At 38.7% G+C, this 459,954-nt stretch overlaps 8 protein-coding genes and 1 long non-coding RNA gene across 13 annotated transcripts; 3 read left to right on the top strand and 6 right to left on the bottom strand.

Moving 5' to 3' along the window:
• Positions 1 to 68,390: 68,390 nt before the first annotated feature.
• Positions 68,391 to 75,193, bottom strand: LOC124280895. 3 transcript variants are annotated; one of them, XR_006899795.1, is made up of 2 exons: positions 70,042 to 75,193; positions 68,391 to 70,009 (listed from the first exon to the last, which is right to left on the bottom strand). It is a non-coding gene; the product is annotated as an uncharacterized LOC124280895 (long non-coding RNA). The 3 variants fall into 3 exon arrangements; XR_006899799.1 differs by having other exon boundaries at positions 70,138 to 75,193; XR_006899809.1 differs by having other exon boundaries at positions 70,170 to 75,193.
• A 737-nt stretch (positions 75,194 to 75,930) lies between these two features.
• LOC124280801 (ras-related protein Rab-30-like) lies at positions 75,931 to 84,680 on the bottom strand. The gene is made up of 5 exons (XM_046716813.1): positions 84,524 to 84,680; positions 82,580 to 82,693; positions 81,081 to 81,164; positions 78,465 to 78,648; positions 75,931 to 78,064 (listed from the first exon to the last, which is right to left on the bottom strand). Exons 2-5 carry the CDS (start codon positions 82,664 to 82,666, stop codon positions 77,814 to 77,816), a joined length of 606 nt encoding a protein of 201 aa, XP_046572769.1. The 5' UTR covers positions 82,667 to 82,693; positions 84,524 to 84,680; the 3' UTR covers positions 75,931 to 77,813.
• Positions 84,681 to 84,829: 149 nt separating this feature from the next.
• LOC124280703 lies at positions 84,830 to 108,920 on the top strand. Its single transcript, XM_046716724.1, is given in 16 exon segments — positions 84,830 to 85,146; positions 90,358 to 90,486; positions 93,582 to 93,761; positions 94,786 to 94,959; positions 95,667 to 96,856; positions 97,026 to 97,341; positions 97,344 to 101,640; positions 101,935 to 101,997; positions 102,602 to 102,834; positions 103,754 to 103,824; positions 104,681 to 104,864; positions 105,016 to 105,058; positions 105,178 to 105,314; positions 105,662 to 105,754; positions 105,929 to 105,967; positions 106,756 to 108,920. Coding segments are annotated over 16 exon segments (7,707 nt in total). The 5' UTR covers positions 84,830 to 84,993; the 3' UTR covers positions 107,161 to 108,920.
• A 12,059-nt stretch (positions 108,921 to 120,979) lies between these two features.
• LOC124280610 (putative Ras-related protein Rab-33) lies at positions 120,980 to 125,306 on the bottom strand. The gene is made up of 2 exons (XM_046716624.1): positions 124,913 to 125,306; positions 120,980 to 123,458 (listed from the first exon to the last, which is right to left on the bottom strand). The coding sequence occupies exons 1-2, from the start codon at positions 125,195 to 125,197 to the stop codon at positions 122,949 to 122,951; spliced, it is 795 nt and encodes a 264-aa protein (XP_046572580.1). The 5' UTR covers positions 125,198 to 125,306; the 3' UTR covers positions 120,980 to 122,948.
• Positions 125,307 to 125,490: 184 nt separating this feature from the next.
• On the top strand, positions 125,491 to 154,899 carry LOC124289731 (N-alpha-acetyltransferase 15, NatA auxiliary subunit-like). The gene is given in 22 exon segments (XM_046726405.1): positions 125,491 to 125,640; positions 128,586 to 128,670; positions 129,548 to 129,652; positions 130,578 to 130,666; positions 130,949 to 131,017; positions 131,682 to 131,701; positions 131,703 to 131,814; positions 133,206 to 133,473; positions 134,407 to 134,502; positions 136,884 to 136,898; positions 137,097 to 137,210; positions 137,618 to 137,790; positions 138,512 to 138,664; positions 139,446 to 139,574; positions 140,217 to 140,366; positions 141,294 to 141,357; positions 141,904 to 142,091; positions 143,425 to 143,533; positions 145,641 to 145,739; positions 146,775 to 146,915; positions 147,382 to 147,479; positions 148,196 to 154,899. Coding segments are annotated over 22 exon segments (2,505 nt in total). The 5' UTR covers positions 125,491 to 125,583; the 3' UTR covers positions 148,367 to 154,899.
• An 18,456-nt stretch (positions 154,900 to 173,355) lies between these two features.
• LOC124280471 (NTF2-related export protein 2-like) lies at positions 173,356 to 186,958 on the bottom strand. Of its 2 annotated transcripts, XM_046716511.1 has the most exons (4): positions 186,881 to 186,958; positions 185,280 to 185,366; positions 174,527 to 174,671; positions 173,356 to 173,838 (listed from the first exon to the last, which is right to left on the bottom strand). In XM_046716511.1, exons 1-4 carry the CDS (start codon positions 186,893 to 186,895, stop codon positions 173,675 to 173,677), a joined length of 411 nt encoding a protein of 136 aa, XP_046572467.1. In that variant the 5' UTR covers positions 186,896 to 186,958; the 3' UTR covers positions 173,356 to 173,674. The 2 variants fall into 2 exon arrangements, with proteins under 2 accessions (XP_046572467.1, XP_046572398.1); XM_046716442.1 differs by lacking the exons at positions 173,356 to 173,838; positions 174,527 to 174,671; positions 186,881 to 186,958 and adding an exon at positions 181,174 to 184,032 and having other exon boundaries at positions 185,280 to 185,368.
• Positions 186,959 to 192,007: 5,049 nt separating this feature from the next.
• On the bottom strand, positions 192,008 to 410,338 carry LOC124280388 (FRAS1-related extracellular matrix protein 2-like). The gene is given in 29 exon segments (XM_046716333.1): positions 192,008 to 198,738; positions 199,432 to 199,578; positions 199,899 to 200,086; positions 201,476 to 201,761; positions 202,415 to 202,542; positions 202,817 to 202,921; positions 203,179 to 203,374; positions 204,192 to 204,212; positions 204,214 to 204,292; positions 204,767 to 205,061; positions 205,652 to 205,816; positions 207,737 to 207,944; positions 210,443 to 210,595; positions 211,311 to 211,438; positions 211,607 to 211,789; positions 215,501 to 215,665; positions 224,834 to 225,031; positions 227,465 to 227,674; positions 232,567 to 232,716; positions 235,659 to 235,884; positions 235,887 to 235,906; positions 236,491 to 236,616; positions 237,807 to 237,956; positions 244,163 to 244,243; positions 245,358 to 245,504; positions 316,007 to 316,096; positions 405,201 to 408,708; positions 408,710 to 408,851; positions 408,853 to 410,338. Coding segments are annotated over 29 exon segments (9,306 nt in total). The 5' UTR covers positions 410,205 to 410,338; the 3' UTR covers positions 192,008 to 198,279.
• An 11,910-nt stretch (positions 410,339 to 422,248) lies between these two features.
• On the top strand, positions 422,249 to 441,637 carry LOC124280229 (cytoskeleton-associated protein 2-like). 2 transcript variants are annotated; one of them, XM_046716161.1, is made up of 11 exons: positions 422,249 to 422,360; positions 423,016 to 423,130; positions 424,462 to 424,569; positions 427,521 to 427,828; positions 428,928 to 428,984; positions 432,934 to 433,538; positions 434,448 to 434,595; positions 436,411 to 436,575; positions 439,464 to 439,634; positions 440,389 to 440,705; positions 441,216 to 441,637. In XM_046716161.1, the coding sequence occupies exons 6-11, from the start codon at positions 433,534 to 433,536 to the stop codon at positions 441,421 to 441,423; spliced, it is 1,014 nt and encodes a 337-aa protein (XP_046572117.1). In that variant the 5' UTR covers positions 422,249 to 422,360; positions 423,016 to 423,130; positions 424,462 to 424,569; positions 427,521 to 427,828; positions 428,928 to 428,984; positions 432,934 to 433,533; the 3' UTR covers positions 441,424 to 441,637. The 2 variants fall into 2 exon arrangements, with proteins under 2 accessions (XP_046572117.1, XP_046572181.1); XM_046716225.1 differs by lacking the exon at positions 424,462 to 424,569.
• Positions 441,638 to 452,009: 10,372 nt separating this feature from the next.
• Positions 452,010 to 456,255, bottom strand: LOC124289648 (ceroid-lipofuscinosis neuronal protein 5-like). Its single transcript, XM_046726292.1, has 3 exons — positions 456,042 to 456,255; positions 453,766 to 453,855; positions 452,010 to 452,710 (listed from the first exon to the last, which is right to left on the bottom strand). Exons 1-3 carry the CDS (start codon positions 456,253 to 456,255, stop codon positions 452,355 to 452,357), a joined length of 660 nt encoding a protein of 219 aa, XP_046582248.1. The 3' UTR covers positions 452,010 to 452,354.
• Positions 456,256 to 459,954: the final 3,699 nt, after the last annotated feature.

Raw genomic sequence — 459,954 nt, 5'->3', positions numbered from 1 at the left:
TGCCTGCCCGACTGCCCAGCACATCAGGGACTGCCAGATTCTCAAAATCCCCTGCCTGACGGTCGGGTTAAACTATAGACCACTGGCAGAAATAACCCATTGCCCGACGTCCGAGTCCAGTGTTTTTTTTCTGTCGGGCAAGCAAATTCGTATATCACACTGTACCGGCGTCCAGTTGACTTTCCAATGTTAATTATGTTGTTTATTTAAAAAATTCAACAAGAACAATTTCAGGGCAAGTGATTTCACATGTGCCACTGTACCGGAGTACACTAGCAATTTTAAAGTTATTTCCACTCCTGTAGACATGTATATGAAGATATTTTGTGGGCAGGTAAGTTTTGGTCAGGGCTGGCAAGTTTTACATCTAACCAGCCCTGTGGTCTGGCGGAAGTTTTTGTGAGTTTCATGCCCTGTAATTTGGGAACATTCAAACGCATCTCCTGCAGTCTTGGGATAAGAAAAATTCATGTAAAATGTTTCAGGAGCACTTTACAATTAGATAAAATATGAAATATAATAGCTCAAAATTGTAAATTAATTCAGTGTTTCCTTAACAGAGGGCATTTATTAAATAAGCTCCTATAAAATTTACATTCAGAACATTTCTACCTGAAACAAAAACCTTTGTCTCCACAAAGCTGTTGGTATACACAGATCCCAAAATTACCGAAACAAAAATTTTGGCAGACCATTTGATACAACATTTGATAATGGGAAACAGTTACAGAAAGATGACACATAAATTTACCTTGGCAATGTGCTGACTGTGGCCCTGTATAGAAAATGTCTAGCAGTGGATTAGAAGGTCCCTGGTTTGAATCCCAACAATACACAGTCCTAATAGTCATCTGTTTAGCTTGAATGGAATTTAAACCAGGCATCTAGCCTTTGTTACAGAAGACATCACCTTGTTCATAGATTGAAATAGCTCCAATGTCATACAGCTTCTTCAAGTGCAAGGACCTTTGGAGCAGATTGTGAATTGTTTCCTTGTCCAATTAGCAAAAGGTTAAGTTAATCACCACGTTTACAAGATAGGATGTCACCTGCTCTCTGATTCCAAGCCTTACCATCATGACTTGTCCATAACCAGCACTCAGCATGACACCTGTTGCCCATAAGCTACCAAACCCTTCCTGTATAATTACTTCTTACAGCAAGCACTGATATATATAATCATTCTTGTCCAAACTGGACAGATGTGATGTTTTAGCATTGATTCTTATGCTGTTGTCAAGAACATCAGGTATAATATGACCTCACTGGGCAACACCTACAGTATTACTCCAAGAACATCAGGTTTAATATGACCTCACTGGGCAACACCTACAGTATTACTCCAAGAACATCAGGTTTAATATGACCTCACTGGGCAACACCTACAGTATTACTCCAAGAACATCAGGTTTAATATGACCTCACTGGGCAACACCTACAGTATTACTCCAAGAATATCAGGTTTAATATGACCTCACTGGGCAACACCTACAGTATTGCAACAAGAACATCAGACATGATAACACCTTGTTGGATGACACCTACAGTATTACTCCAAGAACATCAGACATGATAACACCTTGTTGGATGACACCTACAGTATTACTCCAAGAATATCAGACTTGATAACACCTCATAGAATGATACCTACAGTATTTCAACAAGACCTGATAACACCTTGCCGGATGACACCTACAGTATTGCAACAAGAACATCAGACTTGACACCTTGTTGGACGACATCTACAGTATTACTCCCAGAACATCAGGTTTAATATGACCTCACTGGACAACACCTACAGTATTGCAACAAGACTTGACACCTTGTTGGATGACATCTACAGTATTACTCCAAGAACATCAGGTTTAATATGACCTCACTGGACAACACCTACAGTATTGCAACAAGAACATCAGACATGATAACACCTTGTTGGATGACACCTACAGTATTACTCCAAGAATATCAGACTTGACACCTTGTTGGATGACATCTACAGTATTACTCCCAGAATATCAGGTTTAATATGACCTCACTGGGCAACACCTACAGTATTGCAACAAGACTTGACACCTTGTTGCATGACACCTACAGTATAACTCCAAGAAAATTAGACATAACACCTTGTCGGATGACACCTACAGTATAACTCCAAGAACATCAGACTTGATAACACCTTGTTGCATGACACCTACAGTATAACTCCAAGAACATCAGACTTGATAACACCTTGTTGCATGACACCTACAGTATAACTCCAAGAACATCAGACTTGATATGACCACAAATGGTGACCCTATACTATTACACAAGCATATTTCCATGACCTGTTTGGGCAAGAGTGTTCCCATAGGGTCTGGTCAGACAGAGAAGAGTTTCCCTGTAACCATCCTCTGAACCCGAGGAGTTACATGTAATGGATCCGTCCTTCAATTGTTGACCTTGAATATTGGGGTCCAATTATCAGTAACTTTCATCATGAGAAGAACCCACAATACAGAGTCTAAGATAAAAACTGCAAATGTCTACTCTATCTGTGATGGCTCCTATTTATTCCTTGGGGAATAAAGGAGACACGTTATCAATATTATTCCATTAGGTCTCACATATCTCTGTCTGTGTTGTTAGACTGTGTTTATTGCTTTCTAAGCTCTGCCTCTGAGCTTCTTTGAATTCGCTTATAACTGAAAAAGCTCCTTGAAAGATATTAAAAATTTCATGCATTATTTTATTTGTTGGCTTACAAAGAAATTGGCCAAAGTTCAATGTAGGCAGCTGGATTAATATTTTTTTTAATTCAGCTTCTTGATTAGTACTGAATGAATACAAATTTAGTACAAAGGAATAAAAGACAAACTCACTGAAGCATAATTAAGAAATATTACTGCAATAAGTAGGTCACGGCACTTCACGAGACCTTAGTACATCCGGTGACAAACAACGTTAACGTTTCATACCTTTTCGAATGGTCTCATGGTTGTCAATTGACTGTTCCTTGCAGGAACAACAAATTTCTGATCTAACCATCCCCACATTAGCCAATCATTACGACTATCAACAGCTGTGACAGCCAAGCATGGTTAAACACTTGGTCCGTTCCAAAGTCATATTTGGCAGTGGCGCAATTTGAAACCAGAACTGGTTCTTGAATATACGCTTGTCACCGAAATTCTGGTACCAGGAGTAAGTTGACGCGTGAAAAGGGAGACGGGAACCAGTTAAGTCAGGGGTGGAAATAACCCATTGCCCGACGTCCGAGTCCAGTGTTTTTTTCTGTCGGGCAAGCAAATTTGTACATCACGCTGTACCGGTGTCCAGTTGACTTTCCAATGTTAATAATGTTGTTTATTTAAAAAATCAACAAGAAAACGGCCGGTATAGTGGAAAAATTATCAGGGCAAGTGATTTTACGTGTGCCACTGTACCGGAGTACACTAGCTATTTTAAAGTTATTTCCACCCCTGTTAGTACCGGAAGTAGTGCCTTTCCTCTGTCTTGGCATTGTCCAATGTTAAACAAAGAGTAACTGTCATAGATGTTTCACAAGTTTCAGAACAATTCTGAAGAATTCCCTTACCTCACTATGCAGAGGGGCGGTGGGGTAGCCTAGTGGTTAAAGCGTTGGCTCATCACGCCGAAGACCTGGGATTGATTCCCTACATGGGTACAATGTGTGAAGCCCATTTCTGGTGTGCCCCGCCGTGATGTTGCTGGAATACTGCTAAAAGCGGCGTAAAACCAAAACTCAGTAAGTCAGTCACTATGCAGAATTAACATCACCAAAACAGCCCTACATGTAACATTGTGTCATTCAAATGCCATATTAAAACATGTGGACATTAGTCTACCAAGTTGATCTGTCTGATTTTCACCCACCTCTGCTTCACAATAAACCTAATTATGAGTGAAAGACAAAAATAAAACCAATCAGCCCACATGAAGCAATTCTTTTCCAAACACGCAAGAAAACCTCCTATCCAAACCATATTATTCAGCACCCACTGCCTGAAAACTAATTTCTGGGGTGTTTTTTGTGACCCTGCATCCAGAACTAGTCTTCCCAAATTAGCATCCCTGCAAGCTCCCTGAATGCAATAGCTCCTGTCAACACAATCGACAACATTTTTGCGTGAGAAAAGTGAAAGAAAAGTGAAGACACAGACATTTCACCACTATTTCCAAAGAGCCCAGAATTTCTTGTATTTCCCCATGCACTTCCAGCCTGTTACCACAAGTTCGAACCACAGAAACACAACTTCAACCTGATAAAAGTATCTTGCCTCAAGCTGCCTTAATAATATTACACTTCTTGTTTACAAATATCAAGTCCCAGCGAATGCATGCAGTGCAACTTTAACAGAAAGTGGAATGCCTCGAGCAACATGGGTAAGGAAGTAAATGCCCTTCCAGCAGAATTACCTTCACTTGAATTAAGCCAATCACATGCCTGATTGTCAGGTTGGGAACATATGGGTGCTTCAGGTTTTACCAACATGTTGTATCAATACTGCTTGTTGGTTCAGTATATGAATGATCAACCCTACATTAATAATGATCAATCAGCATTCCAGTGACCTCCTTGAAACTCACATCTAAGTAAATGCCCCAACATCAGATGATATGTATTGCATGTTGCTGATTACAGCAAACATTTTTAAGCAACAAATGCAATAACATTTTCAGTAAATCTTGAGAGTAAATCTGATTTTTGTTAAATTGGTGACACACATTTTAGAATATTTCCAGTGTATGAAATAAGCCAAAAACCCAGCCAGACATGAGGGCTGGTAACTTGAAAATGTTACCAGCCCCAAATGGACTTAACCAGACCAGACACCAAGATATGGTGAATTTACTCAGATGTATGGGACATCTAAACTTTTCACCAGACCATCAGGCTGGCTAGCTGTAAATCTAGACCATCTGTCAGAAATCTAGCCCATCTCAGGTGGTCGGACATGCCTTTTTTCATACACTGATATTTCCAGTAACTATACAACATGTAAATGCAACCATGTTCCACGGTGGAAATCATTGTAAAAACTAACATAAAGATTAGGGAAGTTTTTCCTGGGGACCCCTAATTGCTAATTTAAGGGTCCATATAGAAGGGTCCTGTAATGTAATGATATAGTGTGCTGTATTGTATTGTAAGATGCAATAATTATGTTAATGAAGGAACTCTATATTTCTTGCTAAAAATTGGTAGTGATTTTTGTGCATGTCTTGTGACTCAATATTAGAGGTGTGACGATACAGAAATGTCACGATACAATACGTATCGCGATATCTTGGAACGATACAATTCGATTCGATGCATATCACGATATGCTATCTTTAGTTATTTTCTTTACAAAAGTATATTTTGATAGCAAGTAACAGTGTAAATCTTTACATAACCGTCAATTTCTAGTAAAAATTAACAATTTTAAGGTCAACGATACATATCACGATACGAACAAAAAGTATTGATATATTTATCGTCAGACAAAGTATCATGATTATCGATACTATGATGTATTGTCACAGCTCTACTCAATATACATAGTTTTCTGTGTGAGTACTGGATGCACATTTCTAAATCAAGTAATCATGCTGTACAGTATTGTAAGATGTAATAATTATGGTTATGAAGGTTACAGTTCTTGCTGAAAATTTGGTGGTGATTCTATCTCTTGCAGCTCAATATACATATTTCTCTGTATCCATTCTATATATGTGTGAGCACTGAAGGCACATGTCTAGATGATGTGAAACCCTTTTAAGGTAATCACAAACATATTTCATGACATTGTGACCTAGACATTTTAAGATCGCTACAAACTTTTCACTTCACAGATCCACCCCAAACCTCACAAACTTTCTTTGGCCAACAGTAATTTGTCCTTACGTTATGTTTTAAGCAAACTCTTCTTTGGGCAATGTTCTTGAAGATGACCTTGACCCTTAATTTAGTTCATAAATTTGTCAGACAACAAAACAAATCCCAGTAAGTCAAAGAACATGTACTTCTTAGAAAGAAAGATTGTTACATAATCATTTGGAGCTCAAAGGGCTTTGTGTCTTTTGACTAGATGAGGATATAATAGGTAAGGAGAAATAGCTAATCCACAAACAAAATCTTCCCATCTCTAATGATGAATCAGTAAGCTGGGTTTAACATTCTGCCAATGTTATGAACAGTCTTCCATTTATACACAGTGTGTCAGTTTCATGTGTAAGGAAAGCCAAAAATCTGACTCATACAGGGCCCTGTTCCACAAACCAGTCGTGGCACTATGACTATAGCAAGTCTGTGTTACAGTATGGGAGTTCTTAGCTCTACAATTGCTTTGTGGAACGGGACCCTGGTCTTTGATGTTTATCGCAGTAGTGAGACTTGAAAACTATTCCAACTAACAGGATTCAAACACATGATAATGTTTTTTGGCATGCCAAAGTCATGCAACTCCACAAAATGTATGAGTAAGAATAAGAAGACCAGCCATCCTTCAGGATGACATCATCAAAGCAAGTTGCTGACTTTTTTCTACAAAAATCAAATTGTTTAAGGGTTTTACAATGAATTGGTGTTTTGGGATCTGAAGATGGAGCTAACGATGTCATTGATTCTTCTCTGTATAAGTGAGATTAAATACGTAGTTAACATCCTTGTTTCCCCTTCTCCTTCTCCAAGAACCCAATTTTTCCATGAGAACTTTTAATTCCATAACTTGTTGATTTTTGCCTGAGTGTCAGCCCTCGAGTATATACTAAAACCTGGAGGCCCCAACCAGGGATATCATGTAGGAACAATGGACAGCCATTGCTTGCAATACAGGGCCCGTTCCACAACACGATGTTAGCTCTACAAATACCGTAAGCCTATGCTGAAGTATTAACATTACGATCATCTCGGCGCTAAGAAGGCTAAAATGATCATTAATCCCGTACCTTGACATAGGGCTAAGACTGCTTTGTATAACAGCACTGTTCAGTGTTCACAAAGCGGCCGTAGCACATAAGGGGCGGTGGGGGTAGCCTAGTGGTTAAAGCATTTGCTCGTCATGCTGAAGACCCAGGTTCGATTCCCCACATGAGTACAATGTGTGAAGCCCATTTTGGTGTGCCTTGCTGTGATATTGCTGGAATATTGCTAAAAGCACTCACTCATAACAGTCAATGATTAGGGGACTTGGTTGATGTTATTTCCTAAGTGCCCAGATTGATAATCATGGTGTTAATCACTGGACTGTCTGGTCCAGATCTGATTATTTACAGACTTGCAATTCATAGTTAAACAGTATTGAATGCAGCATTCAACAAGCAAGGTAATTCTCCATGAGAAATAGACAACAGTTGAAAAGAAAAAAAATCTGAGTATTCTGTATTATCGCAATGATCACAAAAACACAAATATGAGAAATTTACTTCTTCAGTGAAATCCACCAAAAGGGTATATATCAGGATACTATGATTTGTCTTAATGATCCTTCTGTTAATTACACCGCTCCTTTGATCCAAATTATTAAAGATTTTCTGTAATCACTGATGGCATTTTTCAGTTATCAATCAATATGATCACTATGACTCTTGTCTCCATGTTTCTGGTCTTTGTTAAAGGTCCCGATCATCATTATTCAGGCTATATGAAGGTAGCATGTATAAAGTCAAGCCTGGACCAGAATATCCAGTGATAGATATCATGAGCAACAAACCACATCATCAGGATACAATGACCTTACAACACATTTGTCGATTTCTCGAAACAAACTTAAGTTTTTACTCAAATTTCAAACTGAGTTGGACAATTTGAAACAGCTGAATTTTTAACTCAACTGCATTTTTCAAATAAAAAAGACCAAACAACTTAAGTAATCTATCCACCAAACTCAAATTGTCTGAGTTACTATGTTTGAGTTTAATATCGATTTTAGTTCATTCTGGAAAATGCATTTTCTCAAATTTGAGTATTTAACTTCAGTCGAAACTCAGACTTAAGTTTGTTTCGAGAAATCGGGGCCGGGAACATACTTCCAAATATGACTGCAGTGAATGTTGGGGCTGTAACAGTACTCTGTGAGGATACAATACCACGAATCCGTGAAGATTCGGGTTAGAATTGGTTTTCAGTAACCAACGCTTGTCGTTGGTCAGACGACTAATGGGGTCGGGTGATCAGGCTCGCTGACTTGGTTGACACATGTCATCAGATCCCAATTGCTTAGAACAATGCTCATGCTGTTGATCACTGGATTGTCTGGTCCAGACTCGATTATTTACAAACATCTGCCATATAGCTGGAATATTGCTGAGTGCAGCATTAAACAACAAACCAACCAACCAACCAATACAGTGAGGTGTATACTGTACCTCATATGGAAACCCTAGGGTAACAAATCTGAAATAAGTTCATGAATAGAACAAGTCAGCAGTTACTATATCACTACAATCATCAAGTACATCGGTACTGACGGCTTTATGTTTGGGCAAACAGTACCTGACAAGGGGCCTTGACAAAAATTACACAATTTGTGATTTGTATATATTTTACTTTGCATATCTCACTTTGATAAAAAACAGACATTCAACTAAAAAGAAGACCCTTTTGGAAAAATCCTAAATATTTGATTCCAGTGAACACGATTAGTGAATTCATAAAGGGGTACGCTTTGATTTACCGAATATGCAAGTGAATCATAACAGCCTCAGTAAATGCATTTCCTCAATCGCTTCAAACTGTTTCATATTTCTAAAAAGGAAATCATCCATAAACAGGTCAACAAGAATCTTGACAAACCTACAAGCTGGTCATGTATTAAAGATCTGATTGGCGCCTGTGGGACATGCTGAGATATAATTCCATCAAGTTAGCCTGATGTGTGTCTATTCCAGTTAGAGTTGATACAATAAGTGGCGGTCCAGACAATTCGTTCCTTCATCAATCTGGTTATGTTCTCGATACAACTTATATGGAGGCGGAATAATGTTCTTTTCACAGCTTTGGTGGGAAACATTTCAACCTGATCAAATTTCACACCAAGATATCGGTGCAAACAGCACAGTACATTGACCTTAATTTGAAAAGTGTTTCAGTTATATTTACAGGAGTGTCAGTTTATTGTTTAAAAATAACATTTCTAACCCATAAAGATCCAGGTCAGAATTGATCTTCAGTAACTAATGTTTGGCAAAAGAGGCAACTAACGGGATCGGGTGGTCAGACTCGCTGACTTGGTTGACACAAGTCATCATATCCCAGTTAATTAGATCAATGATCATGCTATTGACCACTGTATTGTCTGGTCCAGACTTGATTATATACATGCTACTAAGTCAGTGCAATATTCTTTTATACACCTTTAAAGACCCATGAAGATCTGGGTTAGAATTGGTGTTCAGCAATTGTCTGGTCCAGACTTGATTATTTACAGACTGCCACCATATAGCTGGAATATTGCTGAGTGTGGTGTAAAACTAAACTCACTCACTCACTCTGCACCGGAGAATATCCAGTCTTCATTATCTACCAAAACAGATTCTATTGTAGTTTATAAGGCAAATTTGCAGTTATAATTATATAATGGATCACTTAATAATAGTGATGACACCAGGTGTTTGTAAAATGTTATTGCTTCAATGCACACAACAGAGTCCAACATATGTTAGCAGTGTGTAAACAAACCAGATAATCAGATGATAGACCGGAACATCTATCATCATGACAGTACAATTACTGATTTTGTTGAAATTAAAAAGCAGTAGGAGATGAAGATCTTTAATGTCCACAACCTACATCAACAAACCTGTGCTAACAACCTTCGAATCATGGTAAGGGGCGGTCTGGGATTCATACATTTACAGTCTTTGGATTCTCAAACAACTAAGGGAGATAACTATGCACAGCACACTGGAATGTTGAGGAAAGTCTAAATTTACACATGTACATAAATGTACGACTTCAGTGAATCCAACCAAAGCATGTATGATTCTGACAGCTAATCTTAATAAATTGTTAACCCATGGATAATGATGATGGTTTATTCATTTGGGAGATTCAGTGCTTATTTTATCAACTATTTTTTCAAACAAGAGTATTTACAGGTTCATCCCCAAAGTGTCCCTTTTTTTGTCAGAATTTATGGCATGTGCATCAATTTTGTACATAAAAGTATTAAAAAATTATACATAATACTTATAGGAAGGGGGGGGTTAAGTGATTTAGGACATGACATGCAAGGGGAAGGGGATCACTTTGTACATAGATTTTAGGGGAGGCATTCTCATTGTACATGCTTCTCCATAAAAATCATCATCAAACCCCCCCACCCCCCATCCCAAAGCCTTTAATTATGAAGGGTCCCTTAGCTATATTTCAGCAATATGACAGCAAGGTACACCAGACATGGGCTTTGAACATTGTTGTTTGTGGTAGACTCGAACTCTGATCTTCAGCATGACAAATGAACACTTCGACCAGAAGGCTATTCCTCAGTCCTGTGTGACCCCAGAACTTGTAAGTTAAACCAAAACTGTATAGGATGTAATAGCATGTGTCCTATAAAACACTGAGCATCATATGTGTGGTTTACGAAGCAGGAAATTCAAACAAGAAGAGACAAAGAAACAATCACAAGAACAAAACACCCACAAAAAGTACCATTCTGACAAGGAGATATTTGGAAATATCCCCTGTGTCACATGGTCAATGACAAAAATTCTGACTTAATCTCAGTTGTTCCGAAACTCTGACATGCTCTAACACAACCTGTTAATCTGGCAGACAAGACTGCAAAAACAAAGGGAATGTTTTCTGATAGACACAACAGTTGAAACGTCATCAAACCCTTAATCCCTTGTCAATAGTGCCACAAAACAGGTGAAAACAAGAAGACAAAGTCATCAATATCCCCCTCAATGGCAAAATACTCTTCATGATTATGTCTACGAGTTATGATTATGTCAAATATTTATGTGTGTATATAGAAAAGTGGAAGGAGAGTATTGAAAGGTTTGAAAGTTCTGCTCCAGAAAAGAGCACTGTCACCAATTTCATTCTATGTCAAACTTGTTGGCATGGAAATGCCAAAAATATTTTATTCAGAATTCCAAAACTACCAAAAGGCACCAGTACACCACTAGATCTATCTATGTGCCAAGTTTGGTGAAGAAATAGTGAATGGTTTTAGAGTTCTGCTACGGAAAAGAGCACAACCACCAATTTCAGTCTAAGTCAAACTTGTTGCCATGGAAACGCCAAAAATATTTTATTAAGAATTCCAAAACTACCAAAAGGCACAAGTACACCACCAGATCTATCTATGTGCCAAGTTTGGTGAAGAAATAGTGAACAGTTTTAGAGTTCAGCTCCGGAAAAGAGCACAACCACAATTTCAGGCTAAGTGAAAATTGTTGCCATGGAAACGCCAAAAATATTTTATTCAGAATTCCAAAACTACCAAAAGGCACAAGTACACCACCAGATCAATGTATGTGCCAAGTTTGGTGAAGAAATATTGAACGGTTTTAGAGTTCTGCTCCGGAAAAGACAAATTTGCACGTACCACCAATTCCAGGCTAAGTGAAACTTGTTGCCATGGAAATGCAAAAATATTTTATTCAGAATTCCAAAACAACCAAAAGGCACCACTACACCACCAGATCTATCTATGTGCCAAGTTTGGTGAAGAAATATTGAACAGTTTTAGAGTTCTGCTCCGGAAAAGAGCACTACCACCAATTTCAGGCTAAGTCGAACTTGTTGCCATGGAAACGCCAAAAATATTTTATTCAGAATTCCAAAACTATCAAAAGGCACAAGTACACCACCAGATCTATCTATGTGCCAAGTTTGGTGATGAAATAGTTAACGGTTTTAGAGTTCTGCTCCGGAAAAGAGCACTACCACAAATTTCAGTCAAAGTCGACCTTTTTGGCATGGAAACGCCAAAAATATTTAATTCAGAATTCCAAAACTACCAAAAGGCACCAGTACACCACCAGATCCATGTATGCGCCAAGTTTGGTGAAGAAATATTGAACGGTTTTAGAGTTCTGCTCCGGAAAAGACAAATGTGCAAGGACTGGCCCAGGTGGATGACGGACGGACGGAGTCCATTTTAATACCCCCTAAAAGCGCGTTGCGGGATAAAAATCATTCTGAGACACAAGCAGAATATGGAAGTTTGCTTGCCCACAGACACACTTTTTTCTAATTTCCTGAACCTCCAAATTTAAATACAATCTCAGATGAGTTGCTATAATGATGATGAAAGTTGAGAGTATAATTAACACTGCCTGAATGTGGTATAAAAGTGATATCACCACGGGTACACATGCTCTATTATTCATTTACACGTCGGAAGCAGTTCCTGTCTTGGGGATTGGCTATCTTTTTAGAACACCATGCTGTGTTAGTTCACCATTTTAAGTACTGGTAGACACAACTGGGAATGTACCTCAGAATGCAACTAATGTGTTTTTTAGATGTGTTTCAAAGTTCAGAAATTTTGTCATTGTGCTCTGTCTTGTGTTATAAAAGGTTGTGTTATTACAATCTCCCTCATTCCATTTTCATCCCATTCTCAGATGACTCAAGCCATTTTAGCTCTAGTGGTCCTAAAAGCAAAAATCATGATGTTCCTTTATACTTTCTTTTATACTTTAAACTTTCCTCTAAACTGTATACTGTATGTATTTCCTTAAAATAATTAATTAAATATCTGGCACATAACTTTATTTTGGGGATTATACCTTAAGCTATTTTTTGTACACCAACTTGAAAGTACAGGTTCCCAGGAGGTCCTAAGGTTTGGTCAAGTTGACAATGCTGCCAGAATTCCCCCAGATCCAGTGACTGTGAGTTTGAATCCTAGTTTCAAATTTATTATAAACCCTAATTTGTCACCATCACATAGCATAGCCCATAGCATTTGGCTTTCCTACATTGAACTGAAATTTCTTTGAATCGACGTTATACCCATTGTTCAGTCAGATTCCATTCACTATATTACATGCACTTGCTTCAAAGTTGCCAGGGCTTCATGATCTGATCGATATTAAAAATCTATAATGGAATAAAACATGTCCTACCTCATAAAGTGCATCAACTCACTTGAGTATGTTGATTAAAGACATAAAAAGATTCGGAAAATATTTGTCGACGCCAGTTGAGGGTACATGTTTTACAAATCCCATAATCAACAGAAATCGGGAGGGTGGTTTATGGAGTAGATATTGATTTTAATAGGATTATATTAATTGGACTACCCACAGATTCTTTAGTCCAACCAAAACATAACTCTGAAATTCCAGTCTACTTTGGCAAGGGTGAAAACTGGATATATTTTGTCAATTAACTTGCTTGCCTCAGGATAAATTGCCATGTATTACTGGTAGGGAACAGAGGAATATCAGTACTAAAATATTTTAGTGCATTTCATGAATTGTTTTTCTCATTCCCTCCCCCATGATAAGACAATGTAACATTGTTCATGACCTCCCCCTTCTCACCAATTATTTACCAGGTCCTGCTTAATGTGACATATGGATGGGACTCAACCCAACAAAAGTACTAGAATCTGTACTTTGCTGAGAAAGTATAATCAAAATATAACATGTGTTACATTTGACCACTTTCTAAATGGTGTTGTGTATTCATGCCCTAATTAATGTTCACATTTATAGTTGTTTATCTGAAATAACGGAGTTGTCATTACTCTGTGCTCCCCAGCCTCCCTCCAATATAGTTATGATAAATGTGGTGACCCCACTTTTTCCATCTCCTATTTTCATTAACCCTATTTATCCCCATCGCCCAAATTAATGACCTGGGGCCCGATCCACAAAGCATTCGTAACGTTACGACCTGTCGTAACTCTACAGTTTACCACAGACATACGAATGTTGTAGCGCTACAAATGCTTTGTGAATCGGACCCAGTCCCTAATGTGTAGCAAAGTGCAAAACAACATTTACCCATACCATGATTTAGAATACTCCAACTTTAAATTGCTGCAAGATCCAGACACTTGAGTAATCAATCATTTTCGCGCTCCCCTGCAGAGATCTAAAGCTTTAAGTGTCTGCCTCCATACATTTCAATGATGCTGGCACCATCAATCTGATCATACATACTGATATAAAGAAATGGCCTTTAGATATAATTAGACATAATTAGACAAAACATCTGTGACCCATCATTTCCATATGTGGTCAATGGGGAAGTTAAAGGCACTATATCACACCACACTTCTCTAAAAATAGATAATGCATTTCTCTCAATAATATTAACTATCAGCCCTCTGTGAAGCTACCATATAATTTATTCCCTCTAAAAATTATGTATTTAGATTACAATATTAAATCAAAAAGTTTGAATGAATTAATGCAACATTGCATTAAATTGACTTGTGCCCTCTAACTGGCCGAACATTATTTCAAACGAACCACATAGAGTTATGTCCCTTAGAGCTCTCTTTACGAATAACCTACACACAACTTATGAATGAAACCAGTTCGGCAAACACCAACAACACCGCATGCGACACTTTTCCATGTACGGTGCAATTGTTTACATTCCATATATGGCAAGTTTTCTCTGTTTGGAAGCTGTTCACCTCGAGGTTTCAATTATCGATTTCAGGCAAGTAGTAGGGGATAATATGTCTTTTATTGCATCAATAGGAAGCTGAAGTGAGTGCATATGCCCTAATATACATATAATATAGGCCAAAATATTTTCAAAAATGTGTGACATTGTGCCTTTAAACAGTTGGATCAGCAAATCAATGGCCCATGCTTGATTCACAGCATGGGATACCTGAGAAAAAGTTTGAGGTTCTCTGCCACAATATGGCTGCAATACTGCTAAAAGGATCAGTGGCAATACGAAGACAGCAAAAGATATATATGCTGTCCTTGAACTGGGACAAGAATATAATCACACAGCAGGATGACAAGAATCTTTTATAGGAATGCCCCAATCAATTTAACAAAAGGAATTCAGATCTCTAAATGCTAAAATTCCTTCCACAAGACTGTATGGCTTCAACCTTCCAATGGTAAAGTTGCCTTCTGCACTGAGTTATATTCAGCAACTCCAGCCTTTGCAGTGAAGGTGTCGGTATGGTTTTACGCTGCTTTTAGCAATATTCCAGCAATATCATGCTCGGGGACACCAGAATGGGCTTCACACACTGCACCACGTGTGGAATCAAACCCGGGTCTTCAGCGTGACAAGCAAACGTTTTAACCACTAGGCTACTGCACCACCCCACCAGGCTTTAGTACAATAAGCATGCACTTTCTATTTCTAAAAGGATTTTAAAGAACATCATAAGAGTTTTGCCCAATGGTTGTTTGGTCAAGGTTACTACATTAAAGGCCTCAGAAAAACTGTCAAAATGTTTTCGAGTAGAAAATGTGAAGGACATTTCCAAATTTGATTCATCAGGCCTAAAAAAAAAAGCTTGTGGTTCCGATTTCCCGACCGACCCTAAATATTCCTGCCGAGCCTAACAATTTTACTCACCACATAATGAATTAAATTTATTTTCTGACACATGAGTAATATAAAAATATTTTGCAAAAAAAAAAACAAACCTACCTACCTACCCTAGTTCTGAAATGTAGGAAATCGGAACCATAACATTTATTTTTTTTGGCCTCACTGATAAGAATGATATCCAACAAAGTTCCTTGGTTTGGCTTGTACCAGACCTTCCCTTGTTTTGTTAGGTGAACAATTTACATGGCTTTGCATGTGTTTGTGATTCTTGCATAGTGATTCATGAACACATGCTCATGATATAGTCAGAATTGCACAATTGTCTTTGCTTTAAGAGATGTGGAAATGGTTTCATCAGAATTATCAGACAATATTGGACAACAGCTTCCCAACAGCTTCTGGTCACGTCATCTACATCACAAAAGATGGTGAATAATAAAATCTTCTCTTTCTATACTAAGTGAGTACGGTTTTACGCTGTTTTAAGCAACATTCAGCAATATCACAGCCGGGGGACATCAGAAATGGGCATTGTGTACCTATGTAGGGAATCGAACCCGAGTCTTCAGTGTGATGAGCAAACACTTCAACCTCTAAAGATATCTTGAAAATATAGATCGTGGTATAAATAGTTTTTATCTGGTAGGTGTAAGTTGTGTATTATGTTGTGGGTGTGAAATGTTGTGGCTATAAGAATTATAGCTGCTTGCCATGGGTTGCACAAATATGGCCATACTTAATTCACAGCAACTTCGCATTTACTTTTATATTTCATCATTAAAAAGACCTAAAACTTCCCAAATACATCTCATCTCATATTTGAAAATACATGCCAATTTTATTCCAATTTAAGATCAAACTAGAGTGAAAACACCAGTTAAAAAGAGAAGGGAATGGACACAATGGAACAGAAAGTTAAACTATGAACATTATATAACATTGATAAAGCATAACTTTAAAATGATAACTTGGTCTATTAAAATGTGGGTAGGGCCCATTTGGCTAACAAATACATTCCTTTGTGTGTTATAATGAAAGCGGTCAATATATTAACGAAAGGTTAGAGTGTATCACTTACTATATCTTCTGAAAATATATCTATCATAATCATAACATCCCTAACATTCAAAGTACTATCATCATCATCATCATCATCATCATCATCATCATCATCATCACTACAGTCAGCTCCAACATCATCTGGAACTCCAACTAACTCTACTCTAACATGTACAACAGTCCCTAGGATGACAGTAACACAGCCTAACAAGGTGCCTAATATGGTTAGCTTGTGTATAACTTCCAAGCAAGAATTAAGTTGGCAAGTGTTCCCGAAGACAGATTTCCAACAAAGTTAGACCTGCATCTTCCAACTTCAGAAACAAATCAATACAAGAGGTGTGGAACATCACTGGCATTTGTTGATGTTTTGACCCAGATCCACTATAACTCCAGAAAATGATGACCTTTTATCAGATAGTGAGTTTATGTAAGAGTACTAACGTGATGGTTATTATTTGATAGGAAGAAGGTAGGCAGACTTCTCAACCATAAGATGTTGTCTCAAATTCTGCACTGAAACTGTGGGTATCCTGAAATCATTACACCAGTGACTATATATATATGTCTCAGTGCAATATTAAATTATGGATCAGACCAGGGCCAATGTTTGTCTTTAGTCAAGGATAGAATAGCTCCCCAAAAGTTCACCAAAATCAAGCTTGATAAATATTTTTCTGATAAGCTAGAAACTTTCATCCATGAAACTTCAGTGGTTGTTTCTAAGAAAACTTGTCCCCTTTTCACACAGTTTGCACTAAGTTGAGAAGTACTGAGCAAGGGCCATGACTCTGTAAAAAATTAATTTAAGACACAAATTTCATCATTTTAGATTGTGATCAGATAAGTAAGTATGTAAAGATTCAGTTATAAAACTCTTTGACAAAATTAGGTCACACTGAGAAGGAGAAAGATGAAAGTTGAAAATCACTTTACTTCATCATATGATAAAGTAAATGTCATGGATGGTAGGTATTTCAACATAGAGCCTTCCATTTCTAGGAATTTGGAGATTGTTTTATACAAACACACTGTTGGTATAATGGATATATAACTCTTGAAGTGAAGAACAGGAATATACCACACATAACACTACAGGTAGCTCATATGTTAAGTTGTCAACAACCGATAGCCGACAGAGGATCATGTCTTGTATAGCACATTACAAGTGGACTGGGGAAGCTGGGATGTAAAGATCCATTAAAACATCAGTGCTACAGGCACTTTGTGACATTATACATGTCTTTCATGTCTTAATACCATGTATATCATGTATGACATTACACATAAAAATCAAATTGATAATGTATGAGAACAATACACAAGACAATAAAAACAGATTGTGAACATTTATTTTATGACAGTATATGTGCTAATGTTTTTGCCTATGGTAGAATCATTTGTACAGCCTCAATAGTGACCTTCTCAGGACTTATTAGAACCAACTGAACAGAGATCAGTTGCACCAAGCTACTTTAGCGCTAAAGTGATTCTAACTCCTATGCTTTAATAAGCTAAGACAGTTTTGTGCCATGCATCTATCAATAAGGATATAATCTTAGTCATTATAGTTTTGAACATTGTTGCTTAATGAAACATTTAGCAGCGTCAACCAACCCAAAATTAAACACAATAGGATTATCATCTACCATCATATGCATAATAAAACGCTTTTAAATATGTTTGACAGAGTTTTTGACTGTGGGTTAAAAATATACCATTCTATTTTTTTAGTAACAAATCAAAAACGAACATACTTAAATGTCATGGTAGAATGTCGAAATATACCATTTACAAAAAGAAGTTAAAGAACAGCTGATTGTTTCATATTACTATAGTTAAACCATAGTTAACTTGTCATCAGAATAACTACAGCAATACTGCAGAATTAGGCATTCTGTAACTTATTTTAAGATGTTAGTTAATACTGTATCATGACAAAATCTGTAACTAGTTATAGACGAAAGGGAAAGTGTGCCATGATTGGTTGGTTGGTTGTTTAACACCATGCTCAGCAATATTCCAGCTATATGGTGGTGGTCTGTAAATAATCGAGTCTGGACCAGACAATACAGTGATCAACATCATGAGCATCGACCTAAACAACTGGGAACCGATGACATGTGTCAACCAAGTCAGCGAGCCTGACCACCCGATTCCATTACTTGCCCTTACCACAAGCATGGGTTCCTGAAGACCAATTCTAACCCAGATCTTCACAGGTAAAGTGTGCCATGAAGGAGTGAATACAAGCCTGTAGTATTCATAATCTACAGCATAGTATGACATTACATGTTCTTAAACTACAAGCAAGGTTTAAGCATTAGAGCATCTGCATTGAGAGCAGAAGGTCGGTATTTCAATTAGTGTTGGCAATTGGTTAAAATCTCACAATTGATGATTGGTTCATTACAACCGCTCAATCATCGAAAAAAATTGGTTAGCATGATTTATCAAATTCTTCTGGTTATGTTTGTTATGCACAAAAAATATATAGAAAAAAACAAGTACTTCGGGGTTTTTTTGCAAAATGCACAAAATGCATTTACAAATTTCACATCTTTAAAGGAGGACTAGTATGTAAGGAACATAAAATTCCTGGAATCTTTAAGATAATTTCAATCATGACAAGGAACGAGCTTGTAGTACTTATGAAATGTAACAGACAAAACCAACCTTGTGAAAAATGTTGTTAATGCAAACAAGTGTGCCAAAATTGTTTGTGTTTGATTATGCGAAAACATGATCAATTGCTTGGTCGTTTAGTCATTGCGACCAATCTTCGATTATTTCAATTAATCGACCACCACTAATTTCAATTACAGATAACATCATACCAAAAGACTTAAAACAATGGTACTCATTTTCCCCAGCCTGGTTCTCAGCATTTAAACATAAAACAAGGTCTGGTCGGCCAGGAGTCAGCAAACTGTGTCTGAATGGGGTATTCCAGGTTAAAACTGCAGCATGGAATCTCCGTGGGTACCTGCCCACACACACTCATAAATGCAAGTCTATATCATTCTGTCATACATACCCTGAAACAAACATATCCAAGAAAGCCCATGTAAGTAGATATTATTTGCCAAGTATAGATTACTGCAGTTTCAGGAAAAATGAAAACATTGAGTCTCTTGGCTCATATTTAATAACTTAAAAACTCTTTTCCATAAAATGTCCATTTCAGAGACTAGATGCTAGTCTATCCATCTATATGTGGCTCTATCAGTTCAATAGTCAATAACGTAACCTAAAACCCCATTTCAGCTCACTGTGTGAGGGTCATTGAACCAATAGCAATGATGATCAAATAACAAAGCCAATCAACACACAGACACAAACACAAAAAGAAAGAGATGATTAACTCACGCGTGTATTAGGACTGTGTGGAGATCAGCAAGATGAAGGGTTCAGCCATTTAGGTATCCATAATTCTGTACTGTATCGACCACAGCATCTGTTGTATAAGGACACGTCATTGGAGCATTTCATTGTAGCCAGGCAATTTAGTTTACAAATGTATATAATATATCTCCAGTGTAAGCATATACTCCAGTATAATTTAGAAATATAATCTTTCACTTCTTGTTCATATATTACAATTGTACAATGAAAATAATAAACATAATTGATTGATTGGTTGTTGTTTAATGTTGCACTCGACAATATTCCAGGTATATGTTGGCAGTCTGAAAATAATTGAGTCTGTAAATTATCGAGTTTGAACCAGACAATCCAGTAATCAACAGCATGAGCATCAATTACGCAATTGGGAAGCGATGTCAACGATTTAAACTTAGCATTGTTGAACACTGATGTAAAGTGAAAAATGGTTAAGATTCTAAAACTGGAGTTATCCAATTCAGTCCACCATATTTACAACTACAGTAAACTAATTGTTTGAACAAAGGCACCACTGATTTTAGTTAATTTAGCCATAGTTCCATCAGCTGTAGCTCTTGTGCATGTTTAGTTATGAGCAACGTCATATATGAATTTATACACAAAACAGTGGTATTTGCAGTTCATTCTCTAAGATTCAAACCCAGACTCCTGGCCATATCAGACATCTTTGATCAGCAAATGTCTGACTACAGCTAACAACATAACAACTTCCTCCAGGTGAGCTGCTGGTAATTAGCTTGAATGAATAGAAGAAAGACAAACAGGTAACTTCTCCAAAATAAAATTGTTAGCATCACATGGCGGCAGGTAAGATCGGCTTGGCGATTATTCCCCTCGAATTAGCAGTCTTCCATGTGTATACAATCAACATTATTTAGCACACTGATAAACTTTTATGGTGTGAATACATTGAATGCACTGAATTTGCTTATTAATGTCTATGTGTTGAAGAATAAGCAGTTTAAAATCGCGAGAGGATGTCGGTAACTCAAAGTCTGGATGTCCTGGAAAATGTCATCCAGTTGTCAAGATTTAGAGATGGATCCTCCTCTATGATGTCTTTGAAGAAAGACCAAGCTGCACTTTATCTCAATGGAAGATCAAGCTCCATTGCTCTTGAAAAAAAACAATCACCATCTGTAATGAAGGACATATCTCTATGGGATCCTAAAAAATGACCTTGAACTAGCTTGATTTTCTTTTTTGAGAGACCTATCTCTATTGTGTCTTTAAAGGATAAAGTCACATGATGATAAGTTTAAAAAACCTAGCTCCATCAAATCTTTAAAAAAAGGAACTAGTTCGATTGTAAGATATGAAGGATCTAGCTCGAAGAAATCTTTAAAGAATGAATGGCTCCACGCCATCTTAAACAAGGAGAACTCACATCATGCTGTCTTTAAAGAAAGAACTAGCTCCATGCTGTTTCAAAAGAAGGAAATAGCTCTATGATATTTTTAAAAAGAAACTAGTTCCATACTCTTAGAAGAAGGAACTGGCTCAATGCTATCTTAAAAGAATGACCTAGAACCAGTTTTTGAAAGGCCCTTGGACAATGATATGTCTAAAGAAGGACCTAGCTTCATGCTATCATTAAGGAGGACCCAGCAGTATCCTCCGGGATATAATGACTGAATACAACAGTACATCATAATGTTTTTAATTTGAGAAATCCACCAGGTGTTCCATGACTATCGCAAACTAGCTACAAATGCCAACAGATCTGAGCCTAGATTTCCCAGAAGTGATTGATATATCATGAAATAAAATCAATCCAATATTTTACACAGTACTAAGATGCTTCGTGGATCAGCCATTGCACATAATTTCATGACTCAATAGTCCTGCCTCAGATCAGTATACTGTGCTAGTTTATACAAACAATCAGCACGAATGTGAACCTGAATGACTTGGCTGAAAGTGAACAAAATACCAGATCCCCTTAAGATCCCCCTTTACCAGATCTGCCTAGATCCCCCTTAAGTAATCGCTAAAAGAAAATTAAACCATTGTCCTGCAGGACAAAAAATAACCCCCCACCGAATCAGTTTTACCACTAGAGATGACTCATTCACACAATAACCCTGACTCTTATCAACAATCAATTATCGCCCAGAACATTAAACGTAATCCTATAAAAAACATCCTTCACAGGGATTGTTGCTGAAACATCAGCATCAGTAAAGCTCCTGACCTTTAGTAGTCAGATGTTCCATGCATAAAGCCCTGGTCGTATTATGTAAGCAACAGGCATTACCAGGTACGGGGTCTTTGTAACCACGGAAGCAGAGCCCCTGGCTGTTGACTTCCAGTCAGTCAGCGCCACTACAAAGAACTCTTAGAGGTCGATCTAGGAGAATTACCTAGTGCAACACTCACGAACATTGTCCATAAATAATGGAATGGCTTGGGGACAGGTGGAGATTTTACATGGCAATATTTATTCTGTGCCAGTAGTGTTAATGCGTTTTTGGGGTTATGCGATTGGGTATGATGAAATGGACTGTTACATTTTAAGTATGGTAAAATGATAAAAAAAATGTCTGCTTTGGTAACTTGCCATATTTAAAAGTTGTCAGAAAATCAATAAGAAAATGCTGTAAAATCATGTATTTCATTTAAAAAATCATATTACAGATATTATACTTACTTTTATACTTTTAAACTGATTATTGTTGACAAAATCACCATCCCTTTCATTCACCAATCTGAGTGAAGTCTGTGGGGGTGGGATGTTATAGTGGTCAAGGTTAAATTGCCACAGTTACATCTTGGGAAGACCCCGGGAATTTATGGTGTAAATGCCAGTAGGTCCTAGCATCCTGTGCTTGCCATAAGATTTTAATTTAAATTTTGGTTGTTTATTTAAACCACACTCACAAATATTTAAGGTACATAACGATGGTCTGTACATAATCAAATCAGGACCAGACAATCCAGTGAGTGACATCATGAGAATGGGCCCCACAGACCTATGCAGTTTGGCTGTGACATGCATGACCGAAGTTGGCGTTCCTGATCACCTGAGACTGTTAGTAGCCCCCAGAGCGTTGCATGAGTTCCTGAAGACCAATTCTAACCGGTCTTTGAACGGCATTTAGAAGTGATAATCATGAAAGGTGAGAATGTATGGACGTCAACTTCTTAACATGATGAAGGTTTAAGAATAAAAGAGTAAGATGAAAGTAGAATATAATCCAAAACATCTCCTGTGCCTTCGGAGGTCTTCTTGCCAGTTGTCCAGCCTCCAAAACAGTTCTTGGCCCACTTCTGCCCATGGGATGTTATATTGGCAGTCATCCTGTTCCTCGTAATAAAGTAGTTGACATTCATAAATTCTCACCTTTAATTCTAACCTGGATTTTCAAGAGGTTCTTCCTGTAAGGAGCAGCCTAATAGATCAGGTTGTCAGACTAGATCAATGACGTGGTTGTTTGCTTGTCATTACACTCTTCATTCTATCAATCACTGGTCTATGTATTAAAGATTTTAAGAAATAGGTATAACATAAGTATTTCATGTTTAATACTCTTAGTGTTACAACACGCTCCCATATTTCATTAACAACCATTGTAAACAAACTAAAGACCCATCTATTTCAAATAGATTGACATTTTGTGACATTGTGTTTGTGTTTGGATGCTCTTTGTATGCCTTCAAGGTACTTTAATACTTACAGTACTTTACAGGTACCAGTATTAATATTGCGGTTGGTATTAATATTTGTTTCTAATTACACTGGCTTTGCAGTTACATTTAACTTTTAAGAAATAACACCCCTGACGCACTTGCTGCCAATCCATAACTGGGCTGGGACCGTAGGTGCCATAAAATAAACTTTCATAGCCTGTTAATACTAGTCCAGCATATAACTAGACGACTTAGCACTATACCAAGGTGGGCCTGTCGATGTAGGCATTGGCTGGAATACGAGTTTATTTATATGAAGTAGTTAATACGAGCACTTTTACTTTTCTTCTCTTTCATGTGGAAGGCATGACTCCCCAGTCACTGGAACATGATTGCACCAACACTTGCTTGTAGCTATAACTGACTTGATCTTCAAATGATTGCAGTTATATATTCATTGGTGATGCATCACGCTCTGGAATATTAAATATATTTTGTTTTTTTACCTTTTACTGGGCTCAACTTTAGATTTTCTGTTTCACAATTCCGCTTTGGCAGTATGTGAACAGGCTGAGTTCAGGTTGATGTAAAATGTTACTCAGGAAATACGCCCGCTCCTGTGTTTCCATTCGAAATTCCGGTCCGAAAGTCTGTGGGCGCATCCATTTAGCCAATCAGCATCGATCCTTCAAAAGTCCAAGTAACGGAAACACATAGACCTGAATGTCTGATTCGGAAAACAAGCGTACATACCTTCCTCGTATGTACATAATGAATACTTCGCCATAGCATAGTTGTAGATACTGTTTGCACATTGATGTTTCTAATCTTCGTGTCAGCGGTTGTGAAAATGTAAAGCCAATTTTAGAAAGCTGACATCTGATTGGCTCAAGAAGTCAAGTATCCTTCAATTCGATTGGGCGGCCAAATGTGTCTCAGGGTTCCGGGCCCCGTTCCTCAAAGCGATCGTAGCGCTACGACAGTCGTAAGTCTATGTTAAAGTATGGGAGTTACGATCACCTTAGCGCTTTGAGGAACGGGGCCCAGCTCACATACCTTTCTATGAAGGTGTTCTGAGATCCGAAGTTAGAGTTGTAAGGCATCGGATTATAACATAATTATATTGAGGTTGGGGTAGTCAGAACGTGTCATTGTATCCTGACAGTCTTCTTGCTGCTCACCACTGTTTCGACTGAAGTCCATCATTTTCAAGTAACAATGCCTCAAACATAAAAATGTTGCGGCATTAGAAGCACTAACTCTTTCCTATTGCGTAATTGGAACCAAACGTTTTATCTTTTATAAAAGAAAACTCTGAGACACATTTTTGAGGATAACGTTTCAAATGTTTCTGTTCACTCGGGAAACCAACCACTTTCATAACATATTTTTAAAATATCCTCTTCTCAAACAAATCTAAATTTGACAAATAGTTCACTGAAAACGCAATTCGAGCCCCCATTAAGAGCACGTGATAAAATTACACGACAGAAGAGAAATTCAATTGACAACCGTGGCAGCGGGCCCTAGATCCAGGAAACAAAAACCTGTGCAATTCTTCAACAGTCGTCAGTTGCGTTGCATGTGAGGAAGTTAATTAGATCAGTCATGGAAAGGAACCCGCTAAAGTAATTACTATATGTAATGCCTTCACAGTTCTAAAAATCAGGTGTAAACCCCTATCCCCTTGAGTATATCAGCGCTCTGTTTTGCAGGATTAATGTTTCATTCGTTTTACAGTATATTACGTTTGTTAGAGCAAATGCCGGACGGTTTTACCATTTTGGGTTATTGCACTGGGCCTAGATTTTCGAAGCTCTCTTAGCGCTAAGATAGTCATAAGTTACTGTTAATGTATGGCACTAACGACTATCTTAGAGCTAAGAGAGCTTCGAAAATCTAGGCCCAGGAATGGAAGCATAAACTTGGTCTATTGTTACCATGTAGCATCTCTGTGGAATTCCATCCATTACCTATGTTCTGAAGAAATAATGATTCATGCTTGTAACAGTATAGCATATATTATATTTGTCAGAGAAATTTTAGAAGACTTATAACGTATGTTGAGTTTTGTTCTACAGACAGATATTAGCACTGCGACTGTCGTAAGTTCAAGGTTTGGAGTGTTTGAGTAAGCATGTTTTTTTACGTAGCATTTAGCAATATTCCAACAACATATCACGGCGGGGGGACACCAGAAATGGACTTCTCACACTGTATCCATGTGTGGAATCGAACTCGGGTCTTCGGCTTGACGAGTAAACACTTTAACCACTAGGCTACCCCACCGCCCCTTATGCGCTACGGCCGCTTTGTGAACACTGAACAGTGCTGTTATACAAAGCAGTCTTAGCCCTATGTCAAGGTACGGGATTAATGATCATTTTAGCCTTCTTAGCGCCGAGATGATCGTAATGTTAATACTTCAGCATAGGCTTACGGTATTTGTAGCGCTAACATCGTGTTGTGGAACGGGCCCTGTATTGCAAGCAATGGCTGTCCATTGTTCCTACATGATATCCCTGGTTGGGGCCTCCAGGTTTTAGTATATACTCGAGGGCTGACACTCAGGCAAAAATCTACAAGTTATGGAATTAAAAGTTCTCAAACTATAATTTTTACAAAATCAATAACATTCAAGTTTTTAAACTAAAGGTATTATATTCGTAGGCTTGACTTGATATTCATGGTAATTTCGCTATTGATCATGGGAAGGCTTTTGTCGCTTTTGTTTGGCTTTCACTGATCACAGGAGTAATGGATAGGAAGATGCTTTGCTGTTTAATTTTCTAAATAATGCCAATGCAAATTTGAATAAAATAAATACAAATTCCAAGCTGCCTGACAATGGCATTAAGTTTGGAATTCGAGGTAAAGCCTCGTGCCTCCCGTGAGATCAACTTTTGGTGTATTTGTTGCAATGCTCATTGCTTGAATGACTTCAAATGTGATCCGATCTTTGTGTTAGCAATTCATGCATACGTAGTTTAAGCACACACCAAAAATCGAAATGAATTTGAACATGTTTTATCCGAACGACAATTTCAGCTTGGAATCTGCCAATTCTCAACACTGTAGCTCACCTTTATATCAGGAGGGAGTCTTGGTGGTATTATATTGCCATAGTTTTCGTGACATGGTGGCTCATTCTGACCATCGTTTTATCGCCCTGAAGAAATCGAGGCGATAGCGATAGGCAATAGCGCCTATAGTTTTCTCGGGGCGATAAAGCGATGGCCCGAATGAGTCACCATAGTACACCATACGAGTGAGTGTGTAGAGTTTGACGCGGCTTCGGGAAGTGTGACGTCATGGAGTGTCAGTTTGATGCCGGATTAACTTAAGCACATGGTCATGGTCATGTACTTGCAAACCTTGGAAAATAATCGAGATAACCAGGAATCAAACCCTTGACCATAGCTTTAAGTACTATCGTTATGTACATGTACTTTTAAGTTCTTTAAATATATTTCATCACAAAATTAAATTTTGAGAGAAAATTACAGTTTAGATTCGCATTAGATTCACATATAATTACTCTTATTTTTATTTACTCTAAGTTGTCCTTTCCAACTGGTAAACATTGTGTTGCTACTGAATATACCGATGTGCCAGCCTCTTAAGCCTTCACGACTCAATCTCTAGCATGTTTGTTTTCTGAAGATTTAAAATGTTATAGTGAACTCCATAAACGCCAGTTGTGGCGTTAGAGATCCTCCTAAATTTTAAACTCAAAACTCATCTAACACCGTGAGAAAATACAAGACATGGAAATAACGAATGAACCAACGATGGACACCTTTTTCCACCATTAACTCATTTGAACATTTAGCACCCAGGGAGCTAAAATTGAATCCAAGATACTAATTCAACTAGACGATAAAGAACGTTTGTGTTGTATATACCACAATATTATCACAACATCAACGACAGAGAACAACTAGTCTCGATTATCCACCGATTATATCAATACCCTGAATCCCCTGGTACCTGCACCATGAGGACAGGATGAAAACAACACCTACTCCATATTCTCTATGTTAATTTCTCGACAAGGGTGAGTGAGTGAGTATGGTTTTACGCCGCTTTTAGCAATGTTCCAGCAGGGAACCAGAAATGGGTTTTACAAAGTGTACCCATGTGGGGAATCAAAGCGGGGTCTTCGAGTGAATGCTTTAACCACTGGTATGAAACATCAACGCCAGAGAATAACCAGTCTCGATTAACCGACGAAACAGATGCCATTGCGCGTAAAATGCAAAGGACAATATTGACAAACTTTGTAGATAACTCGTTTTAATTCCTGAATGCGAAATAAGAATATGTATCGAAACGTCGCACTCACGAAATAAAAATCCATAAAAATTCAGTATTGTACTTCCCAACTTGTAAAATGCCTCTGAAAGAAGGTAAAGGCAAAGGAGCCATGAAAACTGAATGAATCGGTGACGACGACAGATGGTGACCAATTCTTGGTCCTCTGGTAGCACCGTCTGATCTAGTGAGTGAGTGAGTTTTTAGTTTTACACCCCTTTTAGCAATATTACAGCAATATCATCCACCTCATCTATATAAGAAAGACTTGACAGATGAACAAACAAAACCATTGTTCCTGGTGAGCTAACAACGCGTTTCATAACGCATCTGACAGTTGTCACATATATCAGTGTGAATGTTTTCAATATGAACTTGTTTGGAATGGGAACATCCACATAGCCATCATATTGATATTGGACAATCTAGTTATTTAACTTTGTCAAAGCAACCCATTTCTTAAGCAATAAAACCATAACACATAACAGAGGAAACCAGCTGAGGCTTAACTACCATTGCTAAATCAATATTTATTGGCTGAATAATTTTTTCCAATGTCTGCAGTCAGATCTGTCATTGATTAAGTATTTCTTGCTTGGCCAAGCTCCTTTCCCGGTTATCATGTTACGTACAGAATGGTCAGCGTCATTTATACTTGTCAGAATTTGGTCAAATGTCATTCCCTTAGCAAATTATGTCTAATTTTGGTGATCATGCTGATAGCAAGTGTTCACAATCCCACGTAAATAAAGGAACTATGTAAATGGTCTTGGTATATGAAAAAAGGTCTTATCAAGATTAAAGCTGCATTGAAACAATGTCTTCATCAAGATTAAAGCTGATTTGAAACAAGATCTTCATCAAGATTAAAGCTGGTGGAACAAGGTCTTCATCAAGATTAAAGCTGCATTGAAACAATGTCTTCATCAAGATTAAAGCTGATTTGAAACAAGATCTTCATCAAGATTAAAGCTGATTTGAACAAGGTCTTCATCAAGATTAAAGCTGCATTGAAACCAGGTCTTCATCAAGATTAATGCTGCATTGAAACAAGGTCTTCATCAAGATTAATGCTGCATTGAAACAAGGTCTTCATCAAGATTAATGCTGCATTGAAACAAGGTCTTCATCAAGATTAAAGCTGCATTGAAACAATGTCTTCATCAAGATTAAAGCTGCATTGAAACCAGGTCTTCATCAAGATTAAAGCTGCATTGAAACCAGGTCTTCATCAAGATTAATGCTGCATTGAAACCAGGTCTTCATCAAGATTAATGCTGCATTGAAACCAGGTCTTCATAAAGATTAATGCTGCATTGAAACAAGGTCTTCATCAAGATTAAAGCTGCATTGAAACAATGTCTTCATCAAGATTAAAGCTGCATTGAAACCAGGTCTTCATCAAGATTAAAGCTGCATTGAAACCAGGTCTTCATCAAGATTAATGCTGCATTGAAACCAGGTCTTCATCAAGATTAATGCTGCATTGAAACAAGGTCTTCATCAAGATTAAAGCTGCATTGAAACAAGGTCTTCATCAAGATTAAAGCTGCATTTGGACAGGGTTTATTGTTATTACTAAAGAACCACATGGGCAGTTCAAGAAGGAACATGTTCCCGGAATATACTATGCTTGTCAGAGTATCCAATATGTGTGGTTATTCGGAACAGTTGTCACTGTCTCGTCACACCCTGAATTATCGGGGCTCATACCATCAAGTTGCATCAACCACTGATTTGTCTGGCCGAAAATGGATTATGGGTAGCCGAGAGCCGCAACGAGGTCCTACAGTCAGGACATGTCTTGGGACCGGGAATTCGTCCTACAATTTTTTTTGTCACTGATGGGCAAGATTTGAAAATGTCGTCTACATGTCTGCCACAGAACTTCCCGAAAGCCTCACATAGGCCTTGAAGTTGCAACCTCGATCACACAGCAAGGGTCTTCTGACGCTCTTTGAAATCTGTGTATGATGAGCACACTAAGTTGTACCTCAACAAATTGTTAGATTAAGACAACAAAGGCAGCCGGAATATTGCCCGACATAAAAAGGAAAGTTGACTACTGACAAATTTAAGAATCCCAAGAGAAACTCTGACTCGCGTGCATAAAGAAACACATCAGTAAGGAAAGGAGCCCAGTTGTCTCCCTTGGGAATGTGTACTTATTACATTCATGTCCTTCGGCAAAACTGCAAATAAATGTTATCGATGAGGAAGCCCATCATTTCACGTATTGTTTTCTTTTTGAATTTCAGTTGACATTTGCTTTCATTTTTGACAAATTTACCTGAACCTTTGAGAATAGAAGAAACTTCCGGGCATAGAAAACTCACAACTATGAAAACACATACAGTCCCTGTTTCAAATATAAATAATAAAAAATATAAATGTTTTCCGTCCTCACTGATATGTTCCAAATACATTAAAAAGCTTTCCAAACATTAAAGCCATTCTATTCATATTAAAGTTTGGTGTATTTTGTTGAATGTATTGTTTATTGTAAGATAAAGGGAGACACCAGTTACGCAATATCAAATAGCTTATTGTGTTCCAGTCTAAACACCGAATGTTATTGACAAATTGTTGAGTTGATGACTCAGAGTAAATGTAATCATACCTTGACACTTTTGTTGGTTATTTTCGTTTTCCAAGTTGTAAAAATGCATCAGTTCTGGCAGTTAAAGAAAGAAATTGGTCTGGAACAGTGTGATAAAATCATTGGAACCAGGTGTAATTAATAAGGTTTGTGGCGTCTTGGCAAACTAAGTCACCCTGTAATAGCCTCACTATTGATGTTTTGACCATTGCAGTTTACTGGCGATTAACTTGTTCACCTGTGGTGATGCATTGATGATCATACGTATTAATATTTGATCACTGAGAAAATACGAGGTGAGATTGGGTGAGGTGAGATTGGGTCAGGTGAGGTGGAGTAAGGAGGTGGTGGAAGGTAAGGTGGAGTAAGGTGAGGTGAAGTGAAGTGAGTTTGAGTAAGGTGAGGTGGAGTAAGGTGAGGTGAAGTGAAGTGAGGTGGAGTAAGGTGAGGTGGAGTAAGGTGAGGTGGAGTGAGGTGGTGTGGAGGTGGAGTAAGGTGGAGAGAGGTGAGGTGGAGTAAGATGAGTGAGGTGAAGTGGAGGTGAGGTGGAGTAAGGTGAGGTGAAGGGGTGAGGTGGAGTGAGGTGAAGTGGTGAGGTGGAGTATGGTGAGGTGGAGTAAGGTGAGGTGAAGTGGTGTGAGGTGGAGGGTGAGGCGATGGGTCGGGGAGGATGAGATGAATTGAGGTCAGGTGAGGTGAAGTGGAATTTGAGGGAATATTAGGAATTGGTGCACCTTCGAGTATACAGAGTGAGTGAGTTGTGTTTTACGCCGCTTTTAGCAATATTCCAGCAATATCACGGCGGAAGACACCAGAAATGGGCTTCATGCGGAGAATCGAACCCAGGTCTTCGGGGTGACGAGCGAACGTTTAACCACTAGGCTACCCCACCGCCCCGAGTGTACACAGACGTGTGTGTGGCTGCTTGTACTTGTACGAACTACGCCGGTTTTTCAGACCTCGCCCACTTAGACATCATACCACATTTTGAACATGAATACACAACTCACACATACTCAAGTCGACCAAGAACGTGTTCTAATCCATTAAAGTATCGTCTGTTGATAAGAAGTAGCAAGGTTCGAACATTCCGCTCTTCGAAGCAGGCGCTCTATCAACTAGCCCCTCTTCCATTTTCAATGACCAACTTCACTTTGATGACTCCTATGGTGATCGCAGTTCCAGAAAGGACCAGTAAACCCGATGCAAGTCATCAGCACCATTTACATGCACCAAGATCAGCCTACTGCTGTCACTGTTAGAATTGGTCATCAGCAGCATGTGTTAGTTGTAAGTCTAACGGGATTGGGTGGTTTAGCTCATGATGTCAATCACTGGATTATTTACGGACAGCAGTCAAAAAGCTGGAAATTTGCACAATACGTTGCTAAGACTACAAATAAACAATCACTATGGAACTGGTCTACCCAGCTTAAACTTATATGTTATCACCTTGTATGTCACAGATGAAAAGAAAATGAAGACATTAGACGTCATGCTATAATTGGTATACATCCTAAGCGGTGATAAAGCAAATTCACTCACTCATTCACTCATTACTGGCTGGGACGTTAAACAATATTCACTTACTTACACCGTTGATTCGGCACAAGTTGGTGTTACATTCTTTGTCCCCCGCCGTGATATTGCTGCAATATTGCTAAAGGCAGCGTAAAACTAAACTCACTCACTCTTACACTCTTTACCTAGAGTGCTAACACTAATGTAGTGAAAACTCTAATCAATGTTTTGGGCAACACCTAGATATCGCAATGAAAGTTGAAAACTGTGTTAAATGGTGCATTCTAGAGAAACATATGGATAATTAGACCGCAGGCAAACACCGTACCAAATATTCAATAACATCCTGAAAATTTATCATAGATGCAATTTTATAGAATAAATGTATTTCCTCACAAAGCTGTCATTTCGGAGACAGAACAAATCCAATTACTTCCTGATTCTGTCTAGTTTCAAACTAACATCAGGGAAATTGTGTCCCACAAGACTGACGCTGTGAGCCACGTCTTCCCCAATCTCCCTCTATCACTACATCGCCATTACTTTTGTGACAGGTTGCCATACAGGCATCAGATGTTAATTTCTTTACAGTGGTTACTGGGGAGAGTATTGTCAGATGTCCTCTGTTCCCCAGACTACTGTCGGAGTTCACGAGTGGGTATGTCAGAAATGGACATACTCTCCAATGTGGATTTTGAAATAATATTAAATTACAGGAATACGTAGCTTTAAACATATTCAGAATTTTGTATTCGATAACGCCGAAGGCACGAGCAATTATAACGACATTACTCCATGCATCCTAAGAGGCGTATCCTGCGTATCCTTTTGAACTTGAGTACGTATCTCCCTTCACAAATCTTATTTACTGATTAAATGCAGGCATCACGCAGACCAGGGCCTAGATTTTCGAAGCTCCTTGATATACATTGATATACATTAACATTAACCTACGACAATCTTAGCGCTAACAGAGCTTCGAAAAATCTAGGCCCTGGCGCCCGTTTCACGAAGCTCTCGTAAGCCTAAGATCTCGCTACTTTTCTCGTAGCATTCGTACTTCCTGTACTGTAACATTGAATTACCATAGTCGTAGTGCTACGAGAGCTTTCTAATAAGTTGCCATTTCTGGTGTCCCATTTCTGGAATATTGCTAAATGCGGCGTAAAACCATACTCACTCATACTCTAGTCTGATGTTGTGAATTACGTCACGCTTATTGTTACGTTGACATATGTACTAACGTCGAGTCTCTAAAAACATTATTCTTACAGAAAAGAAAAAGACTCAATGTAAATTGAACAGGAGCCCTGATTGCAGTCAGATTCATAACCTGAGGACATTTAGGGCTTTTGCATTGCAGAAAGGTCTGGGTGGAACGGAAATCGATTGGGTCAGGGTCTATAAGACAGACTAAATGTTGTTATGAGTTTACGTGACATTTTCAACACTAAAGCAGCTGACGAACTGCTACGACCTAGAAATAAAATATAACCTGAAAAAGTCTTTAAGCAGAATAAAACCAACTGTCTTCTTACTCGTGTTAAAGTGACTACGAGAATGGACCCAAGGTTGTAATAAAATATATTTAACACCCGAAAAAAACAACTATAAATAGCCCTAGTGATAGATAACGTTTGAGTAAATGCTCGGTGGTTCAAAATAAAGCCCTGAATTTACTTTACGTGAAAACGTTTTTTGTCCGTTATGACGTCATAGCATCCCGAGAGACCTGTATTGGCTATTACAAGACAGCAACTGGCCAATGAGATAGATGTATTCTTTTCAGGAAGAGTGACAATATTGCATGCAGTTCCACGAAGTATGAATTTGTGGGTACATGATTTCAAAGTGTATGAAGCAGTTTGTACAGTTACTTTTACATTTGATAAAACCATATTTGCATCTGTTACAGGCATTTGATTAAACCATAAGGTATTGCAACAATGTTCCCAACCCACTTAGAGATGCGTTTCAAAGTTACTGATGATTAAAACAAGTTTGGACTGAGGACAATGTTCATTCCTCTGGCATCTGAAATGAAGCCACGACGTATCATTTCCCAGAAAGCTGTATCACGACATTATTTGAAAGATGTATTGAAAATCGGACTCTGTAGTAGGAGCATGCCAATCCCACTGATTCCTTTGACAATAACTCTATGAGCTAAAGCCGTTAGCCATCAAACCATTTCCCCTCTATCTCTGTACACTGCCAGCAGCAATCAAGTTCTAAGCGCCTCCATCTTATCTTTACTTAGGTACCTATGTAGAGCTGCCACTGTACTTCCAGAACAACGTTCCTCCATTGCCATCTGTTCCGGAACATTTGTGTCATCGAACGCAGGGCCTGCAAATGGCGAGCGACCCATCCATCTCCAGTAACCCAGACTTCAATTGCCGCTTCAGCATTAAGGGCCGATCATTTTACAAACTAATGGTTGGTTGGGTGTGCTGAATGTCACGAAACAGGTGTGTTGTAGAACAAAACGTTAACTATTATATATTTAAAACGACGGGCGTGATTGTCAAATAAGCAGATTCTGCGGAACCGTTATGCTTACACGTGCAAGAACGAGTTTACTCGTGCCAATGAATGGGGTACAGATAATTATAACTCCCGGACAAAATTACTTTACTTTAGTGACAAACAGACAGACAGAGACTTTAAGAAAAGGAGGGTTGAGTTTTCACATCAAAACTTACATTTCGAAATCACAAAATAGGTTTATTGTCTTGTATTATTATATATTCATCAAACACGGAGTGGAGGTTGTGGCATCGTCTAACGTTCTTAAACAGTTGCACTGGCTCCCCATCAAGGCAAGAAGCGACTACAAAATCCTCTGCTTGACCTACATGGCCCGTCACGGACTTGCTCCCCCATATCTCTCTGACCTGCTTACTCCTTACTCAAACAAACGCTGCCTTCGATCATCCAATCAAGAGCTTCTGTTGGTGCCAAACTTCAGGCTTAAAACTTTTGGAAACCGGACTTTTTCATATGCAGCCCCAACCTTGTGGAATTCACTCCCATACAATCTGAAAGTTTCTGATAGTATTGCCACATTCAAGTCAGGACTCAAAACATACCTGTTTTCAATGTATTATTAGGAACTCTATTTGGATGTGTACATATTGCTGTATAAATGTTGGAGACTTTTTTAATCTGTCATTGTTGCGCCTTGAGCATATCTGCTGACGTGGAAAAGGCGCATGAAGAAATCTGCAATATATATATATGTAAGTTTGTTATCTTTCTAACTCGTAACATTAGCCCATGTTCGTGACTATTGCTACATATAATTTCTATGTTGAAAAAGTGTTGACATAGTCCTAGCTTCCCGAAATGCATCACACCAACCACTTATACATGCATTCATTTACATGTACTCTGGCATCCATCCATCCATCCATCCATCCATCCATCCATTCATTCATTCATTCATTCATTCATTCATTCATTCATTCACAGTGTTAATCGTGAAGCCCGCCGACGGTATGAGCTACGAGACCTTATCCTTTCTCTCTGGATCTATATCTCTCTAGTACATAAACCCTTCCTTCCACTAACCTATGATAATTCCGGGCCCAGTCCCCAGTACCTCATGAAGACACTAACACAGTAGGAGGTATTCAAGCTCTGTGACAGGGTTAATCGCGTGGTTCTCCGAACATGTCTTCAGTCACTGGTTTCTCTGGAAATTAGCCAGACTCTTGGACATAGAGGAGTATCATTTACGGCGGTGTTATAATCATATGTACACGAGCCCCATCAGAGGTGTTCTGCTGAGTTACGTAATCCATTTGCAGATGCCGAACCTCAAGATTATTTTAATAATCATAGCAAACCTAGATTACGTTTCAACAGCAATTACAACCCTCGATCTGTTGTAATCAGCTGTTGTTGATCAACTTGCAATATGCAACCGCATCTTCCCGTTTCGTATAACGACATTAGACTGTCTACTGAAATGTATTCCCACCATTCATAATGTACTGCTTGAATGAAGGTGTCCATTAGATAGGGGCGGTGGGGTAGTCTAGTGGTTAAAGCATTCGCTCGTCACGCCAAAGACCCGGGTTCGAATCCCCACATGGGTACAACGTGTGAAGCCCATTTCTGGTGTCCCCGTCGTGATGTTGCTGGAATACTGCTAAAAGCGGCGATAAGCCAAACTCAGTCAGTCAGTCCATTAGATAACCTAATGATCAGGTGTTCGTTCAGCGGACCTTGCAACCCCTGTTTGATTTCCCGCATAGTTTTACATCTCGAAGCTCTTGTCCTTTAACCTTATCAACATCCTGCATATGGACAAAACGTTCTTATGCTTTTAGTTACTATAAGCTGAGACAACTGCAGCCGGACTGCGTGTATATCTAAGATCAAAGGCAATTATTACAAGATCAGCTTATGTTTTTACCAAAAAAATAATCTACCGTTTTGGCTCACACATTAAGTAATCATCCTTCTGACAATTTACAATACCGTGTTTTCAACGTGAGGTAATAAAACAGCGTTTCTCTTCAACTAATGCGTCTTAAATGTCGCCTGAGACACTCGCGCGCCAACAAATTCTGGGAAGTAAGTAGCGGAAATTATGTTACTCGTCATGAAATATTACAGTACAAGTGAAAGTCATTTGTAAGCAATATAAAGAACATAAAGTTTATCCCTTTATGACAATGTCTTCTGAATGATCAACGCGTGGCTGAATTTTATGAGTTTCCCTGGTGAAAGATTCACTTTGTGGATTCTGGCAATGACTTCGAGACACCGACGGGAATAACGCAATGTAGACATTGCGCATGCGTCTGACAAGCCTATGACGTAGGATTTGAGTAAAAGCATGTTTTGTGCGACAGTTTGATCGAGTCTGCAAATACTCAAAATACTCCAGACGGATCTCATTAGATTAAAGACATAACAACCAGGTGATGCCATTGATGTGTAGGTAGGACCCGGAATAATGACGGATGCCAACTCTTTTTTCATCTGCTAAAAAGAATTTCATTTAATACAAGCTGTCTAGGTTAGGTCAACAATTACAGGAATTACATTCCAGGCATTGGCGCTAGTCATTAGAATATGTTCTGTATGTTGTGAGCTTCCATTAATTAAACTGCAATGAAACAGTCGCTTTGTGTTCGTCTATATATAAATTTCCGAGTTGTTCTTTTTGTACTGAATGCCTTTCCTAGAGTTGCACACGTTTTGCTCGAGGTGTTCTAAACATATCAACCTCGCTGTGACATACTCCCAAGCATCATTCACCATAGATAAGTACACTATAAATGTGAATAATACGATGATGACCAGTGTACTACCACTAACACACATTACAGTACAACCAGGAATTATTGAGAATTTAAAGATTGTATTTTTTATTTTTTTTCACTCATTACTCACGTATTGAATGTGAATATTAGCAGAACATAACTCCAGATTCAAAGACAGGTTAACAGTTAGTATTTTGTCAAGTCACCATGGGCAGCAATGCAGGCTTCAATGCGGCGGGGCATACTACTGATCAAAGAAGTTAGAAAGTCGTGGTCCATGCTGTCCCAATATCGGACCACCTCTTCTTTCATTTCAGCACTATTTGTCAGATTTTTCTTATTGACCCTTTCCTTCATAAGTCCCCAAACATTTTCTATTAGATTTAGGTCAGGGTTATAGCTTGGCCAATCTAATAATGTCATATTTTGGGTCCGAAACCAGGCATGTGAATGATTTGAACGATGTTTTGGGTCGTTGTCCTGCTGGAAAATCAAAAAATTTCAATAGAACACGTGAGCAGATGGAAGTAAATGTCCCTCGAGAATATATGTGTACCGCTCACTGTTCACATTCCCTTCAAATACACAGAGGAGCGTTGCCCCTAACACAGATATGCCACCCCACACGTTAAATTTCGGACTGTACTTTGGGCGCTGATACAAAGGTTTTTCAGTTTGTTTGGTCCAGAATTTCAGTGTAATAGGAAACAGCCACACAGAACTTTCATCTGAGAAAATCACATTGTCCCAGTTAAAATTCCTATGCTGTAAGCACCAGTTCAACCTTCGCTCCTTTTGTTCAGGTTTCATGATCGGTGATGGAATTCCTCTTCTTTTCTGCCAACCCATTTCATGCAGCTCAGTTCTAATTGTCTCCTTGCAGACAGCCACAGTTCCTCTATCAATCAGCCTTAAGTTTTCTAAACTCCTTCGTTTGTTTTTAGAAACAAGAATACCAAGCCGCCTCCTGTCACCGACAGTCAATTTTCTGGGCCTACCTGCGCCTCCCTGGTGCTCAGTGCCATATCCATTTGCAATATTTTTCAAAACACGATGAACAGTGGACAAAGGGATGCCTGTTCTACTTGAAATCACTTTAGCTGATCTGATGTCCTTGTTATTATACTCTAAAATCAACTTCCTCTTCTCTCAATCATCCTTACTGAGGATCACTGAAAATGCCGTCTGCTAGCAAGTAAACAAAGGGGGATAACTCTTCACAAACTAATGAAAAAGGATTATCGGAGTTGTCTCTCTTGAATGAAACCAAGTACTTGATAGCTGGTCAAGGTTGTTTATATTAGAAATCCAATTAAACATATTCCTTAATTCTCAATAATTTCTGGTCATACTATAACTATCATCGTCGTAATCGTTGTTGTCGTCATCGTCAAAGTTCTCTGCACATTCATCGTCATAACTCCTCCTGATTATATTCATCGTCAACAAACTCCTTTTCCTTATCTACATTGTAATACCCCCCACCCACCACCTTCTCCCAGAAATGGACTTCAGTAACCCATGCGTGTCGTAAAAGGCGACTAACGGGATCGAGTGGTCCGGCTCGCTGACTTGGTTGGCACATGTCATCGTATCCCAATTACGTAGAACGATATAGATTGTTTGGTCCAGACTCGATTTTTTACAGATCGTCGCCATATAGCTGGAATATTGCTCGGCGTTAAACAACAAACCAACCAACACTTCTCCTAATCTTCATCGTCATACCCCCTCCTGCTCATATTCATGGTTGAAACCTTTCCACATCATAGTCTCACCCCCTCAAACTCGTCATCGTCGTCGTCATACCATCATACCGTCGTCATATCTATCCATCTATCTATCTACCTATCTATCCATCGCCTGTAAATATATAACGTCAGATTTGAGTGGGCGTTAAGGGCAATATAGCGATGAAACTCACATGAATAGATCATTTAAACTAAGTGATGACACCAGGCGTTTGTGAAAAGGGTAAGTATGCCCTGTCCTACCTGTAGCGTCCGCCACTCACACCATGTGCATGTAAAGTACATTTGTTTCATGCCTGACAGCACACTGAAGTGGTCCTGACTTGTTTCATCGGTCTGTAATCAATCGAGTCTTGTAAACAACTAGTAACACCCAGGAACATATTGACCAGTGTTTGTTTTGTTGATATTGTTGTTGGAGGTGCTGTTGTTGCTGTTGTTGTTGTTGATGATGGTGTTGTTGTTGTTGATGACGTTGCTGTTAATGGTGATGTTGTTGTTGATGATGACGAGGAGGAGGAGGAGGAGGAGGTGCTGTTGCTGCTGTTGTTGTTGATGATGAAGGTGTTGTTGTTGTTGTTGATGATGTTGCTGTTAATGATGATGTTGTTGATGTCGGTGATGATGATGATTAGGTTGTTGTTGTTGTTGGTGGTGGTGTTCCATTTACACAGTATTTGTAAATCTTAACGTTCTATAATTGCCGTACAATTCAAATTAAATTTTCAGTTATTAATCAATTATCCCCCATAAATAATTTCAAGAACCTTCCCATTAACTGTACGTTACGACATCGTGCCGCCACAATGAATGGGAACACCGAAACACTGACAAGGACCATCATACTGAAATGTCAAGTACGCCAAGAAACCGGCATCCCTCGCTTCCACACCCACTCGTGTGACACTACGATACGTAGAGGACACGGTAATATTTCCAGTAGACGGTAAACAGTGGGGAATGGTGCTTCCATCTAGTTGGAGTAGCTGCCCGGACATGATCGATCATTTGTGTTGTCAGTTCCTTACGGTAATGAGAAGTTAGACCTTAGTCAGTCTTTAATCTAATGTCTTCCTTCCTGTTTAAAAGCCGATATCTTACAGCATGAAATCGATATATCGATTACTGAATGTTTACAGGTGGGAGATAACTTATGCTATCTTAGAGATACGACATCCGTAAATGGAGATGGTATTAAAGACAATTACATCGTTGAGATACATCCCAAGATAAGGACCGGATACAGTCTGTAACTGTTCATATCTGTGTTAAATGTGGTATTGAGTGTCTGGTCCATCACTTGATTGTCTGGTTTGGTCACAGGCCACCATCGCATGGCAGAAGCAGTGATGTGAGGTGTTAGGCAACGAACACATATTTAGGTATGCAAATATAATTGTGTCAGTGGTGAGGGTTACTGGAAGGACTTGCTGACCCTTTTCGCGAACAGCTGGTGTCATCACTGAGCCATAGAATCTTCAACGCTCTTTTTACCTTTTATAACCAATGGCATCGGTTAATCGAGACTGGTTATATTTCATATTTGCGCACGAGGTGTCTTGCCGAGGAGCTTATATACAAAGTTCATTGGTAGGTCGTGTTTTGACTCATGGGCGTGAAGTGCAGGCACCCCGGGGATTCAGGGTAAGATTGTATGGCACCAACAACCACGTTTGTGAAAAGCGACAAAAAATGTTGATACATATCATCGTATCCCTGACGCATTAATCGATGTTCGTAATCTCCTTCAATGGACTGTCTTGTGTATACCTGTTTACTGAAAGACCGTCGTCATTCAGCATCAGACAAACAAACACTAAAAGTCCACGGTCACAATTCCTTCATTTTAGAAAAGTTACAAGGCTGCACAGTCACACTCTTTTATGACGTTTTAATAAAAGAAATTGTTTCATAACAACGGGGAAATAAGAATAACAATAGATGAAAATATGTACTATGTTTCAGATACAAAAACGACCCATTATCCTATACCATATATTGTTATACATGTTAATATTTTCACATTATCAGTGCATGGCACTAATTTTACAAATTATAACATATCTAGCAAGTGTCTACAAGATAAAAGATTGACACAGTACCTTGAAATCATGACACTTGAACGCCGGTTCCAAAGACACAGAAGAATTCGTAGATACACAGTCATGACCTTGTCAGCATGAGGTCACTACCAGACTAACTCACGCGCACTGTACACATATTACATCCTGGACATAACCAGTCCTGGTAGATTCTCCATAGTGAGGCTCCAGACCTCTTGGAATGCTACAAGGGCGAGGTACCGTCTAGCGTTCATTGCTCGGGCAATGCTATCGGATCGAACAGTCGCTGCCAACAGCACCTAATACCCAGCTCACCGTGGAAACCTATTGTAAAAGCGGTCATTTGGGAGGGTTAGTGATTAGTTTCAGCAGTTATGGGTTTATTGTGTCTCCCGTTTATTGTTTTATTGAGACAGGGCGCATATCAAACAGAGCAATGACGTATTAATGTAAATATATTCTTAGATATTGCATTTTATCTATATAGGCACGAAGAAATGACAACGGTTTCCTGTAATTTGTTAATAAAACCTGTTTGATCACGATGGTCTACATTCTGCTTCATGTTTGATTGGTTTTTCCTGAACGAATGTGATCGATATTTGGAGTTTTTGTATGTTGAGATCAGAGTGGCTAGTCAAGTAAAAAGATCTGTAACCCTCAGTTTTGCCTAAGAGATAAACAGTGAGTGAGTATGGTTTTACGCCGTATTTATTCAAGCAATGTCATGGCTTCGGACATCGCAAATTGGCCTCACATATTGTACCCCTGTCGGGAATCGAACCATGGTATCGGCGTGACGAGCCAACGCTTTAACCACTAAGCTAGTCCACCGCCCCTAAGAGATACACAGACATTCAGATACGCATTACACGCACCCGTTGACTAAAACGTTCAGCGAAAGGTTGGTTGAGACTCGTTCACATGTCTGTCAGGATAATGGTTATGTGATCAGTCTGACAGTGTTACTTCTTTGATGTGGTTGGTTGGTTGGTTGTTTAACGCCGCACTCAGCAATATTCCAGTTATCTGTAAATAATTGAGTCTGGACAAGCCAATCCAGTGGTCAACAGCATGAGCATCGATCTACGCAATATTGGGATACGATGACATGTGTCAACTAAGTCAGCGAGCCTGAGCACCCGATCCTGATAGACGCCTCTTACGACAAGCATGGGTTACTGAAGACCAATCTAACCCGGATCTTCACGGGTGTGGTGTAAATGAAATGGAGTTACTTGTTTGAAGAACCATGGATGCCACCAACTCTTTTCATGATTCAAACCAGTTGGTGACACTGGTGATATCTTCGTTCCCTGTTTCAGACCAGTCAGTGTCACAAGTGATATAATGGAAGCTTCATGCGATACACTTGCTCGTTTCTTTCTTGTAGTGAAATTTGTGCCACCAGATATATACGTGTGCCCTCTCAATATCGTATGTTCATCTGTGTTTTTTTAAAGCAACATAACACTTAAGAATGGACTTTTCAGAAACACTGTAGCAGAACTGTTTAAAAGCTGACACAAATTGTAAAGAAGGCCACTGCTTCATGCTCTCTGTTAAAATGAAACGTTCACAAGTGATGGCTTGAAATGGGCCGGCAGCCATTTGACTGCTTGACTATAGGTGGAAGTAGTAGTACACGCTCACTTTGTACCAAGTATGTCACACAATGCATTACAGCATCGTCCTCTGTGAAGATCCAGGCGAAAATTGGTCTTCAGCAACCCATGCTTATCGTAAGATGTGAGTAACGGAATCTGGGCCCCGTTTCACAAAGATCTCGTAAAGCTAAGGTCTCGTAAATTTCCTCGTAACATTCCTACCTCCTATACTGTAACATTGACTTACGATAGTCGTAGCGCTACGGGGCCCAGGGTCGCTGACATGGCCGAAACCTGTCGTCGTATCCCAGTTGTGCAGAACACGATATCAATCACTGTATGTATTCTATAGTGTCAGTTATGTAGAGAACGTTGTAAAGTAGCTTGTATATTCCTGTGGGCGACGTTAAACAAAACAAGCAAGGATCAAAACTTTGAAAAGGCACCAGCAGTGATACTCACTAAAAAGTTCCCCGATCATGAATTATGAAATATATCACATAGGCTCTGTCCATATTATGGTTGTTTGTTATACGGTAAAATATACTGAAACGTCTGAAGAATAATTTTGACAATACGGGAAAATGTTTTCGGGAGGAGAATTATACTTTGTGTTCTTTGTTTCATTTATGCCCTGTTTGTTCTGTAACAAGCTATGAACGTCACCATGTTTACTCCGCTCTCTAGCCTTAAAAATTACCAAAGGACCTCTCTTCACTTTTTGAAACCAATAACGATACTGCATGCCGTTGACCTGATCAACACAGGCCTGACCTACACTGTGCCCAGCAGTAAACATTACGTCACAGAGGTCTGATTGGAGGCAACTATAACCAATTTGTGTTAATGGGGAAACGAGAAGATTTAAAGTTTAGTTTTCATGAAATAAAATGTTCTTTGAAACGTCAAAGAATAAACTAAACCCATCATTAATTTTAAAATGTAAATATCGATAAGACCCCTAAAATCGATACCTATTCTCTATGTCCCACGAGTAGGCGATCTGCACTTCCGTTTTGTTTCGGTATCTCTTTATACAGGATATTGGTCGGCTTCACAGGGCCCTACAAAATAATGAACATGGTGTAAACTGCACTAAGTTAATTCTATTTCAGTAATAAACACTACGGAAAACGGTCTGTCTTCTTGGTTTTGCGTTTATTCAGGTTTCTAAAACTATTTCTAAGAAGAAGGCTCAAAGAAAACGGGGTGATGCGATCGACGCCCACTTTTCTCTGGAAATAAAACATAAAGTAAATCGATGTCCTGATCCTAACATGCACGGTTGATCTGTATGGTACACAGGCGGTGTTAGACGTGGGATCGGCAGGAAGCCTTATATGCTGGGAGATCTCTCGGGCTAACAGCTCCTTGATGACGCAAAGACAACCAGATTCCGGTAGTGTTCTTGTCAGTAGATTTAAAGGTGCGGAGGCTGAATTTGTGTAATTGGTGCAATTTGCGTCTTTGTTTTGATTTTGTTTAATTGGTAATTTTCCAGCAACTTATAAGTCATGGGCCTATTGAGATCCTGGTTGGCGGCTTTAGCAACCCGTGCTTGTCGTAAGTGGTTTCTGGGATACGTGTCATCTTACAACATTTGCGTAGATTGATGTTCAGCGTTTTACTCACTGGGTTTTGACTCGAGTATGTACATACCGCCGTGATAAAGCTGGACAACAAACAATCAATAAGTGTAAATAATGCAGATGGGTTAGGCAGACCAGGGATGGAGTATCAACAATGCCGAGAAACGATTGTATTCGGCACCTGAGATATATAGAGGACAATAATAATTAGTCATCAGTTTGGTCAGAATATAATCTTTCATAACAAAATGTATCGTATGAACAAATGTACCTGACTTGCTCCTTTGGAGTAGTTACTAAAATGATATTCTATTGAAAATTTGTTTCTTGATAAATGTGTTATACCATTAAAACATGGTCAGTGGAAGTAAGGATCCTTAATACAGTCAAAGGTTTTACCAAGAAAATTGTAAGAACATTTTTCAGAAGACACTAATCAAATATTTTCAAAAACCTCTCTTTGACGCTGAAGTGTGACATCGGCGAGAGGAAACGTGAGTGGTCAAGTGATTGAGGTGTTTAGTAGTAATGCTATATTTTTTGGACGATTCTTTCACACCTGAAGTTACTTAGTTCTACCTACCTGCACCTACTCACTTCAGAACACAGATTGATGGCTTGTTGGGCGCCGCATTAAACACGTTTATCAGCTGCAAGACTATTATATGTAAATAATGGAATCTGGACCAGACAAACCAGTGATGATTATCATTTTAACAACCTTAGATGCATTGACATGCAATATAACCCGAAATGATAAAATATACACTTGCACATGTACATTATCGCAATATTTGTTTTCCAATAAGCTGGAGTCACGTGACGTCATAGTGCTTCATTGTTGAGGAAAACACGACACAATATAATCCTTTGTTCATGTCACAGACAGATTATGTCATCTGAACCATAAGCTGACTTCTGAGTACTTTCTCTTCACGGTTGCTATTTTTGCGCTTTTCTCCCTTAAAATGTCAGTGAGGTACATATAGACTTAACCCGAAACTTGAATTACGGAGATTCCCCGTCCCTCGTAAACAATTGTTGCAATTCCCTCGCCAGAGGCTCGAGATTAAAATAATCCTTTCCCTCAGGACAGATAATCCGTAATTCCTCCCAGCTTGTTCATGTTGTCGGTTATTCCCGAAATTAACCAGGTTTTTACAGCCTGGACATCCGATCCATTTAGTCAGAACTTACGTCCTCAATAGGTTACTGGGGACCAATTCTAATCCGCAGATTACATTTCCCAGATATTTCCGTACGTTACTTCCGGGGGTCAAATGTCCAGTATATTAACTACCTATTAACACGTGTAGTTGGCGTCAGGTTGGAATGTAGACACATGTGTCCCCGTTAATATTAATGCAGACCTTCACGGGTTACAGCTGGACGCATATACCCACAAGGGATACCAGGAAGCTATTAGTATGCATGTGGTGCTGATTCCCCGACCAGGGAAATATGGCGCATCTAGGAGAAGACTAGACTTGCACAAGTCTCTATGGTAAAAATAATAGTTTCAATGATAATTTCTAAATATATATAAATAACAGACTGGCGTCCTTCGCCTATCTAGACTTGCCTTTTTGAATAATAGAATTACAATACATACATGGGCTCAGCATACAGTGTAAAGTAAGCTAGATTAAAAGAATGTTTCTAAATTAGTTCTACTTAATTCGTTAATTCGCCGTCTCTCCCACAAAGTGTTTAAGTCCATATGAAGCAATAGAGACAGCGTGACTCCATTTATAACAAAAGCCTTTGCTCCACGAGAGTGAGCCGATGATGTCATGATCTTATGGGCGTCGGGTCGACTCGATGGATAACCCTAGCAAAGGTTCTTCTATCTTCATCTCAGTATCTTGATTAGAAAAACGAATACATGTTTGAAGCAACAGTCTGTAAGTTTGCCAAGGGTCCTTCATAAAATATCACGTATGAAAGCATCGACTAATTCCAGCCTACTACATCGTTTTCCCGAAACCCACCATGAGGTAATAGATGTGTACTTGCGTTTACGCCATGACATGGATATTTTGACATGCTCATAATCTGAAACCGAGGCGAAAAAACAAACATGATGGATTATTTCTTTACGCTGGCAATGACTAACCTCAAACATTTAATCAGGAAATGAACGGTGAAAATATGGACCTATATTTAACCAGGTAAGTTCGTTGCTCCATCAAATGTACCTAGCGCTCCTGAAATCACCACTACTGATGTTAACCAAAACTTAAGTATCACTGCAGTTACAATTCGGGCATTTGAAACTCTGACTACACTTGATATCGTACTTCGAATAACTGATAGTAGTCAGCTTCCATATCTTTTGAAATTGGGTAGGAGTGTGTTCGGATCAATGTGTTAGGATGATCAAATTTATTTAAAAAATGAAAACGATTTCCATAATCATTAGAAATCTCTGCGAACACAAACACATATTTCCTTTTCGTTTTGTGTTACTTGTTGAAATTAAAGCGCTTTGGCGTCTATGTTTGATCTGAGTTGTTTGTTACATCGCATAAGTTAAAGAGTGAGTGAGTGAGTGAGTGAGTGAGTGAGTGAGTATGGCTTAACGCCGCTTTCACCAGAAATGGGCTTCACACATACAGCTTGTTCAGCTTGACCTGAGCTACTCTACATATGCATGACCCGGGAGGTCAAACGGCACAAACGGCAGGTCGAGTTAACTTCATTAAATAGGGGAAGTGAGAATGTTATTAATGCCCAAGAGCCCGAATCGGAAACATTAAACCATCTGTAGCTTCCTTTTAAAAGAAAGTTAGGACATTGCTGACGATTTCTCGACACTGAGATGTCAAACGGCGACCTTGTCTCGGCTGTTCGGACATGTTGACAATCAACTGACAAAGGTGCACCCCTTCACAATAATAGATCCAACCAGTGCACCCCTTCACAATGATAGACCCAAACAGTTGTGACACAGTCACGCAATACATTAGTATTTACTTGATCAGGTCAAGCTGAACAAGCTGTAGTACCCATGTGGGAAATCGAACCCGGGTCTTCGGCGTGACGAGCCAACGCTTTAACCACTAGGCTACCCCACCACCCCCATAAGGTAAAGAAACTGAAAGAAGCGCCCAGTAAATACACGACACACCTTCATACACTGGCCCGTCATCGACCCAAGAGTGAGTGAGTGAGTTTAGCTTTACGGCGCTTTTAGCAATATTCCCGCAATATCACGGCGGGGGACACCAGAATATATGACCCAAGAGCTACACAGTCGTCTTTCAAAAATGTTCATCAGAATGCGTATATGTTTATAAAACTGGATATGACCAGGGACCTTTCCGCTGTTCCCCTGTCTTTTTGTGTTTTGTTTTTTGAGAGTTGGTGGAGAGAGAGGGGTGTGTGTGTAATAGAACACTTTACAACGTTTTTTCTTTTCTTTGCTGCATGTTCCAAGTAAGGCCGCTTGTTACACTTGATTGTCAGTGGTCATGCAGTGAACATACAGAAGGACGCCAGGGACCTGAAGTGCCCTTGGAGAAATAGCTGACCTGAAGTACCCGACTGGCCTGACATTTCCCTGGCTCGATCCCGGCACCTCAAGCCCGCTGGATCACTAGCCTGGCACTTTAGCCAGCTCGCCCGCCCGCCCGCCCCGACCCGCCCCGCCCCCCACATAACACCTATAAATCTTCCGAATGTATAAATGTTTAAGATATACCTAGAAAGTGTGTGCATATTTGTCTGAATTGGTTAATTTTTGCACCGTAAATATCTTGCTATACAATGAACTTGAGGAATGGTTGATGGGCTAAAGGAAGGATAGACTGTTCATCGAAGGGCCGTCGTACCATATAGTGAATGAGTTGGGTTTTACGCCGCTTCTAGCAATATTCCAGCAGTATCACGACGGGGGACACCAGAAATGGGCTTCACACATTGTACCCATGTGGGGAATCTCATGAAAGTGTTTAATTCTGTACGAACTGAAACGGTGAAAGCTCCTCACGATCATTCAGTGTTCAATTCTAATTGTGATTGACTTTCATTAAAGACCGCTATTCCCTAGAAAAATCCATAATACTTTGGAAGAGACAACACAGTAGTTTTCCTAGGTTCTATGCTTTTAGTTCTTTACCATTTAGTTTGCTAAAGTAGGTACCGATATTGATTTTAGAGCTCTTGGAGATGCTAATTAGTATGCTATATCCGTTGACTCATTAAACAGATAAGGATTCTTGATTGAATTCTATATGACGATGACGGTGAAACTGAATTCTACAAAACTAATTCCAGGGTTTATTTCAAAATTGCAGTACTGTAGCGCAAAGATAATTTCGGTAAGCGAAATTCACGTTTCTATTTCTTATGATCCTCACGTTTCCCCCGCAACGCCAGTCAGCCTTGTTTAGACGTTAGAAACGTGAACATCTGACTTTAATTGAACTAAAAAGACTTGAATGTCAACGAAATGGCAACAGCAAGTTTGTCCATTCAAGTTGTAATTGTATATTGATAAGGACTCGAAAATCAATTCCAATATCCTTCATCTCCATTGTGGTCGACTCGTGGACCGCCAGTTCCTGTTAACCATTTCCCCGCGCCAGGGGAAGCCGGGCTTCTTTTTCACCGGACCATTCCAAACTAACATAATGGATATGCAACAGGTCACTGTTGTAATAGACACGTGTGTGGTGGAGTAAATCGATCTGACTTCCTTACTTAAAATTGATTTATCAAAGAGACGATTTGGGAAAGATGAGACGATGAAAGTCCATTTACTTCTGGAAGTGACACATAACGCTAATTTGATCGACATTAATGGCGGTGACATACTGGGTAGGAAGTCTTCTGTAAGGAATGCTGAGGAGACTGATACTTATTATTAGGGTAGGGGTCGGGTGTGGAATCAGAGGGAATCAGAGTAGGGTTACCCAACCGTTTGACAGTCTCTAGACACAAAAAACTAACTTTAGGACCCCTGTATTTTTGCAAAAATAGGTTTTCAACACGTACATAAAACTTCTCGCGGTGACCACGATGGAAAAACATGAGTTTTTCTTATCCGCATGAATCTTTGATTCATAAAAAAACAACGACAAAATGATTGGAATCCATGTTGATTTTATGATGATAAGTGCCCAGTTTTAGAAAAAAACAACAACAATAAGTTTCATACAAAACCATGTCTGTACAAGTATGTCCCTGGAATGTTTAATGTTGAATTTATTGGTGAATGTGAACATTCAAAATGTCATTTTGCGTGTCTTACACGATTCAAGGTCATTATCGAGTGTAGCCATGTGACTGTATGACAGCCAGCACCCTCCTCCTCATACCCCCTGTCAGCCTCCTTATCCTCTCAAGGGCCAGCCTACGCCATTCCTCGTGTAAAGCAGCTTCCAACTGGGCCAGGTTCTGTACAGGAGGATCCCTTTGTTGCACACGACGACCAATCATGTCCCAGATGTGTTCCAAAGGGTTACGATCGGGCTCATTCAATCGTGAGATATGTCAGGGGGTGCTTAACTAAGTTCTTTGTATATATTTTGGGAGGTGATGAAAAAGGAGAGTCTGTAGTAGAATATACAGTGAGTGCATGGCCATGTGTCCTGTGGAGCATGGTCTTGAAAAAGGTGTACCCGATTACCCTCCCCTAAATAGTGTCATACCTGTGGAAGTCCCTTTCAGGGGAGAGTAAATGAGGGCATCAAAAGCTTCTGACAACCCCATCTCACATCTCAAAACATCTGAAGGTCCGGCCCCTGCAGTGACATTGCATGAATGTTACTAACAGCGGCGTTAGACACAAACTCACTCAGTCACTCTTAAGGTCCGTGGATCGAATCCCATCCCGAGAATGATCGTCTCTAACCAACCATGTCCAACGAAGCTGAGCGTTGAATCATCCAAAGGGTAAAATCCGTACGCTTACTGGCGGGGTTAACTTCTGTGGTTACTTGGTGGTATATACAAGGCGCCGTGCCTCGGATAAGAAGGTCTATGGTTCGAATCCCATCAAGGGAACTGAACATCTAAAGGCACGTACATAACAACAACATACATTTTGGTTGTTTTTTATATTTTGTTCTGGAATGTTTTAATCGCCCAACGTTATTTAGAGATTTATTCGTTCCAACGCGAGTAATTATTTATATGACGGAATAGGCCGATTGGATCCGAATAGGTCACTTCCAAGATGAAGGTTATCGGGCTTGTATGACATTGATGATAAAATCTTTACAAAAGGATTAAGTGAGTTACTTCATGTTATGAAGTCATATGCGGTATAGAACAATAGTTAATCTGAGTCCGAGTTTGCGCCAAGTCCATCCAGAGCTTGAATTATACAGATGAAATGCAATTGAATAAAGCCAGTTCGTTTGCTACTTTTCTGTTAATATATATTTGTCCACTGTTAAATGAATTAGAGGGATTTTTGTAAATGAAAAATATTTAGTAAATGACAATCGTGTTTAGGGTGAGTATAAAGTGAATATTGTTTTACGCCAGCAATATTCTAGCAATATGTCACGGCTGGAACACCAGGGATTCACACACTAAGAGGAATCGAACCTGAACCTTCGACATTACCACTGGACTACCGTCCTACCCTTAAACTTATTACGAGGTTCTCATAATACTGTTCTGAGAGATGTAATGGGATTTTGAACATTAACGTCCATGATTTGGTTGGTTTTGTTTGTTGTAAGATTAATACATATTGATTCAGTTGGTTTTGTAGTTACGTTGCTCCAAGAGATCTGTTATACCGTAATATCGTCATCCACTTGTTCGCACTTCATTGGGTATCGTATATATGGTATGTCTGGTGGAGATCTGATTACTTACAGGCCACCGTCATGTAGCTGGAATATTGTTGACAGCGGGGACATCCATCACCCAATCACTACTTTACAATGTTAATACCGTTTCTCCATCCGTCACGTAAGTGAGTGAGTGGGTTTTACGCCACGTTTAGCAATATTCCAGCAATAACACGGCTGGGGTCACCAGAAATGGGCTTCACACAATGTACCCATGTGTGGAATCGAACACGGATCTTCGGCGTGCGTGACGAGCGAACGTTTTAACCGCTAGGCTATCCTACCGCCCTATCCGCCACGAGTTTATTCAGACACCCAAATAACATCATGCTCTAAAGTTTCCTTAACTTACATTTGCAAAAAACAATTGACGGATGTTACAAGGTCACGTTATGCAGAGTAAAATTTATGAAGTTTTCAAATTCAGCAAATATGGCAAGGGGGCGGTGAGCTAGCCGAGTGGTTAATGCTTTCGCCCGACACACCGAAGGCCTGGGACTGATTCCCATGCTGGTATTTCCAGCTGTGAAATTGATGCTATTTTCCTAAAAGCGGAATAAATCCACTTTTTTTAACTCACTAAAACACTCAGAAACTTGGCACAGGGCCCCCCATGACGTATTTCCACTGTTACACGCCCCGCCCAATTAATATTGATTCAGTTTACCAAAGGTATGCCTTCAAACGAAGCTTAGCGAGAAGCAGGATTTTACAGCAGAGAGTCGTATTCTCTTTGGAATACCACAAACATCTTACATGTTCCTCATTTCATCAGTAAAAAACGAACTACGTTTAAAGTTTTTAGACAGCTATAGACACGAATAAAGAGCAGTAGAAATTCAGATGCTGTACAATGTCACTCTTCAACCATCAGAGCAACCCACGAGAGAAAGATTGCAGGCTTAATTCTCTTTGAAAAATCAATTTTCCCCTACAACTTTGGTAGTGCTTCCGGGTTACACTGGTTACAGGTGCTGGTCGCGTGAGGCGACATCATTCATGGGGTGGTCAGGGTCGGTGACGTAGTCGACAGCGTTGTTACATGTTGATTCCCAAGATGAAGCTAAACGTTCACAGGAAATCAAACCATAGAAAGGTCAGTGTCACCAACAAAGAGATGGAATTCAATTAACAATTGTGTTTTAAAATAAATTAATAGTAAGCACTACAAAGGTATTACAGTAGCAGTTAACATTCAAAGGTAGTATAACACAAAGGCAGTGATTACAGAAATATAGACAGAGATCGTAATGTTCTCACTGCATGAATGGTTTCCAAAATAGTATCACGGATAAGAACGAAACCCACACAATCGGGTGTCTTGTAACTTGAGATATAATATGATATGAGAAGCAAGAGTAACCCCCCTTATATACCTAGTACCTGAGAACCAGAAGATTCTCAAACACCCAGGATATAGTGGAAAGGTCCATAGGATCGTAGTACCCTGTAGTACTTTCCAGAACTTCTGAAAATATAGCACAAGTCTAAATAGAGAGCATACCACTTCCCCCTACGGATTGTCAACAATTGTTAATGAATAATAACGGCATATATACGGCCCAGAGTGTGTTGACCTTACTCATAGAATCGACTATATACTGAACATCGACATACAGGTGGAATACTGTCGTGAGAGCCTTTAAACAGCAAACATGCACACACACGCTCGCGCACACATGTATACACACGCTCGACGATCATTACCACGTGACTCTGACCGCCTCCGTGGTGTAGTGGTAAGAGCGTCCGCCCGGAGTGCGGAAGGTCGCGGGTTCGATCCCCGACCGCGTCATTCCAAAAGACGTTAAAATATGGTACTTGTTGGTCCCTGCCTGGCGCTCGGCATTAATGGGTACAACAAGGACTGGTCGGCTCGGAGTCAGTATAATGTGTCTGAGTGGGGTATTCATGCTTCACTGCGGCATGGTATCTCAGTGGGCTAGCACTATAAAACCAGCCGCACATACACATACACACGAATGCACGTCGTCATATGAGCGAAATATTCTCAAGCACGACGTTAAACCCAATTCCACCACCACCACCACGTGACTCTGCTTCAAGAGACAGCAGATCTAGTAAGTTTGATTCAGAATGCACGAATTTTACAAAAGTGTTTTTTTTAAGTCACAGTACCGCTGAAATGTTGAGGATAATGACGTAAAGACGTAAAAGTATAATTCACTTATATAGTATACATTCATTTTCAAAGAACTTTTGATCGACTCCACTGAATTCTGTTTGGATTTTCTATTCCAGTGTGGTAAGGTACGATGTACGAGAGGACATCAGAACGTAGCATAACTACAGCGTTGTCACGATTACAGGGGCGGTGGGGTAGCCTAGTAGATAACGCGTTTGCTTGTCATGCTCAAGACCCGGGTTCGATTCCCCACATGTCCCCCGTTGCTGTGATATTGCCAAAAGCGGCTTAAAACCATACTCACTCACTCGCTTTTCTGATTACGCGTGGCATATATTTCTATCGATATGAGTTTTTAGTCACCTCACAATCTGGGACAGCCCAGTCCGATCATGTGCTGATAATTGTCCTCCACTCCCCGCTAACCTACTCCTCAGCATTGAAATGGACAAACTGAGAGTAGAGCGGTAATCAACTATTCTACCCTACAGCGCCAATCTTCAAAGAATATTGATGAACAGTTACATGCTCTTTATGGGAAGACCGGCTCATCATATGGCATAATTAAATGTTGCATGAAGGAATATCAGCGTGGGAGAGAGATTGTGGGAAGTGACCTCAGCTCTGGTCGATTCACCACCATCACCACGATATAACATTGACGCTTTCTATAACCGGGAACTGAATAATCACACTACTGAGTGAGTGAGTGAGTGAGTGATGAGTGAGTGAGTGAGTGAGTGAGTGAGTGAGTGAGTTTGGTCTACGTCTCTTTTAGCAATATTACAGCGGGAGAAAACAGATGGTCTACACACATCTTAAAACAATCGTGTTCAGAAAAGGTTGATCTAAGATCCCGTGATCCCGGGTTCAGATCCACAGAGACAGTTATGGCACCACTTTTGTCAACAACAAAGTATAATATTATCCAATATTTATACGAAAAATAACTATAATAACTATTGTACGGTAGGTATTGGAAATATACAGTGTAAATTACTATTATGACTGTACAGGAATCACGACCCACATGCTTTAAGTACTAAAATATGCATAAAATATTCATGATTTTAATATCTGAGTTTCTCAGTGGTGGTAGTGTTACGTTGTTTGAAATTGAACGGAAATTGTGGTTATGACGGGACATGATCAAATAATTTACTGAGCAACATACGACAACACAAAATGCTGAATTCAAATCACACTACAAATTGTAATAGCCAGTGTGATTTGCCTAATGACCTAGTTGTAGGATATAGAGCAGTGGATCTATAACGACTGTTTTGAAAAAATAATATAACGAAACTTCGAGACAACATTTACCAACAAGAATATGTTTCTCAATCAGCGGTCCATGGTTATAAAGGATGGCGTTGATGTCATCCTTGCCGTGTCCACTTGCTTACGGGGTTAACCGCTTTGGTGATTGGATTTCGGATCGGAAGGTTCATAGTTCGAATACCAGCAATACATTTTATGAACATTAGATCTAGCGCACAACGTGTGACTAAGCACGTTCAGATTAAATAGCAAGATACATCTCGGTAATATGCGGCCCAGTAGGTGCCCTCAGTTGACAGAGTGAGTGAGTTCAGTTCTACACCGCTTTTAGCAATATTCCAGCAATATCACGGCGGGGGACACCAGAAATGGGCTTCACACATTGTACCCATTTGGAGAATCGAACCCGGGTCTTCGGCGTGACGAGCGAACGCTTTAACCACTAGGCTACCCCACCGCCCCTCTCTGTTGACAGAGGTGTATATATACTACCCATAAAAAAATAAGACTCACTAGTGTAAATGTAGCGACTTTTTTCAGTCAACTGTTCTAAACTGGATTTTGCAAACTATTCCATACTGTTTAAAGGTACTGTTTACACATGAACTGATGTATTGTATAATGTATAACAAATTCGTAACGTTGAAAAGATTATTGTCATGAGTTCAATAAATGATGAAAATTGGCGAATTCTTAACAAAGCTTTACACCAAAACGCAGCTGTTCACATGCACGATATTTGCACATGTTTTTCAGCAATTTGATGCATGATCTTCGTGCAATTCATCTGCATAAGGTTTGATGTTGGTTCCTCCAAAGTTAGTGGAGAAATTCATCTTCGATGTAACCACACATGTATGCATAACGTATAGTGAATGCTTTAAATGAGTCTAAACCTTTGATGGGTAGTATATAAAGTATTGCGTGGAGTCATCTCACAGATATGTTAGCTTGTTGACGAGGTCAACCCATTTGGTCATGTCGGCAAACATCTGACTTGGATGAATGGTTCCGTGGTTCGATTCCACTCATGGAACTCGGTGGTTTTAGGGCTGCTACGCATTGTTAAGTGACCTCATAGAGTCAATGTACATGTGTGAAAATAAATATTAGCAAAACAAACACAACGGAAATGAAACCATTTAGTCGTGAAAATCATGATTATGTTGACGCACGATACGGTAATGGCGGATACGCGATTTTTTTAAAACGGATGGAACACTACCTTGCCGAAGGCGCATTTTACGTGCAAGGTGTATGAAAAAGGAGACGTGCGTGCAGTCGTAGCTGGCGTCGTCGTAATCGTAGGGTCAGCTGTGCAGGTGTGAGCCGCTCACGACAATCTTGCAAAGGAGACGTGTACTTCACAAGGGACTATCGAATGAACCTTCTCGTACCAGTGAGAGACATGCTGCTGTCGACACTAAGCGCCCATAAATAGCCACCTCTTGCCCCTTGCCGAGACCAACCTGCTAGGAGTGTCTAGATTTTCATCAATTTCTCAGAACAGACCATAGCTCTCAGCAATTTAGAGTCTGTACCAAGCTATAGAATATCGCTTAACTGTAATAATGACTAAATACAGAATACATCACTTCGTCAGCATGGCTCCGTGAAAGAGATCGATATATTAAGGCTTGTCGTTGAGAGAGGAACCATGTCGCGGATGGTATATGCACTATATTTAGAAATAAAATAATCGCATGTTGCTGTCATTTCAAATGAATTCAAAGTATATTTTTCAAACAATTTGTTCCCCATTAAACTGTGTGGTAAAAGGGGATTACGATGTCTCTTGACAGCACATCGTGAAAACCCTATTATTAGTACTATAGCAATTTCTCTTAAAACTACATAAACGTCGTTTGACGCTCATTCTATGAAGGTTTATATTCCTGTAAAATCACAAGGAATATAAGTTCTTACAACCTATAAGAATTATAATTTATACCTATTTTGTAATTCGAAGTGGGTAACAAATTAATTTTTATTTATCACTTGTGAATTCAGAAAGTCAAATTGGACAACATGAAAAAACGTGACTGGGGGTTTAGAATGTTGTTAATGAACCCATGGTGATGACAGGTGTAACTATTGATCAGTTGCCAAGTCATTTCTTCTTGGTGTGCATCGCTTCTTTTCTCCACGAGGATGGGCCGTGTCAACGATATTCGTGAACGGGGATGGAGTCAAACTCTTTGACCTTTCCTAAATTTATGGCGAGTTCAAGATTAAGGGTCTAGATTATCACAACCTTTGCTTTTGATTTTATTCTGGTTAGGAAACCCCAAGGGCTTTCCTGGGAATTTAAGTACCCCGTCAGTGTTTAAGTAATTTCAAGAATACAGATTGTGAAAATGTGTCATACGAACGCTTATAAGTCAGTTTCGCGGTCCTCTCGTCCATTAGAATTCCCGCGCATCGTCCAAACATCACATCTAAACATTATTCGTCAGCGTTAAAACGCTGTGACGTCATGATATACTGTTACGTATTTTCGTAAGACAGGTGCTTGTATGTCAACAATGCTGCATTTTACGCATGCTTCATATGGACTTGCAGTGTATTGTTGTTAAACGCTGCATTCCAGCCATGTGACAGTGATCTGTAAATAATCTGGACCAGAATATCCAGTGATTGACACGGATGACAAATATCTATCTATGACTGTCCAGTAGCACAATTCTCGCCAGCGTGTACAGGAGGACGTCACATCCCTTCGGCAGCTATACGACGAAAAGTTGTCCGAGGTTGCCGACCCAGAGTCTGTACATCGTTCTCGAGTGTAAAGTCTTCCCTCTACCAGCAAAGAAGCAAAGTCCTACCAAACCTACCCAAGTCTCTAGCTGATGTTCAACTCGAAGGACCATGGACTCAGACAAAAGATGGACAGCAATTCCTGTGCATTGATCAGGCCTACCAAAGAAAACTTTCCCACTGTGCAGAAAAACGCAGAAAAGCCCACATCAATCGTGGAAATAGCAACATAAACACATTACCTCGCTACTGAAACAGTAAAAACGGCAACGAAAAACTATGAAACTGCAACATTTTTATATCAGCGAACTTTGACCTCTACTGCGCATGCGCATTACGATCCGGGCTTCTTTCCAATTTCCGAGCAACCGTGAATCGCATCGCGTAGAAAAAGTATTAAATATGTCGAAATAGTTGCTGTCAATCGTTTCATACGAATGGAAAGTAAACCAAACAAGTGTGCACACAAGTATCATGATAATAAATGCCAAATTACACAACAGAAATACTTAAAAAGGAATGTTACTTTTGTCCAAGCTGGAAAATGTCAACATGCGGTCTAGACTTCCTCTTCCATGTGCGCATGCGCAAAATCGAAGTTGCGGGCTCCTTGCTTTAGGATGCAGTGTTAGCGATTGCCGTTTTAACTGTTTCAGTAGCGAGGTATTATGTTTATGTTGCTATTTCCACGATTAATGTGGGCTTTTCTGCGTTTTTCTGCACAGTGGGAAAGTTTTCTTTGGTAGGCCTTTTGATGATGGTGACGGCGACAAGATACTGGCTTTTGCTTCAGAGGACATGCTAAACATGCTCTAGACTAATGCTTAGTCTCTGAATATATATGATTTTGATAGTAACAAACAAGCCCATTTAAATTGAAAAGGAGCCCTAGAAGGACCAGAGATTCAGAGTCCTGAACCCTTGGAAATCTAGACTTGCTTTATTTAGGTCTTTAGCACTGCAGAGAAGGCTTGGCAGTAGGGAAAATAATGTGGTTCAGGGACTGTGAGACAGACTAAACATGCTCCACCGTGCTGACAAGTGGTATATGGATGGAACTTTCTGTGTTGTACCAGCCCTATGGAACCGACTGTATGTCATTCACTGTAAGATGAATGGGGATATGTATCCATGTGTGCATGCGCTGTTGCCATATCGTACAAGGGCTACCTATGTCAGACTATTCACGTTGTTGAATGATGTTGTAAGGGACAAAGTAGGGGGTGAACTTGCGCCTAGTGAAATCCAGATAGACTTTGAGGTGTCAGCCATCAGGGCAGTGGAGGAAATCTATGAGGATTGTGAAGTGCGTGGGTGCTTCTTCAGAATGAATAAAGATGTCTTGCCAACCAACACTTGTCACTTTTTTAAAACTTCTGTAGGCTGAGTGGGAGGACACCATAGAAGAGGTCATCAACTAACTGGTCAAGTTCATTTTAGCAGGGGTAGAACAGGTCAGATCGGTGTATTCCCATTAACCTCACTTCCTGATCACTGGACCGTATCACGTTGTTTTAACTTGTATTTGGAACTGTTGTTTTAACTTGTAGGCAGTTTGGAACTGTAGGCAGTATGGGAAGACACCAAACACAACACACAGACAGCCTTGAATCACGTGACTTCGGGTGACGCGTGCAAGAGGTTGTATGTCTGAGCAGGGATAATGTACGTTATATAGTCTCCATGGTCGGAGGTACCAATGTTGGTGAAAGAATGAAGTCACGTCACATCTGATGGGGTTTTACAAACTCCATAACAACCAGTACCTCCGCTGAAACAACTCTTTACAAACAACCTTGTGACATTTTGTCTGTTTATGTTAAATATCGGAAAACATCTGTATACTCTACAACAAGTTGTCTCCCTGCAATGCTAAAGCCCTAAATGAAGCAAGACTAGATTTCCTCAGGTTCAGGCACTGGGGCTCTTTTTACTTTAAATGGGATTCTGTAATACTATCAAAAGTATATATACTCAGAAACTAATCGTCAGTCTACCACCGAGACCTCATACAATTTTATAAAGTAATGATGTGGAACCATTGGGAAATGTTTCAATGAACATTGAATAGAATTTGTCCTTTGTTTTGATATTTTGATCATAAACTGAAATGCATAAACGATTCTCAATGATTTCTTAAAAAATAAATTATTGAAAGAGCTGTGTGTTAAACGTGCTAAAAATGCAACAATAACAAACTCTAGTCGAAACCACATCTGTAGAGAGGTAAAAAAGAGCGTGTTCATATTTTCTAAAATATTCTGGCATATTTACTTGTTTTCTGTGGGTATCTAAGCTGGAATATAATTCCGCGGTTATGCTTTGCATTGTAAAACCCACAGATGAGCGCCTTGTGAAGGAAGACATCAAGATTCGAGTTTTACAAACCCAGACTTAACCTCGAGTCGTGTTTTGCCCTACTAAATCAAGTGAATGATGCTTGCCGCTTCAGAAGGTACAAGGGTCTCGTGTGGATGTAGTGCAGGCCACGGTCAAACTGACGCTGAGTGACAGGGTTCAGTCTCAAGAAGGAAATCTATGACAATCTTACAAATCTACCACCATTCAAATAAACTAGCCAATACCAGATTAACCCTGACACAGTTCGAAGGATTACGAGAGGTTCGATCGATGCTAACACAATGCGAACAATGTATGGTAGGCTGGCTGATTGACGTTACTTGGAGCCGAATAAAGTTCAAGGGTTTAGATTTGAATGATTAAAATTGAACCGTCAGCTAGAGGGGCATCCTTGATCTTGCTAAACATCTATTCCAGTCTATCCACGTGTCCAGAGTAATCCATGTGTCAGCTGATTCATTGGAGGAGGATGCAGTAGTCGTCAGCGTTATAGAGGCGGTGGAGTAGCCTAGTGGTTAAAGAGTTCGCTTGTCATGCCGAGAGCCCGAAATATTGCTAAAGCGGCGTAAAACCATACTCACTCACTCGATGATTAGATGATTGCGAGTCTTTTCCATCGAGGGCGTGGGAGACTGCTCGTAATATCAGTCACCGGTTTCTCTGGCCCAGACTCGGTTCTCGACAGACTGCCGTCATACAGATAGTTGGTTGGTGGGTTTGTTGTCTAACACCACACTCAGCAATATTCCAGCTATATGGCGGTGGTCTGGACCAGACAATCCAGTGATCAACAGCATGAGCATAAATCTGTGCAATTGGGAACCGATGACATGTGTCAACCAAGTCAGCGAGCCTGACCACCCAATTCCGTTAGTCGCCTCTTACGACAAGCATGGGTTACTGAAGATCAATATTCAAACCCGGATCTTCACGGGTACTCCAGTGATCAACAGCATGAGCATCGATCTACACAATTGGGATATGATGTGTGTCAAGTTACTGTCAACCAAATCAGCGAGCCTGACGACCCGATCCCGTTAGTCGCCTCTTAGTCGCCAAGCATGGATTACTGAAGATCAATTCTAACACCGATCTTCGAGGGCCTCAAACAGATGGAACAATGCTATGGTTTAACCCTGTTTTGTACGCATTTAAGTTATATCAGGGCAGATCTGCTTGACGAGGAGGGAAATCCCCTAGTAATGTAAGTCTTAGACGTGGTATGGATTTAACAGATGAAGAAACGTAATCATGACATTTCACAGGGTTCTGCCTCACACAAGGGACACAACTCTGTACAGCGACTTGTTGCGTCACGGCGTTAAATAAGCAAACAGTTCTTTTAAAGAAACACTAGATATTGGAGACATATTTCTCCTGCGAACCCGTTGTTCCTCACTTACAAAAATAAACACATTGAATAAACACACTGACAAAAGACGATGTGCAATAGACGATACCAGTCAAACATGGATAGCAAATATTTCAACAAACATCAAATAATATTAAACCTAGCTCCCGAAATGAGTAAACAATTAAACATATTGATCCAAAGGACAAACATCCAACATTGTAGCTGAGTGAGTGAGTTTTTAGTTTTACGCTGCTTTTAGCAATATTCCAGCAAAATCACGGCGGAGGACACAAGAAATAGGCTTCATGCATTTAAACTATATGGGGAATCGAATCCAGATCGTGACGAGCGAACGCTTTAACCACTAGGCTACGAATGCTATTTTACAAATAAAACTGACATGAGATAATTCAATTAACCACATAGGTAAAGAGGCTGAATAATTCTAGTTCTAATCATTACGATGGTGATTCAAAATATTTGTTGCATTCACGAAATACTTGATGGTATGAAAGACTGTCGAGCTCTGTTTTGAAGGAAGGTAATCGACAGCAGCGTCCAGAAGGAAGTAGTTCAAAATGGTGAGATCAAAATATGTCAACTGTCAAATCTAATTTTAGCTGCCTTTTTGACTATACTCAAATACACTCCAGAACTTTTGCAAAGCAGTATTAATAATATTGAAAAGTCTGTTTTGTTGCGATGAGACAGATCCCCATACAACATAGAAAATTGTAGGTCAACACACTTTGAATAAAGGTTTGATAAAAAACTGTCATTACGGTTTCATTGGCCAATGCCTTGACGATAATAATGTTCAGAATCAGAAATTAGGCCAGTAACAGTGGCGTCATCTGCAAATTTCACAGTAAATTAACACTGAAACGCCGTGATAAAGAAGAAATATAGGTTGTTATCCATAAAAGGTGTCATGTATTCACAATCGTCCAACTTCTAAATGCCTTTCTAGAACTTTATACGCATAATGTCTTAGAAGAATGTTCGCATTTCCAGAGCGAGTAGAAAGGAAAGTACTCGAAGCTGAATCTCAAAATGGTTTTATAAACCTACCAATTTTTTGTTTTTATCATCCTCAATTGAAAAGGGATGTATTTTCATTTAAAACGTTTAAACAATCGATGGCATTATGTAAGATGTTTACACCATCAGTTAGTGTGACGTCATTGCATCTTATATCAATAATGGTCTCATCAATCATAGCTTCATTACGTCACTAACATCCAACATCTTGCTTCTCGATTGGTTCTCTTGTCTTGCTCCATTGGGATAATAACATTGGGATAATAACAGGTAATATACAAACCGCCTGTGAAAGGTCAGAACGTTTGTCATTATTTGCCAACATTTGTTTTTGTGCATTTTCGGTAATGACAAGGTTGACTGGGTAATTGGAGTGGTATGACGTGCCATCGCTCAATTTCTGAGAACAATGATGAACATTCTTTTTATACACATTGTGACTACATGTAGAGCAGGGCGTGTTTACCCTTTTCGCAAACGCGTTGTGGCGTCACTGAATTTCAGTGATCCGTTCACAGAATGATTACAGCCATATTGCCTCTTAATGTCCTGTGGAATCGGTTTCAGTGAAGATGATATAGACGCATTACTCTCTGGCGCTGACATTTTGAAATTCAGTTCCATGAAACATTCTTCTTCCATCTTTGGATGGTTCAACAATGTGTAGAGTACCGTCGATGACGGAAAACAATCCCTACTCATCTGAATGAGTGAGTGAGTGAGGTTGAGTTGGGTTTTACGTCGCTTTTAACAATATTCCAGCAATATCACAGCGGAAATGGGCTTCACACATTGTACCCATGTAGGGAATCGAACTGGGGTCTTCAGCGTGACGAGCGAACGCTTTAACCACTAGGCTACCCCACCGCGCTCTTATTAGGCTCTTATTCATTTCAAGTAGCACTGAATGTATGTGTATATATGTCTCAACTAACAGCACTATTCTAGCTGCATCGCGCCCGGGCTTCACACCTTATTTGGTTCTATGTTTGTTTGTTTGTTTGATGTCTAATGCCACATTCACCAATATTCTAGTTACGCGGTCTGTAAATAATCAAATGTAGGGGAGCCAATCCAGTGATCAACATCATGAGCGTCGATCAACGCAATTGGGACACGATGTGTCAACCAATCAGCGAGCTTGACCACCCGATCCCATTAGTCACCTCTTACGACAAACTTGGGTTGCTGTAGACCAATTCTAATCCGGATCTTCACGGGCACTCACACCCTTAACTCACGTAGGGTGCCGAGTCAGAGTCTGCTATATGTTTACGCCATGCCGCTCCCATTAATATACCATCAGATTCTGTGTTGCGACAGTCCTCCATATCCAATATTGATTTAAAAAGGTACAATATGATTTTTCCATCACAAGCAAACAATTTTCAACATCAAATTGTTTGCACAATATTTGCTTACATTTCGTGTTATATGTTTTTTTCCTCATTCACCTAGACGAAAATACAACATTCGCCTGGAAACCCGATAATGGTACATTTGAATTGCATCAATTATAAATCTTCAAAGAACGGCCTCGAGATATTAAATTGATCCTTCTAAGGCTAATTTCACCATGAAAGAACCAAGTTATATAGAGATCAATTCACCCAAGTATTTTCCAAATGATTGCACCCAATTAAATATCTAGTTACTTAAACCCTACTTTCATATTAGAACCACCAGTTATGTCATTCTGTGATGATTACTTTACTGTTAAGGTCTTCGAGTCTGTATCAATGCCAACATTGTCAGGCCTTTATGCCGAGGAAAGGGATCGGTTCATGCATTTCTCCTTCACAAGCAAGGTAAACGAGCAGTTGTATTTCATCTGTTTTATATTGCACAACAAACGACTTCCTTGCACACTACGTCAATACTGTACGACAAGCCATGCCACCAAGCAAAGACCAATTCTGATTTGGTGGCACAGAAAGCAATGACAGGTCGTGTTGCTGGGATATGATTAAACATCAAACGAAATCGTAACGGGGAGGCCGACGTAAAATACAAACAAATCGAAAAGATGGGTACTTTTTATTTAGCATTTGAGAATTATATCTATATTCCAAAAAGTTACATGATAGCAAGATTAGACGAGATGCAATGTTTTTGTGGCTTATGCGTGACAAAGGCTCTTTATCGCAAGCAATTAAGTTGCCCTCTTTGTTGCTTTGTACACAGTTGCCTCCCTTAGCAAAGCGAGAATCCGATGGTCGCAGGTTCGAATCCTAAATTTGCTCCATTACGGTCCTAAACTTACCTTCACAATATATGTGCTCGTACCTTTCACTAAAATAGTCTGTGTCTTCAAAATGTACTAAGCGGACCTTCTCTTACACTGTCATAAAATTCACTCATTGATAGGGAGAGATTCAATAAATGGTATCAATGATACTTTACTGAATCTGATACTTACCTTCTTTTCATCGTGTTCCTTGTTATATATGCTACCCATATTTCAAATCTGATATGCATCACTTATATATTACAACTTTAAATTAATCTGAAATGAAGATGTGGAATATCATCTGAATATGAAATAACGCTGGTTATTAGTCGCATTCAATGTCCACTTGGGTTAGGCGTAACCTTACCCAGTGTTGAGCAGTATACCTTCGTACGCTATTCATTTTCTTTAAATGAGCTGACTGGGCTGAAGTTTTCCATTACAACGCATGATTGCAGACCATACTTTTTATCTTTGTAATTTGAAAAATTAAAAAGGCTTCTATTGATTCACTATAAATGCGTAGAAGAATCTATTCCTGCGGTTCGGTATACAAGTTTTTCTCTCGTTCAAGTACTGTTCATTAAATCTCCAAACGGGATATATGTATATCCTTGGCTTTACATTTGCAGTGCCACAGAGTACAATGAATTTCCCTAACTTTATATCCCATAAAGTATCTATCTTTTATTCATCGTGACGGGGTTTCCTAATCCAAACCCCGTACTCGACATTAATGAGGAAATGTTGCGGCGTAAAACTGTACTCACATAATTCCTCTTTTTAATTAAGAGCCTTTTAACACATGTTAATGAATGGAGATCAGGCATCTTTATAGATTCATCTACACAAAAAAATATATAAGTTTAGTCTCACCATTTTGACAAAGGCAATATAATCATATGTATTGTGTTGCGGTTTTATTTCAAAGCCTATTACATGGACATTTTAGTTTTTAAAATTGACTCGGGAAAATTACTTTAGACCACTGTACTTAAAGACAAAATACACTCTTTCAAAACTTAATGCCTTTTAGCGGCAATATATTTCTTCATACAACCTGCTTCGATATAGGAATGAACGTTTTTAGATATTCAAATGTCAGCGAGTTAGTGAGACTGGGATACTTCATTCCTGACGGACGAACGACATGATGGAGGATATCAGCAGTCGTCGTGTGTACAAAACACCTGTCAAAATATACTTGGACAAGGATAGATTAAACACCATCAGTACCTATATTGGCCAGTCAGCACCAGGGATGAGGCCAATAACGCTATATATAATTACTCTCCTGTAAAACCAAACAGAACACCATCAGACTTTTTCACTATAGACTCATCAACTATGCACGAAGGAGGACTGATTATGTCTATATACTGCTTTGTCACGGCTCCTGTAAATGTTAGAGGTTAGAGGACATTACGTACACCAAACAGTCAAAACATGGCCGTAGTCTTATTGGTGTTCATGGAGCAATGGCAGCGTGGAATTACCATTTCTCTAGCAAGCCACGTTCACCAAACAATGGGCGCAGACACTGGCACCCATCAGATGAAGATTGTACAAATTGCCATGGTCCTTTCTTTGTTGGCAGGCAGTAAACTACATTCTATCAGGGGTGGATAGTCCAGTGGTCAAAGCGTTCGCTCGTCACATAGGTTCGATTCCCAATGTGGGTACAATGTGTGATATTGCTGGAATATTGCTAAAGGCGGCGTAAAAATAACTCGGCACGCAAGAGACCCGGGTTCGATTCCCCACATGGGTATAATATGTGAAGCCCATTTCTGGTGTGCCCCGTCGTGATATTGCTGGAATATTGCTAAACCTAACTCACTCACTCTCTAGTACATAGGGGCACCGCCAAGCATGCTGATGTCATTCCAAATGTTAACCTTTCATTTTAAGAAATGTTCTTTTTTTCCAAGTTCTGAAACAAAGACAGGGACCTAACACTGGCGTATCTGATCTGTTTGTCAACCAAGTCCGTGCGTAACCATCTCAATGCTCTTGGCGTAAGGTCCCGGGGGGTCATCACGCATCCAGCTCTGGTTCATGAACATCGAAGGAAGCGTCTGCAGCGGTGGTTTGCTTGACGTCGCTGGAATCTTTGGACCTGGAGACGGATCCATTGGTCAGACGAAAGCATGTTCCTGGTTCATGTTACAGATGGTAACATGGGAGTCTAGAGGGGCATTAGCGCTGCTTATGTTCCGAGGAACATTCATACTACTGTTACCTTGGTGGAGGCTCAGTGATGGTGTCGACTACGGTAATTCACTATTTGCCAACCTCTCTACTAAATCACTCCAGAAACTACAAAGAATCCAATATTACGCTGACAGAACTATCACCCAAGCTCATCGTCATGACCATATCACCCCAGTACTACAGTCTCTACACTGGCTCCCCATCTCTGCAAGAATTACTTTCAAAATCCTCATTCTGACTCATGACTGCCTCTACTAGTCGGGAAAGTTATCGTTGTAGAGGCAGTCACTCACTCACGGACTATGAACAGAAAGGCATCATAACATTCATACTTCTAGAAGTCCAGTGATTCCTGATTTTAAGTCACTTTGGCAATATTTCAGCCATATCGTGACTAAATCAAGTTATAGATTTATAATAATTAAACGAAGGACAGTAAAACAACTAGACTATCACAGATATATATATATATAGTTTAACTATAGAGAACGATATAATGTAAAACCAGGCTATAGATCGCCAACAACTGAAGGTAGATCACCACACTAGGGACCATGGGGACTTACAGTACCTTTGCTACCTCCATGGACCCTAGTTGGATTTACACCATCCCTTCAGCCGCTGGCGATTGTAAGAAAAATTAGCCTAATTTAATATCACAAAAATACTTCGTTCAAAAAGTCCTGATCAGTTTAAAGATACTTTGAAAGTTTTGGGACTTATATACGTACCCCCTCAGGAGGTCATAGCCTGTGAAGGGGCGGTGGGGTAGCCTAGTGGTTAAAGCGTTGGCTCGTCACGCCGAAGACCCGGGTTCGAATCCCCACATGGGTACAATGTGTGAAGCCCATTTCAGGTGTCCCCGCCGTGATGTTGCTGGAATATTGCTAAAAGCGGCGTAAAACTAAACTCAGTCAGTCAGTCATAGCCCGTGAAGATCCGGTTAGAACTGGTCTTCACTAACCCATGCTTGTCGTAAGTGGCGACTAACGGGATCGGGTGGTCAGACTCGCTAACTTGGTTGACACATGTCATTACATCCCAACTGTGTAGATCTATGTTGTTGATCACTGGATTGTCTGGTCCAGGCTCGATTATTTACAGACCGCCGCCATATACATGTAGCTGGAATATTGCCGAGTGCGACGTTGAACAACCAACCAACCAAAAACAGAGATGCGTGATTAAGCCCATGTATATATTAACATATCTGACCGTAAGAAAGTATAGTATAATATAGTATAGTAGTATAGTAAGAAAGACTTCATTCTAACACTAAATATAAACATTAAACTGTATATATATCCTATATTTTATGCACAATTTTGTTTGACAAAAGTGCGTATCCCCAATGGTAACTTCTATCACTCTTACATATTTCCAGCTATGTGTTGTGCTTGATTATCTGTATATTCTATCTTCAAAATATGTTGCATATAGCATGCCTTCGCGAAATAAATAGGTAGTGTTTATTCCTGATAGATAAGCAGTTCCTTATATGGCGATCGGTCGAAGGGAGATAATTCTGCTGGCGTGATTGTACAGCTCTTCAGTGAATTCCAAGTTGTCTGTTAACAAAGACCCGATTCCAATGAAAACATATGCAAGGAATCCTTGAGAGGATGCCAAATAACAGGCAAGATAACATAAAGTACAATCTTTTAACATCGTTTGGTATGATGTGTCCAGGGGATTGAACAACCCTCTGTCCTCCAGGCAATGTTCTACTGATTGAGCAACCTTCATGCTATTGTAATAAACACACAAAGGCAGACATGCAGATGGCCTTGCCTGATGATGATTGGTTCAAGTGGCAAGCTGGGAAGCCATTATGGGTTCAGAATCATGGTTGAGCTAAAAACAGGGCAGACTCGTGACACAACCAACAAGATGTGAATGTATAGGTTTATTTCTGATATATGTTATATCATGCTCAATAAATGAATACACTGGGCAATGGCTTGTGAAGATCACAATTATGGAATTCTGTTTGACAAAATATATTCAGGTTACAAGCAACTTAAACATTAACTTCACACAGACTTTAACTGATGGCAAGAAATATGTGTTTGCATAAATAAATCAAATATCTTTGGTTTGTCACTCATATAACCTATTCAGTGTTTGAAAGCAGCAGTTCTCTGTTCTGCATTTCAAAGAGAAACTACAATCTAAGGCAAAGACATTTTGAATATCTAGTGTTTTTGATTCCCTGCATCAACATGGGTGTATATGGTTTGTGGAGATTCTTCTCACCTCTAGATGTACTAATCTGATAGGACTGCTACATCCTCTGGTAAAAAGAGAAGACCTTTCCACAAGCCATGTATTTCCATGATGGAACAACCTCTCTGCATGAGTGTCGGCAAAACCACTTTAATAAGAAGTCACACCAGGTGGACCATGAGCAAATTTTGACCGCACAATCTAATTATTGAGCCAATACGTTATCAGCTTTATAAATGACTTTCATTTCTGTGCCACCTTGATTATGAAACTAATTTCAGAAAAGAAAACCCATACAGAAGATAAATATTTCTTTCATCGAGCATATTCATGGGTGACTGACTGACTGACTGAGTTTGGTTTTACGCCGCTTTTAGCAATATTCCAGCAACATCATGGCGGGGGTACACCTGAAATGGGCTTCACACATTGTACCCATGTGGGGATTCGAACCGGGTCTTCGGCGTGACGAGCCAACGCTTTAACCATTAGGCTACCCCACCACCCCTATTCATGGGTGAAGATGCCATAGGAAACAATAGGGTTTATAAAACAAAGCAAAGACCTTTGTAATATTTCAGTTTGGAATGCCTGCATGTATATATATATTTGTGAGATACTGAAATCAGATGTGCTGTTCTGAAAGCTCTGATGGCACTTTACAAGCCTCAATGCTCACTGGTTGATTAAAGTTCACCTGAAGCAACCTCAGATTGAAGTCTTCACAAAGGGTGAAGTTGTTTTGATTTAGCATCAACACATACTAATCAGTCAGTTCAGGATCACACAGTTCTTTCCTATTACTACAAGTCTGTCAAGCTGTGTAAGATGAAACAAATCTGTGACAAATAACTTTGTTCAGTTGTATATGATGCTCACTACATGAGAATGTCATTTCAGAACTTCACAGCAGGGAATCACTTCCTTTCAAGATTTGAGTTCCATTCAGACAGATGTGTTCCACTGAACATCAGCTATATGTTATTACACCATGACTATAATTATCTAGAACTACAAAATGCACATATATCTGCCTTGAGCAAGAATGACTAACAGTACAAAATAAACAATATTACAATGAACAAAACAATAGATCTGGAGACAGTATTCCTCTATAAATGCATACAAAGAATCAAACTGATTGTAACACACAGTGCTGGGACTAACCTCTGGTAAACCATATTCAGAAACAAGAAGGTAGCTGTGTCACCTTAGTTTGCTGGTAGAGTTCAAGTTTGGCAGAGGCTGGCCACCTAATTGGTCGCTTTTAGCTGAAAGTTGGCCACCTACTGAGCGCTTTTAACTAAAGGTTGGCCACCTATTGGTCGCTTTTAGCTAAAAGTTGGCCACATACTGAGCGCTTTTAGCTAAAGGTTTGCCACCTATTGGTAGTTTTTAGCTAAAAGTTAGCCACCTATTGGTCGCTTTTAGCTAAAAGTTGACCACCTACTGAGCGCTTTTAGCTAAAAGTTGGCCACCTATTGGTCGTTTTTAGCTAAAAGTTAGCCACCTATTGGTCGCTTTTAGCTAAAAGTTGGCCACCTATAAGTCTGCAATACAGATTATAAAAAAGTCTATTGGCCACCTATTTGTCCCTTTAAGCTAAAAGTTGGCCACCTATTTGTCCCTTTAAGCTAAAAGTTGGCCACCTATAAGTCTGCTACAGATCATAAAAAAGTCTAAGGAGCCCATGCAAGTCTAGAATAGTTGGTAAGTCTAGATTACTGCTGTTTCTGAAAGAAGAATCACTCGACCCCATTTTGCTACATTTTAACTGTATTTTTTGTGAAACATGGGTAATGAGAAATGTAAATCCACTCAGCATGACTATCCAATTTCTTGAAGCAACTGAATGTCTACTCTTGAAACTATGGCAACAAAATTGGAAGTTCATGTATTGGTGTATAAAGGAACTGTCAATGGATTCTCTGGTCCAGACTCCATTATTTACAGACCGCCGCCATATAGCTGTAATATTGCTGAGTGCGGCATTAAACAACCAACCAACCAACAAAGGAACCACATATTCTGAAGATGGTTTACCCCAAATTCTATAGTACAAATATATACTGAAGATATACAATACACATACAGCATCACATTACTATTGCGTCTTGACATTGCAAACAATAGGGCCTAGAAACAGGCTACAAAATAACACAGCACTGTCAGACTTAAAAGTGGACGTTTCAGAAAATGAATACACAAAAAATAGCTCAGGTGGGACTAGAATATCTACACAAATTTATCACAGACTGAGGCACACCTTGCAGATTTTGTTTTAAAAAATATTTAAATTTGGATGTGCACTGAATGTAAGACAGGTGCTTGAGTGAGGTTCAATATACAGATAACAAAGTAACGGACTACATCACTGTACAATGTATCAACATCATTACTTTCATAGCATACAAAACACAAATAATCCACAGTGTCACTCTCCTGAGGTCTCTGTCATCTTTAAAAATATGTCTATTATGACATATATGTCATTATCTAAAGATTTCATTTTAATTACATAACAGTACACATCAACTATCCTATAGAGGGATCTAGCACTAAATACGTTAGAAGCTGGTTGTGAACTAACTTCAGCAAAAACTACAGTTATAATTCTCCATTTACATTATTATATGTATAAGGTCGGAACAAATTTAATTTCAGCATTACCTGTTTCACAGTCTATATGCCAAAAGGTACAGGATAATATATAAATGTACTGTAACTTTATTCAGTTTTGATTGCAGGTTAAATATTGTTTGTTAAACACACAAAAATCATGTAAACACATTTTCAACCACAGCACTTTTGATTATACTGGTATGGGACATTCTACAATATGTTGGTCCGTAATTACAATAACAAATAATTTTATAATTCTCAAAAACAAAACAAAAAAAAAAATATACCACTAGACACTTTGTCCTCAAACTCTCATCTGTATCAGAACCCAGGCAACAGGCATAAGACTGAGAGAATTTGGTTTTCAAAGAACAAACATCAGCATTTTTACAATATCATAATAACATACATTGATTCTTGAAAGAAATGAAGACAGTTTATAAATGCTAATGCTTGCGGTAGTGGTAGGAATTTTGCCTAAGTCAAGATATGACAAAAAGATTGATATTTTATCAGATCTATATTTTCATATATTGCAAAGTAGTGATTCTGGTACGACTTGACTCAATAAGTACACTGCAAACAGGTTTGAAAGATAGTCTAGTTTCTTTGTGGTGGGTCGAAATTCTTCACGACTGCTTGCTCACTATGACGGTAGGTTACCTCAGACTTACATACAACAATAATAACAAATACATTATGTAAGAGTGCATTGTTTTGCCTGTTGGTATGTTCGTAACACATGTGCTCTTCATCATTCTCAACTCCCTGGGGAATACACAGAAAACTGGAAGCCCAGTAAATTAAACAAGATACTGCCGAATTTGCAACTAACCATGAGAGTAATGAATCTATTTTCTAACGACATACTCCTTACTGCTATGATATATCAAATAATATTTTTAGCTCTCAGGCACTTACAGAAATATACAGGTTATATTTCGGCCCCTAGATACCACTAATAAACAAAAACAATGCTAAAACTATAACCCAATTATACCACTGAATAATGTTGTCTTTTCCTTCCTTAGCTTTAGGGAAAGAACTCTGGGTTCACTGGAAAAAGTTATCCAACAGGCAATCTTATTTAGACTAAGAAGCAGTATATCCCTGTATATACTGGCACATGTCAAAATCAGACAATGAAGATATAATCTAGTACTGAACCTAATAAGCTGAAGGATTATCCATTTAGGTAATCCCTGTCATAAATGCCACAGGGCCTCTATCATGTCCTACAGAAAACAGCACCATAAAACAAGTTGACATCTTGCTACTTAATAACACAATATTTTCACACCCTGAGGTCATCAATGTAACAAAAAGAATAGACTAGAAAAACAATTATCTCAGGCTTGGCAATGTTATTCAAATTAAATGGAAAACCAATTAATCCTATTACAAAAGACACACAGTTAAACCTTTATCTTTTTGACACTCACTAAACGTGAGTCTGTGCTCAACTGGTACAACAAATAATAATATTTACTTTGAAGTAACTGATAAACAAACCCTTAAAGGGCCTCCTTTCCCATTCACATGACAAAGCTAAGTTAAGCCAAATTTCTGGCAAAAATCGCAATGAAAATCAGTCTAGTCAAAGCATGACATTACGAACAGTCCACTCCCAGAGAAGCTAAATGACTCGGATTTAATCCCGGGAACTGAAGCTAAGCGTCCATTTAAATTTACATTGTGATAATACAGGCTCAAGGATGCCTTGTATCAAAGCTCTACACCTTCAATGGGCCCCTTTTTCCTGTCATATAACCCAAACAAAAGTTCCGATGGCAAGTTGATTTACAACTACTGCAATCTATCAACCAGTTGAGCACTATCCAATACAAATCATATCTCACTGATACTCCGATCCACAATCAGTAGTAAGTCATGCTTTACTATGTGAAGACCACTTAATTTTAGCTTCACATGTAAAGAGAAATGCAGAAAAACGAGTCCATATCCAAAAAGTAAATAAAACACGAGAATTTTTTTATTCAAAATGAGAACTAAATATAGCACTTCATTATAATATTTCCTAACCAGCACACAGATACAAATCTCAGTAGGTAATAAAGCTGTAAAAATAAGAATACGAACTACTTTGTAAATTCCACCAAGTCGATACTGCACTTCATTAAGCTGATGGCAGGCATGGTCGCTCATCAGTGCAATATAAACAGGGTAAAAAACTAAGGTTATCACCGTGGTAAACAAAATTAAGAATAATCAGGCTAGAGTGAGTGAGTGAGTTTAGTTTTATGCTGCTTTTAGCAATATGCCAGCAATATCACAACGGGAACATCAGAAATGGGCTTCACACATTGTACCAATGTGGGGAATCAAACCCAGGTCTTCGCCTTGATGAGCGAATGCTTTAACCACTAGGCTAGCCACCGCCCCAGGTAGAAAACTAAGGTTAATACCATGATAACCAAAATTAAGAATAATCAGAGTAGTAGAAGTGAAATGTTGTCGTTAAAACATTCAGGCTATAGTGAATATTGAAGAAACAGATTATTCCATATTGGGTGTGAGGAAATATACAGTCTGTATGTCTCTGTTGTTTTATGATTTGGAACGAGATGTTTTTAAGCAGTGTGTTTTGAAGACACAAAGAAATAGTTTGGAAGATTAACATGTAGCCAGGGTTGTCTATCTAACTGATAACTTGCTTGCCGACAATGACAATATTATCAAGGTTACTTACACAAAGAATGCGGATGCTTAGATGAAAGCCTTGTTTCACTATCACTGATTGAAAGAGATTTGATTGCTGTTAGTGTGGGGTACACACTGAAGTTATAATCACCTTAGCACTAAGATTGCTTAATTCTCGTCATTAAAGAAGACTAGCACAGTATCACACCCAGTGTTCCGTTCCACAAAGGGATATTAGAGTGAGTGAGTTTGGTCTTACGCCACTTTTAGCAATATTCCAGCAATATCACGGCGGGGGACACCAGAAATGAGCTTCACACATTGTACTCATGTGGGGAATCGAACCCAGGTCTTCGGGATGACAAGCGAACGCTTTAACCATCAGGCTACCCCTCCGCCCCAGGGATATTAGAACTAAGATGAATGTAATGCCTATAGTTTAACAGACTTACAACAATCACAGTCATAAGATCACAGTCCAAGAACAAGCAAAGCCAAATCCATGTTAAAATTAACATAGCAGCACCCCTACAGGACCCCAGGACCCTCATTAACATCTAACATCAGTACTTGCAATGCTTTATGGTCTAACAAGTTCAGCCTTGTTCCCACACACCTTCCTATTTAGTAAATAACACAAAACTTTTCAGGTGTATCTAGTTTTCAATCTACGATGATTCTTAATTAAATTAAATATTTTTTAAGCATCTAATTTAGAGCAAAGATATCAGATATCAATACTTTGGTTAACTGAAATCATACTACCAAATGCTATCAGTAATTTCGAAACATTGTCACCTTCAAATATTTTCAAATATATCATGTCAAAGAAAACTGGGTTGAGTGGTTAGTGTTTTTCAGACCTCGCCTTCCTGACCCCAGTGAGGTTTCAGGATCTAAATAGATTCACAAATGCAATTCAGAAACTAGTAAAACCAAAAAATCCATCTGTACAAGGGTTTTACAAAATGGTGTCCAGAGGACCCCCAATTATTATTCAGGTTACACAAGGTTCCTGTAAAGTAATCAAACAGTGTAGTAGTCTGTACTATCAGATTTGATGATTACCAGGGGTGGAAATAACCCATTGCCCGACATCCGAGTCCAGTGTTTTTGTCTGCTAGGCAAGCAAATTTGTATATCACTCTGTACCGGTGTCCAGTTGACTTTCGAATGTTAATTGTGTTGTTTATATATAAACTCAACAAGAAAATCAGCCAGTATAGTGGAAAAATTATCAGGGCAAGTGATTTTACTTGTGCCACTGTACCAGAGTACATTAGCAATTGAAAAGTTATTTCCACCCCTGCTTGCATGTATTATAATTACAGGACCTTACGTTCCTTGTCAAGTGAGTGAGTGAGTATGGTTTTACGCCACTTTTAGCAATATTCCAGCAACATCATGGTGGGGGACACCAGAAATGGGCTTGAGACATTCTACCCATGTGGGGAATTGAACTCAGGCCTTCGTGTGATGAGCCAATGCTTTAACCACTAGGCTTTTCCCCACCCCACAAGATCTTGGTAGACTGAATATCGCTGTCCGTCCCTTGGTATACAGCATATTTCTTTGTGTCCATTACATACATATATATGTACTGGGCACAGATGTTGATATGGTGTAAAACCCAGATTTAGATTTACATATAACAGGGATGCCAAGACATAATTCACACTAGGGCTGGGACGATTCACCGATGCATCGCGATACAGTTTGATACAGCTATCATATTGTGGACTGGTGTATCGATACAAAACGATAAACAACTTTTTTCAAAACAGGATTATCTTTAACATGTTACAGTACTTATTTAGAGAAAAATACGCAAGTATGATGGAGTTACTTGTTTGTTTATTACAATAGTGTTATTGTTAAACACAAATACCTTGAAATAAATCATTTTAAATCTTGATACCGTGTCATTCTTTCAAGGAGTATGTATTGTGATACGGATCGTATCACAAGTAAAATATTGTGATATGTATCGTATCGTCACATAGTGTATCGTCCCAGCCCTATCACACTATCAATTTGTATGCATCCACAAGATCCATTATATCATGGATTCTCAAAGGTATGTTTGATTTTTTTGCTTAAAAAAGAGAAGTAATATGTAAAAACCATACCAAAAAAAAGACATGCATATTTGATCACTTTTTCAAAATGAGTATTCTTTGAGGATGAGCAAACACTGTTAAATACTCAAGTGTTAAACAGGTTACAGGTCCAACTTATGAAATTGCAAACAATAACATTGCACAAGCAGGCCAAGAACATGTATAATTAATCAAGATCTGTTTCATATCTGACTAGGTAACATTAATATTTGGAAAACATAATTAAATAGAAACAATATTCTAATTAACAGTAATAACAATAAAAGGTTGTGTGAGACTCGGGTTTCAATAATTTTTCTACATCATAGTGCTCACAAAGACCCTCATAAACTGATGTATCACCATAGTAACATGTTTAAACACACATACCAATGCTACTGCCAGGAATACTGCATACAACAAGTAATATTCCCCAGCTCGGTGGGAGTGAGTGAGTGAGTTACTATTTAACGTCACATCGGCAATAAGCTGGATGGGATATTAACACCACAATCAATACTGTCGGTTTACAAAAAATTCAAATAAACAGTAATACAATGCACTTCATTCATAACATGTTTACAATTAACATACATTTGTAAATCTAAACATGACTTGGAAGCTTGAAACTTTCAAAAGACATTCACCTTCTGACAACATGGTTCAAAATCTTATACAAAAAGATACATACACTTAAAGACAATTTGCGTCTAAACGTGAAACTATGCAAAAATTACAGATGTGTTTCGAACATTACAGGAAAGCTTTTGCTGTGAGGGAAGTCTTTTTAAAGACTGGGTGTTAAAAAATAAACGTTTGACCACAACATCTTCCTGCAGGCAGCACCGACTAGAACACAGTCACGTTATCACCAGGGTTTAGCTCTCACAGGGACAAAGACATGTGACATATTAGAAGGAAAGAGGTAACCTTGGAAACAGATTCATAGCCACATCGGGCCATTATTCTGGGTTTCCCCGATGCAGAAATTTTGTGTATTTCACTCAATTTGTGTTGAAAATACTCGGATTAACTCTTATGTTGGGTCGATTTGAAGCAACAAGTCAACCGATTCTCATGATAAAATACATAAACAGACTTCTATCAGTGAATTCATTTTCTAACATATATTCTTTTTTCATAAATCATCTGTTATTAAATGCATATGAATCCCTGGAAGAAAGAGAGGGACTCTCCTTGCCATGGTAACGGTCTATACCCTACAGTTAGTAACCTCTCTCAAGTAGTTTGATATTACAAAGTAGAAACTGTTCAAAATTAAGTAAAGAATGTTCTGAAGGTAAATATATTTCAGCATTTTTATGTAATAAAGAGACAAAAGTTCAAGACATCTGACAGGCTTAAGTCTGGGAATACCACTGTTGGGTAATTCCCATGCTATTTTTATCATCACCATCAACACGGTAAATCATCAGACATGACTTGGAGTCAACATGTCAACATGCTGTTTCTCAGCCAATGAATATGGCGTAAATATGTGCATTATATAATAATCACAGATACAGGCCAAACATTTCTCTGTACCATAACCACCTAATCTGTCACATGATATAATGAAATTCTTAGCACAAAGCTTCCTGTTCTAACATAAGCTGTGAGTACCTTGCACCTGTAAATCACCCCATATGCTCACAATGGTATGTTCCACCTACAGTAAAGGCAGAGTCCACTATGCTGGAGAGGGTGTTCAGATCTTGCAGCAGCTGAAGGTTGATATTGGTGTAGAACCTCCTGAAGGGAAGGGTTTATGGACCTCTGGCTTCAGGTCGTGTTCACGGGCTTGTTTTGTCAAATCTCTGGCAATGTCCATGAACAACTTCTCCACATTATCAGCTTCTTTGGCAGATGTTTCCATGAATTTCATCTCATATCTCTCGGAAAACTGTTGGCCAACGTGTGTAGGTAGTTCTCTCTTGTTTATCTGATCTGTCTTGTTGCCTGAAAAATAAAGGTCCAAACTAAAACTTTTGTGCAGGGATTTAGGGGGTAGGAAGTGTTATTATCCAGAAATAACAAACAGGTTACAATACAAATAACTGAATCATATTAAAGTTTTGTGAAAGGCATTTAGAAGTTTGACGAACATGAATACATGACACTTTTATGGATAACAACTTCTTTTCATTCTTTACACGACGTTTCAGAGCTAATTCTTGCTTCTTCATCAGGTGAATGATATTAGTTGTATAGTCATTAAGATTTAGCCATTTAGATTGATATTAAAAGATTCCAGGTGACCACTGACATAACAAATTCTGCAAATCATGGAAAATTCTCGTCCCTGTGCCTCATTTGCACAAGAAATTTCTCATCTTCAGAAATACACATGTGAACTCACCGACTAGATAAGCAAGGACTTTAGTACTGGCATACATCTCAATCTCTCGCAGCCACTGAGGCAAACTCTCAAACGATGTCTGACAGCAGACGTCATACACCAGAATAAGAGCATTGGCGGAATGATAGTAACTCTGGGTGATGGAGCGGAATCTCTCCTGGCCTGCAGTGTCCCAGATCTGCAGCTGAAACAGGAACCAACATCAATACATTGGACATAGTTCTCACTACATAAATATACACTTCAATACAGAGAGACTGTGAGAACATGATCCAACAAGGTCCAGAGTACTGATCCAACAGTGTTTTTACGTCACACTCAGGTATATTCCAGTCATATGACAGCAGACCAGATAATCCTGTGATTGATATTGTGAACCATGATCCATGCCTTCAAGGTATGAAGACATCCCATCAACCAAGTCAGCAACTCTGATCACTGATCCACTTTATAGAACATTGATTCATTTTGTAGTTCATTGATCTATTTGGTAGATCACTGAATGATTTTGCATGATATCAATCAGTAAAGGTTTGGTTGGTATGAGTTCTCCCCCGGAATCCCCACACGGCTGTTGATCATTAGCCAAAGAGCCAACAAAATTGGCAAGAAGGTAGGAGCGGTTGATCATTAGCCAAAGAGCCAACAAAACTGGGAAGCAGGTAGGATCTGAACTAACTGATTGCTTCATCTTACTCAGATTGACTGTATATTTTCTCAAGTCATCAACCCTTGGTGTATATTGTTTCAAATATTTACAGGCGGTCACAGGTAAAGCTGTAAACAACACAGACTCGTAAAGCATCACCCTGTTAGAAGGGCAAGTATGAATTTATCAGCTTGAATCAGTGTACATTTTTGTTTTGTTTAGGTGTTATTTACTGCCGCACTCAGCCATACGTCAAAATACAAATGTGACCTGGTCAGACAATCCAGTGACTGATACATTGTTTTAATGCTTTCATGGTAAGGGACCGTTCATAATTTATAGCTAGGGGGTGGGGGTGTGTGTGTTGATGATTTTTATGGAGAACCATGTACAATGTGAATGACCCTCCCTAAAATGTATGTACAAAATAAGTGACCCCCCTGCATGTAATGTACAAAATCAATGACCCCCCTCCCCTACCCATAATTTCTAAGCATAATTTTAAACATATTTATCTGTACAAAATTGATGACCCACCCTACTGTCCAACCAGCATTAGAATGAGGTGCACGAAAGACACGTTTGTGAAAGGAGAGGGGGGAGCGTGCAGTGAACTGATCCACTACCCACTCGAAGGGGGAACAGGTGTGAAAACTTCGCGCACGTGATTTTTGTGATCCTTGCAGTAATCACTTTCTACACAATGATTCTGAAGCGTTGTGTTTCTGCTCAAGCATTTGTATACTAGTATCTTGTAAAGTGGACTGTTAAAAGAGTATTAAACTCTGCAGGTATTTGAAACTTATCATGTCACACTCTAAATTGGGTAAACGGGGTCAAGTCATTCATTCACAAACACGTGAGGTTGCCTACAATGTCATTCAGTACATGTGTACTATTTCCGACTGATGACAGTGATATCAGTGATATTGATGACGAGTAGCAGATTCAAGAGACTTACATGTAACAAATAGCAGATCAACTACCACTGAGCAATCAAATTACTCAGTTTTGTTTGTTTCATTTATTAGTACCCCGTTTTGAATTTACATAACGTTATTTCATTCCCCTCGAGGACAGCACAAACGTATTATCCATAAATATTCACACACAGAACCTAGGCTAGGACAGAAATTAACCTTTTGGTATTTTTGTTTTATCGTTAAACACAAAATATTCGAGTGTTGTATTGGGTTGTGTATGGAAATCGTCAACCGCAAAATAGCAAATAGAACCCGTTCCAGAAAAGCGAGAGTAAACTGACCCCCTTCACAGCAGTTTATCGCTTTACATACCCTCAGCCCCTTAATGGTAAAATGGACTGCACCGCTATTCAGATTCACGGGTTCAAATGACAGGTCGGCATTATTCTTAAGTTCGTCTCACAGTAGCACGTGTGTACAAAATTGATGACCCCCACCTCCCAGTTCCCAAGAACAAAATGGGTGACCCCCTCTTAAAATCATCATCACCCCCCTAGCCATAAATTATGAACGGTCCCTAAGATAACACTGTCAACCAAGACTCTGTCAACTCCAAGACAACTAGATCCATAAAGTCGCCTGCAGCATAAGCTACTGGGGACATATATTCTGAATCCATACATGGGGTTCACTGGTAGTTCCACTCGAGAACATACATACTTTGCAACCATCGTCAAGGTTCCATTTCTTATGTCTATTAGAGTAAAATAACTGAATGTTGTTTTTCATGATATATGCAAAAAGGATCACCATAACCCAACTAAACTTTCCTTTGTGTACAGGAATCCTGGATTAATCCCTGATCTGTTTGTTTATTGTTTAATGCCACCCTCAGCAATAGTCCAGTTATATGGCTGCAGTCTGTAAATAATTGAGTCCTAATCAGACAATCCTGTGATCAGTAAACCTGATGGTATCAATTTGCAAGTTTCCACCACTATCAGTCTAAATCCATTACATACCAACTGATTACTGAGCACTTACCTTGACTTTCTCTCCTTCCACTTCCACTGTTTTTATCATGAAGTCCACCCCAATGGTGGCACCCTGTCCAGGGGGAAACAAACCCTGAAACAGATACAGCCGGGTGACTCCAACTGACTGGACAATCAAAGCAATATACATTCTGGTTGATTTGTTGTTTAATGCAGCACTCAGCAATATTGCAACTATATATCGGCGGTCTGTAAATAATCAATTAAAAAATCCAAGGCAGAAGCGGACAGACTTGATCATTGAAACTGCGCACACATTAACAACAGTGAAATTTTTTAACCCTTGTCATGGAAATCCCCTCAATAGAGATTTTTTTATTAGAGGGAGATTTTTATTATGTGTTTGACACTAATTCCCTTTTTCAAATTCAATTTTGGTCAACCTTTTGTGAATAAGTATGCCCTGAAATTCCAAAGTCTCAAGTTGAGTTTACTTTACCTCAAACAAACAGCAAGTCAATATTACAAGATAAGTTCTTTACAATATCAGCGTAATGTTGTGTTACTAGTATAAATCACTGTCAAATATGAGAGAGTTACCTTTGACATTTCAAAAGTAATCTTAGACACACAAAACGAGAACACAAACTGAAACAATAATTATCAGCATATGACTTTGATACCCACATTTTGGTAAAAGGTATGACTAGAAATTTTATTCACAAAGGTAGTGAGTGAGTTTGGTTTTACGCCGCTTTTAGCAATATTCCAGCAATATCACAGCGGGGGACACCAGAAATGGGCTTAACACATTGTACCCATGTGGGGAATCGAACCCGGGTCTTTGGCGTGACGAGCGAACGCCTTAACCACTAGGCTACCCCACTGCCCCTATTCACAAAGGTAAAGTCATAACCAAATATGTGTACATGACATAACCATGAACATTTGAACACCAATGAGAACCGAATCACTAATGAAACTTGTAAGTTTATAGCAATGTATCACACACAAACAGAGAGTATCTTGAAACCTCATCCCACCCTCAATCCATGTTCTCATGTGCCTACAATAGATCTGTTTATCTTGCCTCACTCATAAATGTCGTTTTCTGATTGGCTGAGCGCTCTTCTATTATTTTCAATGTACCCCGCTTACAAGTGAGTAACATTTTCTATGTACCCCGCTGGGAATGCCGAACTCATTTGGTACTTCGTAGTAGCACTTCTTACTCTCGAATAACATTGAATCACGTATGATGTAAATTACCGATGTTTTGCGAAGGGAAGAGGAGAACACCAGAAATGAGATTCACACATTGTACCCAGGTGGGGAATCTAACCAGGTCTTCGGCATGACAAGCAAATGCTTTAACCACTAGGCTACCACATCGCCCCCATATATTTCAAGTATACCTTCAAGACTAGAAAGGTATTTAATGAAACATGTGAATCTATCTGAATAATGCGACTGCATTTCACATAACTGGACCAATATCTGGGATTTCATACAATAAATATTTGAAAAGAATGAAGATAAGAAACTCACCTGAGTAAATCTCCGTACTAAGCATGTTTTGCCAACGCCAGCATTACCAATGAGAACAACCTTAAACAGATATTTGTAGTCTTCCATGTGGGACAGATGTTTTATAGCAGTTTTCTGAAATAAATATATTAAAAGAATTATTCAGTAAGAAATTGCTGCTTGATGATGTTTTTAGTGATTGTGAAAAGTATATTTCTTAGATAAAATCCATACTGTAATAGAAATCAATGATAGTAATTGAACATTTGAATCAAGATAGTAAGGCAATTGATGTGACAGGCCACTCTTGTTTGCTGACTCAGGTTTTAATAGAGCATTTTTTTCCAGTACAATAAAGCATTAAGTATATCAGCAACCCAAACTACCTCGACATATAATATCTCAGTTCCATGCAGAGTACTAATATACCGCAATTTTGTTGTGCCATAAAGTCAAGGGCAACAGACTATGAAGTCTTGCATTTCTTACAGTACTTATATTTTATCCCTGTCAAAAGCCAGGACTTTTCATTGTATTGCCTGATATTGCAAAAAGTATGTCCAAACTGTTATCATGTAGAGTAGACACTAAACTTCCAATAGCATATTGCTATGTATCCTTTCACTACCCTTCATTGTTCCAAGAGCAAAACAGTGCCATGGGCTTTTTCCCTCCTGTTGGTAATGAACTGGTAGTTGAGAGGATGCCATTTGCAACCACAGTGACACTCATTACAGCAACAGGAAATATTATTTGTCTGGTGTAAGCTGTACCACTACTACCCGGAAGATATTCATCTATTTCTATCACTGATAAAACACTTGAAATACACCTATTTGCGTAATATCATCAATACACCAACACAATTAGATCATATCACCATAGAGAATATACTGAACATTTCAAAACAGATCAATCACCAATAAAGTGACACTTATTTGTCTAATAATTCATGTCCTCGGATTAATTTCCATAAGATCATAGTTTGTTATCGTTATTGAAAGCACATGTATACACTGACTTTTGCCCAATCACCACAGTTAACAGTATATAAGTGAGGCATATAAACCGAGGAGGTTTTGATCCAACTTATGAACCCACTGAAGATATACTTTGGACATAATTTTAATATTTGGTATTTACTGTTGAAATCAAATGGAATGCGACTGGTAGCCAATACCTAGCCAATACCTCATGCGCCTTGCATGGTATTGTGCAATACATGCTCTACCTGGGTCCTGCATGTGCTCTGCATGCAGTACCTGTCTTGTAAGGAACACAAGGTTCATACTTACAAACACTCACATTCTCTACAGTGATCCTTCGTAACCTAGTGGATAAACTGGCAAGCTAGCTAGTAAGCGGAGAGAGTTGCAGGTTCAGCATCAGGGTATCGGCACAATATATTGGAAGTTTTCAATATGTGATATTTTATGACCGAATTCAGTAATAGCAAAACCAAGTACATGTAAAATAATTGAAAGTTGAGGGCTATTCCTCAGAAAATCCCCAAGCAATTCTTAAGAAAATCCCTGGGATTTCTTGGAGAATGCCCGCAAAACTGCCTGCAGACATTTACTCTGAGAAAGGAAAACCTGGTGAGACAATAGAGTGACATCACTGGAGGTTTATAAGTTAACCCAAGAGACTGGACTGATCTTGCTGCTACAGAGACAATTACTTCAGTTTATTCAAATTAATATTCTATCATTCTTAATGAAATAACATAACCTATTAAAGACTAATTTAAAATACCATGAATTGTTATTTAGGTTATTTAAATTCCTAGTTTTAATCAAAGACTCGAACAAATACCTATCACAATCTGAACAAGCAATACTTACAAAAATCACATTCACTTAGCAATAGTTCAGAATAACAACAGCAGTGACAGAAAACACTTTTTTCCCACCAAGCAAATTAGATGTTTTGCAGCAAATCTGAATCGATTTCAGCTATATTTACCCTTCAATCCCTGTAAAGCTCGCAGTATACACTGGAATTATGTTTGTGCCAAGCTATATAGACTAACAGTTATGAGCAATAACCTTACAACAGAATTATACTCATTGCTGACACGATAACATAAGACGTGGAGTTTGTCGACATCACAGTTGAAGGAAGTAAATAGGATGTGGATGACGTCATGAGGTCGTTTTTGTAAAGTCGACGATGATTGGATACGTCTGTGATATCCCGAAGCGATTTCTAAGCACTGTTGTGATTCGTACTTGGTTTGTGTTTTCACCCAACCAACGATGTTGTTAGAAACGAATAGATTTAACATTTCAGGGAAGCACTTGTCGGACATCGGTTGGGAACGCTGTCCGGCAGTATGTTATCTGTTCAGTTGTAGAATGCTAAGTTAGTCATATGTACATTTTGTAACTTGTTTCCTGTTTGTAATCTAAATATTCACGAAGACACCTTTAACTATGGCCGAAGATATAGTAGAAAGTTACAGATCGTCTCTTCAAGATCTGACCTTCAACAGCAAACCGCTTATCAACATGCTGACGATGCTGGCGGAAGATCACGAGCAGTATGCGCCACAGATCGTTCAAGTTATCGAACAACACATTGAACAGGTTCAAACTAATTTCTTATTTTGATAATAACATTTATGTATTTGTTTCATATTGAAAATGACAACCTTATTGTGAAATTGTGGTCGTTGTTTTACAAAATGGCGTCTGTTTTTCTGAAAAACTAGGCCACATGACGAATACCATCACGTGGTTAGATATATCATTCTTATATAGAGCTATTTCAAAATGTAGTAGGGTAAAACCATTTATGAATTTTAAATGAATCATATCACTTTCAATCTGAAACAATGCTTACAGTTACGTTTTCTTGCCAGCTGTTTATCAAAATTACCCAAAACTTTAACAGATGTTAAAAGTTGGTAGCAATATAAAGTTTCCATATGTTTCTGGTTTAGGCTGGTTCTTTTGCATAATATACTCAGACAGTGATTCTCTATTCCATGTTTTTGAAAAGATATCAGTATTGCCTTTCAAACAATATAAGATAAATTAATCCCTCTTGCACATATTTTTGCCAGTTTACAAAATTGTTTGCAACTTTATCTCTAATGTCTATGTACATAATGCCTTATTTGATTTCAGAGATTTTATTTTCAAAATCATAAATAAAGACAGTGATTTACACATTGTTGTTTATTATCTGTTGTCTTTTATATAGAATTTCATGGAGAACTGACCTGCTTTGCAAATAAGTGCAATGTGACGTTATCAATGATTGGTATACACTCCCAAATGTCTTCAGAGATAAATGTCATTGAGGGATTTTCAGATCATATTTAGACAAATTTAGACAATCTTCTGTATGTTTACTAACATGCAAAAAATATGTTTAAGGCTTTTAGGATGGCAGACATTGTCTTGGAAATCAACCAGTCTGAAACCCTGACTGTGACTGTTGGTAATTTGAAATATTTCCCTACTTGGAATATAAAAACAACAACACATTTTTGTTTTGAAGCCTTTATCTCTGTCCAAATCTGACCTTTCTTTTAAAACATATCTTTTCATTGTCAGTTACATGTACCAGTCACTTAACAAAAGATATAATAATAAAGTTATTTCATTCAGTGCAAGTTATAAAGGAGAAATATGAGCTTTCTTATTACATTCTGTGTCATTACAGAAATTACTGATCATGGATCGTTTCAGATCTGCTTTTACCACCAGTCTGGAGTAAAATAATTCATCTGCTTTACATCTGACTCTTATTAAATTTATGAACACTTTGTGGGGATTGCATGACAGGCCTCGTAAGTCTCAATTGATAATGTCACATATGTACTTTGTGATAGTGTTCTGAACTATTCCCATGAACTATATGCATGTATTGCAACATCAGTGATGGAAGTATTGCTCTTATCTTTATGACTTGACAGTAGTGTGTATAACTGTGTATCATGGTATCACTGAAGATCTCTTCTCAGGGCATACCCAGCTAATAGCTGAGGTATTTCATGTCATATGTTCCTGGTAAAACAGGGTTCCCACTGGTCTAAGATGTTTGGTGGTCAAGGTAGAATATACTGAACTCTGTCTTTGTGGCTGATAATTCTTTATTCTTAAGCTGATGATCACCTTCTGTGAAAGTAACAGTCTGTGTGTTTTATTTTAGTCAGCACAATCCAATTACATTGGTCTTTCGAGGAGAAAGCGTATTGTACATTCCCGTTCTGGAGTAATTTTGAAATAGGGTCACCAGCACAATATGTATTTTTAGGTTATGGCAACATGCGGTAGTCCTACCCAGTCCTTTGGTTGTTTACATTGTCTCATGTATTGTAGAAGCATTGTTTGCTTTTGTGTGTGATTAAATTGACACCTTACTTAGACAAGACATCAAATTTTATTTAAACATTGGAAAAGTTGCGTCTCTGTGGGAATCCTGAAAACACAAGCCAATAAGATATGGAACACTGACTGTCTGGCCCTTGACTTGGAGGACTTTTTACCAGTTTAAACATCTCACCTGGTTAAAAGTTAACTTAGGGTAATTATGCCCAAAGTATAGTCAATGTAAAATCTGAATTTGAAAATAGCAAAACAGCAAGTACATTCCCTAACAAAATGTTGCAAAACAGCAAGTCTGACATGCACATTTTTTACCAAGATCAGACTAAAACCTGACATGAGAATGATAGGAAAGGCTGATCATGCCTGATTTTATTTTCAGATGTTAGTACTAAGATTCTGAGGTGATGGCTCAGCATTTATGTTGCTGATGCTGTTCTATTCAAGAACTAGAAGTGTTCTTTATTCCGACCGTCAAATGTAGTTTATTTCATGATATATATATATATCAGCATGGATTTTCAAACATGGACTCATCACAAGTGAAATCTCATGACTGTCAACATTTGTCAGTTCTTATTTTTATTGTGATAATGCCTTTTATTTTGGTTTTGGTTTGATTTTCTTTCATCTGAAGATTTCTCTGACATGGCAACAGTAGCATCTATCATTAGACATCAGTTCCTGTGATCTGCTTCAATAGTTGCCACATTCACATTATATTCTCACATTGTACAAGATAGCAAGAACTTGGTAAAAATGAACAGTCATTTCAACATCCAAAACAATACTTTCTTTGCTTTGAACTGCAACAGTGAAAGATCTACTGCTTAGCAAAATGACTGATGCCTCCCTCCTCCACTCAGCATGATGTACTATCTCTTATGTATACATCTCTATTGACTCCTTTACCAGAATCAACTTTTACAGTTACATCAAGTTCCTTTCATCATGATACACCATCAAATCAGAAGGAGATATTGTCAAGAAAAATTTCAGATGCTGTAGTAGTTGTCAAATAGTACATCATACACTCATGTAGGCAAAAACAATTCCATTTGCAAAATCATGTTTCATCAATGACGTTTTAAAAGAGGTTGTAAATCAACCTTTACTCAACCTGACATATGACAAGTCCCAACTTATTTCATTGAGTAGCTTTACCAGAATCCACATCTGATGATGCTGGTGTGTTTTTTAAAACATGTCTTCAAATTGCTTCTTATGTTAATGACTTGTCATGTAAGAGCATTGATGCAGTAACTGACCTGCTGCTGCTGCACCACATATACATAAGCAAGGACTCTTGGTGGTGGATTCAACCCACACTGATGGTGATGGCAACTTCATTTCCAATATTCTTCTTGTGTAAAGTTTTTGTATAATAAACAGTCCTCATATGTGTGTTTGTTATGAATCATGGACAATGCTTGATTCAGACTTAAAACTAATACAAGTTTTATCTATTTGGAATGATTTGTACAAAAAAACATGTTCTTTCACACACCAGATGTATGAATCCAGCATTGTCAGCCTGTTTCCTGTTCGTCTTAGAATGCTTATACGTCTTGATGTTTGTATCCTGTCTTTAATGCTTTATTTGTTGAGGCTCCATTATTTTATGTATAAATGAATCAGGTTTACAAACATCAAATGTATTTTCATTCATGACATAACATAAGTCATTTGAAGCTACACCTTAAGAGTCATGTTTTTAGAAATATTTATTACCTTTGTAGTTGGAATTTGTTTGTGGAAGAAACAAACTAACAGTTTTGTTGTAATGGCTCGTTCGGTGTTTCCATTTGACTTAAGTTTAGTTCTGACTGACCAAGGCTGTCATTTTGTGGAAACATCTGTACTTTTGAAACATAAGCTAGTAAATAATTTCATCAATGTTGAAATGTATTCTAACTATAAAGCAGTAAGGTCGGATCTCGACTGATTTTGTACATAATATGGTTTACAGCTGTAAACTCTGTGATTAGTAGAGCATACTAACCAGTGTTTTGCATTTAATACAGGGTTGGTGATTATGACAGACCTTGTCGTCACTGATTGCTGCATGAGAACACAACTTTGAATGTAAGACACAAGAATTTGCTGATTGATCTGAATGTAAGATTTCTGTTCATTGGACATGGAATTTTAACAAATGTAATGTGCTATTTCAAGGTTGTGTTTCTTAATGAAGGCAAACAGCATCCCATCAAAGGGAATCGTCATGTGGATGTACTTGGAAGTTTTCAACACATTTCCACTGTCAGAGGGCTGGGTTGTTATCATCTTTCATTATCCACGAATTATCGCCATTCACTGTATACTGTTTCTGAATTTTCAAACTGTCTCTTGTCTCTTACTTGCCACAGAAATGTTCTTGGTTTATGAACTTAAGATCATCCAAATGGAGGTTTTTCGTGGACACAAATTGAGAACTTGCCCTGTATAAGTGACACCTTGATATGTTTAATCCATTCTGAAGACTTTAGAATGGACTTTAGCTAGAATTGAGTGTTAAAACATGCACAGTTCTTGGGCTGAATGAGTTTAGTTTTACACCACATTCAGCAATATTCCAGCTATATGGCGGTTGAGCTGAATGAATTACCAGTTCATGTATTTGAGCAAGTTCAGTTTTACGCCGCACTCGGCAATATTCCAGCTATATGGCGGTCATGTACTTGAAACGCAACATATGGCTCAGTCTGTATTGGTCAATGCTTGATTAGTAGTGTAATTTGATTGGACAGCCTTTTTTAGCCTTGTGTTTTCCATTGGCTCTGAAATCAAACGAGGATTGCCTGTGTACATTTTACAATGGAACTTTGAATAGGCTGGATAAATGAGGATGGAGTTTAGTTTGTGCGTTTGGGGAAATTTGTTGAATTCTTCCACTTGTCATATCCACTGTTTGGAAAACCGTGTAGAAGCAACACCTGTATTTATCAGTTTGGGTCACATTGTGAAGAAGTGCTGAACAGAAGATTGCCATTAGTGCAGAGATGGCGTGGGTACACATCACAAGCTGAAAGAAGATTGGTTGTGTGAATTATCTGTGAAGATGGTTGCTGATGGTGTCCTGTTCCTGTCCACATCTTCTGCACTGCTGTTGCTGTTCATGCTGCTGAAGGTGCTTGATGTCCAGTCCTGTCTGCTCCTGTGTCCAGATCAAGATGCAGTCTCGGTTGCTGACCTGAATGATGATGGTTAACCTCTGTCCAGAATCATCACCAGCCAGCTCTTTGTAAGTATCTGCTTAGTTTTATCAGAATGACAGTGTTACCCTGGCCCCAGTAAAGGTTCACTTGAATGCGGTCAGGTAACAGTGTCACTCTTGTAAAACCGAAAGCAGTGGATGCAGATCCGTAAGTATGGCTAGTCTGTCTTTGCAGATGGCGTAGTAGAGGTGGAGTGTTTGTATGGAAATGTCATTTAAAGTTTTCAATTTCATGTCTTTCACAGGTGAAGTCTTCACACAAGCTGCCAACTATGTATCTGATAGACTCTATAATCAAGAACCTGTCATCTTCACTCTATCCAAAGCAATTATCACAAAATATATCCCAGACATTTTGTGGGGTATTTGAAGAGGTCAGAATATTTCCTGAATATTTTATTACTAATGTTTTTCTATTTTCTTCTAAATTCATATAGTAAGCCTACAATCAAGCAATAAAACACATCCATTGTGTCATATATGTCAAAGGTTTCCATAACCATTTTGAAAGATGAGGATGATATTACAGGAGGGAACAAGTGAGTGAAGAGAATGCTACAGACTGTGTCTTCATTCCTGGTGTGTAACATGCTAATAAAGGATATTGCAATATATTCTGATGTTGAATTTCCACAATGCAAATATCATTTCATACCATTGTGGGATTTTCGTTATAACTAAGAACGATTTTACCAGGTGTTCAAACATGGACACAGGTTGTAGAAAGATTTTCTGCCTGACTCATGTGATTGAAGAACAACTGTGACTTGGAGGGATCTTCAAGTGAGTGATTTGTAATGGACGGAATGATACTCTGTTGGTGGAATATTCCTACAGTAGCCTATGAAAAGAGATCACTGGCAATAAATGAAAATTGTTAAATTATTGTCTTGACTTCAACAGAATGTATGCAAATTGCTGTTTTATACAAAGTAATTTCTTTGACATTACCCTGTTTATAATGGATTTTAAGTCATATTTGACAAATGCATTGATCTCTTTTTATGGAATAAGTGTATTGCACACATTGCTCTGTGACCTACGGAGTACCAGCTGATACCTTCAGGGATCTGCTACAAGAATAAAATAAAATGTTTGTCAGTGGTCGTGTTGGTGTTAATTCTTAGTAATCTGAACACTGAATCCTTTTCAACCAGAATGGATACCGACTGAATCACACACTGATCATACACTTTTAGTTGTATTTTTATCTGACAAGGACATTGGGGTAGCTTAGTAGCCTTCGTCACGCGGAAGTCCTGGGTTCGATTCCCCACTTGGGTACAATGTGTGAAGCCCGTTTCAGGTGTCCCCTGCCGTGATATTGCTGGAATATTGCCAAAAGCGGCGTTAAACTAAACTCGCTCATTCACTCTTCTCTGACCACTGGATCTCATGTGGTTGCATTTTTGAAGGACATGGTGTTCAATTTAGGTTTGTATTGATTTTGTAGGCAACTAGCGATATCATTGAGTAGATTCATTTTCAAGTACCAAGATCAACTGACAGTTTGTAAGAGACAGGTCATGAGTGTAATAGAATAGTGTTAAGATTAAAATCTGGTAAGGACATGGAAAGACAAAATCAGGCTGGATTTCAGTTCTGGGTAATAGGATTTTGCAGCCTTTGATGTCAGAGTGGAAAGGGACGAGTTGATTCCTCTTCCAAAGAACGCACTTATACCGATATGAATTAATCCTGTTTTACCTGTTTATGGCTTCTTGTATTTACAGTTTCAAAAGCAACTTAATGATCTGATTGCTGTATTTGTTATATTACATACCCTGCTTTGGTTAGTGCCCCCAAGTCAACTTGTAGACAAGTCTGAGTAACTTTGATAAGTGTCCAAACTGAACAACACCCATGAAAATTTATTAGTCTGTATTTTCTTGTATAAATTCGGAAGGGTTTCAAATTGAGCAGGGAATAAAAGTTGTGTCCGGTATATAATCGTCTAGTGTTTTGTTTACTACTACTCAGTCACTGAAAAGTTAACTCTTGTGTGTTATGTTTTTGGTTTTATGGCATTTAAATAACTGTGCAGATTGTTTTATGCAGGAAAAGCATCAAAATCGTGGCAAACTGTTGTCATAAATTGAATGGCAGAATATATTTTGGATATTGCACAATTGTAAAATTTGTTATGGTATTAAAACTTACGTTACATTCAAAAGCACCCAATTTTAGATAGCCTTCAATTTATAATTGAAGTATTTTCTATTCTCTAAGTTAGGTATTGTCACAATGATGAATGTCAAAGACAAGGATCATTTTTGGCTTTCCTTCCACAATAAGGTCACAACCTGTATCGCGGAACTGAATGCTGTTCAATAGGACTGTGAACCCCACCTACTCAAAGTTATGCAATTTATTTGCTTACTATTCAATCGTGAAGGTGTTACTTCTGCTGAAGACATGGGTTGGGTTTCCCATATCTGTACAGTATTAAGGCCCAGTTCTGGTATCGACCATTGTCACAGGGTTTGAGTGTGGTGAAAAGGGCATATATATTTTCAAGATCATGCATTTAACAGATGTTTCCCCACAAGCTTTGGTAGGTCTACTTTGCGACTGGATCAACTATAACATGTTGAGGCAGCATATGGTAGGGATGTCATTGTATTACATGATATCAATATAATTGTTAGTTTCTAATTTCAATATGAAATTGTTATTGATTGATACTGAAATAATATCAAACGTTTTCATTGATTAAAATGAATTGATGGAATTGATGTCGACATTCAAATAGCCCACCTGGGTCATATTTTGCATTAAACTGATTAATTTCAGCTCATGGGTAATTTTTAAGTTAACACTCTCAATGATTAATTGTATTTATATTTTCTTCAGATGATATATTGACAAAATTTCCAATCAGTGACACCCCTACAATGTTTCCTTTTTCATTCATGGCAGAGTATATTGGTATATCGTGAAACTGACATCTGAACATGTACTTTTGTACTGTGGATGTAACAGCAGGACTTGTGACTCCACTTGTTGGGTTACACCAAGTACAAATCCTGAGGTGATTGTGGCTACACATAACAGCTGGAAATAAGACAAAATATAAAATATACAACAAAGCAGATGACAACCTGTTGAAACACTCATGCTGTGAACCACTTGACACCAACAGATGCATGTAATTAAAAAGAAGAGCATATTGGAATGTTTTCATTTCCAATGTTAATTCAGAACATATTCACTTGCAACACCTTGCTTTTCATGGGCATATGGTATTGCAAGACTGGTCACAATACAGTTTTTCACACCAGGTATGAAATTGTTTTGAATAAAAGTATGGTGAATCCAAGTGGCCTCTTATTGAAGTTTTTGTATTTGTTATCCAACCTTAACCGAGAGATGGTACTTTTCAGTGGTATGAAATCTGGTATTGAGCATTGTGGATTTTCGAGTCTGGTTTCTTTGATTATGTATGTTTTTTGAATCTGTTGGAATGCAGGTAGATGAAAAGACGCGTCAGTCACTCTTCAAGCTGAGACAAACATGGAAAGATATATTCCCAAACAAGAGACTGTATGCTATCGATGTACGTGTAAATATGATGGATCCTGCTTGGCCTATCACAGCTCAAGCTCCAGAGCAAGGAAATATTCATGTAAACCCAAAGTTTCTTGTGCAGGTAAATTTTACAAGCATGCCCACACATGCCCACACACATGCCACCCGCCACAATGAACACACTGTATTGGCAGTCTGTAATGTTGGCTCAGTGTCCTATTGTCTCCGTTTCCATCAGTCCATTACTCTTATTGTGTGTGATGAAAACATTCTGTAATGTCCACAACATTTAGGTTATTTCGTTTGATATAGACATTTGGCATGTTTTCATTTTAGGACGCTGAACATGCAAGTTCATTATGTAAAACGTTAACTCCTGCCATTACCTCTGTTTCCTATACAGAGATCTATAAAACTGTTTCCAGTACTTGAAAGTACAATTTCATGATATATATCTAACATATCACCGATAATCTGTCGATGTTCACCTGTGGGCGGTGTGGTAGTCCAGCAGCTAAAGTGTTCACTCGTCACGCTGAAGGCCTGACTTCGATTCCCTACATGGGTACAATATGTGAAGCCCATTTCTGGTGTTCCCCCACCATGATATTGCTAAATGCGGTGTAAAACCCAACTCATTCATTCACTCACTCACTCACTCACTCACTTAGGTTCACCTGTAGTTGGTAGCAATTGTCAGGTTATGTGAAAGACTCCAGCTATAGAAAGATATTGTTTGTCCAATATCTTGTCTTGAGGGATGCATTACAACACGACACATGGCAGTACATTAGCTGAGTGATCCGACTTAGTGTTTGAAATTAGAGGGATTTGTAGGGTCCTTGAGTTTTACACAGATTACACAGGATTAGTTACATCTGTAACTTGTACACATTTTGGTTTTCTCAAAGGACCCCTTGATGATGAAAAACCATGTCAAACACTGATATATATATAGATGTGTGGATTGCTAAATTCAGTGTGCATATTTTGTTCAAGTTTACAAAATGTTAGTCCTTTTGCATGCAGCAGGCAAAACATTTTTTCACAATGTAATTTTAGTTCTAAATACATACATGACATTCCACATGCATTACTTAATGAGACCTCTACACATCAAATACAAAGCTCAATTTGGTTCACAGAGTGCAGAGGATAAGGCTCGATTCTCTCCCCCTGCCCCTTCCCCTCCACCCATGGATGATGCAGAAGAGTTGATGAGGCAACAACTGCAAGCTAAGGAACAAGAATTGCAGAAGCTTAAGCTAGAGCTAGAACTGGCTGAGACTAGGGCAAAGCTGGAGGAACAAAAGAAACAGGTGAGACTGATACTCAAGTATAGAACCCACAAGACAATACAGAAGGATTTCTGACCGCCCTGGTCGCAGGTTCGATCCACGACCGCGTCATACCAAAAGACGTTAAAATATGGTACTTGTTGGTCCCTGCCTGGCGCTCAGCCTTAATGGGTACAACAAGGACTGGTCGGCTCGGAGTCAGTATAATGTGTCTAAATGGGGTATTCATGCTTCACTGCGGCATGGTATCTCAGTGGGCTAGCACTATAAAACCAGCTTAAGCCTGGGCTAGTACAAGCAGCTGCACATACACACACACACATGCATGTTCGTCATATGAGCGAAATATTCTCAAGCACGACATTAAACCCAATTTCACCTCACCTCACAGAAGGATTTCTTGAATTGAATGCAAAGTTTCAATGAATTAGTGAATCTGTCTACCCACAAGTTGGTTTGAAAAATCATAAAAGGTCCTTTAAGTGGTCCTTTGTCTGTTTTGGGATGGTAGCAGGTATCTGTATAATGTTGCTGATTCAGCAATATTCATTAATTCACATTCTGAGTCGGGCTTAGTTTCTCCTGGTAGATGGCCATATCTAGCATCACTTTATTGCAACGTTGATGCATTCAACAGTAGCACTCTACTATTACAGGCTTGTATTTAATTGAAATCAGACTTTTTCTGTCTTGTAAATCAAAACTAATTTTGATATTTTGTCTTACAGCTGGAACAGAAGTATGCTGAACAAAAGAAAGGTCATGGATCCATTCCCAGCATGCCCATCCCTGATCCAGTTCCTCCAATTCCTACTAAGTCAGCAAACAGTGTCCCAAGAGATCCTAGACTTGCCTCTAGAGATCCAAGGAAAGCCAGACAGGTTCCGACTACAGCACCACCATCCACTGGGGGTAACCTGGCTGTGTTGCAGAACACTAATGTTGTTGCTGCTTTAAGCAATGTGCTAATGGGAAGTCAGCCAGCTGCAGGTGCCCCAGCTCCTAATATTGATCCCAGTGTAGGCTCTGGAGCCAAAACACCACCACAAAAGCAGGACCCTAGGAAAGAAAAATATTCAAAAGATGTCAAGAAAGATTCATCATCATCTAAAAAGCCATCTCCTGATAAGAAAGAAAAAACAGAACTGAGTGACTCTAAAAGGTCTGAGAAGAAAGATACCACATCAAAATCACCAAAGAAAGATTGTAGGAGCTCTAGAGAGAAATTAAAAGAGCCCTCAAAAGACACCAAGAAAAAATCACCAAAGCCTGACACAAGAGAAAAATCCAAAGACAGAGAAACCAAAGGTTCTAGAAAGAGTAGGAGCATCAGTCCAAGGAAAGACAGAGTTGTGGTTAAGGATAAGGACATTAAGAATAAAGTAAGAGAACAAGAAGACCGAAGGTCCTCTGATGAAGAATATGCTAGATTCAAAAGACAGAACTTTCACAGAAATGCAAATGAAGATCAAGAAGAGGATCGATTTGGACGCATGACTCGAACAGGAAGAGGGTTCCGACAAAGAAACGGTGAAAAAGACAGACCACGACATGAACCTGCACGAGGCAGGAGAGGGAGCAAAGATGAATTTGAAAGGTCTCCCAGAAGATCAAGATCACCTCAAAGAAGGGAAAAGGATAGAAACCAGAAACCTCCCAAGAAATTTGAAATAAAGAAAGAATCTGATCACCAAATGAAGACATTGCCAGATCTACCCTTGCCTCCAACTATGCCATTAGACCAGATCTTACCTAAGGACTTTGATGTGCGAACTCCCAAACTGAATACACTTGGTGTGAAGAGAGAAGCTCCTGAAATGGACGTTGATGAAAGGTCAATAGGTGCAAGGCCAACTGGCCCTCCTGATTCTAAACGTCCTCGCACTGATACAAGCCCTGGAGAGGTGGAAGGTTCAGAGTAAGTTTTTTTTACTAACATTAACAAGAAAATGTCTCTTCTTCTTTCTTCCTGTTTTATTCCTTCTAATATTTGACTGTATAAAGTCTAAATAATACCTGTAACATTATTTCTTTAAGTATGTTTTTTATAGTATGACAATGTTTAGCATATTCTTTTTGGATTACAGAAACCTTTTTGGAGGTGAAGATATTGACTACAGATTTGCGGGAGCTCCAATGAAGTCTCCTGTCCATGATGGGTGGATGAAGTACAAGACTAGTCGGCCAGATGAATATGCTGGAGAACTTGAGAGAAGGAAATCAAGGGAGGATGACCACATGCTGGATGTTGATTTACGCAGAATTAAATCTCCAAATATTAAAATGAGACCACCACCACTGCCACCAACAAATCTAACTGCCAATATGTCCATTCCAATGGAACTCAAGTTGGACAAACAACAGGAAATCCTCATCCAAGCAGAGAGGCAAATGCAGGCAGGTACTCTCTCTCTCATGAACAGCATCAAGATCTTCTGAAGCAACTGAGTCAGGTTTTTGACATTCAGAGAACCAGGCAGAAACAAACCAGAGTGGACCCAAGAGTTGCTGCAAGAGAGGCAAGAGAGAAGATAGCTCAAGATGTGTGTGTTAGTTCGGTAAAGACCGAATCTGCAGATCTTCCGCTTTGTACGAGTGAAGATGTCGATCATAGGACTACTGTTGAGAAGTCCTTGATGGATGTTGACAGGAGACAAACTGGAGGTGATACAGACATACGCAAAGATACTTCTCTGGATGTTGACATCAGGAAAAGACCTACTTTTGAGGTTGATCAGCAACCTCAGAGTGACATTGATATCCGCAGACAACTTCTTTCAGACCTGGATAACAGAAGGAAACATGGTGACACAAATGCAAGGAAGCCAGTGCCAAGTGACACTGATACTCGAAAGAAGCTTCTTGCAGATCTTGCAGATATCAAAAGGAAACAGTTCACAGACGTAGATGCAAGGAAACCAATTCCAGGTGACATTGACAATAGGCAGATGAAGCAGGAACCTATGGATATTGACATTCGACAAAAATTGCCAAGGAGGGAACCACAGACAAGAACCACTGATGTAGATGAGAGAAAAGGTCTTGCAGACAAAGATACTTCTCAGGCAGATGTTGATGTTCGTCAGAAACCTGTAGCTGATGTAGATATTCGCCAGCTGTCAGCAACTGATTCAGACATTCGTCAGAAACCAGCAGCTGATGTTGATATTCGGCAGAAGCCAGCAGTTGATATTGATACTCGGCAGAAGCCAGCAGTTGATGTTGATATTCGTCAAAAACAAGCCACGGATGTTGACATTCGTAAGAAACCAGCAGCTGACGTTGACATTCGTCAGAAACAAGCTGCTGATGTCGACATCCGTAAGAAACCAGCAGCTGATACTGATATTCGTCAGAAACAAGTCGCTGATGTTGACATTCGTAAGAAACCAGCAGTTGATGTAGATATTCGTCAGGAACAAGCTGCTGATGTCGATATTCGTCAGAAACCAACAGCTGATATCAACATTTGTCAGAAACCAGCAGTTGATGTTGATGCTCGTCAGAAAAAAACAGCCGATATCGACATTCGTCAGAAATCAGCAGTTGATATTGATAATCGTGCGAAACAACCAACTGATGTTGATACTAGATCGAAATCCAAACCTGATGCACAGGAAAAACTACAGGCTGAGCAATCTGCTGATGTTAATATTCATCAGAAACCTTCAAATGATGTGGACATCAGACAAAAGCCACCTGTCAAGATTGAGAAACCATCTGAGCAGACTGTTGAGCAGCCATGTGACACAGACAGTAGGCAGAAATCACCAGATAAAGTGAATACTACAAAGCCTGCTGGTGATGTTGATGATCGCCAGAAACCAGTCAAAGATGCTTTAATCAAAGTTGCACCATCAAAGGATTCTGAACCAAATGCAGATGTTGATATTCGAAAGAGAAAAGAGGGTGATAATGATGTCCGTAAGACATCTCTGAGGGAGGATAGGAAACCGCAAAATTTGGCTGCCAGTGCTGAACAGCCAGTCGACACCGACATCAGGAAAAGGGCACCAAGGCAGCCTCTACTTCCAACTCCAGGTGACATTGATGCAAGGCCTCCTCCACTTTTAGAATCTCCCATAAAAAGACCTGGTCGAATGGATGTTGATGATCGATCGATGGCACAAAGGCATCTAGATATGCACCCAATGGATGTTGATGCAAGGCACATGAGGCACAGCCCACCACGTATTCCTCGTGAAGACTCTCACTTCAGACATGGTGCTCCCGGTGATTTTGGAGATCGTGATCTCCGACAAAGACCTTTGACAAAAGATTTTGATCACAGAGGCCCACCACATGATTTTGATAACCGTGGCCCTCCTAGGAATATTGATCACAGGGGACATCCTCGGGATATGGATCCTAGAGGGCCACCAAGAGACATGGATTCTCGTGGCCCACTGCTGAATATTGATCCAAGAGGTCCTCCACGAGACATGGATCCGAGGGGTCCACCAAGAGACCTAGATCCAAGAGGTCCTCCACGAGACATGGATCCGAGAGGTCCACCAAGAGATCTAGATCCAAGAGGTCCACCAAGAGACATGGATGCTAGAGGACTGCTACGAAACATGGATGCCAGAGGCCCACCACGCGACATTGACCCAAGAGGCCCACCACGTGACATTGATCCTCGAGGCCCACCACGAGACATTGACCCAAGAGGCCCACCACGAGACATTGACCCGCGAGACATTGACCCAAGAGGCCCACCACGAGACATTGACCCAAGAGGCCCACCACGAGACATTGACCCACGAGGCCCACCACGAGACATTGACCCGCGAGGCCCACCACGAGACATTGATTCAAGAGGCCCACCACGAGACATTGACCCGCGAGGTCCACCGCGAGACATGGATCCCAGGGACGCACCATGTGATATTGATACAAGGGCCCCCACGCGAGACATAGATACAAGGGGTCCACCCATGGACATAGATACAAGGGGTCCACCAATGGACATAGATCCCAGAGGTCCAATGAGAAACTTTGATGGTCGTGGCCCGCCAAGAGATTTTGATGTAAGAGGACCAGTGAGGGAATTTGACCAACAAGGTCCACCAAGAGACTTTGATCACATTGGTCCACCTAAAGATCTGGATCAACGTGGACCACCCCAAGATTTAGATTTTCGTGGGCCACCAAGACCAAATGAAAGACCAGATAGGTTTGATCCGAGGGATGATATGCCACCACCAAGAGACTTTGAAAGATCTCGAAATCTTGATCAAGACCTTAGAGGACCAAGATCTGATTTTGATCAAAGAGGCCCTAGATCTCGACCTGAATTTGATGACAGGGATAGACCTGGATCTAGACGTCACCATGATAACCGTCAAGGTCGATATTCCAGAAGAGAGGATCGAGAAGACAATTTCAGAGATGGTCCAAAAGATGATCGTTTTCCTGAAAGATGGGACAGGCGAGGCAGAGGTCCCAATCAAGGTGGTTCACGTAGGCATGAGTCATACCAAGATCCTCGTTGGCAAGCAATGAAAGGATTTCAACAACTTGAAGCTAGGGAGGAGTTTGTTATTGATGGCAGAGCTTTTGAGATTAAAATTGGAAACAAGCCAAGGAAACTGAAAATGAAGGGATCTTTCATGGAAATTTATGCTGATCCAATTCAAAGAGCAGTACTGATAAATGGAATATTGTACTACAAGTTTGGAGAACCTATAAAGCAAATAGAATTTGATCAGAAAACATACACTGTCTATTTTAATGGTTTGCCAAAGCCTGTTTGGCTAGATGGTACTCAACATGAACTAAGGATTGATGCCCCACCAAGAAATATTGTTATTGATGGTAAACCACGAGGATTCCAAATAGATGGCAGAGACATGATGATTCTTGTTGACCGACTGGAAAAGGGAACATATGGCGGACCTCCAAGACAACTTCTAATTGATAATGTTATTCATGAGATTAGGTTTGATGCTCCACCTCGGCAGATCTTGATTGATGGGCAATCTTGTGACTTGATCCTGGACAGAGCTATTCCAGTTGTTATATACAGTGGAAAGCCTCACGGTATAAGATTTGATGGTCCGCCAAGAGAAATGATCATTGATGACTACCGATTTCTTGTACCGATGGACAATGCAGAAAAAGTTCGTATCAAACATAAACCACATTATTTGGCCTTTGGTGGTCCAGCTCATGAAGTCATCATCAATGGGAAAAGGTATGAGATTAAATTTGATAATGTGCCAAGAGAAATTGTGATTGGACACACACCACATGTTATTCGTCTTGAAGGACCTACTCCAAATGTGAAGATATTGGATGAAGTACCAGTAGAATATGAAAATGCCATGGTGAAATCATTGGGTATTCATGGGCATGCTCACATGACCCCACAACCCCAACAGATGCAAGGACCTGGTCCCATGGGACCTCAGAATTTTGGTCCAGGTGGTCCAAGGCCAATGATGCAAGATGGTCCCCAGCCAATGATGCCAGGTCAACCAATGATGCCAGGTCAACAGATGCCTCAGCCTGGGATGGGACAACCTATGCCAGGCATGCAAGGTGGAATGGTGATGCAAGGTGGACCAATGATGATGCAGAACCAGATGATTGGCGGCATGCAGCCCATGATGGGAGGGATGCAGATGCAACAAGGACAGATGATGATGGGCGGAGTTCAGCAGATGCCAATGCAACAGGGAGGCATGTTTATGCAGCAAGGTTGGTTCTCTTCTCTTTGTGGAATTAAAATTAATTATTTATCTAGAAGCTCACTGCACTCATGGGGTAATGTTTTGCCTAATTCATTCTAAAGACTGGGATTGAATACCATATAAAAATGGAATAAATCTCTCTCCTTCATGACTACTTTTGTGGGCTCATTTACTGAAGAGAGCTGACTGGTAAATAAGAAGTTGGACATCGCTCTATGTCATCCTAAAGTGTTATTTCATACTTGTTCATGCATGAAGTAATAATAAATGTTATTTAAATTATTAGTTTCTGGTATTGCAGGTGCAGCAGTAGGCCAGGGTCTTGGATTGCCCAGTGTCTTGAGCAACTTGTTGCCAGGAGCAGGTATATATTTTTGTGTTTTTCTGTATGGGTATCAGCCTTTGTGGTGGGCTAGCTATGTGGTTGTTGCATTAGTTTATCATGCTGTTTTGGTATCAACAAACTGCTTAAATTTGAAATCCTATAGTCCTTACCAATAGTAAATGTACCGTAAGAAGTTGTAGGAATTGCCACATTTAAAGCTTTTAATAATCTATGATTCTAAAGACAAGTGGACAAGAATTATTAGTTTCTGTCACTTCTCAGTTTATTAAGTTTCCATAAGAGTAATTGAATTAATTGATTTCTATCAAGTTATTAATTATATTCTGATGCATTGTTGTATGGAGGTGTTCGGGTAGCATAGTGGTTAGAGCACACACTCTTAACCCTGAAGACAGGTTTAATTGCCTACATGAGCCACTTATCTAAGATTCCAAACTGATTTCCTATGGCAGGCAAATTTGAAAAAAATTATTAGTTTTAATTAAATGGCATTTGCTAATGATTGGGTCTGTGTATTAGCCTCCTTTTCCTAGCCTAGTTAAATACCTTTCAATACTTACTTTTATGAAGCCCATGGCTGCTTAAAATCCAACCACTTATTCTCAAGGTTTCATGTCTACAGGTGGTATGCAAGTTCCAGGTGCACAACCTGCTTCTGTAGATGTTGGCTCACTCTTCCAAAAGCTGGTGGCTGCTGGTATCATACCCCAAGGAGAGAAGACTGAAGATAAGCCATCTGAATCGGGCAGTGTCAAGAAAGATGTTAAAGAGAAATCTGACAAAAGGCATGAGACGCACAATAGACATGACAAGCATGACAGACATGAGAAAAGTGACAGAAAGGATCATTCAAAGGTGTGTAAAATTGAACACAGTTTTATTGTGATATGGTTGGTTGGTTTGTTGTTTAACACCGCACTCGGCAATATTCCAGCTATATGGCGGCAGTCTGTAAATAATGGAGTCTGGACCAGACAATCCAGTGATCAACAGCAAGTGCATCAATCTATGCAATTGGTATACAATTACATATAGGGGTGATGCTATTGCAATAGTTTTTTTCTCCTTGATATGTCTGATTCGAAGTTATTTCCCAAATGAATGTATAGTTTATAAGGGATAAAAACAAGTTGAAGTAGTTTGTCTCTTTTGATATTTGACAAGAAGCTTGAAACCCAGATCAAGTAAACCGTTAATACATAAACTCAAAGAAGCTGCCAGTCTGTACCCAAACATCTTGTATTTTGTGCTGCGCATTTACCAACTTAAGCCAATTACTAAACTATCCATAGTCACACATACTATCGATGCATCAATAGTTTTCCGTTTGTACAATCGATTAATTGCTATCGGAGACTCAATAATTGCAATCCATCGATAGTTTGATGTATCGTTAATGCCCTACAATACATGTGTCAACCGTGTTAGCGAGCTGAATCACAAAAATACATGAGCAGATTATTCCATTCCAAAATAATTTTTTGAAGTAATTGATAGAGATGTAGAATACTTGTTAGATGCTTTGAATGTTATTCAGCGTCTTAAGATTAGTTGTTTCAAAGGTAAATTTTGGGTGAGGTGGTGTAGCTCGAGGGTTCAGTAGTGTTTTGGAGACGAAATGGGTTTGGGTTTTTCCCTTGGACGACAAAATGGGGGGTACGTACAAACCTGTATATGTTTCTGCTTTATACTAGTGATGTTGGCAGGTGATGAGTGATGTTACTTCATATTCCTTTTGTTTTTGTGTTCATGTTTACCTTTTATGCTCTTTCAGGTTTCACAACAGCGTGAGACTGACGAAAAGGTCCCAGATATTGTCCTGGCCAAGACAGACACAATGAAAAAGTATGTGAAGATGTCGCAAGTTGTTTTCTCAATTTGTTGCAGTATCAAAATAAATAAATTGTGGAAATTCCTGATTGGAGTGCATTATTACACACAAATTTAACTAAGGCCAGAAAGCATGTTACGATAGGACTACACCAGATCATGAAAATATGGAAGGTTTACATGATTTTACCTACAATCTACTTATACGTAAACAGCAAGTCCAGTGAGAGCAGTAGATTATTCTAATTTAACACAACATTTCCTCTTATTGAGATTCCAGATGTGGGTCCCAAACATTGTATGTTTGTCATAAGAGTCAGCCAAGTTGTTTGGGTGGTCAGATACAGGTTGTATTGATCCTGATGTCAATTTCTGGATTCTCTAGAAAGGATCGCTGTCATAAGTGAAATAACAAGATTTTTTGTTGATGTAATTAATACTGTAACCAGTCAATATAAGACCATTTTCATTTTTAGTGAAGACCTATATCCACCATGCAAACTTTGTGGATATGATTCAATCTATTGTGAGTGAGTGAGTGAGTTTAGTTTTACGCCACACTCAGCAATATTCCAGCTATATGGCGGCGCGGTCTGTAAATATTCGAGTCTGGACCAGACAATCCTGTGATCAACAGTATGAGCATTGATCTGCGCAATTGGGAACCGACGACGTGTCAACCAAGTCAGCAAGCCTGACCACCCGATCCCGTTAGTCGCCTCTTATGACAAGCATGGGTTACTGAAGATCAATTCTAACCCGGATCTTCACGGGTCAATCTATTTTGAAGTGGTTTTACCAGCAAACATAAGTGAGTGATGTGCATCTGTTACAGTTTGCATGGTATAACTATAAATAATCATGCTTTCAGGTTCTACAAAGGCGTCATACAAAAAATCTATCATGGCATCCAGTGCTCATCATGTGGCACTCGGTTCAGAATGGAGGACACAGACATGTACAGAGAGCATCTTGACTGGCACTTTAGACAGAACAAGCGTGGGAAAGATGATACCAAAGTGGCCAGGAATAGAAACTGGTACTATAAAACCAATGTAAGTTTATACACTGAATACTTTTGCCAGTCCTATTTATTAATGTCTTGTTTCATGTTTAAGGTTAAGATTTGTGAAAGAACAAGTTTTATGACATGTTTATCAGACTTAAATGATTATCATTTAAAATCAGATTTGTTTTTGTTTTCAGGATTGGATTCAGTATGAAGAGTTTGGAGATCTCGAAGAAAAAGGTAGGTGACTTGTTTTCTTATGCAATATTTCCAGTGGAAAGATTTTTATATTTGCTTTTTGCAAGAGACAAATGTGTTAGTTCCACAGTTCTCTTCATGGTTAAAGTTTCTTGTTTCAGCTCACAGTCAGATATTTGACAAGATGCTTCAAGGTCAAGGCCAGACAGTTCAGGAAACGGTTGGGCCTGGCTTTAACCCCCCACCAGGTGTTGACTTCATTAGCTGCCCCCCTGCGACAGGCAATGAACAGGATGATGTGAGTATCATACATCTAGGATAGTCCTGTGTTTACATGTCATAGAATTGTTACTTATGATACCAATCACTGGTTGGTATGGTCTAAACTGATTTACTTATGGTCATCAAATTGATTTACTTACCGGTCACCATGTGATGGGATATTGATGAGTGAGGCATTAAACACAAGAGACTAAGGAATTTATGAATTTATGTGCAATTGGTTTTCCCATTTCTCAAACCAAAAAAATATTGAGATTTGTTTTGTATTAATTGAATTGGCCTAAATGATATTGTTCTGGCTTGAAGTGACCTAAAATATCTAGATTTTAATCGTGAGCTATATGTTTCGTTTGTGTGTTACAGATGTGCTGTATTTGCCATGATCCGTTTGAGCAGTACTGGAATGAGGAAGCTGAAGACTGGCATTTGCGTGATGCTGTCCGAGTTGACAAAAAGGTGGGTAGTGGCCTCTATAGAAACGAGAAACTTATGCAGCTATGGGTGACTTAGTTCTCACAGTGATGTAAGTCAGTAAGTCATTAAAAAACCAGTTCTAATGTTAAAATGAAATATGATTAGATCGTCTGAATATATATATGAATAATAAAGAAACATCTCTTTCATTTTCAGACATATCATCCTGTTTGCTTCCAAGATGCCAGAGAAGAGGTTAGTTTTGGAAATATTTATGTAATGTCCATTTACTACTGTTGGGAATTGCTCAGCTTTGATGTTTTTAGACTACTCAAAAGAAGGACCAGTCTTTCATATTACTATAGTTAGGCTGTCATGGACCACCTGATTTTGTATATTACTGTAGTTAAGCTGTCATGGACCACCTGATTTTGTATATTACTGTAGTTAATCTTCATGACCTGAGAGATGAACTTCAGCAACCCATGATTGTTGTAAGAGGCGACTAACGGGATCAGGTGGTCAGGCTCACTGACTTGGTTGACACATGTCATATCCCAATTGTGTAGATCAATGTTCATGCTGTTGATCAGTGGATTGTCTGGTCCAGACTTGATTATTTACAGACCGCTGCCATATAGCTGGAATATTGCTGAGAGCGGCATAAAACGAAACTCATTCACCCACTGAGAGATGAATTGCCCTAATATGAGAGAATTTGGTGGTCTTTAGCCCCTGTTCAGTAGTAAATATGAGGGAATGAAAGTGAACTTAAGATTTTCAGATTGAGACAAATGTTCACATCTTTTGAGAAAGAGTAGTGTTAAAAATAATCACTAGTCCAACATAATCACTAGTCCAAGGGTACTACAAGATGTTGAAGGGCATGTTATTGCTCTGATAATGGTGTAAGACTAAGTGAGTTGTAGAATAGTTTCAATTAACATTGTTACAGCTTTTCCAGTATAATATGTAATGGTAAATTGTGTTGTCAAGATATGTCCATGAGGAGAGCATTACCTTTCCATCTTTCAATTTTACAGGGCACAATCCTGGAACCGTCTCCCACTCCCACCACCACCTCTCTGGAAAACCCTCTTGTCCAACAGATACAGGAGGTCACAGCCAACTCGTCCAAATCACCACCATCCCTCACCCCCACCCAGTCAATACCAGTCTCCCTCCCGGTCACAACAGTCACACCCACCTCAGTCACGGTCAAAACTGAGCCAGTGAGCACGGAGGAATCTGTGACAGATGCCACTCAAGTGCCTTCTCAGCCAATCAAAGAGGAGTCTGTTACAGCCTCTGTGAATACACCAGGAGAAACCCCAGTTGTTGCATCTGAAACTAGTACACCTGAAACTAGTACACCTGTAGCTACACCTGTAACTAGTACACCTGTAACTAGTACACCTACTGTTGTTAAGGAAGAGCCAACAGCGTAGGGTCCTTGTGTGCAATAGTCTATTTCTGGTGTCCCCTGTGATATTGATGGAATTTTGATAAAAGTTCCAAAAAACTCTTCACTCACTCTCCCCTGTGCAAATAGATATGATGACATACTTCACACCCAGACAGTATAATGTTTCAAGATCTCACCTGAAACCAGGTTTAGTTATCTCAGTACTCACCTGGAACTAGGTTCAATCACCTCAGTTCTTTCACAACTGTCTACTGTAAAAAGTGAATGTATATATGTAGATATGTAAAACTCACAATTGTACATTGTGTAGATGTGCTGAAGAATGTGCTTATCAGTCAGTCCAGAAGTAGTGCACGAATCTTCTGTGCCCTACTGTATATTTGTACAAAGCTGGATTGTCTAGAATAGGGGTGTTTGTACAAATCAACCTGTGTGTCAGATATCACCCCTTGTGAGTTTGGCTAGCTGTACAGCAGGTCTATGCAAAATAACATTGGTGCAGAAAGTTATGCGTGTTCATGGAATTGACCGAGGTCAGTGTGAAGGGCATTTTTCTTTAGTGTAGTTTTGTCCTTCCAAAATGTCTCATATAGTACTTGGATATATTTTTCATAGATACATGTGTGAGTGACAAACAAAGTTTATGTAATGTTTCTCTGCATATTTTTTGTCAATTCTGTGATGTTCATACAATACATAATGTGGAAGACAGACTAAACTGATATTGAAGACATGGACTAAAAACATACATGTACATAACCAACATTATATTTTACTCTTCATTCATACAAAATTCATTAGGTTATCAAATTGTTTTAAGAATATTTTTCTTTTACTATAGCAAGGCTCGATTTAGTGCTTTGTTACTTGCACTTGTGCAACCCAATATATTACAAAGTGCAATCTAGCTATTAGTCTAACTTGCACCAGGGGTGGGTAAACTTCTGAATAAAACATGATTCAATAGCATATTCTTTCATGACATATTGTAGTAAAAGCAGTGCAACTGGAATTTGGCAGGTGCAATTAGGTTTTTATTTTAGGTTCCACCTGGTGCAAGTAGGTTAACATCTCTTAAATCGAGCCCAGTATAGGTATTTTATTCTTAGACTCAAACCATCATTTGGTTTGAAAAGTTCAGTAATTAATCTGGATAACTTATTTGCTTCTATTTATTTAACTGTGTACTTTTTTCAGAATGATTGTTTTACTTTTGAAACCAAATTATTGAATAGTCAACTTTATTTCATAAATTCAGGTCCACTATATATCATTAGTTCATAGAGAGTGCTCATGTGAATGTTTGAAGGATGAAAGATGTTATTCTGAAATATTCTAGTCACACACATAACATGACAGTGCTACATGACTTAGAATACACATTCCAGTTCTACATTACTATTATCTGCCAATTTACTGGTGCATCATAAAGCAATACCTACTTGCTCACATAAGAGTTATGTTAATATTTAACTTATATGTTTGCTGAGAAATCAGCATGACCATTTCTTGGAACATTACTGTAAGCAGACCTCATTCTTTTTTTTATTAAAGGTATGAATTATTTTTGGGGGTTTTGAGCTCAACTAATTTAATCAAAAGTGAGAATGTTTTGTATTTTCATAATTTATTTCAACTACTGATAAGTGATGGTCAGTAGTGTATGTTCATCATTGTTGCAGTCTGTCTTTATGATGTGGCACATTGAATGAGATGACTTTTATTTTTTGTCTGAATGATATGTCTAGCTCAAGATATGAAATAAATTTTGAGTTTACTAAATCAGTTTATTGTTGTTCATGGTTCTGTGTGTTTAGTCATGGCTAGAGCATGAGCGATTGATTGAATAATCAGTCAATTAATCAATTGTGCTTGCATCAGAGATTATTGATGACCTCAGGAGACTCAATCAATATTCACAAATAAATAGAGGATACTAAACGACCTTCCGTGTAATACCATTTTTATTAAACGAGTTAATGATTTAGTATCAAACAAGCGAAAGCAAGTGTGATACTAAATCTTTCACGAGTTTAATAAAAATGGTATTTCACGGAAGCGAGTGTAGTATTCTGTTTATTCTCCAACATAAATTGATAAAAACTGCCTACAGTGTGACGTCATAACCGTAAACCATTATGACGTCATACGTCTAGCGGTATTACACTAGTGTAATATTGCCGTAAACATATTACACTGCAGTATCTTCCACGGGCGCCTAATAATGAAACATATTAAATATATGTCAAGTCATAATGAACTGATGCAGTTTCATGACTTGTAAAACTTCTGTGTAAACCACATACTAATGTTGGTGTCAGGTGTTTCTTTGCAATAACATACATAACGGACAATGTTACACTGTTTCCTTGTATTTTAGACAGGTTCAACGGAGTGATACGATGTCGTGATATAAATAGAATGCATATAAATTAGGTGTAATACTTCTGCTTTCATTCCTTCTAGACCGCCTCCGTGGTGTAGTGGTTAGAGCGTCCGCCCGAGAGCGGAAGGTCGCGGGTTCGATCCCCAACCGTGTCATACCAAAAGACGTTAAAATATGGTACTTGCTGGTCCCTGCCTGGCGCTCGGCATTAATGGGTACAACAAGGACTGGGCGGCTCGGAGTCAGTATAATGTGTCTGAGTTGGGTATTCATGCTTCACTGCGGCATGGTATCTCAGTGGGCTAGCACTATAAAACCAGCTTCAGTCTGGGCTAGTACAAGCAGCCGCACATACACATACACACGCATGCCCGTCATCATATGGAGCAAAATATTCTCAAGTACGACGTTAAACCCAATTTCACCTCACCTCACCTTCATTCCTTCTAAGGGGCGGTGGGGTAGCCTGGTGGTTAAAGTGTTGGCTTGTCACGCCTAGAACCTGGATTCGATTCTCCATATGGGTACAATGTGTGAAGCCAATTTCTGGTGTCCCCTGCTGGGATATTGCTAAAAGTGGCATTAAACCATACTCACTCACATTCCTTACTTGTTATTTACATAACAAACATGTTCCTGGTACATCTTTCTATTGAGGGGCGGTGGGGTAGCCTAGTGGTTAAAGCGTCTTCTCATGCTGAAGACCGGGTTTGATTCCTGACATTTTTTGGTATTCCCTGCCATGATATTGCTGGAATATTGCTTAAAACAGCATACAACCATACTCACTCACTCTTTCTGTTGTCTGATGGCAAGGTTAGATCTGTCAAACCCGGGATGAATCACACTATTTGTTTTTCCCCAGACATTGAACACAATGGACTTCATCTGTATACTGCTCTCCCATTTATGCTTTCGACAATTGTGAGCAGGGTAGGTGGAGATACCCCATGTTCCTTGTAAGAGCTCACTCTTGGGGTTAGGCTTGGTACAGTGGGAACTGCTAGATTGCATGGCATTGTACTTTGACAGGATCAGTTGTACCTCATGGTATCTACTGGGTACCAATGCTGTGCCCAGCCAGCTATTTACAAGCCACTGTTCAATAGCTGGAATAGAGCAAACAGTAACTGAACAATATATTCGCTCACTGCCTGTTTCCTCTTGTTCAAATTGATTCCTAAATCAATCAAAAAGAACTTCTGTCTATATTTTGTGCATTTCACAGTATCGCCTACATATCCAGTCTTCAGACAACAACACAAACATTTGACATCTTTGGCATTTTTATTTTGGAAGAAGTGTGACAAGAGTGAAAATATTACCGAGACAATTCCAAGAAGTTCACAAAAGCCTGCCATTAACAACCGCCAAGATTATGTACAACACAATGCACAACACAATACTACACATATTTAGCACAACTCAACACAGCTCATGTTGGCAGCATCCTTGTAGAGATCGTCAAGTTACAGTTCTCAGGGAACCAATCAAATGAGAGCATGGATGTCGCTCTTGGAGAAGTGAACATGATACTATTACATTCAAGAACAAACAATTCTGAACAAGAATTTATGGATACAGTGAAATAATGTAAGTATTTGCTACCTGCCTCCCTACCAATCACTTTCTGCACTGTATCAACTGAAGTACAATAAACACATTCATTTTCAAGAAAAAATCATTTTGCTGGAATCCCAATTGCTGTTATTGACAAAATGTCCCTATCATTCATTTTGATATACCCTGCATTGGCAATTACTTCTCAGGGTAGCTTGTTGGGAATAATCAAATCATGCCAGCAAAACCACAATATAAAAATGTTTACTAAAGACACAAACAAGTTATGATATCAGGTATGGTCTATTCCACATAATCCTGCAAATATTCTCTTCCACCCTTGCAAAATAAAATGAACATTTAATTCTTCTCTTGAAACTTCCTATCCATTCTTAATTTGCATCTCTACATCATCATCATTACATATATTGTTCAAAAGAATCCCAAACAAACCTAATCTGGGAAAGAAACCTTTCAAAATTTCCCACTGAATCACAGGACCAGTGAGTGGACAATAATTAATGGTCCTGTCTGTACTTCACTGGTCCAAAATAACATTTGTATATTTGCTTAACTATCAATAAAAATTTCACTGTCCACCAGGACCACTGCGAACTTATCATTTAGTTGTCCTGATGAATTTTTACTAGCCAGCGACTTCAGGACCAGCACAAATTTTGCTTACTGCTAATATCACATACTAGCTACTGGTCACCACTATTCTTATCACTGTGATGCTTCTGATATGTGGACAATACAACATCAATTTACATAATACCACTCTCAGTGACAAACATATTGGGTCATGATCAAAATTGAATATAATGGACACCCAAAAATCAAAACACCAAGTCTTAAGAATTTGTAGCTTAAAATGGTACACTAGATAGTAGAAGATATTTATATTTAACTCATGTAATTTCATTACATTGTATGCAAATTATCTTGTTGCTGATTGAATTGTTCCAGACAAGCACTGGACAGGAGTTGGGTTTTATGCAGCCTGAACCAGTGTACGAAATAATTTTGTACATGACATGCAGGGGTCACTTACTTTGTACATAAATTTTTGGGGGGGTCAATCACATTGTACATGCTTCCCCATAAAAATCATCATCACTCCCCCTAGCCTTAAATTATGAACAGTCTCTTACATATCAATGGTCCACAATATCCCACTTACACACCAAATACAAACTGGAATCATCTCAGTTTGTTTTGTTTTTTTAATTTAACAACCAGGAATTAAAAGCCTCAACATTTCTGCTTATACTAAGATTATGATAGAATCATATTCTCATCTCCATAACAATGTTTTGAACTGAACATGTTCTCGAGTACTATCATTATCCAGGGATTCACAAGTACATTTTTGTACTAAAGATGGCAACAGTAACACCAAGAGTTAGTGAATGTGTGATTGTGCTACATAACTGCTTAATGTGGACTGACTGACTGACTGACTGAGTTTGGTTTTACGCCGCTTTTAGCAATATTCCAGCAACATCACGACGGGGGACACCTGAAATGGGCTTCACACATTGTACCCATGTGGGGATTCGAACCCGGGTCTTCGGCGTGACAAGCCAACACTTTAACCATTAGGCTACCCAACCGCCCCGCTTAATGTGGAAGGAAAGCCATACACACGTAAATATCTATTATCACATAATTATTTCAGTCATATAGTAACAAAAGCCATATGCCAAACAGATCATAGATAATGAACACCAGAGGCCCAGATAAGCTGCGTATCCGGGTAAAATACGCATAGAAAATTTCCAATTACGCACTGAAATATAATTGTTGCGTACCAATTACGCATTTAAACTGTTAGATACGCAAAGAGTTTAAAACAAATGCGTACGGAATATACTTATAAAAATCGCTTGCGTAATGAAAGAGACATCGATTGCTATCAAGTTGTACTGTTAGTATAGGGCAAGTGTTGTACTGTCAGTATAGGATGACTGATTTTTATGAAATCATTTCCCTTATATTTATGTTGGTGTTGATTAGGTATGACATTAGGCAGAACATACCTGCTTAGTAAACTTACTCAATGACACAATACTTAGGTGTGTAAAATGACTGAAATATGCACATATTTGAAAGCAGTGGGTAACGGAAAATGAAATACCCACTCAACATTCATAATACCCACTCCAATAAAATACAGTGGGTACAGTACCCACATTAGCTAAATCTTATCTGGAGCTCTGGAACACAGACATACTGCTGAAACAAATATATACTCATGATATAGTCACAATTGTACAATCGACTCTGCTTGTAGCAGAGATTCCGTACGGATCTGGAAAGATTTTGTCACAACTATTTGAATGGTAATGTTGATCACGAATCAAAATCTGGAATTTGAACTCATTATCGGTAGATCCTGCCATGACCAAGGGATACAACTCTGGACAGAGAATTAAACTCCTCTAAGTACTTGGTCACCCATGCTCCCAGTTATCAAGATCACATTGTTATTACAGATTTGTTCATATATCATCCCACTGTTCTTACAGACAAATATCATATACATATGAAAAACAGGAAGTACTGAACTGACATTTAACAAGTAAATGACAACCAGATAATGTATGAATGTAACCATGGCGACACATCAAGTCTCCAAGACACAAATTAAATGTTACAGTGAAGACTCACACCTGAAACATAACATCAAGTAACACTAATGTCCTTTCCAAGTCAAACTGTTTCACATGAAACTATTACAAAATATGAATCACAATATGAACAACACTGACTTATTTTAAAAATAATACAACACACAGGTCTAATGACATTAATAAATACAACCACTTAAACTGCTTTACAAAACAATCAAATTGTGCAAATAAACTTCTCCATTCCTCCATAACAAATCTTTCTTGTCATAAAGATAAACTTGCTACCAGAGGTTAATGATCAAGAAGATGTTCCATCAGGTTTACAAAATGGTAATTTTGAAAAGGTATTTGTATTCAGTTTGTGTTAATACAAATAAATGTACATGATTCCACCTGAGAGGTTTCCAAGGGCATTACCTGAGTGCTACAAGTTAGTTGTTTGACCATCTCAAACTTAGTCTTGTCAAGTGTTCACTGAGAAGCATATCTGGAAATAGTTTTCAACTGGAATGAAATAAATTGATTTCTATATGTTTTTTGTAAGAACCATGAAAGCATGTACACATGCTTAAAGTATTATGAATTAACACTGACACATAAACTTCCATGAATGTCACATTGTACAATATCGGACCAGTATGTCTACATGTGTTACAAAACATAGTTTTGTTGTCATTCTTGAAAGGATAAAAATCACAAATATATTACACCCAAATTGATGAAAGCAGAATATTGAAAAACATTTGTGGCAAATATTCCAGAATTTTGTGATAAATTAGACATTGAAATGTATACAAAAATCACTGCCCACAACACCAACAAGTGACATCTACGGTGGTCTGCACCGATGGACATCAAGTATATAGGTATATGCCTTACTAGGTTTCCACTAAAATGGTTCATGAAAAATCTCCATGGATACCAGTAAAGTATAATGGCTTTTAACCCCCAAACCTTTCTTAATATTTCAAGATATTACCACTCAGTAACCAACTTCCTAATTCATATAATCATAGAAAACATTTCAAGACCATTTAACCTGTTTGATATTACCTGCCAACATGTGAAAAGGAACTATCAAGTCTATATAAAGAAATCAACAATGAAAGTGAATAGAATCCATCATTTATACCATGGGAATTTTTGTGCAGCAGTTATGTCCTGATAATCATGATATCTCTGTGTTCCAAAACTAAATATCAATTTATGCTTGTATTTATCAAGATGAGAATGCGTAACGTGTGATTAAATGGCAATACCCAATTGGACAAGAGCCTCCACCATTAAACATTACAAAACTGGTGCAGAATGACTGAGAATTGTGCTCTTGGTTAAGAACAGAACATTGCAGTGCATTTGAGATTTACCAGTGTCTGCAGATATGTGACGATTGCTGGTTAATGTATAAACAAAGTGTGTTTTGTGTTCTACTAACATTCATCTCTATTGTCAATAAATACTTAAATATTGAATGAGTAACTTAAAAAAATATATATTCATATTGAACAACAAAAACAGGGCTCAAATATTTTCTGGGCAACTGGTCTAGAACCTTTAAGGGAATACAAGCACTGTCCTAAACTGCTTCAGATTATCCGATTCCTACCTATAACTGTCCTAGTGTTGATAATGAAATTCTAATATCTATGGTATTTAGCAAGAAATAATCTTGTGACAGAGCCTTAGCATCATCTAGTATAAACCCCAAACAAGGTCAGTGGAAGGCTAGGTCCAGATTATGACATCAGTCGATGTCGTTTGATTATTCCACCTCTGCCATAAATACCGTATTGACCAACATGAAAGTAAACATATGTCACCAAAAATAACCTGTACCTTTGAATGTATATCAGTGAATGCTCCCTGACCTATGATTTCAGCTGTAGAAGATCTTGTTTCTCCTTGCTAAACCTGAGCTTTTAGCAATATTCCAGCACTATCATGGCAGGGGACACCAGATACGTTGTACTCATGTGGGGAATCGAACTCGGGTTTTCAGTGTGTCGAGCGAGCACATTAACCACTGGGCTACCCCACCACCCATATTAAACCTGAACATGACTCTACTGATATTTCATACTTTTAGTCTCATTGAGTCATCAGCAAGATGATCATTTTCAGATGCTTCACTTTCACTGGTCAAACTTTATTTTCAACTATCTTGGGATAATATAAAGTAGTTTGTGTCCCTAACATCTGACACTGCTGATACGTTGATAGTTATTAATTAGGAACATTTGTGTTTGTATTCTTGTGTGAAATGACAAACCACATCATGACTAGGAAATCTGTATAATGAAAAACAAAGCATATTGCAATATCCATATATATGTTTATACATGGAACATTCAACTAGCTGCAACTATTCATGCTGAAGTAGTACATACAAAATATAATACACACATAAAATTACCAGCATTCCAAATAATAATTTGTAGAATGTTGTAACGAGACCAATGAATCCATGAAAACTCCGTGACACACAGGATAATATCCTAAATATGTTCCTTTTGGCCAAGACGACAATCAAAGAGAATGAGGAACAAATGCAGCAAGACGTCTGCTTGTAACCCCATCTTCGACTTTTCCCTGGGCTCTGGCAATGTAATCATTACCCTAAACCTACAAAATAATCTTTTAATAATCCTAGCCAGAGATTATATATTTTATACATTTCGAGGCTGGGGTACTGAAAAGTAATTCTACCAAAACTGTTACAAAGACAAAATCTTTCTTTTTTATCATTTAAAAACTGAGATATCTTTCAATAAAGTATTTGTACATATCAGATTATAGGTTCTGGGGCTTGAAACCAAACGAAACTATACATATTGTAGGATTCCTGCAGCAGAACTCAAAGAAGCACACAATGAAGCCTGAAAACCATTCAGACCCACAGCTTTTGTTTTCTGCAGGTCCTTATGGCCGACAACTTTTTCATCCCCAATAACTAAGAGTACTATTTCCATATTAAAAGATAGGGCCTACACATTCTGATCAGGACCCACAACTTATTAGGGTTCTGGGTCCTTAGGGCCTGCAGCTTTTCAGAGTTAAGGGCAAACACTGGATAGGGATAATCTGATGGTAAACTGATTACTTGAAGATGTTGTCATACTAATAGTATTCAACACTGACTTGAAATAGACACATTTGTTTATTTTCCTTCAAGTAAAAAATAACACAAGTAAACAACTCCTTAACTTGTCCTTAATTTCAGAACTTTCCAGAGGAATTTAAAATTCCAATACAGAGTGCAATATCATATCTTCCCTATGTTCGTCATTCCAGAAGACTTTAGATGATCATTATCCAACCAAATATCAATACATCCATGAAAGATAACATAGTAAGGCAATATATACAAATATCAAAAGACTCCATTGATATGCAATACATGTATGTAATTTTAAGTAAAATTTTCCCCAAGTCAATACTGGTTTGTAGCTGATTACAAATTTTCTAAGTAAACACCATCGTTGAACAAAGAAACCTAAGATCGTGCCCACACAATATACTGAAATGATTCACACATGCATGTATGGGTAGATAGGTATGTTACATGCTGAAAGAACTCTTTTCCATCAGGCATGGGGAAGGAAGATATGTTTTCTTTTAAATTTTTTTTTAGTAAAATTCATAATGTTTTATATGCCATGAGAGCAAGCGACTATGGTTTTGTGCCACTTTTAGCAACATGCCAGCAATATCATCATGGAGGACACCATTGGAAACAATTGTACCAATGGGGGAATCAAACCTGTCTTTGCATGACAAGCAAACGCATCAACCACTAGGCCGTAGCAGCACCTTTCATATATCATGAAAGCACTATGTATGATACCTTGTAGTAGAGAGTGAGTGAGTGAGTTTAGTTTTAAGCCTTTTTAACAATATTCCAGCAATATCGCAATGGGGGAAACCGGAAATGGACAATGTACCCATGTGGGTAATCGAACCCGGGCCTTCGGTGTGACGAGCGAACGCCTTCACCACTAGGCTTCCCCACAGCCCCATACCTTGTAGTATATAACAAAATATGTGAGGATAGAAATTTAGAAGATGGTTGGACTACCGTTGGTTTATGTATGATTAATCACTGCCAAAAGCTAATACTCCCTTCACTGGGGATAAACCCTCATGGCTCTGTGGAACCCATACAGAACCCGCAATGTTGGAGATAGAAACAAGACACGAAGATCTCAGCTCCATGTTTCTGTCATTAACATGTAACAGGAAGGATCTGGCTTGGCTGTAGAACATACACCAGGCCTATTTTCAAATCTAGAAGCCATATATTTACACACTTCCTTTATGACGTTTCCCTAACCACTGTTAGGACTAAGAGACTTCTTCCTTCCCTTATTGTCAAACACTGACTCACACTCTTTTTGTTTGTTTGTTTGTTTGTTTGTTTGTTTGATTGTGACTTACTCAATCCAAACATCAACTGTAAAGTTCAGTCAACTCCCAAATACTGAAAGACATTGATGCATATCATATGAACACAAACCTAATCTGTGGTAGTATTAATGGCTAATCTGGGTATAATGAATCATGTACACAAATACACTCAGATCTAGCCAAATTATTACACTAAGTTGATATTTCTAATAAGCCATAAAAGTTGTGCAGAAAATTATATAATTGCAGTGACAATGTAGTGCTCCAAAACATTGGTCGAATATAAGGCATGTTTTGGGTTTATGGATAAAGTGACCCAAATTTTCGGCAAGGTTGAATTAAAAACACACACAAAATGTATGTTTTAAGGAATGAAAACTTCAAGATAGTGGAAGGGAAGTAACAGTAGAACATATAATTAAAAAACAAACCTTAAAAATACCTAGTTTTCCAACCTTATTGTTTGGGGGTAAAATAATACTGAGACCTCAGTTCAAGAAATAAGGTCCAAGAATTTATTATTCAGTCTAACATTTAACTAACCAGAAAATAATTGGAATCAGTCTTCAGTAAATTATCATCTTTAACTAACTACAACAGCACCAACATACACAAACATACATATCACAAATATCAACAGTATTGCAAAACGATGATCAAGAACAAACTGAAAAGAGAAAGGCCTGAGACACAGGCATATACAATATCATATACATAGACATTACATCATATACACACAAAATTCAAAAGAAACTTCAAGCACAACATTTACCAGAAGCATAAGTACTGATGTACAACAATCACAGAGTCGTAGATACTGAAAAGCACGATGATGGGATATAAATCCATGATAAAGATACTTCAACACATCAACAAATATTGTGGTGACAAGGCAACAAAATATCTATGCAGTAGATACGAATGAGTAACAAGGCAAATAATTCTGTTTTTAACAGTGATAAAACATCTCAATATTCCATATATGCAAATCAAAACTGGAATGGCGCAACATTGATTTGTTTCAAAAGGCGACATGTAAGATGACAAGCCTGTTAAATGAGGCTGAAATCTCTATCCTTGGGTCTTGTCACAATACTATCAAGGCTACATCGAAGGCCACTTCCTTGGATCTGACTTTTAATGACATTGTACAGTGTAAACGTTTGAGACAGACATGACATCATTCCAGAATGCTATGACAACATCATACAAAGGATGACATCATAAGTTTCCATGACAATTGAACCCATAAGTTTTGCTGGATTGGGAAAATACAATATAAATTGAACTTGTTCTGCTGAACAAATGATCATAAATAATTACTTCATAATTAATGTGGCATCCATTTTGAAAAGCATTGGGCTGAGAAAATAAATACTTTTCAAGGAAAGTATTCGTATGCAGTGATAAATCCAAAGATTTCCTGGATCCAATCCCATTTAATGATGTGTTTCACCACAGACACTCTCCTGTTCATTTCACAATGTTGTTCAACACGATAAAGTGAACTGATGATATGACGAAGCTTTCAGTAAACCACACAATCTGCTTCATTGTTGCTGACAGATCAAATCTGAACCCCACATGCGCAAATACTTACTATGTGAAAATAAAAATGAATCCCATCATCATGTTATCAATAAAAAAACCAAAAACAATATCAATATTCAGAAAGGATGGTGTCATACATTTTGTATAAATGACAGTCATTATTGTAGTTTTGAAGCATAAACACTTTACAGTTGGTTCACAAGACCAACCAACAGAAAGAAACGGAAATTTGGAAGAAAACAAATGAGGCTTTCCATTGGTTTCTTTTAGCCAACTCTGTGTTACAAGTATGTGAAATGGAAACAATGCACGTATTACGTAAGTTTCTTTTGTGAAGAAAACTTTACCATAACAGCAAAACATCTTTTTGGCACCTTGCAATGTTAAGACTGATTTGTTTGTCAAATTCAGAAGTCATTCAGAAATAGGAAGTTGACAAATTTCAATTACCAGGTAATACCGCCGGTACTTTTTAACCACCCAAGTATTACCACGATGTAGACAAACTAATAAATATGAAACACCTTGTAGTAAATCACAAACATATTTAGCAGTAAATAAGTAAGTAAATAAATTCATGCCAACAGTACTTTACATAGACCAGTCCACACTGCCATTTATTAAGGTAGCTCGGGTCAATTGTCATTACAAGACAACTACATAACTCACAGTTTTGTGAAGCAGCATGATTAAAGAACAACACAACAATTTTCCATTATATCTATTACAGCATGGCCATGTGATACTTGCTGATTAATTTGTCTGCTTCAAATGTGACATAAAATGGGTATATCACACAAAAGCATGATACATATCTACAATGCAATTCTTAAGAATTCTTACAATTATGAGCCTTAACTTCTAACATTCAAACAGGTTTAAATAAAAATATTCATGACTTGTTACCATGGATACTAAATAAACATGTCACTGGATACTATGGAAAATTATTAGTTGGCAATGGTTCAAAACTATTCCATAACAGTTGTCCAAGACACAAATAATGAATTATAACAGTGTGAAATAAAACCAAACATCCCCCCTGCTCATAATCACCACATTAACTATGTCAGTATAAGGCCAGACTAATTTCATTTCTTGTTATACGGATCCGCCTGTCATATTTTTTCAGGAATAAGAAAAATAAATTAATTAATTTTCCCCGCTAAAAAATAAAATCCTAATGTTTTTATTGGCCAAAAATGTAAACTTACAAAAAAAGTTTGTTTAAGATTATTCTTTGCCCCATATACACTTCATAAATTGCCAAAAGTAAAATACTTTGACTATTTAGAAGGAATATTACTTTGACTGGTGATTATATTTTTATTTTTTTGCCTCCTGCCTTTAGGTTTTCTGAGGACAAAAACACATAAAACAAGAAATAAAATTGGTCTGGCCTAAGTGTATCAAAAACATGCACCTGTTTTCATAACCACTGTTTCCAAGGAAACCATTCCATGCTTCAACACCCCAAAACAACAATATCCTAAACCATTCAGTCCAAGTGATGAAGCATAACATGTGATCACATCTGCAGGTGACCAGTCCTTGACAGTATCCAGAAACGGTCAGCAGTTCTAAGGACCATAAAATATTAGTCATGTTGGATCTCTGATAATCCTGGTTCTGTTAGTCCTGATTACTTTATATCAACTCTCAATTCCAGTCAGTGAAGTAATCAACACCAACACACAGGGCACTTGTCTGTTAGTCGGAGACTAACAAAAGTTTTGCAGGATTATTTTCTTCTCCCAAAATGTCAGTTGACACAACCACAAGGTCAGAATGAGTTTTGAAAGTCTGATATGACTGTTTATGTCTGAACCGTGAACTGTGCACCCAAGACAATGCTACCTTAACCCTTTTATGTCACTCCACTGTTCCTTGAGGAAATTAACTAGATTGGGACCAGCATTTGGGTAAAAAATTTGACTATTTTCTTCTCCCAAAATGTAGTCAGTTGACTCAACCACAAGTTCAGAATAAGTTTTGAAATAGTCTGGTATGACAGTTTATGTCTAAACCCTGAACAGTGTACCTAACACAATGTTACCAGTACCCCTTTTATGTCACTCCACTGTTCCTTGAGAACATTTACTAGACTGGGACCAGTATTTGGGTGAAACACTAGCAACAATTGCAGACATATTGACAACCAGGTAGCAAACACCTTCATTGGTGATACTTAATGTTGATACATATCATTTAAGAGAATGTTACCATGAATACAAGATGTTAATGTTTATCTGACATGCTTGACCATATGAAAAGCAATGGGCCATAGTACATCAAAACCGAATATTTAAGATACACAAGATATTAATATCAGAAGCAAATGGATAGATATTTTCCCAGTGTCCATCAGAACATTTGAGGTATCAAATGGGTTTGAAAATATACAGTGAAATTTGATCCAGGTCAGCAGTCTGTTAAAAAAAAGCCCACACCTTGGGATTCTACTAGACTAAACTAGTAAGTGTAATTCCATATATAACACATGATAGAGCGAACTGGGCTCTTAGCATCATTTTCATCACGTTTGCTTTATCATATGGTATTGTTTAAGCTGGCCTTAATATACCAAACATAAACTCAAGACTAGTTACTTCAGTCATAGATTGTGTAAGGTTCTATGTGGAAAAGCAGGCTAAATACAATCAAGATTGTTGTACAACCATATATACCCATTGACCCAAGGCTAAATAAAAAGAAATAATTTCTGTTTAACCAAATAACTGATATCTGATTGAAAGCTCATTGCAACAGTTTCTTTCAGGCTTAATCAATAACACCTTGTTCATCATGTTCATGCCATCGGTTCTGTGTCTCATGTTCACCCTATTCTGAAGAATTACTTAATGGAACAAAAACATGACAAATAAAATTCATATTTTTTCTACTGGAACCTTTTCCCGGTAACACCAGTACTTTAACTGAATTGACTAGGTAACTACAAGTGTATACATACATCATATCATTTGTATCATGATGTAGAGACTTATCTTTACAGCACTACCATTAAAGTCTGAATACTACCCTGCCCAAGATAACAGGCCCACTTCTCAGTTGATAACTGTCTACAGAAGGAATTCTCTCACCCTTTGACTTGTATCCATGTTGTATCCGTACACCACTACCACTTATGTATTTTACTGTCCTGTATTAGTACCTCTTTGTCTATTTTGTATCATCTACAATGAACTAATTAGTACTGTTTCATTCATGTTGCAACCTGACACCCCTACCATTAATATATTAGTCCTGCCCATGTTAACATGCACAGTTCTCTGCCTTATCCTCAAACGAGGCATGTGTTGCAGACTGCAGGCCCCGATGTTGTGGGCTGCCTCTGAGATTGATCACCTCAGACTGGGCAGGCTCTCCAGGGGTGTAGCGGGCAAGATGGGGTGGCATCATGGGCTTTGAGTTCTTTAGTTTGTGAGCAATTGTCATAAAGATTGCATCCACATGATTTGCTTTCTCATCATCTTTAGCTGACGTTTCAAACAGCGGCATATTATGGGAATCTGCAAATTTCTGTGCCAAGTTTGTGTTGACTGCAATCTTATCTTTCATGTCACATTTATTCCCGACAAATATTCGTGGAATATCTTTGTTGAGATTGTGGCGATCACATTCTTCAATCCATCCAGGCATGTTCTCAAAGGAGCTCATTTTTGTGACATCATAGACAAATACAACTGCATGAACATTTCTGTAATAATGCTGAACCATACTCTTCCGGAATCTTTCCTGACCAGCAGTATCCCACAGTTGGAGCTGCAAAATAAAGTCATAAATGATCTACACTGATTACATCAAATACAAATTTCACAAACCTAGACATTAACTTTTTATTTAGATTGTGATGTAGTTTCATAATTTGCAATGTTTTTATTTCAAAATAAAAATGCAATGTTATTAGAACATAAATAATAAAAATATGCATCTAAACAAATCTACAATTTGCCTGTCATGAAAGGTCCGGAAAATCATAAATCCCTCTTCAAATCATTAAGTGAATTTTTATATATATCATGGGACCCTCTATTATCGCGGTAGTTAATGTTATCGCCATCGGGATTATGAATGGCTACTGACATTTAGCATTTTATATATATTTTCAGTTGACTGATGTTTAATCTTCATTTCTGTCATAAATAATGTGACACATAGTTGCAACTCGTTTAATACCATTGTGGCAATTCCGATTACCTCGTTTGACCCGGAAATTGAAGCAACTCTCAATAATCGCGGTATTGCTATTTTCTTACTATGGCACGCGGTACAAGCAGATGACACTGTGAAACGTTTACTGAGACAAGTAACGAATCTAAATAGTTTGATCATTAAAAAAATATTTTGGAATTTCATTCACATTAGTAATATCATCATGTTTTTAACCCAAACATCTGAAACTTCTATTCATTTGGATACAAGGTAACAATAATGTTACAAAATATTGCTTTTCCGCCTTAAAACGTACCATACAAGTTGCTGCCGTGTGTAGAGTGAAGTTGCATAATATGTCACTTCCTATTATATTTTTAACATGGAAAATATGCAAATGACCTCATAGTTGTTGCAGGATTACACTTGACTAAGTAAGTTTTGATTCATGCTAGATGTAATGGCACTAGGGATACTAGTTTCAAAATGTTCTAGAACTTACTGAAAAGATGAATGCTTTACTATTTCTAGGACTAGACATGACATTCCAATGAAATAAATGACTTTTTCAAGAGCGATGAATATATTTTACGTAATTTGCGTATGTATACAGCCGATGCGGGGCGTGGTGTTTCTGCTTTCCTGATGTTTTCATGTGCCGTGATAATAGAGAGTCCCAGTATACTGGTTTCCGGGAGGGCAGATACAAAATAATAGCAGCTGACATTCCCTAGTCTACTAGAATGTATTTGTGTCAATATTGTAAGATGTTTACCACCTCTTCACAAAGTGTGTTAATACACTCATGGTGACTCACTTATACAAATATATTACAACTCGGTATTTTTATCTCAATCCTGAGTAACTCGGTACTGTGTTTTACTGGTTTGTTGATGTGTGAAATGATTGAAACATGATATTAGCAAGCATACGCAAAATCAACTCTTATTTCTACAAACGAAATATGTTATCACATTTTTAGTTTTCCCAAAATAGCAGCCGCGTAATAATGTTGACATTAAAGGCCATAAGCCTATCACGGATATAAATTCGATGGGCTGTACCTTAACTTGCTCTTTGTCTATGTTGACCTGTTTTTCTCTAAAATCAACACCAATAGTTGCTTCAGTCTTGTCTGGGAATTTACCGCTACAGAATCGGTATGTCAGACAGGTCTTTCCAACATTCGAGTCTCCAATTACAATTATCTTGAAGATTCTTCTTTGTGACTGTTTCTCAATAACTTTGACAGAGCCAGTACCCATCACTTCAGCTGTTTGAGGCTCAGTGACAGCTTTGTCAGTTGTTTTCCGCTCTGAAGTCATATTTGAATAGAAGTTATTTACCATAAACAACAATGCCTTAAACTAAAAGAAGGGATGCTCAAGCTGAGAGTCCACTTAATCAACACAACTCCTCATATTACGACAGACTTCCACTGTAGGCGGCCATCTTTGTTGTCGTAGTCGAAATCGTATGGGCTTATGGGAGTGATATTTATTTTTTAAACGTTTCTATAACATAGTAAAATTTGTTTCATTTGCATTTGTAAGTAATACAAAAAGGTATTTTTAATTTAAGTATATAAAATTTTATAATTTACTAAATCACGTACATCCGTCACTTGTCTTGAGCATTAGATTCCGCCATACTGGAATTTGCACCTCGTGGTGCTCGCACTTGTTAAAGTCAAACTCACCTGGAATCTAGCGTACTCCAGGATAAATTTATCAAAATGCCAACAAGTAACCCATTACCCCCAAAAGAGAATGCTCTGTTCAAAAGAATATTGGTATGTATCGTACTCCATAATTTTGCGAGGGCGTGGGTTGGGGATTTGTTGCAGTGAGCATGAACATGTTGAAGACTCTTGTATTTCAGGTTGTTTAGTTACCGATCACGCAACTTTGAGCGATTGTAATGGAAATGTATTGTCGCTGTCAAAAGTACGACATTGAATTGTTACATTCAAGAGTCTGAGACAACTCTTCAGACACAAGTAGCGGTCGCTGACACAAAACACAAGCGCGATCTGACCTAGGCCATAACATTCAACCTGTCTCTAGGGGTCTATCGTTCTAGCATTCTAGGATGCTCTCCTATCTCTCTGGCAACTTCTGAGCGCTGGCTGTGCGATTCTACTAATGTATAGTATGTAGTATTTTTGACAATGACAAGATTAGAAATAATCTGTTCATTGAAACTTGAATGTATTTTGATGAAATTAGGAAAGGAGCCAAAGGAAGTATTATGTGATACTTTGTAAGATCAATGTTTGACATTGTTGAGGCTGATAAAGTACAGTATAAGTTTATATCTTGCAATAGGTTGGAAATGTGTGGCTAAACAGCATTAGCCATTCATGCTTTAGCAGATTTGTTATGAATACACACGTAGGTAAGTCGAATGTATTTATTAGTTTAGTAGGGTAGGAGGATTCACCTTGGTGCAGCATGAAGTTTACATAATTCTGTGTTATTGAAACTGTATAATGCGGTTTACGGTTTATTGATGTCTCATCAATATCCTGAAACAATATGATGCATACTCACCCGTATTAACTCATGTATCAAGCACATATTGTTTCTAACATGGACCTTTTCATTCATATTCTTTTTATTCAGTTGCACATCTGAGGTATTTCACAAACACAGAATTTGCTTTTGTATTTAATGACAGAAAATATTGCACACATTTTCACTGAATGTATTTTTGATGAAATGATAATTGTTTTCAAACTTGAAATGAGATTTTCAGAACTCTTAATAGAGGTAGTGCCATTGAAATGTGAAAAATGTACACAAAATCAACACAAATTAAGTATCACAATATATGTGGTGTCGTGAACTTAGTATGTCATATCAGGAGATAGCCCCAGTGGATGCAAAAAGTGTATGGATTTTGGAATAATCAAAACTGGTTAAATGAAGCATGTTTAAATAATATTTCAGTTCCGATAATAAATATTTGCACATGAATCATATTTTCTACACACATGGAATGGCCAAGTACACCAGATGTTAGGCATCACATGGATTTTGCATTATATTTGCTATAGGTACAATAGTCCCCAAGTGCACCCAATATTAACACTAAGGACCCTAAGACATTTTATCCAAACAAACATGTAGCCCCAGGTAAATCACTGAACATGTCTAGTTGAACTATTTTGTTATATATAGGATATATCAGTGCCATACTAAAATTAATTAGTTTGTGTAATTTTCAGTTTATGTCCAGGGATAGAAGTGCAATTTCTGTATGAAGATGCCATAGAGCACAAGACAGATAATTTAAGTGTGCCCTTGGGAAAATTAGTGTGCCCATAATTTTGATGATTCAGTTATTTAAATTTATTGTTTACCTGTGAAGATCCGATTTGGAATTGGACTTCAGTAACCCATGTTTATCATAAGAGGCAACTAACGGGATCAGGTGGTGAGGCTCACTGACTTGGTTGACACATTTGTGTAGATCGATGCTCATGCTGTTGATCACTGGATTGTCTGGTCCAGACTTGATTATTTACAGATCACTGCCATATAGCTGGAATATTGCTGAGAGCGGCATTAATAACAACCAAACCAAACCAAACCAAACCAATTTTTGTTGAATAAATCTTTAATCATCATGTAAACCTGTAAACTTGAGAGATAGCATTCCTGAACTGTTGAATACTATCATGACTGCAGGAATAGTTCTGCTTTATTGGTTGTGGACCCTTAAACTAACCCAGAAGCTGTTATCATTCAAAACAGGATTTCCTGTCACACACTGGCATTCAAAATGGCCATGAACTGCTCATATATATCACATTTTTCATTGAATGGATCATGTTGTGTATTATTTTTATGATTTGAGCCGCGCCGCCAGGGCGCATTAAGATATTTCACCCATGCCATTTCAATATTTACCTTGCCGTGCCATGCAAATTAAACAGGTTTGATCCCTGATATCTCAATATGAATGATCCTAACTTATATGTTATCTTTTGACATAGACTATTATTCGTGAAGATAGATCTAGTCTGCAAATTTGTTATGTTTGATCCTGTTTGGAACAAAATAACTAGTTAATTTTTTGTTCCCCTACAAGAAAGAAATAATATTTAACAGAAGGATAGATGAATATGGGAATGTAAACATTCAAAACTATCGTCTTTTCCTGAAAGCAAATTTTCTGAAGAAATTCCTGTAAAATGTAGTTTTTTTGTGTAACTTTTGAACCCTGATATGCTTACAGTTGCAAGATGTCTGTTGAGGAGTCTGTGGGTACAATACAGAATGTGTTATAATACTATGGCTTGCCTGACTTGATTGATGCTTATGCAGTAAAGCTCTGGTTTTTCATGGTACCCATCCATCCATCCGTCCAATATGCCGGGCTGGAATATTATGAGTATGGCATCGAGAGAGTCCATATGCCAGACTAAATTTGGCCTAGAGGTCAGAACTGTTGGCTTACATTGGTCCATGTGTGCATGTTGTTGGGTTTATTTACATTTACATTCCAAAATCACGATGCCAAGGTGCAATTGGGTTAGCTATAGGTAGCTTGGCTCGGAGGCTTGGTTCAAATTGCTTATTGCACCGAGGCATAGTGGAATTTTGTTTCTTGCATGAATCACTTGATTGGGGAAAACCCAATCATTGTATGAGTTGCCGTGATATTGCTGAGCATGCTGAGTGCCTGACAAATCCAATGTTTTTAATAATTCACGATCTTTTATCTTTGCAGAAATGCTATGAACAGAAGCAGTACAAGAATGGGTTGAAGTTTGCAAAACAGATTCTAACAAATCCCAAGTTCTCAGAACATGGAGGTAAGTTATGTTGTTGACAGTGTGATTGACAGGTAAAACAGATCCTTAGTGTGTCCCAGGCTTGTAGTAACAGATCCATCATCAACTATCTGTGATTTACCATCTTGGAGGTTTAGTAGGCATAGGATGTCTATAACTGGACTAGAGTGAGTGAGTTTAGTTTTACGTCACTCTAAGCAATAGTCCAGCTGTATGGCTGCAGTCTGTAAATAATCAAGTATGGACCAGACAATCCAGTGATCAACAGCATGAGCATCGATCTGCACAATTGGGATATGATGACATGGGTCAACAAAGTCAGCGAGGCTTGGTGACTTGGTTGATCGTGTCTAGGGGTGACTATTTAGGGGGAAACAACTATTGCGATAGCGATAGTCTATCATGACCAACTATTGCAATAGTTCTTTTTCTCCTTGAATAGTCTCATCTGAAGTCATAACTGACAAACTGTTTTAGAATAACAGGGGCGGATAACTCTAAATCGAAGTGAACGAATCTGGTACTTCCTGTATTTTGCACTGCACATTTATCAACATAAGTCAATTCCTAAACTATCGATAGTCACACATCCTATCAATGCACCCATATTTTTTCTTTTCCACCATCAATAAGTTGCTGTCGTAGACTGAACAATTGTAATCAATTGATGGTTCGATGCATCGTTAAGCCCTTGTGCCATCATGTCATCATACCCTCATGGTGTGGGATGCTGCTCAAGATATCAATCACAGGTTTGACTGGTCTAAAATTTGCATACATACCTGCCACTGTCATCATGGTCAAAGTGCTGAACTATTTCTGTGAGCAACGTTCAACAACAAAGCAGGTGAGGTTCAATATGTGAAACTGATCATGAATCTTATATTGTATGTTGCAGAAACTTTAGCAATGAAAGGTTTGACACTGAACTGTCTAGGTCGCAAGGAAGAGGCCTATGACTATGTTCGACGTGGGCTTCGGAACGACCTGAAGAGCCATGTCTGTATCCTTGAACCATCTGTATACGTCATGTATCAGAAATGTAGCGACAGGTATCACAATCACAGGATCATGTATATATACTCAGTTCCAAAAGAAAGTGAATCACATAAAACTGTGATGCAGTGGTGAATAAAGAGATTGATGTTTGCATGTGAAAAGACACAAAGAAACATGGGTACTTTAAGTGAACATAAAAATTATAATAATTCTTAAACAGACATGTTTTGTGATAATGTCAAAAAGGCGGCATTAGGTTGCAAACTATGGTAACCTCCTCAGGAGACATGTCTATGTCTGCCATGCCCTCCCTCCTTCTCGCTCTCTCTCTCTCTCTCTCTCTCTCTCCCCCTCTTTCTTTGTTCTTTCTTTCTGGTGATGCCTGGTTGAAACAGGTCCTCACATGCCCCATGCTCCAGAGATGCCAACTCATACGATTTTATCATATTCGTTACGGAAAAAAACACAAAATACGTGACAACAGTAAAAATATACGAATTTAAAAAAAGATACATTAAATTATCAATAGCATATGTACTATACATAACATATTGCAACCACATTTTATTCAGCATCAAGCAATTTGTTTTTACTACTGATTTAGGTGAGTGCAGTGTTAATAACAAGTTCTTAGAATATCTAAATATTCTGTATTAAATATGAAAATTCTTTGGAAAGGTAATACTAATTTTGAATTTTTTTTTACTAATTTTTGCATCAGTTTTTGGCCAAAATACTAATTGGCCTAAATTAGGGTTGGCATCTCATCATACTCGCCTCCCTGTGGGATGACAGGAATGTTCCAATGGTCAGGCTCTCTGACTTGGCTGATTGTGCAATAACCAAACAGCATGAGCAATGACTCATGCCTTCAGTCACAGATTAACCTTGACTTGATTATTTGTTGTCATCCTTGACCAACTGTCCAGGCTGGCATGTCTATGGCCTTCTCCAAAGGTCCGACCGCAAGTATGACGAGGCGATCAAGTGCTACCGCAATGCTCTCAAGTGGGACAAGGTTTGTTTTTGTAACATTTATCAATTAAATAATACTGAGTGTGAATCATAAATTGACTGTTATTGTCCAATTTGTCTTCACCATATGTATCAAGTGGTAAAGGCCTAGGGTCAGCATCATCAGACTTTCATGTAACCATGGTAACTGAAAAGGTGTTGGACATGTTAATCCTAATTGTCTTACAGACTTGACAGTCCTATTTGTCAGTGCAAGAGTTGAAACTATTATATTTTATTCTGTTTATTACAAGATAATTAATATTTAGGTACATTTGTGTTTCAGGACAATCTTCAGATCTTGCGAGACTTGTCGTTGTTACAGATACAGATGCGAGATCTTGAGGGGTACAGGGTGAGTAACAGACAAAACAGTGCCCAAACTTGACATCGGCTACAAATTGTTAGAACTATTACATATATCTGCAAATATACACCTGGAAATAGGTTCAGCACCAACCTTCCATATTTTCATGCATGTTTTCATACATAATCAAAGAACTTTAGGACATCTAGTTCTTTCATATTAGCTTCTGACCGCCTTGTGGTGTAATGGTTAGAGCGTCCGCCCGGAGACCCGAAGGTCGCGGGTTCAATCCCCGACCGCGTCATACCAAAAGACGTTAAAATATAGTACTTGTTGGTCGCTGCCTGGCGCTTGGCATTAATGGGTACAACAAGGACTGGTTGCCTCGGAGTCAGTATACGTGTCTGAGTGGGGTATTCATGCTTCACTGCAGCATGGTATCTCAGTGGGCTAGAACTATGAAACCAGCTTAAGTCTGGGCTAGTACAAGCAGCCGCACATACACGCATGCACGTCGTCATATGAGCGAAATATTCTCAAGCACGACGTTAAACACAATTTCACCTCACATCACTTGAGCTTCTGCAGAATTATCCCAAATCTTTTGACCACGAATGTATGTAATCCAGCACTGCACAGTCAAAATTGAAATGATTTACCAGTTAGCAGGTTTGTCTTCCTTATATGCACTGAACCATTACCTGTCTTGCAGGAAACAAGGTACCAGCTGTTGGCTGCGGCCAGGTCAACGAGCATCATGGATTGGCTACGCTATGTCATATCATCTTCTCAAAGATTATGATATGGCTCTCAAGATTCTTGACGAGTTTAGGAAAACGCAAATGGTAATTGCTTATGCAGAGAGTTTAGTGTGGCTTATACCCAAGACAAACTAATGCTGCACGTGATGTTTACAATAGATCCTTCTGATTACTGTGAGGTCAATTTTTACTGATGCAGCTCATACTGTCAGGCGTGGGGGTAGCCTAATGACTAGACCGCCGAAAACCCTCGTTTGATTCCCCACATGGGTACAATGTGTGGAGCCGATTCCCGGTGTCCCCTACCATGATATTGCTGGAATGTTGCTAAAAGCAGCATAAAACCATAATCACTCACTGTCGACAGTGAAGAAGACATACATACACTGTATGGTGATAAGGGGCGGTGGGGTAGCCTAGTGGTTAAAGCGTTGGCTCGTCACGCCGAAGACCCGGGTTCGATTCCCCACATGGGCACAATGTGTTGAAGCCCATTTCTGGTGTCCCCCGCCGTGATATTGCTGGAATATTGCTAAAAGCGGCGTAAAACTAAACTCAGTCAGTCAGTCAGTATGGTGATAAGGAGGATTAGGTCACATGATTGCCCTCATGATCTAGTGGATACAGAAGTTCGGTGGCTCCATTCCCAGTCTCATCAGACCGCCTCCGTGGTGTAGTGGTTAGAGCGTCCGCCCGGAGAGCGGAAGGTCGTGGGTTCGATCCCCGACCGCGTCATACCAAAAGACGTTAAAATATGGTACTTGTTGGTCCCTGCCTGGCGCTCGGCATTAATGGGTACAACAAGGACTGGTCGGCTCGGAGTCAGTATACTGTGTCTGAGTGGGGTATTCATGCTTCACTGCGGCGTGGTATCTCAGTGAGCTAGCACTATAAAACCAGCTTCAGTCTGGGCTAGTACAAGCAGCCACACATACACATACACACGCATGCACGTTGTCATATGAGCGAAATATTCTCAAGAACGACGTTAAACCCAATTTCACCTCACCTCACCCCAGTCTCATCATCCCAGAAGACCTTTAAAGATGGTACTTAATGTTTCCCTGACTTGTACTCAGCATTAAGGGCATAAAACAAGGACTTGGCAAAAAGTCTGGATACTATGCAGTTTGAGGTATTCACTTACGCTATGGCATGGTATCTGAGCAGGCTAGCACTATGCAACCAGCATAGTTTACTGCAAAACGCTACATAATCGTGAATGAGACTCTAAACCATATTTCATATCAGCTTAGAAAGCAATGGTTCAATGTACTGAGGTTGGAGGGGTGATGACTTGGGTTGAGGGCACTATACATGCACTTCTGACTGTTCTCACATTTCAGTCGTGATATAACTTGAGTAATGTTCAGAGCAGAGGTTAACATTTTCCACATGCATAGAACTAACAATCCCATTATTCACTCTTTTCATTCAGTTCATTGTGATAACTGAATTGTCTTTTGTCCTTCAAGCCCAAGCCACTTGACTACGAACATTCAGAACTGCTGATGTACCAAAACCTGGTGATGAGAGAGGCAGGGATGTATCAGAGGGCACTAGACCACCTAAAGACGTTTGACCACCAGATCGTCGATCGCCTCTCCCTCCAAGAGATAAAAGCGGAGATCCTTACCAAGTTGGGCCGTGCTTCAGAAGCTGTGGACATCTATCGAGATTTGATCAACAGAAATCCAGAAAATTGGGCATATTACGGAGGCTTAGAAGAATCTGTCAATCCAGGTGTGTGGTGGTGATTTCCTATCTCCATGCAATGGATTAAACTAACAAAGGCTTTCAGTATTTTGTATTAATGCAAGAACAACATTTATGAGTACAATAATTGTATCTTAACTTGTTCCAATATTGCAGCACATGATGTTTACAATAGATCCTTCTGAATAACATGAAGCCTACTTTAACTGATGCAGTAAAATCTTAGACAAGGTTTAATGTCAACGCGGTGATTCTGAAATAAAGTGTAAGATCTGTTACTGTAATGCTGGCTAATTGTCCATATGTCGCCCTGAGAGGTTACCGACATCAGTGCTGAAAAACCTATAGCCATGATTAACCCATTCAATTTATGCCATAAGTTTTGGTTATGGTTTAAATTAATGCATGGGTGAATGGGAAAGGTCCAGAATTGGATACTTTAGCCACTCTTAGAATATTATCAAAACTAATTATAAATGATACTAAGAGGAATATGTAATAAAAGCTGAAAAACACAATGCAAGTTAATTAATTACTAATAGAAAAAGTAAAAAATCATCTCTGTATGATGGGTGTGATGTCCTTTTCACAAATGTTTGTCCAAAATTTTTTTAAAAGCCACTAAGAGTGTGTGTAGTTTTATCTCTGTACATCCATGAAGGTCCGGGTTAGAATGTACCTTCAGTAACCCATGCTTGTCATAAGAGGCGACTAACGGGATTGGGTGGTCAGGCTCTCTGGCTTGGTTGACACATTTCATCGGTTCCCAATTTCGCAGATCAATGCTCATGCTGTTGATCACTGGATTGTCTGGTCTAGACTCGATTATTTACAGACTGCCATGCCATATAACTGAAATTTACTGCTGAGTGTGATGGCTGGAAAGCAAAACCGAAACTCACCCACCCATTATCTCTGTACATTCATGCTTGTTAATTAATTATTTATGACATGTTCCAGCAACGGAAGCTGAACGCCTACAGCTGTACAGGGATGTGCATGAGAAGTATCCAAGGGCGTCCACACCAAGGAGAATACCATTAACATTCTTAACAGGTGAGTGCTACTTTTACATGTATCCCTAGGGAATTCTACTGCAGATTTACGTACCATCTATACAATCGTTGACAGGAACATGATGATTGCTTGGTGTCTGTGTGACCTGGCTTATTGTCATCACACCTGAATAATCATGCAGTCAGCTTCATTGTCAGGCCCACACTTCATCGTTCAATTCTGCAGTGATATAGCAGCTTTCACTCACTTGGTGTCGCCTGATGGTTGGATGGTGGAGTAGCCTGGTGGTTAAAGCATTCACTTGTCACACTAAGAACCCAGGTTTGATTCTCCACATGGGCACCCATGAAGTCCGGGTTAGAATTGATCTTCAGTAACCCATGCTTGTCTTAAGAGGCAACTAACAGGATCGGGTGGTCAGACTCCCTGACTTGGTTGACACATGTCATTGTATCCCAATTGCTCATAGCTGATCATTGCTTTTCTGCATATAGCTGGAATATTGCTGAGTCTGGCTTAAACTCACTCAACTTGTGAAGCCCATTTCTGGTGTCCCCATACGTTATGTTGCTGGAGGGGTGGTGGGGTAACCTAGTGGTTAAAGCGTTAAGCTCGTCACACTGAAGGCCCAGGTTCAATTCCCCACATGGGTACAATGTGTGAAGCCAATTTCTGGTGTTCCCAACCATACTCACTCAGTATATTGGTGGAATATTGCTAAAAGCAGTGTAAGCCTAAACTCACTCACTTACTGCTGATGGTAGTTAGCCAGCTCAGAATACTGTATGTGAGTGGGGTATCCGTCATTAAACCTTGGCATGATATCTCAGGTGGCTAGCAACAAAACCAGTAGGCTGGACTAGAACAGCAGCTTCACTTCCTTGTTGCTATTAATTACAGTTCTGTATATATGATGTGAAGTACCTTTTACATCTTCCAACCTACTCGGGTTAGATGGCTGACTTTGTGTGCGGGCTGATAAGATGCCTGACTCTTGAGGGTGTGGGTTCAAATACTGGATGGGAGTCAACCCCAACAAAAGTATTAGAATCTGTAGTTTACTGAGAAAGTGTAATCCAGGGATTTACCCCAGTATTTGAGGTTTGAGGGCCCTTGGGACTCATATTCTTAATTTTCAGGGTCCTGAATTACAAAATGGGGTCAAAGACACTTAAATATTATTATTTATATTTTTATTGTATTGTGTATCATGATTATCACATTGTTACAGTAATTAAATTGCAATTGATACCATAACGCAGCTAGTTGGAAACTCAGTGGTTACTTATTGTTACTTGATTGGAATTTTAACAAAAATTATTTGGACTTTTCTGCGTCCCTGTGGATAATAAATTTACGTTGCATCCATTGTCAATTTTATGTGTATAGGGGCCTTGGAATTTAGATCCTGTAAATCCCTGGTATTCCCAAATATAACATTTTACATGTTAAAGTATGTCAACATTTTATAGGTCTGTCTAGAAGTTAACTGCCTCCATGGTGTAGTGGTTAAATCCGCCCGGATAGCGGAAGGTCGCGGAGTTCGATCCCGACAAGCGTCATACCAAAAGAGCGTTAAAATATGGTACTTGTTGGTCCCTGCCTGGCTTCGGCATTAATGGGTACAACAAGGACTGGATTCGACTTGGAGTCAGTATAATGTGTCTGAATGGGGTATTCCTGCTTCACTCTGCGACATATATGATCTCAGTGGGCTAGCACTATAAAACCAGCTTAAGTCTGGGCTAGTACAAACAGCCGCACATACACCGCGCATGCACGCGTGTCGTCATATGAGTGAAATATTCTCAAGCATGGCGTTAAACCAAATTTCACCTCACCTCACCTGTCTAGAAGTCAAGCTACTTATGATATCAGCTATGGACCATTATTATGAAGACTAACATGTACAGTCTGTGTACTCCACATAGCTTGATTATTTTCTTGTTTGAGTGGCATTTTAAAAGTTGGGACATACAATGTTGAACAAACTTTATGGATAACAATTTCTTTTATTTAAAATGAGTGCAGCGTTCGATACAGATTCATGTAGTTCTTAACAACAGTTCAAGAATCTGTATCAAAACGTCTCATGAAATAAAAAAGAAGTTATTTTCCATGGAGTTTATTCAAGCTGTTGATTATTGATGAGGGTGCTCATGCTGTTGATCACTGGATTGTCTGTTCCAGACTTGATTATTTACAGACTGCCACCATATAGCTGGAATATTGCTGAGTGTGCTGTAAAACTAAACTCGCTCACTCACCGTTGCTGAGGGCAGCCTCAAACACGCATCAGTCAGATGTGAAGTAGTCTTGATAGGAAACTCCTTTGTCATATTAAACGCCATCACTGATGTAACTATTCTCTGAAGTTGTGATAGTAATGAATGCTATATTGATGGCAACTTTTCTTGTAGATGGCGTTTTGAGGGGCTGACAAAAATATTAAAAGTAGTAAATATGTTGTCAATATTTCGTTCTTCTTTAGCGGCAGGGGACATTGCCATATTAGTGGCAAACACTTGTTTACTCTTGTCTTGGAATGTTTACCGTGTCAAAATAAGCAGGTGATCTTGCTGAAATGTAATGTGGTTCTGGCATTTTTGTTTGTGTGAGAACAACTCTCTGCTGAATTGATCATTTCTGTATCCATCTATTTCTGTTTCAGGTGAAAATTATAGAAGATCTGATCCTAGACTATGTGAATAATTTGAGTACTACAGGATACTTTGATGCCAATGTGGGTAGGTACACTGAAGTCTTAAAATTATGCTCTAGTGGTAGAGGCATTGCTGTGTAAGTTTCTGTTAACACTGATATTGAGGTATTGAGCATGTGATACTGTATCCTCGCCCACTCTCTCTCTCTCTCCTCCCCTCCTCCTCCCTCCCCCTCCCTCCTCCTCCTCCCCTCCCTTTTCTCCCTTTTATTGCTGAGTGCAGCGTTAAAAAACACACCAACCCTCTGCACCCCCCATTATATCACATTGAAACTATAATAGTATTTAGTCATGGTAAGCAGGGACAATTGTGAATTTTATGTTATGAAGGCAGGTAATTCAATATTTCAGGTATTTTACACAAGCATGTTGACGGATATATGGATCAGTATGTATGTGTGCCAGATAACATTGGCCGTTGTTTCGCTTCAGGTGAGAATGAAGAGAAGGAGCCAGCTACCGCCTTGCTGTGGACATACTATTACCTGGCTCAGCATTTTGACTACCTCGGTGACATCCGGAAGGCCATTCACTACTGTGATCTGGGCCTGGAACACACTCCATTGTTGATAGAGCTTTACGTCCTCAAGGCCAAACTACACAAGGTAAGAGAATCTGGAGGAAAACTCTGTCATACTAAACACATCTTTTGTCACTACCTCTACATGGGACCTAAGGAAATTTCATTACAGACCTGTTCAAGATGGTTTAAGTGACTATCAAAATGTCACGCTTCGGGTACCGTCACGGTTGATGCAAGCTGTTATGAATGAGTTATATGAGTTACATGTGTTGTGGCTTGTTCTGTGAGTGGTTTGGACTTTCCATAGTCCATAGGAAGTGTTGCCTTTAAATCTTCACCATCTATTAGAAGTATTAAAAAAATCATTTCTTCAGTTGTAAAATTTGGAGCAATGTCCCAATATTTTTCAAAGCGTATGTTATGAAAGTCACCAGTTGAACTTTGTGCCATAAATCTGTAACGAGTTAGTGAACAGGCAAAGAATCAGCTTCAGAACATTATGACAATGAAAACAAGGTAAACTCGAGATTAAGCAGGATCCTTAGGAATTGCTGCTGTATTTCAATCAAAGTACCCCTAAAATCTTAATCTGTTGGCATTAGGTGACGACGATGATCAAGTGTGAACACAGATATGAATGGAAAGATAACAATATATGGATGGAGACTTCTTTCTTGCTGTGGGAGTGCAATAAAGAAGTTATTCCATATATTGTTATCTTTCGTTACTGCCCAACTTCTAAATGCCTCTCAAAGAAGTTACTGATATGAATGTTTTGTAATGTCGTCTGCCTCTACTTGTAGCATGCAGGTGACATTGAGGAGGCTGTGCGGCTGATGGACGAAGCCCAAAGTCTTGACACAGCCGACCGCTATATAAACTCCAAGTGTGCCAAGTACATGCTGCGTGGTAACCTCATTCAGGAGGCGTCCGATATGTGTGCCAAGTTCACCAGGGTAGGTACAGCACAGCAATAGTTTAATAGAAGCATGTGGTTCCCAGTCGAGGTTTTCACAGATCTGGCCTGCGAAATAGTAGCTTTGCAGTTATATGTCCGGATTTGTAGTATTTACTATCAGTATGGTGTTATAATGTGGTCATCTTTCTCTGGAATACTGTCCGAACTCTTCATACTCAAGCATACATTTATGCCAGTCATATAGTAAGATTGCCTTCGTGGATCAGGGCCTAGATTTTCTAAGCTCTTAGCGCTAAGATAGTCGAAAGTTAATGTTAATGTTTGGCACTTACGACTATCTTAGCGCTAAGAGAGTTCGAAAATCTAGGCCGAGGGCCCAAGTACATGAATTACCTGTAATAATAAACATTTGAACTATGGTGTAATGGTGTAAGGTTGTAGATTCTGTTTCTGTTTAGTTTGCAGAAATTGTTAAAAAGACGCCGAAGATAAGAACAACTGTCATTTTTGTAATGATGGCATAGTCTTGTTATCAACCAAAAGTTTGGATGTGTTGCCATGGATAATATCAGTATTATCACTTCCAGCTCAGTCCATCATTCCAATGCCTCATCTAGCTAACCACAAAAACACATTTAAGGACGACCCCATGCTTGCATCTTAATATGGACTGACTGACAAACAGTAGTAATTTGAAAATGGGTCTGAACATTTTTACTAGTTTGTTGCAATTTAAGATAATTGCCGTCATATTTTATGTTTAGAAGTAAATGTTGCAGTGAAAATGAAACCTAAATGAAAACCTGTTCTTTCTTCAGGAGGGTGTTTCTGCAACAGAGAACCTGAACGAGATGCAGTGTATGTGGTTCCAGACGGAGAGTTCTGCCGCACACCAGCGTCTGGGCAAGTGGGGCGATGCCCTCAAGAAGTGCCACGAGATAGATAGGGTAAGCAGTACATGTTCCTATGGGCACTCCTGAGGACGTTAAGTCACTCCAGCGAATGATTTTTCGTGATTTTGATTTCTTTTTGTTTTTGTTTTCTTCTTCTTTTTTCTTTTTTGGCTGGGGCGGTGGGGTAGCCTAGCGGTTAAAGCATTCGCTCGTCACCCTGAAGACCCAGGTTCAATTCACCACATGGGTACAATTCGTGGAGCCCATTTCTTGGTGTCCCCTGCTGTGATATTGCGGGAATATTGCTAAAACAAAACTCACTCATCTCTTTTTTCTTTTCTTTTTTGAGCTAAGTGATAAGTGGATCACATCAGTCCAGATAAGCTGAATATGTATACACAGTATCACCATTACTCAATTAATTTTCACTTATTTGCGTACATACGTGCTATTCACAAAGCCTAATGACTGATTTTGAACATTGATGTTGCTGCACATGATGTTTACAATAGATCCTTCTGAAATATATGAAGCCAACTTTGACTGATGCAGTATCATGTTTTACATAGACATATATGGACCAAGTCTACAAATGTAGCTTGTCTTTAGATGAGAACATGGACATAGTGTTTATAGTGTACCTTGAGAATGTATGAGGTCAACTCCACCTGTGATAAATATCGTTGGTCTTTTCAGCATTTTACAGAAATCATTGAGGACCAGTTTGACTTCCACACCTACTGCATGAGGAAGATGACGTTACGGGCGTATGTTGGCCTGTTGAGGTTAGAAGACAAATTGAGGAGTCACCCCTTCTACTACAGGGCTGCTAGGATAGCAATAGAGGTACTGTTCTTGCTTGTTCTTCCAATTTCCTGTTTTTCTTCTATTTACTATTTCGGGGCGGCGGGGTAGCCTAGTGGTTAAAGCGTTGGCTCGTCACGCCGAAGACCCGGGTTCGATTCCCCACATGGGCACAATGTGTGAAGCCCATTTCTGGTGTCCCCGGACGTGATATTGCTGGAATATTGCTAAAAGCGGCGTAAAACTAAACTCAGTCAGTCTATTTACTATTTCCCCCCCATGAGGATTCCAGATGTGAATCCAGGTCAGAATTGGTCTTTAGCAACTCATGCTTGTCATAAGAGGCGTCTAACTTGATTGGGCGGTCAGGCTCGCTGACTTTGTTGACAAATGTCATTGTATACCATCTGCGTAGATCAATGCTCATGTTGTCAAACACTGGGTTGGCTGTTCCAGACTCGATTATTTCCAAACCACCATCTTGTATCTGGAATATTCCTGGGTAAATTGTTAAATACCCACTTTTGCATGAAGTATGGTGTACTGAAACTTCAAAGGCTTTCAGAACCTGATGTTAAAGAATTGTAAAAGTACTTGTGTTATGGAAAAATTAGGATTGGTGTACAATGATTAGACTTACTTATACCGATATTGCTGCACATGATGTTTACAATAGATCCTTCTGAAAACAACATGAAGCTTACATTAACTGATGCAGTAAGATATTCAACATTATAAAAGGGATTGAGGGGCGGTGGGGTAGCCTAATGGTTAAAGCGTGAGCTCGTCACACTGACGACCCGGGTTCGAATCCCCACATGGGCACAATGTGTGAAGCCCATTTATGGTGTCCCCCGCCGTGTGATATTGCTGGAATATTGCTAAAAGCAGCGTAAAACCCAACTCACTTACTGTTAAAGGGATTGATGATGTCACACCAGGATTTCAAGATCGTTGCTTTCTTTGCAGATCTATTTACATTTACATGACCACCCGTTTACGGAACATGAACAAGAAAATAACCTAGATACAGGTAAGAGCCTCATTAAATCAAGGAATTCAGTTGCGTAATGTAAGTATGTGTCTACACATTACATAGATAATGCTCCTACTGTTCATCACTGCATTGTCTGGTCAAGACACAATTACTTACTGACTGCTCCCATACATTTGGAATATTGCTGAGTGCGGTGTTGAAAAAACCCATATCCACTCAGATTTGGTTCAGAGATCTCACAGCTGGAGATACATATGGTCTATAATCAACTGGACAAGTAGCTTCAACCGATAAATGGTGACAAATTGCCGCAGGAATTGAACTGAATTTTTTTGCCTTTTATGCATGTGTCTCTTGAAATATGTTTTATATTTACTGCTTTCTTTTTATTCTTTATTCGTCATATCAAGTTCAATTTCCCACATAGGTACAATGTGTGAAGCCCATTTCTAGTGTGCCCTGCCGTGATATTGCTGGAATATTGCTAAGAGCGTCGTAAAACTGAACTCACTCACTGTCTTAGTATCATGTCGTGTGCGCTGACAATACACCATTAGTTATGTTCCCTCTTGGATTTCACAGAAAATCTTAGTCCTAGTGAACTGAAAAAGATGAAACGGAAACAGCGGAAGGCAGCCAAGATAGCAGAGATGGCTCGGGAACGGCAAAGAGCAGAAATGGAGAAGAGGGAGTTACAGAACAAGAAAAGCCAGGATGGAGATCTGGATGGTCCCAAGGAAGAGGAGCTTGTGCCAGACAAACTGGCTAAGGTATTAAACATAATGTTTTAGAATGACAAGCAATTGTCACTCTAAAGCATACTATTAAACTATGTTGTGTCAATATTCCTCATCAATGCAATCCCAGTTGCGTAGATTGATGCCCATGCTGTTGATCACTGGAATGTCTGGTCCAGGCTTGATTATTTATAGACCGCCACCATATAGCTTGAATATTGCTGAGTGACAACAAACAACTAAACATAGATGCAATTCATGTGTGTCTATGTGCAAATGCTAGGTTAGTATTTTCCCCAAGATAAATCTACTTGTCAATTTGACAAGTGTGAACGACAGCATGAAAAGTGAGGTATGAGGTAGATGGCGAGAGTTACCTGCTCTTGGCTCTAGGGGGCCAAGAGAGGCCCTGTAGGGGTGATCTCACAAGACAAAAACAAGTTTTTGGTTTTGTAATAAAAATTTATAAAGATACTGTTACAGGACATTTTAATCCGTATATGTACCTCAAGGAGGACTTTCTTCAAAGAATCAGTAACCTCTACAGGGTTGTATGAATTTGTCATACAAGGCAACTACATCGTTTGGTAGGTCAGGCTTGGTGAATGTGCAGCACACCCCAACAGCATGGGATATTCTAATACCAATAATTAGTTTGTTTGGTCGAGACTTGATTGCTTGCATATGACTGGAATATGCCAGACTGAAGTATTAAAAACAAACAAATCCATTTTCAGTGTTTTTTCTTCATATCCACTGTCTGTCTCGCCAAACATAACATCCTTCAGTTTACCCTGAAAAAAATATTTGGACAGTTAACTATGCACCTTTGTTGAACCATGATTGCTTAATAATCACCAAGTATGAAGATCTGAATCTGATTGATTGATAGTGTTAGTCACTAGGTTGTCTGGTCTTGCCTTGATTATTTACAGACTACCATTATATAGGTTGAATATTGCTGACTGTGTCATTAATCAACAAACGAACATAATTGCAGCTACTTTGGTTATGCAAATTAATGCTGAAGCCGACAAGTTCTATGTATTGCTTACCGGTGAAGGTCTGGGTGAGAATATTGAACTTCAGTAACCCATGCTTGTCGTAAGAGGCGACTAACGGGATCAGGAAGTCAGGCTCACTGAATTGGTTAACACATGTCATCGGCTCCCAATTGCACATATCGATGCTCATGCTGTTGATCTCTGGATTGTCTGGTCCAGATCCAATTATTTACAGACTGCCGCCATATAGCTGGAATATTGCTGAGTGTGGCGTAAAACTAAACTCACTCACTCACTCACCTATGTATTGCTACTGTGCCTGTCCTGCAAGTAATGTTCATGCACTATTTACCACTTTGTAGGCTGAAGACCCTCTGGAACAGGCCATGCGCTTCATGAGGCCCCTGCAGCTTCTGTCACCTCGGAGGGTAGAAACACATGTTTTAGCTTATGAAATTTACTCTAGGAAAGGTAAGAAATTACAATATACCCATGTTGTAAAACTGTGACAGAGTAGGTCCAAAGTACCATCGATCAGTAGGTAGATATTTGGCCTGAAATCTAAACAGAAAATATTCCTGAAAAAGGAAACATTCCTGACAAAAATCTGTACATATCCATCCTCATGGTTTTAATCATGTAGTGGGGCGGTGGTTTAGCCTAGTGGTTAAGGACCGCCTCCGTGGTGTAGTGGTTAGAGTGTCCGCCCGGAGAGCAGAAGGTTGCGGGTTCGATCCCCGACCTTGTCATACCAAAAGACGTTAAAATATGGTACTTGTTGGTCCCTGCCTGGCGCTCGGCATTAATGGGTACAACAAGGACTGGTCGGCTCGGAGTCAGTATAATGTGTCTGAGTGGGGTATTCATGCTTCACTGCGGCATGGTATCTCAGTGGGCTAGCACTATAAAACCAGCTTAAGTCTGGGCTAGTACAAGCAGCCACACATACACACGCATGCACGTCGTCATATGAGCGAAATATTCTCAAGCACGACGTAAAACCCAATTTCACCTCACCTCACATACTGTAAACGTACTTATTTTCGCGTGGTGCAATTTTCGCGGAATTGACAGTTTAGACTACATCGCGCGGTCAATTATTCACGCAATCAGTAATTGCCGGAACTGCCAGGTGTCTCTTTGGCCGCCACTAATAGCAGTGAAAACAAACAGAGTGGCTGAACCTGTCAGGCGGCGTTTATTTGCTTACTCACAGGAAATCCCTATCTGTGCGATATACTAGTACACAGTAACCCGTTTACTCCCGGAAGAGATGAAAAACACATCAGTATTATGTTCCGAATTCTGACGATCTGACTAATTAACTTATACTGTATATGAAGCTCTTTGTGATTTCAAACAAGCCGGGTTGTTGTGAATGAGATGATTGAGTGTTAGTGACTATTCGCTTCATGATGATACATTTGTATCTAAATGAATAAATAAAATACTGCTGTATTATTTCTTTCCGAAGTCGTTTCGCGGGTAATCCGCTTTGTATCAAACCATCTGTCATGTGACCAATTTCCATGGCGGCCACAACACACATTGCTGTTTTCGCTAATACGTCGATGGGATTTGGCTCATTATTTAATTATGTTTTGGGAAATCCATTACAGCGACAGTTAAGTTTGATTCTTTATGCTACTATCAGTCGTCATTTTAAGATTCCCGTAGATTTCTGTCTTCAAACTTCATGTGTTATGGTAACAACTCAGGGCGAAGCGTGGCTAGACTGAATGAATGACAGGTTTATTAAGTGTGCATAAATTTTGCTTCTAAAATGTTTTGCCGAAAAATAAAACTCGCGCCGAAATATACTACGTTGACAGTAGTGGTTAAGGCGTCGCTCGTCATATCGATGACTCCACTTCCATTCCCTACATGGGCACAATGTTTGAAGCCCACTTCTGGTGTCCCCCACTTTGATACTGCTGGAATATTGATTTAAGTGATGTAAAACTCACACACTCACTCACTTAATCATGTAGCCAACATCTTTTACTTTGTCACTTTACTCCCATATTAAATCCAAATATACTACTCCCACTTTGATAAGGATCACAAAAATCGCAACTTTACTTAAACGTAGATTTATAATTTGAAATTGTATCCATTTAAAACTGGATAAATAATAATATGATAACCCCTCTTGAGGCAAACAGCCACTTTAATCTAACCTTATGCACTTGAAATGATTTTCATGGCACCAATCAACCATTTGGCAAATCATGAAACGAGTCATTGACAAATAAACAACACCTGTCAATAGCAGGTATGGGATCCACAAGATGCAATGACATACTGAAACCTAGGATCCATGCTAACAATAAGCTTAGATATTTAAACCAAATTTGACCCCACATCATAGTTTTCTGTTGAATCCATGATTTGATCCTTAGCAAAGTGTGAATAGTATATCTTGAGGTGACCGAAAATGTCGAACTTCAATTATTCATATATTTCCCGAAAGAAATCAGCTTGTAGCGTGATTACAAATGAACTGTATTATAGTGATATCGAGCTCTAGAATATTTGTATTCAGTGTGTCAGTTTTCCATTCTTTTACTTCGTGCAGGAAAATTATTACTGATGTTGCAGTCCATAAAGCGAGGTTTCCAGACCGACCCATACGATCCCCAGTTCCACATATGTAAAATTAGGTATCTTCAGCTCGGTGAGTAGATAGTTGTTTAGTCTTGTGCAGAGACTAACTTCCATTAATAACTTTCATTTTACTATACCCATCAGCACAAACAAATCTGATGAATACAAGGACCAAACGAAATGTATTCTCTTATGTAGTTATGTTACATGGCTAATGTCATGTTACAGATAACACAAAGAAACATTACATTGTATTGGTACAGATTTTGAAAAGTCTTAAACAGTTTTGGGATCTGCAGTAAACACTTTTTCAAAATCCAGTATTGATTTTTGCAGTTGGGGGTGTGTGGGTTAGCCTAGTGGTTAAAGCATTTGCTCATCGTGCCAAAGACCCGGGTTCGATTCTCCACATAGGTACAATGTGTGAATCCCATTTATGGTGTCCCCCACTGTGATATTGCTTGAATTGCTTAAAGGGGCATAACACTAAACTAATATGACTGGGAGAACCTTGGACAAAATCCTATTTCCAGGAATCTGGGGATTTTCATTTTGGAGAAATATTTATGATATGTTGGGAAAGCCAACTGAAGTATTTCTCAGTATGTTTTTCTAGTTGTCTGGTTTCTTCTTAAATTGCTTTGACTCTTGCAGAAGCAGAAGTTGTTTTGATGAGTAAACTTTTGTATTCGAATTATTATCCCCGCCATGCAGTGGAAGGGGATATAGGTTTGAGTTCTGTCTGTCCGAGATGATGGGGACACATTTTCTATAAAAACTGTTATAGATAGGGAAACCAAATTTGATATGTGTTTTCAGGACGTGAATGCCTTGATGGAGTTCAAAAATGAAAACCGTGTTACGATTCTTTAGAGTTATGGACCTTGTCACTCATTTCTTGACTTAGTGCACCTTATCCCCAATGGGAACCCATTTTCTCAGTATAGATAGGGAAACCAAATGTATGTGTTTTCAGATAGGGAAACCAAATGTGGTATGTATTTTCATGACTTCTTGTTTAATGAATTTTGTTTTTGATTATTTTTTTGGAATCGTATGATTTGAGTTTAGAGAATCTTGGTGATTGTTATTTTGTGGATTTCAGTGAAGAAGAGTGAGCTGAGTGAACCCTTGAAGTCTGTGATAAACCAGGAAGTGGAGCGAGTGTACGAGGGGAAGTCCGCAAACACGCTCAACGACGAGTTCATTGCTAGAAACTCCAAATCCTTAGAACATCTACTTGCAGGTTATTGAAACACTTCACAAGATATTTGATAGGTCCACAGCAACATATGCTATTTCAAAGAATCAACTAATTGGACGTGTCGGTCAGACTCCGCTGTAGATTGCATATCATATGGCATTGAGGGTTATTCATACTATCAATCATTGGTTTGACCCTGAAGTAAAATGTTTTCTTGCCAATTGAACAGACTTCTATTATTATTATTAACTCACCACTTGGATCAAATCTATTGCTAATAATTTCTATCATGTTGAGATCCGTAGTCTGTTTGGATTACTGCATTTAGATGTGCATGACTGTTCATATAAGGGAGATAACTCCAAATATGAAGGTAGATTTTGGGGTGTACAAAACCCTCTCCTGAGGTGGAAATTAAAATCTTTTAATTTCTTATGACTGTTGTGAATAATTGTATCTTGATTCTTTTATGTAACAATTTGTTAAACTTCTTTGTTATTTTTGCCAGGCGCCCGAATGATGTACGAGCTAGACCAGGCTACACAGGTGAAAGCAATCTCCTTGGCAACATCTTTGTCCAATGATATCAAAGGAGTTACAATCAAGGTGTGTACAGTGCTTTGTTTACTGTAGGCACTCAAAAGGGACCCCCAACCCCCTCACGTGAAGATGATTGATGCATGACCTTGTATCCCAGTAGTATAGATCAATGCTCATTGGATTGTCTGGTCCAGATTTTATACTTTAACAGACTGCTGCCATACAGCTGGAATATTATGGAGAGCTCCTTAAAACAGACAAGCAAGAGTTCCCATATGACATTCCTGTAATGATTGATGAATAATACTTGCATTGATCTTCTCAGTGCTGTTGCATTGCATATGCGGTCCCCATTCCACTGAGTAGTCTTTCTTCAGGCTTTGTTTTTCTCTCTTCAAAATGATTACTATCGAAGATCTGGGTTAGAATTAGTCTTCAGCAACCCATGCTTGTTGTAAGAGGCGACTAACGGGATCAGGTGGTCAGGCTCACTGACTTGGTTGACACGTCATTGTATTCCAGTTGTGTAGATCGATGCTCATGCTGTTGATCACTGGATTGTCTTGTCAAGACTCGATTATTTAAAAACCAATGCCATATTTATCTGGGATATTGCTGAGTGCTGCGTTAAACAGCAAGCCAATAAACCACAAAATGATCAGCAGATAAAATAATCATTTTTAAGATAACTTTGTTGTTGGAGATTTTTATTTTTTTTAAATCTGGCTTAGTTAAATATGGCTAAAGTGATTCAGTGTAATACATGAAAGTCTCTATTTCAGAACTGCATAGCAGTATTGGAATGTTTGTGCCGAGGAGACTTCGGCAGTTGCGAGAAAGACGCCCAGGACTACCAGGCCCGATGTCATAATGTGTTTCCATATGCAACCGCGTTCATCATCCCTCCCTCCACACAGCCTGATCAGATTGTTGCCAATGGCTCGACGTCATAGAACCTGACACACTGTGATACTCTTGTAATTCACACTCCCCATGCGGGAGACTTGTTATGGCCGACACAAAGTCCTTATTCTTGGATTTTGGCATTGATGTCCTGGTACTTTCACCCAAGAGGTGTTTCACGTGCTACCAGGAATGTAGAAACATTGAACCATGTTATACACTACAGGGAAGTGTTTGACACATTGAAAACTACAGTGTACACACAAATACAACCCAGGGCGAGGTTTGTTTTGGGCTGTAAATTCAGCTTATCACGAGACGCTTTACTGATCTCTCTGGAAAAGCTGACACTGTTCTTCTATCGTTGATCCACACAGTGCTTCTGGACCTATTCCCAAACAATGTCAAGATCTTTTACACTACTCCAATGTGTAAAAAGGTTCAAAGCAAAGATACAAATTGATGTGATTTTTGTATGGATTGTGTTTCTTCCGTCTTCAGTACATAGAGAATATTTGAGAGGTGATACAAACCATTTTTGCATAGAAATGGGACCTGTGCCACATTAAACTAGAATATTGACTCTTCACAACAGGAGATGTATTCCTGAGAACTTATATTCATTGTATGACATGTCACAGCTGATGTTTTCCTTTCAAACAGCTGAGTTTTCACTTATCAGCTGAATTTGACTTGTCACGAACCAGCATTTCTACCCCCAGTTTTGTATTTCTTGTGCTGCATCTGCTGAAAGCGGAAACGTTCAGTTGTACAGAACATAGCATATCTTTGAGAGCTTTACCCTGTGGACTGTAAGGGATGGAAGAGTCATCTCAAGTTCTTGGAATTTTATTTATTGGAATATGTTTTTGGGGAAGTAGTATGGGAATACTTCCGATGTGCCAAGACATGTAGCTTATCGTTGCTCAAACTACCGGAGCAAGGAACGTCTTCATATGGTTCATTGTGTTTTCCTCAATGTGGCTACAAGCTTTATTTATGTCAGACCCCTGACCATTACAAAATGAATCATGAATGAAATTGAATGCTCCAGTTAATAAATGAGATAAGAAAATGTAGGGTGCTTTAGAGGAATTCATGCTACTGAGACTCCTGATTGAAAAGAATGTAATCTCGGCTTCCAAGTTAATCATAGTTTGGATGTTTCAAATGAACTGGGAAAATTATCATTCATGGCTTGTGATCCATTAATACTTAAAATATTTCTTTAGAGTTGAACACAATGCTGTGCTTTAAATATGACAATATTGTGTGGGAACATCAATCGTTTAAGTTAGTGTATGGCGTTATGTCTATCATAACATGAGCCCCATTATAGCTATACATATCATACGACAGCTACCGGAGTCGATACAGAATATTACTTCTCCGGAGTTTGATCAAGCCAGGGCTTATTTAGCATCCAGGTAGTCATTGTATTGGGGACATGGAGTAGCCTAATGGTTAAAGCGCTTACTCATAACGCCAAAAAACTGGGTTTGATTCCTCACATGGGTACTATGCGTGAAGCCCACTTCTGGTCTCTTCAACCATGTTATTGCTGGAGTATTGATGAAAACGGCATAAAACCGTTCTCTCTCATTGTACTAGACCTTCCACAATCTTAATCTGTCTGTGATTTTTTTTTTTTTTTTTTTTTTGCCGGTGCCAGCTTTGCTAATCTATAATGAAGAGACCACCTATATTCAGAATATTAGTGTCTTATATCTGGCCAAAATAAGTTTCCACACTGAAGAGTTAACTCTCTTCTGCTAGTGTTATTAAATCTGAATAAACAAGATTATTGTTTGCGTGTCACTGCTAATTCAAAATTAGGATCTTTCATTTGTAATTTCAGGTATACAAGGCAATGGAATTATTGACATTTATCTGTATCAAATCTTATTACTTAATTAACTTGTAAGTGAAACATCTTTTGTTGGTTCTATACAGTTGTATTAAAGCACTCAAAATCATCTTGTAAATGCTTCTTATGACACCAGTTGAGATATTTGATTTACGTGTAACATGATTGATTCATGTACTTGCACTCTGGATGAACTATTTCAGGGAATACAAACCCAAAAACATTTGTGCCAGATAAGTTATTGCTTGATGAAATTGATTGAAAAATCCTTGTAAAGCCTGTCCCATTTGTTTAGTAATTGTCCCCGTGAAGATCAGGGTTATAATTTGTCCTCAGCAACCCATACTTGTCATAAAAAGTGACTAACAGGATCGGGTGGTCAGACTCGCTATCTTGGTGGACACGTCTTCATATTCCAGTTGTGTAGATCGATGCTCATGCTGTTGATCACTGGATTGTCTGGTCCAGACACAGTTGTTTACACACTGCTGCCATATAGCTGGAATATTGCCGAGTGTGGCATAAGACAACAAACCAAACCAAAATCTGTAGTAAATAGGCATTATAGGAAAGGTATGATACTTTATGAATAACAAAAACTTGGTAGGAATAGTCAGTGATGGTGAACAGTAAGAACCAATATCTTCATTGCCGAAAAATTCATGCTATGATGTTGAATATTAGAAGCAGTAGTACCTACCAGTTATGAATACTGTGAAAAATGTCTACATAATGGATCTACATTTATAGATTTGTCTGTAATAGTTTATTTGGGAAAGAAATATTGTAAACTTACGATAGCTATAGCGATGAACCTCTTAAAGAAAATCATTTTCAATCTTATTACAGCATTTGCGTTAAAATACAGGTAATTAGCGAGACAATACATTCATTGTCACTGGAGCGTAATTAAGGATTTTCACCAGTCTATATATATTTGTGTAGTGATGGTGGTTTAACAGAATACTCTTGGTCACGTAACTGAAATATTTCATAATAGGTCTGTAAATATAAAAAGCTATGGCGATGCACCATATCTGCCAAAACTTAGATTTTTCTAATTTGCCAAGGACTTTCAATTAGTGGTGTGTCACCTTATATAGATCCATACTATCATTACCCTGGAAAATGCTTGTGTATTTACAGTATGCCGTGATGAAGCTGGGAATTTGCTGACTACGACACTGACATAGTGGTACTTGGTTACACAACCTTTATTCAAGAGATTTTGTTTTGCTTTAATATTTACAACTCGTTTTCATTGATAAGATTAGTGTGTAAAATGATACGTCAACAGTGCAATGTCAGTATCAGATTGGGGCTAGAAGTGTGATTGTCATGGCCAGTGAAGAACTTGCTCATTTAGCATCAGTAACAAACCTTACAACTGGGGTCGGATGACTTCCTGTTTGGACCAATGGGTGGTTAGCCTTTTCATCATATGTAAGTTTAACTTAAACAGGTAAAGGTTTGAGAAATATGTAAATTGATCAGTAACAGACCTACTGCCTTCAACTAGAGGTTAAAGGTGTTTCTTTAGCTTTGCAGAATTACTTCCCTTATCTGCACCAGGATCTGATGGTAGTTATTTTTTACAAGACATATCCTAAAACTGTCAGTCCAAATGAAACACATTGGGTTAACCTAGTGGTTAAGGCTTTCCTTCTCACGCTGAAGACTCGGGTTCGATTCCCCACATGGGTGCAATGTGTGAAGCCAATTTCTTGTGTCCACCTGCCGTGATATTGCTGGAATATTGCTAAAGGCGGCATAAAACCGTACGCACTTGCTCACTCCCAAATGAAACGCAATAGGTTCACTGATACGTTGATTCTGCAATCGAATTTTGGGGGGTATTTTTTTTAAAAAAATTAAATTGCCTTCCCTAGTTTGACACTACTCCTGATAGTTGCTGTGGAGCATGAGAGAAATGAAAATATCATGATTGTCTTCAAATTGCATGACAATCTGGTATGCATAAAGGTTTTCATAATTAACATATTACTCAATTTTTTATATGGATAATCAAATGTCATTCCATTTAAGTATATACCTGACATGATATGGATCAGTTATGTGTATTGTGGAATAATAAATGTCCCTATTTAAAGTGGAGTAGTATACCTTTCCGTTTGAATGCAGGTTAGTGGGAGTCAAGCATTAGAAATTAAACTTGTGAAATGTTATGTACATTAAGTTATTGCATCATACCATTTCGTTTGTCTGTGTTTATTGAAACAGTTTTGCATAATTAACATGGAATGCCGACAGATACATTCATCAATCTGTTCTGGATCAACTTTCAAAGGTGTTAATTTTGAAAAATTCTGCTTTTTGAAAATAATTGATTCATATTTTGTCTTGGTCAATTTTTGTTGTTTTCAGACAAATGTGTATTCTTTCAGAGGAGCCGAACCCTAAGATTCACTGTAAAAAGTATCAAATTAATTTAAAGTATTATTTCGACATTTTATGCTTCATTTGTTTGAGAATGTGCAAAACAACTCTTGATTTAACAAAGAAAATCTGCTGACCTTGAAGATAATGATGATACTATCAATTTCCTTCCTCAGTGTCAAGATATGCAGAGTACATGAGGCATTGTTGTATGTAGTATGAAGATAAGTAAATACAAGATCGACATGGTGTTAAGATTTGGTAGATCAACAGTGGACATCTATATTTCCTTGCTGGTGACGGCACTCCCCTCTTCTGCTCTACGAATGACAAGGAGGGCATTATGCTGTGCATTATCTCAGCGTAATCATGTCAAAGTTAGTCTAGGTGTTAACTCCTGTGTTGTTCATTCATGAATTGAATGCAGAATGTGTGAGTCTGACTAGATGATACTCTAGGGTGATTCTATCTTTTAATAAATAACGTGAAACCAAACCTTCAGGATACTCGAAAGCCTTTTATCAATTTATTTGAACTGTTTAAAACCTATTGCGGTTTGTTTTGTGTGTGCAGAGTTGCTTCCCTTAGCCGTGCCATGATCTGCTGCACATTGATTCTGATTCCAGATTTGCCATGATTATGAACCTTGGTACCATATCTGGGTTGCACCAAAATGATTGACTGAGCTTTATCATTTAATGCTTCCCACCTGTAACGTTAATGTTCTGTGATATAACTGCTAACTGAAATACTGTTTATGGTATCAGTTGTCTTGATCCTTGACAGTTTTAATTGATCAATGTAACCCCCTCAGACCACCGATTGGCTGATAGCAGCATCTGGCTGTGTCATCGATTTGACCTGTGAAGGGACTAGCACCAAGATAGAATTACCTTGGAGTATAAAGGTTTGATTCTGATGTGTGCATGGATATTACAGAAGAATGTTCCTGCAGTTGAAAGAATGAGTTACTGTACAATAACAAACTAAGTCATATTTCTCTGTACAATGCTGCAATTACAACCATCTCTGACATTGCAGCCCTGGTTAACAACTGCATTTGCTAGCCGATAGTTGACTATGTTCACATCATACATTTGTTTTTGTCATAGAGTGTGAAGAAATTGAGTTGCATTTTTATGCTCAAAATCTCCTGTGCTGGTGTTTCGTTGAGGATTTTTTTAATCAAATGACACAGCCAAGAAGAGAGCGATTACCCAGACATAGATGTTGATAGTTGGTAGATGGAATATGAGTATATGAAAGTCTGCAAACATAGATTCCATGTACTCGTGGCAGTATTTGAGGAAAATATACACTTTTGAATGAGCTTGATATGTCTTGTTGGATTGAGTTGTGTGTAATGTTACAAGACATTAATGAAACCTAATACATAGATATTAATTTTCTGAAATAAACATGTTAAATAGGAGACAAAACAATATATGCTGACCAATTTGGGAGACATACTTTTTGATAAACAAAATGATAAAAAAACAGCATAATTTATTTTAAAAAATGAAAGGTTCTGCAAATTCTGATGTCCCAGATTTTTCCAGCAGATATTTTCCAGATTTTCAACAGTATCCTCCCAAGTTTGATGTATCATTTTAAATGAGTATTGTTTGAACAATGGAAATACACAGATAATTAAGTTATTAAATATTAATCTTGAATTTAAACATTCTGCTTATGTTAACTACCTGTAGTAGTGGGTGGTGTCGAAGGTATTGTCACAATTTGACATACACACTTAGAAGTGACAGCTCCTAAGTTGTGATGCAATCTTTGAAAGTTAAGTCTGTATACAAGAACATCTCAGTTTCATGGGGTTTTCATAATGATTCATTAAAACATGCATTGTTGCAAAATTGAAATTAAGTATAGATTTGTTAATTTGGTAAATTTTGGAAACAAGTTTTAGCCTGGAATAGTCAAGCTAGATTTGCATCACAACTTATAAGTATTGGTAGCAAATATGACTTGTGAAAAAATTGTATATTTCTTTGCAATATGATAGTTCAAATTTCACTGGTATATTTGCTATGGGCTTGTATGAAAAGGTCATCAATGCTTTGAGAAGAGCGTGGGCAGGCGTTGGTTGGTTTTGGGATACATGCCTGTTACTGTCTATGTGTGTCAATGTCAGATACTGATAGACACCGCTGTATGATATGAAAGATAGCCATGTGCAGCTAGTGGTAAACAGGTTCTCACCACTACTACTGCTGCACATACAGTTGTTGCCCGAAACAGTGCTGTTTGAGAATGTTTCTGTGTGCTATATGTGAATAAATTCATCTTTTTTATGCATTCCTATATATAAGTTGTGTTTTGTTTAGAGATCAAGTCCCACTGGCAATCCGTGTCAATTTCCTGGTGTAATACGGATCGGTCCCCATGGTGATGGAATGTTTCCTTAGCCAATTTGCTGGTTTGAGAAGCCACTTGTTTTACTTAGTGGCAGAGAAATAAAATTGAATTAATATTTCACTAAGCTGGAACTTAAATCTATCTGAGTATTACTTAATTTGGCATCCGTGAAGTCAAATACAACATACGTTATATTTGGGAATACAATCTGGTGAAGTGAAGATTCTTGTACCTTTTAGGGCCGAGTCCCGTGCAAGGAGTCACTTGCAAATTTTCACTTGTCAGAATAGGACAACAACGACGTAATTTAGACTACCAGTTGTCAGACTTCCATTTTTGTTGAATCTGAGTGGATAAAACGTCTTGTCCAGACTCTATTATTAACAGCCTACTGGAAATTTGACTCATGCGTTAAACAGCAAACATTTAGGTATTGTGTTATAACAGACGTTGTGTTCAAAGTTTTGACTGCCAAGTAACTACCATTATTGCTTTTGCAAAACTGTTAATGTTTCAAGGATAATTTTAAGGTTTGAGCAGAGGATGCAGATTAAGTAATTATTGCATACCAGATAGAATTACTCGGTGATGTCAGCCAAGTCACTTATGTGAAACTATCTGTAAGGAAGTTTCCTGTTCACACGATACTGCCCCAACTGAACATAACCAGAGGCCTTTTGTCAAGTTAGAAGCCGAACATTGTAACACAGGAAGGGAACTGGGTCCATCTTTTAAACAGTTAAAACGGAAGAGCAAACAGTTGGACCATTTGGCCTTGCTTCAAACCCCACAGGGGTAGAGTATATACAGCATGCAGGTGGCACAAGAATTCAGCTTCTGTTGAAGGAGGTTACACTTGTGTTTCCTTGACAACCCAATGGGCTACAGGATGGACACATGACATACTGTTCAGTCAGACACACACTTGCGGATTGGCAATCCCAGATGAAGATCTTGCCCATGGAATGAGACATCCAAGTTGATAAACTGCATGTGGGTTATGAAACACCTCAACCAATGCCCCTACAGAACATGCTTTCCGAGATTGTTACCACGCCTAATGGACGAACGTCACAAGATATGGGAGCGTTGCGATCTTTAGCCTCAACAAAATCCTCCATTCACGCCTGGAAATTACCTTGACAAAAATTAAGAATATGGGTACCCGGAGACAAGCACACAATTGGGTTGGTGGCTCATAGAGACATGCGTCAAAAGCCTCCCATAACGACAGATGTCTGTCAAAGGAGGGAATGGTCTCCTTAATCCTAAGTCAGCACTACAGGTACAGCGGCACATCCGAAATGGGCTTGTAACATATGTGGGATTCAAACACCGCCCCGAAAGGTGAAGGAGAAGAGGTTTACAAGACGTGATGTGTGCAGTTGCTAACGTGTTGAAAAAAGAAATTCAGACATGGCACTGTGTAAGACTACAGATCAGCTCTGGCCTCAGTTCTACGGGTACTTTGCACTTAATCGTCTCACGAAGCCTTGTGGGAGACATAAAAATACCACAAACATTCCTCAAATTTGGAATTTATGGAAAATGGAATTTATCAGTTGTACCATCAACATTAATGGAACAATCATACGAACCCATGTCAAATGCTTCACGAGTACCACTGCGATAAGACAGTAATGGCCACTACAACCAGGAAGCACCTTTCAGGTACCAACCAAAAATCAGCCCTCGGCACTTAAGTTCTTGTGGACCAGAGAATGCTGGATCCCTTCCAAAGGTAGAATTATACATTATCCGGACAGGCTACCGTGTCCAATCTGGACATTTTAGATACTGATACAACTTGATACCACAAAAAGCATAAAAACGACTTTTCATCTCAGCATAGGACATTATACCAAGGCCACTGCAGCAGTAATTGTTCAAAACCACCGTAGAAGAAAGCTATGGCCAAGCACAATTATCCACGGCAAATCAACGCTCCGAGCTACAAACCAGGATTCATGGAACCCAACATCTATCGAACGATAGTTTGAGAATTAGAGTGGATATGTACTTTCATGTGATCAGTAGTACATACAGTTTACCTATCGCAACCTTAGAATATGTTAGCCACATAGTAAAAACAGGAAGTCAGGACAAAACAAGAAGACCCAAAGGCTGTACCTCATACGCCACAAGTTCCTATCTACACAAGAAACCAGCATGTTTATAAGTTTCAGAAACAAGTGTCACAGAACGGCCCCGAAATTTGGAAACATGAATCAGTCACCTTACTAACCCCACCCCTTGTTATAAGGTGAAAATTGCATACGTTATACAAGAAACGTATCACAAATCTATTATTGAGACTTACTGAGAGTTGACAGTAATTTCCGATCACGAAGTACGACATGAGACCATGGAATGATGTAACTTTAAACGAATCGGAGGAATTGTATCTGGACATGTGACAAAGGTGGAACAGGCTCGAACATCTTAAAAAGAAACCGTCAGCACTAGAAAGTGGTGCGGGTTACAAAGTCAGCAGAACGTTCGCATCGCGATCGATCAGTTCCATATCTGGTGAAGAGCTTGCCCTATCCTGTCCAGACCACGTCACCTTGTAATGACGAGAGGGGTCGAGTAAACCTATGTGAGTATAGAACCTGGTGCTGAGTTCATTGAATGCCAGAGTGAGTGAGTGAGTATGGTTTTACGCCGCTTTTAGCAATATTCCAGCAATATCACGGCGGGGGACACCAGAAATGGGCTTCACACAATGTGCCCATGTGGGGATTCGGACCCGGGTCTTCGGCGTGACGAGCCAACGCTTTAACCACTAGGCTACCCCACCGCCCCCGAATGCCAGAGTGCCAGTACATGAATGAAATGTGGTTATTGAGGAGTAACAGTCGTCTGACCTCTCACTCCTAGATTTAACATTCCCCAACGACCAAGCGGGTGTGCTTGAGCTTACATCCGGACAATGCGGAACGGCCATCTTAATAGGTAACTGGTTATAGGGGTGTACTAACACCCAACGCCACATACGACAGTGCTGTCCAAAAATAATGGTCTACTTTTGAAGATATATGCTAGCTAGTTTTTAATCATTTTGTGATAATCTAGTAAATTTACTGTCCTTCGTTGACAGGGTTTTATATATTATATGTATGTATTATAAATTTAGAACTAGTTTTAGTCACGATATGGCTGAAATATTGCCGATGTGACTTTAAATTTTAACTCACTCACTCACCCCTCCATGAGAGACATAATTCTGATTTAAGATACAACTGACTGACTGAGTTTAGTTTTACGCCGCTTTTAGCAATATTCCAGCAATATCACGGCGGGGGACACCAGAAATGGGCTTAACACATTGTGCCCATGTGGTGAATCGAACCCGGATCCTCGGCGTGACGAGCCAACGCTTTAACCACTAGGCTACCCCACCGCCCCTTAAGATACAAACTCGGCACAAGCAGCTTTCCCCAAAATGGAACGAGGAAAGCCAGGTATATTCTTAGAAATCAAACGATATTCTTAGAAACAGATGACTAAAAAGGATACTTTACAAGTTGAGGAAACACGGGATAATTTTATGGATGGACTACTTTTTCTTCTGTAAAATTCGACAATAGATTCTAATGTCGATTGTCAATGTCGTTGTCAGTGAGTCACTTGCTTGACAGGGCGGTGGGGTAGCCTAGTGGTTAATGCGTTCGCTCGTCACGCCGAATTCGTGTCCGGAATGTAAGTTATGCTACTTAGATGTACCGATGTATATGATTGTGAACCAGCACAGGTAGTTCGGTCTGAAACTGAGAGTTCATAGCCACCTCCTGTAAACTGTACCCGAATAACTCATTATGGGCCCACAGACGGACTTGTGTTCTGAATAGAAGTCATATCCCCCAGAGCATCAAGAAGATGAGTCGGATATGAGGATCTAGAGTAACAACTAGTCTCTGAAATGAACATATTTTACTGAAAAAAGTTCATAGTAAAAAAATATAAAATATTATGAAAAGGAGCCCTGAGACTTTCTTCATTTTCAGAAGCTGAGGAAATCTAGACTTGCCACATTTTCTAGACTTGTGTGGGCTTTCTTGGAAATATTTGCTTCAGGATCTGTACGACAGACTGATGAGGATCTATCCAAAGGACCTATAGTTAGAAAAACATATGAAATAATACGAATAAAGAACATGCTTAATAGTAGATACTTTCCTAACGATTTTGTTTTATGCGGGGACACCAAATAACTTCACACATTGTGCCCAGGTGGGATTCAGACACCTCTTCTGTGTGACGAGCCAACGCTTTAACCACTAGGCTACCCCAGTATATAACGAGATAACGAGTGTTGCTCAGGCAACAGAACTCGAGACCAGCTCCTGCTGCAACAAAGCAAAACCATATACCTTTGAAGACCCGGGTTCGATTCCCCACATGGGTAGAATGTGTGAAGCCCATTTCTGGTGTCCCCTGCCGTGATATTGCTGGAATATTGCTAAAAGAGGCGTAATACAACCCTCACTCGCTCCCTCTGCCATAGCTTACAGTGTGTAAAACCCATTTCCGGTGCCCCCCGTCTTGATATTGCTGGAATATTTCTAAAAGCGGTTACAAAACCAGTCGATGGCGATAATCTAACTTCACATGTATTTCAACAACCAGTCCGTCCGTGCAGAACATACCAGCCCTCGTTAAGCCCTCTATGTATTTAGGTCATTAATTATTATTCATTTGACTTCTGAAACACACACACGCACGCACGACTGACAGTATGTGGTTTGCATTTATGAAGTTCTCAACTGAAAAAAATCACATTAGATTTTACGTTAAACAACATTTAAGTTAATTCCAAAAATTTGTACCAAAACGTCCATATACTCAACCTATGTTGATCATCAGTTCATAGTTCCTGCTAAAGCCAACTACTGTAATGCTACAGTGTTATGGTGCAACTTTAGGATGTACACCAATTTCACATGATGTATATCACGGATACATTGTTATCAAACAGCTGCATGTGTATACAAACTCTTCCACTGGGTAAATCAGTGGATTTGTGGTCGTCTGCGCCTGCTCCGGGTTGTGACGTCATCAGTCAGTGAGTATTGTGAGAAGGTCATTGAACTCATCCAACCAATAACCATCTTACAAAACCTCACTGCCAGACGACAGGATCTGTACCGGAAGTGAGTGGCGTGTCTTCTTCTGGATACCGTCACTTACCAAACATGTATCAGTGTATTGTGGAATAAAGATAATTACCTCTTAGGCCGGGAAAAACAGGATCTCTGGTCTTTAGAACAACGCTACAGTTTACTCAGTCTACTTTGAACATTAAAATAATATTTGTCAACGCTATCTAGCGGCGAAAAATAAATGAACGAGTATGTGGGGTAGCCTAGTGGTTAAAGCGTTTGCTCGTCACGGCGGAGACCCGGGTTCGACACCCCACATGGGTACAATGTGTGAAGCCCATTTCTGGTGTCCCCCGCCGTGATATTGCTGGAATATTGCTAAAAGCGGCGTAAAACCATACTCACTCACTCACTAATCAGCTGGGCAGATAACCCGCGTCAGTTTGTGAGGTCAGGTGTCCGAATGAGATTAGGTGGATACATATAGAAGACCATGACAGGTAGATATCACCGGGCGTCTTCGCGGAATGTTTGGCTTGAGTTGATTGGTGTAACAGATACCCAGCTGTAAACTATAGAACTGAGACATCAAAATTACACCATACAACTCTTGCTTTAGAAATGTCTTGGGAGACACATCGTCTTTGGCTGAAAATGATCATTACAATAACATATAACATAGTAAACTTGTCCTCTGACGTCTGGCCAGAACGAAGCAATGTGGATCCCTACCTCCAGTTTCGCTGTTCGTGGTGTCACTTCTGTGATGCCGTGTCGTCTGCTGCCCCAGGAGGTGTCGTCTGCTCTATGCCGACATGTCGCTATTCAATGGGTATCGTTAGAATGTCATTGGACATCTTCAACCAATGACCATCTTACAAAACCTCACTGCCTAGAACTCATGTTGAACTTGTCCAGGAAAGCTTGAAAGCTTTAGATCATATGATAAACAGCAAACGAAATTTTATTTTGATACCTATCAAAACCAGGCAAGGAACAGAAGGTGTTTGATGTAGCAAACACTCAGTTCGTCTGTATAAAACTGAGACATCAGCATTACACCAAACAACATTTGCTCGAATCACTGTCCGATCTGCATACAATGTGTGAAGCCCATTGGTGTCCCCCACCGTGATATTGCTGGAATATTGCTAAAAGCGGGGTAAAACTAAATTTACTCACTCTGATCTGCAAAGGAACCTACAGATATGCGAGGGAAGACGTGCTTCTATTGATGTCTGGCAAGAAGATCGAACCATTAATCTATGGCGTTATAAATATTTAAGGATTTCTTATCAGGGGTGCTCATGATCCTGGTCACTGGATAGTACACGATTGTTTGGATGACCCGTTAGTCAACAAAGAAAGACTATTTTATGAAACTTTACCAGTGACGAGAGCTGCCTGTAGAACAGAACACCTTTATCCGTTTCCAACACCTGATTTCATCACCGATATTCATTCAATATTATCATTATTTGCCTTTTACGATCAGTGGATTCAGTCTCGGCAGATTGTCCATGCTGATTATTCTCTGGCGTTGAGGCTTTGGAATAGGTGACTAAGATACATATTCGGTATATCGAAATGCTAATAGTCTCCCATAGCACTTAACTTTATGTGAGTAATGAAGCGATCAACTAATGTACCTACGAATCTGTCGGGAAATCAGGTTCTTCGTCGTACAGACTGTTGTCGTCTGCCTCATCTTGAGGCAACATCTCTGTGTTGGTCGTGACGTCACCAAACGGTAGGTATCGCCAGACGGTCATTGGACTTCTTCAACCAATGATTATCTTACAAAACCATACCGGCAAGTGTCAGATCATGAACAGGAGAGCTAACACTGCAACATAATTCCTCAAAGAACACAGCATTAACAGGTGCAACTTCATGTGTCAACATGTATAACTGACCAAGGTGAAATGCCAAGACAGATGAACCTCAGCAACATGAAAGCATCGTTCGTTCCTTAACTTCTTTTGAGTGGCATATTATGAACATTAGGAAACATTCTCATATAGTTTGGGGCGTATTTCGGTAATACCTTTAGATATGGACGATACCTGATTAGTAAAATAAAACTACATGTATGTTATAAAGGATGGACATACGTTCTGGTCACATCATAATATGTGAAGAAACATCTGAATGGGTTCAATTAATTAGTTTCAAAACAGTTTTTTAATAACCGACTCTGGTCTCCGTATTTCAATATAACAATGTTACATTGTAACCAAAATAACTGTGTTTCTTCAGAAGATAAATATGGGAAATACGAATTTGAAAAAAAATACATTTTCTTACTAAAATACACCATGAGCTTATACACCTTTTCCTGGTGAATAATTTTAATGAGACTTACCCTTTGTCTCATAAAAAAATATACTTTTGACATAAAAAAAACTATATTAAAACTGAAATGGAGACTAGAGAGATGGAAGTTTCAGACCTGAGGAAAATGTAGACTTGCTTCATTTAGGGCGTTAGCATGACAGAAAGAACTGAGCTAAAAGGAAAATAATTCGATTCAAGGACTATGAGACAGACCATATGAATATAGGAACATGGATCTTAAATATCAGATTTAGCTGGGAGTTGATATACTTACCGCGGGAACAATCCTCCTTCGTCGTCTGTACAGCCTTCTGGAGACTCCTGAGATGCTCACTGGTCAGAGCCAGAGAGGTTGTCTGATCGTCCTTCTCCTGAGCCCCTTTTATACCAGTCCTTCATTTACACCTACCGTTATTTTCGGCGAACCGTTTCCTGTTTGGTACACGAAGAAGAAGAGACATTAACGTTGTTCAACACAATCTTACTCGGTGCGACATACATTCGCGGGTACCTTGGAGATGACAATGGCGGCACGCGCTGGGCACGGATTGTCTGTCACACGTGGGCCTGGCGTGTTCCGATTTGGACTCAAAGTGTCGACAAACAAAGAACCTAGGGAGTGTTGTCTAAGTTCTTTGACTCGTAACTACACCAAACAACACCATTGGTGACGATGGTTGTTAAAACGCCGTGAACCTTACAACATAACCATTTAATGTGCATCGTTATATAATTTTGAATAACTTTGGCTATGGTAAATCGTACGAGCAAACGTATAATAGAAAGAATCTAGAGGAAATCGCGCGACCATAATGTTTTATAAAGCAAGACTTATTCATTTCTAATATTTTCCAAGTGGGTACTGAATGATAATCAAGGAATATATAGTAATCATATCCTTATAATCAGCAAGTCAATATACGCTAGCATATAGCAATGACTCCAGTCTTTTATTGTTACAGCTCGAACTCATTATTTAAGTAATTAGTGGATTATCAGTTAAACCAGACATCATTTCCTTACATAGGTGCAGGTCTTTACAATACAAATGGTACATATACCCTGTACTAAAATACCTGTCGATATAGACATGTAACTGGTAAAATATACAATTGGCTATATTATATAAACTTTATTTATATTTACTATACATATTCACAGAAGGTAATTGAGACGATAATTACCATTTGGATTCTCAAAACCGCCAAGGATTTGTTTACTTTTTGTAATCTCAAAACATAAGAACCTAGTTCATTTCTGTCAAAATATCAGTTTATCAGTTTTCTGTGACTTTGGACACCAGAATCCCATTGGAAACACCCGAATCTTCTAAATATGGCGCATTTTGACCATAGATGCAGTTATGTATCTTCAATGGTTAAGTACAAAATGTCAAAAATGGAGGCAAATGTCTTTTTAAGTATACCTGAGAATACAACTAAGCATAGTTTTTTAATCAGACATTTAGGTAAGACGCAGGCTTGGTTGGTTCGTTGTTTAACGCCGAACTCAATACTACAGCTACATGGCGGCGGTCTGTAAATAATCGAGTCTGGTCCAGACAATCCAGTGATCAACAGCATGAGTATCGATCTACGCAACTGAGATACGATGACATGTGTCAGCCAGGTCAGCGAGCCTGACCACCCGATCCCGTTAGTCGCCTCTTGCGACAAGCATGGGTTGCTGAAGATCAATTCTAGCCCGGATCTTCACGGGTCCATGAAGTAGATATCCTCATGGGCACCAAAAGTAACTGCCGATATTCTTGACCTATTTCCTTATGCATAGGAATAGAAAATTAAGTTTTGGAGTCCCTACCCGTCTAAGAAAGAATTAAGAGGTACAAAGCATAATTAATAGAGCATTACACGACTTTTGCTCAAATGTGGTTTGGTCCTTGTATATAGAGTTTCTTTCGGTATAAAGGCCACTGACTGACCCGCGTACAAAAAACATACATTAATTGAATACCAATAACAAGGTGACGAGATATTCTTTTTCACATAGTAATTACTCATTCAAACATTCCTTTCACACAGCGATTCCTTTTCAGAGATTAGAGGATTAATAAATTTCAAGATAGTTGGTCGATCAGTACTGTGGAAGATATCTTATTCTTGAGTTTAGTCCAGGAGGAAAATCTCAAAAGGGGCCTAGAATTAGGCTTTCGTAGCATCCCCAGTACTGATTTCGTTTGACACTATTTTCAGTTAGTATGATGTCTTGGGCTCATGAAAAGGCCTCTCTTACTCTCAGATTGTGGTATCAGGTGTTTTTGTGTGTTTTTTACAGGGCATTAAATGTGGTGGGGGACACCTCAAAGTTAATCATGGATATTTTTACTACTATCAATCTGGGCCCCGTTCCTCAAAGCGATCGTAGCGCTAAGATGATCGTAACTCCCATACTTTAACATAGACTTAAGACTATCGTAGCGCTACGATCGCTTTGAGGAACGGGGCCCTGATCACATTTATTTTTACTTCTCGGTGTTGCTAAAGGATGTAGAAAATATTTGACATATTTTTGTGTTTGTTTTAAAAAATGGCCGCCAGTTTTTTTGTTGTCGTGTTTTGCCTTCTCGGCGGTTAAATTTACACAGAAATTAACACCGAATGTTTCCATTTTCATCCAAAGTTGATTCTTTTTAATGTTTTTGTACACTTGATTCTAGCGGATTTCTACATATCTCAATCACACAAATGTTTTCTTCATATTTGCTGTTTGTTTATTTGTTTTCTTGTGGGGTGGTGGTGGGGGTGGGGTGGGACGCATCAGGATGGAACATAGCAAAACCAATTTACTTGAGGTTGACAGATAATATGTAGAAAAAGCATAAAACATGAATACAGCTGCATTTGTATCATTTTCTAGGCGAGGTCGGCTACATTTTGATATTTGACTTCAAAGATATATTTTTAACAGCTTTGCTTCATAATAACCGGGATGAAAATAGGATGCCTAAATAATTGTATAAGATGTTCCCGTCCCCGTTCCTAAACACAATTATTTCTATCTGATCCATGCTGATTTCTAGTCCCCACTTCGTACAAAGTGTCTTCAAAACATATTTATGTCCGCTATAATCCTTTAACACAATCATCAAAGTTGCAGAGCTCATCGGCGTAGAGTAGAAGTATCGCCAGTAATTCACAGTTTCACAGCACTTCACCATTTCTGGAAAACTTCCTCCAGGTTCAGCTGATTTTCCATGTTTTAAACTTGTGATAGCATTACGGATTTCAGCGTCACTTATATCATGGTTAGGAATATTATTCATGGTTACAAATATTATCGTCATCGCTGGGCGGTAGGTAGCCTAATGGTTAAAGCGTTGGCTAGCCATGCCGAAGGGACGGGTTCGATTCCCCACATGGGTACAATGTGTAAAGCCCATTTCTGGTGTCCCCTGTCGTGATATTGCTGGAACTCAGCTAAAAGCGGCGTAAAACCGTACTCACTCACGCACTCATCATCATCGCAAACATCATGGTTACAACATTCAAGGCCCCAATGACGCCGTCAAAACGTTTAATGGTAGCATTAAGGATTTCTTCTAACTACATGGAGGGTTTGTTGTTTTGCTTGCTGTCAGACTTTCATCATTTGGCATTAAGTGAATGAGTGAGTGAATTTAGTTTTACGCCGCACTCAGCAATATTCCAGCTATATGGCGGCGGTCTGTAAATAATCGAGTCTGTACCAGACAATCCAGTGATCAACAGCATGAGCATCGATCTACGCAATTGGATACGATGACATGTGTCAACCAAGTCATCGAGCCTGACCAACCCGATGTCATTAACAGTTATTAATCTGGATGTGTTTATTATATTTTTCCACCGGCCAATGCAATTGTTTTGGTCCAAATAAGATTCAACATCACAATAAATTTCAGATTAAATGTGCTTTCTTTTTGTAAGCATTCGAAGTCGATGTGTATTTTATTTTTATAAGTTGCTGAAAAGTTGTTTGACCTATACTATATGTTCCAGAGGTCATGGTTGTTGTTTTTCAGGTGAAGAACTGAATTGTCTTTGCATATGTTTTTGTCGGTTGTGGGTCCGATGCTCTTACCTTTTGGCAAACACCTGATTTGATCACTATCTGGTAGTGATTCACAAGCACCTGCTCATGATGTAGACTCTTTTAGCAGAGATTTCTCGTAGGTGTCGAAATGATGCTGTTCCCATTACATTGTGAAGCTACATTCCACATAAACAACCAGCAAGTTTATGAAAACTGCACAGACAACACCAAATACATTTTAAAATTAAAATGGGGTTTTTGTTTGCTGCTGATTTGGTAGTTTCAAGTAAGTTGTTCAGCTTGAAAAACGTGACTGAGTTGGTGAGTTTGGTTTAAGATTGCTTAGAACAGTATTCGAGTTGTATCACAGACTTTGGGGTGAAAGAACGAAGTAATGTAGGTTTCAGGGCCCCGTTTCACAAAGCTCTCGTAAGCCTAAGATCTCGTAACCTTTCTCGTAGCATTCGTACCTCCCATACTGTAACATAGGAGGTACAATGGTACGAGAAAAGTTGCGAGATCTTAGGATTACGAGAGCTTTGTGAAACGGAGCCCAGGCGTTTACCGGTTACCGTGATCGAGTCTGGACCAGACAAACGCAGATGGGATACGATGTCATGTGTCTATACTGACTATTCTCAGGATTTTGAATAGGTTATTACGATTATATTCGGTATATCGAAATGCTGAGTTTACGGCGCAATCAGCAATATTCCAGCTATATGGCGGCAGTCTGTAAACAATCAATTCTGGACCAGACAATCCAGTAATCAACAGCATGAGCATTGATATACGCAATTGGGATACGATGACGTGTGTCAACCAAGTCATCGAGCCTGACCATCCGATCCCGTTAGTCGCCTTTTACGACAGGCATGGGTTACTGAAGATCAATTCTAGCACGGATCTTCACGGGTCTAAAGCATACAAACTAGCGTTGTAGGTATTTTATTCTGTGTCAGTGCTAGTAAGACGAAGGCAATAGTCTTTCATACCTGGTAAGTTTCTTACATTAAGGTCTGAACACCTTAACAAGACACAGTTACAATCGGAAGACATAAGCATATATAGTTTCAAAATTGACGATACTAGGAACGTGCTCGTTGTACCTTTAAAATATATTGATAGGGTCAATATATGCCCCGGCAGTTATGTACAGCGTGGTCAAAGATGGTCTACTTAGATGATAACCTTCTTTCGTGTTTTTTAAATAATATCAATCGTTTCCACAATGAACTGACGACAAAAAGGAACGACCGGAAGGATGACTTTAAACATTCACATGTCTTGGTGATTTAGGAACACGAGAAGGGCCATGATACTGTGGGAATCGCGAAGTCGCGTTTTAACAGAGATTTCTGTGGTAAGTACTCTGCCCCCCTTCTATTTACAGTATACTGTACCCTCAGTCAGTGTACTTCAACTTCATCTCATTTTACCAAAAATATTCATAAACTGTTTCATCAACTTTAACGGAGGTAACAAAACCATTATGTTCATCCTGATCTTAAAAGTTGAACACACGCGGCCTCTCGAAATTACGTCACAGTTTAAAGATCAAAGTATGTTGTATTTCTCGGTTTAAGCATTATTAGAACCACTGACGTACTATCCACACGTATGCGCGTGCAGTGTGCGACACACAATGTCAGGTGTGAACTACACAGCGATATTTGGTCCAGGTGTGAGGATCACCTTGGCAACGTCCTGCTGATTGCAGGTATATAGAAGATGGGTAGAAGGGGATTGTCTGTGTTTAGTGGCCGGCTTCTTGTTGTGCGTTTTCTTGTTTTATGGGTATTGTTATTTTCTGGGATATGTATAAGTACGCCGTCTTCATATTTATACTGTTCTTGTATGTGTGTCCAGTTCCTTTCTTTCAGCTTGTCTGGCGATGGGAGGATTTTATTGGTTCCAGACAGTGAGGTTTTGTAAGATGGTCGTTGGTTGAATACATCCAATGACTCTCTCACAATACCCATGGTCTGCGGACACAACAACACGAGCTACCATGACTACACGAGCCACAACGAAGATCAGACATACATCACTCTGATGTTATACGTCAGTCTGCAGAGCATGGGCCAAACGTCACTTTGTTGGTAATGGGTCAAACGTCAGTTTGTTGGTCATGGGTCAAACGTCACTTTCGAGAACATGGGTCAGCCGTCAATTTGTTGGTCATGGGTTAAATGTCACTTTACAGAATATGGGCCAGACGTCACTTATTCGCTTTTACAATCCAAAGATAGGCTTACTGTAGTATTCGTATGTGAAACGGTCGAATCCTAATATTGACTCTCTGTGACATTTCCTACCTCTTTGTGATGACTGTGATATTCCCTACCTCTTTGTGATGACTTACTGTGATATTCCCTACCTCTTTGTGATGACTTACTGTGATATTCCCTACCTCTTTGTGATGACTCTCTGTGATATTCCCTACCTCTTTGTGATGACTTACTGTGGTATTCCCTACCTCTTTGTGATGACTCTCTGTGATATTCCCTACCTCTTTGTGATGACTTACTGTGATATTCCCTACCTCTTTGTGATGACTTACTGTGATATTCCCTACCTCTCTGTGATGACTTACTGTGATATTCCCTACCTCTCTGTGATGACTGATATTCCCTACTTCTTTGTGATGACTCTCTGTGATATTCCCTACCACTTTGTGATGACTTACTGTGGTATTCCCTACCTCTTTGTGATGCTCTCTGTGATATTCCCTACTTCTTTGTGATGACTTACTGTGATATTCCCTACCTCTTTGTGATGACTGTGATATTCCCTACCTCTTTGTGATTACTCTGTAATATTCCCTACCACTTTCTGATGACTGTGATATTCCCTACCTCTTTGTGATGACTTCTTTGTGATGTGTGATATTCCCTACCTCTTTGTGACTGATGACTGTGATATTCCCTACCTCTTTGTGATGACTGTGATATTCCCTACCTCTTTGTGATGACTGTACTGTTCCCTACCTCTTTGTACCTCTCTGTGATATTCCCTACCTCTTTGTGATGATGACTCTGTGATATTCCTACCTCTTTGTGATGACTTACTGTGATATTCCCTACCTCTTTGTGATGACTGTGTGATATTCCCTACCTCTTTGTGATGACTCTCTGTGATATTCCCTACCTCTTTGTGATGACTTACTGTGATATTCCCTACCTCTTTGTGATGACTTACTGTGATATTCCCTACCTCTTTGTGATGACTCTACTGTGATATTCCCTACCTCTTTGTGATGACTTACTGTGATATTCCCTACCTCTTTGTGATGACTGTGTGATATTCCCTACCTCTTTGTGATGACTTACTGTGATATTCCCTACCTCTTTGTGATGACTTACTGTGATACCTCCCTATGACCTCTTATGTGATGACTCTCTGTGTGATATTCCCTCTACCTCTTTGTGATGACTTACTGTGATATTCCCTACCTCTTTGTGATGACTCTCTGTGATATTCCCTACCTCTTGATGACTGATGATGACTCTCTGTGATATTCCCTACCACTTTGTGTGACTTACTGTGATATTCCCTACTGTGATGATTCTGTGATATTCCCTACCTCTTTGTCATGACTTACTGTGGTATTCCCTACCTCTTTGTGATGGCTCTCTGTGATATTCCCTACCTCTTTGTGATGACTTACTGTGATATTCCCTACCTCTTTGTGATGACTGTGATATTCCCTACCTCTTTGTGATGACTCTCTGTATGATATTCCCTACCTCTTTGTGATGACTTACTGTGATATTCCCTACCTCTTTGTGATGACTCTCTGTGATATTCCCTACCTCTTTGTGATGACTTACTGTGATATTCCCTACCTCTTTGTGATGACTGTGATATTCCCTACCACTTTGTGATGACTTACTGTGATATTCCCTACCTCTTTGTGATGACTGTGATATTCCCTACCTCTTTGTGATGACTTACTGTGATATTCCCTACCTCTTTGTGATGACTCTCTGTGATATTCCCTACCTCTTTGTGATGACTTACTGTGATATTCCCTACCTCTTTGTGATGACTGTGATGATTTCCCTACCTCTTTGTGATGACTGTGATATTCCCTACCTCTTTGTGATGACTTACTGTGATATTCCCTACCTCTTTGTGATGACTTACTGTGATATTCCCTACCTCTTTGTGATGACTCTCTGTGATATTCCCTACCTCTTTGTCATGACTTACTTATTCCCCACCTCTTTGTGATGACTGTGATATTCCCTACCTCTTTGTGATTACTCTGTAATATTCCCTACCACTTTCTGATGACTTACTGTGATATTCCCTACCTCTTTGTGATGGCTCTCTGTATGATATTCCCTACCTCTTTGTGATGACTGTGATATTCCCTACCTCTTTGTGATGGCTCTCTGTGATATTCCCTACCTCTTTGTGATGACTTACTGTGATATTCCCTACCTCTTTGTGATGACTCTCTGTGATATTCCCTACCTCTTTGTGATGACTTACTGTGGTATTCCCTACCTCTTTGTGATGACTGTGATATTCCCTACCTCTTTGTGATCACTTACTGTGATATTCCCTACCTCTTTGTGATGGCTCTCTGTGATATTCCCTACCTCTTTGTGATGACTGTGATATTCCCTACCTCTTTGTGATGGCACTCTGTGATATTCCCTACCTCTTTGTGATGACTTACTGTGATATTCCCTACCTCTTTGTGATGACTCTCTGTGATATTCCCTACCTCTTTGTGATGACTTACTGTGGTATTCCCTACCTCTTTGTGATGACTGTGATATTCCCTACCTCTTTGTGATCACTTACTGTGATATTCCGTACCTCTTTGTGATGGCTCTCTGTGATATTCCCTACCTCTTTGTGATGACTTACTGTGATATTCCCTACCTCTTTGTGATGACTCTCTACGATATTCCCTACCTCTTTGTGATGACTTACTGTGGTATTCCCTACCTCTTTGTGATAATGACATACTATGCATAACATCTCCACCTCCATAAACAACATATTATTATATGATAAAACTAAACTCACTCACTCACACTCACTACCAATAAAGATTCAGAGTGACAAAACATTCTCATCAGGAATTTATCACAAGAGGGGTGTCTTCAACTTTCCCTTTGTGTCTGGCGGTGGGGTAGCCTAGTGATTTAAGTGTCCGCTCATCACACTGAAAACCCAGGTTCCATTCTCCACATGTGTACAATGTGTGAAGCCCATTTCTGGTGTCCCCTGTACTAATATTGCTGGAATATTGCTAAAAGCGTAAAACTAAACTCACTCACTCACCTTTATGTCGAGCAATACCCCAGCACAGCGCCAGCCTTTAATGTCAACATTTTGCTGGTTTGGGGCACAATCAAGCATGCTCTTTCAACGAAGATTTTCAAAGAGCAACACATGAATCATGCTCAAGCCTGCTTGATCAGTCACAATATTCAACACCTTAATAATGTTACGGTAGGTAAGTTGAGGACATTACCAAGTCTGATGCATCAGTGACCCAAAAGATGGTTGATCCATTTCTCCGTTTGAATATGTTCTAGTGAAACAAACTGACTTACATTTAATTCCTACTTTGAAGATGCAATAAGGAAAGATCCCTATTTAAAAACAACACAGAACTATGTATCTTTTTAACTTTACAATACAAAACTATTATTCACTGCTATAATGGCTGATGCTGACAATCCTTTACAATAGATACAATAGACATAATACAAGAAATGCAGTAAGTTTAACACATACATTTTTATTTCATGTATCAACACATTTGTAAACAAAGCCTTGCATTAAACATTTCCATACATGAAATAATGACAGTGTGTAATATTTGAAATAACATAATGAGCATAATGATTTGAGTGAGTTTAGTTTTACGCCGCTTTTAGCAATATTCCAGCAATATCACGGCGGGGGTCACCAGAAATGGGCTCAACACATTGTACCCATGTGGGGAATCGAACCCGGGTCTACGGCATGACGAACGAACGCTTTAACCACTAGGCTACCCCACCGCCCTCATAATGATTTGAAAATATTTAAAACATGACGATTCATAATGATGACTTATTCCAGTCATGTCAAATAATACATTTGCACCAACACATTGTTTCATTGGTGTTTTTCTCAAGTCATGTTAAAATGCAAAAACATTCCACAAATACTCAATCACTTTTTATGTTGCCATGCCAACTAATAGCTGTGAATTACACCTAAAGTTTATGTTGAAATTAATCTAGGAACAAACAGGATATACAAAGACAGTATATTTGTTCTACAAAATTTTGCAGAATGAAAAGATAGAGATATGATATTTCTCTTGAAACCACAGTATGTGTTGAACTTCCTCTGAAAAGAGGTATCTATAGCCTCTTAAATGAGCACTACCCCATGGCTAATTGGCAGGCCCAGTAAGTTTCATTCGTCATTCTAAGCCAACTTTCTCTGTACACACTTACAGTTTAAGTCGGTTTAGCCATAGTCAGACAAGGAGTTATTTTGAGCCAGACGCAGTACTGAGATGGTTGGTTGGTTTATTGTTTAACGCCGCACCAAGCAATATTCCAGCTATATGGCGGCGGTCTGTAAATACACGAGTCTGGACCAGACAATCCAGTGATCAACAGCATGAGCATCAATCTACGCAATTGAGATATGATGATGTGTCTCAACCAAGTCAGTGAGCCTGACCACCCAATCCCATTAGTCGCCTCTTAGGACAAGCATAACTTACTGAAGACCAATTCTAACCCGGATCTTCATGTGTCACTACTGTGATAGCTTAGTAAAGGTGACATGTATTAACTGATCACAGACTCAACAACAGTGAAGATCCTTGGAAGCTCAGGTGTACAATATCGAATATTTCAATACAAACAATGCCTCTGAAATCAACAAAGTAAGATCTTTTAAAAAAAAATCCAAATATTCTACAAACCAATTCCCTGCCAAGGGTACTAAGACTGAACAACTCCCGATCTGTCCCACAGAGACAAAGCCTTATACATAGGGCACTATTTACATCTAGATCGTGACTGAAATGAGCTGCATATCATGGTGCATAGTCTCCATCTGTGATAAGATATTTTAACTCTGTGTTCCAATGACATAATCAGCATATTCAACACTTTCAACATTTTAACATACACAGTTCAAACTTCCCTTCCCAGTTCAGGCATCATGGCCAACAATCTCTGTGGCTGAGTCTGAGAAATGGAAATGTAAGAAACAGCTCATGGCTTCTCAAGAAATCTGAAGACATCACTGACGATCTTCCAAACAGTGCCTTGTGAAGACAGTGTGAAGTTCTGCGTGAAGGCCTTGTTCTTGTTATTCTGGTACTTCACTGTCCCAAACACGGACACGGCTATGGCCATCTCATTAGGATTTAGTGGCTCTGAAACAAATACACATCTGCTTTACAGAAACAACAATAAATCTCACAAATAGTGAATAAATACAAACAATTACATACACAGAAATAGACAAAAAAATGTTTTGGACTAAGGGATAGTTCCCTCTCCCTTTTTTCCATATTTGAATTGTTTTTTAAAAATCATGATTTAGAGTGAGTGAGTGAGTGAGTTTAGCTTTATGCCGCTTTTAGCAATATTCCAGCAATATCACAGCGGGGGACACCAGAAATGGGTTTCACACATTGTACCCATGTGGGGAATTGAACCCAGGCATTCGGCGTGACGAGCGAATGCTTAACCCACAGCCCCCTCATGATTCAGAAATATTAAGCAGTATCATGAATACTGGAATTTTGAAATGCATGAGAGAAAATGGACAAACCATGCAATGATTTTACATCACTTTTACCAATACATTATGTCCTATAGCAAACGTGAATTTTATCAAATCCCTTTTCATAGTATTTCAGACAATATTGAGACAGAATGATGAATGATCATATCAAATTAGCAAATCTGGTTATGTTTTGTTTTTATCTGATGTCAAGCTAATCAGAATAACATATGAATTTATTAATATATTTCTATAGCACAATGTATGGATTGTTCTTTTTGTATCATGTTTTTCAATAGATCAAAATTTCAAGAGACAAGTACTTCAGTACTAACCAACGAGAGGCTGCGTGTCGAGAGAGCTGATGACGTGTTCGGAGGCAGGCAGGGCGTCAAAGTGCGCGTTGATGGCCTCCCCACCGTTACAGACGCTGCCGTTCCATACCACAGTTGATGTATCAAGGTACAGCTTACGTATCAGCTGAAACACAAAAATGGAGTGAATGAGAAGGTGGGTGAGTGGCTGAATGAGTGCGTGAATATTTCAGTTTGTAAATATGAGAAGAGTCCAAAGTGGTGCACCTCTTAGACAGCATCCCACAAGTTGCAGTATGGTGCTTAGGGACCGTTCATAATTTATGGCTATGGGGGAGTGATGATGATTTTTATGGAGAAGTATGTACATTGTACAATGTGAATGATCCCCCTAAAATGTATGTACAAAGCAAACGCCCTCACTGCATGTCATGTTCAAAATCAATTACCCACCCCTAACTTCCCATAATTTCTAAGCATAATTTTTAATATCCCCATGTACAAAATTGCTGACCCCCACTAATACATGTGTACAACCAGAACAAAATGGGTGAAAACACACGCACACACGCACGCACACACACACACACACACACACACACACACACACACAAAATTATGAATGGTCTCTTAAGTTGACAGAATCATCATCGTCAGTCGTGGATTTTCACTGGTGAATGTGCGTTGCAGATCTCTCAGACCACATGGAATAACAATACAACCTTAATATTCTGCAAAATTCTCATATAAGAACAAATCAATTTAACACTTGACAATATTTAAATTCATTTTTGGTATGTTTATTTGAACTAATATAGGTCAAGCAAGGGATGCAACTGTCCGCAGTGAATTAAATCGGCTTTCATGAGTGGGTCACACATCTGACTAACGAATCCTTACTAGGGTCTGATTACCAGTGACATAATGGGGCCTGTTTTAGTCCTCGAAATGGGGCAGCAATGGCAGACCTGCAGGTCGCTACATCCACTCTCAAACCTGTACATCGTCTCTCTACAGGTTATGTTTGAATAAGATTCGTGGGAGGAGTTCAACTATCTGATCCTCTAAACAGCTTCTACTCATCAAATGTATCAATAGCGGATTCAAGAAGGGAGCAGTGATTTAAGACAATGTTGTTATTGTGCACTACTACTCAGTGACTTAACATAGCGGTAATCCGTTATGGTGGGAGAGAGGACCAGGCCATTCATTAATTAGGGGTGACCAGCATGGCCCATTTAATTAATGTGCTATTTTATCCGCATTTTGGGAGTCCGGCATTATGGGAGTAAACCTATGGCCAAGATACCCATATTGGCAAAAAACGGAGGTGCATGTGTTTTATTCATGGTCGGTGTTCCGGTCCAAATCTTACGCCACCCTGAAAGAATTTTTTTACAATCTCTTTACGAGCATATGATGACAGCCTATCCACAAACAGTCTGAAGAAAAGTAACCAGGAAAGAACAAGAAATGTTTATTATAATTCAAATATCATCACAATTTGCAATTATTTATCACAATATTCCCACAAATCAACAAGAAAACATCACAGATCACAGCTCACATCAGGATAACATTCAATAAATAAAAACAAAAACACAACCAAAATTGGAAATATAACACATTAAAGGCAGCAGCCAACACTTCGCCATATTGAGATAATCAGATTTGATTTGATTTTAACTAGAAAACAAATGGACAAAGGCTGACTAAAATCTACATTTTATTTTTGTTTAGAATATGGATCCACTGACCTTAAATATCATATATTAAAAGAAATTTGAAAAAATTTGAAAAACAAAATTTCATCACTTCCATCAACAGTAAAGATCAAATAGTCCAGGGGATGTTTAAACAACTAAAACAGATATTGTTTCCCACGATAAATCAACATTACCACAATTACAATAAGCTCAATATATAATATTTAATACCCAAACAAGGCCAAGATTATTTCCTTTCATAATCTTGTGATCCAAACCAAAGTTAAAGTGATTAAAAAGGTATGATAAATGCACTTTATTAACCAATAAGTGTTTCAATTATAAAATCACTACCCCTCTTGCTCTTGTCTGACTGTTAAGTAGTCATGCTCAGCCTCTGATTCATTATGCGCTTGACAGACAGAAGCAAAATTACTGGTAAGCCATTGCAAGTGTTCCATCTAGAGTCTCATTAATGAAAATTATAAAAATATAAATCAGCTATGTAACAGCATAATTATAACACAATAACTGAATTGTTCTGCAAGCAGGTGTTCACTGGCATAGCGTGGTTGAGATACCCTAAGATTGGTTCTTACTCAAGACAGCAGACTTTCAGCACAATATGCATCACCCCAGAGAGTAGAACGCAGCAGTTTGATCTCCTGGCTTTGTCTGGGGCTTGGTATTAATGCAAATGAGTGAGATTTAGTTTTTACGTCGTTTTTCGCAATATTCCACAACATGGTGGGGACACCAGAAATGGGCTTCACACATTCAATCAAAATAGAGAATCAAACCCTGGTGTTTGGAGCAGATGCTTTTACCACTAGCCTACCCCACCACCCAGTATTAATGGGATTCAAATAGGACTGGTTGGGTCTGAGTCAAATGGGTCTGAATACAGTAAGCATGTTAAACTGCAGCAAGGTATCTCAGAGAGATGCACTATGAAGTCCAGACTAATATGAGCAGCCAAGATTATACTGCAGTTACTGCATGGTTAATCTGCATGACAAAAGTGACTGGTCCTTAAATGCTTTTGAGTAGTATATAACCAGAGATTTGTATGTACATAACTCAAGTACAGGCCAGGCTTTTGCCATGTATTCACCATGTTTGTTTGAAACTGATACAGCCGCACACACAGTATTATGATTTGAAAAATAGAACTTCACACGGCTTAATATTCATCTTGTAAGTGAATAATGATGCGTTTCATAAACAATGAAAATATGACATCAACTTCGAAAAATCAAATGATAATGGAAGTGAGACAGTCACTATTGAGGCCACTGTCCAACAAACAAGTTTCAACAACCTTGGCAGCTAAAAAGGATTTATATGAAGCCATTGTTGCTTCAGAAATGTGACGAAAAAGAGGCTGCAGAGAAACTGAACATTGCCATATTTCAAATGCATGGTCTTCTTCATTGTCTTTGGTAACAGAATTACATCTACTTACAAGAGCATTGCTTCAAGCCTTGAAGGGGAAAGAGGCCATTATCTAGTAAATGACTAAAATGGCATCTAAAAAACTTAGAAACTGTTACTGGGCCATAAACTCTTTCACATCCTTACCATGTGTAACATGTCCTAAAACATTCCTACAAAGCCAAACATTAAACGATATATCTTAAGATACAATATCTGGGTATTGAGCACCGTCACCAAAATACATGTGTACCTGTAATGCACTAAAACAGTGATTAATGATGCAACTATCACTATGACTACATCAGAGACTTGCAGGAAGGGTGAGTGAGTGAGTTGGGTTTTATGCTGTTCTATATTCCAGCAATATCACATTGTGGGACACCAGAAATGGGCTTCATGTATTGTAATTATGTTGGGAATCGAACCAGGGCCTTTGTCGTGACAAGCAAACACTTTAACCACTAGGCTACCCCACTACGCATGCAGGAAGGGATGGTAGGGAGTTAGTATACTGTGTCTGAGTGGAATATGCATGTGAAACTGTGGCATGGTGTCTCAATGGCACTATAAAACCAGCATTAATCCAGAGTATCACAAGCAGCCACACATGGAACGTATCACCACATACTGAAATAATCGTGAACATGACATTTACCCATTTCACCTCTTTATACATATAAGACTCCACAGCTCTCAGCACCAGTGGCAAAGGAAGTTAACATCACATAGCTCCTTTTCAAATACCGTGTATTACCGTAGATAAGCCGATCTCATAGATAAGCTGACCCCATAACTTGACCCTTAAAATCAGTGTCAAAAAGTTTAAAAGTCAGTGTCAGGCAAGTTTAATCATTAGGAACGAAATGGGATATATTGGTCATTCATTTTACATATACATCACCACTAACATAAATTCGTGTTTGGGGAAAATTCTTTTTAATTATCCTTTTATTCTACTGTTTAATGTATAAATATTGATGAAAGATAGTTAATTTATCTCATATACAAGATAACATTAGACCACTTTTGCCAAAATGTAATAATATACTGTAATCGTAGTTATTTTCGCGTTGGATTAATTTTCGCGCTTTTAGCGTAAAAAGATTGTGTGCCAATAATTATACCAAGCGAAATATTCATGGTGAAGTCATGACAAATACCCAAGTAGGAACAACATGTAATTTGTTTATTCTCTCAGATAACAACATCAAAGCAATTATTCCCGGTCCGTGTAAATTACATGATCAAACAATGTCAAGAAGTCCACAGATGTTCGCATTGGAAATAGCGAGATCGCGCGAAACCTCATCAGTGACAGGTTAAATTGTTCCATGCATAAAAACTATCCGGCTATACACCAAAAAGCTGTCGCATAAACTTAGTTACGATTATAAATATTTTACATTTATAGAGCACAACCTGCAATAACAATGACACAAAACTAGAATATATTTCTCTTTATAAAACAATAGTTTCAGATACTAACCTTTTAAGATCACTGCATCAGAATTCATCTCGGAATATTATCGGGTACGTTTAAACTAAATCACAGGTAGGGGAACGTGATGCACTGCACAGCTGATTGCTATTTCCGGCGCTGTATAAGAGACAATTACACACGGTAATCTTAATCCCTGCATATAAGACAATGCCTAGCAAAAACAAATTAGAACTGAACAGGTAAATAATCTTTTCCAGCGATGTTCAATAGCAAATTTGACGTCTTTGGTCTTCTCTTCACAAATCACAATGTTGACACAAGTACAGTATAATCCCGCCTCTCTCTGATTGTTTTAGTAACCACTTGCGATTCAATTATGGCGCTAGTTTTGATCATTGCATGTCTATCGGTGGTTGAAAACGTTGTGATGGATACCATCACTCAGGTGTTTGAAATGCGAGAAAAACAACTGGCGCTAACAGGTCTTTTGTGAACTTTCATAAAAAAAAATTGCACCCGTGAAAATATATACAATTACAGTAATTATAAATTTAAGTGTTGAAAATTTTAATCTGTCCTTGAGTTCTTCTCTTGGCATCTGAATCTAAGACCTTCTAAATATATATGTCATGACAAATACCCAAGTAGGAACAACATGTAATTTGCTTATTCTCTCAGATAACAACATCAAAGCAATTATTCCCAGTCCGTGTAAATTACGTTGATCAAACAATGTCAAAGTCCACAGATGTTAGCATTGGAAATAGCAAGATCGCTCGAAACCTCATCAGTGACAGGTTAAATTGTTCCATGCATAAAAACTATCCGGCTATACACCAAAAAGCTGTCGCATAAACTTAGTTACGATTATAAATATTTTACATTTATAGAGCACAACCTGCAATAACAATGACACAAAACTAGAATATATTTCTCTTTATAAAACAATAGTTTCAGATACTAACTTTTAAGATCACTGCATCAGAATTCATCTCGGAATATTATCGGGTACGTTTAAACTAAATCACAGGTCAGGTAGAACGTGATGCACTGCACAGCTGATTGCTATTTCCGGCGCTGTATAAGAGACAATTACACACGGTAATCTTAATCCCTGCATATAAGACAATGCCTAGCAAAAACAAATTAGAACTGAACAGGTAAATAATCTTTTCCAGCGATGTTCAATAGCAAATTTGACGTCTTTGGTCTTCTCTTCACAAATCACAATGTTGACACAAGTACAGTATAATCCCGCCTCTCTCTGATTGTTTTAGTAACCACAATTCAATTATGGCGGCTAGCTTTGATCATTGCATGTCTATCGGTGGTGAAAACGTTGTGATGGATACCATCACTCAGGTGTTTGAAATGCGCGAAAAAACAACTGCGCTAACAGGTCTTTTGTGAACTTTCCGCAAAATTGCACCCCGTGAAAATATATACAATTACAGTAATTATAAATTTAAGTGTTGAAAATTTTAATCTGTCCTTGAGTTCTTCTCTTCGGGGTATCTGAATCTAAGACCTTCTAAATATATATCTTGGAAACATCGTGGTCATGACAAATACTCCTTCACTTCCAAGTTCAGTTTTGGCCAATGAACATGAAAATGTGAGTTGCATGTTTTGGCAACAGCTGACGTTTTGAGGCACTGCATTTGTAGGAAACAAACTGAAGCCAAAGACATGGACACATGTCAGTGAGCAAATGAACGTGTTGGGCTAATGCTTCTTTGGGCAGTATTTCAGTATGGGTAAAACAGGGCTTGAAATGATGTGTAATTCTGGTGTATTTGACCAATGATTTTGTAAAATACTCCCAAATATTTTCAGACAAGTCACAGCTGATGCGGTATTTTTACAAACAAATGTACCTTGAATCCAAATAACTCCACTATATACAGTAAGCAGTTTCAGGTTTCTGACTGTAAACTGCAATTATCAAAACAATATGCTATGCTTTGTCTAGACTAACAACTAGTCTCTGAAATGAACATATTTTACTGAAAAAAAGTTCATAGTAAAAAAAAAAAATATATAATGAAAAGGAGCCCTGAGACTTTCTTTATTTTCAGAAGCTGAGGAAATCTAGACTTGCCACATTTTCTAGACTTGCGTGGGCTTTCTTGGATATATTTACTTCAGGGTCTGTACGGCAGACTATGCTTTGTCAACCCTTGCAATATTTACAATAAATAATCAAATTATTTTATTGACAAAATATTTTCATGACTCACAAACTTAGAAAACAACTTACATTTACCATTACTCCCATATTTCAAAGTCCATGTAAAATCCTGCATCAAGTATGTCAGCTTAATGTGGGAGGACAGACGTATTGTTGTAGCTTTCTGACATTTACTGCCTTAGTGAAACCCATTAGTCCAGATGTGGTGTTGATGTAGGAACACTGTCAGGGTGCCAGGATTCAAACCCATGATCACAGCTTACTGGCACACCAAAGGGAGGTAACTATGAATACCAAATTCTGGCACCCTAAGCAACTCGCTGCCTATCAACCTATTCAATACATGTGAAAAGGACACGGTCAAAACAATACTTCGTGTACAAATTGTCATGCTGTTGTACAAAGAAAAATCAAAATTGTTATCAAAATCACATTACAATCACATCTTTCACTCTTGATCAATGCCCTTTGGTCAAGATCTGACAAAACTGTCCTAAGTATTCATCCAAAAGTCTATACCAAAAGGAAACAATTATTTTGTGTATGTTTTTTGTTCAGACTGAAATTCTTGTATCATGCAAAGGAATTGTTATGAAAGTGGATATCGAATTAACTCAAGAAGCGAATCCAGACTGGACAGTATGCAGGTTTGTCAGAACTTGCTGGAGTAATCTACCTCTTTTTAAAGAGATTGACAATAACAAATATGACCATAAGTTAAGGGGAGGTAACTGGGTTTAACATTTACATCTCAGAGTAAAGAGAAATAGTAAAAATATTTAAATATATTACAAAGGAGAGACAAAAGAGTGAAGTTAAAATACAGTCATGTGACTGATGGACGTTGGGATTACCAAAAACACTGGGACCACAAGTAAGGAATTATAAAAAGAAGGAATTCATTTTTTTTCATTTTATACATTTTGGCAAGGAAAGTAATTAAGCCTCTGAAAGATGGTATTGTTAATATACATGATACAGGCATTTGTAACTGGTTAAGAAATCACTGAAAAGGTCACAATTAAACAAACTACATACAATAAATTACATTTTGGCCTGTGATTATGAACATCCTTTTATCAATGTTTATTGTTCTTACATAATGTATTTGACAAGGATAGAGGAAAAACAAATTAACATTGAAATAGAAATCTGAATATCTGCAACAGCCTGATAAAAAGAACAGGGTTTTCAGTCACTGGACTCAATAATGTTCCTTAACAGCCTCTATCATTCATCAGAAAGCGTCTTCCAAGATGTCTTCTAGTAAGAGATAGTCTAAAACTCGCCTTGGCAAAAGTTCTTGCTGTGACAACTGCTCAAGTTTGGGCTGAATATCTGGTCCGAGAATCTCTCGTATACAGAGTCTTGACAAGTGCATCAAGGAAGGCACGGAATAGAAGTAGCTTTCTACCCACTGCAACAAACTCTGATTGTTCATCATAACTGGTGGAAGTTTCTGTGATGTGAGCCAGACAGCCTTGACCTTACACCCTGCTCTCATGAGCAGACGGATGATTTCAAGGTTACCGAGTTCAAATGCAATTTGAATCGGTGACTGAGGAATCAGAGTATGTCGTGCATTGCCGACCACATTCAGACGACAGTTACGACGTAACAAAGCCTTAATGATTGGAATGTTGAGTGTTTCTACGCTGTGGGATAAAGGAGACGCTTGCATGATGGTTTCTGTGTCAACCGAAGCCCCAAGGTCAAGGAGAAGCTTCACCATGTTTGTTGACTGGCATGTTATGGCAAGAGACAGAAGTGACAGGTTTTGAGGAGCAAGTCTGTAGTTGATGTTTCCTCCATATCTGGCAACGATTGGGACAAACCTGATGTTGTTTTCCTGAACTGCAATCCACAAGGGAGTCTTGCCATAATTATCCTGAGCATTTGAGTCAGCTCCTGCTTTAAGAATCGCTTCAACGCATTCTTCATCACATTTTGAAATCGCTAAATGAAGAACAGTGCGGCCAGATATGGTAGCAATGTTGACGTCTGCTTTGGCTTCAAGGAGGACTTTAACACACTCTAAATTCACACGTAGAGCATATAGGGCCTTAAGGAGAGGACTAGATCCTTGGCTGCAGATGGCACTGACGTCTGCTCCTCCATCTATCAACATCTTTGACAAGTAGGCATCGCCACGTCCAGCAGCTAGATGTAGAGGGGTGACTTTTGACAATGAACAGATATTTGTGTCACATCCTGCTGTAAGAAGGGCTTTCACTGTCTTCCTGTACTGACCTTTGAATGCATGCTCAAATTTAAAAACAGCTCTAATTAGTGGTGTAAGACCTTGATTATTCACATAATCCTTCAGTCTGATGTCACATTCCAGCAGAATCTCCACACACTGCACATGACCGTATCTGCTAGCGATGTGAAGAGCTGTGTCACCATCTTTGTTACTAAGGAAAACATCGGCCCCTAAAGAGACAAGGAATTTAAGAGATTCTCCCAGTCCTCGCCTCGTCACTATATGCAATGCTCCCCAACCTTGGAATGTGGGCTGAACGTATGTAAAACCATCCATGAAAATCATATCAATGTGCACTTCTTTGTTTTTCACCAAATGTTCTACCATGTTCATGTCATTTTCAATCAGTGCTCTATAGAATTTCAGAGAATTGTCCATTTCTGATTGGTCGACAACTACTGGTGTTTCCAAGACAACAGTTGCCATGGGGACGCCAGATGGAGTCAGTGCCTCAATTCTGTCTTCCATCTCTCCTAAGTAGTTTCAACCCTGTTGGAAGATGGAAAATACCTCAGATAAGGCAATGTCCAACTTGGATTCACAGAATTAAATACCATCAAACAAGACATTCATTTTACAATTTAAGGCCCGACCAATTCAGTTTCTTGCTTTTTGGACACAACGTCAACATCTAGTCAAAAGCAGGAGGCAAAATCTAAGTAATAGAAATTGTTGGACTGGCTGATGTACGCTTAAGTTACTCAAATATATTTTGAAATTAACATTTTTTCATTAAGAGGCATTTTAAAACATAACATGAAATTTGCAATAATGAATGAGTTGGGTTTTACGCTGCTTTTAGTAATATTCCAGCAATATCACAGCTGGGGACACCATAAATGGGCATCACACATTTTACCCATGTGGTGAAATTTGCAATAAAACACAAAACAAAATTTATTCAGATTCTATTTCAGATTTGCATGTACATAATGTAGGCATATCTGGAAACAAGAAAATATTTCATCTGGCCTAATCCTGAATACTGAAGTCTACAGTTTCTACCACAAGTGCTTCCTGCATGTCTCGAACCTTATGTTGATGGACAAATTAAAGGGAAGTAACTCTTGAAATTAGCAATGAAACATTCAAAGCAAACAGGTTTTTTTCATTGCATTTCACTTTAGTGATCATATTTTTAGAAGAATGTTTATAAAAATGTGTCCATATTCAGTTCAATTTCTACTCAGTAGAAGGAAAAGTCTATCTGTACACTAGTTAATAAAAAAGGTCTTAATTCATTTGTTTCCTATGATTAAACTGTAAAAAACATGGGTTGGGGAGCAGTGCATCATATTCATAAGTGACTTTACAACATATCTACTCACTGGAACTTGGAAATATGTGAACATAAACTAGATCACTTAGTCTCTAGGGTGATTTTTGTGCTGAGAGAGTCCCAAGTAATTGCAGTTTCTTTACACACAACTCTATTCGACATTTTGGTTGTCATATTACAGACTGATCATTCTTCTTCACATTGAAACTACTTCTGGTGTAATGATATGGAAGTTAGCAAGCAAACATTTGATAGAAAGCAGCAGTTTACTTGAAAAACATGCTAAGTCATCACTATAGCACTGCCTAGATGGGCTAAAACCACAATATTGATTTGTAAGGCCAATATATTTATTTGTGAGGCAATTTTACATTAGAATACATGTTCAAACCTTTCGGCCTCTCTCGGTACAAAATGTTAGTACTAATATTAATGTATGTAGGTCTATAAAACTCACATGTCTTTTCTTGTCAAAGTGTTCATAGTAGAGTTTGGAGAATTCTTCTGCAGCCTGGCAAGCCTGTTCAACTTTAGCTTTATGATCCTGGAAAAAAAGGAGTACATGGCAACAAATGTGAACCAAAGCCAAAAATGTGTTTTCATTTTGTGACTCCCCAGAACAATGCAGTTTACTGGGCACAGATTACTGTAGCACTAAAGTTCTGTCGGAAACAGAGAAAAAACTGTTTTTAGGCTGTTAGTCTGTATCCCTAAATTTTACACAACTGCAAATAGCATATGTCGAAATAACCCACTTCGGCATAACTGGGCATTGCGTTTCCTGTCTCCCTACCACTGAGACTGTAGTTAGGCTGAACTTAACTTAGTTTAACAGATATTTCACACTACATAAATTGTAGAGATAAATGTGAAAATACAGGTTTTTTCTATTTCCGACAGTACTTTAATTAGTTCAGACTGCCAACTGACTATCTTCACAGTAGGGCTGGGATGGGTCCAAATATTCTACCCAGGTACCCCACCCCCTATTTTTCAATATCTTAACCGTGTATTATATTCAAAAGAGCTGACTGTATCCGGGTTACACGTCCCAGCCCTACTTCACAGATATCACGTGCCTCTCGGACCCTTAGTGTTAGTTGTGCTAGGGTTTGAAGCTTACCCCTAGCTCTGTCCTTTCCCCTTGGATCCTGTTTCTAATCAAATAACCACTTTACAATCATAAGGGCTAGGCGCCCCTCCTGATCAAACACCCATGTACTATCTCATGGATAAGGCTACTAATGATCTCTAGTATAAGTTGTGAGGTACTGCAGTATCGTATGGATTGATATCCGTTTTAACTGATTGTTTCAGAAAGTGACTTCAGAAAACTCTGAATAGTTTTCTAGCATGTTTTGGGTATGCAGAATAAATGAGCGCACACAGCACAAAGTTAAACACACAGCTGAGTTTGTAAAAAGAGCGCTAATTATTTGTGCCAGTGTTAGGATATACTTTAGCTTACCTAATATGGTCGGTATATGGTCTCTGCCTAAATGAATTATCGGCTAGAATGCACTTTACCGGACACAGCCGTCGCCGCTCCCTTTACGATCCTTAGGGTTAGGGTTTAGGGTTAGGCACCCTTTACGATCCTTAGGGTTAGGCGTTCGGGTTAGGGTTAGGGAACCCCAGCAGCACTAATTAATCGGGAAAAAGTGCGCCCGGTAGAGTGCAGTACTCCCGAATTATCTTCGAGCTGGCAACGTGATTTCCATCTTACTATTGAAATCCGAAAAGGTGCACCGATAAAGAGGATCCCATACCCTAAGACTTGGTGGCAGTCCGTTAATACCATGGGACAGATAGAGTTATGCTTGAAGGTTTATCATAACCCGCAAGGTTAGAGCTAATGCGCGAAAACTGGGGGCTTTGTCGTGGTTTCCAATTTACACGAATGTGTACAGAAATCAACTATAAATAACACATTGTTAGAAATGTTTTAAAGAGTGGTGTATTTCTGTAATTCCCAAGGCATAAGTTTAGGTATTACAAGTTTCAATATTCGGAGAGAAAGCCTAATCATAAAAGGCAATCGCGTCACGAGCAACTTACCTCTGTCGGCGCCATGATGTGACGTCATAGGGGGAATTCCAGAAGTGCGACGACTCCGATAATAGACTTGCTGTAGGTTTCCGCGGATTTTCGTACACGTTCAAACTTAAGATTTTTAGACCATCAAAGCTTTAGCGACTGGCGCGCTATTAAAGACAAATGATACTTTGGCACTATTTTATTTATTTCGATCATCAAAAGTATGTTACGACGTTTCATGTTTTGATCATATATACAATCATTAAGAGTCCGTGATTAATTATATTATTTATAGGTATAAGTCATGTCTATAAATATATTATATGGATATGTGACAGGTGTTGTTGTTTTCATGATCACACCTGACGTGATTTTTTTCTATAAATCGATGTGTTAATTGATGCATATCATGTGCAGTGTTTCGTCCATCAATATTTCGATCTTCATATGTTCCATATATAATGGATATATATTGTATCAACGTTGTTCATTAAAATATATGTTGATAAGCTTATGTGTAGAAGTACAGTTTTTTTATCTTCTTTGGATGGAATTTAGAAGTTGGTGTGTTCGTCTGTGACATCTGGGAGTCAGGAAATTCCTATAAATACTAGGGCCAAAGTTATCCGCAAGCACAAAAAGACAACAACTATATAGTACAACATGGATACATTGAGAAAGAGAGGACCCACCTCTTATCACACAGTATATGAATCAGGATTCTTATGTTAATATGTCTGTATTCCGTGGCCATTTGCTAAACCATGGAACCTTAATATATATATTCAGTCATGTGTAAACCCATGTAAGTAAATATTGTATCATGTGAATCCTGTATCCTCTGGCGATTATCAGCTGTAGTTTTGAAAAGCATATCAAAGTGGAAGAGATCAAATTCCGCGCAACCACAAGCAAGAGTGCAAGTTTTCGGAAATAATTGAAGCGGAAGTAAAATCTCGGCATTGAGCTGCGTATGTGGACAAATCAGTTTAAAGTTTAGATTTGGTGTAGGACCGTTGGTTAGTTGGTTTACGGCTGCTTTAAGTAGTTTAATCATTATTTCATGTATTTCAGCATTTATAGCTGCATATTGGTGTAAATAAAAGTGATAAATATAACATGATACCATTTCGGATGCGCATGTTCATGCCTTCGGGTAGAATGATATTCCATGAAGAGGGAGACACATCACGATTTATGGGTTAAACTTTGCATTTCAGTTTTTAATCAGCTTGTAACACAATTCCGACCTGACCCTTTTTGAGACTGAAAATGTCTTGTTCTTACTGAAAACATTATTGCAGGGAGTCCAACCCCAAAAGAGACAAAAGCTTGAGATGCTCGGTTCCAAGGCTGGAAGCCCTGCAGGGTCTTGGGTTGAAACTGGTGGGGTTGAAGGGGGTTGAAGGTCCCCTGATGAAAACTCATACGTGCAAGTTCCCTTCACTGGCGGTCTCAAATGTGAAAATATAAGGCATTGAATACTCACTCAAAGTAGCAAATTTGAAAATACATCATGTTCATTGACATTTTAAAATACAAATGTAATTAGTAATTTTCTGAAGAAATTCTTATGTTAACTGTCACAGTTGTGAGACACCATGTCAAGATTCTATAACATGCTGGAATGCATAATGCCATGATACAATTAATGACAGTACATGCTGCTGTTATTATAGCCTGTTTGGTGGAATAGGGAAACTTAAGTTGGCAGGGTTTTACCTTGACTTTCGGGGTGGAGTGGGGTGGGGAATCAATATATACTTGGCGTCATTAAAGAAGGGTCAACCTATTGGTAAAACTATTAAAAGTTGTAAAATATTTGTTTTTATTTGAAATATATACAACTGAATGTTTTACAAACTTTCTTAACAGTCTGGAACAACACGCCAGGTAGTTGAAATGTCATTATTACGTTCTTTAACGTCCGATACATTCTGTTACAAATGGCACATTTCTTATTCAAATTGTCAATATGGGAATCCACCTGCCACTTACTGTCAGTGATTTGCACGTGCTAGTCGCTCTATCGATGGAAAGTGGAGGACAATGCTCATGCATTGATGCTTTCTCGCTGTCGTGCAATGTTCAGGTACCTGTTTGAAATCGTAGCTTAAATTGAGACGTTTCTTTACACTTGCTGAAAGAGGTCAGGCTATAGGCCTTTTGGAATCTGGTCAAACTCAGCGGCAGGTTGCTGTCCGCTTTAATGTGAGTCAGAAGTCAGAGGTCAGAAGTTCTATTGGTAGACTGGCAGAGATTTCAAGCCAATTGGTCAGTGGAATAGGCACGTCGACCAGGTCGCCCCAGAGTCACAACAGTCCGAGATGATAAGAACATGATTAACACTGCGTTACGTAATAGATTCCTTAACGTAGCAGATCTTCAGACAGAACACTTCAATGTTAACAATGTAAGGATATCCAGGAGCACCGTTAGTCGACGTTTAAGGGCAGCTGTTGGCGACCTGCAGTTCATCCACCACTAACACCATGTCACAGGCAGGCGCGTTTGAGATGAAGTAGACATCATGGCCGCTGGAATCAACGTCAATAGACACGTGTGCTCTTCACAGATGAAATCAGATTCAATTTGTCCTTCCATGATGGTCGGCTAAGGATTTATCATTGCAATGGAGAGCGTAGACTAACAACTAGTCTCTGAAATGAACATATTTTACTGAAAAAAGTTCATAGTAAAAAAAAAAATATAATGGAAAGGAGCCCTGAGACTTTCTTCATTTTCAGCCTGAAGCTGATGAAATCTAGACTTGCCACATTTTCTAGACTTGTGTGGGCTTTTTTGGATATATTTGCTTCAGGGTCTGTACGACAGACTATGGAGAGCGAAACAGTGGCCACTGTGGGTCGGTCATGGTTTGGGCAGGGATAACTCCTACTGGACGTACTCCACTGCACGTGGTCAACCGGACAGCGTTATCGGGACGAGATTCTGGCTCCTATAGCAGTACCATTCCTTCAGGCTATGCATGGCTTCGACCCACTTTATTGCAAGACGACAAAGCTAGGCCTCATAGGGCCAGGATTATCACGGAATTCCTTAGGCAGCAGGGTGTAGAGCAGATGGAGTGGCCAGCATGCTCACCAGACCTCAACCCAATTGAGCATGCCTGGGATGAACTCGGTCGACGTTTGTACACACGTCACCCAGAACCAATGGATCTCCAAGGACTCCGCAGTGCTCTAGTATAGGAATGGAATGCGATTCTGCAAGCTTTCTTTATGAACTTGACAAGAAACACGAGAACAAGGTTCACCCTTGTCTTGGACGCGCGAGGAGGGCACACAAGATATTGAATGACCGAGTGCTTCATGTTTGTCATTTTCATGTTGGGGGGTTGGTCTATACAACTGATGTTTGCTAGTGCTGTTTGAACCATTTGTCTGTATGTCACGATGTGTCACGTTTGTCAACACATTAAACATTATGATGACACTCTTAGTTCTATTATTTCTGAGAAACATTTCTTTACATGTGCTTTATATCATTTTACCCTTTATTAATGACGCCTAGTATATGGGGGACACCAGAAATGGGCTTCACACATTGTACTCATGTGGGGAATCGAACCCGGGTCTTCGGCGTGACGAGCCAACGCTTTAACCACTAGGCTACCCCACCGCCCCTCCTGTGAAGCATTGAAATGGTGCTGTGTAGTGTACATTCAGATTATTACTTCAGAGCCTGGAATGAATTAGAGATCACGTGGACAGTGTTCATCATTGATGGGTGAAATTACAGACAAAGACAACTACTCTTGATGCATGGTGTTTTGTGCGTATTTTTGGGTTTCTGCATCCATTCTCCACATTTGTGCATCGTGTAAAACCCTGGTTGGTCAAATATATGTTTATCAACTTCATATATATAATAAATATTGTATACAGTTCGCCAGGCTGCAGAGCTTCCAATCCCAAGAAAGTAAAAACCTTTAGATGCGGGGGTCCATGGTGGAATCTGATGGATGGTTCAGGTGGGCCAACGCCCATAGAAGCGTACGCATGATTGCAAATCCCCTTCTCAGTAAAACAAAAACACTGACACGATGTATTCAGACCTATTTGTGTGATTGTAATAGGGCAAAATATGCAAGCTGAAGAAAATAACCGCACATACCTTAAAATGGTTTCATTTTATTGAATAAACCTTTCACTTAGGATTCAAGAAGCGGATTCATATATTTATTTTTCATATGAACACAGTTAGGTGTGGGATTTATCAGTTTTGTCCCCAGAGCCAGAGATGAGCAATATAAGTGAGTTTAAAGACTCCAGTTACAACATGTGCAAGCTGAATGTCATGGTTGTCAGAGTTGAGAAAAAACAGCAGCTCAAGACAAGTATTCTTGTCCAGATTTCCATGCTTTGTTCAGGCATGGATGGCCCAGTCATCTAAGACACACCAAGTCAATATGTAGAGTTGTGTTCCAGAAGTTATTGTGGACCTGTGAAGATTGGGTTAGAATTGATCTTCAGTAACCCAAGCTTGTCGTAAGAGGCGACTAACGGATCCGGTGGTCATGCTCGCTGACTTGGTTGACACATGTTATCGGTTCCCAATTGTGTAGATTGATGCTCATGCAGTTGATCACTGGATTGTCTAGTCCAGATTCGATTATTTGCAGACCGCTGCCATATAGGTGGAATATTGCTGAGTGCGGCGTAAAACTAAACAAACTCATTCCTGATTGTGGGTTCGAATCCTTGTTTGACTTGATTATATTTCCTGGTTTGTCAGCACCATATACCCATGCTGATAGGTTTCATGGAGTAGCAAATGTCAGACCTGCATTACTTCGGGCTTTCCTCCCACATTTAGCAGACACGCTGAGACTGCAGGAATACTGCTGAAAGGGGCAATAAATCTAACTCCTCACCCCAGGCTTTGAATCCCAATAAAACATGCTTTTGTAGTGGCCATAGCACTTCTGTGCTGGTATTCAAACCATGGACCTTCTGATCCAAAGTCGGACACTTTGTCCACATAACCAAATAGGTTAACCCCCATCAGCAAGCTGACAAAGTAAGGATGTCATCTGTTGGATGACTCCACCCCCTGCTACATTTCATCCAATCAGATCACAGCTCATACTCTCATTCATGTCACAATGACAGCAGAAACAAAGAATTCATTGTGTATTTTAATAAAACCTCATTTAGGAGCACTGTACATGTGACTAAGTCAATGCGTAATTCTCACAAACAAGATCAGTACTTAAAGCCATGATATACAGTACAGAAAGTAAGAAACAATTTGTACAAACTTTTCGCTAATACTGCAATATTTCAACACTGTACTGAAGGCTGTTAGACAAGTAACGATGCAGGTAAATATTCAGAATCAGAGTTATAATATTTCTAATATTGCTGAACTTTGTAAATGCTTGTGAAACACTGAAAAACAGATCTGACAGAGGGGAGTGGTACTGGCGTACAATTCACATGTTTCTGGCTATGATGTGGTCATTTATGAGAGACAGACCAAAACAGAACACAATATAAATATGACACAGACATATTCAGAGGCTGACAATGGGAATTAAGTGTTTTTGAAAACTTTGCCATTATGAAAAACCAAATAGGAAAGATTAATTTGTTTTCATGAAGAAAACTGACATTAGTCCAACATTTGGTTCTCAAAACCTTCTTTCAGTTCCAAACAACTTATTCTTAATTTATTTACTATAGAAAGTAATAAATAAGAATATAAAGTATATACTCTTCCAAAGCTGTTTGTTTCTTGTTTTTAAACTTTTCTGAATTACATAAAAATTAACTATAAAACGAGCATGGCAACATTTTAAATTTCTTTTGTCATCTTTTGTTTCATCATAAGAACAAACGTATTACCAATACAAGAAATAACATGAGCCTGACATTATTATGCATCACAAAAGCAATTAAATCCCAACTGTCCTCCTCAAAAGTGGCAAACAATGGCTGAGATCGTTAAAACAGAAACAAAATCTAAAATGTACATAAAGTGACAAGTTTCCTACTCACAGATGTCAATTTTAAGGAACTACACGAGTTAATGCCATGTTGTTCTAGATATATATTCCTTCTGTACATTTAAACATACAGCATTATGAATATTCAATTTATAAACAGGTGCATTCATACAGCTGTAAATCCTACATTTAATGCCAGTGTGTATATAGACATACATATTTACATATACATATATATTCATAAGACCATTTTGACCCTTTACGTATCAAGATCAACTCAATGGTCCAGTGAAAATGGAAGGTCAGTAGTTTGATCCCCTTGTCATCAAACCAAAATATGTTAAAAGATGGTACTTGTTGTTACTCTGCCTGGCATCAAGGGAGATAAACAATGACTGCTGTGCTTAACTCTGTATATTGTATATATGGGTGAGGTATGCATGTTAAACATCGGCAAGGTGTCTCTGTGGCGGGCACAATAAACTCATCATAGTTCAGTCTAGTGCAAGCAGCCAGTCACAATCACAAGTGACAGCATGAATGTATATAAATGCAACAATCTTGAACAGGGCCTAGATTTTCGAAGCTCTTTTAACACTAAGATAGTCGTAAGTTAATGTTAATGTATGGCACTTACAACTATCTGAGCTCAAAGAGAGCTTATACAATTCACGCCCAGGACGATAAATCCCATATCACCTTACCTCCTTTTTTCTTCAAGGCAGATCACAATTATTATTTGTAACAAAGTTTGTCTTTTTCACACTGCATGAATGTTTTATTACTTCAATTAAAAAAGTTCATCAATGCAGGCATGTGAATCTGCATAGTACTGAGTAAGTGAGTGAGTATGGTTTTATGCCAATCTTAGCAATATTCCAGATACATCACCCATGTGGGAAATCAAACAAGGTCTTCAGTGTGATGAGCAAACACTTTAACCATTAGGCTACCCCACCACCCTGTAAGAGTGCTGAACTGGACCAATCTCACATAAGACATAACACAACAAGGATCAGACTGGCAATAAATTTAGGATTTACAAATAATTAAATGTCCTGGATTATATCTGAAGCTTCATGACATCAGACTAATAATGAAGTTATAATTTATGAAGAAGTGTAAAAGAAATCATAAATGTATAGAAATTCTCCTTTCTAAATAGTAACTGACATTTTGAGGTTTCCCAATGCCATGTTGAAGGAAGGTCCCTGATCTGTGAAACATTATGACAAATGTTGGAGGCAGTTTTTTCACGTAATTACTTCAAAATGAGATATGGCAATATTGGAGGTAGAAGTAGTTTCATTCTTACACCGCTCATGGAATCACCAATTGAATGATCATAAGATCTCATAGGGATCACTTGCAGTATCAAAACCAGTTGATGGAACTCTGTTGCCGCATAAGTTTCCAAATGTAATATAGGATAAAGCACACAATTTGCAGACAGGGCGGGGTCAACAGCGTTGAACTTGATTTTGGATTACACTGCCACTGGGCCCAGATTCGCAAAATAATCATAGCTGAATGACTGTCATAAGTCCATGTTAAAGTCCAGGCATTACGACAGTTATAGACCTCAGAAAACTTTATCAAGTTTCACCCAGGCAGATGAAGTGCCTTACATAGGAACCCTATCTTGTCTCCAGAGCCTCAGAAATAATAGAAATGCTTTTCAGATCTTATCATACTATATTCTGCTTCTCTTATACCTAAGAATCAGTTTCTAAAAAGTATTATGGTTTGGAATCGTTCAACCTTCACATACATCTTCCTCAATCCAAGTAAAAATCCATTCACATTGAACTGATTATTGTCGTAGTTCTAACATCTACAGAAACCTAACTACTCATTACAGGGAAAAAATAAAACATCTGGACATATAAAACACTACACATGGTTACTAACAAATATAAACAACTTAGACCTGTTGATAATTTTCAAACTTCGTGACAATTCTTACCAAATGTTGTCAAAGGTTTCTGATGATAAGCGTATTTAAAAAAGCTGATTAAAACACAAGCTATAAAAATGTGGTTTGATGAAGGCACATTCATTATAACTAAGTAACTAACCGACATAACAAATGTCTACATCAATACATCAACACAACTGAATAATTGTTTTCATGATATTCATTTTCAGAATCGTATCCATATTATGCAATAAATTGGAAGTACTTCACTCCAAACCTAAACAAAAAAGGCAACATCAAAATATTAGTAACAATAAACTTTGCCATCACTTTTACCAATGTTTCCAAGCAACCTTTCTTTCCTTTTCATATGAAACTCTGAATTTATTAAATTGAATAATGACCAGTTATGAGAAAGAATAAATATTTATCATGTCCTACTAGAAGTTGGATCCATGGCAACAGTGTGGAACTAATACTACTAGCAATAAAACTACCTTTGTCATACATATTGATGTCTCTTTAACAAAACCATGTACAAAGTTTTATTAAAATTTATTTATTACTGACAAACTTAGAATAATATACAGCCCATATTCTGAAGGGGTTGTTCAGATGAAACTTTCACAAATGTGCACCTTTATATTTGACTTGAAATATAATTGAAAACATGTTTATACCATAGAAATATTGAATACTATTTGTTTGACAACATCTCCAAAGGAATAAAACACATTCAGTCCTCACCTGGGCACCCCTGTCAAAACTGACTGACTGACTAACTGACTGAGTTTGGTTTTACGCCGCTTTTAGCAATACCTGTCAAAACTGAGTAGTATATACTATTCAAAAGAAGTTAAGGAATACCCAGATGTTATAAGTTGTTATAGTTAATCTAACTATGGTAGGAACCAGGCGTTCTAATTTCATTTGAGGACCGTATATTTTTCCATTAATGTCATAGTCTGTTCCAACATTGTTCAGCCATGTTAAGAATCCCATCTAGCAGGACACAACTGGAATGAATGATTTATATATAGAATTCTCTTTAAAAGTAGATTTATGGTTGTTGCACCTTCTCCTTGGTTGCTAGGCTACGCTACAATGGTAGTTGTAAACAAACATACTGGCTCAACCCATAACTACTGTATCAATGTTCCAGTGTACTACTACACCATTCAGCCATTTCCTTGCTATACTAAAGCAGTGATTGGTGTTTATTCTTGGGTTTTCGCATACTTTCCAAACAATGACTAAAAACCAGACGAATTATTGGCCAAAAAGTGCAAAATGACTTTACAAATAAAAATTGGCTGTCAAGAATGGCAATATCCTTATTTTCAGTGATTTTTTTTTTAAATTCCATATTTTATTTTAACACAAAATTTTACAAAAATGTTTTAAATAAGAAATTGGTCTGATTTAAAGTTATCAAATCTGTTTGAGAATATAAAAACCTATAAAAGCAGTGAGTATATATTATAACACAACGCATCATCCACAGCTCATATGCAACACAACCAGAACATAATGAATATCACACGGTATAACAAACTTCATTAACGATGGAAGAGGACATATTGTTTTTGAACATGAATGTATTAGTTGCATGCAAAGATGTTTCACATGGTAGTTTATGGTAAGTTTGTGTAAAATGTTGCAGTGTGACCATTGAACTTCATTTTGCATTAATTTTTTAGCAAGTAGGGTATGTGATAATACCCTTAAGCCAATAATTTTCAGCATGAAATTTCATTATTTATCCTTACCAGCAAATTGACATTCAAAAGATGATAACAAGCAGACAAGGGATGTATTGGGCATCACAGTTTCTGCTCAGGTGGGAATTAAACACGGACCATGTTTGTGACAGGCTAACACTCTGCCCATTGGGCTACCCAGCATTATTATGCACTATGGTATATCAGCAGTTCCTGTTGACAAGGCACATCTTCTTGCATATCCATATGACAGAAAATTATCAAATTTGCTTGTGAAATAAAAAATGATTAATGAAGCTTCTGATTGAGGATATATTTTAAAATAACAAATGGAGAACAATGCTAACGCATAGTGTTGTCAACATAATAATAACAAAAGATTTTTTTCAAAGTTTGTTTGAGTGATAATGTTGATCATTTTGTTGTGATCACAGTAAGACACTTACTTAGTTATGTGTCATATCTATTTTGCCTTGATGACAATAGATTTCTACTTGTCACACATTCTACAATGCTGCTTAAATATTGATGTCCGTAATGACTCAAACTGAAGCCAACAGAATTTATGGCAATATCTTATGTGATAAATGTACCAACATTGCATATCATTCATCCGTTAAAATGTCGTTCCTAGGGTGATGCTGGACAAACATCTGAAAGAACTGGGTGAAACCGTTTGCGAAAACATAGTTGCGGACAGAAACAAACGATGGAACGCTGAATGGGTTAAACTAAACGCAGCTAAGCTCACACACATTTCCCCATCTCACAAGATGGCTGGTCACAGGATACAGACACTCCAGGTTATGGACAAACAACAGGTGCTTCTTAAGAATCATCGCATCGACAAACATCTCGTATGACAGCATTTTATGCCTGCTTCAAAGCAAAAAATAAAATATCACACTAGGGTAGCATGCTTTTTAACAATAAAAAAGGCTCCCATCTGCAGTTTCTGTGCTGCCTAAGAAACACTTGCATTCAATGTCTAAGTCAAAATCATCTTAAGCTTATAAGATGCAGTGAACCGAGGCTTTGTTTTCATAATATACAAATAATATCAGAACAAAACCATAAAATATTACACCATAAGCAGGAAATGTACTCAAAATCGGAAAAAAAAATCGGAACATCTAATTATAAGTGGCTTTGAAATTAACATTTGAAATATATTTGAAAATTGAAAAACAGATTTATTTTGGAAGACTACTTGTGAGTACAATTAAATACACTGTCATCAATATTTTAAAACGTGTGATGAATTTCTCCCTTTGAGCACAGCCTGACTTGCTGTATCAGTGAAACTCACAGCAAAGGTCAAAAGCACTGTATTATCAACATGGGAGAATATCTCACAAAGTACAATTATGGTGTTAGTTGTAAACATGGGGATTTAGTATAAACTGTATAGCACCATTCATCGGCCTTTATGGGCTATGTCTGTGCATAGCGAACACACAATACTCTTAATGAAGTATTTAAGTATTGAATGAAGAAACAATACTTACAATGAAAAATTCAAGTATTGGATTCACATAGCACTCATAATTCCTGTTTTTTCCTCCTTGAACAAGTGAGTATTTTCCAAACTTACTTAACCTTCCAATAATTCAAATTCTAAATGGAATGAAAACAGAATTATCTACTTTCGTTTTATATTTTTCTCGTGGAATCAGAGAACATTCTCACAAATAATATTCCATTTGTAGACATATTATTCTCTTTCAGTTCCATTTAGAAATTTTGAGCAAATAAAAAGAATACTCCTCATACGTAATGTAAATATAATCGTACCACGTGACGTAAACTGCTACACTTCAGTCCTATCATTATTATAGTGCTGGGCTGTCACCACGCGGGAAGACCCTGCACTGCCTGCCACCACAATGGTGTTCGTGGGTGACGGAGGGGGTGATGTGTGTTTCCTACGACGACTAACGATACATATAATAATGATTAAAATGCAGATTAATAATAACAAACCGATACATGATATGATAACGATTAACAAAATTGGATATTCATCTTCGGCATTGGTTCCAACTTCTTGAACGCCTTCCTCGTCTAAGGGAACAAGTTCCACACGAGCCATGTTGGTTCCTTTTCCATCCTCGCCGATACCATTAGCATCCCTTGTGTCTCGTCTAACACGGGAGGCATCCATAACAGCATGGTATTCAATACTTCTTTTACCGATTCCGCGAGCAGCATTTTCTTTGGAACGGACTGTGTAGATCGAATGCAAGAACCACTGACGTCCTCCATCAACCTGCCAAATAGAGTGAGTGAGTTTTGAGGTGCTTTCGGCAATTTCCCACATTCACAAATGAACCCCTAAAGAAAACAGCACTGTCCATGTGTGTGACTAATTAATGCTTGAACCAAAGAAAGATTCTTATTTACTCCTATAGGAGGAAGGAGTCTATTTAATCTTTACTATTCACACTTTGCTAAGGATCAAATCATTGATTCAACAGAAAACTATGATGTGGGGTCAATTTTGGTTTAAATATCTAAGCGTATTGTAAGCATGGATCCTAGGTTTCAGTATGTCACTGCATCTTGTGGATCCCCTACCTGGTATTGACAGCTGTTGTGTACTTGTCCATGACCCGTGCCATGATTTGCAAAATGATTGGTTGGTGCCATGAAACCATTTTATGGTTACTCATGTATCACATGTATATGGTTAGCTTAAAGTGTCTGTTTTTCTAAAGACGTGTTACCATATCATTATTTGTCCAGTTTTAAATGGATACAGTTTCAAATCATAAATCTACGTTTAAGTAAATATGCGAATTTTTGTGATCCTTAGCAAAGTGTGAGTAGTATAATAACTCACATCAACAAAGAAACTTAATCATGATCTTACCCCATGATTTGCTTATAACCTGGAACACAAGCTCACAGTCAAAAGTGATATCTATTCATGATCCAATCTTGTGATTGTCCTGAAACTTACTCTGAACAAGGGCTCACAGTCGACAGAGAAGCCATCTGCTCCTGGCTGTTTGACCAATGGGATCGCATCTACATCTTCGCTTGCTAGCCTGGCATTAAATGGAATATCCCGGAATCTCTCCATCTGAGTGTAGGGAGCTCCTTTGTCCTGTTAAACAGACAAGTGAAGACAAATGTCACAAATTATTGTTCAGAAACTTCATTTTACTGCCCAGTTCTTTCTCAAACTCTCGTTTCTCCCAGGGTGAATATTGTATTTGACTTCATAACAGTGCAGGGGCAATTGACTTAAGTGTTGGGGTCGGGGAGTTGTTAGAAAAACCTGGGTAACAATAACAACCGGGAGTGATGGGTCAAAGTGTCCAAAAATGTATTGTTTCAAAAATTGCTTTCCTTTTAAGATTGGAATGTCTATCATACCTCAAAGTGTGTGAAGAAAGTGGTGCACTATTTAAACCTTGAACCTACCAGAATCTTGAAGACGTGCTGCAGGTTCTCGCTCTCGGCCACACAGCCAAACTCCTTGTTGGCTGGGTCGTACTTGGGGATGTAGCCGTCCTTCCCAGAACACAGGAACACCTTCTCAATTGTCAGAGCAAACGAGCTGCCAAGGTTCTGGACGGGGTCAACATTGATACGACCATAGATCTTGTCGGCTGTGGAATACATGTTGTACGTAAGTGGTTCGCATAGTGGTGATACGTCCAGAAGTGTTTCATGTAACTGTCAACATTCACATTAATGATACACACAGATCAATGAGTTTAGCCCAATGCCAGTTGACCAATTACATAACCGGTGAAGCTTGTAACGCTACATTACAGTAACCCAATGGTCACAGAGAAAGGGAGTTATACTGCTGACTGTTGGATCATTAACTCTTGAAATCTTAGCATTTGGATTTTGGATGACTTGAATTGAACTTAGACCACAAAGTACTCTAAGCCTACCATGTGTGAAGGTGTATCTACCTACCAGGTGTGAAGGAGTGTCTACCTACCATGTGTGAAGGTGTATTAACCTACCATGTGTGAAGGTGTGTCTACCTTCTAGGTGTGCCAGGCGATTTCATGTGTGAAGGTGTGTTTCACCTACCATGTGTGAAGGTGTGTCAACCTACCAGGTGTGAAGGTGTGTCAACCTACCAGGTGTGAAGGTGTGTCAACCTACCAGGTGTGAAGGTGTGTCAACCCACTTGAAGGTGTGTGAAATCACCAGGTGTGAAGGTGTGTCTACCTACCAGGTGTGAAGGTGTGTTAACCTACCATGTGTGAAGGTGTGTCAACCTACCATGTGTGAAGGTGTGTCAACCTACCATGTGTGAAGGTGTGTCAACCTACCAGGTGTGAAGGTGTGTTAACCTACCAGATACCAGGTGTGGATTTGTGTCCTACCAGTGAAGGTGTGTCTACCTACCAGGTGTGAAGGTGTGTTAACCTACCAGGTGTGAAGGTGTCAACCTACCAGGTGTGAATGTGTGTTAACCTACCAGTGAAGGTGTGTTAACCTACCAGGTGAAGGTGTGTCAACCTACCAGGTGTGAAGAAGTGTGTCTACCCTACCAGGTGTGTTAACCTACCAGGTGTGAAGGTGTGTCAACCTACCAGGTGTGAAGGTGTGTTAACCTACCAGACGTGTGAGAAGGTGTGTCAACCTACCAGGTGTGAATGTGTTTTAACCTACCAGATGTGAAGGTGTCAACCTAACAGGTGTGAATGTGTGTTAACCTACCAGATGTGAAGGTGTCAACCTACCAGGTGTGAATGTGTTTTAACCTACCAGGTGTGAAGGTGTCAACCTAACAGGTGTGAATGTGTTTTAACCCACCAGATGTGAAGGTGTTAACCTACCAGGTGTGAATGAGTTTTAACCTACCAGGTGTGAATGTGTGTCAACCTACCAGATGTTTTAATGTGTGTTTAACCTACCAGGTGTGAATGTGTTTTGTGATGTGTTTTTTAACCTACCAGAATGTGTGTTAAGGTGTCAACCTACCAGGTGTGAATGAGTTTTAACCTACCAGGTGTGAAGGTGTGTCAACCTACCAGGTGTGAATGTGTTTTAACCTACCAGGTGTGAAGGCGGGTCTGTCTCGTCCCCGAAGCCCATCGATCCATCTCCTAGCCACAGCGCCCTCTTCCGCATCAGATGGAAGTCAGTGTTCAGACTGAACTTGGTGGGCACAGGGTCACTGACCTGCTGGAACCTGATTGGGAGGTCAAAGTTGAGGTGATTGCGTGGGTTGCAGATGGGTGGGATGGAGTACTCCTGGTTGATGGAGGTTGTGCAGGGTATGAGCTGGATCTTGTACAGTCCGGAGTAGTCGCGCACCTGGTCATCAAAATGAATGCATGATTTAAAACAGTGGCGTCTCAAAGATCAGGTTGTAGAACAAGGCCAGAGGTCCATATTATGATCACTTAATCCTCAACAGACACTACTTAGGACAAGTATGGACATATTCTGCCACTATGATAAGGTTCCTGATCAGTTAAAATCTCTGCTTCACACAATCCATCCATATGTTGGAATCTTGGGTTGGTATTTCGATACCCATGCTTTTCGTAAGATTCGACTAACAGGATCGGGTAGTCAGGCTCTCTGACACATGTCATCATATCCCAGTTGTGTAGATCGATGCTCATGTTGTTGATCACTGCATTGTCTGGTCCAGACTCGATTATTTACCACCGCCATATAGATGAATTATTGCTAAGTCTAGCATTAAACAAACAAACAAACAAGAACATATGTTGTATTGGGGTGACAGCTAGGGTCCTGTACTTACAAGCCAAAATGATAAGGACAGATTTCTATACTACTCAAAACAAGTTAAGAACACCCACAATTGGAAAGCTGTATTTGAGTACCCACCAGCACCAGTGCCATCTTTAACTTGTTTGGGTAGTATGTATCAGACTTCACACTAAGACAGGATACATTATTGAGTAATTTTATCTTTATGCCAGCAAAACTTTACTTACAGCATAGTCGGACACAAATTCCCAGAGTTGTTCTGGCTGCTCAAAGGTGGGTTCACTTCGGATAAGCTTCAGGGTGAAGGTCAGAGATGGATGGTCAGGGGAGGTAACCATGGATTCCAACTTGGTCTCTGTAATTAAACATAAATGGTATGTTAATGTTTTGTTTATTGTAGTCAGCACTCAGTAATATTCCATCTACACACTTTAATAAGAAAATATTACCTTAAAATCATATGTGCTGTAAACAGTTTTCTACAAGTATCATTATGGTGGAAAATTGTGAAACATGTGATTGACATACTGAAGAAATAGTATTTTTCTCCAACTGTATGAAGACATATTTTTGGTGGAATTGTGATATTCTTCAGTAAGCTATACATGGTCATGGTTTACAGCTCATACCTTTGTGTCCAAGAACAAACTGCCCCCTGAATCTGGCCTCTGTCCGGAATGTAACTGATAGGCGGTCATCATCACGTATCCTCATGGTAGTCGGGTACAGGTAACCTAACAACATGTCACAGTCAGTAGTGTTGGATGTGCATTAGAGTGACGTTCATAAACATTCTGTTTGCAACTTTCTTTATTTTGAATTTGCAAGACCAATAAAATCAATGAAATATTAGTTACATATTTAGTATTTTTATCCAAAAACATGTCATGTGAAAGTGTAAAAATTCATCAATGCTTCATTTTGATTATTATGATTTTTTTTTTAATTTAAATTTTTTGACAATCTTCTTAACTCAAATTTGCCTACGTACCTTGAAGTCCAGATTCTCCTTCAGGGGAGCTAATTCCATTCTGCCACAAGATGGCTGTGTCATAGACGAAGGTGAGCTGTAGCTGTGACTGCATGTCGTAGTGGGTCCAGCCGCCGGTGGCGACAGGGGAGTGGAAGATGTACGACACATACAGCGGTACCACGATCGATACATAAGACTGCTTGGAATCCAGCACCTGATCAACACACAACAGTTTTACTTTGTAAATCCATATTTGGACATAATGTAAATTGTAATGATTAAAAATGTATCAGGAGTAAGAATATTTGTATCTTAATCATAAATTAATATAAATAAATTCATTATTCATAAATTACAAACATTGTTAGGTGTACCTAATCAAGTATGGTGTATACTAATGTAAGGATATTCCTCTGTAAATGTTTCTGGGTTGGAAAAACATATACTAGATGTATGATTCCGATGTATGTTGCAGGGACAGATCATCTAGATTAAATTTTCCAGCAAGACTGACTGACTGAGTTTGGTTATTCGCTTTTAGCAATATTCCAACCAACATCACTCGCGGGGACACACTGAAATGGGCGTTCTGGGAAGTACCCGTGGGGATTCATAACAGTCACTGGATTGTCGCTTTCCAGCAAGAAGCAACAACCTATGTACATTATTCCATATCTGGTCTCCATTAACCATTGCCAACGTGTTTGTTGTAAGAATGACTATCTGGGAAGTGACTGGTCAGGAATGTCAGTCACTGGATTGTCTGGTCCAGATGTGACTATTTTATAAAATTCCATCACATAGATGTAATATCTGAGTGTGGCATTAACCATTGCCAACGTTGGGCCCTCATCTGAATGCTATCTGGGAAGTGACTCGATGCTCTTAATGTCAGTCACTGGATTGTCTGGTCCAGATCTGACTATTTACAAAATTCCATCACATAGATGTAACATCTGAGTGTGGCATTAAGCATATATAACTGGACAGCAGTAGTTCAGGAAGGAGTTCACCTGTTAACGATTGTTTACCTGTCCATCAGTGTTTATCTTCTCCACCGCAGTCAGTAGTCAGTTCAGACATGTCATAGTAGCTGACGAACTCCCACAAACATGAGTCCATATTCAGGTTTCTGAAAACATCAAGGTCAAGGTCAGATAGAACTGCTGCACCTTACACACAGCCCCTAATAAGGTCATTCATTGTGCATCATACCATATATAATATGATGACCTCTGCATCATAATTCATCACACACTGTTGAAATAATGGAAAACTATTCTGAACAAAAGGGTTTAATCCAAGCAAGTCTAGATCTTTTTCAGGGGCTCTCACTGGGGCTCATTTTCAATTTAAATGTAATTATTTGTTCCTGCTGAAAATATATATCTTCATGACTAAGCATTAGTCTTAAGGAGTGCTTGTTGGAGCTGAGGGCTTAATACAATAGCATATTTACTCTACAATGATCCTAAAACACAATTATGAGTTTTCTTCTTTGAAATAAGTAGATAAAAGATTTTTCATTTGGAGTGTGTTACACTTGGAATTGCACAGTTCAATTTAATATTTGCTGTATAAAACAAACAACCATATGCAAGCTTACCTGTAGAACCTGAGGGTTGGTTTTGATCTGAGGTCGGCGCTGTACTGATACGGCTCTGTCTCTCCAATGATGTTGGGGTTTTTGGTTGCATTGGTGATGAAGCCATACTCAGTTTCGTACTCATCGAAGTCCAGCAGGTTGGAGCAACGGTGTGTTGCAATGCGGGTGCCGTCTCGGCTCAGGGTCAGTTCAAAGTTAGACAGTTGTCGGGTAGATACTACTGGCAGCATGCCATCTCTGTGTGGGATTGTCACGGCAACACGGACCTTGTTGGGGTACTTGGGATCATCTGGACCTGGATTGTTGAACATACACATCTTTCAGTAATGGCTGACTGTGTGTGCTCTATTCAGTCAAGGATCCTTTGTCAAATGTTTATCAATCTGAAGCTGAGATTATTAATGCTTACCGTATTGCCTATTGTCAGCCTATTGTAAGGTATGGGAGTTACAGTTATCATAGCACTAAGATCACTTTGAGGTGAGGTGAAATTGGGTTTAACGTCGTGCTTGAGAATATTTCGCTCATATGACGACATGCATGCGTGTGTATGTGGATGTGCGGCTGCTTGTACTAGCCCAGACTTAAGCTGGTTTTATAGTGCTAGCCCACTGAGATACCATGCCGCAGTGAAGCAGGAATACCCCACATTATACTGACTCCGAGCCGACCAGTCCTTGTTGTACCCATTAATGCCGAGCGCCAGGCAGGGACCAACAAGTACCATATTTTAACGTCTTTTGGTATGACGCGGTCGGGGATCACTTTGAGGAATGGAGCCCAGGAAACTAGAAGACCTACTGCTCATTGATGACAAAAAGATGATTTTAGGTCATACATGTTCAACGGATCTGACTTTCAGACAAGTTCTCTTATATCACATACCTGTATATCGGACTTTGGCTGTGAATGGCTCGGCACCAATGGAGTTCATCTCCTGAGGTTCGCAGATTCCCATGTCTGTCTTGACTGTGACCGGCTCACTGAGCAGCTCCAGGCCGGGGTCACCGTCCATGTTGACAGCACGGGCTCCACACTGTATTCTACTCCCTGGAACACACACAAGCATACATCTGTCACACAGTCCCTCAACCATATCAGGGGCGGTGGGGGTAGCCTAGTGGTTAAAGCGTCCGCTCATCACGCTGAAGACCCGGGTTCGATTCCCCACATGGGCACAATATGTTAAGCCCATTTCTGGTGTCCCCCGCCATGATATTGCTGGAATATTGCTAAAAGCGGCGTAAAACTAAAACTCAGTCAGTCAGTCAACCATATCAGTTTCCCCTTCCTCCTAGCACTGAAATGCTATAACCATAATAAGCAAGTCTAGATTTCCACATATTCAGGGACACCCATCTGGGCTCCTTTTCAATTTAGTTGTAGTTGCTTCTCTCTATCAACATTACAAATTTTCAGAGACCAAGCGTTCGTCTAACACAGACATGTTTGGCTAGAGTATAAGTACTAAACATTCCATCATGTTTTAAAGTTAAATTTAACAATGACACTGTATATTATTACAGTCCTCATTTTTGAATAATATTTGAATAATATATTTTAGCAATATTTTACAGATTAGATGTTAGATTTTAAGAAATGTAATCTTAAGTAGCCATGTTCAAAATCAAAATTCAATCTGCAACATTTAAAAAATATCCATTAAACCTTTACAGGAAATATAAAAAAATTATCAAAATGTACAAAAGATATACTTTGGAAAATGTGATTTGAGTTGAACATATAGTTATGATCAGCCAATTAAAAAGTGAACCAATTTGTCCCAGATATTTAAAAATGCTACTTAACCAGCCAAGGTAACTGTAAAACAAGATGACATGGTCTGTTTGGTATGGCAGTAAAATCGGAAACATCGCAAACTCAACGCTGCTACTGGATCGGAGCATGTAGTTTCATTGGTCACATAGAAGATATTTTCCTCTCAGTTATCCACACCCCTTTCAGTAGGAAACTCCAGAAATCTTTATGACCATTAAAGCTCTAATAAAAGCAATCAAGTGTTTGCAGAATGCCTTGTGATAATCTTGATGCAATATCAACTCCCACTGGAGTGAAACACAAGCCAGTGCTCAGGTTTTAGTGAGTACCAGATAATGCTGATACCCTACTGTGAGCAATTAACTGAATTTTTTCAGACATATTGAGTTCTTCCCAACCACCCTTAACCACAGGGGCCATGTCAAAGGCTGATTTAATCATATTAATTATAATCAATCTGTGACATTTATTTTCAATTCACATAACAATGTTAGAATATGCTCCATATAATAGTAATAGTTTCCTGGCAAATAAATAAATGTGGATTCTCAGAAGAAAATAATTAGGATATTTAAGAGTCATATATAAACGTGTCTGTGCACCAGTTTGTACATTCTCTTCTCACAGAGGTGGCTAGTCATATCTTCCTACGAATCTCCGTTCTAATATGGCCATATTACATGACTGAGTTCTGTCTAGATGAAACGTTTGTGCATCGCACAGGGGAAGAGGTTCTAGTTTTCCTGAAGCATACGGAAATTACCGAGGCCTTGCGAATGATCACATTTGAAACCATGTCGCTGATTGCACAACTAAATCTGACTACAACCAATCACGAATCCTGAACACTCGCACCATGAAAAGGTCGTATTAGAACAGAGGTTTGTAGGAAGATAAGACAAATGACCTCTGTGGGAAGAGAATACAGTTTCTAAGGAATAAAGCAATATTTTGAAAACCATTATCAGTTTTGATGCCTCATAAAATATATTTACAAGAATTTGCAACATTGTGATAATTAATAATTTAAAGGGCTTATTGTACCTCCACAAAAAGTATGAAACATAGTCATCTTGTGTATGTTTTAAATGAGCAAATATTTCGAAATTTAGGATGACTTCCATTACTAATGAGATAGTTTTTAAGATGGTCCCTAATATCAGAGAGTTTGGTAATAAAGATTTGACATACCTCCTGAGAAATAGATACTGTCCAGGGCGATGCCTTTAGTAGATGCTAAGTATGTGTTTGATGACACGTCTTTGAGGTCACTGGACACACCGTCTGCTCCTGTGGGTGCCGAGGTCCGCCAGCGGAACAGTGTGCGGGTGTTGTTTATGCCCTCCTTGGAACAGAGCTCTCCAGTCTTCAGGAAGTCTGGGTGCTTGGGGTTACAGGGCTGAATACAGAGGAGAGTGATGTACAGAAGAGTGAGTGAGTGAATGATGTACAGATGAGTGAGTGTGTGATGTACAGATGAGTGAGTGAGTGAGAGTGAGTGAGCGAGTGAGTTTAGTTCTATGCCGCTTTTAGCAATATTCCAGCAATATCACGGCGGAAGACACCACAAATGGGCTTCACACACTGTACCCATTTGGGGAATCAAACCCGGGTCTTCGGCGTGATGAGCAATCGCTCTAACCACTAGGCTACCAGTGACTGCAGTAGTAACAAAATCACATTTTGAAAAAGTTTTCAACTCAAATATTTTGGTAACTTTTTCATGTTCTTGACCTTAGGGTAGGAAACAACCCATTGCCTGTTTTTTTCTGTCGGGCAAGCAAATTTGTATATCATGCTGTACCGGTGTCCAGTGGGCTTTCTAATGTTAATTATATTGTTTATTTAAAAAATTGAACAAAAAATTGGCCGGTATAGTGGAAAAATTATCAGGGCAAGTGATTTTACATGTGCCACTGTACCGGAGTATACTAGCAATCATATAGTTATTTCCACCCCTGGACCTTTAACTGTTTCATGCAATATACCAAAAGAATTCCTGAAAGTCATTTGAAAAAAGTCTCAAGAAGATAAATATTTTATGGTATTTATTTTTGTATAGTGATCATTAGAAAAAATTGTTGTTTTGTGGGTCAAATTCCCAGGAATGGAAAATAAATCAGTTGAGGGACTGTGAGACAGTCTAAGCCCATGGGTACGACCACAGGCCAGGCAGTTCACTGGTGGAAATATCTCCCAAGTGATCACCATGCAAGTTCAGCAGGTGCTTGACCACCCTGCCTGTATTGAAGTGGCTGGTCACAACAAGCTTGACCTGGTCCATCACAGTTGCAGAGGGAGCAATGTGTGAGAACCAGAGGAATGAATACATGCTTTGTGCTTTCCATCGAGGTATTTGTTTTTCTGCATGTTTATAAACAGATCTGTCTACAGGATACAGGCTTCGGGGGAAGCAGCTTGAGTTTCCAGTTCAGGGGTGTCATTGCCATTTGAGTGATAGTGTTTCCATTGTGAGATGTAATACAATGTTGGAACAATGTGTTACACTTTAGTTCTTGTGTAACTCAAGGCACTGTTTGGAGATGTGATCCAGGACAATGACTGGTCTTGAAAGATTTTAAAAGCTACCCTGATAAAAAATTTTGGATGGAACATGTGAACTGGTGGCAAGAGTGATTGCCCATTGTTGCACTGTCTATTGGATTGGTGCTCATGGTATTGACCACTGTCTCCAAAGTTCACTATTGTGAGTCTGTGTTATAGTATGGGAGCATACAGACGCTATGATAAGACTGCTTTGTGTACGAATATCGTAAGTCGATGTTAGCATACAGAGGCTATGATAAGACTGCTTTGTGTACGAATATCGTAAGTCGATGTTAGCATACAGAGGCCATGATAAGACTGCTTTGTGTACGAATATCGTAAGTCGATGTTAGCATAAGAGGCCATGATAAGACTTTTCGTGTACTCAATATCGAAGCTCGATGTCAGAGGCTATGATAAGACTGCTTTGTGTGTGACTATCATACATCTATGTAAAGTATGGAAGTATGGTTGTTATAGAGCTAAACTGTTTTGTGTGTGACTATCATACATCTATGTAAAGTATGGAAGTATGGTTGTTATAGAGCTAAATTGCTTTGTGTGTGACTATCATACATCTATGTAAAGTATGGAAGTATGGTTGTTATAGAGCTAAGATGCTTTGTGTGTGACTATCATACATCTATGGTTGTTATGTTAAAGTACTGAAGTTATGATCATCATAAGTTATGATCATCATAGAGCTAAGATTGCTTTGTGTACCACCATACATCAAGTCTTTGTTAAAGTACTGAAGTTATGATCATCTTAGAGCTAAGCCTGCTTCATGTACGACTATCGTAAGTCTTTGTTAAAGTACTGAAGTTATGATCATCGTAGACCTAAGCCTGCTTCATGTACGACCAGCGTAAGTCTTTGTTAAAGCACTGAAGTTATGATCATCGTAGACCTAAGCCTGCTTCATGTACGACCAGCGTAAGTCTTTGTTAAAGCACTGAAGTTATGGTCATCGTAGACCTAAGCCTGCTCCATGTACGACTATCGTAAGTCTTTGTTAAAGCACTGAAGTTAAGATCATCATAGAGCTAAGCCTGCTTCATGTATGACTAGCGTAAGTCTTTGTTAAAGTACTGGGCCTAGATTTTCGAAGCTCTCTTACCACTAAGATAGTCGTAAGTTAATGTTAATGTATGGCACTTACGACTATCTTAGCGCTAAAAGAGCTTTGAAAATCAAGGCCCTGAAGCTATGATCATCATAGAGCTCAGATTGCTTTGTGTATGACTATAGTAACTCTGTGATAGAGTATGGAAGTTAAGATCATCGTAGAACTAAAATAGCTTTGTGAACGTGGACCCTGGATAAGTAGTACAGATATCCTTTACTCACTGTAACACACACGACAGGATAGCCCTGTATTGGACTGGGCAGGTTGTCACTGATGGTGTCATAGTCTCGCAGTGACACCACGGCAGGACGTGAGGGGAACGTTACATCAGCCACTTTCACTCTCTCCTCAATGAATACCATCACTTTTGGATTCTGAAACAAATAAAGTCAACAGATAATTTACAAGTTGTTTGGTTGTTTAACGCCACACTCAGCAATATTCCAGCTATATGACAGTGATCTGTAAAAAATCGAGTCTGGACCAGACAGTCTTGTAATCAACAGCATGAGCGTCAATCTACGCAAATGGAGATAATTCACTGAACTTTGTGAAAACAGCAGAAAATCAGAATTCACCAGATATTCTCAAGTTGGCCCAAACGCTTAAAATTTGTTTAGTGAGTGAGTGAGTGAGTGAGTTTAGTTTTATGCCGCACTCAGCAATATTCCAGCTATATGGCGGCGGTCTGTAAATAATCGAGTCTGGACCAGACAATCCAGTGATCAACAACAAGAGCATCGATCTGGGCAATTGTAAAATTTGTTTAAGTGGAAAATGTTTTTGGTTCATATGACAAGACATTTTAGTAAAAATAGAAAAAGCCATAATTGTATCAGTGATCAGCTTAATTTCCTACAAAAGATCACATGCAATAAAAATTTCAAAAACAAAGATGTTAAAATAATACGCTTCTTTAAAGTGAAGAATTTAACCATTATCAAACATTTTACATTTTATAGCCTTTCAAAAGACATTTTAAGTTTGAATCATAAAAATGGGAGATGTTTGTGTCAACAAATTTAACAATTCCAGTTTAATGTCTTCAAGTGAAATAAAGGTTCAGTTTTTCCACACAGGGAGACTCACCTTGATCTCGGCAACACCACTTCGGTGTTTGAGGTGGACAGTGAACACCTCTCTCATTTCCTTCTTCCCATCATGCAATATCTCAATCTCCACTTCCTGTCTCGACACATTCTTGCCAAATGTCAGCACTGAAGAAAAACATTCATTGTATAATAAACCTCTGAAACACAAGACATGCCACGATTATTGTTAACACTTCAAAAACTTGAACCAAACCTATTAATATCATTGAATTGTATAGTAGAAGTAATAAGGTGTATCTTGAGGATAAATAACACATGCTGATGCTTTGATACCTTTGAAGATGCCGTTGTAGTCTTTTCCAGCATCAGCTGATCCGTCTTTGGTGTTGACGGAGACGACAGCCGTCTCGCCTATGTCTCCAACACGAATTACTGGGATCTTCACTATAGACGTCTCTTCCTTATACATGGGCTCCTTCACCACGAACTTGGTCTTCTCAAACATCACCACGGATTCTGAAAGACAAAATGTGTGAGCAATCATTTGTTTCGCTGCTTGTTTAACAATGCAGTAAGCAATATTCTAGCAATATCACAGAATTCTAAATAGTGAGTGAGTGGGTGGGTATAGTGTTATGCCACTTTTAGCAATATTCCAGCATTATCATGGCAAGGGACTTCACACACTGTACCCATGTGGGGAATCGAACCCCGGTTTTCAGCGTGACAAGCAAACGCTTTAACCACTAGGCTACCCCACAGCCCTCAGTGTAAATAACAGTCCAGGTGGCTAACATCATACATATTGACCAACGCTGGGGTAGGATGACACTCAATCTGTATCAGTCTATTTAGTCGCCTTTTATGACAAACTGTTTCGCAGGGGACTCTTGGATACCAAGAGGTCAATAGAAATACATCCTGTTGAATATAATGGTTTGATACAAAATGTGTATCAATGTGGATAAGGACGAACTTTATGGACGAACAACTTCTTTATTCAGGCGGTGTGACGTTTCGATACAGATTCTTCTATCGTTGTCAAGCAGGTACACAACAGGTAGAAAACAGGGTTATATATATATATACAGTATGTAATTAACAAAAACAACAAGAAGATAATGCATTCAGTATACAGTCATGCCCCGTTTATCCGACACTTGTGTTTTCTTGAAATTGTCCGGATAAACAAATTTCCGGATATCTGTACACATACAAATAAGCAATATCACAGAATTCTAAATAGTGAGTGAGTGGGTGGGTATAGTGTTATGCCACTTTTAGCAATATTCCAGCATTATCATGGCAAGGGACTTCACACACTGTACCCATGTGGGGAATCGAACCCCGGTTTTCAGCGTGACAAGCAAACGCTTTAACCACTAGGCTACCCCACAGCCCTCAGTGTAAATAACAGTCCAGGTGGCTAACATCATACATATTGACCAACGCTGGGGTAGGATGACACTCAATCTGTATCAGTCTATTTAGTCGCCTTTTATGACAAACTGTTTCGCAGGGGACTCTTGGATACCAAGAGGTCAATAGAAATACATCCTGTTGAATATAATGGTTTGATACAAAATGTGTATCAATGTGGATAAGGACGAACTTTATGGACGAACAACTTCTTTATTCAGGCGGTGTGACGTTTCGATACAGATTCTTCTATCGTTGTCAAGCAGGTACACAACAGGTAGAAAACAGGGTTATATATATATATACAGTATGTAATTAACAAAAACAACAAGAAGATAATGCATTCAGTATACAGTCATGCCCCGTTTATCCGGACACTTGTGTTTTTCTTGAAATTGTCCGGATAAACAAATTTCCGGATATCTGTACACATACAAATACAACAATCTGTGGTTAGTTGGGACCAGTTCTACTCAAGGATACCAAAGGTTTCAAAAGACATATAAGTTCCAACAATTATTAGTAAAGTGTGTTCTTTTTTAAGTAATTTGTTATGGTTGAATAATCTTGGTTAGTTACAATGTATAGTTATACCAGCTACTGTAAATTGTCCCTCTGTGTAACATAAATCCCCCACCATGTAATTGTTTCTGTAGGTTGCTTGTACATATATCAATCAAAATTAAGGCCTAACATTCTTGTGTTGCAGTTTATCTCCAAGTTCATCATCTGATTTTTTGGGGCACCCATAACTGTTGACACATAAATACCATTAGCAGCCAAAAAAAACAGAAGATAATTAAGTTTGGACAGATTTTTCCTGTGATAAACTTAACGAGCTTTCTGTACCTGGCACATCTCCAACCCAGGTAAGACAGCAATATCACAGAATTCTAAATAGTGAGTGAGTGGGTATAGTTTTATGCCACTTTTAGCAATATTCTTGCATTATCATGGCAAGGGACACCAGAAATGGGCTTCACACACTGTACCCATGTGGGGAATCGAACCCCGGTTTTCAGCGTGACAAGCAAACACTTTAACCACTAGGCTACCCCACAGCCCTCAGTGTAAATAACAAAGTCCAGGTGGCTAACATCATACATATTGACCAACGCTGGGGTAGGATGACACGCAAACTGTACCAATCTATTTAGTCGCCTTTTATGACAAACTGTTTCGCAGGGGACTCTTGGATACCAATGAGGTCAATAGAAATACCTCCTGTTCAATATAATGGTATGATACAAAATGTGTATCAATGCGGATAAGGACAAACTTTATGGACGAACAACTTCTTTAATCAGGTGGTGTGACGTTTCGATACAGATTCTTGTATCGTTGTCAAGCAGGTACGCAACAGGTAGAAAACAGGGTTATATATATATTCAGTATGTAATTAACAAAAACAAGAAGATAATGCATTGAGTATACTCATACAAATACGACAAGCTGTGGTTAGTAGGGACCAGTTCTACTCGGATACCAAAGGATACCAAAGGTGTATTACTAAAGTGTGTTCTTCTTTAAGTCATTTGTTATAGTTGAATAATCTTGGTTAGTTTACAATGTATAGTTATACCAGCTACTGTAAATTGTCCCTCTGTGGAACATAAATCCCCCACCATGTAATTGTTTCTGTAGGTTGCTTGTACATATATCAATCAAAATTAAGGCCTAACATTCTTGTGTTGCAGTTTATCTCCCATACTCCCTAGTCTGTTTGCAGTGAAAATGTACCGATGAATTTCACTTTAAAACAAAAAGTAAATCAAATTAAGTGAAATTAAGATTGTGAATCCTCATAATTTTACCTTGCCAAATGAACATTTAAATCTCAGAATTTTATTCAACTTAGGATAAAAGTTGTTTAACAAACGATCATAGATTCAAATCGCTATTATTGGTTTGTTTTACAAGGGGGTAAGCACAGTAGATGGAACAGTGAAACAAATGCATGTGCTGTATGTGATGAGCGTTAACTTAGACCAGCCCTACTTGTTCTCGGTGTTTCATCTAATGTGCATACCCCCTTGTAATACAAACCAATAATAGCAATTTGAAACTATGATCGTTTGTTAAACAACTTTTATCCTAAGTTGAATAAAATTCTGAGATTTGAATGTTCAATTGGCAAGGTAAAATTATGAGGATTCGCAATCTTAATTTCGCTTTAATCAATTTCTTTTTTGTTTAGAGTGAAATTCATTGGTACGCTTTCACTGCAAACAGACTATAATGCAATCAGATTCAACTCAATTTGAAACAATGACACATAAATCAATATTTCTTTTTTATTTAGGCCATATATGCTATATACAATGTCGACCACCAACACAACATTGGTCCATGTATTTCCTAATACACAGAGCCCTTAATGTCACGTCGTATAACAATCAGAAGCATGGTATCTCTAAATAATTGGTTTCATTTGTTTGTTGTTTCACACTGCAACATGCAATATTCCTGCAAAATGGTGGTGGTTTGTAAATAATCAAATCTGGACCAGACAATCCAATGATCAACAGCATGAGCATTAATATACACAACTGGGACACAATGACATGTATCAACCAAGTCAGCGAGCCTGGCCACCTGATCCCGTTAGTTGCTTCTTAAAACCAAGACGAATTCCAACCCAATCGAGGGAGGTATTCAAATGAATTATGACACAATATATAATTTAAGTCATGTTACACAGTAATGATATACTTTAAATGACTTTTTTGTTTTGTAAGACTGGTATATACTAGCCATCAGAGTATGTGTTTTGGACAACACTATACAATATCTTCAATCAACACTTACTGTCTCCATTGTCCTTGACTCTGACAGTTGTGAAGTTCCTCTCTCCAATCTTGGCAATACCAAATCCAGGACTGAGCGGGTTGCCGAGCACCAGGCGAAACTTCTCGTCATCCTCATAGATGCTGTCATTGGTCAGGTGAACTTCACAGATCTTTTCATACTCACCTGGAGTGTAACAAAATTGATATTAATAATTTCAGTAAATGAATTTTGTTGTTTTCAACAACTGTATAGAACTGGCAGACGTTGAAGCTAGCAAGTTGCAGCAGTGCCCAAACCTTTTTATCAAAGTTTTTGATCTGCCTCGGTATCATATGGATAACTGAGTTTGGTTTTACACCGCTTTTAGCAATATTCCAGCAACATCACAGCGGGGGACACCAGAAATGGTCATATGGATGAGGATACCATTAGTACTTCTCTTAACATCATACATTTAATCTTCACGGAGTCCTAGGATTTAATATTATTTTTGAATCATGTTTAGATACATCAGTTTGATTTATTTGTCCTGCACACAAAACTTATTGTTTCTTTACATAAGTGGCCACCAGTTCATTTCTACATTTGATCATATTATTTTTGTGGGTAAACAACCCACTCCCAAAAAAACAACAGATATCAGTCCAATCGCTCTACGAATAACATTATTCTATAACATTATACATTCCTGAATTCTAGAAGCAGGATTTGATCCATTTTTATCATCAGCATTAAACACAAAAACAAAAGATGAGATCTCTTTCCTTCCTTGTAAAATTCCTGCAACTGAAACCAACCATATGTTAGAAGATGTTTTTAGATTTTTTCTGAAGCAAATACAAAGGAGTAATTCATTCCTCATCACACATGTCCCACATACACATACATCACACCTAGAGGGATGACTTCTCATCTCGGACCTAATATATTCTACAGCCAGACAGGAAATCACATCATATCCAGGTTACCATATGAACCAAACTTGGCGCCAAGAGTAACAGGACCTTCAAAAGAGCAAGGACTGTTCTCAGGAATGTAACTGGAGGACTTTACGATGACCCAAACACTCCCCATTGTCATCTTCACAAGAATACATGCACTTTTTAGCAATAATATTATAAAACAAGAGTCATCAGAAGATGACATATCCCCCCGGCCCCCATATCTTTGAAAGAACAAATCATCTGACAGTTACTTAAAGTCCAGCTTGATTTTAGACTAAGTGCAAATCGTTTCCATGGAAATCATGAAAAAAATAAATGACAAAAATCTGCAAATAGCAAAAGGCACCACTTTGGGATCTGCCTCACATATCTGCCAAGTTTTGCTGAAAGATATTAAGAAGTTTTCGCGTTGTGCTCCGGAAACAAAACCTACCCCTCCCTTTTGAGACTAAGTCCAAATTGTTTTCATGGAAACTGAGAAAATAATAAATCACAAATATCTGCAAATAGCAAAGGCACCACTTTGGCATCTGCCTGACATATCTGCCAAGTTTTGCTGAAAGATATTAAGAAGTTTTTCCAGTTGTGTTCGAAACGCGAAACCCATCCCTTCCTTTTGAGACTAAGTCCGAATCATTTCCATGGAAACCGAGAAAAATAATAAATCACAAATATCTGCAAATAGCAAAAGGCACCACTTCAAGATCTGCCTCACATATCTGCCAAGTTTTGCTGAAAAATATAGAGAGGTTTTTGAGTTGTGCTCTCGGAAACGAGCCCACCCCTCACTTTTGGGATTAAGTCCGAATCGTTTCCATGGAAACCGGAAAAATAAAATGCCAAAATCTGCAAATAGCAAAAGGCACAACTTTAGGATCTGTTTGATATATCTACCAAGTTTTGTTGAAAAATATTATACGGTTTTTGAGTTGTGCTCCGAAACGAAAAGCAATCCTTACTTTTGAGACTAAGTCCAAAATGTTTCCATGGAAACCAAGAAAAATAAAATGCCAAAAATCTGCAAATAGCAAAAGGCACCACTTAAGGTTCTGTTTCATACATCTACCAAGTTTTGTTGAAAAATATTGAACGGTTCTTGAGTTATGCTCCGGAAACGAAGCCCACCCCTCACTTTTGGGATTAAGTCCGAATCGTTTCCATGGAAACCGGAAAAATAAAAATACCAAAAATCTGCAAATAGCAAAAGGCACCACTTTAAGGTTCTGTTTGATATATCTACCAAGTCTTGTTGAAAAATATTGAACGGTTCTTGAGTTATGCTCCGGAAACGAAGCCCACCCCTCACTTTTGGGATTAAGTCCGAATCGTTTCCATGGAAACCGGGAAAAATAAAAATGCCAAAAATCTGCAAATAGCAAAAGGCACAACTTTAGGATCTGTTTGATATATCTACCAAGTTTTGTTGAAAAATATTATACGGTTTTTGAGTTGTGCTCCGGAAACGAAAGCAATCCTTACTTTTTGAGACTAAGTCCAAAATGTTTCCATGGAAACCAAGAAAAATAAAAATGCCAAAAATCTGCAAATAGCAAAAGGCACCACTTAAGGTTCTGTTTCATACATCTACCAAGTTTTGTTGAAAAATATTGAACGGTTCTTGAGTTATGCTCCGGAAACGAAGCCCACCCCTCACTTTTGGGATTAAGTCCTAATCGTTTCCATGGAAACCGGGAAAAATAAAAATGCCAAAAATCTGCAAATAGCAAAAGGCACAACTTTAGGATCTGTTTGATATATCTACCAAGTTTTGTTGAAAAATATTATACGGTTTTTGAGTTGTGCTCCGGAAACGAAAGCAATCCTTACTTTTTGAGACTAAGTCCAAAATGTTTCCATGGAAACCAAGAAAAATAAAAATGCCAAAAATCTGCAAATAGCAAAAGGCACCACTTAAGGTTCTGTTTCATACATCTACCAAGTTTTGTTGAAAAATATTGAACGGTTCTTGAGTTATGCTCCGGAAACGAAGCCCACCCCTCACTTTTGGGATTAAGTCCGAATCGTTTCCATGGAAACCGGGAAAAATAAAAATACCAAAAATCTGCAAATAGCAAAAGGCACCACTTAAGGTTCTGTTTGATATATCTACCAAGTCTTGTTGAAAAATATTGAACGGTTCTTGAGTTATGCTCCGGAAACGAAGCCCACCCCTCACTTTTGGGATTAAGTCCGAATCATTTCCATGGAAACCGGGAAAATTAAAAATGCCAAAAATCTGTAAATAGCAAAAGGCACAACTTTAGGATCTGTTTGATATATCTACCAAGTTTTGTTGAAAAATATTATACGGTTTTTGAGTTGTGCTCCGGAAACGAAAGCAATCCTTACTTTTTGAGACTAAGTCCAAAATGTTTCCATGGAAACCAAGAAAAATAAAAATGCCAAAAATCTGCAAATAGCAAAAGGCACCACTTAAGGTTCTGTTTCATACATCTACCAAGTTTTGTTGAAAAATATTGAACGGTTCTTGAGTTATGCTCCGGAAACGAAGCCCACCCCTCACTTTTGGGATTAAGTCCGAATCGTTTCCATGGAAACCGGGAAAAATAAAAATGCCAAAAATCTGCAAATAGCAAAAGGCACAACTTTAGGATCTGTTTGATATATCTACCAAGTTTTGTTGAAAAATATTGAATGGTTCTTGAGTTATGCTCCGGAAACGAAAGCAATCCTTACTTTTTGAGACTAAGTCCAAAATGTTTCCATGGAAACCGGGAAAAATAAAAATGACAAAAATCTGCAAATACCAAAAGGCACCCCTCATGGTTCTGTTTGATATATCTACCAACTTTTGTTGAAAAATATTGAACGGTTCTTGAGTTATGCTCCGGAAACGAAGCCCACCCCTCACTTTTGGGACTAAGTCCGAATTGTTTCCATGGAAACCGGGAAAAATAAAAATGCCAAAAATCTGTAAATAGCAAAAGGCACAACTTTAGGATCTGTTTGATATATCTACCAAGTTTTGTTGAAAAATATTGAATGGTTCTTGAGTTATGCTCCGGAAACGAAGCCCACCCTTCTTTAAGACTAAGTCCAAAACGTTTCCATGGAAACCGAGAAAAATAAAAATGACAATTATCTGTAAATAGCAAAAGGCACCACCTTAGGTTATTTTTGACATATCTACCAATTTTGGTTAAAAAATATCGAACGGTCTTTGAGTTATGGTCCGGAAACAAAATGATTACGGACGGACGGACGGACGGACGGACGGACGGACGGACGGACGGACGGACGGACAGACGGACGAGGCGACGACTATATCCCACCGCATTATATGCCGGTGGGATAACAATGAATAACATATTGAGAAGTGTGTCGTGTTGTCAGCGTATGATAAGTAAGTGAGTGAGTAAGGGTTTGCACCGCTTTTAGCAACCTTCCAGCAATATCATGGTGGGGGACACAAGAAATGGGCTTCACACATTGTGCCCATGTGGGGAATCAAACCCGTGTCTTCAGCGTGACAAGCGGATGCTTTAACCATTAGGCTACCCCACCGCCCCGAGTTGAGTCTGGGGCATCGGTCTGCGCAACTGAGATACGATGACATGTCTCAACCAAGTCAGCGAGCCTGACCACCCGCTCCCGCTAGTCGCCTCTTGTGGCAAGCATGGGTTGCTGAAGACCTATTCTACCCCAGATCTTCACGGGTCCGTGAGAGTATGACAAGACTCAGTCTATCAAGTTACTGATGTGCTTGCTTTAAAGCAGGAAAACTAGACCAGATTCTATGTTATTTTCTTCAGGAGCTAAATATCTTTATCTTTAATGTTATTAATCTAGTAGCCACAGCAATATCTTCGGGAGCAAACACGTGTTTTGTCAAAGATCTGTTAAAATTGATTTGGCTACAAGGATAAAGTAAATCAATGAAAGACTGACTGAATTTAGTTTTACGCCACTTTTAGCAATTCCAGCAATATCATGGCAAGGGACACCAGAAATGGGCTTCACACATTGTACCCACGTGGGGAATCAAACCTGGGTCTTCAGCGTGACGATCGAACGCTTTAACCACTAGGCTACCCCACTGCCCCACATATCAATGACAGAAGCTTTAGACTAACATTATTGCCCAATCAAAATGAAGCGTGTTATCCTACGGGCTTAATTAGATTCAACACTGCTTTGGAAAGTATTGCAGTTATAACACAGGGTATCATGCAGGCCCTGAAACAAATATATCCAAGAAAGCCCATGCGAGTCTAGAATATGTGGCAAATCTAGATTTCCACAGTTTCAGGAAAATGATGAACGTCTCAGAGCTCCTTTTCATTATATTTTATGATGATTTTTTAAAAACAGTTTTTTTGGTAAATATGTTATTAGCCTATAACACAGTGTGTTAGCTTAATGTGGAAGGAGTAAGCAAGTTTAGTTTTACGCCACACTCAGCAATATTCCAGCTATATGGCAGCAGTCTGTAAATAATCAAGTCTGGACCAGACAATCCAGTGATCAACAGCATGAGCATCGATCTGCGCAATTGGGAACCGATGACATGTGTCAAGCAAGCCAGTGAGCCTGACCACCCGATCCCATTAGTCGCCTCTTACGACAAACATGGGTTACTGAAGGCACATTCACACCCGGACCTTCACGGGTTAATGTGGAAGGAAGCCTGACATGATGCAGTTCTTTGACTTATACCACAGTGGTGAAGCCTACAAGAACAGGTATGGTGCCGACAAACCGAAAAACACAACTGGGGTTAACTGGAATAGGAATCCACGATCATCCCACCGAAAGTAGAATTTGGATGCAATGGCGAGGAACATGGTCAGCAATAGAGCATGAATTATGTCAAATCGGTAATGCCAATAACAGTCCTCGGTGAAATAAAGAGAGCTGTGTTATTCTTTTAACTACATCTGTTTTCCATCTTGTTGAGTTGGAAAACAAAGACTGACAAAGATCTTCCACAGTCTGACACTCAAATGTGTAAGCCATTTATTTCGACATCCTATGAAAGGCTTGGTGTGATGAACATAAAGATACTCCCAGGAATTCTGAGAGACAGTCAGACCATCTCGCCACTTCCTTTATTATCTGGAGGTCTCGGCAAACAGTTATAAACTTCAGAACAAATTGTTGATGGATCCTGACAGATCCGATGTTGTTTGCGCAGGCATTTGTGTGTATACAAGGATGTAGCCGATACTGTCTGATGCTATAAACACTATAACATCCTACATCAAGTTGCCCCAACAGCAGCTTAAACCATTATCAGTCAGTTGATAAAATATTTGAAGATATTAAATCAAAATATGTTTGAAAAAGCTTTAAACAAACTCATCTGTCATATATGTTTATGTGTTTAAGATAGTTCCAATTTGAGTTTGGATAGCTCAGATTCATAAAAAAACCATTACTTTTAATCATGTCTTGATTATTTTGGGTTTGTCCAACATGGCATCACAAATTGACGAAGAGCTGATTGCAGCCTAGACAGTCAAACATATTGTTTGACTATTAAACAGACATTTATAAAAAATATATTAATAAACATAAACAGCTTTGACAAAAAGAAAGAAAAAAGAATGTAGCTTCATATGATTATTTCATACTTTTAAAAGATAATGACACTATATTTCTAAAATCAATAAAAATATTTTAAAAGATCGTCTTATTTTTAAAGGTGGTTCATGTTTACAGTACTTATAACATATGGAAGAAACATCCCTTCAAAACAATAATCAACCAAAATCTTTTACAGCAAAGGGAGAAAACTCCACAATATTTTTTTAGCATATCTCTGGGAAACATTTGCTGGGTAAATGCTATGAACAGCAACAACTCGCATATATCTCACCAAACTGCATTTTTGGTATGAAAAAACACACATTCTGCCACTTTCTGAACTCGGAACATTTGGGTTTGCACGTCTGCATTATTTCACAGCGATCGAGTTGCACTCCTTGCTCAATCCTCTTTTGAAAACATAACAGTTGCTCCAGTAGCAAATCACGTTTGTCATGTTTTTAAAGGCAAGATGATTGATGGTGTGTTGAAAATACAAAGACAGTTGGCAATGTTTATAAAATTAAAGGTAAATTTCCTTCATTTTTTCCATCATCTGTCTTCATTTGGGTATGTAGAATAATCACATATTACATGCCAGAATAACTTATAGTGGCAAAATATGTTACAGTTTCAGTAATGCTCGATTTCATCTGTTATTTTCAAGAAGTGATTGACCTTAATCTCGTAAAACAATCAATAAAATATAATGATACAAACATGGTTTAACTGAAAGAATAGTTCGAACCTTTGTTTGTTTGAAATATCCCCATACAAACCTCGACAATGTCTTTGTTCGCCTCCTTGTATAAAAGTCCTTGTGGTATTGATTAAGAAAAATAATGAAACTACGCCAACCAATAATAAATCTTATCGACCAAAGATATTTACTTTTGTTTCTAATTTCCTTTGACATTTTATTTTACGCATGAACATGCACGTAAAAAGTCTTCCAACAAGCAGTAGGAAGTCTGTGATGATTGCAACAGGTGCTTCCCATTCCTGCAACAAAATGTCACTTCCCTGTTGTCTTAACATACTACTTCCCCTCGGTTTGCACAACTCATTACCTAACCATTGCCAGAACAAACGTAGGTGTCTTACCCGGACACTGATCTTAATGTTTTTGCTCCCAACAAGGCGGATCCTGAGACACGTGACGTGTACTTCACAGGAGCAGACGCCATTTTTTGTCTTCACAGTGGGCGGGAAGCTGCATTGTGTTTTTGAAGCAGAAGATCCAAGCACCATATGTCTTGTCAGCGTACGCTCAACATGATATTGTTTTCACCCGAAACAAAGATCCACGAATTTCTCTTTTGTCTTCCACCATGTTTAAACAAAGATGTTATTACGAGAAAAACGGACTGAATATGCTGAATGTCACCAGTAACATTAGAGTTAGTGGCAAGGCAAATAGCTTTTTCGCAGATTATCAGTATTCCTTTTATTTTGTCTGGACGATTTACCCAAGGAACAGGATATAATAATGCACAATAAATATAGTCTGCCAAAATATCTTTGAGATAAACATTCAGCTGGAAAGAGCGCCAGAAATACTCATCACCTATTATTCAGCTGGTTTCATTTGGAAGAAGGTTTTGATGGCTAATATTTTGGGAGAGGATATTTTCTCAGTGTGGATTACAGCTTTTCTGACTCGTAATAAGCGAGACATAACAAAAACTGATGAATTCTTTTGAACGTGTGTTGTTTAAAGCTGCATTCAGCAATATGTTTGATATGTTAAGGAAGACTGTCAATGTTGAGCCTGGATCAGGCAATCCAGTGATTGATGTTGTGTACCATGAACCATGATGCTTGGATGTGATGACACACTATGAACCAGCTTCCCCATCCACAAAGCATTCCTCACGTTACAACCTGTTGTAACTCTATAGTGTATCATAGGCTTATGAATGACGTACACCTATGAATACTAGGTGGATCGGGCCCAAGTCTGACCATCAAATACCTATTACGACCAGAACATTTTAGTGGAGATCTATTCCAACCGTAAATTGCCAGGAGGTGATTTTTCATTAACTCTTTATGAAACTGAAACCTTCCAAAAGTAGCATGAAAATATTTGATTTAGACTTCCTGCATTATTTAATGCCAGGATTACAAAAATATATCATTGTGGGATTAAGTAAGTAGGTGAGTTGGCTTTTACTCTGCTTTTAGCAATATTCCAGCAATATCACAGTGGGGGACACCAGAAATGGGCTTCACACATTGTGCTCATATGGGGAATTGAACCTGGGTCTATCGGCGTGACGAGCGAACGCTCTAACCACTAGGCTACCCCACTGCCCACATTGTGGGAATAAAACCTGAGACTTTGACATGATGAGTGAACACATGAACTACTGGGCGATTCTACAATTGCTGGAAATATTCCCAGTTGAATGCAATAGTGAAGCAGTGCATTCTCTTTATTTTCATTAACTCTTTCAAAACATATCAACACATTACACTGTTTGGTTGTTGTCCAATGCCTCACTGAGCAATTTTCCCGCTACATGACGGTTGTCTGAAGTAATCAACTCTGGACCAGACAATCCAGTGATCAAAAGCATGAGCATCAATCTACGCAACTGGGATAAAATGACATGTCAACCAAGTTAATGAGCCTGACCACCCGATCCCGTTAGTTGCCTCTTACGACAAGAATTGGTCATGGAAGACAAATTTTAATCCAGATCTCAACATGTTTTAAATATACACAAATCTTGAACATCATTATTTATACAACACTATCACATTTGGGGACAGTTTCAGAAGACTCTTTAGAACCATGTTAATGAATACCAAACCATATTGTTAGCAAAGACAGGTACGGCATAGCAAGTCTTACCTGGCATGAATGTAATCACAGAAGCATTGGTGTCAGGCCTCTCAACATAGTCCTCCATGACCTTTGCAGTGTCTTGCCGCGTGTAGCAGCGAACGGTTGACACGTGACTTGCATCTCCAGATCTCACCACGAATGCTTTGATGCTGCCATCATTCTCAAAACCTTCATACTTGAGGTCCTTGAACTGCATGGAGGGAACTGGAAGAGTGAGCGAGTGAGTTTAGTTTTATGCCGCTTTTAGCAATATTCCAGAAATATCATGGCGGGGGACACCAGAAAGGGGCTTCACACATTGTACCCATGTGGGGAATCAAACCCAGGTCTTTGGCGTGATGAACGAACACTTTAACCATAAGGCTACCCCACCGCCCCGGGAACTGGAAGAAAACAGGTGGTTTGTAATATATATTCAGTAGTACTACTTCTACATTTTACAGTAAAAGACTGGAAAGGATATCAGGAAAGAGATTTAATGTTGTTTTCCTCAAAGACGTATATATGTATTTACATCTTTGCTTTTATTAATATTTCACACATTGCATTCATGTGAAGAAAGTTGGTTGGTGGCTCTACTTAATATCATATGTCGAGGTTTTGTACAAATCTGAATCCCAAATAAGGAACATCTGCTCTAAGACTAGCTTTTCACAACAATCAGGTGTGGGCCCACTTGCACAAAGCAAATTTACCAGAGAAAAGTGTACGGATAGAAACAATCATTTTTCTAAAATTGTTTTTTACATGGGCACCATCAAAAAACAACATTCAGGAAAAAACCCACTGCTGCTGCTAGCCAGGTGAGCAACCAAAAGTGAGCCATCTATAAATTTGCTTGTTCGTTTGTTCTTTTATATATCATGAGCATAATCTAGATTATTTGAGATACAATGACATTCACTGAACCAAGTCACCAAACCTGTCCATCCGATCCAGTAGCTGGGACTAGGAAGACATTGAGGTGGCAAGAGTGAGTGAGTGAGTGAGTATGGGTTTATGCTGCTTTAGCAATATTCCAGCAATATCACGGCGGGGAACACCAGAAATGGGCTTCACACATTGTACCCATGTGGGGAATCGAACCCAGGCCTTTGGCGTGACAAGCCAACGCTTTAACCACTAGGCTACCCCACCGCCCCGAGGTGGCTCGGAAATGAGAGAGTGCAAGGACTACCAGTATAGCCATATGTTAGCTGTGTGACAATTTAGTTACATAGAATCAAATGCTGAGTGTTTTAACAATGGGAGTGGTCTCAATAACAGTTATGTAAGCAGTTACAACCATGTGTCCTTTTTCATGGACGTATCTATTACTTAACTATACCAGGATGTAATTCAACTTCCCTCAAAAAATTAATTTCTGTAATTTGCCAAAATTGCTACTCTAATTGCTCTAAAAACAGATTCACATGAAATCAAATGACTCATGACATGGTTTATGTTTCAGTATCAAACATCCACTTGACTCACTGGATGAAAGATGCCAGCAGCTGTGCTGTTATAGTAACGCAAATTTCAGAAATGGATATTTTGCACTCCCACGATGCACCTGCATGATGACAACTGAGAAAACAAACAGTTTTTAAAAAACAACACGTAAATCGTGAATTAAGCAGATGGTCACACCGAAATTGTTTTCTTCAGTACATGAGCATCAGCTTCATGTAATGACTCACAAGGATTCCCTACAATAATCTTAAATCACAATCCACATGAAAATGTGCACAAGTTTGAATGAGTGAGTGAGTGAGTGAGTGAGTTTAGTTTCACGACAATTTTAGCAATATTCCAAAAATATCATGGACGGGGACACTAGAAATGGCCTTCACATATTGTACCCATGTGGAGAATCAAACCCCAATCTTAGGTGTGAGGAATGAATGTTTTAACCACTAGGCTACCCCCACTGCCCCTTAAGCTTGCATGAACATCATTTGGAAATGTATAACTGTTACACGCTCAACTTGTTAACTTCAAGCTGGTAGAAAGTAAAAAGTGATACAGCTTGTAGGTCTTTTTGAAATGTTACAGCATGGGCAGGTGCAGGCAAACTAAGTTTTGTAATCACTTATCTTAAGATACTGGCACAACTAAGGGAGACAACTCTGCAAAGTGAAATGCAGCTCCATATCAAGACCCATCTGTTAATAATCACTGACAATTGTTCATCCCTTTTTTTTGTATGCGCTTAGAGCATGCCCTGTGTGGTGTGGAGTTCAGCGCCATATAATTATATCAATGGGCTGCCAATATCTCCATCCCAGCTCTTCAACATAATAAGCATTATAGTAATTTCTTGACTACATACATCAATGACATACTGAACATCAATCTACAAGACATGCTCTATTAAGTGAGTGAGTGAGTGAATGGCTTGGGTTTGATGCCGCATTGAACAGTATTCCAGTTGTATCACAAATATCACCTTAATGTGGACGTAAAGCCTGAAGTGACGCATGTATTACATGGTTAACACTTTGCATGGGTTTGGTGGTGACAAAATACAAAATCAGCAAACTGGGACTAGAACCCAGACTGATATATGTGTGGGGGTCAAAGGGACATAACTCTGTTACCAGTGTGGGCCCAAATCTATAGTGTGAAGAAAATGTTCATATTCTATATTAAACTCACCATCAGAGTAGGAGTCATTGATCATTATAATTGAATTGCTTGGTTCTCCCAACATGGCTGCCATTGGCATCCGAAGGACCACCTGGAAGGTCTCTGTGCCCTCTAACCTTGGCTTGCCAAGGTCATCCAGAACAGTGATACGCACTGTCTGCATTGTCACACCAGGGGCGAAGTCGAGGTTCTTGTTGACCGCTATGTAGTCCAGTCCAGCTGTGAAAATAACAAAGAATTATTAATTAGTTTTCTTCGTTCTTGGGACTCCTTTTACTTTGGTCATTGTTATTGTGGCAATGGAGATATCTTCATATTGATTCAACATTATCCAAGCCAGTTATTACAAAAGTGTAAGATTTTGATTTCATTTAATATAGAGTAATTGAGTTAAATGGTTTTATACTGACACATCACAAATTCAATGTGGGATTCAAACTCTGAAAACAAGGGACACAACTTTTCACGGCCTACAGTGCCCTAAAGAGAAAATGATGAAAACATGCCCGTTGTATCTATTGCATCCTGAGGCACTGAATCATCAGGGTTATGGAGTTCCTACATTTTAAAACATACTTCACCTGTCTCTCTTCAAACAATCACTCCCACATACAAACCATTATCTTCAGTAACCTTTGCCAAGGAACCAGATTTAGAAAGCTGGCAAAAATATCTGAGCATGAGACTGTTGGCCGTAATGACATTTTCCTGAAATTCAATTCATCCCTGAACCAGGACACCAGCCATTAGGATAAAATATCAAACCCCCGGTATAAATGATATGGCATGAAAACCAAGCCCTATATTACAATTGATGATATTTTCCTTGTGTATGTTCTGACAGTTTTTGGCATAAGTCAACACCTCCAGGCAAGTGTCAGACGGAACGGCCCCCTTCAAACATGTGACCGATTCCAAGTTGGCATTTACCATGGTGAAGTCATAGGAATACAGATGGCACAAGTGCATGTTAAGTTCACAGCATCTTTGGGTGTGTAATAACAGTCCTCAATGCTGTCTGAAGAGTTATATTCTAAGGTTAAGAATATGATAAGACTGATCTCACGCCAGGTTTCAATGACTGTGTAAAACATCAACAGTATGTTCTGTATCAGTGATGCTCATCACATGAATCGGACGGTTGGGTAGCCTAGTGGTTAAAGCGTTGGCTCGAATCCCAACATGGGTACAATGTGTGAAGCCCATTTCTGGTGTCCCCCGCCGTGATGTTGCTGGAATATTGCTAAAAGCGGTGTAAAAACCAAACTCAGTCAGTCAGTCATCACATGAATCAGTGCTGTAGAATGGTCTTGTTCTTCTCAATGGCATTGCAATGTATATGTTCAATGCAATAAATCATACAAAGTGGGGCAGTAGGGTTTACTAGTGGTTAAAGCATTTGCTCGTCACGCTGAAGATGAAGACGGAACGTGGATCATCGTTTGTTTCCATTAATCTTTTGCCTCCAAGGCTGCTTTGTATAATGAGTGAGTGAGTGAGTATGGTTTTACGCCGATTTTACCAATATTCCAGCAATACCACGGCGGGGACACCAGGAATGGGCTTCACACATTGTACCCATGTGGGTAACTGAACACTTCGGTGTGACATTGTGCCCATGTGGGTAGATTGAGCTTAGTCTCTGAATATATATAATTTTGATAGCAAACAAGCCCATTTATACCAGGGAGACTAGAGCCTGAACCTGAGGAAATCCTTGCTTTATTTAGGCTTTAGCACTGCCACAGTTTGTATGATGAACCTTAGTTTAGATTTAGTATAGGACAAGACGACTTAGATAAAGGTGTCTTACTGCAATGATCCATGTAAACTAGGAGCAAGGTACTGTAGCTCACCTGTTATATTCAGCTGTATAATAAAATATTTACAAAACAGTGGCAAGTTGGATGCTGTATGCATTAATATTTACATTTTTTCAGATTCTAAGCAATACCTACATTGTTGATCTGAGGTTTAAAATTGTTACCCCTTTTTAAGATTCATTTTCATCATTTCAGACATTTCTGAGAAGAAAATATGATTGAAAGGTCAAAGTAAGTGAAAGAGTTTTACATTGCTTTTGGCAATATTTCAGCAATATCACGGCAGGGAACACCAGAAATAGACTTCACACCTTGTACCCCTGTGGGGAATCAAACCCGGGTCTTCGGTTTGATGAGCAAATGCTTTAACCACTATGCTACCACACTGGATGGACAGTTGATTGACAGTTTGTCACGCTTTGAGATTATTTGAAACCTTTGACTGTTTAAGCAAGAAAACAGGTTACAAGTCCTTGATACCATGTTTTTAAAGTGAAAGTGAGTGCAGTAGGATTTTGATTTGCTTGTTTAAAACCTTCACGATGGGTTAAGTTAGACCAGATGAACTGTGTCAAGATAAACCATTCTTCAAATCTGTGCAGTAGAAACATGAAAGAAAGGTGGTGAGGTGAAAATGTTGTTTAACATTGGTTCCATGGAAAAAGGCTTGTTGTTGAAAGAATGAGTGAGTGAGTAAGTAGGGTTTAATGCCATTTTCAGCAATATTCCAGCAATATTTTAAGGTCGAATCCATGTGACTTTCATGCACCATTAAAGCAGTGTTAAAACAATCTTGCTTTCAATGCTGTATCAGGAAACAATTTGTGCTTTATTCTTTGCTGAAGATTCATGTAGATGTGATACTTGCATTTGATCAGCAAATAAATATACGTAAAGCAATATAGCCGCAAAATCTAATCAAATACTTTAGTCTTTACTTTACTTCTTCAAAGCGTTTGTGGTTTCAACATTTTTCAGGGGTATATTTGTATGCAAGCAAGCAACTCAAAACTAGTTAATGGTGTATTTTGCTCATCTGGAGCTTTGAACCAATCAGCCGGTTCTCATTGTGACCATCCAATCCACAAAGTCAGTGAGTGAGAGAGTTTGGTTTTACGCCACACTCAGCAATATTCCACCTATATGGCGGCGGTCTGTAAATAATGCAGTCTGGACCAGACAATCCAGTGATCAACAGCATGAGCATCTATGCAATTGGGATATGATGACATGTGTCAACCAAGTCAGCGAGTCTGACCACCCGATCCCACAATCGACAAGACAGCTCCTATTATAAAGCATAGAGTACTTGGGACCTATCACAACCAGAGGGTGCATGGTGTTAAGCAGAGTGTGAAAGAGCTTCATGTCAAATACTGCATAGTGTAGTTAAAGATGGGGACAGTCAAGAACATCCAAATGCTTGGTGCGATTGTTTCTACACTTACCTGTTGAGTCCTGTTGCAGTAGTAACAGGCAGAAGTCATTAATATTCATATTTGTCTCACTCTGGTAAACATTTAACAATCCCCCTGTTGACCATTACATTATCATGTACAAGGATAACTCTATTAGAGTGAGTGAGTGAGTTTAGTTTTACTCTGCTTTTAGCAATATTCCAGCAATATCATGGCAGGGGGACACCAGAAATGGGCTTCACACATTGTACCCATGTGGGGAATCGAACCTGAGTCTTCGGCGATATGAGCCAACGCTTGAACCACAAGGCTACCCCACCGCCCCTTACTCCATTAGATCTACATAGGTGAGGAATAGACCTACATGAAAGAGGGAATGTTGGCCATATATCACAGCAGACTGTAGATAATCAAGTTGAATGAAAACTGGTGGTTGATGGCATGAGCAAACATCCCTGCTGTTGGGACATGATGACATTCAGGCAGTAGAACAAACTCTCAATCTATACTTCAGTCGACTAATGACAAGCATGGGTAGGTAGTGACCAAATCAACCCCAGGGTCACCACAGGGTTACAAACTGTGTTAGAGCAATAAAGGATGAATTATGTCCATCAGACATGCAGAAAAGTGCCTGGACTTTTCTACATGTTCTAGATATTATACACTTAAACCTAGACTACTCAAAACCTTAACACAACATATAGTAAACCTTGCTATATACAAATATACTGAACAAAACAAGTTATGGATCATGAATATTTCACAGACATTACAAATATCTACAACAAGTTCACACTTCCCAACTCTTTTTGTTTCATATGAATAAAACTTTTAATATTTACTTTTTCTATCTTACATTTCATGTGGAATAATGCTTAATGCCTATCATGGTCATCTAGATTGGCTTTGATAAAATTCAGTAGAGATATTCACAGCCATGGTGCAGGATCACCCTGCCACATCTTGAGTCGGTACTAATTCCCTCAAAACTCATTCCACAGCCATGGTGCAGGATCACCCTGCCACATCTTGAGTCGGTACTAATTCCCTCAAAACTCATTCCATATGCCATGGTGCAGGATCACCCTGCCACATCTTGAGTCGGTACTAATTCCCTCAAAACTCATTCCACAGCCATGGTGCAGGATCACCCTGCCACATCTTGAGTCGGTACTAATTCCCTCAAAACTCATTCCACAGCCATGGTGCAGGATCACCCTGCCACATCTTGAGTCGGTACTAATTCCCTCAAAACTCATTCCACAGCCATGGTGTAGGATCACCCTGCCACATCTTGAGTCGGTACTAATTCCCTCAAAACTCATTCCACAGCCATGCCAGTCTAAGTAAACTTAGGCTCCATGGTGCATCACCCTGTTACACTGCTATCTTGAGTCTAACAAAACCAACTAATGGACTAATTCCTCAAATAACTTTTCAATTGACCACAGCCATGGTGCAGGATCAACTTTTACCTCCAAAAAGGTTTTGTACCGAATGATTCACATCTTGATTGTTCCTAGTGAGGCACGCACAGCAGTGAGTAAAACAGTAATAGCGTTTTGTCAGTATTCCATGTCAGCTTGCTGAAATATTAGCTAATGATAGCATTCCATATGCTGCATATCTGTGTTTTATACAATTTTCATTCATCTTTGAAAAGAACATCCATGATAAGTCTTAAATAGTAGCTTACATTTTAAATTTGTTAGCCGTCTCGCGGATTGGTCATAGGTCGCTCAAAGGTTACCTGTGACCTCACTCCACAACTCGAAGACCCAGTTAGCAGAGTAACAAATAATCTGAGTCTCCTGACTCCTCCATGAATACAATTTTCATCTTTGAAAAGATCATCCACTTTACTTACATTTTGCCGAGGGTGGGTCAGTTCTGCGTGACCTCACTGTGACACTTGAAGGCTTGCTGAGGTCAGTTCCTGTCCTCCAGACCTTGATCTCCACAAAGCCGTCACTCTCATCCACCGAGTATTCTGACTCTCCAAAGTAGAAGGCAGGTTCTGGAACACACATATTGTACCTTACTGCTGTGTTCTGTGTGTTAGTTACTTAACCGTGACATCAGCAACATTGAAGCTGTACAATGGCAGCCTACAATAAGAGAGTCTGGACCAGCCATTTCCAGTGGGTGAGTCATGAGCAACAATTCACACAATTGTGATACCTTGACATGTCATCAACCAACTTACTGAGTCTGACCTGATACAGTAAGTCCCCCTTACACTGCACTGAGTGATGTCACTAATTTTTTATTGCTGGCATATATCCTTTGGAGTTAAGGCCAGACCAATTTTATTCCTTGTTTTATGGATTTTTGTCCTCAAGTCAAGTCAAAGTCAAAGTAATATTCCTTTAAATACTAAAAGTATTTTACTTTTGGCAAATTATGAAGTGTATATGAGGCTAACAAAATTCTAAAAAAACATTTTAGTGTAAGTTTACATTTTTGGCCAATAAAAACATTAGAATTTTATTTTCTGAGCAGGGAAAATTATTATTTATATTTTTTCTTATTCTTGAAAAAATATGACCGATGGACCCATAAAACAAGAAATAAAATTGGTCTGGCCTAATGATTGAAAAAATAAGTCCATGGAGCTATTTTTGTTAATCTAGATATTTAAAAAAAATGACTCAGTATGTATTCACATATTAATGGATGTGTAAATGTAAAACGATTTAACAGTGGTACAGAACTCATTAACACAAAACATATTTTGTCAGTTCTTGAGTAGACTAATCTTTTGTCTCTGAATGGAAAATGCTGTGAGATATTTTGTTCAATAGTATATTAATCTTTTAATATATGGGCTGAAAAACTGAAGAAATTGAGAACAGTCAAAATTATAAATTTGGGATTTTGTATGCTACAATTATGGGTCAGCCTGAGACACTAACAACCTACCGGTAGCTGTGTAATCAGTTCTATCCTTAGGAAATCACCCCCCTCCACTGATGTCCACACAGCACCCACTACAGCTGGTACTGTCATCATCCCTGCCCCCTGCCTGGAGAACCTTCAAGTCTGACATAAAGTCCATTATGCTCAACCTCCAGAAACATGTAATGCCTCCGATGAAGACACAGACAGGAGCTGGTTCCATCATCACCCCTGACCCCCATGGGGAACATTTAAGTCTAACATCAAGGACATTATCATCCCTTCCAGAAACAAGTTACACCCCTGATGTACACATGGACAGCAGTTAGTGAAAATGTGCAGTTTCACTTATCAATGACCTGTCTTTACTGTGAGCAACTTCAACATCTGCTCTGACAGTAACTGGAATAAAGAATGCCATTGGCCAAGGGTTCATTTAGGACAAAGAACTTTCCTTCGTTCACATAGTAAGAATTTACCACAGTTCAAAAAGAGATGGAAATTCCAATGGATAGATTTAAATGCAGATTGGTAATGACCTCAAGGTAACATTTGACCCGTGAGGTCAATGGGAGTTGTTTCAGATGCAAGACTCTGATCTTATGATGTTTTCAGTTCAAGGCAGTGTAGACAAGACTAGATCTTCATGGTATCAGTTGGGTTGGGTTCATTTGTGTTGGGGACAGATGATACCATCACAAGCTGATAGTGAAACAGTGTATAGAAATCAACCTAGACTATTGCTGTCACATCAAGTGCCTCACACTGGTCTTGACTAATGTTTGGTCTCTGTTGTCTATAAATGTTTGATAGAAACAAACATTTAAATATAAATTTAAATGGAGACCCAGTGAGATGGGAGATTCAGAACCTGAAGAAATCCGTAGATTAACGCTCAGTCTCTAAATATATAAATAATTTTGATAGTAACAAACAAACCCATTTTAATTGAAAAGGAACCCGTGAAGGTCCAGGTTAGAATATTGCTCTTCAGCAACCCATGCTTGTCATAAGAGGCGACTAACGGGAATGGGTGGTCAGGCTCGCTGACTTGGTTGACATGTCATCGGTTCCCAATTGTGCAAATCGATGCTCATGCTGTTGATCATTGGAATGTCTGGTCCAGACTCGATTATTTACAGACCGCCATCATATAGCTGGAATATTGCTGAGTGTGGCATAAAACTAAACTCAATGACTCACTTAATTGAAAAGGACCCCAGCCAGATAGGAAATTCAGAACCTGTGACAATCAGCATGTACTATGTTAACACTACAAACTGTTTTATATCTTGTGATTAAACACCTTTTTTTTGTTTAGCAATCAAGGGTCACTGAAATTTTTAATCTAATTTTGGTCCTAATGTTACCTCCCTCTAATACTTACCAATTTGAAGTGCATTTGTATACCTATATATTGATATCTAAATACTAGATCCATATGTCTAAGTACACAGAAGAAGAAAGGCTATTCTAAAAGAGGTGAGGTGAAATTGGGTTTAACGTCTTGCTTGAGAATATTTCGCTCATATGACGATGTGCATGTGTGTGTATGTGTATGTGCGGCTGCTTTGTACTAGCCCAGACTTAAGCTGGTTTTATAGTGCTAGCCCACTGAGATACCATGCCGCAGTGAAGCATGAATACCCCACTCAGACACATTATACTGACTTATAGCGACCAATCCTTGTTGTACCAATTAATGCCGAGCGCCAGGCAGGGACCAACAAGTACCATATTTTAACGTCTTTTGGTATGACGCGGTCGGGGATCGAACCCACGACCTTCCGCTCTCCGGGCGGACGCTCTAACCACTACACCACGGAGGCGGTCCTATTCTAAAAGAAGTTGAATTATATTCCATATTTGTAACATTTTGGAATAGGATAAAGAATATGTGTACCCTATTCTTGCTGACAAATGTCCAAAGAAGAACTGAACTAAATGAATATCTGACATCAGGAAATTGAAATAATGAATATATCCTTCATTCAGAAAAAAACACCCACCAAACTACCCCAAATACAAAATCCTAAAAGACATGCATGCTTAGACACTGACCATCATTTTTATCAGGTTCAATGAGAACAGTGGTCTTGTTGTCTCCGATCTTGCCGCCCATGGGTTCGGTGAGGATGACCGTGAAGTTTTCCTCCGCCTCGTACAGGGAGTCGTCGATGATCATGACGTGGCAGTACTTCTCCTTCTCATCCTTGTCGAACCTGACGATGCTGCGGTGGTCTTGGCTGCGGGTGATGTAGTCAGAGAAGGATGTTACGGTGCTGGGGGGGTGGTCCCTGTTGCCGAACCTGGGAACGATGGATGGAGTTTGGTAAGTTAGAGACTAAAGAGCTGAGCTGTCATGTGAATATAGCAGCGGATTGTGAACTTACTTGCAGGTGTGTAATAACCTGGAATGTTTCCATAGCTTTTGCAAATGATTACAGGTTATCTGCTATGAGTGAGTGAGTAAATATTTATCATCACATCGGCAATATTTCAGCCATATCGTGACGAGAACAATCAATAATTATATCATAGATAAATATAATTAGAAAATAAAAGCCTGTTGACGAAGAACAGTAAAACTACTAGTATATTATCTGCCATGAAGAATGTCTTCAAAATTATATTTCTACGAAAAACAAGGGTTGCTGAAGATCAATCCGAACCCAGATCTTCATTGGTATTTATATTGAATGTGAATACCATACACACAAAAACACAAGATTAAGTTGAAAAGATTACTTTCAAGGTAACAAACCAACTTCAACCAAAACTGAAATAAAATGGTGGTTTGATGAATTTATTGTTGTGTCTATATTGTGTTGATATGCCTCATGATGCCTGTATCATTACATGACAGTTACAAGAGTTCCCTCCCCCTGCTGACCTTGAACAGTTGAGCATATGACCATGAGCTCATCTGACAGATCTCCCTCTCTCCTCACAGGGATCAGGATCTCCCCAATGTCTTCTGACACATGGTATTCCTTCTCTGGGATGGATACAGTAGATTCTGGAAAAAGATTAGTTAGATTTTTATATCAGAATAAATGCTTTAACGTTCGAAATCCTAAAATAAGGGCTTCAGCTGGTAAAAGGTAACAAAATAGCCTCCATAATCTCTGCTAAAAGTAGATAACTGACATTTGAATAATCTCTATGTCACAAATACATGCATTTGACCAAAACCAAGGCTTTCCAATGTTCAGCATACATTTGACCAAAACCAAGTCTTTCCAATGTTCAGCATACATTTGACCAAAACCAAGTCTTTCCAATGTTCAGTGCAACACCAGTTATAGAGAAGATGTTGCCATGCTGACATGGTATACTTCAGTACTGGACTGATGCCAGACTAAGAAGGAGTCCTGAAATCATGCTATGTTTAAGCGTTAAATATAAATAATTCCATGAGTGAGTGAGTGAGTGAGTGAGTGAGTGAGTGAGTGAGTGTCGCTTTACGCGGCACTCAGCAATATTCCAGCTACATGGCAGCGGTTTGTAAATAATTGAGTCTGGACCAGACAATCCAGTAATCAACAGCATGAGCATCGATCTGTACAATTGGGTACCGATGACATGTGTCAACCAAGTCAGCGAGCCTGACCACCCAATCCCGTTAGTTGCCTCTTACGACTAGCATTAGTGTATTGTATGAAATATACTGAAAGAAACAAATAAAGGAACACAGGAAAATTCAAGCGTTCCTTTAACATTTTCCAGTTTTCATCACCAGCTTTAAATAGCCCTATGGGAGGAAATCTGAGAATAAATACACTAAGAACACTGCGATGAAGTGGTATTCCCTCATTTGGTTCCCTCAGTATATTTTGCCAAGTCAGTGACCACCTAAGTCTCATTTAGGCCTCAAGGTGGCTAAACAGAGACCTTTTCTGCCCTGAAATCTTTTTTGGAAGACAAGTGCAGAAGGGTCGGCTAGTGCTGTTCCCTTAATTGTTTAGTTCAGTATATATGTCCTGTGCCCATATGCACAAAATGTTCTTAATGTAAGAGCTATGACCACAGTAGTGCTGAGATCACTTTGTGCAAGTGGGGCCTGGGCCCCATTTCACAAAGCTATAGTAGCACTATGACTCCTATACTGTAACATAGACTTATGACAGTCGTGATGCTACGGTACTTTGTGAAATGGGGCCCTGGGTCTGAGATGAATGTACCAGCATCAGACATGATGATACTCACCATCCTCCTTGTCTGTGATGGTGACCTTGGCAATATTGGGATACTCAAGGACACCCATGACAGGCTTGGACAGCTCCAGGTTAAAGGTCTCGATCTTTTCATATTTCTCATCATCCAAGATCCTCAGTCTCCATACTTTCTCTGTTTGGCCTGAAATACAATAAATAAATATTTGTAAACACACAGTGAGTGAGTTTGGTTTCATGCAATGTTTGACAATATTTCAGTTATTGGTGCAGTTCATTGGCCTTTACCATTGGGTGAAGTTGATGCTCATGCTGTTGATCACTGGATTGTCTGTTCCAGACTCGACTATTTACAGACCGCCGCCATATAGCTGGAATATTGCTGAGTGTGGCGTACAACTAAACTCAGTCACTCATTTTTGTGAAGCCCACAAGATTTGGGATGGTGCTGACAAACTACAAAATAGGAACTAAACTAAACTGGATTCTGTCATGACAAAAGGGGACTACTCTGCAAAGCTGATTTTATAGCCCTGACACCTGCTTCTCACCCCAAAGACTCAGGGTACAACTAAAGATTTACAGGTCAGCTAGTAACTGCAAAAATGCGTGCCAAAACGTTAACAATTTTCACTGCTATTCACTTGGCACTACATAAATAGAGCAGTTCATTCAAAACTTTACTCCTAAAATGTGACATTTGTGATAAAGCAACACAGCTATTGTTACCATGTTTGATAGAGTCACCATGTTTGATAGAGTGAGTGAGTGAGTGAATGAGTTTAGTTTTATGCCACTTTTAGCAATATTCCAGCAATATCAAGGCAGGGGACACCAGAAATGGGCTTCACACATTGTACCCATGTTGGGAATCGAACCCAGGCCTTCGGCATGATGAGCAAACACTTTAACCACAAGGCTACCCGTCCAACCCTGAAAGTGTTAAATCCTTTATCAACACTGTCTTTCTTCACAGAATGCTCATTTTACAGACTTGGATATTACATGGTATCAAATTGTCAATCAAGGGATATACTCAAATCTTCTCTTATAAGCTGCATGATTCTTTGGTTAAGGTTTAGTCTTTAGGAGAATGTAAGTATCTCATTAATTTAAATTTCCCTCATTAAGTCAGAGAACACACTGACTGAAACATCCATTACACTTAAAACACTTATAAAATCCTCGTAAACAAGGCTCTGTGAATATACTGTAGCCATCAATTATCAAGTAGACGAGTTGGTAACAAATCCAAACTGTCATTAAGAATTTAAAGTTGAGGTAAAAGGTTTACCATGTACACTGAAACTAAGATCAGGATTTGAGTCTCTGTAATGGATAGTAGTCCTGGGACTCTATCCATAAAGCGTTCATAGCATTATGTCATTCATTAACCAATGATATTGTGTAGAGTTGCGATAGGTCGTAAAGTTACAAACGCATTGCGGATGCTACAGTAAAGAGACTCTGAGATCTAACAGACACCCCCCAAAAAGACCATGTACAAATTCTGAAATAAGTCAAAAATAGATTATTTCAGTATCTGGAATATCAAGGCGATCTTTTCTTGTATATCAAAAAACAATTTGACAAATATAATCTTAAAATCTTTCCAGTTCTGCGACTATGCACTAGCCAATAAGGAATTAGTTAACAAAACATTTCTAAGCAGACAATTCTATTTAAAGTTTGAACTCACAACAGAGATTTTATCACTTTGGCGTTACATTAGTTAAATTTCAGTCAAAAACAGAGAGACATGTATTGTTCCATTTTTTTTGCTAGTAAAAAGTGTTTAACATAGAGATTTTTTCTGGGTTATGAAAAAATCTCTTTGTTCATCAAATAGCATCTTCTAAAATGCCAATCAAGCATCTAAAAAATGTTTGCAATAAAAAAAAATTGACCCTTCGAAAATAAACTAAAGGTTACACGTATTAGATGTACATTCCCATGGCAATGATGTGTGGTTAGAGTTACCTGCCTTTTTTTCTAAGCAGCTTATCAGCAGGATGGCAAATATCCGATTCATGTCTGCCCATAATGACAATAGGGGTGCCAGAAAATATCTTTTGATAGATACTCATTCTGCAGTGAATTTATCAACAAATATCTAAATTCACAAAATACTTTCTTCCAAAGAAATGGCAGTCTTTATTTACTTCAACTCCATTTGGGGAGAATTGCAACATATGCATCTGATACTATTTACAATGAAAAAGAGAAACTAATTATATATCATAAAAGGCACTAATTCCACTCTCAAATAATGAGTTGCCAACCTATGTATCTTTGCTCGACACGTGTTTACACAACCAAATGAACTGTCACCACTTACACGTGAAACCTCACAAACTTCTACATTAATTTGGGCTGTGTGGCATTTTCGCAAGCTTAATTACAACACACACGGAAAGCCTCCACTTCGCTAGAAGGCACTATCTTTACTTTACAATCATTTTACACGTCCTGACTGTTTTCACAATGCTCAAGCCGGAGGGTATTACATTTTCCTGCAAGCTGTTGTGTAATTGGTTGTAAGTTTATTTTACTCCCCTTAATGCTCTCACAATGTGTGTTTTTTCAAGAGCCAGCTCCGTTTTTCTATTTAGGTGCCCTCCCACTGTGCAAGCTGACTGAGTTCAGACACCACAGGGACGTCCCCATCCTCCATAGTCTTACACAGGATTACAACCCACCCAGCCTCACCCTCATTCTAAAGGAGAGTTAGCCTTATTCATGAAAAATATATATTGTACTGTTACATCTGAAAGGATTTGTTAAATGTCAGTGTTTTTGAGCAACCATATTATGGAATAATCACTTTTCATCATCATCATCATCATCATCATCATCATCATCATCATCATCATGGTGTTTGCTATTATAATGTTTAACAGACTGTAAGTTTATTTTCATTTGAAAAGTGTAAGTACATACACTTCATGAAATATGGAGTGGCAACTTTCTATCTGAACACGTAACTTTTTCAGTTGGCAATCTGGCTATCAGGATAGATTTTTTATGAATATTCAACTCTGACATAACCCCACTTATGCTCAGATATGATTTTCCTTGCCCCATTAAACCTGTATAGATACAACCATCACATCCCTCCCCCACATCTCATCCCCCTCCCTCCCCCAGCCAGTCTGAGACTTCAGGAACTACAGTCAGAAGCACAAGTCTTTTACAAAAATATTGATCAGTCTGACATGCTGAAGTACAAATTGTCCATACATCAGAACAAGAAGTCTTATAAGAATCATACCAAAGAGTTTATTTCTGGTACCAGACTCATACATTTTAGCTACAGCCTGCAGCAAGAGAGTTATCAGAGTGTTAGGAATCACAGGGGCACTAGTCTGTCTCACAGTCCCTGAACCACATTAATTTCCCTACTGCCAAGCTCTCTCTGCAGTGCTAAAGCCCTAAATAAAGCAAGTCTAGATTTCCTCAGGTTCTGAATCTCTGGTCTCCCTAGGGCTCCTTATCAATATAAATGGGCTTGTTTGTTACTATCAAAATTATATATATTCAGAGACTAAGCCTTAGTCTACAGGGGCACCTGCAGAGCCAACTGTAACAATGTAACACAATCACCCAATGTCCCAGCACTGCAGCTCCTACAAGACAAGCTGTGGAGATATGGAGGGCAATGAGGCTAAACTAATGTGTCTGTCTCCGTTGGATTGATTTTAAATTAGGCAGATGAACACTGGGGAGATAACCATTGTAAGAGATCTAAGAGAAGGGGGACTACGGAGGGACATGCTGCTATGTGACCATGATTTACAATGTTTGAGGTGGATGCTATCTGTCTCTGATGCTGGGTTTAAAGAGTTCCATGACATGCTTCATGTGTTGATTTTTCATGGTGTACAAGTGGTGATTAATTACCCCTGGAATAGAAAAATCACCACAAGGAGACTGACATTCCAAACCATTCCCAAAATATACCTTGAATACATGAGGAATCTGATTCAACAGGTGCTTGGTGACTTGACTAGACTTGAAAACACATGAGAAAGTCATGTTTCTATAACAGTGAATCCAGTATGTAGATGTTTTACAACAAGCCTTAGATGTGGAAGGAAATCAATTCATCCCAAAAATAATTAACTGACAAGAGTAAGTCAGTAGGCAATATTATGGCAGGGGACACCAGAAATATGCTTCACACATTGGACACATGTAGGGAATTGAACCCTGATCTTCAGCAACATCATGGCGGACACCAGCAAATGCTTTAACCAATGGACTATGTAGCTGCCCTGAACTTCAGAAGAGTGAGCTGAGCAAATGATTTACATGACTACAGGCTTTCCCTGACATTACTAACCTAAAGAAGACTGAAAGGAATCTGACAATTATGACATGTAAATATAAAATTACTGTAAATATAAAATCAATTCTGAAGGAATCAAGAATATTTAAAAACCAGAAACCCCCATGGGTGGTAATAAAGGTAATATATCTAAAATATGAGCTACTAATTCTTTCTTTGGAGAAGGTGTTATTTTCTCTTCTAAAGTTCTTTCAAAGTATGGGTGGATTGCAGTTTATAACATTTTCATCCCTGTGAACAGAAATCTCATGGGTGGTATAAATGTATTTCTCACAAACCTTCAAACCAGTTCAAATACCAGTCCCCATAAAAAAATACAGTAAAAAGGGCAAATCACCATGAAAGATTGCCAAACTTGCCACATTGAGTCACGGAGTATCTGTGTTTACCATTTCCTGATTCCAAGACATCACCATGGCGACCCAGGCAGGACAAAGTTTACATGAACTGTCTGTTTGACATTGACCATACTCCCTGGTGACTAACGGAATCCTATCACACACTGATTTAATTGCTGTCTTCAGGAGGGAGTAAACTCAATTAAACTATTCTGATAACAGATATTGACAAATATTAGTCATTTGTGACAAACAAATTAAACAAAAAACTATCAAAAGACACACTCCAAACATTGGGTGGACACTGTTTAAAAAGTTGCTCTCAGATAGCATCAGATGCATGCAGTTTATTTACACAGTAGTGTATATAGAATATATCAGGCATCAGATTATCAAGAAAACACATCTAGATTTGAGATAAAATGTGTAGAAACATGTCTTCTCACTCCTATATATCTGTTTAAAACTACCATTGTAATACTTTATCCATTGATAGACCTTAGTTAAACCAGATGCTCTAACCTGGGGCAATCTTGGAGCGAGGTCTTTAGAGCAGTGATGTGGAGAAGAATTACATTCAAATACATATATATCTTTGTTTAAGTAATCATAAACTAAAAACTGAAACCGGTAGATAAAAATATATCCCCACGCCAACTTGAAAGTCTCTGTGAAACATGTAACATCTTGGAAGATGAGCAACATTATATAAAGTGGTAGAGTGGTAGAGTGGTAGAGTGGTAGAGTGAGTGAGTGAGTGAGTGAGTGAGTGAGTGAGTGAGTGAGTGAGTGAGTGAGTGAGTGAGTGAGTGAGTGAGTGAGTGAGTGAGTGAGTGAGTGAGTGAGTGAGTGAGTGAGTTGGGTGTTACGCTGCTTTTCCAGCAATATCACCAGAAATGGGCTTCACACAATGTACCCATGAGGGGAATCAAACCCAGGTCTTTGGTGTGATGAGCAAATGCTTAACTACTAGGCTTCCCCACAGCTGCTCACAAAGTGGGAGAAAAGCATGAAGCAGATATCAGACATGTACAACTTTGGTGACACTCACGAGCAAAGGTATGGCACTTGACTAAAGCTTAGTCTCTAAATGCATATAACTTTGAAAAGGAGACTCAGTGAGATGGGAGATTCAGTAGGAAATCTAGACTTGCTTCGTTACAGATGGGGATGGGTTGAAGGGAGGACGGGAGGACAGGAGGCAGTGAAAATAATGTGGCTCAGGGACTGTGAGACTTCGAACACACTATGAACCTTCGACATCTGGGCCACCCCTGCCCTCTTGTACTCACACTAAACTTCCATTGTGACCAACTAATCCATATTTTTATTCTGACTTAAGACCTGGAGCCAGAAGAATCTAAATGAAGCCAGACCAATTCTAGTTCTTGTTTTACGGATGTTTGTACTCAGAAAACCTAAAGGCAGGACAGAAAATAAATAAAAATAAAAATAAATAAATACTAAAAGTATTCTACTTTTGGCAATTTATGAACTGTATATGGGGCAAAACACAATCTAAAAAAAACCCCAAACTTTTTTTTGTAAATTTACATTTCTGACCAATAAAACATTGGGATTTTATTTTTTTAGCGGGGAATATTGACTTTTATTTGTTTTCTTATTCTTGAAAAAATACCACCAGCGGATCCGTAAAACAAGAAATAAAATTGGTCTGGCCTAAGGTAATAAATCTGTACTCACCAGGATTAAACTGGACCTGATCAGCATACCGAGGATTGATGTCTTCCCCAACCTTAGCAGTGCCATTGATGACAGATATGGCTGAAAAAGACATAGGGCATTGTGTTAAACATAGGACAATACCTGCATTATTCATAGATTTCTGAGGGAATGATCTTTAATGCCACAGTTTATAACATTCCTTCTCTATACAGACTTTGATTAACTGTCTGGGCCAACAAACCTGTGGTCAATGGCATGAAGAACAATATACAACATCTTCTTTGAGTATGACTTTGTTGATAACGGTGTTAGCATCTACATCAAAACATCGCATCCGTTGCAATCAAGAAGATGTTCATCCATAAAAAAATCATTCTTGTTCAATATACAACATCAACACATTATATACTGGGAGACACAAATAAAGGAACACAGGAAAATTCAAGTGTTAATTTAACATTTCCAGTTTTCATCACCAGCTTTGAATAGCTGTGTGAGGAAATCTGAGAATAAATAAAGGAACACTGCGATGAAGTGGTATTCCCTTATTTGGTTCCCTCAGTATATTTTGCCAAGTCAGTGACCACCTAATTCTCATTTAGGTGAGGTGAGGTGAGGTGAAATTGGGTTTTATGTCGTGCTTGAGAATATTTCGCTCATATGACGACGTGCATGCGTGTGTATGTGTATGTGCGGCTGCTTGTACTAGCCCAGACTTAAGCTGGTTTTATAGTGCTAGCTCACTGAGATACCATGCCGCAGTGAAGCATGAATACCCCCTCAGACACATTATACTGACTCCGAGCCGACCAGTCCTTGTTGTACCCATTAATGCCGAGCGTCAGGCAGGGACCAACAAGTACCATAGTTTAACGTCTTTTGGTATGACGTGGTCGGGGATCGAACCCGCGACCTTCCGCTCTCCGGGCGGACGCTCTAACCACTGCACCACGGAGGCGGTTTCTCATTTAGGCCTCAAGGTGGATAAACAGAGACCTTTTCTGCCCTGAAATCTTTTTGGAAGACAAGTGCAGAAGGGTCAGCTAGTAAATTCATCTAAATGCATTTAAGCCGTAGTCAGCAATATTACAGATATGTTACTTCATCCTCCAAGGTCAAGATGTATGGTACTGTAATGCATCAATCCTTCAGCTGCATTACAAGAATATTACATACTACATATTACATCAGTAATGGGGATGCATTTACTTACTGACGAAGGAAGTCTCGCCCAGATAACCTCGACGTCGCAGGGTCACTTCTAATTCCTTGCCTGTCTCATTAACGAAGAGTTTATCACTTTCCAGTGAGATCCAAGCCCAGTTGAGATGGAAAGGCTGGTTGCCAAGTGTATTACTACCTGGAAGACAAAGTGATGGAGTCAGAATGGCATGATGCAGCTTTCACAAAAAATCCAGTTATCTCAAATTCCATTGGGTCATTATAACTGGACTCACACATCATATCTCAGTGAAGAATGAAACTTGGGTCTTAGCTGTGACCAGTGAACACTATACCACAAGGCCACCATGACAGATGAGAAGAAGTAAGGTAAGTTGACAGGAGGATATGATTGAGTGGATGACTTAAATTTAAAGTCACCTCAGCAGTATTTCAGCCATATCGTGACTATAAATGTTATACATAAATAATAAATACATTTTGAAATATAAAAACCTGTCACCAAAGGACAGTGAAATAACTAGACTGACTCACATTTTGTTAAAACTGTTATGCAACCATGATAACTACATGATAAAACCCACTATAGATTGCCTGTACAGTAAGATGAATTGTAACTCTTTCTCAGCAAATGAATTGAACACAAATTCAATTTGAAAAAAATTAGCTTTCTTCTCAGTTCTTTTTTATCATAACTATACATTATTACCCTAGATCATACTCTACAAATGATATGTAATGGAATATTAACATTTCTGATATGGTAGTGCCATCTTCAAATATAAGACCAACAAGAAAGAAGATAAATTTTTGTAAGATAATAATAATTATTCTGCAAATTCTTTTTCATGTCAAGTATTATATGGTGTAATATGTTCCTCTAGTGCTAGCCCTGCTCCAAGGCTGTACTGAATGCTGAGCCCTTCGAAGAAGCAAGTCTACCCCAGTCTGTTATTTATTATTTTGTAGAATTATCATTTAAACTATTAATTTTTACCTTAAAGATTTGTGCAAGTCTACTGTAGGGAAAGCACAGAGTGTTTGGATGCTAGTGTAATACAAGTACACGTCATCATCACTGAACCCCTTCTCAATAACCGCCATATAGCTGGAATATTGCTGAGTGCGGTGTTAGACAACAAACCAACAACAAACCGACTGCAATAAGTTTCATTATTTCTATCATCATAAAACACCTTCTGAATAAGATCGACTTAAATCGTATCTGTTCCATCTTAGCTGATTTTATGTTGCCAAGAGCCATCTCAGCATTGTAGTTTCAGCCTCAAGCAGAACATGATCCTCATACAACCAACTAAATCTTTTTATAACTCCATTTATCACAAATAAATCCCCTGTTCTTCACGATATGCATAGCTGCCCGATAACCCAGTACATCTGAAGCAGGTGCTTCATCACATGTTAGTATTACACAGGGAACATATGACTGGTCATGTGTGCTGCATGCTAAAAGGTAACCTAATCACATCACCTACATCACCTGCACAGGTACACAGGTTTACCTGCCTCGTTAGCTCAGGTAACACTGTTCAGGTGTGAGGGCGCATGTTGAGAGATTTATGATGTGAATGCAAGGTAGTGAAAGAGCTGTTTCAAGCATATTTTAATGTTTGTGGACAGTGTCAAGATGGCTGATTTCAGGTTAATATGTGGAGTGTCATGTATGATCGAGGGGTGTAAAATGGTGTGTTCTGCATGGATCAATGAATAAATGACATTGTTAAATTCTTTGGATTGATACATTGAACCTGTTGCATGATGTAAAGGTGGATTAAGAACATTTGATAAAAAAGATAATTTTATGTAAACTGACGCACGTTTAAGAAAGTATAATCATGTTCATATTCGCTAACCAAGCATGTTAAACTGTTGGATAATAGTTGAACAGCTGTTATAATGATGTATGGAACGTGAATAACACCAACATAGTCACTTCATCAGTGTATGGAATGTTTAGATTTGATTAACTTGACTTGAAATCATTAGATGAAAGCTGATAATAGTTACAGACAATATAGTTATAACATACCTCTATGAAAACTTCAGAAAGTATGTGGAAATCAAATTATCTAATGCCTGTCCATTAGGCAACAGGTCAGTTTTGAGCAGACTGTAGATTTGTCAAGAGAATTGGATAGAGTCTTTTCTGACTGGCTAGACATCTGATTGGTCTATTTATAGTTATAGGATACTGCTTGTGTCAATCAAGGAAGGGGGAGTAACTCTGGAACGTCTGCTGACCACATATTACTGACCTGCAGACAGTTTAATTACCAAACCAGACCATTCTAGGGACAGTGCCAATTTCTGTGCAGTAAATGTATATGTGCTGGTTAACAGAGCTTCACTTCCTGTTATTCCCAGAAGTCTGTCAAGAAAGTATACAAGCATTTTCCAAATCCCAAATAAACTTTCCTGCAATGGATAAAATAATCTTTCAGTGAGGTAAAGCATTGCTTTACAAACATTTCTTGCGGACCAGAGCTTTCTCTGCCAATGCAGAAGTTAGCCACCTGCTTTGGTCTGCTAGAGCAGCATGTGAATGTGGTGCTCCAGCATGGGATAACACTCAAGTGGCTTGGTCGATACAGCCTCGTAACATGCACATACTGTGTCTTACATCACACTGGGAGTTTCAGCAATAGCAGTACGGTGCTGATCTTCCTCTGATGGATTAGCGCTTCTCCGAAAAAGGGTTCACCAGATTTCTGGCAGGGCTATCAACATGGTGTATGAATGTTTCCAAGAGTTAGATGGATGCTGCCGGCAGTGGAATGTCTGGCTGAAGGTGAAGGTCAATTGGGTGGGAGATATGTAATATGTACACCTTGACTACTGACCTGTTTATACATCCATGTTGGTTTTGAGAGAGAACTAGATGACAGGGAGGAAGTGAGTGAGTGAGTTTAGTTTTATGTCAGTTTTAGCAATATTCCAGAAATATCATGGTGGGGACACCAGAAATGGGCTTCACACGTCATACCCATATAGGGATTCATACCAGGCTACCCCATTGCCCAACAAGGAAGAAGATTTCATAACAAATATACAACACAATTACATGGAATCTTTTATAGCCTTTCAAAAAAGGTAAACTTTTTGAAAGAGAGAGTTCAATTTTGGAACAATTTTAAGAGTTTTTCAGGTATATGACGTTGAGTCACTTTATCAAAGTGGAAAGCCACAGGGACACAGGTTGTGGACATTTACAAGCTTTGGAAAGTCAACCAGCACAGACATGATACTCATATACCAATCATAATAATTAAGGGTCAATCCATGCTTTGATCTCCTGAACAGAGGATCTTGGCCAACTATTGTTTGAAAGAGAAACTGTAGTCTTGTTGAATGATGGTTCTAGAAATGCAATATTGTCAACATCCTAGGTCCTTCTGGGTTCTGTGTATTACCAGTGTGAGCCACACACATCATACAATTGATGCTCCTTGTATAATCCTACTTAATCCAACCCACACAGTTCATGCTGTTCAAGCCTTTTCTCATGTTCTGTGTCTCCATACTGTGAGTTAACACATCAAAACTGTTCAGCAGCTTGCAAGATTAGCAAACAGAACAACACTATCAATGGGAGGTCCTGGAATCCACACAGGCTAACAAAATCTGCTGTCACATTTCTTCTCCAACTCTGAGTCGATGGTATACTCCCCTATATGAAGGAAAATGTCTGTATCACCACACAAGTGTGTGTATCATTGACATATAAAGATACATATTGCCAGTGTATATAAGCTATATCATCTCAGCCATAAACATCTGATTTCTGCAATCTGACATGACAGCAGCATACCTCAGGAAACTTGTACTCAATCCATTTATCAACGTCAAAAGTTGCAATATCAGGCCGATTCAAATCCATTTGTAAAAAGTGGAAGGTGGACGGATTTGGTTGTTTAGGAGTTCCTTACATTTGATTGAAGATAAACCCTGACCTTTGACAAGCATGACTTGCGACCTCCTTGTGAGTTATGTATTACTACGCCAGACATGCATTTAAAGCAGACAGGTGGGATTACATAGAGGTCCCTTGTGGTTTTATTCCCAGTACAAAGCAAGAGATGCATAATAAACTTGACAGAGGAAATTTGTTGAAAAGGTTTTATGCAAAAGTTTTGGGGCAGAAATATATCACTTGGTTTCTGACAGTTAACCTACATTTTTTAACATAGGCCTCACAGAGTATTGGTTTTGTTTGACAGATTTTCAACTACCAATTGCCCTGGGTCTGTTCAACCAGAGGAAGTTTCAGGGTGTCCAGTTTTTATTGATGGTCCAAACCACCTTTTGGCCTGAACATTCACTCTAAAGTCCACAGGTTGAATCTATTTCTGTTTAAACAATATATCTAAACCAATATATTCCAGTTGAAGGAGTCTGTCTCAGAATCAGAAATATCCTAGTGATTATTTCTTTAAGAACCTTGAACAGAGATATCAAGAATTTATCAATACCTATATTCATGTCTTCAGAAATTGAACGATGTGCAAAGAGAATCAATTTATCCAGGCACTTCAGAATTTCAGGATCACAGAAAATCAGGGATGACACCAGGTGTTGCACAAGGGCTAACCATGTCCTGCCCTACCCTGGAGCCTAAGGCTACTCACTATTCAAACTTCATGCTGTTTATGAGGCAGTAGGGTAGTGGGTAAAAGCGTTCACTTGTCACGCTAAAGACCTGGGTTCGATTCCCCACATGGTACAATGTTTGAAGATGTTTGAAGCCAATGTCCGATGTCCCCCACCAAAATATTGCTGGAATATTGCTAAAAGTGGCATAAACCTAAAATCGCTCACTCACTCACTGACATGCTATTTAGTCAAAGTGAAGTTGAATAAACTTAGAAAATGTCTCTTTGTAACAGTGTGAAATGTATTACAAAACAGATGTAAACTTCTCTAACAATGGAAAAAGCATTTTTTAAATGTGTCTGAACATGTAATAATTTATAGCTTCATGAAGACCGTCTGGCTCATCTTCACAGCGACAGCATACAAAACTAGTAAAGTGAATGAATTTTAATGTCAGTTTAAAGAGGATGAATTGTCTGATGCACGGGACCTGAGACATGGATGATTTGTCCAATGATTTATAGACATCCTGATCTGTCATTCAACCAAGCTGTAAACAGTCTACACTGGGTCGCATGTTTCTCAGCTGCATATTGTCGGGTGATCATAAAACTCAGAGCATTAAAAGAATGAATGTTGCAGAACTTGAAACTATGAAACTCTTCTGAAACTTTGCTTTAGGCTGTGATTGACTGACTGGCTGACTGAGTATAGTTTTATGCCGCTTTTAGCAATATTCCAGCAACATCACGGCGGGGGACACCAGAAATGGCCTTCACACATTGTACCCTAGTCTGTCTCACAGTCCCTGAACCACATTATTTTCCCTACTGCCAAGCCCTCTCTGCAGTGCTAAAGCCCTAAATAAAGCAAGTCTAGATTTCCTCAGGTTCTGAATCTCTGGTCTCCCTAGGGCTCCTTTTCAATATAAATGGGCTTGTTTGTTACTATCAAAATTATATATATTCAGAGACTAAGCCTTAGTCTAATTGTACCCATGTGGGGATTGATTTCTTATTGATGCTGAGAGACACTTGCTGCTTAAATTTACATCTCAGTTTTAAAATCTGGAAATAAATTAATACGGTAGAAATTGTACTAAAGAATCTGCAGATATGTCTTGTGTCAGCATTGGTGCTACAGGTAGGTCAGGCCTTGCTTACCCTTACACAAGAACACCTGGTGTCATCAACGATTTTCAGATGTCTGTTCATATGACTTTCAACTAGTTTGCTTTTTTACGCAAAGTGAACGTGCAGTGATATTCATATTAAAGAGATTTGAAATGTTCAGGAGAAGTGGCATATAGCCTCTTACTATCTTACAAATGATAAATTTTTACAAAACATTTCAGCCTTTTAACTATTGTTTTTCAAACCATTTCATCTGAGTTAAAATGAAAAAAAAAACCAAAACAAGCAACCTACTTTAAAAAAGCAAAGGACAAGTTATCTATCTCCCCTCTCACAAAGTCACTGTATACAGTCAGATACTACCGCATTGCAGAACCATTTCTGGTGAGAACCGGTACTGCATCCTTTCATTCCACCTTGAAGAACTCTCGTGTGAAATCACTTAAATCACCTTTTTGAAACAAAAACTACAAACAGTGTCAGGTATCAACCACTCTACTATTCTCAGGCTAGACCAAAATAAACACAAGAAATCTGAGAGATGCTTCCCAATTTGACGAAGTTACGAAAAACATACCAGGCTGCATAGATGTGCAAAAATGGCAGGTCAGATGCTGGTTGTACAAATACTATCATACACCAAAACACAGCATCTGTAATGTGATTCCTCAACATATCACCATAGTTACAAAACATGTCTATTTCTGTTTGACTTTAAAGATTTCATTCCACGTAAACTTCTCGGTACCACAAGGTATGATAACATCCCTAAGTTTAGATATGTATGAACAATTAAGGATAAATAAATAAACAGTATATCTTGTCTAATGGAATAAGAATTGTGTAAATGTTTGCTGTTGCTATATATTTTACACAATATAAAGAAAAAATACTTTCCAGTTTTTGGAATATTCATTTTGAAGTGAACATACAAGTACATAAATAACATTCCAATGTGAAACTTCTAAAAACCAAATTCCTAAACTAGAAAATCATCTATTATCTGCTTTGACATATTTTCTTAATAAATTTCCCCAAATATCACCAATATGTAAATACTGCATGCCTTACTGATAAATAATTTTTAAAAAATTGAAAGAAAGTAAAAGCACCACTTCAAATTGACTTGGCATGCTTCAAAGTGTTTTCAGCTATCATACTATCTCCTTACAACTTATCCAACAACTTCATTCTTTATCTATTTCACACACAAAAAACCCACAAAAAATATTTCAGCTTCATGAACTCCCCAATTTAGGACATCCATCACGGCTCTATCAACCCAATTATTATATGATATCAAAAATATTCACTGCCGCACCCTCTTCCTCAGAATTATTGAATTATATTGGCATTTTCTGATAATGCGTTATTCCTCGTGGGTGCACTATGAGACAAAGTGATGTTGAAACGTATAGTGTTGACATCGGATGAAGGAGGTTCTTCATCATCTTCAGACTCCTTGTATCTCTCACAGCACACAGCACAAAGTGCTGCATAGCACAAACATTGCACAGATATGACAGATTTACAAGGCACAACCAACTTGATTTCAAGTTTCATAAATGTAATTTTTAGAGTAAAATTGATATTTTATACTTATCCTGACTCATGCTCTTTTTGCTTGTCTTCTTCTTCTTGCGAACATAGTGGAACACTTGTATCTCCCTAATTGAAGCTCCCTTCAATGTAAAATCACTAATTAGTACTCAGCACGAGTTACCTCCCTTCCACAAGCGCGGGAACGAGGGCGCCACCTCCACCCATGTGCCTCACTCTCTCCTCATATACTGAGCCCAACATTTGAATTTACAGGGAAATCCAAAGTGTTATGTGGGGAGGATGGGAGGGCTTACCTCATGAGTCAGGATAAGTATAAAATATCAATTTTACTCTAAAAATTACATATTTTTCCTTATCCTGACTCATGCTCTTTTTGCTTGTAGACTCCGACGGAAAGGGAGGTGGGAAATATATAATACTTTGGATTTTAATAATTAGTGATTTGAACTGTGCTGATTGTAATAACCCTATGGGAACTTCATAAAGGCACTGAACGGATGAATTCCTGCTGCTAACTTATCAGCTGCCATATAAAGGTTATTACAATGTACTTATTATGATAAAAGTATATATAACATTAATACAATGCTTAAGACTAATAGACTTAAGCTTGTTAATATGCTAGTATAAACTCCTTAGAGTTTGTTAGCTAAAATACTTTAAGATATAAACATAGTACTAAGCTTAAGATATGATTAAACTTAAGCTAATTATATAATAGCAAAACTCTTTAGAGTTTGTTAGTTAATATACTTATATGATATAGATATAATGCTGAGCTTTAGATATGAATAAGCTTTAGCTACATATATAATAGCAAAACTCTGTAGAGTTTGTTAGCTAATATATTTTTACAATATGAGTATAGTACTGTGCTTAAGATATAATTAACTTAAGCTACATATATAATAGCCAAAACTCTGTAGAGTTTATTAGCTTATAGATTAATAATGTAACCATAGTACTAAGCTTAAGATAAGATTAGACTTAAGCTAAATGTATATAGCAAAAAACTCCTTAGAGTTTATTAACTAATATACTTTTATGTTATAACCATAGTACTGAGCTTAAGATATAATTAAACTTAAGCTATATATATAATAGCAAAACTCCGTGGAGTTTTGGTAGCTAATACATTTTATAATGTAACCATACTGCTTAAGATATGATGAAACTTAAGCTAATTGTATAATAGCAAAAACCCTTTAGAGTTTGTTAGCTAAAATACTTATATGATATAAACCTAGTATTGAGTTTATGAAGGAAACCTTAAGCTACATATATAATAGCAAAACTCCATGAGTTTGTTAGCTAATATACTTATATGATATAAACATAGTATTGAGCTTTGAAGGAAACTTTAAGCTACATATATAATAGCAAAAACTCCGTAGAGTTTGTTAGCTAATATACTTATATGATATAAACATAGTATTGAGCTTAAGATTTGAAGGAAACTTAAGCTACATATATAATAGCAAAAACTCCGTTAGAGTTTGTTAGCTAATACAAGTTATAATGTAACCATAAAGCTTAAATTATGATGAAACTTAAGCCAAATATATAATAGCAAAAACTCTTTTAGAGTTTTGATAGCTAAAATACCTATATGATATAAACATAGTACTGCTTAAGATATGAATAAGCTTAAGTTACATATATAGCAAAAACTCCGTAGAGTTTGTTAGCTAATACATGTTATAATGTAACCATATTGCTTAAGATATGATGAGACTTAAGCCAAATAGCAAAAACTCTTTAGAGTTTGTTAGCTAATATACTTATATGATATAAACATAGTACTGAGCTTAAGATATGAATAAGCTTAAGCTACCTATATAAAAGCCCAAACTCTGTAGAGTTTGTTAGCTTATATATTTTTACAATCTGAGTATAGTACTATGCTTAAGATATAATTAAGTTAAGGTAAATATATAATAACCAACTCTGTAGAGTTGTTAACTTATATATTGTATGATGTAATAATCATAGTACTGTGATGATAAAAGAACTTAAGCAAATTATATATAGCATGTAGCTATTTAGTACTGTTATAAGATAAGTAGAAATCTGTAAGATTGACTTATCTTCTCGAGGAACTGTCAACTGTAGTCACGAGGACCATGGGATCGAATTGATGGATACCTGAGGCGTCCTCGGTGATGATATCTCTCAGATAATGGTTGGCAACCACCATATCGGATCTCCAGAAAATAAACCCTCCATTATTTCAAATAACATTGTGTAGATCAATGCAGAAGTTAGCGCTCTAATATCATGAGTATTAAAAGCTCATGGAGGGTCGGATTGGGTCCATCCGTCTTGTATGCACGTAGTATGACAGTTCTGATCCAAACGGAGATATAGTACGTGAGATTTCATTCTGCGTAAGTTGATGATAGAGGAAATAATCTGTTGTATTATTCCCTTCTGTTTGGTTCGATGGAGATAAATTTACAGTGCTCTTGCTGGCCATCGTGATAGAATCATCGTATCATGAAGTCCAAGTATGTCATCCAGGCGTGTTCATAAACCTCACTTGTGAGGTGTTGGAGCACTATATTCAGATCCCCAAGTTGGAGGGTGAAACTTCCGTTTTAATTCTCCAATCAGAAAGTTTAAGTAGGTTTACTAACCATCTAGTTGTGTTAGTAGCTTGATTATGAAATTCAGCTGTAGTCTGAGACGCTGTGGATTTAGATCCACTTGTATCCCGTCGTCTAGGTTATTAAGCTCTGCGAAGTCCTTGACGATGTAGGTGCACAACCAGGTGTGTCTGTCCTCGTTGAAGTTTATGTAAAATTGCCTGACTGCCGTGCCTCGTCCTAACTTGACAGGGGAGGTCTCTAACCCTGAAGAAAGCAGCCCAATCATGAAGGTTCAGATTAACTGGACTGTAAGGAGGCTTGCTCGTTCACTGATATATAGTTGTCACTTGTAACGTAAGTGTTGACCTGTGAACTAAGATCGACCTCTGCGTGGTCGTTGTCCAACGCGGTCCAATCAGAACAAAGGCATTTTGATTCTGTAGAATACCAGCGCTGTGATGTCACCGGTGTAGCAGGAAAAACCTTGTATAAAATCTTGCCGTCGTTGATATTAGCATAATCGTCGGTCTTCACCGTAGCTTCGAAGTTACCCGAGTGACCACGTGTTTCGAGGGTTAAAGGTAAACGCTTGCGAAACCTCCGGCCGCGAAATACCTAAGCTCTGTAATATTAATGCTGGGTAGGTTATTTTCCTGGCTGTCGTGAAAGTAACTTCAGTTTTGAATATAATTCCGACTTTCTTATATAAAGGTACAATAAACTTGCAAGTTGTCAGCTTGTAGACTGTATACATGAATGTATCGTCATAATTGTAGAATTAAAGCTGAACTTGTTGTACATATTTCTTCTCAGAAACTTTGACGATTATGAGTTATACTCGCTGTAACAAGGCTGCTGTTCAATTTCGATATTGAATTGTCTGCAGATCTGCGTAATAATGGTCACGCATGTAGATACTCGTATCGTAGTCCGGGATTGCATATTCTAGCAATCTATACGGAAAGGTTGATTTCTGTGAAGATCTATGCAACGTCGTTGATTAATTAATATAGCGACGTTTGTGTTGTAAATAGCCTGTGCAATTGTCTTCGCGTAGGCTTATAGACGGCATATGGCATACAGTTGATAGACAACTTATGCGATGTCTTGAACGGACTGACGAGTAGCTATATATGACGAGTGGCTAATATATGGAGACCTTGGAGGAGAATTCCTCGGTGGGCGCCGGAGATTTCGTGAAGCTCTCAAGTATCTAATCTAGATTTCCTGTGAGGTAGGTAGACTTGGAGCCACTTAGCCTTCGCGACCTTCGCGAAGGTATTGAGTCAGAGCCCGATCAGTATATATATAATATATGAGCGCGCTTGCCCACGAACGACCTCTGTGTTCAACAGGAGTGAGTGAGTGAGTGTATTGTTTTACCGCACTCAGCAATATGTGGGGTTCGGTGAAGCTACTCCTCCGTGGCGTCCTTGTAACTGGTGAGGCTCTAGCTCCTTCGCGGAGGTGGCCTGGGACTTCCTAGGCGAAGTGTCTAGAAACCGATCAATATATGGCGTTAGCTTCATACAGGTGTGGTTCTTGCTGGTTCTGCATAAGTAGAGCCGAGTAGATCATCCTATCATCTTCAGAAGTCGTGTCACGAAATCTGGTGATAAGAATCTCATTGATCGTTCTAGATCTATTAATGCCAATAACATACGCCTCTGGCGTTTGAACTGTTATGGCTTTATGGTAGGCTGTGTCCACATACTGTGGCACCGCAGCAATCGAGTCGATTGGAGGTAAGGTGATGGCGTCTGCCTCGTCTTCCTTTATCAGGTATGTCTGCGCCGAGTTGCCACTCTTGGAAGGTGAAGAGAGATCTAGGTTGTTTACCATCCAATATCGTATCTCAGCGTCTGAGAAATGATGCCTCCATCATTTTCTATCCCAGCATCACTGATGAGAGGTTGATGCTCTTCTGATGGTGGACTGTGTATTTCTATCTCTATGTCGGGTGACGCCGGGGGAGACCTGACTGTAGACTTGTGTGCAGACTTGTGTGGTGACCTGTGAGACGATCGGCGTGGTGATGTACGAGGAGATCGGCGGTTAGCGGCGGAGATCGTGTTGGTGAACTGCGTCTATGGGTTGACCTTCTCTCGGAGACCTGTGAGGAGAATGCTGATAGCTTCGCGAAGCTCGTGTAGTCAGGTGTCCTTCGCTGGAAGGCCTTCGCTTTCCTCTCTGTCCGGTCCTGGGGAGGCGGCGATTTGACCTTCGCCGAAGGCTTCCGTGGTCTGACGGTCTGAGGCCGCATCTAGGGATGAAGCGAGGAATGTGATGATCTATCCCGCCATCGCGAAGGCTGTACATTTGGGTCCTTCGTGGAGGTGGTCTGCGACTTCCTTCGCGAGGGTGGCTTCGTCGTGGCTGCTACGCTGATGGGGGTGCCTCTAGGGTGTCGTCTGCGTTGGAACCTTCGCGCTCGGCCTTGGGCTGGCTGCTTCCCAGTCTGTGGCGCCCTCCATCATGATCATGATTTGCCGCAACAGTTCATCTGGGATGGTCTGCGGCAATTAGTCGGTGCCCTCTCTGCGATGTTAGCGGTGGGACCCTCAGGGAAGTCGCCTGGCGTCAGTGTAGAGACATCAGGCTGCATGGCGATCTCTGCTGATGTCACTGTAGCTGTCTCCGGTCGCTTCTTGTGGCGTCGTCGGGGATGATGATCAGCTGATCATCGTAGAGGCCCAGTTCAGCGGCTGGAACAATCTCGGTTGAGAAAGTCCTAGTAGACTTAGTTGATTTCCCCTCAGAGGTCGACGCTGCCCTGGGGGTCGCGAAGTCTGCGTTGAGTGTTAGTAGCAGCCGGGACCCTCAGGAAGATCATAGAATATCAGCGTTGGTACATCAGGCTGCATGTTGATCTGCGCTGACATCACTGTTGCCGACATCGGTCATTCTTTTGATGTACATCAGGTATGATGATCGGCTGATCATCATACAGGCCCAAATCACGGCGACGGAACAATCTCGCCGCTGAAAGTTCAAGTAGACTTCGTTGATTTCCCCTCAGAGGTCGCGTTGAGATGCAGTAGAAAAACTCTAGTCTTCGGCTCGCGACGATGGGATGTCTGGGGAAGCAGGGCGCTTCTTGGAAGGCGGCGGACTCGTCCCACGCCTCTCCACCACTCTAGCGGAACACCAGGCGGAGCGGGGTCGACCAACAGCAGTAGACTGGCGAGGGTTCAGGTGTATCAGTCATGGCTAGACTCTGCATCGCGACCTATCTGCTGCTGCGTCTCAAACGCAAAAGTAATTATTTATTAAAGGCAGAAATGGATAAATTAGTACCGCGAACTGCAACGTGAATAAAATGAACATGGCGCCCCAGTACAACTAGGGCATATTAAATGCGGATCAGCAGCAGAATAAAAACGTAATCTGCAACAGAACAGAATTTTTATCAACGTAATCCACTGAAACAAACACGGCGTCCGTGAATAAACAGTAGAAACACGACTAAATATCAATATATAATTGTTGAAGGATACTAGCTAAACCTCTATAGATGTCTATAATGAGGTAACTAACTAAATATAATCAAAGGATATAGTGTGTCGGGAGACACAGGTGCTCTCACGTCCAGCTCACTGGGCGAAGAAGGAGAGAGTGAGGCACATGGGTGGAGGTGGCGCCCTCGTTCCCGCGCTTGTGGAAGGGAGGTAACTCGTGCTGAGTACTAATTAGTGATTTTACATTGAAGGGAGCTTCAATTAGGGAGATACAAGTGTTCCACTATGTTCGCAAGAAGAAGAAGACAAGCAAAAAGAGCATGAGTCAGGATAAGGAAAAATAATATTCTGTTCAATATGCTAAGAGGCTGAAGAAAACTGACAAATAGTATTTGTTAAAGTAATTTGTAGATAATCTCTTGAAATAAATCTTGAAATCTAATCCTTGACAAAAGTACAAACCAATTTCCTTAAATGTCTTAAACCCAGTATCATTAATCATATCATCTCTGGGTGGGCTGTTCCATAAAAAAAAGTATACCTTGAAAAAATTACCAAACTTATGAAGATCAACTTCCATTCCTCCTTTTCTTGTGTCATTTTTCTTCTTTCTGAACTTTTGTTTATTCGGGGACTGAGTAAGTGAAAGCATGCACAGTGTTCTAAAAAACAGTCTCAAAGGAAAAGAGGAGATTTTAGGTATGACTTTTGACAATAGTTGCATGATATGGATACCAGTAAATACTTCTGCATGTTTATTTATACAACAAAAAACCCAACACATTTACCCCTTAAGGAGTGTCAGTCCTGAACACAGTAGAGGACTTGGTACAGCATGCATTCTAAAAGCTGATAAATTCCACTAAAACTTTGAAAATAAATATAGTTAGGTTATTTTTTCAGAAAACATCCACTTTTTGCAATATTGCTTGTTTATACAACTTAACCACTTTTTTGGCAATATTGCTTGTTTATACAACTTAACCTTAAGCCTACCCCTTTACACTGTAAAGAAAATACCTCGATATTTTTTCTCAAATTTTCACGGCAACATGACTGGAAGCACCTATATATAGAATGTGTTGTTAGGTAAACAGTATTCTGTATTACCCAGAGGTGATGCTTCCCACATTTGTTATACAACAAGGGTGTTAGTTTCACCTTGAAGTGTTTAAATCTTTCTTGGCGACCCATCTCTTTAACCCCTCTTTGAGCTGAAAGTGAACTTGGCCATACTATTGAAATACAATTTGCACATGTAAACAGTTATAAAAAAACCATCAAATTTATTTCAAGTGTTAAATAATCAATAATCATAAAGTGTTAATTCTTTTCATACCAGCTATGTGATATTAAAAAAAGAACAAATATATTTACAATTGAAAAAAATATCAAAGAAAGCTAGAACTATGTACAAATCCAGTGCAATCTCATTCATTTTCACACTGAGGTGAAGAGAAGTTTCTTGTCTGATGTCAGTGATGTGGTTCATACAAAAATGTTTAATTAAAACAGCTTCATAAAAGTGAAAGTGTTCAATTGCAACAGGAGAAAAAAAATGTTTATAATTTGTTAAAATGAATTTAAAACAATAAAAGCATTGTTGACAAATGGAAGTTTAAAAGACCTAATAAATGTTTAAAGTTAGATAGACAATGTTAACGAATTAAATTTTCCACTACTGCCGTTGTTCACAAACATGTTCTATATCTTTTATCCTTTTTTGTGATGGTAAATAGATTACTTGCAAAATATTCTGCCATTTTCATACCAAAGGTGATGGAATAAGTCATGACAAGACCAAAAAAACATGCATGTTTCAGCTCCAGAAATAAGTAACAACTAGTTGTCATGAATATATTACAATCTATCAAAAGTCAACCGGTACATGTTTCCTGATGACTAGTATTCTTTAATGCTGAGTCTACAGACTTATCACTATAATCTGCTTCTACCTAATTGTTTTTCAGCCCACCTTTTTATCAGGATGAAAGCGATTGTTGAGATATATTAGTGAAGTATAATGATGACAAATACCTCTTGGTTAATGAACATGGTAACCCAAAATCATTAAGACTTGACAAAAACCTGTTTTACATCAATTCCAGGTGGAAAGATGTTGGCACAGAGTACAAGTACATTCATTAAGAATACAATAAACAGAATAAAGTTAATCCTACTTTTTATAAGGCAATGATACGACTAATTTAAGAGCATAATGTTCACCGGTTGTGATGGTGACGATGATAAGACAGGCCGAGAAATACTGGTCTAAATGTAGCTTTTCTCGTATGGTGATGGTTTTTGCAGCTTGGTACTAAACCATGGCCAGACTGTGTAAGCTGGCAGCAAGCATGGGGTATGTCATTAAACAGTGATGTAAGTGTGGGAGTAGTTGTTTGAAAAGTGGATCAACTCATCTTGCATTCATTACCTAAAATAATTAAACAGCAATATTCATCACAACTTGTGGCAACCTTTGAAGATGTCTTGGTTGTAGGACATGCTGTAGCATCAATTAAGACGCATCACAGCCTGAGATGGGTTTAACGATGCTTTGAACAGTATTTCAGCTTTATCACCGTGCGCCAGCTTAGCGTGGGAGGAATTAAGCTCAAAGTGACGCAGGTTCTGAATGTTTACCTCTTCATTGAAATCAGCTTGCACACATACAGCAAAAGTCACAATCAGAACCAATTTCAGATTTGAACTCAGATGATCTTGTGGCTTATTGAATCATCTCTGCACTTTGAGATGCGTTGCCATTCACAACCGGGCATTCATGTGTTTTATAGGATAAAAGTGAGCGAGCAATATTATGGCAGGAACACGGAAATGGACTTTACACATTGTAAACATGAGGGGCATCGAATGTTCCGAAACTTTGCATTTGGCATGAACCACTTGGACATCCCACTGGCTTTATGTGAGATAAAGCTGAGGTGTGGTGGTTGAGATTTGAAGGGTGAGGTGTAGAGCGTGAGGTGTTGAGGATGAAGTAAGATGCAGTGGTTGAGATACAGTAGGTGAGGTGTAGTGGGTGAGAAGTGGCAGGTGAGGTATGTGATGGGTGAGGTGATGTGGGTAAGAAGTGGCAGGTGAGGTATGTGATGGGTGAGGTGATGTGGGTAAGAAGTGGCAGGTGAGGTAGGTGATCGGTAAGGTGATGTGATGGGTGAGAAGTGGCAGGTGAGGTTAGTGATGGGTGAGGTGATGTGGGATGGGTTAGAAGTGGCAGGTGAGGTATGTGATGGATGAGGTGATGTGATGGGTGAGAAGTGGCAGGTGAGGTATGTGGGTGAGAAGTGGCAGGTGAGGTATGTGATGGATGAGGTGATGTGATGGGTGAGAAGTGGCAGGTGAGGTATGTGGGTGAGAAGTGGCAGGTGAGGTATGTGATGGGTGAGGTGACGTGGGTAAGTAGTGTCAGGTGAGGTATGTGATGGGTGAGGTGATGTGATGGGTGAGAAGTGGCAGGTGAGGTAGGTGATGGGTGAGGTGATGGGTGAGGTGATGTGGGTGAGAAGTGGCAGGTGAGGTATGTGGGTGAGAAGTGGCAGGTGAGGTCAGTGATGGGTGAGGTGATGTGGGATGGGTTAGAAGTGGCAGGTGAGGTTAGTGATGGGTGAGGTGATGTGGGTGAGACATGGCAGGTGAGGTTAGTGATGGGTGAGGTGATGTGGGTAAGAAGTGGCAGGTGAGGTGCGTTAGGTAATGTGTGGTGGATGAGAAGTAATAGAAGTGGTATAGTAGACAGGTAATGAGTCAGGTGAGGTGACTGAGGTGAGGTGACTGAGGTGAGGTGACTGAGGTGTGGTGACTGAGGTGAGGTGACTGAGGTGTGGTGACTGAGGTGAGGTGACTGAGGTGAGATGACTGAGGTGAGGTGACTGAGGTGAGGTGACTGAGGTGTGGTGACTGAGGTGTGGTGACTGAGGTGTGGTGACTGAGGTGAGGTGACGAGGTTAGGTGACTGAGGTGTGGTGACTGAGGTGAGGTGCATGAGGTGAGGTGACTGAGGTGTGGTGACTGAGGTGTGGTGACTGAGGTGAGGTGACGAGGTTAGGTGACTGAGGTGTGGTGACTGAGGTGAGGTGCATGAGGTCTTGTGTCAAGGCCTCTGTTTTTAGAAGCAATTACTTATGATTATGGGGACAAAAAATTATTTACTGTTTACTTATCACGGAAAAATTGGATTGCAGGTAAAAAGTAGACAACATCTCACTCATGTGAAAGATTGTAATACCTGACCAATAGGGAAGCAGCTACAAAAACCTCATTTTGTTCATAAAACATCTTTCAATGGGACACTTACAAAAAAAACAAATGTGTTGAGTCTTATTCTCCTAAAAATCTGCTAAACCTTTAAGTTTATTGTCTATGTAAATAAAAAAATGAAAAAGTAAACAAGCCATGCACCATTACAATTTGTACGATGCAGCAACCCCCCACACTGGGTGTTCACGAAGCCAGGTATGCAGGTAACGACCCCTAGCCAAAATAAACAAGAGGAACTGAAGGTGCATGCTGCCTCTCAGTGGAATACCTGTCTGGTGGGGATGTCACTACCGGTATGGAGGGGGTTAAGGGGTGAGGTGAACAGCTTGAAAGGGATGGGTGCGGTTAAAGGGATCTCTGAAACATGAAAAGAATAGGGTGCCTCAAAAACTTTCAAATGTTAAGTGGGGTCGTCGTATTCTTTTTCTACAAAGTAATTTCTTGTTACAATATTTCTTTAAAAAAATGTAATTTGTTATTAAGTCATCATTTTTCAAGATTGTCAACAGTGTCATTTTGGCTGGGTGTATTATCCAAAGCCTTACTTGGGAATATGACACACTTTTCGATAAATATAAACAAGACCTTTCCTTATTCATAAGAAGTCTTTGCATTAAGCAGAATGGATTTACCATCCTGACTATATCCTAAGCATGGGTTTAGGAATCACGATCACATAGTAAGGTGAAATTGGGTTTAACGTTGTGCTTGAGAATATTTCACTCATATCACAACCTGCATGCGAGTGTATGTGTATGTGCAGCTGATTGTACTAGCCCAGACTTAAGCTGGTTTTATAGTGCTAGCCCACTGAGATACCACGCCACAGTGAAGCATGAATACCCCACTCAGACACAGTATACTGACTCCGAGCCGACCAGTCCTTGTTGTACTCATTAATGCCGAGCCAGGCAGGGACCAACAAGTACCATATTTTAACGTCTTTTGGTATGACGCGTGGTCAGGGATCGAACCCGCCACCTTCCGCTCTCTGGGCAGACACTCTAACCTCTACACCACGGAGACAGTCCGATCACATAGTAACAGTACCAAGTACCAGTGACACAGTTTAAGACACGTTCTTTCTTCTTTTAGGATCAAGGTTTATGTGTTTGAAATATACAGACCCCAAATATCTAACTGCACTTTACATGAAGGTGACTTTGTAATATTCAGGAAGAATTCCCTTCAAATGTATCACAGGTACTCCTTGTTCAGGCCCTGCTGTCATATCACCAACAGTACATGCAGGTGTGAGGATACACACACAATCATGTTGCATCGTAAAACATCTCTTGTATTTAGAAACCCTCTGATCAGAAACATAAAGACATGCCGACAACTGGTGTGATGGAAGAACATCAAAGAATCAACGAATGCATGTGAACCACACTGACTAGATGTCTATACTGTAGGAAGAAGGTGAGGTGAGGTGAAATTGGGTTTAACGTCTGGCTTGAGAATATTTCGCTCATATGACGATGTGCATGCGTGTGCGTGTGTATGTGTGGCTGCTTGTACTAGCCCAGACTGAAGCTGGTTTTATAGTGCTAGCCCACTGAGATACCATGCCACAGATGAATACCCCACTCAGACACATTACTGACTCAGAGCCGACCAGTCCTTGATGTACCCATTAATGCCGAACGCCAGGCAGGGACCAACAAGTACCGTATTTTTACGTTTTTTGGTATGACGCGGTGGGGGATCGAACCCGCGACCTTCCGCTCTCTGGGCGAACGCTCTAACCACTACACGTAGGAAGGAGGAAGGATTATATCCTTGAATAATCCCTCAGGAATTTAGGATTCATGTGTATCTCGCCGATAGTCATCTTAAAAGCCACAACACATGTACTAGTGAGTGAGTGAGTTCAGTTTTATGCTGCTTTTACAATATTCCAGGGGACACTAGAAATGAGCTTCACACATTGTACCCATGTGGGGAATTGTACCTTAACATGGAATCATTTTTAAACTTTTCGCATTTTATTTAAGGTTTCTTTTTTGAAAACTGTTTTTTAGACTGAAAACCTGCATATTTTGAACACATATATTGTTTGTGTTCTTGTAGACTATGCAGCTTTTATCACAAAATTAATGGATTGCATCTTGTTTTCAAGAGTTGATTTCATGTACAACAGTTTTTGAAAGAACTAGTATTTGCTCTAACCTTTACTTCAAATGAAAAACGACCGCCTCCGTTGTGTAGTGGTTAGAGCGTCTGCCCAGAGAGCGGAAGGTCGCGGGTTCGATCCCCAACCGCGTCATACCAAAAGACGTTAAAATATGGTACTTCTTGGTCCATGCCTGGCTCTCGGCATTATTGGGTACAACAAGGACTGGTCGGCTCGGAGTCAGTATACTGTGTCTGAGTGGGGTATTCATGCTTCACTGCGGCATGGTATCTCAGTGAGCTAGCACTTTAAAACCAGCTTAAGTCTGGGCTAGTACAAGCAGCCGCACATACACATACACACGCATGCACGTCGTCATATGAGCGAAATATTCTCAAGCACGACGTTAAACCCAATTTCACCTCACCTCAAATGAAAAACAATGAAAAAATTAATTAAACCCTGATATTCTTTTATATTTTTATTTTTTCAACTGTGTGCTCACATAATGACAAGAGCATCTGTAAATGAAAAAAATGTAATTTAAGCTTCTTTGTAATCAAGATGACTATACGCGAGACATATTTCAAATGTATTCAGACAAAGAACATGGAAAATAAATTAACATCTCAAATTCAAAACTTTCCCAAAGGAATTTCTTGAGACATAATCCAGATGACGCTTTAACTTAATCAACATTGAAGAATGGTTAACCATACCATATTCCATAAATCTTGGAATGGCATCCTAGGCACAGAACATGCAGCTTTCAACTTACATGCCACATATTTTTTTGAAATATGGGACAAACTAGCTGACTTAGCATTTTTTTAAACTAGATTTTTAATGCATAAATCACTGACTGCACATAGCTGTATGTGACAGATAGTTATTATAAATAAAGGGCACTTCACTTTCTGGAACTAATTGTATCACTGCTGTTTGCTTATTTCAATATCACTTCCACAAATGTTTTCCATTGTTGAACACAGAAAAAATTGACAAACTACAATACAGGTTTTACTTTGATGTTCTTGAAACCCCGGAACGTCTACATTTTGTTTCCAATTTTCTCGTTGGAGTTCACTCAAGAGGATGTTTATGTGAAGAGGTGTATGTCCTCTGCAGGCATGGCTAGAACACCACACGCATCTTGCTGCGTTTCACTGCATACTGCACATCTTGTGCCTGGCTGTGCCTGCGATGCTGGCACGTGTCGATGCACATATCACACGTAAACACCAGGGGGCGCCACAGTGCACAGGAAATGAGTGGCATCTGATGTAAATCAAAATCTACATGCGTTCAATTTGTTGGCATATTCTAGATTGAGACATTTATTTTTCAGTCTGAGCAGATGATGGATTGAGACAGTGTGTTTTAGGATGGACAAATCAGAATATAGTTCTTTTGATTAGATAAAGCTACATTGTCATCACACACTAGAAACTAAAGTCAGGCTGTCAAAACAATGCTGCAGAAGACATTTCAAGGTGAAGATCAGAAATGGGAGGACATGTCTTCTATTTCATGTTTCTCATCTCATGGATGGAAATCCTTTTACTGCCTACCAACTTTTTGAAAATAATTTTCAATCAAACCTCAAAATAAAAAAAATGGTGGGTTACATGAAAAAAAATGTCATAAATTAAGTGGTATGCCCCTTGAATTTAAGACGTCTGCTTCTTACTCTGTGCTAATGCAATACACATGAGCAGAATTTGAAACTAACTGACTGAACAGATTTCTTTTTAAAACTTTTTAGCTGTCCATTTTAATTTTTAATCTGAAGGTAATATGAAACATCAAAATGAAACGAACCATGTGTTTAGTTTTTATAATGGATTCCATCAAAGACAAGATGTTTGTTTGTATTTGTCCAAAGACATTTTAATGACTTATCTTAATTCTTTAACAATGTTAAGAAAATATCAAAAGTTTACATGTCATACCCATAAGAATAAGATGTTTATTATTACTGTCTGTCTAATTGTCTTTGTCTTGAACACCTGCATCTTCTCGAAGTGAACATGACCTAGACCAACCAAAATCATTAATCATATCAGAATGTTACAATTTTTGACATATTCTCAGTGGGAAAAATCCATGTTATAAACTTAGCCAAATTTCTATGTCAGACTTCAGGCGTTAACCCAAGTCTTCAATATTCCTCTCAGTATGAGATTCTGACAACAAAGCTGGTGTGACAATTCCATAGAGTGAACCATTTATCACACAGAGGATGGGATACGAGTTTTATATCAGACGTTCATAAAACCATGATCGCTTCTCTCTCCTCCATCACATACAAATATCTCTTTAGACAAGATTCTGTCCACAAATAATCATCCTTTTCCACAACCAATGAGATATTTCAATAGTTTTAATATTCACAGACAAGTCTTTACTTCCCTTTGTTGAGAGCAGCCAAACTGGAACAGTCGAGTGTGTTCACTGTCTGGATCGGCCTGATCACAAAGTTACACGACGTTCGTGAGAACATAAATACTGAACACATTATGAAAATACATATCCAACTGGGAGGTCCTGAAAAAAACTACTATGCCCACAATAGCTACTTGAGAATGTTGGCTCCAGGATTTCATCAGGTACTTCACCCTAATATCTTTACCTTTTTTAGTATTCTGGTTTTAAACTTTACCTCCACTATAACCCCAGGCATGAAGATTGTGATCGGGGTGATCTACATAGACAGTGATGTGTACAATAGATCCCCCTCGTAGTTATTTCAACTCCATTTTAGGAAGAATTTAGGGAATGTAACATGTGATATTATTTTCTTTGAATATTTGAACTTTTTTCTTTGGAGTCTGAACTTTTTTAACATCCCCTACTGCTGCGACGAAGAGTGGGATTATGTCAAGGAGGAGGTGTTAATTCTGCGTTGCAAGCTACATTTAAGGCGATTAGATTTCACAACTCTAATCTTTGTCATCATGTCATCTCTTATGTATCATATGAATTATTGCTGTACAAATTGTTACTTTTGTCCTCCTGATGGGAGATAATTGAAGAATGTTCAGAAAATGTTCTTTGAATGTTTAAATGACACGTCTTCGAAATGTGATATTTTCCTAATGACCAGAGATGTTCTTAATGTGTAGTGAAGAAAAAATTGCCCAAATGGTGGCAATGTTCATGCTATGAAATTTGATGTAAGACAAAACAAAATCATTCAATGTACTTGACCATACAACAATTTATTCTGAGGCAGCCTAGTGATTGACATCATGAGCATTGATCTACACATTTAAGTGGGTGAGTGAGTGAGTTTAGTTTTACGCCGCTTTTAGCAATATTCCAGCAATATCATGGCGGGGGACACCAGAAATGGACTTAACACATTGTGCCATGTGGGGAATCGAACCCGGGTTTTCGGCGTGACGAGCTAACGCCTTAACCACTAGGCTACCCCACCGTCCCTACACATTTAAGAAAAAAAGACATGCATCAACTGAGTCCGTCGTCTCTTACCCTAATAATGTTTGCCAAAAGACTATTTGTCATCCAGATCTTCAAAAGGGTGCAGGTTTGATTGATGTCAGAAAACTCCAAAACTTCAAATATCCAAAATATTTGACTGTCAACTTCTATTTTCATTGTAGTTAAGTTTCAGAGAAACCAAAACTGTTATTTGATGCATATTTTTCTTCATCATTAGTTACCATGGTAACAGGAATTAGATCCATATTTTCACACAGGGTGCAAAGAAGACAGTCTACACCTTAAATGGACAGTGGCACCAGTCTGCAGACCTGCAGCAGTTAGCCTGGTACCAGTATCAACATCAAACCCATGCCATGCTGATATACATTATAATACAGATATCAGATATGCTTGTAGACAGGAATAATAATTCTGAGAATATCCGCACAAAATACAGCAATTGTGCAACATGAGAGAACAGAACTTGGTTATATGAAAATGTATAAAGTCATTGATCAGAGTTGGAACAATATGATGATTAACCTTGCCATATATTCCCCAAATTTCAGCTAATTCAATATAAAGACTTCATTCAAAATCTGTGCCAATCTCAGGAGTCTATGTTTTTCATAAAATAAAAGAAATGAAATTTGATCAGCAGATGAAGGTTTGAATATCAAGATGAAAGTTGGAACCATAGTGTTAGGATCTATGTTTAGGAAAACAGTATCAGCCCTCTTTGCAGGGTTTTCTAACAATCTGTCATTTGTGTCATAACCTTTTATTATTTTTCTCCACCCTCATGGGCCAACAAATATAATAATGTTTTTAGATATTTGGGACATTACAATGTTCCACACCAAGAGAATGTAGAGCAATTACTGCCTGTGGACTTAAAATGATTGGCTATGTACCAATTCTATTTGAAGAACACGATCACTTCTGCTTTATTATACTTCACACTCCCCTAACTGGGGTCACTTTGTGCAAACAGGCCATATCAGAATTCCTTCTTTCAACACATCATTTTGATTGCACCTCTGAGGACAAAAGACTGTTTTCCATACAACTATAGAACATGATTTTATCAACTGGAACAAATGAAAGGTGGATAGCATCTCATCTTACAGACTTCTATAAAACACATTTTTAAAAAAAGAATCACAACTATCTTCCCCAATAGAGTGAAGTTAAAATCGAAAAGAGTAATTTGCAAAGCAAGTGGTGAGTACTTGTATGATATTGCTAAGATTAAATTGAGCTCCTTCCACTGGGAAGATCTCATGAAAACACATTTGCGAGTTGTTAAACTAATGAAAAGCCTTTTCATGCATGAAATTAGTTCTTGAAAGATTGTTCCAACACCTGAGCAAAAATCATCTATATGTACAAATCAACATGCATCATGCATCATGTGATGTTTAATATACATGATCTTTCCACTGTTTGTGATTTTGTGTTTCTGAAATATTCCTCCAAGGCCAAAAACCAAATGTGTCAATCTATGAATATGAGATATGATGACCAGCATTGGAAAGTCATACCATCTCATACCATTCCAGATGAGTGAGTGAGTGAGTGAGTGAGTGAGTGAGTGAGTGAGTGAGTGAGTGAGTGAGTGAGTGAGTGAGTGAGTGAGTGAGTGAGTGAGTGAGTGAGTGAGTGAGTGAGTGAGTGAGTGAGTGAGTGAGTGAGTGAGTGAGTGAGTGAGTGAGTGAGTGAGTGAGTGAGTGAGTGAGTGAGTGAGTGAGTGAGTGAGTGAGTGAGTGAGTGAGTGAGTGAGTGAGTGAGTGAGTGAGTGAGTGAGTGAGTGAGTGAGTGAGTGAGTGAGTGTAACACAAACATGAGTTGTTGAAGACAAATTTTAAGTACTTAAAAACTTATATCAATAACCACACTTTACAACTGGAAATGAACTATAGGTCACTAAGTGTTTTCACCTGAAGAAATCATACAAGGTATATCTGACTCAGGATGACTGTACCTTTAAAAGAAATAGTTTAAGGTATATCCTGACGAGAATCCCATAACACAACATAAGGAGGGCTGTAATACCCAAACTTAACTCACTAGAGATAGCGGTAATGCCCCACTTGAACAGAGCTGGTATGTCAGCATGACTTCATTGTGGAGGAAGTGTCTTGCTGTCAACATCGTACTCGGGGATTTTAAAGAAGCTTTACATTCTGAACAAGGAATGTCTACAGTCTGATTATCATACAGGCGATTTGCAATGTTAATATTTGGATATTCAAATATACCAATAACTGATTTAGTTCTGGTTCAAGGGTCACAAGACAGGATTTCAAGGACTTTCGAACCTTTTTATCTCCACCCAAGCCTAAAGCTGACTGACTAGACATCAGCTGTGATTCTGTATTGGCGCAACTGATGGTTTCCTATAGAAACTGGCAAATGATAATGCTTATCCAAGCCTTAATCGCAGGATTCAAAACTAAACTGTCATAACAGAAAATAATATATAGACCTTTAAGTCAGACCTTTAATCAGCAACAGATACTCTTGTATGTTTCATACAGACAGCAGACAATCATAATTGTGTTAAGCTGGGTACGTGTTGCTCTTTGACAATGGGTTTTGATACCAACATGATGTGTAAATGAAGGTTTACTGTCAAGGAACTTGACCAGTGATTTTTTAAATGTAAAAACTGCATCCATAACCAGCAATGTATCCATGTACAGGTATGTAGTAAATAGGTAACAAGTGCATGTAAGTCATTAAGATATACAGGTAGGAATAAAAGTATACAGGTAAGTTATCAATACATATGTAAGGCACCTATAGCGTACAGATAAGTCAAAGTGCATACATAAAGCAATAAAGTATACAGGTAAGTCATTACTGCATATGCAAGGCATTAAAGTATTCAGGTAAGTCATGAATGCATATGTAAGGCATTAAAGTGTACAGGTAAGTTATCAATACATATATAAGGCATTAAAATATACAGGTAAGTCATTAATGCATATGTAAGGCATTAAAATATACAGGTAACTTATTAAGAGACAAAGAAAAAATGACATCCCAGTAGATTAAGTATTTCTTCAGGTAAGCTTTTGGGGAGAATGATGCTGTTCATTATTCTGATGAAACCAACAAAGATGTTGCTAAGAAACCAACAAACATAACCAGAAACAAATCTGTGATTTGAATCCGGAGTCGCAGGTTTCTGGCACACCTGACGGAAAAAACTTGTTTCAGCAAATTTGATGCACCTTGGATGATGGCGCCACCTGAGCCTCGCCACAGAATATTTATGCATACACATGTGGAAATTCAACATAACTCACATTAACCTTGCATAAAAAGTCGATGTTTTTGCTTTCCAAAAATCTTGATAACATATTCAGCCAGACATAGAAGTAACTCAAATGCAAAGATAAAATTTGAAGCCATTTGTTACTGTCATGATCCACTATCCTTGTGCACTGAATCTGAAGGGGTGCCAACTGCATATTTTTAAACATCAGATGGATAAAACAAAATCATCACTTAATTTCTATCTGTAATGATTACGAAACTAATACTTCATTCTTTCTCAAGATATGTCTATCATTTGAAGTTTTAGGTTCACATGGCAAAAAGACGAAGCACATGGAAGAAAAGCTGCTGCTTGAAGAAGATAAAATATATTTCTGTCACTCTCCTGGCTTAGCTCCACAACTAACATTAACAATTTCTCAGTTGAAAAAAACCATCAACATTGACAGCAGATCCATCATACTCAGAAATGAATTTTTAAATACAAAGATTAGAGATGCAGTTCTCATCTCAAAGATAGAGTTGTCCCAGCTGGTGAAATTACTGCTGTGCGGAGTTGTGTCCCTTTGGTAGGCTCCTGTCGATCTTGGGTTCGAGTCCCTGATTTGCCTTGATTATGATACATGGTTTATTATAGAATAAATGCAATGGAGGTGGTGTGACCTGTGCCACTTCTGGCTTCCTAACACAGTAAACTAACACCATGACATAACTGAAATACTGTTGAAGTAGATTCAAACCAAACTGAGTCACTCATGCTGTCAATGGTCAGCATAGTACAGTTACCTCCAGGCACCAGGATAAGGCTACAATACTGATGATAGCAAAAAGAACCAAAGAAAGTACACCAAAAGTAACATTAAATTCAACCTACTCCATTCCATTGCTCAACATGTGACTGTTCCAAAGAAATCCTCCAAATGATCTTAATAGTGAAATATACATTATCCAACAGGTCTTACATAAAGTCTAATTTGAAAAAAAATATATGCAAGGATGCAACTAATATTTAAAAATTAAATCAAAGCCAAATTACTTGGTATATCTTATCAACTAGTCCCAAAATATGGGATATTTCATTATTCCCCTCCACGTAAAACATGTGTAAAAGTTAAATTTAAAAATACCAAAATGAATGAAAGGGCAGCATTAAGAAAATAGATTAAAGTCAAATTGTTTGGTTTTTCTTATCAACTACCCCACAAACATGGATTATTTGGTAATTCTCCTCCTGTAAAACATCTGTAGGTTATACATCTTCAACCAGCAGCCAGCCTGGAAGCCTCCCTTGCTATCAGGGAACACATCGTCTAAAATTAGTTCATTCTTTCAGACAGCAAGGATATTTTTTACCACTGTGTGAATCATATCGAAGAAATCTGACAGATTTATTTGACGCTTTCTCTGGTGAAGATTATTGTCCACAAACAGAACTACATAATCAGAACTCTTCTTGTAAAAAGTCTGTGACTTCCTGATACATTAAAGGAATTTCATGAAGATTCTCAGACCTTGTGACTCAGTTTGAACAACTTGTGTTGTATCACTGAGAAAGAGCCACCTTGTTATCAGCTGGGGAAACCAAACACAAGAAATATTGAGTATATGTCTTAAATCAAAATGGTCTATCTATGTTCAGGTCTCAAGTGTACTGCCCTACAGGATTGAATGACAGAGTCACACAATCTGTATGTTCTTCAATATTCAAACCGTACCTGTGCCCATTTGTGGGAAATACTTGCCTTACTTCATGCTTTACTTCTTCACTTAGCTAACAAAATGATACAATTACAATACTGCTACAAAAAAAAAAAAAAAACCAAACCCCAACATTTCCATAGTCATAAGAAATCATCTCTACTAAAAACATCTCTTAGTTATCCTTTCTATCATGAGCATCTGTATATGAATCCCCAGGTATTTTTAAGCATATCCTGCCCAACTGGTGGTGTCCATCACAAACACATGCAAAGGCAAGTATTGCATTAAAGTTATTTGCCAACCTTTCCTGAAATTAATGATTTATAAACTGATGGACGTCTTTACAATACTATTACACAATGAATAGTAGTTATAACTTTAAAGTCAAGAGAGCTTTGCATATGGTTCACTGACAATGGGAGTGACGACAGTAGCAGCTTTGTAGATTGGTTGTGTAGTATTAATAACAGGTGAATATAATAGTCACTATATCCATGTTTTTCATTAAGTGTTAAAAATGTTTGAGAATTACAGTATTTGATTGTCAACCCAATATTGAAATAAAATGTGAATCCTAAACACTTCATATTTTTAAGTCCACACTGAAGCACATGTAGGATATGTAGTGTCTTCTTAGGTTAGTGACTGTTAGAAACATGCTTTTCACCCAGCAGTGAATGGGTACCAGGTAGGATGGGACAGTAATGTGATGTGTTAATCTTATACAGTCTCACAGGCAGCTGGTGTAGTATATGCACCAGGAAGCTGAGAATTATTTTTTTTGCATATTGACATTGTAGTGTTAAGAGTGAGTGAGTGAGTTTAGTTTACGCTGCTTTTAGCAATATTCCAGCAATATCACGGCGGGGGACACCAGAAATGGGCTTTTCACACATTATAACCATGTGGGAAATTGAACCTGGGTCTGCGACGTGATGAGCGAACGCTTTAACCACTAGGCTACCCCACCGCCCCTGTAGTGTTAAGAGGAAGCTTTAGGGTATGGAATTGGTGCATCCTTTTAGTTCTTGTATCTCTTCATGAGCAGTGTATTGCCACTGTGCCATTATTAAACAGAATAGACACATGCCTCTAATAGATGCTGGGTCAAGAGCTTGTGAAAATAATAGACAGCTGGGCATCTAATATCGGAATATGATTGTCTACATTCCACTGTCATCTGAAAGTTGACATTTAACAAACCCCTATATTTAAATAATTGAATAGGATTTTTCACAAAAAAGGAAACATACAAAAAACTAGCTTGAGCTCATTTTACATGAAAATGTTTTCCCATCAAGATATTAAAACTCTTGACAAGGGAGATAACACTCCATACAGGGAGATAATTAGCGTTATACCACCCTCAGTTTTGTGCATACAGATATTCTATAGGGACCTCCTCCATATTGTACTGGGTCATAAAGTGACTGGCCTGGTGGCTATTTGTCCATTGTCCGGTCACTGGACAGCATAAACAACCTATTGTGATGGGGGTTGACGATAACAAGGTGCAGCTTACAAATCCATAGGTGGTCAATTGGTAGATAAATTGGATATATCCTATTGCAGTGTGATATACACATAGACTTGCTATAAGGCTGTGAGTGTTTCCATTGTAAAATCATTCTATAGTCAGGGAAGCTTTCAAAGCTCATTGTACCATGATGTGTAACTGATAAATGATAGCTATAAATATTGATGATGTGACAATTTTAATATGTCTCCTGACATTTACTTGTGATTAGTTTGCCAATTAGTGTGTGTGTGTGTGTGTGTGTGTGCATGTGCATGTGTCCTTTCAATAATTTTTGTAAACAATGTCAGAACTTTTTCAGGATGTACCATTTGGACAATTCCAGTGACTTTTACCATAATATTCCACTCATCATTCTACAATTTTGCAAGTGACCCAATTATCTACAACATCTGTGTTCCACTGTGTTCCTTTATCACTATAGATTTAAAATGGATTAAAAATATTAAAAATAAGCTGACACATCGTGAAAACTGAAATAATTTTGAAGTTTTAAACCTATCTCACTCACTCACTCTACTGATATTTTACAAACTTTCTTTAGGCCAGACCAATTTTATTTCTTGTTTACAGATTTTTGTCCTCAGAAAACCTAAAGGCAGGAGGGAAAAAAAGGAAAAATAAAAATCACCAGTCAAAGTAATATTCCTTTATAAATACTAAAAGAATTATTTTTTTGCATATGGACATTGTAGTGTTAAGAGTGAGTGAGTGAGTTTAGTTTTGCTTTTAGCAATATTCCAACAATATCAATGAGGGACACCAGAAATGGGCTTCACACATTGTACCCATGTGGGAATTCAAACCTGGGTCTCTTTGATGACGAGCCAACGCTTTAACCACAAGGCTACCCCACGCCCCTGTAGTGTTAAGAGGAAAATTTAGGGTATGGAATTGGTGCATCCTTTTAGTTCTTGTATCTCTTCATGAGCAGTGTATTGCCACTGTGCCATTATTAAACTGAGTAGACACATGCCTCTAATAGATGCTGGGTCAAGAGCTTGTGAAAATAATAGACAGCTGGGCATCTAATATCGAATATGATTGTCTACATTCCACTGTCATCTGAAAGTTGACATCTAACAAATCCCTATATTTAAATAATTGAATAGGATTTTACACAAAAGGAAACATACAAAAAACTAGCTTGAGCTCATTTTACATGAAAATGTTTTCCCATCGAGATATTAAAACTTTTGACAAGGGAGATAACACTCCATACAGGGAGATAATTAGCGTTATACCACCCTCAGTTTTGTGCATACAGATATTCTATAGGGACCTCCTCCATATTGTACTGGGTCATAAAGTGACTGGCCTGTGGCTATTTGTCCATTGTCCGGTCACTGGACAGCATAAACAACCTATTGTGATGGGGGTTGACGATAACAAGGTGCAGCTTACAAATCCATAGGTGGTCAATTGGTAGATAAATTGGATATATCCTCTTGCAGTGTGATATACACATAGACTTGCTATAAGGCTGTGAGTGTTTCCATTGTAAAATCATTTTATAGTCAGGGAAGCTTTCAAAGCTCATTGTACCATGATGTGTAACTGATAAATGATAGCTATAAATATTGATGATGTGACAATTTTAATATGTCTCCTGACATTTGCTTGTGATTAGTTTGCCAATTAGTGTGTATGTGTGTGCATGTGTCCTTTCAATAATTTTTTTAAACAATGTCAGAACTTTTTCAGGATGTACCATTTGGACAATTTCAGTGACTTTTACCATAATATTCCACTCATCATTCTACAATTTTGCAAGTGACCCAATCATCTACAACATCTGCGTTCCACTGTGTTATCACTTAGATATTAAAAATATAGCTGACACATCGTGAAAACTGAACTAATTTTGAAGTTTTAGACCTATCTCACTCACTCACTCTACTGATATTTTATAAACTTTCTTTAGGCCAGACCAATTTTATTTCTTGTTTACAGATTTTTGTCCTCAGAAAACCTAAAAGGAAGGAGGGAAGGGAAAATAAAAATCACCATTCAAAGTAATATTCCTTTATAAATACTACAAAGTATTTTATTTTTTGGCAATTTATGAAGTGTATATGGGGCACAAACACACACAAAAAAAGGGTTTTTTTTTTTAAGGTTACATTTTGGGCCAATAAAACATGAGGATTTTATTTTTTTTAGAGTGGTGGAAAATTGATTTTTATTTTTTGTCTTATTCTTGAAAAGATACGACTGGCGGATCTGTAAAACAAGAAATAAAATTGGTCTGGCCTTATTTCTAATATATACCTTTCACAGTATCACAGAAGAAGCTTATCATTCATATCTTGTGGCTCTACTCTCCAGTATGCATGAGGGTATAGGAGATACTGTATGTAGACACAGACAGGTGCCCCCTGGAAAAAACAAGCATTCTATACTACCATGTAGAAGCAAGTCTATTGTCAAGTATAGAAGATACAATACACTGTACTCGGAGACTGACAGCGCCCCCTGGAGGCACACTGAGGAGATATTGAAGTGTGTCCATCGGCTTATTTTGACATAAAGTTGTCATGGTCAGGTGATCCTTTCACTGAGAGGCCATGCGTCCTACTGGAAGACATGACACATGATGGCTACCACAATAGGTCAGATCAGCCCCATCTGTTTGTGTACACAAGTCTGACATAATATTGGAAATACTTCTGGACAGGCTATGTAAAAAGACAAGATTATTAAGATGTTTGTTGATAATCTTTGGTATTTTAATAACATGTTTGACAGTTGACAAATGAATGGATGACAAATGGAAGCTTCTTGCACCTGGTGTTTGTATAACTGAGGTCAAGATTTATACTCAATTATAATGTTCAAGTACTGTGACCAGTTAAACAGTCTAGTAGTTCCCCTATTGTGTTAGTATTCTGCAACAACTGTAACAAACAAACAAACAAACAAACAAACAAACAGTAGAAGCAGGATCCAGACTGTGATGAAACGCGCAATCATCAGAGCAGGATATGCTCAACCATACACAGACACTTCTAATTTGATAGTGAGTGAGTATGGATTTACACCACTTTTAGCAATATTCCAGTAATATCACGGCAGGGGACACCAGAAATGGGCTTCACACATTATACCCATGTGGGGAATCTAACCCAAGTCTTCGGTGTGATGAGCGAACGCTTTAACCACTAGGCTACCCCACCGCCCCCCTATTTGATAGTGATCATATAAATATGCTATGATAGAAAGAATCATACACTGTACTCTGTTTTTAGCAGATATTTTGTCTTGAGATATAACTGTGTTGCTTATAATCATTTATTGAAAATTAAATTGTTTTAATAACCATTACCCAAAACCCTGATGATATCAGCTTCTATAGTTATTTTGCTCCCTGTCTTAGCATACTGACAAATACAATCCAGTCGATCACTGGATTGTCTGGTCCAGACTCGATTAATTACAGACCACCGCCATATAGCTGGAATATAGCTGAGTGTGGCGTAAAACTAAACTCACTCACTCACCCATAGTGGGTGTATAAAAACTTGGAATGTGATACAGATAGGATTCTGGCTATGAAACTACTTAAGGATGAAGAAGCAGTTTGTTAAACAGTTTATATCATTTGCCCTGCTTTTTGATGATTGGAGTTAAATATGCCCCTCTTGAAGAAGAAACTATGTTCAGAACATTTCACACTCTTAACCCTTTTTAAATACATATTATATCATAAAACAACATTAACAACTTTTTCAGAGAAATCTTTTTGAGGTTTTCAAAACATATCTCTTTTGAAGTCAGTGTTCATTGAGAATCCATTTTCAAAGTTTCTTGTGCCATTTACTTCTATTTGATGTTGAGGAGATAACTCATATTACGGTTGTCTTTATACAAAGTACTTTAGTTACAAGAGCCTTGATAATTGCAGAAGCATATCCAATGTTCTCATTACAAAAATTGGATAAAATGCTTCTAAACTTTTTTTAGAAAAACAAGATGTAAAAGATACGACTGACAAGCAGAGATAAGTATCTCAATTGTCAAAATCTAACTGTGCCTCCTGCTGTTTGAGGAAGACATTTTGGACTGACTCTTGGGAGGTCTTCAAAACACTGCCAGAAAACATTCCTTGGTGCTAAAAAGTGAACACATTTGCATTTTAACAAATATTTTGATGAAAAAATTAGCCTGATTTAGCATCAGCACTGAAACTAACTGACATAATGCAGACACGGTACAGTTGTGAGCTGTAGAAACCGATACAGATGGAATGAGGACTGAAGAGTTACAAACACTGGCTAACGATGTTCACAAACTAAATGTAGGTTAGGACAAGACAGTTTAATCTCTCTATTGCAGCAACCCACTGGATATGATTTGTGAAAGCAAAAGGTTACTAAATCCTGAAAATATGTGGAGGATTTTCTAAAGCAGTCATCGTAACTAATTAACTCTGAAAAAATTATCCACACCCTTGTCTCATGACCATGAACACCATTCTGATAGTTTTCTAAATAATGGCTTGGCTTCCTAGGGGCCCTGTGGCCCTGGTTCATGAAGTGATTGTTACTTTGAACTATAATTGTCAGATGTCGATGTTAAGGTTCGGGATTTACAATAGCCTTTAGACTACTATATTTGGGGGAATGTGGCCTTGAAATGAAGTCTATCTTATAAGTAAAAATTATAGTAAAACATTGCCACTCTGTTATAGGGACTTGTTCTTTTTAATCATATATTGTGGAAATTATCATTTAAACTAATAATTAATTCCTGAGGTCAGATCAATTTTATTTCTTGTTTTACGGATCCTCTGTTCGTATTTTTTCAAGAATAAGAAAATTAATAAAAATGAATTTTCCCCGCTCCAAAAATAAAATCCTAATGTTTATATTGGCCAAAAATGTAAACTTACAAAAAAATAGTTTTTTGGTTGATTTTTGCCCCATATACACTTCATAAATTGCCAAAAGTAAAACACTTTAAGTATTTACAGGAATATTACTTTGACTGGTGTTTTTTTAATTATTTTTTGTCCTCCTGCCTTTAGGTTTTCTGAGGACAAAAATCTGTAAAACAAGAAATAAAATTGGTCTGGCCTGATACACTTGTGCAAGTCCAGCATGAAGCCTGCAACCTATGCAGGCATTACAACACGATACCCTGTTCTCACTAAACTGCTACCAGTCGATCTACCATTACACAGTATCTGTGTCAGTAAGTCAGCAATACAAAAACCATGCTGCTCAACACATGGACCCCATCCATCTAACACCACCATGACTACCGACTACTCTACCTAAATACTTCCACCCTAACAACTACCTTTTAGCAACTTCAGAAAGCTCAAACTGTTTGAAAAATATTAGTTTACCCAATTTAACTAATTACGCAAGTTGACTCAGGAGGGGCAAGGTGTCTGGGTGAAGTATTTGCATAACCTACATGCTGATCCTTGAGACTGGAGTGTGAACATCTTTGTGGACATCAAGTCTACTAGTTTGGTAAATTAGTGAACTGTAGCTAATAATAAACAGCAGTAATTTCAGTGAGTGATGAAACTATCTACACTCCGGCAAAGTTATAGACTAATGGTAGATTATTATGAGGATAATCCTGTTTATAAAATGAATGATGTTCTTACTGACATAACGGCAAAGGACAAGGAGAAGATTATAGACTAATGGTACATCATTATGAAGAAAATCCCCTGTGAAAACTGAACAATATATGTTTTTATTGATATTCCAGGGATGAAGGACAATAGCAATGGGCTTTCAGCATTCAAACCAGGCTCTATAATCTGTCTCACAGTGCCTGTGCCATGTTATTTATTCTCTTCCATCCAACCTGTAATGCAAAAGCCCTAAATGAAGCAAGTCTATATTTACCACTGGGTTATTTGGTTTTATCAAAAGTACATATTTTCAGAGATTAAGCGTTTGCCTGCAGGCTCCATGTCATGATAAGTCTGAACATAAACTTAAAGCTACCCACTGTCCAATGAGTGAGTGAGTATGGTTTTATGCCGTTTTTAGCAATATTCCAGCAATATCACGGCAGGGGACACCAGAAATGAGCTTCACACATTGTGCCCATGTGGGAAATCGAACCCGGGTCTTCGGCGCGATGAGCTTTACGCTTTAACCACTAGGCTACCCCACTGCCTCCCCACTGTCCAATGAGGGAAGCTTTTCCCTTCATAATAAATCATCTGAGCTGTGGTGCCAACTTTGCCAATTTTCAATGAGTTATGATCTTCAGATCCCATGGTATTGTTGCCAGGGGTGGGCGCATGGTCCCAATGGTTGGGCTTTCTGGGCTCTGGTTGGGGGTCCTGGGCTCTAACAAAATGAACATAAATTACATTCTATACTCTGAAGAAAGCCTTCATTGCCATTCTGTTCCCTTATATAAGTGGCCTTGGATCTCGGTTTCTGTACTTTTTCCCAGTATTGAATCATCTACACTACATCACTGACACGTGATTCCAAAATACAAGTGATAATTTTATCACTTAGTTTCTATTTTGGCCGCAGCAACTTCCAATAATAGTATAACATGTCTCAATTTGACAGATGCAAGACTATAACAGACTTCATTATAATCCATACAAGATGCACTCCCTTTCACTGATAGCAGACAGTGTAAGGCTAGATAGTTCTCCCTCTTTAACAGTGTCTTTGAAATCTAGTCCTTGTAATTGGTTGTTTGTACACTGGCATGTTATTTGTATGAGTTAAGGTAGAAATATTTTCTTTGAATTTTAATTGCAAATATTGTAACAAATACCCAAATTTGGGACATCCTGCAGCTATATCAGATTACGTTATGTCTGTTGTCTGTACTTGTGTACAACATACATTACATGATACTACCCTGAAAACTGCTTGTTACTCCTGTTATATGGTCTGTTAATCTTGACAAGTACTCTCATTATTCCAGTCTTTATGTACTCAGATCAAAGACATTGTGTGAAATAAAAGTTTTCCCATGCAAACTTGATGCTGATTCTGTGTTATACCTTTCAACATGGACGTAAGTTAAGAAGGATGAATTTTGACTATTAACACAAACAAAATGAAATGTCGTACAACATTTTTCTAGTCATGTTAAGGGACCAGCTTACAAATACAGGAGTCCAGATGTCGATCAACAGAAGCTTATCAACATACGTATACCTTACTAGACCAACACAATGACACATATGTATTAGTATATGAATTAATTGTTACTCTGACTTATTTAATATCTTGCTAATGTAGTTTATAGAATATTGTCACCGTTTCTACATGGAATGCAAAATAAATATCTCGTATCTAGTCCATGATACACAGTTTTCTGTAAGGTTACATGAAACTATTTCCATTTGGAGAGCCTTGAATATTAGAGACCTCCAAGTGTCATTGAGCCGAGGATGTGAAGGAAGGGTACAGACTACCAGAGCTGTGAATGGGAGGAGTACAGGCAGGCAGCTAGAGCTGAGACGGTTTGAGTGTGGAGTGCACTCTGGAGATTACGTACCATCACTACTCCTTACCATTCTCAGCAATTACCCCTCCTACTCACATTCCTCTTTTCCCCCCAAACACAGTAACTCTCTTCCTCTTCCTTCCTTCTGTCCTTTCTTACTCTTCCTTCCTTCTGTCCTTTCACACCCCTATTCTCCAGTCGCTGCAACTAGCAGCTTCTCACATCCCATTCCTTCTGTTTTGACCATAATCTTTCCAAGAAAGAAAATAGGAAGTCCACAACAATCTACACTTGTTTCAATAGGTGACTCAGTGTATCAGGAGGTCAGACTTGCTGACTTGGTAGAAACATTTCATCTTACGCAATTGTATAGATTGAAGCTCTTAATGTCAATCACTGTATTGTCAACCAAAATTTGATTACTTACAGACTCCAAAGACAAAGCTGGAATTTACTTGATGAAAGTGTTCAACACAAAAATAAAATCTTTGTAAAATTGCCCTCCATTTTCCCTGTCCCTATTTAGCATCTCCCGCTTCCCTCCTCGAACAACATAACCAAAACCCCCCAACACCACTACAATTACACCCTCCATCCTAGAGACCCCCCATACAAGGCACACACCACAGTCACTCCCCCCACCACAATATTGCACCCCATCCCCCATCACCTTGTTCTCTTCCTGTTGGCACATTCCTACCTCTTCCTGCTGAAGAACCACTGCCAGAAGTAAAGATGTTCTTGTTTCACATCCACTTGGTAGACTGACAAGAGCTGGTGATAATTAGTCATTACAGGCCTGTGTGAACACATACACAACAATGTACAGGTGATGTTTCACCTCTTAAAGAAACATTATCGACAAGAAACTATTCTCCCATTGGTGTCTGTTGAACCAAGCTGATATAGGTTTTATAACCTGGGTCTTACATAACGCATTGATTTACCAGGCAGATATATGTTTTACAAGTTAGGTCTTACATAAGGCATTGATTTACCTAGCAGATATAGGTTTTTAAATTGGGGTTTTATATAAGGCAGTCACTTACTTTGACTGTTCTCAGAGCAGTGTCTTGGGCAAAAACCTTCAACAAGACCTGTAGCTGAGTGAGTGAATGAATGCTGTTTTGTGTTCCTATAGGGTATATCCTGCTATATAAGATCTGCTTTAAGATGATTGATTCTTGGTCAGGCATGCTTTGTTTGTTGTTTAACGACGCACTCAGGAATATTCCTGCTATATGGCAGTGGTGTAAACTTCACCATGATACTCTAAGAACACATCATAAAACCATATTCACTCACTCACACACTCAATAAAGCAGCAGTCCAAAGTGCTAAGTCAATGGTCCTGACATACAACGAGGATCAATACAGGAATAATTTGGGATTCAAACTCATTATCACAGGATCAGCTGATCTGTAATTTCACATTGGAAACTGCAACACCTTTACCATTGGACCACCCTGAATACCCTTCTAGCAATAAAAATAAATTTGATGACTAACACCATCCATCATAATTTTCAGAGATATATTATCAAAACAAATAAATCCTATTTAAATTATCATTCAAATCTTACAGATTTAAATTTCTGGCACATTTATTCAGGACCAATATGAATAAGGTAATAGAAGTGTTGACTCTTTAATGCTCTAAACCATTAAGGCACCATAGAACCATCACATATGGATTACTGCTTGTGATTATGCATATACCACCCAAGTGGAAACCTAATTGTGATAGTCCAAGTTAGACTTAATCAGTCTGCTACAGACATGCTGGGGAAATAATCAGCCACTCCCGAGTCCTCAGCTTCATTATAACCACCTTCAGCTGACCTGATTCAAATTATACACAACATTTATTGCATTTGAGGAAGAAAATCCAAAACAAATGTTTCTAATTTACTTCCAAATGGCTGAAGACATTTTAATTTTGTCAGCCCTGAAGCTTTGAAGCTGATAACAAAGTTTGGGGATTCCAAAATTGGAATGATTTTTTGATGAACTTATGTTTGACTCTGGAAATATGATGCACACCTAAATCTGCAAATAAGGATAAGAAACATTGATCATCATCCAAGAATGGACTAGTAAACACTGTTTATCATCTACCTAGTGTACATAAAAACATTCAATACACTTTATTCCTTATATTCCATCAAAGTATGAATGTACATTTGACCAATGCCTACAATATCAATGAAATTTCAGGCATTCAAACCCTCTTATATTTCAGATCTCGTTATAAAACATATATTACCTTACTTAAAACCTTATAAAATGAACACAAAAGAAATCTATATTTTTGACTTCATGAATAATATTATTTTTCCATATTTCATAGCTGTACAGCATAACTGCATTATAAGTGAACCCTGATAGCAAAATATGCTAATGTCACAAAAAGTCGATTTTTTATGACCATATAATGTAAGATCGCATTCATCACCAGTGACACGTTTAAATGAAACACTTCAAAGTGTACAGTCTTCTAAAAGGTATGATACACAACCTATTAAGCTGTATCCTATTTTCATTTAGTGGTTGAAATGTTTGGGTACAGGGGGTTATCTCCCATGGTTTTATACCACACTATTAAAAAGTTAATGAACCAAAAAAATATGTCTTCTCAACAGGACCGTTCAGGGTTATGGTATTTCATCATTTTTTAAAAGATCCCTGTGGGTAATTCGGTATTTTAGCAATACGTCTTCCTGACTTGTTTAAATATATAATATTACACTCAGTGGGTATTCAATAAATCTGTTTAAAATAAAACTTAGGGGCCTCTCCTTGTGTTTTAACTGCTCCTGCTTGGGTTGTTTTTCCTGCAGCCTTCGTAGCGGTCTTTGCTCTGTCTGTTTGTCCTTTGTTTAATAAAAACATTAACCTAGTCTTTGTTCCGCACTTTGTTCTTCTCTTAAATTTTTGGAAGAATCTTTATGCCCTTTGCTTCTTGTTAGATAAAATATATACATCACAAAAGATATTTTCCCGACAACTTTTTCAAGTCTAAAACTCAAACTGATAAGAATACCATGGCAAATATGCAATATGTGAAAAACTTGTTTGAGAGTAAATATGTATTTTAGAAAATAAAACAATAAAATTTGAGACTGTGACAACAATATGAAAGATATAATCACAGCATCGAGGTACAGATATTTTTCAAAACAATACTACAGCAAAGCACCAGTACCTGTCATAAACCAAATCAACATATATGTAGAATGGGTTCAGACAACTCTCATTCTTGGACATTTGTTAAGGATTCTTTTGCCAGCAACACCCTTTCCTAGCTGTCAGTGTCAACAGCCCTTAATATAAACCATATGCATCTATGTCTCTGTATCTCGAAATGTAGCACTATTTCCCTGAAGACTTTCCTCATCCCAGATGTATTCTATCTAAACAATGTGCATCTGATGGCACCAATGTCCTAGGCAAAGAAAATACTGTCAAAGATATGCTGCGAAATTGAAAAATATTCCACACATGAGAAGCATGTAAATTCCTTTTTGGGTTGTAACTATAGAAACATGGGATCTGCAAGAGTTTTAATGTTTGAAAACAACAAAACACATTTAACTTAGGTTTTTGTTTTGCCTTGAAGGTTTAGTATTTTTAAAACAGAATATCGGCTTTCACTGTTAATTGGAATTGCCAAGGTTTAGGTTCTTTGTTTAACATTTTTCTCAAAGATGAAGTTTCAAAGCGTGATAAGAAAATCAAGCTTTTAAGTTTCCTAAGAATATCAATATTCTTTTTCAAATATGCAATTATAATATTTTTCCTCAAAACACAGAGAAACAAAGAGAACTATTACAATGGACACATAAAAATGCTGAATTCCTAAAAACTGACAAAGCAATTAAGGTTTTAAAAATGTCAGCAATTAAAAAATTAATCAAAACCAATTATTTGTTTAAAGTATTAAAAAGTTACGAGGTAATGATGATTACTGACTCAAATTGGTGCTTTGATTTGCTTTCATGAAAATACATACACTGATATATGCAGTCCAACTTCTCCAACACAAGTTTGATTTATTGGAGGCTGCGCCATGGACTATCACATCATCATAAAAGTCAAAACGTCTCACGCCTATGTCAGGTGACCTTGACATTTTATGACATGACCCTGACCCCGACATCCTCGTAACATCTGCTAAATGTCACACAGGAGGAAACAGAAAAAGTTCCAGAGATCATTTAAGATAACTCATCTTTGAGAAAAAGGTACATCAAATCTCAAAACCAGTTTTGCCACTTAAAATGTATAATTTGTTAAATAATTACATAGGATACTGTAAATCATAAAATAAAATTAAAAAATAAATATGATATTTATCATAATATGCAAACCAAATGTATCATATTTTGAATGACATTTTATCATCAGAAATAAAATACAACTTGCATTCACAAATACATTGAAGTTGTTGGTTTCACTTAACATACGACCGCCTCCGTGGTGTAGTGGTTAGAGCGTCTGCCCAGAGAGCGGAAGGTCGCGGGTTCGATCCCCGACCGTGTCATACCAAAAGACGTTAAAATATGGTACTTGTTGGTCCCTGCCTGGCGCTCGGCATTAATGGGTACAACAAGGACTGGTCGGCTCGGAGTCAGTATAATGTGTCTGAGTGGGGTATTCATGCTTCACTGCGGTATTTCAGTGGGCTAGCACTATACTAGTACAAGCAGCCGCACATACACATACACACGCATGCACGTCGTCATATGAGCGAAATATTCACAAGCACGACGTAAAACCCAATTTCACCTCACCTCACCAAGCCAGTGAGATTGACTTAAAGAACCTTGAACAGTATTTCAGACATATCTTGGCATGTTTGCTGGATACAGGAGAAACTATACAAGACTTGGACATGTACAAACTTCATTACAAAACCGACCCGTGAAGGTCCGGGTTAGAATGTGCCTTCAGTAACCCATGCTTGTCGTAAGAGGCGACTAACGGGATCTGGTGGTCAGGCTCGCTGACTTGGTTGACACATGTCATCGGTTCCCAATTGCGCAGATTGATGCTTATGTTGTTGATCACTGGATTGTCTGGTCCAGACTCGATTATTTACAGACCGCTGCCATATTGGTGGAATATGGCCGAATGTGGTGTAAAACTAAACTCACTCACTCACTCATTACAAAACCACTAGCATGGTTTGGTACTGACAACCCTGCAAACATAATCAGGGAAAATTGTTTTAAACCAATGATCATAGGTTTCAAACACACTCCAGGAAGCAAATATACACAATACCGCCCTTGTAAGCGTTAAATATGTGACGAGTTTAGTTTACCACAGCTTCTGAAAATGAAGAAAGTCCCCCTTCAACTTAAAGATATTTTATGAAAATAATTTAGTAACAGTGTTTTTGTGCAAGAAATGTTCATTACAGATTGGCTGACTGACTGACTGAGTTTGGTTTTACGCCGCTTTTAGCAATATTCCAGCAACATCACGGCGGGGGACACCAGAAATGGGCTTCACACATTGTACCCATGTGGGGATTTGAACCCGGGTCTTCGGTGTGATGAGCTAACGCTTTAACCATTAGGCTACCCCACCGCCCCAACCATTACAGATTGGATGTTAGTCTAGAAACCATGTCTAAGGAATACAAGTCTTAACATGTGCAGGACCTCAGATGACTGGGATACCTAAGTCCACTGATACACAAGAAACAATATACCCAGTGCCAAATCATCCAAGACCCTGCTCCTGTCCTTATATGGAAGAATAGCTAAGACACAGATCAAAGACCACAGACCCCACAATGCCAAAAACCTGGCCCTGGTAAATCTGGTTAATTCTAATCAACATGAGCTCAACCCCTCCAATCTTCACCAGTCTAATATATTGTTTAACAAACATGTCTTCCCAACAGAATAAATACCATAAGGCTTCAAGGTTTTGTGAACAGGTAAATAACCACATATCTATATCACTTCCAATCATACAGCTAATATACCACCTTCTCTTCCTATTAGTTCACTGTACCAGCCAGGCGTACCCAATCATTGCAGCAATTAGTTCTCCTCCAGTATGACACCCTTGGTAGGTACACTGTCAGACGGGCAGAATATGTGATATCATGCTGGAGGGAAGATAACAAGACTAAGAAGGGAGTATCATATTCATCATATCATGAGAATAACATATCACAAAACATGACAAATGGACAATAGGTGTAGAAATATCGGTAGGATGATACCATGGAACTAATAGACAGGTGATACAGGTGATATCATTCTAGACAGGAGATTACAAGACCAAGATGGGAATATCAATCTCATCCTATCATGATAATAAGTGATGACAAATTTTGACAAATGGATAATGTCTATAGTGGAACTGTTATGGAACTGACAAATAGGTGATATAGGTGATATCACACATGACCAAAACACAATAGTCATTCATGATATCAGGATAATTTTCTTTGGACAAACAGGCAATGACCACATTTTCTTTCCAATGAAATGATAACTTTGATAATATCAATGTGAGAATGATCAATTAAACACTTACAATCATGAAAACAGGAAACTTTTCTGGTCAACTTTATTGTTTGTGAATATTGAATGTCAATGCCAGGGAATAACCAGTCTTGATTAACTGCCTGAACAGGTTTTATGGGATAAATTAACATAAAACAAAAGTGGTGATAACTCTAGAAAATGTCAGTGCCAGATGATCATAATTTCTTCTCCATGAAACTGATTCCATTGGACTTAAGAGGCAAAATACTAAGAAGAATTATATGAATAGATTGCTTAAAATCAGCGAGGACACCAGGTGTTTGTGAAAAGGGAAACGATGTCCTGCATGACTGTGGGAATATGCAACTTGTACAATTGACCTGATAAAGAAGACAGAAGTTGTTAAAGTTCAATCCTTGTCCTTGTCAATCAAGGACTTAATTTTAATGATGATAATCATAATGACAAAATTATCCAAGATACCTGACAGATATCAGACCTCATCCAGTGATTGTATCTGATATCACCCAATGATATCACCACCAGAGAAGCAAGACTCTGACAGGTGCTGCTCTGCTACAGGTGGTTCTATCAGCCCACTAGCCTCACTCCCTTCATTACAAGCCTAATTAGGCCCAATAAGCCGGAGCTGCGGACTACAGCACATGCTGCAGCACTTGCACCCCGATAGGGCAACACACACAACACAAGCCCACATCAGTGGAGGCAACACGTGGTTGTAAAATACCCACAGCTCTCATCATTATGCTGACTTAATGGACAATTACGAGCCTCTAAGTTGGACTTGATCAATGGTAGGGAAGATTTATCTTTTGTCAATATGCTGATTAGCTGATTGAGCAGAGATATGCTGTTTGTATTGCATCAGTAATGAATGCTGCATTTAACATAAATAAATGACATCCTAAATTATATGAGTCATAAAGCATGTGTTCATATTTAACAATTTCAGGACATAAATAACTATTGCAACTGGTTAACGAATGTTCTTACAGATATTCTGCTAATGGAAGGGCAAGACATTCTAGACTGAGATGGGGCTCATTACCAGACCATGATATCCATTTACTACCATGAGTGAGTGAGTGAGTGAGCAAGTGAGTGAGAGAGGTTTTACACCACTTTTAACATTATTCCACAATATCACGGTGGGTGACACGGGAAACAGACTTCACACATTGTACCCTTGTGGAGAATCAAACCAGGTCTCAGCATGATGAGTGAATGCTTTAACCACTAGACTACTTCATCAAATATATGCAACAATTTGTCTCTATGTTGTTTGGGCCTCTTTGAAAACAACTGAAATCAGGTGAGGTGAGGTGAGGTGAGGTGAGGTGAGGTGAGGTGAGGTGAGATTTTACATCATCGGCATTATTTCAGCTATAAATATAATGAATTACTAAAAATAATTTAGCCTTTATCCACAACCTATAGGGAATATATCAAACATGTAGGTTTCGGTGCCTATAAATCTTCATGCAGCAGAGACTTGTTGTGTTCAAGGATTGTCTTGAGGTGAAAGGGCAAATAACGCAGACGTAATTACCTCACATCTTGTCAAGATTCTTTATCGTACACCAACCATTTTTCAACTTCAAATTCTAAAGAACACTATATTCTTGGAAACTAGTTTTCCAAGACAAAAGATTCAGAAAACATTATCACGCCTGTGAATAATTACTTAAAGCTTTGCCTTGAGTGGTTAAGCCATGTTTCAAGCACTTTAAACAAGGTTGTCTTTAAAGTTGAAACTCTCTTATACAGTACATGCCTTTTACCCACTTACAATGAAAGGAAAAGATTTGAGATGTCTAAATAACCGGTCTAAATAGAACCAGACAAAAGAGGTGCCAAGTGTCTTAAGCCCTTGCGTCATACTGCCTGAAACATGTAACAATAAATTGCTTCAAACTGCGACCCACCCATAGAAGGTGCTGAGTATATTACAGCTCCTGTAGGCTATAGATAGAACAACAACCCTCTGTTCATTTCTCAACAATATATTACAATGTCTTTATGATGGTTTCACAGGTTGTTCCGCCCATGTCAGATGGCCAAGCATTATACTTATGTTTCAACACTAAGACAAAGGGAGGTACATTTTGGCATGATATACCCATAGGTGTAAATAATTAGAAGACATCAAGATCCACCCTGTGTTTTGTTTCTGAGTTCCATGCTTAAACTGAGAAACCCTCCCTAATGGATCCATATTTCACGACAAAATATCTGCAAATCATCCCCGCTGTCCAACCACCTAGGAAACTTGGCTCCTCCATGTCATATTTTTGGAAGAGTTTTAGAGTAATCTCCCCTGTTCTTCCATGATTACAAGCTCAAAGTCTGACAAAATATTCAGCAATACCTATGGTGATTGGTTAACGTCCTGTCAGGTTGATAAGGGTGGAACTGATTCTGGGAAAAGCTTTCAGTTTTCACCACTTTCAGTGTAATTACACAGAGAGTGATGAAAACAGCGAAGATCTTTAAAAGTCAGTTAGCAGGTTTAACCGCCCACAGTGATTTGTTGTTGGAGATTCTCCAGCGTGAACAGGTTTATGTTAGTTTCTCTGAGTCATTCTACAGCAATGCCAACATGATGCTTTTCTTATATGTGTGTTTTTTCAGTATATTTACTATCACTTTCGCTACCTCATTCTATTTTCTCTGCAACATTTAACTAATAAGTGCTCCCCCTGTTATAAGTGTCCCTCAGTACTAACTGTTTGATGTTTAAAGCCACAGTCAGCAATAATCATAGCCTGCAAATAAGTCTTGACGAAACAGACCAATGGTTAAAATTATGGATATCTAAGATAAATTTTTCCTTTCACATCATTTTATTGATATTGTAAATCTTTGCCAAATTCAACATACTTATAAAATGTCAACTTACAAAATAACCAGACTTGATTTACCCATGAAGCAGATTCCATAAAATGCAATACAGCAGTGAACATTTAATGAATGCAGGTGTGCACCGCACCTTTTATGATGGGTTCATCAATATCCTGACTGTGTGCATTTACTTCATACAGATTTTTATACATTCGCAAATGGTGAAGATCTGGGTTAGAATTGGTTTTCAGCAACCCATGCTTGTCGTGAAAGTTGACTAAGGGGATCAGCATCTAACGGGACTTGGTAGACACATGCCATCATATCCCAATTGAGCAGATGGATGCTCATGATGTTGATCACTTGATTGTCTGATCCAGACATGATTATTTACAGACCACCCCCATATAGCTGGAATATTGCTGAGTGCGGCATTAACAACCGACAAACGATCATACATAAACAATCCCCACTTTTCATGAAACCCATCACACAGGCAATGAAATACCTTGTCCCCATATCTTTAATTCCCCTTCAGCTATGAGTGAGAAAGGGTGCTGCAAAGCAGGCTGAACATCTGTGCCTAATTTTTTATGTCTACACTGAGTGACAGCAGTTAAAAATCGTATGAAAGTGACAGTTACAACGTAACTTTGCCAAACAGAATCATAGATCTTTGACAAGGCATGTCTCTTCCAAAGGACTTCCAATCAAATTTGTTTAGACTTAATCAATAGTCCTAATTGTAAAATTGCTTTAAATCTGACATTTTGAATACCTCTGTTGGTCACTGATTTCCATCTACTGAGGCAGGCTCCTGACAATGAGGAGCTATTTTGGGAGACGTCTGCTTCTTCCCATAAGTGTGTCTGCTCCACCGACAATCCGTCTGCTTCAGCTACAGAGCTGCTCCTAAATCTGGCAATCAATCTAACATCACATAATGTCTTTCACAAGAAAACAGTGATACTTTCTATCACTACATTGATTACTTTGTCTCGTAATCAAAGAAATAAAATGGAAATCACAACCAAATGTTACAGTGGGTATATCCATGCTGCACTGGGCTACCTTAGTGGAAAAAACAATCCTACATGCTATGATAGTTTACGCCCACCCAAAGATGACTTCAAACTCAAACAACACCTTTTTCTGATAGGATCTTAACTTTCAGACCAAAGTCACACCACCAATGTTGCCATAGCAGCCATGTGCCATCAAACGTCACCAGACTGCACCAACAGATAGTGTTTCTTTTGCCTTCTGCTCCATGTCACCATGCCCTGGTGCCAAAGGAGAGAGACATTGTTTGAAAAAAAAGCAGCCAACATGAACAGAAATCCCCATGAATGTCAAAGAAGGTATCTCAATAGTTTTAAGGCGATGACATGTTGACATTTTTTGTGTGAATGGATCTGATAGATGCATGAAATTTGTTATAAAAACATTGTGCAGAACAGCACCCCTCTCACAGCCTTCTGAATAAACTCTGATTCTGTATTTTTCTAAGTCTGAATGAACACTACAAGCATTAACTTGATGTACAGACTCATAGATTAGACTTTTTCAAAGGCAGCACTGACCTTAAAAGGCAGAGGTTGTAATGGAATAGCAAAAATCTTAAAGAAATGTACAATGCTTGAAACAAAAGAAATAGGTTCAAGCTTAATGTTCAAGACCGTGTAATCTTCATCATTGATATTGCTTGTGGTAGCAACTTGCAGCACTGAGAGAAGGGAGATTGTTATCAGCATTAGGGTGGCAAAAGTGGACAAGTTTGGTTTAACAACACGTACAATAGCATATCAGTCATATCACCTTGTGAATGCCGGCGCCATTTAGAAATTGGTCAAATGTGACACATTTTAAATTTGGGATTACACTTTCTCAGTAAATACAGATTCTTGTACTTTTGTGGGTTGACTACCATCTGGGATTCGAACCCACACTCTTAGAGTCAGGCACCAAATCGTAAGCACACAAAGTAAGCCATCTAACCTACTTGGCCACTGTGGCTACCACTTTACACTTGTCAGAGGGGTACACAAAGATCCAGACTATTGACTTCCATTTAGTCTTAGATGTTAACCACTACGATTAAATCCATGAGATTAAGCCATGAGTGTTGGCTTGGTGTGGACAAACCCCGAAACATATTGAGAACAAATCAGGTTTGAACACACCAATACTGGTTCCTGTGATCGAACTTTTCACAGCTTGCTGCACATTAGACAACTGTGGCAAATATGCCTGTAGGAAGTGCTGACTCTACATGGGGAAGAAAAATCTAGAATGTATCCTACATTTAAACACAACGCTGAATACATTAAACCATTTATCACACTCCAGAAATACACACAGTGTTCTGATAAACCTGCCAACAATCCCAGAAGTTGGAATGGTGCCACCAGTCTTAATTGTCAAGCACAACCTTAACTGATACACAACTAGCTAATGATAAATAAGACTTTTGCTGATATAATCAAACCCATCTTGAAACTTGAACAGAAGGTATAGAATCTAGTGTAGTCTTTAAAGATTTATGATAAGTTATCAAATTTACCATGGCATTTTAAACAAATTTGTTTCTCAAAGTGGCTATGTCAGGAAATGAAGGCCTTTTAGCACAACACCCAACAAGACCCCACAGGAGTAAACACATATAAGGATTATATAAGGCTAAACATCACTAAAGGTCTGCAGCTGACCCCTGAAACAAATCCACACAAGATGGCTCATAAAGTACTAAGGGGTTGCTACATTGCCAAGACTGGCATTAATTCTGAACATTCCACCAAGTTTGGGTTGTCCTAGCGTAAACTGATTCCTGCTAGAGATTAGGTGAGCTTTGAAGATCGGACTTTTGGGGCAGGGGGGCAAGTAAATCACAGAATGATGTTCCCTTTCCAAGACCAGACAAATCTGTCTTGACCTTGGCAGGTATCCAGGTAGGCTGGGTGACAGGGTAAAGTGTGAGTAGGTAAGGGGTGGTGCGGTAGCTTAGTGGTTAAAGTGTTCACTCATCTTGTCAAAGATCTGGGTTTGATTCCCCAGATGGGTGCAGTGTGTGAAACCAATTTCTGGTGCCCCCTGCTGTGATATTGATGGAATAACACATTGCGACACCTTGCCACAGACTGATATAAATTCCCCACTCAGAACCGAAATGATGAACACCAGGCATGGGTAACAGCAAGTACCATCCTTGACCATCTTTGGAATGGTGAGCTGAAGGGATCAAACCACACCCTTCTGAATGTATATTTCCCATCAGTATCAGAATTGTCTTATACAGCTGGTACATATGTACTCATTCCTATAAGCACGAGGTCATTGAGGATTTACTTTGAATTCCAAATATAACAAATTGTAAATAATTCTTTGGAATAAATATTTGTATCATGTTGCCATGGAAATTTTCTTTAAAATATCCCCCAAATATCACCACAAGACTACCTATGTGCCATGTTTGGTGATGAAATAGTTTTTGGCTGTGGTGGGGTAGGTTAGTGGTTAAAACATTTGCTCATTTGCTCAAGCATTTGCTGCACCAAAGACCCGGGTTCGATTCCCCACACGGGTACAATGTGTGAAGTACACCGCTTTAAGCAATATTCCAGCAATATCACGGCAGGGGACACCAGAAATGTGCTTCACACATTGTACCCATGGGGGGAATTGAACGGATCTTCGGTGTGACGAGCAAACGCTTTAACCACTAAGCTACCCCAGTGGAAATTAAGAACATCGGCAGACATTTAGTTTGAATGCTGTAGAAGTATGGACGATTATCGTATCTACAAGATCCCTAAGATCTTCAAAGTACCAGCAATACCAGTGTCTAAAAAATAAATGAACAAGGAAGCCCACTTGTACAAATTCAGCCCAAATGCTTCTTATCTGTCAATGAGACAATAAATCATGCCACGACAACCTGTACATGAAACTAAACACAACCAGGTACAGCCGTGGCACATGGTCTCAATATAATGGTCATTATTGTAAATCGCCTCACGTGGCCAAGCGGCTATCTTGTCATAGTATCATCACAGACCTTACATTAATACAACACACTCCATCACTGCTGTCTTAGTAGCAACACAAACTCACCATTACCATTCATCGTCTGGATGGACATTAATTATCTCCCCTTACCGATGATCTGTTAATTGATAGGCTTTCACACAATAAACGTAAGTTACATGTTAAATGATGGAGGTTAACAAGAAAAGAATTTGACAATCCTCTTGACGGTCTTCTTCACCTACAAATTATCATTGTCACACACCATCTTGCTTGGAGTGAGATAATACAATTGGCATCAGGAGACTTGGATGATATAAACAAACATACCAGTAGCATATTTCATTATTTAAACTGTAAATGCTTGTGTTATCAATGAAATAAACTGATCTGATGAACTTGGTTTCATGATCTGATGATAAGAAAATATGTACAGTGATATATACATATGTAAGTCATAGCCAGAACTTCTTTCAAGCTTAATGACCTCAACTAACTACTGACAGTTCCAAAATACTTAAGAAAAATATTTCCTCCACAACAAGGTGACAAACACGGATGCAAATTGTTTGGGACATGATAAATTTGGACGTTCACTTTGAAAAACACATTTGAAAATTATCGAATGTCAGCATCAGATAATAATCAGTCTCAATTATCTGCAAAACAGAATCCACTGAGCTTAAAAGACAAATTATGATGAAAACACTATGAAGGGATTAATGATGATCAGTGGTAATACCAGTTGTATGCGAAAAGATACTGCTCAACCAACAGGAGGTGCCACAAACACTGTTTGCATAAAGCTAGTTTATAGTGTGAAATTGTCTCAAACATCCATTATTTCAATAATGACATTACATGATAAATAGATCATTACCCTAACAAAATGACATATACTACTTTAAAAAGTTAAGCACGAACTGATTTGGGGAAAATATTAAAGTTAATGTGTGATTTCATAATACGAAGGAATTGAGTGGTCCTTAACCTTTGTATAGTATAAATAATAAAACACATATCTGTTAATTTAATCAACCATCTTTTCTACAGGTACCCGGTTATAGATAAAACGACAGTGGACTGAACTATTTCAATCAGCTAAGTGTCAAATGAATAAAACACATCTACACCTGTGATGGTTTTAGGCAGGGGGATGTAGGAAGAGGAGGGGTCAGGAGGGATACTTTGAGTTTCAACACATTGATGACACTAATTAACCATCTCCATCACAGATAAGATTCGGAAGATGCTTGACGGACAGCGAGGAAATCTGGTCCAGATATCAACCATGTGAAAACATATTTATCAATGCCAATGACCACATGGCCGTTGTTTACAAACACACATCTAACCAGATGGTCAGGGGATGCAGCTACAGAGCTTGACCTGAACACTTAAATTGAATTTTAATTATTCAGAAATGGGGGTGTCTGGTGTTTATGGAATTTTCAGGGTTATTGGTTCACATAAACATCCTTATCACAGAGCCCTGAATGTAAGGAATGGCACAAGTTAGGCATTGTCCATGCCTTCCATCTTTAAAAATGACTTATCTCATTTTTTCAAAATACTCCTCTCAGAATTATGTTTTAGTTTGTTGTTTAATGCCACACTCAGCAATTTTCCATCTATTTGATGTAGGTCTGTAAATGACCAAAGATGGTCCAGACAATCCAGTGATTGACATCATGAACATTGACTGATGCAGCTGGGACATGACAACATTAATTGTATCACCCTAAGAGTTGTTTAGTTCAGACTAGATTATATACAGGTGGGTGTGATATATTTGAAAAGTATGTTACATATATCTTTGATGCAATTCCCTGTTTTGACTTGTACCATATGTTCCACTGTACTTTCAGTTAAACAATTGACTTGCCAGTGCATGTGTTTGTGACATATGCCACTTGTGGTCAGTATACATTCACCTGTCTGTGAACACCTGGCATCACCACTATTTGATAGGGACTCCAAGACATGCTCATGATATTGCACAAGTCTCTAAGGTAATAATTAATAGTTTAAATCATAATTGATAAAAAATATAAATATTCCTCTAACAGACTGGCATCCTTATTATCCGCTTATCTAGACTGTTTAAAGGATAGAATTGCTATACATCCATGGGCTAAGCACTCTGTATTGCCTTGGAGCAAGGCTATAGTTGGGGTAGTACAATGGATTTGGCTTTCACAAAGACAAGTAACTTGTTTTTCAGTTTTATTTAAATGAAGTAAATGGGTTATATTATATTTTTTCTTTCTATATACAATGACGGAAAGTTTACTGTATATTCGGTTATCTCCAAATATTCATTTTCACATTATTTTGGATACAACACATGTTTTCACAGACAACTAATCCAAAACACACAATAGAAGAAATTTCATAACATTCCAGACATAAATACAGAAATAGTTGTAGGTGTATGTTCAGCCTCGTACATAGGTAATTAATTCATATTTTGTTACAGCTATGTCGTCCTGTACTTGAATAAAGCATATACTTCTACAACATGGATTGTACTATCCCAAACTTACTGCACCCATGAATATGTTTACATTTTTTCTATCTTCACTAAGACATAATATTTAGACGCTGAGTAAAAATATTAAAACTAACAAAAATCACCCTCTGCCCCTGAACGTATGATGTAAACACATGATGACCTGGGAGAGCAGCGATACTATCGGGACGGCATGCTGGCGAGGGGATAAATCGGCTGTGTTTACGCGTGATCTTGCAGACAGGGAGCAACACACAGGCCTCGATACATAGACTTCGGTAGAAGTGTGGAAGTTTTTAAATACTTTATATCTGTGTTATCAACATTGATGCAATGTAAATGAGATTGTTGAATCTTAACAGATTTGTAAATAATTAATAGATTGAGGCATTTTTCATGAATCATGCTTGGAAGCTTCCAAAAGTATAATGTGTTCTGTCATAACTGAAATACAGAAAGTGATTGAAACAATGAGTGAGTGAGTGAGTGAGTTTGGTTTTGCGACGCTTTTAGCAATATTCCAGCAACATCACAGCGTGGGACACCAGAAATGGGCTTCACACGTTGTACCCATGTGGGGAATCAAGAAGGGTCTTCAGAGAGCCAACACTTTAACCACTAGGCTACCCCATCGCCCCAATGAGTGAGGCTAAACAAGACACTTTGTCAGAAGTGATGGAGGCCTTGGACTTGACAACTTTATTGAAACCCACGAGCAAGGGTATGATGTTCATGAACCAAGAAATAACTGCAGTGAACAAGGATTTGAACAGTTGATCACAGGTTCCTGGCATGCCCAAGGGAGGCAACTTTACAAAGCAGAATAATGAACAAGAACATGACATATTCTAAAACATTTCCGTTAAATTAAGTCATGGCATGACAGATTAACTATAGTAGTATGAAAAAATCGCATGTTCTTTAAATCTTTTTGAGTAGCATACACTCCAGTTGTGTTAACAGATGACGTAATTCACAACCAAATCCCGTTATCAGTCCACAGTCTGTTAATTGCAATTCAGGCACCAGGTGATGCTGATAAATGATTGGATTAGAAGATAACACAAAACTACACTCAATCTAAGATTTTATTGTTAACATTAACATGTCTCAAACCCACATCAACTTTAAGATACTGTTTATTCTTTATCAGCAGATATGAGACTTTGGCAAGTAGGAAATCCCTTACAGAAATCAAGCCAATGAGGTACCAGCCATTGCTCCTTACTGTTGATGTTAATCTACGTTTTGGCGTACGTTTATATACAGGTGTGACAACTGTACCATCCCACTGCACATTCAAATCAATACCTACATATTCATTGCCGTTTCCTGGGTATTCTATTTTTCAATAGAAACTCATGAGAGTAAATTTTTATGTTTATGGGCAAAATGCTGATGAGTTAATCTGCAAAGCTATTACTATCAGATCCATATGTGTGCAATTATGAGGCATGTAGTTATTCTGCTTCTTATGTAACAGTCTGATGGCGTGAGAAAGTTTCCAGTTGGGGTTGCAGACATCGGGGAGTATGGTAGACTTGGTTCATCTCTCACAGAACTGGAGCATTCCATGAATAAATATATATTGTTGTACACACCCTTACACATTTGTTCTTTCAACAATAACTGTTTTCTTACATTACTGCAAATATGATACTATGCCATTCTTCCAAAGCTACAAACTATTAAAGCATAAAGGAAATCTGATTTAAGGTACAACTTTTGATTGTATTTTGGTTTTAAAGTAATTAAATAAAAAATGTCTTCTTTTATATTAGATTAATACAAATACTGAAAAAAAATATCAAAATTTCTCAATTTTCTCCATAAAATTATTTCAGTTCGGCTGAAGAAATACATTTCAATCCAGTTGGCTGTCCAAGGTTGTTTCAAGACTTTTGAAGATTGGGTGGACATAAGGTTGACCTGTCTAATAGTATGTCATCAGATTCCAGTTATCCATTTATTTACATTTCTTTAATCTATTATCCCTGTAAAGACCAAATGAAACTGGCTGGGTAACTGAGACCACTCTTGTGTTGGGAGTGGACTATTAAGCATTGGGTGGTTTCCAAGAGTTACTGTACTGCAACAGAATGAAGCATCATTTGGGCCAACAATCATGGGTTTGCCTGCTCCAGACATGAAAATTCATTAACCATGACAATATAGCTGGATATTTCATGACCGAGTATTACACAACTTACATGTGTTGATACTATGAAGAAACACTTATAGAACTGTACCATATTAAACACTTCTCATGTTTATACTAACACATCTCACAGATGATTACTACATTAGGAAATGCTTCCTGGCAATGTCTTTTGTGAGCACTTGCTAACCCAAATCCTTACCATACGGCGTTTAGTGAACAGGAATTTTAAAATTTGAAATTTTCATCTCACTGCTGTATTAAAAAGGTAAAAGATTTGAATCTGCCTATAAAATTTCTTCATATACACCGGTTCATATCTTATTTCAAACATATTATTTCCATATTTAATGGGAACATTGCCCTAATGAAGTTCCAGAGGAGGAAACTTACACCATTCCTTCCTCTCTAATTGTAGATAGTTTGTAGGGATATTTTGGTTTACAACTGTCCAACCATTTCACTACAAACTGGCGATCTCAATGCAAGATTAACATGCCAAGATTCAGAGTCTTATCTCCGAAGATGTTTGGGTAGAAACATGTCATTACGACTCTATCTTACATTTCTACTCCCTAGGAGCTGGACCTTTGCCAAACGTTTGGCGATTTTCTGCTGTTACCATGCTGATTGGATAACATCCTGTGGGACTGTCGGAATGTTTGGATGTAACCAGGGAGTCTTCCAGTGCGATCAACACGATCTGTACCTCAGTCTGACAGTGTGTGTACTAATTAATTAACAAATGATCCATGGAAAACATTATGCCAAACACTGTACGAAAGTTTTACGTTTCATATATCATACAGTAGGTACACTTTCTGATGGCTTTTTATAGAAGATTAAGGATGTCTAAAGGGTGATTAATTAAGCGTAAAATGATATGCAAAATATGGCTTTCGTGATGTATTAATAAGCACTGAACAATGCTGCTTCTCAAAATGGTAAAATTCCTTGAATACAGATACAAGACCATAGAGTATGAAAATACATCATGAAGAATGAAAAAGACAAATCACAGGTGGAAGAATGTCGAATTCAGTAATTACATAACTTCGAGTGGCATTTTTAGAAGCTAGGAAGAAGCTAGGAAGTACAATATTGACAAATTTTATGGATAACAACTTCTTGTATTTTGTGAGTGCGACTTCTCAGATACAGATTTTTAGTTGTCAAGCAGGGAATCTGTATTGAAGCGTTGATCTCATGAAATAGAAGAAGTTGTTATCAGTCAGTAATTACACTTTCTTTCCCTTAATAATATCACATACACTTCCAATCATTATATCTAAATGTTTATTTAGACCTTGGACATTTGTAATATTTTTGTTAGTATAGAGTGCTATAATGCAGGTTTTAAATATAAGTGACAAGGAAATTTCCATCTTCATGAGAAGTGTGTACTAAAAGTGGTGTCCACTGTATGATTCAGTCTATATCACAGACATGTATTATGAAACACTATCTAATAGTGATGAAACCAGGTACTTTGTGTACAAGTGGCAGTGGCACCATCACAAACACAAACAAGGCAAGTCAATTATCCAGTTGAAAAAGCATGAAAACTTATGGTGCAAGTCTGAATAAAGGGAATTGCATTACACTGAAATTTGCTCACTGAAACACCAAATTTTCAAATGTTGATTTTCCATATAAGATTGTTTTCCATATTTTCCACATAAGTGTATTTTTAACATAGGGAGATGTATAGATACCTGGTAATTTAAACATATTTTGATAAACAATGCTTCAATTGTAGTATTTAACTTCAAGTACTTGATGGCCTTTGTTTCTTCTTGTGCAATGCAATAGCACTTGCACCTCAGTTACAATGAAAATAAACCCTGATACGAAACAATACTTTTCTGATTATGTTGAATTTCTTTTAATCGTTCCATTTTCCTACAATCGTAAAGACAATACTGCTATCAACCAACTTCAACCTCTTACAAACAATCCTGAGAACATGATACCATATGTTATCACTTTGTTGGCGTTTCTTCACAACATGGACAAAAGAGAGAATATTTGTTTGCCTTTTCAAAAAATAGTCTCAAACAATCTGAATTCAAAATATTAAAACTTACTATAATATCTTTTTGTGAATCATAAGGCATTTTTGTAATTTTTAGGTAAATTTATATTTACAACAATATTTAATATTTAATATTTAATCGACAGGAACAGTTTAAATTTAGCTATTATCTCTGTGAGGGTCAGTAGTGAGAGGTGTTTTCTTTGTTGTTTTACATTACAATATTCCAGCTATATGATACCATGCTGTAAACAATCATGCTTGGACCACACAATCCTGTGATGCCGCCAATATATCTGGAATATTGCTCAGTGCGGCGTAAAACTAAACTCACTCACTCACTCAATCCAATCCTGTGATTGACATCATGAGCATTAAACTATGTATTTTGGACATAATTATATGCATTTTCATAGTCACAAAGCCTTGCCACCCAATCCATGTTGTCTCTTACAGCCAACATAGGTTTCTGGGTCTCTATATTCTTATCTTGAATATCCACAGTTTAGAAGTCATTAAGCTATTGAAAATATTAGGAGACAACTAGTCAAAAAAGAAAGAAAGAATAATTTTGCACAATGATCTTAGTATGTCATCCTAAAGACTACCCAACTGTGAAATAATTCTTTCACAGCAGATCACATCCATATATCTGTTTATTAGTTCATAATCGTTATTTTATGTTTCACATTCTGGTTTCACAAAGTGATCTTTTCTGGGAGAATCTGACTGATTCAAGTTACAATGGAAATAAGCAAAACTGGGAAAGGAAAACCCCAGACTGTTCTATTTTTATAACTGAAATGCATTCTGAGTATTTCTAATTGACCTTGTCTTCAGAAAGCCTAAAACAGCATGTTCCTGCTGCCAAGGCCAGCTGATGCATGTAAGTAGGGTGTCTAAGCAATCCCTTTAACAAGTAATCACTTTCAGCTAAACTTACTGAATTTCACTGCATGAAAAAGGGAAACTTCAAATTCAAAATATTTCATTTGATGAAACAATCATGAATACTTCCACTTAAGTTTTATTGACCTAATTTACAATGATTTTATACTTATAATGTAATTAATTAGTTATTTCCATTCACGCTTAGTCTATTGTCATGGATTGAGGAAATCAGTTTCTGCATCATTAACGTTGGAAATAAAAAGCTTAACTGACAGATAAACTTTCAGGAAAAAAGTCCAAAATAGCCCAAATATATATGCTGCTCAATTTAAACTTAAATCCACCAAGCTGATTAATGATAATTTGGAAGACATTAGACCACATTTCCAACAGAAATTCCTTAACCAAATTTGAGCGGTATATGTACCGTTCCAATAAATCGTCCTTAATACGGCATGTTGCAGAAGCAATACGTACAAACAAATAATACACTTTACTACCCCAACAAATAACTCCTGGATCCAAAACACACAAAGAACAGCTATAAAAAGACAGAAGTTTATGATGCCAAAATTCTGCAGTACTGTTCCCGATGCCATGACACAAGACGGCACTAACCTGTCTCTGGCTGTGTGCATTCCCTGCAGTGTGATGCCACTACATTTATGCAATCACATGACATGCAACACTTAGAAATAGATTATCCCCTCAACAAAAACAGTTACACCTCCAAGGTTCCATTGTTGCAGACACCCAAACCACATGGGGACATGGCAAGGCGCCAATGGTTTTCAGCTGGTTCCTTTTCTAGCATTACATGGTTGAGAGTCAGGAATTCCTTATACCGTTGTCTCATGTGAAGTGGGTTCAGAACAATGTACCATTCCTCTTGTAATGGAGGGATCTCTTGTACCATTCCTCTTGTAATGGAGGGATCTCCTGTACCATTCCTCATGTAATGGAGGGATCTCCTGTACCATTCATCTTGTAATGGAGGGATCTCCTGTACCATTCCTCTTGTAATGGAAGGATCTCCTGTACCATTCCTCTTGTAATGGAGGGATCTCCTGTACCATTCCTCATGTAATGGAGGGATCTCTTGTACCATTCCTCTTGTAATGGAAGGATCTCCTGTACCATTCCTCGTGTAATGGAGGGATCTCCTGTACCATTCCTCATGTAATGGAGGGATCTCCTGTACCATTCATCTGTAATGGAAGGATCTCCTGTACCATTCCTCTTGTAATGGAGGGATCTCCTGTACCATTCATCTTGTAATCGAGGGATCTCCTGTACAATTCATCTGTAATGGAAGGATCTCCTGTACCATTCCTCTTGTAATGGAGGGATCTCCTGTACCATTCATCTTGTAATGGAGGGATCTCCTGTACCATTCATCTTGTAATGGAGGGATCTCCTGTACCATTCCTCTTGTAATGGAGGGATCTCCTGTACCATTCATCTTGTAATGGAGGGATCTCCTGTACCATTCCTCTTGTAATGGAGGGATCTCCTGTACCATTCATCTGTAATGGAGGGATCTCCTGTACCATTCCTCTTGTAATGGAGGGATCTCCTGTACCATTCCTCATGTAATGGAGGGATCTCCTGTACCATTCATCTTGCAATGGAAGGATCTCCTGTACCATTCCTCTTGTAATGGGTTTAACATCATGCTTGAGAATATTTCGCTCATATGACGACGTGCATGCGTGTGTATGTGTATGTGCGGCTGCATGTAAAAGCCCAGACTGAAGCTGGTTTTATAGTGCTAGCCCACTGAGATACCATGCCGCAGTGAAGCATGAATACCCCACTCAGACACAGTATACTGACTACAAGCCGACCAGTCCTTGTTGTACCCATTAATGCCGAGCGCCAGGCAGGGACCAACAAGTACCCTATTTTAACATCTTTTGGTATGACGAGGTCGGGGATCGAACCCGCGACCTTCCACTCTCCGGGCGGACACTCTAACCACTACACCACGGAGGCGGTCTTAAGCACTAGGCTACTCAACAAGGCCTTTAAGTTTTATCAAGACATGTTTGTTAAACATTGTGGAAATAAATTATGAAAGACATTACTGATATAACTCCCCTTCAGCTGTATGAGTAAATGGCTTTGTAAGGACACACCGATTTCAAACTGTTTGACATTAAAGTACAAGCCATTGCTGTGTTAATATGATCAAAGGATCCTTCTCAGGCATGAGTAGAGTGGTCTGAAGCCATTTCCTGAATCACAGTCTGACACCCACCTTGAACACACCGCCTATGTTATTTCAACATGGAGTGTATTATAAGACATTTACACCAGTTTAAAGGGTAAATGGCTGCCTATGATTTTTTGGAAATCATCAAACAGGGCACCCAACATTTATTTATACCACTTTGACATAATGAGTTGCTTATTTTGAAAGGTATTGATATTGAACTGAGAAGGCCAACAACCATATCATTTAAATCAATGTTGCTTTTCTTGTGTCATCTGGTAGCTCAGTAGGGAATGTGTTCACTCATCATAGTATTTCCTTGTTTTACTCCCTAATCACTTTCAATGACAATGCATATATATCAGGTAAACAAACTTTTATGAAAATAAAACATTTATCATTCGGAGTGTAAATATTTTATCTGCCGAATTCAGTTATGGAGCAAATGGTATATGTTCAGTTATGGAGCAAATGGTATATGTTCAGTAATGGAGCAAATGGTATATGTTCAAAGGCAATTAAATAATTCAGCAACCAGTGTTTATCGTAAGAGGATATTTTTAACCTTTAACTAACAGGATCAGACTTGCTAACATGGTTCACACATGTCATTGTTTCCCATGATGATCACTGGATTGTCTGGTCCAGACTCGTTTATTTACAGATCGCTGCCATATAGCTGGAATATTGCTCAATGTTACATTAAACAACAAACAAACAAACACAACGTTAGACCCCTACTGTGTAGATTGGTGCTCTTGCTGTTGATCACTGGATTGTCTGGTCCAGACTCGATTATTTACAGACCGCTGCCATATAGCTGGAATATTGCTCAATGTTACATTAAACAACAAACAAACAAACACAACGTCACACCCCTACTGTGTAGATTGGTGCTCTTGCTGTTAATCACTGGATTGTCTGGTCCAGACTCGTTTATTTACAAACTGCTGCCATATAGCTGGAATATTGCTGAGTGTGGCATTTAACAAACAAACGAATACTTTCCACTTAAAACTCTTGCCCTTTGTACAAGAAAGCAGCTTAGTATCTGAAACAGCAAATACCAGATTTGAACCAAAGTTCAGCTGATCCTGATACAAGTCAGGAATGCACAGAGAACAGAGTCCGTCATCTCTTCCATCCATGCCACCATGTCCCATCTATCACTAGTGAGTGAGTGAGTGAGTGAGAGAGTATGGTTTTATACTGCTGTTAGCAATATTGAAGCAATATCACAGTGGCACCAGAAATGGGCTTCACACATTGTACCCATGGGGAATTGAACCTGGGTCTTCTGTGTAATGAGTTAACACTGTAACCACTAGGCCACCCGATCCCCACTTTCCAGTTATCAGAAAAGGCAGGTTTCCCATCTGGGTCACCAGGTTCCTTACAACATTTTTCTAGATGTATGTCAAGACCCACCAACTATGAAAATATGTAAAACATACCTGCACTTTCATTATAGTTCACCCACGCTGTTTGTGTCATTAATGGTGACTATTCAGTCCAAATCACTTCACAAATACCATGTACCTGTTCCTCCGTGCAGGTGGGATGAGCCACAGGACTTGTTCACCTCATTGTGAGACCATTTTGACACTAACTATTCTATTTCCAGCACTATCAACCAACAACCAAAGAAACTGAAACCACCACCATCTTGTTACACCAGACAGCCTCATTTGCTTAATTCCTTAATATTTCAGTGCACAAACTCACCATTTTATAGTGAGACATCACAGCTTATGGGGCCGCCTCCGTGGTGTAGTGGTTAGAGCGTCCGCCCGGAGAGTGGAAGGTCGTGGGTTCGATTCCCGACCGCGTCACACCAAAAGACGTTACAATAGGGTACTCATGGGCGGATCCAGGAATTTTGAAAGGAGGGGGTTCAAACCCCCTGAACTCTCCATTGGCTCCGCTAACGCAAAAAAAAGCTTCAATGTGATCTTAAGTCATTTTCAAAAGGGAAGGGGGTTCGAACCCCCTGAACCCCCCCCTCTGGATCCGCCACTGGTACTTGCTGGTCCCTGCCTGGCGCTCAGCATTAATGGGTACAACAAGGACTGGTCGGCTCGGAGTCAGTATACTGTGTCTGAGTGGGGTATTCATGCTTCACTGCGGCATGGTATCTCAGTGAGCTAGCACTATAAAACCAGCTTAAGTTTTGGCTAGTACAAGCAGCCGCACATACACATACACACGCATGCACGTCGTCATATGAGCGAAATATTCTCAAGCACGACGTTAAACCCAATTTCACCTCACCTCACAGCTTATGGAAGAACATGCTATAGTGCCACCCTTACACAACTTGTTAAAGGATGGACCAATAGTAATCACATAAAAAGGCTAATTTCTGCTTAGTCAGCAGTCATAAGTTATGACATAAACGGAAAATTGGCAAAATGTTCCTGGGTGTTTCAAGACACCCTGACAAGATTTCATCCCTGGCTGATGTCCCCAGTACATATACGTGGTCAACATATGCTCAAACTTCCACTTAATCCCCTTCTCTATATATACACATACTTCAATACAGCCTCAGGGGCTGGGGAAACTATTTTAAGTAGGCAGGCACATGTGTAATAAATGAAAGGATATCCATTATTAAACTATCTATTTTGATGGAGAAGCAGTGCCACACGCCAGCTGCAAGGTACGAAAGTTTTTTTATTTGCTGACCCAAAACTTAACAAATGTGGAATTAAAAAACATTGTTTTTCTCCCTATAAAATCTATTAGCTGATGTCAGTAATGGAGAGCATTCAAATTAACCCTTTGACTTTCAAAGAAACTCTTTTTCTTTCTTTCCTTTTATCTTTTGAGGCTACCAAACCTTTCAGACTTTTCAGTTTTCAGAGATCACTTAAGGATAAGTTTCATATTTTTTAAATCAAAGATTTGGTTCAGGTCTTCAGCCCCTTGACTGACGCAGGAGGTTGAATCAGAAGAAAAAATATCTTTTCTTCATATTGCTATGAGTGCATGGGTGGGCATGTGGGTGAGAGAGTGCATGAGAGTGTGAGTGCATGAGTGAGTGAGTGGGTGAGAGGGTAGGGGGTATGTGGGTGGGTTAGTGAGTGATTATGGTATAATGCTGCTTTTAGTGAAATTCCAGTAATAACATTGTTGGGTACTCTGGTGAAGCACTGAGAATTATTATGATGTTGACTCAGATTCACACTCACATTAATAAATGACAAACATGTCTGGCTTGGATAATCAATACAACTATGCACAAAAGATGCCATCACCTAAGAGCGGCTTAAAGAGCCACCGCTAAGTCTAAACTGGAACTTATTTAACATGGGTAACTTAGGATATTCTATCTGTGGGTGAGTGAGATGGTAAGTGAGAGAGTGAATGAGTGAGTGAATGAATTGGGTTTGAAACCACTTACAATAGAATTTAGTTAAATATACCAAGTCATTTTTGAGGGGTGAAATCCAGAATGATGTAGATCTCAGACATTTAATACTTTTGTAAAACCTCTAATCACTGGTACGGTGCTTACAAACCTACAAATATAATCAAGATGAAATGTGATTCAAACAGACGTGGTTCCTGGCAAGACAAAAGATACAAACAGCAAATTACAGTGCTTTAAGAGACCAGCACCTGCCAAAGTTCCTTTCTGCCTTGGATCCCAAACTGAGTACACATTCTCATTAAGGTAATTTCAAACACAAACTTCAAATGAGTATATTGGTGAGCACTGACTTATCTGTTCAGAATAATAGCCCCACAGGACATTGCCTCTCTTGATTCTTCCTATTACGTAACGTCAGTATGGTGATGAACCATCACACAATCACTGTTATTACATAACCCTCCCAACATCCTCACACGTGCTACAGCGCCCCATCAAACACTCCTCATCCTGCCACCGATCACATGTTGAACGTCCCTATCATTACGCAGGCTGAAGTTAATAATGTGTACTCAATGCCAGAGAAATCTGCAACAGAATTGCAAATGACATCAGTCAAAAAATAAATAGCATTACAAAGCAGCAATGTTCGATTATTTACAGAGAAGGGAGTCGTAGTAGATACGGAGGCGCACCTGGTGGTGTAAGTGCAGAAATTCAGGTTGAATAAACATCAGTTCAGATGCTGGAGCTCCTGCTGAACCAGGTTGTCGAAGAGCTGGAGACGTACAATGGTCTGATTCACCTCAGGTGATGATATTATTCCATAATGTAGAAACAACCTGTTGAGTTACAGCAGGGGTCATCTAGGTGAGGCTGTTATTACTGTTATTGCACTTATCTGATAAGTACACACGATTGGGTCAAATGATACACCAGGTCAGGGCATTATGCTTTGTTTGGATGTTGAATAACACTGATATCATCACAGAAATCAGTTGATGTGATTAACAGTGGTATCATTATAATGGTAGCATACTTGCAGGAACAGTTCCAATCAGATATGTTCACAAAGAATTGTGTTAATTTGTTTGTTCCCGATATAGACTGATTGTGTCAACAGCTAGTTGTTCTGGAACTGTTCTGCGTTGTGTTGTTATTAGGAAGACAAGAATTATCTATCAATAAATAAAGTATCCATGAATGGTTTACAATTCATGTGCATGAACACATTGATGATGTTTTTAAAAGCATGAAATTTTACATGTTTTGAACTTAAAATAAACGAAAAACGTGTGTGGATGTGAAGGACTGTACTGATGAATAACAACACTTTGATATCAAGAATGGTTCCTAAATTATGTTCATAAATTATCATAAAATGGAGCCAAGAAACTTTCTTTATTTTCAGAAACTCTGGTAATCTAGACATTCCCCATATTCTAGCCTTGCATGGGCTGTATTGGGTATATTTGTTGCCAGGTTTCATGCTGATTTCATAATTCTTCATTTGGAATTTTTGGGACCCTTTTACACCCGGTGTCAGAGTTTTGAGCATATTGAGAAGTGTCCTGGTAAGTACACAAGTGAGTGAGTGAGTGAGTTTGGTTTTATGCTGCTTTTAGCAATATTCCAGCAATATCACGCAGGGGACACCAGATATGGGCTTCACACATTGTACCCATATGGGGAATCGAACTCGGGTCTTCAGTGTGATGAGTTGACGCTTTAACCACTAGCCTACCCCACCGCCCCAGTAAGTACACATGATTCCAGACAAGAACTATAGTGCTAACTAGATGCAACTGGCATCCTTCCAGCCACCAGGAAACACACTTTTACAGTACTCGTAATATATGTAGCTATCTGATTGGCCAGTCACTATCTTGCAAGTGACACACGTAACTGATTATAACATGAAAAGAAATATGTCAGATAAACAAGACAGTAACTGTAACTGAGACAAATGCATGATGCCACATCAAAGGGGTATTAACCCATATTATCATGAGTTAGTGAGTGAGTACGCCGCCGCTTTTATCAATATTCCAGCAATATTACAGTGGGGGACACCAGAAATGGGCTTCGTACATTGTACCCACGTGGGGAATCAAACCCCAGTCTTCAGCAAGACGAGTGGATGCTTTAACCATTAGGCTACTCTGCCACCCCATCATCATTAAGATGATGATGATGATGATGATGACATCATGAGATACATATACTAATTTCTTTCATTTAAATTTGCATCTTAGCTGATAATGACACTCAAGTTTTAACTTTCTGCACTGGATGTACGTACTTTGTACACATACACCATTTCTCAGCTGACAAACACAACCTTGTACCAACCAAGAAGAAATTCCAATGTCGGACCAAAGACATATCACAGCCCAATGAGTTTTGTCTCATCAGTACCAAGTACCAAAACAACCAATCACTGAATTAGATGTCTTTGATAACGCCAAAAACGTTACAGACGATGAGATCATTGGAACTGTAGTCTGGGATGTCTTTGATGCTGCTGCCGATGGTGTAGATAGTCAGAGAGTCTCCGCAACATTGGACTTGACACAATGTTACACTAAGTGCAACATCACATACCCAGCCACATATGTTATGCCGGAATCTGCACATTAATGGTCGACATAGCAACCGGCTGAAGGTGTTACCAGAACTGTCATTGTTCTGACTGATCAGTGAGAGTTCCTGGACTCATTGACCTTTTAGTTCAGCACATGTGAGCATTGCCTTTCTCCCAGACCATGCTGAATTAACCAACATATTTGGAGGAACTATGTGGGATGGAATGAAACACATTCAGTACTAATTTAATGAGTGCAAAGAATTACTTTTACCCATAGGAAATCCAATTTTCCTGTTTCTCAGCAGCTCCACTCAATGATTCTACCTTTTGATGGTAGCACCACAGATATTGGCCAATATTCAAGCACAAGTTTTTTCAGGAACCCATAAAGATCCAGGGCCTTGAGTTTCGAAGCTCTCTTAGTGCTAAGACAGTCGTAAGGTAATGTTAAAGTATGGCACTTACGACTCTCTAAGCGCTAAGACAGCTTCGAAAATCTAGGCCCTGGTTAGAATTGGTTAGACTAACAACTAGTCTCTGAAATGAACATATTTTACAGAAAAAAAGTTCATAGTAAAAAAAAAAATATAATGAAAAGGAGCCCTGAGACTTTCTTCATTTTCAGAAGCTGAGGAAATCTAGACTTGCCACATTTTCTAGACTTGCGTGGGCTTTCTTGGATATATTTCCAGCAACCCATACATGTTGTAAGAGGTGACTAACGGGATTGGGTGGTCAGATTCACTGACTTGGTTGATGGATGTCTCTGTGTCCCAGTTGTGAGGATAGATCCTCATGTCAACCTTGTCTACACCTGAGTAATTTACAGACTGACATTATATAGCTGCAATATTGCTGACTGTGGCGTTAACAAACAGAAAAGACAAATTTTCAGAAGCAAAAACAACCATACATGGAAACATGGAAAAATGGAAAATCTACTTCTTGCAGCAGGATTCAGGTTGAGGGATATCCTGTTTGTTCTATTCTAAAATGATCATTTCATAATCATCCTAAAGAAATTAAAAGTAATCTCAACAAACAAATCTCAAAGCTGGAGTAGGTGAACGAATGACCCATTGACACACTTCTCATGGACAAGCAAACTTCCCCCTTTTCAAAATGGCCATGACATGGCCTGTACAGGGTCACGACATTCCAGTCCTGTCAGAGGACAACAAATTAGGATGTCAACGGCCACTTTTGACCAACATACCAGCCTTGTACATGCTTTGGTCATTTGTCCTGGAATTTCCTTTTTGTTCCAAGTAGTGTTTTCCATCCAGCTATTTGTATAACATCTGTGGCAGTAATGCTATCCTTACGACAACCTTTGTTGTCTGATGCCATGAGGACATGGGTGATTTACGGCCAACACTATGACCACTCTCACAACAGTACTGACCAATGGCCTGCACCAGTCGGACGAGGGAATTTTGTTGGAAGTTCAAAATTCATATGCGCTTTCTAAACTGAAGACAGCAAGGGGAGTTTTTATTTACTGTGCTTTTTAACGTGCAATTATTTATCAAAAAGCCACAATCATTATTCAAACATTGTATGAACATAATCTCAAGTTGTGACATTCAGACAGTTTGGCCATCACTCCATTATGGTTCATATTCCAATGAACTCACAGAAAGGGGAGGTAAACTGTACATTAAATTTTGATGTGATATTCTAAAGTGAAATTAAGTAACATCAGTTCTGAAAATGAATAATTTTTAGAAGACATCCATATAAAAGAATACCATTTGCTGAGATTTCTGTGAATTTGATGCATGAACATTTCTGTCATATTTCATTTGACAGTAACTTTGATGTTTATGCAAAGCAACAACCCGTCCATCTAACACTTGACTCCTGCAACCACTAGGGGATCCTTGAGTATAGACTAATGCTTAGTCTCTGAATGTATATAATTTTGATAGTAACAAACAAGCGCATTTAAACTGAAAAGGAGCCCAGGGAGATTCCTGAACCTGAGAAAATCTAGACTTGCTTTATTTAAGGCTTTAGCACTGCAGAGTGGGCTTGGCAGTAATGAAAATAATGTGGTTCAGGGACTGTGAGACAGACTAGAGTTATCCCTGCCCAAACCATGACCGACCCATGGTGGCCACAGTTGCATCAGCGATTCGCTCTCCATTGCGACGATAAATCCTCTGTTGACCATCATGGAAGGACAAATTGAATCTGCTTTCATCTGTGAACCTGAGGAAATCTAGACTTGCTTTATTTAGGGGTTTAGCACTGCAGAGAGGGCTTGGCAGTAGGGAAAATAATGTGGTTCAGGGACTGTGAGACAGAACACCTTGAGTACTGAGAACCCTGAATTCTCCTGGAGCTAAGGCAGGCCTACCAAAGAAAACTTTCCCACTGTGCAGAAAAACGCAGAAAAGCCCACATTAATCGTGGAAATAGCAACATAAACATAATACCTCGCTACTGACACAGTAAAAACGGCAACGAAAAACAATGAAACTGCAACTATTATATATCAGCGAACTTTGACCTCTACTGCACATGCGCATTATGATCCGCGCTTCTTTCCAATTTCCGAGCAACCGTGAATTGCCTTGCGTAAAAAAGTATTAAATATGTCAAAATAATTGCTGTCAATCATTTCATACAAATGGAAATTAAACTAAACAAGTGTGCACACAAGTATCATGATGATAAATGCCAAATAACACAACAGAAATACTTAAAAAGGGAATGTAACTTTTGTCCAAGCTGGAAAATGTCAACATGCGGTCGAGACTTCCTCTTCCATGTGCGCATGCGCAAAATCGAAAGTTGCAGGCTCTTCGGTTTTTTATGCAGTTTTAGCGATTTAAAGTTGCCGTTTTTACTGTTTCAGTAGCGAGGTATTATGTTTATGTTGCTATTTCCACGATTAATGTGGGCTTTTCTGCGTTCTTCTGCACAGTGGGAAAGTTTTCTGTAGGCCTGTAAGGATAGGAAGAGTACAGGTTATCAAGCTGGGAAGGGATAAGGTAGCCTTGCTCCAAGGTTGTACTGAATGCTAAGCCCATGGATGTATTGCAATTCTATCCTATAAAGACGAAAGTCTGGATAAGTCTACTCTAAGGATGCCAGTCTGTTAGAGGGACACATATATATATATATTTTAATTATCATTTAAACTATTAATTATTACCTTAGAGTCTTGTGCAAGTCTAGGGATAAGGTTGAAATGGTGAATAAGGTTTTATTTTATATATTACAGATACATATATGTGTGGGTCTTACAGAGAAACTATCATAACAAGCTCCTAGAATATGAAAACTCTAGTTCCTCGATAAGTCACGGCATCATTAGGTGGCTGAAAGTTGTACTGATGGAGATTTGTGATTCTCATTACAACTATTCCTGATGCAAGCGGATCGTGTAGGATCAGCATCTCTTGTCAGGGTGTCAAGATGTGCAAGCCAGCTTCACAACAGCAAGTGGCAGTTACCCAACGAACAAAGACGTACTATTTTTGTGGCTGTAAAAATCTTACAAGAAGCCTTGCCAACTTGAGGTCGTTGTCTTATCGGCCAAAATTGACCGTTTTGTTGAATGCTTTGTTTCTCTGGACCAGTGACAGATGGTGAATTAATTGAAGTAATTTTAGACATTCGTGAAGATGTAGTCCTGACCAGTGAGGACATCGAATGTGACTATGACTGATTAATAGATGGGCTGAATGGACAGGATGAATGTGTGGGTTCTGGCAGTAGTTTGGTATCTCTCATACACCAGTCTACTGTATAATGGGGCAAACTGGGATATTAATGTCAGATGCTACACAATACTGGACGTAGATCCAGATCTTTCATGTGCATGTTAAAACACTCGCATGACATTTCATGATGTCTGAAGTAAATTGAGAAGGATGTTTTCCATAACCAAGCTCTTCACATTTATACATGTGTTTTCATCAGAAACCTGAGAGTACTGAAACATGCGAACCATATACAAAGGACAGAAAATAGAATATATTTTCTTTACAAAATGTCTGTAGAGCACATGGCAATCAAAACCCATTTCTGTAAGGCTGAAAAATGAAAACATTTGTTTCTCGGTCAAATACTGTTTAGTTCATGTGCCTCATGGGTGTATGAATATATTTGTGTTTGTGCAAAGTAAATGTTGTCAAAGCAATCTTTCAAATTTTATCAGGAATTTTGTTATTAACGCTGAAATCAAATGCTGACATTATTTGTTTTCTTGACGTGATATGTGCTTGGGAACTACACTGTATATTTTAAAGTGTATATTAGCCCAATATTAGGCTTGCAAGCATTATGTGTAGTCTTCTTGGATTTTTTCTTCTGTAAAACAAATCGCAACTTACCCCTGTCTTCAATCTTGAAGAAGAAACTGTCTGAAGTAGCATTCACTCCGGGGATCAACACATACTCGATCTGATGGCGGGCAATGTCGCCTGCAAACATAAGATCAAAACATATAAGAACACGATATAATTAATTGTACAAAAGAAACAATGCTATCATTGTTTTACACCAATCAACAATATTCCTGCAGCATTTCATCTTAACACAAGAGCCATGGAATCCCAAGTAAGGTCTCCTGCAAAACACAAGAACAACATGTATAATTAATTGTACAAAAGAAACAATGCTATCGTTGTTTATATTCCAGCAGCATTTCACCTACCCACAAGAGCCTGTAAATGGAAATAAAAAATGGTTCAGCTTTACCAGTAGTTGATGTCATGCAAATAGAAATGATGAAACCCTTTTCACATCTGTGAGAAACCTCTGCCAAAACCAAAGTTGAAGAATGCTGACAATATGAAGAGTATTTGTTTGTTTGACGCTACATTCAGCAGTATTACAGCTGTACGACTGACTGACTGAGTTTGGTTTTACGCCGCTTTTAGCAATATTCCAGCAACATCACGGTGGGGGACACCAGAAATGGGCTTCACACATTGTACCCATGTGGGGATTCGAACCCGGGTCTTCGGCGTGACGAGCCAACGCTTTAACCACTAGGCTACCCCACAGCTGTACGAGGGATGCTGAATCAGATCACACATTGTTGGGTTTGAAGCTCAGGGGCGGTGGGGTAGCCTAGAGGTTAAAGTGTTCGCTTTCATGCCGAAGACCTGGGTTTGATTCCCCGCATGGGTACAATATGTGAAACCCACTTCTGTTGTTCCCTGCCATTATATTGCTAGAATATTGCTAAAAGTGGCGTAATTACTTAACTCACTCACTCACTAAGCTAACTGCAATCAGAATCATCTCAGTACTGGTGACCAGGGCCTCCTTTCACAAAGCACTAAGGTGATCATAAGTCACTAAGGTAACCTTGGTGCAATGTTATAGAATGGGAGTTAAGGTTAACCTTAGTAAAGGTTGCTTCATGAAAGGAGCCCCAGGTCTGCTGAAGTCAACAGGTGTTAAACAAAGTAGCACAACCAATGTGCAAGTAAAAGGAACACACACAAAATATACAGAGATTTATCTAGACCTGCTCCGAGGCTGATATTTTCCCCAAGATCTACATCACGTTTCAGTAAACATTCTCAGACAGGAAATAAAAGTTTTCCAACTCATAATTTTCAAGTAATGTTACAACTCTGCCAAGAGCCGACTTGAATTACACTGATAACAGGAGCAGTAATGGTATTCCCTTGTTACTTTTTACTTAGTTTTACGCAATTGCATTGAATGCAACTTAAGAACACTATGGAGCTGGAGAAATGAGAATGCAATAAAATAATGATCTTTCCCTACTTTGACTACCAACATCACTTGAAACTGAAACTCTGAAAACTTTTATAAATTATACACTTGTTGCCTATATATAAGCTGCAAGTTGTTTTTATGTGTGCATTGATAATAGTGTCTTATAAAAAATATTTAAGGCATGCCCATTATCACTTCCTTGTCATAATGTGCAACAATTTATGTGGTTTCACCATTTGATATCAGTTATTAGGAAAGCAGCTGCATAAAATCTATATGCATTTTCTCAGAAATACCATGGATAGAAAAGGTGTCCAAATTTGAATGTAACAACATAGCACTGCATGCACATTCCACATTGTATTTTGGGTTCTCTACGTGCACTGGAAAGGTGCAACAAAACATAATGTATTTCACGTGTCTCACAAAAAAGTCTTTAAATTCTCTTTAGGGAAACACTTTTCAGCATCTGAAGATAGATGGTGCTTAGACATGAAATACTTTCCTCACAACTTGTTTTAAGCTGTTTCGGTCATTATGACCCAAGAAAGACATTTCCACCTGGGTTAGATGGAATATCAACATTTACATGGCGTCATGCAGATCTTTGAGTGATAATAACGACTGCTTTTGTCTTCCGGTTTGCCATTAATCACATGATCATGTATATATGCAGGCTTCGTTAGTCCATGAAGCTTACAACAGACCAAACATGTTCCTCCATATCATGTAGGTTGATATGGATGATACTGCCAACATACAGTTATACAAGACAGGTGTTATGAGATGTTTTCCATCATCAGCTGATAAATGCAGACGAGGCTACAAATGACTCCCAGGTCATTATCAGCAGATGTAAACGAACAAGTTATGCTTAATGTCTTGTGGACTGGAATTTTGATAACTGGAAATCTGACTAAGTTTGTCTAGAATGCTGGAAAAACATTCCTTTGCTGCTTTGTGGGAGGTTTCTAAAACATGTGTTATCTAATTAGATTCTTGTTGATAATGGCAGTACAAATAACCTTTTCATCTCTTAATGAATAGTGATTGTTTAAATTAAGTGAAAATGATTTACATCATAGGACAGAACATCAATATCACCAATGGTAAAACCAAGTGATTTTGCACAATTCTTTTGACAAAAAATTAAATACAACTGGGAATAAAGAGAAAATGAAAATGATAAGACGTAAAATATATTGGAAGTTGAGCTTCAGTACCTGTTCACTTCATATAACAAATGGGTGGTGGGGTAGCCTTGTGGTTAAAGTGTTCACTTGTCATGCCAAACACCCGGTGTCCCCCATCATGTAATTGCTGAAATATTGCTAAAAGTGGCACAGGAACTAAACTCACTCACTCATTCATATCACTGACTGAATGACTGAATGCCTACAACTATAATCATAACATACCAAATCAGACAAATGTATCTTATTTGCAAGATGAGAAAGGTATCATGTCAGGTGCTACAATGACAGCAGTGTTGTGGAAGGCAGCACTGTATCAATGTCAATACAAGTAGTTGTTGGGGAAGCAGTACAGCTGCAATTTTGATGACAGCAGTGGAGTGGGAAGCAGTACTGCTGCCAAGTGGATGTAAGTAGTTGTATGGGAATCAGTACAATTACGATGTAAGTAAAGTGGTATGGAAATCGGTACCGACAGGTGATGAATCACACCAACAGTACAACATTGTGAGTGCTGGCTCAGACACATGGTTGACCAGCCATGATTGATGACGAGTGCGTAATACTCATTAACCCTTACAGTTTCAAATGCCAAAGGGTAAGGGAAATTAATTAACCCTTCCTGCTTGTGTCATGTTAGAATTGCTAAGATTGGAGAGGAGATTTCTGTGGACAAAGTTCGATCTAAAAGTTTTGATAGAATAAAAGTATGAATTTTAAAGTTCTTTGTTGTGCAAACAGTGTGTGGTAATCAGAAAAGAACAGAAATGATTAACATGAAAAGGAATTGTTTTGTGATAGAATTACCTTCTTGGCCATTAAATCTGTTATACTTGGATGGACGTGGGATGGTTAATCGGATGAATGATTGGTTAAGTGTATGGACAGACAGATGGATAGATTGCTAGATGCATGGATTATAGGATAGACAGAAGAATGAATGGGTGGAGATTTCTGAGACATATATAGATGGATATTTCAATGTCTTGTTTGACAGTCACTTATTCCTTCACTGGTACTTTAATCATGAAACATACACAAATTAATAGGTGTCATTAGCAGTATAAACATTCCGGAGTAGCTGCAAATGACAGCCTGTATAGACAAACACCAATTAACGATAACTATTAATTGTTTCCCACACAATCTGCCATCATTATTGACACTGACTGGAAATCTAGAAAACCTACAATGTAGACTATAGTAGTCTGTCTCAAAGTCCCTGAACCACATTATTTTCCCTACTGCCTAGCACTCCCTGCAATGCTAAAGCCCTAAATGAAGCAAGTCTAGATTTCCCCAGGTTCAGGTGAATCTCCCAACTCACTGGGGCTCCTTTTCAATCTAAATGGGTTCATTTGTTACTATCAAAATTATATATATTCAGGGACTAAGCGTTAGTCTAAGACTACCCATTCAAAAGAGAAAAATAACACAATTAATTTGTTGTTTTATGAACAAGCCAACCACAAATTTGGCAAAAGTCACAATAAAGAAGTATGTTGTCATAAATATATTTTTTTTTCATTTGTAATTTATCTGCTTATTTCCATTTATTCCTTTCTGAATATTAACCTCAAAGAAAATTTTGAAAACATTTTAAATATATTTTCCCTGCATCTTGGAATGTTGGCAAGGACAGTTTGTAAAACACAGAATTATGTTGGTCTTGCCTAAAGAGCTTTATGTATACTAAAACTATGAATAAGCATTATTTATGACTAATCTTGCTTATTATGCCATCTACAATTAAGTGAAATATCAAAACCAACTTGCCACACATAATGTGTATCACTGAAGATGACAAGTATCATTAACATGTATACACACATGGCTACCAGTCAAACAAACATTGGTACCGACAAAGCAATTTCTTTTCAGCTGCTGGATCTGATTTCAAGTAAGTTTTGTCTAACGATGGCACAGCACTTAGTGAGAATGCAAGGCAAGCTATTTTGGATCTACCAACACACCATAATGTAGTGGAGGATTTCCAATGTATGGCAGGACAGATGCCAGACTTCATTTCCATTGGCTGTGATTACAATCTCAGTCATTGGCAAAAACACTGTGAGGAGTCTATGTTTACATCTCTTTACATATGCCACAATATCTGATGATTTGCGATCTCCTTACAGGGTTGAATATCCCCCTTGATAGCATCTATATATACAGTTGATGTATCCACCATGTTGTTTGTATTATGCTGATTGAGTTCTCAGTGTTTTTGTGATTGTAAATAATACCTAAGCAAGTTTACTGTTATTGTTGATGAATAATGAATATAATGTTGAGTAATATAAGAGCAAAAGGAAGACAATTGTTTTACTGTGGCATTTTGTGATACATTTACAATGGATAAACACAAACACAGCCATATGGAATGGGAAAATTGTAAGTAATAATGCCTAGTGCATGCATCTAATGAATTGATGATGAAACTAATAGGGATAGTGATGGTGGTGATGATGATATTGAGAAGAGGATGATGATGATGATGATGATGATGGAGAGATATTGGTGATGATGATAATGATTATGATGGTGAGTGAGTGAGTGAGTATGGTTTTATGCTGCTTTTAGCAATATTCCAGTAATATCACGGTGGGTGACACCAGAAATTTAACTTCACACATTGTACCCATGTGGGGAATCGAACCCGGATCTTCAGCATGATGAGCGAATGCTTTAACCATTAGGCTACCCTACCTCCCTGATTATGATGGAGATGATGATAGTGATTATAATGATGAAGAGGATACTGATGATGGTAATGATGATGGTGGAGATAATGAAATTGATTGATGATGATGATGATGATGATGATGATGATGATGATGATGATGATGATGATGATGATTATGGTGGAAAAGAAGATACTGATGCTGATGATAATTGATAGGAGGAAGGAAAAAAGAAGAAAACAGATGGAGCAAATGAACAAATCTTGTTATTATTTCAATGCACAAATATGTTATGGTAATCTGCTTATTTCAAGCAAAGCTAGATACATCAGTTATACCAAGGTCTTTATATCAGTTCTTAAAACTGAATATGGGTAATCACATGAATCTCCATTAGATTCCATTAGTCTCCATACTACAGAAACTCAAGTACATTGTACGCCATTTAACCTTCAAACTCAATATTTCAAGTCCTCCAGACTTCAAGCTATCTGACAAATGTGGAGAGTTAAGCACTTAAAGAGCACCTGCTTGGGCAATTATTGTTTGACAAGGCATCTTGAATGAGGTGCTACCTAATCCACTATTTTGACTGATCAAGTGAACATGCTTCAGAACTAATTACAAAGGTCACGTGCCCATCAGTCATCAGAAGGCTGGTCAGTTTCTCACAGAGTGAGCTCCCTTGCTTGAGGCACACGCCACTGATCTGAGATAATATTTTCTTTCATGGGTAGGGGGCACATGTTGAACATGTGGGGAGAATGTCAGTTCTAGACAGCTGTACAAGAGGGTGGTGGGGGTCAGGGGGTCCACAAACACAGGTCTTCCATACAGTATTATGTTATTTATAGAGAAGGTATTGTTACACTCCTGTGGTTGAGTGTGACTCAAGAATTGACACAATCACTTAAAAAAAATAATTGACCAAAATTGTTTGGTTGGTTTTTATATGCCAACCCTTATTTTGTGCAAAAAATCAATATAATTATCCAAAATGCTGTGTTTGAATGTTACAGTGAAATAGATACTTATATTACTCCCTTTTAAAACATATATTTGTATTTCAATATATTTCATAATGAAAACCACCTGGCAAAAACAAGTATACACTGTCTCAGGGTGGTTGAAAATGGAACAAAGACAAAATGGTTATCTGAAGCATTTTACATGGTTTTCACAGCAATATATGTTTTGGACCTGAAAATTAACTTTGCTGTTCCTCAGTGGCTGTTTCTTGGCTAATAACATTACGATAATGTTAGGTGTCTTTTTGGCAAATCCAATTTTCAAGTTCAGGGTAAGGGAATGGTGAAAGGTATCATACTCATGGACTGTTTCACAAAATTCAAAATATTGATGCCAAAGAATTATCAGTCTTGCACTACTGCCAAAACGGTTCCATAGAGCACAAACAAACAAAATAGTCATGGAAATGATATGAATTGGTCATTGAAAATCAGTGACATAACCAGGTGAAAAAACACCACAAATTCATGTAACATAAAACACTGACACCAGAGAATAACCAGTCTGGATTATCTGTCAATATGGTGTGAAAGGCAAAATGGCAGTGAAAATATATGTTCTGGGTCCCGATCCACAAAGCAGATGTAATGTTCTGACCTGTCGTAACTCCATAGCATATCATAAATGTCCACAAATGTCATATCTATATGAACATTTCGTGGATCAGAATCCAGATTCCTGAAACTAATCAATGACACCAGGTGTTCACTACAAGGTAAGTAGGTCCTGCTTTACTGGTAGCACCCACGACAACTGTCATCACCACCAAGGCAAACCTTCAAGGAAGGTGAAGAAGGAAGTGCATGAAGCCTATGGTCCATCTCCCTCCTCAGGCTAACACAGCTGGTACCCTAGTTAACACCTGGGGGATGTCCGATCTCCACGGTCAGTCAATATCACCGAACCGGATCAACACCTGATACAGATTAGGAAAGAAAAGAAAACTTCTCTGTTTATAATTTCTGGATGACTGAAAGATTGATATATGACATTGTTTGCAAATATGCTGCATGTTTGATTAATATGCCTGGTGTTTATTTAGGAATGATAGTGAGTAATATGACTCTCATTGTCTGGATTCTTTTATGATCCCTGTCCTTTGAGATGGATTCTATCTGTTTCCACATGGACAAGGAGAAATAATAAACAAATGTTTTGAGCAAATTTGTTGTCCATTTGTATTGTAAATGTGCTGGCAGTAGGTGAACATCTTCAAGAAAAGTTTAGAAACACAATTTGCTTGTTCTTGGTCATTACCTATCTTATTACAGGTGAGTTGAGTTAAATCAAGGTGAGTTGAGTTAAATTAAGGTGAGTTGAGTTTGGGTTGAAGTGAGTTGAGTTTGGGTTGAAGTGAGATGAGGTGTTGTGAGGTGAGGTTTTGTGATGTGGGGTGGGGTGGTGTGGGTTTGTTGAGGTGTGGTGGGTTTGTTGAGTTGAGGTGTGGTGGGTTTGTTGAGGTGAGGTGGGCTTGGTGAGGTGAGGTGAGGTGGGTTTGTTGAGGTGAGATGAGGTTAGGTGGGTTCTTTTAGGTGAGGTGAGGTGGGTTTGTTGTGGTTAGATGAGGAGGGTTTGTTGAGATAAGGTGATGTGTGGTTGCATGAGGAGAGGTGAGGTGAGGCAAGGCGAGGTGAGATGGTGTTTATTGCACTCATATCACATGCCCTCAATGCAAATGCTATAGTAAAACAAATTCAGTCTTTCAATATCTTTTGGTACGATGTACCTGGTGATCAAACCATCAACATTACACTGTCTGGATAGATGTTCTAGCCACTAGATAAGGGCTTCTAATTAAATGCATCAGAAAGAAGTAATGATACAAAATTATGCAAAAGGTGCACTTTGAGTCCATACATCTGCAAATTACTTTTATGGAAAATGCACACTGTTCCAAATTATGAAGATTAACTATACACATTGGTATTTCTTTTGAAAATGAGTTTATTCCCCAAAAATATTTCTTAATGGGTTCAAATTTTACAGAAACACCTGGGAAAACATCTATCAACACAATTAGCATTTCACTCAAATTTTATGTTTACAACTGAGCTGGCCAGGAGGATTCCAGAAGCTCTTTCAACAGAAATGTTCAATTGATTTTCAGTCTGAGATTGGTTGTTCCTTCCATTGAGGCAGACCAGATACTCTGTTTGTTTTCCCAGATTAGAAGTCAATCAGCATGTGCCAATGCTTGTGTTGATTTCTGTGTTGCCAGATGGAAGGGCACGTGTCATCCCCACCGGGTCAGGAAGCCCCTGGGGTGAGGGGATGACACTGAGGGGAAGGGCGTGAACAGAAGGTGGTGATAGCATCAGTCCCTGGGGTAGGGTGGGGTGGAGAAACAGAGGCATTGACTTAAACAAGTCTCTTAAACAATGATTATTTTAAACCATATTTTCTTGATTATAAAGCTATGGAATGCTATGCAATAAAATATTTTATCACAACTTATAAGAAAAAAGAACATGTTCCTATAAAAGACTGGCATCTATTATCAAGACTTGCCTATTATAAGGATTTAATTGCTATACATCCCTGAAGCATGGGTGGAAGAGAGCAGAGAGGATGGTGAGGTGGAGTGGAGTGGGCAGTAGGGTAGGGTAGGGTAGGGTAGGGTAGGGTAGGGTAGGGTAGGGTAGGGTAGGGTAGGGTAGGGTAGGTTTTGAAGGTAAATATACTGGGTCTGGAAAATGTCCTGAAAATACACTACTTGAAAAACAATTTCAACCACTCCTAGCATGAGTATAAACTGGGAATATAATCATCTACATGATTACAAGGAGTGGCATCAACAGGCCTGTGAATCTGGTCAGCCTGTTAGTTGAGCTCAGCAAGAAGGGGTGGAGGTGAACAACAACAATGTGACTGTAGCCAGGATGTTTGGCTCTGACTAATGATGGTGGATAAACTCATCACATGCTTCTTACTAATTAATCAATGTACAACCAATCCCTGAAGGTGAGCATGGTGAAATGGCACCTATGTAGTGAAGAGTGAGTGAGTGAGTGAGTGGTGGGTTCTGAGTGAGTGAGTGAGTGAGTGAGTGAGAGATTTGAGAGATTCATGAAGAACTAGACTTATTAATTCATATCCATATGAGGCTGGACTAAAACCAGGTCTTTGGCATGATGAGCAAGCATTATAAACACTTGTCTGCCTTTATTACAATGAGACAATAACTCAATTTCACCATTTACAAAGTCCTGTTGAAATGGGATCCTGACAGTGTAGCATAGTCCCTCCCAACACACTAACAAGAAGTCTCCCAATTACCCTCAGTAAACAAACAATACTTCCCAAATGGAATATAATCTCAACAAATTCAATGTTTACAGAGAATTTCTTCCTAATTGCCCAAATTACGCAACACATGTCCTCGCCTAATGAACAAGATTCCAATGTTTGTACCGAATGATCTCTGGATTACATAAATCACTCGCCAACTATCGCCAACAGAGATATCATTAACAGTCTGACCAACTGGAATCAACTACACTCACTTCAAGACTTTGATGTTTACACCGCCAACACCAGACTGACCATTCCATGCCCCTCCAAGACAATACATCACAGCAGGGAGCCAGTACAAGACCATATATCACCACATGGAATCGGTACAGTACACAATTAAAAGGAAAAACTTTTAAGCTTGAAAATGGCAGATTTGACAGCAGGTCATGGTGCTCAGGATACAAGATATTTTATTGAGCAACAGCGTGGAAACAGTGACAATATTCTATATAAATATAAAATATAAATAAATCAAACAGATACATAGTAATAACAATGGAATATTGTATAACATAGTAATAACAATGGAATATTGTATAACATAATAACAATGGAATATTGTATAACATAGTAATAACAATGGAATATTGTATAACATAGTAATAACAATGGAATATTGTATAACATAGTAATATCAATGGAATATTGTATATTCAACAGTTCTCTCTAACCTTGGGGTAGAACTGGCTCTAACTTACATAGGCTTGTTATACACTACAACACATGAATACTCTAGATGAATTGTCTACAACTGAAAAACGTTCAGGAACATCCAGTTCTCTAATATTACTACTATTACCAGTGAATCTCTCACAACATATAAAAAACTATAGTGATATGAATGAATCTTGAACTTCTTGTAAGTAGCACATTTCACTATGCCTTACTCAGGTGGATTTCTGCTCATGTTTTCAATCACTGGATCGTGTGGTCCATGCTTATGAATTTACAATCTGCAGTGACAAAACATTACTTTCACCGCTGCATTCACTACCTTGTAAGACTCCAACAGCAATGGTACTCACTGGAATTGGTTAAAAATAATGTCTTTCAAAATAACATTTAATAACATGAGACATGTTAGCATGCCCGTGAAGCAGCTAAATACCACACATTTGTAATGATACATACTTTTCGTCCTGCTGGAGAGGCATAAATAGCATTAACTCACTTACTCAAAACAAGAAATAATTTACTCTGAAAACTGAATAAAGAATTCAGGGAAATTATTCAAGATCCTGCACTTCATTAATTCCGTCTCAACCTCAGTAATAAAGTTTGCTTCAACAAAATGGCTCACTGATTTCATTATGTATACAAATTATCAGAACAAGTCAGCTATCTGGAATAGATTGATGTCATAAACATTGACTATCCTTGCATAGAATCATGTTAATTAATAACTTATCTCCAATAAGATGATAGGCAGCTCATGGAAAATGACTAATTAGTGAGTTATCTCCCCCTGGGTTGGCAGTTTTGATCTAAGACATATGGACATGCAGGGTCTATTTTGGTGGTAATGAAGTACATATCCAAGTATTGGTGCATGGTGGGAAGATTATTATCAGTGTTTGAAGGATGTCATCTGATCATCAGACATTACTGTCGGATCAAAATATTTAGCCTGGCGTGTTATGAAACTTAACTTCCCAAAGAAGACAAGCCATGCTGGGCCTTATCTCAAGAAAGATTTTTGTTTTGAAATTTAAACTTCTCTGATGAAGGCTGATTCATTATTTGGGCAAGGTTAAGCCATTTTGACAACAGTTTGAACGACAGCCCTGTGTATAGATGTGTTGATGTGAAATACAAGCACGTCTATCTCAGCCAGATAACACATGGAAAATGCATTAAACTGTCTTCAAGAAATCCCTTTCAAAACTGTCTGAATCTGCTGTACTCTAGAGAAGCAAGACTTGCACAAGTCTCTAATTTAATATTTAATAGTTTAAATGATAATTTCCAAACAAAATACAAACAAAAGAGTGGTAATAATTGACAATTTGAATGAAAATTTCTAAAATTTATAAATATCACACTGGCATCCCATGGCCATGTGCTGTCCGTTTAGCTAGACTTGCCTATTGAAAGGATTGAATTTCTACACATCCATGGGCTTAGCATTCAGTACAGCCTTGGAGGAAGAGCATAGATTTGCCATCATACAGATATTGTCCAACGCTTCCTTGTACATTATGAAAATAACAACAATTTGAACATTGTCAGAAAATTTTACCCAAGCTAAGTATTCGCCAGACAACTACTTCCACTTGTGCTTGTCCACTGTTGAGTATCATGTCAGCATGTGAAATACATCCCAGCATGAAGATTGTTTATGTCTGGGGTATTAATACAAGAGTAATGAGCCTTGTCTACACAATCTACAGAAATCCACAGAATTATATGTCTTATTATTTGCGGCACTTGACCCTGTAATTGCACCATACATTCATGCTTGTTAGGTGTCTAACATGTAGTAGAAAGATTCTATTAGGGAGAACTGGAACAGATACTATCCTCCATACAACTGATTGTGGCATAGATACTATCTTCTTTACAACTAATGATAACATGTTGGGGTTGCCAGATGGACAACTTTAGCCAACATGAATGGAGGGCTGTCAGCGAGGGTGTAGCATACAATTTGTGAGTTGGCATCAAAAGGGATGGAATATTCACTAAAATGGGTCAGTGAATACAAGACCCTCAATTATCATATATATTTCATCGTGAGGAGAGCATGTGCTGGTCATTATCTTGTGTAGGCGGGTCCCTCCCATCTGTCAACAGCTCTCACAACATGTCTTCCTTTGAATAGTATAGAAATGATACTTTCCTAAGACCTTTGTAGATAAAACTTTATACTGAGATGCCTGTACTCTCTGCAAGTTTGTTTAAAGATGGTTTATTTGTCTTGATAATATGATGAATATTTCAAAGTCAATATAAGGCTGACAGAATCTACATAACTTTCCCTCTTTTTCAACACTAGATGGTGTAATGTTAAAGTGATATTGTAAAAGGAGTAAATTCTGAAAAAGATTTTGTCTAACAATTATCAATAGTGAGTGAGTAAGTGAGTTACATCAATAAAATTTCAGCCATATCAATCAAAAGCAGAGAATCAATTGTAATATATTGCAAACATATCTCAGAGTGAATGTTAAAAACAAACCAGTCAAATTACTAAAATGTTATGCCTATGATCCACATGATTATTTACATTTCATCTTTTTACATATACCGGTAGGTATTGTCCATCACTATAGGTAGGCCCCAAGACTGGGACATGTTGACTTTAGTACTTGAGCAACAGACCACAGAAAATATAACCTTGTATTCATTTAACAATCGTTAAACAGTAATTTCCAACCAGCCAGAGAAAATATATGAAGTCATTCATAAACAGCCACCCACTTATCTCTCAAACATAATTCCTTTATAGCCATTCAACAAATGATAAAAGCCTAAAGTCACTTCAGCATAATTGTTCAATATGACTACCCTCAGTGACTCAGCACAATGCAAGATTAGTAGAAAATGATATTTATTTCTTGAGTTATCTACAGAATAGCATCACACTGTGCTTTCTGCCTTGTAAAGACACACCAAACATCAAGGTGAAGGACAACCATCAAAGCATGTTCTTTTATCTCAGTGAGTATCTGAGTGAAGCAGACGTCCTACTGTTTTCAACAATGATGGAGTTGTCCATCAAACAAATCATCAGTCATTGTAGCCCTGTGATTATTGAAAGACTTTTCCTTACAGTAATTTCATATAAGCCATAGTTATCATTATTTCCTGAAAGACTGGTTTGAAGAATCCATAGAGAATCAAGTGGAAAACATTAACAGGCATCCACAGCACTTCAGATTTTAAGTAGTCAGTTGTGCTTACTGAATGTCACCTGCCACTTGAGCCGCTCTGTATTATTTTTATGATATGTTTGAAGAATGTCAATAACTAAGTCACTGAAACACACACAATCTGTCCTTTATCTTCATAATACTGACTCGGTACTAATTGTTTCTTAAAGGTTTAGAGATCCCTCCTTCAAGGTTTACAGGATTATTGAATTGGTCATCTGTTAGATGAAATCATTTCAAGAAGCCTCCATGTACATTCCTCATCATTATTCTCAGAGGAAGATAGTAGCTGGCATCTCAATGGCTGGGAAGATGGCCGAACGGTGACAGAGTCCGTCAACAAGCCATGGCTACCTGTAGGCTGTTTTACTCTTTCAACCAGACAGATATATTGCAGAGACAAGGATATTACTAGACTGTTCCTTTCAAACTCTGTTAATGCTCACTCTGATGGCAGCCAATGAAAGATAAGATGTTCTTTATGAACAGAATGCATACGAATGCCACAAGAAGACTATGTTTCACAAGTTCCTTATTTTTTGGCAACCATTTTATTTTATCAAACACTGACTTAATTGTATGCTAATAATATAGAATTTAATTTTGCTTGCTTTTGAATACCTACTCTTAAACAAAATATTTAGGTCATTGAGACATTAAGAAACCTGACCTTGGAAAACATTAGTTCTCATGGCATACTGCATCAAACGGATGTACATTTATCTTAAAATAGGATTAATGGGCAGAAACAGATAGTCCTCCTGAATCTATGATAAATGCTGCAGATTTCTGAAACAAAATTCTCAAACAGGCACATCATAAATCCTCTCAATATCATATAAACAGAATACTAAATCCCACAAAGTCTGACATTCTCTTGAAAATGCCTTCCAACAAAACAGTCTTTCTCATCATGAGGTCAGTCACTGCATGCAAAGATTCACCTTTCAGGGAACAATATTACAAAAGGCAGTAAGGAATGATAATTTCTGCATTTGGAAAATGTCTGAACTGGTTCCATCTGATGACAGGTGGGCTGAGATAAGATAACCTGTGTCTCACCCGGAGTCTGGGCTGCATCAGACTGGCAGAGAAGGAGCCCAGTTTGGAGGGGATGTTTGATAACATGATGAAACAGATGCACCAGAAAACAAATGGATGCAAATGTACGCTGCCACATGTTGAAAAATGGAGGATGGAAACAACTTACAATTAAACCAGGCTTTTTAAAATTATAATCATTTATCATTTTCTAAACATGTCAGTCGATAGGTAATAACTCAGCGCAAATGTTCTTGAAATAGACTTTGGTGAAACATTTGCTGATTGAGTGAGAAATAGGTTCAACACCATAGTGGGAAATGAGATGTTCTCTGTTTTTTTCTCTATATAAATGTTCATTTAATGTTCAGTAAATGTGTATGAGCAAATGCTTGCCTTGATTTGTGTAGCAGGGCGTGGAGTCATCCCATAGATGACATCTATACCTTGTCAGCTTGCTGACGGGGTTAACCTCTTTGGTCATGTGGACAAGGCGTCCGACTTCGGATTAGAAGGTCCGTGGTTTGAATCCCAGCACGGGACTCGGAAATTTTATGGCCACCACATTGGCGCCCAACACGGGGCTGAGCACGTTCATATAAAATTTGAGCAAAATAAGTCTCAGTACCCAACTATGCGCTCGGGACGTGCCTTCTGTTGACAGGGGAGTATGTAGCAGGGCGTGGAGTCATCCCATAGATGACATCCTTACCTTGTCAGCTTGCTGACGGGGTTAACCTCTTTGGTCATGTGGACAAGGCATCCGACTTCGGATTAGAAGGTCCGTGGATCGAATCCCAGCACGGGACTCGGAAATTTTATGGCCGCTACATTTGCAGTAAAACAATTTTGACATTTCTTGGTTTAACAATCCTTGATGGCATCCTGAATAATTTGTGGTCTTTCTTGTCTTACAGCAGAAAAGTCAAGCTATATCAAGGTAGCCTGTAAATTCTGTCTGAACATGGCAATTCAGTCACGGAAAGCAAGAGCAAATATCCACCACATGACCACTAAAATCACAAAGTTACAGCTCCCATGATGAGATCAGGGATCAATTCACATCCACAGGCTGAGTCAATAGGGTAGCACAGTGGTTAGTGACAACACTAACAGGGAGATCTTGTGGATGTTCTGTAGTGGTGGTGTAACGATACGGCAAAACAGTATTGCTAAACAAGGTTCATGGTACAATACATTGACTTGTAATTCCTTTAGCGCAATACATACAATATATTACTAGCTATGTTGATGTTATAACATGTGAAAAATAACAAACTGTTCAAAACCAGTTTATGCAAATTCCCTCGTACCTCCTGGTCGGCCATAGACAACACTGTGCCCAAAGCTTATATGTTTCTCCAAGACGATATCCCATTTTAATTGTATAAGATTTAAAAACAAACGATTCAGGGTTGTGATTCACCTGCAAAATGGGAGGAGTGAGTGAGTGAGTTTAGTTTTACGCCGCATTCAGCAATATTCCAGGTATATGGCGGCGGTCTGTAAATAATCAAGTCTGGACCAGACAATCCAGTGATCAACATCATGAGCATCGATCTATGTAATTGGGATATGATGACATGTGTCAATCAAGTCAGTAAGCCTGACCACCTGATCCCATTAGTCATCTCTTATTACAAGCATGGGTTACTGGAGATCAATTCTAACCCAGATCTTCACGTGCATGCAGAAAAGGAGAGAATATGAACAGAGAATAGGACCTTCTGAACAAAGCCACTTTATTGAGGATACAAATTATATCACACCCATATCACTGAGATACATATCACAATGCAACCTCTTTGTACCATTACACCTCGAAAGTGCAATATCTGAAGCTACATGTTTTACAAACCATGGGTGGAACAGCTAAACCCTGCTCACTTGACAACCTGCTTAAAAATTATTTGTTAATTTAGATGTGCTTGAAGTCTTCAGAGTTCAACAAAACCCCAAGGATCTACCTGGTGCATAGAACTTTCTGGACAAAAAGTGGTTTTATTTATCTAAAATTTGCTAACTCGTGGATCTGTTCCCATAACACTTAAAAAAAACTAGCTTTGTTTCATAATTATTTGTCTTACTGTAATTGTATTTAGACATTGTGATGCATTTATTTTATTTCATCATAATAAACAGAAGCTGAGCCAGCCCAGCCCTTCTCTGCGGCTGATGTAAAAATTTCTTATAGGGATAATGAAACAATGCAAAAAGTCGTTCACACTTCAGACAATCAGGGGAGATAACTACCATAAGCATGAAGATGTTACCCACTAAATAATTACATATTAAATATTTCACCAAAATACCTTATTTTTAAGTATTTCTCTTTCAAGGCCCATAATATTGAGATGTGCAGAATCTAGACACAATTATTTCCCTCAAAGTAACTTTCAACTCTGACACCAGATTATATTCACATATTGTATCCTCATCCACAGTTGTCGATCCATTTAGCCATCCTGATCTCATTAATAAAGAAACAGATCAGGTATCCAATCTTGGAGGGATACAACAGGCACATGTGCCCAACATGGAGGCTCCTCTCTGTTTAATGTGGTACTCAGCAATGGCCATTAATCCAGGAAGAGGCACTCCTTTTAGTGTCAGCTAGTTCATTGCATTTTCTTTGTCTCTCATATACAACTCTTTACAGGTAATTTTCACTTCTGGAACATAGCTCATGCATAAACACCAAGGTCTATTATACGTGACCTCAATGGGATGGTCTATGGCTGCTGGGCAAGATCCAATAAACTGCCTTTGCTGGTTACTTTTCCAGATCGCATGGCCAGCTGACTGATGATTTGGTGTACTTGAAAGAATACCTGCATCAGCATCTTGTGTGCCTTTGATGGATGCTCTGATACTTATCCAGTCACAATGAACCCCTGATATATACTACTTTGCTAAGGATCAAATCATGGGTTCAACAGAAAACTATGATGTGGGATCAAATTTGGTTTAAATATCTAAGCTTATTGTAAGCATGGATCCTAGGTTTCAGTATGTTGACAGGTGTTGTGTACTTGTCAATGACTCGTTCCATGATTTGCAAAATTGTTGATTGGTGCCATTTTTATGGCTACTCATGTATCAGGTGCATAACGTTGGATTAAAGTGACTGTTTGCATAAAGAGGGGTTACCATTTTATAATTTATCCAGTTTTAAATGGATACAATTTCAAATTATGAATCTATGTTTAAGTAAAGTTGTGAATTTTTGTGATCCTTAGCAAAGTGTGAGTAGTATATATTACATTTAATCCCTGTATGAATGTTGGTTGCAGACTATAAGTTGTTTGTCTTTCTATTTTAAATAGTGAGTGGGTGAGTGAGTATGGTCTTACAGCGCTTTTAGCTATATTCCAGCAATATCACGGAGGGGGATACCACAAATGGGCTTCACACATTGTGCCCTTGTGGGGAATCGAACCCGAGTCTTCAGCGTGACGAGCGAACACTTTAACCACTAGGCTACCCCACCGCCCCCTATCTTTAAATAAATACAAGGTTCCATTATGTACTGGTGCATGTCACAAATTGCACACTTTAAGACCCAGATTTCCTTTTATAACAAGATCGTGTTCTGTATCATCCTAAATGATCATCCAACCCATCAACAAACCTGAAAATCAACCCATCAACTCTAAAGTGTATAAATCAAACAACCTGCCAACCAAACAAATAATCAACCTTCAATCAACCAAACAACCAAGCATTCAACCAATTATCGTACAATAAGAAAGGTATAACTTTTTATGGATGACATGTTCTTTATCATATTATCATGAGATCATTCTTATACCGCTGTCAAGCAAGAGTGATACTGAAACATTGCATCATAAGATGATAAAGAAGTTGTCATCCATAGAGTATCATTCCTTACTTATTATTCATCAACTTCTAAAATGCCAATCAAACAGATCAATAATCATACAAACTGTGAATATTCCCATCTGTGATGCCTCTAGCTTGTGTCTGGGCGGTGGGGTAGCCCAGTGGTTACAGCGTTCGCTTGCCATGCCGAAGACCCGGGTTCAATTCCCTACATGGATACAATGTGTGACGCCCATTTGTCCCCTGCCGTGATATTGCTGGAATATTGCTAAAAGCGGCGTAAAACCATACTCACTCACTCAACTTGTGTCTACATGAATAATAACATTTTATATAACTGACTGACTGGAGGTGAAGAGACTTCCACAATGATATAAGGAGGCCGAATCAAGTAACCATTCTACTGATTTACCATTGCTAAAAGCGGCATAAAATTAAACTCACTCACTCACTATTGATTTACCAACCGATCAACAAACTAATCAATAAAAAAATTCAATTCAATTCAATCAAATCAGCAAATCATGCTATCTGGGCTCTTTTTCATTTGTGTCAGAATTAATATCAAATTTTGGAAACAACTGATCAACTGGGGGTGAGTATGCTTCAGCTAAGATAAAATGGGCCAAGGAATACATGGGTCATACACTGCAAAACTATGAATTGATAACCCCCAACCCCCACCCCTCTTAACCTGTATGAAGCCTGATTTCCCGGTATAATTATTTTTAATTTTATCAACCAAACCGTGATCTTGTCTAGACTGATACCATTCTTAGTAGACCATGGAATAGATTTAATCAAAAAGCCAAAAGTGTCATGGTCCTCATGTCTATTAGAAGCTGTAGGGAGGCTGACGTACAATACATGACTCTCTGATACCAAACTACTTGAGGGGAACGCAACATAAAGACGGAGATTGATGAAACTAACGTTCATGTTGTGTCACTCAACCATGATCACTGTGATTAATACAGTTCACAGTTAAAAAATGGCTGCTGAACATTTACTGCACCAGCATGATAGCTTGATGGCTTTGCATGTAATATCAAAAACCTTTATTGTTGAAGCCAACAAATCATGTTCAGAGGAGACCGTACAGTTAAAGTTTGCACCAAGAAGCCAACAAATCATGTTCAGAGGAGACGGTACAGTTAAAGTTTGCACCAAGAAGCCCTGCAATATACACCTATAAACTCAGAGTGTAATATCACTGCAACAATATATGTCTTATCTGGGGAATCTTCATGAAGATGAACTCAAGGAAATATAAGCTAATGTCAGCTGAGATTAGAGAATAGAGCATCAGCTGAGACAAAAGAACAGAATATCAGCTCACACGAGAATAGAATATAAGCTGAGACTAGAGAATACAACATCAGCTGAGACTAGAGAATAGAACATGTATATTTTGTTTCACAGTCACTGAACCACATTATTTCACCATCCACCCACCCTGTACACCGACGCTAGTCCTACATGAAGGATGTCCTCAGGTTTGTTATGATTTGCCCATTTCTCTGAAACTAAGCATTAGTCATATAACATGTTCATCAACCTATCTATATGGTTCCACCTCAACATCACTTGGCAATGTGCATTAAACAACAAACAAACACTTGGCAGTGAAATAAAATTGGCGAGTCATCTAGACTTGCTGCAGTCGCCATGTTGGGTACTGATGAATCAAGTTCATTGGCGTGAGGTGAGGTAAAATGCATGTATGAGTGAGTGAGTGAGTGAGTGAGTGAGTGAGTGAGTGAGTGAGTGAGTGAGTGAGTGAGTGAGTGAGTGAGTGAGTGAGTGAGTGAGTGAGTATGGTTTTATGCTGCTTTTAGCAATATTCCAGGAACATCATGGCGGGGGACACCAGAAATGGGCTTCACATATTGTACCCATGTGGGGAATCGAACTCGGGTCTTTGGTGTGACGAGCGAACGCTTTAACCACAAGGCTACCCCACTGCCCCAAAATGCATGAGTACCCATATCAGTCACTGTATACTGACTCCGACCCAATCTTCCCTAATTTCATCCCCCTCAATGAAGGGCACCAGGCAAGGTAACATCAAGTACCATATTTTAACATACCATAGTATGACACACCAGAGATTCAACCCACTCCCATGCTCTCTGGGCAGAGGCTGTATCCACTAAACCACTGATGTAGCCTGGTCACGACAGAAGAAAGGGATTAGCCTTGCCCCAAGGCTGTACTGAATGCTAAGCCCATTGATCCTTAAATAAGCAAGTCTATCCTTTAAAGAAGCAAGTCTAGATAAGTGGACAGCACATCTAAGGATACCAGTCTGTTATTAATATTTTTTTAAATACATTTTCATGTAACTACTAATTATTACCTTAGAGACTTGTGCAAGTCTAGACAGGGATGTATTTTTTTCACTTTTTAAGAACGCAAACTTGCTGAATTGATTCCCGTAAGCATAAACTTATACTTGCAAAACCTGTACACTTTACTGACAACATTCACATATTCTGTGCATTAAATTCAAATACTCATACTAAAACCAAACCAAATTTAGATCTTTGGAGCCAATATTACTCACACACTAAACAATCTGACTGTTATTTCAACACAGATCACCATCTTTAGGGATGTTTTCTACATTTCTTCCTGGTTGTCAAAGAACACTTTCATTATATAATAAAAAACATATGCTTTCAATGACTGCATACAAATTGGTGCATATGTATTTTAACGAATGATGAGGCTCAATGATAACAATGTTTTTTTCTTTCAGTGTCTATTAAATCATGCAATGTAAACACTGTGCAATCTCTTCAGATCAAACCACGATAAACTGTAACCTGTCTCCCCTCATTAACTCAGCAATCAGCATGTGCCTGCTCTTCGGTTTTGGCGCTGGAGCCAATACTATTCCATTAGAATTCCTGATATTCTTGGAGTAAAAATGGGACAAACACAACAGAAACTGAAGAGTACGCAGTTGTTTGCCTGACTTTAGGAAAGACCAATTAGTCTGTCAGTGTTCTAAAGTCAAAACATCATGATTTAAATTCTTGGAAATGTGGAGCAAAAACTAGAACTAGTAAAAGGTACAGTGGGTGAGCGGTAGGGTGAACGAGTGAGTGAACGAGGTGAGTGAGTGAGTGAGTGAGTGAGTGAGTGAGTGAGTGAGTGCGTGAGTGTGAGTGAGTGAGTGAGTGAGTGAGTGCGTCGCGTGCGTGCGTGAGTCAGTGAGTGAGTGAGTCAGTGAGTGAGTGAGTGAGTGAGTGAGTGAGTGTACAGTTTTATGTTTCATTTACCATTATTCCAGCTATTTGAAATCAGGAACACAAACCACCAGCTTCATTCATTGACGATATAGGGGAATAAAGACGGACAAGTCAATTCATGACCACCATACTATCGATCTCCGTGTGAGTGAGTTAGGAACAAGTTATAATTATAGTCTGTTTGCAGTGAAAACGTACCGATGAATTTCACCTTAAACAAAAAAGAAAAATCAAATAAAGTGAAATGAAGATTGCGAATCTTCATAACTTTACCTTGCCAATTGAACATTAAAATCTCAGAATTGTATTCAATTTAGGATAAAAGTTGTTTAACAAATGATCATAGTTTCAAATCGCTATTATTGGTTTGTATTACTGGGGGATATGCACAGTAAAGGAGAATACGAACGAAAACAAAACTTTGGATATATTGTAAAGATTACTCTAAAAGTCACCTTCCGTGATTAAAATTGAACAAAATGTTTGTAAAATAGCAATAAAAACACAAAAAACGTACTCGTATTACGGAAACACCTGACAGTTAATGAGCAGAGGGGGTATCACGTGACATGACGTCATATGTGCCTGTTGCTGATGGCTTCCTCTTTGATTTTACCTTACAACTTAACAGTGTCCATGGATTCTGAAGCAGTAAAAGATGTTCCTGATGTCATTTCTGAAATGGATGTTTGACCGCATCAATACGATCTGGTTTTACATCTTGTAAGACAATCTTCCAGTGAAGATGAAGAAGAATCAAGCGAAACAGAGGCATCGCTTTAGGTCAAAATAAATCTAAAAATAGACCATATCATTTAACAAGAATACTATTTGTCAGCAAAATTTGATACAGTTCCAACCAGCAAACCCACCCCTATAAATATATGACCAGTCCCTAAGAATTTTTTTTTTTTTTAATGTGATTGCAGTTCCTTTTGTGTCAAATGGGTGACTGTAGAGCATCTGGGTTTTTAAAAAATAATAATTATGCTTCAGACTGGGGGAAATAGAAATTATCTGCTACAAAAGTTACACTGGAATTATTTTGTTGAAAAAAATTAGGATCCTAGTTCTCATTAATAAGGTATCAAGTCTCCATCCAAGATCCCAGCCTGGTCCAGCAGAGATATTATACGCGACGCAGATAAGTTATTCCCCGAAAACTAGTGAATTATAAAATACTAGTCAGGACAATGTATGTTTCCCTAGTTTTTGGTTATGGAAATAGTTATGGTACTCGGTCATAGCCTTAGAATGACATTTTGTCAGCCAATGAGAATACAGAACAACTTTCACAGCACACACTACTGACAAATAGCGAGTCTGATGCCAACAATCGTAACTGGACAAAATGGAAAACAATGAAAGCAACAAGTACTTCATGATTTGACATCATATTCGGCAATGTTTCGGGTGGACTGCAGCATTTTGGGCTCCAAACCCAAAAGAACGTTAAAGCGAAGCATTTTCAAGCTTATGTGAAATCTCTCACTGATTTTGATAATATATATCTCATGGGTACCAGTCGACTGTCCCAGCTACAAACTGCCCCAGCAAATTTGGTCATTCATTCTAATTTGGTCAAATTTATTTAAAATGATTAAATATATGCCGTAAATGCATAGTTTTTGTCAACTTTGATATTAGGTTCTTCATATAAAAGTTATTAGGAAGTAATATTTCTGATAAATGTTCCATTAGTAAACTCATAACTATGTATATACTTTTCCATGAAGAACATTATATCAAAGTTGACAAAACTATGCACTTATGGTCTATATTTAATCATTTTAAATAAATTGGGGCATTTTGACTAGCCCCTGGGGCAATTTGAACAAAACTCCGGGGCAATTTTACCAAATTTGTAGCGGGGGCAATTCGACTGGCAATCAGACTTTAATCTAATTTATGTTAAAAATACCAGTAAGTTGTAACAGGGAATGATGGAGTATAAATGAATCTTGTGGGTACTTCTTCCTTCTTCAGCCTAGCTTTGGCATTTTCATTACCCATGTGTGCATGTCTCTTAAATTTCATATGCGTCCGACTCAGAATGATCGGAGCATTTCTACTGCCTAAATCTGTCTCTTTACTTGGAAAATGGAAGAACCGGTGGCTCTTTCAATTGTTCGATGATCCCCAGGCAACTTGACACCATGGTACCATTTACATAAACGACAGAAACAACACGATTTGTATTGCTGTAACGCTTGGCAATATGGCGGACGCTTGCCACATATGATGTCAAAAGCGGAAAGGTCACGTGAGTTCCAACGGAATATGCATAATGGCCGAAGCTCAGATAACAGAAACTATTTTCTCGATAAAAACATAATAAACCATATTTATGAAATACAAATTGGGGTACATGTTTCTGATGACTTTATCTTTCACCCAGCAAATTATTGCAATTGTCTAGTATTCTCCTTTAAAGGAAACCTACAGTAGTCTAAGTTAATGCTCATCATGCACCGCATGTGCATTTGTTTCAGTGTTCCAACTACTGGACGTACCCCCTTGTAATATAACTTTTACTAGACTATAACCATGTGACTATGGGGAGATATATTAATGTACCCCTTCAAAACACTGTACTTTGACATATTGGATACCAAGGTTTCCCAGGTGACATTACTGTCACATCCTATTTCCTGGTTTAAAATTTAAACATTTGTTGACTTGTAAAAATATTTAATGCAAAGTTACAATGAACATAGCAAAAGTTCTTTTTAATGACAAATTCTAATTAATTTTGGTCCCCAAAACCAAAACAGAAATATTTCTCCCAAAGTTGGAAGCCTAAGCTCCTCAAACACAGTTATTTCATAAAAGATGAGTCACGGCAAATGAGGCCTTGACTGCAATAATCACTGCCAAGTCTTAAATGCAAAGCTTCAGAATTCTACAAGCTTCTCCCAATATTTATGATGTAAAACCTAAAGATCTGAAGTTCTTGGAAGTCGGGTCACCAAGACCTTCACTTGGAAATATGCTCTGCCGCTGAAACTATATGCTGAAATTCAATTTATCCCCCACACTTGGACGTGTGTTGTTCATGCCTGAGAGAAGAAAAAAATAAGCCATGTATTTTTTGTTCATGATTTGCATACTTTTAGGATCTGGAAAAGATACTATCTTCCAGAAACTGAATACCTTGATCTTACAATTCCATGGTCGGCTTTAGAAAGCATACAGACGTCATTAATACTAATTACATAAAGATCATATCATTAAGGACAGATGTATTACAAAAACACAACACATATTTTATTTATATATAGTATTTTGATAATTGAAAGCAACATATAATAATATGGTATCATCTGATATGAGAGTGTAAGTGGCACAAAACATTTCACACCATTACTGATCTCACAACAGGTTTGATGCTGTTTATCACACAACTTATATCATAAACATTGACAGAAATATCTATTTCAGCAGTCAAATGTTTTTAATTAAGTGCCTTGATATTTTATCAGAATTACTGTAAAGACATCCAACAGTTACATTTTTTTTCTTTATCACTTATTCAAATCTCATGTTCAACATACCTTGTTATACAGTCCCCCGAGTTTAGAGTTATTTAGAATTGTATGTAACAAACTGACAGGTGATATGGAATTGCCAAAGGTATAGCTGCTGAACAAAAACAATGGCTGTCTGATCCACCCAGTAAATGTTAAATGTGGAATGAAATGAAATGAATAACCATCAAATCTCAACCTCACAAGTCCTCATTTTATCCAAACCTTCATTTAAGATCCATAGTCTGACTCATTTTATCCAGCAACATCACACACCAGAAATTTCAAGATCCCCGGTCTTCTAACAAGCTAACCAAGGTTCAGTTTGATAAAAGCAAGAAAGGTTCAGTTTAGTGCAGTTTGAGTAGTGAGTTTTTTATGCTGCTTTTAGCAATATTCTAACAATATCATGGCGGGGGACACCAGAAAAAATGGGTTTTACACAATGTACCCATGTCAGGAATCAAACCTGGGTCTTCATCATCACAAGCCAACACTGTAACCACTTGGCTACCCCACCGCCCTTATATGCAGCGTTGATGCCTGCAGTATTCAATAGTGGATCCAGACAAGAGATGAATGAGCCTAGTGGTTTGAGCGTTTGCTCATCATGCTGAAGAGTTGGGTTCGATTCCCCTTTTCTGGAGTCCCCGATGGGTACAATGTGTGAAGCCCATTTCTGGAGTCCAAGGACATGATATTGCTGGAATTTTGCTAAAAGAAGCATAAAACTAAACTTGCTTTCTCAAATTCTTGGATCTGCCTCTTGTAGTGAAGCTTTGGACGTTGGTCAACACAAAAATGGGAACATAAATTCTGTCCATGTGAGAAATAAACTTAGGTTAAGTGATAGAAAGCAAACACCAAAACAACTGTACCACCCCATGTGGACTGTAAATAATGAGAATAAACATGAAGCTATGGTTTTAGGTCATTATTTCTGAGCCAGGGATAACATTCTGAGTATAAATAGTTTTATCAGTGCGCCCTAACATTGTGAGTCCCCAGGTATATTTAGTACAATATCTTAGAAGCTTTCACTCTCTTACACAAACACTTGACTTTGTGAATCATCATTATCACCAGAAGTATGGTAAAGCAGACAAGTACAGTACTTGAAATAGTCACAGCCCACCGGCACTTGAAAAGTTCTCGGCACACCGATATGTTACCCATCCTAATCCCCAGACCACAGTCACACACTAATTCAACAGCTCTCCCCTAAAAGTAGATCCCTGTGCAATACTGCTGATAGTTCCCTGATAAACATGAGTTAAGGCTCGCAGGTGAATAACAAGTGATCAGCAAGATGCCGGGTGTTTTATGGAAGAGAACAGTGAAGTTGTGCAAGGCTGCTTCATGTCAGAATTCTTCAAGCTTGTCATACGATTTGAAGAACATAGAGAGCTGGTTGTCTGGCTCTGTGTCGATTCCACATTATCATTATCCAGTGGAATTTGCTGATGCTTTCTGAAACAGGTTAGTCTGTTTAGAGGCAATGGGGTAGCGTAATGGTTAAAGTGTCTGCTCGTCACGCTGAAGACCCGGGTTCGATTCCCCACATGGGTACAATGTGTGATGAATATTTCTGATGTCCCGTGCCGTGATTTTGCTGGAATATTGCTAAAAGTGGCATAAACCCATACTCACTCACTAGTCTCTTCAGACTCCATTATTCACAAGTTATTGATATACAAGCATATTTCTGTGAGGCAATAAACAACATTGACTCATGCCCTAGTTCACTCATTAACTAGTTCATCGTTAATGTAAAAATGAAACCATTTCAACTTTGATCATTATCCCCTAATGCTATTTTAGTCACATAAAATGTTCTACAAGAGTGATTCTGGGCTATACTTAAAATAATCTGCAATCAAAATATGAATAGCTTGGAGCTATAACAAACAGTGATGGTATCACTCCTAGTTTGACTGATGGGACATTTTTCCTGGGAGTGAAGAAACAAATTTGTAACAGGGCTTGTAGATAAATATATGACTAAAAACCTATACACTGAAATAGACTTAAGGAAGTTGTACCACTTAGATATCCTTGTATGTCAGTACTGTGACCCACTTAATAAAACATTCTCAGAATCATTATTATTGTATCTGACTGACTGACTGACTGAGTTTGGTTTTTACGCCGCTTTTAGCAATATTCCAGCAACATCACGGCGGGGGACACCAGAAATGGGCTTCACACATTGTACCCATGTGGGGATTCGAACCCGGGTCTTCGGCGTGACGAGCCAACGCTTTAACCACTAGGCTACCCCACCGCCCCTTATTGTATCTGCCTAGTGATGGCGGACATGTTGTCCTTTGCATGCAGATCGCATTGTGGGAAGGGGCCCTGATCTCCTAAGAAGGAAAAAAAATCCGCCCAAAATATACTCAAATGTCCATAGCAACAAAGACCTGGTGTAACGAATCATATACTGAGATTTCCACACTTTTATGGCAAAACATCTCATCATGGCTTCATGTCTCTCAAAGCGTAGTCTTACAAAGATTCTTTCATATGTTATAAAAGTGTTAGGACCCATTTGTCTAAGGTGACATCTTCAAATAAAACTAACATTCACAACTCAGCATATCTTGTCCGTCTGCTTCTTATTTGACATCAAAACATCAAACATTAATCAAAACTAACAATCTCAGGTCAGTGTCACCATGGACAGAACCTGAAGTTATAGGGCTACAATCAGTGTTGAATATGGACATCATTCATCCAAGACGCTTCCACTGCAATAAACATGTCCAGGAGGATGAATCCCTTGCCCAGACACAATTACCAAGCAGGAGTGTTTGGAATGGCCAGCCAGGATTTGTTACCCTGCTGATTGACGTCTCTCTGGTAATGAATTACTCCCAGTTCCTGTGACAAATCGTAGACAGGACCATGTTTCCTTCACATATAGACCAGACTTCCTTTCTTGCATAAACTGTTGCACATTGGCGCATTTGGGCTTTTAACATTGGAAATGTTTTATCTGCCCTGTAATCAGTCAAGGTTAATTGCAATCCTGTACGCTGCGCTGCATTTGCAGATGGTGCAGTCTGCATATTAAAGCACTGACAGACTGCAGCACACATGGCCTTACTGTCTTCTTTAGGGAACTGCACATTAAGGCCACAACAACATAATTATTTTCATCCATATTTGTAAAAAATGGGAGGTAAGAGGCATTCTAGGGTCTATTTAAATAATAGAGTAAGTATGGTTTTACACCACTTTTAGCAATATTCCAGCAATATCACGACAGGGGACACCAGAAATGGGTTTCTAAAATTGTTGCCATGTTGGGAATCGAACTCAAGTCTTCAGTGTGACAAGCTGATGCTTTTACCATAAGGCCACCCTATGACCCCTTAAATAATAGAAACTGTAAGATATGTTATATTTGGGAATACACTTTATCAGATTTAACCAGGTATCAGATGTAACATTTGAACATTTTCAGAAAAAAGGCACTGTGTATTCACATCTAACACTGGATGTGATTGGATGAAGCCTGAATGTTTGGTAGAACTATGTTTATTATGGGTTTCATGAGGTGTAGAAAAAAAGGAAAGCTTGCATCAACAAAATAATGACACAACACAAATTTATGGAGACATGGTGAAAGAACTTATGCTTATAGTTTTGAAACATGCTGATTCAAGAAGGATCCAGGGTGCTGTTGTACAAAGTGATCTTAGCGCTAAGGTATGAGTTTGTATGAGTGAGTCATGTATAGTTTATGCCTCTTCTCAATTGTATCTTGGTCATATCCGGCAGTTGAGTTTCTCATCTGGTAGACTCAAATCAAAGGGATTAGTTGATCTAAAATGGTGAGTCATCAAACTGTTTTATGCATAAAGAAGATCCGGTGATATATCCAAGTGATACCCAAATGATTATTAAAAATTTATAAAGTGAAAACAGCAACTAAAATAACAACTTAATGGAAGATATCATCCCTGGTACAATAATAGATTTCTGGATATTTTGTCTGATTACTGCCTTAAAATCCTGTTCAAGCTGTAATATGTATCATTTACATGCAGCAGATGATCATGGGAGAAAATTTGTTTACGACTGATTGCTAATTCTGGGGAATATTACCAAGCAGTTACACCCTATAATCTTAATCCCAGCAGTTACACCCTATAATCTTAATCCCAGCAGTTACACCCTATAATCTTAATCCCAGCAGTTACACCCTATAATCTTAATCCCAGCAGTTACACCCTATAATCTTAATCCCAGCAGTTACACCCTATCATCTTAATCCCAGCAGTTACACCCTATAATCTTAATCCCAGCAGTTACACCCTATAATCTTAATCCCAGCAGTTACACCCTATAATCTTAATCCCAGCAGTTACACCCTATAATCTTAATCCCAGCAGTTACACCCTATAATCTTAATCCCAGCAGTTACACCCTATCATCTTAATCCTATCATCTTAATCCCAGCAGTTACACCCTATAATCTTAATCCCAGCAGTTACACCCTATCATCTTAATCCCAGCAGTTACACCCTATCATCTTAATCCCAGCAGTTACACCCTATCATCTTAATCCCAGCAGTTACACCCTATCATCTTAATCCCAGCAGTTACACCCTATCATCTTAATCCCAGCAGTTACACCCTATCATCTTAATCCCAGCAGTTACACCCTATCATCTTAATCCCAGCAGTTACACCCTATCATCTTAATCCCAGCAGTTACACCCTATCATCTTAATCCCAGCAGTTACACCCTATCATCTTAATCCCAGCAGTTACACCCTATCATCTTAATCCCAGCAGTTACACCCTATCATCTTAATCCCAGCAGTTACACCCTATCATCTTAATCCCAGCAGTTACACCCTATCATCTTAATCCCAGCAGTTACACCCTATCATCTTAATCCCAGCAGTTACACCATCTATCATCTTAATCCCAGCAGTTACACCCTATCATCTTAATCCCAGCAGTTACACCCTATCATCTTAATCCCAGCAGTTACACCCCTATCATCTTAATCCCAGCAGTTACACCCTATAATCTTAATCCCAGCAGTTATCACCCTAGTTACACATCTTAAATCCCAGCAGTTACACCCTATCATCTTAATCCCAGCAGTTACACCCTATCATCTTAATCCCAGCAGTTACACCCTATAATCTTAATCCCAGCAGTTATCATCATCTAATCCCAGCAGTTACACCCTATAATCTTAATCCCAGCAGTTACACCCTATCATCTTAATCCCAGCAGTTACACCCTATCATCTTAATCCCAGCAGTTACACCCTATCATCTTAATCCCAGCAGTTACACCCTATAATCTTAATCCCAGCAGTTACACCCTATCATCTTAATCCCAGCAGTTACACCCTATCATCTTAATCCCAGCAGTTACACCCTATCATCTTAATCCCAGCAGTTACACCCTATCATCTTAATCCCAGCAGTTACACCCTATAATCTTAATCCCAGCAGTTACACCCTATAATCTTAATCCCAGCAGTTACACCCTATAATCTTAATCCCAGCAGTTACACCCTATAATCTTAATCCCAGCAACTAAATATATGCCTAGCATCACAGGAAATGAAGTGAAATTGCATAGCATGTCTACGAATGTTTTATGGCAACTTTCATTGACCATGGCTGCAACGCTCCTATGTTTGCATCAAGCTGCATGATGGAGCCAAGGTTTTGACTGCGAATAAGTTAACTGGAATTGCTGTTATTAATGAAATGTGTATGCAAGAATAGGGTTTGCACATTATACCCAAGGCCACATGGAACTGTAGGCTCCATGCTCATCGCTGTTGGTCATAAAGTGGTAAACTTTTGAGGCGATTACTTTTGGATCTCCTCACACAGGCTGACAATCCTCGAGTGAGTGAGTGAGTACAAGAGAGAGAGTGAGCGAGTGAATGAGTTTGGTTTTACCCCACTTTTGGCAATATTCCAGCAATATCATGATGGGGACACCAGAAATGGGCTTCACACATTGTACCCATGTTTGGAATCAAACCCAGGTCTTCAGAGTGATGAGCGAACGCCTTAACCACTAGGCTACCCCACCGCCACAGAAAGAGGGTGAGATGAGTGGGTGAGGTGGGTGGTTGAGTGGACGGTTGAGTGGTTGAATGAGTGGTTGAGAGAGTGGTTGAGTGAGTGGTTGAGTGAGTGGTTGAGTGAGTGGTTGAGTGAGTGGTTGAGTGAGTGGTTGAGTGAGTGGTTGAGTGAGTGGTTGAGTGAGTGGTTGAGTGAGTGGTTGAATGAGTGGTTGAGTGAGTGGTTGAGTGAGTGGTTGAGTGAGTATGATTTTACACTGCTTGTAGCAACTTTCCTAGCAAAATCAGGACATGCCAGAAATTAACTTCATTGAATGTATGCATGTGGGAAACCAACCTGGCCTTCCAACCAAACACTTCAACCACTGTGCTACTTCACTGTGCCCTAGCAAGCCATACCACAACTGATATGAACCTAAACCCAAATCACTCACTAACTCACTGCTGCTCTTCTATCCCAGGACCCCACATGCTTCCGATGTTGAATCTATATATATTTGACACACGTGACCCTGAAATGCCCACAAGTTACGTCAAGAAATAAATGTTTCTCAAACCATATGTGCAATCCATTTAAATTCTGGAGCATTGCCAAATGTCTTCTAGAATCAATTAGCAGGGTTGAAAATTTGAATTTGAAGAGTGTTTATAACTTCATCTAACATTTCAACTCGACAGAGGAATCTGGCAGTGGTTTCAGTCTAAAACTCAAGTGCAATGCATCACGACCTGAAGTTTTGGCACTGTGCCGATAAGACTATTTGCATGCATGTGTATTTAACGGATGCATGCAGTGAACAGGAATCCCATGTGGTCTTGCAGTTAGAGAGACACGCGTGTAATAACGCAACCATTACAACTAACTGTAGTCTTACAACAAACATGTATGCGGGTTTATGTTCGGTTTTCAGGAACAGGCATCTTCATCAAAGAGCTGAACTAGAACCACTAACGGCACTGACGGCCTTGGTGGTGTAACATTTTTAAATGCCAAAATATCTTTCCTTCCTTCAAACATTTTGATGAGTAATCAAGAAAATCAATATGAAGGTCTCAAAGAAAAAAATCTTGGATATCTGGTGTTTTCACACAGCTAGTTGGGAAATATTTGGATTTTCAGGTTTTGATCAATGATTGAGTTAACTGAACTGATCTTGTCTGTAAATAGAGTCTGAATCATTCAGGAATATAGTGCCATATATGGTCATCTGTGAGAAACACGATCTGACTAAAATGGGTATTGGATAGTCACAATGGCTGCTGAGAATGTGGTATTCACAAGTAAGGACAAATTCAAATGATGAATAGAGTGTATCTGAAATCCATAACTTGAGCAGTGAGTGAGTTTAGCTTTACACTGCTTTTAGCAATATTCCAGCAATAACATGGCGGGGGGACACCAGAATTGGACTTTACACATTGTACCCATGTGGGGAATCTAACCCGGGTCTTCGACGTGACAAGTGAACGCTGTAACCACTTGGCTACCCCACCTCCCCCCATAACTAGTAGATGTTGGGAAGTAAGGTATACAACTCTCGCTAGCATGATGCTATTCTTTACCAGTATGCACAATAAATTGTAGTATCTTAGACCACTGTTCCACAACCACTACTTACCAAATACACAGAGACTTGAACAACCTTAGGCCACAGATCCTTCAGGGCCGTTTCAAAATTAGGCACAAAGTGTCGCAGAATCTTAGACTACTGTTCCATTAGTGTCACTTTACCAATATGCACAGTAGCCAGATCATTGGCAAGTTGTCAGCACCAATTGGACCTGGTTGATTGGCTGACATAATGTAGATTGCTCATTGCTCAATCTTTCACCCACTGGCTTGTCTGGTCAAGACTATTACATTCCCAGTGACACTGCTCTAATACTGCTGACATCAGCACTTTACACCACCCACGTATATGTGATCAATCAATGAAAAAAGCTTTCTTGGTTCAAATAGCCCCAAGTAACCTATGCAGGTCATAAGTGGTGACCAAGTAAACTGGGTGGTCAGGTTTGGTGATCTTAACACACAAGGTATAAATACTGACTGACTGACTGAGTTTGGTTTTACGCTGCTTTTATCAATATTCCAGCAACATCACGGCGGGGGACAGCAGAAATGGGCTTCACACATTGTACCCATGTGGGGATTCGAACCCGGGTCTTCGGCATGACGAGCCAATGCTTTAACCATTAGGCTACCCCACCGCCCCAGGTATAAATACCATTCTTGAGACCCATAAGGATCTGGGTTAGAATTGGTCTTCAGTTACCCAAGCTTATCGTAAAAGGTGACTAATGGGATCGGGTGGTCAGGCTCGCTGGCTTGATTGACACGTGTCATCGTATCCCTATTGTGTAGATCGATGCTCATGATATTGATCACTGGGTTGTATAGTCCAGACTCGATTATTTACAGACTGCAGTCATATTGCTGGAATATTGCTGAGTGTGGTGTTAAACAACAAACCAACAACAACATCTTTGAGACACACCTCACAAACACTTATCAAATGATATCATGTGTAATAATAAAGCTAACTAAAAATAGCTAAAACCAGTTCCACATTCCTAACTGAAATATTTACAGCTTTAAAATGCTTTTTAATGAATTCCAATTTGTAGTTCACATTTTGCCATTCGCCATGCTATCTGTTTCCCCTTATCATGTTATCGCCAACTACAGACTAGCAGCAGAAGAGCCAGTGTTTATAGAGGTCCTCTGTGACAGTGTTCGCACTTGCAACATGAACAGCATCCACACCACATTGGAGTTAAACAACCTCAGAACACTTGACCCATCTGGGCTATTTCTATCCTTCTACAGATAATTTATCAAAATGTTTCTGGTTAAATATTTTTTATAAACTCTGCAAGAAACCATTACTGGATTTTATCATCGCTGTCTTCTCAGTAAAAAATATAATTAATGTTTTTCAAACAAGCTTTGAGATAGTTCAAGGGAAAGTAGGTGCAGAGAAGAACTTGATCTGGAGGAAAATGATAGAACAACATTACACATACACAGGACATTTGAAGTAATGTATGTTTTCTCGTGCTCTCTTGTCGTGGGTATTTATCAATATTTACAACTTGGGTCACTTTCATCTAAATTCTTGGGCCAAATGTAGTGTTGGCTTAAGCGGCAATGTATTTTGGTAAGAAAGAATCTGTTTCTTATCTAGACTGTAAGCCAGTCCTCCATGCAGTTTATTTGTTCTCATTCTTAAACACAACATAATGCTGAGCGAGAAGTTTCTTTATTGTGAGTGAGTGTGAGTGTGAGTGAGTGAGTGAGTGAGTGAGTGAGTGACCCAGCGCCCCTCTTTATTGTGGATGTGTTCTGATTCAGTGCCCTATGTATTATGTGTATTCCAAGATAGGTTGATGTGTAAATTGGACTGAAATACTGTCTACTTTCCCAAGGTATCTATTTTCAATATAACCTTTATTTTTCAAAATCTTTAAAGTACAAACACACCATAAATCAACATAACCTTAAATCAGGAGAAAACACTGACTGCAACTTTCATTACTTCAATGTACTGTATTTCTTTAAAGTATTTTTGGAGCACTTAAAACAGCTTTCCTGAATTTATTTGTAAATTTGATTTTACCAATATGTCAGTCATTAAAAGACAACAACATACCGGTAATTTTAAATTGAAATAAACAAAGCTAATCCAATCAATTAAATATTCTGTAGGTAAATAGTATCTCTTAAACCGGATTAACTGTCTTAAACTAAGAGGGCTTTCAGGGATTTGTTGTCAAGACAATCTTACATTTTCATCAATTTCCCACAGGCAAATATTTTTCTAGTTCTCTGAAGAAAAACAGTCATATCATCATACCACATCTAAAATACCTAAATTAAAGCAATATATCAAAGGTAACCATACTTACATTATTTCCAATCCAAACAAATAACACTGACATAATCTATAAATCAGTATAATCTGACCAAATCTTTATAAAAACTGAAAAATATCCGACACACTTGCCAAAAAATGAAAAACAAACACCATTTACTGCAAATGTTTTTCTGAAAATCCTACCAATATGGAGAGCTAATGCACTGCAAGTGGGTAATCCCACCACTTTCCTGTAGTGTAGGACTTTGTGAACACATCGAATAACATGGATACACAACATGAAGTGGTAAGTGGCCCCAGGGGAAGGCTTCTATGCATCTCTCACCATATGTATTGGGATGCCCGGCCACCTACGAGGGGCCATGTTTAGACAGAAGGTAGGAGAGCTACCTTTGGAGGAGAAAATATGCCATATCCATGTTGGTCTGTCCTCACCTCAAACTCAACCTGTGACAAAGCATTTCATGAATATTATTGATAATACTGTTTTAATGAACACTGACTGCCTGACTGCCTGAGTTTAGTTTTACGCCGCTTTTAGCAATATTCCAGCAACATCACGGCAGGGGACACCAGAAAAGGGCTTCACACATTGTACCCATGTGGGGATTCGAACCCGGGTCTTCGGCGTGACGAGCCAACGCTTTAACCACTAGGCTACCCCACCGCCCCGTTTGAATGAACAATGGGGGTGACTCAATGAAAGGATATGTGTCAACTCTAGACTAGTAAAAGGATGTTTGATTATGTGAACAAACTATGTGAGCACTGATATAATCCTAATGCCAAAGAATGTATATTTAACAATCTGATACCATATGTCATTGTTTGTGATACTCAAAATATAGAAAATATTGTTATATATGTTGATTTTCTAATTTGATATTTTCTCATTACTTATGGGGGCGTCAAATAAACCTCAATGCAGCTGATTTAACAATATCAAGAATGACATGTAGATTCACATATGGAATGACAAGTACTAATACTACTCAACTGTTGCAAGGGATAATCAAGTATATATGTCATTCTATCTATATATACACTTGACATGTTAAAAGAATCAGTTTTGTGCATGAAGACAAATAAACAATATCCTTTTCAAAAGTAGAGTAGCATATGTAACTATCTAAAGAATCCCCACTTTCACAGATCACACGATCACAGAACGTAACGCTGTGGGAAATCAACATGACTATTCAATGCCCTTTCACTGGAATGAGATCCATTTCATTACAGACCCAAGAAAAACATTTTACTCAACATTCCCTCAAATCAATCAGTTTCTCAGAGCTTCAAGAAAAGTCATTTAAACAGAATGACACATCAAAAGAAAATCTGCTGAATCGGGAGAGCTGAGCCTGTAATTTGTAATAGGATGCATTTGCTATCATCACTTAAACAAAGAGCTGAGTCGGCATTTCATGAATATAAATGTCTCCACAGGGTCCTCCAGACTGGACCCTTCTGACCCTTCTGCCATGAACCAAAAAGGCCGCCATGTTACCGCATTGTTCACCCTGCTCGGTCTAAATCACCTGGCTTTGAACTCTGACTTCAAGTGGGTGGACACAACTCTGCATACACTCATTTTAATTAAGCAGAAGTGATAAGAAGCCCACTTGCTATTTGCAGTTTGAGTTGGAGCTTATCTAAAAAAGCACATTTAAATAGGATTGTTTTACAATCATCAGGCTACTAAAGGGATCATCAGCTGCAAAATACCTCATTTCTCTTAGTCGTAGGTACGAGGTATGATTTATTGGGTGAGTGAGTGAGTTAGTGTCTTTATAAAATGAAACAAAACAGTTCAGTTTTCAATGATTGGACTTACATTTGCATGCATCGTATCATCACTGGGTAGCTTGATCCGAGGGAGTATTTGCTAAATAATATATACTGAAGATTTTTATGAAATAAAATGATTGTTTGCCGATGGAAGACGTCAGTTTTTGATCTCAAGAAGATTCAGCCATTTTCCATGCACACTGGACATATACCTTTGGTTGCTGGTACCAGTACCTACATATTCACTTATCACACCAGAGATATATTCATTAGGTAATATCTTCATAATTATGGTCCTGATAAAGAACAATTCTCAGCATTATCATCAACATTATCACTTCCCAAAACATTCATTGATAGTGACAGGATTTAAATACATTCTATAATTAAGCAAAAAACGTATGATGTGGTTTCTGCATTAACCAGATACAAGACCTAATGTTGACAGCATGTACAGACATGCCTAAAACTAACCTTATCCTGCTTTATTATTTGTAGATCATCCTTTAAAATTTTGACCGAAAGTAAGGTGAGTATGACTTAAACCTATGAAGATGAAAGTTATGGCCAAGCACTCATCAAGCTAACTAAAATTGCAGATGTTTGACCTAAATATAAAACAAAAAGTCACTTCAAATGGTTAATTAGTCTCTTGGAGACAGAACAGATTTCCTTAATTGCTGCAGATGACATTAGGCCACCATTCCACTGAGGTAGACATATTTGACGTAGCAAAAAATGACTGATTACATTTGCAAACATTAACAAGCACTTGAAGGTTCCAGTTAGAACTGGTCCCTGAGATGACAAAAATAATGCTAGTTAGCAAAAGGCGATTTAAATTAGTGATGAGTGAGCTAAGATTTCTAGTCACATCGGCAGCGAGTAATTATTTTAATTTACACACATTGACTCGGAACTGGATGGTCCTTTTATAATCCCCTTCACATGGGACTGATCCAGGCACAGGCACTCTATCCACTAAACCATGATGGTAGTGGTGAGAGGCCTTCTGATCCAGTATGTCAAGTTGAGGATCGAACCCTGATCCAGGCACACACTCTATCCACTAAACCATGATGGTAGTGGTGAGAGGCACACACTCTATCCACTAGGGTGGCAGGGAGAAGTTGAGGATCGAACCCTGATCCAGGCACACACTCTATCCACTAGACCATGATGGTAGTGGTGAGAGGGGGTTGGTGGGGAGAAGTTGGGGATCGAACCCTGATCCAGGCACACACTCTATCCACTAGACCATGATGGTAGTGGTGAGAGGGGGTTGGTGGGGAGAAGTTGGGGATCGAACCCTGATCCAGGCACACACTCTATCCACTAGACCATGATGGTAGTGGTGAGGGGGTGGTGGGGAGAAGTTGAGGATCGAACCCTGATCCAGGCACACACTCTATCCACTAAACCATGATGGTAGTGGTGAGAGGGGGGTGGCAGGGAGAAGTTGAGGATCGAACCCTGATCCAGGCACACACTCTATCCACTAGACCATGATGGTAGTGGTGAGAGGGGGGTGGCAGGGAGAAGTTGAGGATCGAACCCTGATCCAGGCACACACTCTATCCACTAGATGATGGTAGTGGTGGGTGGGGGGCAGGGAGAAGATTGGGGATCGTGATCCAGGCACACACACTCTATCCACTAGGTGGTGGGAGGGGGTGGCCGGGGAGAAGTTGAGGATCGAACCCTGATCCAGGCAGTGGTTGTTATTTTTTGGTCAGGGTGAAGAGGGGAAAGAGAGATGTGACTTTATGGATTCAGTGTAACATTTTATACAATAAGAAATACTAACAGATGAATTCTGTATTTACAGATCTGTAAGTGATATTTTAATACTGAGATATCAAATTTTGAGTCCAACTCAAATTTTAACTTATTTTTAACTTTTGGGGTTATAAATTGAGTTTGAGACAACCAGGAACTGACACATTTAGTTTGACACACATGTGATTAAAACTCGAGTTTGAGGGGTCTGCATTGTGATTTCAACACAACCATGGATTGAATACATCTGAGACAAAAAAGTTTGTCGGTTGTGGAACAACGATGAGAAAGCTGAGTTTAAATAACGTGAAATAATGTCCTGTTTTTCGTCTTCCTTTATGCACGGTCAAAGTGTTATTCTCACTCCAAGTTCATGCTACAAACTGTCCCCTTTAAAATACAGCCTGACGTGCAGTGACATAACTGTACAATGTATTAACCAGAGCCAACATGGGCAGGACACAACAGGCGGTCATAACTCCCATACTTACTGAGTGAGTGAGTGAGTTTAGTTCAGCAATATTCCAGCTATATGGCGGTGGTCTGTCAATAATCGAGTCTGGAACAGACAATCCAGTGATCAACAGCATGAGCATCGATCTGCGCAATTGGGAACCGATGACATGTGTCAACCAAGCCAGCGAGCCTGACCACCCGATCCTGTTAGTTGCCTCTTACGACAAGCATAGGTTACTGAAGGCACATTCTAACCTGGACCTTCACGGGTTCCCATACTTACTGTGATCGTAGTGCTAGTTCGCTTTGTGGAAAGGGGACCCTGAGCCTTTAACTGAGTACAAATTGTAATAAGAAAGTCAAAGATTCCCAATTTGACGTCTGTGCAACTGTTAGTGGCTCCAGCTATCTCATGTTATTTTCGTGAATCAACTTGATAATGTCTGTACCAAGGATTTAATATCCGTGCTAATCCAAACCAAACAGAGGCAAAATTAAATTAGTGTCTTCACACTTCAAACACAATCCAATAATATGACGTCACTACTTCCAGAAAGGTTAGAACATTACAGTTTCAGTTGGGAGAAGAGGAGAAGAAACATGAAACAAACAAATCATGTATGAAATTATCAAAGACCACACTAAAGGGAGAAAAAACAACTCTCATCACCGACAATAACATTTGTGATGTCAGTTAGAAAACATGGATGATTCTGAAAGTATTCATACAATTTACAGGGAGCTAAAAAAACAAAGCATTTTATCACAACTGATCAAAAAGGAATCTATTTTCAAACCTCACCCTTTGAAAAAATCCTAGAATAGTCGACAACATTCCAAAACTAGTACTACTCCCCTACAACCTGTTACAACTTCATCACCCAAGTCTTTCAAATTATCTGCTCTAACAGTAACCTTATCACACAGCTGGGGCAATGTTAGGCAGCGATCACAAAAGGAAAAGTGAGCACTCCACCCTTTGATAAACTCAGGATAATTTCTCTTCTACAAGTGAGACACAATCGTGGCTTATCGCCATCTCAAGTAGCAGAGCACTGGCCTTTGCTTGGGTTCTGTGTTTGTTGGAACAACTGTGGCTGTTGAGAGCAGCCACGGTAATGATTTATGTAGAATCAGTCATGAATCTTTCCAATAAACTGCTTACAGGATATTTCCAGTAGTGAGTTTTATGATGCAGAGTTTATGAAGTGTCTGGGTAGAACGTGATGAAATAAAATTGATCGTTCATTCAAAGCTGAAGTGCAACGAGCAGCATCAGCGGAGAGATATAGCTGCAGCATTAAAATATATTGCAAATAGATAAAACCTGGCGAGACATGTCTGTGTGCACTCTGTAATGTTTGAAGAACATTCTCAGAATGATACTGCATTGTTCTGTCCCAAAGATTGTCAAAGTATAGATCTCTCAGAAACTTAGACTCAATCTTGTGAATGAATTGGGAACTGAGCTGAAAATTGTTGCTGCCATGGGCGACAAATACTGTTTTTAAAATGAAAATACTTCAAGATCTTGTTGGTCTAAATCCAAATATATATTACAAAAATCAACACAAAGATTCAATTAATTTTCAGTAACTAAGAAATCTAGACTTAGATGCTGTCCACAAAAGTGGATGTTTTTGTTTCAGTATCTGCATTATTTAAGGAGACAAGATGCAGTGTAGGAAAGATAGCCCGTCCCAACGTCCGAGACAGGTGGATTTTGTGGAGGACGGGTTAAAAAAATATCTAGTCCGTCCTCATGTCGGGTCAATTTTAGCAAACCAATGACATGTATATAATGATTATAACCTTTTTGAATATTTACTGCCGAAGGTGTTTTATTTATATTTGGAGGACAGGCTAGATTTTGGCAGGACTGGTACAAAATTTGACCTGCCAGTCCTGTGGACAGGCTAGATTTTCTACATCTTTCCTACACTGCAAGATGTGTTAGAAAATGGAATCAGAATACTTTAGAACTTGTGTTCAACTGGTACTCATTCACCATACAGTCACTCCATATATAAGCAAGACACAAACTTACAAACTTCTAATCAATAATTTACACAATCTACTAATCATTACTAGCCAATCATCAAGATGCATCACTGTTAAAATGTCAGTCAAGACTCCAGACAATCCAGTCACGAATGAGGTCATACCATTGTTACATGGAGATAAGGAACACACAACCCAATGGTCGATAGCTCGAGCATGTAATTCCATCCCATAACCTACAACCATAACAGTTACTGCCACAAACGCTCCCTTCCTTCAAAGCGTTTTAAACATGCTTGTAACTTTGGTTGCTGATAGACTGCTATAAACAAGATAAAAAATTTAAAAGCAAACCCAACTCAGCAGTGAAACTCATGATATCATCCATCTGCAGATTACAACATGGGTATCTTATCAAATTTTCATGAAATGAGAAGCAAGTAACGTTTAATTGAAAAGCACACCTTCAGTGGCTACATGGTGGCAGTCGTGAAGTGTTAGACAGCCGCCATGTGGGCTTCGGCTCTGGACTTCCTCATGTCAGTCAAACCAATGGACAGAGATAGGATTTACAAATTTAGAAACCAGTGTGCGTCATTTAAACGTCATTCTTGCATTGAATCGTGATAATGTCAGATATTAGCAACACTGAAAGTAACCAGGCTACTGTTTCTGCTGATCATTGCAATTTTTTTTCAAATTTTTACATACCATGTTTGATATACCGGTAATTAAAACCCTATTAATATCAGTATAGTTTCACCACTATTAATATAAAAAACTCTTATCCTTGACTCATTAATCAGCAAGAAAAGTTTTTGACGAAAGTTTTGAACGAGTTTTGTTGCTCCAGCCTTGCATGTGTTTCAGTGCCTGGTCTCGTCTGTACTGTATCGTAACATATTGCTGCACGATTTTGTATTGTGTTGAACATGTAAGTTTGATTCAGCAGGATAAAGAGAATATCGTAGACACTTACACATTTCTGTGAGAAAAACTCTTGATCTAATATCCACGTTCACATATAGGTAGGGTTTCACATGAGATACCAGTATGGACCCTTGTACATTTCTGTGAGAAACACTTTTGATCTAATATCTACCTACGTTCATGTATAGGTAAGGCTTCACATGAGATACCAGTATGGACCCTTGTACATTTCTGTGAGAAACACTTTTGATCTAATATCTATGTTCACGTATATGTACCGCGTCACTTGAAATACCAGCATGGACCCTCACATTATTTCTGTGAGAACAACTCTATATCTAACATCTACGTTCACTTATAGGTAGGGCTTCACATGAGATACCACCATTTAACCCTAACATCTTTCTGTAAGAAAAACTCCAGGTCTCACAGACACGTATACATCTACAGGCCAGGACCCTTATTCTCAAAACGTTCGTAGCCCTACAAACTTCTTAAGCCCATTCTTAACACATTGGTTACGATCAAAGTTAAGAATTGTTAGGGCTACGAATGTTTCCAGAATAAGGGCCCAGATAATGATCCTCGCAGTCTCAGGATGATTGATCACATCATGTTTAATACATAGACGGCAAAGGGATACATAAAGGTATTCTCATAGAAGAACAGCAGGATTTCAACATCATAAACCATTCACAATGACTACTCGCAGAGATTTGCTCTAGTATTCAAACCGACTTTGTTTTGCAGTAACTATACATTAAAGCATCTGTCTCTGTATTGGTCCTTGAAATATAAGTCTCCTTCACAAGGCCACAACTTTAGTTTCAACTCTTATTTCAATTTGGGAAATTTACTGTCATTTCGACTTGGGACAAACATTGGCCAAGATAAATTCCTGTATACTGTTCAAAATTTGATAGGGGTATGGAGATACAGATGCCTTTCAGACCAATAAGTATTCAAATCATATGTTATCAGTGTTGCATTTTCTAATATAGAAAGGATAACCCTATCAAAATTTGAGAAGCATTATTTGAAATGTTATTTACAGAACACACAGTGTTTTAAAAACAGAATTTCTTTTGTCACCATTGACATTCTAATGATGCATTAATCATCTTTTGTTTGTGAATACAGGACACGTTTGTCATGGGTGATAAATTGGAGAGGGTTTGCAGTTTGATCTGAAACAAGTTTTTGTAGGTACTACAGAATCAATTCTTTGAGGGAAGTTGGGAAGTACAATATAGACAAACTTTCTGGATAACAACTTCTTTATTTCGTGAGTGTGACGTTTCGATACAGATTCTTGTACCTCTGTCAGTAGTATCACATTGAAATTCTTTCCATACACGACCACTGAGGCTTTAAGTTGCTCACAAGGGGCGAGTATAATTCATACATCAGAGGAGACACAATTTTAGTTTGGTACCCTAATATTACTGTTAAATGACTGTGGACATTTATGCCATCATGTTTGAGTTCATAATTTTGATTCAGCAAAACAAAATATCTCCTGCAGTTGTTGAATCTGTGTTGTAGAATCCATGGACCGCATTTAGGACATTAATCTTTGCTGTCACCAACTTAAATAATGTCCTTGGATATATTTAAATCTTCTTGAATAGAAAGACCCCAGTGATCTAGACATATAATATGTCATCTTATATTGGTTTGAGTCCAGTCAGCACTGTCATTGTCCTATTGGCCATGTTGGCGGCCATCTTGACAGTGACAGATCACGACTGAAGACCAGATCGGAATGTACACAAGCAGCTTGAGGATAATATTATGACATGCCAATCACTGTTGGAGACATACTACACCATACCTATATCACATTATCAGCGAGACTTCTTGCTTTACTGCCCTTGGATCTGCTGGATCATTCTTTATCCCTTCCAGACAATAAAAACACCTTGGTTGTCATAAAAGCTTTAGTGCTTATATTAAGTTTTGAATAGTTTTCTGAAGTAGTATATTTGATGTATGATTGATTACAATCATCTTATTCTTTTATCATGAAAAGGTAAACAATACCCATGTAGACAGACAGACAGACAGACAGACAGACAGACGTTTTTACAGTTCAACAATGTAACATAATAAAATACATGCATTGCCTACTGCATACAGAGTTAAAAGCGACACTTCTAAAACTAATTTACATGCTTACCTTATATAATAAAAATCGCCAAAGCTGGCTAAATGATGAAGAGAGGTGAAACAAGAAAGGGAGACACAGACATACATGCATAATATATTTCACTGAATGAACTAAGGAAACTATTCACCCATCCATTTTCTGTTGATGGATGTATTATAACTTGTGCAATGAACATTTTTCAATCACACAGATCTCAAAATCAAAATCAATTGCTTATGGCATGACTATGACTTTGAAAAGTCATCCTGTGACAAAACAAATCCATCCAACCTATTTCCAATAAAGGAAACCATATTGACAACACAGTGCATGCCTTCAGTTCAGGATTTTTTACTTGCCACCACTCTCAACCCTCCAACATCCCACAATGCACCTTCGCCAGGATCAACAAACAATGTCCCCAGCCCTTCGATCTTGTTGAACCGACAATTGTAACTTGAGCAATTTTCTCATCAGTGAATTAAGATAAGGTACACAGTGACCACAATGGGAGCAACACCTAAACCACGTTCCAACAAAAACGTCCACACCATCACAATGTTTAATCTGAAACAACGTCACGCAAGTTCAGTGAAAGTTCAAAAATCCCAAATATAATTTGCTTCAATGAAACAGGATAAAAATATATAATTTAAGAATCCTGATGGTATGTCACAATTTCTAACATGAAGTCTTGTGTCACAATGTTCCAGGTTGAGTCTCTCCTCACCTCCTATATCATACAGTCTATCTTCCAGAAAGGATTTTCGGTCCAGCCCATCCACTGATATTGAAAGGTGAGAAGGCTCATCAGTAATGATAATGTATTTTTTATTCATTGACAGGATAATAAAAGACTCTTATATCCTATGAAGGTTACTCTCGGACCTGTCTGTCTCCCAGAGATGTTGCGCTCTATTTTTTCTGGCTCAGTTGGGTTGCATATCTTAGTCTACATCTTGTGGAGTGAGACGTCTGCTGTCTTGTTCTTGGAGAAAAAAGCTTTCAAATTTGTACCAGCTGACGGGTGAATAGATTGTCTTCATATTCAATGTCATGCATGTTGAATGGCTAGATGATATTGATCACAAAATGTTCTGTCCCAGCAAATTGGTGAGTGAGTGAGTGGTAGGGTGACTGGGTGTGTGGTATGGTGAGTGAGTTACTGGGTTTGTGGTAAAGTGAGTGAGTGAGTGAGTGAGTGGGCGAGTGAGTGAGTGGGCGAGCATGCAGCAGTGTGTCGTATCAAAGGAAACAAGAAGGGGCTTTACAAATTTTACTCCAATAAGGAACTGAATCGACAGGCTACCAATCCCACATCCAGTAAATGAGACACAACTTTATTCATGTAACCTGTTAAACACTAAGCTATACCCTCACTGTAGGACATCACTATGGAACAAGCCTATCACCACATGTACAAAACCATTCAATTACTTCTTGAAAATTTCAGCAAATCAATTATGTGAAAAGTTAAATATTAAACTTTTGATGCCTTCTCTCTTAGTCAAAATATTTGCAGATAAAACTAGATTAGATAATCATTTTAGTGTGACCTTTGTTTTTCATTTCAAATTATTAGAAGCTTTTTGTTGTACGTACATGGTATGAAGAGCACAATATATCTTCACAATAATTTTCTGAGAGTTTCTATGCTAAAAGACAAAGAGAAATTTAAGGTATAAAAATATCTTCACATCATAGATATTATTTAATTACATTAACATCCTTTTTAAACAATCATGGATATATTCTTTTCATTATTTAAAGATAAATATCTTATCCACAAATAAACAGGAAATTTTGTTTGAAACTTTACACCTTAAAAGCTCAGACATGTCACTTAAAAACTTTTGAAATAGTGACACGATTTCATTAAAATTACATTTGTATATTTATGCAGTAATAAGACCCCTCCCCCATCTGTCGCCATGGATATGTCTTCCTAGGACATCACGTCAAGCCATCATCACATATGATAATGTCAACAACTTTTGTCTGGTTTTGGGGATGAGCACCAAGATATTGGATATAGGAGCCATCAAGTGGCAAGGGAGCCTGGCTAATGAGGAGGGCACCTTCATCTCTAAATGAAATACAGCCTTGGTTAGGAAGAAAACTGGTAAAACAGCCAGGAAAACAGCCTTGTTGACACGTGAAGGCACTGAGAAAAGAATGGCCTGTCTCTTGGCGAGATAGAATGAAAAGTGAGATTTTGGTTATCGTTTAAACTAGGATTTGTCAGTGCGTACCAGGAGGTTTAGATAGAATATCAAGCTAGGGACCTTATCAGTTAAATGTGATAGTGTACTTGTTATAAATAAATAGATCTGACATACATTCATTGTTTTTCCATTAATACACTGATAAGTTTTGTAAATAATGTCTAATTTGTTTACAGGTTTTGTAGTTTTGTACACAAATGATATCTGAACCTATTAGCAGCAAAGGCATCGGATATCACACAAAAACATTCTTCAATATTGTAAAAATTATATCTTGTAATCATTGACCACATTCAAATTTTTCAAAATCCTTTAATGACAAATTTGGAAAACTTGTTTTCATCATGTTTTAACGATGTTAAATCTATATGTATATGTCAGTCAGTAAATAGTATGGACCAGACAATCCAGTGATTGACATCATGAGCATCTATTTACACGTGAGTGAGTAAGTGAGTTAAGTTTTACACCCGCTTTTAGCAATATTCCAGCAATATCACAGTGGGGAACACCAAGAAATGGGCTTCACACATTGTACATATGAGGGGAATCGAACCCTGTCTTTGGTGTGACGCGCGAACAGGTTATTAACTATTTAACCCCACTGCCCCCTCATGGTCGTGTTGGTCCAATGCATGCTGAAGCTACAGCTAATCAGCATATGACAGTTTTCCTACCTCTGCTCAGAGTTTGCTATCTCAGGTAAACAGGAAGAGAGATGTTGGCAGAAAACATGACACCAAGCCAAACAGATATTCTGTAAAGTAAACATGTCTTGTTGTCACAGATACCAATGTTTAGATTAAATATACAACATAAAAATATTATTTTTTTCAAGGTGTTGGTTTTAGTATCTGAAATTCGGTTGTTAGGGAAATAGAAGCCTAAATATATTGGTGCAATGTGACCAGTGAACCCTTGCTGACTCATCAAGTCATATTTGGGGGATGGTGGGAGGGGATGGAGAAAAGGATTCTCAAGTTCTTTTGAATTCAAGGAGCTTAGAAGGTGACAAGGTTTCACGGTCCTATTTCAGGATAACCAACACTGTCCTGAAGCAAGACATTCAAGGAACTGTATGGGTAAATGTTCATGAAAAATGGTTCCAAATATGTATCTTACTTCACAATTACATTTTTCTGCATAAAATGAATGAGTGAACACGAAGTAAAACATCCCGAGACTTAAACTTCCTCAAAACAAGCTTGAACTTTAACCTTTGGCAATGTTGTTGAATCAAGCAGAAGACAACACCGAATGGCAACATTTCTACTCCATTGTGTCTGATCCCATGCTCCCCAAACATCCATCTTGATCTCATTCTCCATCTCAATTCTGCCAATTTTAGGAATACTTTTCCAAACCTGTGAGAACAAACGGACTTAACTACACAGTCCCGGGTCAATTACAAGGCCATTCAAGGTCAGACTTTGATCTTGTTCAAAATGAAACAATCAAAATCGAAAACCTTTCTCTCTTCACATCTGTTTTTGTTTCAGTGTTCTTAGCAGCAGGATGTAGTTAAAGTGCAACACCAACTTGATAACTCACATGAATAGTACTGTTGATTCTGACCAAAGGAAAACATTTCTGGAAAACAAAGCGTCAAACTAGACCATGATGTGTATTGATATTGACTGGTCACTGAAACAACAAACTCCGGTTCCACTTGACAAAACAGGTCAGTATCTTTAAGTGGCATTAGTGAGTGAGTGAGTGAGTTTCACGCCGCTTTTAACAATATTCCAGCTATATCAAGGCGGGGGACACCACAAATGGGCTTCACACATTGTACCCATGTGGGGAATCGAACCCAGGCCTTCGGCGTGACGAGCGAACGCTTTAACCACTAGGCTACCCCACCGCCCTTAAGTGGCATTAAGAAGCTGGTATGATGAAGAGCAACAATTATTGAAAGACAACATCTTTATTGCAATAGATACGATGTTTAGATGTTAGCATCTACACTGAAACGTCGCATCTGACTGATTGCCTGACTGAGTTTGGTTTTACGCCGCTTTTAGCAATATTCCAGCAATATCACTGCGGGGGACACCAGAAATGGGCTTAACACATTGTGCCCATGTGGGGAATCGAACCCGGGTCTTCGGCGTGACGAGCCAACACTTTAACCACTAGGCTACCCCACCGCCCCTGAAACGTCGCATCTATTGCAATAGAGAAGTTCTTCTTTAAAACAGGGCAGACTAACATTAAGTCCCAGAAATAGTTATCTTTTTAAAAATACATATCTACAAAATATAAATTAAAATCCAGATGAAGCCCTATGTTTACTTTACAGCTTGAGGTCCTCTTAACTCCTAGACTTGAGTTGGAGTCAATTTGATTCGATCTCTAAGGTCTGAGTGACAGACTTGTTCACACAGTGAGTGTGACCATGCACTCACAGGGAGTCTGATGTTCGATATTGTTATGTCATTTAATGTGTTTAAGCCTCAGGGAATTCTTGATTGACACTTCAAATAAACTTGTTCAGCATCAATTTTCAACCGGCTCATTGTATTTGGCTTCATTACCACAATCTATCAAATTTTTATGAAAATTGTAGCTTTCTTTACAAAGGAAATATTCCTCAAGAGCATATTATGTTACATTATGCTTTCATGACATTAACACGTATATTTTTATGCTTGTGATGCCAGCACAGGCAGGATGCAGTCAATCTTTCATAAACACTGGTATCATCATTATGTTTTAGCGAGTCATAAAAACAAGCACATGATATATTTGGCTTCATACAGTGTTTATAGTGGAGAATTCTAATGACAGTGGAGTGAGTGAGTCAGTTTAGTTTTACGCTGCACTCAGCAATATTCCAGCTATATGGTGGCGGTCTGTAAACAATCGAGTCTGGAACAGACAATCCAGAGATCAACAGCATGAGCATCGATCTGCGCAATTGGGAACCGATGACATGTGTCAACCAAGTCAGTGAGCCTGACCACCCGATCCCGTTAGTCGCCTCTTACGACAAGCATAGTCGCCTTAATGACAGTGGAAACAAATGTTTCTTTTTATTTACTGAAGCTGAACAGGATTCACAGATTGCTTCACGTGTCCGTGTTCATTATACAGTGTTTCCCCTGGTGATGCCTACAAACAATTATGTACAATTCACTTAAGTGTGGACATAATAAACCATGTGATATCAGATATATAACATTCCATACATAAGCCAATAAACTTACAGCTCACTTGATAATATCCAATGCTAATTGTATATGGATACCAAGGATATATCTAGACATATATTTGTAACAGGAATACCGAACCTCTTCAACAACATCCTTGCATGAAATTCCCCTAACCTATAATGTCTGAATCACAGGTCAAGACACAAAGGTTAGGTCACAAAGAATGAACTTTACACATTGTAACCATGTGAGGATTCAAACCCTGGCCCCCATTATGATGACCAAATGGGAAGGTCTAAACACTAGTCCCCTCAAATAAACACAAATATGATTGGTATAATATAATGTTCCAGAGTTGAACCTCCAAATGTTTACATTAAGCCTGTGTCTGCTTTTGCCTGTGTGTGAGTGTGTGTGTATATGTATGTATGTTGTTCAGTGATGTGTCCATGTGTGAGTGTGTGTCTGTGATGTGTCCATGTGTAGTGTGTGTAAGTCCCTCTGCAGTGTGTGTCTGTGTGTAGTGTGTCCATGTGTGGTATATGTGTCTGTGATGTGTCCATGTGTAGTGTGTTTGTGTCTGTCTGTTTGGAGTGTATCCATGTGTGTATGTGTGTAGTGTGTGTCTGGGGTGTGTCCATGTGCATTGTGTGTGTCTGGGGTGTGTCCATGTGCAGTGTGTGTGTCTGGGGTGTGTCCATGTGTAGTGTGTGTGTCTGGGGTGTGTCCATGTGTAGTGTGTGTGTGTGTCCATGTGTAGTGTGTGTGTCTGGGGTGTGTCCATGTGTAGTGTGTGTGTGTCTGGGGTGTGTCCATGTGTAGTGTGTGTGTGTGTGTGTCCATGTGTAGTGTGTGTGTCTGGGGGTGTGTCCATGTGTGTGTGTGTGTCTGGGGTGTGTCCATGTGTAGTGTGTGTGTGTCCATGGGTGTGTCCATGTCCAGTGTGTGTGTCTGGAGTGTGTCCATGTGTAGTGTGTGTGTCTGGGGTGTGTGTCCATGTGTAGTGTGTGTGTCTGGAGTGTGTGTCCATGTGTGTGTGTGTCCATGTGTCCATGTGTAGTGTGTGTGTCTGGGGTGTGTCCATGTGTAGTGTGTGTGTGTGTCTGGGTGTGTCCATGTGTATGTGTGTGTGTGTCCATGTGTGTGTGTGTCTGGGGTGTGTCCATGTGTAGTGTGTGTGTCTGGGGTGTGTCCATGTGTAGTGTGTGTGTCTGGGGTGTGTCCATGTGTAGTGTGTGTGTCCATGTGTAGTGTGTGTGTCTGGAGTGTTGTGTGTGTGTGTGTGTGTCTGGGTGTGTGTGTCCATGTGTGGTGTGTGTGTGTCTGGAGTGTGTCCATGTGGGGGTGTGTAGTGTGTGTCTGAGTATGTGTAGTGTGTGTGTGTGTGTGTGTCTGGGGTGTGTCCATATGTAATGTGTGTGTGTCACCTAACCTCACCACCTAAACCATTAAGTTAGTTTAACAACCATCATAGGAATCCCCCTAGATCCCCCATAGGATTACCCTCTCTGACTAATCCTGAAAGTTATTTCAGGAGGTAAGTTTACTTCCACAGAAAGCTTCAATCGTTCCATCTGTACTACCCTTACCCCTTCTCTATGTATCTGTACACTGTTCTATGTAACACAAGCCTCACCTCAAATCACTCAAATCCCTCAAACTGTTACCTTATGTTTTAGTATTTGCCCAACCCATCAGCCTCCCCACCCTGGTGATGGTGTCCAATGCATCCAGCAGTCTCAGGTTTGCTTCAAGCAAGGGAACACTTCAATAAAAAGCCTTTCAACCTCGTTACACTCCGGCCTCCCACATCCCTGCACATGTCCACCGAGAAGCCAACCCTTAGATCATGTCAATAAATAAAAGCCTTCTCCAAACTGTAACCTAATGTTTTACAGTTTACCCTGCCCATCAAGTGTCCCACCCCAATACAGGTATCCATGGCTTTAGATAGCCTAGGGTTGGGTTCACAGGAGGCCAGGCTCCCACTACCCTGGTGCTGAAACAACACTCCTCTTGCCAGATGCCCCTCGGCCAGTTCCTCGCCATCTGTTTCAGCAATGAAGGGTGTATGAAGTGAGGCTCAACAAACAGGCCGATGTTACACATTTCAGGGATACAAGTTTGAACTCAAACAGGAAATTAATTCATTACCATTGTCTATGTAACAGTGCACTGGTAATGCACTGTCTGCTGTCTCATTATAGTCTTGGCGTGAAGATGACCTTCAGCGATGAACTGATGCTCAAGTATCCAGTTGGGTGCAATTAGTGACATAAGGATGAGACGATACAACAGGTTATTATATGGTTCAGTTGGACACCGAATGTGTAGCTATAAGAGAAGTTAGCAGGATCTTAAGATCTTTACATATTTGTTTCATAAATATACATATTTTTAGTTTCAAATAAAAGCTGAGTGGATGAAGGTCTTTCAAAACAAACACTGTAATCAATTATTTTCAACTACATTTTAGAGCTGTTGAGCAGTGGAAGATGATGATAAAATGTCTACCTTTATCAACTACACAAGACAAATAAACTAAGAATGGGGAAGTAAATGTGATTCTCTTATTGTGTTTATAAGGAAACTATGCTAAATAAACTACCCCAAATGTTGGATGTTTATGTAAAAATTACTTTCAATCACATTTTAGACCAATATATCAACTTGAATAAGAACTTTCAAACCTTTGAATTTTAAACAGACCATTAATTCTAATGAAACTGATTCCATTAAGCATAAAAAATAAAACATAGGTGAAAATTATATGAATGGATTACTGAAATTCAATGACACCAGGTGTTCATTAAAGGTTAACGATGTCCTTCCCTACAGGAAGCACCCACCACTCATTTAATTCATAAAAATGTATGCAAGAAAACCCCAAGCCTAAAAAATGGACCCAAATCTAAGACAGAAGATGATAAACAGATTACATTGTAATCATTCACTGACACAGAACAAAAACAACTATCGTACATCTGAGAATTCAAACAACAATGTTGACAAGACAAAGTACCGAGATAGAAATCCTTTATCATTTTAACCTAGAAGTAACAACCACAAAAGAACCCTGTACAAACAAAAGTGTTTTCCTTGAAGCTTCCTAAATGGACACTGTTATTTCTCCATCTCAGGGCGTGATATACGACAACATCTCCTGTTTTTAATAGGTCTATTGATCAAAGCTGATTGTGTTGCCCTCATATCCAGCTGATTCTTGTCAATCCAAAGTTCATATATTCACCAGTGTGTGATGTTAACTGTATATTATTGTGCTTACACAGGCTAAATTGTTTTTAAAGTTATCAATACATTTGGTGCAAAAAAGTACTTTCTTGCATAATAATATTACTATTACTGTAAAATATATAAATGCAATAAAAAGTAGGTCCAGGAGACTAATTCGGGGAGTATGATCGTAAAGTTGTTAATCTTGACTCCTAAAAATGGAAAACTACTTTCTTAAGGACTACTGAGTTCACCTGATGAAGGGACCTGGAATGGTCTCGAAACGTCGTGAGGGAAATTATAAAGAAGTTTAATTCATAAAAATATCTTGGACTACTGAAATGTTCAAATTTATTCACATTGAAAGAAACTACTATATTATTATTCCATTGTCATATATACTCAATTAATTAAAAAGAATTAATTTACCTTGTTAAGGAGAGATCACGCCAGTTTAAAATTTGATACAAATTTATTTTCTGAGCAAGTTTATTATACTTAATATGTCTGATTTACAAAGTTAGAGTAAAAGCAATTTGCATAACAAGTGTCGCAGGACCTGTTTAATTATCTTGTATCCAACTGCACCCTTAATCCACAAGATCTATGACACAGCATTGGTGACCACAGACAGCATGTCACCAGCCCAACCTGGCCATCGGGTTTTAACACCTGTAATGAGCAGGAGGTCACGTCTGGGTCAGTGGACAGAGCAGACCACACTCAACAGTGTCCAAGCTCACTGTGTAAATAAGGCATGCTCTTTGTGAGTTTATTACCAGTTGTATGCTTAGCCACTGTTCTGAATGTCACGGTCTCAAGTCTTTTCTTTCATAGTGACTCCCTGATACATTATAATACCTGTGTGGTCCCCAGGGTCAGTACTTGATGGGGAGGCAGAATAAGGTTCATTATAAGGTACTTACCTGGCCTTTAGGTGCTATTTACTGGAAACTTCTATTATACTGGTAAATGATATGTTTTGATACGAGGCTTTGAATAATTTTGTAAGAGTTTTCAATAATGATTTCGGTCTTTCAATGTTTATTTCTACAAATAGGGAAAAGATTCAGAGGATGTCTTTGGGTTTTTAGCACTTTTGATTTACATAAATTTCTTTTCAATATATGTATGAAAATAGTTCACACTGTAATTGAGTTTACTTTAACATGAATGTTTTTAAAAGCATACAGATTGCATTCATCCAGTTTCATTGACTTTTAAATTTACCTGCAGATTAAATTCATATCTATTTTGACAGCATCATAAAGTCAGCATGGAACTGACAGCATCTGCTTGCATCTGTTGGTCCTATTTGCTGATAAATATTAGTCTATATGTTACTGTAGCTCACCTCCTACAGTATTCCAAGTATTATTAATGATTCCATGAAGTCAAACCTCTCACTGACTTAAAAAAATGATAAACAGTATTTTGCCTTATTTCTTAAATTAAAACCTCTATTTTCAATTCTAAAGTATAAAAAAGATCAGCCAGTATGGATACAAATATGGCAAGGTGAGCTAAAAAAGAAAACTGTTTCACACACTCCTACAGCCAAAAAAACCCTAACATTTAAAAGATTACAATAAACTTTTTCATCTTTTCCAACCACCATCATTACACGCATTAATTCTGCCGTACATGCACGATAATCATCTTCAAATGACAGGTAAGCTGTTTAGTATGTTGCCAGTTGTGCAGGTCTCCCATGTGCTGACATTAAACATATGCTTATCTCGGTCAGAGGTGGTCGGAACCGCTTGTCTACTAGGAGGCTTTAATGAAGGAGACAGGACAACCTACTGTGCTGCAGCCTGAGATCTCTGTCTCAGGCAGCTGATGTTCACTCGAATTTAAACCTTTTACTTTAAAAAATCGAAATTCATGTTGAACACTTTCTGTTGACTTGTTAAATAATGTGTTTTACATTAGGTGAGTTTTGTTTAAAGTTCTGTTCCAATATGTTGGAAACACCTAGAATTGCATTAAAACTTTAGCCAGTGTGGGAACTGAAACCATATGTTGGGTGCAATATGTTTTAACCATGAGGCTAGCCTTTATAGTGTCTTCCAGACTAAAGAAAATAATTTAAATTAAATAAAAAACTCCAATCTAGAATGATTTATCTCAGCTTCCAAACATAAGATTGTTTTTACTCCAGTTGGGCAGTTGGATTTATTTTGTTTAGATATATATTTAAAAAGATAATTTTACATGTGGGACTTAAAATTAGTCTAACCTAAGATCAGGAGTAAGTCTTTAATGAACAGAAGTTGTAAGTGTTTGTGTGGGTTTTACTGGACAAAGTATTGTTTCATTAAATGGATGTTTACTTCTTGTGTGTATTATGTAAGTCCAACATCAACATTGTTAAGTCTACCTGAAAGCAGAAAGCCCACAGTGCTATGCTTTGAAAGATCACACAAAATGATGCTGAAAGATGGTACTTGTTGTTACCCTGGCTGGTGTCCTGCACCAAGGGGATAAAACACTAATTATGTTTAACCATCTTGAGATGACAAAACTTTTTGGACGATCAACTTCTTTATCTTAACAATGGCGTTGTTTCGGTATAGATCCTTATACCATTTTCAAGCATATGCAACCAATCGTTTAACCATCTTATTGAAAGAGGGTTCTGTTAAAAGAGTTAATTGAAAAGCAGGCATATGCACTTACAATGTATGGACACAATGATTCAGTTGTCTAAATGACTGTATTTCACCATGCAGAGTGACATCCCTTGGGTGTGCAAGTATACAAAACTATCATGTTCACACTGATTATGATCCTTGGTCATATCTAGAGGACTCTTTCACTTAACTAATCCACACAGATTGATTGTCGTATAGAATTAAACATAATAACAAAGACTAAGGAAGTGTTTGGTACAATTATAATCAGATCATCAGAAAGTTTTACTTCTACTTTGGCCATGTTCTTAGCCATTTGTCATGTTACCTAAGCATAGCTTGCACCAGACCTGCCAAAACAGTGCTGGCATGTTACACAGTTACGTAAAGGAAAGAAAACATTGTTTGCTCGTCATTACTAAATTGGTTTTACTTTTTTAAGAACATGACTTAGTATTTCCAATTAGCATCACCATTCCTGGAGCCTCTGCCAACAAGCAGTCACATTTTAAGCATGTCTTTAACCTCATACACAATATACTGTCAAAGATGTCTCCCCTTGTCAGATAACCAAACCTGACACACTTGGCTGAAAACCAACATACAACACAAAAACAGTTGACAGTCAAGTAGTATTTCCAATGTGCTAGTGCACTAGACTGTGTAACATAAAGATTTATTGCTGTAAACATGTCCAGTCTACAGAGCCAGTTCAGGGGCACTTGACAGATACTGCTTTCAACACAACTTATTTGAAGATCATATGTTTGCCAATTGGATGGAGATTCCACTGTCAGAAAGAGGAAACTGGTCATTTTTCAATTCCTACTGTCATGGTAATTTCAAACCTCAGTGACCAAGTACATCTTATTTATGACCTTTGTCTCTAAAAAAATAGAAACAATCTGTTTGGACAATTTGTAACGTCTACTGAATTTGGATATATACTGACCAGCAAAAGTAACGCAATTCAAGAAATCAAAACAGTTGTGTTGTATCAAATCCAAACTCATGCTGAAAAAGAATAATTTTCATAAATTCTGAGTTGTGTTTTTATTGCTGATCAGTATATCATATTTCCCCCGAACTGTTGCAAATCCATTTCCAGACCTTATTTGGGGCTTTAAGATAATATAAGTTTACATCCATGAAAAAAGTTGCACCCTTCATTTTAATTGATTTAGAATATTGTTTCTTTCTTATCAAAACCCCATGGGAAGCTCAGCATCAAAGTCTTCACAGACACGTCAAGTTCAAGGTATGACTGCAGGTAAAAAGATTCAAGCCTAAAACATTTCTAGAAATTAGTTTTGTTCCGAAATAAAACCTCTCAAAAATATCTTGTGCATGTTGTAATCTGATCTGATTTCAAGTCAACTTGTCTTCTGACATATAATGTAAACAAACCTTGCTATTTACATTTTGTTTACTGTTTCAACAGATGTACATACTGAGGCTGAATATATCTTCCAACAAATACTACAAATAGATTTCTGAGTATGAAAAAAAAATGTGTTTCATGGTAAGACATGAGCTAGCACAAGACAGATTACCAGTCATTTCAACTTTGGTGCTATCACAAGTAAGAAACAGCCTTGAGGTAAACATTACCTAGGTGCAAATGATGTTACCCTCATTGTTTAGAACTGATATATTATGAATAACCAAAGCCTTTTCACGTGCACCAGCAACAGGCAGTCTTCAGGAAAATATTTTGAAGGTGTGAATGATGTTCTCTTGACAACTGGCATTGTTCAGAACAGATATATCACCACAAGGAGTGTGTTTAGGAACAGTTTGGTTGATGGGAACAAAGTGTATCTGCTGAAGTACTGAAGGAGAAGACTGGAAGACGAGGCAGTTCAAGCAGGTGCAAAGGTCTTACGCTCCATGACCAAGGATAAAGCTTTCACTAGACTGGAAAATATACGAATAACTGCATATGTAGCACGCGAGTCTACGCTAATCACAATAGACAACAAATCCACCTATGGTGAACTTTATAATGACTCAAAATGATACTTCTAAATGGGATGTATATCCTTATTAAAAAAGTGAACTTTGACTTTTAATGGCTTTTAGTCCTGGAAACATATATGAAAACCTAATTTGCACTTTGCTGACTCTAGGCGATAGACTTATGTTTTTAACAGCGATACAATCTGAAATCAGTGATGTACAACAAAAATGAACATTTCCTTTGAAATGCATAAGGTGAAAACCAGCCATGTGGCCTGATAGAAACGGCTAGTATGATAAAGATATGAAAATATGCTTTGAAGCTAAATACTCTTCATACTTTAATATTGCATGTTCAAATCTAAACATCTCAAAGATTGCATAAAAAAGTTTGCAAAGACTTATATAAACATATTTACTTAGAACTGAGGATACGGAATGCAGTATGTCTCTAGCATTTACTGCCCTCACATGGTGACAATAACCATGAATACTTGATAAACAGTTTATAAATTTATTCATTATTGATAATTAGTTTGTTGTTTTTTTTAATACCGCATTCAGCGATATTCCAGTTATATGACAGTGGTCTGTAAATAATCGAGTCAGTACCTGACAATCCAGTGATCAACAGCATGAGCATCAATCCACACAATTGAGATACGATGACATGTGTGAACCAAGTCAGTGAGCCTGACCACCTGATCCCGTTAGTCACCTCTTACAACAAGCATGGGTTACTGAAGACCAATTCTAACCCAGATGTTCATGGGTGAAATTAATTAATGAATTATAAACTTATAATTCAACCCACTTTAGCTACTACTACACTGCACTAAATTTTCAGTTCAAAAGTTTAAAAATTCTCTAAATCAATAGCCCAGTGGTGAAAGTGTTTGAACATCACACTGCATGACACGGTTCGATTCCACACATGGGAACAATTTCTGGTGCTCCCTGCAATCATATTGTTGGTATAGTGTAAAAAACGTAACACCAGACTCACTCACTCACTCACTCACTCACTCGCAATCCATGACAACCAAATATTTTCCCAGCATTTCCAAGTACTTCCACATGCTGGTTCTCTTGTCCCCCACAGTATCATCTACAGACAACAAATGTATTTATAGCAAGCTTGAGGATGCAAAACATCATCCTCCATATCCACAAGGCAAACATGTGTAGAGCCAGGAAGAGAATATATATATCTGCCTGTGCTGGGTTTTATAACGCAGGCCAGGATACATGAGACTGGACAATAATTGATATAGCGCTACTTATATCAGTACGGAGGAAACTGAATGTTGTTATAATGAACAAGATAGGAATGCATAACAGGAAAGCTATTTAGTCTTTGGTCCTAAGGATATAGTCTTTGGTCTCTGGGATATAGCCTGTTGCACAGAAAGACGTTATCAATGACTAAGGGAATTGGCAGGAATGCTTGGTAAAATTCCTGACTATTCAAAAGCACAATATTTGTTATTATTATTTTACGGTAAAGGCAACATTTTGCATACATCCTATGACTGACGTTGGTAAAGACAATGGTATAAGGAGTAATACTGAAATGTCCGTATTACAGTCCTATAGGTGTTGTTAACCATAAATTATGTTAACTTTATCAACCTCTAAGAAATGCCTATCAAACAATTCAATAAAAATCAAATTTATGCATCACTGTGAAATTCAGCATGAATTTTGAAATCTGGAAATTAAAGAGATTGATTCCAAATTACAAATTCCGAATAGTAGGTATCTAATCAACAGCGGGACAACTTCAAATTTCAAAACACAGTAGGTCTATCTCCCAGTTAGATATGCAGTATAAATGTAGTGTATGATATAAAGGTAAGCTATCTAAATAGAATGAGTGAGTGAGTGTGTTTAGTTTTACTCCGCACTCAGCAATATTCCAGCTATATGGCAGCGGTCTGTAAATAATCGAGTCTGGACCAGACAATCCAGTGATCAACAGCATGAGCATCGATCTGTGCAAATGGGAACTGATGACATGTGTCAACCAAGTCAGCAAGCCTGACCACCCGATCCCGTTAGTCGTCTCTGACAACAAGTATGAGTTACTGAAGATCAATTCTAACCCAGATTTTCATAAAAAATAAAAACATCATTATAATAATGAGGACAAACACAACATATTTTTTCAAAGAAATATAATTGAAATTCCTAGAAGCCCTATTAGTTGTAGATCATTAAGACAGAAGGTTATTAGCCGAAATATTGAATATACACATTGCCATCCTATTTAAAGAATATTGAAAAACTAATAAACATATCATCTTGTTATGACTGTCATAATAGCCTTCTCAACAGCTGGACCGAAGAAAGATATTCCTTCAAACAACAAAAACACCAAGGTTATGAAATTTTCAGAGAGTATATTTTCATGCACGGACTACATCCGACATATTGCCTTCATTTTTCCTTCAATGACTTTTCCAGAGCAACATTTACAAATGTTTTGAGGAATGACTTTGGGGTAAAAATGTGCATAATTTGGCATGTCAAGCAGAATTTAAAGACACAACTTTTTCCAAGAAAAACAGTGGACTATTTTGGCATCAAATGTACATCCATATGTTCCCAACATCAGTCTCCATGAATACATATGGTTTGTATATCTTGATATATAAGACCTCCGTGTTCTTATGAGGAGAGAGGTGAAATGGGGTTTAACGTCATGTTCAAGATTATTGAACACGGATAACGAGGAGTATGAACACAAGTGCATTTGGCGGCTTGTAAATGTACAAGTCTGGACTAACGCCAGTTTTATAGTGATAGCTCACTGAAATACACTGCCACTGTTTCAACTATACACAGGGCGGTGGGGTAGCCTAGTGGTTAAAGTGTTCTCTCGTCAACCTGAAGACCTGGGTTCGATTCCCCACATGGGTAGAACATGTGGAGCCCATTTCTGGAGTCCCCTGCCATGATATTGCTTGAATATTGATAAAAGCAGCGTAAAACTAAACTCACTCACTCAAATGTACACCCAATACAGACATGGTATATTGACTATGAGGCCACCAGTTCTTGTTTTAACATGCTAATGCCAAACACTGACAGGATAACAACAAATCTGGGCAGATGCTAGACTAGAGGGGTGATTGTATAGTTACAAGAAGCATTACCAGTTAAAATAGGAAAAGCAAATGATGACAACCACAATCGCCAATCAGAAGAGATCATTTTGCAAAAAACTTCATATATAACTTCATAGGCCTTCATATTCAAGGATAGAGTGAGTGAGTGAGTGAGGTGAGAGTGAGCAATGAGGTTCGGTTCCNACGCCCCTTCTAGCAATAGTCCAGCAATATCACGGCAGGGGACACTAGAATGGGCTTCACACATTGTACCCATGTGGGAAATCGAACCCAGGTCTTCAGCATGACGATCACGCTTTAACTCACTATATGTTATGTCTATATATATGGTTACATCAAAGATACATTTCTCCACTAACTTGGGGGAACCAACAGCAAACCTTATGCAGATGAATTGCACGAGGATCATGCATCAAATTGCTGACAAGCATGTGCAAATATCGTGCATGTGAACAGCTGCGTTGTGGTGTAAAGTGTTGTTAAGAATTCGCCAATTTTCACTGAGTTTCATCATTTATTGAACTCATGACAATTATTTTTTCAACATTACGAATTTGTTTTAAAATACATCAGTTCATGTGTAAACAGTATCTTTAAACAGTATGGAATATTTTGCAAAATCTAGTTTAGAACAGTTGACTGAAGTAAGCGGCTATATTTACACTAGTGAGTCTGAACGTTTGATGGGTAGTATATTTTGGCAATTTAAACTTTCTACCGTGAAAAAAATCTAGTTACCTTCCAACTTTCAATAACAACTTGTTTAGACTAATTTTCAACATAATAATCATCATTTCAAATGAATACAAGTTTCTTAACTTCTGTGCAGCTAATATTCCTGAAGTAGAGTCCCAGGTTGGAAAAAAGTGTGGCCCTATCATGTGATCTGATACACTGAGGTGTGAAGAGGTGTTGCAACAGAATACCGCTCCAACCAGATTAGTTGTCAGTAGATAGTATCTGGCAGACTTTGAGTCACTTGGACTGAGAGAGGTAATAGTCCTGATGTAACATTTGCTGTACTAGTTATTGACCATAAAATAGGTATTTTCACAACTGATTATAATCAGGGTGTTAATAGTCAAACACCCAAGAAATTCCTCAAACAGTTGTCACTAATTTAATAATACCATTCGAGCCATGACATGATTATTATTAGGATCATAATGAGGAAAAAGACGCTAGCAAGTGACAAATTATTTGTCTTTTCTGTGCTCTGTCATGGACACGAAATAAAGCCAAAAAACAGATACAAATAATAGTACACTCTGTGAGGAAAATAAACCTTGCAGCTAAATCAGTATGATACACATTACCCTTCACTTGTTGTCTATATCAATATATTACATACAGAAAACTGATTCTGTAACAGATTTGTATCCAACAGCTCCCTGGTGCATATTACTCATAACAGCATGCACTGAGAAACTTGGTTCCACAGACATCCTGGAATGATGCCACAAATTTCCTTTAACATAGCATTGACCTACAGGCATTCATAGTTATGTATTCCTTGAATACACTTGGCAATAATGCTTATGCCTAAATCCTGTACTCAACTGGATCATTTAGAAAAAGAAAAGAAGATTGAAATCTGTTAAAAGTCCTATGAGTTAGCAGGACAACTCTTTGTTTAAACTTGAACACTAATTGTTAAACTGAAACTTACAGCCATGAGACAAAAAAAGACATTATCATGACACTTAAAATAATACCAGACACGACAATCTCAGGAGGATTTACTTCAGAATACAAAAAAATGTTTTTGAAACACTAAAATAGAAACAAAACATGAGTCAATCAAGCCAAACCTTCCAAGAGGAATTTGAACTGAGAGCTGGAGAAGATTGCAGTGACCTGAGACGGGCACTGAGTGTAATACCATCTAGAGATCCTCTGTGAGTGTATTGACATTGTCTCCCCTTGCAGTCATTGTGTCATTCTAGAAGCCAGATCAAGCATGTACAGACCGTAGGACACACAGGAAGCAAGCTTGGGTTCAGGTTCTTTCAAGAGCTCATCAGGGTTCTCGAAGATTACGTTTTTACATCTGACATCATGGTTGAAGTTCTATATAACATTACATAGCCCTTTACCCTGACTATGTAATATACTTATTTTATGAAGCCAGAACCAATCTAGATGAAAGAAGTGCTAGTCTAGATAGTTCTATTCATGTGTTAGGGGCTATTCGATGCCAGTGCTGGTGGGCTGGATAATTTCCTCCTGGTGACGTCTCAATGTGGATGCTAACAGGTCTATAGACTGTGATACTCTGTAACTAGCTGAGATGTGTCATGATTAACTGCTTCTGCCCCAAATTTATCCCCAAGGGAAGATGAAGCCGAAACTCTTCCTTTGACATAAATACTGCATGATGACAACTATTGTTTAGTCTGGAACTGGGCAGAGTCTTCTGGCATATGTTTCTCTCATTTGATGTTTTTAGAAGGAAGGCTGGTCATATTAGTTTACTGTGATTGTGTTTGGGAGACGTGACGAGAAACCTATAACCTATTCTATAAAATATCATTCTTTGTTGTTTTTATTGTTACTTTGAATTGTTAAGGTTGAATTGAAAGATCAGCCTACTTCAGAACTCACTTTCCATATTTTATTAACATAGTTACCATGTTGCCACTATCTAGCCACTGAAATGGCATATTTTTACAACCATGTTAACAATGTCAGTTTGTTGTTAAGAAAATAGCTTTTGCCTTTTCCAAAGGGGAGACAACAGAGTTTGGGAGGAAGGATGATATCAGTGCATCAAGACAGTACGCAATGTTTGATTTGATTGAGGTGAAACTTAGCAGACTGACTGACTGAATTTGGTTTTACGCCGCTTTTAGCAATATTCCAGCAACATCACGGCGGGGGACACCAGAAATGGGCTTCACAAATTGTACCCATGTGGGGATTCGAACCCGGGTCTTCGCCGTGACGAGCCAACGCTTTAACCACTGGGCTACCCCACTGCCCGAAACTTAGCAGAAATCATTAGAACATGCTTACAAAGAAATTGTGCTCTCTTCAGAACTTTGTTAAAATGACCTTGTTAATTTGGTGAATATTTGAAATACCTCCAAATTATTTCCCAAATATATGTAGATTATTGCACGATCAAACACCTGCTATAACAGAAGTAACCTAATCTGCAACATGTGATTAAAGGATTTATTTTTTTCGGCTAAAGGTCAATAATGGTTTATTATTCAAAACACGGAAGGCACTTGTTTCCCTCCACACCTGCAACGTTGCTCCCAGTGCATCAGACACACAACAGACCGACTAATCCACACTGAACAATGACCAGGCTCTAAAGTCCTCGCTTCAACCTGTATCAAGATCACTGATGTCATCACCAGGCACGGCTTCCCAGTCCCTAAATTGGATATGGTGGCACTTTGTCCTAAAAATGCCTGAATAATTTTTTTCCAATGTATGAACATCAAATATTTGATGACTCTATCCCTCCTGCAGGTGTTTCTTATTACCTGTGACCGAACGGTTTAATCACTTCATTTGAGTTTATTGGACAGAACACGCGTTTTTGAATGATCATGTTATCCGGATTACGACTTTTTGATACATTAATACCCTAACTTCAGAAATGTCACAGAGGAGAAAATCCTCATTACATAAAAATTTCATGCCTCAATTTAAAAGTTTGTATAGAGGGCTTGGCATGATAATTGCACCGAACAAAAGCTCCTTACAACAACAGTTTGGTGACAACATGTGCATGGCGGATCGTCCCGACAGGTCAGGGAGGATTTTGTGGGTCGCGTGGTACTAAGTGCCTGGCCGTTCCAGGGCTAGGACAGTGTAATAGGTAACTGATAGCAATATAACACTGAAGTGATAGATAATCAAGTTATGCCCTTGTAGAGACTATGCTGTGTCATGTAAAACAATCGCGACTGGGTCAGTGTTATTAAAACAGCCATAAATGTTTGTGGTCTTCATGACCCAGACTTTCATTCAGAGTCGGTCACTGTTAATGAAAGAGAAATATAAAACGTGGACCCCAGTGAATAAACAGTCTCGATTGCCCGCTGAAACACTGGGCATAAAAAGACCAATATAATGGAAACCAACTGAAGAGGACTGTCTCGGTCAAACCAATCGATGATACATGCACTTACATGCAATATATGTAACTATACACATAATCCTCTGGCACTTAATGGCTGGTACAACATGCCAAACTAATTGCCCTTGGCAGACAATTTGTTCAAATTGGTCAGTGAAATATAAGTCCATTCCACAGAGCATAACATTATGGACATTAACTGGATATTCGTTGTTCTGTATTTGGAAGTTTTACTGACATTTGCTGCTGACTTTTGGCCAGATATCATCGTCTCTGAGCTGGAGAAGATAAACCCAGAAATGGAAGATGAAAACAGGCATAGAATCAGTTTGAGGATCTTATAGAGTTAGTGAGTGAGTTTAGTTTTACACTGCTTTTAGCAATATTCTAGCAATATCACTGCAAGGAACACCAGAAATGGGCTTCACACATTGTACCCATGTGGGGTATCGAACCCGGGTCTTCAGCATGACGAGTGAACGCTTTTACCCCACCGCCTCTGGATCTTATAGAAATGTCTCGTGGTTATCCACATGTCCTTAAAAGGATTTCATTGGACAAAAATTATTTTTTGATAGCTTTTGTTAAACATCAGGGGAGCAGCATTAATAAGCATTGACAACAGATTCAGTTTTAATCATTTCTGCATGTGTGGATCTTTCTGAACTGCCTAATTACAGTAATATCAGCATGAAAAGTTGTAAGGCTAAACAGCATATGATTAGAGACAGTTTTTCGGGAATTAAATGTCAATTTTGTGAGATAGAATAATTACAGATTTGAAATACGCAATTTACAACTTTCATCATTAAACCCCTCCTTTACAATAATTACATCATTACTTCAATATAGGACACGTGCACTAGCTAATAAATAAAACCTGTGACAAACTGAAGCTATGACTATTATAATGTTTAACATATGGGTTAATTCTTTTTCAACTGGAGGCAAAATAATTTGATTCCTTTGAGTAAATCAAATGTTAAAGGACAAAAGTATTATCTTTCTACAATATGAATAGCGTATATTTATTCAGAAGATACAGAAATATCTTATTGTATAAATGCAAATTCAAATTCAAATTCCTGAATGTGTTTGGTCACATGTGTTCACTCAAGCATATGCTATTTGTCTTCAAAATGTGTTCAAGAAAATGAATATTACTGATGTATTAGAAGTGCATATAGCAACAATTCACAAGCTGGCTGAACAGATGCTGCCCCTGCTGAGAATTAAAATACTGGGAGCATTTAAATCTGTTGCATCTCATTACCTCATCAAGAATGATAAAACTATATTCCATTTTCAACAATACAGACCACCATTGATCTCAAACGGTGAATGTGTGAATGTGTGAGTTTTGAAAGGTATTGATATTTGCGAACAATCAGCGTATTCTTTCCTGAGCCATTGGACACAGTCTGCCTTAGTGACATATTGTGAACATGGTGTTTGAAATACAGAGAATTAGCAATGGTAATTTAAAATCCCTTTAAATTAAAAAGAGATCAGAATCCCGGAGACATTAAACATCTTCCTTCAAATCAGTCACAGAACAGGGCCTCCTTTCACAAAGCACTAAGATGATCGTAAGTCACTAAGGTAACCTTAGTGCAATGTTAAAGAATGGGAGTTCGTGAAAGAAGCCCCAATTCCGTAGGAATTTAACTGTTGAGATTTTCCAGTCAAATGCCTTTCTTTTACTATGGAAGAGTCTCTCAGAAAGTAACAAAGCAGCATTGTCTATTAAGACAATAGATCCACACTGTAGACAATCCAGTCATCATCGTATTAACCTCTATGTAATAAATATGTCTCAGCATGGATAGATTGAGCTTGGGTGACTTCATTATCAGTGGTACCAATCAGATCATGTTTGGAAGATCCGTCTTCAGTGACCTGCTCTTTACAAGAATGAGCATTAAGGATAGTGAGTGAGTGAGTTGAGTTTTATGCCGCACTAAGCAATATTCCAGCTATATGGCTACAATCTGTAAATAATCTAGTCTGACCAGACAATCCAGTGATCAACAGCATGAGCATCGATCTACACAATTGGGAAATGATGACGTGTGTCAACCAAGTCAGCGAGCCTGATCACCTGATCCTGTTAGTCACCTCTTATGACAAGCATGGGTTACTGAAGATCAATTCTAACCCAGATCTTCATGGGGAAATTCAGGATAACAAGTTGTACATCTTATATACACAATTGGGACATTGCTATCCATCATTATACTTCTCTTGTGATCCAACTTTAAAATACCTCCGACTCCTGGGGCCGGTGGGGTAGCCTAGTGGTTAAAGCGTTGTCTCGTCACACCGAAGACCCGGGTTCGAATCCCCACATGGGTACAATGTGTGAAGCCCATTTCTGGTGTCCCCTGCCGTTATGTTGCTGGAATATTGCTAAAAGCGGCATAAAACCAAACTCAGTCAGTCAGTCAGTCCGACTCCTGACCTATGCTCGTCACAAGAGGTGACTGGGAGCAAGTGGCCAGGCTGTCTGACCTGGTGGACGCATCACAGTCTAACTAGTCATCATAGCCAGTTGAGTGATGATGTCAATCACTGGATTGTCACAACTGATAATTGACAGACAACCATCATATAACTGCAATATTGCTGACTGTTGCATTGACCAACAAACATTATTGGTAGAAATAATAAACACAAAATAACTGACAGATATTATTTCACTCTTGATTACAATCATCATCATCATCATCATCATCATCATCATCGTGATCGTCGTCATCACCTTTGAAGATATGAGGTCTCATTATGAAGCATACATTCTTTGACACAGAGACAATTATTTTTGGGAATTTGAACACATATTTCACATATTCAAATTGTCCTTAAAAAGGAAATAACCAAAAGAAAAAACAATAATAGATTGAAGTTTTTTTTACTTATGTTAATCCTTTACTTCAATTTTAGAAAATTAAGAAAATGCATTGGACTGGAGTGGACTAAAGAGGTTTCATGAAGGTGATGAGGGGGGAGGATGGGGATGAACCAGGAATTCAAGGATAATAGAAGTAGTTTTACAACTGCTTGAAGTACTGAAAGCTTGCATGTTGTCCAAACTTGGAGAGTGGCTTTTACACACAGTTCGAGTGTTTTTTTTTAGCATTTCTCACTGTGGAGTTCTGATCTTGAATCACCAGCAGAGCATACAATGAAAACATGACTATACCAACCTCCTGTAGGTCTTTTCAATTTGAAATTTCAATAACAAGTTGTGAGGAAAACAGTTCTACTCAAGCATGTATAACATCAACTTACCACTGACTGCCAAGTGTCTACATACAGGCCCATCTGTTTAAGGATAAACCGGGCTGCGTCGTGGTAGGTGCAGTTATATGCCATGCTGTACAGCAGGCTATACCCTCACAGCAGAAGCCAGTTAAAATCTTAGCAATATTACAGAAATATGGATATGTGTAGTTACAAGCAGACACATCATATTTCCAACAATGGCTAGGGAACAGGTATAGCAATGCATCTTTTTAAGAGTTTGTAACTTAATTGCCCTTCTTTAAGGAGACAATAATGTTTGCTATGTGTACATTGTCTATCAGCTTAATTTAAAGCAAAATTGAAGTACTGAACTGGATCAGAATTATGGCCCCCAAATGCTTATGTCGGTGAGGACAACCATTATTGGATTTGAACTTGTTTTCTATCTCTTCACACTTGTGGGGCAGTGAGGTAGCCTAGTGGTTAAATCGTTTGCTCGTCACGCCGAAGACCCGGGTTTGATTCCCCACATGGGTATGATGTGTGAAGCCCATTTCTGGTGTCCCCCCATGTGATATTGCTGGATCGCTGCTAAAAGTGGCGTAAAACAATATTCACTCACTCAATCACTCACACAGGCTAGTGAACTAGACGAATTTTCATGGCTGGTGAAGCTAGGTCTTGTGCATGATCAACAGAATGACTATATTAAGAGACTTTACAACAAGACTATTATTGAGTATGTGCATTTGTCATATAGGTATATGTGAATAAAGTCTTGATCATCCACCAAAACAGATTATGTTTTACATACAAAAGCCAAATAGAGGTGAAAAGTATAGGACTTAATCACTGATAATCAGCGATGACACAGATGTCTAGGAAAATAGGATAAATTTGTCCTACCAGTAGCACCGAAAACTCAAACAATTTGCATCAAATTTTACCATCAGTGACTAACATGACTCCTAAAATTACAATTGATTATTCAATGGAGATGTTTTACCAGGCATAATACGATCATTTACTGCATCTAATCATATTTGCCATGCAACAGGGCATCATTTGTCTATGAAGGAGAGGGTTGAATTTCTCAATTTGAAAAACACAACTAATTCAGAATGTGAACATGAAACTAGTTTAGAGGCAAGCATGTCTCGACTATCTTGACTTTTAACTCGATAAACATGGCCTATCATGATTACATATCTACTTAAAAAATTTGAAAGTTACCAACATAAATCAATTGAGTGACTCATCAGTTTAAATAAAGTAAACCTTAGCACTTAATGTCAAGGGCCTCAACTCCAGTGGCGGAGCTACTAGGAATCAATAGGAATAACATCAAATAAATGTAATTACGAGAGGGTCCTGATGGGGTATACTGTTTGGTGTAAAATGAATAAAAAACTATTTTGCGTGTAAGATGAGTCACTTTTTATTGTTGGGAAAAGTAATGTAAAACATCTACCGGTATGTAAAAGAAATTTTTTTACTGTTTATTGCAATTGTTCTAAATCTTGTAAAACTTGAATATCACCTGATCTAACAACACAACAAAACTCACTGTTTAGTATTCGCAAAACACAAATTGTAGTATTTGCACAGAAACAGAGAAACAGAAACAGCTGTGCCCCCTGTTTCCTGAAAAGACTAAAGATCTGCATTTGCACAGTGATGATTTCACATTTTAGATTCAACTGACAGCTCATCCTTTATTCCTACTTTTTAACTGACCCAGCCAAATAAAACAATCACTGCTGACTAGAGCCTCTAGTTAACTTTCCTGACTACTGACTTTTGACCTCCCCCATCAAGACCCTCTTACATGTGATGAGTAAATGTTTTTGAATCCTATAATTCTATCGATTTGACAGGCTGAATACAGAGTAATTCCTCAATCATACATCACTTTTGACGGCTATATATGTCATCTGGGACACATGAAAGGTGTTCCTGCTGACGTTTTCCAACAACTTACTCTGAACAATTCTATAAACTACGTCCAGATATATTTCTTCTAGCTGATCAATCATGAAAGTACTTACTGTTTTTTTTCTGAATGCATTTCAACAATGAATTTAGATGGTTATATTATTATTTTCCCATGAAGATGTATCATTTTAGGTAATGTGTATGAATGTATCATGCCATTGAACCATCAAGTTTGGAATATACATTGTTTTTTTCACTGAAAGCATTTCAGCATAGTGGAATTTAGATAGATTACAATTTGCCCGTGAAGAGCTATCATATTAGGTAGTTATTGTGAATGCACAAAACGCTAACTTCAAAGAACAGAAAGTAGGGTGGTTTGACTCCTGAGATCCTCATCTTCTTCAAGCTCTGTAATCCGCTGAAATAGCATCTATGAAAACATACACCTTTAAGCATAATAGCTTCTGGTTTATTGTATTTAACCATGTTTCCATCTACATGTTTACACATTATCAGGCTGGAGTGCGATGATGGTATGATAATCTACACTGAAACGTTGCTAAATGTAATAAACAATAGAGTGTGACGACGGTGTAAGAATCTGCATCGAAACGTTGCTAAGGCAAGACCAATTTTATTTCTTATTTTACGGATTTTTGTCCTCAGAAACCCCAAAGGCAGGAGGGAATAAAATAAAATAAATATAATCACCAGTCAAAGTAATATTCTTTCTAAATACTCAAAGTATTTTACGTTTGGCAATTTATGAAGTTATATGGGGAAAAAAACATCTAAAAAACTTGTTCTCGTAAGTTTACATTTTTGGGTAATAAAAACATCAGGATTTTATTTTTTGAGTGGGGAAAATTAATTTTTATCTTTTTCTTTTCTTGAAAAAATATGACAGGTGGATCCGTAAAACAAGAAATAAAATTGGTCTGGCCTAAGAGCAATAAACCAGAAATTGTTATCCATTAAGTTGTACCTTTGTGTTTTACTCAATAGCCTCTAGAATGCCAATTAAACAGTCAACATGCACCTATCAAAACAAACACCCATCATGTTCATCTGAAATACTAGCCATTCACCCATATTAGAATTCAACCTTTCACCTATCTATCTATTAGTCATCTATACAAGCACCGCCAATATGGAAAATCAATGGCAGAGGATAAACAGTCTTCATTATCAACTGAAACAGACCCTGGTGGATACTAAAGGCAGAGTTGCAGTGAATATCATTTGAAATCATATGAAATCAGCCTACTACCATCATATACCCATTTAAACACAAACCCCATACATGGACACTCCCACCCTGCAAGATGTGAGTGAGTGAGTGAGTGAGTGAGTGAGTGAGTATGGTTTTACTTCGCTTTTAGCAATATTCCAGCAATATCATGGTGGGGGACACAAGAAATGGCCTTGACACATTGTACCCATGTGGGGAATCGAACCTGGGTCTTCAGCATGACGAGCCAACGCATTAACCATTAGGCTACCCCACAGCCCCTACCTTTGTTAAACCACATCCTAACCTCATATACTCCTCTAATACACCACCCATACATGGACACTCAGTTCATCCTATACCACACCCTAGGTGGTGGTGCTTTGGAGGTCGCCTTCGCCGGTTGGCATGTCGGCAGCCTACACCCCATCCATAGACAATCCTGACAGCATATACCACCACCCCCTTCAACATATACCAATCCTATACACACACAACCACTGACACTACTCAAACGTCTATACCACATTGAAACCACATCATGAACCCATCTCAGCAACTCTGCTGACCAATCTTTCATCTCTTGAACACTTTGTCCTGATCCTTCGCAGGTGAAAATGGACTCAAGTAGGTGAAAAGCTGTGTTAAACCTGATACTAACTCCGTGATTGCTTTCAAAGAAAGGCCACGATAAGCCAGCACAGTCCCACACAACTGAATGAAGTCTAACAATTTGATGGCTGACCTAAACGCTATTGAAACAACGATACAATCTTTGAATCAAATTTCATTCTTTACATGAAGTCCGTAGAGGTTAAGTAATATCAGATATCCCTATCTTTGCCAGATCTAAATGAGATTACCATACCCTCCGACACTAGCTTTTCCAGCCACCCCAACCATGAGATGTAAACTGAACAACTACAAATTCCCTTTATGAAACTGGATATGTCCCTTTATGAAGCTGTCATTGGTTTTTCCTGTCCTGGAGGGTAGATGATAAATTTCTATATCAAATCAACTCTGACAAAACAGAGGTCACTGACCGAGAAATGGTACCATTCCATTTTCACACTGACCAAATTCTAGATGGTCAAATCATATATAACAAAACAGCCATTATGGGGTCAAATTATCAAAGAAATTGGGATGTTTTAGATCTTCTTTTTTTTTCCAATTGAACAGTAGAAACCCATCGCAATGATGTCAACATTATGACCCTCCCAAGTCTATTTCAAAGTATAGGGGATACAACAGTCTTAGCATTAAGATGAAACAGAAGAGATCTGCAATGGCTCTGTTCCACTAAACAATGAGCATTGTTGCTCTCTCAAGTCCATGTTATTACAGGAGATACGACAGTTATAGTGCTAAGATGTAACAGAATAGACCTGCAATGGCTCTGTTTCACTAAACAATGAGTGAGTGAGTGAGTGAGTGAGTTTAGTTTTACGTCGCACTCAGCAATATTCCACCTATATGGCAGCGGTCTGTAAATAATCGAGTCTGGAACAGACAATCCAGTGATCAACAGCATGAGCATCGATCTGCGCAGTTGGGAACCAATGACATGTATCAACCAAGTCAGCAAGCCTGACCACCCGATCCCATTAGTCGCCCCTCACGACAAGCATAGTCGCCTTTTGCAGCAAGCACGAGTTGCTGAAGACTTATTCTACCCCGGATCTTCACGGGTCGACTAAACAATGAGTGCTGCTGCTGTCTCAAGTGCATGTTAGTACAGGAACTATGACACTTTAAGATGGAACCCACAAGGACCATATTCCTCAAAGCAAATTCATACTCCAATACCCATACTTCAACATAACCTACGATTCATTTGAGCTGTAAGAATGTCAGTGGAACTGGATATAGACCTCATTCAAACAAGATGTTTTCAGGTACTTCAACAAGGGAGTAAAATCCAGGTTATGTATGGTAGATCAAAATATTTGTCGAAATCTTATAAGTGAGTGAGTTTAGTTTAATACCACTTTTAGCAATATTCCAGCAATATCACTGTGGCAGACACCAGAAATGGGCTTCAGCCACTGTACATGTAGGGAATAAAACCAGGGTCTTGAGCGTGACGAGCGAACGCTTTAACCACTCGGCCACTCCACCGCCCCAAATACTATGAGTAAGTAATCACATATAATGTGAGGAGTTTGTTGCTTGGTTATTTCAATACATCACTAATAAAGTATTCATGGAAATTAAATCCCAGTAATTGCCTATTCCCCTTCATAGAAAGAAAATGCCTGTTTGATGGTGGATTATAGGATCTGTGGGTCTGAGTTCTACATTAAATTCATATCAGGGTATATATACTTATAACACTCATGGTAAGCATAAAGTAGTTTAGGACCTTTTGTAGATACCAGCTTTGATCAGATATCATATGACATTATCCTGAAGATTACTTCTTAGTATGCATGGAGGATTTGTAAGACAGTTTTACAGATAGTAGTTTAATCTACAACACAACCTAAACCAATATACAAGTTTAGGGCTATAAGAGAAAACAAAACAGCCCTGTGTATGAATATATCTAATCTCAAATTGGACAGAGTTTAAGCTTGCTTGACCATACATCAATGACTTGATAATGAATACAGAATCTGTGAAGACTTGGATGTCCCCTGCGGTCATGAAACATCAATGTGGATCCGCTCGGTGGATGATATTGACCATGGGTCACCATAGGTCATTATAAGTCTATAAACACCGACAAACATGGATATAACCAGCCAAACATAGACCTGGCAACACCCTATGGCAGTGACACAGTTTACTGCAGAGCAACATTGTAGCCATCTGTACTTCATAGTTCAACATTTATCTAAATGCATCCTGAATATACCTCAGTTATTTTGTAATGAAGTTTATCCCATCTACAAACATGCTATATAGGTAATAAAAAGGTAATAATTTCTAGTTTGACAATTTAACAGATAGCTAGGTCTATTTACGTGGTTGACCAAACTTGACCCGGGTCAAGGATGATGTCCATGACTTGTCCTTAACTTTATATCACTGCTAAAAAGTAACACAAACACATCTTGAATATGAATTTTGATTTGTATTTAGTCATACTTCCATTATTTAAGAAGATATAAGTAATGAATGCCTTTTTTGTATACTCAGGCTGAAATAATTAAGAGTTTCACAAATATACAATGCATAGCAACCTTCAGCTACCTGTTCTATCTAGTACATCTTTCTTGTTTGGCTCAGTATATATCTCAGCTATATGTTTATGACAACTGAAATAGCTACAAAAGGTATAAAATGGTTACATCATCTGCTCAATTGTTCAGGCATTTCTGCATCAAGGACCATGCGGATTTTACAGTATTTAACAGTGATCAAACATTAATTCTGAGGTTAGAGGTTAGACATTCATGCCTTGTATGTCTTCCTGATCATTGACAAATAGACATCATATTCCAATTGCATAGATGATGCTCATGATGTTAATCACTGGATTGTCTAGTCCTAATTCGATTATTTACAGACCACCGGCAATATAGCCTACCAACCAACCCTGACCATTAAGGACAAATATAGAATGTACTCCACCGTAGAATGATTCGGCAAGTCTTCAGCTGCCTCAGCTGAAAATAAGCATTGTTCTGGGTTCCATAGGAATTTACTTGTTGATCCCTATTTTTAAATAAGATAGCCTTGTTTCTGGAACTAAACAGTTTTTAGTCTAACTCTTGCCCTTCTACCTAAACTTGCTGACACCTAGCCTGGTACAAAGTACCATTCTTCAGTGGTAGAATATTGGCATGAAGACTCCAAGTTCTTTCAAGTTAAGACTTTTACCTTACACTTTTAACAACCATCTCACAAAGCACTCAACTTAGTAACTTAAATGAGCTCACAAAGTGTTTCCAAAACCATCTTCAATGGAGAATCCTGAAACAAATCTTCCTTCAAGAGTATTAGTGTCTGACAAAACACTTTCACTAAACTATAACACAAGGCAGGCTCTACTACACAACCATCAATATACCTTTCTTTAATAGTAGACTTATTAACATAGAACACTGGTCTCAAAAGCTCCTTACAGGGGTCTCTCTTGTAGCATTCATTTCATGCCCACAGCTTCTCAGAACAAATTAACATGTTAAGCACTTTCTTCTCGAAGAATACTGGTTGGAAACATGGTTTATTTTGGGGTTCATCCTGCAAACACGAAAGAAAACAAATATTCTGGTTTCATGCCAATAGGTTTCAAAAGATTGAGATGAATCATCCTCACGCCTTGCGAATATGTAATTTCACATTCAAGGAACAATTTGATGCACCTGACAACAATACAATAAAAACCTCAATTCTAAATGCTTCGTAAAGTTTCCTCAGAGTATCTCCTAAACAAGAAATCTGTGCCAATAACGATCAAAGTTTGACTGGAGAAAATAAGCAACACCTTGGGTGGTGATGTCTGGCTAATTATCTAAAGCCTGACGAGGTTGGTAAATACACAATTACAGCACTACTGAACTCCACCAAGAATCCACCATTGCTTCTTTCAAATTATATTTCTTAATCAAGAAGTGGGATAAATAAGATGTTGGACCAATCAAATCACAGCTGGACCAATAAAATCATCAGCACTCAATTGTTGGCGAACAATCTCTAAACAGAGTTATGTCAAACAAGACTGGTTGTTTCATATTAAATTTCTTGATAAAACAGTTGCACCTATCAGAAAGCAATTATAAATTGAAGACGTAAGATGCTGGACCAATCAAATCACAGCTTACCCCTGGAATCAGGTGTTAGCAGACAATCTATGATCAAGAAGACAGACGTCACTTAACTCACCATAACCTGAGGCCAAAAGATTTTATTAGATGGGGATTTTATTGATAATACCGGAAAGGACCCATACAACTCAGGACAGACCTCATCTGACGAGCAAGTCAGAAGTAAAACAATATAAGCGTGAAATTATGAATTGTTCCTGAAGTTCATGACGACAAGCAACTTTACCACGTCTTGAATTCACCAATAAAAAGACAATGAAATATGAGTTATGCCACGCTGTCTTAGCAGCGATACGCTCCGTAAAAGGGGGCGCCATCATAAGTAAGCCATATAAACAGTTCCATTACAAAAATCTTTCTTAAAATAGTCCCCTTGTCTTCTGAGAGACTATGCCAAAAACATATTACTCCATTTTTTATGGGCATACGTTTACCTTTCCATGATATACAAAACTGATTGCCAAATATGTGGGGTGTATATTTGAATATATATGCTATTTTGGATTATCCCTAACCAAATTTCTTTATCATATCATGACATGGCACACCATGATATCCAGACAGCTTTGTCTGTGACTGTCAAAATGTCTGACTGTGTAACACGACCTGAACACTGTCGTGGGGATATATATATATATATATATATATATATACATCACCCCATGCTTTGTTGGGCCAGGAATTGCCTTGATGGGTTTTTGAACAGTGTTTACTGCTGAGTTCCAAGGACAGTTCCTGTGCTAGTCCTGAAAGTTTCAAACCATGTGTTAACAAAGAGTATTTAATAAATGATCAGGGAGTAAACGCCGGCATTGTGACAGCTGAGGCAGTATGGAATAACAGAGGTAAATCACAACTGGAATATTTCTCTGTCAGTCATGCTGTCTTTACCCTGGTAGCCTAGTGGTTAAAGCGTATGGCTATAACAAGGATAAATCACAACTGGCCTCTGGTCATGATTCCCCACATGGGTACAATGTGTGAAGCCCATTTCTGGTGTCCCCCGCCGTGATATTGCTGGAATATTGCTCAAAGCGGCGTAAAACTAAACTCAGTCAGTCAGTCATGCTGTCTTTACCCTGGTGTTTGGGTATGAAGAAAGGGAACATTGGAGCACACATTCCTTCAACAATTTTAAAACATGGTGATTTCTTTCCAAACACGGTCAAATGAGTTGTTCCTGTACATGAACAGTAGCAATGCTGACATCAATGTGGGTGGCATTTTACATGACTTGCATTTATAGTATATGATACTCATGCTAGGATTGTTTGTTGTTTCACAATAGATATTAAAAGTAATAATAATCAAGTCTGGACCAGGTGATCAACATCATGAACATTGATCTGCACAATTTGGATACAATGATGCATGTCAACCAAGTCAGCAAGCCTGACCCCCCAATCCTGTTAGTCACATCTTATGACAAGCATGGGTTACCCATGCTAGGAATCAAACCTGGGTCCAGTACAAAGCAAGGACACTCTCTACTGGACTTCTCAGGTTGTTATTTTCGCCTCATGTATCTTCTATCAAGAGAAGACATATGTGAATACAAGGTATTTTCAAGTTATTTTCGCCTCATGTATCTTCCATCAAGATTTGATAACTACATCAGAGGTATCAAATAATGCCTGGCTGTATTTGTGTAGGTTCAAACTCTGGATATATTTTCAGTGCTTGAACAGTAAATGTTGCCATCATATCCAAGAAGCTGGACCCTGTTTTGTCAGTATGAACATTCCCCATGTAAACTCTTGATAAGAATAAAATATTTACAAATCTTGATTAATGATTTTGCATCCTTTAACTGAGATCTAGAATGATGTGGCAAGCGTGATTGTCTCGGCTTTAAAAACATTGTCCCAGGCTCCACTCATATTATAATTTGTATTTTGTGAGTGTGTATTTTTAAGTAAGAAAACTTTTTTTCTGGGATTAAATATTAGTCTAATTGATACTGAGTATTTTAAGTGATATTTACAACATGACAAATCATAACCTTTACATATTCTGTAGTTTGACAAATACAAGATATACAAGATTAATACAAGAATCCCATATATTGCCACTGTCCGATATATAACACGGGATGTTATCTTACCTCACACTATGGGATAACATTCAATGGGATGATCAATCAGATATGAATCAAACAAATTGAGGAAACGTGTTGAATAAATTACTTTAACATCAAAGTGGGTGAAAGGACATCAGTAAAATCTATAGCTACCCTCAACACAGCCCTCTAGCTATGAAGTTGATGAAACCTCTAGATGACCTGTTTAATTCATACAGAAGGAAATCAGGGCCGACGCCTGGCAGTATCGGGACTAATATTTTTAAATCTAGCGGAAGAAAGCTGATACTATGTGTGTCAGGAGATGACACAAATTTTATACAACAATTGCCAATAAAAACAGAAGATGAGACAAGAATATTTCAGAGCCAATTTTAATAAAAGAATCTGACATGATGACATCCAACATCATCTTCAGGACACATTGAAAATATGTCAACCTTCTGTTGGTTACCAAGATAACAATAGAAGTTGTAGACAAGTTTTGGATTCTAAATCTTCTCCTATACTGTTACTTCTAATGATGGCCATACCCCAGGGGACAATTTGTGGGTAAAAAATTGCTTTCTTTATAAACATTATTATCTGCCTTGGGTAGGTTTGTATAAAATGTCTTAGGAAGTATATCGGCAGGTCAAACTTTTTTCTTTCTGGTGTATTATGTTGTAATTCTGGGTGACGAAGCAAGGGATTTAAGTTCTTTTGTAAGTGGTGTCATTCTACACCATGGTGATACAGGCATGCTGCTTCAGACACCTTTGATGTTGAAAAACTGAATCGTAGCAAGGAAAAGTAGAAACGATTTATGCAAAGGAATTTTGAAATCAAAAGATCTCTTTCAGATGAAAATATTTTTTGTGCTTTGCAAGTCATGAATACTAAAGAAAAATGTTTATTTTTTAACAATTTACAAAATGATTGCTCCCATGAGAGTTGACACTAATTGCTAGACTTAACATACATGCTTTAATACATGAAGATCTGGGTTAGAATTGGTTTTCAGCAATGCATGCTTGTCGTAAGAGGTGACTAAAGGGGTTGGGTGGTCAGACTCGCTGACTTGGTTGACATATGTCATATTCCAATTGTGTATATTGATGCTCATGATGTTGATCACTTTCTTGTCTGCCCAAACACAATTATTTACAGACTGTGCTGATCATCGTCATCATCATCAGCAGCAGAATCATCATCATCACCATCAGCATCATCATCCGCAGCAGCATCATCATCATCATCAGCAGCAGCAGCATCCCTAGCAATCTGGATCATTGTTCATGATATCAACCACTGGTTTGTGTTGTCCACTGTTGGTTATACCCATACTGCTGTGATATAACTGCTATATTGCAACCTGAGGTATATATCCTGCAGTCACTCGTGATTGCATCCACTTGGCACAATCCAAGACTTGAATATTTACATACAACATTGATATAGCATTGAATGCATTGAATTGTTGAATGGGACACAAAATTACAGTCACTTATTCCTCAAGAGCCCCTTTGTTTTGTTAAGGCTGTGGGTTGAACATCTCAGATCTCAGCTTGGTAAACCTGTGACCATTGATCACCATACTAAAATAGCATGTCCCACAGGTTACAATCAGATTTATATCCCAGAAGTGGGTTAAGTGATTCTTCCAACCCCCAAACCCTATATAACAATGACAGTTGGTTTGTTATGGGCTTAGACAAATAAAGAATACACAGAAAATGTTATAAAATACAAAAAACACATACAGACAGACAAACAGACAGAGGCTTGATTTTGCATCAGATGAGACACATATAACCTTTGACCCTCATCGACCCCCAAGCCCCCACTTTGATGTGTTCTCCCCTTTCAGTCACTTAAAAGGGACAAGTTAGAGTAACCATCCTTAACACGAGGACACACACAAAATACCAAGTGTTTTGTGAAAACCCCAGCTCATTCATATCACAAAAGCAATAGTGAATTCAGGTTTGCTTCAATGTGCAAATTAAGCCCCAACATTTTCCAAATGTAGGCCAGCACATGGGTTACATCAAGCATGATTTAGCCCTGATATTACATCCCACAGCATCAAAGACACCATGCAGAACTCTGGCAAAATTCAGGTCAACATTTATAACATTAAATGGAGTGTTATCAATGTCAGTGAAATGGATTTGACATATATAATGGCACTATTAGGTATCGCCACTTCACAGAATTAAAGCCAATAATTGACATATTTGACGCACAAAAACACATAAGCAGGTAATTTGAATATAACACCGGTTAAAAAAGGTGAAAAGTGTTCAGTTTCGATACCTGAAAATCTCAACACTGAGACGAACTACGTTACAGCTAAACCTACACACAGTCACACATCTCATTTGAGAGCACTCTAAGACAGCTTTATACAAAGAGGATTTAATCTTTAAAGAAATTCTCCAATCGCTGAGCATTCTGGGTATTAGTCTACAAGCATGTCTAATTTGAGATCAGGGGTCGCTTAAGGATTCCAAAACGGACATAAAATTCATTGGGCAGGATTTGGGAGAGGTTATCAGTGACTGGGAACGAATTAGTCAGTTGTTGTTAAATAGGGTAGAAGAAAATTGTAACAGCTATTCACACGATAATATAGACGGACAATTTTGATAGCCTCGTGGACCAGCCAAAGCTATGTCTGCTTGAGCAGACTGGTGGTAGTGACTTTCCAGCTGAACAGTCCTGGTTGTGAGGTAGAAACTATTTCATGGTTAGTCTCGGAATGACACACCTAAATGGCGACACGATAGCATTAAAAACGTCCATTATTACAAGTTCGCTTACCTAAAACTCCTGTGAAATATCAATTTCAACTTGGGTGTATCTAGACATCATAAAATTAGACCATATCATTTCATTTCTCAAGTTAAATGTTGGAAACAAACACTTTACATATTAATGGACATTGAAGGGATTTGAGTAATTTTTTTTAATTTGTTGAACATACAACTCTGTTTAAAAAAAACAACAAAACTTTTCTGAATTAAACACATGATAAATATATGTTATGTACTATAAACTATGTATCAAGAATATAAAGAAGAAAATAATTGTCATTATGAGAATGTGACAAGAGTGAGTGAGTGAATATGGTTTTACGCTGCTTTTAGCAATATTCCAGCAAAATCACGGCGGGGGACACCAGAAATGGGTTTCACACATTGTGCCCATGTGGAGAATCGAACCCAGGCCTTCAGCGTGACGACTGCTTAAACCATAGGCTACCCCACTACCCAAAAATGTGGCAAGAGGCCATTTTAAAAGGAAATACTTTAGTAATGAATACCAATAATTTTAGATTGAAAGGAAAAAGTTAAGATTTGTTATTTCATATAACACTGCCTATATTTCCTAACTGATTATGTTTCTTTCTGAAAATAAACTGAAGAAATTCACACTTCACTGCATATGTATAACATAGTTTTCAATAGTGCCAAAATACCAAATTCACATCTGAACTTCCACAAAGATTGCTGCCAGATACTTTACAAAATTGTTCGAAGAAAGCTCTTTCAAAATATTTTGCTCTATTTATGGTTAGTCAGGCATAGGACAGTTTCAAATAAGACTAAAATAGCCCAGATCCTTTTACACAAGGTGCAGAACTTGACTGACACCCCCTGTACGGCATTGTGCAGTAGTAATACTCGGTGGCCTCTTTAGAATGACGTACAAATGTATTCCTAACACCAGGCCCTGCTGAATGTTGTAAAAGACATATGTGACAGCAACTATTCATGTACATGAACAGCGAGACAACATTTGTCAATAACTTATTCATTTGTGACAATCGTATAAGAGTAAATACTATTTAAGAACACCATACCAAGGATTGGGCATGAGACGTGTGACCTTGATTCGTCAGGCATCATTAAAAAACAGTATAACCACTTATCAATAATTCAGTATTTTTCCATAGTGTTAAATCTCAATAAATGGATCTGAATCCTATATCAATGCATTTGAACCCTCAATGAATTGGATTTAAACCTTAATCAATTGATCTGAACCCTAAATCAATTGATCTGAACCCTAAATTAATGGATCTGAACCCTCAATCAATTGATCTGAACCCTAAATCAATGGATCTAAACCCTCAATCAATAAGCCCTCAAATGATGGAACTGAATCCTCAGTCGATGAAACTGAACCCTCAATCAATTGATCTGAACACTCAATAAAATGATCTGAACACTCGATCAATGAGCCCTCAATCAATGGATCTGAACCCTCAATCAATGGATCTGAACCCCCAATCAATGGATCTTAACACTCAATCAATGTATCTGAACCCACAAACAACAGATCTGTTTGTGAGTAGATTCACCAAGGTATTTATAAAATGTCAAAGGAAGTATACCCAACTGAAGCCCATTATTCTAACTTCTGAATCTAAACACAGATGTTCATTATTGTCAATGGTTCATCCCAGGATGGAGTATCCAGTGTACGCACATCCCTGAAGGACAGACAATGGAAGGTTATGCGTAGCTCGCATAATTCCCTCGTCACAACTAAACCCTTCAACGAGAACGAGTTGGGCCATAACAATTATCTACTTGTTTGTAGTTTCTGTCTGATGGACAGAGAGGGTGAATTTATATATTGTTCACAATAAGAATAAAAATCCAATTTAAAGTTATTATGCTGATCACGTAATATAGGCATCTTATATTGTTGTCTGATACTGTTTATAGTACTGGAGTCTCTTGGCTTTGATTACCATAGCTCCTCATTCTTTCATCATCTAATATCAGTTTATCTTTGATGCTACTACAGACTAAATATGCATCCCATTAGAAAACTTAGAGGACTTAAAGCCATTGGATTTACAGCATATTTCAACACCTCCAGTTGGCTATGAATCCTAAAATATTTTTCTTTATTTATTAATATCTTTCTTTATTCCCTTACCTCCAAAATAAGCATGTTTTATTTACGAAATTTCAACTCTGAATAAAGAATCAAGATAGGAACAAAACTGGCACAGGTTTTGGACAACAAGATGGCTGACCCCACAAAACTCTCAGAAAGAGAAGATTAATGACTGACTGACTGACTGAGTTTGGTTTTACGCCGCTTTAAGCAATATTCCAGCAACATCAGGGCGGGGGACACCAGAAATGGGTTTCACACATTGTACCCATGTGGGGATTCGAACCGGGTCTTCGGCGTGACGAGCCAACGCTTTAACCATTAGGCTACCCCACCGCCCCAGAAGATTAATGAAGAGAGTGAACTGCAGTATGAAACCCCACTACAGTCCATTGTCAAATTCAAATTTTTACTTCATAATGCACCTAGATATATCAGAATCAAAACACTAGTTGAATAACCTTACAATAAAAAAGTACAAAATTGGCATCACACTAAGCATGGTGTATGCATATGATAGACTTCTCACCGACAACACAGACACTATATCGTCTCAAGTTTACAAGCATATAATGACCATACAAATTGCAGGATGAAAAAAATGACAATCGTGACAGTAAAACCATCCAAAGGTTTAAATTTCATCGACCACTGACTATGAAAAGCTTACTGGCAAAGTCTGATTACATTGCGGTATGTGAGGAATGCATGAATATATATGTTATATGTGATGTAAACAGTTATAACATAAGAACTGGTGTAAACGAGAACTTCTATATGGTATATGTATAAATAACGCAGGGAATAACTGGGCTTATTACATTTAACATATTAAAGCCTTTGATTTGATGTTTTCAGTCATTTTCACATCAAAGCATTACATTATTTGTCTTAAAGTAATAGTGATGTTGGCAAATATGGGGTAATGTGATTGAAAAAAACATAATAGCAATAAAGAATGTGCTGATTTGACAGTTTTTTTACTGCATTTAACTTTAGTAGGAGCAACGCTGACTGAAGTTGAAAACAACCTGTTACACATGTTAAACTTGAAACTTTGTTGACTCTAACATGCAAGAGAAAAATATTCACTCTAAATTTGTTAACAACATATCTATGTGCTTTTCCCATGAGGAAACAGAGCAGCATATAAAAACCCTCCTTGATCATTGACATTATCCCCAGTCTTAAATCACAGTTTAGTTAATTCTTTAACTTCATTGCATCAAGGAGGATGATATTATTACAACCTAACATGACATCAATAATCCCCTAACATGCCCGACAGCATTAAAACTCAATAACACACATGCACTCATGTCAATATGGGTTTATATTCCCGGACAGAAATGCAGGTAACATGAGCACAACTATTGCAACGACACCTTTAGAGACACGAATATGCTAATCAGACCCTACACACATTGTTGGCTTAGAAGGTCCTCTCCTATAATGTTTGTGGCTTTATATGCAATGAAAATACCTAATAGAAAATTCAGGCAATTTCCTTTTAACACTACAATGACGGTCGCATGCCTCGACCGCAGAGTTTCAGGGCATGAACTTTCAGGGCATTTCTTCATGGCAGCCTATCCGAAACATACTGTGATAACATAAAATGATGTTTTCATGAAAACAACTTTGATACTTTTATTGTTGTTATTTTACATAACATCACCATGAATAGTTCCCATTGAAAGATTGATGTAATTTATGGCTATACCACTAACAAAACACCTCTCTTGTTTATGAAACAACCTTGGCATCCCATTATCCAATAAAGTTGCTGAATATTACGATGTGAATACATTATGGGTTATACACCTGCATTTCACATTTCTCTTCATATTGTCAAACATTCTCAGCGATAAGGAGAATAGGTTCCAGTTTCTGAACATGGTGAATGCAGAAATAATATTTCCCTGACAGATTTGTAGACTTTGTTTGAATTTCTTTAAGCCGCTATCAAAGAATATTGTGAACACAAAGGGTATACAATGTATTTAATACCATGTGTTCATCTCCCGTTCTTGGTCATGTGAACACACCATTGTGAAGTGTTAGATAGGGCAACAAAGGATGTACAAAATGGAAGCATGTGTTCATTCATTGAATCTAAGGTACATCAACTGCACTGTGTTCAACCTTGTCATGCCATATTACTTTGATCATAAACTCAAGGACAGGATGAATTATGAAAGGGAATTGTTAAAAACACAAACATTGTCTTGTATTTGTTATTTACAAATATAATTTGAATCAGGACAGCAAATACCATGACGATGATGATGACGACGACAATGATGATGATGATGATGATGATGATGATGTGCATATTATGATGATGATGATGATGATGATGATGATGATGATGATGATGATGATGATGATGATGTGCATATTTATGATGTGCCAAAAGCATGATATTATTACTCCGGTCAGTGGATCAATGTGCCCTTAATTTTCATTCTCAACTCCCTGGGCAATATGCAACCAAAGATGACTGAAGTACTGGAATGTTACAGTATTATCATCTCATTGTACTAAATACCACAAAACTCCTCAGCAAACAGATATTTGGTCTTAAAACACAATTTCCCTTCCTCAAAGTCCTCACAATAACATATCCTTAAAGAGGCAAGTTTAGATTTTCCACATGTTCAAACACTTCCATCTGTTCTACTTAAATATAGTTGCTTGTCTCTCTCAAACTAATAACTAATATAGTTCAGAGACAAAGTGTTAGTCTTGTATTACTTCATATAAAGCTCATTTGTCTACAACACTTAAACAGGAAAAAATATAAACATACTCTTAAGCAGGCTGGAAAGAATTTCAACCTAAGACTCGGTCTGATCCCATAATCCAGATCTGTCAGGACTGTGCCTGTGTCAGAGGGTTTCACAACAGGTAAGTATGACACTTTGAGCATTCCCCCCAATTTAGCTGACACGCTTTGATATAGCACTACTCAGAGTATTGTTAAATCTAGCCTTGCTCCAAGGCTTCAATAAGTCCATAGATGTTTTGTAATTTAATCCATATATTAGACAAGTCTAAGGACAACTTGTTTTATTTATATATCTTAAGGAATTATTATCTACACTGTTCAAGTCTATGTTAACTAAAATCTTTACTGAAATATGATATATACTACTCAAAACAATTAAGAACATCCCATTTTGTCACATGACTATAAAGTTAATCAGTCACATCCCAACAGATTAACTGAAGTAATATGAAGGAATATGGTGTTCTTTATGCTTTTTTTGAGTATTATATCAAAGCTGATGTTAATATACTTAAAGTATGGATTCAAAAAGGTTATTCCATAAATGAAAGAATTTTCATGGAATTCTAAGAAATATAGAAAGGCATGTCCTGAAGACATTATACAACATGTTCATATTTCCACCTCATGTCTCCACATGTGAAGGAACGAATGGACAATGTGTTTTCTACATCCAGGCATGGTAATTCTTTCCACATCAAGAGCCAGCCAACACCCTGTGAAGTTGCACTCAATACATTGGTAAGTGCATGCACTGGTGTGTTGTAGCAGAGATGAATTGTTTATTCAGATACTCCCAGGAAAATGTCACTCCGACACTGTAACATCTGTTTGATGAGGTCATGTTATTCTCCAACAATGGAATAAGTCACTGGGGTACAGATCAACTGTTTTATTCACAGAAAACCTCTGTCACCTCTAATTTTCAACAACTTCATTCTCACAGAATCATGTGCATAGCAGATTGATCATTTTGGGTTTTTTAAAATTTAAAATTGATTTTTTTATCCATCAAGTAATTACAGTGTCTTAATGAGTAATTGATGGACTTAATCCATTTTGTCTCACTGTTTCTTTAATAAAAGGCCATCATTTCCCTGGCAACGGTATTATTACCATGAACACAAGACACTCTAACCAAAAATATCAGCGCCTCAAAAAATTCAATATTACAATAAATGCCATTGAATATTACATAAAGTGAGCAAGATGCAATATTGAATTCAATTTCCTTTAATACTTTAGCAATAAACATACATTTAAACTCAAACGCAGAGGCAAGAAAATTTCTAAAGCTGTATCACAATCAAACCCTCCTTTCCTCAACCAAACTGCATTTTTAAAAATAATACTATCCATCATAAACATCTTATGCGGTCAATAAATATGTCTCTTTCATGAGGAGAGGTCATTTCTTTCTGTGATGTTTTGAATCAAGGCTGATCGAGGCCATTAATCACTGCCAGCCAATGGCACTGCCATGGACAGAGCATGACTAGCCAGCACACCAGAGGGAGCTTTGACATGACCTGTGACCTTTGGCAGGTCATGTGGAACATCCAGGTCACAAAGCAGCCATATCAGACACCTCTAACATAAACTGTTGCTTGTTTATATGGGCCATGCTGTTAAAGCAATTATAATTGAAATATGTAACCCACAGCCAGATATTTTTATGGAGAAATTCCATAAATGCTCCAAAAAGGATTACTGTGGAGAAATGTGGTTTTGGAAATTATAAAAAGACGACTTCAAAACATGCAGGGATACTGGTGTAATTTGTTGCTGAAATAGCAGGTTGTTTTAAAGGAGATCCCGTGAATTTGGTTCAACTACAAATTTTGTTCACGTCAAGGTGGAATTCGTTGGCATATAGACAACATTAATGCCATCAAACAACCCGTTTCAATCATCCAGCCAGATTTCTTTGGGTGAAAAAGGCAGTGATAATTACATAAATGGATAATTGAAAATTACAAATGACACCAGGTGTTTGCAAACAGCTAAAATACAAATTATGGAAATGATGTAGCATCACGGCTCTCACATCTAATACATCATTTGTTGCAGAAATAAACAAATGTTTCGCTGTCAGGTTGTATGTGTTGGCAGAGGATAGTTTACCGTTTCCAAGCTGGTGGAAGTGGAAAAGACCTGTCTCTCATTATATTCCAATAGACAAAGAAAATACATGTAACCATGACAACACTAATATATTGTTGATACTTATTTTCTTCACACTCAACAAAGTATTTCTGTAAAGACTGAAAGAAACATGATGAATTTGTGTCTGTTTCTTTTCCTGGCAGAATGTGAAGTGTGCTAGTACCTGTCTGCATCTGAACACACACATACAGAAATGCAGATCACAGCCTCTGCCGTTTTCAAGAGAAGGGTGGAAAACTATACTCTAAATACATATATAGATATACTACTCAAAATAGTTAAGGGTCACTGCATTTCATATTATTATATTCTGGACAAAATAAGTTAGGGATATTGGTATTTTTATGATTGATATTTTATCAGTGTGTCAATGAATAAATAGATCATTACTCACAATTTCAAAATTTACATATATCCCTAACTATTATTGTCCAGTATAGATAACTTGTCAAGCCATGACAGTCTTATTCTTCCACATTATTAAATGTGATCTGCAATGGGAACAATTAACACTGTAAAATGGCAAAATCAGGTGATCCTTAACTTTTTTGAGTAGCATAATACAAATACAATAGCAGAAGACAAATGAGTTTTTGGTTTTACCCTTTTTCGCCAAAGTGCAAAGATGGAGTGACAAAAACAGATTTTGCTGGGGATAATTTGGGGTAGTTTTTTTAAAACACTTTGCTATACTAGTTGTAAATGTAAGGGACAAAACCCTTTCCATGATCAAAAGAAATTTCATGAAGAATACTCATAAAAAATGTTAAAAATAAGCATCAAACATGTGTCAATGAAGAATGACACACATTTCTTTTTATTTTAAAAAGGAAGGACAGACTCATCTGCAATCTGGCTTAAAACATAGTAATACAAAAACATATTGGTCCTGCCAACATACTGCAACAGGATCTGAAAAACAAAATTATTCCAACAAATCTCCTTGAGTAGTAAATCATGATTCTACGACATAATTTGCAGCTTCCATATCTGAAAATCTGATTCCAGGGAAAATCATTTATTATAGGGGTGTCGCGTGTCAGAATGTGAGATTGGGGATGGTGACAGAGGGAAACAGGGGAGGGTCTCCCACCCTTATGATGGTGGGTACATGAGGGTCAATCAAAAAATATTTGGGGAGGGTTGTGAAAACTTGGACACTATTTTGTAAAATATAAATTGCTTTTCATTTTGTCTTTCAGTTGGGTCATGAAAAAATACGTACAATCACACTGTAAGGACCAGCCCCTTAAAAAAGAAGCATATTGAGAGGGTAATTTTATTCAGTACATTACTGCACCAAAAGCCTCAGATCCATGGAATCCTGTAATGAATGATCAGTTCCTAGACCAGCTGAAAATCAGCAACAGGAGATGTTGCAGAACGTGCAAATGGTACATAAGATTTCAGAAACAAACGATGGAAGGAATAATTGGATTAACAAGTCCTTTGTCCATATGAAGTGAAGAAAAGCCTACCTTGTGTCCATTCACTGATGCTCTTGTTGCCAAGGTTGGTGTTGATAATGTAGCCATAGTCAGGTTCCACGGTGAGGGTGTACTTGAGTCCGTCATCAGGGCTGTCACGATCCTCCACGCGCAGGTATTTCTCCGTGATAGGGAATCCTAGACTACCACCATCCATGCTGACAAGTGTAGACACACCTCTGTTGATGGCAATCTGAGGAGTGCCATTGTCCACTGGGACTATCTCAATATGCATCATCTGAGGCTGCCTGGTTGTGTATGTTGTCTCGGGGAAAACAAAGTAGTCGGAGTGGGTGCCGTCAGTGACAGTGAAGGAGAAACTGTCTTTGTTTGTTTCGGATCCATCATGTTGGTAACTGATCATGTTCTCATTGAGATCTTCTAAGGTAAATGTTGCAATAATCTTGGTTTTGTTAAACAATATGTTACCATGAACAGGAACTTGAGTGATGGTGAACAGGATGTTTTCATCCAAAGTGTCTCTATCATCAGCCTTCAGTTCAAAGGGAGTTATAAGCTTATTGTCACCTTCTTTCAGTCTCAGAGGCTGGAACATGACAATCGGCTTCTTATTGTCCACATCACTGAGAGAGATCCGGAAGGTACGAGCAACTGGGTTGAATCCATCCGTAACTTCAAACTCAAAGCTGTCCATTTTCATCTCATCGTCACTGGCATGAACATATCTGATCTTATTTCCAGCCAACTCAAGCTGTGTGAAGGCAGTGATGGGGACCCCAGGCATGTCAGTGCTCTCCAGGTGACCTCGACCTGGTGCTCGGGTCACGATGAACTGGAGGTTCTCATCTGGCGTGTTGAGATCAGTTCCACTGAGGAGGTCAGTTGTCAGAGTAACTCTCCCTCCCTCAGGAAGTTCCACACCCTTGTTGATAACAGTTGGGAATGTCATGTCAATTCCTTCTACTGTCACATAGAAGTATCTGTCAATCAGTGGGTTAAGGGTGTCAGTGACATCAAACTTGATGAGATCCCGAACTCCTTCCAGCCCTGTGTGAACATACTGGACCTTCCTCTCATCGATGTCTCTCTGGGTAAAGTTCTGGCCAAGAGTCAGGTTCTGAAACAATTCACCCGATATCTGTTTCAAGAGATATCCATACTTAGGTATTCTTCTGATAATGAAAAGAATGTCTGGGTCATTGGAATCCAAATCCTCAGCCTTAAGATGTTCAGTTGTGATGATCTTGATCTCCCCACCTCTCTCCAGCTCAAGGCCATTGTTGATGGTCAGTCGGGGTGTTTCGTCATCCACTGGGATAACAATAATTGGGACCGTCTTGGTGACGTTGTGAACTCCATCTGTCAGAAGGAATTCAAAAGAGTCAGATGTGGTTTCAGTATCATCATGTTCATATTCTATTGTAGATTCTCCAGAGATGTCAGTCAGAGTGAAGGAATCGATGGGGTATGTTCCACTTGGCCTCTGCTGAACAATAGCTCCATGCTCTGGTTTCTTGGTGATGTAGAAGGTGATTTCTCCTTGTGGATCATCACCATCAACCACGCTCATGATCGGTGTGTCAATCATCAGGTTCATGCCTTCAAGTACCATGAACTCTCTCAGGAACACCTTGGGTTCTTCATCATTGTTTGGTACAATACCCAGGTTAAAGTCATAACTTGGTGAGTTATTGATACCATCGGAGCACCTGAACACAAATCTATCCCTCCTTGGCTCAACACCTTCATGAACACTCTGGACATAGTTGATGCTGCCTCTTCTGACATCTCCAATAGTAAAGGCAGATACTGGCATTCCAACTCTGGATTTCTCTGAACCCGGAGCTGCTGATTCATTCTCAATATAACCATAGGTAGGTGCTGAGGTTATTGTACAGACGATTTCATTGTCATCTGTATCAATATCCATTGCATCTAGATGAATGGGTAGGATTGGAGACTTATCATTTTCTCGAACATCAAACTCTTCCACCACGGTCACAATGGGAGACTCATTGTCCACAGCCAGGATCTTGACATCCACATTAATTCTGTTAATCCTGTTCCCTTCTACATTGAATTCATCTGACCGATCAGTCAGCAACAGCGTGAAACTGTCATTTCGCCCTTTGGGTCCAACCTCCCCACCAGTGTGCTGGTACTGAATGTGACCATCAACAATGTCCTTCTGGGTGAACCTGTCAGTATTCAAGCCTCTGTTCAGAATAAATCCTTCATAAGGAACTCTTTCCACAATAAAGTTTAACATCAAATCTTCTGTGTCAGGATCAGTTGCTTTAAAATCCTCTGCATTGAGGGTTACCAAAGAGCTCTCTGGCACTTTGATTGTAATCCCAAGGACTCCTGCCTGTACATTTCCAAGCAGCTTTGGTGCTTCGTCATCAATTGACTTCACATTGACTTTGAATGTAATGGGAACATGATGTACTCCGTCTGTAATGTCTATCTTGAATCTGTCATTGTCTATCTCGTCCCCAGTATTCAGGTACAAGATTCGGCCAGTGTTCAGGTCATCCTTCATAAACAGGTCCCCAACTCCCATGTCAACCTCATCAAGCTGCAGCACACCATGAAGTGGGATCTCCATGATCGTGAACTTGATACCGTCATCACTAGTGTCGACATCATGCACATCCAACATGCTGGTGTCAATGATTGCATACCCATTTTCCTCAATCTCAACTCCTCTGTTGACAATTTCAGGTGGTTTGTTATCCACAGGTTTTACATTGATGGTAAATCTCTGATCAGGCAACACATTTCCAGAAGCATCTGTTACAGTGTAGGCAAACTGGATAATCCTCGGCACAGTTCCCATATCGGCACTAGGGGGCTTGTAACAGATCTTGTGATGGTTTACCTGAGATTGTGTGAAAGAGGACAGCTCACCTCTACCTGGGTGATCACATTTTACAATTGTCCCAGGTCCAAGAGGAGTGTTCAGGTCTGTGTCAAATGGCAAGACTGTGATATCATATCTCAGCTTCCGGTCATCAGTATCATCATCAGTGTACCTAAGGAACTTCCTCTTGAATGTCGTTGTCTCAAATTCACTGACTTTCATAGAAAGTGGAGTGCTAGGATAGAGGTAAGGGAGTTGATCATCCACCGGGGCAATCTTCACAATAAACTCTTCAAGACCAGACTGGTTTGGAGGGTCACCCCCATCAGCCAATCTGAACCTGATTTTGTCAATCACAAAGTCAGATCTGTGTGGACCAACATGCTGATAGAACATTTTACCATCAACAATGTCCTGCTGGGTGAATTCACTGACAACTTGCTCATAAACTCCACTCCTCAACTGCCAGTTTTCCATATCTGGTGGTGTCTGGAACTGTCGCCGGAGAATGACTCCCTCTGTGGAGAAGGGACGCTCCAGGACAAATCTGATGCTTGCATCATCACTATCAATATCAGTAGCACTCAGTACAAATGGGGAGATTTCAGCCACTTCATTTTTCCTGATCTCTAACCCTGTGTTCACATTAAGGATCGGAGGCTCATCATCCACAGGGGAAGACTGTAATAGGGTAAAGAAACTCGACTTCATTTTTTCCATCTGTCATTCGAAAGATGATATTGTCACTGTAAGTATCACTATTGTCATGGCGATATACTACCGCACCACGATCCAGATCGACAGGAGTAAAAAAATTTCTGACCAGTAGGAATGTCCAGTTGACCATGACGAAGTCCATCTGCGACAAAGATTTTCACATTTTCCAAATCATTTTCGTCAGAAATTTGGAAGTTCTTGTCACTTCTTAATACCCTAGATTGTCCCTCGAACAGCTGAATTCCAGTATTCCTTGTCACAACAGGTGCAAGGGTATTCATTGGTTTCACAACGATCATTAACATAACAGGATCCACCGATGCCATGCCGTCTGAGTCAATTATTTCAAATGCTACCTGGAACACTCTCTGAACATAGGAATCCTCTGGAGGTGGTTTGTAAGCAATCTTAAGATCTGTAATGTCTTTCTGATAAAATGACTTAATTGGCAGGTTCCTGTCATCAGTGCTCACAATATGACCCTCTCCAGGACCAAGGGGGGTGGTGATATTGAAAATCAACTTGTCAGGTGAGGTTTCAAGATCTTCTGCGGACAGAATTTCTGGAGTAATTGCTGTCATGACGAACTGGTCCACCTCCATGACCAGCAAGGCACTGTAACTCGCTTGTGGGCGGGTGTTTTCCAACCCACCCTGAATTCTAGCCATAACTTGGAAATATTCCTGTTTATCTAAATTTCCATCCAAATCCATTAATTCAACAACCAAGGGTATGAAATCTCTGTCGGGGGAATTGTTTTCTGCTGTGTGCTGGTATCTCACACCCATTTCCAGAAACTCGTCACAGTCCACCATCTGCAGACGTGTAGTGTCGTTCATGACAACGCCGTAACGGGGTAGTCCACTGGCACTGCTCAAAACTGTCACTTTACAAAGCCGGTTAGGACGATCGTAGGCAAACTCCAACACCTCTTTATTAATTGGTTCACTGATTCCCATCAACTTTGAAACTGCGATAGGTAAGTTCCGAGTGACAACTTCAAGCTGCACGAATGACACTTCAAAATGAATTGTGAACGGAATGATGATAGTTTGAGAGGGAGAATCATATCGAATCTGTAATCGTACTCTATCCTCGGCCGGATTACGAGCTCCGAAATGCGAATACTGGACATCCTGCATATCGAAGTCACATGGAAATTCCGAAGGCATTAGCCTACCTGGTCGCTGGGACAAAGCGTCCGTAGTGTCCAGTACTGTCACCATACAACTGTCTCCTTGACGCACCCTTATCTGCAGATCATTCGGAGTTACAAAAACCGATCGTCCAAGCGGCACCGTTATTTTCCGATTTGCCACTAAAATATCTCTCGGTGATAGAATTACCTGAGAGGACAGAGTAACCACACTCAAAATCACAACGGCTACCTGTACCGCACGGGGCATTTGGGACTCCATTGTCGATCCACCGAGCCTCAAAAGGCCGCCTGACATAACACAGGCGAGGCAAGTTGTTGCATACACTATCTCCTCAGATGAGTGAGAAATGCACAACTATCTTCTCCTCACAAAAGTTGGTGTGAGCTAGCTTCGCCGCTCGAACCATACTTTACCTTTCTACCCAATAACATTACACGCATCAGATTACTCTCGACCTCTGTTCGTTTATTTCCGGTACACTGATTTGCATAACTATGTACACAAAAACCTCATGCCGCATGTCGCGGGCGGCACATCCACCAATCACAGTTGGTGTTATATATCTAGCTCCGCCCATAGCTGTGTCATATCGATTAACTTCTCGATGAGCGTTGTCTAAGAGGCGGGACAAGTAATTAATTGACAGCTATGTTTTATGTCAACACGCCGAGCACGTGGTTATTGTGTATTGCAACAAATTCTCTCCCAGTGTGTGGATATGAATGCGATGTATAGTGCTGATAGCTTCGCCTGGGCTTGTGGGCCTACACCGACACACGATTTCTGTCTATCTTAGCCGAATCTGTCTAGGCTTTGCGGAATGAACAAGCAGAATAAGAGAATCAGAAGGGAGCATTCTTCACGATAACCGCAACCGTCATCATGATGGAAATTAATAAAATTGTAGTAAGTACACTAAAACAAGTAATGAAAGCGTTATCCATGTGAATAGGTTGACTATAAATAGACATTGTATATGTGCAATAATTGCCTCGTTTACGACTTTGCAAAGGTTCCCAGTTTTAAACGTATTTATATTTATTTTAACCCCACAATAAAAGCATTCCATTACATTACAAGACTATGTTACTGTTTAATTACTTTTACTGTATTTCACTTTGAGATTTCCCCCCAAAAAATGAATCCTGTGATGTAGTCAGACCAAATTACACTTGCCTCGCATTGTAGGCAAAACATAGGCAATTTTTTTTCAGATAATTTTCCAAAGAATACAGTTCGTTAATGCTCACCTGTTTATGATATATGAATATCATTTGAGCTCCTAAACTTGAAAACAATATGATCTTACTCAAAATCAGCTTGACACCCCGACATATCCACCCTTCTGAAATTTAATGTGTCTTCTCTAATGGCGATGATTGTATTTCCGACTTATTCGTATACAGCTATAGGAAACCAACTTCAAAAACATTTAACTCCAATATCATAATTATATCATTATAAGTCAATGTGCGCCTACCCCTATTAATGCAACATCATCGTGTTCATGCTTTGTGTGCACAACACGTGGTGTCTCCTGAACGGGAATTTTAGAAAACATATGTTTTCAAATCAGACATTAAAACGACAGGACTTCTGTAAATATATTGCAAATGAAAGCTATTCAGTGAAGTAGGGATGCATAAACCTAGATATACGTGGCTATAACTCCCGACCTGTACGTTAACTCACGACAATTGATTTAGCGTTAACTTGGTAGCAGGGACCCAGTGAGACAGTGCACTGATACGTGGTATGGAGCGAGGGGTCGTTTTATCGTATTTTTAAGACTGAAACATCGTAGACAGAGACCAGAGACAGTGTCTGTGACAGTAATGGATACATCCCACATCAACGTCCTACACTCGCCAATGATGGTAACTCCAGTTCTACTCCAGTTCTCAAATCTGGGATATCCTGCTTGTACGAATACTACAAGTACTGTCAGTAGAATAAAGTATTGTTACTGTATATACTCCTGATGCGTCCTATACTACTACTACTACTACTACTACTACAATACCGCTGCTACTTCCGCTATTTCTACTTTAAGTTCTACTGCTACATGCGGCAACTACTACGGCTACTACTACTACTACTACTACTAGTAGTAGTAGTAGTAGTAGTAGTAGTAGTAGTACAGACGCCATCATTATCTCAGTCATCTTCCACCACAACGATCTATATGAAAACCGGTATTTTGACTGACGGGGCCATTTTATGGTTCATTTTCAAAATCACCACCACAATATCAATTCGTGTGCAAACTAAGCTTTATAGATAACGTCGATCTTCATAGATATACTTCCTTATCACTTTCTTGATAACTGAACCTATGTGAAGATTTACATAACCAGTATCTGGGCTTGTAGCTTAACTTCGATAAACCTTTATGTATATTGCCTAGCCGTGGATCTGAAAACGACCTTATCTTAATAACGTGATAACATTATCTTAAAAACAATCATGAATCTATCATAGATATCGGGAAGGACGTTTACTGCATAAAAATATCCAATGATTCACGTTTTTCGTTACAGTATGCAGCAGTGGGTACAGATTCATTAACTGTGACCACAAACTTTCTATGACAGTTCTCCAACTTCTCCCACTGCATAGGCATCCCCACAAATACCTGGGATGCACGGACGCATATGCATGCTTCGATTGTACTTGATACAACGCGTGTGGCGAGCTGTAGTCTGGCCAACATTTCGCCAGTCTGCCCATTCATAAAGTCAAAGGGCTAAGCTCAAGTTACCCCGTAGCCGACAAACTGAACCTCTTTCATAGCCTTGGGGGCCCTTTCTTTCCTGAGATCAGCACACTGCTACTCGCTGTTTGAAAAGAAGCCCGCCAGTGTGTGTATACATGCGAACAGTAAGACTCGCTAGGCTTCTGTAAAGCGTTGACGCTTTGCGGGCACACTCTGAACAGTGTTTATATAAAAAGAACGATACGCCTATGGCACTTTGGAATAACTTTGGATTTTGTTCAAAGATGTAATGCAATATTATTAACATAATCATTATGTAACTGATTTAATTGGTGATCAGCATGTTAATTGTTAAAATTTGTAACATAGTCCACCGATAAGCTGTGGGTATTATGCATTAAACTAAACTTCACACACATACGATTGGACGTGTGGTTTGTGATATCGCTCTATCGCTACTCAAACAATATCATCATGATCAGGCAGCAAACGAATGCCTTCGACTGTTCGAAAATGAGCGGAATGTGCAAATATTGAAATGTTTTAAAATATGAGAATCATCTTAATGGTTTGGATGTGCATTCTAATCAGATGAAAGTCTGGAAGAAATATTGCCGCATTTTAAACTTTATCGGGGATGTATTTTAAACTTCATCGGGGATGTACTTCAAATATCGAGCTGTTACAGTCAGTGGTGACGATGCTGATGATTGGGGATCTCGTGTTTGGTACACAATCCTCGCCAATGCCTTTGTAAAATGGGGCGGTTTTTATTCTTAAAAGATACTCAAGTAACCCTTTAGTAAGAAAAATATCTATGCCTCACCTGGTAGGGAGACAACATAATGTACCCTACGCTTTTGGCCTCTGAGATCTGTTGACATGTGACCTGAACATGCTCGTGAGGCACGTGTTCGTGAAGATCATGTCAAAGTGGACATAAAAGTTTTATTACTTAAAAATATTAATTTAGCGCCTGTTTATGAGTGAGTTCAGCTTTACGCCGCACTCAGCAATTGTGTAGCTATACGGCTGCGGTCTGTAAATAATCGAATCTGGACCAGACAATCCAGTGATCAACAGCAGCATCGATCTACACAATTGGGATACGATGACATGTGTCAACCCAGTCAGCGAGCCTGACCACCCGATATCGTTAGTGGCCTCTTACGACAAGCATGGGTTAGCCTACTGAAGATCAATTCTAGCCCGGATCTCCACGGGTCTGTTTTTGTTGGAACATTACTTAGCTCATAAACAAAAGACAAAAAAGAACGGCAAAATTGCTGATCTCAAATCAGAGCCTCGCTCCCAGCCTTGAAAATCCAATGGTTGCTCCCTTGGCGAGGTATTTCGTAACTGACATGCAAGCATGACTCCGAGAACACATGCCTGGTTCGCCGTGACATGCTCAGACACGTGTTACAACATTTGAAGTTAGGAAAACAGTCAGGTATACACATCAGTGTTATTTTTTCGAAAAGCGCAGACATATTTGTATTTTCCTTGTGCTTTCGTAAGTAAATTGTGTCTGGAGCCTAGCAACAAACTCTTTAGCGTTTTAAATGATCGGCACGGGGTTTTAAAGGACTCGAGAGTAAGGGTTTGGAAGCTACCTGGGTGATTGGGTGTTAAGGGATTGGTGGTTGAGTGATCCAGTAGATTGGTGTCTGAGTAATCAATTAGATTGGTGGCTGAATGGATTGGTGGTTAATGTTGGTTGAATGTTTAGTAAATTGGTGGTTGAATCGACTGGTGGTTGAAGGACTGGTGATTTAGTAATTAGATTGGTTTTTGAATAGTGAGTTGATTGAGTGATTAATTAGATCGTTGTTTGGTGATTGAAAGGGTATGTGATTGAATGATTAATTAGATTGGTGGTTGGTGGCTGAATGGGAATCGATATGTGAACAAGTGATTAAGTAGATCGGTGCTAGGTGCTAAAATATGTTTTAAATGCACCCTATACCTGTTTCTCTGTTGAAAGGTCAGGATTGGATTCCGGGTCAGTATGCGCAATCATGCTTGTCATCTGTGCTGAGATTCAGGGTGGGGATAGTTCCCCAGTACACCAATGCTTGTCCATGTTGAGATTCCGGGTGGGGATAGTTCCCCAGTATACCATGCTTGTCCATGTTGAGATTCCGGGTGGGGATAGTTCCCAGTATACCACATTTGTCCATGCTTGTCCATGTTGAGATTCCGGGTGGGGATAGTTCCCCAGTATACCACGCTTGTCCATGTTGAGATTCCGGGTGGGGATAGTTCCCCAGTATACCACGCTTGTCCATGTTGAGATTCCGGGTGGGGATAGTTCCCCAGTATACCCTTGTCCATGTTGAGATTCCGGGTGGGGATAGTTCCCGGTTATACCATGCTTGTCCGTGTTGAGATTCCGGGTGGATAGGTATGCTTGTCCATGTTGAGATTCCGGGTGGGGATAGTTCCCCAGTATACCATGCTTGTCCATGTTGAGATTCCGGGTGGGGATAGTTCCCCAGTATACCATGCTTGTCCATGTTGAGATTCCGGGTGGGGATAGTTCCCCAGTATACCATGCTTGTCCATGTTGAGATTCCGGGTGGTGTTAGTACCCTGGTATACCAGTACTTGTCTCTTTGCTGAGATTCCGGCGACAGGAGATCTTCAGGATACCTCGCTTGTGTCATTTTAGAGGCCTGCGGTTCGATTGACCAGAAAAAAACGAAAGTCTTTTAATTGACGAAAGCCAAAATTAACCTACATTCTAAGATTTTGCTGTTGCTTCACGCAGCTAACATCACTGGTGGAAACATTACGTTTATGTTTTACGACGGTTCAAATGTGTCATTTCGACTCACAAGTTTTCAGCGACACGGTAACGTTCGTAATGTTTACATTCCCACAATGCAATTGTGGAATGTCGCTTGACTACTAAACTTCCTCTGGATGTACTGATCTAAACTTACGCTGGTAGTAGAAATGCAAGGTTCATATTGCCCCATATGGTTTACGTTAATGACAGATGTAATTAAAATAATTCAGAGAAGATATTTAATCCGAACGTAAACCGTCATCAAACTGTTATCATTTGTTTTTTCTGGTAACGTTCGTCTTAACGTAGGGGGGCAGACACATCAAAAGAACAGCGCGCCAGTTAGCCCTGTGCGAGGATTCTTAATTTAGGTCACCGACACCGTCGTTTGTTTTCTGCCTTAAATTAATCGTAATTATCTTTGAAAGTATTAAATTTGGCATCTTAGAAAAGAAATGACACTTCGCCCTACCATATAGTGTAATAAAACACACTTTCTCCTGAACTATTATAACGTTAAAGCACTCGGACGCAAGCGTCCTCGTGCTTGAACTATAATAGTTCAGGGCAAAAGATGTTTTATTACTGATGAAAGCCAAAATTAACCTACAATAACAGCATGTTTGTCAGGAAAATCATATAGTTCCTGAACTGAATATTACTATATTTAATCGACGAAAACGAGTTATAGGCATGCCTAATGTAGGTCAAATTGCAAAATTCTTTATAGTTACTATACCCTCTTTTAATGTCAAAGTGTTCACAATCTTTGATATATGTAATACTATATTTAGTTGTAAAGATTACACAATGGGATGAAGCTGCGACGACGGCGCAATAAAACTACTCAGAGGCATTCCCTTGGGTAGTTAAGACTATCCGGTTGTATCCCCCCTATCATGTTAAATGTTAAATATTCACATCTTAAACCATTTCTTCGAAAACGGTAAAAGATCTTGGCATTTATTAACCTGCAGTCTTTAAGGGATTTGCTTTAAATCTGTGGTCTTTTATGTCGGGGTAAAGGTTATCTAACCGATATGCCTGTGCTCAAGGTGAGGCAATTAGGGCTTACAGAAAAAATAATTATTATAATAAAACTGACAGAGGCTCAGGTCTCAATTATTTGAGACAGGGCTTTACCCGATTTATATTCGGCAAGTTGAAAGATTAAATGACTTCTTCTTTTTGTGATAATTTAAGATGACGTTTTATTCACCACATTCGTCATTTGCTGTATCAACGATTTGGGTTCTCCGTATTTTGCCATTTTTAAGCTTCAGTCCTGGGTTTAGACAATATCCGCTTTGTTTTATTTGTTTGTTTTCACCAAAGCATACATGACCATCTTGGTCATTTTGTATATTTACAAAAACTTACTCACGAACAATGTACCCTAAACAAAGTCAAATACAGAAACGTACCCGGTACCATAACACGGCGGACGAGTCCATATTCCGCAACCCAAACCGAGAAACAGTATGTACATTGTAGTTGTTCCCGTTCAACTGATTGAGAGATTGCGTTCCCGTTTAACGTATTGCACCGCGAAATATTCGTTCCTGCGTATGGTCGTTTCTTATATAACGCAATCAAATGTACCTAATACAACAGTATGACAGTTCCGATCAAGAAAACGGCACAATGCAGAATGGACCCGTCCTAGGGTACGTTTCTGCATTCAGATTTTCAGATTTGGCTAGGGCACGTTTCTCTATACGGATTTTGGCTAGGGTTCGTTTTGGCATAGGTAGTACCGATTGGGCAACGACCCTATCCTCACTACCGTTGTTGCCCGTGCCGGCAATATTATAAACACCTAAAGAGATGAAATTCCTATTGCTACGAGTAAACAATACCTATTTCATTGGGGTGGCAAAGCAATATTAAAGCGTTCGCTCGTCACACCGAAGACCCGGTTCGATTCCCCAAAGAGATGAATTTCTGGTGCCCCGCCGTGATATTGCTGTAATATTGCTAAAAGCGGTGTAAAATCAAACTCACTCACTCACTCACCTATTTCATTAAAGATAATTATCCATAGCGGACTGACTAGCCTTGCTCCAAGGCTGTCCTGAATGCTGAGCCGGTGGATGCATAGTCATTCTATCCTTCGTAGAGGTAAGTTTAGATAAGTGTACAGTGCAAGGACCCCAGTCTGTTATTTATTATTTTTTAGAAATTATCATTTATACTATTAATTTTTACCTTACATACTTGTGCAAGTCTACGGACTGACAAATGCAGTAACTATTAATTGATACGATGTTACAGTTGAAAATAAAGTTGTTTGGCGAACCCCACCATGGCAGGTTAGGGGATTGCTGATTATTTTACGAGCGCTTCACTCGCCCACGGTTCTTTGATTTCTTTGATCGTATTGAGTTAAAACTTTACACCTTGGGGTTTATGTATTTTGTGCAAGGAAAACGTGTTTTGCAACAGACGAAATTCACAGACAGATGAGCTCATAAAGTTATGCCAAGCAGTTTACGACAAAAAATATAAATACAGTAGAGCAGGCTTTTCACGTGGAATTATGTGTCAAAAAGTACTTGAAGTATGGAAATGTTTTCAAAACCTGGGGAAAAGATAACAAATGTAAATGGACTTATCAAGTTACGGTTATCACAACAGTATGATATCTTCAGCTCTGTACTTTTCAATATTTACACATATACTGAACACTGCTATTTTGTCGACAGGGGAATAAATACGGTTTGAGAAGTGATGAGATAATTCGAGATTGTATGATGAATCACGTATGTTCCTGCTTTCTTATCTGTGGCTTATCATACACTGTATTGTTGGTTTATTTCTGGCGTTACGCCACACTGTTTCACTGGTACAACTATGGCCTATGATAATGGTTTCCGTTAGACTGCGGCGTTAAACAACAAACACACATAGATAATCGAGGCTGTACCAGACAAACCAGTGATCGATATCATGAGCAATGTCCCCCGTTAGGTACGATGACATGAAATCAGCCAAAAGTGAGCGAGTGAGTGAGTGAGTTTACTTTTACGCTACTTAGCAATATTCCAGCTATAATGCGGCGGTATGTAAATAATCATGTCTGGACCAGACAATCCAGTGATCAACAGCATGAGCATCGATCTATACAAATGTAATTGTATACAATTGGGATACGATGAAATGTGTAAACCAAGTCAGCGAGCCTGACCACCCGATCCCGTTAGTCGCCTCTTACAACAAGCATGGGTTACTGAAGATCAATTCTAACCCTGGCTAGCTATTCTCGAAACGTTCGTAGCCCTACGAACTTATTAAGCCCATTCTTAACACATTTGCTACGATCAAAGTTAAGAATTCTTAGTGCTAAGAACATTTCGAGAATAAGGGCCCTGATCTTCACGGGTTGACTGGAGAGGATCTGGAGATTTGGGTCGATGACCTGGTTGAGTGTTGATCATCATACCCCGTTGGTGTGGATTATTTCTACTATTTTCTTTCACGGGTAATCCTGGTCCGGACAAGATCATGTAGAGGTCCGTGATATAGATGCTACTCTGCTCACTGTAGGGTAAACAAAATTCATTTGCTTGATTACTTACTTTTTGTGCCCATATGATCTTCGACGCTGCAAATCTCTGACTAAAGTTGGTTCGTGCCGATTGTGTCTCCAGGTTTGTCAACGCCAGAACCATGCTCGTGGAATTAACCAGTTGTAAACGTCATACACCTGCATAATAGGGCTGGGACGGGTGGGTAATGAGTTGGACCCAGGTACCCGTCTCAATACCTGGTTATGATCATGTGACTAATAGATTAAACAATGTAATATGCTATTCTTTCATGATGAAAATGTTGTATTGTCTTTGAAGATTTAGACAAAATTTACAGTCACTTCTTTTGAATATAATACATGGTTAAGATATTGAAAAACTCGAAATTTTAGCCTCCGAGCTGAGGAATATATTGCCATTTCTTGCAAATTTGATGTCAGGACTTAACATAATGGGTATCCGGGTAAGATAGGGTAGGGTAATAGGGGATGGGGTACCGGGTAGAAAATTTGCACCTCTCCCAGCCCTACCACATAACATACCCAACTGATAAACTGTGATGCTTTCGTCTTGAGATGACATTGTTTTCAATCTGAGAAGAACTTACAGACTGTCCAAGACGCAGGCAGAAGAACAGAACAGAACTTTTATTACGCTCAGGCCGGGGTACTCGGCATGAAAGGTACATATATGTGAATACATGGAATGGCAGGACGGTGTACAAGGAAGATTGTACAGTTTTCATGATAGTACTAAAAAATATACACATTTTTTTTAAAACACTAATTCGTTTACAGTTCAACAATTCGTTGAAGAAAGGGCAGAGAAAATGTAATGAAATTCATCGCCAACATCACACGTGTCCCAGAGGTTACACATTTTTTTCTTGGGGTGAAATTTTATGCCACCTACCTACTTCTATAAGTAAATGATGGCAGGAAGTTCTAAACGAGAGAAATGTAAGAGCCAAGGAGAAAGGGATATATGTGAGATATTTTTCAAAGACAAGTTCAGATTTGAATACGCGATACATTGTACCTTTAGAAGAAATCGAAATCTCTGCGCGCCATGTTTGGGTTGCTATATCATGTTAGCAGATAATAGTATTAATTTCATTGGGAGAGACAGCTGTTTGACTTAGCCAGTAGAAGCTGTAGCCGGTTTCATTAAAGACGGCTTCCACAGATTTTATCCATTTTTGATTGCTATTGTTTCTACAGGCTTCATTGTATAACATTTGGCATAAAATTCTTGACAGTTTTTGTTCTTTACCAGATAGGGGTCTAGCCCAGAAACATACCATACGACATTTGACAGAGTTAATTAGGGGTACCCTTGAAAGTTCTCCAAATAGCATGTATAATGGCGTGCTTCTCTTAACGGTGGAGTCTACTAATGCCTACAGTGAATAATGCCTACAGTGTTAAATAAACAACTTTACGCACCAGTGCTGCTGATTGCACCTGCCTTCAACCTTTCAATAAAGTGGCATGGTCCTATTTCAAAGTGCACTAATGCCTACAGTATATAGAAAACAGTAACTTTCTATGTTGAGAGACATTTTATTTGGTCATTCATATACATATGTACATTCATATACATATCTTTCACATTGTTGTCATATTTTTCTTAATTTTCTTAAACTTTATTCATATCTTTCACATAGTAGTTTGTTTTGAGATAAATAAATTTACATAAATAAACATAATCATTTATTTGGATTAAAATGTAATTAAAACTTAATTTGATTCATGATTATATATACATATATACATCTTTCACACAGTCAACTACCACAATCATTAATAAAGTCATTGTGGTAACCAAAAGTAATTTACATGTATACACACAGTTTCACACATTCATCAACATAGTCATTTGGTTTTCAAGCTAGCTTGATCAAATATCCTGCAGCAGTCAGGAATTCCAGGGGTGTCTTGATACCAGATGTCAGCTGGGCCTTCAGACGAGTGAGTCTCTGGTCAATTTCTGTGTACGTCCTCTTGCGGGTGGGGACGGGCGCCATGAGCCATCTGCACCAGCTTATTTCTCTCCGCTTTCTCCAGCTTCTGCAGAACCTTCACAAGAGCGAAAATGTTCGGGTGGGCTCTCTGGACGGTCTTGTTGAGATGCGAATGCCAACCCTCGAGATGATTGTTCGTCCTTGGGCCGCTGGTGTCGTGGTGATTCCATAGTCCGGCTCGGAACCGTGCATGGTCGTCTACCCAGGTGCTGGTGATGTAGTCCTGGAACTCATCCTTCTGTCCAATGGCAGGGGCGTCGTCCATGACCTCTATCCAGGCATTTTGTACCATGGCCACTGGGAGGAGGGGGAGTGCTGCTGCTCGTCGGACCCATCTGTGGACCTCAGGATCCTGCTGGTAGGCTTCGCTGAAGCCGAGGTTCTGTACTTTCCTCCAGAGAGCCTGGCTGTAGTGGAAATAGCATCCACGGACGTCGCAGTTGGGGAAGACGGTCTCAACAGCATCTCATCATAGGTCATCAAAACATAAGCTAGCTAACGATTTAATACTGTTGATCTTACTCTTTACTCTCCTTGCTGGCCTCCCCTAATCCCTTTGTAGGCAATAGTGCACACTAAGTGGAACAATCTACTTGTGTGCAGGTAAGCGTATCGCTGTCACTGCAAACGTTGTAGCTATTATTCCCTGTAGGCATTATTCACTGTAGGCATTAGTAGACCTAACCCTCTTAACGGGAAGAGGGCGGTGGGGTAGCCTAATGGTTAAAGCGTTGGCTCGTCACGCCGAAGACCAGGGTTCGAATCCCCACATGGGCACAATGTGTGAAGCCCATTTCTGGTGTCCCCCGCCGTGATGTTGCTGGAATATTGCTAAAAGCGGCGTAAAACCAAACTCAGTCAGTCTTAACGGGAAGTACTTTGCGTAAGAAGTTAACACGAACAGATTGTATAGATTTCCAGTTTTTAAAACCCCAGATTCCGCAGCTGTATAACAGAATTGGCTTAACCATGGCATCAAAGAGACATAACTGGCATTTTATTGATAGTTTAAAGACCTACCATCAGAGTGCATGTCGCTTTGTTAAGTTTTCGCCCCAAATCTACGATACTGCTTATCATTTTCACCCCCTTTTTACAACAACTTATCACAAAATGTCATTTGTCTCTTAGATAAATCAATCTGGAAAATAAAAAAGGTATTATTTTTTCGAACGAGGTTCGAACTCATATTAATAGGCCGTATCGATTTCTTGAATACATTTTAAAGTAACTAGAGTTATACCCCTTTATTCAATATCGACCAATCAAATCAAATTGTGCCCGTTACCGCCAAGTACGAAAACCAAAACATCGACGTAGTCACATTCAAATAGACAGTTCACAAGGAAAATGCAACAGGAAGGAATGGAAAACAAATCTAAAAGAGGTTGTGAAACTTGTACTGTAATTCTGCACATGGTCACTAAGTTATTGACTTTCCTGGAACGGCAAAAGTATACATGTATCTACTATTCTCGAACGTTTATAGATATTTGAAGTCCTACTGTGTGATGCCACTACGTGTCTGGCTCGTAAACTATTCGTCCCCATAAAATAATCATTTTGTTTAAATAACAGTCGTAGCATAACAGTAGGATGTTGACTGTACATTATGTTTTTAGTAAATGGAAACAAACTATTTGCAAACATATTTTTAAACATTGAAGCATGCATATCGTTCACAACTTATAGCTGGGTGTGGGTGGTGTGGGGTTGGGGGTGATGATGATGTTTATGGAGTAGCATGTAGAATGTGAAGGCCCCTCCCTCTAATATTTATAAACAAAGTAAGTGACCCCCCCTCCGTCAAAATCATTAACCTCAAACCCCCCACCCCCATAATTTTGAAGCATAATTTCAAAATATTGTTATGCTCAGAATTGATGACCCCTCCAGCTCGTGTACAAAAAGTTGATGACAATCCCCACTTCCCCTGAACAAAATGGATGATCTCGGGTCCCCCCTAACCATAAATTATGAACGGTCCCTTGTAGACATTTTCCTTTTCTAACATGTCAACATCCTATTTTTCATTCCTTCAGAATTGTATCTGGAAAGATATGAGCAGTGGAAAAAGGAAAAGGAAAACTTCAAGTCCACAAAGCCATTGCGGGAGAAAAATACTCACACCAAAACACTTCAGAAAAATAAGGAGAGGTAATAATTTACACTTTTTTTTGTACCTGTGAACCTTAATTCTTGTTTGTTTTACAGCTAGTAATGATGAATAATGTTCATGTTAACCAGAATCGGTTAATTGCTTGATTGTCATTCCAGAATTTGGTGACTTAATAACAAACCACTTTATGAATAATGGCCTATGAAGAGGTAATCAAGTGATAGACTAGAATCAATCTATAAGCATCCAATCAGCTTGTTTACAAATTTATCTTACCTGTATAATGACTTCATGGTTTGTGTTATTTGTTGTTTCTTAGTAATCTTACTCTCTGCCTTGCCTGATTCAATTATATGCTATTTGTTATCAATTACCTGTTGTTGTTATTGTTACTCTGCTGCTTGTCACTACATACTATGCATATATCTTTCTCATCATGGGTTGCATTCACTTTTAGCTATCATGTTGTTGCATTCACTTTTAGCCATCATCAACAAATTATCAATCCATAACGTCTTATGTGGCATTACAGAATGCACTAAAACATATTGTGCTGTATAAATACTGAAATAATCCCAATGTAAGCAAGAATATTTTACATATTGGATGATATATGTTTTCTGATTGCTATATAGACACTTAATCCTTTTTTGTTCTTTCAAATGCCCATCAAAAAAGGCCAACATCAGAAATATTGGTGGCAGATTTTGGATCTAATATGACTATTGAGTAAACATATGATATTCTAACTTGTTGTTTAGCGTGTTTGTTTATTTATTATTTTACACCACACTCCGCAATATTCCCATTATATTATGGCAGACTGTAAATAATCAAGTCTGGACCAAACAATTCACTGACTGACTTCACACGCATTGATATATGCAATTGGGATATGATGACAATGTGTCAACCAAGTCAGGGAGCCTGACCACCAGACCCACTAGTCTCCTCTTACAAAAAGCATGAGTTGTTAAAGGCCAATTCTAAATGGTTATTTAGGATGTTGAGATGCATAAATCTACTGTCATGGTTTGAAGTGTTCAATTGTTGTTTGGGACTAGAAGCACAATAAAAAAATGTAAGGACTTGTTATCACCATGGATACTTCCGCAATCTGTTATGAATTGTGGGATGGAGAGGTAGCCTAATGGTTAATACGTTTGCTCGTCAGTACAAGACCCAGGTTCAATTCCCCACATGGGTACAATGTGTGATGTCTATTTCTGGTGTTGCCCACCATGATATTGCTGGAATATTGTATAATACCGTATTCACCCACTCACTGTTATGAATTGTGGTTCTTGTTCATGGTGTCTATACATGGTTGATGGATATTTATGACATTCTCTTTTGTCTCTGGTTTTAGTGGATCAACAAGATCACAGCCATCACGGACTGCTCCTCAGAATCAAATAAAAAACTCGACCTCTGGGTCTATACAGTCACGGGTGACAAAATCTGCTGTTTCTAACAGGTTATACAGATGAATACTGAAGAAATTGATTAGACATGATTTCTAAAGGGCATCTTTATTTTTATGTGTTTCACGTAGCCACCAAATTCTGAACATGGGTCAGTCTGTTGGGATAAAAAACCACTTAATAAAGACAAAATTATCTGAATTATGTTCTTGATTCTCATTTATTGTAATTCTTATTACAATTTCTCGTGTTCTTTGACTTGTGGCAGCGACTGATTTTAAGATAAACATTTGATATGATGAGGCGGTACGTTGTGAGGTTCGGGTCGGCGGTGTTGGAATGAAAAAAAAAAGTTTGGAGGGGGAAGGGGGGTTGGCAATGAATTAGAAAGGTCGGTCGGGCGATGAGAAACACAAAAAATAATAAAAATGCTGCCCAAACCATAAATTCATACTTTTGTGGTAAATATGATTCAGATAGTGAGATTCTCTGAACTTTCTCTATTAAGTCCATTTCAGTAATCCAGGCTTTATAGCTTACAAGTTAAGGTTTCAGTTTAACATGCATGACTCAGGGGTGGATCCAGAGGTGGGGTGCATCCCCCCTTCTCTGCTGAAAAAATTTCTCTGAGGAGCATTTCCCCCTAACCTTTGGACTTCATGATGTATGTGCACTCCAGCTCTCCAAAATCCTGGATCCGCCCCTGATGACTGGTTAACTTACCCATGTTTTAATAGCTTTATGCAAACTTATTTAGTATTTTGATATGGGACAAGTGGTTGTATGATGTTAGCAGGACTGGTTGTCAGGTCAGTCTTTTGTGTATTTAAAGGGGAAGTGTACACGAAAAAATCACGTTTTTTCTTATGTGAACCAAAATGGATTTTTAATTACTTAATATCAGTGTTTGAAAATATACACAAATTTTTCTTACAATGAATGTATAACCCGCACTTTAAGTGCTGACATGTTATGCCATTATGAGGCCTCAGTTTGCCGAGCTAAACAGGCCAGAGTTACTTCCCTTTGGTTATGACGTAATTGGTGCCAGCTGATTTAGACTGGTCTCCTGTCTAGTCCCAAAGCCAAAAGATGTAAATTCTGACATTAATCACGCAAAAACACGGATGTAAAATACGAAAGAAGCATTAGAACTGACAATGTAGGCAGCAAGATAGAAATGATCGATTTTCATTCATAACTTCACCTCAATGGAAATATCAAATATGTATAACAATGTTGATGTACGTATGACATCAATATCAGGAAGCGACTTTCTCAAAATGGCATGTTGAGTACACAGGATTTTTGTGACGAAACTTTCGTTGTTTCAAGCAACGTATATGCATAAATGTGACATGTAAGTAGTCCGACATGTTCTGACAATCTGTTGGTTGTTATTTTCTTTCTGTTTTCATTGTGACCAAGGGCAGTAGTCAGAAATGAGGAGAAGTGCCGTCATCATTGTGTGTGAGTTTGTGTCAGTCATGGCGTCGCGCTTACGGAAACTATGATACAGGTATATTGTGTTGAATCGTGGAAATAATTGGAATACACCTATTTTATTCAACTATATCTTTAGTTGCTACGATGCCCTTCCCATGCATGTTCTAAAACTTATGAGCAAGTGTATGCAACGAGTAGGCGAACTGGATCACTCATAGTATGAGAAAACGATACACAGTGTAAAATCTGCAGGAGACGGGCTTTGTTTACATTTCAAATGAGTGGTACTTTCACAGCGCGACACTTGATATATTTTGCTAGATTTCACTGAGATACTTGGTTTTGGTGACAAGACCATTTGTCATATTATTTTGATCTGTATGAGGAATTCAAGGATTCATGTAAGGAAGATGGGTTTGAATTATAGTTGTGATGTAATGGGCAATACATAACCGACATATGTGTGACGTAATTTTATAAAGACTGTCTGAAAATTCACTTTGAACGACGTTTGCGTATTTTCCAAAATATTCAAAGCGATTCTTGGTTAATTGATGATGTTTCAGAATTGGTGATTCCAACAAACAACAAAAGATACCGGTGATCACAATTATACAGGATTTGTAAAAAACCAAAAAAACCCACTAATTCTCCCAGTAAAATTCGACCTTTAAAGTAAGAATTACGAAAAACGCAATGAATTGTGATTTAGTGTCAAGACTGCCTAGATTTACGATCCATGTAATTTTCACTAAATTTTCCCTGCAATGAGCGGATGATATCATAGAAATTTTGATCTTTGTGATGTATTTGGATATGGTTTCGACATCAAATTGAAGGTTGAAGAGGACGGACATATATTGTACGATTTAAATGTAGGAATGTACCAAACGTAGAATGCCTTCACATTCACCGATGGCACGCTAGTATATGTAGTGCATATTATTATGAACGTTTGAGTTTTGGTGAAGGAAGTCGATTGGAAAGTCAACCGACTCAGGTTGAATGTTATACAATTTGGTTAAGTGATAAAACTTTTTGTACAATGTAACAGTGTGGAACCGACGACCACATAGCCAGCTGACGACCAGGCAACAGGTGGATTATAACAGTAGAATGCGCATCGAGACACAAGAACCACACCTATACCTGCACCCCATGAAATGGTTCTAATAAGGTCTAACGACGTCATTCGTTTATCATTTGGGCACCAATGACGTCATTTCCAAGGGACATAAGCCATGGTGTGTTCATTGTGGACATAGAACATTCCGTTAATGTGGAAACTTTGAATTGATATAACCCAAAAAGTAACTTAGTTACTTCTGATATCGGTATTGTTTGGGTTATAAAACTACTTGACAAACATTTCTTATGATGAAAAAGTGGAAGACAAAAAGGTTAAATTTCGTGTACACTTCCCCTTTAAACAAAACCTCATCATACAGTGTATATCCTCTGGCTATGCGATGCTTTGTTAATCATGACATGCCTTTTGTACACTCATGTATACACAACACTTAGAACCAATAATTCCAATTTTTGTATTTTGAAATAGAAATGTGAAAGAGTCTGAAAAGAAGTCAGATGCAGTCCAACTCAAACCCGGTGTAAAGAATGAGACACAGGCTGTTGTCGTGGATGGGCTAGATACAGGGGACAGATCGGATGGCGTTGTTCAGCAGCTGGATGAACCCAGTGAAGGTACACAGCCTGACTCGGATGAACCAACCCTTCCTGCAGCCGTGGACAATGACCAAGTCACCCATCCTGAACCTATTCCCTTGAGATGTGTGAAGTTGATCCTCCCAAACCTGTCCACATCGAGACAAATGTGCCAAAGAATCAAGATCAGCTTACCATGAGGTGTGAATACATAATGTCATTTAGAAAGTTGTCAAATGTAACATATGTTATATTTGGGATTACACTTTCTCAGTAAAGTATGGCTGACACGGTGGCTGAGCGGGTTAGATGGCTAACTTTGTGTGTTGGCGATTAGGTGCCTGACTCGGAGGGTGTGGGTTTGAATCCCAGATGGGACTCCGCCCCAAAAAGTACTAGAATCTGTACTTTACTGAGAAAGTGTAATCCCAAATATAACATATGTTACCATGAAGTGATTAGGCACCAACTTATTTAGGTAGCAATGCATTAGAGAATAAGAATGATGGCTATGTTTGCATATGCTCACTGGACCATGGTAGACAAATGTTCCTAAACCAAAGAGGTACTTTCACAAAAGATAGAGGGGATATTTCACTAAGGTACCATTGTCTTATCACCAGAAACTGTCCGAAGTATTCTTCTAAAAATATTCAAGAACACCTGATTTTTCATAATGCGGCTGCTTGTACTAGTCCAGACTTAAGCTGGTTTTACAGTGCTAGCCCATTGAGATACCATGCCGCAGTGAAGCATGAATACCCCACTCGGACACATTATACTGACCCCGAGCCGACCAGTCCTTGTTGTACCCATTAATGCCGAGGCATGGCAGGGACCAACAAGTACCATATTTTAACGTCTTTTGGTATGGCGCGGACGGGGGTCAAACCCGCGACCTTCTGCTCTCCGGGCGGACGCTCTAACCACTACACCACGGAGGCGGTCTATATATTGAAGAAGTCATTGTTACTGGTTTCGGTGTCTTCAGATCAAGTTTGACCCTCATTGGCCTCCTCCATCCTCAACCCAGACAATTTGCCAAAATGAGATTAGTCTGGTCTTGTGAGAAAATGAGATTCTGACTCATTTTAGATTATTACTTACATGATGGTTTTATAATTCATTGCAGGGATAATGTAAATCTTAGCTCTGACGATCACATCTATTTTTTATACCCAAATCTTATACATATCAAATGGAAAGAATTACTAGCCTGCACAGGAATGTTTATTGTGCCTCCAGATCAGCTTATAGAGGGGTTGCACTATTGTGATTGTTATGATTGTTTACTTTCCAGGGACAGACTTTCTCAGTGGAAAATGGACAGTAAAGACACAGATAAGACCAAGGCCATGTAAATATTAAAGAACTTTCTGAGTTATGCTATTGAATAAGCGTATTCATTTACTGAAGTTTCTTCAATTAAACATGTAACTTAGGAAGCTCAGTGACATTTAAATAACTAACTTTGTGAGGTTTTGTCCACCATGGTAACAAAACCCCACATACTATAAGTGGCTAAATGTCACTTGTACCTTACATTTAAGTTATATGTTATACTGTACTCCTGAAATGTGGCATTATTTCAACTACCTAGTAATGTGGCATTATATCAACTAACTAATAATGCAGCATTATATCAGCGAACTAGTAATGTGGCATTATATCAACTAACTAGTAATGTGGCATTATATCAACTAACTAGTAATGTGGCATTATATCAACTAACTAAAGTACTGTCGGAATTGCTAGAAAAATGCTTTTGACTTATATTTAAATTCAGAGGTATTACAGTTACTTAAATAACAAATATCATTTCAGGAAACATCTACCTAATGTAGACCGAGGGAATAAAGTTTGAGACATGCCCTAAAATGTGTTTTTACTGATGAAATTACCAAAAACTTAGAAAAAAATAAGGGGTAGTGGGGCGCTATTTGATACAAACATTAATTGCCTGTGTTACTCATCAGCATGCACACGATGTCGATAGGTGAAATTGACACCTGAGCACACCTTTCGCTGAGGGTCATCTCAATAGATGTTTTCTGCAAAAACGTTGAATATGTGTCACGATAGTATCACGATGATCGGTTATGTAAGGGATCATTTGTGTATGTGTGTTTGTTTTGAAATAAACATACTGAATTACTGTACATTGGAAAGAATCCAATCACTTGTGTTATCTTATCGATTGATTGTAGAAATGTGCAACATTTTGATAAATGTTTTGCATGTCAACAGTATATTTCATTGAAAAATATGGATGTAATTCAGTCAGTTTAATCTAGTTGTGAACATTGGCCAAAGATTTAACGAAGTCACTGGTGTAGCTTCTTAAGAATATATATATTTTTCTTCTCATAAAGTTTGTAGACCGCCTGCCTAAGCACTCCCTTGTCAAAGTTGTCAAGGATGGTTTTATGTCCCGGTTTTGCATTTGAGACGGTCCCTGTTTTGTCTGATTTGTTTACAATATTGTAAACTTGTTGGTAAGACATGCCAACAGCTCTATAAGTTCTGTAATACGTGAAACCCTTTCTAAACTAATGAAAGGTTTACCTCTGTCTTTTTTTAAGCAGAAAAAAACTATAAACCTTTGCAACAATCGACTGCAAATCATTGGCCATAGTGGACGCTGTGATAAAGATGTGCATGCATGACGGGAAACTTATTTATCAAGACTTAACATTTATATTAAAATGTCTTCAATAAAGAAACGATAATTAAGTAAAGTAACACAAACATTCAACATTTATTTGTTTAGAAAAAACGTTAATTCATATTTTGACACCACCTGTATTATTAGCATAAATGTAAAGACTATTTCAGATTTCTGTTGTTGAACTCTGAAAAAATCTTAAGTTGCTGTTTAGGTACCAAATTCTCTCCTGTAAACTGCCCTTTAAATGCATGGGAATGTTAAATCGATTGAAAGAAAATTAGGTAGACAATAGGCGAGTTGATATATTGGCAACATAGTACATTTATCACCTTTATCAAGATATTAAGGCTAAAAGCATTTTTCTAGCATTTCCGACAGTACTTTTTAGTAATGTGGCATTATATCAACAAACTAGTAATGTGGCATTATATCAACTAACTAGTAATGTGGCATTATATCAACTAACTAGTAATGTGGCATTATATCAACTAACTAGTAATGTGGCATATCAACTAACTTTCGTAATGTGGCATTATATCAGCTTAACTAATAATGTGGCATTATGTCAGCTTAACTACTAATGTGGCATTATATCAACTAACTAGTAATGTGGCATTATATCAACTAACTAGTAATGTGGCATTATATCAACTAACTAGTAATGCAGCATTATATCAACTAACTAGTAATGTGGCATTATATCAACTACCTAGTAATGTGGCATTATATCAACTGAACTAGTAATGTGGCATTATATCAACTAACTAGTAATGTGGCATTATATCAACTAACTAGTAATGTGGCATTATATCAACGAACTAGTAATGTGGCATTATATCAACTAACTAATAATGCAGCATTATATCAGCGAACTAGTAATGTGGCATTATATCAACTAACTAGTAATGTGGCATTATATCAACTAACTAGTAATGTGGCATTATATCAACTAACTAGTAATGTGGCATTATATCAGCGAACTAGTAATGTGGCATTATATCAACTAACTAATAATGCAGCATTATATCAGCTAACTACTAATGTCGCATTATATCAACAAACTAGTAATGTGGCATTATATCAGCTAACTAGTAATGTGGCATTATATCAACTAACTAGTAATGTGGCATTATATCAGCTAACTAGTAATGCAGCATTATATCAACTAACTAGTAATGTGGCATTATATCAACTAACTAGTAATGTGGCATTATATCAGCGAACTAGTAATGTGGCATTATATCAACTAACTAGTAATGCAGTATTATATCAACTACCTAGTAATGTGGCATTATATCAACTAATTAGTAATGTGGCATTATATCAGCAAACTAGTAATGTGGCATTATATCAACTAACTAGTAATGTGGCATTATATCAGCGAACTAGTAATGCAGCATTATATCAGCGAACTAGTAATGTGGCATTATATCAACTAACTAGTAATGTGGCATTATATCAACTAACTAGTAATGTGGCATTATATCAGCTAACTAGTAATGCAGCATTATATCAACTAACTAGTAATGTGGCATTATATCAACTAACTAGTAATGTGGCATTATATCAACGAACTAGTAATGTGGCATTATATTAACGAACTAATAATGCAGCATTATATCAACTTACTAGTAATGTGGCATTATATCAACTTGCTAGTAATACAGTATTATATCAACTACCTAGTAATGTGGCATTATATCAACTAATTAGTAATGTGGCATTATATCAGCGAACTAGTAATTTGGCATTATATCAACTAACTAGTAATGTGGCATTATATCAGCGAACTAGTAATGTGGCATTATATCAACTAACTAGTAATGTGGCATTATATCAACTAACTAGTAATGTGGCATTATATCAGCGAACTAGTAATGCATTATATCAACTAACTAGTAATACAGTATTATATCAACTACCTAGTAATGTGGCATTATATCAACTAATTAGTAATGTGGCATTATATCAGCGAAGTAGTTATGTGGCATTATATCAGCTAAGTAGTAATGTGGCATTATATCAACTAACTAGTAATGTGGCATTATATCAGCAAAACTAGTAATGTGGCATTATATCAGCGAACTAGTAATGTGGCATTATATCAGCGAACTAGTAATGTGGCATTATATCAACTAACTAGTAATGTGGCATTATATCAACTAACTAGTAATGTGGCATTATATCAGCGAACTAGTTATGTGGCATTATATCAGCGAACTAGTAATGTGGCATTATATCAACTAACTAGTAATGTGGCATTATATCAACTAACTAGTAATGCAGCATTATATCAACTAACTAGTAATGTGGCATTATATCAACTAACTAGTAATATAGCATTATATCAACTAACTAGTAATGTGGCATTATATCAACTAACTAGTAATGTGGCATTATATCAGCGAACTAGTAATGTGGCATTATATCAGCGAACTAGTAATGTGGCATTATATCAACTAACTCGTAATGTGGCATATCATCTAACTAGTAATGCAGTATTATATCAACTAACTAGTAATGGAGTATTATATCAACTAATTAGTAATGTGGCATTATTTCAACTAACTAGTAATGTGGCATTATATCACCTAAACATGTATCTGTTACTGACTTTTGACCTTTACACAACTCTCAGCTCAAGGACGCGGGTGATGAGAAGACCTCCTGCTAACTCTGCCCCAAATTCTGTACAGAAGAAGGATGAGAACTCCAAACTTCACGTGGTTCCCAAACGCTTGGAAAGAAGAGCTACTTTCTCTGTTCAAACCTCCAAACCTGTGCCTGGCACCAGGGTGGGACAGTCCTATCGTGGAATGGTCAAGCCAACTCAGGCCAATGAAACTGCCAAGAAGGTGGCGCCAAAGGTCGCCAAGGTGTCAGTGAGGAAACCCGTCTTAGTGGTAGGTTCAACCAAACAACGGCAACAACCTGGCAACACTATTAAAAAAACACTTCCACACAACGATATTCGTCGTCAAAGTCTTGGCACGAGAAGACGACTGTCGGCAGGCATGTCCAAGAGACCTGTGGGAATCTTGAAGAGGAAGTCCTGTGTGCTTGCTATGGCAGTGAAGTCCGAGACCGATGTTAAAACTCTCCCTTCATCCAGGGACCCAGCCAGCTCCTGTGGGCCAGCCCATGTGAAGTTCCTTAGCCCTTCCCACACACCGTTCAGGAGCATGCAACATTCAGGAAGACCCCAGTGAAGACAAAGGATGCATGTAGCAGTGACTCAATGAGGTATTTGCAGTCAATGTTAGAAATGATTCTGTTGTAAATTGTAATTAGGGCTGCAACAATTCACCCAGACCTCAATTCAATTCAATTTTCGATATTGGACCCTCGATTTGATCATTTTCGATTCGATTCTGCATACAAGTAAAAACATCAGATTTGATTTAATTCTCAGTTCAAGTGAGTCTGCTTACTTAGTGTGAAATCCATTGTCAACTTGGCGATGTCTACTAACGACAATGCTCATTGGATAATAGCCCAGCGTCAACCAATCATGTGGAATTTGATTAGAAATTACGTTCTTGCTGTGTGGAAACAATTGAAATAGACATTCAAATATCAAATTGAAATAGTGATAATGGTTATTGAAAATCGAAACTAAGATGTCAGATTCGATTTTCAATGAATCGAACCGAATCCTTGCAGCCCTAGTTGTAATCTTATGACCAGGTCACAACTAAGTAGACCTTCGTTTTGATATTTGTATTGATATATATAGCACATCATCCAAAAGTTCTTTCTAAGCATTATTCTAAAATATCTTTACATACCCCATTCTGATCACCATGTCAGTCCTAAGTCATTTAAAGGCCTGAAAGAAAAATAAAATTCCATACATGTGCATGGATATCATAGATCACTTCATGGACGTGGCATTGCTGTTTGTTTTTGTTCCATAATAGGACAAGCATGGATGTACCATGTCTGTGCTGAGGATTACTCAACACACTCAAGTCATTATCTGAACAAGTTGATCACTATTTAATGCTCTTGTTTAGACTTGAGGGTAAAATGGCACTTTGCTAGGATTACCATGACCCTGCTATAATTTGAGACATTTACTTTGATGACACTGTTTGAAACACTGACTCCACAATGTAAATGTATCACTTATACCCACATGTATGTTGACAGACAAAAGTTGAACATGTGGCTGGAAGCAAAGGGGAAGACTCCCTCCAAGTTCCGACACCTGATGTGTTTTGACGCAGCTATGTCGGAGAGGAAGAAACAGGATTCCCAGTTGAAGAGGTCTATCACCATTAAGGAGCTGTCGTTACAGGTACTGGAGCTCAGTTTACCTCATACACCAATAAACGTGGAGAAATAGCAACAAACTGAACTCTGTACATTGAGACCACCTCCGTGGTGTAGTGGTTAGAGCGTCCACCTGGAGAGCGGAAGGTCGCGGGTTTGATATCCCGACCGCGTCATACCAAAAGACTTTAAAATATGGTACTTGTTGGTCCCTGCCTGGCTCTCGGCATTAATGGGTACAACAAGGACTGGTCGGCTCGGAGTCAGTATAATGTGTCTGAGTGGGGTATTCATGCTTCACTGCGGCATGGTATCTCAGTGGGCTAGCACTATAAAACCAGCTTCAGTCTGGGCTAGTACAAGCAGCCGCACATACACATACACGCGCATGCATGTCGTCATTTGAGTGAAATATTCTCAAGTACGACGTTAAACCCAATTTCACCTCACCTCACCTGTACATTGAAATAAGCGCATGTCTGTGTGAATGAGTATAGTTTTACGCAACTTCCAGCAAAGTTCCAGCAATATCACGACAAGGACACCAGAAATGGGCTTCACATATTTTGCCTATGTGGGGAATCATGTATGGGACTTTGGCGTGATGAGTAAATGCTTTAACCACTAGGATATGGGCACCGATGTCTGGGGCCTCACATAGTTACTGTGATGTTCTGTTGGTTTATGGGGTCAGCTTCTGTATGTGTGTGGAATTCGGTCCATGGATATCCGCACCATACTTGTGCTTATTGGTGTCAACGGAGAATACAATATCTGCAGCCTGCTTTAACTGTTCTTTCATTCAACATGTACATGTATGTGATCTCTTTTTACACTTAAATTACATGTGAAGATCCAGGTTAGGATTGGTCTTCAGCAACCCATGCTTGTCGTAAGAGTTGACTAACAGGGTTTGGTGATCAGACTTGCTGGCTTGGTTGACACATGTCATCGTATCCCAATTGTGTAGATCGATGTGCATGCTGTTAATCACTGGATTGTATGACCCAGACTTGATTATTTACAGACCGCTGCCATATAGTGTGAATATTGCTGAGTGCGGTGTTCAATAACAAACAAACCAAATCAAACAGATCTCACTTCAATTAAACAAACTCATAGGTGTGTTCTGTTTTGCTCAGTTAGAATATTAAAAATATACTGGGGCGGTGGGGTAGCCTAGTGGTTAAAGCGTTGGCTCGTCACGCCGAAGACCCGGGTTCGAATTCCCACATGGGTACATTGTGTGAAGCCCATTTCTGGTGTCCCCCGCCGTGATATTGCTTGAATACAATATTGCTAAAAGCGGCGTAAAACCAAACTCAGTCAGTCAGTCAGTTAAAAATATACTACTCAAAAGAAATAAAAGAAATCAGGATATTTCTTTTTCATTCTGTCATGACAGATTAACACAAACATCATGACTGATTAACAGTAGTCTAATGAAAGCATTATGCTGGATTAACTATAGTCATCAAATATCATCTCGGGTTCACTATAATCATATATCAACTTTATGACAGAGTTTCTATAGTCATGTGAATACATGTCGTATTAAGTATTGTCACATAGCTACTTCAGGCGAGTAGTGCTATACTAATCATGAACAAAAATGATCTTTGCTTTTTTATGTATCATATTACTGAGACAGCTATAATTGTAATGTCCAGGGATGACCTGCGGATTTGATCTTGGAGGGGTCATTCTTGTGAATCGTCAAAACCAGCAGCCCCCAACACCCCTGGCTCATTTTCCTCTTTTTCACTCATTCTCATTCCTGAGTGTCTTTTTACAAAACAAATCACAGTTCTGATAAAGGAATTTTTGTTACTCAATACAGCAAAAGAAGATGGCCAAAGAAGACAATGTCTGCCAGAATCTGACATCTCTGTTCGAGGCTGCTGCTGTGGAGGACAAGAAGAGAAGACCCAGCCAGGTTGTGGAGAAGGGTGTCCTGGAACAGCTGGACGCCATACTCCAGGAGTGTCACCATCTTGTTGAGTCGGTCAGTTTCCACTTCCCCAAGGCTAAAACATGGGACAGAATAGGTCCCTGTTATCAATACTCCTTACATGATTCTGAAAGAGGATAGTTCCCTTATCTCTGTACCCCTAATGTAATTATGGGACAGAATAGTTCCCTTATCTCTGTACCCCTAATGTAATTATGGGACAAAATAGGTCCCTTATCTCTGTACCCCTAATGTAATTATGGAACAGAATAGTTCCCTTATCTCTGTACACCTAATGTAATTATGGGACAGAATAGTTCCCTTATCTCTGTACCCCTAATGTAATTATGGGACAGAATAGTTCCCTTATCTCTGTACCCCTAATGTAATTATGGGACAGAATAGGTCCCTTATCTTTGTACCCCTAATGTAATTATGGGACAGAATAGTTCCCTTATCTCTGTACCCCTAATGTAATTATGGGACAGAATAGTTCCCTTATCTCTGTACCCCTAATGTAATTATGGGACAGAATAGTTCCCTTATCTCTGTACCCCTAATGTGATTATGGGACAGAATAGGTCCCTTATCTCTGTACCCCTAATGTAATTATGGAACAGAATAGGTCCCTATCTATGTACCCTAATGTTATTATGGGACAGAATAGGTCCCTTATCTCTGTACCCCTAATGTAATTATGGGACAGAATAGTTCCCTTATCTCTGTACCCCTAATGTAATTATGGGACAGAATAGTTCCCTTATCTCTGTACCCCTAATGTAATTATGGGACAGAATAGTTCCCTTATCTCTGTACCCCTAATGTGATTATGGGACAGAATAGGTCCCTTATCTCTGTACCCCTAATGTAATTATGGAACAGAATAGTTCCCTTATCTATGTACCCCTAATGTTATTATGGGACAGAATAGGTCCCTTATCTCTGTACCCCTAATGTAATTATGGGACAGAATAGTTCCCTTATCTCTGTACCCCTAATGTAATTATGGGACAGAATAGGTCCCTTATCTCTGTACCCCTAATGTAATTATGGGACAGAATAGGTCCCTTATCTCTGTACCCCTAATGTAAATATGGGACAGAATAGGTCCCTTATCTCTGTACCCCTAATGTAAATATGGGACAGAATAGGTCCCTTATCTCTGTACCCCTAATGGGATTATGGGACAGAATAGGTCCCTTATCTCTGTACCCCTAATGTAATTATGGGACAGAATAGGTCCTTTATCTCTGTACCCCTAATGTGATTATGGGACAGAATAGTTCCTTTATTTCTGTACCCCTAATGTGATTATGGGACAGAATAGGTCCCTTATCTCTGTACCCCTAATGAAATTATGGGACAGAATAGGTCCCTTATCTCTGTACCCCTAATGTAATTATGGGACAGAATAGTTCCCTTTTATCTCTGTACCCCTAATGTAATTATGGGACAGAATAGGTCCCTTATCTGTGTACCCCTAATGTAATTGTGGGACAGAATAGGTCCCTTATCTCTGTACCCCTAATGTAATTATGGGACAGGATAGGTCCCTTATCTCTGTACCCCTAATGTAAATATGGGACAGAATAGGTCCCTTATCTCTGTACCCCTAATGGGATTATGGGACAGAATAGGTCCCTTATCTCTGTACCCCTAATGTAATTATGGGACAGAATAGGTCCTTTATCTCTGTACCCCTAATGTGATTATGGGACAGAATAGTTCCTTTATTTCTGTACCCCTAATGTGATTATGGGACAGAATAGGTCCCTTATCTCTGTACCCCTAATGAAATTATGGGACAGAATAGGTCCCTTATCTCTGTACCCCTAATGTAATTATGGGACAGAATAGTTCCCTTATCTCTGTACCCCTAATGTAATTATGGGACAGAATAGTTCCCTTATCTCTGTACCCCTAATGTAATTATGGGACAGAATAGGTCCCTTATCTCTGTACCCCTAATGTAATTATGGGACAGAATAGGTCCCTTATCACTGTACCCCTAATGTAATTATGGGACAGAATAGGTCCCTTATCTCTGTACCCCTAATGTAATTATGGGACAGAATAGGTCCCTTATCTCTGTACCCCTAATGTAATTATGGGACAGAATAGGTCCCTTATCACTGTACCCCTAATGTGATTATGGGACAGAATAGGTCCCTTATCTCTGTACCCCTAATGTGATTATGGGACAGAATATGTCCCTTATCTCTGTACCCCTAATGTAATTATGGGACAGAATAGGTCCCTTATCTCTGTACCCCTAATGTAATTATGGGACAGAATAGGTCCCTTATCACTGTACCCCTAATGTGATTATGGGACAGAATAGGTCCCTTATCTCTGTACCCCTAATGTGATTATGGGACAGAATAGGTCCCTTATCACTGTACCCCTAATGTAATTATGGGACAGAATAGGTCCCTTATCTCTGTACCCCTAATGTAATTATGGGACAGAATAGGTCCCTTATCTCTGTACCCCTAATGTGATTGTGGAATAGAGTTATCCCCATATCGCTGTTCCAGAAAAGGGTAGGGTCATAATGAGGTCCTTGTTCTCCATACCCACGATCAGATACTGGGACAGAATGAGTACCTGCTCACCATACCCTCAGTGGAGTCTGCGGTCCAGATGCTATAGGAATAAAGACACTTCCAAAGGAATAGTGGGTCAAAATAGGCACTCTATATTTCTGTTGAGATTCCTTGGCGGAAAAAGCTCCGACTGCTAAGAGACTGCAAGAAAGAATAGTTCCTAGTTTTCACAACAAGTGTATGGAATTGAGGCCAGTATGAGTTCCAGGTATTCTATACAGCTGGTAGGATGCCAGAGCAGAGTAGGTTCGCAAGTGTCCACAGGCAGAATAGTTTCCAGCAGTTTTCACTGTTTGTATAGAAGTGTCATTCCTCGCTGTTGTTTGTTTCCCCTAGGGCTGCCCAACGGACACTTTACTTCCCTGGCTACAGAGCATCTACGACAACATTCCCCAGGCCCGCCACTACACCCCCTTCTACAGGTGTAAAGTGGACACGGTCAAGCGAGAAGGAAGTCCAGCCGATATTGTTGAGGTCATGGCTCAGGCCATCAGCAACTCGGCACAGGTAAGTGTTCCACATTTCTTTAGCAATTTCTGTTGTATATTTTAGTTTATAATACTCTGTAAATTGATATGTAGTCTGTAAGCCATTGAAGGGAACCTGCAAACATAAGGCGATTTCGGAACTATGATAGTTCATCCTAGGTTGTAATAATTTATTTTTTATTTTTTATTATTATTGGATATTTATATAGCGCACATATCCACGCACGAGTGCATGCTCAAGGCGCTGGTAGTTTTTTCCCTCGATCATTGGATGTCAATCTCAACGGCACATCTTTTTATCAATCTCAACTCCCTGGGGATCATACAACTCTTGCAGCGACTAGGCGCACCGAGTTATTGCGGCTTTCCCATCCTAACGAGGTACCCATTGACAGCTGGGTGGACTGGGACACATAGTCACAGTACTTTGTCCAAGTTTACTGCACTTTGCTATACCCGCAACTAGGTGTTTGCACGTATTCATGTGGCCACCATCTGGTCATATACCAACGGATTCGTGGGTTCTTTTAAGTGCACAGGGTTATGTACTGTGCACTAGGGGTTGTGACAACACTGAAAGAGTCTGCACACAAAGTTGACTCCAAGGTTTTTACACCCGGTCACATGTGGTCTCGATCCCGGCACCTCATGCTCATGCTCACTGGATCACTAGCCTGCCCTTTAGCCAGCTCGCCCACCGTTGTAATAATTATCAGTTTTGAGAAATGTTTTTGCACCATCATATACAATGACCTAATTCATGATGCCTGCAGCCTTCGTCTGACCTGGCAGCCCTCAACACAAGCATAGTCATGGAGATGGTGGCCATGGGGACCAGTCAGGCTGTCATCATCGACACAGCAGAACAAGGAGGAACACAGGGGGCAGACATTACAGGGCAGGACATGGAGGAGGACATGGAAACAAAGGAGGACATGGAAACAAAGGAGGACAAGAACTCACAGGGCGACAATGATGGTGTATTTGATGAGCTGAGGCAGACAGAACGTGTCCAATCTGAAGAGCTGGATGTGGAAGCACCATTTTCTATACAGTACTCTGTTGCTAATGTCACTCCATTCAAGAAAAGGTAAGCAGCAGGACAGATGGATTATCTGTCAATGTATGTAACTTGTAGCTACTCGGAATCTTTCTCCAACCATATATAAATCTGTGTCAAGCTCAGATAACTCTTGCCTGACAATGGTAAGATTTTGTGTAGGGACACTGGGTTTGAATCCCGGCTCGACCTGATCATGGCAACACCATACCAGTTCTTGTGGGTATCACCACTGACTGACTGAGTTTAGTTTTACGCCGCTTTTAGCAATATTCCAGCAATATCACGGCGGGGGACACCAGAAATGGGCTTAACACATTGTGCCCATGTGGGGAATTGAACCCGGGCCTTCGGCGTGACGAGCCTAACGCTTTAACCACTAGGCTACCCCACCGCCCCCGGGTATCACCAAGTGGTAAGCATCTGATATATGCATCACTTTGGTGTTTCCGCTCATTAAGCTCAACCTCTGTGATAAAACTGGAATATTACTGAAGTCTATTACCCAAGTCTCCCTCATTCACTCTTCTCTGTCCACAGGAAACGTGCCGCTAGTATCAGCACCCCTCAACTTACTCAGCCTGTTGTGACACCTGTCAGGCGATCAACTCGCAGAAGTGTTCAAAATAACGTCACAGACTCCGAGAAGATTGTCCGATCAATCAGTGACCTATCTGAGCTGGAGAAATCCAGTGCCCTCTTCAGGCCAAATCATGCTCTAGATGATGTTCTGGAAAGGTTTACATAAATTGTAAGACTGGAACATTTTATTGTGCCAATACTGATATCCTTGGTGACCAAAATGGGGATCTGCATGACACAGTGACTGCCAGATATGGATGAAACTTGAGGGAAGAGGAAGACAAACTGTTTGTAATGACAGAGCCGATGTGGCCAGTGTCCCCACCAGAACTATGTGCACACTCCACAGGAGTCACCTCAGTGAAGGCCTACAGAACCAATTGCCTGTCTCCAGTTATCACTGAAACGGGGATCCAGTGGTCACAATGGCAGCCAGGTGTGGACTAAACTTGGTGGAAGACAAGCATTCTATAATGGCAGAGCTAATGTGTAGGCAGATCTTTGGAGGTGTGTGTGTGTGCGTCTGTGCGCGCGCCTCGCACATGCGCGCTAAATGACCATTGAAACTCTTCTGAAAAGGGTGAAAATGAACTGTGCAACCCCCTTTCTGAAAAAGCTGGATCTGCCCCTGTTATGTGTCATTCCTGCTACCCGGCCTGCCCTCCCTATTCCCACCTAATCGAGCCCAACCTTTATTATGTCTCCAACATTAGGCAGTGGTCATGGATGATGATTTTGTTAACCCACTGCATGCTATATATGTATCTAGTGGTTATATGATAAAACAGATCGTAGATCATAGTGCTTTTTTATAGATATGTATGTATGTAGTTCTGAAATACATGTCACTATTTTTATGGATGACTTTGTACATATGTAAATAACTCTGACTGATTGTATGCAGTAATAATATGCAGAAAAAGAACATTGTAGGTGACTTCCATCTTTGTGTTGAAATATATTATATATAGCATTGCACATACAACTTCTGTCTTGTTGAGGGCTACAATGGTTACAGTACACTGAAGGGGTAGAGGTTTTGCAGCCATACCCACATACTCTTGACATGTTTTAATGCAGTGAGGGAAGGGTGCAACAATTTAAGCCAATTTTTTACTGTAATGCAATCCAAAAATTCGGAATATCAGTTTCCATACCGTTCTTCTATCTAGTCATAAAATGACAGTTTTGTTCTTTAAACATATACCAAATTTTTGGATTGGATTATGGTATACCAAACCGAAGGCAAAATACAGCAGTTCTACTAATACCAGGGTATACCGTTCACCCCTAGTTTTCAGTTACAGCTTAAGTTTAGAGGAAAACCCTGATTAAAACTGGTCTCAGTAACTTCCAGCTCTGAAGAAAACCTGGGCACAATGATTATGGTGGTTATTAAACAATGTAAGATGAAAAACCAAACAATGCATAGTACATTGCTTGTCCTAAGAGGACCAAAGCAGAGTCAAACGTTTATCCAGGGCGGTGGGTAGCCTTGGTTAAAGCTCTGATCCAAAAGGGCTAACTATTTTTTTCCCCTTGAAGTTCAGCTGTCTTAAAGTGGTGATCCAAAAGTAATTCAATTTTGTCAAAGATTTTGTACAGATTTTGTACAGAAGACATAGTAAGTAATGTTTATTGTAGTTTTATTCCATGCAAACATTTTGAAATAGAATAATTTAAATGTACATTGTGATGCATGATCTATAGGGAAAGTACAATTTTAGAAGGACGAGTAGGAAGTTCATATTACTCGCCCTACAAGGCGAGTGCAGATTTTTTAATTGTTCGAGCCAGGAGTGAGTGGTTTGTCTGGTCCAGCTTTGACTAGTTACAGGATTCTTCTATGTTGCTGGAATATTGCTGTGTGCAGCATCAAACAAACATCTGAACCATGCTGATATTTTGTATATTGCATGTCTTTTGTGCTTGTGTTTGTCAGCAAGACACACAATAATAGTTAAACACCGCTATATATATATCTCCAAAGGTTTCGTGGGTCCTGTTCCACAGAGGGTCATAAGTCTAGGTCAAAGTATGCGAGTACCATCACCTTTGTCCTAAGTTTGCTTTGTGGAACAGGGGCCTAGGTTATGTTCTGACAGAATACATTGTTTTTGTATACAAATTGTCATGAAATGCTTCAGTATCTGGCACAAGATGTCTTGTGCCAGTGTTTTAGAAGTCATTGGTGCTATCTTAGCCATTTATCAGAAGCAGATCAATATCAGATGTAGATAATTCAAAACGATACATGGACTTCCCCATATACTGAACACCTTGGCATCTTGAATTATTTTACTTTCTACACTTAACACAACATTTTGCAAAAATATACATTTTTGTTCAGTATATAAAGATAGCATGTTCTGTATTTCTGTCCTTAAGTGTGTGTACGTTGTGTTTATGCATTAGTGATGACTTACTATAAAACTATATAATGGCTCTGTTGCAAGTAACATGGTCTTTTCATAAATGTGGGTTAGATGAAATAATTTTTTATTTGTTTGACACCTGTAGTTTCCTTATATATAAAGTTCTCATTTGATTTATGGAGGGTTGAAGTTTGGTAGAATGAGTTTTAAATGAGTTTAATTTGTATTGATGAGATAATCAGTTTGATGGTCTTGTCTTGATTTACAAATTACCATGGCAATATTCCAAGTAACAAGACAGCTTCAGCTTTGTTATTTGATTTTAAAATATTTACATTTTAAAACTTAAAGCCTTTTTAACCTGTATAAAGTGCAATATGTTATAAACATTTAAACAGTAAGTGTGATGTTTTGTTTTTTCTTGAACATTTCCACCCAGGACACAAATAACTGCAGATTTACATCCTTAACTGCCAGAACTGTTGAGCATGGGTTTGAATCCTTATGTCCTCTTGATGTTGGTCATTCAGGACAATCATGTATGTGGCAGCAATGGTACAAGTGAAGGTGTTAGACCTGCTAGTATCTTCTTGTCATGGGATGTGGGTCCTCACAGTGATTCTCATTTAAAAGGAGATGTCCTCCACCCAGACAACCTGGAGTAGGCTTGACATCACTCACTCATTTACTAGGCACACAAAATAAAGGAGCCCCTTCACTTTGTGAAGCATGTATAATTTAATCAGCACAACCGTACGGTAAGTATGTCAGATATGCTTAATAACGAGCGTGTCCACCATGAGCAGCAATACATGCACGACACCTTGCAGGCATGCTGGACACCAACCGCTGAATTGTCGCCCTTGGAATCACATGCCACTCTTGCTGCAGTGCTCTACCTAACACATCAAGATTTGCTGGTGCAGGCTCCCTGAGACGAACTCGACGCCCTAACACATCCCACAGATTTTTGATAGGGGATAGATCTTTTGTTTTAGCCGGCCAGGGTAAAGTTGTAACACCTTGTTGCAAGAAGTTCACGGCAACACGAGCTCTTTGAGGAGGTGCATTATCGTCCTGAAACTCAAAATTTCTCGACCTGCCTTGTGAGCCATTGGTACCACGTGTGGCCGTAAGATCTCGTCCATGTTAAATTACCCCGCTGGCCTGTTGAAAATTACTCCCCAGACAACGATAATCCGCGCTCCATCAGTCCTCCTGTTGAAAGAAATTCCTCCCCAGACCACGCAAGCGTCCATCCGTGATCGCAAACAAAAGCGGGATTCATCACTCCTGTCACATGTCGCCATGGGTTCTCCTCTGAGACTTGCTGAGCCCACCGATAACGAAGACGTCTGTGGTTAGCTGTCATCGTCACGCCATTGAATGGACGTCTTGACTTAAGACCTCTGCTACGGAGCCTGTTTCGTACAGTAGAGTTCGAAATCCGTGTTCCTGTGGTTCTGAAGAATTCCATCTTCAAATCCGGGGCTGTGACAAATCGATTCCTCAGAGCTATAGCTCTCAGGATGTTGCCTTGTCTGGGGTGGTTTTAGGGCGTCTTCCTCGACCGGTCCTCATTTTAACGCCCCCTGTCTGACGTTAAAGGTTGATGAGACGGGAAATGACGCTTTTGGGGTTCCTGAAGAACAGGGCAACATTATTCTGAGATTGTCCACCCTCTATCATGCCAATGGCCTGCCATTTCTGTGCGTTTGTCAGATACTGTCGAGGTGGCATTTTCACAAGAGATAGAGGGACACGCTTACTGTCAGTTTTATAGGCTAGAATGCACGTGTGGTGCATGATGCACGTGTATCATGTAAAAGTAATATGGTGCTGACTCTCGTGTCAGCCATAAGTGATTTCCGATCTGGGTTCGAATGCAATCAGCTTGCAACTTTTATGTAGCATTGTTTCAACTATAAATTCCACTTGGGGGTTCCCTTATTTCTTGTGCCTAGTATATTTCCATCTGGTTGTAATCTCATTCAGAAGATGAATGAATGTTTTATTCCTTTTCATCCAGTATATATACCAAGAATAAAAAGTTAAGCGCCAGCCTATTTCAAAACTAAGATGTGAAGCTGTGGAAATGTTAGGCTAAAATAATTGGGAAGACCAATCCATATTTAGAGAAGGTTCATCTGGTAACTGATTTAGAGATATCATAAAATATTGTTAAAGATATGATGGCACTGATTTTTAAAGCAAAATAACTATTCGTATTCTGCTTATACAACACTATTAAACTTAGGTTTCACTTGTCAAAAATGACAATCATGTGACCATATAACAGTCATTTCTGAGTTTCACTTTTCAAAAGAAGGTAACCTTTTTGAGGAAAACAAAATGCATGTTTTCCAAAAGCGCATATATCCTGTTTAAAGTAAAAGATAATTTCCATAATGGTTTTGTTTTTAAACTAAAAGTACTAAACCAAATGATCTTAGTTGGGTTTTTTTCTGAAAGATTTCCTATGAGACACTGACTGACTGACTGACTGAGTTTAGTTTTACGCCGCTTTTAGCAATATTCCAGCAATATCACTGCGGGGGACACCAGAAATGGACTTCACACATTGTGCCCATGTAGGGAATCGAACCCGGGTCTTCGGCATGACGAGCCAACGCTTTAACCACTAGGCTACCCCACCGCCCTTCCTATGAGACAACCTATATTGGCAAAATATACTGGGTGGCGCTTAACTTTTTATTCACAGTATATTTCACTGACTAAGAGAAAACACACCACCAAAACTCTTGAAATCTGTTATGAAACTCTTTGTAAGATGGCCACTTTTGAAGCAGGTTTATATGCCCTCCATCACTCAATGTAAGAACTCTTGAATCACAGCTGGTCTTGCAAAGTAAGATGGTGAGACTGAAATTTTTCAAGACCAGACTTTTGCTAATACTGGTTTGTACCAAAAAAAAAAAAAAGTGGAAAATGTGTTTCACCACTGAGACATCATCATCTGCGTACCTGATAAACATTTCATGGCTTCCAGTCTTCTACTGCACGGTTAGTATACCACGAAACAGGATATCCTGTGTGCCAAAAGGGACGGGCAGCCTTTGATATGTAAACTCAGTTCTAAGAGTTCTGAAAGTCAAGGTATGGAACCATTGTTGGGGTAGGGTCGGTTTCCTACATACAAGAGACGTTGGGTTCGGTTAGTCTTAATCTTTGTATGGTCGTAGCGTTCTGTGGAGGAGTGAGTGAGGAGTTTACACCGGTTTCAGCAATATTCCATCAATATCACGGCGGGGACACCAGAAATGGGCTTCACACATTGTAACTATGTGGTGAATCGAACCCGGGTCTTCGGCGTGACAAGCCAACGCTTTAACCACTGGGCTACCTCTTCGCCCCTTCTGTGGAGGAACTAACCTTCGCGGTCTGATCAGTCCTATCAGGTTTTGTGTGGAAGTGAAGGATTGTCTCCAGGTGATAGATGCACTTACATAGTTTTAGATTAATCTTGATCATAGAGTCTGTGAATTACCTAGTCTAACTTGCGGAGGTTTCCTGCTCTCAAGTTTTGCCGCCCGAACTGCAATGCGTGTTGCCCAAACTTCTGTCGCAACATATCGTCTAAATGTCTTACTGACACCCGAATCCAATACTACATGATATAGCCCGAGGCTCATACTGACGCTCTTGAAAATCGTATATTATCTTAACACGGATATCAAATACTGCCGCATATTGTGTTGTCTGAATAATATACTGACATTCAAATATCATACTGCCACAAATCTCGCCCGAACTGCATAATTACGCGCTGTAATCTCGCATTATCGTAACTGGCATCGTCAGAATGACATATTGACGCTCGAAACCCATACCGTGGCAAACCTGTGTGGCTGAGGCGTTATAAAGACGCCTGAAACCCATACCGTATCAAACCTGTGTCGTTGAAGCGTTATAAAGACGCCTGAAACCCATACTGTATCAACAAGTGTCGTTGAAGCGTTATAAAGACGCCTGAAACCCATACTGTATCAACACGTGTCGTTGAAGCGTTATAAAGACGCCTGAAACCCATACTGTATCAACACGTGTCGTTGAAGCGTTATAAAGACGCCTGAAACCCATACCGTATCAACACGTGTCGTTGAAGCGTTATAAAGACGCCTGAAACCCATACTGTATCAACACGTGTCGTTGAAGCGTTATAAAGACGCCTGAAACCCATACTGTATCAACACGTGTCGTTGAAGCGTTATAAAGACGCCTGAAACCCATACTGTATCAACACGTGTCGTTGAAGCGTTATAAAGACGCCTGAAACCCATACTGTATCAACACGTGTCGTTGAAGCGTTATAAAGACGCCTGAAACCCATACTGTATCAACACGTGTCGTTGAAGCGTTATAAAGACGCCTGAAACCCATACCGTATCAACACGTGTCGTTGAAGCGTTATAAAGACGCCTGAAACCCATACCGTATCAACACGTGTCGTTGAAGCGTTATAAAGACGCCTGAAACCCATACTGTATCAACACGTGTCGTTGAAGCGTTATAAAGACGCCTGAAACCCATACCGTATCAACACGTGTCGTTGAAGCGTTATAAAGACGCCTGAAACCCATACTGTATCAACACGTGTCGTTGAAGCGTTATAAAGACGCCTGAAACCCATACCGTATCAACACGTGTCGTTGAAGCGTTATAAAGACGCCTGAAACCCATACTGTATCAACACGTGTCGTTGAAGCGTTATAAAGACGCCTGAAACCCATACAGTATCAACACGTGTCGTTGAAGCGTTATAAAGACGCCTGAAACCCATACTGTATCAACACGTGTCGTTGAAGCGTTATAAAGACGCCTGAAACCCATACTGTATCAACACGTGTCGTTGAAGCGTTATAAAGACGCCTGAAACCCATACTGTATCAACACGTGTCGTTGAAGCGTTATAAAGACGCCTGAAACCCATACTGTATCAACACGTGTCGTTGAAGCGTTATAAAGACGCCTGAAACCCATACTGTATCAACACGTGTCGCTGAAGCGTTATAAAGACGCCTGAAACCCATACTGTATCAACACGTGTCGTTGAAGCGTTATAAAGACGCCTGAAACCCATACTGTATCAACACGTGTCGTTGAAGCGTTATAAAGACGCCTGAAAGCCATACCGTGGCAAACCTGTGTCGTTGAAGCGTTATAAAGACGCCTGAAACCCATACTGCATCAACACGTGTCGTTGAAGCGTTATAAAGACGCCTGAAACCCATACTGCATCAACACGTGTCGCTGAAGCGTTATAAAGACGCCTGAAACCCATACCGTATCAACACGTGTCGCTGAAGCGTTATAAAGACGCCTGAAACCCATACTGTATCAACACGTGTCGCTGAAGCGTTATAAAGACGCCTGAAACCCATACTGTATCAACACGTGTCGTTGAAGCGTTATAAAGACGCCTGAAACCCATACTGTATCAACACGTGTCGCTGAAGCGTTATAAAGACGCCTGAAACCCATACTGCATCAACACGTGTCGTTGAAGCGTTATAAAGACGCCTGAAACCCATACTGTATCAACACGTGTCGTTGAAGCGTTATAAAGACGCCTGAAACCCATACTGTATCAACACGTGTCGTTGAAGCGTTATAAAGACGCCTGAAACCCATACCGTATCAACACGTGTCGTTGAAGCGTTATAAAGACGCCTGAAACCCATACTGTATCAACACGTGTCGTTGAAGCGTTATAAAGACGCCTGAAACCCATACTGTATCAACACGTGTCGTTGAAGCGTTATAAAGACGCCTGAAAGCCATACTGTATCAACACGTGTCGTTGAAGCGTTATAAAGACGCCTGAAACCCATACTGTATCAACACGTGTCGTTGAAGCGTTATAAAGACGCCTGAAACCCATACTGTATCAACACGTGTCGTTGAAGCGTTATAAAGACGCCTGAAACCCATACTGTATCAACACGTGTCGTTGAAGCGTTATAAAGACGCCTGAAACCCATACTGTATCAACACGTGTCGTTGAAGCGTTATAAAGACGCCTGAAACCCATACTGCATCAACAAGTGTCGTTGAAGCGTTATAAAGACGCCTGAAACCCATACTGTATCAACACGTGTCGCTGAAGCGTTATAAAGACGCCTGAAACCCATACTGCATCAACACGTGTCGCTGAAGCGTTATAAAGACGCCTGAAACCCATACTGTATCAACACGTGTCGTTGAAGCGTTATAAAGACGCCTGAAACCCATACTGTATCAACACGTGTCGTTGAAGCGTTATAAAGACGCCTGAAACCCATACTGTATCAACACGTGTCGTTGAAGCGTTATAAAGACGCCTGAAACCCATACTGTATCAACACGTGTCGCTGAAGCGTTATAAAGACGCCTGAAACCCATACTGCATCAACACGTGTCGTTGAAACGTCTTACTGACGCCCGTATTCCATGCCGCGACATACGTGCCGTCAAAGCTCGTATACCGGTGCTCAAGCTTCTGCTGTCAGATTCACAACATATGTAACTTGCCGGATGCAGTTTGTGGTCAGGGCAGGGTGTTTGGAGAAAAAAACAAAAGATCTGAAGACGATTTGCCAGAGTCATTTGCTTGATGTTTACTTTGTTGAAACACACTAACATGTACATATAAAAGTTACATCTTTCTTAAAAGCTTGCTCACTAATCTGCCTACTCTCAAACATTGAAACAATTCTTTTTCTTTCTTTTTTTTCATGTTTTTATTGCCAGAATTATGTTTACAGACTTTACCTCAGTAGTACAGTACAGGTAGCTTCTTAGTACATTGAAACAAATTGATGTGACAGTGATTCTCTTAATTTCGCAGATCATGTCAAAAATGTTCCGAAAACATGAACTACAATTATATTGCAAAACTAAGCAGCTCTCATATGTTACTTCGGCCAATATATGGAGGAATATATACTGTTCAAAAGATGAACAACGAGGAGAGTTCTATGGATATACAACTTCTTTAATATAATATGAGCGACGTTTAGGTGAAGCTACTAACACCGTTATCAAGCAAATGATGTACAATACTAGAGGCAAGGTTATATATACATAGTAAAATTGAACAGTAAGTGGTTGATGTTTGCACAATTAATGAGGTTGATGTACAAGGTTGGAGGATGTTTACACAAGAAGGCAATTGTTACACAAACAGGTAAGCTATGGGGGATTATTGGGAGGAAACCAGTGATATGACAGTTAGGAGAATAATGGGATTAAGATTGCTTGGTGATGAGTTGGTTGTAGGCAGTGGGGATGTAATATTCTTGGTCTCTGTTCATGGCCGGTTGGAGTCTCTTGATGTGAATTACTTCTAGTAGCTCTCTGATCTTGTAGTGGGTGTGATTGCTGGTGAGTACATTGATGCTGTTCCATAGAGTGTTGTGGTCTGGGTGAGCTTGGGTGTGGTCAGAGATGGCGGATTTGGAGTCTTTCTTCTTCACAGAGGATTGATGTTCTTTGATTCTTACAGGAAGGGGTCTTGAGGTTTCACCGATGTACGAGTCACCACAGTCACACTTTATGCATGTGGTAGACTGTGCCTGAGGGGTCTTCTTTAGTTGTGGGGGTTGGTCTGCCATTGGCTTTTAGGATGTTCTGTATAGTAGAACCTCTCTGGAACAGAGCATCAATGTTGACTTGGTGTTTTAAGAGTCGGCTGATCTGGTGGCTGGCTGAACCTATATAGGGCAGGCTTATGATGAACGGAGCTGTTTGTTGGCGTGGGGGCTTGTCTATCGGGTTGAGGGTGGCGTTGATGGTGCGGTCTACAAGGCTGGCAGGGTAGTTGTTGTAGGTCTTAAAGACATGGCGAAGATGTTGAAGTTCAGCTTCCAGTTGTTGTGATGTGGAGCTGATGTTTTTGGCACGTCGGGTTAGTGTAGCTATTATTCCTCTCTTGACACGTAGGGGATGGTTAGATGAGTGGTGAAGATACTGATCAGTATGGGTGGGTTTACGGTACACATTCACATCAAGAGACTCCAACCGGCCATGAACAGAGACCAAGGGTATTACATCCCCACTGCCTACAACCAACTCATCACCAAGCAATCTTAATTCCATTATTCTCCTGTCTGTCATATCACTGACTTCCTCCCAATAATCCCCCATAGCTTACTCTGTTTGTGTAACAATTGCCTTCTTGTGTAAACATCCTCCAACCTTGTACATCAACCTCATTAATTGTGCAAACATCAATCATACTGTTCAACTTTACTATGTATATACATGTACCGTGCCTCTAGTATTGTACATCAGTTGCTTGATAACGGTGTTAGTAGCTTCACCGAAACGTCGCTCATATTATATTAAAGAAGTTGTACATCCATAGAACTCTCCTCGTTGTTCATCACACCAACTTCTAAATGCCACTCAAACAAGTTGTTCAAAAGATGTTAATGAAATTCGGATCTTTTCGTTTGGCCATTAGATGAGGCATAGAAAACATCCGTTTTTCTTCATAATCTTTTGAGTAGTATATGTTGAATTTGGGTCTTCTAGGGTCACTATTTCACATGACTATCGCATAACACCACACAATCTGGTGGTATTAGTGTCTCTACATAAAAGTCGCGAGATGTAAAGTTGTGTAATTACAATTAACCATAAATGCACACATTCTACAGTCACTGAACAGAACCCGAATAATGATGTAGGTCGCGGAAATAGCCGATCGCATCCGAATGAACTAAGACGAACCACCAGGAAGTGGAACCATCACATTGGTGATTATATGACCAGTGTTAAGCTTTGTGTAGTTCCAATAGGCTTGATTGAAGTACATGTAACCATACTCCATGTCTAACTCTGTACGGCCGTCTAATTGGTAATACTTGACGAGGTTCCTGGCTAGTGCCTGGTTTCCGGTTGGGCCAAAGATGTCTGTCTGGCTGCCCAGGAATGTTGGCTGCTTCGCGGAGATGTAGCTGCGACTGTAGTACGGCTGTCTAGTCTGGCGGAACGTGACTCCCAAGTCGAATAGTGCCTCATACGCACGTATAACAAACGTACCGCAATCATTTGCTTCAAACCACAGTTGTCCCTCTGCAGGATGAAAGAAGAAAATGATTAGCGTGAGTCAAAACTATGGAATCCTACAATGGACCTTGTCGCGTTGTGGCGTCGTCGCCCTCACAAAAACAAGAAAAACTGGCGAAATTGCCCAGTGAATTGACAGAGTGACAACGCGACAATGTCCCTCCTATGATTCCATGCAAAACACCGGGAAGGTCTTCAAAAGGTATTCCCGTATATTTTTGTATACGATATAAGATCCACGTCGAAGCTCTATTCGGGGCATACTATTCATGTTATACAATAATAACCAAACATACGTTTCACTAAGAGGTACGTGAGTACGATTGTGAAAAAGAGTAACATTGATGTACACGATTGAGTGAGTGACTGTAGTTTTACGCCGCTTTTAGCAATATTCCAGCAATACCACGACGGGGGACACCAGAATGGGCTTCACATATTTTACTCATGTGGGGAATCGAACTCGAGTCTTCAGCGGGACGAGCAAACGCTTTAACCATTAGGCTCCACCGCTGTCCCTACACCATTTTGGGACGATGACTACTTGGCTTATGAATTATTACGAAAGCCTAACTTTTGTTGCTACAACTATTTTCTCGTTGTTTCGATTCATTTCTCGTTGCTTTGATTATTTTCTCGTTGCTTTAAGTTTAAGCAAGCAGAAAATATTTGACGTTTCAAGAAAATACTCGAAGCAAGGAAGAAATAGTTGAAGCAACGAGAAAATAATCGAAAAAAGAGGAAATAATCGCTGAAAGGTTGTTTGTATACTACAAAAGAGGCAGTATTAAGCTTTCGTAATGAATGCGGAATACTACAGTAAGGCGTGGACCACTTTCGGTTCTGTCCTATTGCGTTTTGTCAATAAAATGTATTCGATTCGGAGTAAACAAACTGGCATACGGCTCAATACCTTTAATTCACTCTAACACATGCATGCAACATCCATCACACATCTTCTGGTGTCCCCCGCCGTGATGTTGCTGGAATATTGCTAAAAGCGGCGTAAAACGAAACTCAGTCAGTCAATCCATCACACATCATCACGCACAGTAGCCCACCTGGAGACGTAGCGATGTAGTTCATTTGTCCAAAGACCAGAGTATTGTTGTCGTGTCGCACCCAGTCGGCAAAGGAGTTGAATGTCGTACCTGTTGAAGAAAGACGATGTGAACTAAAACCGCATGTGACCAGAGTGAGTGAGTGAGTGAGTAAGTTGGGTTATACGCCGCTTTTAGCAATATCACAGCGATATATGGTCTTCACACATTGTGACCATCTGGGGAATCAAAACCGGGACTTCGGCGTGACGAGTGAACGCTTTAACCACTAGGCTACTCCGCATGTGTCCAGAAGAAACACGAGGCTCCGTAGCTCAGTTGGATAGTTTCAGAGTATTATTTCTTTGTTTATTTTTTGTGTGCGTTGGACGACACACTCAGCAACATTACAGCTATATGACGACGGTCTGTACATAATCGAGCTGGACCAGACAATCCAGTGATCAACAGCATGAGCATCGATCTACGCAGTTGGGATACTATGACATATGTCGTTAGTCACCTCTTACGACGAGCATGGGTTACTGGAGATCAATTCTAACTCGGATCTTCACGGGTGGGTGTTTCACTAAACACTAGAGTAACACCCATATTTTTCTTTGTCAAGGTCGTGAGTTATACAGTAGCCATTGTCCAAGAACAGGAATTACGAAAGAAATACGTTTGAATGAGTGAGTGTTCGGACGTTTCCTTTTGTGTTGAAATAATGCATAAAACCATTATGATGGTTAAGATAATCACTAATAAACTAACATTATTTCGTTCAGACCATTACTAACATTATTTCGTAGCATTATTACATTTATGACTGCGTTTACTAATCATAAGTAGACTTTATTATGGAACCAATGAAATCCGTGGATACCCGGTGCTCCCTAAAGAAATGCTTGACGATATTTACAGTTTCATAATATATATAAACTGTGACTCGTATGAAGACACACAGCAAACATGGCAAGACGAGTAGTCTCCCTTGTATAAACTGACAGGGGTTCGATGTTCTATACAGTCCGTTTGTTTTCATGTGAGACCGATGAATTGCTCACTAACACAAAATCTAATAATTGCAACAAAACCAAATTTTGCACAGTCACATGAAATCGAAAGACCAACTTTGATGATTTGTATCATAATTTTGGACACCCGAATAAAAAAGTTGTTACGATCCTTATTTTGTTGTCACTTTTCGATATTTCGGGCACTTGCTTGCTGGTAGAACAGCCAGGAGTTGCACGTGTGAAATTGTAATTTCACTACACACGCTTGTTGATTACCAGGCTGGTTTTGTTGCAATTATTAGATTTTATGTTAGTGATCAATTCATCGGTCTCAAATGAAATCGTACTATACAACTCGAGACTTCCACTGTTCAATGCAGATGTTTCAAACTGGATCATGTTCGGGTTATGATGAACATATTTTTAATCATCATCTATATTTCACAGTCGCACTTGCCAGGTCGCAATAATGAGAACATTCTACTTTGAAACACAAGTTACGTATTATACACTCATACGAAATTCTTATATCATTTTTTCTTCACCGTTGAAGTTAAATCATGTACAAAGGTTCTGGTGTCCCCAGCCGTGATATTGCTGGAATATTGCTAAAAGCGGCGTAAAACCAAACTCACTCACTCATGTACAAAGGTTTATAGTAATGACAAAAATACGACACTCATCATTCATATCCCTTGTGGATTGTTAAAAAACAAACTGAAACTGATGAACAATTTGAAATAGTCGTCATTATTATTAAATTTGTTTTATTTCCTGAACGTTTCTTCACACAACCAACAGTTCGTTTATCTGGCCATTTATAATCAACACACACACACACACACGCACACACACACACGCACGCACGCACGCACGCACGCACGCACACACACACACACACACACACACACACACACACACACACACACACACACACACTCTCTCTCTCTCTCTCTCTCTCTCTCTCTCTCTCACACACACACTCCCAAATAAAAAATAATGAATGAATGATTTTGGTTTGGTTGTTGTTTTACGCCGCACTCAGCAGTATTCCAGCTATATGGCGGCGGTCTGTAAATAATCGAGTCTGGACCAGACAATCCAGTGATCAACAGCATAATCGTTGATCTACGCAATTTAGATACGATAACATGTGTCAACTAAGTCAGCGAACCTGACCACCCGACCCCGTTAGACGCCTCTCACGACAAACATGAGTTGCTGAAGACCAGTTCTAACGCAGATCTAATGAATGAATGAAAGGCCTCAGTACTGCACCTGTTATAGTCGCCACGAGAAACCGCTCCCCCGTCTCCAGTCGGGGTACCACGTGGTCCATGAAGCAGGACCCACCCTGGTTGCACCAGAGGAGAGAGTCTTCACCTAGGATTTTCGGGCTTCCGCAGTTCTTTAAATGAAAGAAGGAGTACCACTCAAGCGTGTAATTCCTGCCGGTGTTCAAGTTCCTGATGTAGAGTGATGCATGGGTCATGTTCTGGAAAAAATATGTCGGTAAATAAAACAACAACCAGGGCGCAGTTATTAAGCTCAATGAAGGTCCGAATTCATTTGTTTAACTTTTGAGAACCCCTCTAAAAGTGATTTTCAAAAAGTTGGTTTGTGTTTACACCGCACTCAGCAATATTCCAGCTGTATGGCGGTGGTCTGTAAATAATCGAGTCTGGACCAGACAATCCAGTGATCAACAGCATGAGCATCACTCTACGCAACAACTGGGATACGATAACATGTGTCAACCAAGTCAGCGAGCCTGACCACCCGATCCCGTTAGTCGCCTCTTACGACAAGCATAACCCGAATCTTCACGGGTGGATTTTCAAAAAGAAAAACACTAAAATCATAGCACCAGTGCCATTAGCTATGACACCAACACACGACACATCTCTCTTGCAGTTCTTCTAATTCTACCTGAGTCGTCCATTTCCAGCCATGACAATTTGTACCGCTGTTTATTACCTTTAACACTGAAATGCTGATTTTGCACTCCTTATCCCAAATGAAGATTGAAATAAGACTCGCCCCGAGCCCGAATTCTATACGAAGCTCGGGCCGTTTTCAACTCTCAAGTAAAGACGTCTACAGCTCAACTTGTAATGTTTGTGCAAAACGCCAACAATTTAGCTTACGGTGGAAACGTAAGGTGCTTTTAAAATAATGAAGAGAAAAATGAAGTATAATCTAATATGGCTGCTTCAAGGTGACATTTTCAAAACTGTTTTGAGATTATTTTTTGCGTTTGAAGAACAGAAGCTGATAAAGTTTTGAGTCTTTGGTCGTTTAGAGGAAGATAATGTTGTAGGCATAAACCTAATCAGGCTCGCATAAACAGACAGACAGACATTTTATTCCAGTACCAAGGCCATTGGCCAAAAATACAGTCATGGATTAACTTTCACAATCCGCGCATATATACACAGTAGAGTCCATGAATTATTCCCTGCAAGAGTTGTCATGCATATGGGTTTACATATCACACACTCATTTCACATGTGTAAGGGCAATTCTAAGCTTATATACCTTAAGTAAGAACTGACCAATATCATAGACAACACTACATTTATCTGATGCCATAATGATGTGATACTGATGTTACGTGTTTGAAAATGTATGTGCTTCTTATGGTTGAATATTGTTTACACACAAATAATACATGGTATTCGTCTTCAACAAAAGATAATCCACTTTGTATTGCAATGATAAAGGAGATAGCTCTTGGAATCTTTTCAATATCACTAGGCTACCCCAACGCCCCCACACGGAAGGATTAACAGACAGACAGACTAATTCAAGCCTCATAAAGGTATTGTTACTTACGCGAGCATAAGCTGCAGGCAAGAATTCCGAAGACGAATGGTAGATTTCGACCTTGTCTGTATCGCTAAATCTAGGGATGCCTGCAGTTCCGGTATAGCAGAAAGACCAGCCATCCTGGAGGCATCTAGGGTCGGGGTCTGGTCGAGCAGGGATTGGCCTGGAATCACAATTACCCATGTGGGGAATCGAACCCAGGTCTTGGGCGTGACGAGCGAACGCTTTAACCACTAGGCTACCCCTAGTCTGTCTCACAGTCCCTGAACCACATTAATTTCCCTACTGCAAAGCCCTCTCTGCAGTGCTAAAGCCCTAAATAAAGCAAGTCTAGATTTCCTCAGGTTCTGAATCTCTGGTCTCCGTAGGGCTCCTTTTCAATATAAATGGGCTTGTTTGTTACTATCAAAATTATATATATTCAGAGACTAAGCCTTAGTCTAGGCTACCCCCTACGCCCCTCGTCAGCAAAGTGGGCGAGCCTGATCAAATGATTAAACTAATATTTCAAATATATCACTGTATATTGTTACACTGGCATGTTTCCAGTCATATACGGGTTTCGCAGAATTATCTCCCGTAGTCATGCCTGGATTCACTACCTCGAATCCCACAATGCCACAGGTACCCTGGTGTGTAAGAATCGTACCATTATCATTAACATCATCAAAAAATAGGCAACGTCTTGATCCTGATTCACATCACGCGTACGTTGTCATGCCATACCTGGTTTGACCTAATGTGTGAGTGAATGAGTTTAGTTTTACGCCGCATTTAGCAATATTCTAGCAATATCGGGGGACACCAGAAATGGGCTTCACACAATGTACCCATGCCGCCATATAGCTTGAATATTGCTGAGTGCGGCGTAAAACTAAACTCACTCACTCATTGTACCCATGTGGGGAATCGAATCGTGGTCTTCGTGACGAACGAACGCTTTAACCACCGCCCCTGACCTAATCAGCGTGATTAATAATAGAAAATATATACTTACGCGTTTTTCATCGGCCATTCCGTTCCACTAGCAAGATGGAACCCAACACAAAACAAACACACTGAAACAATATCCATGATTTCAACGTTCGGAATTTAGTGAACAACTTTATATACAGTTCAGAAATTAATAAAACAAGTCCCTGCTGGCCAGTCATGCAGTTTCCAATAAGAGGAAACATAATATTCATATCAAATTAGTTTCAATTGAAAATTAGTTTTAATATGTCATTAACAATCTGGTTATACTCACAATGTCATTTATTGATTGGTTAAAAAATGTTACACGTGAGATAATAAAAAATATCTTCCGGTTAGAATTGGTTTGCAGCAACAGATGCTTGTCGTAAGAGGCGACTAACGGGATCGGATGGTCAGGCTCGCTGATTGACACATGTCATCTTATCGCTATTGTTCAGATCGATGCTCATGGTGTTGATCACTGGATTGTCTGGTCCAGACTCGACTATATACAGACCGCCAACATATAGCTGGAATATTGCTGAGTGCAGCTTTAAACAACATACATACAAACAAACAAACAAACAAACAAACAAACAGTATAGAATGAGGAGGAATAACTCCCATATTTGAATAATTCAGGATGTCTCAATCTTGAATCTTAAGAAGAAGAATTGATAAAACAAACATTCTTGTAGATTTATTTCGAAACCAACCAACAGAAATGAAGGGTTTTGTCGAACACCTTTTCTTAAGCGATTTCAAAAGAATATACTCATGCCAATAATGGTTGTCACCCCCTTCAATTTTTTTAATTGGAGAGGGTGTGGAGTGGGTGTGTGAGATGTGTGTCGGGTTGGGGTGGGAAGGGGGGTGACAACCATTATTGGCATGAGTATATTTTAATGAAACAAAGATCACAGTGAAAATGTGTCAATAGGCAGAGAAATGAATGTAAATATGATTAAATAACCAAATGTAAACCAGTATTAATATTCAAAATATTAACCACGGTAATCTATATTATAGCTACATATGCATCTTCATTTAATGTACATTTGAATAGATGCTGTGTCGTGCGTCTCTACGTATAGATATGGTTGTAGCTCGATAAACCCGCACCGTGAACAAGCGGCTAGGATATTTCAGGGCGCACTACACATGAAGTTTCAATGTTCATACTCGCTTCAGTATCCGAACACATACTGCATTATACATATCCACAACTGTCGCCGCCTCTACACAATTCTGGGATCACGCACCACGAAACTATTTCATATTCCAGCATTTCCATTGAACATAGCGATCCATATTCTTGATGTCAACAGATGTTCTCAAATCAATGTTACCGCGTCCTTTCAGTGTCGTCTGCCACTATGTATAGGATTCATGCAACAAAACTGGG

This window comes from Haliotis rubra, unplaced genomic scaffold (genome assembly GCF_003918875.1).
Source record: "Haliotis rubra isolate DU_JTF1 unplaced genomic scaffold, ASM391887v1 Scf1, whole genome shotgun sequence".
Taxonomy (NCBI): domain Eukaryota; kingdom Metazoa; phylum Mollusca; class Gastropoda; order Lepetellida; family Haliotidae; genus Haliotis; species Haliotis rubra.
The sequence above is the reverse complement of the archived record's forward strand: the minus strand, read 5'-3'. Positions and strand labels throughout refer to the sequence as shown.

What these genes read in the sequence shown, in the direction of transcription:
- LOC124280610 (XM_046716624.1), bottom strand. Translation starts at nt 125,197, where the DNA reads ATGGTAAATAACTTCTATTCAAATATGACTTCAGAGCGGAAAACAACT. An exon ending in TAGACAAAGAGCAAGTTAAG is followed by an intron (nt 123,459 to 124,912) that starts GTACAGCCCATC and finishes TTTATTTTGCAG; the next exon opens with CTCCAACTGTGGGATACTGC.
- LOC124280801 (XM_046716813.1), bottom strand. Translation starts at nt 82,666, where the DNA reads ATGGAAGACTACAAATATCTGTTTAAGGTTGTTCTCATTGGTAATGCT. An exon ending in TAGTACGGAGATTTACTCAG is followed by an intron (nt 81,165 to 82,579) that starts GTGAGTTTCTTA and finishes TATCTGTTTCAG; the next exon opens with GGTTTGTTTCCCCCTGGACA. An exon ending in TGGAAGGAGAGAAAGTCAAG is followed by an intron (nt 78,649 to 81,080) that starts GTAAGTGCTCAG and finishes TTCCTGTTTCAG; the next exon opens with CTGCAGATCTGGGACACTGC.
- LOC124280229 (XM_046716225.1), top strand. An exon ending in TTAAGGAGCTGTCGTTACAG is followed by an intron (nt 434,596 to 436,410) that starts GTACTGGAGCTC and finishes TACTCAATACAG; the next exon opens with CAAAAGAAGATGGCCAAAGA. An exon ending in CCATCAGCAACTCGGCACAG is followed by an intron (nt 439,635 to 440,388) that starts GTAAGTGTTCCA and finishes TGATGCCTGCAG; the next exon opens with CCTTCGTCTGACCTGGCAGC.
- LOC124289648 (XM_046726292.1), bottom strand. Translation starts at nt 456,255, where the DNA reads ATGACCCATGCATCACTCTACATCAGGAACTTGAACACCGGCAGGAAT. An exon ending in TCTCGTGGCGACTATAACAG is followed by an intron (nt 453,856 to 456,041) that starts GTGCAGTACTGA and finishes TTTCTTCAACAG; the next exon opens with GTACGACATTCAACTCCTTT. An exon ending in CTACATCGCTACGTCTCCAG is followed by an intron (nt 452,711 to 453,765) that starts GTGGGCTACTGT and finishes TTCATCCTGCAG; the next exon opens with AGGGACAACTGTGGTTTGAA.
- LOC124280471 (XM_046716442.1), bottom strand. Translation starts at nt 184,011, where the DNA reads ATGGAAGACAGAATTGAGGCACTGACTCCATCTGGCGTCCCCATGGCA.